Source organism: Cervus elaphus, chromosome 22 (genome assembly GCF_910594005.1).
Source record: "Cervus elaphus chromosome 22, mCerEla1.1, whole genome shotgun sequence".
NCBI classification, from domain to species: Eukaryota; Metazoa; Chordata; class Mammalia; order Artiodactyla; family Cervidae; genus Cervus; species Cervus elaphus.
Window position 1 is genome coordinate 54029511 of NC_057836.1, and position 542439 is coordinate 54571949.

The 542439-nt window shown below is 41.2% G+C and overlaps 2 protein-coding genes and 1 pseudogene across 7 annotated transcripts; all 3 read right to left on the minus strand.

Moving 5' to 3' along the window:
* Positions 1–11418: 11418 nt before the first annotated feature.
* Positions 11419–13687, minus strand: LOC122679993 (annotated as a pseudogene).
* A 4051-nt stretch (positions 13688–17738) lies between these two features.
* Positions 17739–435722, minus strand: ANO4 (anoctamin 4). Its single transcript, XM_043882273.1, has 30 exons — positions 435447–435722; positions 418406–418489; positions 410144–410395; positions 237880–238071; positions 212275–212379; positions 199648–199784; positions 196336–196494; positions 158760–158860; positions 155256–155300; positions 145440–145571; positions 113477–113583; positions 107034–107089; positions 104174–104295; positions 100429–100563; positions 98752–98848; positions 94342–94402; positions 81010–81092; positions 77578–77718; positions 74731–74895; positions 70421–70457; positions 68254–68365; positions 67271–67328; positions 67036–67133; positions 65148–65290; positions 55734–55886; positions 54632–54779; positions 47860–47979; positions 23631–23736; positions 22267–22473; positions 17739–18500 (listed from the first exon to the last, which is right to left on the minus strand). The coding sequence occupies exons 1-29, from the start codon at positions 435565–435567 to the stop codon at positions 22282–22284; spliced, it is 3462 nt and encodes a 1153-aa protein (XP_043738208.1). The 5' UTR covers positions 435568–435722; the 3' UTR covers positions 17739–18500; positions 22267–22281.
* A 65593-nt stretch (positions 435723–501315) lies between these two features.
* On the minus strand, positions 501316–536906 carry GAS2L3 (growth arrest specific 2 like 3). Of its 6 annotated transcripts, none has more exons than XM_043881993.1 (9): positions 536748–536883; positions 523269–523316; positions 516873–517041; positions 515389–515504; positions 510946–511087; positions 510054–510117; positions 509255–509393; positions 506846–506953; positions 501316–505295 (listed from the first exon to the last, which is right to left on the minus strand). In XM_043881993.1, the coding sequence occupies exons 2-9, from the start codon at positions 523290–523292 to the stop codon at positions 503979–503981; spliced, it is 2079 nt and encodes a 692-aa protein (XP_043737928.1). In that variant the 5' UTR covers positions 523293–523316; positions 536748–536883; the 3' UTR covers positions 501316–503978. The 6 variants fall into 6 exon arrangements, with proteins under 6 accessions (XP_043737928.1, XP_043737929.1, XP_043737931.1 ...); XM_043881994.1 differs by having other exon boundaries at positions 523269–523311; positions 536748–536876; XM_043881996.1 differs by lacking the exon at positions 536748–536883 and adding an exon at positions 535632–536692.
* Between the last annotated feature and the right edge of the window lie 5533 nt (positions 536907–542439).

Here is a 542439-nt window from a genome sequence, read left to right on the forward strand (position 1 = left end):
ATTATAGCTGTAGTATCTTGCGATTTTGATTTGTAGTTTCCTGATAGCTAACGATACTGAGAATCTTTTTCTGTTTATTGGCCGTTTGTACATCTTTTGTGGAGACATGTCTATTGAGATCTTTTTCCCATTTTCCAGTGGCTTATATATCTTTTTATTATTGAATTATAAGAGTTCCTTGCTGCGTCTGCTTCCCGCCAGCACCAGCGCCTCTGCAGGGCCGGGACCCACAGCAGCCCCGCGTCCCCGCCACTCAGGAGGTTGCTCACAGCCCCTGCGTCCTGTGCTTCCTTACGTTATTTGGAATTGTTTTAACCAGGGCGCTGCAAATAAAAGGAGGGCAAACAAACAAACAAAAAAAATTTTTAAAAAAGAGTTCCTTGCATATTCAAGGTGCAAGTTTCTTATCAGATAAAATTTACATTTTCTTCCACTCTGTGGGTTGGGGGAGAATTTTCTTGTAATTCAAAGTCTCTTAATTACAGAGTAAAATGACAAGATCTAAACATATCTCAAGTTTTGAAGTGAAGAACATAACTCCTATTCACATACTTAGATAGAGTAGGACACATGATATTTCAGTAAATAAGAAAAAGTACACTGCAACTTAAAATAGGGCCAGCTGTGGAGATAGACAGAGAAACAGTAGGAGACAGGTGAAGGAGATGGACAGACAAGCAATAAGAGAAAGATAAATACATAGATTTATCTTCCTGCTAAAGTCATGCATGGGTGGAAGCCAGGATACCCAGGCAAAGACAAGACTGAAAAAAATGGTGTGAGAGAGTGATGGAGACGTCCTAGGTGGCGCTAGTGCTAAAGAACCTGCCTGCCAATGCAGGAAACGTAAGATACATGGGTTTGATCCCTGGGTTGGGAAGATCCCTGGAGGAGGGCACGGCAGCCACTCCAGTATTCTTGCTTGGAGAATTCCATGACAGAATAGCCTGGTGGGCTACAGCCCCTGGGGTCGCAAAGAGCTGGACATGACTGAAGCAATTTAGCATGCACAGAGAGGTAAGAGGCTGCATCAGGAGGCTATCTGCAGGGGTAGTGGTCAAGTAGAGAAGATATTCAGAAAACTTAGCCAATGAGCCTCTCCACTCCCTGGGGCATTTGATTGCCTCCCTGCCTCTTCTTTCACATTCAAATAATTAAGCGTTGGGTGTTTTTAGCTCAGAAAAAGGATGCTTCCGCAAATACCAGAGAAAAAAAGAGATTTCTTCTTGATTTTGAGAGTCAAAAATCTAACCTCTTGGTTGACAGAGTCAAAATATCTTGGAAGGTAAAAGCTAACTTCTCAAACCCCTGGAAGAGAAATGGATTTCTGATGCTGGGAAGGTTTAGAGGAAGCCACGAGAGTCAACATATTAATGAGTCTCTGAGGAAGGGCCTGTGTCCTACTTTACGTGGTGAGTGCTGAAGTGGTCACAGCAAACCGCCATAGGTCTGTGGGATTTGAGAAAAACAGTAAAACTTGTTCCCCATCTCCTGGTTAGAGCTTAGAGTCATAGGACCCCAATAATTACATAGCTGAGTGGTATATCTGGATAGGCATATGACTTGGGGTGTTAGAGAGACTCTACAGTGGTTTGTAAGCACGAAGCAGAAATGACTGCATAAAATGCCTAGGTGACTAGGACTTTAGCCTAACAATTTCCAACAACCTGCACACCTAGGGTAGTGTAAGAACAGGACGGATGAAAAGAAGGAAACCAATAGGGGAATTAGGCTCAAACACCTGAGACCTACTGAGACTGACAATCAAGTATTTTTTGGTTTCTGAACAGAATAGAAATATTATAAGCTTAGATAAAAAAAAGAAAAACCTGGGCAGATAGGGGAGTGAGGATGGGAAGAAGTAATATCCTCTTTTTTTTAATAGCAAGTGTCAACAATGCATGCGTGCAGTGCTCAGCCGTGTCTGACTCTGTGACTCCTACCAGGGTCCTCTGCCCATGGAATTTTCTAGGCAAGACTACTGGAGCGGTTGCCATTTCCTACTCCAGGGGATCTCCCGACACAGTGATAGAACCCAAGTCTCTTCTGTTTCCTGCATTGGTAGGCAGATTCTTTACCACGACAGCCACCTCGGAAGCTCAATCAATACAATAGCTATAAATTGATTTCAGCCTCTTAAAACTTTTCATGATCTCTCTTCTTAAACTTAGTCATCTTTGTTCACTGCTGTATTCTTAGTGTCTAGAGCAGTTTGGCCCAATAAATACTGTTGAATGAATGAATCTATAAAATCACTGCCCGTTGGAGTTTTCATCCACTTGTTTGTTTTTAAATGAGCGTCACAGGTTTGATTCCCTGGGATGCAGAATCTGAGATGGAGTTTGGTGTGCTTAATGTTTATTAAGAGGTGCCTTTGGGATCCACACCTGGGGCTGTGGCAGGAAGAGACGTGGTCTTGGACCATGTGATCCTCTTCTATAAATCCATCCGGAAGAGCTGAGAGCAAGGCTGTTTGCAGCAGCAGCTTGCATTGGCTGGCACAAGACGTCCTTCAGTGCAGGGGATCTCGGCATGTACTATGGTGTCCACTCACAAGGTAACTGCATTTTAAAGACGTTAAATCATTTGTCCAAGGTCACACAGCTTGGATTTGAAGTTTAGTTATGTCTAACGCCAAAGCCCATGATCTTGATATTTTACTTTATTGTCCACGTTGATGTAAGCTCTCTCTTAAATTGGTGAGTGCTGGGGGTTGTAGTTGGGAGGACTTATTCTCAGGCTTCTGAGATACAAAGTGCAAATCAAGGCGGCAGACCTTTGAATGGTCCTGACTCGGTCTTTTAACAGTGGTCCCCAGCGTTTTTGGAACCAGGGACCAGTTTTGTGGAAGACATGTTTTCGACAGACTGGCGTTGGGGGTCGGGGATGGTTTGGGGATGATTCAAGCACATTACACTTATTGTGTGTTTTATTTCTATCATTAGCTTTCTATCAGCATCACCTCAGATTATCAGGCATTAGATGCCCCGGGTTGGGTACCCCTGCTTTAAGAAACCCCCAGTGCTCTGCTCAGCAAGAAAACTGTAGTGACAGTGTTTTGTATTGAATGATATGATTAACGATTACTACAGTTTGAAGTTGCTACCTGCCTGCCTTTCCCTCAGGGTGATACTCTCGAAAATATTATACGATCATATAAAACTGAAAAGTTTAGTTTGCATTGTATATTCTAATTTGGGCAAAATATTGAGCAGATCAGCGATTTTCGGTATGGGTTCCCAGCCAACAGTATTGACACCAGCTGGTACTTGTGGCAATTGAAATTTGTGGGTGCTTCCTTGCAACTCCTGAATTCAAAACCACGGTGGGTGGGTTCAGGTGCTTCTAATGCAAGCTAGAGTTAGTTTGAGAGTACTGGAACAGATGGTACTGATAATTAGTAGGAAAAACAAGCTGGATTTGTAATTAGCAAATAAACTGTATATAACTGATTCCTTTTTAAATGGTTTGAATGTTTCCTCTGTTCGCTGGATTTGCTTTCATGTTGGATCTCAGCCCTCCTAAATAATCACAACATCCTAATGAGTGAGGTCTGAATTAATGAAAGTTAAAGATGACCTTTAAAGTCTTTTTTTCCGGAGGGGGGGGGTGTCTCTTTATATCTTTTGGGTCCAGAATTTGCCTCACTGCATGCGTGCAGTTATGTTTAGTCCCACACAGTCTCTTTGCATTCTGTTGATCAAGGAGAGGTGTATTCAGGTGTAAGCGTTCCAGCACCGCAGCAAAGGATCCCAGGTCAGAAGCCTGTTTCAAAGCCAGAGTCTGTGTGCGATCTGGGGAAACTAATGTCCCTGCTGGGAAAACAATAGCTGGACTTGAGGGGGCTTAAATTTTTCATGGATTGTGTGAAGTTGAGGTTTTACACTTAGCTCTTTCATGTTGAAATTTACTTACAGGAAAGTGAGTTAACATTGCGTCCTGTAAGCACTGAACACTTGGCTGTAGGCATCATACACTGTTAGGTGCTAGAGAAAGTGAAGGTGGGGTTCTTTCTTTTATCACTTACAAGCTATCTGAGGATATAAGACAGATCTTCATGCACTGATGGAGGAATAAAACATGGGAAAGAGTCCGAATGAGTAAGGCATATTCTCCAGCAGGAGGCTTCTGGGGGGAAGGAATCCCAGTGGACAGGACTAGATGAGAGGAACACTGAAAAGTTGAAGTCTAAGCTAGACCTGAAAACTAGAGATGATACGAAAAGGCAAAGAGGAAAGGAAATGTGTTTCTCCAGGGTGTATGGTGCCTGAAGGGAGGTATAAGTAATGCTTTGGGAAGAGTGAGGAAATCTGCTTTTCTCGGGGAGTTGAGGAGATCTTGGCTAGCAGGGAGGTTGGTACTAAGATAAAGACACATTGTACAGGTAAAGGGGATGGTTTGAAGGAGCAGAATGTAGAATTAGGACTTCTACCAGATCTTCTCTTTGAATCCAGGAGGGTCTGCTGGCCTGGTAGGTGTATTTGCCGTATTCTTAATCTGCCTCTACCATACACTAACGGTTCCATAGTGGCTCAGATGGTAAAGAATCCACCTGCAATGCAGGAGACGGGGTTCGACCCCTGGGTTGGGAAGATCCCTTGGAGAAGGGAATGGCCACACACTCCAGCATTCTTGCCTCGGAGAATTCCATGGACAGAGGAGTGGGACTGCAGAGAGTTGGAGGTGACTGAACAACTAATACTTCCACCATGCACGAGACAATAGAATGTAATAAACAGTAATAGAGGACTAAATAATCAAAAGAAGGATAGATTTCAGTTTCCTTTAGTTAAGAACCCCTGGAAAGTGTATTTATAGAACAGTAATATAGAAATTTATTTCTAGAGAGATTTCCATTTAAAAATATCAGCTAAAATAAAATTTAGTCAGTTCCAAGATTAATGCCCACTGTTAACTATTAATGGATAACTTTATATCCACACAGTCTAGATTTTAATGAAGATTATAGTGTTGAAGTTGTGTATTTCCAATATCCTAGTCTTATGAAGACTCATAAGATTAGATATATTAGAAAATCCTCAAGTTATGGCATACTCATTATACATGATATTTAAAATCATTCTCCATCACACTGGGAAACAGAATTCATCAGAAATATATGCTAATCTTTTGTTGGCTATATTGTTTCTGCATACATTCATCCAATAAACACTCGATTTTTATTTTCCTAGTTTTATTGAGATATAATTAACATACTGTGCTGTGTAAGTTTAAGATGTACGGTGTAATGATTTGACTACATGTATTGTAAAATGATTATAGATATAGGTTAACGTTCATTATTTCATGTAAATATAAAAGAAGAAAAAAATGTTTTTTTCCCTTGTGAGACTTCCTGGGATCTACTTTGAAATATGCCATTCAGCAGTGCTAACTGTAGGATCATGTTGTGCTGTATATCCCTAACATTAATACTTATTTAACTTTTCTTGAGATACAATTGACATAGACATTGGCTTCATGTATGCCAGATAATACTTTGATGTTTCTATATATTACATTAATATATAGTGTATATTAGTAAGTGATGTGTATATTAATAAGTGATGACCACAGTATGCCTAGTTAAGATCCATCATAGTTATCAGTTTATTTTCCGTTTGATGAGAACTTTAAGATCTATTCTCTTAACAAATATAGAGAACAGTATTATTAGGTGTAATCACCATGCTGTACATTATATGTCCATGAATCAGTTATTTATAACTAGATGTTTGTAACTTTTGAGTACATTTTCCCATATCACCTATTCCCTGCCCCCACCCCTGGCTGCCACCAATTTGTTCTCTGTATATATATTCTGTTGTTTAGCCACTACGTCATGTCTGACTCTTGCAACCCTTTGGGCTGTAGCCCACCGAGACCCTCTGTCCATGGAATTTCCCAGGCAAGAATACTGGCGTGGGCTGTCACTTCCTCCTCCGGAGGGTCTTGTCGACCCAGGGATGGAACCCCTGTCTCCTGCATCGGTAGGTGGACTGTTTACCGATGAGCCACCGGGGAAGCCCATATGTATTCTGAGCACCTTGTAATTGGCTGCCTATGTGTTAGTCCCTGGGACGAGTGAGTCTGAGCATGTGAGCCCTCGAAGAGTCATTTGTCAGTTTGCTATGCTCTTTTTAAAAAAGGTTTTTTTAAACTCTCGTTGGCTCCTCGGGTCTTCGTTGCTCGCATACAGGCTTTCTCTAGTTGTGGCGGGCATGGGCCACTCCTCTGTTGCAGAGCACGGGCTCCTAGGGCACTCAGGCTTCAGCAGTCTGGCACATAGGCTCATCTTCCCCGAGGCGTGGGATGCTCCAGGACGAGGGATTGAACCCACGTCCCCTGCACCAGGAGGCAGACTCCGAACCAGTGGACCACCGGGAAGTTCTGCTATGCTTTTAAGGATGTGAGTCCTGCTGGTTTTGAAAGTGAGATGTTTCATCCCTCAGGTGCACGTCTTAAAAGTTGTGGTGCCTGATGTGGGGTTGAGACTCTTTGCTTCTCAGGGAGAAGGTCCTGGTTTTGAATTCTGATTATAGATTGTCACACTGGGGATGGGGTTTATGGTGAGATCGCATCTCAGCCTCTTCTATCCACTTTGTGGGGTTTTTTTTCTTCTTTTTCCCTATGTGTAGGAGTTGCTCCTACACAAAACCTAGTTTTAGGGTTTGTTGTTGTTGTTTCCAGAATAAATTGTTCCATATTTAGCTGTAGATTTGGTGTGTCTATGGGAGGAGATGAGTTCAGGGACTTCCTACATTGCCATCTTGAACCAGCCATATTACTATGATTTTATAATATAGCTTGAAATCAGGAAATATGATGCCCCTCTCTATGTTCTTTTTTGTTAGGACTTCTTTGTCTATTCAGGGTCTTTTGTGGTTCCATATAAATGTTAAGATTGTTTTTTCTACTTCTGTAAAAAAAAATGCCATTAATGTCTTGACAGGGATTGCATTAAGTGCAATGGCTTAATTGATTTTTTAAAATATTCATATTAGTTAGTTTGGCTGCGCTGGGTCTTCATTGCTCTCTGTAGTTGTGGTGAGTGGGGACTACCCTCTAGTTGCCATGTTCAGGCTTCTTGTTGTGGTGGCTTTTCCTTGCGGAACATGGGGTTTAGGTGCAAAGGCCCCAGTAGTTGTGGCATGTGATCTTCGTTGCCTTGAGCTTGTGGGATCTTCCTGGCCCAGGGATAGAACCTGTGTCCCCTGTACTGGGAGGCGGATTCTTAGCCACTGGAGGTCTAACATGGACATTTAAACAAAATGAAATTTTCCAGTCCTTGAACAAGGATTCCATTTATTTGTGTTGCCTTTGATTCCTTTCATCAATATCTTATAATTTTCAGTGTGGAGGTTTTTCACCTCTTTAGTTAAATTTATTTTTTAAGTATCTTATTTTTTCTTGCCACTTTAAGTGGCACTGTTTTATTTCCTTTTCAGATAATTTGTATAGTGTATAGAAAAACTTTGGGTTTTGTATGTTAATTTCTTGTCAGGCAAATTTACTGAATTCAGTGATTAGATATAAGTTTTGTTTTTTTTTTTGGTGGAGTCTTCAAGATTTCTATATATTAAATCATGTCATCTGTGAATAGAGACCGTTTTACTTCTTCCTTTCCAATTTTGATGCCATTTATTTATTTATTTTCTTGCTATTTGCTCTAGCTGGAATTTCCAGTACTATGTGGAATGGGATTGGAAATAACAGGCCCCCTTGTCTTTTCCTAATCTCAGAGGAAAAGCTTTTAACTTTTCATCATTAAGTATGATGTTAGCTGTGGCCTTGTCGTATATGAACTTTATTATATTGATACATAAATCTGTTTATAATTTGTTGAATGGATGTTGAATTTTGTTAAGTGCTTTTTATGTATCTATTAAGATGATCATATAATTATTTCTTTCTATTAATGTGATGTATCCCATTTATTGATTTGTGTAAGTTGAACCATCCTTGTAGTTCAAAGATAAATCCTACTTGATCATGGTGAATGATCCTTTTACTGTGCTGCTGAATTTGGTTTGAAACTATTTTGTTGAAGACTTTTGCATTTATATTCATCAGGGACATTGTCCTATAGTTTTATTTTCTTGTAGTGTCCTCCTCTGGCTTTACATTGGGTCCACGCTGGCTTCCTGAAATGAGTGTTCTCTACTCTTTGACTTTTTGAAAGTGTTTAATAAGGATTGGCATTAATTCTTACTTAACTGTCTAGTAAAATTCACCAGTGAGGCCATCTGGTCCTAGCATTATCTTCATCAGGAGACTTTTGATTACTGATTGAGCCTTTTTACTATTAGTCTGTTCACATTTTCTGTCTCTCCTAATTCAGTCTTGATAGGTTAGATGTTTCTAGGAATTTTTCTGTTTTTTCTAGGTTGTCTAATTTGTTGGCATATAGCTGTTCACAGTAGTCTCTTATGATCTTTGTATTACTGGTTGTAGTGTCTCATTTTCATTTATGATTTTGTTGATTTGTTTCCTATTTTTTCTTTGATTAAAGTGTTCTTAATTTTCTCTTTCAAAGAGTCAACTCTTAGTTTGTTACTCTTTTCTATTGTTTTCCTGTTCTGTATTTTATTTCTACTCTAATCTTATTTCCTTCCTTCTGTCAGCTTTGGGCTGTTAGGTCTTCTCTTTCTAGTTCCTGTAGGCATAGAGTTAGGTTGTTTTGAGGTTTTTCTCCTTTACTAACGTAGGCATTTATTTCTGTAATCTTTCCTGTTAGAAATGCTTTTGTTCAATCACATAAATTTTGGTACACTGTTTCCATTTCAAGATATTTTTATTATTTCCCATTTAATTTCTTCTTTGATCCCTTGGTTATTCAGGAGAGTTTGTTTAATTTCCCTGTATTTGTGAAGTTTTCAGTTTCCTATTACTGATTTCTAGTTTCATCTCATTGTGATCAGAAAAGATACTTGGTATGATTTAAGTCTCTTTGAACTTGCTAAGATTTGTTTTGTGACCTGAAATAATGATATACATAGAAAATGTTCACATGCATCTGAGAAGAATGAGCATTGCTGTTGTCAGAATATTCTGTGTATGTTAAGTTAATTTGGACTAGAGTATTGTTCAAACCTATTGGTTCCTTTTTGACTCTGTCTGGATGATCTGTCTTATTGAGAGTGGGGTATTAAAGTTCCCAACTATTATTATGTTGCTGTTTATTTCTTCTTTCAGCTCTGTTAGTTTTTGGTTTACATTTTTAGGTGCTCTGATATTGTGTACAAATATTTATGATTGTTAAATCTTCTTGATAGGTTGGCCCTTTTTTTAATTATGTAATGATTTTTGCCTCATAACAATTTTAATTTAAAGTATATTTTTTCTCTGATAGAGATACCCTTTTTTAAACTCTTAATTTGCTAAAATCTTTTTCCATATCTTCACTCTCAATTTCTGTGTGTCTGTGTGTCTTTAAAGCTAAATGAGTCTCTTTATCATGGTGTGAATGTGATTACTATAGGCTTTTCCTTTGTGGTTATCATGAGGCTTGAATATAAAATTTAAAAATTTTATCACCCTATTTTGAATTGATAATGATTTAATTTTGATAGCACTCCTAAACTTTATACTTTTACTTTGCCCCTCACATTTTATGTTATTGATGTTACAGTTTATGTGTTTGTTATGTTTTGTATCAAATAACAGATTATTGTGGTCATTTTTTTTTCTTTTTACTACATTTGTTTTCTAATTTTTAAACTAGAGTTGCAAATAAATTATGCTCTGCCATTACTATATTATAGAATCTGTCTTTGACTTTATATTTAACATTATCAGTGAGTTTAATGCTACTTTCTTATGTTTTTATAATGTTGATTAGTGTCCTTTTACCCCCACATAAAGAACTCCCTTTAGCATTTGTTTGTTTTTTGGGTTTTGTTTTAAACTTTATTTTATTTATTTATTTATTTTTAATGAATCCACATAAATTTATTTATTTATTTTTTTCATTTATTTTTATTAGTTGGAGGCTAATTACTTTACAATATTGTAGTGGTTTTTGTCATACATTGACATGAATCAGCCATGGATTTACATGTATTCCCCATCCTGATCCGCCCTCCCACGCCCCTCCCCATCCCATCCCTCTGGGTCATCCCAGTGCACCAGCCCCGAGCACTTGTCTCATGCATCAAACCTGGACTGGCGATCTGTTTCACACTTGATAATATACATGTTTCGATGCTGTTCTCTCAGATCATCCCACAAGAGTTTATTTTGAGTTGACCTACTTATATTTCTCAGAATGGGAATATATACATTATTTACCAATAAATGCTTAATGCTTTAAATTTACAATTATTTACAGAAACTTGGAAATCATTCTAATTAAATGGGAAAAAAGTACAATTTTTCTGTTCTTATAATTCAAAATATATTTAAAATAACATTTCTGCAGCAGCCAAAACCTTTAACCAAAAATTCAGAACTTCAATCTCTTAAGCTTTGCTAAATGGCTACGTTCTAATTTAATTATCTTGATTATTAACACAGGAAAAAACTATGGTGGCTCTAAAGTAAGGCAGACTAGCAACTGCTACAGTGTTCTTTCTGGGTACTTAAAGCTGTCTTTATTTTTTTACTTCATTTGTTCAAGCACAGACAATTGCTCTAACTTTAAAGAATGTTTAAATGAACTTTTGACATTTAATATTGGTGATGTTTGCTAACATTTAAGGATTTCAGTAATGAGACTCAGAAAATGACCACAATTAAAATCATCTTAAAAGATTTACTGACACACCAAGCAATTCAATAGTGTTTTTGAATTACATGGTGTTTTTTCCATAAACATAGCACCTTATTAAATACCTGGTAAACCACTTTGCCATCACAGTGAGGGTTGGGAGACTAAGTTCCAAAGGGAATTTTGTAATTTACTTAATACTACAAGACATCTCGGGCAAAATCAACATTAGGAATGCAAATTGTTGGTTTCCACACTCTGCTGCTGCTAAGTCACTTCAGTTGTGTCCAACTCTGCGACCCCATAGACGGCAGCCCACCAGGCTCCCCCGTCCCTGGGCTTCTCCAGGCAAGAATACTGGAGTGGGTTGCCATTTCCTTCTCCAATGCATGAAAGTGAAAGTGAAGTCTAAGGGGATGCTTATCTACACGGGAACCATCTTTTTAAGATATGTTTCTAAAGTCCACAGAGTAGATAAACATTGAAATAGACTCCTGCTTTACAAATAATCTATTAAATGTGCCTGTAAAACTAAAAAAATTTTCCAAAATATTGGAAGAAATATGGTTATTTTATCTCCTCACCCCAGGTAATTCTGATAAAAAGATACAAAATGAAGTCCAATCTTAATTTGTAAAGTTTTGAGGTAAAAGCTAATGTACTGAAATCCAGTAAGGTTTAACTCTCGTCTGAATTAATGTAACAACTACTCACTTGGCTGAGTTTTCACGGCTGTGCTCTTGACCTGAAAAATCACTTTTTTTGTGCTGAGGAGATAGAGTAATCTTTGTAGGAGATGGGGGTGTAGTACCAGGTGAGTCGGTTCTTCCATCAGACATACTTGGTGATGATGCCAAATGGGGGACTTTCTTTCTTCCAAGGAATCCTCCTCCCTCAAATCCTTTCTTCTATAACTCTATTTTCAGTTTCATCTTCTGATGACCTTTTCTTGGATTCTAGAAAATCTTTGGCTATTTTATACACCTCCACTCCCCTATCTGATCCTCTCAAACTTTTAAATTCCTGTTCCAGGAGACTTTCTCTTAGACATATCATATTACCCCGTTGCTTGCTTTACTTCAGCTTGTATTGAACCCAGATTACTATTTTCAGGGACAATGCTTTCTATATTTCTGTTCAGGTTTACAGTCTGGAAGTCCCTGTGACTGTGAGAGCTCTCAGTCCTCCTTGCTCTTGCTTACAAAGGACTTTCTCTGGTAAGGTCTCATGGAGCCACAAGTAACTGCTTCATGGATGGTTTCATGGTACTGGAGCTGAAGACTAGAATCTGATGTCCAAAGATGGCTATGCTGAACCACAGAAGTTGCCAGACTGATCTTAGGAGTAGCGCAGTGAGATGTGCATAGATCACACTGATCCAGTCTTTTGAGCAAATCTTCAGTTAGACCACCTACATCCTTATCCTCACTTTTGTTAACCGTATCCATGGTAGTGGTCAGATCCCACATCTGAATGCAGCCGTTTGTGTGACCTGTGAATAGGTAGTGCCTTGGCCTTGAGCCCATCCTGCTGGACTCACATTCTCTCACTGTAAATGAGGATATTGTGGAGCTGTCAACAGCTTGGATTTCAGAGATTCTTTTTCCAGTATATGAGTCTTACATCCTGTTTTACAGGTTTACAAGTCTTACAGTTTGTTAGTGAACAACTTTCTGGATAAGCACCTGTTGATCATCTCACTCTCTAAAAGACCCTATATTGTTTCCAGAGGAAGAGCTTCCATGGCTTTCTGTCTCCTCCAGAGACAGTATCTTGAATGATGTCCCTTTAGCATTTCTTATAAGGCATGCCTAGTGCTTATGAACTTCCTCAGCTTTTGTTTGTTTGGGAAAGTCTTTTTCCATTACTTAAGGGTAGCTCTTCCAGGTATAGAATTCTCAGCTGACAGTTTTTTCTTTCAATGTTTTGAATATATCATTCCATTCTCTCCTGGCCTTCAAAGCTTCTGTGGGAAAAGCTGCTGATGTTATGAGTGTTCTTTTGTGTGTAGCTCCACTCTTTTCTTCCACTGCATTCAAACTTCTTTTTAGCTTTCACTTTGACAATTTAACTATAATGTGTCTTGGTATAGCCCTACTTGGGTTCACCTATGTGGGGACTTTTGGGCCTCATGAATTTGGGCATTCGTTTCTTTCCCAAGACTGGGGAAGTTTTTTCATTATTGCTTTAAATATGCTTTCCCCCCCTTTCTCTTCTTCTGAAATGCTTCTGAAATTCCCATAATGTCAAATATTGTTTCTTTCAATTGTGTCCTATAAGTTACATATTCTTTCTTCACTCTTTACGTTCTTTGTTTCCTATTATATTTGCTCCTCTGACTGGATTATTTCAAATGTTCTGTCTTCTAGGTCTTTTGCAAGGTCAAGTCTGTTGACTTTTGAGTCAACAGCTTTTGACAGTTTGACTTTTTAGTCATTGAGTTCAATCATTGTAATTTTTAGCTCTAGGATTTCTGCCTGGCTTTTTGATGGTTTCTATTTGTTGAACTTGTTTGTCGTTGTTTTCCTGATTGTTTACTTGTCTGCTGTGTCTTAGAGTTCACTAAATTTCTTTAGGAGGATCATCCTAAATTCCTTGTCCAACAATTCAGATACCTCCATTCCTTTAGGTTCGGTTGTTGGAACTTTATATCCTTTTATGTCACATTTACAAGTTGACCTGATTTTTTTTGATCCTTGATTCCTTATGTTGACATCTGTGCATTTTAGTAAAAAATCTCTAATTCCAGACTTTTAAAATTTGCTTTGGCACAGAGTTCTTTACCAGTTGGCTCATTTTGGGTTTCTGGACATGTCTGATGGTAATATCTTTGGACAGGTGGGACTTGCCATCAGGGTGTATTTTCAGATTAGTCCACTGTTCAGACTGGGGTCTGGGGTGGTACTTCTGACTGAGAATGATCAGATAGGACTTTTGGCTCTGTTCCCTTCCTAGGTAAGGCTGTAGGATGGGCTCCATGGTTACCTGAGTTCTCTGGTCAGACTTACTAGATAATTGGAACTGGATACTATTCTCCACAGTGGGCAGAACTGTGAATTAGCTTCCTTCCCTCCGTAGGGCAGCAGGACAGGCTCCAGGGCCTGCGTAACTCATTGTTTAGGGATCTGAATCAGGCAGGTATGTGCACTGAATTATACGGCCAGATGAGGTCACTGGTTTTGCCCTGCAGACAGAAAGGTCCCAGCCTGTGTGCCCTGTTCAAGCATCACTGTAAGCCACGTTGTTGGGTGGGCTCTACAGCTTCCAGTATGCTCTGGTTAGGTTTCCTGGATGGGCAAGCTGAATGCTGTGGATAGCAATGGGAGGGCAACAAATCAGTTTCCTGCCCAGGTAGAATAGGAGCATCACCTCCAAGGCTGGCAAGCCTCTTTGTGGTCTTGACTCAAGTCAACCCATCCTCCCAGTTCCCTGGCCAAACAGGGCCACTGGCTTTGGTCTGCAGCCTATCAGCTCTGCCTGCCATGCTCTCTACTCGAGTGTTGCTGAGCCATGCAGCTCCCAGGCGTTTTGGCCAGGGGGGCCAGGAGGTACAGTCACCAGTTGATTAAGGGATGGTTTAACTCCTCTGGCTGGGTGAAATGGAAAGGTCAGCGCCAAGCTGTTCTCCGGTGTTCTGGATCAGGTTTTCTGGTCGGGAGAGGCCAGACGCTACACTCAGTAATGGATGGGTGTATGAATTCGTTTCCCTGCTTTGATGGAGCCCAGAACACCCCCAAGCCCAGCAAGATTCTTTGTGGTTTTGACTTGATCTGACTTGGTCCTTCCAAGTACCCTGGCCCTATACTGACAGACTTTGCTTTGCAACTGTCATAACGGCCTGCCATTCTCTGCTCAAGCAGAGCTATGTAGCTCTGTATTCCTGAGCTGTGTAGCTTCCAGGCTTTCTGGTCAGAGGGTACTGGGAACTACAACCAGCAGTGGGTTGGGCTATGACTCAGCTCCTCCGCTGCAGTGGGGCAGACCAGACTCTAGGGATAGCAAGGCGCTTCATTTGAGGATCTGAAGCAGGCAGACTTGCATCTCACAGGTTTCCCTGGTCATAGCTCAGCATGTGAGCAGAGTCTCTGATTGGGACAACTAGTTGGACCCTGCAAGTAGGAACTTGGGTCTGCCAAGATGCAAGTGCTGGTTCTTGCAGGCCCCTACCCCTTTTCCGTCATAATCATAATTTCAGTGATCAAGCCCCACAGATTTCCCCACAATTCCCGTGGAATGAGACCAAACTGGGGCTACCAAGAAGTGACCCATAACACTGTGGAGGCTAGAGGTTCACTCTAGGCTCTCATTTCCCAGTAGAGAAATGCTAGGCTCAGGGGAAGACTTCTTAATGGGGTGCTGTGCTGCCCTGGGGGAAGGGCAGTGTGGTCAGCATGTGGCCATTCTTCTTACCCTTCTGATTTCACGTCTTGATCTCCATGGTGTGGGGGAGGTGCTTCAACCTCACCTCTATGTTCTAGGGTTTTCTTTCTCTCTAAATTTTTATTTTAGAGTAAAATTGATCAACAGTGTTGTGTTAATTTCAGGCATACAGCAAAGTGATCCAGTTATACATATACATGTGTTCATTTTTTTTCAAATTCTTTTCCCATTTAGGTTATTACAGAATACTGAGAGTTCCTTGCCACTATACTTACTGTAGGTCCTTGTCATCTACTTTAAATACAGCAGTGTCTACATGTCAATCCCCAACTCCCAATCTATCCTTCCCTACCACCCTCCCGTCTTGGGAACTATTAGTTTGTTCTCTAAGCCTATGTATGAGTCTGTTTCTTTTTAAAAAAATTGTATTGGAGTATAGTTGATTTACAACATTGTATTCATATCTGTTTTGTAAATAAGTTCATTTGTATCACTTTTTTTTAAAGATTTTGAATATAAGCAATATCATATGATATTTGTCTTTGTCTGACTTTACTGCACTTGGTGTGATAATCTCCAGGTCCATCCCTGTTGCTGCAAATGGCATTATTTCACTCTTTTTAACAGATGAGTAATATTCCATTATATATATGTACCACCTCTTTATCCATTCATTGGCCAATGGACATTTAGGTTGCTTCCATGCCTTGGCTACTGTAAACAACACTGCAGTGAACACTGGGGGGCATGTATGCTTTCGAACCAAGTTTTCTCCAGATGTATGCCCAGGAGTGGGATTGCTGGATCATATGGTAGTTTTTCGTTTTTTAAGGAACCTACACACTGTCACCAGTCTTGATCCCTGTGGTGTGGAGGAGATGCTTCAGTCCCACCCCCATGTTCTAGGATTTTCTTAGTGGTGTCTTACCCATAAATAATTGTTAGTTTTTTTTTGTGGGAGGGAGAGGGAAGTCAGAAACTACCTGTGTCATTATGTCACTCCTAACACTTGATTTCTTACTAAGTTCCTCAGAAATTCCCCTCTGCAACCTTCTTTGCCTTTCTGCCTCTACAAACTTACAAACATCTTAAGATGTTCACTATGTCTTCCTTGTACCAAAAACAGGGAAGATGAATAAGTGTATTCACTATGCCAGTAGAAAAAAGTGAAGGGAGAGATGGGAGGAGGAAAGAGAAGAGGTTTTATGTTAGAAACATTATCGAGAATTCTGATTGCCAGAGGCACTTGTGATAGCAAAGGCAGAATTCCATGGGGGAAAATATATTTCTGGCCAGAGAGTCTGAAGTTCAGTCTATGCTCAGACCAGATATAAACTGGTACTTAGCAAATGGTTACTTCCTTATCCTGACCCGTGTGTTGCATGGTCCTTTATGTAGTTATGAATATTCATGGCCCATTGCAAACCCAAGAAGTTGTTCAGTTCCCTTCCCTGCCCCCACCACTTTTCCTGTTCCAAGGAACAGGAGAGAAGTTATGGATAGGTCAAAAGCGGGGACCTATTGGGCCATGATGCTCAAGGTAGAGCTTTAGCGTAACAAGCAAGTGCCACAGGACTGGGTCCGTAGAGCAAGCTGTCTGTTTGGAGCATCTCTGTATATTTCATCTTTTGAGACTTTCCATGGAAATTCCTCTGGCCAACGTGTGAAATATTTCAGACTTCTTAATCATGATTGAAAACTCTGCCAGTGGCCACTTGTTTTCAGTTCCCATACATCTCCTTAGTTTAGGCTCTGTTAGAGTTATACAGTTGACCTTTGAACAACGCAGAGGCTGTGGGCGCCAATCTCTGTCCAGTCAGAAATCTGGATATAACTATACTGATGGCCCTTGATGTCCATAGTTCATGGATCCAACCAATAGCAGATACTATAGTACTATATTGTATATTTATTGAAAAAAATATCTGCTTATAAATGAACCCTCACAGTTTAAACCTGCGGTGTTCAAGGGTTAACTGCATTTCACTCCCAGCAACAGCAGGTCAGAAGGAATACTAGAAAGATAAAACTACTAAGTGGCTGAAGTTCTAGCCTGCCCAAAGCCACGCTGACCAACTGTCCCCATCTAAGGGAACATCTAAGGATCTTGGGACCCCATCAGCTCCGGATTCCACAGCCAGAATGAAACAATGTTGATGGATGAGGTGCACTCCCATTTCCCTGACTGGCACAAGCAAGGTGATATAATTCAAGGTCAGGTTCTGCAGCCTCTGGAAGAATAATTATAACAACAAGCATTGCTTAGAAGTGCATTCCTCGACCTGCCCCTTGTGGCCCATCCAGACAGACAGTCCCTTTGCTAGGATTAGCAGAGCATACTAGTGGGCAGGGTGATCAAAAGCATTGCATGTGTCATTGGTTGCATTCTGTATTTCCTCCACAAAGTGTCAGTGGCATTTTCTGTCCTCTTTTGAGTAATTTCTAATTAGTCAGCTTGGTACCCTAAGAAGGAAGCATCAAGAAAGATAGGAAAGGGGCCTTAGGAAGAAAAATGTAATCTCTCTGAAGGATGAAGTCATTTCTCAGGAGTGTTTGGGAGTGACAGACTTTCTTTAAAGATGCCACTCTGATTCGTCTTATTCTAAGAGAAGAAACAACAACAAAATTTCAGAAGACCCAGCTAAAAATATTCCATGTGCATAAATTTATTTTAAATTTTATTGCATCACATTATACAAGCATTAAACATGGCTTCACTTTGATGACTATTTAAATGTGAAAATCCATCATTCATGTCAGTACCTTTTGGCTATTTACAATTAAGGAAGTTCTATGTACTTTATATATCTTTGTATTTGTATGTACATATGTAAGAATATATGACTATACATATGTACACACAGAAATACATCTATGGCCATACACATAGCTATAGATATGTCATATATAATAATCTCCTCAGAAAGATCTGAAATTAAAAAAAGAAAAAGTTGTAAACAGGGTCTTGTTTGTGTTGTTTGATGAGATGGAATTAGGACCATATGATGACATTCTAGGAATGTGTCCAGGTGTCTGAATACCCTTTATAGCCCAGTGTCTGTAAAATTCACATGGGTTAGAATGCAAAAAGATAGCAAACAGGCTGAAAAACAGGCCCAGTATACAAGTTCCCCTTGGTTTTAAAAACTTGAGAATGTACTGCCCATGACGTGCATGCTTGCTTGGTCAGGAATGGTCTGTGGCTAGAAAGCATTTGTGTGCTGGGCTGCAATGTGACTTCACAGCAGCGTGGCTTCCCAGGCAGTCCTTTCAGGGTGCTGACCCCTCTGCCGCTGCCGACCTCGGCGACATGCACTGCGGTTGCATTATAGTCATTCACTTGAATGTGCTTTTGCACAGCCGGGAGAAGTAAACAAGAATTCAGGTCCTAGGCCTGGAAATAAATGATTATCTGGAAAAAAAAAAAGGAGGAAGTATTAAGATTCTAAGTATACATGATGGCTGAAAGGACAGAATGTGAAATGGTGTATACTTGTTAACATGAAATCAAAGATATTCAAGGAATCTATAATCCTGAACCAAGTCAGGGAGGGTATAAGCATTACTGTGCCCACTTTACAGATGAACAGATGGAGGCAGAGTCTGGAGGAAGGTGGCTTCCTGCCAACTGCTGGTAAAATGGAGACAAAGACTATGCTTTCAAGAAAAATTGAGAAATGGCCTCTTTGGGGAGAAAGCAAATCAAATGATGAGGCCAGGAGGAACTTCAGCTCCCAAGCGTGAAGGGCCCTGCAGTGCAGAGTAGCCCTGGGCTGTGAGGTGGGGATAATCCACAGTAGCACCTTGGTCTCCGGGCCCTGGAGCTATTCTCTTCACTAATGTCTGCCTCCTCCTCCAACTCAAGATGTCTGGCTGGTCAGCCTTTCTCCTCTGAGAGCTGACCAGAGCCAGAGAAAAGGTGGTTAAAATGGTGCATGGGCCAGGGGGTTGGAGCAAATTACAGAATCCCAGAAGGTTAAAGCCAGATAGGCCCTTAAAGGATTGTTTAGTCCAACTCCTTTTTTCTTGCAAATGTGGAAACTGAATCCACAGGAATGTTCCAACTCAGGCCAGACAGAATGGAAAAGCCAGACAGAGAATGGAAAAAGCCAGATCTGCAATCCACGGGACTAGAACACGGTGCTCAGCCACAGTGCAAATCCCATATAGTATTCTAGAGCACTCTGTTTTGTACATGTCTCACAGATTTTGCCTTATTTGAGCTGTATATTAGTTCCACCAAATAAGCAGACTCAGAAAAGTGTAATTTTCCTGAACTCACATAGCCAAATGACAGCTGGGGAACAGGGCAAAATTACTAAGTAGCAAAACATTTCTTGCCTTTACTGAAGTCAAGGGCTACTTTTGGAATTGAGGGCAGAACCAGTGTTCAGCATCTATGTTGTTGTTATTTAGTTGCTCAGTTGTGTCTGACTCTTTGTGACCCCTTGGACTGCAGCATGCCAGGCTTGTCCTTTACCATCTCCTAGAGCTTGCTCAAACTCATGTCCATTGAGTCGGTGATGTCATCCAACCATCTCATCCTCTGTTGTTCCCTTCTCCTCCTTCCTTCAATCTTTCCCAGCATCAGGGTCTTTTCTAATGAGTTGGTTCTTCGCTCCAGGTGGCCAAAGTATTGGCACTTCAGCGTCAGTCCTTCCAATGAATATTCAGGACTGATTTCCTTTAGGATTGACTGGTTTGATCTCCTTGCGGTCCAAGGGACTCTCAAGGGTCTTCTCCAACACCACAGTTCAAAAGCATCAATTCTTCAGTACTCAGCTTTATGGTCCAACTCTCACATCTATATATGACTACTGGAAAAACCATAGCTTTGACTAGATGGACCTTTGTTGGCAAAGTAATGTCTCTGCTTTTTAATATGCTGTCTAGGTTGGTCATAGCTTTTCTTCCAAGGAGCAGGCGTCTTTTAATTTCATGGCTGCGGTCACTGTCCACAGTGATTTTGGAGCCCAAGAAAATAAAGTCTGTCACCTTTTCCAGTCCTGTGACCACTGCTGAGTTTTCCAAATTTGCTGGCATATTGAATGCAGCACTTTAATAGAATCATCTTTTAGGATCTGAAATAGCTCAGCTGGAATTCCATCACCTCCACTAGCTTTGTTCATAGTGATACTTCCTAAGGCCCACTTGACTTCGCACTCCAGGACGTCTGGCTCTAGGTAAGTGATCACACCATTGTGATTATCTGGGTCGTGAAGATCTTTTTTGTATAGTTCTTCTGTGTATTCTTGCCACCTCTTCTTAATAGCTTCTGCTTCTGTTAGGTCCATACCATTTCTGTCCTTTATTGTGCCCATCTTTGCATGAAATGTTCCCTTGGTATCTCTAATTTTCTTGACGAGATCTCTAGTCTTTCCCATTCTGTTGTTTTCCTCTATTTCTCTGCATTGTTCACTGAGGAAGGCTTTTTTTTTTTTTTTTTAAATCTCTCCTTGCTATTCTTTGGAACTCTGCATTCTCATGGGTATAGCTTTCCTTTTCTCCTTTGCCTTTTACATCTCTTCTTTTCTCGGCTACTTGTAAGGCCTCCTCAGACAGCCGTTTTGCCTTTCTTTTTCTTAGGGATGGTTCTGATCACCATCAGTATCCATACACCACTACTACCCTGTGGCCTGGGGCTCGGGGCATTCCCCCAAGTCCACACTCACACCTGACTCATCATAAACTCCTGGACTATCCACACAGATCTGGATCGATGGAACTTCACTAATTTAACAACAAACATTTCTGCAGATATATGCTATATTTTTACCTATGTGAAAAGTAAAAAAACCATACTTTTTCCTATATATTTCATCTTTCTTTTGGAGGTCAAATTTTCAAAGTTAGTCTCCAAACAACTGGAGACAGCAGGGAAGGCAAAACAAATGCTGCAACATTAGCTTCACAGAGTATCAGAACTGAGGGCTCATCTTATCACTGAAGAAATTGAGGCCCAGAAAAGCAAAGTGACTTGTCCAAGGACACACAGATAGTAATTGCCTTGCCGGAAAGGTTTCAGAAGAACTTTTGCATAAGATATGTGGGAACATCATGGAACTTTCTTAAGTGTAATGCACCTGACCTTTAAAAAAGCACATTTATAAAGTCTTTATTGAATTTTTCACAGTATTGCTTTTATTTTTTTATATTTTGTTTTTTTGGCCACAAGGCATGTGGCATCTTAGCTCCCTGGCAAGGAATGGAAACTGCATTCCTTGCATTGGCAGGTGAAGGTTTTAACCAGTGGACTTCCAGGGAAGCCCCCAGATGTGCGTTTACTTAATAGGCGCTGTGTGCTTAACACTGCCCTGACGAGTTGGAAGAATCAATTGCAATCCATCGGGATTTTCCTAAAGATGCTTACAATTGTGCTGGGGAAGCCTAATAACTGTTTGAAAATCACAAATTAATAACACATATCAATATCTGTCAATACATGTGGTACTGATGCAGTAACCAGAGATGTTTATCAGGAGTGAGTCTCTGTGGGCTGATGAGTCTGGGGAAATCTTTTTAGAAGGTGTGGCATGACATGGGTCAGCCTGGGAAGAAATGATGCCTGGGTGATGGAGGGGAGGCCATCGTGGGTGAGATGAAAAGGTGATTTAATATCCCCAGGGTAACCTGCCTCTTCTTTCTGATGAAAGGGAACAGCCAGACTGCAGTGGATGTGGTTGTGGGGCAAGGTTATTTTGGGGGACACATAGGCCAACTCGTGAAGATCTTGGCTGCCGGGCTAGAGTGTGACAGGGAGGCAGAGAAGAGCCACAGGAGTTGTGTGCAAAGGGAAGATTAGGTTAAATCTGCAATTAAAGGAAGAAACAAGCTGGTTTTGGAAGCTTCTAAAGGATTATTTACTACTGGGCTTCCCTAGTGGCTCAATCGGTAAAGAATTTGCCTGCAATGCAGGAGACCTGGTTTCGATCCCTGGGTCAGGAAGATCCCCTGGAGAAGGAAACGGCAACCCACTCCAATACTCGTGCCTGGAGAACTCCATGGGCAGAGGAGCCTGGCTGGCATGGTCCATGGGATCACAAAGAGTCAGACGTGACTGTGTGACTAACTTAAAAGGATTTATTTTCACCCCTATCAAGAGAACAAGGGCAAGCTCTGTTCCAAGGAGTTAAAAGCGCCCCTCCCAGCCAAGGAGAGATTTCAGACCGTGAACGTACCTCTCACCGACCTGGTCACGGCCACTCATTGTGGTGTGCTTTTCCATTTTTCTTCCTCTCCTTTCGTTCCTTCTGGAGACGCTCCAGTTCTGCTTCATACATCATCTCCTGAATCAAGTACTTCTCTCTTCTCATTCGATCCCTTAGATCTTTTGGGAGGTCTGGGATCAGATATGAAATGAGGTGCTTTATACAAAACACGAGGTGCTAAAAACACAGGGGAGAATACAGCAGAGTCAGGTCTACTGTGCAGCTGAACTGAAAGAGCCCTGGGAGCTGGTCAAGATCAGGGATGTGGAGCCTCTGGAGTGTCTGGAAAGTGGGATGAAGCCAGGGGAGGTGTGTGCGAGGAGAGAGGGTCACAGGGTCGGCGAGGACTGAACCTGGTGGGATGGCCCCACATGGGAAATGAGGATTCAGGAAAGAAGGTGGAGAAGCAATGGCCAGAGAATGCAAAGGAGAGCCAGAAGAAAGTCAGAAGTCAGAAGGCCAGGTCTGAATCCCAGCTCCACTTTTAGCACTTAAGACGGTTTACCTGAGCATAAGTCACTCTGAACCTCAATTCCTTCACCCACAAAATGGGTGTTATTGTAATAATTGTAAGAAGATATTTTAGAAGGCTCCATGGATGGCAAAATACTTTATTGTGGTGGTCTGGCACCAAACCTGCAATATCTCTGGGGTATGCCTGCATAGGACTTTTAGTCTGAGCCAAGAGGCAGCCTTCACTTGCATTATCTGGCTTTAATATATGTAATGAGAGATGAAATTTCCATTTTGGAATACAGTTATGGGAATGCAAGCTATTTTTAATACAGTTTTCTTAAAGACTAGGAGAAAATAGATGATATAATTTTATTGACACATAATACAGGCATAATCTACTAGGTAGATTATACTTTATAAGTTCATATGTAATGTCATGATGATGCACAACCAGAGGCTGCCACTTGTAACAGTCATTTCAGTGTTTTCTAAACACTGTCCCTGAACATCAGAAGCATCTTGGAGGACTGTGAAAAGCAAATTGCAGGCATGATGTATCAGAATCTCTGGGAGTGGGGATGGAAAAATGGCAATTTTCCTGAATTTTAAGAACCACAGCCCTGAGAATATTAAACTTAGGACCAAAGATTCCTGACTTATCCATTAACAATCAACAGTGAACTTTCAAATATTTCTTAGAAAATTCAAGGACTTTAATTAAAGACAAGAAAATGAGAAAAAGATTGCACAGTATAACTTATCCTGCTTCTAGACAATCCATAAATCACATTGAAGGTTCTTGTAACTTACATTCATCTATTACTTCTATTTACTTCATTAGGTCAAAGGAAATCAAGGCACTGGGTGAGAAAAGTTACCTCGAACACAATGATAAAAGCCAGTCGGGCTGCTAGGACGTGCCAGAACTGGAGCGTGTAGCCGTAGGGTGCCAGGGAATGAGGAGGGTCACGGTAGTCCCGGTACCTATAAACATACGGGAGAATCTTACATTCCAAATTAGGATCTTCCTGCCTCCCAAAGCTCTTCTCCCTACTCTGTAACCCTCATTCATGGGGGACAAGTATACAGAGTTTCTGCATACTAGACATCTGTGGTTTCGCATCTCTTCTTCTAGTGAAAGACTCTCTCTCCTTCTCTGGGGAATCATCCCTGTGGGCTGGGCAGGGTTTGCCTCTTCCCTGATCCCAGCTCAGAAGATGAATCAGACCTGGTCAGTGAAACTCATTACCAGGTCTTCTGCTAAGACTGATCACTTAGTGAATTATTACTAAGTCCACAGAAAGTAAAAGCCTGGAGCTTCTAGTGGGCGTTATACATGTGTGCGAAGCCAGCCTGCTTGGGAACGCAGTCCACATAACAAAACAGAGCCAGCACAAAGGCAGTCTCTTGCGGACACTGCTGGAGGGTTGGAAGCTAGTCGTTAATAATGTGAGCATCGTTAACAACCTCCTGGTCACCTGAACCAATGGATTTCTGTTTAAGTCAGTTTACACTGGATTTCTGTCACTTGCCACTAAAGAGTCCTTCCTAATATATGCTCACAAGTTGGTAACTTGTGAGTCACCAACTTCCATGAATATTATGAACTAAGTGCCAAGTCTTATCCTCGGAACTTAAATCCTTGTGACTACACTTTATCCTTTACTACCCATCAGTACTATTACGTGCGAAAACTAAGAAGTGACTATCATCGCCTTAGTGTTTTCATGTGTTTTGAATCTTCTTTTCATTAGCTTCAGAAATGTGAAAAGATCTAGAAATACTGGTTATTACAATAGGTCTGCTGGGTAGACACACTAGATTTCCTTTGTCTGAATAAAAATTATGATTGCCTAGGTTCTTCTATAAGACAGTACCTAACTTCAAGGCTGGCAACTAATTTGTATATGAGGATATAGGGCACTGCCTATGCAGAGCACCCTTGAAAAGTATCAGACTACAAAAATATGAGCTATGACCATTACAATCATCAATACAATCATCTTAATTATTATTAGTGTCTATGGAATGTAATAGTATTGTACTACGATTGTTTTGCCAATAAAGTGATATTTTTGATGAGTACTTGCTACAGAAATTAAGAATGAATGTTTTTCTCTGTCTGACAGCTTCACTAAGCACTATACCCTCCATGTTGCAGCAAACGGTGGAATTTCATTATTTTTTGTGGCTGAGTAATATTTCATTGTGTGTGTGTATGCACACATGTATCTATCTAGTTGCATATCACATATCCATCTGTTGATGGATGCTTACATTGATTCTATATTTTGGCTATTGTAGATAATGCTACTATGAACACTGAGGTGCGTATATATTTTTTGCCTCTTTATACTTATTTTTTTAATGTTTAATTGGAGGATAATTGCTTTACAATGTTGTATTGGTTTCTACGTTTATCTTTTCTAATTAGTTTTCATTTTCTTTGGATATATATCCATCTGCTTAGTGAAGTAAGTCAAAGAAAAATACCTTTATGTTTTCTTTTACATGTGCAATATAAGAAATAAAACAAGTGTAACAAAAACAGACTCATAGATACAGGTAACAAACTAGTGGTTACCAACAGGAAGAGGGCTGTGGGGAGGCCGAGATATGGGAAGGGGATTGAGAGGTGCAAAGACTAGGTGTAAAATAAATAAGACACAAAGATGTAATACACAAAACAGGAAATATAACCAGTATTTTATAATAATTTTAAATAGAGGATAATCTACAAAAATGCCAAATCACTGTGTTGTACACCTGAAAATAATAAAACACTGTAAATCACTATATTGCAGAAAAAGTAATGAGTCTGTTAGTGCCTTCAAACTTGATTCTATGATGGTGAGGATTCGGTGAGATTAAATAATCTGTTACTGCCATAGGTCCAATAACAATGCCTGGAATTTTAGAAAGAATAATTTTATTTAAGATTAAAAGTTTGCATAGACTATTGTAACCTCCTTTTGCTTTTTGCAGAGCACAGCTAGTCAAGAATCCAGAATTGTGTTTTCTTCAGTTAAGACAACAAATGTAGTTCCTTTGTTTGTCTTTAGCTACACATATTTCAAATACAGTCCAAGTCAACATTCTAGAAGAAAAATATCAGTGTGCTTTTTATTATACACATAGTTAATTATTAAACAAAAGTATATATAAGAGGAGTGAGCCTATATTGCTTCAAGAGTCACCTCCATTGACCCCTTAAACCTTTTCCACAATAGTGTTCACTAGAATAGGACGTTCTTTTCAGGACCCACTGGTCTCTTTCTTTTCAGGACCCACTCGTCTCTTCTCTGCTCTTGTCTTTTGCCCTTTGTTTTGCCTGCTCTATTTTGTAGCTTCTCAGACGCTGTTTGGCTTTTCATTTGAAGAATTTTGACAAATCTCTTCCTCCCCAGATACCTTCTAAACTTGCTGAGTAGAAAATCATGGCTTTTCCTTGATTTTGCGGACCATTTCCCTTGATTATTTCCATAAAATACAATTCAGATGTATAATTTTTTAAGATTGATTTCTTTACTTTACTGTTTGGCTGCTCCAGGTCTTCACTGCTGCCTGTGGGCTTTCTCTAGTTGCGGGGTGGAGGCTACTGTTCCTTGTGGTGCATGGACTCATGCTGGTGGCCTCTCTCGCTGGGAGCACAGGTTCCAGGCAGGCTCAGAGGTCGTGGCTCAGGGGCTCTAGAGCACAACCTTAGTTGTGGCACATGGGCTTAGCCGCTCCGCGGCATGTGGGATCCTCTCATGCTAGGGATCATTCCCCATGTCCCTTGCGTTGCAAGGCAGATTCTTAACCACTGGACCACCAGGGAAGCCCCATATGTATCTTATAAGTCCTGCTATAAATTCAAGGCAAATAAAAGAATTCCTTCATTCAGCATAGCTGAATAAATTAGGGACATGTCAAATATAAACAGCCATTAAATATAAGTATGAAACTTAGAATAATGAAATACTTTTCATGATTCAACGAGAATAGATTATCAAACACAATGACTATTTGTAAATTCACAAAAGATAAAAGGTTTTGGGGCTTCCCTGGTGGCTCAGATGATAAAGAATCTCCCTGTGCTGTAGGAGACCTGGGTTTGATCCCTGGGTCAGGAAGCTCCCCTGAAGAAGGGAATGGCAACCCACTCCAGTATTCTTGCCTAGAGAATCCCACGGGCAGAGGAGCTTGACAGGCTTGCACCTGGGATATTCTAGCACTAGTTAATTCATTCCCATTTTTTTTGAATTGTGAAAAAAAAAACATATATATGTTTAAAAGATTTTAGGTTGGTTAGTTTAGTTGCTAAGTTGTGTCCGACTCTTGTGACCCCATAGACTGTAGCATGCCTGGCTCTTTTGTCCATGGGATTCTCTAGGCAAGAATATTGGGTGGGTTGCCTTCTCCAGGGGATCTTCCTGACTCAGGTATTGAACCCAGGTCTCCTGCATTGCAGGAGATTTTTTGCCAACTGAGCTACAAGGGAAGCAAAAGGTTGTAGGTGGTGGTTTTAAATGTTACTTTATGTTTTTTCAAAATTTAAAAAATTAATGTTCTTTACTATATGCTTTTTCATATTTAGAAAACACAAACTCATGGCTATGGTGAGTTGGAAACATTTTAGAAAATTTCTATGCAGGATTCGTTGTTGAGAATGTGCATCTGTTTATTCAGACTGTGAGTCATATATGCCCATTTGTGATAGATCACAGAGTTCCGCTAACCTGTACCCAGAGAAACACAACATGTCTACATGGCCACTTAGGTTCTGAGAACAGGAATCAGAAATTGTGAAATTCTTAGGAAGTTCGTTTTCAGAAGCAGCAGATTTCTGGCTTCCAACTCTCTTAAGCCATTGTACCATAAAGTCAAGTTTCTCTCTAGAAATTTCTTCTTACTACCCTAAGGGAATTAAAACTCAGTGGTAGCATGAGTTTGTCATCTTTGCTGCCTGCAACTGTCTCCAGAATTACGCACTAGAGAGTACACTAGAACCATGCTCAGGGTTTGCCTGACTAAATGATGCACAAAGCATCTCTGGACATGAACTTTCCCTTTCAACACACTTAGGGTCTGTCTCAGCCTGCTCTAAAATTTTGGACTCACTCTTTTCTTCTATGAGCTTGTGAATGACTATGAGTGGAGCTCTCAGTTCACGCTCCAGCACCTACCCCTGATCTCCTTGCTTTTTCCACTTGACAGATGTTTTGGAGAGGGCTGTGCCCAGATGTGTCCCATGTCTTTGTTTTTGATGCAAAGTCTAATCTTTCTTTTGCAAAATGGTTGGCTACATGTTCTCTGGCACTTGTATCAATACAAAGAGAACAGTTCCTTTTCCTTCTGTAGAAACAGCCAGGAAACCAAGCCTCAAATGAATAAATCAGTGTCACTCTTCTGATCTTTTAGCCTAGCACCTTCCAAGACATTGAACAGTCCAGTAATGTTAACGTGTGGAGGAATTTTCCCAAGTGAGTCAGAATTTTCTTTTTGAAAGTAAAGCTTTAAGTTTCTTGGTTTCAACTTTACACATAGGAAAGGCAGGATGTTCCCTTTTAAGTTAGTATATTCTCTAAAGCTGCTTTTATTTCTCAGGAAATGGATAGCTGGCCTGCAATATTATTTTTCTAGCACCAGGTATATTCTAGAACTAGTTAATTCATTCCCATTTTTCTTTGTGAACTGTGAAAATAAAAACATATGTATGTTTAAAAGAATGCTATGTGAAACTCATCCAAGTTAAAACAGTGTGATCAGTGTCTTACTGTCAATGCCAGACACCTGAGAGGTGACAACTGTTGCCATTTTCTGCTTTTCTATATAATTATGCTACTCATGCAAGTGTTCCTGAAGACAGCAGTGCTTAGTTTTATCTGCTTTGAATTCTATATAAATGGAATCATACTGTATGTTTTATTTTGCAATTAAATCTTTATTACCTAACTTAAATTTTGAGTTCTCAATTCTATTCCATTTTCTATTCAGATGTTAAACAACACACTGATATAATTACTATAATTTTATACTGTGTCTAATATAAGGTAAATCTCCACTTTGTTATTCTTCAAAAATATCTTGAGTGTTCTTCATTCTCTGCATTTCTTTTTTTTTTCCATTTATTTTTATTAGTTGGAGGCTAATTACTTTACAAAATTGTAGTGATTTTGTCATACATTGACATGAATCAGCCATGGATTTACATGTATTCCCCATCCTGATCCTCCCTCCCACCTCCCTCTCCACCCGATTCCTTTGGGTCTTCCCAGTGCACCAGCCCAGAGCACTTGTCTCATGCATCCAGCCTGGGCTGGTGATGTTTCACCATAGATAATATACATGTTTCGATGCTATTCTCTTGAAACATGCCACCCTCGCCTTCTCCCACAGAGTCCAAAAGTCTGTTCTGTACATCTGTGTCTCTTTTTCTGTTTCGCATATAGGGTTATCGTTACTATCTTTCTAAATTCCATATATATGGAATTGGTATTTTTCTGTATTGGTATTTTTCTGTATTTTTCTTTCTGGCTTACTTCAGTCTGTATAATAGGCTCCAGTTTCATCCACCTCATTAGAACTGATTCAAATGAATTCTTTTTAACGGCTGAGTAATATTCCATGGTGTATATGTACCACAGCTTCCTTATCCATTCGTCTCCTGATGGGCATCTAGGTTGCTTCCATGTCCTGGCTATTATAAACAGTGCCGCGATGAACATTGGGGTGCACGTGTCTCTTTCAGATCTGGTTTCTTTGGTGTGTATGTACTGGCAACTTTTATCTACCTCTGGGCTTCTCCTTCATCTCATCTCCTTGCTTCCCTTATCCTGAACTTCACTTTTATCATTAACATGTATTTTTGCAGGTATATGTATATTCATTTGTCTGCATGATATTGTTCAGTTCGGTCTGTTTTGAATTCTCTCGAAAGTATGCTATCCTGTCTGTAGCCTTCTGAGACTTTCTTTTTTCCCCCCATGGTGCTACAAGATTTACCGGTGCTGTTGCATGTGGCCATTGCTGCATAGCAGACTGTAGTATGAACATTGTTGTCTTATGTAGTAGGTGTTTAGATTTATATTCACAAGCTAGTAATTTCTCTATTTTCTTTCAGATTCCCTAAGCATCAAAGTTTTGAAAAATAAAGCTTAAGTCTACCCAGTTCAGCAAATGCCCTTCGGGTAAAAGTTGGTTGCAGTGCTCTGCATAGCGCTCTGGGTTCTGCTTTTATTTATTTATTTTCCGGTGATGAGAATTTTTAAGATCTACTTCCGCTGCAACTTTATTATTAATATTATTAATTTTGGGCTGCACTGGGTCTTCATAGCAGCACACAGGCTTTTTCTAGTTGTAGGGGGGATCAGACCCACATCCCCTGCCCTGGATGGTAGATCCTCAATCACTGGACCACTAGAGAAGTCCCTGCAACTTTTTAAAATCAAAATATAGTTGATTGACCATATCATGTTAGCTTCAGATGTAGAGCACATGTAGAGCATCATGTTAGTTTCAGATGGAGAGCACAGAGATTCAGAAAACACACACACACACACATATAAATATCAGATTTTGTAATAATTCTTACAGGTTTTATGAAATATTGAATATAGTTCCCTGTGCTATACAGTGGTTCCTTATTGATTATCTATTTTATATATAATAGTGTGTCTATGTTAATCTCATCCTCCTAATTTACCCCTTGCTCACGTTTTCTCCTTTGATAACCACAAGTTGTTTTTTTTTGTTTTTTTTTTAGGTCTTAAAAAACTTTTTATTTTGAGGTTTTTTATGCCTATGAGTCTGTTTGTTTGGGACATAAATAAATCTGTATCTTTAAGATTTCACATATAAGCAATATCATGACATTTGTCTTTGTTTGGCAGAGTTTATTTAGTATTATAAGCTCCAGGTCCACCCATGTTGTTGCAAATGGTATTATTTCATTCTCTTCATGGTTGAGTAATATTCGATTGTATGTATTACATCTTTTTGTATCCACTCCTCGGTTGATGGACATTTAGGTTGCTTCCATGTCTTGGTACTATAAATAGTGCTGTAGTGAACACCGGGGTGCAGGTATCTTTTCGAATTATGGTTTCCCCTGGATACATGCCCAGGAGTGGGATTGCAGGATCATAAGGTAACCATTTTTAGTTTTTCAAGGAACTTCTATACTGTTCCCTACAGTGGCCATGCCAATTTACATTCCAGCCAACAGCATGTGTTATTTGTAGACATTTTGATGATGACCATTCTGACCAGTGTGAGGCAATACCTCCTTTTAGTTTTGATTTGCATTTCTCTAATAATTAGTAATGCTGAGCATTTTTTCATGTGCCTTTGGCCATCTGTATCTCTTCTTTGGAGAAATGTCTGTATCCTCCGTCCATTTTTTTGATTGGACTGTTTTTTGTTGTTGTAGCATTGTATAAGCTGTTTGTATATTTTCGATATTAAACCCACGTCAGTAGCATCACTTACAAATATTGTCTCCCGTTCTGTAGGCTGTCTTTTCATTTTGTTGATGGGCTCCTTTGCTGTACAAAAGCTTTTAATTAGGTCCCATTTGTTTGTTTTTATTTCCATTACTGTAGAAGATGGATCCAAAAAGATATTGTGGTGATTTATGTTAAAGAGAGTCCTGGTCTCATACTATATTAGAGTCTCATGTTTCCCTCTACAAGTTTTATAGTAACCAGTCTTAGATTTAGGTCTTTAATCTGTTTTGAGTTTATTTTTGTATATGGTGTTAGAGAATGTTCTAATTTCATTCTTTTACATGTAGCTTTTCAGTTTTCCCAGCACTACTTACAGAAGAGACCATCTTTTCTCCATTGTGTATTTTTGCCACCTTTGTTGTAGATTAATTGAGTACAAATATGTGGGTTTATTTTTGGGATTTCTATTCTGTTCCATTTATCTATATTTCTATTTTTGTGCCAGTACCATATTGTTTTGATTACTCTTGCTTTGTAATATAGTCTAAAGTCAAGAAGCCTGATTCCTGCAGCTCTGTTTTTCTTAAGGTTGCTATTGCTATTTAGAGTCTTTTGTGTTTCCATATAAATTAACATTTTTTTTTTTTTTGTTCTAGCTGTGTGGAAAATGTCATTGGTAACTTGATAGAGATTTCACCGAAATTGTAGATTGCCTTGAGTCATTAAGGAAAAAAATTAAGGAAACAATCCCATTTATTACTGCATCAAAAAGTATAAAATACCTTGGAATAAACCTACCTAAATGAGGCAAAGGACCTATACTTCAAAAACTGTAAGATACTTATGAAAGAAGTAAAAAATGACACCAAGAGATGGGAAGATACACCATGTTCTTGGACTGGAAGAATCAGTGTTGTTAAAATGACTATACCACCTAAGGCAATCTTAGCAATTTTCAAATATACAATACAGTATTATTAACTATAGTCATCATACTGTGCATTACATCCCTAGAATTAGCTTACTTTATAATGCATTTTGCCCATGCCACCCCAAGCCTTTGATAGCTACCAGTCTGATCTCTGAATCTGTGAGTTCAGATTTTATTTAGATTCTATACATAAGTGAGAGTATATGGTATTTGTCTTTTTCTGTCTAACATATTTCACTTTAGCATAAAACCCTCAAAATCCATCCATGCTGTCCCAATAGGATTTCCTCCTATTTTATGTTTGAATAATATTCCATTGTATATACACACCACATTTTCTTTATACATGTATCAGTCAGTAGGCACTTAGATTGTTTCTAAGTCTGTCTTGGCTATTATAAATAATGCTACACTACTGTAGCATTATGGCGGTGCAGACTATTTTTTGAGTTAGGGATTTGTTTCCTTTGGATAAATACCCAGTAGTGGAATTGCTGAATCATACAGCAGTTCAGTTTTTAACTTTTTGAGGAACCGCCACACTAGTGCCATGTGGGTATGTGTGTTAGCCCCCCAGTTGTGTCCGACTCTTTGCGACCCCACGGACTATGTAGTCTGCCAGGCTCCTCTGTCCATGGAATTCTCCAGGGAAGAACACTGGAGTGGGTTGCCATTTCCTTCTCCGGTACTAGCGCCTTAGTGGCTGCCTATATTTACAGTCACAGCAGCAGTGCATGGGGGTTCCCTGTTCTTCACACCCTAGGCAACACTTGTTATTCTTCCGCTTCTTTGACAATAGCCATTCTAACAGGTGTGAAGTGCTACATCATTGTGTTCTGACTCCCATTTCCTTGATGATTAGTGACACTGGGTATCTTTTTATGTACCTCTTGACTTACCTTTATGCTTCTTTGGAAAAATGTCTGTTCAGATCCTTTGCCCATTTTAAAATGACATTTCCCCCTGCCATTGAATATATGAGTTCTCTATATATTTAGGATATTAACCTCTAATCAGAAAAACTATTTGCAAATATTTTCTCCTGTTCAGTAGATGGCCTTTTCATTTTATTGATGATCTCCTTTGCTGTGCAGGTTGATATACTCCCACTTGTATATGTTTGCTTTTGTTGCTTTGTTTTTGGTGTCAGATTTAAGACATGATCACCAAAATTGGTGTCAAGTTGCTTACTGCCTTTGTTTTCTTCTAGAACTTTTATGGTTTCAAGTCTTAAATTAAAGTCTTAAATTAAAATCTTTAATCGATTTTTGAGTTAAATTTTATGTATGGTGTAAGACAGAGGTCCAGTTTCATTTTCTGCATGAGGCTGTCTCGTTTTCCCAGCACCAGAAAGGAAGCAGCTATCCTTTCTCCATTGTATATTCTTCACTCCTTTGTCATAAATTGGCTATATTTGTGTGGGTTTATTTCTGGGTTCTTGATTCTGTTCTGCTAATCTATGTGTCTGTTTTTATGTCAGCTAATAGTACTAATTACTGTTACTGTGACTGTTTTGATGATTATTTCTTTGTAATATAATTTGGAATAAGGAAGAGAGATGTTTCCAGCCTTTTCTTCTTTCTCAAGGTTACTCTGGGTATTCTGGGTCTTTTGTTCAGTTCAGTTCAGTCGCTCAGTCGTGTCCGACTTTTTGCGACCCCATGAACCACAGCACACCAGGCCTCCCTGTCTACACAGATTTTAAGATTATTCTACTTCCATGCAAAATGCACTTGGGGTTTTGATAAGGATTGTACTGAATCTGTATATTGCTTTGGGTAGTATGGACATTTTAACAATATTAATTCCTATAATCCATAAGTATGAAGTATTTTTAAAAATTCCTGTTTTCAGTTTATTCTATCAGTGTCTTACAGTTTTCAGTGTACAGGTCTTTCATTTCCTTGGTTAAATTTATTCCTAGAGTGAGGAATCCGCCTGCAATGTGGGAGACCTGGGTTGGGAAGATCCCCTGGAGGAGGGCATGGCAGCCCACTCCAGCCTTCTTGCCTGGAGAATCCCCGTGGACGGAAGAGCCTGGCATACTACAGTCCAAGGTCACAGGGAGTCAGACACGACTGAGTGACTAAGCACAGCACTTCAATAGAACCACTTTTGTTAAATACTCTTCAATGGCTCCAAATAGCACTTAAAATGCAAACTCCCAATGCCTCTACTTGACTTTGCCAAGCCTATGTCACTTCTTCCTCACTAAACCCAGTCACAGCACCTTCCTTCACCTCTGGAACCTGTAGCTCTCTTCTGCTTCAGGGCCTTTGCCTTCAAAATATCTTAGCCTGGAGTGTTCTTCTCCATACCTTTCAAATGCGTGCCCACCTCTTTCTCTTCACTTTGGTCACAGTATGACAATTCCTGTCAAAATGTAAGATATCTGTCTACCAATCCACCAAAAACAATTTTAGAAATCCATTCTGAAAGAATATTCACATACAACTCAACAATACACAAAAAGGATGTTTACTCCACAATGAGGTACCATTACACGCCAGTCAGGATGGCTGCTATCCAAAAGTCTACAAGCAATAAATGCTGGAGAGGCTGTGGAGAAAAGGGAACCCTCTTACACTGTTGGTGGGAATGCAAACTAGTACAGCCGCTATGGAAAACAGTGTGGAGATTCCTTAAAAAACTGGAAATAGAACTGCCATATGACCCAGCAATCCCACTTCTGGGCATACACACTGAGGAAACCAGATCTGAAAGAGACACGTGCACCCCAATGTTCATCGCAGCACTGTTTATAATAGCCAGGACATGGAAGCAACCTAGATGCCCATCAGCAGATGAATGGATAAGGAAGCTGTGGTACATATACACCATGGAATATTACTCAGCCATTAAAAAGAATTCATTTGAACCAGTCCTAATGAGATGGATGAAGCTGGAGCCCATTATACAGAGTGAAGTAAGCCAGAAAGATAAAGAACATTACAGCATACTAACACATATATATGGAATTTAGAAAGGTGATAACGATAACCCTATATGCAAAACAGAAAAAGAGACACAGAAATACAGAACAGACTTTTGAACTTTGTGGGAGAATGTGAGGGTGGGATATTTCAAAAGAACAGCATGTATACTATCTATGGTGAAACAGATCACCAGCCCAGGTGGGATGCATGAGACAAGTGCTCCGGCCTGGTGCACTGGGAAGACCCAGAGGAATCGGGTGGAGAGGGAGGTGGGAGGGGGGATCGGGATTGGGAATAAAGACCTGCCCTCTGTAGTTGAAAAAAAAAAAAAAAAAAAAAGGATGTTTACTGTAGCACTCATAGGAGTAAAAAGTCAAGAATTTTAACATCCTTCAAGAGTTGATGTTGCTTAGTCATGTACAACTCTTCTACAATTCCATGTGGCCTGCCAGGCTACTCTGTCCATGGGATTTTTCAGGCAAGAATACTGGAGTGCGTTGCCATTTCCTTCTCCAGGGGATCTTCCCAAATTAGGGCTAGGAGGGGTCTCCTGCACTGCAGGCAGATTCTTTACCATTGAGCCACTGGTGGTACATATGCGTGTGTGTAAAGTGGCTTCAGTCGTGTCTGACTCTTTGCAACCCCATGGACCATAGCCCACCAGAGTCCTTAGTCCACGGGATTCTCCAGGCAAGAATACTGGAGTGGGTTGCCATGCTCTCCTCCGGGGGATCTTCCCCACCCAGGGATCGAACCCAAGTCTCTTATGTCTCCTGCACTGGCAGTTGGGTTCTTTACTACCAGTGTCACCTGGGAAGCCCGGTGGTACTTATGCAGAACAAGGTAGGGATGTCTCTGGAATACTCTGTACTTCTACTGCCGGCGGCACGGGTTTGATTACTGGTTGGGGGACTAATCTGCCTGCAATGCAGGAGACCCAGGTTTGATACTTGGGTCAGGAAGATGCCCTGGAGAGGGGAATGGCTACCCCCTCCAGTATTCTTGTTGTCAGCCAAAATCTTGGTTTTTCTTACCTGGAGAATTCCATGGACAGAGGAGCCTGGCGACTACAGTCAAGGGGGTTTCAAAGAGTCAGATGCAACTGAGCAACTAACATACACTGTGGTACTAAGATCCTATATGCTGCATGAAAAGCGAAAATAAAGTCACTCAGTCGTGTCCGAATCTTTGAGACTCCGTGGACTGTGGCCCACCAGGCTTCTCCGTCCATGGGGTTTTCCAGGCAAGAATACTGGAGTGGGTTGTCATTTTCTTCTCCAGGGGATCTTCCACACCCAGGGATTGAACCCAGGTCTCCCTCATTGCAGGCAGATGCTTTACCCTCTGAGCCACAAGGGAACTCCTATATGCTGCATGGTGAGGTTAAAAAAAAAAAAAGAAAAGAATAAGTAGGAAAATTCCCATGTAATCCAGTGTGAAAACTCTGTGCTTTCACTGCCCAGGGCACTGGTTCAATCCCTGGTGGGGGAACTAAGATCCTGCAAGTTGTGTGGGTGGCCAAAAAAAGAAAAAGAAAGATAGATCAGGAAGTTCTGGCATGGATAGTGGTAAAAAAAAAAAAGAAAAAAAATAGAAAAAAAGTAAATTTATTCCTAGACATTATTTTTGATGCAATTGTAAATGGGATTGTTTTCTTAATTTCTATTTCTGACAGCTTGTTGTTAGTGTATATAATTATTTGTATACTGATTTTATATCATGCAACTTTACTGAATTTATTAGTTCAAAACAGTGTTTTGATTTTCTATATAGAATATCATGTCATCTGCAAATAGTGGCCATTTTACCTTTTCCTTCTTGATTTGGATGCCTTTTATTTCTTTTCTTTTTTAGCCTAGGACTTCCAATACTAGGCTGCAAAAGAAGTGGTGATAGCCTCCTTGTTTTGTTGCTGATTTTAGAGGAAAAGCTTTCATTTCAGCTTCTCATCTTTGAGTGTGACATTAGCTATGGGTTTGTCATATATGGCCATGATTATGTTGAAGTGCATGCAGTCACTCTATAACCACTTTGTTGAGAGTTTTTTTTTTTTTTTTATCATAATTGATGTTAAATTTTGTCAATTTTTTTTCCTGCATCTATTGAGATGATTAATTTTTATCCTTTATTTTGTCAGTGTGGCATATCACAGTGATTTGCATATGTTGAGCCATCCTTGCAATCCTAGGATAGATCCCACTTGATTATGGTGTATGAGCCTTTTAATATATTGCTGAATCTGGTTTGCTAATATTTTGTTGAGGATTTCTGCATTTATTCATCGGTGACATTGGCCTGTAATTTCTTGCAGTGTCTTGTTTGTGGCTCGTGGTGCCTTTGTCCAGTAATGCTGGTGACATAAAATGACCTTGGAAGCATTCCCTCCTCTGCTGTTTTTTGAAAGAGTTTGAGAAAAATTGGTATTAATAGAATATTAGTAGAATTTGACTAATAGTAGAATTTATTTTACTATTTAGAAGAATTCATAGTGAAGCCATCTGCTTCTGGACTTTTGTTTGTTGGGAGGTTTTTGATTACTGATTCACTCTCTTTATTAGTACCCAGTTCAGATTTTCTTTCTTCCTGGTTCAGTCTTCGTAGGTTGTATGTTTCTAGGAATTTTTCCATCTTTTCTAGGTTGTCAAATTTGTTGGCATATAACTGTTCCTAATAGTCTCTTAGGATCATTAGTATTTCTGTGGAATCTGTTGTAATATCTCTTCTTGATTTCTGGTTTTATTTGAGTCCTCTGTTTTTTGGTGAGTCTAGTTAAAGGTTTGTTGAGTTTGTTCATTGTTAAAAGAATCAGCTCTTAGTTTCATCTTTTTAGTCTTATTTCCACTCTGAACTTTATTTCCTTCCTTCTATTAACTTTGGACTTTGTTCTAGTTCCTTGAGATGTAAAGTTATGCTGTTTGAGACCTTTCTTGTTTCCTAAGGCAGTCACCTTTCCTCTGAGAACTGCGTTGGCTGCATCCCGTGTTTTGGTATGTTGTATTTTTCATTTTCAAATGTCTCAAGGTAATTTTTGATGTCTCTTTTGATTGCTTTGAACCATTGGTTGTTCTGTAGCATGTTGTTTAGTTTCCACATATATGTAACTTTTCCAGTTTTCTTTCTGTAATTGATTTCTTGCTTCATTTCACACCATTATGGTCAGAAAAGATGCTTGATATGATTTCAGTCTTCTAAATTTATTGAGACTTGTGACATAACATGATATATCCCGGAGAACGTTCCATGTGCACTTGAGAAGATGTAAATTCTGTTGCTTTTGATGGAATGTTCTGTACTTATCTATTAAGTCCTTTTGTCTAAAGTCCTTTAAGACCAATGTTTATTGATTTTTTGTTGTTGTTGTTGGTTTGTTTGGATGATCTACTGTGGTATAAAAGTCCCCTAGTGTTGTACTGCTGTTCATTTCTTCCTTTAGGTATAGGTATGTCAATAGGTATATCAATATTTGTTTTATATAGTTAGGTGCTCCTGTATTGGGAAATATATTTTCTTGTTGGGTTGACCCCTTTATCACTATGTAATGACCTTCTTTTGTTATTATTTTGTTTTAAAGTCTTATTCTGTCTGATGTAAGTATAGATACTCCAACTTTCATCAGATTTCCATTTTCACAAAATACTTTTTTTCGACTCCTTCCTGTTTGAGTTGTTTGTGTTTTTGCATCTGAAATGAGTTTTTTGTAGGCAGCATTGAGATGTCTTACTTTTTTTTCCATTCAGCCACTCTATGTCTTTTAACTGGAGAATTTAATTCACTTACATTGAAAATAGGTATTGATAGGTATGTACTTATTTCCCTCTTGTTTCTTCTTTTCTGGCTATTGTGTAGTTCTCTTTGTTCCTTTCCCTTTCTCTTGCTTTCTTCCTTTTGGGCTTGACTTTCTTCAGACTTATGATTAGAGTCTACTACCTTTTGTGTTGTACTATAGGTTTCTGCTTTGTGGTTAGCATAAGGCACACATATAACAGCTTGGATTTGTAACAGTCTGTTTTAAGTTGATTGCAACTTAAGTTTGAATGTTTTCTGAAGTGCTACATTTTTGGCATCCTAAAGCTCCCCTCACCATGTTTTATGTTTCTAATGTGACAACTCACATTTTTATTATCTTGTGTATCCCTTAGGTAATTATTGTAGTTGCAGTCATTTTTTTGGACTTTTTTCTTGTGACTTTCATACTAACTTTATAACTGATTATTCCACTACATTTTCTATATATTGACCTTTACCAGGGAGTTTTACAGTATCATGTGTTATCTTGTCACTAATTAGTGAGCTTTTGTTAGGGCTTCCAAAGCTATATTGAACAAAAATGGTGAGAGTGGACATCCCTGTCTTATTTCTGGTCTGAGAGGAAAAGCTTTGAGTTTTTAACCATTGAGTATGTTGTTAGCTGTAACTCTGTTATCAGTTCAGTTCAGTCACTCAGTCGTGTCCGACTCTTTGTGACCCCATGGACTGCAGCACACCAGGCTTCCCTGTCCATCACCAACTCCTGGAGTCTACTCAAATTCATGTCCATCATGTCAGTGATGCCATCCAACCATCTCATCCTCTGTCATCCCCTTCTCCTCCCACCTTCAATCTTTCCCAGCATCAGGGTCTTTTCAAAGGAGTCAGTTCTTCGCATCAGGTGGCCAAAGTATTGGAATTTCAGCTTCAGCATCAGTCTTTCCAATGAGCACTCAAGACTGATTTCCTTTAGGATGGACTGGTTGGATCTCCTTGCAGTTCAAGGGACTCTCAAGAGTCTTCTCCAACACCACAGTTCAAAAACATCAGTTCATCTGTGTTCAGCTTGCTTTATAGTCCAACTCGCACATCCATACATGACTACTGGAAAAACCATAGCTTTGACTAGACAGACCTTTGTCAGTAATGTCTCTGCTTTTTAATATGCTGTCTAGGTTGGTCATAGCTTTTCTTGCAAGGAGCAAGTGTCTTTTAATTTCATGGCTGCAGTCACCCTCTGCAGTGATTTTGGACTCCAAGAAAATAAAGTCTGTCACTGTTTCCTTTGTTTCCCCATCTATTTGCCATGAAGTGATGGGACCAGATGCCATGATCTTAGTTTTCTGAATTTTGAGCTTTAAGCCAACTTTTTCATTCTCCTCTTTCACTTTCATCAAGAGGCTCTTTAGTTCTTCTTTGCTTTCTGCCATAAGGGTGGTGTCATCTGCATATCTGAGGTTATTGATATTTCTCCTAGCAATCTTGATTCCAGCTTGTGCTTCATCTAGCCCGGCATTTTGCCTGATGTACTCTGCATATAATTTAAATAAGCAAGGTGACATATACAGCCTTGACATACTCCTTTCCCAATTTGGAGCCAGTCTGTTGTTTCATGTCCAGTTCTAACTGTTGCTTCTTGACCTGCAAACAGATTTCTCAGGAGGCAGGTCAGGTGGTCTGGTATTCCCATCTCTTGAAGAATTTTCCAGTTTGTGGTGATCCACACAGTCAAAGGCTTTGGTGTAGTCAATATAGCAGAAATAGATGCTTTTCTGAAACTCTCTTGCTTTTTCAGTGATCCAATGGATGTTGACACTTTGATATCTGGTTCCTCTGCCTTTTCCAAATCCAGCTTGGACATCTGGAAATTCTTGGTTCATGTAATGTTGAGCCTCGCTTGGAGAATTTTGAGCATTACATTGCTAGCGTGTGAGATGAATGCAACTGTGTGGTAGTTTGAACATTCTTTGGCATTGCCTTTCTTTGGGATGGGAATGAAAACTGACCTTTTCCAGTCCTGTGGCCACTGCTGAGTTTTCTAGATTTGCTGGCATATTGAGTGCAGCACTTTCACAGCATCATCTTTTAGTATTTGAAATAGCTCAACTGGAATTCCATCACCTCCACTAGCTTTGTTCATAGTGATGTTTCCTAAGGGTCACTTGACTTCGCATTCCAGGATATCAGGCTCTAGCTGAGTGATCGCACCATTGTGGTTATCTGGGTCATGAAGATCTTTTTTGTATAGTTCTTCTGTGTCATATGGCCTTTATTATCTTTAGGTATGTCCCCTCTGGGCCTTCCAGGTGGTGCTAGTGGTAAAGAACATGTTGGCCAATGCAGGAGATGTAATAGACATGGGTTTGATCCTTGGGTTCCCTTGGAGGGGGCATGGCAAGGCACTCCAATATTCTTGCTTGGAGAGTCCATGGACAGAGCAGCCTGGCAGGCTACAGTCCATAGGTCACAAAGGGTCAGATACAACTGAAGCGAGTTGCCATGCATGTACGCATGTCTGCTCTATGCCCATTTTCTGGAGAGTTTTTTTTTTTTTTAATCATAAATGGTGTTAAACTTGTCAAAAGCTTTTTCTGAAACTATTGGGATGATCATATGGTTTTTATTCTTCAATATATGATGTTATATACCACACTGATTGATGTGCCAATACTGAAATATCCTTGCATTTCTGGGGTAAATTTCACTTGATCATAGTGTATGATCCTTTTAATGTATTGTTGGATTCAGTTTGCTAGTATTTTGTTTTAGGATTTTTGCATCTATGTTTATCAGTGATATTGGCCTGTAATTTTCTTTTGTGGTATCTTTATTTGGTTTTTATATCAGGGTGATGATGGTTTCATAGAAGGAGTTTGGAAGTGCTCTTTCCTCTGCAATTTTTTGGAACAGTTTCAGAAGGATAGTGTTAACTCTTCTCTAAATATTTGATAGAATTCACCTGTGAAGCAGTGCGGCCCCAGACTTGGGTTTATTCAGTTCAGTCTCTCAGTCATGTCCGACTCTTTGTGACCCCATGGACTGCAGCACACCAGGCTTCCCTGTCCATCACCAACTCCTGGAGCTTGCTCAAACTCATTTGGTTTGTTGGGAGTTTTTAAATCACAGTTTCCATTTCAGTGCTTGTGACTGGTATGTTTGTATTTTCTATTTTCTCCTGTTTAGTCTTGGGAGATTGTAGTTTCTAAGAATTTGTCCATTTCTTCTAGGTTGTCCATTTTATTGGCATGTAGTTGCTTGCAGTAGTCTCTTCTGATCCTTTGTATTTCTGTGGTGTTCATCGTAACTTCTCCTTTTTCATTTCTTATTTTATTTTATTCAAGCCCTCTCCCCTTTTTTCTTGCTGAGTCTGGTTAAAGATTTATCAATTTTGTTTGCCTTTTCAAAGAATCAGCTTTTAGTTTCCTTGATCTTTTCTATTATTTCCTTTGTCTCTATTTCATTTATTTCTGCTCTGATCTTTATGATTTCTTTCCTTCTACTAACTTTGGGAATTTGTTTGTTCTTCTTTCTCTAGTTGCTTTAGGTGTAAGATTAGGTTGTTTGAGATTCTTGTTTCCTGAGGTAAGACTGCATTGCTGTAACTTCCTTCTTAGAACTGCTTTTGCTGCATCCCATAGGTTTTGGATCATCATGCTTTTGTTTTCATTTGTCTCTCTTTTTTCAATTTTCTCTTTGATTTCTTCAGTGATCCATTGGTTGTATAAGAGCATATTGTTTAACCTCCACGTGTTTGTGTTTTTTTAGTTTTTTTTCTTGTAGCTGATAGATAGTCTCATAATCAGAGAAGATGGTTGGTGATATGATTTCAGTTTTCCTAAATTTACCAAGGCTTGCTTTGTGGCCCAGCATGTGGTCAAACTGGAGAATGCTCCATGTGCACTTGAGAATGTGTGTTCTGCTGCTTTTAGATGGAATGCTCTGTAAACATAAATAAGTCTACCTGGTTTAATTTGCCATTTAAGGCCTGTGTTTCCTAATTACTTTTTTGTATGGATGATCTGTTCACTGATGAAAGTGGGGGTGTTAAAGTCCCCCATTATTACTTTGTTACTGTTGATTTCTCCTTTTCTGGCTGTTAGTATTTGCCTTATATATTGAGGTGCTCCTTTGTTGAGTGCGTATGTACTTACAATTGTTATATTTTCTTCTTGGATTGATCTCTTGATCATTATGTAGTTCTCTTCTTTTGTCTCCTGTAACAGTCTTTAAAGTCCATTTTGTCTGATATGAGTAGTGCTACTCCAACTTTCCTTTGACTTCCATTTGCGTGGAATACCTTTTCTATCCTCTCACTTTCAGTTTGTATGTGTCCCTAGATCTGAAGTGGGTCTTGCATGTGTGTGTGCATATGCACTCAGTCGTGTCTGACTCTCTGCAACCCTGTGGACTATAGCCTGTCAGGCTCCTCTGTTCATGGGATTTCCCAGGCAAGGATACTGGAGTGGGTTGCCATTTCCTTCTCCAGGGGATCTTCCCAACCCAAGGACTGAACCTGCATTTCTTGTGTCTCCTGTGTTTCCGGGTGGGTTCTTTATCAGCTGAGCCACCTGGCAGACAGCATATATATGGGCCTTGTTTTTTGTATCCATTCATCCAGTCTGCGACTTTTGATTGCAGTATTTAATCTGTTTCTGTTTCAGGTAATTATCAATATGTATGTTCTTAATGTCATTTTGTTAATTGTTTTGGATTTATTTTTGTAATTCATTTTTCTCCCCTTTCTCTTTTGCTTTGTGATTTGATGACTACTTTTAGAGTTGTGTTTGGATTCCTTTCTCTTTATCTGTGTGTATCTATTGTAGATTTTCAGTTTGTGGTTCCCATGAGGTTTTGATATAGCAATCTGTGTGTACACGCACATACATATAAAAGATGAAGCTGCTGGCTTCTTAATTTCACATGCATTTCCAGTGTCTTGCATTTGTGCTCACCTTTTCTCAAGATTGCTGGTTTTGATGTCATATTTGTGCATGGGATGATTTCCTACCTTCATAATTTTGTTTCTAGTTGTGGCCTTTTGTTTTTCACCTAGAGAAGCTCCTATAGCATTTGTTGCGAAGCTGGTCTGGTGGTGTTGAATTCTCTTAGCTTTGGCTTGTCTGTCAAGCTTTTGATTTCTCTGTTAAATCTGAATGAGAGTCTTGCTGAGTAGAGTATTCTTGGTTGTACGTTCTTCCCTTTCATCACTGTAAATACATTGTGCCACTTTCTTCTGGCCTCAGAGTTTCTGCTGAAAAATCATCTGATAACCTTATGGGAATTCCCTTGTATGTTATTTGCTGTTTTCCTTCATTGCTTTTAGTATCTTTCCTTTGTCTTTAATTTTTGTCAAATTGATTACTATATGTCTTGACATGTTCCTCCCTGGGTTTACCCCATAAGGACTCTCTGCATTTCTGGGTCTTGAGTGACTCCTTTCCAATGTAAGGGAAGTTTTCAGCTATTATCTCTTCAAATATCTTCTCAGGTCCTTTCTCTTCCTTGGACCCCTGTTATACAAATGTTGGCACAATTAATGTTATTCCAGAGGTCTCTTACACTGTCCTCATTTCTCTTCATTCTTTTTTTTTTTTATTCTATTCCATGACAGTGATTCCCACCATCCTGTCTTCCAGCTCACTTATGCATTCTTCTGCCTGTTATTCTGCTATTGATTTCTTCTAGTGGATTTTTCATTTCAGTTATTTTACTGTTCACCTTTGTTTGTTCTTTAGTTCTAGGTCTTTGTTAAACATTTATCTTCTTGATCTATGCCTCCATTCTTTTTCCAAGCTCTTGGATCCTCTTTATTGTCATTATTCTGAATTCTTTTTAGGGCAGATGGCCTGTCTCCACTTCATTTAGTTGTCTTTCTGAGGCTTTATCTTGTTCCTTCATTTGGGACCTATTCCTTGGCTGTCTTTTTTTGTCTAACTTTCTGTGATTGTGGTTTCCATTCTGAAGGCTGCAGGTTGTAATTCTTCTTCTGCTGTCTTCACCTTGGTGGATGAGACTGGTCTAAGAGACTTGTTCATGCTTCTTAGTGGGAGGGACTGGTTCCTGCCCGCTGGTGGGTGGAGTTGGGTCTTGTCACTCAGGGCAGGACTATGCCAAGAGGTGTGTTTATCAGGCAGCTGTGTGCTCAGGAAGACTTTGAGCAGCCTGTCTGCTGATGAATGGGGCTGTGTTCCCACTTGGTTCATTGTTTGGCCTGAAGTGTCTTGGCCTGCCGGCTGTAAGCTGAGGCCAGGTCTGGGTGAGAAAATGATGGCCTCCAGGAAGGCTGATGCTAATGAGTACTCCTCAGAACTCCGTTGACTGTGTTTTTGTCCCTGGAGTGAGCCACAGTTGCCCCCTGCCTCTGTAGGAGACCCTCGGATACTAGCGGGTAGGTCTGGCCCAGGCTCTTATGAGGTCGCTGTTTATTTCCTTGGGTCCTCGTGTACACAAGACCCTGTGTGTGCCCTCTAAGAGTGGGAGTTTCTGTTTTCCCCAGACCTGTGGAATTCCTGTGATCAAACCCTGTTGGCCTTCAAAGCCAGATTTTCTGGGGCTCTGCCTACCATTGCAGGGGACCCTGACATGGGGCTTAGAACCTTCACTCCTGTGGGAGAATTTCTGTGGTATAATTCTTTTCCAGTTTGTGGGTCACCCACTGGGTGGTGGCTGTGATTTAACTTATCATGATTGCACCCTTCCTACTATCCTGTTGTGGCTTCTTTATTTTTGGGTGTAGAATATCTATTTTTGTGTGTAGAATATCTATTTTTGTAGGTTTCAGTAGTTATTAGTTGATGGTTGTTCCGCAGTTATTTGTGATTTTGGTGTTTTTGTAAGGAGAGGTGAGTTCACGTCCTTCTACTCTTATCATTTAGTCTCAGCCTTAAGCAGTGATGTTTGGAAAGGAATCTTTTCTCTAAGGAGTAGGTCTCAACAGTGGGCTTAAAATATTCAGAAAGCCATGTTGTAAACAGATTTTCTGTGATTCAGGCTTTATTGCTCCATTTATAGAACACCTGCAGACTAGACTTGGCATAATTCTTAAGGGCCCTAGGACTTTCAGAATGGTAAATGAGCACTGGCTTCACGTCTCTGGCTTCATTAACTCTTTAATGAGAGAGTCAGCCTGTCCTTTGAAGTTTGAAGTCAGGCATTGACTTCTCCTCTCTAGCTATGAATGTTCTAGATGACATCTTCTTCCAACAGAGGCTGCTTCATCTATCTTTAAAATCTGTTGTTTAGTGTGTTTTATTATTACATTATTTATACATTTGTATTTGTATGTATATATTTGTATATGTATGTATATATATGTATACATTTGTATACATATGTATTTATACATTAGTATACTTAATGTACTTCATTAAGTATTTTAGGTAGATCTTCTGGATAAATAACTGCAGTTTCTACAATAGCACTTGCATGTTATAGGGGTAGCTTCTTTCTTTAAACTCATGAACCAACCTCTGCCAGCTTCAAACTTTTCTGTGGATGAGGAACATCTATCTCAGATCTCACAGAATTGAAAGAGTGAGGGTCTCTCCCTGGATTAAGCTTTGGCTTAAGGAAATGTTGTTACTGGTTTGATCTTTTGTACAGATCACTAAAACTTTCTTCAGATCATCAGTAAGGCTGTTTTACTTCTCATTTGGGTGTTCACTGGAGTAGCACTTTAAATTTCCTCCAAGAACTTTTCCTTTGCACTTATAACCTGGCAAACTGTTTGGTTTAAGATGCCTAACTTTGGGCTTACCTCTGCTTTCAACATGCCTTCCTAACTAAGCTTAGTCGTTTCTTGATTTTAATTTTAATTTCTAGCTTTTAATTTAAAGTCAGAGATGTGAGGCTTTCCTTCCTCTTGAACACTTACAGGCCACTGAAAGGTTATTAATTGGCCTAATTTTAATATTGTTGTGTCAGGGAAGAGGGGAATCCAAGGAGAGGGAGAGCAGGGTAAAAAAGAGTAGTCAGAACACATGTAACATTTATCACTGTCTTTCTTACATGGGCATAGTTTGTAGCACCCCAAAACAATTACAGTAGTAACACCAAAGATCACTGATTATAGGTCATCACAGCAAATATAATAATGAAAAATTTTGAAATATGGTGATAATTACCAAAACATGCCAGAGTCACAAAGTGATCAAATGCTATTGGAAAAACAGCACTGATGGACTTTCTCAACACAGGACTACCACAAACCTTGTGAGGTACAGTGAAAGTCGCTCAGTCATGTCCAGCTCTTTGTGACCCCACGGACTATACAGCCCATGGAATTCTCCAGGTCAGAATACTGGAGTGGGTAGCCTTTCCCTTCTCCAGGGGATCTTCCCAACCCAGGGATCGAACCGGGATCTCCTGTGGATTCTTTACCAACTGAGCTATCAGAGACGTCACAAACCTTAAACTTTTAAAAAATGCAGTATCTGTGAAGTGCACAAAAATGAGATATGCCTGTGTGTATGTAACAAGTTGCTTTTCTCTTGCTGCTTCTAATATTCTCTACTTTTCTTAACTTTTGACACTTTAAATATAATGTCTTAGTGGGGATCTCTTTGGGTTCCTCTTACATGGGCTTCCTGGATCTAGAAGCCTGGGATTCAGCTCAGAGATTGTGTTTTAATCAGTCTGGGTCGCAGCTTGGTGAAGAGATTTTAAAATCCTCCAGAGGACTGTAACGCATAGTTAAGTTTGAGAATCCCTGCTTTAAAGCCGCTCAGTCAAAAAGGGCTGTTATCAGCATCGAAACATGTATATTATCAAGTGTGAAACAGATCGCCAGTCCAGGTTGGATGCATGAGACAAGTGCTCAGGGCTGGTGCACTGGGAAGACCCAGAGGGATGGGATGGGGAGGGAGGTGGGAGGGGGGATCGGGATGGGGAACACATGTAAATCCATGGCTGATTCATGTCAATGTATGGCAAAAACCACTACAATATTGTAAAGTAATTAACCTCCAACTAATAAAAATAAATGGGAAAAAAAAAGGGCTGTTATCTATGCAACACCTCCCCACGACAGAGCCAGCCCAGCCGAGGCTAAGTGTGCTACACTTACCTACAGTACTTGAGAGGAGTCCCCGAGAACTCACTGCCATCAGACTCAGGTTCAGATCTGTTCTCAAAGTCAGAAATTCGGAATACAGACAAGCTGGCATTCACGTAGCCAACCATGCACCTAAAAATGAAAACAGATTCTGTAATTAGACTCTGATCACCCTTGCATCCAATCTACCAAGGGTCTACTTGCTAGAAATTCCTGCAGTTATAGGTGTCTTACCTGACCCTGTCTTGTCATAGCACTCAAGTTGGAATACACTGAAAAAGCCTGGCTGTGTTAAATGAGAAATAAGTCATTTCTTTTCTTCTGGTCCTTTTTGTGCAGAATCATCATATAGAACAGCACTACCCCACTCAATGCTTCAGTGAAACGGTGAAAGCATTGCATAATCAGTACAAATTAGGTCACGGCTTCTTTCATAAATACACACATACATATAAACATAATCACATTCCTTCATTACTGGTTGTCTATACTTTCTTATGTGGGGTTTCCCAGGTGCCTCAGTAGGTAAAGAACCTCCCTGCAATCCAAGAGATGCCAGAGATATGGGATCGATTCCTGGGTCAGGAAGATCCCCTGGAGGAGGGCATGACTACCCACTCCAGTATTCTTGCCTGGAGAATCTCATGGACAGAGGAGCCTGGTGGGCTACAGTCCATAGATCACAAAGAGTTGGACATGACTGAAGTGAATGAGCAAAGCACATATTTTTATAATGACCTGAATATAATTGGTATGGATATGACACCCCCTCCCCAATTCATCCATGCCACAATCATGCTAGATTATGTTTCCTTCATGTATCATATGCGTCCATGCCTCTGCTTACGTTGGGATTCCTCACTCATTTTGTACAAGTGGTAACACTGTCCATCCTCCGATGGCCAGCTGAGATGCCATCTCTTGTGTGAAGATGTCCTAATATGCCTAGTCAGAAGCTTCATTCCCTTCTCTCTGTGGTGCTACTGTATTTACTTCATAATGGCCATATAGCTTATCCTAGAGTTGACTGCATACATGTATATCTTCTCCTTTGGACTGTAGTGTTTTTTATTTTTGGATCAAAAGAGGTATCATCAATACTTTGGTATCCTAGGATAGTCTCACGCAGTGTAGGAATCCAGTAAATATTGAATGTAATGGATTTGATTGGAGAGGACCTAAAGTATCAGGGGTTCTGTCAAGGTCTGGAAGATGGATCAGGAATAAAAGTATTACCTAGGATTATAAGCTTTTTGAGGACATGGCTTTCAGCCTGTGCTGGGGGTTCAGTATATTACAGTACTAGAAACTCGGGCTTTGGAGTCATATATTGTAGCTTTGCTGCTTTCTAGCCATGTCATATTGACAAAGTATGCAACTTCTTTAAAGCAACAAATAGGCCACCTCACAGGGTCATTGTGGGAATAAAATGATATGCATAAACCATAGCTGCCTATGTACTGCTTATATACTCTGTTATACTGCTTAGCATATAGCAAGATCTTAATAAACCTGAGTGGCTATCATTCATTTTGTTGCATTCACCTAGCAAGAGGTCAACAAATAATTATCAATTGAAAGAATAAATAATGGTTTTCAGACTCTTTTCATTAGTGTGTCTGATGTGATTATTCAAAGTGGCTGAACATCAGACCCAAGTGATGACACAGATACAGTTCTGAGAGCACATGGGTTCTGTATGTGTGTTGTCTTGCTCAAGAAAAGGCTGGACTTAGGTGAACCAAGCAGAAGGGCTCATTTGTCAAGTCACTCATGAGTGAAAGTGATGGTCAGAGTGTGTGTAACATGCCCTTCTCCCACTGGCAGCAGGCGTCCCCATCACTCCTTAAAAGGGTAATTTGAAATGATTTCTCTCTCATATATGAACTGCCTAGAACATGACATGAAAACAAATCAGTGTCTTGATGATAATTAGTTTTCAGAGAGGGGGCCGGTTTTGTGAAATACGGAGCAGAGCCTTCTCAGGAGCTGGGCTGTGGGAAGGGAAAGGTGCTCTGGAAACTGGCAAAAAACAGGCCATTGTTGAAATGGAATAATTATTTCCAGGCCCTCCTACACTCTTCTCTCATAACGCAGCCCTGAGCTTTACTGAGATTAAAGCTGCTTGTCTAATGGCTGCTGCTGAAAAAACCTCAATTGAGAACTTACATTCAAATGAGATACCTGTCTCATGGGCTGAATACCTTAAAGCCTCAAAATAAAAGGGGTATGTCACTGAACTATTTATTAAGCATATTCATTTGATGTCACTCATAAATCAAGCTGAAAATGTGCCTTTAGTGGGCGTGTACTCCCTCTGGGTCCAACGTGTTACATGTGAAGCTAGTACATATATACATATTGTCAACTGTATAAGTCCTTCCTCCATGCTATTTTCATAACCAGAGGAGGAGGAGGACTGCGAATGCTGGACTGTCTCGGCATTTCTCTGTCTCCACCGTGGGAGAATCTGGGCTTGCCAACGTCACACAGTTGGGACCGTCATCGATTCAGGGAGGTGAGGTTTCCCACGCCTCACTGTACGGTGTGCTTCAACCCCAGTGGCATCCATGTGTCAGCCCAGCGGCCTCCTGTTATAGCAGGAAGGCCCCAGGCAGCGGCAGATCCCATGTCTGCTATTCCACTCGCTGCCAGGTGGTCTGAGGACCCTCCGTGTGACACAGCCCCAGCTCCCAGTGAGATACAGCGAAGATGAGGCTACACTGATGATCAGGGAGAAGTGAGAGGGACGGAGAAAAAGGTATCAGACAAAGGAGGCGTTTCCTGGGAACATAAAATAATAAATAATTTCCTTAAGGGGCAGGTAGCCTCCGCAGGCATTTCTAAGAAAGGAGATTCAGAAAAACGTCTTATGAAAAGGCAGCATTGTTTGAATTAGAATGCATACCTTGTCCAAGTAATGCCTGAGAAGACATATTTAAATGTGAGAATTCTGGTTTTAACATTATTCATTATTTATTGCTTTCCATCCTTTACTATGGGGGAAAAGGATGAATTAGAGATGATTATTGTACCTGGCTTCCCTGATGGCTCAGACAGTGAAGAATTTACCTGTCATGCAGGAGACCTGGGTTCAATCCTTGGATCGGGAAGATCCCCTGGAGAAGGGAATGGCAACCCACTCCAGTATTCTTGCCTGGAGAATTCCATGGGCAGAGAATCCTGGCAGGCTACAGTCCATGGGGTCGCAAAGAATCGGACACGCCTGAGTGACTAACACACACACTCATAGTTATACTTACTATAACTGTTATTTGGGAGAGAACAGAATGAGAAGCTGACTTTTGAATCTGTTGATTCCAGGTCAGACTCACTGCAGAGCATCTATGAGTTCTGCTAAAGTAAATTTGCTTTTGAGGTTTTAGGCATTGTGACTCACAAAGCATGGGGTGACAGGGCAAAAAATCCAGGGGAAATGAGATCAGGTTTGTGCATTTAAAGTCAGACATGTTTTTTAGATGACTATAATAAATAACTTAAGTAACTAACACTTTCACTTAACCATCAGCTTTATCTTTTGAAATACAACTTTGAAACTGATTATGATGTTGATCTATTTAATTGATTTATAGTTTATAAATATAGTTCATTCAGATATTCATAACCTATTCTGTGAAAATTTGAGCAGTGTCCTTGATCAAGTCTGTAACTCCTTATGAGATCACTATTTCTACAGGAAAATTACCTTGATTTTATTTATCACTACATCATGTACACCAGGTACATACCTCACAGTAATTCTTGGGCCTGCATATATCCTTAGAGAATGTTGCCAAACTGTAAGAGAATGTTCCCAAACTGTAATCTATGTCTATCTGATACCAAAGTAATTAGTTTGATGCATTCATTGAGGGTAAGGGATCAAACTGATAAAACTGGTTATTTGTGCTTTCTGGGAAAAAAATTTAGTTTGTTGACTGAAATTTTAACTCTAATTGGCAGGAACAATTTTATAATTTGCACCTTCAATTTTATTTCACAATTTCTGCCTCCTGATGTCTGCCCAGAGGTGATTTCAGTTATCTAAGCTCTTTTTAAAGGGCCCCTGGGAAGATACCCTCAAAGAGGAAGTGACTTCATTTTATAAACAATAAACAGTCTGATCACAGGCAGCAGGAAAGACAGAGTGTCTTGAGAGGGAAGATGACAATGTCTGAAATACTCTTGTGTACCCCTATGTGGAGACCATGCCTCAAACCACAGTGTTCCAGATCTGGCTGAAAATGAGACTGTCCTCCCCACTGTGTCACTGAAGGCTTGTCTGCAGAGCGTGTGTGCTGGGGGAGAGACTAGTTGGAACACACGGCTAGGAATAACTGAAGCACGCTGTCATAGGGACAAGGGGCCTGCGAACTGAATGACCCTGGATGGAGGCTTGAAATTCTCATCCGTGGAGGAGCCAGGGAAGCCTGAAAGAAACCTGGAGGTTGGGAGAAAGGTGATGGGTCTGGTTGGAGTACTGTTGACTTGGGTCAGTTTAAATTGAAATATGACATTTCTACAATTGGACTAAATTGTGAGTGGGATTTGACTCTGACTGCATGTGCTACCCCAGAAGCCTGTGACATCTAAAATTTGATAATGCTGGTCCTCTATGAGTTCAGTCATCTCTGAAGCATTTTTAAATTGGAAAAAGAAGAAACCTAAGAAGGATAATAGAGTAGCTGGTGGGGCAGAAAATAAGATTCATGGAGAAACATAGACAAATGTAACTACTTGAAAACAAGAAAAATGAACAATGGAGTAGAAGATTAAAAAGTGGATGTATAAATATTGAAGGTGGCAAAGGTTAAGAGAGAGGTTGTTTTAAAAAAAAGGAACTGGAGAGCACAATAAAACTGAAATATAAGGAGGCTATTTAGATAAATTCTAATCACCATGAACACTGTCTTAAATCTAATAGGCTGCCAAAAGTCTAAAGAATTGATTCACTATTAACTGTGCATAATGTTCCTACTTTATTTTTTGGTTCCCTCTAGAATAAGACACGGAGAAGGCAATGGCAACCCACTCCAGTACTCTTGTCTGGAAAATCCCATGGAGGGAGCAGCCTGGTAGGCTGCAGTCCGTGGGGTTGCTAAGAGTCAGACACGACTGAGCGACTTCACTTTCACTTTTCACTTTCATGCATTGGAGAAGGAAATGGCAGCCCACTCCAGTGTTCTTGCCTGGAGAATCCCAGGGACGGGGGAGCCTGGTGGGCTGCCGGCTATGGGGTCGTACAGAGTCGGACACGACTGAAATGACTTAGCAGCAGCAGAAGAAGAACAAGACAGGTTTCACAATATTTGAAATAAGGGAAGAATGAGAATAACCACTGGAATTTAAACCCCACAGAGTTGACTATTGATGAGTTGGATAATGGCTTATTGGCACAGGCCTTGAGAGCTGTGAGGTTTACGATGAGTCCTGCCTTATGATTCTGGATTTAATCTCTCAATCTCTTTCTGCTCTTCAAAATGAGGGTAATAATACATGTCCTTGCTCCCTGAATTGTTTTGAGAATCAAACCATACATGAATGTGATTTGAATATAGGTAAGCTTTTCTAGGCTAAGTCAAGCACAAAATGTTGACAACAGTTACAGTTAGAAAGAAATGCATCCACAGTACAACATAAGTTTTTAAATCTTTCTTTAAATGGGATGGTATGCTCACTTAAAGTTGCTACAGTGTATGTGTTTAACAACCACATGGCTAGTGTAGTAATGAACTTTATAGAAATTTCCTCAAATAACTGGATTGTGAGCTGGACCTAGACTACACAGGTATGAATTCAGCCGACTTTGTTTGGTGGCACTGTCCTCCTTGAGGGCTGGTGGAACTATAAGAGCTACAGACAGTGAATTAATTTGGCTCAAACTAGTAAGCCAAGAGGCAGGGCTGCTTGTGTGAATAAGCAATAGCCCAAGTGAGATGATTTCTGGGGCACTGAAATGATCCGGTGACACCAACACACGTTCTACTCTGACCTACAAGACATTTAAACCCCACGATTAGATTATTTTGACATTAACCAAACAGGGTTGTTGTACTTTTTCCCATTGAAGTATGTTAGGACTTTTTATCTTTTTTCCCAAGGATGTATTAATAGAAGTGAAAGCTAGGGGACATGTTATGACATTGTCAAGGCTTTATCTGACCAGAAATACAGCACTGGACATCACTGAGGTGATGCTATAGAACTGACCTCTCAGGGAGTTAAGTTTACCCACTTTGCCTACGATAATAACGATAATATTGACACTGGTAAAGTCAAGAGCCAGGAAAGAAGCATTCAGTTACTTATTCCACAAGTATTTATTGAGTACTTAATGGGCACCTGGCACGTGGTTGAACATTTCTGCAAATATAAAAGTTGCTGAGTCTACCTAATGACACAAGGGGAATCAAATAATATTTTTACAGACTCATAAAAATGGCATAACTATACATCAAGGACTACTTCTTTTTGCTACACAGCATACCACACATTTTTAAATTCATGGTGGGCAAGAGTGGGAAAAAAATGATTAATTGCTCTTCTCACATTTGATTCCATCTAAAACTTGTATGCTTTATATGACTCCCAGGCCTTCAGTAGAACAGAATGTTTTCTTTGGCCAAAAGTATTGTTATATTATAATCCCACCTCCCCCACAACAGGCCTTCTTGTCCTGGACTTGTGTCCCATGTACTCCAAAGCAGAGGCTTCTGTTTGGGTGTCCAGCCGTACACAATGGCTAGGGAATGGGGATTCCGTGATGGTTTTATGGCCAACTTACTTTTGCCCAGCTTCTCCTTGGCCTGCACAGGGTCCATACTTATAAGCATATACCAAGCGAGGGATGAAGTCAGATGTGATCGCTATGACAAATGCATTTGTAATGACGGAGAGAATTCCAATGCCTTCAAGAATCCCATACCAAATTCCTATTCAAAGAGAAGTTTTAGTTAATTCCAGATACAACAGCAGAGGCAAATAAGTATGAAAACAACTGGGGTAACTAATTTTCAATAGCCCTTTCCATGGGTCCTTCCATCATTCCAAATACTGATACTTGCAATCAGAAGGAAGAATTTCTACTTGCAAACACCTTGGCACTGAAGGAGTTTGCACGCAAGCGCCAATGCTCATGATTTAAAACTCAATCAGCTTCAGACATAAGGAGAGAATTCTGGTTGATGATAAGGTACCAAATGCCATCTGCTAAGACTGGCTGGCATATGCAGTGTCAAGCTGTCACCAGACTAGGAGATCCTCAGGGTAAGTATTGGATCCTTCCAGTTCATCTTTATGGACCAAGTTCCTGATGCATGACCCAAGGTAGGTGCTCATTGAATGTCTGTTTCATCTGGAGGTTAAGAGACCACTGAGGTAACGTCCACACTGAATTCTCTTCCACACACGCTGACTGAGCACCTGCCAGGTCTATATGAAGCACTGAATGCAGAAATGAATAAAAGACGCTGGTTCAACTTAGCACCTCTAGTCAAAAACCAAAAGCCATCTCTGCCTCTAGAAAAATGGGACCATGTTCTTGTGACTCAGGCAGACATTTAGGAAAGAGCAAAACAAACTTAAGCAAATGCAAGATCTACTTTCAAAAGGAAGCGGTAATGAATCAAATTTTAAATTCTAGCATCCTAGGACAGAAACAACCAAACTGAGAATCTATGTAAGCACAAATTCTCTAGCACTGGAAATTATAAATTTTCAAACAGGTAACTGTACTTGCTATCTAATATTATTTAAAGCTAATATAATTATTATTTTGCAAGATTTAGTCGTCTTACATGGAAACTATATATAAATATCTAAAGTCAGTGGCTCTTTTATCTACCAGACAATTAATATCTTTTAGAAACACCCCCAATCCAACTTACCTATATCTTTGGCCCTTGAAGCTAAAGGTCGCCTCCACTGTGTGACAAATTTATAAGCGTCAAGTCGAATTTCAATTATATTATTCAGTAAGGCCAGAAGTGGTGCTAGGGGAAAAGCTGCCACAAAGATAGTTGTAAATCCAAACTGAAGAACTAGGGAAGGAAAAAGAACAGAGCGTATTGGCTTTCCAGTACTATTTTCAGAAGCTTAGTACTCTGAATATGCCACTGTTTTAACCCACGTGCTTGTGCTGGGCTAAGTCACTTCATTTGTGTCCCACTCTCTGTGACCCCGTGGACTGTAGCCCACCAGGCTCCTCTGTCCATGGGATTTCTAAGGCAAGAATACTGAAGTAGGCTGCCATTTCCTCCTCCAGGGGATCTTCCTGACCCAGGGATTGAACCTGCATCTCTTGACTCTCCTGCATTTGTTAGGTGGATTCTTTACCACTAGTGCCATCTGGGAAGCCCTATTTTCCCCCAAAGCACAGGGAACGTATCTTCTAGAAAGATGGCCAGGACACTTGAAAAAGAGGTGCTCCCTGAGCCTGGAAGCAATGGCACCCTAGGAGCAGTAATCATACCTCAAGTCCAGATCTTGTTTTCTAAATACCATTCCCTAGTAAAAGGAACCAGAGCTCCTTGGAGAAATGATTGATTCCAGAGCTATCGCAGGCAAAAGTCAAGATAAGAGTTTGTTGTATGTGGCTAAAGTTATTTGTTCTATACCCAATCTGTCAAGGGTTCTTTTTTAATCATAGAAGAATGTCGAATTTTGCAAATTCTTTTCCTGCATTTATTGAGATATCATATGATTTTTATATGTCATCCTATTAATCTGATATATTACATTAAAATGTATATATGTTAAACCAGTCATGCATCACAGATAAATCCCACTTGGCTGTAGTATACAATTGTTTTATTGTGTTCTTGAATTCGGTTTGCTAATATTTTGAGAATTTTTGCATCTATATTCATCAAGATTATTGGTCTAATGTTATCTTTTCTTGTGCTTTCCCTATCTGGCTTTGGTATCAAGGTAATGCTGGCCTTGCAGAATGAGTTTGGGGGTGTTCCCTCCTCTTCAATTTTCTGTAAGTGTCTGAGAAGGATTTGTATTCTTTTAATGTCTGGTAGAATTCACCAGTGAAACTGTCTGGTCCTGTGGTTTTTCTGTGTTGGGAGACTTTTGATTACTGATTCTCTCTCTTTAATCATTATTGATCTTTTCAGATTTTCTGTTTTTTGCTGATTCAGTGTTGGTAGGTTGTGCATTTCTAGAAACTTATCTATTTCTTCTAGGTAATATCATATGGTATTTTTCTTTCTCTCTGACTTACTTTAGATATCCACGTTGCTGAAAGTGGCATTATTTTATTCTTTTTTATGGCTGAGTAGTATTCCACTGTATATATGTATCACAACTTCTTTATCCATTCATTTGGCAACGAACATTTAGGTTGTTTCATGTCTTGCTATTATAGATAGTGCTTCTATGAACAAAGGAGTATATGTACCTTTTTGAATTCTAGTTTTGTCCCATTATATGCCCAGGAGTGGGATTACTGGATCATATAGCAACTCCATTTTTAATTTCTTGAGGAACTTCCATACTATTTTCCATAGTGGTTGCACTAATTTACATTCCAACCAATAGTGCAGGAGGGATTCCTTTTTCTCCATACACTCTCTAGTATTTATTATCTGTAGACTTTCTGATAATGGTCATTCTAATCCTCATGGTAGTTTTGATTTGCATTTCTCTAATAATTAGAGAAAGGCAGGTGAGGTAGTCCTCTCGAAGAATTTTCCAGTTTGTTGTGATTCACACAGGCAAAGAAAAGCTTTGGTGTAGTCAATAAAGCAGAAGTAGATGTTTTTCTGGAACTCTCTTGCTTTTTATGTGATCCAATGGATGTTGGCAATTTGATCTCAGGTTTCTAAATCAAGATGGCAGAGGAACCAGGTTTGGAAAATTCCCAGTTATTTTTTAAAATGAACTCTCTGCCCCCCACCCCTCACTTGCTTCTGGTATAACAATTATTCTCAGATTTGTCTGATTGAATCTGATAGTTCTCATAGGGTTTCTCTACTTTTTAAAAAGTCTAATTTCTGTCTTCTTTTGACCGAATTATTTCAATATTCCTGTCCTCCAGTCATTTTATTCTTTTTTCCATCTGGTCTGTCCTGTTACCTTCATCTCATTCATTGAATTCTTCAGCTCCAGAATTTGGTTCTCTTTTATAATTTCAATCTCTTTAGTAAAGGACTCTTTCTGTTCATTAATTTTATTCCCAAGTTCATTGAATTACCTTCCCGTGGTTTTTTTTTTTTTTTGTAGCTCAATGATTTTCTTTACACCTGTTTTGAATTCTTTACCACTTAGATTGAAATATTATTTTTCTTTTTGTAATCCCACATTTCCTTGATTTTTCAGTGTTTGATACATGCACTTCTTCTTTCACCTTTGAAGTAGCAGACACCTACCCCAGTCAAGAATTCGTACTTACTTTGCTCCTTTCAACAGTCTTTAAGTCTAGCAATCTCTATTGTGTGCCAGACATATAAAAGTTCTAGATCAAGGGTCAGCAAATTATAGCCTGAAGGCCAAATCTAGATAACTCTCTGCTTTGTTTCTTTTCTTTTTTTAAACCTACCTGTGAGTTAAGAATAGTTTTTACATTTTAAGTAGTTATGTAAATACCTATACAACCATTTAAAATATAATAGCCTCAATCTTGCATCATGACCCCCAAAGTCAAAATTATTTACTGTCTAGCCCTTTAAGAACAAGTTATTGATCTCTGCTCTTAGTGATGTTCTTTTGCAGCAAAGAAGGAGATGATCAGTGTGGTCATGAGTTAAGCCAAGCTGGTCCTGGGGTATGGTTTTTGTAAAGCTCAGTTCACCTGCCTGGCTGTGACTGAGAACATGGTGGACCTTTATCTCTGCCAATGACCACAGAGGCTCAGTTCTGTCCTTGGGGAGGTTTTACAGTTAGTTCCTTAGCTGCTTGCCCATCACATCTTCAAAATATTACATTATTATAGATAAAGAATGACTTTAAATAAGATAAAATTTCAACTCAACGGTAAAATAGAACAATCCTAAACTGTTTGCACATAATAATACAGCTTCAAAGTATATAAAGTAAAAATTGACCAAACTAGAAGGAGCATAAGATAAAGTCCACAATCATACTTGAGAATTTTAACACTCTTTTGTTAGTAACTAGTAGAGGAAATAGACAAAGTTTAATAGGACACGAATGTTAAGATTTGAAAAACATAACAAACTTGCCAACTAACAGACACAGAAGATTATACTCAACAATTGCAGAACATACTTTAAACATTCATCCAAACAGAAAATATGCAGAGGCATAAAACAAATCTGAGCACATATTAAATTATTAAACTACCACAGAGTATCCTTTGACCACAGCAGAATTAAAAATCAATGACAGAAGAAGAAAAAGGTTTGATACCAGTTAGAGACAAAACAGTAGAGGACTTGAACTCACCTCTTCTCATAAAAACACCAAAATCACAACCAACTGTTGAACAACCATCAACAAAAAAGACTACACCCTATGAGAAAATATATTCTATATCCAATGACAAGAAGCTACAACAAGATGGCAGGAGGGGCATTTTTGTGGTATAATCACATCCCATACCTGCTGGAAAGAGAAAATAATTGTATCACAGAGGTTCTCCCATAGGAGTAACAGTTCTGAGCTCCACATCAGACTCCTCAGTCTGGGCATCTGGCACTGGGAGGAGAATCCCTCAGAAGAACATTTGTCTTTGAATGCCAGTGGGGCATGATCACAGGCACGTCACAGGACTGAGGCAAACAACACTCTTAGAAGGTACATACAAGGTCTCGTGTGCACTGGGCAGGGAAAAAGCAGTGACTTCATAGGAACCTGGCCCAGACCTACCTTCTGGCCTTGGAGGGCCTCCTGGGGTGAAAGATCTCCAAGGGATGGCTGTGGCTTGCTGTGGCCCACTGTGGGGGCAGGACAATGGTGGCAGAAGTACTGGGGAGTACTCATTGATGTGAGCTCTGCTGGAGGCTGCCATTTTTCTCATCAAGACCTGGCCCCATTCAACAGCAGGTAGGTTCCAGTGTTGGGATGCCTTAGGGACCCCCTGGTGGCTGGGAGGGTAAAAAGTCTGCCTGCAATGTGGGAGACCTGAGGTCCATCCCTGGGTCGGGCAGACCCCCTGGAGAAGAAAATGGCAACCCACAAGTATTCTTGCCTGGAAAATCCCATGGATGGAGAGGAGCCTGGCAGGCTACAGTCCATAGGGTTGCAAAGAATTGGATAAGACTGAGCAACTTCACGTTCACTTTCAAACAACCAAAAGGGTGAGAATGTAGCTCCAGCCATCAGCAGATAGACTGCCTAAAGCCAACCTGAGCAAATCAGTCTGTGCAATTATTGTGTCAACAAGTTGAAAAATAAAAGCTATGTGATCACCTTAATAGACTGTTTTATAAAATTCAACACCTATTTATGATAAAAACTCTCCAGAAAGTGGACTTAGAGGGAATATACCTCAACATAATAAAGGCCATATATATAAAAAAAAATAAAGGCCATATATAACAAACCCACTACTAACATCATACTCAATGGAGAAAAGCCGAATGCATTTCCTGTAGGATCAGGAGCAAGACAAAAACACCCCCACTCACCACTTTTATTCAACATAGTTCTGGACATCCTAGCCAACAGCAGTCAGAAGAAGAAAAAGGAATCCAACTTGGAAAAGGAGTAAAACTGTCACTATTTGCAGATGAAATGATACTGTACACAAAAAACCCTAAAGATGTTATCAGAAAACTACTAGAGTTTATGGATGAATTTGGTAAGATCGCAGGAAACAAAATAGTATACTCTGTTGCATTTCTGTATACTAACAACAAAAGATCAGAAAGTGAGGGAAATAATCCCATTTACCATCACATCAAAGTGAATAAAATATTCAGGAATAAGCCTACCTAAAGAGGCAAAAGACTCTGAAAACTCTTAAGATGCTGATGAAAGAAATGAAGATGACGCAAACAGATGGAAAGATACACTGTGTTCTTGGATTGGAAGAATGAATATGATCAAAATGACTATACTACCCAAGGCAATCTACAGATTCAATGCAATTTCTATTACCAATGGCATTTTCCACAGAACTAGAATGAAAAAAATCTTAAAAATTAGTATGGAAACACAGAAGACCCCAGATAGCCAAAGCTATCCTGAGAAAGAAAAATGAATCTGGAGGAATCAGGTTCCCCAACTTCAGCTTATACTACAAAGTTACAGTCATGAGAATAGTACGTTACTGGCACAAAAGCAGAATTATAGATCAATGGAACAGGACAGAAAACCCAGAAATAAATCCATGCATCTATAGTAAATTAATCTATGACAAAGTAGGCAAGACTATACAATGGAGAAAAGACTTTAATAAGTGGTGCTTGGAAAACTGGACAGCTACATATAAAAGAACAAAGACCTAAATTAAGACCAGATACTATAAAACTCTTAGAGGAAAACATAGGCAGAACACTTTTTGACATAAATCATAGGAATATATTTTTGAATCTACCTCCTAGAATAATAAAAATGAAAATAAATGGGACCTAATTAAACTTAAAAGCTTTTGCAGAGCACAGGAAACCATCAATAAAATGAAAAGACAACCTACAGGATGGGAGAAAATATTTGTAAATGAAGTGATCGACAAGGGATTAGTTTCCAAAATATACAAACAGTTCATGCAGCTTATTATGGAAAAAACAACCAAATAAAAAATGGGCAGAAGATCTAAATAGACATCTCTCCAAAGGAGACATACAGATGACCAACAGGCACATGAAAAGATGCTCAATGTTGCTATTTATTAGGGAGATGCATATCAAAACTACAATGAAGTATCACCTCACACCAGTCAGAATGGTCATCATCAAAAGGTCTATAATAACAAATGCTGGAGAGGGTGTGGAGAAAAGGGAACCCTCCTACATGCTTTGTGGGAATGTAAAGTGGTACAACTACCATGGAGAACAGTATGGAGGTTCCTTAGAAAACTAAAAATAGAGCTACCATATGATTCATCAATCCAACTCCAGGGAATATAGCCATAGAAAACCATAATTCCGAAAGACACGTGACCCCAATGTTCATCAAAGCACTATATACTATGGCCAAGACGTGGAAGCAACATAAATGTCTGTTGACAGAGAATTGGATAAAAAAGATGTGGTAATATATACAATGGAATATTACTCAGACATTGAAAAGAATGAAATAATGCCATTTACAGCAACATGAATGGGCCTAGAGAATATTATCTCTAGTAAAATTTTAGTAGTAAAATAAGTGAAATAAGTCAGACAAATGCTATATGATATCACTTACAAGTGGAATCTAAAAACATGATACAAACGAACTTATTTCCAAAACAAACTTATGGTTACCAAACAGGAAAGCTGGGGAGAAGAGATAAATTAAGAGTTTGTTATTCACATATTCATAGGACTATATATAAAATAATCAACAAGGACCTACTGTATAGCACAGGGAACTTTACTCAATATTCTGTAATAATCTATAAGGGAAAAGAACTTGAAAAAGAATGGATATGTATCTATATCCATGTATACACATATAACTGAGGGGCTTCCCTGGTGGCTCAGTGGTAAAGAATCTGCCTGCCAATGCAGGAAACACACGTTCGATCTCTGGGTCTGGAAGATCCCCTGGAGAAGGAAATGGCAACCCACCCCAGTATTCTCGCCTGTGAAATCCCATGGACAGAGGAGCCTGGAGGGCACGGGGTGACAGAACAGTTGGATACCACTTATCAACTAAACAACAACAGTGTGTGACTGAACCACTCTGCTGAACATCTGAAACTAACAAACACTGTAAATCAACTATAATGTAGAAATTCAACTTAAGAAGTAACTACAGATAATCTGTAAATAAATGGGTACTGCTGTCTTCCAACAGAATGATTTTCATAGCCAGGCAGTGGACTGGCTTTGGGTCTGACGCCAGCAGTGTGTTAACTCCTCACCTGCATGGGTTGGTTACATCTATGCATAACTTTGTGAATATTCATCGATACATACACTTTTGATTTATATGCCTTTCTCACTTTATATTCTACTTTGATGAAAACATTTTTAAAAATACAACAAAGCAGGAAAGTCATTAAGAAAATAACAAAAAAACAAGAACAGAAGCCAGCAATTAGTATTCACTAGTCTTCTTGTGATACTTCAGAGATTTGTTTCTTGCTGCAAAGTTACTGTAGTGTTTGGATCACTACCAGTTCTAACTTCTTTTCAAGCACTTTATATACCAACATTACTGTTCATTTCCTTCTTTATGGGAGAAGAATCCATTAAAAGACCTTCAAGTGGTTAGTTCTCTTAATGAATTCATTTTATTAAGTTTTATTATTAATGCCCAAATTGATTTCTTCTCCAAGTTATACCATTATGCCATTCTATAATTGAAACTCTGAAAACACCAGTGGATACGTAGGACATAAGCGATCTGAGAAACATTAAGCATCAATTCTACCACTCCTTTAATTTTCAGATTTGCCCAGAAACAACTGCTTCTTTCAGAATTAATGCATCTTGCCCGTCTCTTACTCCCACCTCCACCCCAGTGTCTCGGAGCTTAAACATAATTAGGGAAAAAAACCAAAACAACAAGAAAATCTATCCACACTCATTGTATCTGCTAAGATATTTTGTTAAGTTTTTCTCCCCTGGGAGATATAAATACTGGAAAAATAATAATAACGACACAGCACACATCTGGCACATGCTCTGAGCCCTTCCCATTCGTCAATTTATTTAGTCCACACAAAGATGCACTCAAGTGGTTACTCTTTTTATCCCCAAGATAGAGAAGAGGAAGGTGAGACAAAGACAGTAAGCAATTGCCCAAGGTTTCAGAGTTAATAAGTGAGGGGCTGGCATTTGAACTCAAGTAGAAGACTCTTGAGAGCAAGGAGATCAAACCGGTCAGTCCTAAAGGAAATCAACTGTGAATATTCAGTGGAAGGACTGATGCTAAAGCTCCAATACTTTGGCCATATGGTGCAAAGAGCTGACTCATTGGAAAAGAGCCTGATGCTGCGAAAGATCAAAGGCAAAAGAAGAAGAGGGCAGTAGAGGATGAGATGGTTAGACAGTATCCCTCAATGGACATGAATTTGAACAAACTCTGGGACACAGTGAAGGACAGGGAAGCCTTGCAGGCTGCATTTCATGGCGTTGCAAAGAGTAGGACACAACTCAGGGACTCAACAACAACTGCAACCTGTTTCTGAAGTCCGTGCTCTCAGATACATGCAAAATAAACAGCTTGGATTTGATTATAGAGAAATGAGATTCCTTCAGTGGAAGTGTAGCATTAAGCTTATACATTCCCAGCTTCCTGCCACCCTCTCCAAGAGAAATGACTGACCATTCTACCTGCTAATGACTCATCCTGTAGCATCTCCGCTACTTTACTGCACTTACATTTCACATCTCTGACTTCCTGTCACTGAGCACTCTTTGAGAGCTGCGACTGTGCCTGATTCTTTCTTGTATCTCTAGTGCCAAACATAAGGTCTGGACATAACATGGTTCAAAAGATGTCTGCTGGATACAAACTACTATATATAAAATAAACCATAAGGTCCTACTATATAGCACAGGGAACTATAGTAAATGTCTGGTAGAAAAAGAATATGAAAAAGAATATCTATTCTTTTATATATAGATATATATATATATATGCATAACTGAGTCCCTTTGTTTTACACCTGAAACTAACATAACACTGTAAATCAACTATACTTCAATAAAAAAAAAAAGATGTGTGTTGAATGGATCAATCAATCATACCATGAGTGACCACTGCTTTTTCTTTGGTTCTCCAGGTTTTCAGCTCTTTTTTTTCTAGTGATTTATTGCAAGGGACAGGACACAATGTCATGAAGAATGTGAAGTGACTTGGCACTATTTCTATCGATAAAGTTTCTTAATGCAAGATACCCTTCCTCTACATTTAGCTCAAGAATCCCTCCACACTGTTAGCCTCAACAATAATGGTATATGTCTAGTTAAATGCGGCTAGAGAGCTAGAATTCGCATTTATAATGAATAGGATAAAACAGAAAACAAGGTCCTACTCTAGAACACAGGGAATTATATGCAATATCCTATGCTCAACCATAATGGAAAAGAATGTGAAAAACGATATACATATGTATAACTGAGTTATACATGTGTATAACTACTTTGCTGTAAAACAGAAATTAACACAACATTGTCAATCAACTACAATTCAATAAAATTTAAAAAATAGAATAAAATAGACTATTTTCATACTCATTTCTAAGTATTCATCAAAGAGTCCGTAGGCATTCATCGGCTGAAGATTGTAGTCCTTTTCCCATTGTGGGAAACTTATTTTCCTTTCAGGCCCATGTTCTTGTCGTACTTTTCTTCTAGTCCACCAATTCTGAATTAACCTGCACAACAAAATCAATTTATTAAAAAAATATATATACGCATATATAACTGATCGTATGACTTAAGTAATAAGAAGTAGAGTTAAAATACAGAGCAATAGTTTTAAAAAATTAGGACAGGCTGCCTAGGAGCTAAAGCCTTGGATTAGGAAGGAAGGAACAATGGAGGCTATACTTCAAGCACTTGTACTTGCAAGGGAACAGGATGATTGATGAACTTAATCATTCACAAAACTGTCTCCTATTCAATGTTGCCTTGGAGGGTTGGTTAGAGGACTGAGAATGTTGATAAACTGATCCTCCAGTGTAAACGCAACACTCAGACCTCTGAGGAGAAGAGGGTTTGGCCTTGCTGGCTTATTTAAAGAGCCATGAGCAGTCTTACCATGGGGTGCTGACCTACAAACTCTGATTTGAGGATCCTAGAAAGTCTGAAAACCCACAAAGGCTTCCTCCTCTCCTGGCACACGGAAGCCTGCAGGTCTACAACTGGACTTGTCTGCTTTTGGCTTGAACTCAGTGGGGGCTCTGATTCCTAGTAAGATGCAGCTCACACTGGTGAGGTTAGTACATTTAACCTTAGCAGTGTTCAGAAGTGCATCTTATGATATGGAATGGGGTTGAAGAAATGCGCGGGGAGAGTCAGGTCTGTATGCTGTAGCAGGCAAGCAGAAAGTTGAGGGGTATCTGAGAGTATCAATGCCAAAATGAAAACGTGAAATTAAATAAGAAAATGGGTATCAAAGATAATTCTGCCTAATTCACAATATTGTTCTATGTCCATATTCATAGAAGATAAACATAGTTCCTTTGATGTCTATGACATTTTGATAAGTTATGGATCATACTTTAAAGGAGAATATGCTTCTAATTTTTTTTAACTTTATGCTTTGTCTTTTTAAAAGTTTTATAGAAAACATGAAACTCTTGGAAGAAGTTTTCTAAAGTAAATCTGAGAAGAGAAAATTACTGGCATTGGTTCTTACAGGGAGCTAAGAGATGACTTTCCAAAATGAACTAAGTTCCAGCTAATTGTTCTGGCTGAGTGGTCTTCCCTGAAACCTAGAATTCTCTATGGGGACATTGGGCTGACATGGAAACCCATAAGTGTAGAATTAAAGCAGAAATAGAACTGCTGTTGATTTATGTCCCTTTCAAACTTAACTGACCACAACTGAGTAAACACAGCCAAATTCAAGGTTATCCTTACAAAACTGATGCAAATTTTTGCCCATTGCCATCAACATAAACTGTTATTAGTGATAATAACAGTTTTAACTGGTTAAGATATGCTGACTTAGAAATAATCCAGTTTCTTTTTAAATCCTATTTTTAGGAGGGGGGTCTTCCTTTTCTACATAGTCTGAATTTAAAGTAGTTAAAAAATGACCATTTGTGATTTATCACAGGGGCTGGGGAGTAGGCACAGAGACTCAGTTAACGAGTCATCATTTAAAGCAGCTTGGAAGTGGATCTCCAATATTTAGGGGTCCACAGAGACTTCTGAAAGAATATTCACTTCTGTTCATGCAATTTGTGCTAAATCTTCAGAAAGGGCCATGTTTATTACTTTCATCACTTGTCTCTGAGTATCTAAGCGTGAAGACTAGCTCCAGGTATGATGTGCATGGGCCTAACTACTGAGTCTGCATTGCTTATCTTACTTGCCACGCCTAGAAAAGCCAGTAGACAAGCCAATAGCCAAGAGACACGCTGCCTCTCAAGTAGACATCTGAGGTACTTACGGGTAGCCAAGTTCCATGAAATTATTCCAGGTCTGCTTTAGCACCATTATAATACCCATTTGCATACAGAGATCAATAAGGCATCCACTAGGGTGGCACTGCGAGGTAAGCAAACACAGAAATTCAAGAATCAATGGACGGGAAGAAAGGCTGTCTGCTTTCTAATCTGCACAAAGCTGCCCTCAGGCTGTTTAGTGTAAGTCTAGGAAACCAGGAGTGACGGGAGAATACCGACCTCTTCTAGTCTCCACCTGTTTATCAGCCTCAGGTAGGCACCTGGGTGTCCTGTGAATCTTCAACACACACAGAAAAACAAACCATTAGCATCCTGTAGCCGTCAATGAAGATTATATTCAGATTAGCACACCCTCCAGTGAAAATTATGGTACAGTAAGGAACAGGTCTGAGGGAATTAGGAAAACTCCCCAGAAATGACATAATGGCAACTTCTGGAATTCTTTGGGGGTATTTCTCTTCTGGCCCTTCTGTCTGGCTGCTGACCACAGAGGCCAGTTTTTACTGCATGCTGTGACTTTTAACATTTTCTGCTTAATATCAAGTGCTTGTTGTGTAAGCAGCAGGTTGGGTACAGTTGATCTTTTGGAATATTAATAATGCTTTCTTTTAGAGAAAACTATTTGACTAGAATTCCATGAAGTACCTAGAAACTGCAGAGAGGCTGCCCATCCTGTTCACCAAAACCCTGCACTTGGCTCTCCCCTGGTTCTCGTCTCCTCAGACATAATTTGTGGTGATGGGATTCATGGGACACGGCCACTCCAGATCCTCAGAACCGATGGATTCAGAAGTAGCCCAGTCTCCCTCGGCATCCTGCGTTAGCCCCCCTTCCCGTGTGAATGTCCTTCCCTCCTCTGTGCGGTCAGGGACGTGGGACGTGCTCTGCGCCGTCCTCCATGACGTCACCTGCTCTTACAGGTGTGAGACCCAGGGGCCTGATCCAGATACCGATGGAGCCTGCGAGATTTACACTCATCCTTCACATGTGCAAACTGCTTTTTTCTACTCACCTTAGCAAGAAGGGGTACAAGGGACTCTGGCAGAGAACACCCCAGGAATGGGAAGGGAAGGGAAAGGAGACTGATCTCTTTGTATACTTCATAAAGTCACTCTAAAGGCTGGCTTCTTGGTCACCCCTGGTCAGCAAGCTTTGCGAGCTCTGCTCCTAGCCCCAGGAGGTGCGGAGAGACAGGGTCTTACCTCCCGAGGAAGAACGCGATGTAAAACGTGGAGCTGTTCAGATTGACGAACTGAAAAAGAAACATTTTCAGGGTGAAGCTGTTCTCCCACTCGGACTCTGTGCGAGGCTGTTCTGTGGACACAAGGCGGGCAGAGTTTGAGAGAGGCTGCGTCTGACCCCCTCTCAAATCCCTCTGTCACCCTCCAGACACACAGGGTGGGTGCGCAGGCCAGCTGGCCGCTAGATGGTGTGTGATGGAATGGACCATCCGTGGGATCCTCAAGCTCCCAGCCCAGCCCCAACAAGGGTTTGGTGGGAAGTGGCTACACTTGTCTGACGGAGGGGATATCTGGTTTGTTCCTCTGTTCTAGGATGCCCCGGGAGCCTGGGTCAGACACAGCCAGGCTGAAGGCACCACATGCCCAGCCCTGGCTCCTCGCAGGAGCCTTTCTTTTTGCTCTTAGGACCCACCTCGTAGGTGGAAATGGTGTGGAGTCAGGTCCCCTCCCAGCTCCTAATAACTCCCTGGTCTTGACTTCTATTTCTGCTGTGATGTGAGGTGCTGCTGGACTAGAAGGAGTCAGACCCCCATCTCAGAATGAGCATCTGACCCCTTTACCTGTCCCCCTCATCCAGCATCATTTTCAATCTCAAGTACAAATACCCAGATGACTTCACCTCTAGAGCTTTTACACTAGCATCTTTGTCTTACAATTTCCTGACCTCAGTCAGGCACCAATTCTCATCTCCTCATATTTCAACTTCCATACAGCAAATGCTCTTTGGACACTGTGATACAGCCAAAAATATGGCTCAGTCCTCCAACCTGAAATCTCATGTCAAATGCACTTATCCTTCACTAGGACTTCCATCCTCGCCTCAAACAACATCAAAGAAAATGCATTTAATGCAACAGTACTTTCTGTTTCTACGTAGATGCCCTGAGCTTCTAGCTGCTCATTTACCACCTCACTCCATCAATTCCTTTCCCACAAATGATAACTCAAAATGCCTCCCAGGAGCATATCTGAGAAGGGAGGGGAGAGACAAAGCAAATCTGATTTAAAATGGTTTAAATGTCAAATTCAGAACAAGGCTGTACTCCTGTGGAGGGAAGAGATGACAAAGGCTGCTTGAGGGCTTTGGCTTCATTTCATTTCTGCTCCTTAACTCTTGGTTTCACGGGAAGGTCTCCTGGGTCATCAGCCAACTGGTGGTTGCCCAGATGGACCAGGCTGACCAGGGCTGGATCTCCATCAGCATCTTTTCCAGCTGGCATCAAGTTGCCCCTGGACAAAGACTACATCAACGGGCAGTCATCTCTTCTGTGGACATGAACTGTTATCTTTTGGGGCAAAGAGTGGTGGTGATGGACGATTTCTGTGACTTTACAGGAGACATGCCAGGTGCCTATCTCTGTACCTGGCACACAGAAGGGCTAAATAAATAGCATCTTCTATTATAATGATTATGATAAATAAAAACACTTCTGTGTTTTTCCCCTTTTGGAAAAGCTACATATGGGAATGCACTAAAACAGGTTCTGTGTGGGAGCATATAATTTTCTCAGACTGCATAGAGTAAAATGACTACTATCTCATTAATGAAATTGGGAAAATTCCTCTGTCTTGAAAATGTAGTGGTTGCACAGCTTATAGCTGGTTACCAGACTCCTCTGGTGCTTTAGAGAGTCTTACGGGTAACTGTCCAGATAAATATTTCTGCAAATGTCTGTGATAGTCTGCCTGTATTCCTGGTAAAAGACTCCTAGTCTTCAAAGCAACCAACTTTGCTATGATTTTATATGCCATGAAGACTGGCTGCTTTTAATTAAATAAAAATTGTAGGCCATAGCAAATGACCCCTTTTCTAAATGATTATAGGTACTTCATACACATGCATTTTTGTGATGTTATAGTTTTGGGGCATTAAGAGAAAATCTACTTTAAATTATCTTAGCTCATTAAAGGATAGTATTTGTGGGAGGTTTTAAAACTTTAGGTAGGAAAGATTCTCCCAGCTCTTAGACATAGTTAACATGTCCTGCTGAGGGCAAAGAACAAACTGTTGTACACAGTTCAAAATAAAGGGAGTGCTTCTTTTCAGCAGTATTTCAGATATGACTCTTTGAGAAGGCATTTTTCAGACCACAGTACTATATCATGAAATTAAAAGGGTTCTACTCACCTAAATTTGTCAGAAGAAGAGCAACCTTTTCATAGAGCTGTAAAATAAATTTCCTACATTTAACAAACTGTAGATGGCCTAAAATAGGAAATTATGAAGCAAATGGGTAATTAAGTCATGAATGAAAATAATTATCATCTCCCTGTTCAAACAAGGAAAACACTGTCTACAATTATGTCTTTTCAGGGCAAGAAAAAAATGTCCAAGGTCCCATTTTACTGTTTTCAAAATCTCACTTTTTGATTTGGGATGAATAATTCTGTGACAACAAGCCAGCTGACACTAATTAGTAACTTGCTAAGTGATGCTGGGCAAGTCATAATATTCCTGGGACTCAGCATCCTCAGGGTAAAATCTCTAAGACTGCTTCTGAAAAGAGTCTGTAATCCCATTGTTTTTACCGGCTGTTGTATTTTCTAGATTATAGCATTCATAAATAATAAAAGTGATGAAACATTATTAGGAACTGCCAAACTTATGGTACTCTGCTTTTCCATTCATTAATTAGGTGCATCCCTAACTCACCTAACCATCTGGTAAATGGATGGCCCGATGGAAGGGGAGTGTGCCCATGGGTTTGTGCGTGTGTGTGTATGGAAGTGCAGGGGGTACAGTTACGGTACTCCCCACCCCGATGGAAGGGGACTGTGCCCATGGGTTTGTGTGTGTATGGAAGTGCAGGGGGTACAGTTACAGTACTCCCCACCCCGATGGAAGGGGAGTGTGCCAATGTGTTGTGTATGGAAGTGCAGGGGTTAGAGTTAAGGGCAAACCCTCCAACTGAAGTGACTTAGCAGCAGCAGCAGATCCTCTAAGAGGTTCCCTAGGAGGGCATACATTGAAAAAAAAGAGCAAGTTCTTCCTCTAAAATGAAACGTAATAAATGAAGAGGAAAAAGAAAACTAGTCAAATGGATTTGAAAAATATGGAAATGAAGATCATGCTTAAAGTAGTAAAATCACACTGGGTAAAATTCCCCAGGTTGGAATTATAGCTTTACAACCCAGCAAGCTGTAGGTCTTAGGCATGTTACCTCACTTTTTCTTAATATCATCATTTCCTTACATGTGGTTGAGACTCACTCATTTTGAGGTCCTTACTAACTTTTGAACCCTTACCCCAGATTTCTGGGCTAACTACATAAAGTCAAAATACTCAGATTGTATGACCTTAAACTTTCAGCAATGATTATGGTTTGCTATAGTAAAATACAATTCATATGGCCACAGTAACAAATTTTATGTATAGAAACCTCAGACTCTGTAACAGACCAGCATTAAAAGAGATTGGTGTAATTTCCAATACAAAGTCTTGTGCTATAGATGAGTCATACATCTCAACTGTATCATCAGTATAAAATACTGGTTAACATATTAGGACAGATATATTTGATGTCAATCAAATATATTTTAATATTACACAAGTATTATATCATTAAAGTTAATTATCAAGGAAAATTAAATTTAACTGGTGAGACAACCTTTCTCAAAAATATGATGATACATGTAAGCTTCAGTGTGTAGACTCTGTCATCCATTTCAGTGCCTCAGAAACCTTTTATTAAAAATGCAAAACATCGATCTGTCTAGCTGCTAGCCACAGCAGGTGCCTTGTACTGTCCCTAATTATATACTATTTCACCTCCCCTCCTGCTTCATTTTTACTTCATTTTTCTTTTCTTGGCTGTGTTCCATGAAGTAGAGATTATTGGATACATGATTTTAAGTTAAATGAATTATTACTCTGACAGCATTGGCACCTGGTCAAAATGTATAATCAAGTGTGTGTTTATAGACCCAAGGCATGTATGCAGAAATTTATTTCTTAAGATGAATATATTAAATTTTAGTAAGACATTGGAGAAAAGAGATGATAAAAATACGGTAAATTTTAATTCACCACATCCTACCTGGATGCAGAATCTTTCAGTGCTCTGGCTGTTCATTTCACTATGAATCACTCCCCTTTACAAAGATTATTCCACAATTAACTTTAAGACCAGCTGAACGGTGGATGGGGCAGTGCTAGTGAGCGACAGACACCCACTTTCAGTCTTCACTGGACCAAACAGTTACACGGCCATCATGTCAAAATGATCAGCAAGTGCTCCTTTTTTTCCTACCTTCTGGATTTTTTAACTTTTTTCCTAAAATAATAAAGTTCCTGTGTACATACAATAACAATAATAAATTACCTATACTTCATCATCTCAGTGATCTCAGCACTGTGGCCCAGATTTAAGTTGCAGTATAAATAAGAGAGAGGAGAACTATAATTGAACACATATTCCATGCCAAACACTCTACATGGCGCTCTACAAATATTTATTCTCTCCTACAAACCTCAAGTCTAACAATGTCAGTCATTGCCTTTTGTTCTGTAATTAGTAACAACAGTTTACGGAGTGCCTACTATGAGCTGGAGCCTGTTTTGGACCTGGGAAATAACAAAAGAGGGAAAAAAAATGGCAAAAGTTTCTGCCTTCTTGGGGCTACAATGAAATGGAGAAGATAGATAATAAATACAATAAATGTTTAAAAATAGCCCATTAGATGGTGATTAATGCCATAGAGGGCTTTCCAGGTGGCACTAATGGTAAAAAAAAAAAACAAAAACAAACCCGCCTGCCAATGGAGGAGACCTAAGAGATGCAGTTTCGATCCCTAGGTTGGGAAGATCCCCTGGAAGAGGGCATGGCAACCCTCTCCAGTATTCTTGCTTGGAGAATCCCATGGACAGAGGAGACTGGCAGGCTACAGTCCATAAGGCTGTAAAGACTCGGACACGACTGAGGCGACTTCGCATAGCACAATGCCATAGAGAAAGATGAAGTGGGCGAGGAGCTAGGCAATGGTCAGAAAGCAGGAGTGGGCTGCAGTGACCAGGGAAGGCTTCTGTTAGAAAAGTAACCTTTGAACAAAGACCTGAAGGCGGTGCGGGAGTAGAGTCTACAGACCCCACAGGGAAGTAGGTCCTAGGTGGAGGGGAGAGCAAGCCCAAAGTTCCGGGTGAGAGCATGTCTCACATCCGAGAAGCCAAGGAAGGCCAGGGAGGGGCAGGGGGGTCAGGGTGAGAAGGGGGAGACAGGGTCAGAGACCTCACTGGGGCCAGATGGGGGGACGCCAGCGGCCCTGTGAAGGCCGGAGCTTTGGGTGAGAGGAAAGCCACTGGATACGGTGAGCGAGGCGGGCTCACTCGTGTGAGGCTCACTCAGGCTGCTGTGATGAGCCTGGGTTGAGGGGAGCAGACACGGAAGCTGGGAGACCGGTGGGGAAGGCACCGCAATAGCCCAGGTGAGAGACCCTGAGGACTTGGACCAAGGTGGAGCTTGGGGTATGTGAAAGGTGGTCAGACTCTGGATACATTTTCATGGTGAGGGAAATAGAGGAGTCAAGGAGAACAAGGTTTTCAGCCTGGGCAGCTATGATGGGGAGACCATGGGAGGAGCTGATTCTGCAAAGAAGATGGGAGTAAGGGGGTTGAATGTGTTAGGTGAGGAGGAGTCTGGGGTACAAGGGAGACAGCTGGGCTGGAAAACATATTTGAACAAAGCCTGAAATCCTCACAAGCAACATGTACCACCCTGGAAGATTCCTTGCTGAGTTATCTCTAGGAGTGCTTTGGATACAGATTAACTTCCCATCATTCAGAATCAAAAAAGAAATGGGAACCAACACTGTTGAGCTATGTCAGATTCTGAGCTGGGCCTTAAAATATATTTTTTCTCTTTGCCACCCCATGGACTAAACAGTCGATGGAATTTTTCAGGCCAGAATACTGGAGCAGGTACCCTTTCCCTTCTCCAGGGGATCTTCCCAACCCAGGGATCGAACCCAGGTCTCCTGCATTACAGGTGGATTCTTTACCAGCTGAGCCACAAGGGAAGCCCAAGAACACTGGAGTGGGTGGCCTATCCCTTCTCCAGCTGATCTTCCCAACCCAGGGATGGAACCAGGGTCTCCTGCATTGCAAGTGGATTCTTTACTAACTGAGCTATCAGGGAAGCCCCCCCCCCCTTTTTTTGTCTCTAAATTTCCCCAAGGGATTTATAGTGTTACCTTATTGGATACATCAAGTAACTGAGGTTTAGAGAGGGCAAATGCCTTGCTCAATCTTATACTGTCGGAAATGCTACAGGCCAGATTTGACTCAAACCTTCTATACCCCCAAAAAAGTACACCTCATGCCAGGCCACAAGTGTCACGTAACTGACCAATCTCTGAGGCCAGGTCCCTTTCGAAACAGAAGACATACTCACCTGCAGCACACACAGTTTATCCACGTGACTAGTTACCTTGATGCTCACTTACCACGTTCAGCAGCATAATGATGCAGAAATTGATGCACACGGCAGTTCCTGTGGTTGCAACCTGAGAATTATTCCTGATTAATGCCCACTTAAAGGCTGCGAAAGTGCTGACGGTCACCACCCTGTAAATGACGATCCCGAACACAGCAGCGATCACCACGCAGATCTGGCAAGAAGACAGAGGACGCCCAGTGAGCACAGTGGTGGAATGTTTCAGGGAGGGGCTCCCACCCCCGAGAAAATCCTCCGACAGGAAAAGGAGATGCGGTCATGGTGGTTCTGACTTGAGACACCATAACAAAAGGCACACTTTTCGTGTACTTCCTCTCATCTGTTTGTATGTTCTTTCTTATCCAAATAGAAAAACCATGGTACTTGAGAGTCGATACATGATTAGGCTACAGAATGACACTTTTAAAATCAGAATATTAGATTAAGCAAATGAACAAATATTATGGAAATCTAATCATGTTGCTCTTCTGTTTAAAGCTATTTCTTGGTTTCCTTTTACTCTTAGGATAAAAGCAAAGCCCTTACGGTGGCCTGAGTCTCTCCAGCCCCACTGTTTTTCTACTCCCTCCAAAGACTCTAGACCTTTCCTTATTGTTTCAAATAGGCTAGGCACCCTTAATTTTCCTTTGCCCAAAACAATGACCCGCTCATTCCCCTGCCAAAGACATGACACACCCACATGCACACCCATAGTCTACTTAATACCTATTCATTCTTCACATCTCAGCTCAAGAACTGCTTCATAATTAATGCTTTTCATGACCCGCCCCTCCAACTCCTCAGGCTTTTTGCTGTTGTTATATGGCACCGATGGCTTCCCAGACGGCTCAGTAGTAAAGAACCCGCCTCCAAATAGAGGAGACAGAAGAGACATGGGTCTGATCCCTGGTTTGGGAAGATCCCGTGGAGGAGGGTATGGCAGCCCACTCCAGTTGCCTGGAGAATCCTATGGACAGAGGAGCCTGGTGGGCTACAGTCTGTAGGGTTGCAAAGAGTCAGACGTGACTGCGTGATTGAGCATGCACATGGTACCTATGTCCGTTCAGTATGCAGCTTATTTGTTGTTAGTCAGTTGCTAAACTTATAATTTCTAACAACTGTCTGCTTATCGTCAGTTTCCCCCACTTAGACAGTAAGCTCTGCCAAGGTAGGGATGGTGACTGTTGTTTGTGCAGTTCATGGTTTCTGGAACATCTTAGCATCATGCCAGGCGCTCAGTTATTTGTTGCTGAATAAGCCTATGAAAGGTACATACTCTTATTTATCAGATAGATACACAGACTGAACTGAGGCATCTTCCTCGAAACACCTGATGGTGTTTGAGAAGAATATAGCACATCTCTATCTCTGTGAATAATGGGGATTTGAGATTCCAAAACATTCTTTGGCTTTCATTAGATGACTTGCTTACTGTGTCTTAGAGCAGAGACCTTAGATTACATGGCTGTCAAAAAGTAGATCTTAAAGTGGGCCCTCAGGATGTGCTCTGGCAACTTAAGAGCTTCCTTTCTTCATAGGAGCTGTCCTATGTTTGGCAGAGACTCTGTCTTTGGTATACTGTGAGAGACATGCTCTAGAAGCCCAGGTATAAAACCTAGCTGAACTGGCAAAAAATAGTAAAAGTAATAGTAGTAATAATAGAAAACAAACAAAAAACCGCCCATGTCTGAATCCTGGAGCTGTTGATAGGGACATAGGTGAGACCTACACTGAATTTTAGACAAGGGTGGCAATATGCTGCCATGGACAGTTCACTACACTCAGAGTTGTAAGTCAGGGCTGAGTCCTGGTTCAGCTACAACCTGGCAGTGTGACCTTGAGCAAGTAGCGTGTCCTCTCCATGGCTTCAGCCTCTACAGGTCTTATTGTGAGAAACACAACCCAAAACAATATATGTAAATGTACTTACAGGACGCAAAGCCTGACACCACTGCTTACAAAGCAGAGTCTGTAGAAAGGGCAGGATCTGAGTCTTGATTCAAGCTGAGGGACACTTGGGCAATCTGCCTACCCCTCCATCTCCCCAGTTTCCTCCCAGCTACAGCAGGGAGATTGTCTGAATTTTCTGTTGTTTTGTCCTTCCCATTAGAACCAATTAGGATATATATTTATGTAAATGTGCTCTTTGAAAAGAGGAAAAAGGAGGATCCTAATCATTCCTTCCTGCTCTAAAATGACATTTCTGACAAATTGCATATGTGTGGTTCAGTAACTGACAGGGTCAAAGTGGATCACAAAATGACTTCTTTTTAGGAAAAGCTAACAATCCAGCTTCAGATTAGTGTTTTGAAAATGGATATAACCATCAGCAAAATAAATGTTAGGGAGTTAGAGCTGGCATTAAGAAACAGACTAATAAAAAAATCAGAGCTCCTTGAATATTATAAAGATGGGCATTGTTTCAATTACTATTTTCAGTTTTATACATCTATTTGCATAGCATATACTGGGTTATGGCAAATAATATATTTCTTATTATATGGGCATTGTAAAAAAGAAAGCTTGAACGATATTGCTGTAAGTTCCATCTCACAGTCTTAGTTCCTTTCATTATGGTATAGACAAATGGAAAGAACAGTAGTTAGAGAACCTGAGCTTTTGGCTATCTCCTGGCTAACCTGGGTGAGCCGCTTAACCTTCTGGAGTCTCAGTTACTCCACCTGTAAAATGGGACAGCGGTGTCATCCCTGATCATCATATAGAACTGTTGTGAGGTCTAAATATCAGAACGTGCAAAAAATGTATTTAAATACCTGATATGATTATTGTTGTTCCCACGCTATAGGTTTGTACTTTATGAAACACAGTTGTGTTAAAAAAAAAAAAAGTTTCATACCATAAAAAATATTCCAGATGCAGAAACAATAAGTCGGCTGCATTTATCTGCAAATGCTTGATATGGTTCTGGCTTGCCTGAAATGGGATTCATCCGTTCTTTCTTGGAATACTTGGCTTCAAACTGGGGCCGTATTTCTTCCTAAAGAACAAGCAGACACATTTTCACATACTGAAGAGGTACTTGGACAAGAAGGAAAAAAAATCATTTTACCCCCCAGGAAAACAGTCACCAAAGGCCACAGTCATCACTCACTCAATGATATACACTTGGAAGCCCAGGTTTAAATGTCTGGAAATTGGCCACTTATTAAAGACAATCTAAAGAATGGTGAGCTTCAATCATTATCATCATGGCTCTGTGATTTAGACTAATGGTTAAGTATCTCTATTATCTTATTAGATGATACTTTAAGAGAGAAACTGATAGTGAGAAAGGGACCAATTTGCCCCCATCCCCAGTGGTTTGAAATAACTCACAAGCTTTTATTTATTATTGAGGAATGATATGAACACCAGGACAAAGACAACTTCTCAAGGGCGAAATGTTCAGAATTCATTTTATGAGTTATAATGGCAATATAATTCTTAGTTTTCTACAATTTTTAGTTTTTTGATTTAGGCAGCTAAAAACCTGGTGAATCTATTTTTTAAATAAGCTCCTATAGGAGTCATTCACCCTTAACCATAGATTTTAATGCGTTCTTAATTGGTATTGAAAAAAAGGTAAACACCTTTCAAATCCTGTTAAAATCAAGGCGCCGCTAATTCTAAATCAAGCTGAGATTTTTATTTCAGTTGAGCCCCATCTAATGTGAATGGCTTCTGACTAAAAGCAATTAGAGGATTAGGAAAAGATAAGCAGCAAAATGGTGTGCTGAAGTGGCTCTGATTAATTAGGAACTTGTTTTATGTGAGTGTCTTGGAAGAGGCAGGAAAAGGAGCAGAAACTCTGGTGCAAGGGAAACTTGAGTTAGTTCAGGCAGAAACACTCAAGAGTTGGAAGAAGGAACTGACAGGAAGCACAGAAGGATCTGACTGGAGAGGAATCATGGCGGGTCTGGCAGGGGCCACCGTGTGTCAGAGGAGAGGCAGCCTGACTCTCTCCACAGGATAAGCCCGATGCTGGCTTCATGCAGAAATCAGGAAGGTCATGGGGAGAGACAGTTACAAACAGCCTCTGCCTCCTTTATTTCAGGTAGCTATACCTTAGGGTATATCAGATCTAGAACATTCTGCTTCTTTGGGAAACTCAATCCATCAGGCTATAAGTATCATCAAGGGTGACTAAGTTAATCATCCAGAAACTGAGGTCAGTCACGGAGGCAGACCTGTCGTCCTGGGGTCTGACAGGCTACGTTTGGTCCCCACCCTACCTCCCAATTCGTAAGCTGAAGTCCTAACCCTCAGTATCTCAGAAAGTGTCTGTATTTGGAGACAGGGTCCCTGCAGATGTAATTAAGTTAAAATGAAGTCATTAGGGTGAACCCCAGTCCAACATGACTAGTGTCTTTGTAAGAAGAGCACATTTAGAGACATGCAGAGAGAGAGGACCGTGTGAAGACACACGGAGTGGATGGCCATCGACAAGCCAGACACAGAGACAGGGAACAGATCCTTCCCTCATGGCCCTCAGAAGAAACCAATCCTGCCAAGTGGCCTCAGACTGCTCACCTCCAAACTGTGAGACACGTTCTACTGCGTAAGCCACCCCGTCAGTGGTGCTCTGTTCTGGCAGCCCTGGCCAGGTTACCCCTGAAGGAGGCATGCGGCTCATCTGGGTTCTTCTGCACAGCAAGCTGAGGGCCACGGGCTAGGAGTAACAGGCATTTCTACACTGAATCCCAAATGGAACTGGAACTGCACACGGCTCCTGACCTGACCTCTACACAGGGGTGCTGAGTGAGAGCACGCTTCAGCGCTCCATGCTTTTTAACAGGGCTGGGAATCCAGAAGGATCCAGACGTACCAGAGATACGTTTACCCTAAAGGTACCAGCATAGTGGGCCCACCACAAGTGCCCGTGGTGACTTTAGACTGGTTTAATCAAAGTTCCTTAAATAATGCTACACTTTATAGCTGACAGGGGAGAATTTAGAAACGTTTTTCTTTAGAAATGAAAAAAGATCCAAAGGTGAAGTAATTTGCCTTAGATGACACAGCTTCTTGGTGGTGACTTGGATACCCAGGAAAGAGCATTTTCCATCCCATGTGAAAGCTACTCCTATACACACATGGAACAAAAACCAGAACAGCTCCCCCCAGGAGGAAATTTCGAATGCAGCCTTGCTGCAGCTAGGAGCCTTCAGAAACCTGGGCAGAAAACCGTTCTCTGGAGAGTGAATGCTTATACAAGCCTGAGAGGGGCCTTAGCACAGGAACAAGGATTGCTGAAAATCCCAGTATCATGTCTATATTTAAAAACTACCCAAATATGTTCATGGGCTTGAGGAGAAAAGGCATCCATTCACAAGGTATGATTTGGAGGAAAACACATTCCTCTCAAAATTATCTCCCCTACCAAGCCTATCCCAGGGCTAAAATTCTCAGCTGTGTTTACAGATGATCCCATTTAATTTATAAAAATAAACGTATGTGTCTCTTGGAAGGAAAACACCCATTAAGACCCATGATCATATCATATATGGCTAGTGCATTGGGTTTGTTTGCACCTGTAGGCTCCCAGGAAATGGAACTTAGGAGAGGCAGGGGATGAGAGGAAGGAAAGATGAATTCAGGCCTGGAGTGACTCTCAGGGGAAAGCAGGGTCCGAGAGACACACAATGACCAAACTCAGCATGGGGCCTCAACACTTTTGACGTAAAGACCAGACGCGGGTTAGGAAAGGCCATGGTGTACTGGCCTGGAAGGGAGAGCACCATGCTGAAAAAGTGAGTCTGAGGGCCCGAGTTTACCTCTGCTGGACAGTTTTATCTAGCGGTGGCCTGGCTTTTAGCACATCAACCAAAGAGCTTGCATGAGTAGTGGTTCCCCCTCAGTATTTATCCTGTGAGAATCCTTCTGAGCTGTCCAGGGTCCTGAAGACTTAACCATTTCCTTGGAGAACTTCAGGAGGTCTGCTTTCAAGTGCCTATAACCGTAAACTGATATTCTGCTTCTGATACAGTGAAGAGAATGGATGATATTTAAGGAACTAAACAAATCTTACTACCAATTCTTCTGATGCCTCTACATACAAGTGAAATGCTTTACTTAGCCATGAACTTTTTACTCCACTAAGAAATCAAAATGTATTCTTTCAAATTCTTCTGCTACATTTTTATACTGCTTGAAATTTCCTGCAGAGACAGGTATAAAAATGCTTTATGAGTCAACCTGACTTCCATCACAGAGCAGAAAGTGATGACTCAAGAGGGATTGTGTATTTCTTGATTATCTGTTTTTTTTTTAAATTGAGGTAAATAATACAAACCTCCTCTTCTTCCCAGTCTATCAAATCCCAGTCATAAGCAATTACTGCTCTCCGTCTTTTCCAAAACTCCAGAAAAACTGTCGCTGAAACAAGCAGAGAAAGACAGACATTTTCAAATAAAAAAATGCCTTGAACTGCGTCAGTAGATAATGAAGCCATTGTAAAGAATGACAGCTATTTGTGTAAGCATTCTTGAATATCAGGATTTCTAGCTAAACATCATTTAACAAAGATCATTTTCTGAGAATTACTAAGCCTGTGTCAAACATAATGAAAACGCAAGAGATTTAAATTAAGCTTATTTGCAAGTCATAGCAGAACAGACTTATTAGAATGACAAAGCTTCTGGGATATAAGAATACAGAAAACTAGGTTACCAATATCTTTCTGATATTGTATTTATCTTGTAGATACTGTATCTATCTTGTAGATATTGTATCTATCTTTCTGATAGAGTATTTAACAACTTATTGACCAGAGATGTATTAATACATCTTTTGTTACCTGAACATTATTGACTGGAGACGTATCAATAATTGCTTACATAACAAATTGCTGGAAAAGGAAATGGCAACCCACTCCAGTATTCTCGCCTGGAGAATCCCATGGACTGGGGAGCTGGCAGGCTACAGTCTGTGGGGTTGCAAGAGTCAGACACGACTTAGCAACTAAACTACTACTACTAACAAATTGCCAGCCACAGGCGTTAGTTTCTACAAAAATCCCCTGGTCAGTAATGTGTTAAAAAGCAAGGGACAGAAAAGCAAAAACAAAACTGAGCAGTTCACATGTATTTAATTGGCAGAGATTTCTCTTTCCCCCAATCCTCCTCATGACAAATGTCCTCATATTGAAGGCAAAGTGTGTATATTGTATTAAAAAACCTTTTCCAACCTGTTCCAACCATTTCCAACCTTTACCTCTACTACGCAGGTAAAGCTGATGGTGATCCTCATTTAGCCAAAGTAACTTTCTACTCAATTCAGTTTAAATATATCAACACAAATAAATTGCTGAGCATTATAAAATGACAGGTCAAAAAATGATCAAGACATATCCCTGTTGCCTAGGAAGCCACAAGCTTGAAGAGGGGACACATACACACATTCACTCACTCACTCAGAGGATGGCTGCAACTAAGAATTGCAGAGAGAAACCCTAGGAGAGGGAATTGTCAGATCCATCTCTACAGGGTCTTGCTGTGTAATCAGATTAGAAAAAGGGGGAAATATGTCAATGTCCTATGTTTGGAATCAGTTTCATGGAGAAAAGTAAACATCCAAACGTTCATTCCAAAGAGAGATAATGACTTCCTTCTTTTCTGCTCCCCTTTGCCCTCAGTTCAGTTCAGTCACTCACTCGTGTCTGACCCTTTGCGACCCCATTGACTGTAGCATGCCAGGCCTCCCTGTCCATCACCAATCCCCAGAGCTTGCTCAAACTCATGTCCATCGAGTTGGTGATGCCATCCAACTATCTCATCCTCTGCCATCCCCTTCTCCTCCTGCCTTCAATCTTTCCCAGCATCTTTCCTCATTAGTGGAAAGATTCCTCATTATTCAGACATAGAACACATATTTAAAAATAAGTAAGTGGAAAGATATTATAGGGTAACAGTCAAGAGCTCTCTGGCTTGTGACTTAGACACTCTTGGACTTGAAATCTAGGTCAGATACAAGCTGCGCTACTACTGGCAAATGAATTAACGTTTCTAATTCTCAGTATCCTGCTAAGCAAATGAAAGAGGGCAATATAATCCTATCTGCAACGGCAAAATTCAAAATGCTCTAAACGTTTTAAGTTTTTCTTCCTAAGTCTGGCACAGATTCATCATGTGGCAAGCTGTGACCTTGACTGAGGTGAGGCTACTCAAAGTCTTTGTTAATCCATCTTAGACTAACAAGTGTGACCAAAGCATAAGTGACTTGTAGGACAATATTGAGTGGTCTAACACATAATTGAAATAATAACATGATTCTGGAAAGTTTTCTAAAAACATGCAAGACTTATACACTGGAAATTATATAACAGTGCTTAAATAAATTATGGAACAATTAAATAAAATGAGCTAAATGACGTTCATGGATAGAAATATTTGATATTAAGTCTTCAGTATTCCCAAACTGATTTACTGCTTCAACTCAACTGCAATCAGATATTAGCATTTTGGAGGGGGTAGAAGTTGACAAGGTAACTCTACAACTTATATGGAAATGCAAAGGACCTAAAGTTGAGCAAACAAGTTAAAAAGAATAAGTTTTTGAGGCTTACTATTATACTATAATAATCAAGAGAGGATGTTATTATATAAAAGTACATGTATAGATCAAACAGAAAAAATTCCAGGTTTAGACCCACACATGGTTTGATTTTCAACCAAAAAATGGCAAGAAAATTCAAGTACGAAAAGGATAATCTTCCAGCAAGTAGTACAGGAAAAACTGGATACCCACATACACAAAGAAATGGATCTGACCCTTACCTTACACCATACACAAAAATCATCCTGAGATAACTCATGGGCCTAAACATATGATCTAAAACTATAAGTTCTCTAGAAGAAAATATAGAAGAAAATCTTGGGACTCTTGAATTGGCAAAGATTTCTTAAATAAAAATCACAGAATAAAAGAAAAAACTAATTTGGAGTATATTGGAAGTAAAAATTCTTACTTTTTAAAAGATACCATTAAGAACATAAAAATGAAAATCACAAATTGGAAAAATATTTGCAAACATATGTATGCTAAAGGACTTCTATCCAGATTAAATAAATAACTCTTTTAAATATAAGAAGATAGTAACATATGGGCATTTGAACGAACACTTCAATAAAGATGTGTAGATTGCAAACAAGTTCATGGAAAGATGCTCAACATCAGTAGACATCAGGGAAATGCAAATTAAAACCACAATGGGATAACAGTATATATCCACTATGATGATAAAGACTATTAATTCCACAAGTTTGTAAGGATGTAGAACACCTGCAGCGCTCATATAATGCTGTTGGGAATGCACAATTGCATAGCTACAATTTATTTTTTAATAAAGTTAGACATTCTCTTATTCTATGATTAGCAATGCCACTTTCAGTTATTTTTCCAGGAGAAATAGATACAAAGACTTTTATGCAATATGTGCAAAGAAGTTTATAAGAGCCATTAAGTCTTAGATGAATAAAAGCTGGATTGAATCCAAATACTTATTAACATTTGGATAAACAAATGGATCAAATGAATGAATTTCAGTATACCTCAGGCAAGGGAATATTATTCTGTACTAAAAAGAACAAATTACAGACATATGCAACAACATGTATGAATCTCAACAGCATTAATCTTAGTGGAAGAAACAAAATGCTAAATACTGAAAGATTCTATTTGTATGAAATTCTAGAACAGATGAAACTACAATGACAGAAACCATGTTGGAGGTTGCCAAGGGGCTGACTTCAGAGGCATGAGGAAACTTTCTGGAGGATGAAAATGTTTTATGTCATCATTATGGTAACAGTTACATGACTATATACAATTTGACATGACTTGTCAAAATGTACACCTAAATCACTGGATTTTATGTAAATTATACCTAACCAAAGCTGACAAAAACATTTCATGATTCTGTCACCCAGAGAAAACCACCATTAATATATTATAAAATAGCTTTGTTTAGCTCATAGGAAACATCTTGACCAGGCGCACCAGTGAATTCCTACAGGAAAGAAGAAATTAACACATTCCCCTCCAGAGTCTGGCCAGAACCAGGAAATACCTGCAATGACTTATAGGACTTATAGCCTCTTTTACTTTACCTCCTCACTTCCCCCGCTTTGTTCTAAAAATGAAAGTGGCATCCAAACCCAGGCAGATACTTCTTTAAGACACTAGTCGACTATCTCCTCAGTCTGCTGGCTTTTCAAATAAAGTCGCTGTGCTGTGCTTAGTCGTACGGTCATGTCCGACTTTTTGCAACCCACGGACTGCAGCCCACCAGGTTCCTCTGTCTGTGGGGACTCTCCAGGCAAGAATACTGGAGTGGGTTGCCATCCCCTCCTCCAGAGGAATCTTCCCAACCCAGGCACTAAACTCGGTCTCCCGCGTTGCAGGTGGATTCTTTACTGTCTGAGCCATGAGGGAAGCCCAAGAATCCTGGAGTGGGTAGCCTATTGCTTCTCCAGGGGATCTTCCCAACCCACGAATCGAACTGGGGTCTCCTGCATTGCAGGCAGATTTTTTTAACAGCTGAGCTACCAGGGAAGCCCAAAGTCGCTATTCCTTACCCCAAAAACTCATCACTCAATTTAATGGCCTGCTGAGCAGTAAGCAGTAGGAATTTGATGACGCTGTGAAAGTGCTGCCCTCAATATGCCAGAAAATTTGGAAAACTCAGCAGTGGCCACAGGACTGGAAAAGGTCACTTTTCATTCTAATCCCTAAGAAAGGCAATGCCAAAGAATGCTCAAACTCACACACTAGCAAAGTAATGCTCAAAATTCTCCAAGCTGGGTTTCAACAATATGTGAACCGTGAACTTCCAGATGTTCAAGCTGGTTTTAGAAAAGGCAGAGGAACCAGAGGTCAAATTGCCAACATCCACTGGATCATAGAAAAAGCAACAGAGTTCCAGAAAAACATCTATTTCTGCTTTATTGACTATGCCAAAGCCTTTGACTGTGTGTATCACAATAAACTGTGGAAAATTCTGAAAGAGATGGGAATACCAGACCACCTGACCTGCTTCTTGAGAAATCTGTGTGAGGGTCAGGAAGCAACAGTTAGAACTGGACGTGGAACAACAGACTGGTTCCAAATAGGAAAAGGAGTATGTCAAGGCTGTATATGTCACCCTGCTTGCTTAACTTCTATGCAGAGTACATCATGAGAAACGCTGGGCTGGATGAAGCACAAGCTGGAAGAAAGATTGCTGGGAGAAATATCAATAACCTCAGATATGCAGATGACACCACCCTTATGGCAGAAAGTGAAGAGGAACTAAAGAGCCTATTGATGAAAGTGAAAGAGGAGAGTGAAAATGTTGGCTTAAAGCTCAACATTGAGAAAACTAAGATCATGGCATCCAGTCCCATCACTTCATGGCAAATAGATGGAGAAACAGTAGAAACAGTGGAACCATTTATCTTTTTGGGGCTCCAAAATCACTGCAGATGATGACTGCAGCCATGAAATAAAAAGACGCTTACTCCTTGGAAGAAAAGTTATGACCAACCTAGACAACAGATTAAAAAGCAGAGACATCACTTTGCCAACAAAGGTCCGTCTCGTCAAGGCTGTGGTTTTTCCAGTAGTCATATATGGATGTGAGAGTTGGACTATAAAGAAAGCTGAGTGCTGAAGAATTGATGCTTTTGAACTGTGGTGTTGGAAAGGACTCTTGAGAGTCCCTTGGACTGCAAGGAGATCCAACCAGTCCATCCTAGGGGAGATCAGTCCTGGGTATTCATTGAAAGGACTGATGTTGCAGCTGAAACTCCAATATTTTGGCCACCTGTTGGGAAGAGCTGACTCATTTGAAAAGACCCTGATTCTGGAAATATTGAAGGTGAGAGAAGAAGGGGACGACAGAGGATGAGATGGTTGGATGGCATCACTGACTCAATGGACATGAGTTTGAGTAAACTCCAGGAGTTGGTGATGGACAGGGAGGCCTGGTGTGCTGCAGTCCATGGGGTCGCAAAGAGTTAGACATGACTGAGTGACTGAACTCAACTGAGCAGTAGGAACTTGGACACAGTAACACTCACCTACCCCAAATCACACTTTATTTGTACACTTTGCATCCTAATGAAAACTTAAATACAGCTTTGTGTTATGTTATTATGTGCTTTGAAAGAATTTTTAATGGCTACTTTCAATTTACTTAACCATTCTATTGTTGGATATTTAGGTTATTTTCAGTTTTTGCCTAATATAAACAAAGCAAGGAAAACGTTATTTATGTATAATGTTCTTATTCTGTAATTAAGATCTTCTCTGATACCCAATTCTGGAATAACATTTTGACTGAGCACTGGAACAACCTTCTAAGTGTCTATCTGCTACTTACTGGTCCCCACTTTTACCCCTTCCACTGTTGCCACAGTTGCTTCCCAAACACAGCTGATGATGTCACATCCAAGTTTATAACTTCAGTTGGCTTTCTATTGCCTACAGGGTGAAGCCATGGTTCTCTGTTGTGGTACAGATGTCCTGTGATAAGCAGGATTCAGGCTTCAACATGCACTGTTATAGTTGAATTGTGTCCCCCCTGGCAAAAATATTTTTATGTCTCAAACCCCAACCTCAGAATGTCACTTTCTTTGGAAATAAAGTAACTACAGATTAACTAGTTGAGTTCATCCTGGAGTAAGGTGGGCCCTTAACTGAATACGATTAGTGTCCTTATATGAGAATACTGCCATGTGAAGACACAGGGAGAATGCAGGTGAAGGCGGGGGCAGAGATTGGGGTGATGTGTCAACAAGCCAAGGAGTGCCAAGGATCACTGGCCATCACAAGGATCGAAGAGAAAGGCATGGAACAGGTTCCCCTTCAGAGCCTCCCAAAGGAGCCCATCTTGCTCACACCTTGATTTTGGACATCTTGCCTCCAGAACTGTGAAAGAATAAATTGCTGTTGTTTTAAGCCACCTACTGTGTGGCATGTTATTACAGCACCCTGAGGAAACTAAGATAAATCCTATGTCCCTGGCACATGCAGTGCTCGAGCATTCCTTATCAGAGTCTTGTCCACATGGTTTCCGGCTCAGAGTGTTATTCAAACTTCTCCCTGACTCCACTCCTTTGCATGGCAAATTTAAGACTGGTTCTAACATCTCTCCTTGGGTGAAACTCTTTCTCCTTTTCCTTTTTGCCTCAGGAAGTAGGCTGCATGGACCCTCACTGTCCCTTCATACATCTAACTTAATGCCCACTATTATAATTACCAACTTTTGAAAGCACAGATCACATCTTATTCATTTCCACTGCCAAGAGAGACTGAATATACACTGCTGAGTAATGAAATCTTATAAAAGCCTAGAGAAGGTGCATGCCACCATGGACATACTTTGGTACAGCCCTGAGTTTGGCAGATTTAGCTCAGTTCAGTTGCTCAGTTGTATCCAACTCTTTGTGACCCCATGGACTGCAGCACACCAGGCTTCCCTGTCACCAACTCCCAGAGTTTACCCAAACTCATGTCCATTGAGTCAGTGATGCCATCCAACCATCTAATCCTCTGTTGTCCCCTTTTCCTCCCACCTTCAATCTTTCCCAGCATCAGGGTCTTTCCAAGAAGTCAGTTCTTCACATCAGGTGGCCAAAGTACTGGAGTTTCAGCTTCACCATCAGTCCTTCCATGAATATTCAGGACTGATTTCTTTTAGGATTGACTGGTTGGACCTCCTTGCAATCCAAGGGACTCTCAAGAGTCTTGAACTTCAACACCACAGTTCAAAAGCATCAATTCTTCGGCGCTCAGCTTTCTTTATAGTCCAACTCTCACATCCATATATGACTTACTGGAAAAACCATAGCCTTGACTAGATGGACCTTTGTTGGCAAAGTAATGTCTCTGCTTTTTAATATGTTGTCCAGGTTGGTCATAGCTTTTCTTCCATGGAGCAAGCGTCCTTTAAAATTTCATGACTGCAGTCACCATCTGCAGTGATACTGGAGCCCAAGAAAATAAAGATTAGATCTGGCTTAAATTCCAGACTCTGCCACTTACCAGCTGTTAGGTAATCTTGGGTCAAGTTATGTAAATATAACCTCTCTGAGCCTCAATATCTTTAAGAGAGAAATATTAATTTCTTTCTAGTGGGTTATAAGAAATTGATGACATCATATGTGACTGTACTTATGTACCTAATAGGCATTTAGTAAATGTATACCTTTTTTTAATATACAATTACCAGTTTTTGTTGGATGATATAAAAGTATAAAAAATAAAATTAGTGTAAATACCTAAAAACAAAGTCAAATTATATAATTTATGTAAAAAAATGAGACATACTTCATTCATCAATCACTGATGACAGCATATACAGAATCTTTGAATTTGCATTTAAACCACCACAAACTTTTTATTTTGATTGGAAAGCTCTGAGGATCTTGATTTGTTTGTTTACTGGGGATAATTTAATTTTCAGCGAAGCTAAAAGAGGAAGAAATAAACAACAGAGGAAGGAGAACAAGAAGAGAAGAGAGGGAGATAATATGCTTCCTGGCAAATCTCTGCTAGCATCAAACTCTCCAATGACTCATTTTATTTCCCCCTAGGGAGACAGCTAATTTAAGCCATAAATGTTCTGGTCCCCGAATCTTTCTAAACCACTCTGATTCAAGTTCAGAGCCCTAGGCTCATAGCATACTGGGTGGCCAAAAAGTTCATTCAAGTTTTCTGTAAGCGCTTACTAAAAACACGAGCAAACTTTTTGGCCAACCCAGTCCCTCTCGGGTCCCCAGGACGCCCTGCCATCACGCAACTACAAACAAGAACAAAGGTGGTAGAGAGTTCTGTCAAGATTTCTAAGCCCACACAGAGGCCCTCCCGGGTGCTGCAGATGGTTTCCAAATGGAACCTTACTGTTTCTCTGGTGAACGCAAAGCAAAAGGCAACAGAGCAAACACATCGCCTTCATCCCTTCCGCAGGCTCGTAAACCACTCACATCTGTTCTCGCCAGCTCCATATCCAGCAATTTCCCGAAAATAAAGTGCATGGGTTTTCCCAAATGTTGTCGCTTGTCAATCGTAAAGGCTGGTCCTGAGACCATTAAATCGAGCTTGGTTAGAACTGACACGCTTTCAGAGAACGGGGCCGTCACAAAGCAGCCTTCGTAGCGGGCTCAGGATGAGTGCGAAGCGCTTTGTCTTAGACTTCCTCTCTCTGAAGCAGAAGCAGCCAGGCTCACAGACAGCACCCGGCCGGGGTGGCTGGAGGCGCTAAGCTTGTCAGTCTGAACGCTCGGCCTTAGCACTCTCCACCCATTGCCCAATTTTCTCCTCTGTCACATGGGAAGAGTGACAGTGCCCGTGTCAAAGGCTGCTCTGCAAATTAACTGAAGTGATGCTGTACAATGCTCAGCGCAGGGGCCAGCCCACAGGCTTGTGTTATTGTAACTCTTACTATTATTGGCTAGTCTAGATTTCTGCAAGAGGCAAAGTCCTATTTACAAAGAAACCCCTGAAAAAATCATTCTTTTTCTCAAACTAGCTTACTTCTGGGAACAATACAGGATTTAAACAGTAAGTTGTCAATGAAGACAAAGCGATTCAGAAAATGAATTATTCCAGGCTTGACTTGCCTGGAGTGGCCCCAAAATGTTCCCTTGTGCTCAATGGTTATTACACAACATCTATCAGATTCTTAATGAATACCCTCCAATGCACGAGTGCTGTCAGATCTCCAGCCCACCTACGTGCAACCTCTATGCTTCAGGCTTCACTTCAGTCCACTGAGGTTGGCAGAGATAAAATAATAACGTCTATCCGTCATCCCCAGTATAAAATGTTCCAACTTGCAAGGAAGGAATGCCATCCCTTTTATAATGGTGGTACTGGGTGAGGAGTGGCGATGACAACCTCTACCTTATAGACAATTATCATTCTACCAGAATTTTACTTCTGGGTAACTGTGGGAGAAGAAAATATGATTTCAGTAAAAGGGTATGTTAAATTGATGGAACACTGAAGTGGGCAAGGGAGTTTTAGGTATGAATTCTTCCAGAACACTACTCTCTCTACAGAAGTGTTAACCCATTACACAGTAGACCAGTAGCCCAAAGCAGAGCTTCTCCATATGTGTGCCAGGAATGGATTATAGGTGCAAGAAGTACTAATCCCATCAGTTTGGGAGGCGACTAGGGCTAGGATGCTTAGGGCAGTATTATACCTGGCCACAAGCAGGCTTCTTCATGGACATTAGCATATTGCACAGGTATTATCATTTTCTATGTGTCATGACTTGAAAAAGTTTGGAAACCATTGGTTTAGGAAAAGAGTACATTTTTCAGTCTCCTCATTTGTAGCCATGGCAAAACTGCAGTACTGGATGGCTTATTATATTTCATGATCATGGTTACCAATACATTCTAGAAAAGCCAGATACACATTCTTGACCTAAGAGGTCGTTCCTGTAACCAAAACTCTATTATGGTTAGCTTCCATTGTTTGCAAGAGATACAGTAATGGGTAGCACAAATCACGAGGGCTATTGCAAGGCCCACCAAAGGACGCAGAAATCTCATGGGAATTAAAAGGCTGGCCCTATTCAGACAGGATCTGGAAGCCAACAGCTTGAGAGATTATAGACATAGGAGACCCTGGGGCTTCACCCTGATACTCCGCATGACTTGGCTACATTCTCTCTCCCCTCTGTTCTAATTTTCTTCCACTAGTTCTTTGCTTCTGCTTATTTCTAGGCGCTGATTGGTCATAACTTCAGTCTGCTTAGAATTCCTCCTGGTCCTCACTGCTACCCGCTGTCAGCATCTCATCTTCCCTTCTTCCCTCCCTGCATCTTTCAGTGGCCGTTTCCACTACTAATTCCCAGTGTCCTTCCATATTCTCTGAGTCACGTTCTTAAGAATAAGACTCTGGGTGGCACTACCAGTTCCTGTTTGGCCAGAACCTCAGAACTTCTCCCAGGCCACTTTCACCAACCTGTGGTTTGACTATTCCTGGGACAAACACCCTCTGGCTGAGGAACTGGTATCAGAGGGTTCAAAAATGTCCCTTCAAGAGCTTGAGGTAAAGAAGACATCAAATATATAGGACAAGCCCCCTAAAGAGAAGAAGGGTTTATATTTCTACTTGTCAAAGAGACCATTTAAACATATTCATGGTCTCATAAAGAAATTCTTCTGGTGGGACTTCCCTGGTGGTCCAGTGGTTAAGAATCTGCCTTGCAATGCAGGGGATGTGGGCTTGATCCCTGGTTGGGGAACTTAGATTCCACATGACTCGGGGCAACTACACCCACATACCACAACTACAAAGTCCATGAACCACAAAATCCATATGACGCAATGAAGATCCCATGTGCTGCAACCAAGACCAACACAGCCAAGTAAGTATTTTTTAAAAAATAAATTCTTCTGGTAATTTTCTTCTCTTTTCCTCCAATCCATCCATTTATCCATCCATCCATCCATCCAATAAACAGTAATCTCTCTGTATTTAAAAGAAATGTATAAGGACTACCATGACCGTAATGGTCCTTGTGGACCATGAACCTATGAGAAAAATTGTGAATGCAAATTATTATTAGTGACCAAAGAATGGGCATAAACCAAATGCTATGAAAATTCAAAGGAGGAAGACACTTTCTGGATGGTGAAGATGCCATTTCAGCTGGGCCTTGAAAGTTGGCAGATTCTAATATTCACTCTAGACATAAGGAACAACATGAACCTAAGTCTCAAGTGAGTAGAGTTCAATAACCTCAAAATTCAGATTTCTAGCCTTTTATGTTCTAGAAGAAATGTATAAACGTTGTAAAAAGCATTCAAACCAAATTGAAAATATATAGTGTAAAAGGTGTCTCCTCACTATTCACTTACCCTTTTGTGAAAGAAAACCTCCTCTCCAAAGGTAACTACCATTCATCATTTATTACAAATTTGTCCAGACCTTTATAAATTAAATTAAATTAAATATATATTAAATAAATATAAATAATTATAAATAAATATTTAAATATTTAAATAAATAAATATATTTTAAAAATAAATATAAATATATATTAAATAAATATAAATAATTATAAATAAATATTTAAATAAATAAATAAATATTAAATAAATATAAATTAAAGCTCTATAATTATTTCACTAGGAATATGCATCAAGGCTGTATATTGTCACTCTGCTTATTTAACTTATATGCAGAGTACATCATGCAAAATGCTGGTCTGGATGAAGCACAAGCTGGAATCAAGATTGCCAGGAGAAATATCAATAACCTCAGATATGCAGATGACACCACCCTCATGACAGAAAGTGAAGAAGAACTAAAGAGCCTCTTGATGAAAGTGAAAGAGGAGAGTGAAAAAGTTGGCTTAAAACTCAACATTCAGAAAACTAATATCATGGCATCCAGTCCCATCACTTCATGGCAAACAGATGGGAAAACAATGGAAACAGTGAGAGACTATTTTTGGGGGCTCCAAAATCACAGCAGCTGGTAACTGCCGCCATGAAATTAAAAGATGCTTACTCCTTGGAAGAAAAGTTATGACCAACCTAGACAGCATATTAAAAAGCAGAGATATTACTTTGCCAACAAAGGTCCATCTCATCAAGGCTGTAGTTTTTCCAGTAGTCATGTATGGATGTGAGAGTTGGACCATAAAGAAATCTGTGTGCCAAAGAATTGATGCTTTTGAACTGTGGTGTTGGAGAAGACTCTTCAGATCTCCTTGGACTGCAAGGAGATCCAACCAGTCCATCCTAAAGGAAATCAGACCTGAATATTCATTGGAAGGACTGATGCTGAAGCTGAAACTCAAATACTTTGGCCACCTGATGCAAAAAACTGACTCACTGGAAAAGACCCTGATGCTGGGCAAGACTGCAGGCAGGAGGATAAGGGGACGACAGAGGATGAGATGGTTGGATGGCATCACCAGCTCAATGGATATGAGTGTGAGCAAGCTCTGGGAGTTGGCAATGGACAGGGAAGCCTGGCATGCTGCAGTCCATGGGGATGCAAAGAGTCGGACATGACTGAGCAACTGAAATGAACTATACTGAGGAAGATATTATTAAACACAAAAGTGGGTGTAGTAACTCCTTTGGGCTAAATAATTCTTTCAGTGCATGTTCCATCATACCTTGTTATTATATGGTTATTGGCTTGAAACGATTTAAAAGGTCTCAATTCAGCATTGCAAGGAGCTCTTGCTTATAAGGAGTCATTTTGACTAGAACTGGAAGAATGCTAGAGATGAGTATTCACACACTAGTCAGATGAAAATATTCCACTCACAATAGAAAGTCCCATATACACTAAGATGTGTAACAAGGTCTTAACCATCAGACCTTTTGGTATACTATAAGCTTTACTTTTGTCTCCAACAGAAGGTGAATTTTACTCCAATAATGGAATGCTGATGAAATTGTTGGAAGGCTTAAGAGAAATAAGACATGTTGTCCTGTAAAACATCACCTTAAAAATAAACCAAATGAATTATTTATCAACTTGTGTCTAACAGAACAGCCAAACTGAATTTACTTATGCTTCTTCCTCTCATATCCAAAATCAGATTTTAAAGGAACACATCATAGAGCAAATGACGGGAACCCAAGTCATACAAATGTAGAGCACTTACCCCAGACCGCCATGAAAACAGCAAAGAAAACAGTGGCGCCATTGTCAAAAAGGTGGGTCACCTGGGAACACGAATCACAGTTAAACTAGTGTCTTATATACAATATTCCAATTCACATTTTTCACATTCTGGAAAAATAGCTCTGATGATGTGATGAATTTTAAAGGGTTTCTTTGGGGGATATTCATTTTAGATCATAAGGAAGAAGTTGGTTTTTTTTCCCCCAAACTGTGAAATAGTCTGGATATGGAAAGAGAATTTGCTCCATTTATGTGAGTATCACTTAGTTGAGCATGGATCAGCAGCCCCAGTGGTGCTATTAAGAATTCCCTCATTATCAAGGAGCATTTTGAGAAAGCAATCGAGCTGAACCCTAAAGATGCTACTTCAATTCACCTTATGGGTATTTGGTGTTACACATTTGCTGAAATGCCTTGGTATCAAAGGAGGATTGCCAAAGTGCTGTTTGCAACTCCGCCTAGCTCCACCTATGAGGAGGTAGTGTGAGGTCCCTTGTCGGTTAGTACTGGTCTCTTAACCGCTGGGCTGCTCTGCGGTGTCCGCACATCTGGAGCTCTGAGCAGTGAGGGCCGCCGGCACGTTCCAACGGCCCGTGCAGCCCTTACCACAGAGGCTAGTGCTTATGATCCATGATGGCCCTAGGCTACTTTCACAGGGCAGAGCAAGTGGATCCAAACTTCTACAGCAAAAACTTGCTCCTTCTAGGAAAGACGTATTTGAAGCTACACAACAGAAAGCTCGCTGCTTTCTGGCTAACAAAAGCCAAGGACCACCCAGCGCACACAGAGGAGGATAAACAGGTACAGACGGAAGCTGCTCAGTTACTCACAGGCTTCAGTGACAAGAACTGAGAATTTTTCAATGAAGTAGCTAAGAAGCATTGCCTTTTCATCAGATTTTAAAGATAATAAATACATTAAGTATAAAAAAAAAAAAAAAAGAATTCCCTTTGTGCGTTATAAAAACTAACACACATCTACATATGGATAGGTTTGTATTTAAGACCGGTAGGTATTTGTGTTGCTGCTGTTAAAGGTTTCTGATTTTCCCAGCACTGGTGTTAATGCCTCATTTATTCTCTTTGAAAACATGTCTATTTTGTGTGTATAGTTTTGAACAAGCATTTTCTGGGCTGCCCTCTGGACTTTAGCAATGTAAAGAAGAGCAACCCATTAACACAAACCACTTCTACCTTTATTAAAACCTCAGGTAATCACTACATTTACCTCTTATTCATAACACAGAGACAGCTAGCAAATACTTTATTGCTAGAATAATACATTTTATTGCAATCACCATGGCAGAAAGCAAAAATACCTATTTTTGCTGTAAAACTGCCGAGCTCATTTCCGCCTCCAGGATAAATCACACCACTACCAGGCCAAATTGAAATGATGACGGATACGTTCATAAAGCATAACCTTTTTTTGGTGCTTTATAGCTCTCTATAAAGTATAGTTTACTGTCCCCTGGAGAACATGCCAAGTATAAGCAGGTCTTTTCCTATTATATCAGAGTACAAAATATTTCAAAATTTTCCACAAGTTTATGACTTATTTCTTTAAACATAGGGGAGATGGGCAGCATTTAAATACTTAGTGTGAGACAAGTCTAAAGCCAATTTATTTTGATGCCAGAAGGAGTGTTATGCTGTGTACATCAGGTTGTCAGCATCAAGTTAAGCCTGAAAGTCCTAGTGGTAGGTGGGTGGTTTATGCCCCTTACTAGGGTATTCCGTGGTGGAAACTCCCTGCACCATCAGGGAAGATTCTGGAATGGACTGTGGTTGTCACTGTTCTAGGCTGTGTGGATCAGCTTTCGTCCTCTCTGGGTAACAGGTCTCTCTCATGTAGGTCACTAGGAGTCACGTGGCTCAAATACAGCCCACAGGAGTCCTTCCCTGGGATTGGTATGCAAACACTTGGAAGACACGTTTTCCAGCTGCAGTTACCAATCTGGAAATATGTTTATCAGGGTGAATGAATAAGAACGTCCAGTCCCTCCTAAGATGGTGAGCTAGGATGAGCTGATGGCTTCCTCTGCCAAAATCAAAGTCAGAGAAACAGGATAGTCGATTTCAGGAACTGACAGAACAAAAACACAGAAACAAGAGCCTGAGAAATGCTGGGGGAGTTAGAAGGCTGCTGTAATGTGTGTGTGTGTGTGTGTGTGTGCACGCGGGCACGTGTGTGTGAGATGGTGGGGGTGGAGGTGGTTCCCAAGCAGAGTGAGAACACAGGATAGAGAAATATCTAAGTCCCATTCTAGCCCCTACCTCAGTGGTACTAGAAAATTAGCTTCCCCTCCCTAGGCAATCAACTACAGCAGGGCAAACCATGAGGGCAGGTATCCGTGGGTGATATCAGGGATGCTCAGTCCTGTTTTGTTGGAGGAATGAGGGATGTCTCAGGCTTTCGCTTCTCAGTGCTTTCCCTCTTAAACCCCGGGGATGGTTGGTTACAGCCAAGGGGGAGAGCCTTCTCCCAATTCTGCTTTGTTCTAAGCAGGCTTAAAAATGATAGGGGCCAGAAAATTCCTGCACCCAGTGGTGCCTGGGACACACTGTTCTCTTCTCTTTGTAAATTCACCAGGATTGACCTGGCTTCTGACCCTCACCCTAAGTGACCGATACTTCATGGGACCAGCACTCATGGGCTAAAATAACAGGATATCTGGGGAAGTCAACTGCTTCCAAAAAACTCCAAACTAGGCAATATACACTTTCTGAAACAGACACTGATGAAATCCGAGCACTCTAAACTATTCATGATGCTCCTTTTAAGGAATTATTATAGCTCCCCTAAAAAAAGAATTTTACTCAGGGCAGACCTTTCACATAGCAAACACCCCCAAAGCAAAAAATAACTGGGCGTCTAAGATTCCTCAAAAGCAGGATTTTTACACCTGAGTCATTTGTGCTTGGCTCACAATCTTTAAACAAAATTATATTACTGAACAAAGTCCTCTGATTCTCAGCACCACCTCTCTATTTCCCAAGCTCACTCTACTGAATTTGTCCTCATCCAGACAGGTCTATCTGCGTGTTCACCAAAGGAAGGGAGAGTATTTTGTGCTTTTTTGGATCTTTATAGCACATACTAAGAGCCCAGATCTTTCTAAATTCACTGCTGGCTGCCTATCCTCCCACCAGACTGGCCACCTGCAGGGCTAGAGACAGCATGAATGGGCAGGCAGGCTCCTGGGCTGCTGATCAAATGTTCCTACACTTAAACTCTGCAATGCCAGCCATATACTCAGAAAAATCCAAGTCACAGTGATTGCAGAGGTTACATAAAATCTGCCAACCCCTTTCATACCTGAAATCTGGGTAAGCTGATGGGCAGTGGGTCTTGGAAAAGTTTCCATCAGTCTATACAGCCATTGCTTTGCATTAATGATACTACCCTTCAGTAATAAACCCTAGAACTTCAATGAACATGTCTAAAACTTTAATAAAGTAAGGTATAATATCAGAAAGGGGTATGTAATAACACAGAGACATAATGGTTCTATGCAATTTTTTCAAAACACTTTCACATCTACTGTCTTCTTTGGTCCTCATGACATGCCACGGGGCAGAGAGGGCAGCTATCAATGCCTGCACTTTAAAGATGAGAAAGCTTATGCTCAAAGAGGTTGTACATGTGCAAGGTCAAGGCAGTAAGCAGCTGAGCTAGCCTTCAGTCTACGTCTTTTGGATAATAATGATGGCGAAGAGGAGGAAAATGACAGCAGGTGTCATTTACTGAGATCTTGCCATTTGCCAAGCACTATACCCACCTGGGGCTCAGACAGAAGAATCAGCCTACAGTGTAGGAAACCTGGGTTCAATCCCTGGGTTGGGAAGACCCCCTGGAGAAGGGAATGGATACCCACTCCAGTATTCTTGTCTGGAGAATTCCATGGACAGAGGAGCCTGGTGGGCTACAGTACAGTCCATGGGGTTGCAAAGAGTGGGACACAACTGAGTGACTAACACTTTCACTTTTCTCATGCTCATCAGACACCTTGTCACATTTAAAAAATAAAACAGTCCTCATGTTCTCCATTTCACAGATGGGAAAACTGAGGCACAGAAGAGGTTACATAATGTGTTCCTACACTGACCAGTGGTAAAGAGCACAGTCAAGATCTGAACCTAACTTTCGCTGATTCTATCAACTGTTCTATTTGCTCCCTGTGATAATAATCAGAGCCATAACATTGAAAACACATATGCAGTAAAAAGATATCTGAATTAGAGTACTAAATGATGAAGATAAATCTCTCCTACAAAATAAACTTGAGAATAAAAGATCAAAATGGACAGAAAGAATGTGGTCACCACTGTCTCTCGGGAAGGTATATATTAAATTTAATCCGACTAAAATACTGCATATTTGAAATTACCTTGGCATAAACGCAGCTGTCTGACAGCCTCATGAATGGACAGTATTTATCACACACAGGACACATGATGATATCTGTAGCTTGGCAGACTTCTTTACTGGAAAAGAGAACAGAAAAGGATTGCTTTTTGATTTAATGACATAACAGCATTTTCTTCCCCTTCAATTTCACCAGAATAGTCGACCAGTAAATAAGATTCAGTAGATCAAATTTTTGCCCTTGAAAGCTTCTTAGCCTTTTCTTAGTTATTAATGTAACCAAGTGCCTAAATAGTTTTATAGTTTGATAAGCCTACTTATTTATCAGGCTGTTTCTTGGCTTTTCCATACTAATAAGTTAAGCTCAGGAAAACACATGAGGCAAAACATTGATGGTTATATCTAAGATTATACAGGAGTCATTTACAATATTGCACAGGTCTGAAGACATTTCATACTGAATTATGGGAAAAAGGAGACACCTCAAAGTGCCAGCCGTATGTGTCCCCCATCCTGACAATTTATGCTTTGATTATATTGTGTTAAAATGAACACAGGTTAAGGACTATCAAATTTCCCTGGAGAATAAATTGTTTCTTTTACCATTAGTGATATGCAGATGACACCACCCTTATGGCAGAAAGCGAAGAACTAAAGAGCCTCTTGATGAAAGTGAAAGAGAAGAGTGAAAAAGTTGGCTTAAAACTCAACATTCAGAAAACTAAGATCATAGCATCCAGTCCCATCACTTCGTGGCAAATAGATGGGGAAATGATGGGGGGGAAAAAGTGCCAGCCTTAATCTCTATGTGCATGATAACTAAGAATGAATTATGGAGGAAAAAATACTAGGGATTAGTTCTCGGAGAAAATTACATCTCATTAACAGTTTCCCCAGAAATTAAAATATTTTTGTAGGTCACTTCTATTTTTGCAATCACTTCTAAAAGGCACATTTCTTATTTAAGGTCATTGTCCAGCTTTGTATTAAGATCTCTATGAATACCTTAGACTATATTCTAGTGAAAGAGCCAAGATAATAATTGCTAACATTGACTCATTCACAAGGTCCCAGCAAGTTGGTGAGATGTCTTTCTTACAAGTGTCTAGCTTATAGGTCTGTGTAAGAACACACAATTGATAAAAAGATAATTAACCCACTATTTTGCAGTAGTAGCAGGAAAAAAAGGTAAAAAGGTCAGAAAGAGAACAACTTTGAGCCAGTGAATGAAAGCCATTTGTCCTGTGGATACATGTTTGTGTGCTCAGTCGTGTCCGACTCTTTAAGACCCTATGGACTGTAGTCCACCAGGCTCCTCTGTCCATGGGATTCTCCAGGCAAGCATACCAGAGTAGGGTGCCATTTCCTCCTCCAGGGGAATCTTCCCGATCCAAGGATTGAACCCACCGCTCCTGCATTGGCAGACGGGTTCTTTACCACTGAGCCACCTGGGAGGCCCTCTGTGGATTCACAGTGACTTGTATATCCATAAAAGTGAACTCCTTGGTAGCTAGAGACCACAGCAGCAAGGGCAATGGATGGACAGATTTTGTGAATTGAACCTTTAGAATTTTCCCAGGAGACTGGAAAGATGTTAAAATGAATAGCTAAGTGGACCCACAGTCTGTAAAGACTCCCAAACCACAAACACCCATCTCCAAACATAAGCAAAGGCAGGCTCACCTAGAGCGCTCCATACCTGACTTGGCAGTGATCCAGAGTGATGACGCCATACAAAAAGACAAACAGTCCAATGAAGGCAGCTGGGAAGAGCATGCCGGTGTACCAGCCCAACCAGGCAAAATACAGCCCAATCTTCTCTCCAAAGTACCGCCTGTTTACGATACAAAAGTCTTGCAAATTATATTGAATTGTTTATAGTCAGGCATTCTAACACTTTGGCCAGTCATTTAACTTTGTGGTGGCCTTGCCGATAACCATACAGACAAGCTAAGCCAAGAGAGTGGAATGTTTGACCAAATCTAGGCTCTGGACTTAAACTTCTTTTCCTATTACTCTAGAAAAGAAACAGTATGAACCCTTTCATACAAGAACATGATCATACACAAGCTTGTTCTGAAAACACAGGACAAACCCAGCTCATTCAGAAAATTATGTATAATACTGTTAATGAGGAATCAGGGGAATCTGAAGACTTGGTGCCAACATATAATATTTTTGCCATTTCTCAGTGTGTGTTTGTTAATGTATGCATTATATATATATATTTAAGAATAGTAAACAAAATTACTGCAAAAATCTTTAAACACCCCTTTTAATATACTATAGTTTTATAAGATGTTTACAATGCTAGAATCATAAGATATCACTAAGAAAGAACTCTACCGAGACTTAGTATGAATCAATACTGAGAGCAACTTTCCCTTTTAAGTGAGGACTTCTCACAGGCATCAACATTTACCTCTATATATATTTTTCTGAGACTCTCCAGTCTGCCTAGTGCCCTGTGGTCTGTGAAGTTTGAAAGTGTCCAGGGAATTCCTTGGTTTTTATTTCTTAAATATTATTATTGTGTTTTCTAGCCCACATTTCATAACTTAGAGCTTAATTATTTCTTAGTCCAGTGTAAGAATATTCTAATTATTTTTTATTCTCATTCTAGACAAATGTTGACCATCTGTCTCTGAATACTGTCTGCTGCTCTCCTCCTACACAATGGCTCCTAAAAATCATGGATTATTATTTATCATATCTCCTAGTATGTCTCAACAGAAACCTTCCTCTTCCAGAAGACTTTTACAGCATATATTCATATACACATAAATTCATTTATTCATTCAACAAATTAAAAAACACCTGCTCTATGCCAAATACTGTGCTAAGTGCTGGGAATACAATGGTGAGAAAAATAAGCTTGGTCCCTACTCCTCTGAAGCCTGTGGGCGACAGAGGAGACATATATAAATCAATTAATGAAATAAGTTTCTAGTTAGAAAGCTGGGGAAAGAGAGGAGAGGGACACAGTGCAGTAAGCACGGATAACAAGGCAACCTGACGACTTTAGCCAGGGAAGACTTCTTCCCTGAGGCGGTGACTGTTGTGCTGATGAATGAAAGTTAACTGGGTGGGATTGAGTCTTTCCAGCAGAGGCAACAGAGGCCCTGTGGTAGGAGTGATGTTGGTGAAATAAGGGCAGTGTGGCTGGAACACTGACAACAAGAAAGGGACTTGGACTTCCCTGGTTGTCCAGTGGTTATGACTCCACCTTCCAATGCAGGAGGTACAGGTTTGATCCCAGGTTGGGGAGCTAATGCCTCGCCGCCAAAAACCAAAACATAAAACAGAAACAATATTGTAAAAAAAAATTCAATAAAGACTTTAAAAGTAGTCTGCATCAAAAAAAAATCTTTCATTTTAAAAAAGTGGGCTGTTGAAGTGGGCAAAGGCTAAGCCTTGATGGGCCTTGCAGACCATACATTGACTTTTGTCCTGAGAAAACTGAAAAATGGTGAAAGGATTGTAGCCAATCCAGCCCCTTGGACAGCAAGGAGATCAAACCAGTCAATCCTAAAGGAAATCAACCCTGAATATTCATTGGATGGACTGATACTGAAGCTGAAGCTCCAATACTTTGGCCACCTGATGTGAGGAGCCAACTCATTGGAAAAATACCCTGATGCTGGGAAAGATTGAGGGCAAGAGGAGAAGGGGGCAACAGAGGATGAGATGGTTGGATGGCATCACCGACTCAATGGACATGAGTTTGAGCAAGCTGTGGGAGACGGTGAAGGACAGAGAAGCCTGGTGTGCTACAGTTCATGGGGTTGCAAAGAGTTGGACAGAACTTCGTGACTGAACAACAGCAGCAAGGGGCGTGATCAGATTCACATCTCCAGGGTAGAAAATGACGTGGAAGGGCCAGAGAGGAAACAGGAAGACCAGATAGAGGAAGACAGTCATAGTCCAGGTCACAGGTGAAGGCAGTAGGGGCAGAGGAGACACTCGGTGTGATCTGAGAGAGGTGGAGGAAGCAAAATCTAGATATAGGGCAGGAACTATTTAAGATATGTGATTCCCCAGTTGCTCAACAACATCATTCCATTCAAATCTTGCTTGTGTTTTTCATGCCCCTTCTCCTTGGCCAACACCAATCCTACTGCTCTTCTATGCCTCAGCTCCACGGGGCCTTACACAGGGGCACTGGCCCATATCCATCCTTCCATTTTTCCTAATTGCTGTCCAACTTTTGGCCTCTATCACACATGTTACCAAATTATGCAGAGCCTTGTTTTCCAGTTGTTTCAAGTTTGCAGGGCTGGTTTTCCTGAAGGAAACCATGCATTTCTCAAGCCAGAGACCATGGGTTCTCTGTCTTTGCCAACGGTACTTAGTTTTGTACTAGGAACACAATGGATAGTTAATTAATACTCATCAAAAAATTGCAAAATCTTAATCAAGAAACTATCATGGATGGGAGGTGCTTTGCCAGGACTGACTTTGATTCCCTCCCCCCCCCGCCCCGCCCCGCCTTCTAGTCTATCACGTATTGAGACTGGTCAAAAGTAAATGGTCTCATCTCAGAAAACATTTTTCACTCTCTCAAGTCATGTGGATCATTTGTTACTCACACCCAGAAGGGGTCACAATTCATCAATGTCATTGGGTCAACAGGAGTAAACCCTTGTAACAAGGACTCTGTAAGGAAGAACAACTATCCAGGGAGATGAAATATAAGGTGAGTTGTCTTATTATTTCATTTTCCTCTGGGCTCATTTTTTAAGGGCTCGGGGAAAAGTGATATTAATCTACCTAGTCTAAGACATAAGGTATGATTTTCTTTTTAATAAGGAATCAATGAAGTGTAGATTGTCATTACCTAATCTGAATTATTAATCCCTAAACAAAATAAACACTGCCCATGGCAGAATGTTGGGCATATATAGACCATTAAAGAACATACATTTTCAATGCATGATTATCTCAAATTAAAAGCAGATACTTTTTTGACCTGTGGAATTAAAACAATCTTTAAAGGTTATTAGTTTGAAATGAAAATTAAAGTAAGCCTAAAATTTACTAGAATGACAGCACCCTCTCTCTCCTACTTGCCTAAGAGTTACTAATATTCCATTGTCATTAACACACGTAAGCAGCGTTACCTCTCAACAATTGTTGTTGATACTCTGTCACTAACAGTCACGTGGGTGATGAGCGTCTTATGGAATCCTGTGAGAAGCCTGGTTTAATCTCACACACCCCTTTCTAAGTCCCTTTCAGAGGAAACACCAGCCTCAGCAGAAGGAGGTCAGGTTTACCAAAACAATCCACGTCCTCTGATGAGCTGCCCTCTTGGGAAGAAGTCGGATTTGAGCGTCAGCTGTGCATCTCAGTTCATTTTTTCCCCAGTGTTGGCTTGTCCCAGCTCACAGTCTGCCCTAATTATTCTGCATAAGCTTTATGGTCACAGCTGGTTAAGAACTCACCTTACAAGATCCAAAGGCTGGTATTTATACCACACACCCCAGGACGCCCAGCACTCATAGAGCAGATGTCGGTGGTTTACCGCTCCGTGGGTTCTAATGGAGTTTTTACTTCTGTAACTTCCCTGGATAAAAACACCATGGCCAGTGAGGTAATACCCACAAAAGCCAAGAGCAAAACCCGAAAGTAATGCCAGTTCTTTTTGTTTTTATCTTTTTAAGGTAGTGAAGATACTCTGTATGATACTATAATTGTAGATGCACGCTTATTATACATTTGTTTAAACTTATAGAATGTATGGAGTACATTCCATAAGATAAACTATGAACTTTGGTTGGTTATGATGGTTCAATGTAGATTCATTAATTAAAACAAATGTTCCCGTCTGATGGGGGATACTGGGAGAAGCTATGCATGTAAGGGAGCTGTAATACTAGTTTTTATGGCAAGAGTAGCAACAGGGATGATATAAGGATAGATCCATTCAATTGAAGGGAAAAGAGTAGGATTAGTTATTCCGGACCTAATTTTGATGTTGATGCCATGCAGTAAAAAGCCCATGCTTGCTAGAATCAGGCAGGTCTGAATGAGTTCAAATTCAGTTCTGTTACTTTTTAGCTAGGATATCTTAAACTCTCTGAGCCTTGGATTCCCAGTTCACAGTGGAACTAACAACATCTGCTTCATTAGGTTTCTTCTGTGATTTGAATGAACAGAGCATCTTGCCCAGAGGCTATGCCCAAGACTTAGGGGTTCTCTTTCCTACTTGTCTCAAGACGGAAAGTATCAATAGTTGGTAAATAGCTGGTCACATGGCCTTGTGACCAAGGGCAGAAAATTTTTACAATGTAAGAGTTGTAAGTCACCTCAAATTTATAATAATTCAAATATAATTTGACATCCTCATGGAACAAATGAGGATACCATGGGTCAGAGGAGTAGGCTTTTTTTTAAGTTCAGTTAGTGTTAATGCTAGTTTCACCAACAGGAAAGGCATGCTGTCTGGAGGTAAACTTTGACATTTTAACTTGAGAAGTCCTTTCTTAGGGGGAAGTGAACAGGCCTGAGAGACAAGGAACTCACTCAGATTCTAGTCTCAGCTCACCCATCAACTCACTCCATGACTGGGGCTGAGCTAAGCTTTCTCTAAACCTCTATTTAGGTTTTCACCATAAAACAAGGGAATGGGAGCTGCCCTTCCTGCCTCTGAAGGTTGTTATGCAGTCAAATACTATAATGAGGTTAAACTGAGAGCAAAAGTTAAAAGAGCGATTATGTTATTACTGCAGCTGCAATTACTAACTGGAAAATTCTCTTTTCATACAATGCAGGGATTTAGCAAGATATGAAAACCACAGAGAAGGCCTGGAGTTACTCTGGGGTTTCACAGTTGCATCTCCTCAGATATCAGCAGGCCCACCACCCACTCGTCTGCATAGAGACTCTGTCCACCCACAACTGCCCAACACTGCCCTTACTGTGGGCAAGGGGTAGGCAGAGGGAGAATGCAATTCTCACTGAAACCCTTTACTGGGGGCAATGCCAACTAATAACCACATGGTATCCTTTGGGGACACGTGTCTTTCGAGTTCAGAAACACCTGTATATGGCTCGAGAAAACTTTTGTGTCAAAATGCTTGCTTCTACCACACAAAAAGGATCATTCCAAAAAGGTTTCATGACTGTTAATAGGGTCTCAGATCAAAGCCTCTAGTTTTCTTAATGAAAAAGGTTTTAAAAATTTCACTAAATACTCTGTGGTGACTTCAACACAATAAAAGAGGGAATTTATGTATCCGTATAGATGATTTATTTTGCTGTATAGTAGAAACGAACATAACATTGTAAAGCAACTATATCTAATAAAAAAACAATATTAATAAAAATTCTATACCACCTTCTCCATCTTCCTGGTGTTTAAAATCAAGAGAAGAAACTCCATAAGCCATATAAGAAATATATTTTGGGAAGACCTGCCATTGGCGGGTAGCTGGAACTGTCCTCCAAGCTGAGCTGACAAACCGTTAACATGTTTCTAACAGAAGATTGTTGAGAAAATCTAACAGTAGTTTGACCCTGCCACCCTGTGAGGTCTTAGAGGACACCAGTCATGATACTTATCCTTACGTTCTCGGTGTCATACTATGACTGATATGGAAGAGGTACCATGAAAATGACAGAAATCTCTCACCAATTATGAGAATTATGGCCCTGAGAACCCATATATGTAAAGAGAATTCTAGATTAAATTACCATATATGTAAAGAGAATTCTGGATTAAATTACCTAAAATCTAATGGGAAAAACCGAGGTAAGGGTAATTACATTTATAAAAGTCCTTATAGATGACAAAGATCATGCAGTAAATAAGGAGAATATAAAAATTTATACATCTTAAATAAGCAACAAGTACAACAGTATTAATTTCCACTTATCATCCTTTAGTTAATACAGCTTTCATAAATTGGCTTCCTCCCACTCTTTAAGGATTAGCTATAAATTTTTTTGTTGTTGCAGAGACTATATATTTCAGAGACATTTTCCCCCTGGGTCCAGCACGTCATGCAAATTTTCAATGCCTCTTTAATTTTATGACTTGGAGTCTCTCAGTCATTCTTCTAAATTCATGCTGAGTGACTCTTGATTTGAGTACTCTTGCAGTTACATAAAAAAGACATGGAGAAATAAATCTGTGCTGGGCAAGAGATGTAACAATGCAAGTAGGGCCTCCCCAGCTACTCACTGAACAAATTAGATTCATTCTAAACAAATGTCGTATCAATGAACGCAATTAATGACTATCCCCAGAAGCTGATTTAATAACAAGGAATTGACAGAGAAGGAGAAAAGACAGGACAATACCTCGTGCAGAGGAAATGCAGCTTCATAGGAGCCATTAGTAAGCAAACGATTCAGACCTACAACAATAAAAAAGTCCAAAGTGAATTCATACCGAGTTTAAATCCTCCTAATGTAAGAGTAATGTAACAGTCATACTTTTTGGAGAAAACAACCTATATCTTCAAAAGTAGTTCAAATACTTTTGGGGGACAACAGTTTAGAAAGTTTTGCTATCTGCTAGGAAACTGGAAACGAAGACTAGAAAATCAAGTTTTCAAATAGGAAAAACATGACGAAGCATACCTAGCATAGTACTTGGCATAGAGAAGGGAGCATGCTCGGAGAAGTGGATGAATTAATCACACCAAAAAGATGACTTTCCACCTGAGCTTTCCTATTTTCATCCAGAAGCTTCAATATGGACAAACCCAACTCCTTTGCATTGGGCTAGTGGATGACTTTGGGAAGTCCTCTCGTTCTCAGCCCTCAACTGCCTCATCCACAAAGTGGGGGAAGGATATTGGATATGTGCATTTGCAATGGTTTTATTGGTCAGATATAAACCACAGTTTCCACCCAAACTTAAAGGGAAGGGATTACACATTGAGGAGTCACTCCAGCCTGTGTCTATCACGGGTTTATGAATTTGATTTTTTTTTCCAAAGAATCAGCTTTTGGTTTCATTGATTTTTCTCTATTTTTTCCATTTCATTGATTTATTCTGATTTTTATTATTTCATCTACCAACTTTAGACTACTTTAATTTCCTTCCCTACCCCCTAGTTTCTTAAGGTAGAAGGAGAGGTCATTAATTTGGGGCCATTTCTTTTCCTATATACACATATGGTGCTATAAGTTTCTCCCTCTACTGCACACTTTGTGATACATTGTTTTTTCACTTTCACTGAATACAGCAACTTTCTGACTTCCCTTTTGATTTCTCTCATCTATTTAAAAATACATTATTTAGTTTTAAATATTTGTAAGTTTTTCAAATTCAAGACCATTTCCAGAGATGGTCTTATTGATATCTAATTTAATTCCACTGTGGTCAAAGAATTATCGTCTTGTTTTATGTCCCTCAAGTATGGTCTCTTGGTAATATTCTGTGTTCACTTAAAAAAATTGGGTATTCTGATGCTGGTGGTAGAGTGGTCTAAAAGATCAAGTAAGTTAATTTCATTGATAATGTTTAGGTCTTCTAACCTCCACTGATTTTCTGTCTACTCGTTCCATTAATTATTGAAAAAGTGGTATTGAAACCTCTGACTATAACTGTGGACTTGCCTATTTCTCTTAACAGTTCTATCAGTTTTTGCTTTGCAGTTTGAAGTTCTGTTATTAAGTGCATAAACATTTAGGATTTCTATGTTTTCCAGATGCACTGCCTCCATCATTTTAGAATAGCCTTCTTTATCCCTGGTAGTATTCTTTGCTCTGAAATCTATTTTGTCTGATATCAGTATAGGCCTTTCAGCTTTCTCTTGGTTAGCACAGTATATATCTTTTTTGATTCTTTTACTTTAAGCTATTTGTGTCTTTAAAGAGTATTTTTTGCATGCAGCAAAAAAATAGGTCTTGCTTTATTATTTAACGTCAACTTCTGAATTCTGGATTGGGATTTTCAAACCATTTATATTTAATGCTTAGTGAATTATGAGGTGCTCCACTAGTCTCACTGGAAATCCCTCTGGGTTGCTCTTTCTCTGGCCTTGGGTAGTTTTCTGATGTGTGTACTAATCAGTACTCTAAATACTCGAGGAGGCTCTCTGCAGATCTTCAGGGTTCTCCGTGAAGCTGTGTTCTGGTGTGTTGCCCTGTGAACTCTGGCTGCCTTGGTCTCCCTGGACTCTCAGCAACATCTTTTTGACTTGGGGAGTCTACTCGGTTCTGTGCAGGTTCTTTTTCCCTCTGTTGCTGTCTAGAAATCATCTCAAAATAGTAAGCTGGGGCAACTGTAGGGTTCACCTCACTTGTTTTCCATCTCTCAGGGATCCCTGTTCTTGGCTGCCCAGTGCTCAGTGTCTTGGAAACACTTGTCTCATACTTTTTGTCTTTTCTTTACTGATTGTTTCAGGTGGGAGAGTAATCTCGTGCCTGTTACTCCATCTTGGCAAGAAGTGGAAGTATAATGTTTTGATCTTTAAAGTTTCTCTCAGATCAAGAGTGATACTACTTCCTAAAATGTACTTCAAAGAAGATGACTGGAAAGATGTCTCTCAAGCAGCTTTTAGACGAGTGCTCTCCATGTTTCAGATCCTGATTAGAGGCCAGAGGCTTAGCCTAACTGGAAAATGAAACATGCACTGATTCTGATTCACTTTTGATTGATGGAGGATCAATCAATGTTTAGGTACTTTTAATCACAGTAACATGGTTAAATGTATTTTAAGATGCTTTGACATTAACTCTAAATGCCTAAGAAAGACACCTGACGTATAAATATCCATAGGGCTTTGTCTAGCACAGAGGAGGCCCTCTATAAATACCTTTGCAGTGAATGAACAAATGATTGATTATGTAGAAAACTTTGACTTCCTGGAACTTCTATCAAGAATTCTACATTTATCATCAATCACTTTCAGATATCCCAGATAATAGCAAAAGATTCACAGGGACCTAATAAGAGACTTCTGATGATGACTCTTGTGAATTTGTGACAAATTATCAAAGTCCTGAAAAATGAGAAAACAGTTAATATTTAAAGTCTTCCCTTTTGAGCATCAGTTTTGAAACTACAAATTAATATCAAGATTTTATGTACTTATATTGTTAAATAAGTCTTCTATCTATTAATTGCTCTATTTTAAAAATGAAATTCACTAGGTTTGATTTTCAGAATTGTAATAATCTCAGAGTGAAGTCAAAAAACTTATATTGTGGTAGTTTTCACTCCACTGAAATACCCTCATAAATCATGTCTACAAACCATATTTTTGTATTATCTCTAATCCATATTGACTCATGCAAGATGCCACTTTCAGAAAGAGCTTCAGCCAGAAAATAAGATAAACATTAATTCTATTGATGAATTAAATTTCCTTATAACATGTTTCTTTTAATTACGAAACTGAAGATGTTAATGAAACGTTGGGTCAACAGAGCATTTACACTTGAACTTCAAATTTTTCAGCATAATGTCTGATCCTTGGTTAGTAATTTTACTTTGTAGTTGGTTATTTCTAACTAGACATTTTTTCAGTTCCTCATTATTGATTTTCAAAGCACTGGAGTTCTTGATAGAATTCTTCTTTCATCAAGTAAGAGAAATTTTTACAACAATCATTTCTTACTAGTAACAATACTACATTTCCTGTGTTTTTTCAGAACATTTACACATCGTTGTCTCTGCCCTTTTTCTGTCTCCATCTTGACGAGCTGTAAAAATAGCCCACATTTTTAGCTGCAAAAATTTAAGCACAATAATCGCTGTATGGCCTCACTGTAGAGTCTTTGATTGTGTAAGAATGCTGATGGTTAGACATTGACCATGTTTAAAAGATTTTCAGTTTGGTTCAACAAGCAGTCTGCCTGTATGCCAGATACTGTGCCAGGCTATGATGATACAAAGACAAATAAGACAACTCATTTATAATTGAGAAGCTTATTATCTAGACTAGCAGTTTTTAACTGCAGATTCTCAACACCCTAGTATGTTACAGTAAGTTATGAGGTGTGCTAATATTATACTACCAATATTAGTAACGAGACTAGTTTTAAAAATTCTTTGCATGTTATGAAATAATCCAGAATAGCTACTGCCCTAATCACTTCACTTCTACTCACTTGTTTTCTAGTATGTTCCTGATATGATGTTAACCAAGAAAAGGATGAAAAAAAGTATGTGTAGCGTATCCCAAGTTTGTTAAAAAAATCACATGGACAAGTGAGGTATAAAGATGAAAAGAGTAATTAATGTAATATTTAAGTTATTCAGCATACAAAATGTTAACAGTGGTTCTCTTTAGTTGGTATAATTTTCATTATGTCATTGAAAGTAAATAATTCAAGATAATAAAAGAAGAGTTGTACATGGCTAATTACCATATAGACTGCAAAAATAATTTCCATAGGAATTCAGAAGAACAAAAGACTCCTCTGAGCTGGAAGGGCCATGGAGGACGTTATGAAGAGGATGTATCTCAAGGATGAATGACTGCTGCAGAGAATTTAAGGACGTGCTAACCCATAACCCCATGGAAGCCAAGAAAGTCCTAAATCTGGTTCAATGTCACCATACCCACCTACACTGACTCTCACTGAACATACTATTCCAGGTGTATTCAGATCTGGACCAGGTATCTGATTCTCCCTATTATATTTTAATTTATACAGCTTGCAATCAAAGTAGTTTTTGGCAGCTTCACCACACTAGTGACTCACACTTGCATTCAACTAAACCTCCCAAGTTTGTCCCTCTTCATGATGTGTTGAGTAACATTTCTCCCACACGGTGCCAAGGTAGCTGTTTTGCTGAATTTGAGCATAGCACTGAACATTTAGACTATTGAAAGTCATCTTTCAGCTATGGCTGAGATTTCCAGATCACTGAGCTCTTTCAGGATCCTAACTCCAAGTGACTAACACAGTGCATCCTTCCAGTCTCAACTCCACCCGAAAGCCTGATGAGCAAACTCTGTAGGCTCTGTGCGGGTTATCAACTGACTGCCCTTAGCTTTGCAGTAATGGAGGTGGACCCTGTAAACACTTCTCCTTTGCCAGATGCTGCAATGCTAAGCTTTGTCAGTAGAAGGCCCAGAGGGACAGCAGGGGAGGGAGGGGAGTTCATTTCCCTGGTACTTGTATGCTCCTCCCAGCAGGCTTCTGCAACTCACAGCTTCTATGGAAGTTCCTGGTAGCCAGCAGCCCTGGGACCTCCTCAAGGGCAGGTGGGCCTTTGAACGGCATCACAGGATGATGACGCTGGGCACCATCTCCCAATGAATGGGTACCTTTGGAACCCCTCTAGCCGGCTTCTCCCAGAACTTGAGAGGGCGGATTCACAGAGAATTCCGCTGGCACAGAAACCCCAGCAAACTGCTCTGCCGTCCAAAGATCCACAACTGCACCCCTTCTAACAAGGTCTCCATCTCAGCTTTGCTGTGGAGCATCTTCTCTTCTATAGAATTCTTCTTGCTCTTTACTAGTCAGTCCTCCATTACTCCAAACCTCCATCACATTTAATTATTTATATTAGCTTTTCCTGTTCAAGGAAAAGTTATCAAACTGATGGGTCAGTTTATAAAGAATCCACCTGCAATGCAGAAGACCTGGGTTTGATCCCTGGGTTGGGAAGATCCCCTGGAGAAGGGAAAGGCTACCCATTCCAGTATCCTGGCCTGGACAATTCCATGGACTGTATAGTCCATGAGGTTGCAGAGTCAGACACGACAGAGTGACTTTCATTTTCACTTTCCTGTTCAAATTCTGTGTGATTTTTTTATCTCTTGATTAGACCATGACTGACATAGGTCATCATTCAAAGCATAGATAAAAATCTTGCTGGGACAGAGATATGGACAAAGCTCCCCAAATCTTCCCAGTATATAGTAATCTACTTAATAAGGCAGGAAATTTGGTAATATATCATGGAAAGATTATCACACAAATATCCCCAGTGTAGTATGTGGAGGTTATTTGCTGGGGGTGGTGATTATTTGGAGAATTCACTTATGATGACAGCTCTTTTCTGCCCATACAGCTTCCTGCGACTGCTTCTGCATCTTTCCACACACTGGCTCCCTCTTGTCATTCAGGTTTTAGTTCAAATTCCAGCTTCTCAGAAGAGCATGCCCTGACCACGTCATCTCAGCATGATCTCTAGCCCCTAGTCAATCTCTATAACATCATTCATTTCAACTTCTTCATGTTATGTACTGTATGTACTTATTTATTGTCTGTTCTTAACTTCTTGAACATCCACTGCAGGAGAGAACTGTGCTCATCTCCCTAACACCTTGCTCAGTGCCTGGCGCACAATGCGTGCTAAGTCACTTCAGTTGTGTCTGACTCTGCGATCCTGTGGACTGCAGCCCATGAGGTTCCTCTGTTTATGGGATTCTCCAGGCAAGAATACTGGAGTGGGTTGCCATGCTCTCCCTCCAGGGGATCTTCCTGACCCAGGGATCGAACCGGGGTCTCTTACATCTCCTGCACTGGCAGGCAGGTTCCTTACCACTAGCGCCACCTGGGAAGCCCACCTGGCACATAATGGGCACTCCTTAAATATCTGTTGAATTGAGAGCACTTTTCTGTGATCTAAGATAAATGAGATGATGTGTTATCTTTTAAAAAGCAATCTATTAAGGTTTTACACTTCTGAGTTATCCATCAAGGAACTGTGCAGTTAGAGGCTTTATAAATCACAAGCATTTCTAGAATTGCTATCAATGTAACAAAACCAAAGGAAAAAGTCTGTAATCCTCCAAATTAAATGTAACTTGTTATACTGATATACTACTTACCAATTTTGTTTTTTCCTTCTTCATACTTGATTCTTTGTAAAATATGATGTACAATTCTACTTCTTGTGGCATTGTTGAAGAAAGTGTCTTTGTTGTGTATGATGAAGCTGTACACACATATTGAAAACACAGGTTAAGGACTGATTGGAGCTGAGGGATCTAATCTTTGATATAATTTGCTGTGACTTAGAGAGCTGTGTCTTCTGTCTGTCACAGAGAGGGTAAGTCTGGAATAGCATGAGGAATCCCCCACCCCCCACCCCAAGATCACACCAGAGGCAAGAGGCTCATGAATCTTAGCAGTTTTGGTTCTCAACCTCCCAGTCATTTACATCACTGTGTTAGGAAAGAGCTGGAGCTAAATACAATTAAGAAACTTGCAACTAATAGCAAGTCCATGCCTCACATCCTGTTTTTTTCCTCAGTAAGGTCATCAGATAAATTCAACTAAAAATTCATTTTGCTTTTATCTCCTTTTGTCTTCCACTTCATTCTCTCCCATGTCATAATCACAAGATTTTTCAGGAATTTTAACATCTGAAACTGGCTTGGGTGATGGACACAGGTCTTAGGTAATAGCTCTGGCCTGGCTTAGGGCTGAGTCACTAGAAATGGCCTCTGTCTGTTCCTTTCCCACATTCTCTCCTGGATGGACCACCCCTCTGCTACCGTACTTAAGATTGCTTCTCTCTCAGCCAAAGGCCCACCCCGCCTTGACTGTTTCTGACAGGACTCATATGAACACACACACACACAACACTGAGTTTCCCGGTAGGTATTCCTACCCTGAGCCAACATAGAGCTTCCAGGACCACACAATGCAGCATGAAGTGGCCAGGTCTTCCCCACCCAGTAATGAGTTAAATGGTCAAATATGAGAGAGACTGTAAGTATAATTGCTTCATAAATTATAGTTTATTACCTCAGCAGACTTTTATTCAGTATGTTGCATGAATTGGACACTAGGTAAAGGCTTATCGATGGTGGCAGTCATCACCCTCAAAACTCAACTCAGAAGTCACTCTCCTCAGCAGGTCTCCCAAGCCCTCTAACCACCCTTCTGCTCTCCAGGGAGTTCACTATTCATCTTCTCTAAGCTATTTCTTGTCTTGCAAACACATCAATTTACTGATCATTCTGCATAGTCATGTATTTATTTTCATTAATGAATGCAGTAAACGGTTATGGAGAACACTCTATAAGGTAACGACTATCCAGTAGGAAATAAAGCAGATAAAATCTTTGACCGTGAGAGGCTTACCGTCTAGTGGGAAAGAGAAACCACAAAGGAAAGGAACATGAGGCAGATACGGGCAGAATCAACCTCCTTGTTCATGCCTTTTCCCACATAAGACAAAAGGCTGAATTGTAATAATTTCTGTAGCCAGAGGAGCTAGTGAGTGGCTAGTACACAGTAAAGGTATAGGTTTTTGAATAGCAGTAAGAGAATGTTTGTGTGAATTTATGTTGGAAATTGCTATTAATTTTTTTTTAAATAAGATGAATTCTTGGGAATTACTCAAGTCATCTAGATAAAACTGGCCTACAGAAAGAGTGGTCCAGGCATGGGGTTTGACTGTGGAACAGAATTGAGGATGTGAGGTTGGGATAAAGGAGAAAAAAGCCAGAGAATATGAAGACAAAATGTAAATCGCATGGATGGATTCCTTGGATACAGCTTTCTGTTCACTTCTATTGTACTTCTCTTGTATTCTGCTATGGAATTTACTTCTCAGAAAAAAGTAACTTGACTTGGTACAGGAGAGATAAATGTTATGTGGGTAAATGAGAAAGCAGCAGCATTTATCTTCTCTCTTCTCCAGGGCTGCCTGAAAACATTTTATGGCGTCAAAGAGGAAGAGGGGAAAACCGAGAGTTACAGCCAATGTAGTTCCTTTTATCTTGCTCTCCTCTGCTTTTTCACCTTATTTGAGATAGACTATTATATTTTAACAACCATAAAGATGTCATAAAGAAGTAGACAACAAATAAAAAAGTCCGTTTTGACTCACAATTTTAGATAACTGAAAGCTGATAAGCACAACCATGCTTGACAAGACAATTCCGGGCTAAAAGCCCATGTCTCTTGCTCCTCCATTAAATGATTTTCTGCTTCCTTTTTTTTTTTTTTAAATAGCATCTCTACATTTTGTGAGCTCATGTAATCATCCTCTGTAATAAGCATCACAGGCGAACCTCACAATTCTGTTTTCCTCTCCTTTACATCTGGGTCATACCTGGATCCTGGCGATTCTATAATGGGAACAAATATAGAGAAACTGTACTGCCGGCCACCAGCTCCAGATATGGTAACTCATGCCATGCTTACAATAACCTGGGAGGAAAGTACTTTGTAGCCCCCACATTACAGGAGAAGAATCAGAGAGGTTAAGTGATACACCCAATGTCACTCAGCTAATAAGAGACAAAGCCCAGATATAAACGCAGGCTGTCTGGCTCCAGAGTGCTCATCTTATCCATGCCATTCACCTGCCTCCCTGGGACAAACTTCTGACCCCTGGAGGTCAGCTCTGCTGGAACTATTCTCCTTGCTTCTTACTTATCCTTAGAGCCCCAGCTCAGGTCACATCTTCCTCCAAAAGTATTCCGTGACCCCCCACTCTCACCCTGAAAAGTATTATGGTGCTACAAAAAGAGAAGGAAGCAGAAAACCATTTAATGGAGGAGGGAGATGAGCTTTCAGTTCCAACATCACTTCTGCTTTCCCTTAAGGCTTGGAAGTGAGATAGACCTCAACCTGCACCCCAGCTTTGTCACTTACTATGGGGTGTTGGGACCATCCCTCAACTTCCCTGGGTCTCAGTTTCCTCATCTGTGGGATGGGATAAAACTGGAATCATCCTCCAATAAGATTTTTGCAGAATCAGGTGAGATGATGAGCACTGCTGAGCCCTGTCTGGCACTTAATAGGCTCTCAGAGTCAGCTGTTACCACCCTTGTTGCTCCTATAACTTGTATATAGAACGTCTCTGCTTACATGACTTCTCTGTATGAGCTTCTTTAGAGCAGGGACTGGCCGTGTGCGTCTCTATTTCCAGTACTAGTACAGGCCTGGGCACGTGACAAGCTCTTGCAGTCGGCTCAGTGAGAACAAGTGAGACCTTCCGGAGACCCCGAGTTAACATGGGGGTCTCCTGCTCCTGTGCTGCTGTGTTGAGTCGCTCAGTCGTGTCCAACTGTTTGTGACCCCACGGCCTGTAGCCCACCAGGCTCGTCTGTCCCTCGGGATTCTCCAGGCAAGAATACTGGAGTGGGTTGCCATGCCCTCCTCCAGGGGATCTTCCCAAGCCAGGGATCGAACCCAGGTCTCCTGCATTGCAGGCGGATTCTTTACCGTCTGAGACACCAGGGAAGCCCAAGATGGGGGTCTAGGAGACTAAATCTCATCTCATTAGACCTTGACCTCCATGTCTGCTTCCTATGAATCTTTCTACCTTCCATCTTTCCAGCTACCCCATGAACCATTCTCTCCATGTTACTTGTCTAAGGATATTCTTGTAGTGCATGGAGCCATCTCATTTTCTCTGTCACTCCTTCAAACTGGAGGTTTAAGAGGAAGAACAGTGATGATGTCCTACATCATGATTCTCAAGCTTCTCTTAGCCACTTACAAAACAACCCTCTCCAAATGAAATCAGACACAAGCACATGCATGCATGAACCACACACCATGTAAGCTGAGCTGGTTTGACAAACGTGAGACCTGATGCTTAGTCTGTGAGGTGTCAGCACTCTACCCAGGCTTAGAAACTCAGCTCTGCCTTCACACACTGCTGATGGGGCAGCAAACAAGCACAAATTCTATGAGGGTACCTTGACCAGGTCTATCAAAATTATTCCTATATCCTCATCACATCTCCTCTGACCTAGCGATTCCCCTCTAGAAATTTATTCTACAAGTATGCTCACCCACATGCCAAGTGGCAGATGTACAAGAATGTTCATCCTAGCATGGTTTATCATAGCAGAACTCCAGAAACGATCTAAATAATTCACCAGTGGAGGAGAGGATAAACAAATACTGGTAGAGCTCTACGATGGAACGCTCTGCAGCTATAGAGAGATTAATGATGCTCAGTGCAGATATTAAAAATCTGCAAGGTACTACAGGGCAAAAACAAGGTTCAGACCAGTCACACAGCTATCTTGGTCCAAAAGAAAAGCATATACATGGAAAGAAGTACATAGATATACATACTGACATATACGTTTGCCAGTGCATGAACAGAAGGACTATGGAAGGATGTATAGACATCTGGATACACTGGTTGCCTCTGGGAAGGACTAGGTGACTGGGAAGGTAGGAAGGGAACTTTACTGTAAGCACTTAAGAAATTTTTATAGTAAGTAAAAACGATACTTTTTTTTTTTTTTTACAAAAAACGGACATTTTAGAAAAAAGAAAGTTTAAAGGGAAAACTGCAATTTCTCTTCTAAGTCTGTTCTTACTTGCAGAACAAGTAAGAACCATTTTCGTGGTGAGGAGAGGAATAAACTGCTGAATTGGTAGAGGATCAACTATAGGATTAAGGCTCTAAACATCTATCTCCTTATTCTCCCCACTGGAGTGATTCTGTAATACACAATAATTGAAGTCATACAATCAGCAATTCAAAAACCAAATGCCTTCCTCCAAATCTTCCTGTTCTTTTGTAAAAGGAACCACTGGAAGCCCAGGTCTGCTAATATGCATGTGTGTATGAAGGGGACTTTCTCGATGCTTCCATCTTGCCCTGTGAAGGAGGCCCTGCTGACCTGCTTACTAAGTACTGAGTGGGCCTGAGCCTGAAGCTCCCGCTGACTCCCCTCCAGGGTCTCTCCTCTCTTGCCTTCCCTGGAGGAGAACAGCTCTCGATTTTCACTTGGGGAGGTGCCAATCTCCTTTCCTCTAAAATGGAAGGTTAGGGTTAGGAATATGCTGTGAAACTGAGGTTTAACTCCAGACCTCCTTGGGCTGTGGTCTCTAGAGACCCAATGAATGTTGCAGAAACTGTCCCATTATATCACAGATAAATTTTACTTTTTTCCCTCTAACTTAAAGATTCTGAAAATCAGTTTTATTTTATAATTACGGTTTCTTTTTAATTGTTACTACTTTGGGGAAAATAAAGGCAATGAAGATGCTTTTTAAAATTTGGCTTAATGCCTATTTTATGAAATTTCTGCGACTGGTAAAAATAAACAAGGGTCGTCCAAGGTATGAAAATCTCCATGGTTTAAAACTTCAAGTGGAAAATTTCTCAAAAAGCATTTAACTACCTATAGGTGGTGCTGTTTAATTATGTTAGATTTATAGCTACATCACTGACTTATAAATTAAAAATATAAGGCATATGGTAAAGAAAGAAACAGAACCAGATAATTAATCAGAGTATGCTTCTTGGCCTTAGAGTACAGGGGCTTGAAGCAACTGCCCCACTGGGTTTCAGAACCGCTCTGTTCCTGCTGCCCTCCACTTTGAACGGAAGCCATCTACTGTAATTATCCTGGGCCCATTGCTCCTTCGGTTTCCCAGGTGGTGTAGTAGTTAAGAATCTGCCTGCCAATGCAGGAGATACAAGAGATGCAGGTTTGACCCCTGGGTTGGGAGGATCCCCTGGAGAAGGAAATGGCCACCCCCTCCAGTGTTCTTGCTTGGGAAATCCCATAGATGGAGGAGCCTGGTAGGCCACGGTCCATGGGGATGCAGAGTCAGACATGCCTGAGCGTGCTGCATCTCTCCTCATGGTCTGTTGGAAACATAACGGGCCGCTGACTTGCTTTTTACATGAACAGGCCTCTTGTCCAAGAAGAACTCTCCCTGAAGATCTAACCTGAAGAACTATCCCTGCTTCCAGGGATTCTCATCCTCAACTGAACCTGATGTTGGAACAAAAGATCCTGGACTTTGAGCCTAATGTCATATTGGGTTGAGACCTCTGGGGATCCTGAAATGGGAATGAGTATATTTTCTATGTGGGAAAAACGTAAATAAATTTTATGCCAGAAGGAAGACTCTGGTGGGGTGCAAAAACAAAAAACAAAAAACAGCCACAACTCCTCCCATTCCTGTATACACATCCCTTTTTTTTTTTTTTTTTTTTTAATTTTTTTATTAGTTGGAGGCTAATTACTTCACAACATTTCAGTGGGTTTTGTCATACATTGACATGAATCAGCCATAGATTCACACTTATTCCCCATCCTGATCCCCCCTCCCATCTCCCTCTCCACCCGATTCCTCTGGGTCTTCCCAGTGTACCAGGCCCGAGCACTTGTCTCATGCATCCCACCTGGGCTGGTGATCTGTTTCACCATAGATAGTATACATGCTGTTCTTTTGAAACACCCCACCCTCACCTTCTCCCACAGAGTTCAAAAGTCTGTTCTGTATTTCTGTGTCTCTTTTTCTGTTTTGCATATAGGGTTATCGTTACCATCTTTCTAAATTCCATATATATGTGTTAGTATGCTGTAATGTTCTTTATCTTTCTGGCTTACTTCACTCTGTATAAGGGGCTCCAGTTTCATCCATCTCATTAGGACTGGTTCAAATGAATTCTTTTTGACGGCTGAGTAAAATTCCATGGTGTATATGTACCACAGCTTCCTTATCCATTCATCTGCTGATGGGCATCTAGGTTGCTTCCATGTCCTGGCTATTATAAACAGTGCTGCGATGAACGTTGGGGTGCACGTGTCTCTTTCAGATCTGGTTTCCTCAGTGTGTATGCCCAGAAGTGGGATTGCTGGGTCATATGGCAGTTCTATTTCCAGTTTTTTAAGGAATCTCCACACTGTTTTCCATAGTGGCTGTACTAGTTTGCATTCCCACCAACAGTGTAAGAGGGTTCCCTTTTCTCCACAGCCTCTCCAGCATTTATTGCTTGTAGACTTTTGGATAGCAGCCATCCTGACTGGTGTGTAATGGTACCTCATTGTGGTTTTGATTTGCATTTCTCTAATAATGAGTGATGTTGAGCACCTTTTCAACACATCCCTTTTTGATGTGAATTTTTTGCTTCTTCCATTAAGAGGTAGAGTCTCTCTCTTCACCTCTCTGAGTGAGTTTTGTGACTAGGTTTCATCAACAGAATGTGGAAGAAGTGATTTTTGTGAGCTGAGGCCCAGGCTTTGAGCACCCTAGAACAAAGCCCCAAGGCTACCAACATACAGAAGTCTGACTAGCCTCTCTGAAGATAAATGACCACATGGGAAAGAGAAACCCAGCCACAAGCACGCACCACCCACCAGACACAGGAAGGGAGACAATTTTAGACTGTCCAGCCTGGTGGAGCAAAGAGATGATTTCAACCTCATGTTGACTCCAGCTGAATCCAGTAGAAGAGCTGATCAGCTGAACCCAGCACAAAATGCTCAAAGCATCATAAGCAAATATAACATGCATTGTTTTAAGTCAGTGAGTTTTACTCTTACATGGCAGTAGATGACCAACAGATCAGTCTTTCATGATGGCTGAAATTGTACTATTTCATAATACAAAAAGAAAAGTGAAGGTGAATGCCTTAAGGATAAATATTTCAGGAAACTTTATTAATTAGATTTTTAAATAGACACCTCTTTTTAACAAGCAGAAACAAAGGTGATACAGTTAATTGTCACTTAAAGTGAGTCCTCAAGTTAATAAAAATCTAAGTAGGAACAAAGCAACCAATTAATTTTTTATGTGACGAGGCCTATTTTGATAGTTTTGCAGGCTTTAGGCTACTGCAGGGCGATACCTAACTCATTTTTTTCTTGGCTGCACCATGCAGCCAAGGGATTAAACCCAGGCCCTTGGCAGTGAAAGTGTCAAGTCCTAACCACTGGACAGCCAGGAAATTCCGCTGACTTCTTAAGAATACTGATATGAGTAAAAGGATAAAACGACTCTCAGACTAAATATATGCTATTTATCTGATTGGTAAAAATTTTCAAACCCTTTTTAGATGATAAGCTACTGGACTAAAAAGCAATGTGAGATGTTTTTATTCCAATGGTCATTCCTAATCATACTTCACAATCTTACCTTTGCTATTTGAATAATAAAGGCAAATTAAGAAATACTTGCTCTTGAGACTTTTAGGTAAAGATGGAAAATTAAACACTTGCATTCAATTTTTTTCTCTCTTAAAACCCCATGAAAACAAGAGTAATGTTTGTGTTTAAATAGAGGTGTACCACTCAAGGGACAGGGATAGCGGAAAACAACAGCAAAGAAGCACTGGAGTGTGAAAAGCAGACAGACAAGTGGTAACAGAGTTAGAAGACCAGAAAAAGCTGAACACTAACCCAGCTCTGGGGAAAACCAAGAAAAACTATGTATTTATGCTACAAAATCTCAGAACTGGGACACAGTGACCTCTAGAAGTAGTCTGCAAGGGATGCTAAAATAAGTGCTAGCTGAAAGTTGTTTAGGAAGATGCTAGATCCCCAGGTCCTCACTTGTACTCCAACAGAACGCTGCGCTGCGCTTAGCCACTCAGTCATGTTTGACTCTCCGTGACCCCGTGGACTGTAGCCCCCCAGGCTCCTCTGTCCATGGGGATTCCCCAGGCATGAACACTGGAGTGGGTTGCCATGCTCTCCTCCAGGGGATCTTCCCAACCCAGGGATCGAACCCAAGTCTTCTGCATTGCAGGCAGATTCTTCTCCAGGTGAGCTACCGGGGAAGCCCTCTCTAAGAGAATATTGGAGCTTTTTTCTTTTTCCTTTTTTTTTTTAATAGGATAATACAATATCTGAACTGAGACATTCAGGCATAGTTAGGAGTATGGGTATCATAGTAAAAACTGGAGGATCAAGTGAATATTTGCATTCTAGAAGCTGAGACTCAACTATCTTCAACCATTTAGGCTCTAAAACTCTAGCAGCTAAGCCTTGACTTTCTGGGCAGAAGACTGGCAAATACTTCTCTGGGGAATCTGATGAGCCTAAGATAAAAAATCTAAAGATAGTAACACTGGAGGCTTTAAACTGAAACCACTCAGCCATAAGGCCCACATAAGTTGACAGTTCCCACCTTACACTCTGAACTTCTCTTATTTTGCATTTCCTATTCTTAAATATGAACAGTCAGGCAAAGATTACCAGGTATCTGAAGAAATCCATTAACATAAAAGAGAATAATACAAGGACAAAAACACAAGGAGAAAGAAATATGTTAGAAAAAATTAGGCTCTGTAGAGTGATGAAACATTTAAAAAGTCTATATGAATAAAGGCTGTACATGACAAGCCCACAGCTAACATGCTCAACAGTGAAAAACTGAAGGCTTTTCTTCTAAGATCAGGAACAAGATAAGGAGGTGTACTCTCAAAACTTTTATTCATCATAGTATTGGATGTTTACTATACTTACTGTGATGATCATTTCATGATGTAAGTTAAATCATTATGCTATACCCATTATATAGTGCTATATTTCAATTACATCTTAATAACTGGGGAAAAAAGGAAAAGAAACACCAAACTCCCCCCACCCCTCCATAGTATTGGAAGTCCCAGACAGAGCAATTAGGCAAGAAAAAGAAATAAACGGCATTCAAATTGGAAAGGAAGAAGTAAAACTGTCACTATTTGTAGATGACGTATCATTTACAGAAAACCTTAAAGACTCCATTAAAAAAACTATTAGAACTAACAAATCCAGTAAAGTTTAGAATACAAAATCAATATACAAAAATTTGTTGCATTCCTATACACTAATAATGAACTATCAGAAAGAGAAATTAAGAAAACAATCACATTTACAATTGCATCAAAAATAATAAAATGAGGTGAAAGACCTATACACTGAAAACTGTAAGATATTGATGAAAGAAACTGAAGACAAAAATGGAAAGATATTTCATGCTCATAGATTGAAAAAATTAATATTGTTAAAATATCCATATTGCCCGAAGCAATCTATAGAATTTAACTGCTCTCAAAATTCCAATGGCATTTATCTCACAAATAGAAAAAAATCCTAAAATTTGTATATAATCACAAAAAAAATCCTGAATAGCCAAAGCAAGCAATCTTGAGAAAGAAGAACAAAGCTGGAGGTATCACATGCCTTAATTTCAAAGTACACTACAAAGTTGTACTAGTCAAAACAATATTGTATTGGCATAAAAGTAGACATATAGATCAGTGGGACAGAATCCAGAGCCAAGAAATAAACTCATGCATATGTGGTCAATTAATTATTGACAAAGGATACAAGAGTATACAATGGGGAAAGGACAGCCTCTTCAATAAATGGCACTGGAAAAATTGGAAAGCCATATGTAAAAGTATGAAACTGGACTACTATCTAAGTCCTGAAGCCGTAAAACTCCTAGAAGAAAACATAAGAAGTAAGTTCCCTGCCGCTGGTTTTGGCAACCATTTTTTTTTTTTTTTTTTGACACCAAAAGCAAAGGTAACGAAAGCAAAAATTAACAAGTGGGAGTACCTCAAACTTAAAAACCTCTGCACAGAGAAGGAAACCATCAACAAAAAGACAATCTATGGAATGAAAAAGCATATCTGCAAGTCATATATCTCAAAAGGGGTTAATATCTGAAATATATTTTTAAAAAACTCATACAGCTCAATAGCAAAAAATACACTCTGATTAAGAAACTGGCAGAGGACCTCAGTAGACATTTTTCTAGAGAAGACATACAGATGGCCAACATGAAAGGATGCTCAATATCACTAACCATCAGAGGAAGTCAAATCAAAACCACAGTGAGATACCACTTCAGACCTGTCAGAAGGGCTATTATCAAACAGACAAGAAATAAGAAGTATTGGTGAAGGTGAGGAGAAAAGGGAATCCTTCTGCACTGCTCCCCTGGTGGCTCAGAGGGTAAAGCATCTGCCTGCAGTGCAGGAGACCCGGGTTCGATCTCTGAGTCAGGAAGATCCCCTGGAGAAGGAAATGGCAACCCACTCCAGTACTCTTACCTGGAAAATCCCATGGACGGAGAAGCCTGGTAGACTATAGTCCATGGGGTTGCAAAGAGTCGGACACGACTGAATGACTTCACTTTCACGTTCTTTTTGCACTGCTAGTGGGATTTTAAACTGGTGCAGCCACTATTGAAAAGAGTACAGAGGTGCCTCAAAAAAATTAAAAATATAACTACCATATGATTTAGCAACTCCACTTTTGGGTATTTAATGGAAAGAAATGAAAATACTATCTTGAAAAGATACCTGTGCCCCCCTATTCATTGCAGCATTATTTATAACAGCCAAAGGTATCGAAGCAACCTAAGTGTCCATTTACTGATGAATGATAAAAAATGTGGTATTATGTATATGTGTGTGTATGTATATATATACACACACATACATATATACACATATACACATACACAATGGAATATTCAGTTCAGTCACTCAGTCGTGTCCGACTCTTTGCAACCCCATGAGTCGCAGCATGCCAGGCCCCCCTGTCCTTCACCAACTCCCAGACTTTACTCAAACTCATGTCCATTGAAATGGAATATTACTCAGACATAAAAAAGAAAATCTTGCCATGTGACGACATGGGTGACCCATGAGGGCATTATGATAACTGGTATAAGTCAGAGAAAGAAAGACAACTATTTTATGATCTCACATATATGTGGAATCTTAAAGAAAACAAGCTCATAGATTCAGAGAACAGAGGAACATACTGGTGGCTGCTGCAGGTGAAGATGGCAACAGACAAAATTGGTGAAAGGGATCAAAAGGTATAAACTTGCACCTATAAAATAAATGTCATGGGGGTGGAATGTACAGCATGGTGTATTTAGTTAATAATACTGTAATGCATATTTGAAAGTTACTAAGAGAGCAAATCTTGAAAGTTACCACAAGAAAAAATTTATAAGTATGTATGATGATGGATGTTAACTAGACTTATTGTGGTGATCATTCTGCAACACATACAAATAATCAATTACTATGTTGTACACCTGAAACCACTATATGCCAATTAAACCTCAATTTTAAAAATCATTATTCAGTGTATGACAAAACCCACTGAAATGTTGTGAAGTAATTAGCCTCCAACTAATAATAATAAAAAATAAATAAATAAATAAAAATCATTATGTTAAAAAAATTTTAAAAAAAATTTCTCACAATTCAGAAAGAAGCTGCCGCCTCATGGATAGGATATTTGTTATGATAGCATCTACTTTATTGGTTCAAGGTAAAACAAACCAGGGTTAGAGTCTTGGTTCTGCCAAGTACTAACTATTTGAATTTGAAAAAAGTAACTTCTCTAAGCCTCAGAATCCTGATCTTTCAAATGGGTCAACAATAATACCCAATTCAGAGGGAGGTTTGAGGATTAGGAGGTGGTGCCGGCAGTGTACCCATGTACACCCTGTGCTCATAGATGGTAGGGTTATGATATTAGCTATTTGCCACTTTTTATAAAGATTACTGACCCTCAAAGTTCTCATATGCCCTCATTAAGAAGTACCTTATATTTTGAAATCAAGTATTAAAAAGCCTTTCTTTATCTTAATAAAATATTTTTAGATATACATAAAAAATGGATTGAGATTATCAACAAACACTTTTGTACTTGCTCATGGAAGTTTGCAGACACAGGTGAAGTTCCCCTAAGTACTCCTCCTCAATTGCATTCCTCTCCCCAGAGGTAACCCCTACCAGGAGTTTTTTATAACCCCTTATATATATATATATATATATATTATATATTAATATATATTAATATAATATAATATATATATCCCTAAAAATACAGCATTATATTTTATGTTTAAAACCTTTACAGAAATGGCAGCATGCTACTCATTCTTCTGCAACTTACTTTCCCTATGCAACCATGGAGAGTTCACTCATGTTGGTCAAAGGAACTCTGACCATGTCTCAGTCACTTCATTAGTGTCCAACTCTTGGCAACTCCATGGACTGTAGTCTGCCAGGCTCCTCTGTGCATGAGATTTTCCCAGCAAGAATACTGGAGTGGGTTGCCATTTTCTTCTCCAGGGGATCCTCCCAACCCAGGGATCCAACCCACGTCTCTTGCACTCGCAGGCAGCTTCTTCACCGCTGGGCCACCAGGGAAGCCCAAAAGGCGCTAGTCCAACAGTATTTCCTGCTGCCTAGACGTCTACTGTGTGAGGACAGTACAGTTTGTTGGTTCACTTTACTGCTGGTGGATATTTAGGCTATTTCCAATGCTTTATTATTATAAACAATGCTGCAAATGCACACGCGCAAGTGTTTCTCAAGGAAAAGTAGCATTTCTGATATGTTCACTGCTCTTAAGAAAGAAGCAACAGTGAAACTTCGGAGTTTAATTCATCCATGTGTCACAAAGTCCTCATGTGACATGATCCATGGTGAGGTGTGTCACAATTAATTTGACACTAGCAATGGTTAAATTTGGGAATGATTTTAAAAAGTAATTAGAATGGATCTGAGGTACCCTTAACAATAAAATTAACTTCCTCTCATCTATTCCAGTGTACTGTCTAGAGGAACAGTAAAGCACAAAGGAGTGTGTTGCATAAGTAACCACTCTTGCCTATCAATGGCAGAGAAAGGTGGAAGAAACATTGAGTGAATTAATAAATATTTTCAAAATGTCAGTTACCTAACATGAGGATGTGCGTTTACTCGGCCAGAGACTGAACACCTATTGGTAAGATACAGTGGGCCAAACAATATCTCTGATCTTGGCTAGGTGTACACAGAACCAAGCGAACTCGGGAGATGGGTGGTAATCTGGATAATTCTGGAGGAAGTGAAAGAAGAGAAGGCAGCAAGAGAAGCAAAGGGTGGAGAAAAGAAGAAGGAATGTTGTAGGAAAGAAGAGAAAAGAGGAAGAGAGAAAAAAAGGATATTCTGGAGTTATCAATTCAGGCCAATCCTAAACTATCTCCATCTTTAGCACTGGACAGTGAAAAAGTTCACATATATCAAAATTAACTATTTATCAGGGGTATATATTATTAACAATAATAGAAAATGTATTGAACATTTATCATATATACTTATATTCTGTTGCTACTTTTTACAATAATACACAGGATTATTATTATTCCCAATTTATGAGTTAGGAAATCAAAGCTCAGAATCATGCGGCTTGTTTGCTGTAGAGCTGGGATTCGGGGTCCAGGTCACACAAACTCTAGCATGTGCTCCTAACCAGGGCTTCTGTGAGCTCAGCTGTCAACCCTTAAGGACAAAAATGAAGATTCATTCATCTTTGTTCAGCCCTACACAGTGCCTGTCACAGAAATGGCAACTTGATGCGGACTGAATTGAAATGGATATTTGGAATGAAGATATGAAAGTATTGTGATATTTATCAGAGATCACTTTTATCTGCTATCCAAATCAGCCAGAATGAAGCGGAAACCATTTTTTTAAAAAATCTGCAAAAAAAAAAAATATATATATATAACAAATAAAAATAAAATAAAATAAAATAAAAAAATCTGCAAACACAAGTTAGGAAACATAAGTGACTTCCTAATTGGTCCTCAGACCAGAAAAATCCAATTTGGGGTAACCCTGGCCTTAGTTTTCTGCTAATTAGGGCGCTACCGCCATTCAGTCACTAGAAAGGTTTTGCCCAGATGAACGAAGTGACTGTCAGTGCGTAAATCAAATCATTCCACGACTCATCCATGGCTACTGTGGTTTGCCTGGTCTCGGTCATAGGTCTTGTTTTTTATTTTCCCTTATTGAAGCTGATTAGGTCTGAGTGCTGACCGAAGGGAGAGACAGGCCTGTCTATTTCCATGCTGTTAATTTTTGTTGTTGTAAGCAGCAAAGACCTAGAAACTCTGACAGACACCTACAAAATTTGTAAGTTGGTACAAAATGTATCTTCCTTAATCCCTGTCTTTTTTTTCTCCTGAGACCATTTTCCCCCTCCGCCACCTTAGAGGCATCCTCTGTCTATTACTACCACACTGAAAGCACCCCGTCTATCACTCTTCCTCCCTCCCCTTGTCTTTAACTCTCTGAGTGCTAAGTTGCTTCGGTCGTGTCTGACTCCATGCGACCCCATGGACCACAGCCCACCAGGCTCCTCTGTCCATGAGATTCTCCAGGCAATGATACTGGAGTGGGTTGCCATTTCCTTCTCCAGGGGATTTCTCCTGACCCAGGGATAGAACCCGTGTCTCTTATGGCTCCTGTATTGGCAGGTGGGTTCTTTACCACTAACGCCACCTGAGAAGCCCCATTTAACTCAAGGATCTAATAAACTTATTCAAGGTGGGGTATAAAGGAAAAACAATATTAGCATTTTCACTTTTCCCAGGGACCTTTTTTTTTAAATGCAGATGACTTTAGCTAAAGGATTAATATTCGTACTGTAAAATTCTAGGTATCAGGGAGGGTACTGTTTGTTAAGTCACGTCTCAGCTTCCCTCTTCTAGATTCTCCTCTGGGTGCTGCAGCAGGGAGGGAATCTGCCAACGACAATTCTATGTTGCATCTGGCTCTCTGATGTGTTCTGCCAGTAGGGGACACTGGAAGGGAAAAACACGGAGATCAAGGGACTTGGTCTTTCCTACCTGCCTGCGGTCCTTGTCGATGTCACCCCGGCAGTGGTTCTTCAGTCTCATAGTGGCAACTGGTTCCAGTTTTCATCTTTAAAAACACACCTCAAAGTAAACTCATAGCATTGCCCCATGCCCCAGAGGTACCAGCAGGGCAGTATCTCCTCAGAGGTCCAGGGCTCAGGCCGAGGGCGCCTCTGAGCTTCTGACGGTTCTGAAGATCCCACCTCTTTCTTCTGTTCCTTTAGCCCAGGGGCAGTAGTTGCTTCACTTTCTGAAGCTATTATCAGTGTGGCTTCCATGTTCCCTTTGTGACATGTCAGTCTTCTAATACCTATCTAATCAATTCTCTCTGTTAACCTGTTATTAAAATAATCGCTGAGTTTCGGTTTTCCTAAATGGAGACTGAGAGGTAAGGAAAGAAATAGGTTTGTGCAATAATTTAGATTCCACATAGAAGTGATATCACACGGTGTTTGGGAAAAAGGCTTTCTCTTAGAAATCATACCACACAAGCAGCCATTTATCCATCCTGCTTGTGCATCTGGAAGAAATATCACCATGGTATAAAGATGCTCTGCTATGTATAAAACAGATAAGCGACAGGATATGCTGCATAGCACAGGGAATTATAACCATCATCGTGTAATAACTTTTAATGGTGTATAATCTGCAAATACTGAATCACTATGCCGTACACCTGAAATACAATACTGTGAATCACTTGTACTTCATTTAAAAAAAAAGATGGCCTATGAATTTGAATTTTGAAAAATTCCAGTCCCATGTCTGATTTCTGTCCTATAGACTCTCTTCAGCCTGAGTATTTGCTAACTTTCACAGAAACTTCCTTTTCTAAAATCCTAGAAGGTCTTGTTACTAAAAGACAAAGCAAAATGGTATGACATAATCTAAGTCCTGAAAGAGTCCATAGACTACTGTGTTATATAAATGTGACAGGACAAAAAATATGAACATGGGCTATTCCTGAGTAGATTGATTATTCCTAATTGGCTGCTTTTCTTTGTGAGGATTACATCTCCCTACCCGTTATCATGGACCTGCAGCCCCCCTCCCTGGGGAGAAGTCCCATTCTCCTGCCCGTTTTCCTGTATGGCTGTGACGCTTGTTTGGCCAATGGAATATGAGCAGGAGTGACAGATGCTACATCTGAGCAGAAGTTGTCAGAGCCATTGTGTGGCTCAGTCATTACTTTTTCCCTCTGCTGTGAGAATGCACGCCTTACATACTAAGTGAATTAAATCAGAAAGACAAAGACAAACACTGTGTGGTATCACTTCCATGTGGAATCTAAAATATTCACAAATGAACCTATCCGTGAAACAGAAACAAACTCACATGGAAAAAAAATGACTTGTGGTTGCCAGAGTGGAGCGAGGAGGGGGGTGGGGCTGGGCTGGGAGTTTGGGCTGGTAGATCCAAACTACTAAATACAGAATGGATACACACAACGTCCTACTGTATACCCCAAGGAACTACAGTCAATATCCTGAGATAAACCATACTGGGTAAAAATATAAAAAAGAATGTTTTATATATATATATATATAACTGAGTCACTATGCTGTACAGCAGAAATAAACACAACATTATAAATCAACTATATTTCAATTAAAAAAAGAAAGAATGCATGCCTTAGGCACAAGCTGCTTCATTAGGCTAGATCTCGTAAGAAAGCAGACATGAGAAGCAGAGCCTCAGCCAACCCACAGCTAATGTGTTACATGAGCAAGAAATAAGCCAGCTACTGAGATGTGAGGGTGGCTTGTTCCTGCCGCAGAACCTAGCAAATCCAACTGGCACAATCTCTAACCCAACAAAAACAACCCTGTCATTTATGGCCTGATTTACCCTCTCATGAAAAGGATGGATCTTTTTTTCCTGGCAGAAAAGCTCTGTGAGTCCTCACGAAAGTGATGACAGAGATCAGTGAGGCTGGCAGAGAGGAACAATGAAAGAGAAGGAAAGAGAGGCTGTGCAGGCCGGGGTGAAGGAGGAGTGCACCTGCCGGGGGAGAAGAAACACGACACCTGAGCACAGGAGGGTGTGAAGGGAGGAGGGTGATGAGAACTTGCTGAGGACTATGTACTCAGCTTGTCTTCGTGTCCTCTGAGAAACTCGAGCAAAGATTGGAACTCCCCTCTAACAACTTCTGGCTGCTGCGCTGAGCTTTGTGCAACACACAGACATGGGTGAAAACAAATACATGTGTACAATCAATGCCATGATCAAAGCATTTACAAAGGCTAATTGACCCAGAAGTTGGATGCCATCTGCATGAAACCTAAGAGGCCTTATAAAGACAGGGGCATCAGGACCAGCACCAGGGGAAGAACAGGTTTCCACCAGGGTGAGAGGAATGATAGCCTTGCTCAGCAAGAGGGAGCACTAGTCACGGGGCCTTAAGGTACCCCTGCTGCCCAGCTTGCTCCTTGGAAGGCAAGCTATGACAAATCTAGTATATTAAAAAGCAGAGACATCACTTGGCCAACAAAGGTCCATATAGTCAAAGCTATGGTTTTTCCAGTAGTCATGTATGGATGTGAGAGCTGGACTATAAAGAAGGCTGAGCACTGAAGAACTGATGTTTTCAAATTGTGGTGCTGGAGAAGACTCTTCAGAGTCTCTTAGACTACAAGGAGATCAAACCAGTCAATCCTAAAGGAAATCAACCCTGAATATTCACTGGAAGGACTGATAGCTGAAGCTGAAGCTCCAATACTTTACTTACCTGATGGGAAGGGCCAACTCATTGGAAAAGACCCTGATGCTGGGAAAGACTGAAGGCAAAAGGAGAAGCGGGCAGCAGAGAATGAGATGGCTAGATAGCATCACCGACTCAATGGAAATGAATCTGAGCACACTCCAGGAGACGGTGGAGGACAGAGGAGCCTGCCGGGCTACAGTCTGTGGGGTTGCAAAGGGTCAGACACGACTTAGCGACTGAACAACAAGCAGCTGGCATGGTGTAGGATCATCCAGTCTGCCCGGCCCAGGAGACTGGGGTAAAGGAGGGAGAAGCTGCTCTATGTGCCACGCCAAGAAGTCTGAACTTGATCCCAAAGGACACAGGGAACCTTTGAAAGCTGCTAAGCGAGGAAGAGATGCTGCCACATGGGGCAGAGCATGGAATTCACTGCTGAGTGTGCCCGGCTAAGCAGCTGAGGACAGGAGGAAATCCATCATAAGCTCTGCCAGCCAACCTGTGGGCTGCGGATTCCTGGAGGAAGGGGATTATTCACAAGCGCTGGATGGGCTGGTGATGGGAGCCCAGCGGATGACCTGTGACATGAGTGTGGTGAACAGACTGGGGGGTAGGGAGAGACGGAGTGAGCCAGGAGACTGAGAATTGTTCGTGCAGGAGTTAGAGGCCAATTCAGTGAAGGCAGTGGCAGTGAGGTCAGCAAGGAAGAACTAGGACCAAAAGGCTTTGGCGATGATGGTGGACAGTGAGGAAGATGGCCATCGTGTAGCGGTGGTAGCCTTAGTTAGCCGTGGGAAACACAAAACTGACGGCGTGGGTGCTGTGAGGAAAGCAGGAAATGAGAACTGGGGACAAAGACACTGCTAAGACATGGTCCTGAATGAGTGGTTACTTAAGCACTCTTCACCAAGGCTGCAGGTTTAGCTCTGTCCCCTTCTTAGTACCACTCTCAGAGGTTAGAAGTGCCCTGCCCAGGCTCAGGACCCCTCAGGACCCCACATCAACAGGCCTCCCCCAGCTGACTGCTCCTCATGGTGGGGTGAGCTGTCAGCAAGGCCAAGGGTGTGAGCCCACCAGAACCCACCCAAAAAGTGCCGAGGCCACTTCCAGGTCTTTAGGGGCCTCTACTCAGGCCCATCCACCCGCAGATGCCTCTGTTACTGACAGTGCCAAGCAGGGGTGTGGATGGCGCCTGGGCTAGGCGATGGGGTGTCTACATGTGTGAATCTGAGCTCCCCGCTACCCCCAGTGTGAGCTGGAGCTGTGGGTGGGAAGAGAACAAGTCAGGCTATGGGGAAGTGGAGGGACTTTTCCTCCACAGCCAACAGTGAGGATCCCGTGAACTTGGACTTCAAGGTCTTTATGCAGCTGTGTTTCTCGAGGGAGAAGGAAAGACTGTGTTTTACTTAATTGTTAACATGATGTATTACTTTTAATTATTGAGACACAAGGTCCACAGGCTTCATTTGGACTCTTGCCCCAGGCCTTACAGTTGTTACTGGCAGGGCTTGCCCTTTGCTTAGATTCAAGATGAGTGATTTAAAAGAGATGAATCTATTGTCTTTCGTCCCCAAACTCTAATGAAGATAAATGAGAGCCAGCAGGGCAGGTAAGGCTGAGCTTGAGGAATCCAACTCTTTGGGAAAGATGGTTTCCAGCTCCTGCCCACTGTGTAACTCAGACAACTGGTCACCCTCTCTGGTCCATGCCCTCAGTGGCTGTATAAAGACCTCGAAGTCCAAGTTCACAGGATCCTCACTGTTGGCTGTGAAGTCGCTCCACTTCCCCGCAGCCTGACCTCTTCTCTTCCCAGGCACAGCTCCATCTCACGCTAGTGTGGGGCTCAGACTCAACACATGTGGACACCCCATCCCCAGCCTGGGCGCCATCCACACCCACTGCTTGACACTGTCATACGATACACCAGTCTCATGGGGAGTCTGGTATTTAGTGAGCACTTAAACATTAGCTGGGGTATCATGGAAGGGGCAGGAGTTACCCCGAAACCCACTTGTTCCTATGTGGCCCTGGGTAAGCTATCTAATTCTCTGAGTCTGGGTTCCACATCTCCATAAACGGAGGATAATAAAATTATGTTGCAGTGTTGCTGCAGAAGTCAAAGGACATAATGAATAAAGAACGTGCGGCACAGAGCCCGGCACTGGGTGCCTAAAGGCCCAACGTTCTCCTCCTCCTCTGACCGCTGTGATTCCACGTGACATCATGCACATGTCACTGCATCATACACATTCCACCCCAGGTACGAGGCTGGGCCCTTTACCGCCTACTGAAGTTACTGTTTCCTTATTCTACGCTATTTAAATTTGGCAAATCTTCCCTTTTCCTTTAGGTGTTCTAAGTTGCCTCTTACCACTTTGATGAGTCTAACAGCCTCTTTCCTACCAAATTTAACACGCTCAAGTTAATATTTTAACTAAATAGATACATATATACAAATATACATGGGGCGCCCCTGAAATGGCTCAGTGGTAAAGAATATGCCTGCAGTGCAGGAGATGAGACTTCCATCTCTGGGTTGGGAAGATCCCCAGGGAAGGAAATGGCAACCACTCCAGTGTTCTTGCCTGGGAAATCCCATGGACAGAGGAGCCTGGTGGGCTACAGTCAATGGTGTTGCAAAGAGTTGTACACGACTTAGCTACCAAACAACATAAATATACATATGAACATACAGTAACATAACTATTGTTCTACTATAGCACAGTGCTTGTACAGAATACAAAAGCACTTATTAAATTAATAAGCTAATAAATGTTAAAGAACTGTTTATTCAAAGATGGATAGATGGCAATAAAAGAATTCTAAGAGACTTATTCAAAGTCAGTCACACAAACACTAAGAGAACACGGCTGACGAACCAGCGGATCTCCAAACACACAAAAGGACACTTTCCCCACATGATTCGGTGACCTCTCTGTGCCTTCAACTGAAGTCACTGTTATGTGCTCCCTAAAAGGAGCTACATCATCTTTAAGAAACATACATCTCAGGCTACGCAGCTTGCTGCACTTTCATCTCAGTTTAAAACTTTCTAGGAAAGAGATCTGCTTCCCCTGACTCTGTGGATCAATACCAACAAGCTGCATACTGAGGATTCTAATGCAGAATAAGTGTGTGTGATACAGTGAGTGTTTCGAGATGGCTCAAAGTCATGGGGGCACTAAAAGAACATTAATCCTACAGAAATCAATCTCAGCCTCTCTGTGCCTAAAGGACTCTCAAGATTTCAGATCAATGAAAACAACACAAAAACTCCAAACACTGAAAAGAAAATACAGTTAAAAGTACATGCTAGAAAAATCAGTATCTTTAGACAGCTAAGCTGAGAGGCTTTAGAAAATATGCACATGTTATTGATAAATAAATGCAAAATGGTAATGTTACCTGGCTTAGTTCAGGCTGCTATAACAAATTACCATAGACAGGTGGCTAAGTCGCTTCCATCACGTCCGACTCTGCAACCCTATGGACCATAACCTCCCGGGCTCCTCTGTCCATGGGATTTTCCAGGCAAGATTACTGGAGTGGGTTGCCATTCCCTCCTTCTGGAAATGATCCTGACACAGGGATCAAACCGAGGTCTCCTGCACTGCAGGCAAATGCTTCACTCTCTGAGCTAGGGGGCAGCACTTGGAACCTCGTAGAGCGAAAGTGAAAGTCGCTCAGTCGTGTCCGACTCTTTGTGACCCCATGGACTATACAGTCCATGGACTTCTCTAGGCCAGAATAATGAAGTGGGTAGCCTTTCCCTTCTCCAGGGGATCTTCCCAACCCAGGGACAAACCTAGGTCTCCTGCATTGCAGGTAGATTCTTTACCAGCTGAGCCACAAGAGAAGCTCAAGAACACTGAAGTGGGTAGCCTATCCCTTCTCCAGTGGATCTCCCAACCCAGGAATTGAACCAGGGTCTCCTGCATTGTAGGCAGATTCTTTACCAACTGAGCTATCAGGGAACCTAGTAAGCATCATATACATAGCAGCTGTCATTAATCCTTCAATAAACTCCCTACTGTTGTGCTGAATTACCTTGTCTGAAATTGAGTTTGAGAGGAGTCTTCTGAACTACAATGCTTCAATAAAATGACTGCCCCTAAAGCTAACCCCCTTGGAGAAGGAAATGGCAACCGACTCCAGTATTCCTGCCTGGAAAATACCATGGACAGAGGAGCCTGGCAAGCTACAGTTCATGGGGTCACAAAGAGGCAAACACAACTTACAGACTATACAACAACAATGTTGACAGCCTCGGGACCCTCAGCTGGCTAGTGAAGGAGAGTCCTCTGTGGGACAGACATTCAGGTGTTCACACAATCATGGCTGATAAGCAGCCTGTGGAACCCCTTCTGGCGACGTCACATAAAATGAACAAATGGCATCATGCATTGGCTTTTAAACATGCATACCCAAAGGTTTGCTTTTATTGCTCCTCAAACATGAATATATATTCAAATGGAAGGTGAGGCTATTTGCTTGTTAATCAGTTTCCAACTTTCATTTTTGTAAACCGTCGTTCAAACATCAAAGATGTACAAGGAGGTTAGTTTAGGGTAGACTGCAGTTTTCTGCTGAAGATACACCTAAACTCCTGCAGAAGGTTATGGCCATGAGCGATTAATTCTGCAGGAGGCCACTGAGTGGCCCACCAGAAAGAGCCCCCAGAGAAGCCTTTAGGAGGCGTTTGCTCTAAAGACATCGCTGAGGACATGCCACACCGCCATTGGGATCTGGTGCCTGATGAGCTGAGGTGCAGCTGATGTAATAATAATAACAGAAATTGAGAGCACAATAAATGTACTATGCTTGAATCATCTCAAAACCATCCATCCTCCTTCCAGTCTGTGGAAAAATATCTCCCTTGAAACTGGTTCCTGGCACCAAAAAGGTTGGGGACTGCTGCCTGAGATGTTTACACTGCTGCCTAGCTCCAAGTCTAGAAGGAAAAGAAAGGTATGTAAGCCAACTTCATGTCAAATGATCTTTTTATACTGTCCATTTCGTATATGGACATGGCACATGAGATTAAGATGTCTGAGGCATGAGTTAAATATCTTGGGGTCAGGCATTAGTCCTCATAACAGAATTTAGGGAAGGAAAGATGATCAATCAGTTAGCAGAACTGAGACAAAAAAACGAATCAGTAAGCCAGGGGTATTTTGAAGGTGAGCACGGAGGCCATCATTGACCATTTCACTGTGTTTTTCAGCCCTTCCTCTGGGTGCCCTGGGTCTGGCAGATGAACGAACTTGACTCTAGAGCCTGAGCTCTGTCCTGCTGCAGTGGCAAGAACGCCAGTTCTGCTGATTCTTGTAGGTCCTGTTCTCTTGGGTGCTGTGATCATTCCGGTGCCACCGGCGGCTAGGCACACAGCTCCTTCCCTCAAAGGTTCGGTCTAGCAGGGAGAGAAAGGCATGTGGAGAAATTCCATTCCAAGTACACGTATGACTGAGTCACCATGCTATACACGTGAAACCAACACAACATTGCAAATCGACTACACTCCAAAAACTCTTACATTATCACTACTGGCCTTCCGTTACATCATCACTACTGGCCTTCAGTTACAACATCACTGCTGGCCTTCAGTTACATCATCACTGCTGGCCTTCAGTTACATCATCACTACTGGCCTTCAGTTACATCATCACTACTGGCCTTCAGTTCAGTCAGCTCAGTTCAGTCGCTCAGTCATGTCTGACTCTTTGCGACCCCATGGGCTGCAGCACACCAGGCTTCCTTGTCCATCATCAACTCCCAGAGCCTACTCAAACTCATGTCTATTGAGTTGGTGATGCCATCCAACCATCTCATCCTCTGTCATCCCCTTCTCCTCCTGTCTTCAATCTTTCCCAGTCTCAGGGTCTTTCCAAGGAGTCAGTTCTTCACATAAGGTGGCCAAAGGATTGGAGTTTCAGCTTCAGCATCAGTCCCTATAATGAACATTCAGGCCTGAATTCATTTAGGATGGACTGGTTAGATCTCCTTGCAGTCCAAGGGACTCTCTAGAGTCTTCTCCAACACCACAGTTCAAAAGCATCAATTCTCCAGTGTTCAGCTTTCTTTATGGTCCAACTCTCACATCCATATATGACTACTGGAAAAACCAGAGCTTTGACTAGACATACCTTTGTTGGCAAAGTAATGTCTCTGCCTTTTAATATGCTGTCTATTGTCAGTCATAACTTTTCTTCCAAGGAGCAAGCGTCTTTTAATTTCATGGTTGCAGTCACCATCTGCAGTGATTTTGGAACCCAAAAAATAACACCTGTCACTGTTTCCATTGTTTCCCTCATCTATTTGCCATGAAGTGATGGGACCGGATGCCATGATCTTAGTTTTCTGAGTGTTGAGCTTTAAGCCAACTTTTTCACTCTCCCCTTTCACTTTCATCAAAGGTGCTTTAGTTCTTCTTCGCTTTCTGCCATAAGGGTGGTGTCGTCTGCATATCTGAGGTTATTGATATTTCTCCCAGCAATCTTGAACCCAGCTTGTGCTTCATCCAGCCCAGCATTTCTCAAGATGCACTCTGCATATAAGTTAAACAAGCAGAGTGACAATATACAGCCTTGACGTACTCCTTTCCCGATTTGGAAACAGTCTGTTGTTCCATGCCCAGTTCTAACTGTTGCTTCTTGACCTGCATACAGATTTCTCAGAGGCGCGTCAGGTGGTCTGGTATTCTGATCTCTTGAAGACTTTTCCACAGTTTGTTGTGATCCACACAGTCAATGGCTTTGGCATAGTCAATAAAGCAGAAGTAGATGTTTTACTGGAATTCTCTTGCTTTTTTGATGATCCAACGGATGTTTGCAATTTGATCTCTGGTTCCTCTGCCTTTTCTAAATCCAGCTTGAACATCTGGAAATTCATGGTTCACATATTGCTGAAGCCTGGCTTGGAGAATTTTGAGCATTACTTTGCTAGCATTTGAGATGAGTGTAATCATGTGGTAGTTTGAGCATTCTTTGGCATTGCCTTGTCTCTGGGATTGGAATGAAAAGTGACCTTTTCCAGTCCTGTGGCCACTGGCCTTCAGAGCTAGATAATTCTTTGTTGGGGCTTCTGTGAAGGATGCTGAGCAGTATCCTTGCCCTCCATCCCCTTACGTACCAGTGGCACTCCCCACCCTAAGTTTAGACAACCAAAAATGTTTCCAGACATTGCCAAGTCACTCCCTTGATTGAGAACCAGTGATTTATAATTTAGTGTTGGTGACCTACAGCTAAAATGGAAGCTCCAGGAAGGCAGGAATTTTTGCCTGTTTATTCATTGTTGATTCCCAAGTGTCCAGAACAACAATTGGCATGGAACATGTGAATGAAGGAACATTTGTTTAAACACATGCACACACAACAAACATATGCTTCAGATGCTTCCATTTGGAAGTGATCAATGTTTAATTTTACCTCACTTTTTATGGCTTTTCATCAAAATAAAATCAAGGTAATGATAGAAATTTTAAAATTCAGGGAGGAATATTTTTCTCTGTATCTAACACAAACATTTTTCTGAAAGGCAATTCAGAATTGATCTCTTTCTTGAAAGAGTATACTATATATACATTATAAAAAGTGACATGACTCTTTTCCTAATTTCCTCTTCTCTGTTTCCCAGTAGAAAACCTTTATTATGAGTATTGACCTTAGAAAGTCAATACTCAAGGGTATTACTCAAGGGTATTACTGCTGATGCCATTTTAAGAATGAAGGACAGAGCTACTGAAACAGGCCAATACTCACAGGCAAGAAGAAGAAGAGGAATAAATTAATTCCTGAATGGACTTGTCTGTCACAGTCATCTGATTTGACCAGAGTTTAATTTATCTCAGAGAGTTGGTGGGCCTGCCTGAGGGCTGTCACATGATAAAAAATAGTAGAGAGAGAGTTCTTAAGGAGAGTGTAGGTGCGATTTTGCATCCACCATACCAACCACCACTAGGGGAAATTTGGCAATGTCTGGAGACATTTTGATTTTAGCAACTAAGGAAGGGTAGGGAGGCAGGACACTGCTATTTGCATCTAATGGATAGAAGTCATGGTGCTATTAACCGTCCTACAATGCACAGGGCGGTCCCCCACAACAAGATTTACTCAGTCGAAAATGTCAGCAGTGCCGAGGTTGAGAGACCCTGCAATAGAGCATGATGTTTAAGAGCATGGGGTCTGATACCTCTCTGTGCGAATCTGAATTCCTACTTCACCACGGTCCAGTTGTTTGGCAAACTAATTTTCCTTTTCCTCCTGGGCACAAAAGTAGTTACATTAGCACTCCTCAAGTTAGGGGTAACTACACGACAAATTCTGGTGCATGAAATGTGGGCCAAAGTGCTGTCCACCACTTCTAAAACTGGCTCATTAAAACTTCCTTCAAAATCATTCATCTCTTTTTCCCTTCCATAAACCAGATGCAAAGGATCTAGAGGCAGAGTCACTAGACAGAAAGAGCCTGGGTACCTGAATGACTGTCTGGAGCAGAGACAATGCCCCTCCCTCCCTGTGGTGACCTGCAGTAGACCATGGTATGAAGAACAGACAGACAGACAGACTTCTACAGCATTAAACCACTGATGCTTGGGGCTTGATCAGGTAGGTGGGCTAGGGTCACCTCCTGCAGGTTTCTTAACCTCTCTGTGCCTCGATTTCCTCATCTGCAAAGTGGTGATGATAATACCATCTCTCCCATGAGGATTAAAGTTTTTAAAATAGTATCTGGCATCTAATAAGAGTTTTCCCATCTGAGGGCCCACTGTCAGTGACACCATATAAAATGACTAATGGCATTATATGTTAATTTAGAAAGCTAGACTATTTGGTTTTTAATAAATTCTTTTCAATTCTTTTGTATAATGTAGTTCAAAGTACAAAAATTTAAGATTAGATTTATTCGACTGAACTGAACTGATGTTATCCTTACTACTTTTATCCTCATTTTATTCATTTAAGTACCTGTCATATGCTAGGTGCTGTGTTAAATATTGGAGAGAGAATTATGAGCAGAAACAGACATAGCCTAAGCCTCCATAGAGTTCAAAGCTTGCCTCAAGAGTTAGGAATTAACCATATAATACCCAAATTATAAAATCTCAAATATGAAAAACGTTACATGGGAAGCACACTGCTAAAAGAGTACAAAGCAAAGAGAAATGGTCTTTGGAAGGATGGAAGGAGGGTTTTCCTGGAAGGAGGCTTCAGAGCTGAGTTTGAAGGATGAATAAGAATAAACTTGGGGAAGGGGGAAGGAATGAGAAAGGAATTCAAGGAGAGGAAACAGCATATGCAAATGTCCTGAGGTCAATTATATCCAAAGAACTGAGAGAAGCTATATATGTCTAGATTGTAAGAAGTGAGGGGAGGAAGGCAGTCAAGGCAGATAAGGCTGGAGAGAAGTTGGCTGCATGGCCAGGCCATTCAAGGCCTTGTAGGTCATCCTCAATAATTTTCATATTTTTTTCTAAACAGGGTGAAGTAACATGATTAGATAAGCATTTTAAAAAAACCTCATTTTGTATGCTTTTAAAGAAAATGGAATGGAGGTAGGCAAGGGTGGAGCCAGGGGACCTATTCTTTCTGGGTTACAGAGGTGAGATTGTGGTGGCAGAGATGACTGGATTAAAGAGACACTTAGGATAAAAACTCATTAGCCTTTGGAGTTATCTTAGATGTGGGAAGTGGAGGTGAGGGAGGTGTCTAGAGTAGATTCCATACCTTGGTTTCAGCAATTGGACAAATATTATGCCACTTACTGGACAGGTGACAATGGACAGGGACCACTTTAGAGGAGAAAATGTCATGTTTGGTTGGAGATGAGTATGCAGTGAGCTAACCTCACATCATCTTTATTCTTTGCTCAAAATATGATTCTCCTATTTTCATTTCTATCTATTCATCTATTTTCTCATTTAACAAATCATTATAAAGTACCGACTCTGGGACTCAAAAATGGTGATACAGACACAGTCTTTAGAGGAGCTTATGGTCTAGGAGAAAGCAATGAAAATGGATACTATTAAGAATTATGATAGCAAAAATATTATTACCAAGACACAGAAGAGTGTACTTCACCAAGACTCAGGGTTGGGGGTTGGAAATTATGGAAGATTCTCTGGAGGAAACGTCTCTGATACAATGTGCCAAGAAGGGAGCCTCGGGGAAAGGATATTCCAGGTGAGGGAAGAGAATGGAATCAAGGAGGGCACAGAGAGATACTGAGGTCAAAGCAGTTCAGTGTGGCCAAAGCATACAACAGGGGAATGGAAGCAGGGACTAGTGGGCCAACCTAGGATTCCGGGTTTCATCCTGAGAGCAGAGTATTTTTAAGGCTCTCTTCTACTTTGGTCATTATTTATTAAACATCCCATTGTCTCTTCTCCTACATTCATGTACACTCACATTCACACATACACACATACCCTTATATTTCTATTATCCTTTTTTAAATTCCTGGACTAACATAATATCAAATATTCTGCAAAGAAACCACATGAGATTTTGGACAGCATTTGGAAAACCAGGGATCATGTTGTAACTCCCAGAGCTCATTAGCCAGCACTTCTGATCACTTCAAACCCATTAAAATCACTCTTGAACCATCCTTAGGGAAATCTTTTTCTAATTGCACCAAACCACTATTTCCAACTGGACAGCCTGTGTTCTTCAAATCTTACTTATATACATTCATTAAAGGATGTTGTCCATGTGGCATGTTAATTTTCAGAGAGAAAGAAATCCCCACTGCCCATAACATTCAAGACACTTGTTGAGTTTTTCCTCTCCCAACAGCACAGAGAACTGCCTCAACTATCTTCCCAGTCCCACTGAGGTCTGGTTCTGAGGTTTTCTTTGTTCCAACTGTCCCTCTGCTTTTTCCTCCTTGGTCTCCTACGTTGGAAGCTCATCTTCCACCGATCACTCTTTTTTTCAAACAATGATGCCAGGTTTTCTCATACCCTATGCCCCAAAACAGAAAACCACCTGTGGTTTTTTCAAACACCCTGTTCTGATTCATGCCTTTGTAGTTTTAAACATATGTTACCCCCTCTTTTTAGGATATGCTTTGCCCTTACCTACATGGACAAGTGTTATCCGTCAAGGCTCATCTCAAACATTTTCTTCTCATGACCCACCCTTATCTTTAACCAATCTCCCTCCAAATCTGGAGGATGGAGCAAGCCCTCTTGTAAGTCACCTTCAACATACTTTTATAGTGATTTAAAGTGGCCTGCTCTCAGAGGAATGGATAAAGAAGACGTGGTACATAGTTACAATGGAATATTACTCAGCCAAAAAAAGAACAAAATAATGCCATTTGCAGCAATGCTGATGAACTTTAAAATTACCATACTAAGTGAAGTAAGTCAGTCAGAGAAAGACAAGTACCATATAACATCACTCATATATGGAATCTAATTTTTAAAATGATATAAATAAACTTACTTACAGAACAGAAACAGACACACAAACATTTTGAAAACAAACTTATGGTCACCAAACGGGGAAACATGATGGGGAAGAATAAACTAGGAGTCTGGGGTTAACACACATCACTGCTATATATAAAATAGGTGACCAAAAAGAACCTATTGTATAGCACGGGGAACTCTACTCAATATTCTATAATAACCTATCTGGGAGAAGAATCTGAAAAAGAAGGAATATATGCATATGCATAACTGAACCACTATGTTATACACCTGAAACTGACGCAACATTGTAAATCAACTACACTCCAGTAAAATTTAAAATTAGGTAAAATGGTCTACTCTATTTACTAGGTGGGGTCAAGGTTCTGTATTATTTACTATATTTTGTTGATATATGCCCTGTGACTGGCTAGAAGTAGGCATCCAATTAGCAACTGTTGAATGAAACAATTATTCAGTGAATAAATACCCAAACATGTCAAAAAAAGCTTCTCAAATATATGTGAGAGATGGCTGAATACCACTATCCCACAGGCTATTAGTCCTCATTTATTATATAGTTTAAAATATCCATAAAGGTGTAATTCTCAGTTCTAGTTCCGAGGGATCCTGATGGGCGACCAGGCACTTCTGATTGATAACTCTGTTGAGAAACTTTGTTCTAAAGCCAGAATATTACACAACATAACCAGCGTGAAGACAAGTAGTGGGAAACCTTCTCTTTCATTTACCTGTGTTCCTCTGAAGTAAAACAACCCCCAGGTGCACACCGTACATTTCACGGATTCTTTCATCTACCCATGCATCCATCTAAAACTTTTGAGACCCTCCTACAATCTGCTAGGCATCCTCTCAGGCAGGTGAGAAGCAAAGTGAACCTCTGCATGTAAATCAGACTCTTCTCCAGAAGGATTTAAAAACAAACACCGGCTTGTGTAAGAAACTTCAAGATGAACAGCACACAGCGAGGGTTTAAACGCAGAGTGGGGAGACGTCAGCTTTCATCTGTCCTTTTCTCTTAAGAAAACATCCTAGGTCCTGATCTCGGGGTTAACAAGAAATCCTGCTCAGTTCCTATTTCCCACGGAGGATTTAACTAGGATTTCAAGGCTGGGCTGTGAGCTTCATGTCTTCTTCAATAACCCTTTTAAATGTTCACATAGCGGGGCTTGTTTGGCATCAGTCTAACTTGTGGGGACCTGGGGTTTGGCTGAGTTACAGGCTTATGGCATTTCTTCCCTTGCATTACACATTATACATTTTGATGCAGAGCATCTATTCTTTGATTTTTCTTTTCTCCTTCACCCTCCAGAAATCCAAGACTTTAACTGATTTTCTGTTGCTGAAATGTGCCTTGCACTCTCTGCAACTTGGCAATGCTATTTGGTTTATATTTTTCCCAAAGTCAGCAACCTAGTTTTTAAAAAAACTCTTGTCACCCTTTTTCTTTCCTTCAGGTAAGTCATTTTTATGGAGGCTGTAGCTATAGCTGAAACAGGAAGTGCCAGGAATTCCTGAAGTCCGGCTGAAAGCGAGGCCAGGCTCACCTGATTTATCCTCCTTTTAAGAGGCTGTCTTGGCCTGGTTGTTTATAGCCTCTGGCACGGCTTTCTCTCCTACCACCGACCCTGCCCCCTGGCCATGATTTCCTGTCACATCAAAAGCTTCAGAGTCAATTCTTTGTCACTTTTGCAATTCTTCAAAGGCTCCATTACTTAGCTAACCCCTTCCTCCCCCAACCACACAAGTACAAAGTGACCAATCACTGCTCAGAGACTGATGGATATGAGTCCAGAAGCCGGCTGCTAGGTTATGTCACTTTTTCTGGGGCAACGTGGTGAGTTGCTGAAGAAAGGGGAGTTGAGAGGTGAACTGAGATTTTTTTTTCTTTTTTAACTCAACAACCCCTCGTTTCAACAGGGCAAGGAATAGACCAGCTTCCCTATGGGCTGGCTCGAGGCAGATGAGCCTGCAGAGGGCTCTGAGCACTGGGCTTTGGCGGAGCCACAAGACAAAAGGAGCCTGCGTCTCTGAATCACCATGCAGAAGGTGGCGCACCCAACACACATGAACGAGCATTCTACTGTGTTGAGCTGCTGAGACGTGGAAATTGTTACAGCAGCCTGCTTACCCTAAAAGGGATGTGAACGCACAACACGACTGCTGGGGGAGACGGGCCCTAGGCTGTTCCGTCCAAGGACCAAGGAATCAGAGGCGTGCAGGAGGGGATCTACCATGGCTGCATGAACTTAGTAAGACAAGGGCTTTCGCAGGCAACACTCACTGATGGATCCTTTGCTGGCTGAAAGGGGCAGTGTAGCAGTCATTCTCCTCCAGGTCTGGCAGTGTCTCCTTGTCCAGCCTCATTGGCTTCTTAGGTAACCATCTCCGAAACCTGCTTATTTGTTTATCGATCCTGTGGTACATGAAAGGCAAGACCAAAGGGTACAGCATGTCAGCATTGCCCCAAAACACAGGAGGGAGGTCTCCACAGAGCCGTAATTATGACCCACACACTCGACATGCTCACTGCACTCAGGAAACCCCCACTCGACACACAGAAGGAAGCGAGCCGAGACCCAGTGCTCTGATTGCCCATGACATCACTGCCATGAGTCACATGTCTACCCACACGCCAGTGGATGGCCAAGGAGTCAGAACGCGGTCGGAAGGCTCCGGAAAGGAAGTGGACAGTCCCTGCAGCAAAGCAGCCAAGACCTTAAGTTCTTCCATCCTGCAGATTCTAGAAACTCAGTGTGTGCCTGGACAATCTCCCCATCCAAGGTCAGGGAAGAGCTGAAGCTCTAGTTGGCTTCGGGGGCGGGGCAGAGACAGCACATCCAGCGTGGACTGTGCGCAGAGAGCTCAACGCCACCGTTTGCTTTCTGGCCCTCGTGCCTTCCCCGGACAGCCTCTCAGCAGACGGCATGCTTTTGTTTTTGTTTTTTTAACTTTCATGTCTCTTCTCAAGCTGACCCCATGGTTCTCACGGTGCTGGGGCGTCAGGACACACATGTGTCACTCTGGCCCGAGTACACAATGACGCCAAGCCAAAAAAACCCAACACTGTCCCCAAAGCAGTTTTCAAGCCATGATCTGCCCCCCTGGCGGCCTCCCCATCCCCTCTGACTTCTGATGAAAACATCTGGCCTCCACGTGACCCGATTCTCACCCACTCACAGCCAACTACTAGAAAGGCAAACACCACAACAGACTTTGAAATGATTATGCCACCTCAGGTACCTACACCACTGAACTTTTTTTTCCCCTAAGAGCACACACCAATAGCATCTCTGTGAGGCAGACTGAAGAGGGACCATTCTCATTTACACATCATAAAAGAGACCTATGGTGGGGTAATTATCCAGCCCAAGTTACTCAGACAGTGAATAAAGTCAGAACCAAAATGCAGATTCTAAACTTTTGATTTTAAAGATCATGCCCATCACAGTAGTTGATAACGGGAATCTTCACTTAAGGGCTATGGAAGAGACACATTTCTCTGGGGATGAAAAACCTTTAAATGCCTTCTAAGTCTATTAACTGAAAACATATGAAATCTGGGCATCTTTTATTTTTCTCCCCAATTAAAATGATTCACATGGCAATTTCTCCTTTACAGTGACACTCCCAGATAAATGGATTATTTTTTATATAACAAATCAACTCCAAAATGAAAAGTAACAGTAAACTCCTCTTTTACTACCTTTTATCTTCAGCATTGTTCCAGCCTCACCACAACTCCCTTCTCTGCTTGGTGGTGACTGTCCTTTTTCCAGAGCCTCTGAAAGTTCAAACTGGAAATAATCCTCCAGCTTCTTGAAGACCCTCATCTCCAAGAGGACCTGTCCCCATCACATATACACATACAGAAATAAAGATCCTACCCTGGCTCACATAGCCATAAAATAATAGATTGGAATGGCCCAAAGACCCAAGAAAGCGGGAAAAGTCTACATCTACTTCACCCCTAAGGCTCACCTTCTTTCCTCACCATCTTTTTAGTAACAGTGAAAGTGTTAGTCACTCAGTCGTGTCTGACTCAATGCGACCCCATGGACTGTAGCCCGTCAGACTCCTCTGTCCATGGAATTCTCTAAGCAAGAATACTGGAGTGGGCAGCCATTCCCCTCCCCAGGGGATCTTCCTGACCCAAGGAAGCCCCATTATCTTTTTAAAGACACTTAAATATAGTGACATGTAAGCCTCAGAGAGGCGATATGACACAGCGGTTGAGAACATGAGCTCTGAGCCTGGATAAATATTAAATATTAGCAGTGTGACCCTGGGTAAGTTATTTAACTTTGCCGTGCCTCAATTTCCTTATCTGTAAAATGGGCATGATAATGATGCGCAACTCACAGGATTGTGATGATTAAATGATCAAAATGTACATAAAACCTCCAGAATGGTGTCAGTGCACAGTAAACATGGCTATTATTACTACGTTTTCTTTCTTCTGCAAAGGCAAGAATTTGAGCAACCAGCCTGCCTCTTAACCGTTTTGTCCTTCAACTTTTCAATTCGAAGTTAATTATGCATCATGAGCATCTATCACTTGCCCAAGTTCAATGATTTAGTCGTTAAATGCAACTTCCTAGGTTAAGCTGGTGGGCTTCCCTGCGGCTCTTGGCTTTATTTCATCTGATTGCCTTGAAAGTTGTTCATGAAAGACGACCCTGGTCCAGAGGTTTTCCATAATAGAGCTTTCACCTCCCACACGTCTCCAGTCTGCAGCACTAATCGGATTACACTTTGCGAAATCCGCATTCTCATGGAATCTGGGCTCTGAGTGCAATGACTATGAATTTAACCCAGATGGGTACAGCTCTCAGTGTGGAGAAAAACAAAGCTGTAAAAATTCAGGGAATGAAATGGCAGCTTTCCGCAACACGCTCGGGGCACCACTATTTAAGTGAAATGAGATGGAGGGAGAGACGACCAGGGTATGAAAGTGAAAAATGAGGAGGGGGGAGAAGGAGGTGAGGGTGGACTGCTTGGCGTGGTGGAAAGGAGCTGGGATTTGCCCTTGGGATGCCGAAATCCTGGTTCTGCTGCTAATCAGCTGTGTGACCTTCCACAAAATCACTCACCTTTCTGAGCCTTATTTTTCCAGAGTTTTTAAATGGGATCATCACCATCATCATCATCTCACTGACCTCACAGAGTTGCTAGGAGGCTTATAAAAGAGGATGTGCATGAAATGCTTTGGAGAAACTGCCAAGCAGAGAGCAGGGTTATTAATAACTCTTTGAGGACCACAGAGGTTAATGTAAAGTGATGGAAAGGAGAGGTAGTGGGCTTTTGAAACACTATGGTAGAGGAAAGGCATTCAAAAGATAGCTTAGAAATAACCCCTGGGGGTGTGAAGCAGCCTTCATTAGGCAGCCTGAGCAGAAGCAGGAAGGCAAAGCATGGACTGCTCTGGTCCCATCACACACGCCAGGCCAGGCCGTGTGCTCACAACGAGAGAACAGAATGCTCAAGAGTGATCAGCAGTCTGCAGCCTCCTCTGCTGGGCAGAATGGCCCCCATTGATGCCGGCACCCTAATCCTGGAGCCTGTGAATATGAGTGCAACACAGCAGAGGGACTTTGCAGATGTAAGCTGGGCTTTAAATTATGGACAGCATACGGGATTACTCAGGTGGGCACATCTAACTAAGCCCTTTAAAAGCAGAGAACTCTCTCTGGCTGGCGACAGGAGAGATGAGGCCCAAGGGAGGTCAGAGAGATTCAAAGTGTGAGAAGGACTCAACTGGCCAGAGCTGGCTTTGGAGGTGAAGGGGGCCAGGAGCCAGGGGGGGGGGTGCCAGGAAGCCTCCAGAAGCTGAGCAAGACCTTTGGTTAACAGCCAAGAAATGGAGACCCCGGCTCGACAACAGCATGGAGCTGAGCTGTTCCAGCAGCCTGGATAGGCCTGGAAGCCAATTCTTCCCTGGATCTTCGAAGAAGAGCTGGCTGGCTGACACATTGATCTCAGCCTGTGAGACCCCGAGCAGAGGAACCAGATGAAACCTCCCCCCACCCAGACTTGTGACTCACAGAACTGAGATAATAAATCTGTCTGGCGATGTGTCATAAAAGCAATGGGAGACTACCACACCTCTCCAAACAGCCTCGATCCCATCTTCCCCAGACCGCGGCTGGCAAGGTTCCCATGGGCTGAGACTGAGGCTCCACACTCTGTCCCCACCTCCCAGCTAAGTGGCTCTGGGAACAAGAGTTTGTCCCTCTGTGGCTGCATGACTAACGTCCATTCTTCCACAGACCCACTCCTGTCCCCAAACTGTGCCACTCAGACATCGGTGAGGATCCCCTTCCATCTTGCCAAGGAAAGACACATAGTGCAAAAGCCACCAGGCTGGAAAGCCTGAGAGTCAAGCTAGAGGCCTGGGACAAACCTTTTATCCTCTCAGGGCCTTAGTATGCTCGTCTTTAAAATGATCACTCAGATGTTCTCTAATATATGTGGCTGGTGACTTCAGAGGTCATATCTTGGCTATACCATTTCAAACAAGCCTTGAGTTAATAAAGAGCTTTCCTTTTCACAAAGCATAATGGATAAATTTTTGTACAGAATGATGACTCTGGAGTCAGCAAGAAATGGATTAACATTCTCACTGCTCAGCTTAAAAGTGGTGAGTGCCGTGCTGGGCAAGGGACTAAGCCTCTCTGAGCTAACACAGCCATTACAGAGGGAACTGGTAAGGATAATGCGTAAGCGTTTCCACAATGCCTTGGGTGGACAAAATGCTCAATTAAGTGGTGGTTTCTAGGATGAAGAAAATGATGATGACAATGAACTTTTGTTGACCAAGTTCTCAAAAGACATTCAAGAGCTATGATCTTCCCTTATCTATTGAGGTCTGTGCTCCCATGTCTCACAAACATCCTTGAATAAGCGATCCAGAAATTTACTTAGAGCTGACAAGTCAAGAAACCAACTGACCAGAAAGCGTCTCATTTGTCTCTTCAAAAGAGGAGTAGGGCTTACTTAATAAAGTCTGCTCTGACAGGAGAAAGAGAAAATGCTGGTTTAACGATGGAGCATTGACTTTGGTTGCATACACTGTCACTTTGGTTCATCTCTGCCATTTACTGAGCAAAAGCCCCCTTGCAGACTACACAGGCGAGTCAATAAAGACGGACCATCCGCCTGAGTATTTGTGGCCTTGACTTGTCAAGTTAGCATCTAGACCAAAAGGTGAGTCACTCTCTTAAGCAAGTTGTTCTGATGGTAGATTTGGGGTCCTCCCCCAAGGACCAGGTCATGACAGGTGAGGTTCTGGGTAGCTGGAGAGAGCTGGCAGGGGAGTACAAGCACAAACTATGAGGCACATATGCTCCAGAGCCCACGGGCTGCAACTACTGCGTCCACACACACGACTGCTGAAGCCTGGGCACCGAGAGCCCGTGCTCCACAAGGAGAGAGGCCACCGCCGTGAGCACGCTGCTCACGCCAACTTGAGAAAACCCGTCTGCAGCAATGAAGATCCAGTGCAGCCACACGTTAATTAACTAAAAACAAACTAGTGGGCACACATCTCCCACCTTTGCTGGGCTGTGCCGTGGGAAGGTCCTGGTTAAAATACCTTGACCTCAGCTTCCTCAATGGTGAAGGGGAGACTGTGGTGATTACAGAAAAGGCCACATGCAGAGAACTTCACCCCTAACCGATAAACCTGTCTGCAGGCCTTTATAAATTACTGGATGTACACAGAGTCCCAACCTGGATATGGAGGGTGCACCCTGAAGAATCAGAAAACAAGGGGCTTTTTCTTGAGCCACTAACAACCCAGGAGGGAGTTTGTACTAAAGACAACTCAATTAGGCTGAATTAAATGAAACAGGTGACTTCAGAGACACCTGCTTTTCCCCAGATCAGAATACTATAATAATAGCATCAGGTTTTGAACAGTTTGATTACATTTTCAGAGATAATATGCCCAGAGAGCACAACAGATGAGCTTTTTAAAAATGTAATAGAGGCACCATTCACAGGCCTACGTTGCAGAAAATGAAGCCCTCCTGGATGGATAACAGACAATAGAGGCTTGCCTTTCTTTTTCCTCTTCTTAGAGCCAAGTGTCCCATATTAGCAGTCTCTCCTCAGATAGGAGTTAGGGATCTTGAGAAACTAATGCCATTCTTTTAGGTCACAAGGCTGCTAACTGGGGCAGAGCTTAAGTATCTTCTAGAAGAGTCCAAAGGTTTTGGAACATTTACGAATATTAATTTTTTAAGATGAGGATGGAAATATCCAAGCCATTCTGTCATGTTGCCTGTATACTCATCTGATAAGATTGTGAAGGCAGGGAGTGTATAACACGGCAGGGACACGTGTTCACTCTGCCATGCATCGCAAAGGAGAACGTCAGTCAGGATGTGTATGGGGGCGTGGAGGAAAAAGAATGAGTAACGAGACTTCAGCTACCAGTCTCCCACGGTCATCAGATTTATTACTTCGTAAGCGTATCTTTTACAGGCTATATTCATACTATTTGGTGAAAGTAAAAACAAAATAAGGCAGAAGAACAGTGATAAATTTCCTTTCTTGACTAGATAGGTAATGCACAATATCCCTAAGTCTGCTCAAAGGTAAGTGTCAAAGCATCCTTTAATAGACCAAGTATGTGCATAAAAAGAGCACTTACTCCAAAAATACACATCTGGATTATATGCGTGTGCTTCATGGTGTCAGGTGACTTTTCACAAAGATATTTGTGAAATGATGCTTTATTTTTCTGCCTGCTCAGAAACTTCACAATTTTTAATTCTTGTCCCTTATTCTGAAAGGAGGTAGGTTTGTTTCCAGGGTGCTCTTGTGGATTAATGAAGTAAAATGGAAGAATGAAACTAAAAGCTAAATTAAGTATCCATATTTAGGATGGCATGAGGATCTCAGAATATTGAAGTCAATATCTTACTACTGGTGTATGACTAGGATAACAAGTTACAGACATGCCCTGCAATTTGGAATGTCACCTCTGGCTAGAGACACCTGTTCTCCATCATTTAAATCAGCCAGTTCTGAAGTGAAGAGTTAAAGTAGATACAAAATTTTCTGACAAACTGCATTAAAAAATTTGCACAGACTTCAGTAAGTAATACCACCACGCTGATATCCTAAATTTAATCCTGTGTGGTCAGCAGTAAAGCTTATCTCAAGAGGTCATTCTGAATCAGGGTGTCATACAACCAGAATTGGGACTTTTTTCCCTTTATTTTGACCCAGAGCCTGCGGGTGCCTTTTAAGGACTCGATTCTTCTATGGTTGTCAAGTATGCGTTTAAGTAGCATCAGCTCTTCCAGGCCAAAAATCAGTGTTTAGTAAGCTGTTCTTCCAGTTCAAGAAACAGGATTTCCCAAGCTCTTATTCACTCACAACCTCCCTTCTACATACAGAGAACATGTGATGGGCGACACGGTGACAGTCCCGTCTGCTTTCCTCCTCTTGCTCCTGTTCTGAGCCCCATCCGCTTTCTCCTTTCTCATCGCAAGCCTTAACAAGGTGGCAGTAAGCCCTCACTTCCTGATTCATCAGGACCCCCTCTGTTCTACACCAGCTCCACTTCACTTTCTGTTACTCTCCTCTCTGCAACCATCGTTCGCAAAATGTACTAGTTCCAGACCAGCAACATCAGCATCACTGGGGATGTTAATAGAAGTGCAAATTACTGAACCTCATGCCTGGGGATGGACCAGCAATCTGAGTATGAAAGAGCCCTGCAAGGGATCCTGACACATGTCAAAGTTTGAGAATCACCATTCCGTGAATACTGCTAGCACAGTGGTTACCAAGGTGACCAAAAATCAACTCTCATCTCTCATCGTTCATCGCTGAAGAAAACCCCTTCTTATGGGAAATCGTACGCGGTACCTTTGATACTGTCCTCCCCAGTTCCCCTTCTACTTCTTGAATTGTTCCTTTTCATTCTTCCCCATCTCTTCCTGTCTCCTTAAAGCAGATTTTTTCCAAGCAGTTGCTACTGACCCTCTTTCTTCACTCCATACATCAGTCCCTGGGAAATTCCACCCACTTCCCTGGCTCAGGTCACGATGGCTGGCCTGAGCCAAGGGAGCTTCACCACTACGATTGCATTCTCTGGCTTTACCTTTAGCTTCAGCTGCTTTGCCATCAGTTGCAAAAGCCTCAAAGACCAACTGTGACACCAATTACCTCAAAGACCTACTGTGAGTCATAATACAGAACTGTCAGATAAAAAATCAACACCTGTCTCACCACATCTGTATCTCCCTGAATTTCCACTCTTCTTCTGCCTCCCAATCCCTTAATACAGAAACCTCTTTCTCTCCACCATTTCTTGTTTTCCAAATACCTACTAAGTCCTTTTGCCTATACTTTCCTCCAGTCTTTCTCATATACTTTGCTGTTTTACTTGGTAGATTATTTTTTGGCTCTGCAGGGAGCGGGAGCACAATCTGAGTGTTTAAGAGTGAAAGTCAAGGAGACAGAGATGATGACTTGTTTCAAGGAAGCGCTTTCTAAATCAGGTGTTCACAGATGGGTTCAGGAGCTCCCTGTCTCTAGACATGTTTAAACACAGTCTGGCTGATGATATAACAGAGGTTCAACAGCCAGCGAATGGCTGGACTTGATGACATTTGATATCCCATGCAACACTGAGATTATATGGGTCATTTAATCACCATTTTCTTTCAAGCCCTCATTGCTCACCGCTTCCCCGCAGTGCGAACAATGTTTCAGCCCCCGGTCTATGTCTGATGCTTTAGGAAGTCCTGGTTTTACTGTGCTTCTCTTTGTGGCCTTATTTTCCCTCTGCAAATCCTCACACATGTATATGAAGATTCGCTCATTCATTTGCCCTACCTACTATAAGCGAGGCAGTGGAAATACAGAATTGGATGCCTTCATATACCTTCCAGGTGGAGCGCCTACATCATAGACTACAGCACAGACCCAGCAATCTGAGTTTTAGTAAGCCCTCCAGGTGACTCTGCTGCTGGCTAAAGTCTGAGAACTACTGAAATAGGCTAAAGTGTGCATGAAGTTTTTGTAGAAGGTCATTATGTGACAAGGGACTCGTCTCTGCTTGGTGAATCCAAATGCCATGGCAACTGTCTGATGAAAGAATTGCTAATACGGATGTTTCTCAGGAAAATTTTTGGAAAGCACACCTTAGTTTCTTTAAATGCCCATTTTCATGTCTTATTTTGTCAAGCACACATGTACTTGATAAAACCCACTTAACTATACCAACTATTCTTCTATTTATCCTTCTGTGCTAAACAGAAGCAGAGTGAACTTGAGTGCTAAATCTCACAGAACTGAACTCTAAAGATTTTCAGACAAAGGTAATGGTTTCCAAGTTGTTTAACTATCAGCTCAGCTTAGGAAGCATGGTTACATAAGAACAATTAAAAGTCTGAAATTAGATTGCCAATGATCACCATGGAATCAAATCAAAGGACATACTGAAATCTCCCCTTCATCCCCAACTTCTCAAAAACCAAGGAGAAACAAGCTTAGAAAGGCAACATAGTACAGTAAAGGCAGTCCTCATCCAGTAGGATTTCGGGGGAGGAGGGGTTAAAAAAAGAGGGTAGGAGGGCTTCTGAGTAAGGTAACATATCTGCATACTTTATTAACAAAATATTATTAACATAGGAGGACACTACCCATGGTAGGATCAGAAGCCACCTGAGAGGGTTACTGTCTGCACTTGGGATTTCAAATTATATATAGTGGAGGCAGTAGTTTGCATGGGGGGAAAAAGTAACATTCAGACCAAAGATGCTTTCTAAACAGTGGAGCTTTCTGGGAATTTATATAATAGAATGGGGAACCCTCACCTCTCAAACCCAGCCTCAACAGACCTGCAGATAAATTCTGCCTCCCAAGTGTGGAGAAATGACAGTAAAGACTCTAAGAGGAAAATTTCCATCTTTGCTTACCGCTCCCCAACCCAGGCTAACTTGAAATAGCTATTTTTGATGCAGCAACCAGCTCTCCAGGGACAAAGGCCCTTCCTCCCCAGCTTGTCTTCCTTGTCATTGTTGGAGCACACAGGACAAGAGCTAAAACAAACACCATCCCGACAGAGCATGCTACTAACCTGCTCATGAACTTGTACCGGCGGGGCAGGTAATAGATTTTTCTCCTGGAAGAACAGCAAAAATGAAGCCAGTCGAGAAGAAAACCCATCGTCAGTTACAGTTTGAACTAGCAAGGAAGGAAAGGAGATTGAAGATAGAAGCCTGTAAGAGGTGAAGAAGAAAAAACTAAAAAGAGATTAACAGTGAGAAATGCAGTGGGAACGCAGGGCATGCATTTTTGACTCATGAAATCGTATGAAATAGTTCCTGTTGATATTGCTTCCTCTCCTTGTTACCATCATTTTTTATACTTGCTCTTTGCCTATAGAACCTGTGTAGAGCAATAATTTGGAGCAACTGGTATTTGTATGAATTCGGCTGAGGTCAGCTTTTTTTTTTTTTTTCAGGATACAGACATAGATTGCCAGCCTGCTCACAACATACATAATTTAACAGGCACACTATTATATTAACAAATATTCCTACAGCACTTTAAGTTTAGAGAATGCTTCTGTCATCTGATATAGGCAAAGGTAATATAAATTATATATGTTTTTACAACCAGTATGGGAAGGACACTAACAAATAAGTATCAACAGCCTGCTGCAAATAATCACACTAGCACATATTGTCTAACCCCTGGCCCTCGTATATTGGTAATTAAAGAGGTAAACCAAGGTCCCGGAAAAAATCTTTTTAAAAATCAGACTTATTAAGGGTCTGTTGTACTTCTATGTACCTGCATATAAAAAGTATTACAAATGCAAATTCTGAGTATAGTGTGAACGGAGAACACATGCATTAGATATTTTTAAAAATGCAACCTCTCTTTCCATGGTTTGGACTTCAACCAGTGGGTACAAATGAATGAATAGTTTGCATGGATTCGGAACTAAGATATTAGAGAAAATGGGAAGTTTATACACCAAAACTTATTGTGCATATCTGTGAAAACTTAAACACATATCCCATGTTATAAAGAGGCAGATTATAGAGACAATAGAAAAATCAGTGGCTGCCAGGGGTCTGGGCTGGGGGGAGAAGGGATAGAGTAAGGGGATTTCGAGGGCCGTGAAACTATTCTGCATGATACCATAATAGGGGATACATGGCACTATGAATTGTCAAAACCCACAGAACTGTACAAGACAAGAAGTGAACCCTAAACTTTGGACCACTAAAACAAACGCCATCATGACAGAGCATGCTACTAACCTGCTGATAGTAACAACGTGCCAATACTTGTCCATCAGTTGTAACAAATAAACCACACTAATGCAAGTATCAATAGTAAGGAAGTTGTAAGCCCAGCGAGAGGAGGTCCATGGGCACACTCTGTACTATCTATTCAATTTTCTGTAAGCCAAAAGCTGCTCTAGAAACTGTCTATTTAAAAAACCTATATCCTTGGACATACAGATATTTAGCAAGAGCAGGTTTTAGTGACCATTTCCCACAAGAAATCTATTCCTCAACTTCCTTTTAAATATCATAGAAACAAAAATCCAAGGAGACTAAACCTGGGATTCGGAAGTACAGTCTATAGAAAATAATAAAGGTAAGATTCTTGGAGGCATTTCAATGTCCAAACTGATGTTTGAACACTTTGTTGAACTGGTATGTCAGGACAATTCCTCTTTTGGAAATACGTGCTAGATAAAAAGGTAACATAAATTTTAAATGCACCAAGTTGTATCAAGTGAAGCTATGCTTAGGTAAAATCACATCAATATTAATAAGGCCAACTCATGGCCACTCGTTAACAGTATTTCCTCCTAAAATGTTGTCCTGCAGGAATTCTTATCATGTAAATTGATTATTCACAGTTGTTATGGCCTTCATTTTATTGCCCGGATTGCATTCTTTGAATGCTGCATAAGAGAAGCATTCATGTTGCTTGCAGGGGACACTTTTCTGCTATTATGTAATGAGCGCACAGAGGTGTTATCTATGATGCAGCCAGGCCCTTCAGAGATGAAATGCTTCCAGGTACTCAGGGAACTTGCTATGCATCACATCAAGTTTTCATAATCTTCTTGAGTTTTTTGCTTGAGAAGTGTGTTCTGGCAGAAGGTTTTATGAGATTGCTACCAGGGAAGGGGCTGGAGGGCAGGGGCGTGTCAGTTTCCATAGGTTTTACTACCTTACTATTATCAAAGGTAGACTTTTTAAGCTCTGTCGGCTTTAAGCTGCTGGCCTGATCTATGACTCTATCTAAGCATAGATTTATTTTCCCTTTGGTCCTTATGTATGACATAGCATTAATTCACATTGATAAATTACTGATTGAGCAAACAACTGTTGATGGAAACAAAATTGGTATTCCTTCTCTCTCATTGATTACATATATTACATAATTTACATACATATGCATATATATATATACATAAAATTTTAAAAATCCTTGGGTTCCAAGATTTTCTTTGTAACATTTTAAATACAAAAATAAGTGAAAAATTTAGAATTACTTTACTCTCAATTCCTTTGAAAATTCTTTTTTAAGGAAAATACATGGTAGAAATCTCAGCCTCTATTTTGAATTTGTATTAGGACACAAAGACTAATAAACAAAGAAAATAAGATGCACCAGGGAGATATATTACAGGCTTATGAATGGAAATTGCCCTTCCCTAAATGTGTTCCTAGCATCTCTTCGTTTCTAAGAATGTAGATGGTTCTTTGTCTCAATAACTTTCCACAGCTCATTAAGAGCTATACTTTAGAATTGGCCGTTTGCCTAATATCTGCCCTCTGACTGGGTCGTATTGGCAAATGGTGAACCAAAAGTAGAAAGTATTTAATTCTTTTGTCCCTTAAGAACTGTCCTTGGTACTAAGCCCCTCCACCTCCTTTAAGAGATTCTATTATTTCTACATATCTTGTCGTTCATAATTTAAGATTTAATATTTAATTTCATTTCTATCTACCAAACAATCACTTTTTCTTAATCTATAGGGAATATAAGAATATTCACTCTGAGATGGAGGAAAATTAATCCTTTAAAATAACTAAGAAATTCACACAGAATACTTCATATTCCCCTAGGAATAAATATCAATGGTTGTGGTTTACACAGTATTTATGACTTGACTCTTAAAATGCAAAAATAGTTATTTTTAAAAATAAGGTCACATTTTCCTGAAATTTCTTGAACTTGCTGCAATGGAAGTAGACTTTAATTTTTTTCTGGAAGGGACCAGTCAGTAAGGACTTGTACCACTGATCCTGACATCTGGCCATTCAAAGAAGCAGGGTTTTTAAAAAATGGCACTTTGGAAATGAAAATGCCACTTGGGAAATATTTCTTTCTTAACAATCTATCCTTCTAAGGACTGCATTAGCCAGGCATTTTCACAAAAAGTCATGAAGTCACTATTAGCCATGAAGTTACTTATTGCATTTCCTAAACATTTAAAGGACTTTTTCCTCTAACAGTGTTCCAGTCTGCATTTCGGTTTTATTTGTTTTGATAGAGGAGTGCACTCGCAGCAGAGAAAGTGGGGGAGAAATACTTTTACACCTACCTGAAAGGCATTCTTACATTCATTTGTTCTGCGTATCTTCCAAGCACTTCCCATGGGGCATGCAACTTCACAAAGATAATGTCACTATTTATCAGAGAGGACTGAAACAGAAAAAAGACACTAAATTGAAAAGTATATCCACGTCTCCTATGGTTTCAATTGAACTGGAACTTAGAACACATGAACTTGTACACAGTTTAAGATCGGAGGTCATTTTTCAGCAATAAGCTGGGTCCTATTGTGTGCACATATGCATTCAGTCAATATGTCACTGTGTGTCAGGCTCTGGAGAACCAGCAGGGAAGAAAAGAGATACGGATGGCCTTTACATTCTGCAAATACACACATACAAAAGAAGACAGGCCAAAACAAGTTAACAAGAGACAGAGATTCAGAGTTGAGTGTTCTGAAGACAGCAGAGTCTTGGGAGAAAAAGTTGGAGTGGGATACCCATTTGGACAAAGGGTCAAAAAAAATGTCCTCTCTGAGGAGTGGACTTGTGGGTTGAGATATAAAGAAGGAGCCAGGTGGGTAAAAAGCTGAATGTTTTGGGTGCAAAGCCCCTAGGCTGGGAAACAGCTTAGTATGTCCTATAGTGGAGGGGCAAGGAGGAGGGTGGAGGGGCTAGGGTGGATTAATCACAGAGACTTTCATGAGAAGAGGCTGGAAAGGTGAGCAGGAGCCAGTATGCAATGCTTCACAGGCCACAACAACACAGTTAAACTTTATGCTAGGTACATGGGGGAAGTCACTTTGATTTAGGTGTTCAAAGACCACTGTGGCTGCTGCATGGAAGCTAAAGAATAAGGGAGAGGCACAGGGAAACGGACAGAGCGATGCTCTCAATCATTCAGGCAAAAGCAATAGTTGGTGGTGGTGGGGATAAAGGGAACTCAGAGATGCGTCTTAAATCTGGCCAGCATCAGCAAGGCTTTTCCAAAGGACCGTGCTCTTTGGCCCCAAACCTTTGCCTTCTTTGGGGCTTTTTATCAAAACAGAACTTAGGGCCCTAAAACTAGGACTTCACACTCCGTTAACTACCCAACAGGTTTTGGTCTGTGTCTCTGGCGGCAGGGACACCCCTTATTAGATTTCCTTTGGAAGTCATTTCCCAGGGTGAAGGCTGAGTTGTGGAAGGATGTGGAAGAAAGATGAGAAACAGTTAAGCCAGAGCAGTTTAAATGAGCCAAATGGCCAATTATTTATCCTTATCTGTTTCACACAGGGTCATCCTGAACTGCACACCATTTAAGTGTTTACAGTTTAAGAAAATCAAATTAAAATTTCATAGTTGAAGATGTATTAGGCCTTTGTGGCTGAACTCTCCTTATAACAGAATCTATACACAAGACAATATTTTTATACACCTGACAAGAAAACCTCAACTTCATGCTTTAGCAGGGGTACATTTGCACTGTAGGCAATTGTTTTTACATTGCAGTTGAAAGGCAACTGTAATTCGTTTTTGTATTTTCATTCAGGGTCATCTTGCTGGGCTTATAAATATTGTATTTAAGGCCTAAGAACACCTCAAGATATTATGGAAAAGCAAACTGGTATCAACAACAACATTCTCAGAAACTTTGTTGATGCTGACTTTCCCATGGGGAGGAGGGCCAGGATCCAGGTGCACAATGGTGCAAGGGAACCCCTGATACTGGCTAAGAAAAAAAAATCAAATTTTCTGGCAGTTCAGGCTGAAATAAGGTTTTATCTTTCAACGTAGGACAAGCAGACACCTATCTCTAAGCCCCCTGAGAACAAGGAAAGCTTCTGTTATTCATGGTTGAATCCTTTGGCCCCAGAACAGTTCCTGCAATAGAGGGAGCATTCAACCAACATTTGCTTGGTGGTGGTTTAGCTGCTGTTGTATCCGACTCTCTGCGATCCCATGGACTGTAGCCCACCAGGCTCCTCTGTCCCTGGGATTCTCCAGGCAAGAGTACTGGAGTGGGTTGCCATTTCCTTCTCCAGGGATCTCCCCAACCCAGGGATTGAACCTGGGTCTCCTGCATTGCAGGCAGATTCTTTACCACTGAGCCACCAGCGAAGCCCTGGTGAAATGTGAACAGTTAGTCCCGGCCCAGGTCAAAACCGGGAGCCCTATGAAGCAGGAAGTGATGAAGATGAGGTGCAAACGAGGTACTCACCCAGGGGACACACACACCAGCAACCACTTAAATGCCATGTCTCTTCACAAACTCCTTACTGTTTAGTGACCTACGGCTTCCCTACACCGAGCGCGCACAGCCATGTAGCCAGGTAGAGAGGGAATGAGCTCACGGGTAGCAGTGTCTGTGTAAGGACGTGTAGAAACACAGCTCACACACACTCTCTGAGATAGTCTCAGAGATAATCAGTTGAACCTCCGTGTGCTTTGGAAAAGAATGCCACTTGTTCTTCCACATATAATAGTTTTCCAAGTTAAAAAGCAGAAGACATACTATATTTCCTAAAAATGGGCCTTTTTGTTTATATTAAGTTACACTTCAGTATCTGAAGTGGTCCTAGTGGTCCAATGGCTCTGCACTCTCAGTACAGGGGGCCCAGGTTCAACCCCTGGTCAGGCAAGCAGAGCCCACAGGCTGCAACCAAAGATCATGCTTGCCACAACTAAGACCCGGCACAGCCAAATACAATTTTAAAAAAGAAAAAAGAAAGATATGCTTTAGAGTCTGAGAAGGTTTTGCAGCTTCCTCACTTGGGAGGTTTCATGGTGATACTAGGAATTCTTTAAATTCGCCTTTCTGACAAGGTCCTTACTATCTCTCCCGCTTCTCATGAGAGGAAAAGTAAAATCGTGCTAAATACAGAAGACAAAATGGCCATGGGACTGATTCACAGAATCAACCAAACCTTCATTTAGAGCATGAAATCTTAGAATATACTCTCTTAACAGAATTACTGTGATTGCTAGTTTTACAGAAAATATACAATCTACCTCAAGAATAATCACTTTGTAGACCTCCCATGAATACATGAACACACTGGGGAGGATACAATACTATATCCCACTCAGGGCATGTTCTAAGTGCCATACTTCTGTGTGTGAAAAGGCCAAGTTCATTATCTGAACACATACTGAGTCAACTAAAATTCTAATGTGGGATTTCAACCATTTTCTGCATAAATGAGCAACTGCTTTGAGTCACTCAGTATGATTAAAAAAGAAACTCCATTTTCTTATTATTTCAATTATAACAATGATTATAAAGCCTGTTATATTTATTTTACATCATCACTTTATTATATTTAGTGCTGTATAATTTTAGAAGCACTTTTACACATTACCTCATTTTATTCTCAAACTTGTAAGAGACGTTTTAATTTCTTAAAAAAGGAAAGAGACTAAGTAATTCACCCACAGCTAAACTGAGAGTCAGTCCCCACCCACATCCTTTGACTTTGTCCATTTTAACTGATAAACTCTGAGGTTTAAATAAATCCATGGCTTTGACATGCATCGAAGACACACAATCTCTGAATTCTTTATCAGTTTACACAAACAAAGAGGGGAAATTAAGCTATATTTAAGATTATCTTGATAATCTTGAGAAAAATGTTAACTGAATTCCCTTGAATGATGATGGGTGTCTATTCATGTGTTATGTGTGTGGAGGGTCTGCATGAGTGCATGCCTGCGTCTATGTGTGTATGGGGCTTATTATTTTCTGTTTTTAAGGAGAAACTGAACTTCAGCTCAGAAAAATAAATGTGAAACATGACTGCTAATTATATGGCTCATATATCACTCTTTTTCTCAAGTACTGAATGATTATACTACTGGGTCTAAATAGGTTTTCCTTCTTATTAAGTATTCCTTTCCACATAAATCCAAGTGTGCAAGTACCAAAATGAAGAGAAATGAAAATGATTTTTTGAAACAGAGTTGTTTCATTCATATACTACAATAAAAACCCCTTAGGTTAGAACCTTGGGGAGAAGAAAAATGACCATTTAGAGGAGTTTGGAAAATCTCCTTAGAAAAATGACTGGAGAAATTTAAAAGTACTATGGAAAACATCTGGAATAGAAAAAGGTAAGATCCACAGAAGACTTTCCTTCTTTCTTGTTCATTTAACAAGAACATATTGAACATGATCTATGTATAGATGCCGGGAATGCAAAGGTATATAAATTTTGGTCCTTGTCTTGAAGGTTAGATAAGGTAACCATAAGGAAAAAAATAAATAGCATGCCATTATCTAACCCAAGCAATCCACCTTTAAAAAATGCGTAAATGTATACACATCTCTTCATCTCATGACCCCCAAAACAATGGCTGAAAAGAGGACGCTGATGGAGAAAAGGTTTAGGAGTAGGGACATGGAGGTAAGTCACAAACTTACTTTAGGACATATTAAGTTCTTAACACCCATGAAAAGACATCTTGTGGGTGGATAAATGAGTCCAGACCAAACTGCGTCTGGAGCCTGGGGGAGCAGTCTGAGTCAGAGATACAAAATAAATATGGCCAGGAGAGAGACAATGTTTAAATCCATGGGATTGGATAAGGTCATTTCGGAAGAGAGTATAGGGACGGAGCCACGTGGGTAGCTGCAGCACAGAGGTTAGACAGGAATGCAGACTCTGAGGCTCAACCACACATATTCACATATCTACCTCTTACCAGCTCTGTGACCCTGGCCAAGCTACTGAATCTCTCCGTGCCTCAGTCTATTCAACTGTAAAATGGGAAATGATAGCAACAGCTATCAGTTGAGTTGTATTAAATGGCATAAAATAGGTGAGGTACTCCTAGTACCTCCGAAAACATGTTAGCATTATCTCCAAGAAGGGCCATAGCACACTGGTGGTGGGGGAAGAACACAGCTGCTGGTTACCTAGTGACAAGCTGTGACGGCGACAAATAAGAAACCACTACCTGAAAAGGATTTTCCAGTCTTTGACTACAAGTCTAAACCAGAAGAAATTCTGAAAGTCAAGTTCCCAATGCCCATCTCCTTTCCCTCCACAGTCCCTACATATTCCTCCAAGGACATCATCCATTCATTCATTCACCAGACATTCACTGAGTGACTACTACATACCAGGAATCAAGATTGTCAGGAGAAATATCAATAACCTCAGATATGCAGATGACACCACCCTTACGGCAGAAAGTGAAGAGGAACTAAAGAGCCTCTTGATGAAAGTGAAAGAGGAGAGTGAAAAAGCTAGCTTAAAATTCAGCATTCAGAAAACTGAGATCATGGCATCCAGGCCCATCACTTCATGGCAAATAGATGGGGAAACAATGGAAACAGTGAGAGACTTTATTTTTGGGGGCTCCAAAATCACTGCAGATGGTGACTGCTGCCATGAAATTAAAAGACACTTGCTCCTTGGAAGAAAACCTATGACCAAACTAGACAGCATGTTAAAAAGCAGAGATCTTTACCAACAAAGGTCTGTCTAGTCAAAGCTATGGTTTTTTCCAGTAGTCATGTATGGATGTGAGAGCTGGACTATAAAGAAAGCTGAGTGCTGAAGAATTGATGTTTTTGAATTGTGGTGTTGGAGAAGACTCTTGAGAGTCCCTTGGACTGCAAGGAGATCCAACCAGTCCATTAGAAATCAGTCCTGAATATTCATTTAAAGGACTGATTCTGAAGCTGAAACTCCAATACTTTGGCCACCTGATGCGAAGAGCTCACTCATTGGAAAAGACCCTGATGCTGGGAAAGGTGGAAGGCAGGAGGATAAGGGGACAACAGAGGATGAGATGGTTGGAAGGCATCACCGACTCAATGGACATGAGTTTGAGTAAACTCTGGGAGTTGGTGATGGACAGGGAGGCCTGGTGGGCTTCAGTCCATGGGGTCACAAAGAGTTGGATACGACTGAGCGAGTGAACTGAACTGGCATATCAGGTTCTCTGCCAGGTGGTTAGATATATTACAGTCATCCAAATTTACAGTCTGTAGACAGACATTAAACAACAAATAAACATATGAGTTAAAATTATGAAAAGTTGTAAAAAAAAAAAATGATAAGAATATAGTGCTGTGGGCCAGAAGAAGTGGGGTACTTGCTTTAGTTGCTTTAGATCAGCCGTTTGATCCTTGCAGGTGTAACATCCAACCTCAGATTCGAAAGGTGAGAAGGATGCCAACAAGGAGAGAAGCCAAGTGAGAAGCATTCCAAGCAGAAAGAACGGCAAGTATGAAGACCCAGAGGTCAGAGACAACACTGGGAACCAAAGCCTCCAGTGACCAGACACCGGACAGTATGATCACAGGGCTGAAGAGGAGAGCTGAGAACAGACCCTGCCAGGCGAGGTTCAATGCTGTTAGGAGTCTGGGTTGTATTCTCTAAGGTCAAGGCAAAGTTACCAATGGGTTAAAGGCAGAGAGGTGATGGCATCACTTGTTTCAGAAAATACACCTTGGAGACTTCCTTGGTGGTCCAATGGCTAAGATTCTGGACTCTTATGCAGGGAACCCAGGTTCGATCCCTGGTTTAGGGAATTAGATGCCACAACTAAAGAGTTTGCCAGCTGCAACTAAAGATCCTGCAAGTCACAACTACAGAACCCACATGTTTCAACAGAGACTGAAGATCCTGAGTGCCACAACTAAGACCCAGGGCAGCCAAATAAATAAATATTTTAAAAAAATAAAGTACAATCTGAGTAACCGGTGGGGAATTCCTAGAGGGAGCACGGGACTGAAAAGTTCACTGGGAAAGTTACTCCAGGAGGTCAGGTGAGACAAGACAGTGTCTGGAACCAGAATGTGGGTGGACATGACTACAGGAGAGAAATGGGCAGACTGGAGACTTACCTGGAGGTAAATTTGGGATTGATCCAGTGAGAGTGAGAAAAAATCCAGTGTCCTAGAATCCTGGGCAGGGTGCTTTGCCCAGGAAACGGGGATGGTTAGTACCACGCACTGATGCAGAGGACAGTCAGGGAGAAGGCGGTTGCTGACTTTGGGATATGCGTGCTCGAAGTACCTGGGTGACAGTCACACAGAAGGTTGAAGCAGGCAAATGGATACAGGAGTCTGGCTCTCAGAGGGTGGGACTTACAGAGAATCGCAGACGTGTAGCTGATATTTAAAAGCACAGAACTTGATGAGATCACCGAAGGAAAGAGTGGAGGAAAGTGGGAAGGATCAAGTCTCAGGACACACTAACACGTAAGAGGTTTGGAAGAGGAGAAAGTGACCATCAAAGAGGACTGAGAAGCAGCCATCAGGGGAGGATGTGGGAAACAGAGAGGGACAGAGCAGAAGCCAGGAGAAATGGGTTTCTAGAAGGGTGAAGATGAGTGGCATCGGATAAGCCAGGGGCAGCTGAGGTCACCCTTCCTGCGGATGCTGGGCCGCTGCATGGCGGTGACCTTGTTCAGCAGTGGCCCCGGCCCCAGCCTTGCTGCTGCAGCCGCTTCCCCTTCACCTGCTTACCCTGCCCATGGCCGGGTCCTGATTCTAATGCAGAGCTGAGGGGGATCTCTGCTCTCACGGTGCCCAGCCTGCTCCTTGAAGGGAAGCTGGGAACATCCATGTTCAGCTGGTTCTCCTGAGTCACAGCTGTGTTCGAGGCAGGCACAGCGGTACTGCGCCACGCCCCTCTTCCAGCACACCTCTGTACCACACACACACACCAACCAGTGAACGAAGCCCGTGCACAGCTCCCTGGTCCACGCTGTCGGGAGCCGTCAGCTATCTGAGAACCTCTCATCAAGAGATGAGAAGCGGCTCTGTTCCCAGGGTTCTGAGGCTGTGGTTTTCCTGCACTTTCTCCAAGGATTCCCAGATGCTGAACACCCCTGGAAATATCCCAGGTTTCCCCAGATGGGCATGCAGCAGGGACCTCCCTCCCTCCCTCATGACACACACACATTCCTGATTTCAAAGAAAAATCTCATGCAGTGTGCGTTTTGTTTGACCCTGTGATGTTGTCTGAATGAGATCATGACCATGTACCGAGTCATACATGGAGGATATGTGTGCATGCAGAAGAAATGGACTGGACCTCACGTCTGCCACAGAAACCTTATTCTGGGAAACTTTTATCAATCTATTTTCATTTCAGGTCCATTTTTGCTGAGTGGGTTCTAATGAAACAGGATGGTGGCCCTTTTTAAAAGGTAGCAGGAGAAAGGAAAGCAATTTTAAAGGATTTGGTTAATCATTTCTTCATCAAATATTTATTGCATGTTTATTAACCACTTGCCTGGTGCTGGGGAAGGGTCATTTATGTTATAATAAGGCAACTGGCTTCGGGCTATACAAAAATGAGATCATTCCTGCCCCAGAGATGCTAATATCTAAGCCACAGAGATAAAAACTATATGTGAGATTTGAGTAGAATTACACAAGAGCTATATGATGATATGCAACCTTTCTTTGGACACTGAAGAAAAACAGAATGGAGAAAGCATATAGTGTAACTGTTAAAAGTCCCAGCTTTGGAGTTAGGGGTCAAGTGCCAGTCCTGCTATTAGCAGCTGGTGACCTTGAACAAGGTATTTAATCTCTGTAAGCCTCAATTCTCTCATCTGTGAAACGGGAAAAATAGCAGCACTTATTTCAGAGTTCTTCTGAGAACTACAGGGTTTAAGGGATGCAAAGTACTTAGCTAGTTCCTTATGCACATAAAATACTCTTTAAATGGTAAGAAGGAAGGCTTGTGAATTATTAAAGTGAAAGTGTTAGTTGCTCAGCTGTGTCCCACTCTTTGCAATCCCAGGGACTGTAGCCCATCAGGCTCCTCTGTCCATGGAATTCTCTAGGCAAGAATACTAAAGTAGATAGCCATTTCCTTCTCCAGGGGATCTTCCCAACCCAGGGATTGAACCCAGATCTTCCGCGTTGCAGGTAGATTCATTAGCACATTTGAAAATATGTTTTAAAGTTAAAGCTTTAATTGAGAAACAAGATTTCTTTCTTCCCACCTGGTTTTCAGATTTGTGCCATGAAAGTATAGCTATGGAACATTAGGAACAAAGAGGCGCTTGCCTGAAGGGATAAGGAGGGGCAGCTGCGTGTGAAAACTGAACAGGTTCCTTTCCATGGACATCACAGAGTGAGTGCCTGGCTCGCAGAAAGCCATCTTGCTCTCACTTGTAAGCTCATTTGATTCATCTAAGATACAAGTGTATCCTGGGGTTATATTTGTGCCAAACAGGGACAGGCAACAGGTGAGTAGGGAAGGAAACAGGGGTCTGTTTGGAAATAGCCCCCATGGGTCTAGGTCGGTCCCAGGGTACCCTAAAGTCAACTAGGGGCCCTGCAAGAGGCTGTCGAAATTAAAAAGCCTACCTCAGCTCAAAAGATGATCCCCATAACCTTGAAGACAACTGTTTTAAAAGAGCTGAAACTTCATTAGAGCAGAGAAGACTGAAGGAGACCTAGGCTTAGGTACTTTCTAGAAGTCTCCTTGATGTCACTTGTCAGGTGATCACTGGCCAACAGCCAACCACATGCTGCTCTGTGGTGGAAAGAAGGCCTGGGCCAGGTCCTGTCTTGTGAACTTGGGTGAGTCACCTCACTTCTCTGACTGTGAACTTCTCACTGCCCACACAGAAACAACATGATCCTCGGGGCTGCAAACTTTTGGGGCTATTCTACCATACAGATTAAAACAACCTGTGAAAACATGTCAAAAACTGCCCAGTCCTGGCTCTGACTGCATCTTAGAATTGGAGCCTGGCCTCTTCTCTGCCCTCAGTTTCCTCATTTGCAAAGCATGGACTAGAATCACACAGTCTGTTCCACACTCATTCAGCAGAAGGGTACCTGGAAATCACAGTAGTCTCTGCAGCTGACCATGCATCTCATCACATGAACTGTAACTTAGCATTTTCTTGGGTTCCAAAATCACTGCGGATGGTGACTCCATCCAGGAAATTAAAAGACGCTTGCTCCTTGGAAGGAAAGTTATAACAAACCTAGACAGTGTGTTAAAAAGCTGAGACATCACTTTAATGACAAAAGTCTGTATAGTCAAAGCTATAGTAGTCATGTACAGATGTGAGAGTTGGACCATTAAGAAGGCTGAGCACCGAAGAATTGATGCTTTCAAGCCATGGTGCTGTAGAAGACTCTTGAGAGTCACTTGGACTGCAAGGAGATCAAACCAGTCAATCCTAAAGGAAATCAACTTTGAATATTCATTGGAAGGACTGATGCTAAAGCTGAAGCTCCAATACTTTGGCCACCTGATGCAAAGAGCCGACTCACAGGGAAAAAGCCCTGATGCTGGGAAGGATTGGGAGCAGGAAGAGAAGGGAGTGACAGAGGATGAGATGGCTGGATGGCATCACCGACTCAAGGGACGTGAGTTTTGAGCAAGCCCCAGGAGATGGTGAAGGACAGGGAAGCCTGGCGTGTTGCAGTCCATGGGGTTGCGAAGAGTTGGACACGACTGAACAACAATTCACTACTCATTCAGTCATGTCAGCCACAAAGCTTCACTGAGGGCCGGCTATGAGTAGGGACTGTCCTGGGTGCTGGGCATATAGCTGTGGGTGAAACAAACCAAATCCCCATTCTCACAGAGCTCAAGTTCTACTGGGGACACAACCCTCAATAAATACGACACATGATACTGCCGAGGGTGTGCTCTGAAGAAGAATAAAGAAGGGAGGGAAATAGAAAGTAATGGTGAGAAGGAAGTGCTATTTTAGACAGGCCTTTTGATAAGGTGACATTTGAACAGAAACCTGAAGACGTGGGAAAGGAGGCCATTCCATTACGCAGGGAAAGTGTCTTCCAGGCAGAAATCAAAGGATGAGGGCCCGAGGCATAAAGACACTCCATGATGCAATCTATTCAGCACAAAGGGTCACACTGGGGTAGCCGCCTTCCTCTCTCCACTATCCCCTCAGGCAACTACCAGGATTTCACTCTCTCATAACCACACTGTCAGGAGAACAGAGCAAACCCCCAAAATTCTGGGGCAAAAAGGAGAGATGAATTTCCAATTAGGAACTCAGATAAGGCTCTCAGAGAAAAACTAAACAGCAGCAGTAGGGTGGGAGCAGTTACAGAGCGTAACACACGCTACTAGTGCTTTAGGGCTTTCACACACATTCAATGACGTCATCTTCACACCAACCCTATGAGGCAGGCAGCTTCGTTATCCTGTTCCACTGCAGATGAGGACCTAAAGCACAGAGATCTGGGCTAAGATCACACGGCGAGGAAGGACGGAGCCTGGATTCTCACCAAGACAGCTGGGCTTCAGACCTGCTGCTTCACAAGAGGACAGGGGGGCTCGTGAATGTATGTTCTTGTGGATTCAATTCCATCATCATTTTATTTTTTGAAAAATGCTGGAAAACAGTGTGGAGATTTCTTAAAAAACTGGAAATAGAACTGCCATATGACCCAGCAATACCACTTCTGGGCATACACACTGAGGAAACCAGATCTGAAAGAGACACGTGCACCCCAATGTTCATCGCAGCACTGTTTATAATAGCCAGGATATGGAAGCAACCTAGATGCCCATCAGCAGATGAATGGATAAGGAAGCTGTGGTACATATACACCATGGAATACTACTCAGCCTTTAAAAAGAATTCATTTGAATCAGTCCTAATGAGATGGATGAAGCTGGAGCCCATTATACAGAGTGAAGTAAGCCAGAAAGATAAAGAACATTACAGCATACTAACACATATATATGGAATTTAGAAAGGTGATAACGATAACCCTATATGCAAAACAGAAAAAGAGACACAGAAATACAGAACAGACTTTTGAACTTTGTGGGAGAATGTGAGGGTGGGATATTTCAAAAGAACAGCATGTATACTATCTATGGTGAAACAGATCACCAGCCCAGGTGGGATGCATGAGACAAGTGCTCCGGCCTGGTGCACTGGGAAGACCCAGAGGAATCGGGTGGAGAGGGAGGTGGGAGGGGGGATCGGGATTGGGAATACATGTAAATCCATGGCTGATTCATATCAATGTATGACAAAACCCACTGGAAAAAAATAATAATAATAAAAAAAAAGAAACAAAAAAAAGAAAAATGTTTAGTTATACATTGAACTCCAAGGTACAGTACATACAGTCTCCTTTAAATATCGTAACAACGTTTGTGAATGAATGTCAGGCCAGTGGTTAAAAAAAAACAAAACTTGAAGCCTGGTTCTGCCACTCAAATTCCCCGTGTGTTCCTGGCCTGCTCCTAGTTCATAAGCCTCGGTTTCCTGATTTGTAAAAGGAGGAGAGTATAAAGCACGATTGTTCTGAAGCCACATGGTCATATTGCAAGTAGCTCTATAAGAATTTCCTTCTTCCTCCCATAGCTACTGAATGCATGGAGAACATGCTGCTAATTTACAGCTGATGGTAGAATTTAGTATATCTGGAGCCTAGTCTCTGAAACAGATGGAGAAATGTACAGTTCTGGAGGGCTGAAGGGTTCAGAGTAATTGCTAAGTCATTTCAACCCCCTTCAGTGGGGCTGCCATCAACTCAGCTGTGTGTCACTGGGCAAATGACTTGCACTTTTCTGAGCTTCAAGCTTTCTCTGAAAAATGAGGGCATATGTTTCTAAAAAGGCCTTTTTGTTTCTTTTTACTTTTTCATTCTTGGTTCCCTGAGGGCTCCTCAGAATTCCTGAGTGTAGTTTCAAAGAAGCTCTTCAGCTGATTCTGACGCAATTCTCTCTCCACGACTCATGTACATGGCACACACACATCCTCTCTTCCTCCCTCCCTCCCTCCCTCTTGCTCGCCCATTCTCTCATTATGCCCTGGTAGAGAAAAGCCTCTGAGATACTGTACGTTCCTAAATGGTCACAATGCTCAATCCTTGAAGATAACATTAGCCTCAGCCAGGAAATAGGACTTCTCTGGTGCCTCAGATGGTAAAGAAATCACCTGCTATGAAGGAGACACGGGTTCAACTTCGCAGGGTGGGAAGGTCCTCTGGAGAAAGGAATGGCCCCACTCCAGTAGTCGTGCCTGGGAAACTCCATGGACAGAGGAGCCTGGCAGGCAAAGAGTCAGACACAAGTGAGCAACTAACGCTAACAGGTAGGAAGGAGGTGCATGAGATTGCTCCTCACTCCTCCTTGGCATGTCTTTACATGAGTGTCCCCAAGCACTGCATCCAGACTCTAGTCTCATCCCACCTGTTCTCCCTGGAAGAAGGCATCCCTTCATTCCCAATGGCTTTAGGTGTCACCTACCTCCCAGATCCCTATCTTTGGTCCAGACCCTTCCTCTGAGTTCCAGATCAGCAACAATGGCCAACATATTAACTACCCCTGATAATCTCATGGGTGTATCACACCCAATGTGTCTAAAACAGATCCACTTTCCTGGAAAACACTGCTCTTTTCACTGTCCCCAGATTCAGCAAATGGCAAAATCAGCCTTTTAAGTCCAGGAGTCACCTTTGACTTCTTTTTCCTTAGACCACATTCAGTCAACTGCTGTGTCTTATTGATTCCACCCCTTACATTTCTCTCAAATCCATCCATTTCTTTTCATCTCCACCACCACCATCCTCCTTTAAGTCTCCATCATCTAGCTCCTTGAAGACTCCTAGAAGCTGGGCTCCCTCTAGTTCCATTCTTGCCTTGTGTATTCTTGCTGACATCAGAGACATCTTTAAAAATACATTGTGATCCATGGTATCCCATGACTGTCTGGAAAATCACTAAGGTGGCCAATGCATGATCCAGCTACTCCTTTATCTTGTATTATTTTTCCTTTCTCTGGTTCCAGTCACAGGGCCCTCATTTCTTCTTTCCATCACCAGACTCCCGAGAAAACATCATGTTTTCTCATATGCTATTTTCTCTGCCTGATAAATTCCTGCTCCTTCAGGCTACAAGTTATGTGACAAGTTAAATTATAAGACAGTCCCCAAGATTTCCACCCTACTTGAGTACACATTCTGAACAACAAAATAGGTGGAACCTGTGAATGTGAGGGGATGGCATTCCTGGGATTGGGATACTAAACTGTTAACATTGAGTGAATAAACAGAAAGATTAACCTGGATTGACCTGAATCAATCAGGTCAGTCTTTGAAACAGTTTCAATGTCAGAGAAATCCTTCTGCAGGCTTTAAAGAACCAAGTTACCATGTGAGAAAGCCCGGGAAGACCAGGAGTTGTGAGCAACCCCTCAGAGCTGAGAGCAATCTCTAAGTGAGAGCCAGGCAGGAAGGGGGGACTTTAGCCTGACAGCCACAAGGAGAGAAATTCTGCCAGGAACTACGTAAAGGACCTTGAACTCAGAAGGCGTGAAGGCTCGCTGAAATCCTGATGGCAACCTTGTGGCGTCCTGATTAGAAGACCCCAGTGAGTTGTATCCAGACTTCTGTTCCACAGAGAAACTATGAGATCATAAACATGGACTGTTTTAAGCTTTGTAAGTTTGATGTAATCTCTTATGTAGCAATATAAACCTAATACAGGTTTAATATATTAGTTTGGGATTAATACATACACACGGCTATGTATAAAATAGGTTAAAACGACCTACTGTATAGCACAGGGAATTGTACTCAATATCTTGTAATAACCTGTAATGGAAAAGAATCTTGGAGAGAATATATAAAAAGAATATATATACATTCAATATATACATATATATATTTATATATTCTCTTCCAGATTCTTTTCCATTATAGCTTATTAAGTGATACTAAGTAAGTTATTATAAGATATATATATAAAAAACTAGATAACTTTGCTGTATACTTGAAACTAAACCAATGTTGTAAATTAACTGTATTTCAGTTAATAAAACTAATACAGGTTATAACTCCATTAATTCTGAAATTACATATTTCACTCTTGTCTCTAGGAAACCATGTAGCTTCCTCAGCTGTATTCCCAGAACCCAGATATTACTAAGCACATAGTTATGGAGGATGAACATCTTGGGACCTAGTATATAAGTAACTTTCTCTCATTATTGATTACCTTGTTAAGATACTACCTTTAACATTACCTTGTTAAAAAACTCTTTCTTGTCACTATGAAGGTTTCAATGTGGTTTAAATTTACATATGAGAAACTTAAGTAAATACTTCTCCAGGTCACAACCAGGAAGGATCCAAAGCTGAAGAGCTAAGCACAAATCTTCATGTTTCCTCAGAGGTTCCCTGTGTTGCAATTAAGTGAATACTGATGCAACGTGCTCTTGGTTACTCTGCATCAACCCTGGTGATCCCTACATCAAGCCTAGGAAACTCACTGCATTGGCCTACCTGAAGAAAATCCACGTTTGGCATATCATAAGCTAAATTATGATGTAGCAACAAATAAACCCAAATATCAGTGACTTAAAATGGTAGGTAATGCTCCAAGCCAGGCTTCAACAGTATGTGAACTGTGAACTTCCAGATGTTCAAGCTGGATTGAGAAAAAGCAGAGGAACCAGAGATCACATTGTCAACATCCTTTGGATCACAGAGAAAGCAAGAGAATTCCAGAAAAACATTACTTCTCCTTTACTGATTATGCCAAAGGCTTTGAATGTATAGATCACAACAAACTGTGGAAAATTCTAAAAGAGATGGGAATACCAGACCACCTGACCTGCCCACTGAGAAATCTGTATGCAAGTCAGGAAGCAACAGTTAAAACTGGGCATGGAAGAACAGATTGGTTCTAAATTAGGAAAGGAGTATGTCAAGGCTGTATATTGTCACCCTGCTCATTTAACTTATATGCAGAATACATCATGTGAAATGCTGGGCTGGATGAAGCACAAGCTGGAATCAAGATTGCCAGGAGAAATATCAATAACCTCAGATACACAGATGACACCATCCTTATGGCAGAAAGTGAAGAAGAACTAAAGAGCCTCTTGATGAAAGTAAAAGAGAAGAGTGAAAAAGCTGGCTTAAAATTCAGCATTGAGAAAACTAAGATCATGGCATCCAGTCCCATCACTTCACAGCAAATAGATGGGAAAACAATGGAAACCATGACAAACTTTATTTTCTTGGGCTCCAAAATCACTGCAGATGGTGACTGCAGCCATGAAATTAAAAGAGGCTTGCTCCTTGGAAGAAAAGCTATGACCAACCTAGACAGCATATTAAAAGGCAGAGACATTACTTTGCCAACAAAGGTCCATCTAGTCAAAGCTATGGTTTTCCCAGTAGTCACGTGTGGTTGTGAGAGTAGGATCATAAAGAAAGCTGAGAACAGAAGAACTGATGCTTTTGAACTGTGGTGTTGGAGAAGACTCTTGCGAGTCCCTTGGATGGCAAGGAGATCCAACCAATCAATCCTAAAGGAAATCAGTCCTGAATATTCATTCATCAAGGACTGATGCTGAAGCTGAAACTCCTATACTTTGGCCACCTGATTCAAAGAACTGACTCATTGGAAAAGACCCTGATCCTGGGAAAGATTGAAGGCAGGAGGAGAAGGGGATGACTGAGGATGAGATGGTTGGATGGCATCACGGACTCAATGGACATGAGTTTGAGCAAGCTCTGGGGGTTGGTAAAGGACAGGGAAGCCTGGCGTGCTGCAGTCCATGGGGCGGCAAAGAGTCAGACACGACTGAGGACTGAATGGACTGAAAATGGTGGTACTGTACTGTCCGTGTGGGAGCTACTAAGTGCTTCAAATACAGCCAGTCCAGACTGAGATCTGTGGAGAATATGAACTAGGTTTTAAAGACCAAGAAGTCTGAAAACAAGAATATAAAGTATCTCTTTATCTCTTGATTACACATTTAAATGATAATTTAGATCTAGTATATTAAAGAAAACATCAAAATTAACTTCGCCCGTCTTTTACTTTTTATAGACTGTTACCAAAAATTTAGAATTACATTGCTTCTATTGGCTGGTGCTATGATAAAGTTCTATTTCCTGCTTGTATTACTGGGTTGGCCAGAGACTTTGTTCGGGTTGTGAATGACCTTTCTGGCCAAGCCAGTATGTGTCCACTGCAGGTTAGCTAACTGCAGTGACTCGGTGATCCATGCTGAGAGTGACTGTGCCAGAGGGAAAGCAGAGCTCAGAAGGTTTCATGAGGACACACCCCACTTCTGCGCCCAGCTCACTGAACAGAAGTCGTCCTCTGGACCCATTTGTCTATGAGGACAGCAGGAAGAGGAGTTATATCTGATGATCAGTGCTGATTAACACACCCTGAGACAGAATACCCTCCTCCATCACCTGATTAACACAGTATATCTATTGCATAAAACAAATGTCTTATCTACTTCACAACATAACCATTCATAGTCATTCACCAAATACCTAAAGATAAACTTAACATCCTAGGTACTAAGCTGGGATACAGAAAAGGCTAAAACATGGTCCTGGATCTCAGGGAACTCACAATTCATCCGATCAACTAACTGCAAAATTATGCTGAGTACAGTGTGATGAATATGAATAGATGTTGGTCTCATGCCCAGTGGGAGGGTAGGAGAGAAAATGTTCCCTCTGTGGACCTTCCCTTCATGGAGTACTAAATCTCTTCTCAGAAGTAAGCAATGTCATTTCTGATCTACCCTACTCCAAAAGTTCATATCATAACATTTCTCTTTTTCTTCAAGGTGATGTATTAGATAAGCTGAACCTGGAGACAACTGTATCATCACAGTTACACTTTATATCATCATGAACGACTGACCTGCTGATAACTATTCACAGTTATGACCCAGTCAATAATCAATGTGTCATTATGTCCTGCGGCGATTAACAGCCAAGCATGACCCAGAAAGGACAGGTGAGGATCTTGTCTGCTGCCAGTGAAGCAGCAATTTGCCTTTGGAAATTACTTTCTAACGCACTTGGAAAGGTTATGATATTCTTCCTAGGCCTATTCTAATTATTTTTTGGTGGAATGCTGAAAGAAACTAGAGGATGCAGAAACAGTGCAAGGAGTGATAGTTTACAAACTGCTTTTTTACCTAAAGGTTATGAAAAAGCTGTCAAAAACTGGGGCTTATATGATCACAAATGTAACTGATAGATTATACTTCATCTCCTATCAGTTCCTCATTGGTGTAATGCTAATATAACTCCTTTGCTTACTTTATGGGGCCAAGACAGAGAGATAGACAGTCAGATATAGATAGGTATATATAGATATAAATTACACATAAAATTATATAATGTATTTGAAATCATGTTGTGTAGGGGCCATCCATGTATCCCTGGCATCTGGTTCTCCTCTACTCTGGGCACATAGAAAGCTGGGCTTCCTGACCCAGTGGTTAGGCTGGAGCCATAGAACATGCTAGGCTACTGAGCTATGAGCAGAAGCCTTGAAGACTGGTGTGCAATTTGCCTTTCCCTTCCACAAAGGCAGGTCTCTGGATGAAGTTACTGTGATGCTGAGTCCCTGATGATTACATGTAAATGGTAACTCTTTCCCCCTCCCTGCTATCCTGAGATCAAGAAGTAAATCCTGTTGCTTCAAGCCTTGAGTGCCATATAGAAGTGATATGAAAGCTCTGCATTGAACTTCCTGGGATTATAAGGAGACACAGGAGAGGCGCCCACAACCAGATCTTAGGGTGCTCTAAAAGCTGGAGGTCAAGGGGAAGAGGAGGGTGAGCAAAGGAAACTGAGAAAGGGTCAGAAAAGAAGGGAGAAATCAGGAGAGCACGAGATGCCTTCTGAGTGAAGAGAAGAATGTTTTTCAAGGAAGCAACAATCTACCACATGGACAGATGCTGTTGACAAAGCCAGTAGGATAACAGAAATGGCATGAGTGCTGGGTGTGGTTCAAACTGATCTTAATAAAAAACAGTGTCTACGGAGGCAGAAAGCCCAGATCCAGTAGTTTGAAAAGAGGCTGGGCCCATCAACTGACAACTGGCATAAGATGATGTCTACTGCAGGAACATGATGGACCTAGAAATTATCATTCTAAGTGAACTAAGTCAGACACAGAAAGACAAAAACCATTTGATATCATTTGTATGTAGAATCTTAAAAAAAATGATACAAATGAACTTATTTTCAAAACAGAAATAGACTCACAGACATAGAACACAAATTTCTGGTTACCAAAAAGGAGAGGGAGGGGAGGAGGGACATATTAGGAGTAGGGGATTAACAGATACAAACTACTATACATAAAATAGATAAGCAACAAACATACTATACAGCACAGGGAATTATATTCAATAACCTATAATGGAATACAATCTGAAAAAATGTTCAACAATCACTTTGCTGCACATCTGAAGCTCTCAGTATTTATATCAACTATGAGCTGTGCTTAGTCGTTCAGTCGTGTCCAACTCTTTGCGACCCTAAGGACTATAGCCCGCCAGGCTCCTCTGTCCGTGGGATTCTCCAGGCAAGCATACTGGGATGGGTTGCCATGCCCTCCTCCAGGGGATCGTCCTGACCCAGGAATCAAACCAGGGTCTCCTGCATTGCAGGTGGACTCTTTACCTTCTGAGCCACCAGGGAAATCCATATCAATTATATTTCAATTAAAAAAAAGAGAGAGAGACAGAATCATAGGTGAGAAAATGGAGACAAGGACACCAGACAAATCATTGAACAAGTTTTTCTGTGGAGTGGAGGAGGGAAATGAGGTGGTCATTGGAAGAGAATATGGGGGGTGGTCAAGGGATTTTCCTTATGAGGTACAGGAGCATGTTTATAATGATTGAGTAGGGAGCAAAAACTGATGATGCAGGAGAAAAGAGATGATCACAGAAGCAAAGTCCCTGAGAAGGTGACATGGGCGGGATTCAGCACGTGACTGGAGGGCTCCCGGGACAGCGGCGGCCACGTGGAGCACAGTAGCAGCGGGAAGGCAGACAGTGAGCGTGGGGATGGCCACAGAAAAGCCTGTCTGACTGCTTCTAGTCTTTCTCAAAGTACAGACAGGATTATAAGCAGAGCCTGGGTGGGCGGTGGCGGTACAGATAAAGGAGCTGAGAGGGCGCAGGGCCAAGAAGCTGGTCACCTCCCATTCAGTCTTTGGTCGGATTCACCGTCAGAGAGCCCCCTGCATCACACTCTACGTAGAAAGCATACTCCTTCACCCTCCAGCACTCTCATACTTTGCTCTGCGTTTTCCTTTGCTACATCATCTTCTAACATGCCATATAATTTTATTATGTTTATTGCTCACTGTCTCACTCATTATGTTAGGGGCAACACTGACGGAAACTGACCACCCTGGTGAGGTAGGATCGTAGCCACTGAGAAGGTCCTGGTAAGGAACGTGGAACTAAACACTACCACCAACTGGAAGAATTCGGGAAAGGTCAAAAGGAGATGCCACATGTCTCACCAACCTCCCAGAACCCTCCTCACCAGAATCCATCTTGGCTGAGCAATGCACACACCGCCAGGAAGGAGCCTGAATCAGAATGATTGGCCAGCGACAACCCAGGAACTAACCCCATCACCATAAAACCTGAGACCCTGAACCACAAGGAGAGCAGCTCTCCTGGGCTCCCTGACCCTGTCGCTCTCCGCCTGGATGCCCCCTCCTGATAGAGTCTCTTGCTCTGGCAGCACATGCGCCCCTCGGACAATTCATTTCTGAGTGACAGATGAGGGCCCACTCTCATGCCTTGGAAGGGGTCCCCCCTACTTCAACAATTACTAGGTGAGCACTACAAGGATAGGGGCTCTCTGTTTGGTTCCCTGATGTATTCTGAATGCCTAGAATTATGCCAGGCATTGTCTAGTTACTGAACAATTAAAATTTTAAAAATGAATGAATGAAAGGAACAGGCCAAGAAAGGAAGGGTGGGAAGAAGGAATGAGTATAATTGCTCATGATGGTGAGGAGGGGAGCACACCTACGAGGCCCCCTGACATTCTTTGGTGCTCTGGTCCTTGTCCGAGAGGGGAGTCATAAAGGGAACCAGTCAGCGTGTCTTTCTAGGAACATTCAACCTGTTCAGGTGCAGGCACAAAGAAGGTGGGATTTAATCAAGGTCAAGGCTTTGCCAGGCAAATAAGTCAAAGAAACGAAGGAATGAGAGAACCGAAGTACTTGTAAATGAATGGTCATAATGATGGATCCTGGAATCGAAGTGATAATGAGGGGGATGAAATGATGGTCAAAAGAGAGGCTTTGATAATTAATCAGCAGGCTCATCATGACAGCAATGCCCTCTCCAGTGACAATGTGAAATAGCTAAACCCACTCAAAGCAAGTTTCAGTTCCAAGTATTTAAGGGTTTACTTAGAATTCTCTTTCCCTAAAGAGACTTCATTTCAAAGAGAGATTAAGGTATATCATTGTTAAGTATATCTAGAAAAAGAAGAAAAGAACAATTACAAACAAAATTTCAGTACTTACCAGCTAATTGCTATCTTTGTATTGCAAACTAAATAAACCACTGTGTGACGAAAACAATCAAGACTAGGGCTTTTTCATTCCACTGGAGTTTGTGCAGAGAACTGAAGGGTAAGAGATGCCTTCTGGCAGTCAGAAAAGAAGCAAGAGTGGATGCCCCAAAGCCACTGAATGAAGGATTAGATTTCAGAAGACCCACAGGCACTTATTAAGAGTCTGAAGAGCTGAATCAAGGCAGCCTCAAATGAATGCCAAAGTGATTTACTGCTGTGCAATCCAAAATAATATACTGGTTAAAGCAAAGAACTGTCAGTCCGCAGATGAGGAGAGGCCCCCGGAGGAGACAGAACACATTTCTGAAACACTGATGGACACCGGGTCTCACCGTGAATCATATTCTTTCCTGCCTACTGGACTAAGGTCAAGGAAAACTGTGTGTAGTACACCTTCATTCTTCCGCCTGCTCTACTCCCAGCCTTCTCTAAAGCTCTTTTTAATTTCAACCTGTGTGGAACAAATCAGAATAGAGAATGGAGATGAACAACAAAGAACTCTATTGAGCAATGAACACCATCTTGCTGGAAAACTGTCATGATCTTGGTTGAGTTTTTAGGGGATAGTGGGGCAGTTGGCTGAGTAAAACACCTAGCTTGAAAGAAACCCAGCAACAAGATGACACTACTTAAATAGAAGTATGGTTGGGGTGGATTTGGTTGCAAAGAAGCTAAGTGATATTAGTTTAGATCATTTTTGGAAAGCAAATGACTTAAAAATGCTTATCTGGCCAGAATCATTACCTCATCAAGGCCTACGAGGACAATTATGTCTGATGAAAATTATATTCATGAGAAATGGCTGAATGGGTGTAAACAACTTGAAAGTCAAGGTGAAGTGACGAGCCAGGCACTAGGCTAGGCTCTGTGGGTAAATCCATGCAGTCCTCATGGGATTCCTACTCCAATTGGGGAGCTGCTAGAAGAGCCATGATGCCTCCACTGCAAATTAATCTGCCTCCACTCAAACTGCTTCCATGCCCTGCTGCTTCACTGCTCTGTCAATTCATCCTTCGACGCCCAGGTCACTGCTTCTAACCTTCCTGAAACCTCTGGGCAGAGTCTGAAGGTCTCTTAGTGTTTTCACAGAAAACTTTTCAGGCTGTATTCTAGTCATGTTTCATGCCCGTCTTCACCTCTAGTCAACAAGCTCCTCAAACACATTGAGCATAACGTGGCGTGCTGTGTTTTCCAAAGATGGCCCTGACGATAGCTCTCATCTCACCTGTCTCCCGGAACCTTGCCTCTCCTCATCGAGAGGTAGAACCTATGGACCTTCCCTTTGTTCCTGTCCCTGCCAATGGAGCAGAGCAGAAGAAACATTTCTGGGTCTAGGTCACACAAATGCACACCTGTTGATGGGTTTTAGAAGAAGTGGTGTATATATATATATATATACATATGTATACAGTGAAGTATTTTATTACTCAGCCATAAACAGGAATGAGTTTGAACAAACTCTGGGAAACAATGAAGGACAGGGAAGCCTGGAGTGCTGCAGTCCATGGGGTCCCAAAGAGTTGGACATGACTGAGGGACTGAGCAACAAAACAGGAGTGAAATATTACCATGTGCAGCAAGATGAATGGACCTACAGAATATCATCCTAAGTGCAGTAAGCCAGGCAGACAATGGTATTATATGATATTATTATATCATATATGATATGTATTATATATTATATTGTACTATATTGTATCACTCATATGTGGAATCTAAAAGATAATACAAATGAATCTATACCTATACAAAACAAAAACAGACTCACAGTCATGGAAAATAAATGTATGGCTACCAAAGGAGAAAGGAATGGGTTAGTCGCTCAGTTGTGTCCGACTCTGCAATCCCATAGACTGCAGCTGGCCAGGGTCCTTTGTCCATGGAATTCTCCAGGCAAGAATACTGGAGTTAGTTGCCATTAACAAACTATTGATACTATACATAAAACTGATAAGCAAAAAGGACCTACTGTATAGCACATGGAACTATATCCAATATCTTGCAATAACCTATAATGGCAAAGAATGAAAAATATATAACTGAATAACTTTGCTGTATACTTGAAACTAACACAATATCAACTATATTTTAATTTTTAAAAAATGCACCTCGGCCTCATTTTCTCGGAACCCAGGCACCACGTCATGAGGAGGCCTGTGGCAGGGGAGCCGCAAAGAAGCTTGTGTAGAGAGCCACAAGGAAAGAAATGAAGCCTGAGGCCCGCAGGCCTAGCTGAGCTCTCAGCCGACAGCGGCCTTGAAAGGGGATCCACCAGCTTCCTGGGAGCACGACCCAGGGAGCAGAAAAGAGCCAGTCCTGCAGAGCCCTGCCCAACTGCAGACTTGACAGTAAAACAAACAACTGCTCTTTTAAGCCACAAGTCCTGGAGTTGTTTATTATGTAACAATAGATAAAAGGAACACTTTTTCATTACTGATTCTCCACTGCCTGATACTGTGCCTGGAATATGACATTTCCCCCCATACATGTGATGATTGACGCTCTAACACCACAGGAGCCACAAGTGGTGGTGGGAACCGTCCCCTTTTACTTGTCGTGAGAGGAGTTTTCAGCTTGTCTTTCCTTTGTCCTCTCCCTTCCTCAAGCACCACAGACACACAGATGTCTCCTTATGCAGACTGGGGACTGCTACTGTCTGAACGTCTAATTAAAGATTCGGTCTCAGTGAATTTAGCTCTGCTCTGAACAAAGAACTGCCTGGGGTTAGCATCAGAACAAAGGTGTGGGTGTGAGGGAGGTATTCTGACTGTGGGCAATATAACCAGCTACAGCCTTGTGATGAAAGCTGTTCTATCATCACTCTGAGGGGCAGTGCAGTTAAGTCCCCTCTGTACAAAGGAGTTCCAGCCCAAGAGCACATTCACAAGTCCAATTTGTTGTAAGTCCAACAAAGTTAGACTAGATACCCCACCAACACAACCAGCTATTACTGTCATAGGTTTATAATACTTTTCACACAAACAATACATAAAAAACAAATACAAAAAAATAAAGAAAAAATTTTAATCTTACAGTACAGTGTCTTGAAAAGTACAGTAGTACAGTACATCGGGCAGTGCCTCCTAGCAGTACCAGCCACATCACCACTGCTTTTAGGCTTGCTTCCAGACACCCTGGGCTTGAAATAGAGAGACTTTATTACTATCCTGTGGCTTCCCAGGTGGCTCAGTGGTAGAGAATCCTCCCGCCAATGCAGGAGACGCAGGCTCAGTCCCTGGGTCGGGAAGATCCCCTGGAGGATGGAAAGGCAACCCACTCCAGTATTCTGGCCTGAAAACTCCCATGGACTGAGGAGCCTGGTGGGCTACAGTCCATGAGGTCACAGAGAGTCGGACAAGACTGAGCGCACACACATACTACTAAACTGTAAACACTGCATTCAGCAAAGTATACAAAAGCACGATGTGTGTATTGCACAGTACAGGACACAGAAGCGCAACCACGAGCACCTTCAAGATTTGTATTCGGGGGACTTGCTGCACTAGGATTTCTGACTTACAACCCTAGACCTTTTGAGTATGACAGAGAAGGGGCTGGCGTAGCCTTAAATGAAGGCTAGGTGGTCAGACCTGGAAGGAGGTGGGGTAGCGGCTGCGCTATGCTGTTCTTGTCATCTTGGCATTTCCGCCCCTCTCTTTCGGATGTCTCCTCTGCACTTCCGGGGAGAAACTGGGACTACATTTCCCAGAATGCCCTTCCCTGTGGAGCTGTGGGTTAGAGTCAACAATGAGGGACGCGTCAGGAAAATGAAACCTGGAAAGCAGAAGAGGCTGTTTCTCCCTCCAGGCAGTCACAGTTGTGTAAGCTAGAGACAGCTTCAAGTAAGTCTTTTGAGAGTCATCTTTGTCACAGTCAGACATTCTGGGGACCCCCAGTGGATTCCAGGTCAGTGCCTGGGACCACTTCTATGACGTTTCAGGAAACAATTGAAGGCGGCTTCCCTGCCCTTTTCATCAATGGTGCCAGCCTCTGTATCAAAGACCATGCTGAGAAGACATCCCGTGGCTTGTTTTCTGCATAGCTCTAACTGAAAGAAGGGCCAAACAGTTACGAGCACTAGGGAAGCCTTTCAAAGAAGAAATCTGATCTAAGTGTAGATGAAAGTGTGTCCCATGAAAGATGAAGCACCGAAAGAGGTGGAAGCTAAACTAATGCATGGCAAAGAACAGGTTAGGGAGGGGCTTGGAAACAGGTCAGCAAGGGTCCCAGTATTGCTCAGGCACTTGATTTGGCCCCTGCTTTGGGCCCTGGGCAAGGTCATGTGGATGCAAACACTGTCATCTTCTCTGCCCCCACCCCAGCCAAATCGACCCATTTCCCTCTTCCTATAGGACAAACTCCCAGCACATTCAATGGGTCTACTTATTCTTCCAACCCTCATTCCACTTCACACATGGGAAAATGTGAGCAAAAGAAACCCCAATAATGGGAAAACTCTGAGGGGCTTTTGAGAATTGGGTTTAGAAATGCATATTCCAACTTCTCTCTTAGTTCACTAATTATCTTGGAGATTTACCTTGAACTACTGGACAAAATAGTGACTCTTCCAGGATTCCTGCATATTTTCTCAACAGCTTTCATCACACCTGACTTATTTAATGCTTCTCTTCCCTTAATAATTAGACATGATGCTCATTAGACATTTGATAAATGAAGAATGATTCTATTTGGAAATGGGAATCATCAGACACCATCAACTGCTCTTAAAATATGCCTAAGCCACGACAGGAAGTGAGTTAAAGCTTGGTCCCTGCCTCCAGGGACAGTGCTGCATCATCACTTTTGCAAATGAAGTATACCAGGCTTGGTTAATAAAACTCAGCTTACAATTCACCTTTGTCAGATTTTCTGACTTGTAAGGATTATGAGCAGGAGACCTCGGATTTACGGTTTTCCAGACTGCTTCAAAGCTTTGAAATCACTCCATCTCATTAATGAATAATTAACATCATATCCCTAGTGTATAATTTGTGTAATTTTCAGCAACTTAACATAACACATAGTAAAAACAACAGCAACAAAAATAACATCATTAAGAAAAGACTTTCAGTTCTTTTCCTAGCGGCAACTCTACATTGCCCACATTTGGTATGTAAAAACAATGCGAAATGTGTTTTATATCACACAAGTTCAATTTAGACTAGTGAGAAGATCTTTTAGATTAATTTTCTTCTCGTGGGATGGTACCAATAGTTCATAATGTGATTTCGGTTCTTCAACTGTGTCTTATATAACGGGTAATTTTTTCCTTAATAATCTGTCTTAAGCAAAGGAATACGCATTAGTCATGTAAGTATGTATTGATTTAGAATGATTCTTTGAGTAAATCAGTTCAGGATAACTGTGTACTGGTCATCTTGACCTGGCAACAGAAATGTTTTGCTTAAATTCTGTCTTCCTGAACAAGCAAAAACAGTCGAGGTAAAAATAAATAGGCCCTCCACTCTTTAAAGCAATCTCACAAGTCAGAGTGAAAGGAAGACTGAGACAGAACGAGGAAGAGAGAAATAGAGACACAGAAAGAAAGAATGAGAGAGAGGAGAAAGTCCCCCACCCCCCACTGTTTGGTGACACGATCTTAAGATGGACCCATAACAATGAAGCCCTGATTCTGATGAACTGATTTATGGCAGTGGTAGGTGGAGAAGGCGATGGCACCCCACTCCAGTACTCTTGCCTGGAAAATCCGATGGATGGAGGAGCCTGGTGGGCTGCAGTCCATGGGGCTCCGAGAGTCGGACATGACTGAGCGACTTCACTTTCACTTTTCACTTTCATGCATTGGAGAAGGAAATGGCAACCAACTCCAGTGTTCTTGCCTGGAGAATCCCAGGGATGGGGGATCCTGGTGGGCTGCCGTCCATGGGGTCGCACAGAGTCGGACACGACGGAAGCAACTTAGCAGAAGCAGCAGCAGGTGACAGAAGGACTGAGTCCTGGTGATGAGGTGGGGGTGCCACCCAGCAGACCCCCACAGCTTTCCCTAGACACAGGCCAGGGACTCTCAGTCTAAGAGGTGACAGGGCTGAATGTCTGAGATCAGAACACAAGGTGACCTGGGGCTGAAACCACTCTCGTCTTTATCAACACCCACAACCACCACTCACTGCGCCCTTCATACGTGCTGGACTCTCTTCTGAGCAGGCTATAATATATTAGCTCATTTTATCCACATGAAGAAGCTGTGGCACAGAGTGGTTAAGAGGCTCATCTTGATATTTACTCAGTAAGTGATGAAGTAGAAAGTGGATCTAAATTCCTGTTGTCTGGCTTGAAAGGTCAAACTTAATTTACCTTATTCTCTCTTCAAAGACATAGGATCTTTATGATTCAAAAGTCTGATATTGAGAGTGCTTAAAAAAAGTGCTTAAAAAAAAAAGAGTGCTTAAATTATTTAGCCCAGGTGGATGAAAGAACAGCTGCCTTGAATTCCTTTAGCTATCTCATAGACACTGCAACCAACTGCATCAAGTTGGATCTACTGAGTCTAACTCAGTAGCTCTCAGCCAGGGACAATTGTCTACACCTATTCCTGGGGACACAGGACAAGGCCTGGAGACATTTGGGTTGTCACAGCTTGGTGGGGTGGGGGTAGGAGCTGGGATCTAGTGGGTAGGGGTGCTGTTAAACATCCTATAGTACACAAAGCAGCCTCCTATAACAGAATTATCCAGCCCCAAACATCAATACTGCTGAGGTTGAGAAATCCTGGAGCTAAATTGATGGATGCTACCCAGACACAGCCAGGGACATCAGCTATTTACAATCTCTTGTGACAAACTCAAAATCCCACAAGCTAAGCTCTGGGCTCAGTCCTACTGTTAAAAAACAGCAAGACACCCTCTCTGCCCTCAAAGTGATTACACCGGCCACATGGAATCCTTGCCTTTAAGATGGAGTATCTTAGAGGGAACACTGGGCAAATTAGAGCCAAGTAAGTGTCCTTGTGCACGTCTCTCTCTTCTTCACTCCCATCAACACCATCATGAATTCCCTGACTGCTGTAATCTCAAAGTGGGCCATCTAAAGCCACAGATGACTTCCCTGGTGGCTCAGTGGTAAAGAATCCACTACCTGCTAATGCAGGACATGCGAATTTGATCCCTGCGTCAGGAAGATCAACTCCATGTTGAACCCACTCCAGTGTTCTTGCCTGGGAAATTCCATGGACAGAGGAGCCTGGCAGGCTACAGTCCATGGAGTTACAAAGGGTCAAGACAGGACTCACTAGCTGAACAGCAACATACGGTCAGTAGAGATATAGCATCACTGGTAATGAATTCTGATGGTGTGCAGCCCAGAAGCCAAGCAGCCTTGAGTGCTGAAGAATCACCCTCCACCAAGCAGGAGCTTGGCTTTTCTCCTCGGACCTCTGCTACTTCCCCACACCCCTTTCTCCTGAGCTCATTCTACCCAACGACAACTTTGCAGAAATCCTCATCTCAGGCTCTGCTTATTCAACCTCAGAGACCACTTTTTAAAAAGGCCACTGCCAGTATGGATCAACAATGAACTCCTGAAAAGTACTGCTTTGATCTGAATTGTATCCCCTTAAAGTTCATAGGTTGAAATTCTAACCCCCAGTGTGATGGTATTAGGAGCTAGGGCCTTTGAGAGGTGATTTGGTCCTGGAGTCCTCAAAAATGGGATTAGTTCCTTTAAAAAAGAGACCTCAGAGTGCTGTCTACCTGCTTTTACCATGTGAAGACACAGCAAAAAGGTGCTGTCTATGAACCAGGAAGAAGGTTTTCACCAGGACCTTGAGCTCCCAGCTGGCAGAACCTGAGAAATAACTTTGTGTTATTTACACCCCATCCAGCACATGATGTTTTGTTATTGCGGCCCGGACAGATGAAGACCAATACTCAAGGAATTTCCAGGGCTTTGATTTTCACAAGAAAATCTGCCTTCTTCATTCTGTGCTTAGGACTGCCCTTAATTCTCCCTTCCCTTCAAATCCAACTTGAGACCCTTGGTAGAACATATGCATGACATACCAGAAAATGGTATGGATTATTAAGCAGAGGGGGTTCCAGAAAATACTAGAGGACATGAATTTGTACAGTTCAGTTTGTCCTGACATTTATTTTAGATATTTATCATGGTTTGAACTATAAAGAAGGGAGGAGATTCTGGTCCTTTTTCCTCCATTCTCAGAGTTGTGGATCCAGAGAGAACATCTACAGTGACAGCGGTTGTGGAACATAATCAGGGATGAAAATAGGAAGGGTGGGATAAGCAGGAAGCCTGTGAAGGCAGAGAGTAGTCGCCGTGAGATTAGCGCCTTCAATGGGGAATCTTTGTATAGATTTCCCCTGAACAGGTGTCAAGCAAGACTAGGATGGGCAATTGAGCACAGTGTTTTAGTTCTGGGTTGATATACCATTTTATTCCCTGATGAATCTAAAACCAAATTCTCTGGGCACAGAAATGTCTGAACCTTGACAATGCTAAACACGTTACCTAAGGTATTTTAAGTTCTTCCAAGAGCATTGAAGGTAATCACTAATCTCATTAACACATACACATTATTAGCAATATATAGTCTGTTGATGTTGCTATCCTAGTGATTAGATTTTTAAGGCATTTATAAACTGGATGATAAATTTTCCAAAGAGTTTACCTTGAAAAACTATTTTTGAAGTATTAATGTTAATATATTATGTTTAGCTGTTATGATAACTATAATGATGGTAATAAAGATTTATTACTTGCTTGCAATATGACAGGTACAGAGATAAGCAGTTGATATGAATGAGTTCATTTAATTAGTATAATAACCCATGCAGTATTATAACCCATAATAGCTTATGGAAAAAACTGAACAAACTTTTTGGCCAATCCAATAGCTCTCATTATTAGCCTCATTAAGCTAAAGTTCCCAAGTGCACACAGCTTTTAATGATGAAAACAAATGAGAACTCAGAGTGTGTGACCTCAGACGCTTAACCACTGTATTAAGTTACCTACTGCTGCAGAACAAATCACCACAACAAAACAACACATATTACTGAGTTTACAGTTCCTGTAGGTCAGAAATCCAGAAATAGCACAGCTGGGCCCTCAGCTTCAGGGTCTCACCAGGCTGCAATACAGGTCTTGGCCAGGGCCGCAGTCTTAACAGAAGCTCAACTGCAGACAGATCTCCTTTCAGGATCCCTCAGCTGTTGGCAGAGCTCATCTTGAGGTTGTAGGTCTGCAGTCCCTGTTTTCTGGCCAGTTGCTGGGAGCAATTCTTAGCTCTAAGCGATCAGTCTCCCTTCTTTGCACAGAGCCCCCTTCATAAACAGTTTCACAACCTGAGAGCTTACTTCTTCAAAGCCAGCAAAAGAGAGTCCAAAGTCTGTCAGCTGAGACAGGGTCTTACATACCATAACATAACCATGGAAGTGACACCCCATTTGCCATATTCTGTTGGTTAAGAGCAAGTCACCTATTCTCCAGGAGAGGGAATGATGCAAAGGCATTAAAACCAGGAGGGCTTCAGAGTCTGTCCACCACAACCACTAGCTAAGTAACAGACTAAAATCATGCTTCTGCCAAATCTGTGTATATTATCTACAATATTTTAATTTCCCATATTTCCTTAATTTGAGTCACTTTTAAAAATATTTCACAAAGAAGTTTTACATCACAATCATAAATTGTTTTGGAGAAGGCACTGGCGACCCACTGCAGTACCTTGCCTGGAAAATCCCATGGTAGGCTGCAGTCCAAAGAGTCGGACACGACTGAGCGACTTCAGTTTCACTTTTCACTTTCATGCATTGGAGAAGGAAACGGCAACCCACTCCAGTGTTCTCGCCTGGAGAATCCCAGGGACGGGGGATCCTGTGGGCTGCCGTCTATGGGGTCGAACAGAGTCGGACACAACTGAAGCGACTTAGCAGCAGCAGCAGCATAAATTGTTTGCCATGAATAGAAGGTGGAACAGGTAAAACTCAGGTAAAATAAAAAAGATTTACACTGTACTCTGTATTCACCTGGAAGGGCTCACTTAATCCTCACACTGTTCATGGTAAATAATATCATCCTCATTATTAAAAATGTGAAAGTTGAGATCCGGAAAACTTGGATAAGTTGCTCAAGACTACTCAGCTTATAAGCTGTTGAACCAAGATTCAAATCTATGACTACTGGCCGCCAAAGTGCAAGGAAATAGTCTATATAGCACCCAACTTCACTATGCACTCCAGTTTTCCTGGTTCTCTTTCAAAACTCCACTCGTGTCCTAACCTTGTTTAACCCTGAAATTCCATCTTCAGATAGCCAGGAGTCAACACGATACAAGGGTAAAGAGTAAGCAGGCTCAGGTTTTAATGTGGCCTTTATCTGCTACTGGCCTTGTCACCTGGGGCAAGTTATTGCTTTCCCTCAACTGTCTCACCTATAAAATGGAGATAATACTAAGTGGTTCATAAAGGCAACAGTGAGAATTTTAATAATACTATTTTTGTCATCATCTCAAAGAAAAACATCCTCAACTCCCAACCTTGAGTGCTATGCAGATGTTCACCACACTGAGATTTTTCCAATCCTCCTGAGAAGTGAAAAGAGAAATAGGCTGTTTTGACACATTGCATGACTTTGTGAATTTGTTTTTAAAGTTTACTATATTTTATCTTTGGAGGGGCAATGTCCTTGAGCAGGGCTGAGAAGATGGAGTGTGATACCCAAAGCAAAGCGTGCTCAACTGCTCAGCGTGTCCGACTCTTTGTGACCCCACGGTCTGTGGCCCGCCAGGCTTCTCTGTCCATGGGATTATCCAAGCAAGAATATTGCAGTGGGTTGCCATTTCCTTCTCCAGCCCAAAGCAAAGGTTTGGCCTTAGCTGGGAGCACGATTAGAACACCTTTAGCACCAGGGGCAAGGCTACTTTTATGGACACAGATGTAGGCAGGTAGGTCCCTGCATGGGAGGAACTTGTGGCCGCTCTACTTAGCGCTTTGAAGGCACAGGTCTAAACATTCTTCCTTCACTCTTCCACAATATCAATTTTGTCTCTCAAATTACTTCTATTAGCATGAAGTCATGCAGTTATTTTTCCCCTCTTAGTAAAAACATCTCTTTATTGACTCCACCTCTCACACCAGTCTCTTCCCTTTTACAGTGAACCTCTCTCAAAGAGCCATTTTTATCTGTTCTCTCCACATTTTCTCCTCCCGTTCCTTCCTTGAATATACTTTAGTCATGCTTTCACTTCTACCTCTCTGTGGAAACTTCTCTTGCCCAGCTCACCAAAATCCTCCACGTTGCTAACTTCAATGACTACCTTTCAGTCTTTATCTCACTCACTCCATCAGCAGCGTTGGACACAACTAACTGTCCTTCCCTCCTGACACACTTCCCTCCAAGCACCACACCTCAAGCTTTCCTCCTAGCTCCTCTCTGCTGACTCCTCTCATCCAAAAGTCTATTTCCAGCCCAGATCTCTCCCTGTCTTCCACAGTCTTCCCTCCTACTCAACATCCGCACCACCAGAACACCTCAAACTTAACACGGCTACACGGAGACTCACTTCCCTTTGCTTCCCTGTAAATGCTGATTCCTTTCTTCCAACTCTTTAAACGAACAGCGTACGACAGACAGCTGAATCACCCGTGCCGCCTCCTCGCTCACATCGCTCATTCAATCCATCTGCAATCCCAAAGGCTCTACTCACTACTCGTCTCAGCATCTCCTCTGCTGAGCACTTCGCCAAGCCACCATCACTTCTTTCCTGGATTCTTGCAACAAATCTCCTAACTGGCATCTCTGCTTCTGCCCTCAACCTGAGTGGCCCTAATGATACAGAAACCATATCTTATAAAGCCTTGGCTCAAAACCGTCCTGTGATTTTCCATGTCATGTTGAGAAAAACTAAAGTTGCCCAGTGATCTCAAAGATCTGATGCCATCTGTTCCACTGCCTCTCTGACACAATTTCTCACTATTCTCTACCCTGCTCAGACAATTCCGTCCTACTGGCCTTTGCACTGTTCCATAAACACACCGGGCATCCTCCTGCCTCAGGGCCTTTGTATGTGCTCTCCTTGGTCCCTGGGACAGAGGCCCATCTTTACCAACTTTTATAAAAGCCCCTTCAACACTTCCTGCTTTACTTTTTTCTCAGCATTTACTGTTGCTCTACGTAGATTTACTTATTTACCTCTCTCAAGCTCCACCAGGGCAGGAACTTTTTGTCTGTTTCATTCACTACTGTGTTCTTAGTGCTTAAGGTAGTGCCTAGCAGAGAGTGGATGTGCAATGAATATTTGCTTAATGAATTAATTATCATCAAGATGGTATGACTTATACAATTACAGTTATTTTGTAAATACCTGATGATATGAGTTTTCCCCTATGTTCTGCATGATTCTAAAGAAGAAGGGTGCTCATTTAATCTAATTGGTACTCGTACATCCCAAAGTCATCCACAACCTGACCCCTTATAAAAAAGGAAAAGACAAACCTCATTCATACTGATTTCAAAACAGGTACCAAAGAGTCAATGATGGACACAAAATTAAAAATGAAAAAAAAAAAAACTAAAATAGAAAATGTGGGTTTATAAATATGAGTTTGCCTTTAAAGAAGAGAGTCTCTTTAAATAGACATTTGAGAAGAAAATCACTTGGATTTGATACTTTATTTGGGAACTTGGCCATCAATTGCTTTCTCTGAACTAATATGAGAGATGAGTTACAGAATGTTAAAGACCCAGGGTGCTGAAGCAAGCACTTACCTATTGATTGACCAGGTAGGGGGTTAAGTTCTCAAGAAAGATGAAATTTGACTGGATCCTCACTTTTATCATGAATCAAAGGTTTTCCTGATTGTATTTCATGATTCTCAATGTTATAGGAGATGAGGATTCTCCTATTAAATGTCAACTATAGATCCCGTCGTTGCTGATTTGGACACAAAAGCGTCTAAGCCTGTGAAATATTTTCTGTAATTATTGGACATCATGACATACAACTAATGAAGAAGATACTAATAATTCATAAAATTTATTCAGTGCTCATCATTTCAGGTATACATGGATTCACAGGAAGTCCCCTGGGTTTTCTTTTTCACCTTGAACTAAATTCTTTGCTTTATGTATAAAAGGTGGAAATTACTTCTGGAAGTTGAAATAGCTATTAAAATTGCTGGCTTTCTATTGCAGCTGTTTATGAGAACACTTGATTTAAATAAAAGTGTTTCTGTGTGCAAGCGTACACTCAGTCATGTTCAACTCTTTGTGATCCCCCTGGATTGTAGCCCTCGAGGCTCCTCTATCCATGGGATTCTCCAGGCAAGAATACTTATGCCATGCCCTCCTCCAGGGGATCTTCCTGACCCAGGGATCGAACCCACGTCTCTTGCATCTCCTGCACTGATAGGTAGATTCTTTACCACTGTGCCACCTGAGAAGCTCAAAAATGCTTCTGATGGTTTAATAAAATGCAACTTTTTTTTTAAAAAAAATGGAGATGCAGATTTTCTGTTTATACAAGGGACATTTTATTTTAATTGATTATGACAGGGAAAATTAAATTAGCTATAATTTCCTGCTGCCTCTAAGCAAGGAAGATCCTGCAGAGACCCTTTTTCTGCTGAGCTGGCTGAGACCATGAAAATACAAAGCAGAGCTTGGAGATGGAGCTGAGAGTCAAACTGTGCTGCTTATGCGGAGTGTGGGCCGCAGGGAACGCTGCCTAGGGAGAAGCTTCCAAAGGGAGCAAGACCAAGCTTCTGGTAGTGGATAGAACACGGCAGGGAAGCTGCCTCCAAGAGAAGAACTTTTGGGGGAAAGAGGAGAAACAGATGCTTAGATAAGTGTCTATTTTTTAATTAGAGTATAATTGCTTTTCATATTATATTGGTTTCTGCCACACATCAACATGAATCAGTCAGAGGTACACATATGTCCCCTCCCTCTCGAGCCTGCCTCCCAGCCCTCTAGGCTGTAAGACAGCACCAGGCTGAGCTCTCGGCATCACACGGCTAATTCCCACTGGCTGCCTATTTTATATACGGTAACGCACATGTTTCAGGGCTACTCTCTCAACTCCTCCCACCCTCTCCTTCCTCCTGGGTCCACACGCCTGTTCTCTTCGTCTATTGCTGCTCTGCAAATAGGTTCATCAGTACCATTTTTCTAGATTCCATATACATGCATTAATATACCATATTTGTTTTCCTCTTTTTGATTTACTTCACTCTGTATGGCAGGCTCTAGGATCATCCACCTCACTAGAACTGACTCAGATTCATTCCTTTCTATGGCTGAGTAATATTCCATTGTGTATATGTACCGCAACCTCTTTATGTGTTCATTAGATAAGTGCTGAATGAAGTCTGCCATATGGTGATATCACTCTTTCCAACTGCTATTATTTCCATACATTAAAATAAATACCTAGCCATTAAATTTTTAAAACTTAGAGCCAAACAAAATTATTGTAAACCACTACACTCACATGAGCCATCCATCTAATGTACTCTGGTCAACTCTGGACTGCAGAGCCAAGCTGCATGTTAGAAGGCAGAGGAACCCTCCTCAGCTACCCACTCTAATTCTGGCAGCTGAATACTGCAATACAGAAGACTTTCAGGAAACAGACGGGAGAGCTGTCAACTCTTTAGTAATGTACAGTATTTGGAAAAGTATTAGGCTTTTTGAGTTTTAATGTTTCAAAGTCATGAAATGACACTGAAAAGACCTACACAAAAGAAGCTCCAGAAATGGAGAGAACAGTGACGAAGCTTAAAATATAAATCTTTCATTAACTGAACAAAGCTACTTAGTTTTAACAGGAATCAAAACTTTGACAGAGTCAGAATGGAACACAGGAAGGACTTTCGTTACTTCAGATCAGGCGGCAATTCAGAGCTTTTATTTTTTTATATAAAAATTCTAAAACTTAGAATAAAACATGAAGAAATGACTTTTAGGGATAAAACATTAATGCACTATTAATGTTAAGAAAAGAATACACAACTGTCTACTGGATACCAACATACAAGTTATCTAAAGAACAAGGTTTATCAAATGTATATTCCAGTGGGTATAGGAAAGATTTGCCAGAATCCCACAAAAATGGAAAAAGCAACATATTTAATTCTGTTTGTTGCTCCAGGGAAACTCCAACTGAAGCAGTCTTTTGAGCAATCTGCTTCCACTTTTCTGAGAATGAGAACCTGTTCCCTTAAGGCCATACTCATATCACCGTTTTTCTAATTCTCTTTTTGGAGACATTCCAGAAAAACACTGCTTCTATTTTATAAACGCTCCAGGGTTGAGGCTAGTCCAGCAGAAATGAAAAAACCCTATTTATCAGAAGTGTCCCAGGAACAGCATGCAACCTCTCCTGTACAAAGAAAACAGGGATGCCTGATTCAAAGATCCATCCTTTAGCCTTGAAGAGAAGAATCAGAAGCAAACACTTTTAATTGCAACATGTTCTTCTTGACTATGAAAAACTCCAGAAGCTGTGCACATGTTTAGGGAAAATGTGAGAGGAGGTGTGTAATCCGGCAAACAGGGCCAAGTTCTAGAAAAGTGCACAGCGTTTCTGGGTACACAACAGGCCCGTTGTGGATTATTATCAGAGGCCTGGCTGGGTCTCTTACACCTTCCTCAAAACTTCCCCTGCGGAGGAGGAGGGGAGGGGGAAGAGTAAACACTGGTAACCTAACCCTTGAGTTTGGGAACCTGATAAAACATCCTAAATATCTCTTAAAACCAGAATCACTTTGTAAGTCTCGGCTATTTTTGGTCAAATCATCCAGACAGTCTCTTCTGGTGTGTGAGGATACCCAAACCCATGATGTTTTCTGAAACGTAAAAAGAGCCTCTAGGGTCAGCTGACTGCATTTTACCCAAAGTTTTTTTTCTAATCCATGCAAATATAGGGTTGGCCAGAAAGTTCATTCAGGCTTTCTGTAAAGTAAGATGGTATGGAAAACCTGAGTGAACGCTTTGGTCAACCCAACAGAACCCACCGTTAACATAGAGAGGCAGCAGATGTAGGAAGTCAGGTAAAGTAACACTTTGAAACAATCCATTTAATTGGAATATTTTGATTTTTATGAAATCTTTGGATATCAAAATGCTCTCAAAGGCAAATTGTGCTGCAGAAGTCTAATTGTTAGAAAATTCTCCAAACACTGCAGATTGGCAAAGCCTCAGAAAATGAAACATTCAGTTACTCTACTAACTACTTATTTTTTAAATTGTCTCTTGATATGAACTGACGTATATATATACTTTTCTCATTCAGGCAAACCATTTACCTCTTTCTCCATTTGTAATCCTTCTGCTCTAATGTTTCTTTCAAATACTTCTCTCTTTTCCATCTGGGGGTTGGATTTTCTGTACACGAGAATGTAGTCAATTCGACATTTTCCGTCTCTGAAGTAAAGGCCATTTAATTTGTTTTTTTCTGGTACTGTCTGCACACAAAGAGAAAGGGACCAGTTTAAGACACTCAAAACTGAGCCTTGACTGAGTAATGTTAAAGAATAATTAAAACTAAATGAATTTTCCTTATGTTTTATCAAAATTACACTTTTATTAATGAAAAATGTAAACAACAGAAAACAAAATAAAAATCAGAAAAAGCATTCAGTCTAATGAACAAAACTTAAAGATACCCAACGATACCAAAAGTTTCCAAGGATATGGAGCAACTGACATTCTACCGGTGAGAGTGAAACTGATGTACTAACACTGGAAAACACACTAACATCATCATGAAAAATTGAACATTGGCATATATAACCCTAATAGATTCCTGACAAACCAGGAAATGTGTATATGAATGTTCACAGCAGCATTGTTCATAAGAGAAAAAATTTTAAATGGGAATCAATGCATATCAATGAATAGGCAAACATACATAAATTGTATAGTCATATAGTAGAATATTATATAGCAGGGAAAAAGAACTACTGATGCATCTTATAGTAAGCAAAATCTTAAAAACAATATTGACAGAAGAAATGCGAGTCACAGAAGACTTTATACTGCATGATACCATTTTTTACAAAGCACAAAACAAAATCAATATAAAATAAGTTGCTAAGGATACATATGTATGCATGGTAAAATGATTTTTAGAGCAAGGTAATAAAAAATGCAAAAATTCAGGAAGACAGTCCATCTGGTAGGGGAGAAGGATGAGACTACATGTAGTTTGATGGTTTTAGTAATATTTTTTAGTTCAGTGTCTCTCAAACTTTTTTGCCCACCATAGTAAATATTTTTCTTTGTGATATTTGTGTATACAGTTATAAACAGCACAAGGATTAAATCTGCTTGTAACTTATAGTCAGAGCAGGATCTTCACATCCATCGTTTCTCCACATTGTGGTTACAACCACATACTATATGGTACTATAATATCTATTATTGAAAAACATCCACAGATAGATGGACCCACATAGCTCAAATCCACATTATTCAAGGGTCAACCGTATGTGTAAACACAAAACAATTTGAGATCCCAGTATATATCAGTTTCTAAATATCAGTATGAAGAAAGAAAATATGCCAGACCTCCAAGGCTATTACTAGAGTCCATATTCTTGCAGCGGTGCCATGCATGCAACCTCATTCAAAAGGAACATCTTAGCTGGGAGAGATGGAAATAACATCTCATACCTGGGCAGGTATTTATAACTGATGTTCAGTCTTCACTATTTCTGGCTTCTGTTCAGAAGCCCACCCAAATAAACACCTCCTTAGCAATCATCTTCCAGGCAAGGGAACTATTCAGTAGATTTAGCACATTACCATCTATCTGCAAAATCAGCCAAGGCTTCAAGAGAAGGTTTAGCAAAGCCCTAATCTCCTTGAGACTGTTCAATCACCTCTAAATTAAGGGGACTAGACTAGCTGCTTTGTGAGGTACCTTTCAAGGTCCTTCCTCTGTGCCATATTATGGTATCCAAAGTTTCTGTGTGAAGAAATGCTGACAGAATGAGTTTTTTTCTTAAAACACACACACACATAAGTTGTATACGGTGTTTATAGAAAGAAGTCTGGGAAGTTTGATAGAAGTAAACAATTTTTCCTGCTCAAAGGTATTATCCTTTCACTAAGTAACAGCCTCTGGAATAACAGCAGCATTAAGAATACACAATAAATTAATGACTCTGATCTGTGTTGCCATTACTTAAACCTAATGCATATACAAGTGTCAGTTGCTTAGTCACGTCTAACTCTTTGAGACCCCATGGACTATAGCCCACCAGGCTCCTCTGTCCTTGGAATTCTCCAGGCAAGAATACTGGAGTGGATCCCTTCTCTAGGGGATCTTTCTGACACAGGGATCAAACCTGGGTCTCCTGCATTTCAGGCAGATTCTTTACCTACCATCTGAGTTTCAAAATCACTGCAGATGGTGACTGCAGCCATGAAATTAAAAGACGCCTGCTCCTTGGAAGAAAAGCTATGACTAACCTAGACAGGATGTTAAAAAGCAGGGGCATTACTTTGCCAACAAAGGTCCATCTGGTCAAAGCTATGGTTTTTCCAGTGGTCATGTATGGATGTGAGAATTGGGCTATAAAGAAAGCTGAGTGCCAAAGAACTGATGCTTTTGAACTGTGGTGTTGGAGAAGACTCTTGAGAGTTCCTTGGACTGCAAGGAGATCCAACTAGTCTATCCTAAAGGAGATCAGTCCTGAATATTCATTGGAAGGACTGATGCTGAAGCTGAAACTCCAATGCTTTGGCCTCCTGATGCGAAGAGCTGACTCACCTGAAAAGATCCTGATGCTGGGAAAGATTGAAGGCAGGAGGAGAAGCGAATAACAGAGGATGAGATGGTTGGATGACATCACTGACTCAATGGACATGAGTTTGAGTAAACTCTGGGAGTTGGTGATGGACAGGGAGGCCTGGCGTGCTGCAGTCCATGGGGTTGCAAAGAGTCAGATATGACTGGGCGACTGAACTGAACTGAGCCACTAGGAAAGCCCACATACAAAGTGCATATACAAAGAAGATGTTAAACTCCACTGAGACACAGCTGAGCAACAGCGAATGCTTTTAACAAAATACTTTTTTCCCCCTAAATAACACATGAACAGATGGTCTGTATATAATTGCAATGAGTTTCTGTAATCTTAGTTTCCAGATTACAGAGGCAAATGGGAACTCAAAGAGGCTACAGACAACACAGTCTATGGAGGGCTGGTCCACTTTATATCATTGTTCCACATGACGGGAGATTTCAACAGGGAATCCATTCTTTGGATTCTAGCTAACTTTTGACTAGTTAGCTAACTTTTGACTAGTTAGCCATACCTAAAATTTAAATCATTTTAAAATGATGAGTGTTTTTAAACATCTTCTTTGTGTAAGCTAAATGCCTTTAGCTATAAGAGAAGTGCATGACCCACTGAAAGTCTGTTTTGAGCTAGGTAGATTTCGGATTCCTGAAATGTGCTAGACCCCCAGAGGTTTTCAAAAGCGTGTAAGATTTCACCCCTTCTTTCCCCCCAGTTCAATGAGATGACTTTAAACAATCCACTGGAATATGCTTCTCCAGTTCTGGCACAGATCAAGAATTTTGTTTTTATGAAATGGCACACTCTTACCTCTCCCCCGGCTTCCAACCTGCTAGCATCATCTGAAGTACTGGTAAGATTTCCAGGGTGAAGGAGAGAGTCGTCATCTTTGCAAGGACTGTTGACAGCTTCTAATTCATCAAAAAGAATATTGACATCCTTGGCCACTAGAACCAAAGTAAATACATTACAAGTCAAGTCAAGAATCTGGGATCTTAAAAGCAATACTGAAAGTAAAGACATCTCCCTCTGGCTTCATAGTTTTTCATTGTTTCAATTACACCTTGAATGACATATATTATTTCCAAAGAAAAATGGACGTCAACTGTAAAATGTGTTTAACCAAACAGTGTCTTCATTAGGCCAAGGTGAAAGACAATGTGAAATAAAGTGAAGCATCTCCACAATATACATATAATTTGTCTTCCGTGATAACAACAGTGATAAAAAAAGAAGTGATAAAAAAAAGTGTTGTTTTGTTTAGCTTTCCTTCATATAGTTGTTTAGCATGGGTTCCTTAAGACTTCAAAGAACTCATTTTGCATATTTTTAAAACTTTTTAATTGGAGGATAATGGCTTTACAAGGCTGTGTTGGTCCCTGATGTACAACAATGTTAATCTGCTCTAAGAATACATATGTTCCCTTCCTCGTAAGCCTCCTTCCCACGCACCCCCAGCCCCACCCCGGCCATCACAGAGTGCTAAGCTGAGTTCCCTGTGCTATCCAGCAGCCTTCCCCTAGCTATCTGTTTTACACATGATGGTGTATATATGGGCTTCAGTGCTCCCTTCTCAATTCGTCCCACCCTCACCTTTCCCCACTGAGCCCACAAGTCCATTCTCTACGTCTGCTTCTCTATCGCTGCCCTGCAAACCGGTTCATCAGTATCATTTTTTCTAGATTCCATACATATGTGTTAATACACAATATTCATTTTTCTCTTTCTGACTTACTTCACTCTGTATAATAGGCTCTAGGTTCATCCACCTGACGACAACTGACTCAAATTTGCTCTTTTCTATGGCCAGTAATATTCCATTGTATATATGTACAGCAATTTAAGATCTTATTTTGTATTAGAGAATACGAAAAACAAATTTTTTTTGTTTTCATTTAAATGCTTCCATGTCTTACCTACTATAAATAGGGTTGCTATGAGCACTGGGGTGCGAGTATCTTCCAGGTACAGTTTTCATCTTTTCCGGACATATGCCCAGGAAGGGGGTCACTGGATCATATGACAACTTTTAGTTTTTAAGGAGCTTCCATTCTGTTCTTCATAGTGGCTGTACTTACTCACATTCTGACCAATGGGGGGGGGTCCTTTTACTCCACACCCTCTCTAGCATTTATTGTTTGCAGATTTTTTGATAATGGACATTCGGACCAGTATGAGGTGATACTGTATTGTAGTTCTGATTTGCATTCTCTAGTAATTAGCAGTGCTGAGCATCTTTTCATGTGCCTGTTGGCCATCTGTCTGTCTTCTTTGGAGTAATGTCTATTTAGGTCTTCTACCCATTTTTTGATTGAGTTTTGTTTTGTTTGTTTATTTGTTATACTGACCTGTATAAATCTGTTTATATATTTTGGAAATTAAGCTTTTGCCAGTCACATTATTTGCAAATATTTTCTCTTGAGTTCATAGGTTGTTTTCTCATTTTGTTTATGGTTTTCTTTGCTGTGCAAAAGTTAAGTTTAATTAAGTTCATTTGCTTATTTTTGCTTTTGGGGTCCCTTCTATACTGACTTAAATTTTAGAACAACATTGACGTTCACTTTTTCTTTGATGCTTTAAAAATAAGTAAGGATTTTTGACCTATCAGAAGCTGCTGACTAGTATAATTCATAGAAGACTGAGTTCTATTTACCCAAGCATATAAAAGAGTATCTGTTCTTTCATCCAAAAAAATTTTAGAGGTGTGCACACTGTATCAGGCAGAGATGTGTAGTGACTGAATCTTGGTGAATAAAAGTGATGAGTCTTCCTGCCCTTGTGGTAATAACAAAACAAATAATCAAAGAAATACGAAGTGTGGTGAGTGATATGAAGAACAAGAGTTTAACGGGGTGACCAGGATCCAAGTGTGTGATTTTGGGCAATTCATTTAACTGCAAGTTTTTAATCTGTAAAATAAAATTGACACAGGAATAAAATGAACATTTACTGCTTACTGTAGCAGGCTGAACCATGGCCCCCAAAGGTGACCTAATCCCTGGAATGTATGACTGTATAAAGTTATATGGGAAAAGGGACTTCATAGATGCAATTAAGTCAAGAATCTTAAATTGGGGAGATTATCCAGGATTATATGGATAGGGCCATGTAATTACAAGAGAGACAGGAAGGTCAGAATCAGATAAAGACGGAAGATACAATGCTGCTGAGTTTGACAACAGAGGACGAGGTCACAAGTCAAGGAATGCAGGGGTGGCCCTAGAAGATAGAAAAGGCAAGAAAGCAGATTCTTGCCCAGAACCTCTAGAAGGAACTCAGTCTTGCTGACATCTTGAAGATGTCTGACCTTCAAAACCTTAAGATAAGAAATCTGTGCTGTTTCAAATTGCTAAGTTTGTGGCAATTTGTTACAGTTGCAAAAAAAGGAACTAATACACTTATTAGAGGTTTTTAGGCCGTGAGGCTACAAATGAAAAACATCAAGGTCTTTTCATACAACCAAGGCTTAAGAGCATCTACACTGGACCAGGTGCTCAAGTAGAAGCACTGACATTTTTGAGGAAGCATGTTGTGGGAGGTGTTGTGGGAGGTGTCAAGGTCAAAGACCACTTCCCTGACTACCTGATGTAAAAAAGCTGCTTCACCCAGGTATCCTCCATCTCCTCTCTTGGCTCATTTCCTTCCCAGCATGTATCCACAGTCTGAATTATTTATTCATTTGTTTTCTTAAATGCTGGATGTCTATCCTATTAGAACTTAAGTTCCAAAAGAACAGGGACCCTATCTGTGTTGACTGGTGTACAGAAATCCAGGCATGGAGTAAGCCCTCAACTCATTTTTGTTGAATAACAGCCAATGTAGGAGATGAGACATAAGCGACCCAAGTTTAATCCCTGGGTTGGGAAAATCCCCTGGAGGAGGGCACAACAACCCTCCATGGGATGTCTGGAGAACCCCAGGGACAGGGGAGCCTGGTGAGTTATGGTCCATGGGGTCGCAAAGAATTGAACGTGACTGAAGCGACTTTGCACGCTTCCACACAGAATGACCTCAAAGTGGTCACTGTCTAATGATGTGTGACAGTATTTTTCTTCACTGTTCTATGACTCTGGGACCATGCATATATGTTTCTCCTAATGCAACTCTTACAAGCCAGGAGCTCCATCATTTCAAGTAGATATTGATTAAATTTTCAAGGAGATAATGATGACTTTCTACTGATTATATCTGAATAGGATCAAAATATTCTTTTAACATGGGACGAGGTGATTGCTATTTCAAACTCCACCCCTTAGCTGTGTGAATTCGTGCTCCCATTTCCTCACTGGTGAGACAGGTATAGAAACCTTCTCCAAGGGTGACTAAGAAGATTATGCGAGATAATGCACATGTCAGCAGAGTGACTGACATATGGCAAATCCATAAGAAATGTTGGGCTTGTCGATTTTAGAGTGGGACCTTAAGTCAGCACTTTAGCGTTATCAATACAAAAAGGCAGAGTAAGCATTTACAAGCTAGACTGGTTGTTCAGAGGGATGGACTGGGATGAGATGTGAGATAGAGAGGGAAGCTAAAGAGGACAGACACTGAGATTCTTATCATGGTGACTGGCTCTCGTTGGGGAGAAACTCGAATATTCATTCATTCATCCTTGACATTCATCATGTCATTCATCATTCTATCTTGACATTCATCATGTCAAGATAGAAAATTACCAGATTATCTTCTACCAGTATCACCTTCTGGTGTTGGCACAATCTGTTCAAAAAAAGCTTTTGACATCTATGATTCTCAGCTGGCCCCAAAGTGTCACCCTGAAGGCATCTCGTATGGTCTAGGAGGCATTCATTCTCACAGGGTGGCGCCAGTCATATCTGGTGGGAAGAATCCAGGGATGCTGCTAAACATCCTACAATACACACAATGGCCCTTGTAGTGAGTTCTCCAGCCCAAATGTCACTGGTGCTGAGGTTGAGAGGTTCTGCTTTGCATTAAAAGTCCAGCTATTTTATTCTAGAGGGACCAGTTAACCTGGGAAAAGGGAGAGAAGCCCTTTGCTCTCCTACTGCTGCCCATCAGAACTACTGTCTGGAAGCCATTAATAGTATGGGACTGATGCTACCTGAGTGCTCAAGGGAAATCAGTACGTCTCTGATTTTTGGAGGATGAGCGATACGAAGGCACCATTATCGCCTGCCAGTATTTCAAGAGCTTCAGCCGAGATAAGAAATGCTGAAGCGTCAGAAAACGCTCAGCTAAGCACGTGATCAGTAAGAAGACTGCAGGACATGTAAAGACTCCACAGAAGACAGAAGAAACATGTGTCCTTCATCAGAATTTCACCATGGTCACTGATAGATCCGCTTTAACTGCAACGGAAGTTTTAGGAGCAAATCTCCTTTGGTAGGAACTTTCATTCTTTCAAAGAAAATAACCTCCAGCTGTGAAGTTAACCAGTGTTTAGAAATCTATTCATTCAGTAAGTATTTATCGAAATCGACACTGTCCAGAAACTGGGGTTCAAGTACTGGCAGGTTCAAGTCCTGGTGACAGGCAGGATGCCCGCCCTCCAAGAGCTCACGGTCCAGCCAAGGCAGAAGCAGGACCTCTCCCTCCTCTGGGACAGACGTGACAAAGCGCCTCTTCATCCAAACAAGGTCACTTGTTAATACATCCCATCGCCTCCCTCATGCATTGTTTCTCAAATTAAGAAATGTTTGATAATTATCTGCCCGGTTGAATTCTGTGATTAGGCTCATTAAATAAGAAAGAGAGCCAAATGTTCTGAGAAGTCAATTAAGAATGATGAGAGAGGGAGGAAGGGAGGGAATGAGAGAGACAAGGAGGGAGAGAAGGATGAAGGGAGTGGGAGGGAAAAGGGAGAGGGAGGGAGAAAAGAAAGAGAAGGAATGCAAAAATTCTGTTCTAATCAAATATGGACCTGCACTGTATAGAGACTCAGGAAGGGCCCTGTGAACAGGACTGGGCAGGTAACATGGGTTCTGGCATATGGACACCGCATATTTGGGAAAGCAACAAAGATACCCAAGCGACTCTCTCTTGCAAAAATCAGGTGCTTATCCTACAGAGACCCAGGAACTAAATAGCAGGGACTTACACTGAACAACTAAACAAGGGCCAAGAAACTGAAATTGCCTGGGAGACCAAAAATCATCTACTGACTCTGAGTCAAGGAACAAAGGCAGCAGGGAGAAAGATTTCAGAGGGTTGGCTTGTTCTGTTCTCCCAGAATGGAAGCAGATCAGAGAAGGCAAAGGACCAGGAAGGAAGGAGATCCTGACCTCCCTCATGTGATGGGAGGGCAAATTTGCCACAGTGGTACAGAATCTATCAAATATTTGCAATTATTTCAATTATTCTTTCAGTGAAAATCATTTTGTATATTAACTCAACTCTCTTGGGAAAAGAGACTGCAAACATATGGCAAGGGCTAAAACAAACAAATGAATTGCTTATCTTCTGCCAGTTGCTCATTGAACCAACACTCAGCTTAGATGCTGAAGGTATAAACATGACCAAGACATAAGGAGACAGCCTCATGCTTCCAGACAAGAGGATGAACTTGAGCAATCAATGCTACAAAGGCAATTGGAAAAACACAGCAAATGTTTATTTTAGACTGTGTTAGAAACAATCTAAAAGAGAGTAAGAAATAAATACCCAAAATATCAAATAGTTCAACTCATCGCTCTTTCAAAAAAAAAAAAAAAAAACAACTCACCTTGGCATTATAGTTCAGGAGTACTTTAATCTTGGCACTTTCTGAGGCAGAGAAAATAAAGTGAAATTATAGGTCACTGAAGAAGACATGAAAAGGCTGTGTGCAGTATAATCTGAGTTTCTATATTTGTTCTGCAGAGTGTCAGTTCATTACACTATTGATATTTTTATCCAGAGTTCCAAATGATTACATCTGATACTCAGAATTCTGAAGGTATTATATACTGACCTCAAAGCCTCATTAGAAAATTAAAAAAAGGACACCTCCAGGAATAATTTAGAATAATACAAAAAATTGTTCATGTCTCAGTTTGAACACTGACCTGACTGTTTTATAACCAGCTCATCTATACATCTAGAGTCCCTTTCAGATGAAGGCCCAAGATAGCTCCAAACTTGACACAAGGGCTAGCAAACAGGAGGTGCTCAATGCCCATTTTAAAATAAATAAAAGCTAGCTTAAGATTATATCAGTTGCCTTTTCCCCCCGTATTCTAACTACCTCAGTGCCATTACTTGCAAGAATCTGTTTTTCTCTTGAATTCAGAGGTCAAATAGGAAGGAAGTGGGAAGGGACTACGATTTATTCAGAGCTGACTGTGTATGTGAGGTCTGTTTTCTCCCTTGATCTTCAGAACACCTTGCAGGACAGGTAGGTAGTAAGAGAAAGAAGCCAGGTTCAAAGATGCTAAGTACGCGCACACAGCTCATAAGTGACAGGGATGAATTCCAACCCAGTTCTGACTCCCAAATGGAGGCTGTTTCCTGCCAGCTCCTTGTTTCTGTAGAAGGCATTCTACTCTTCTTAAATTCTGTTTGGTTTTCAAGAACAGGAAGTCATTTCACCAGCAAATCTTGTCACAATTTTAACACTGATCTGAATGAAGCTAGACTTCACAGCTGTAGCCCAAGTCTGACGCTTTTAAAAAATTTAACAAATAGATCAAACTAAGTGCTTTTAAAAATCCAGGAAAACACACAGCAGCACAGCACAGCTTTGAGCCACTGGAATTTTAAAAACCAAACATTGCTTTGCATTTATATGGCACTAGCAAGCCTAGGACCCTCTAGATGTTCATTACTCTTCAAATGAATTTGATAACAGCCCTAAGGCAGAGGCTGCCTGGTGAACCAAGAAGAAGAGGGTCTAATTTAGAAAATTCAAAATAAATAATTGGAAAGGACATAAATCCTTCCTTAGCTGGCTTTATTCCTTTCTAACAGGCCAGTGGTTTTCGAAGTGTGTTCCCTGGAACCCCAGGATTCTTTGGAGGAACTTCAGGGGCCATGAAAGGGGCAAAAAGGAAGCTGAGTGGGAAAGTCCTACACCTTTTACCCCCACCAACTCCAGATAGCTCAGTTACCTGTCCTAAACACTGATAATATACGTAAAAATATATTAGGGACAAAATAACAGATTCTGCAGCTTTAAAAAGTTTGGATACCTCCACAAGTGTATTAGGCAACAATTAAATGGGTATGTTATCACTTCCCAAAACAAAAATTGGGATAAGAAAGCTGGAGTCTTAATAGTTACAGATCTGAGAGCTGGCATTTTTTTTTTTTTTTTTAGCCTGAAAAATTGACTTGAAAGACTTTAAGATTCACAATGTTTTTAATAATCAACAACAACAACACAAGTCATGAAATTTTTTAAATGTGTGGTTATTAAATTTTTTTCCATTGGCATTTCCTGACTTTGTAAAGACACTGTTTTTAAAACAGAGCGTACACGACAGCATGGGGTACCCACGGCACACTCTGTAATGGGGCCAAGATCATTAAGTTGCTCCCAAGACAGCACATTTCTTACGAAGAGCTTTTCACACAGCTACACTTTCTAAAGAACGGACAGACACTTCGGTCATTAGATAACAAGGCGTCTAACGATGGCACCTCTTTTAACTCTGCAAATGCTATTTAGAGAACTGTGTACCTAATCCAAGCTTTGCTCAATAGCCGTGGTTCCCTTTTCACAACTAGAAACAGGGTCAGTGATGTTCTGCATTAAAAACCCTAAAGTCTACTGACCATAACTGCCCCTTCTCTGGAAAGAACATGAGTTTTGGATTTAGACAAACCTGAGTTCAAACACTAGTCCTCCCACTTACTATTTGATTGGATTCTGTAACTTGTTCAAGCTTTAAGTGGGAATAATACAATGTACCAGAGAGAACTGTTGCAAGGAATGAAGACAAGGTGGCCAGCAGTAAGTCCATAGTCCTTACTGTGTGCCAAGCACTAAGGGCTTTGCAGGTTTTCTATAACTACCTCCCTTTCACCGATATGGGAATTAGGGCAAAAAGAGTTTAAGACTAAACAAAATAACACACGTAGTTGCCTTACTTGATGTCTAATGCCTATCAGTTCCTTCCTCTCCCTCATCTTCCCCTTTGCAACAGCATAGCCATATGAATTAAAGATACAATGGTAAAGCTGGGTTCAAGAAAGCGGATGGAGAATGACTCACTGGATGTCACCGAGAAATGACTGTCTCCTCACCCACAGAGCAAGAGCATCACCAACCTGGGAAGAGCTTTATGATTGCACAGGGACACTGCAGGCATAAAGGTCTTCCCTGGGAGCTCAGCTGTAAAGAATTTGCCTGTGATGCAGGAGACCCAGGGTTGGGAAGATCCACTGGAGAAGGGATAGGCTATCCACTGGAGAAGGGATAGGCTACCCACTGCAGTATTCTTGGGCTTCCCTGGTGGCTCAGCTGGTAAAGAATCCTCCTGCAATGTGGGAGACCTGGGTTCAGTCTCTTGATTGGGAAGATCCCCTGGAGAAGGGAAAGGCTACCCACTCCAGTATTGTGGCCTGGAGAATTTCATGGACTGTATAGTCTGTGGGGTTGCAAAGAGTTCGACATGACTGAATGACTTCCACTTCACTTCACAGCATAACAATGACCCAATAATCCTTAAAGCCTCCCAGTTCTCCTTCCAAACACTTTGCTATTTGCTCTCTTTCCCTCCCAAGTCGATTAGAATCTAATGGACTCTATCACAATCAAGTCTGCCAGGGTATGAATGCCACTTAAGAGTGGCCAGAGTCTGTATAGTGTTGGTCTTCTACATGCATGGGTTTCCCATCTGAGAATTCAAAGAACCCGTCTGCAGTGGACAGTTTCATTTCAGTCACTGCTGACATTCCCATGCCTCTCCCTCAGATATCCAGAACCGCACAAAGGTTCCAGAGGTTTTATAAATGGCAGAACATCTGCTAGGATGACTCAGGTCTCCATGCCACACTGGCTACTGCTGAGCTGTCCCCTGTGCGAGTCTACAGTGGAATTCATTCACTAAGGCGTTAATAAAATTTACTGAGCAAGGGGGAGGCAGAAGATGAGATAGTCAGATAACATCATCTGGATCTCAGTGGACATGCATTTGAGCCAACTCCAGGAGAGAGAGGGAAGGACAGAGGAGCCTGGGGTGCTGCAGTCCATGGGGTTGCAGAGAGTCAGACATGACTTAGCAACTGAACAGCAACACCCACATTCCACACTCTGCTCAAGGCACCGGGTATATGACAAAGAAACGGGACAAGAGACTCCTGCTTTTCCAGAGCCTCCAAGTTCCCTGATCACTGAGGGATCTGTTCCTTCCTCAGGCTGGAGACTCTCAGTCATGGCTGGCAGTTCAGATGGCCCACGTGCAGTCGCCCAAGGTACACACACAGCATTCTCTCTCCTCCCACCCACCTGCAAGAAGCCATGCTATCTCTGCAGGATACTCCAAGGGAGCTAGCTGGTCTTAGGAAATTCTCATCTCCTCTCTCTGTCTCCTCCCTCCCTTCCTCTCTCCTTCCCTCTCCTCCTACCTAAGCATCAAGCACTTAGAATCTCAGGCTTTCAGATACCAAAAGGCAGGAAATTTAGGTAACACAGAACTCTGTTGAAACAGAGGCACTCAACGGACTTGGCTGCTATGTTGGGATGGGGAGTGAATGGCGAGAGTAAAAAGGGAGGGAAAAACAACATCAATGAAAATATACACACTCAAACACAAATATCCCTTTACATTAGACCACCAAATATAAATGCTTTCCTACTACAAACTAACTAGGTTGCCTTCATTTTGAATAAGATAAAATTTTTCCTGACTTGAACTATGCACCAAAAAAGGTTCACCACTGCTTTAAAGTATTCTGCCTAGCACAGTGGCTGGCATATGACAGGTGAGATGGATACAAGAAAGGATGGATAAAATAAGTCTTTCCTTCCTTATAAGCCATACATCTGATATGAGGGAAGTTGAAAAACAACTTATGGATGGTTAGCCTCTCTGAGACATCTTGTTTTGAACAGATGAAGCTATACTTAGGGCATAAGCAACAGGAAAAATTGCAAATGTATTTCACAACATAGAAGCATGGTGAAGGAATTCTTGCATCAAGATGTAACACAAGAATAAAACTGTAAAAATCCAAAGTAGTTCATTTTTTCCTAATCATTATTATTTCACTTTTTATTTAGCACAACAAGGGCTGACACCCAAGGAAATACTGACTCTATCATATATTAATCATATAGTCTCAGGATGTATATGCACTTTTAAAATGAAGACAAGAGTATCTACTATTACTTATGACCATTTTAATAAAGACAAGAGACAGTCAAGGGAAAGCACTTACCATGATGGCTGCTAAAACACTGAAGAAATATTTGAACCCTGTGGGTATGCGCACACACACACACACACACACAGTGTTCTAGCCCAATCTTGAAGATCATACAAATAAGTCCACAAAATCCTAAGAAACAGTGAAATCTTTCCATCATCCTGTTAGTCCCAATTAATATGTTTGTAGTAGACAATGAGTTTTACTGATGTTCAAATCCTATATCTTTAAATTTTTTATATGTCAGTCTCTCAAAGATTTCTATAAATAACCATCTAAGGCACAGTCCCTTGAAGAACCACACTATGTGATTTTAAACTCAGAAATTTCAATGACCTGGTTAAACATATGAATCGTATTTGGAGTCTCTAGTTAGAGATTGAAGGTAGATAAATGGCCCAAATCTTTCTCACCAGAGATGCCCCAGACTGTGTGGGAAGCTTCCCAAACCTACTTAGCATAAAACTTTGCTTTTTAAACAAGAAAATAAAGATTAAATTCTCAAACATTGGAAGATTCTTAAACCTATAAAAATTGTGTTAAAATGAAATAATATTCCTTTTTTCTTATTTTTAAATTTAAATATTAAGTACTCACAAGCTTATACTCTTCTGTTCACAGAGGGATCACCATTCTAAACTATAAAATGGTTAACATCATAAACAAGTGAGTTTTTACTAAGATGTGCTAACAAAAAATACTATAAAAATGGCTTTATGAACACCTAGTTCACTTTGACAGACGCTCATTCAGCCCTAAAAAGTTCAAGTTCATCGCCTGCACTTGCACAGAAACCAATGTTCATCATTTATTAGAAAGTAATCCTTTCAGCAACGTGTAATCTGTCATCTTTCAATCAAATGAAGTGATTACATAATTTTATAACTTTCCGTGAAAAGTTAATTTCTCTCCAATGTCTACTAATTTGATTTTTATTCTCCTGGGGAAATTTTTTCTCTTTTATTCAGCAACCGAGTATGAAGGGATTCCCCACCCAGAACAAATACTTGGTCCTTTTAAGTTTTCATTAAAAGTATTTCTCTTGGAAGTAGTCTCATCTTCAATTCCAGGCCCCTTCCCACCTCGGTGTTTACTGAACACATTTCTGAAAGAATTAAAGGAAGGTGGAGACCCTCCTTTCTAAGTTGGTCTCTACTATTTATCTTATTGACATTGGCACTGACCTTCTTCCATCCTAAGCTGTCCTTCTTGTGAAGTGGATATATTAATTATCTCGTAAGATCAAGGATAAACAGAATTAAAGTGCTTAAAACTGTTCATAAGAAAATAGAGAAATAGAAATATAATTTAGAAATCTGTATTTCATTGCAGAGAAATGCAATGTCACAAGACTCAAAGTAGCAAAAATCGCAGATCTGAACCCTTCAAATCCAATATTAAATAACACTATTTGATATTGAAAGAGGAGCATAATTACCAAGAATTAGAGCTCTGATAGTGAAACACAAATGCTAATGAGTTAGTTTGTGATACCACATCCCCCACCCTCAATGCTAAATCTATAACTTGAGCAAATGCATTGATTATGATAAAGTTCTTGGTGGAAACTATGTAACACAAAATAGAGGAAGAAGAGTACACCCTGATTAATCAAAACGCTTAGAAAAGAGGAATTTACTTCTTGGTCACAGCACTGCATCGATGACTTCATAGACCCATTTTGAAGAATAAATTCCTGATTCTGGTTTACTGCATCAACACACTTCCTACTACTGATACTTGAGCGAAGGAATATTATTCTGGTGTCTTAAAGATTTTTCTTTGATTATGATTAATCAAGGAATCTAAAAAATTATAAGGCCCAGTGATTTGCTAAATATTATAGCATACTAAGATTTTATAATCCCTCTACAGTTTTCCCACCATGCTTCATCAAAGACCCCACTACTATGCAGCTCGGTTTCACAAATTACACTGGCATTTCACTAATCATCTCTTCTGGTCTCAAAATTATTTTACACAGTATCTCTTTTAAGACATGATTTTATTTTAAAGCTTGGCATCTAAGGTTTCTAGTTTTATTACCCCTCCCAAGTATTATAATCGTTTCTCCTTTCATGGTGAATTTAAAATTGGAGTGAAACTTACTTTCTTGTATTGCATTAAGAATCTCTGAAAAGTCCACATCACTCCTTGGCCCGTCAGGTAGTATTTGCATATCCAGCTGGTAGCTTTGCAAATCCACACCTCCTTCTAGAGAAATGAAAGATATTCTTGGAGTTTGCACTGGTTATCAGACAGTCCAGCATCAGGGTCCCAAGGAGAAGTAATGTCAAAATCTAAATGAACAGCCAACAGCCAGCTGGTTTGCCAATGGATCCTCCTACTTGGACAAATGACTTTTTAAAAATGAGCAACATTATCAGCCATTTGCCTCTTATGGGACCAAAAAAGTTTAATTGTATTTCCAAGGCAAAAATAAGGCAATTACTTTATTAAAATACCACCTACTTCATACAATTTATGGATGATTTCTAGGTGGGGAATATAGCATGCTGACCTCCACCCAAGGACACTTAAAATTATTCTCAGCTTCTACATGGTTAAAACAGAACATTCCACACTAATACTTTGTGAGACCATTTCCCTTAAAATGATAGTAATTTATCCAAAAGACAGGATTCAATATTCCTGATATCACAGAAAAAAGGTATCAATTTTTTCACAGTTGGACTTACCCTATTATCATTTACTTTTCAATTATACCAGAATATTATAACTTGTTCTATGAAGTAGTTAAGGCTCTTGAACTAGGTTTGCCAGATGTATTTTTGGTGTGTTCTAAAGAAAGCAGTTTTTTTTATGTTGCTCTGCACACCTATAGATCCCTGAAGGAAGTCAAAGAAACCAAGATATCAAAAAGTAGTTTTATTGTTAACAATAATAAACCTCTAAATACTTCTTAAAATAAACGGTAAGAATTGGATTTGTCTGGAAAGGCTAAACATTAGTGCTAAAATAAACAGAGAGCCTGATAAACAGAATGGGGCACACTCTAGCTTCCAAAATTTTTGTAGAAATAATTCTTTCATAAGCCCAGTAGTTAGTCTCAGCTTTGAATTAAAACTTTAATTATATCCCTAAAACTCAAAAAGAATAAGACACAGTTACTATCTTATAACAATATTCATTCTGGGAGGGAAATGGACACAAGTAACTATAAAGGGCTTCCCTCGTGGCTCAGACAGTAAAGAATAGCCCTGGAATGCAGGAGACCCAGGTTCAGTCCCTGGGTTGGGAAGATCCCTGGAGAAGGAAATGGCAACCCACTCCAGTATTTGTGCCTGGAGAATTCCATAGACAGAGGGCCCTGGTGGGCTACAGTCCACGAGGTTGCAAAGAGTCAGACACGACTGAGCAGCTAACTATAATAGAAAGGTGAGTTTTAGGAGAGCAGGAACTTTTTGTCTGCATGCTGTAATCCATCACTTAGAACAGTGTCTATTACAACTAAAGTAGATGGAATGAATTAACAAGGTTATGCGGTACTTATGAAACAAAGGCCACAAACCAGCCATTCACGTTCTTATTCAGGAAACACTGAATCTCTCTAGACCTTAGTTTCTCACTGATGCAACAGGGGTGATAGTCACAGTTGAATGGAACAGCAATGAAGACTAAATGAGGTAAAGCATGAAGAGCTCTTAGTTGTCACACAGCACTCAGTAAATGGAAGCCATTACTCTTTTCTTTTTAGAATTTTATTTATATGTTTATTTTTGGCTGTGCTGGGTCTTCAATGCTATGTGGACTTTCCTGCATTGGCCATTACTCTTACCATCCATTATGTTTATTAAAGCAACTACAGGTTTATTAAACTATAGATTTATTAAAGCAACTACAGGTAGTTCTTATAGGTTTCTACAGGAACTACCTAGCTATTGAGGAATGAGAAGGAATCCATAAGTCAATTATTTGGGACCAGCATGCATTTAAGTGATAGTCCAGCAATGCAGACATAGCGGTGAATTTTTAAGTGCGTGCGAGCCAGTTGCCTCATTACAAAGTCTGAAGTTACCTGTGAGATTAAGCTTCTTGATAGAAAAAACAAAGATGTCTTCCTGCTGGTCTAGAATATGAATGCACTATCTGCTTCCTTCCCTCCCACGGGAAGGTCAGCTACCTTGAATGGGGAGGAAAAAGTTCTGATGCTTTTCAGCCTCTGCTTAGGCTAATCACTGTGCTCAATAACCAGAGACCCATAGACCTCACAATGACATTGACAGAAAGAAAAAAAAAAGAATATTCAATACTACTTTTCAGCCAGGCTCTGTGCCACTTACTTTATTATCTCACTTAGTTTTAACTCTAACCTTGAAAAGGAGATGCAGTAAGAAATAGTAATTTACCCAAAAATGTTACTAAGTTGTAAAAACATAATACCAACCCATGCTCTTAACTAGTCTTTAAAACTACTCATATCCAAGCAGTCACAAATACAGGCTGCTAGAAATGAGAACATTTACCACTTTTTATTGGATTCCAATAGTTCAGGATATACCAATATTCAGGACTCTGGACCAGGACCAAAGTCATTACATAACCTAAGAAGCAAATGACTTCTAAAAGTAGACTGATAAACAGAAGCCCAATTTATTTACTTGGTATCTGTCAGAGGAGTTCATAAACTCATCAAGTAGTAGTTGTGACTATTAAATAAATTAAATAATTATAATTTTTCATAACTAAAATTCCATAATTTTTAATAAATTTTTGTTAGAGGACATGTAGGAGCATAGGAAGTCACAAAAGAAGCAACATAAAAAGGCATTCAGATCAAAGTCTGTCTTTAAAGAATATTAAAAACATGGAAAAGAAAAAAGTGAAAAAAGTATATACAAGCATACAGATAAATACATAGATGTCTCAAGCATACTAAAAACCACACTTTTTTTATCTGATTAGAAAAAGGAAGAAATACTCCATTGGGTATAGAAGCTCTCTGAGCTGTGAAATGATGGGTATTTTTTGTTTTATTCATTATCTTTCCTATGTTTTTCACAATAAGCAGCATATTTTAGTTTTAAAGTTATTTAAAATTCAGATTGTGGCAGCAGAGGATATTCAGCATTTAAAATTCAGAATTCAAGACAAACTATGGATGTTAAACCATTAAGGGACTAATTTAATAAGAGATTTTCTAAATAGTACAATTCTTAACCTGTGTAAGTCAAATAGTTCTAAATTAAAAGATGCAACACTCTCTTCATAGTAAACATTAGGATTGCATTTAGAATCCCTAAAAATACAAGGCCTTTTTATTCCTTTGCTCTCAAAGAAATACCAAATACACTTTCTTAAAATGTAATGCTGTGGAATTTCTGGCAGTAAGTCACTCACTAAAGTCTAAGATGATGCAATAGGGAATGCTGTAAAATAAGAACTTTTGTAACCTTTCCTAAATGGAGAGTGATCACTGTACAAGGATATTTTCAAATGAATCCTTCAAGGTGACAATCTTCATCTTCAGCACGTACTGCCCAAGTGAAACAGACTGAATAACTTCAATATACAGGAAGTTGTGTGTCTACTTTGGACTTCTGATATTTAATTATTTATTGTTAATCCTGTAGCACTGGTGGATTTCTAAAAGTTGAGAACTGGACTCCTTTCTAAGGTCATGGATGTCTCTGACTTTGAGTCTAAACACAAAACTCTGAGAAAACCAGGCAAGAGGGTGAAGGTGTCGCAGTTCCAAACTGAAGGGCTCAGTAACTGACATGTAACTAAGTCAATCCCAAGAAAAGTAACCACTTTACCTTCTAGAGGGAAGCTAAAAAGTTACCCTGAAGTTGTAGAGAACCTACTAAACAAATTCTAAAAATAAAAGTAGCTACAAAATTCATGTGATCTTCAAATTTGCCTTTATCTTTTCTCACACTGAATTGACAGGAGTGATTATATTCAAATCTTAACTGTGATCTGTAGTATGACTGAGTGGAAAGCAATTTCAATAAAAAGCAACCTTGATAACACATTTAATAAAACATCTTCAGCTGAGGAAACATCTTAAAAACTCATTTTACATTTGTACTTAGCTTACAGGGAATTCGGAGAAGGCAATGGTACCCCACTCCAGTACTCTTGCCTGGAAAATCCCATGGACTGAGGAGCCTGGTGGGCTGCAGTCCACGGGGTCGCTAAGAGGCGGACACAACTGAGTGACTTCACTTTCATTTTTCACTTTCATGCATTGGAGAAGGAAATGGCAACCCACTCCAGTGTTCTTGCCTGGAGAATCCCAGGGACGGGGGAGCCTGGTGGGCTGCCGTCTATGGGGTCGCAGAGTCGGACACGACTGAAGTGACTTAGCAGCAGCAGCAGCAGTTCGGGGAATTTAGCTAAATTCTTACATGCTAAAGGAACTCCCCCTCAAAGCTTCAAATATGAGCTTCTCAATTAGCAAGTATGTTGATGCCTCTCCCGTCCCATTCCTGTCTATAGAAATTCCTTCCACTTTTAGGACCCATCCTGAATGTTCTATGTCTTAAGCCATTTCCCGATCCTAACAAGTAAATACCATTTCCCACTCACTAAACCCATGCAGTTATCTATATTTTATCTTTTTTACAGTACATGTTTTCCATAAAAAATTAGGTAAAGTATGTAGCACCGTGTAGACATAGACAAATCTGAGTTCCTAGGCCTCCCCGTCTAGATCTCCTCCTCATTTCTAGCACCTCTGACTGTACTGTGACACGATGGAGGCTTGGCACCAACTGCATCCACCTTCTCATCTCCTACAGGACTCAAGACAAGGCCTTGAACATATTAGTTGCTCAGTTAATGCTCTTTTACTACAATTTCACATGACTAGCAACAGTAGTAGATATAGACTAAGAAAATGTCCCAGTTTCCCTTTCTTGTCCACAACATTAACACCTCTTGAGAGTCATCTATAGATGACTATGAAAGGCATATTCTAAATCATACATTTGCTCTTTTCAGTAAAACCTTTTAAGTTTTTGTCAAATAATAAAGAAAACCTTCAAATACCAAATGGCTTAGAATGAAAATCAACAATAGACAATGCTATCCTTTTTTCAATCCCAATCCTATTCCCCGAGTCCAATCTCTTTTAAGAGTTTCTGTTTTTACTTCCTTTGGACCTCTCCATGGGTGTACTTGTTTCTTGATCAATTTTATACAGTTGACCCTAGAACTGCACAAGTACACTTATATGGCAATATTTTTTAACAGTAAATACTACAATATATAATAGTGGTTAAGTGGGATAGAAGTTTGAATCCATAGATGTGAAGGAATCTCAGATTGGGAGGTACAGTTATAAATTAATTATACACAGATTAACCACCACCACAACCCCATTATTTAAGGCTCAACTGTTGGTTACATAGTTTTCTGCTATGATAAAGACAATATAACTTATATTACTGCTGCTACCCTTGCCCCCACCCACCTGTTTACAAGTTATAATACTTTATCACCTGTGTTTACTGGCTTTAAATAAATTACTTAAAATTCAACTTCTTTGTTCAATCAAATAGAGGTGATCTTATATTTGCAACAAAAACAAAGTGATATAAAAAGCATATTCTTCTGGAGGACTCTAACATTGGAAACTCTAGATTTACATGTGGGGTATTCCACTGGTTCTGGAAAAACTTTCCATCTGTTTTTCTTCATTTATAGTGCTTACCAAATTCTATTTAGTGTACTATAAGCTAAAACACCTTCAAAAGGTGAAGAAGATGCTTCATTCATGCTATTGTAAAAAGACATACAAATCCCACTCTTTCATTATTAGTGTTGCTTAACTATAAATCTAGTGATACTGCAAGATCATTCTTTTACAGAAGAAAGCTAGGTTTTGTGTTATTTGAAATACATATATTGATTCATCCACATTTGTCACTATAAAAGCTAAATATGTTTCCTCTAATGATTAACACGGAGTAGTTTTAAGGACCCAACTCTGGACTAAATCATGAATGAAGAACATTAAGCTAACAGCGGGTGGATGTTTCTCAGGCCTAAAATGGAAATAATAATTCCATTGCTTCAGTTAGTAATGGCTGACCTTCAGCAAAATTACCTCTATGTTTCCCAGGATTGGCAAGACAGTGATCTCCTGAGTTATAAAAAATGCCTGTGCTAAGAGGGCCTAGAAACCAGAGCTGCAAAGCTCCAAATGGCAGGAATGATTTGTGCAGAAGTCTAGGCAGGGCTCCATGGGGGTCTTCCAATCTCCTAGAGGCTGAGGACTGTTGCTATGACAACAGGGACTCTTGCAGAGGAAGGGAAGAGAGAAACTCAGGATTAGGGGGGGTTATAGAATAGAAACCATGCCACTTTCAAAATCACTATAATGTTGCTTACTCTCTTAACTTGCACAATACATCTACAGAAGGGCTCGAGATGAATGTGCGAACAGAATGGCCTTGCAAGACAACAAACCTCAAGAGAGCCAGGGCTCTGTCCACCTTGGATATGGGTCTCTAATCTCTAGCTCTGGGAATTAAGTAAGCACAATAGAAGCTTACTATTAACTGTCTATCTACCACAACTAAGATCTTAGGTTGCGGTAGGGCTGACGTCATTGGTTATAGTTGTATGATCTTGAGTTAGTAGTTATTTAAATCTCTCCTAAATATAAAACTATTTTCTTAAATATAAAACTATTTGAAATAGCCTTGGGCAGAAGATGCAGTTCTAAATTTTATTAAAATACAATACTCTTCCCAGAAATAGTTTTCTTCGTGTAGCTTTTTTTCATTCACTTTGTGTGTTCAAATGGTTGTGAAAAGATCCTTCAGAAAATTCTCTCTAAATGTATTCATGCTCCTACTAAGTGGTATCTGACTCTCTGCGACCCCATGGGCTATAGCCCACGAGGCTCCTCTGTCCATGGAATTTTCCAGGTAAGAACACTGGTGTGGGTTTCTATTTCCTACTCCAGGGGATCTTCCCAACCCAGGGATCAAAGCCATGTCTCTTACGTCTCCTGCATTGGCAGGCAGATCCGTTATACCATTGTGCCACCTGGGAAGCAATAAATGCATTATATAGGTCAAAATATGTGCATATGTACCTCAGCAAAGGGGAAAAAGTGAACACTGCTAAGAGAAGAATTTGGCATATATTTTTAGAAAACAATTTTGTTACTCAGCAAATGATAGCAAGGAGCACAGATCCCAATGCCTACATTTCAAGGCTCAAAATAGCTTGTTTTCCTAAGCACCCCTCTATTTACTAAACTCACATCACACATTTAAAAAATACTTAAAGAGGATGTGATTCAAATGAAGGATGATTAGTGTTATTTCTAAGCCACCATTTAGAAAGACACCACATTTACCTTCAAGGCAGTAAGAAATGAGAGTTCCAGAGTAGCTGGTTTTTCTCCCACACATTCTCAAAACTGCATGGAAGATCTTATCTTTCAGTCACACCAAAAATCCATCTCACAAACAGAAAAATGAATATGTATTTTCACCCCAGCTTGAAATCTATTCAAGAAGAACATTCAGATTCCTCAGGCTCAATAAAGAAGTTTCAGGCATAATTCTCAATAAAATATTTGTTTCCAGATAAAGTGATGAGAAAATACTAAATTTCACATTCAACTATTTTCATCCTCAAGAAAAACCGTTGGCTCAGTGGGGAAAAAAACACTCCTAAGAAACTAAAGACAAAGGTTTTAGCTAAAGTCCATCGACGACTAATTTGTACTTGTGGTCAAGTAACTTCATTTCCTGAGCTACAGTAAAATAGGGCTAATTCTCCTCCCAGACTGCTGTGAGAACTCAGACAACAGAGTATTACCTAACAGAATGCGGTGGGATCATGATTATTATTGTGGTCAATATTAATCATATGATTATTCTTTCCTAATTTTTTTTCCTAAAGAATGAATTGAATTTTGACTTTCATTTTGGCAGAACAAGAAATAAGTCAACGAAGAGACAAATCTTTCTTGGCTGGCTTTTTTCAAATCTCTCCTTAACTTCTCTTCTTTTCTTCTTTTCCCCACAGCCTCTGGTACTGAAGTGAAACAGAATATGAAAAGTATTTGCTGAGTCGATTCTGTTCCCTAACTTGAGACCAGGTCTTGACATGAGAGCCAGAAAGTAATCTTTAAAACTCAGGGAAACAGGAAGGAGTTTCACAATATTGGAACTAGAAAAAGGGAAGATGAAATAAGAAAGGTCTAAGCAACTACACTCCAATAAAAATTGAATTTAAGAAAAAAGAAAGGTCTAATGTGAAAGTGAAGTCGCTCAGTTGTGTCCGACTCTTTGCAACCCCATGGACTGTAGCCTAACAGGCTCCTCTGTCCATGGGATTTTCCAGGCAAGAATACTGGAGTAGCTTGCCATTTCCTTCTCCAGGAGATCTTCCCAACCCAGGGATTGAACCCAGGTCTCCCGCATTGTAGGCAGACACTTTACCATCTGAGCCACCAGGGAAGCAACTACACTCCAACAAAAACTGAACTTAAGAAAAAGGAAAGGTCTAATGTAGAGTAGAACAAAAAAGATGATAGAAAGTGGACCATCACTGATATATTCAATAGAAAGAAACAATAACCTGTTAAGGTGACTATGTGTGTTTTCAATGGAATCCTATGGTCCCTTCCTTGTTACACTAGGGTGTGAATGATTACAGGGCTTTAAATTTAAATATCCCAAAGCTTTGTAATACAAACTTGCTAGAAATACTGCGACCAAGTTGACTGAAGAAGGTAATGAATGAATCAAACCACTGGAGTTGGAATCCTGCTCTGCCCCTTACTGGCTGCATGTTTTGGGGCAAGTTACTTAAACCTTCCCTGTGCCTTAGATACCCCAACCACAAAACAAGGATGACGGCATGAGGATATTAGAGGAATTAAATGGAATAGTGAATGCAAATAGCTGAACAGTTTTTGAGGTTGGGAATATGGTAGCGTGCATAATGATAGCTGTAATTATATTATTGTCAAACATTTAATACCCTTTGCATACAGAAAGTATCATAGTTATTCTAGCTCACTGAAAACAACAAAATCCTAAAGTTTCTCTCCTGTGAAATCAACCTGTACCAGCATTTAAATACCATATCTATATCAGGGGGAAATGATCATGTATAAAGGGGGGCAGAGCTGCCTAGCCTTTTCAGTTCAGTCACTCAGTCGTGTCCGACTCTTTGTGACCCCATGAACCACAGCATGCCAGGCCTCCCCGTCCATCACCAACTCCTAGAGTCTACCCAAACCCACATCCATTGAGTCAGTGATGCTAGACATTATTTTGGGAAGTAACAAAACATATTACCAAAACATCATTTTACCAACTCTAGAAGAGAATAAGGGGCAAATTCTGTGACTAATGGCATTTCTTTAGGATTCTATAATGGGCTTATCAGATAAAGGAAAAGCAATAGAAGAAGCATTTTAGATTTTACAAAGCTTCTAATTAATTCTATTTCACATGGCACAGTCATTATACTGGGATAACTTGATCCCACACTCACTAAGCTTTACAATTTCAAACTCAAAAATTCATAATCAATGCTTCAGTTGAGTCTTCTTGACCCTTACATGATAGTTCCAAGTCTGGTGCCATTTATGACTTTAATGATTTGCCCATAAAGGGGAATAGTATTCACTAATTATGAGTGGCTAAAAGATAAGGTCAAAATGAACTCAATACACAAGAGAAGTCTTTGAAACAATCAGAAGGAAAGACAAACCATATAAAGACAAGGTGGAGGTGAACAGTTGCTGTGTCAGTGCAGCATAAAGAGAAACCATCTAAATGTTGTCCTGGCACAAGTTAACTGGGAAACTGTCCCATGGTTCAAGAACCAAGTAAGAAATGATTCTGGGACATACTTTCAGACTTCTGAACTTTTTCTATGATGATGGTGACAACAAACATCGTCATTTGCTCCTGGCACCTTACTGTGCCAAGGATCATATCAAGAATTCTACGTGAATGGATTTATTTGACATAACAACGCTATATAGGGTTGCCAGATATAACACACAAAAATACAGGGTGGCCAGGTAATGTGAATTACAAATAAATTAGCATTTTTTTTTATCATAGGTGTGACCCATGCAATACTTGGGACATACTTACATCAAAAGGTATTTGTTATTTATCTGAAATTTAACTGTGAGTCCTGTGTTTCATCTGGCAACCCTAACACTGTGAGATATGTATGAATATTCTCTTTGTGCTGATGAGGAGACAGATTCAAAGAAATTAAGTTATTTGCCCAAGTCTGCAAAGCTATTAGGTAACATGTGAGTTTAAAACATCTAACAACAGAGCTTGCACTGATCACCAGTATAATGCACTATTACCACACTCTTCCCTATATCTGGATGGCCATCACCCCATCCTACTATAGAGGTCTTATTGACTTTCAAAGTCCAAAAATACTTCTTAAATCTTTCCCCTTGTTATGAATGTTACCACAATTTTATTTACATCTTTATTCTATCCCTTAATACAATGAATTCTATTATAGCAGATTAAGCACAGGTCCATGTATAATGGACATGCTTCCACATACACTTCCCTTTTGTAATGTCACTTCTATTTCATTTTAGGGAAATGTCATTCCCTTACTGTGTGGAGTCCAAGTGGGAGGAGAAATCAAGGGGTCCTATCTCCTGCTCAAGGGAGATGTGTCCTGTCCTATCCTTTGATCTCTCACCACTCTCTCCCCAACCAAGGGAAAGGCACATGGCCAGCAGGGATCTCTTCCAGGTCTTCTAAAACTGAGCCAAATGATGAAAACTAAGAAAAGTGGTAAGGGTTCATTTATTCCAGAAAGTCAAATAGTTCTTTTATTGGTATCTGTTCCTTTTCCCAAGGCTAGTTCTCCAGGCTTTCCATCCATATCCTTGAAATTTAAATTCCTTCTTTGCTTGAATTAAATAATTGGTTTTAATTGTTTATAACCAAAGAGCCCTGACTGATGGTCTCTTTGGACATGACTATGAGCTACCTAAGGTCCATGAGTAATAGAGTTCTACACCATTCCAGCCCCAAAGAGCTACCCTTCAAATAAATATTTGTTAGGACATGGTAGGCACTCAGAAATGCTTGTAAACTCAAAGAGGGATAAATGAACTGAAATTGTTCAGGGCTGATGGCATGGAAGATCTGTGAGATTTTCTTGTTCTTTTCATGCTTAACAACCAGTCTGAGTGGGCTTTTAGAAAGCACTTTGGGAATCAAGATTATTAACTTTGTAAAAATTAGATGGATGACTTAATAGGTTTCACCATGACTAAAATGCATGTGCTGCTTCTAAGATCTATGACTCACTGCAAATAAGAAATTCAGTTTGAGAGCTCTTCTATAATCTCCCAAAGAGAACTGTGATGCATTAGTAAAAAAGTACACTAAAAATAGAAGGATAGAATTGAAGTCATCATATGTATCTCAATAATATGAATTTTAAATACATATATTTTCAAAATCAGGTTTCTAACTATAATTTATTATGATTTTTCTTAATTATAATTCTGTGCTAAGGAAAGGCTTTATAGTTTCAACCAATAGCCAATGCCAGTAGGATTCAAGAATCTATGATAAAATTATGATAGATAAATGCAGTGACATGTTTTTAAGGTAAAAGTACTGACAAGATATGCTGATATTACACCATTAGGAAATACCTTAACAACATTTCTTCAAATGTTCATTACATTAATATCAGTAGAGGATGTCAAAGACTCTTTTCTGCCTCAATCAAACACAAACAGAATATTCTATACAATTCTGGGCAATGTATTTCCAAAGGTGCAACAATGAAATGAGACTTTTTCTAAGAGCAGAATGGGTAGGATGGCAAGAGAATGTGAAAACCATGTTGTCAAAGGAGCATCGAAAAAACTAGGAAATGCTTCAGTTCGAAAATTGCTCAAGATGAGTTTTCCATCAACTAAAAGGTCATCACTAAAAGAAATATAGATTTACTCTGTATAATTTCAGAATGAAAACCCATATCCAGTGAGTGGATTAGATTCCAAGTTTTGTGCAAGTGGGAGAGAAGTTCTGACCAGAGGGACCCAGAAAGGCTTTTAGGAGGAGGCGGAATTTGGGTTACATTTTGAGCAATGAGAAGGGCTTAAGAGAGATTTCATGGAGGTAGGGGCATTCCAAAAAGAGGGTGGAGCTTGAACAACGGCAGAAAAACGGGAGAGTAAAAGCCTATTGAGGCTTTTACTATTGAGAAATAGTGCAGAGATAAGGATAAAGTAGAACAAGGCAGGTCATGGAGTATATAAAAGATATTCCAAGAAAAACAGGGAGAGGTGAATTTGTAAAGGCTTCAAACAATTGGGCTCACAACACTGGCCTTTGTTCTAGACAAGCATAAAGATTTTTAAGTAGAGGAGGATTAAAAACTGAACTTCAGGGTGGAGAACTCCAGGGTGGTCTGGAAAAATAAGAGAGCCATTGAAGGCCCCAACATTCAAAACCGTTCCACTGGGCCTTCCAGAATTCTATTCCCACCTGTCTTTTCTCAGATTGCTCCCTTTATCTTCTTGCTCTAAGGAAAGGCTGCCTCCTCCCAGAGGTCACTGCTTTCCCTCGGCTCTTTCCTACAGTACTATTTTTCTCCCAGAGCCCTGACACCAAAGAATCTGGAGAAGGGAAGTATCTTCCTTGAGTACTCAACGCCACCTTTAGACCACTGTTCTTCCCTCTTCCCTAAACATCCCCAGCCTTGACTCTGAGGTTGTTTTATTATATCACCTTTTCTCCACCATCACTGCACCCACCTGCTGCCTTCCAGATCATGTTCCCTCATTTCCTGATGAGGCTAACTCCTGGCTTTTTGTCACTCTCCCCAAACTATTCAATTCCAATATCCATGCAGATGAGCTTTCTCAAACCCTTGCCTCTCATTCCCTGAGAATTATTTTCTCCACTGATCTTGCCCTCCATCATATTACACTAACTTCATACCCTAGCCTTGACCTCGCCATTACTAATAACAGCAATGCCCTCCTTAATATCAGTGCTCTGCATTCACTCTCTGATTACCCCTCTTATCTTTTCAGCTCTTCTTCCGCTAACTTAACCTCAACACCCCTTCAACCCCTCTCAGACCCCCAACAAATTGATCCTATCAATTATCCACTGAAACTCATGCCCCTGGGTGTCTTCACTCCCCTCTGTACCAAGCTTACATGATCAGTTGTTATCATTATTCTCTCTAGGGCACCTCTGGTTCCCCCTCTCTTTTCCCAATTCCTTGACAAAATCACAATCCTAAACTAAAGACAACTCGACATATGTTCGGCTCTTCCCTGGTGGCTCAGACGGTAAAAGCCTCTGCCTACAATGCAGGAGACCCGGGTTCGATCCCTGGGTTGGGAAGATCCCCTGGAGAAGGAAATGGCACCCCACTCCAGTACTCTTGCCTGGAAAATCCCATTGACGGAGGAGCCTGATAGGTTACAGTCCATGGGGTCACAAAAAGTCAGACACGACTGAGCAACTTCACTCACTCACTCACTCACATATGTTCTATGTTTTCACTCAAGTAGCTAAACAAGGTTAAAGGAAAACACACAACTATGGTAACTAGTCCTAGTTTAGTTTTGTGACCATGAACCTCAAATAGCCTTTTAGTGTGGGCTGGCAACCATATTCCACTGTCTACACCATCATACCACCCTCTCAATCCATCTCACTCCTTCCTCATTCTCAGCTATGACCTTCCTTCCCAGATTCCAGATAAAACTGAAACAGGGGAAAGTGAAAGTGGAAATGAAGTTGCTCAGTCGTGTCCGACTCTTTGCGACCCCCTGGACTGTAGCCCGCCAGGCTCCTCCGTCCATGGGATTTTCCAGGCAAGAGTACTGGACCGGGCTGCCATTTCCTTCCCCAGGGGATCTTCCCAACCCAGGGATCGAATCCAGGTCTCCTGCATCGCAGACAGGTGCTTTACCATCTAAGCCACCAGGGAAGCCCTGAAACAGGGGGAAAGAACTTCTCAGACCCTCCTCACATTCCAGCATCCACACACTCTCCCGTCCCATTTGTTATCACAGATAAACGCTGCCTGATTCTATTGTGCGAACAGCTCTCATTTCCCTCACTGCTGCTCACATCACAAATTCCCCCATCTCCCCAGTGCCATGAATGATCCACGGGAGATTGCTATTTTGAAAAGAAACTCTTTCGACCTCACTTCTCCCCCAGCTGCTGCCCTATTTCCTCATGATCCTTCACAGCAAAACTACTTTTAAAAAGCTGTATATATTCTCAGTATCCAATTCATATGTTTCCACTCTCTATGAAACCTACTTTAATCAGGGTTTCATCCCCACCACTTCACCAATTGCTCTTCTCAAAATCACCATCCATTTCCACTTTACTGAAATCAGAGGCCAATTCTCATTCCTCATCTTACTTTACTTTCAGCAAGATTTAACCTTGATAATCACTCCTATCTTCGTGTAAGACTTTCTTAATTTCCAAGACACATAATTTCTAGTTTATCTCCAGCCTTGCTGGCCAGCTTTCTTTTTCTTTCTCTGTCTTCTTTGCTGGTGGTTCATGTTGAGAGCTTTTCTATTGGGGTGCAACAGATTTCAGCCCTTAATCCTGTCCCCCTTCTCCATCTGGTCATCTCTTTTCCTACCAAGGCTTTAAACCCCAGTCTCTCAAACTCCAACTATGTTAATCCCACCATCCATGTGGTCTCTTCAGTTTCCCACAGACTTTTGATTTTGACCCCACTTCTGCCCTCAAATCCTAAATTCTGCTTCCCCTTCAGCTTTCTCCATATCAGTTGATACCAATCCCATTTACTCAGGTCAAAAACCATAAAGTTGTACTTCGCTCTCCTTTCTCTCTTATTCCACATTTAACCCATTGAAATTCTGTTGGTCCAACTTTAAAATACATCCAGTATCCAAATTCTCACCACCACTTCTGCTCCCCTTAGTAACAGCCATCACGTCTTGACTGGGTTGTTAATGGCGGCCTCCTATCTGACCTTCCCGCATTTACCCTATACCCCTGTAATCTATTCTCAAATAACAGCCAAAGTGATCCTGTTAAAAATATGTCCATTTACAGGATTCTTCTGTTCACAACCCTTCTAAGAGCTCCCATTTCACAGAGGGGTCCAAGTCCTTACACGCTCTGCAAGGCCCTGCTCCATCTGACCCCACTGAGCTGATGTGTGCGTCTCAGTCCAGGCTCAGGGGTCCAGTGCTTTTCCTCAGACTGCCAGACCCACTCCTGTCCTAGGGCCTGTCCGCTGGCTACCCCTGGGCTGGAATGAACCTGCCTATCGACATGGCTCTTGTGCCTTCTAGCCCTTGATGACACATCTTCTCCACAATGTGCCCTACACCTTGAGGACCACCTGATTACAACTGCAACATGCAACCCCACCACCTGCTACCCCTCCTTTTTCTTTTATCCATAATATTTATCGTCTTCCTAAACACTACTTACCATGTTTAGATATCGTCTATCTCCCCTGTATAGTATGTAAACTCTCTAAGAGCAGGGATCTCTGTTTCATTCACTCTCAGTACCTAAAGAGTGCCTGGCAACCAAACTGACCCTCAATAAGACATTTGCTGAAAGGTTGATAGAGCAATTAGAAAGCGATTGTGTCAATTATACTTTTAAAAAGCCAGGAAAAAATTTAAGGAACTCTATAGTCATAATCTGAAAACCAGCTAATGAAGGGTCAGTTCAGTTCTACCCTAAAAATTATTTATTGGAGATACAAAAATAAATATTGAAGAATCCATGACTTTAAAGATCTTATGGTGGAGAGATAGACCATTTCAAAATATTCAAGATTATGGAACAAAATCAGGGTATCCTAGAGAGACCAGAATGAGCAAGGGTGGAGAGACATGACTCAGCATCATGTGTCTGGAGAGCTGAAAGAAAGTAAGTCTGATCAGACCTCAAGGTCTGGTTGATGTGCCAACTTGGCTAGACCAGAGTTCCCAGTTTTCGGTGAACACCAATCCAAGATGCTGCTGTGAAGGTGATTTAAAGTCCATCAACAGTTACCTTCAAATAAGGGAGATTATCCCACAGTGAGGGAGGGGTGCTCATTCAATCAGGCAAAAGGTCTTAAAAGCAGAGCTGAGGCTTTCCTAGAGAAGAAATTGTACCTGTGGACAGCAGCCTCTGCCGTGCTCATGGCTTCCAGTCTGCCCTGCCTAACAGCCTGTCCTATGGATTTCAGACCTGCTTAGACAGCCCTCATAATCATGTAAGTCGATTTTTAGTAAAACTCTAAAGTTTTCTGGCTCTGCTTTTCTGGTTGAACCTTGGCTGATACATTAGAGTGTAAAGTTTAAGACAGAAAGGTGGGGGGAGGAGCCAAGATGGCAGAGGACTAGGATGGGGAGACTACTTTCTCCCCTACAAATTCATTGAAAGAACAACTGAACGCAGAGCAAACTTCACAAAACAACTTCTGATCACTAGTTGAGGACATCAGGCGCCCAGAAAAGCAGCCCATTGTCTTCTAAAAGAGATAGGACAAAATATAAAAGATAAAAAGACAGACAAAAGAGCTAGGGATGGAGACCTGTCCCAGGAAGGGCGTCTTAATAGAGGAAGTTTCCAAACACCAGGAAACCCTCGCACTGGCGGGTCTGGGGGAAGTTTTCAAATCTTGGAGGGCAACCTAACTGGGAGGAAAAATAAATAAAACCCACAGATTCCGTGCCTAAAAGCAACTCCCAGCAGAAAAGTACCCCAGACGCCCACATCCGCCACCAGCAAGTGGGGGCAGAAGGAAGAGGAGCGGGCAGCATTGCTTAGGGTAAGGACCGGGCCTGAGTGCCCTGAGGGCAATCGAAGGGAGCTTTTGTGAGTTACCAACTTAAACTGTGGGATAGCAAGAGAGAGAGAGAAAATTAACCGGCCTGAACACACTGCCAGCCATTCGCAGAACAAAGGGACCAAGCAAGTCCAGAGGAGCTAGCTGGCTGCAGACCGGCCCAGCCCCGCCGGAGGCAGGAGGCACGGGGGAGGGGAAAGGGGCAAACTCAGCGCAAAGACAGCATCGCCTACCACACTGCAAACAGGCCTCCAGTTTCTAACCAAAGACTTCCTGAGATTCTGGATGGTCGACATCCGCTGGGGGGGTCGACATCCGCTGGGAGGGTCGCGGCTAAACACTAGGCACACGCACCCGACCGGCGCGGGCAGAAATTTGAGGCTGGGGCCGCGGAGGGGAGAAGGTGCACCGCACCCGGGGAGAGTGCGCCCGTCAAGCTCCTGGCTGCCTGAGCTGCTCGGCCGGGGAAGGCACAAAATGCAGGCGCAACCGAGTCCGCACTTTTGTGGAACACCCGAGGGCTGGAACCGCGCGCAGCGCAGGGCACACTCCATGTAGAGCAGCCGGGAGCCTGAGCAGCGTAGACGGGGAAAGCAGCGCCCCTCCCTCCCCGCAGCGCGAGGGAACCAGCGAACCTGAACAAGAGTCCACCTCCGCCCGCCTGTGTCAGGGCAGAAATTAGCCACTGAAGAGACCGGCAAACAGAAGCCAAATAAACTAAGGGAACCGCGTCAGAAGGGACCGGTGCAACAGATTAAAATCCCTATAGATAACACCGACTACATGGGAAGGGGCCTGTAGATATCGAGAAGTGTAAGCTGGAACGAGGAGCTATCTGAAACTGAGCCGAACCCACACTGACCGCAACAGCATCAGAGAAATTCCTAGACATATTTTTACCTTTTTTTTCCCCTTTTTTATCTTTTATTTTCTTTTAAAATCCCTATTACTCCCCAATTACTCCTTAACTTTCATTTTCATATATTTTTATGATTTTTTTAATTAGGAAAAAGATTTTTTTGTTTTATTTTTTCTTTTTCTCTTATTTTCTTTTAAAGTCCTCTATTACTCCTCTACTACTCCTTAACTGTCATTTTCATTTCACTATAACCTTGAAAAAAAAAAAGAGAAGCCCTATTTTTAAACCAAACTTCATATATATCTCTAAAATATTTTGTGTTTTTGTTTTTGTTTCCAATATTGTATTTTTAAGAGTCTAACCTCTACTCTAGATTTTTAATCTTTGTTTTTCAGTATGTGATATAAATTTTGGACATATAAGAATCCAATATTCAGTTCCCATTCTTATTCAGGAGTGTGTTGATTACTCTCTCCCACTTTTGACTCTCTGTTTTCTACCTCAGAACACCTCTATTTCTTCCTTTCCCCTTCTCTTCCCAATCCAATTCTGTGAATCTTTGTGGGTGTCTGGGCTACGGAGAACACTCTGGGAACAGAGAACTGCGTAGATCTGTCTCTCTCCTCTTGAGTCCCCCTTTTTCTCCTCCTGCCCATCTGTGTGTCCTTCCTCCCTCTCCTCTTCTTCATGTAACTCTGTGAACCTCTCTGGGTGTCCCTCACGGTGGAGAATCTTTTCACCATTAATCTAGAAGTTTTATTATCAGTGCTGTATAGTTGGAGAAGTCTTGAGACTACTGGAAGAATAAAACTGAAATCCAGAGGCAGGAGACTTAAGCCCAAAACCTGAGAACACCAGAAAACTCCTGACTACATGGAACTTTAAGTAATAAGAGACCATCCAAAAGCCTCCTTACCTACACTGAAACCAACCACCACCCAAAAGCCAGCAAGTTTCAGAGCAAAACATACCATGCAAATTCTCCAGCAATGCAGGAACATAGCCCTGAGCGTCAACATACAGGCTGCCCAAAGTCACACCTAACACATAGACCCATCTCAAAACTCATCACTGGGCACTCCATTGCAGAGAGAAGAAATCCAGTTCCACGCACCAGAACACCGACACAAGCTTCCCTAACCAGGAAACCTTGACAAGTCAGCCGTCCAACCCCACCCACTGGGTGAAACCTCCACAATAAAAAGGAATCACAGACCTCCAGAATACAGAAAGTCCACTCCAGACACAGCAATCTAAACAAGATGAAAAGGCAGAGAAATACCCAACAGGTAAAGGAACATGAAAAATGCCCACCAAGTCAAACAAAAGAGGAGGAGATAGGGAATCTATCTGAAAAAGAATTTAGAATAATGATAATAAAAATTATCCAAAATCTTGAAAACAAAATGGAGTTACAGATAAATAGCCTGGAGACAAAGATTGAAAAGATACAAGAATTGTTTAATAAAGACCTAGAAGAAATAAAAAAGAGTCAATTAAAAATGAATAATGCAATGAATGAGATCAAAAACACTCTGGAGGGAACCAAGAGTAGAATAACGGAGACAGAAGATAGGATAAGTGAGGTAGAAGATAAAATGGTAGAAATCAATGAAGCAGAGAGGAAAAAAAAAAAAGAATCAAAAGAAATGAGGACAACTTCAGGGACCTCTGGGACAATGTGAAACGCCCCAACATTCGAATCATAGGAGTCCCAGAAGAAGAAGACAAAAAGAAAGGCCATGAGAAAATGCTTGAGGAGATAATAGCTGAAAACTTCCCTAAAATGGGGAAGGAAATAGCCACCCAAGTCCAAGAAACCCAGAGAGTCCCAAACAGGATAAACCCAAGGCGAAACACCCCAAGACACATATTAATCAAATTAACAAAGATCAAACACAAAGAACAAATATTAAAAGCAGCAAGGGAGAAACAACAAATAACACACAAAGGATTCCCATAAGGATAACAGCTGATCTATCAATAGAAACCCTCCAGGCCAGAAGGGAATGGCAGGACATACTCAAAGTAATGAAAGAGAATAACCTACAACCTAGATTATTGTACCCAGCAAGGATCTCATTCAGATATGAAGGAGAATTCAAAAGCTTTACAGACAAGCAAAAGCTGAGAGAATTCAGCACCACCAAACCAACTCTTCAACAAATGCTAAAGGATCTTCTCTAGACAGGAAACGCAGAAAGTTTATATAAACGTGAACCCAAAACAACAACAAAGTAAATGGCAATGGAACCATACCTATCAATAATTACCTTAAATGTAAATGGGTTGAATGCCCCAACCAAAAGACAAAGACTGGCTGAATGGATACAAAAACAAGACCTCTATATATGCTGTCTACAAGAGACCCACCTCAAAACAAGGGACACATACAGGCTAAAAGTGAAGGGCTGGAAAAAAATATTTCATGCAAATGGAGAACAAAAGAAAGCAGGAGTCACAATACTCATATCAGATAAAATAGACTTTCAAATAAAGGCTGTGAAAAGAGACAAAGAAGGACACTACATAATGATCAAAGGATCAATCCAAGAAGAAGATATAACTATTATAAATATATATGTACCCAACATAGGAGCACCGCAATATGTAAGGCAAATGCTAACGAGTATGAAAGAGGAAATTAATAGTAACACAATAATAGTGGGAGACTTTAATACCCCACTCACAACTATGGATAGATCAACTAAACAGAAAATTAACAAGGAAACACAAACTTTATATGACACAATGGACCAGCTAGACCTAACTGATATCTATAGGACATTTCACCCCAAAACAATCAACTTCACCTTTTTCTCAAGTGCACACGGAACCTTCTCCAGAATAGATCACATCCTGGGCCATAAATCTAGTCTTGGTAAATTCAAAAAAATTGAAATCATTCCAGCCATCTTTTCTGACCACAGTGCAGTAAGATTAGATCTCAATTACAGGAAAAAAATTGTTAAAAATTCAAACATATGGAGGCTAAATAACACGCTTCTGAATAACCAACAAATCATAGAAGAAATCAAAAAAGAAATCAAAATATGCATAGAAATGAATGAAAATGAAAACACAACAACCCAAAACCTATGGGACACTGTAAAAGCAGTGCTAAGGGGAAGTTTCATAGCATTACAGGCTTACCTCAAGAAACAAGAAAAAAGTCAAATAAATAACCTAACTCTACACCTAAAGCAACTAGAAAAGGAAGAAATGAAGAACCCCAGGATTAGTAGAAGGAAAGAAATCTTAAAAATTAGGGCAGAAATAAATGCAAAAGAAACTAAAGAGACCATAGCAAAAATCAACAAAGCTAAAAGCTGGTATTTTGAAAAAATAAACAAAATTGACAAACCATTAGCAAGACTCATTAAGAAACAAAGAGAGAAGAACCAAATTAACAAAATTAGAAATGAAAATGGAGAGATCACAACAGACAACACTGAAATACAAAGGATCATAAGAGACTACTACCAGCAGCTCTATGCCAATAAAATGGACAACTTGGAAGAACTGGACAAATTCTTAGAAAAGTATAACTTTCCAAAACTGAACCAGGAAGAAATAGAAAATCTTAACAGACGCATCACAAGCAAGGAAATCGAAACTGTAATCAGAAACCTTCCAGCAAACAAAAGCCCAGGACCAGATGGCTTCACAGCTGAATACTAAGAAAAATTTAGAGAAGAGCTAACACCTATCTTACTCAAACTCTTCCAGAAAATTTCAGAAGAAGGTAAACTTCCAAACTCATTCTATGAGGCCACCATCACCCTAATTCCAAAACCAGACAAAGATGCCACAAAAAACCAAAACTACAGGCCAATATCACTGATGAACATAAATGCAAAAATCCTTAACAAAATTCTAGCAAACAGAATCCAACAACATATTTAAAATATCATACACCATGACCAAATGGGCTTTATCCCAGGAATGCAAGGACTCTTTAATATCCGCAAATCAATCAATGTAATACACCACATTAACAAATTGAAAGATAAAAACCATATGATTATCTCAATAGATGCAGAGAAATCCTTTGACAAAATTCAACATCCTTTTATGATTAAAACTCTCCAGAAAGCAGGAATAGAAGGAACATATCTCAACATAATAAAAGCTATATATGACAAACCCACAGCAAGCATTACCCTCAATGGTGAAAAACTGAAAGCATTTCCCCTAAAATCAAGAACAAGACAAGGGTGCCCACTCTCACCACTACTATTCAACATAGTTTTGGAAGTTTTGGCCACAGCAATCAGAGCAGAAAAAGAAGTAAAAGGAATCCAGATAGGAAAAGAAGAATTGAAACTCTTGCTGTTTGCAGATGACATGATCCTCTACATAGAAAACCCTAAAGACTCTACCAGAAAATTACTAGAGCTAATCAACGAATATAGTAAAGTCACAGGATATAAAATTAACACACAGAAATCCCTTGCATTCCTATACACTAACAATGAGAAAACAGAAAGAGAAATTAAGGAAACAAGATCAGTCACCATTACAACAGAAAGAATAAAATACTTAGGAGTATATCTACCTAAAGAAACAAAAGACCTATACAAAGAAAACTATATAACACTGATGAAAGAAATCAAAGAAGACACAAACAGATGGAGAAACATACCGTGTTCATGGATTGGAAGAATCAATATTGTCAAAATGGCTATACTACCCCAAAGCAATCTATAGATTCAATGCAATCCTTATCAAGCTACCAATGGTATTTTTCACAGAACTAGAACAAATAATTTCACAATTTGTATGGAAATACAAAAAACCTCGAATAGCCAAAGTAATCTTGAGAAAGAAGAATGGAACTGGAGGAATCAACCTGCCTGACTTCAGACTATACTACAAAGCCACAGTCATCAAGACAGTATGGTACTGGCACAAAGACAGAAATATAGATCAATGGAACAGAATAGAAAGTCCAGAGATAAATCCACGAACCTATGGACACCTTATCTTTGACAAAGGAGGCAAGGATATACAATGGAAAAAAGACAACCTCTTTAACAAGTGGTGCTGGGAAAACTGGTCAACCACTTGTAAAAGAATGAAACTAGAACACCTTCTAACACCATACACAAAAATAAACTCAAAATGGATTAAAGATCTAAATGTAAGACCAGAAACTATAAAACTCCTAGAGGAGAACATAGGCAAAACACTCTCTGACATAAATCACAGCAGGATCCTCTATGACCCACCTCCCAGAATAATGGAAATAAAAGCAAAAATAAACAAATGGGACCTAATGAAACTTAAAAGCTTTTGCACAGCAAAGGAAACTATAAGCAAGGTGAAAAGACAGCTCTCAGATTGGGAGAAAATAACAGCAAACGAAGCATAGACAAAGGATTAATCTCAAAAATATAGAAGCAACTCCTGCAGCTCAATTCCAGAAAAATAAATGACCCAATCAAAAAATGGGCTAAAAATCTAAACAGACATTTCTCCAAAGAAGACATACAGATGGCTAACAAACACATGAAAAGATGCTCAACATCCCTCATTATCAGAGAAATGCAAATCAAAACCACAATGAGGTACCATTACACGCCAGTCAGGATGGCTGCTATCCAAAAGTCTACAAGCAATAAATGCTGGAGAGGGTGTGGAGAAAAGGGAACCCTCTTACACTGTTGGTGGGAATGCAAACTAGTACAGCCACTATGGAGAACAGTGTGGAGATTTCTTAAAAAACTGGAAATAGAACTGCCATATGACCCAGCAATCCCACTTCTGGGCATACACACGGAGGAAACCAGATCTGAAAGAGACACGTGCACCCCAATGTTCATCGCAGCACTGTTTATAATAGCCAGGACCTGGAAGCAACCTAGATGCCCATCAGCAGACAAATGGATAAGGAAGCTGTGGTACATATACACCATGGAATATTACTCAGCCATTAAAAAGAATTCATTTGAACCAGTTCTAATGAGATGGATGAAACTGGAGCCCATTATACAGAGTGAAGTAAGCCAGAAAGATAAAGAACATTACAGTATACTAACACATATATATGGAATGTAGAAAGATGGTAATGATAACCCTATATGCAAAACAGAAAAAGAGACACAGATGTACAGAACAGACTTTTGGACTCTGTGGAAGAAGGCGAGGGTGAGATGTTTCGAGAGAACAGCATTGAAACATGTATATTATCTATGGTGAAACAGATCACCAGCCCAGGTTGGATGCATGAGACAAGTGTTTGGGCTTGGTGCACTGGGAAGACCCAGAGGGATCGGGTGGAGAGGGAGGTGGGAGGGGGGATCGGGATGGGGAATACATGTAAATTCATGGCTGATTCATGTCAATGTATGACAAAACCCACTACAATATTATACAGTAATTAGCCTCCAACTAATAAAAATAAATGGAAAAAAAAAGACAGAAAGGAGCAAAAAAGGATGGGAAGCACTAGGGCCTGGATTATGGTGGGCATTTGTTCCTAACATACTAAGAGGGTTGGCCTTTACCCTGGAATGAGTAGGACAAGCAAGATGAATGGCATGGTCACGGGTGAAGATGAGTCATTCTGCATTTGGTGTGAAGCATGTACTGTGACAAGAGGCAAGAAGACAAGAGTGATGCTAGAGGCTGGGAAACCATCAGAGTTACCTGTGAGAGAAGTGATGGGAGAATGGAGAAAGCAGGTCACCATGGAAGTCAGGGAATATGCTTTGGGAAGAAGTGGTGGTCCACTCTGGTTGGGTGCATCAGAAGAGTCTGCCACCCACCAAACTGTGGTGAAAGTGGGTCAATAAGAAGAGCCATGATGGTGTGGATGAGGCAGAAACCAGGCTGCACTGGGTTGACAAGTGCTAGGAAGCCGAGCCAACAAAGGTAGGTCACCCTTTCAGAAATCTGGCTTTGGAGGGACCAGAAGTGGCGAAAGTGAGAAAAGGTTGCAGTGTCAAATGAAGATGATTAAAATGAGAAGCTTCAGCTGTCTTCACAAACTGAGGGGAACGATCAAGGTCCAAGAGAGGAGGGTGGTCAAGGCCACTGGTGAAGGACACAGGTGAAAGCTCAGTCAGGACAGTGGGAAGACCGTCACCTCCTGACAACCAGAGGAGAGAAGTGAAGGATGGGCGTAGACAGAGCTATATTTGGAGATGCAGGGACCTGTAGTCTCAGGCCCAGTGGCCTGTGGGTTTCTTAATGAGGGTAGGAAGCCAGGGTATCAGCTGAGAGAAAGAAGATGACATGGCAAGAGAAGGCAACGACTTCAGCTGAGGCTGGCTGGCCACCTGAAGCACATTACACACAGGAGTCAGGACTGGGGGAGACTTAAAATGCATGACCTTGGAATTTCCTCACAATGTGCTATTTCCATGAGTCAGAAATAGTGTTCACTTGTTTTTCCTCAGTTTTCAAAACAAAGCCTGGCATATAGCAGGCACTGAAGAAATGTGTTGAATGAATGAATGAATACTTAAATGAGCCTTTCACCCAAATACTTGAGGTTGTGAATACCAACTTTGATATAGACTCATTTTATCATTTTTAAGAGATCACAGGTACTTCCCAGGGCCTTGAAAATTCACATGACTCTAGTTGTCTCCCTTCACCTGAGAAAGAAACATGGACGAGTCAAGCCACATAACTGAGGCTTCAAAGTGGGCATTTTCACCATGACATTTCCCCTGGGCTGAATTAGAGCAGAATATCAAGAAACTGGCCAAATCTCTGTCTTGTTTTATTCTACAGTAACCTTTTCTGAACTGAGCAAGTCTATTCAGTGGAATTTTCATTTAGATTCTACCACAGTAAGTGGAATGTTGCCTTAACCTTTTCTGATACCTCAAGCCCTCTTCCCTCCTATTGGTCCTGGGGACATTTACCACTGATGGAAGTGAAAAGAAGGGGGAAAAAAACCCAAGACTCTTTTAAAAAGTAAGCTTAACTGGAAGCGTGGTAGAATTAGATGACAAAAATATAGCACAGGCAGTCAGGTTGCTGCTAACCCAGGTCCCTGTTGACCCTTCCCCATGCATTACCTGGGTGGAAGACTCTGGTTCTCCCATTAGTGACTCCAGAAGAGCTCGTCTCCATTTTTACTGACCTTCTGCCTGGTGGAAGTGAGGAATGCCTGACCACGGGCAGGCGGCGTGACCCTGGGCGGCTTGCCACACTTCGCCGTTGGTGGATTTGCAAACGCTTTTCAGCCCCATGAATAGATAAACTTAAACCTGGAATGAGAAATAGCACCGTGATATCAAAGAAGTCGGTTCAGAATAGCTAAAACACCAAATTATTTTCTGGCATAAAATCCAGAAAGCATTCAGTAACTGTTTCACATTCTTAAGGGATGGTAGTAATACTAAAATTATGGTAGTGACTGATTTTCACATCACATAAATAACTGAATGTTGTTTCAGTCAAAAATGGACATCATCAGTTATTGTGACAAGAGTTTTATACACAGATCCAATAAAGTTAAATATTAGAATTATTCCCGAGTCCTAAAAAACATGCATATAATTGCCATGCTGTTGTCAGGGGCAATGAGGATTAGAAATTGTTGTGATATCCGGAATTTCAATAAAAATCAAAGAATTTTTTCAAAGCATTCATGTATAAGTCAGAATACAGACTGAACTCAGATTTATACCTCTGATAACCTTAGAATGATATACATATTTAGAGCTATTTTATCTGGGAAATTTTCAGACACACTAAAAGTCAAAGGAATAGTATGATGGACCCCATGCACATACCATCCAGTTTCAACAAATAAAGATCTTTCCAAAAGGCTGAGAAAACTTTCCAATCTTCACCTATTTCACTCCCTTTGTTGTTGGTTTGCTTTTTAGGTGCCAGAGTAGTTTGAAACAAATCCCAGACTTCATGTCAATTTCATCAAGAATAATACTGGATTACATTAATTTACATCAATTATATTGATATGGATTATGTCTGCTGATACATATAAACTATATTTTAAAATTCTGAGCAATCTGGGATATAACAGAGGTATGCAGAGTTATTTTTAAATTTCTCCAAGGAGGAGAGGAGGATATAACCTGGGCCAATTTGTAAATTCTAATGAATTTTAAGAAAGGATGACTCAAATCAGAATGAGGTTTAGTCAGCCAAGGGAAAAACAATAACAATGTGGAAAAAAAAAATTGCACAAAACATGTAAGGGAGACAAACCTGGGCAGTGCCCATCCAGGCAACAGCCCCAAAGTTCAAGATTTCCAAGTGCACAGGTAGACAGCACCGACACACACATTTTCTCTCCTTTATCCACTTCACTGCCCTCACTCTGACAATGCTCACAGACAAACTTCAGATTAGGATTTGGCTTCCAGGGCAGGGAGACAGCCATCACACGAGTGTTCCCATCTCCCGGGAAGACAGGGTCCCCAGTGCAGATTAACAGCTGGTATTCTGGATGTCCATTCATCTACCTCCTCACGAACAGGATACTCTGCCCCATGAACTGTAACTCAGCCTGCAATGCTGGGAGGCTGAACCTTGCCGTTGGGAGATTCACCCTGGTAAAGCCTGCCATGCAGGGTGGCCCCTCGGGAGACAGCCTGGCAGCCTTCCCCTCCCACTGCATGCCCTGCTCTGATGCGCAGCTGCCTGGGCAAGTGTGAGCCTTCCTCTGAGCAGGACTATCACCACAGCAGAAGCCTGGCATCCTTCCTCCCTGCCAGGCTCCCTCCCACCGTGATATGCTCCACATTTCCAAAGAGGTGCAAGACAAATGTCTGCAGACCCATAAAGACTCCAGAAGAGAGACTCCCCTGGTGGTCCAGTGGCTAAGACTCTGCGCTCCCAGTGCAGGGGCCCCAGGTTCCACCCCTGGTTGAGGGAGTAGATCAGCATGAAGCAACTGAAAGATTCTACACACCGTAACAAAGACTCAAGATCCCACATGCCACAACTAAGAACCAGAGCAGCCAAATAAATACATTTGTTAAAATAAATATTAAAAAAAGACTCCAGAAGAACGCAGATAGATTTTCAGGTGACAGATGAAGGGGCTGGGAGAGATGCTTTAAGTCAACACCAGACAGTACACAACAGTCTCAGTCTGCAATAGATGGCTCTCCCAAGACCGTATTTTCTTGTCCCTTTTCCAAAGATTATTGGGCTGAAGAAACCAGAATGGTGAGTCAGCATGGCACTTCTAGCTTTTACCTAACAACCCCTCAAGGAAACACAAAATGACAGAAATGCAAAGAAAAATTACACAGTGGAAATAAACAGCACAGGTACTTGAAACTGTTAAATTCCTGATTTAAAAATCTAATAATGCAGATGATGGGGAAAAGGTCAAAAATAAAGAATTCACAAGTACTACCAGGAAAAAGTGGATATGAGGAAGATGGGTATTTCATAGAGTAACTGGGTCAAAACCCTTGATATCTGAGCAAAGCCATCTGGGTCCTCCATGAATTAGGAATTCTCAGAGGTACAGACAAAGAGACTGGCCCAACAGAGCTCTCCTCATGTGGTGGCTAAGTCAATGAAGGAGAGATGTGTAAACCAACAGTCCACAGGACAGCAAATATACTCCAGGCTTACAGAAGGCTAACACTTACAGGAGATTCAGCAGTCACATGGAGAAGGGTACGGCAACCCACTACAGAATTCTTACCTGGAGAATCCCATGGACAGAGGAGCCTGGGGGGCTACAGTCCATGGGGTCGCAAAGAGGCGGACACGACTTAGCGACTCACACACACACTCACACACACACACACACACACACACACAAACACACAGCAATCACATCTTCAGAAAGGAACTATCAGCAAATAAAGTGCATCATCCATCTTGTTCTTAACTTCTTCGGAAGAAAAGGTTGACACTGATTATCTATTAAACAAGCTCAATATTGATCATTATCCCAATAAGGCCTCATCACAACCCTAAAAGACAGTATGCATTTCTACATTTGAAACTTGAGGCCCAAGAGGTGAAGCTACTCCCTAAGGCCACAGAACAAGTGAGCAACGAATTTGAACTCTGATCTTTTCCACTTTAGCATGTAGCCTGATGAATGAGATATCAATCCTAGGGTGAATTGTATGAAGTCAGTAGTGATTCTGAATAATTTAATGAGGCAGGGTTGGGAGTGTGTGCTGACACTCTAGACCCAAACTCTTATGAAACCATCTGCTCCCCCATTTTCCACCCATCTGAACTGCCTCCCTGGTTCCTGACCAGTTACCAAACACCTTCGTCAGTAAGAAACTGCCTCTTCCTCCTGAAGCCCTTCCAACTCCTCTGACCCAAGCCTATACTCCAATCTCTTTAAACTTGCCATTAGTTTTGATCACACCATGGCCTTGTACTCTCAGTCACCTGCTGGCCGGCAGATGACCCATTTCTTCCACCAGCTCCAGAGTCTCTAAGGACAACGATCACACAGTGTACTTCTGACTCTCTCCTCAGTTCCCGAGCACCTTCCATGCAGAGAAGGAGGTGACAATTCCCCTTCTTCAGCTCCTTCTCTGCACATTGGGTCCTGCATGGTGCAAAGACTCCATAGGCACAGACATAGCACAGAGTCAAGAGCTGGTCAAGAAAACAACATGCTCACCCATGTAACCCATTTTTAATGTAGTGCTTCTGCTTTCATCACACCCTCATCCTCTTCCCTAGACAACTTCAGGCCTGAGGCTTGGCTGCTTCCTTCAACGTCAGCATCACTTCCTTCTCACTCAGCTGAAAAGATGGAGCCCAGGGGATATCAAATCTCTCTTCTTCCCTCCCTTCTACCCCAAAATATCATTTAAACACGACTTTTCCTCTTGAGACCTACCATCTATCTTACTTGAAAGATCTTAAGTCAGAACCTTGAGAAACACAAGCCTTTAAGGATGACAAGTATATGGTGTGTAGTTAAAATGTGGGTGCTGGACTATTTACAATAGCTAAAACATGGAATGGGTCATCATGTGAAATGATGGGCTGGATGAAGCACAAGCTGGAATCAAGATTGCTGGGAGAAATATCAATAACCTCAGATACACAGATGACACCACTCTTATCACAAAAAAGTTAAAAACTAAACAACCCCTTGATGAAAGTGAAAGAGGAGAGTGAAAAAGTTGGTTAAAACTCAACATTCAGAAAACTAAGATCATGGCATCTGGTCCCATCACTTCATGGCAAATAGATGGGGAAACAGTGGCAAACTTTATTTTTTGGGTGCTCCAAAATCACTGCAGATGGTGACTGCAGCCATGAAATTAAAAGACGCTTACTCCTTGGAAGGAAAGTTATGACCAACCTAGACAGCATATTAAAAAGCAGTGACATTACTTTTCCATCAAAAGTCCATCTCGTCAAGGCTATAGTTTTTCCAGTAGTCAGTTTGGATGTGAGAGTTGGACTATAAAGAAAGCTGAGTGCCCAAGAATGGATGCTTTTGAACTGTGATGTTAGAGAAGACTCTTTGAGAGTCCCTTGGACTGTAAGGAGATCCAACCAGTCCATCCTAAAGGAGATCAGTCCTGGGTGTTCATTGGAAAGACTGATGTTGAAGCTGAAACTCCAATACTTTAACCACCTGATGTGAACAGCTGATTCATTTGAAAAGACCCTGATGCTGGGAAAGATTGAGGGCAGGAGGAGAAGGGGACGACAGAGGATGAGATGGTTGGATGGCATCACTGACTCAACGGACATGAGTTTGAGTAGGCTCTGGGAGTTGGTGATGAGCAGGGAGGCCTGGCGTGCTGTGATCCATGGGGTCGAAAAGAGTCGGACATGACTGAGTGACGGAACTGAACTGAACTGAACTCCTAACTCTAAGCTCTTTCCCTTCCTGTTCCCAAAGGTGGGGGTACTCACTTCCTGGGGCTACTGTAGCAAATTACAGTAACTGTGGTGGGTTGAAACAACAGAAATTTATCTTACAGTCCTATGGGCTAAAAGCCTGAAATCAAGGTGTTTCTCAGAGCAGTGAGGAGAAATCTGTTCCTTGCCTCTTTCAGCATCTCACAGATGCCAGCTGTCCTTGGTGTTTTCTGCCTTGTGAGCACATCACTGCGATCTGTCTTTACTGTCATATCACCTCCTCCTCTGTGCTTGTGTCTATCTCCCTCCCCCGCTCATCCTTTTAAGAATGCATGTGATGGCACTTTGGGCCCACTTGGAAAATACAGGCTAATCTCTTCATCTCCAGATCCTTACCAGCGAACTCATCAGCAAACAAGATCCCATCTGTAAAGTCTTTCCAACTGCCACATTCACCAGTTCTGGGGATTAGCACATGGCTGTATATTTGGGAGCCATCATCACAGCGAGCATTTCCCAAGCTTCTGATGTGGGTCTTCTCTCTCTCTCCATCTTCTCACACACGCCATGTCTCCAGCTGTCACCTATGTGTGATTATCTTCCAAGTGATTCTTACTTTGCTCTGTCTCCTAAATTTCAAGCCCATCTTTCCCACCGTTCTTGAGTCTGCCCTTGGGAAATTCAACAGGTCTGTCCACAGAACACAGGAAGTGTTTAATGTCTTGATAAAGCAAAGCTTAGATTTCTTCTAAGTTCCTTGTATATTTTGTTTTCAAAAATTCTAACTGAAACGTAAGTATTTTGCTCAATAAAATACAATTCTTCAGGGCTCTTTGCTTCTGGCTTACTCCCAAACTGCACTAGCTCTGGCCGCGTTGTGTGATAGAAGGGTGCCTATGTAGAAGCGATTTGCTTTCATCTAAATGTCATCCCTGTGATTCAGAGGCGCTCTATGCCACGGGAACATCTGGAGCCCTGTCAATGTTTTACAACTTGTAGCAACAGCGCCAACGTGCTGCATCACTCTCCTTGTCATTTCTTAGATCAACTATGTTTCAAGACACTGAAAAACCATGTTTTGAATATCACCATAAGCTAAATATGACTCACCTATTCCTAATTAAAAAATAATCCGTGAAAAGGGATATCTATTTCTAGCTTTCTCTTTTTCTCAGATTTAACTACGAAGGTAGAGAACAAATCCATCTCCAGAGGCCTGAGGACAGGACTTGCTGCTGCCCAGCCTTCCTCCATCACACAATCCACGAACATGTCTACTCCTATTTGATCTTCCTTCACTGGAACAGGCTATTTGATGGGTTGGCATCCGTATGTTACACAAACCTGGCAGTACCAACGCAGCAAAACCAGGAAGGACTTCCTGCCAAGTTGCTGTTATTTGTCATATTGTGACAGTTGTCTGTCTAAAGCCACATTACCTTGGCATTCAAGCACTTTGAAAGGAGAATAAAATGCTAAGGACTAGATATGATACCATCCAGACTTAACTTTTGGTTCAGTGTCTATACAAAGAACTTACAGAATCAGGCAAGATGAGAGCCTGAAACAACATTCAAGTGTCAAATAAAATGCCAGGGATAAATTACCAGGGTTTCTCTCCTGCAAATCCACTTCTAGATTCTTTACAGCATTTTTGGTAATTTTTCTCTTGCCTATGGGACTGATTTAGGACTGATTTAGAGTCTCCTTTTCCCCCCTTGCTACAGAATTCTTCTAGAAGGACTTCATTTTAGGAAACTACAGTGACAGAGTAGATGACTAACCCCAATTCTTCATAATTTTTCTTTGCCATGTGGCCCATCAGTGCTTTCCAGTAAAAAAGGAAGTGCATTGTTCTGTTTATTTTGGACCTGGTCATTACGATCTGCTTCAGCCAAGGCAATGTCAGCAGACATGATGAAAACATAGACAGAAAATGTGCTCAAACGGTGATGGCTGAGTTACTTCTTCCCCGCTCTCTGTCTCAGGACTTCCGAGGGCCCAAGGCGATCTGCATCTGTCAGGTGGTCCCTTTCCCATGGGTCCAACTCTGCTGGGCTCTAATGCTATCCTCGCCTCTTCAGACACTGTAAAGGCTTCCCCGGATGGTTCAGGAGGGAAAGAATACGCTTTATAATACAGGAGACACAGGAGACGTGGGTTCAATGCCTGGGTCAGGACGATCCCCTGGAGGAGGAAATGGCAACCCACTCCAATATTTTTGACTGGGAAATCCCATGGACAGAGGAGCCTGGTGGGCTACAGTCCATGGGGTCATAAAGAATCAGACACGACTGAGCAAGTAAACACAAAGGCTTCCCACTGTTGGTAGACCCTGGGCGCTTTACTGCCTCTTATTACTGTCCTCAACCCAACCACTCTCTGCAACACAGGAAGTCCTTTTGATAAAATCTGCTCCTTAATTCAAATGCTGTTTTTACCTGAATTTTGATGATAGTGTTGTGCAAATCCATCTCCCTCAGTTTTAACAGTCAAAGGTTCTACATTCTCATAACTCAATAACATCACCGAAAACTTCTTTGGAAGGTTCTCAAAAATCTTCAGGATTGTTATCCTTCATTTTTATTCCCCAAGACTGTCTCATTTGGGGTCAGTTTTTCTTCTTCACTACTCTGAAGGCTAACACTCTGAATTTCTCATTTCATCTCATCCTGTGATATTTAACTTATCCTAAATCACCACATTTTCACTCAAAGAAACAATGAGAGAATGACTCTGAATTTCTTGTCATTTTGTGGAAGTTCAAGGGTTTTCCTTGTGTTTCATACACTTAGGCACAAGCTTCTCTCTACCTCCCCCCACCCCCCACACACAGACAGATATAAAACTTATTAGAAAACTGTTACAGGTGATATTTAAGGAGTGAAAAGATGGATATAGGCATTTGGAAATATGCAGTTTGAAATTTATACCTTGGAAAAGAGTTCTTTTGAAATCTTCAATTATCTCTAAGAAGCCAGTAAAGCACCCCTGCTTTCTACAAAAGGACTTCAATTATTTCATATTTTTCATAATTACATGGTTAAATATTATCACACTCCAGGTACACAGAGTTAGAGATAGGTGACAAAAACAGCTAAGTACAAATCAGGTATGTACCTTACATGGTGAAACCCACACTTGGTACAAACATATGCGCTGAAATCCCAAGTTCCAGTGGAACCACTTACTAAATATTACCAATCAAGCAACTTCAATAGTATAAGAGTACTATTTCATAAAATCACTGGACTCAGTTTTATCTTGGCAGTCCAAAAAAAGCTTCTAGAAGTCAAACACAAGATGGTTTACTATCAGTAACATCAAATGGTAAGCATTAACCCCTAGAGGGAACAGTATTTTATGTAAGATTTTAGTCATTTGGCAAGTGAGTAAAATTTAGTTAAAAAGGATTTTTTACATTACAATTTATTTCTATCAACAACTCATGAGCCTTACTTCATGTCAGGCCCAAGGACAAAAATAAGGATGATGAAGGCCGAATCTATGTCTGTAAGAGGAGGATGCTGTCACAAGGGGAAAAGTTATGCAGAAGCAACTCTGATAGCAGCAAGATGTGGAAGGTCCAGAAGGGAGGTAGAGCTCAGAAATGTATGCTTGAAGAGGAAAGAAGCCTCAGCACACTTTTCCTATAGAAACAGATAATAAAATGTTTGGCTTTGCAGGCCATATGGTTCCTGTTGCAACTACTCAATTCTACTATTGTAGCCCCAAAGCAGCCACAGATGATGCGTAAGTGAATGTGCAGCTGAGTTCCAACAAAACTTCACTTAAAAAAACAGGTGATTGGCTGGATTTGGTCCATGGATTGACTTGGAAAGTTAAGAAAAGGGCTATTAGGGAAGGCTTCACAAGGAAGGTGGTATTGTCACCCAGCCTGGATTGCTGGGCAAGTTTCTAAAAGGCAGAGATGGAGGGAAAGAGCATTCCTGGCAGCAAAGGCATGAGGGCATGAAAGGACAGAGTCAATTCCGGCAAGGAAAAGGTGTCCAGTCTCAAGCATGTGTAAGACATATGAGCATTAACACTGGCTGATTAGATTGAATGTAATGACCATAACACCTTTTGTATGGATTAAATTTTAGAGAATTTGAGCCTTGAAAGTTGTACTAAAGAGTATAATCTTCACTCTAAGACAATGAGAAATCACTGATGGTAGGTGTGCAAGGTGGGGGGTACATCCCAGAGCAGGGATTTAAGAAGACTCCTCGATTTCATCCTGTGCAATAGATCCAGGTTATTGATAAGAGTCATAGGGGCCTGGATCAGAGTAGTGACAGGAGGGACACAAGCAGATCAAAGAGACAGACTGAGAGCAGATTCTGTAGAACTGCTGCTGCTGCTAAGTCACTTCAGTCGTGTCCGACTCTGTGCGACTCCATAGATGGCAGCCCACCAGGCTCCCCCGTCCCTGGGATTCTCCAGGCAAGAACACTGGAGTGGGTTGCCATTTCCTTCTCCAATGCGCAAAAGTGAAAAGTGAAAGTGAAGTCGCTCGGTCATGTCCGACTCTTAGCGACCCCATGGACCGCAGCCTACCAAGCTCCTCCATCCATGGGATTTTCCAGGCAAGAGTACTGGAGTGGGGTGCCATTGCCTTCTCCTCCGTAGAACTGGATAACCTTTTTAATGTTTAGAGGTGGGAGGAAAAAAATCAAGATTAACTTTGGATCTGAAGATAGTAAAAGAAATAAAAACATGGATGGAATATTTTGACAGGCAAGATGCAGCCAACAAAATGGGTTCAGTTTTGGATATACTGGGTCTCTGGCTCCCTGAGACATCAAAATGAAATGTTCACTCAGCACTGCCGGAAATAAAGGTGTGAAGTTTGGACACGCTTCCGGCTGGAGTTCTTTGCTAGAGGTGAATGAATAGTGAAGCTCGAAGAGAGCCTGCAAGAGAAGAGAGAGATCACAGATAAAACCTGGAGGAACTTTTAGAGGGAGAATAACCAGCAACAATAGTCAGCATTGGTTGAGGGTTAACCATGTACCAGACATTGTTCTAAGAGTAATAAACATATTACCTCCTTTAAGCACTGTGTCAATCATACATGGTTATAATACACGTACATTCTTTATCCCCATGTGACAGAAGAGAAAATTGAGGTATAGAAGTAGTGAGTAATTGACCAAAGGTTACAAGTAAGTGGCACAGCCAGAATTTGAACCCAGGCAGCCTGGCTAGCCTTCCCAGCAATGCTGCATGCAGCAAGAAAAGGGGAACAAGAGAATGACATGCTCAAGGAAGGCCAAAGAAGGGGGGAACTGAGAAGAGACAGGATTCACATGGACTGAGACAGCAATGGATGCCAAAATGCAAGAAGCTACAATGGGAACACAGGCAGTGCAGACAGTAAATCCAATACTCCGAATGCAAATCCTGTGGCACACAGAATAATGGCTCCCCTAAAATATCCAAGTCCTAATCCCCAAAACCTGTGAATACTTTACTACATGTGGCAAAAGGGACTTCACAGATGCGGATGAGGACTCTGGCAGAAATTATCCCAGGTTATCCAGGAGGGCACAATTTAATCACAGGAGTCCTTACAAGCAGAGAACCTTTTGTGGCTGGAGTCACAGAGATGCGCGCCGCTAGCTCATTGAAGGGGCCATGGAATGTGGCAACTCTAGAAGCTGGGAAAGTCAAGGACACAGATTCTCCCCCAGAGTCACAAGAAGGAGCACAGCTCTGCTAACAATTCAATTCTAGCCACAGGAGACCTGTGTCTGACCTCTAACTTGCAAAACTTTAAGATTATAAATCTGTGTAATTTTAAGCCAAAGTGTATGGTAATTATTACCACAGCAATAGAACACTAATTCAGCTTCCCATCTCTCCCCAATCTGATTAATATTCTTGATAATGATTCTAAGCCCCACCCACGTCAGCCCACCCCCAACCAGGGCCACAGACAATGGGCAATCCCCTAGTCAGCACAAGCTCCCCAACATCCAGGGCAGGCCAGGGAAGGAGGGAGATGGGGAAGCTAGCCCTGTCTGAATCTCCTTAATCAATACTTAATTTAACTGACCAAGAAACAAAGAATTTATCAAAGCTAACTCGAGAATGCCACCCACTAATCATTTACTGAGTACAGCTCTATGTTAATAATGGCGCAGTTAGATTTTCAGCCATGTGATGTGCTTCTAAAGACGCTTTAACAAATGTTAACAAAAAAACAGCAACAAAATGGCATTAAATTACACAAGACTTTGAAATGCAACTTTTAAATGGAATTTATTGATAATTTCAAAGGAATAATGAAGGTTATTTATATGATTGAGTTATAAAGTTGATCTCAACTAATTTTGGTGCTAACAAATACATTTCTGATAGAGTTAATAATTAATGAAAGTTTCTGGCAAAAAAAAAACCAACAACAACTGTATTTTAAGGCCCTTTTGAAATGGTCTAACTTATTGCAAAAAAAAACACAAAACTTTAACCATTTTTCTTAAGTAAATATTAATTTGAAATAATTTACCCCTGTGCCAAAATATTTAGCAAAATGATTTGCTCAAAACAAGGCATATTCACATATTCTCATTCTGTATGGTCTTTCAAAACTTGTTTGGTCATCATTGTTGGTGGTGATGCTTTAGTCACTAAGTTGTGTCCAACTCTTGTGACCCCATGGACTGTAGCCTGCCAGGCTCCTCTTGAGGCAAGAATACTGGAGTGGGTTGCCATTCCCTTCTCCAGGGGATCTTCCTGATCCAGGGATTGAATCCAAGTCTCCTGCATTGAAGGCAGATTCTTTACCAACTGAGCTATAAGGGAAGCCCTTGAAAGCCTGTCCCTAAAGCCAAGCCTCAGTATATTAATGAATCAAGTGACTGGAATCAGATATGTACACTTTCATAGCAATGTGAATATCGTAAGCCTTAGCTAACCATGGTTTACAAGTACCTTATTCAGTAAATGTGGGATGACAGCAAGGTCAGGTCTCACAGAAAATAAGGAAGGGGGAAATAAACACAACAATAACGCTGTTTTTAAGTATATGTCTCCTAGCGGCTGCTGATCTCCAAATTCACTAGCATTAAATACCTGCTGTAGTGGGCAAACTCTCTCTTAGATTGTTTTTCAGTCACCCAGTTGTCTCCAATTCTTTGTGACCCCATGGACTGCAACATGCCAGGCCTCGCTGTCCCTCACCATTTCCTGAAGTTTGCCCAAGTTCAAGTCCATTGCATCAGTGATACCATCCAGCCATCTCATCCTCTGCCATCTCTCTTAGATTAAATATCAGCAAACTATGGCTCATGGGCCGAAACTGGCCAATCACCAGTTTTTGTAAAGAAAGTTTTATTGGAACTCAGCCACAGATTTGTTCACACATCACCTATGACTGTTTTTGTACTACAACAGAGTTGAGCAATCGTGACAAAGATTGTCTGACTCACAAAGGAGAAAATATTTACTATCTGGCTCTTTACAGAAGTTCGCCTACCCCTGTCTTAGATCAACACTACTAAGATATTTGGAAAACACTGCTCAGGTATTGTGACTTACTGACACAAACTCTCTCTTAAATGTTTTACAGACAGTAATCTGCTTGAAATTTCAAACCTTATCAGCTGGAATGTTCATAGACTTCTGCACTTCCTTCCTGTTTTATTTGGTGAGGCATGGCAAAATAACTCCTACAGCTGCTTGGTGTTTTTCCAAACTAATGTGGAAGTTGGGAACGTGTTTTAGGGGGTTATAGGTAACAACAGGAAGAGCATAAACACAGTTCCAATAGACCACAAAAAGCCTTATATGCTCTAGTAGATAGATACCATGTTACATCTATCCACAATATTACATCTAATATATAATAATTTTGTTATTAAATAACATAATTATTAAATAATACTTAATAATAATTTTATTGTGTTATTCATGGAAACTAGCCTGAACTGGGTGCAGTGGTAATAACAGCTCGCACTGAGGCACTGGGGCAAAGAACACAGATTTAGGATGCAGCCTGCTTGGGTTCAGATCCTGCCTATGCCACTACCAACTGTGTTCTTAATCAGCTTCTAGGGGCCTCAGTTTCCTTATATAAAATGGGGATAACAGTACTATCTGCCTCATAGAATAGAGCAGTTCTGGGCACATAGTGAATTCCATGAAAAAGTATTGATTATTTACAGCAATATATTAACAATCTTACTATTGAGAATGTGATTAGTGGTTAAGAGTGTAGACTCTACAGCATGTCTACCTAGGTTGGCCTGTATTCTGGTTCTACTTCTTTCTAGCTGTGAGAATTTGGACATGACCCAATTGGGGGATAATAGTAATATCTACCCTTGGGCTGTTCTGAGGATTATTTGAGTTAATACATATAGCACTGCCTGACAGAGTATACACTCAGTAAATGCTAACTATTTTTATTACTTTCAGTATTAGTATTACATTATTAACATTTTCATCACCATGTAACTTGCCTGATGATAAACGTTCTACATTATGAGGCACTATTATCAATACCATTTTAAAGATACAGGAACTTAGGCATAAGAAAGTTAAGTAACTGGTTTCATTCACTGAATGATGTAACTGGGAACTAACGTTTCTAAGAGGATTAGGAGACCTTTGGGTCTACAAAACAATAGAGGCTGACTTCTTTAGGGGATAACAGGCTGATTAAGAAACAGAAGAATTTTATAGTTTCTGGCCTTACATTTAAATCTTTAACACATTTTGAGTTTATCTTTGTGTATGATGTTAGGAAGTATTCTAATTTCATTCTTTTACATGTAGCTGTCCAGTTTCCCTAGCAGCATTTATTGAAGAGGCTGTCTTTGGCCCATTGTATATTCTTGACTCCTTTGTCAAAAATAAGGTACCCATAGGTCAGTTCAGTTCAGTTGTTCAGTCGTGTCTGACTCTTTGCGACCCCATGAACCACAGCATGCCAGGCCTCCCTGTCCATCACCAACTCCCGGAGTTTACCCAGACTCATGTCCATTGAATTGGTGATACCATCCAACCATCTCATCCTCTGTTGTCCCTTCTCCTCCTGCCCTCAATCTTTCCCAGGATCAGGGTCTTTTCAAATGAGTCAGCTCTTTGCATCAGGTAGCCAAAGTATTGGAGTTTCAGCTTCAGCATCAGTCCTTCCAATGAACACCCAGGACTGATCTCCTTTAGGATGATCTCTTTAGGTTGGATCTCCTTGCAGTCCAAAGGACTCTCAAGAGTCTTCTCCAACACCACAGTTCAAAAGCATCAATTCTTCGGTGCTCAGCTTTCTTTATAGTCCAACTCTCACATCCATACTTAACCACTGGAAAAACCATAGTTTGACTAGATGGACCTTTGTTGGCAAAGTAACATCTCTGCTTGTTAATATGCTGTCTAGGTAGGTCATAACTTTCCTTCCAAGGAGTAAGCGTCTCTTAATTTCATGGCTGCAATCACCATCTGCAGTGACTTTGGAGCCCAGAAAAATAAAGTCAGCCACTGTTTCCACTGTTTCCCCATCTATTTGCCATGAAGTGATGGGACCGGATGCCATGATCTTAGTTTTCTGAATATTGAGCTTTAAGCCAACTTTTTCACTCTCCTCTTTCACTTTCATCAAGAGGTTCTGTAGTTCTTCTTCACTTTCTGCCATAAAGGGTGGTGTGAATTGCATATCTGAGGTTAGTGATATTTCTCCTGGCAATCTTGATTCCAGCTTGTGCTTCTTCCAGCCCAGCATTTCTCATGATGTACTCTGCATATAAGTTAAATAAGCAGGGTGACAATATACAGCCTTGACAGCCTCCTATTTGGAACCAGTCTGTTGTTCTATGTCCAGTTCTAACTGACCTGCATACAGGTTTCTCAAGAGACAGGTCAGATGGTCTGGTATTCCCATCTCTTTCAGAATTTTCCACAGTTTGTTATGATCTACACAGTCAAAGACTTTGGAGCAGTCAATAAAGCAGAAATAGATGTTTTTCTGGAACTCTCTAGCTTTTTTGATGATCCAGTGGATATTGGCAATTTGATCTCTGGTTCCTCCGCCTTTTCTAAAACCAGCTTGAACATCTGGAATTTCACAGTTCACGTATTGCTGAAGCCTGGCTTGGAGAATTTTGAGCATTACTTTACCCATAGGTGAATGGGTTTATTTTGGGGCCTTCTATCTTGTTCCATTGGTCTATATTTCTGTTTTTGTGTCAGTACCACACTGTCTTGATGACTGCAGCTTTGTAGGATAATCTGAAGTCAGGAAGGTTGATTCTTCCAGCTCCATTCTTCTTTCTCAAGACTGCTTTGGCTATTTGGGGCCTTTTGTGTTTCCATATGAATTGTGAAATTTTTTGATCTAGTTATCTGAAAAATGTCATTGGTAATTTGACAGGGATCACACTGAATCTGTCGATTGCATTTGGTAGGATAGTCATTTTCACAATATTGATTCTTCCTACCTAGAAACATGGAATATCTCTCCATCTGTTTATGTCATCTTTGATATCTTTCATTAGTGTCTTATAATTTTCTGTGTACAGTTCTTTTGTCTCCTTAGGTAAGTTTATTCCTAGATATTTAATTATTTTTGTTGCAATGGTGAATGGGATGATTGCTTAATTTCTCTTTCTGATCTTTCATTGTTAGTGTATGGAAATTAAAGTGATTTCTGTGTATTGATTTTGTATTCTGCAAATTTGCTAAGTTCACTGATTAACTCTAGCAATTTTCTGGTACAATCTTTAGGGTTTTCTATATTTAGTATCATGTCATCTGAAAACAGTGAAACCTGTACTACTTCTTTTCCAACCTGGATTCCTTTTATTTCTTTTTCTTCTCTAATTGCTGTAACTAGGACTTCCAGAACTATGTTGAATAACAGAGGTGAAAGTGGACACCTTTGTGTTGTTCCTGATCTTAGGGGGAATGCTTTCAGTTTTTCACCATTGAGAATAATGTTTCCTGTAGGCTTATCATATATGGCCTTTACTATGTTAAGGTAGGTTCCTTCTATGCCCATTTTTTTGAAGAGTTTTAATACTATAAATCTTAGAGGAAAACACAGGCAGAACACTCAATGACATAAAACAAAGCAAGATCCTCCATGACCCATCTCCCTAGAGTAACAGAAATAAAAACAAAAGTAAACAACTGGGACCTGATTAAACCTAAATGCTTTTGCACAGCAAAGGAAACTATAAGCAAGGTGAAAGAACATCCCTCAGCATGGGAGAAAATAATTGCAAATGAAACAACTGACAAAGGATTAATTTTCAAAATATATAAGCAGCTCATACAACTCAATACCAGAAAAACAAACAACCCAATCAAAAAGTGGGGAAAAGACCTAAACAGACATTTCTCCAAAGAAGACATACAGATGGCTAACAAACACACGAAAAGATGCTCAACATCACTCATTATTAGAGAAATGCAAATCAAAACCACAATGTGATATCACCTCACACTGGTCAGAATGGTCCTCATCAAAAAGCCTACAAACAACAACTGCTGGAGGGGGTGTGGAGAAAAGGGAACACTCTTGCACTGTTGGTGGGAATGTAAATTGATATAGCCACTATGGAAGACGATATGGAGATTCCTTAAAAAACTAGGAATAAAACCACCATATGACCCAGCAATCTCACTCCTAGTCATATACCCTGAGGAAACCAGGGTTGAAAAAGACACATGTATCCCATTGTTCATTGCAGCATTGTTTACAATAGCTAGAACATGGAAGCAACCTAGATGTCCATTGACAGATGAATGGATAAAGAAGTTGTGGTACATATACACAGTGGAATATTACTCAGCCATAAAAAGGAACACATTTGAGTCAGTTCTAATGAGGTGGATGAACCTAGAACCTATCATACAGAGTGAAGTAAGTCAGAAAGAGAAAGACAAATATTGTATTCTAATGCATATATACGGAATCTAGAAAAATGGTACTGAAGAATTTATTTACAGAGCAGCAATGGAGAAATAGACATAGAGAACAGACTCATGGACATGGGGAGAGGAGAGCAGAGGGTGAGATGTATGGGAAGAGTAACATGGAAACTTACATTACCATATGTAAAACAGATAGCCAGCGGGAATTTGCTATATGACTCAGGAAACTCAAACAGGGGCTCTGTATCAACCTAGAGGGTCGGATGGGGAGGGGAATGGGAGGGAGGTTCAAAAGGGAGAGGATAAATGTATACTTAAGGCTGATTCATGTTGAGGTTTGACAGAAAACAATAAAATTCTGTAAAGCAATTATCCTTCAATAAAAAATTAATTAATTAAAAAAAGAAAGGAACAGAGAAGAAGGGGGACTAAGGTGGCAACACTGGAGGCTCCTGAATTTCCTTCCTCCAACAGAGTCACTGAATACACAGCTGCACAGGGAGCAAGCCACTGTAAGAAGGATCCAGAAACCAGCTGAGTGTTCCTGTACACTGGGCCAAAGAGAAAACAGCACATCAAAACAGGCAGGAAAGACTGAGACACGTCCACACCGTAAATTCCATACCTGGCAGAGCACCATACAATCAGCAGGGAACCCGCAACACTCAGCTACTCCCTGAGGAGTGAAGGGTTTGGACCACACACCGAGTGCCCCAACTTTTAAGGCTCCCACCCGAGGCAGAGACTCCCCAAACCCCTTTGTCTCGTAACCCTTTTGGGCTTGAAGTCTATTTTGTCCAACAGAGGTATGGCTATGCTGGCTTCTTTCCATTTCTGTTTGCTTGGAATGTTGGCTTCTAACATTTTACTTTTAGCTTATGTGTGTTTCTAAAATGAGTTTCCTATGGGCAGAATACTGTTGGGTCTTTCTTTTAGTAATCTATCCAGCCATCCTGGTGCTTTTTAATTGGTTAGTTCAATCCATTTACACTTAGTGTGATTATATGCAAGGATTTACTACTGCCATCTCATCTTTTGCCTCCTGTTTGTCTCTCCTTGTTTCTTTTTCCTTCTGTTTCTGGGTAAGTTGGTGGTTTTCTGGGTTTCCTTCTGTTTCTGGGTAAGTTGGTGGTTTTCTATGGTGATTCTCTCCCTCCTCACCTTTTTTAACATTTTGTGTCTTTAGACTTCTGCTTTGGGGTTACCATGAGGTTTACTTAAAATGTCTTATAGATAAAGTAGTCCTTTTTCTGCTGATAGCAATTTATCTTCATTTGCCTATAAGGGTTCCATCCTTTTATACTTCTCTTTTTATATTGATTCTGTAATTTCATTACTAAGTAGCAGTAGTCACTTTTTAAGCTTAATATATTATTCTTATAAAAGAGTTAGTGTTCTAGTTCTATTTATCATCTTAATTAGAGCTTTGGGTGATTTCATGTTTTTATTTCAGCTTGAAGAGCTCTGTTCAATGTTTCTTGTAAAGCAGTTCTAATGTTGGAAAATCCCTCAGCTTCTGTTTGTCTGGGGAAAGATTTATCTCTCCTTCATATTTGAAGGATAATTTTGCCGGATAGAGTGTTTTTAGCTGGTAGTTTCTATATTTAAATATTTTGAACATGTTATTCCACTCTCTCCTGGCCTGTAGAGTTTCTGTTGTTTTTGTTGTTTGGTCGCTAAGTCATGTCCGACTCTTGCGACCCCATATACTGTAGTCTGCCAGGCTCCTCTGTCCATGAAATTTCCCAAGCAAGAATGCTGGAGTGGCTTGCCATTTCCTCCTCCAGGTAGAACTTCTGCTGATAGCTTAATGGAGAGTTCCTTTGTGGGTTACTGTCTTTTATTCCTGTCTGCCTTTAAAATCCTTTACCTTGACTTCTGACAGTTTTAATATAATGTATCTTGGAGATACACAATAATGTGTTCTATTAGCTTTATGGACTTCTAGATAGAGTTTCTTTTCTAGGTTTGGGAAGTTCTCGGGTATTATTTCTATAAATAAACTCTGCCCCATGTTCCCTCTTCTTCTGGGATACTCATTATACTTATGTTGGCGTTTCTCCTGGAGTTGGTTCTTACAGGGTTTTCTTCACATTTAAGTCAGTTTTCTCTCTTCCATCTGAATCATTGCTATATTTCCATCATGCTGCTGCTGCTGCTAAGTCGCTTCAGTCATGTCTGACGCTGTGCGACCCCATAGACGGCAGCCCACCAGGCTCCTCCATCCCTGGGATTCTCCAAGCAAGAACACTGGAGTGGGTTGCTATTTCCTTCTCCATGTTTTTCCATCATGGAGTTTCTCTCTCTTCAATTATGATCTGCTCTATTTCCAATGAACTCTAAAGCATTCTCCATCTCATCTGAGCCCTTCAAGTCCAGAATTCGTATGGTTCTTATTTTGAATTTCAGTGTCTTTGGTACAGTACTTCTTCCATTTGCTAATTTTATCCCTGAAACCATTTGTAGCACTTTTCTGAGTTTTCCTATAGCTCACTGAATTTCTTCATAACAGCTATTTTAAATTCCTTATCAGTTGTATCATAATATTCTACATTTTTTGTTTCAGTTGCCAGAAAATTGTCATTTTCTTTTTGTGACATCATATTACCATGCTTTTTCACGGTGTTTGAGGAGGAGTGCCCTGTTGCTGCAATTGATGTAGCAGACACATTCCTTACTTAGATAAGGTTTGGTTTACTTAGGTTCTAACAGTTCAACAGGCTGGTGGTTAGGTGCCTTCATTTTATGTTTTAGAGGGTAGCACTATAGCACAAGTTTTGCTTTCCTTACCACTAAGGTAAGGAAAGGCTAGGAAGTTGCAACCCACTCCAGTATTCTTGCCTGAAAAATTCCATGGACAGAGGAGCCTGGTGGGCTACAGTCCTGGAGTCGCAGAGCTGGACACAACAGAGTGACTGAGCACGCAAGGAAAGAATGCATTAACAAAGCCAGAGGGGCTGGCAGAGCAGGAGCGGGGTGCACTCAGAACTTGGGACTTCGGGGGTGCCCACAACCTGGTGGGGTGCTCCTCAGCTGGGGGAACCCCAGAGGTCCGTGGGCAGTTATCTTATCTCCTAGAGCAAAGAGCAGAAGACGCTTTCCTTCGGCTCTTTCTTGTCTGCCTACTGCCCTGCACTTTCCCTACCCCACGCCCAGTCACCGCAGTCTCCTTTAGAGAGAGCAGCCGGCCCCTCCAGCTGCAGTGCGCATGGCTAGGCAGACACACATTCATCACCTCGCCCTCCACCTCATCTGCTGGAGAGGCTGCATCAGCTCACCGCCAATCACCTTCTCTGCTCTCCCTGCCTCTGGCACCTCCAGCTCCACCAGCACTTCCCTCAACCTGCTGCCTCCTCCGGAGTCCAGTCCACTAACTCTCGGGTACACAGATGGATGGATGTCTCAGAGATTCTGCTATGCTGTGCAGAGGCTTATGTTTTCTTTCTTTTTTGGTTATGGAGTATACAGGAACTCATGCAACAAGAACAATGCAATAGCAAAAAACAAGCAGTAACCCAATTAAAAGGTGAGCAAAGAACCTGAATAGACATTCCTCCTAAGAAAACATACAAATGGCCAAAAAGTCCATAAAAAGATACTCAACCTCACTCATCATCAGGGAAATGCAAATCAAAACCACAATGAGCTATTATCTCATGCCTGTTAGGATATCTAATACCAAATAAACAGATAACAAATGCTGGTGAGGATGTAGAAGAAAAGACTCCTGTATGCTGTTGGTGGGAATGTAAATTGGCATAGCCATTATGGAAAGCAATATAGAGGTTTCTCAGGAAATTAAAAATAGAACTGCTATATATCCAACAACCCCATTTCTGGGTATATTTCCAAAGGAAACAAAATCATTTTCTCAAAGAGAGATCTGGTGCACCCCTATGTTCACTGCAGCATGATTTACAATAGTCAAGACATGGAAACAGCCTAAACAACGTCACTGATGGATGAATGGGTAGAGAAAATGCAGTATATATACACAATGGACTATCATTTAGCTAAAAAAAAGGAAATCCTGCTATATGCACTAGATGTACAAACCTCAAGGGAAGTATGCTCGGTGAAATAAATCAGACGGTAAGGCAAATGATCTCACGTCTATGTATGATCTAAAAATACCCAAATTCATAGAAGCAGAATAGATTTGTGGTTGCCTGGAGGTTGGGGGCTGGGGAAAATACGGTGAGGTGGTAAATTTTCAGTTCTAGTATGAGTAAGGTCTGAGGCTGTAATGTAAAACATGGTGAGTATAATTGATAATACTGTACTATAGAATTAAAATTTACTAGGAAAGTAGAACTTAAGTGTTCTCATCAAGAAAAAAACAAAAAAAAAAAAACAAAGTTCAATCTGTGAGTTAGTGATTAACTTGATGGTAGGAATCCTTTCATAATCTGTATATATACATATATCAAATCATCATGTAGTACACTTTAAATTACTATTTTGTTATTTACACCTCAGTAAGTTGAAAACAAAAGAAACAGGGCTGTGTATTCAATAACAGTTGCCATGACAACTGCTTTTCTCCTTTTTATAAGATTGTATCGGATTGCAAAACTGCGGAAGCACACAATGTTAGAGCTGGGAGAAGTCTGTGGACCTAGTCCAAAATCCTCAAATTCCAGATGAGGAAACCAAGGTCCAGAACAGCTCAACAACTGACCCAAGACCACAGAACAATCTTAGCATCAGAAGAAAAACTAAGATTATATATTCTGGTCTGAAGGCCTTCCATCACAACAGGCTGCCACAGTTTCATGACAAAAACCTAAATGAAAATCATTTTATACTATGATCTACTTGTGTATTAAATAGTGGAGAATTTGATAAGCAGAGCCAAGCAATTCTTGAGGGGTATTCTGCACATGAACTCTGACGGAAAGGCATACTTATCCACGACAGCTGACCCTGTCAAGGGTACACTGAGTGGGTGTGTGCCTGACTACAGGGAGGGAAAAAAGGGAATTTCAGGGCAAATGGTCACAGAACTGTCTTCACAGCTTAGAGAGACTGGATATTCTTGCAGCTGCTGCTGCTGCTAAGTCGCTTCAGTTGTGTCCGACTCTGTGCAATGCCATAGATGGCAGCCCACCATGCTCCTCTGTCCCTGGGATTCTCCAGGCAAGAACACTGGAGTGGGTTGCTATTTCCTTCTCCAATGCGTGAAAGTGAAAAGTGAAAGTGAAGTCACTCAGTCGTGTCCGACTCTTCGTGACCCCATGGACTGCAGCCCACCAGGCTCCTCCGTCCATGGGATTTCCCAGCCAAGAGTACTGGAGTGGGGTGCCATTAGGCCTAATTGGAAGTTGCGCTAAACACACTGATATGTTTCACTGAGATCCTGTATGAGGGCAGTAGGTGAAGATCTATTGGCAGCGACCTGAATCTACTCACCTCATAGAAATATCACATCATTAGGGAGAAACATAGTCAAGGCATTAAAAAAAATTTTGAAGCCTGGAAACAGGGATTCAAAGCTGCTCTTTATATCAATATATGAAATGAGAATTCAATGATATGTGTGATTTTTTTCTTTTAAAAATTAACTTTATACTTACAATAATAGAATTTATTTTCCACAGTATAATATAGTGATTAAGAACAAACTTCCTGATCCAGAACCTCAGGGATAAAGTCTAGACTAGCTCTGTGATCTCTCATGATGCACCTTTAGGCCTCTCTTTTTCTCATCTGTCAAATGGGGATAAAGACTTCTTAAGAGTTATCATGAAGATTATGTGATTCATGTGCCTAAAATGGTGCTTGTCTCTAAGAAAAGCCCAATAATTAGCCAATGCTACTACTATCACTACTACTACTAAGAGAGAATCTGAAGAATTTCAGTCTTCCAGTAAAGCACACACATCATTCGATTTTTCCTATGTTGTAACAATCTTCAGGATCTGATTCCTAACAACCTCCTAGAATCATCTTATTTCTCACTCTCTGTCCTCATCCTTCCCCCCATTACCCACTCCTGCTTCCATACTAAGCTATACCATACTATTCTATACTATTCCATACTAAGCTATACTGTGTATTGTACCACATGATAATTCCATAAATATGTGTGCCGTCCTTTCTACCTTGAGTGCCCCTGGCCCTTCAATCCAGTTCCACTAGAACAAGCCATACTCTTCTTTCTGGAGGTAGCTCAACCAACACCATTCTGGAGGGCCCTCCCCAACAGCTAAGCAGATATACACTCTCCTCCTTTTGTGCTCCAACGAAACTCTATTATAACCTTTATTCTATTTTTGTAATTGCCTATACATTTAACTGTCCCACCTGGACTGTGTTCTTCACTGATGTATCCTGAGTGTGTCTGGCACTTAGAAGGCATCCCATAAATTTCTGTAGAAGAATGAAAGAAAAAGAAGGAGGGAAGGAAGGGATTATGTCCCCACTGTTTTGCATGATGGTAGAAATATCAGAAAATGGTCTCTGCCTGTATTTTCCCTCGAATTTTGTTGAGAAGTAATTGACAAATAATTGTATATATTTAAAGTGTTCAGTTCAGTCATTCAGTCATGTCCAACTCTTTGCAACCCCATGGACTGCAGCACGCCAGGCCTCCCTGTCCACCACCAACTCCTGGAGTTTACTCAAACTCATGTCCATTGGGTCAGTGATGCCATCCAACCAACTCCCCCTCTGTCATCCCCTTCTCCTCCTGCCTTCAATCTTTCCCAGCATCAGGGTCTTTTCCAAGGAGTCAGTTCTTCGCATCAGGTGGCCAAAGTATTGGAGTTTCAGCTTCAACATCAGTCCTTCCAATGAACACCCAGGACTGATCTCTTTTAGGATGGACTGGTTGGATCTCCTTGCAGTCCAAGGGACTCTCAAGAGTCTTCTCCAACACCACAGTTCAAAAGCATCAATTCTTTGGTGCTCAGCTTTCTTTATAGTCCAACTGTCACATCCATACTTGACTACTGGAAAAACCATAGCCTTGACTAGATGGACCTTTGTTGGCAAAGTAACGTCTCTGCTTGTTAATATGCTGTCTAGGTTGGTCATAACTTTCCTCCCAAGTGCACAGTGTAATTATTATTACCTATACATGACATACCTATACATGATGCAATGAGTACCAAGATCAACATAATCAACACACCATCGCTTCACACAGCTAACTGTTTTTTGTGATGAGAATGCTTAAGGTCTACTCTCGGCTTTCAAGTATACAGAAAACGTCTACATATATATCTTTCCCCAAAGAATAAACAGGATACATTTATACTATGCCTGCACCCTGCTAGGTGCTAAAGATCTACCCTGAGGGACTCCTAATCTTACAAGTAGACAACCATTAGATTCACAAGCTCTATTCCAACCCCAGACCCCTCAACAAAGCTGGACCCCAGAGTCATCCAAAGCTACTTGATCTCTTTGTGGAGGCTGAGACTACAGGTCTCCAGGGGTCTCCAGACTTAATCTCTTGCTCCTTTACCTACAATGTGACCTCCACTCAGAGAGGAATTATACACAAATAAAAAGCTAAACTGAGTGTGTAAGAATACATCTAACATTCGCATGGATGTCTTTCAATTGCTTGCTTCACTGTCAGAAACTTTGATGGCACCAGAACTTTTAGAAAGCAAGATTTATGGTATTAAACTCAGAACACTGATATCAAACAGCCCCTTTCCCCAAGGTATATCCCATCCTCCATTTGCTGAACGTTTCCTATAATGGGCACTCCAATGCAGGGATGAAAGACAAAATATCTCTTCTCCAGGAGTACAAAATCCAGCCTCATGTGTGTTAGAAAACAAGCACCTTCCCAGGGGTTGGTTTCTTGAGACACACTAATTCAAGTACCATAGACAGATAGATCTTTTCAAGTTGTGAGGCTCAGAAATAAATATTGACTGGTGAATCAGAGCATGGACCCTTGAGAAGATAAAATTTAAGATCAATCAGTGGTTGATTCGTTTCATTTAAAGAATTCTCACTGCTTTGTACGAGCAAATAAACCAGAAAATGCTGATGCTCCTTTCATTAAAGAAAATAAAATACAATGAAATATAATAACTGCCAGCTAGAGAACCACAGTCCTCGGGGAGACTATTCCAGCACCGCCAATAGCCAATCATGTTAACTTGTGTTCATTCCAATTGTTTTAGGAAGAAGATTTTAGAGGGAGAGTCAGTTCAGTAAGTCTCACCTCGTTGATTCTGACTCAGAGGCCAATTTTTAAACACTAACATCACTGGATATTTACATATAAGTGGGAACATCACTTAGTATCTGATCAGGAAACAGAACAAACTTCCCACTGGGTACTGATGTTTTCTCACCAAGAAGTGTCATCACACACTTGACAACTACATCAAGAATTAACACTCGTCCAGTGCCCACACTCAACGTACAAACATCATACATATATCATCTCCCTGAATTCACTGAACTCTAATTCCTTGGGGACAAGACTAGTCTCATTTGCCACATTATCCTCAGCACCTTCAGCACTGGCTGACCCACTATAGATGCTCAATTAATGTTGAAAGGATTTTTATAGTGTTGCAAGTCACCTGGCCAGTAGGCAGCAGAAGTGGTATCCGACTGCAACACTTCTCTAGCCCACCAGCATATATTTATTGGATGATACTGCTTAGTGATTCCAAAGACTAGGATTTGATAACTAGTTCACAGAGGCTTCCCTGGTGGCTCAGATGGTAAAGAATCTGCCCACAATGCAGGAGACCTGAATTCAATCCCAGGGTTGGGAAGATCCCCTGGAGAAAGGAAAGGCTACTCATTCCAGTATTCTTGCCTGGAGAATCCCATGGACAGGGAAGCTGGCAGGCTACAATCCATGGGGTCCCAAAGAGTTGGAGAAGACTGAGCAACTAACACTTTCACTTTTCCCTTAAGAAACATAACATTTTGGACAACATGGGAAAAAAAAATTGAGATACAAATTACAGTGTACAATTTGTATTTCAAATTTATTACTTATCTGCAGAAAGAAGGAACAGAATATTGCAGAATCTACACTCAGGCTGACCTTGGAAACCACATGTCTACAATGACAAAGCTTAGCTCTGGATCCCTGGAAGTGGGGTAGGTGGTGGTGGTTTAGTCACTAAATTGTGTCTGACTCTTTGCGACCACATGGACTGTAGCCCACCAGGCTCGTGTGTCCATGGGGATTCTCCAGGCTAGACTACTGGAATGGGTTGCCACTTCCTTCTCCAGGGGATCTGGATTCGCCAGGCAAGAATACTGGAGTGGGTTGCCATTTCCTTCTCCAGGAGATCTTCCCAACCCAGGGATCAAACCTGGGTCTCCTGCATTGCAGGCAGATTCTTTACCGTCTGAGCTACCAGGGACGCCCTGGAGGTCGGGACAGAGCTTCACTCTTTCCTACAGGAAGGCTGGACTTCACCTGAGTGAGCAGTTCTATTGTTCTAAACCAAAGGGATTTTGATGTTTATCTGCTACAGTAACCAGAGTCACTGTACACAAACTCATCAGTTCTCTGGCAGCAGGTCTCTGAGGTATATGAGTTTCAAAGGAGAGGGGGTCTCACAAAGGCGTGGCTCAGGAATGGCAGTGAGCAGCATGTCAGAAGGAGCATCTAACTAACAGTAATTGCAACACGTGCCCACACGTGGGAGTCAGGTGAAGAGTGACCTTAGGATTTCTGTCTTTTTGTTCACTGGGACATAGTAGGTCAGCAAATACCTGTTAAATAAATGACAGTGGGGCGGGGGGGAAGCCTTAGAGATGGTTTAGGACAGAATGTTCTTTCCTATGGGAACCTCAGGGAAGCACCTAGATTACAATATGAAAACGACTCAATAACTTACAGAACTTATATAACTAGGTACTTTTTAGACAGCCATGTCCCATTTTTATAAAATTATAGCTGCTCAGATATAAATTAAAGTGCATTTCAGGTCATTTTTGTGGCTTTTTCCTATCAACATACAAATGAACAAGGCTCTTACTGTAACATATTAGTTTATTAAAGCTAAAGAATAGCTAAATTGGACATACATTTATTTTTAATGACTTGCTGCACTAAAAATGCCCCGTTCATTCTGCAGCGAATCCTCACAATCACTTAGCATCACAAAGTGAAATGCAAATAGTTACCGGGACACAGAAGCCCGACTACACCGGTTTGCCAAGGTTGCTGAGAAAATGCAGTGGATCTCAAGGTCACGTGTGTCTCTCTAGGGCTGGCGAGCTGCCCTGCACCCTCAGTTCCTCAGCTCTCACTCTGCTCTGCAACAGCCTCTAAAAATGTTGTGATGCAATTGTTTTGTCTTCCTAACTGAAGGGCAAGGCAGAACAAAGTCTTACTCTTCCTTGATTCTCAAAGCTTAAATAAAAACTTGGAATACAGTAGGACTTCCCAGGGAGCCCACTGGATAAGAATCTGCCTGTCAATGCGGGAGACACAGGTTTGATCCCTGCTCCGGGACGATTCCATACGCTACAGAGCAACTAAGCCCGTGCACCACAAGTACCCCCGAGAGCCCGTGCTCTGCAACCAAGTACTCCTAGCTTGCCACAACCAGAGAAAGCCCACCTGCACAAAGGAAGACCCAGCACAGCCAAAAATAAATAAGTGACCTTTTTTTAAAAAAAATAACTTGGAACGTAGCTGGTGCTCGATACATGTCGAATGAATGAAGAAATATTGAAAAAGTGAGTCCAGTAACCATTTGGTCGCTGGATTATGAAAACAGCATCCAGGATCACTGTTGCCGTTTTTCAGTCACCCAGTCACCTCTAATTCTTTGCGACCCCATGGGATGCAGCACGCCAGGCCTCCCTGTCCCTCAACATCTCCCAAATCTCGCCCAAGTTCATGTCCATCGCATCAGTGATGCCATCCAGCCATCTCATCCTCTGACGCCCTCTTTTACTATTTTACTATTACTGCGTCATAAATTCAGTAATTTGGGGGTTATTAGTGGCAATCACATGCAAATGCCAAGATATGTCAGCTAACCTTGCTGCTCAGAATTCACTCAGTTGGCCACCACGATCTAAGCAGCCTCAAGTACAGAATGGGGAGTAATTAACAGTCTGTGCTCTTGGGGTACTCAGTCTCCAGGAGGAGAAAGACTTGTAAAAAGATCCATTACAAGCTCCAAGGTGTTGAGCTGTAACAGAAGTGCATACAAAGGGCACAGGGGCACAGCTCTGGGAACTGCTGTCTCCAGCAGTTTCAAAAACTACTTCATAGAGAAGTGGACCTTCCAGTTATAAATTGACGTGTATAAAAAGTTTAGTATAGAGAGAAGGGTTTCTCACAAACACCACCTCATTTATTTTGTACAGAGTTTGATTAAAGAAATTGTTGTTCATTTTGAAATACGATTTAGAAAGTTCCATAGGTACAACTGTTTATGTAACAACTCTTTGTCTTGTCCAGTCCTTTTCAATAAAAAAAGACATGATAAATCACCTTTTTTCTTTGAGGAACAGATCATAGATTTAAGATGATCCAAACACTATTACAAAGTGATGGATGAAGACAGATCACCTGGAAAAGCCCTGGGATTTCCAGGAGAAAACAGTATCAAAGACAAGGACAGTGAAGTTAAGAAGTATGTGTGCCTCCTATTAAAGGAGGTTTTTTGTCACCTCCTCCAACTGGGTAGGAATGACGTAATGAAGACAGAGAGTAAGTGTACCCATTTTTCAGATAAATAAAAACACATCCCAGCAATACCTGAAAAATACCACCTTAGAGAAGGAGACTTCTTTAGAACAACAGACCTATACCTTTAATGGATGGGATCCAATACAATTATGTTTGCAAACCTAAAGTAATTGCAGGAACAAATGAGAAAGTAACTCCCGCCTTGAACTAATGCATATAGAAGCCTGGATATTGATTTCCTGGACTATGTATCACCCTGACACCCTACAAAAGTATATTTATTGTCCTGCAGTGTGCCGTATCTACAAGAAGGGCTTGCAAACCCTAATTAAAATTTAAATGAAAGAAATAATCAGATAAAAGTGACCTACAGGCTAAAGGATTAAAATAAATTATGTGGTGATGGTATTTCAAAGTAAGAAAACAGAAGCTCAAGATGGTTTTCTAAAAATAAAAAATAAAAATCTGCAACTACATGGAATGACAAACATCTTTCAGGGACTATGCTGTAAAAAAAAAAAATTAAAACTAAAATAAATCCTTACCATAATCCATTTATTTTCTTCAATAGACAACCAATTCTACTTAACTGAATTCCATCAGCTCTAGAATATGATAAGGTTGTCTAAAGCAAGTAAAAGAATTCTTTTGTGAACTTTCAAGACAGGAGTCCTATGATGCTCTGGAGTTTTAAACAAGGTACATTTAAAATGAAATTTGCTACATAAAATATTACAGGAAAATATCAAGAGTGCAGACCATGCCCCTCAACCTGGAATCCTCTCAGCTCCCTTCTGGTAGTCCTTTGCACATGGTTATGTCTGCCTTGGGTTCTAGTAAATGCTCCATCCCATCACTGCTTCAGGCTTCTATCTCCCTTTATAAAGTTCTCAAATTACCCTAATTTGAGTGTGCTGTTTTCTACTGAGACCTGGAAGTGGGATTCTGTACTGAATTGCTCATGGGTTTGAGAAATGCAAGCAGAACCTCCTCGCCAGGAAGAAATGAAAGACCAGTGATGACCCAGGGCAAGAGGTGACATCGCTCACTCAAGTTGTTCCCAGTGGTGGCCAGGATGAAGGACAGGTGGAAGGGACGGTGCTGGCAGGTCAAGTGACTTAATTGCTAAGGTGATGGTAGTGATTATAAAGATTACCAAGTCTCTTGGCTTCTTGTCAGAGCCCCGGAAGGTACACAAAAGGAAAATGAGAAATAAATATGCAAGTTTATAAATATACAAGTAAGAGCAGACATGGATAAGCCAGAAAATTCCCACAGCAACTTATCTCCTACAATCTCAGCAATTCTTCATCTTCTAGGGTCATAGGACAAATATGGCTGAGGACCAAGCCCAGAGCCTGATAGTAAAGGCTGCAGAACTACATTTGTTGTTGTTCAATCGCTAAGTCGTGTCTAAGTCTGTGTGACCCCATGGACTGCAGCAGGCCAAGCTTCCCTGTCTTCCATTCTCTCCCAGAGTTTGCTCAAACTCATGTCCATTGAGTGGATGATGCCATCCAACCATCTCATCCTCTGTCGCCCCCTTCTCCTCCTGCCCTCAATCTTTCCCAGCATCAGGGTCTTTTTCAATGAGTTGGCAATTTGCATTAGCCAGTCAAAATATTGGAGCTTCAGCTTCAATATTCATTCCTTCCAATGAATATTCAGGGTTGATTTCCTTTAGGATTGCCTTATAGAGATGGGAGTGCTGATGTGGATCTATCAACATTATGTGCAGCTGCCCCTCCCTAACCCTAGATTCTACACTTCACCAAGATCAGCAGGGAGGCATCCTTGAAAAGTTTGTGGCAGCTGTCCTCCACAAGCTGGAGATGGCAGCGGGCTGGTGCGGTGAGGCAGGGGGATGCTGAAACAGAATCAGTTTCTTTAATCTCAATGGAAATAAAGAGATCCAAGAGTGGTAAAAGCCAGCAGCTGGCACATAACTGTCAGTGACAAGACAGATGCAACAGGCCACAAGGATGATCTGTGGGTAATCAGAGCCGATCTGCAAGGATCTATAGTGATGACTAAGGGCTACAGGATTCCAAAAAATAAAACAGGAAAATATGGGCAATCTATGAATATGCTACTTAAAACACACAAGTGGAAAAATTCTAGGTCTGATGGAGTGAAACCTAATAGTGGGGATTCTCAGCCTCTTCCTAAAGTTCCTTTTGAGGAGGACACTGCAGTGTTGCCTTAGGCATCCCTCAAGCCTTTCAGAAGAATTTGTGGCTGTTTCCAGGATGACTACACACTGGAGGAAGGGAACCACTCAGATCTCCCATGACTTAGATCTTAGATCTGAGGTTACACTGCTCTTTGGAGAGTGCTCAAGTATTGCTGTGGTATACCATTCAGATAGGAGGAGGGGGCGCTTGTGGAGATGTGATAAGAGTCTTGGCTTCAGTCCATCCCCAGGTGGGTTCACTGGTATCAGAAACCCAGACTGAGGCTAGCTCCCCTTCCCACAACTCAAAGCAGAAATAGATACAAGTATCAACTGGCAAAATCCCACTCTGTTTCACTGATTCATTGAGTGAGGAGTAAATGGACACTTCTAGAACTACCCTACCAGACAGAATAAACTAAAATCATTGCCACACCTGAAGGAATGGCAGAAATTGGTGCTATTACCCAAGACTCAAAGAGTTAAAGAGTAGTGATTCCTATCTTATCTTCATTTAACTCAGAAAAAAATTGCCAGATGGTTTGTGGAGACTATTAAGAGACAATCACAAACTGAACCAAGTGGGCATTGCCCCTCACAACTGTGGCTCCAGAAGTGGAATTTTTCCTGTAGAAATCAACAGAGACTGGCAGCTGGTACACAGCTACTGACTAGCCAAATGCTATTTCCCCCATCCTAACCATAAAGTAAATGGGAATCAGTTTGCTTCCAGTGTGGGGACAGAACAGTATACCTTTACTGTCAGTATCAGATGTCTCTGAAACATTCTTGTCTGGAGCACTTCTGCCAGCACCACTATTTGTGGACGTGCCCACTTGCTGTGGGATCTCATTTAAAGCTGCCTCTGTCCAGGCAAGGGAAGAACAGCACTGCACGCTCGTCCAGGGATTCTCTGGTCTCACCACGTTTCCCATGTCAACAGTCAACAGCATTTTTTATAATTTACCTCCTCCTCAGCCAGGTCCAAAAATAAGAGGAGAGTGTTCCGATCTGCACTGTAACCTGGATACCTAGTAACCCACTTGCAGAATCTGTGCTTCTCACCCCCATGACCTTGACCACCTGACCGTGGAAGTCCCAAGGCCTATGGGAGAAATGCTTCCATCAGCAAACACAGCGAGAGTTTCATAGATTTAGAAGCTGAGTTCACCCCTGGGTAGCCTGGGTTGGTCAAATGACTGAACCCACAGGCAGAGGAGGACTCACTGATTAACTCCCTTTCCCAGTGCGAAACTGAGCTGCTAAGACAGCATGGAAGACTGGGCTTGGAACCTGGCAACGCTGAAACAACCTAGTGAAGAGGGGCTGCCAGGACTGAGACTCAGAGGAATAAAAGGTTTGTCTCACGGCTTCCAGCCTCCTTGCTGAGGAGCTGCAGAAAGTGAGGGGAGCACGGAGTGGGGATGGAGAAAACAGCCGGCGCCTCGGAGTCCAGAGCTGCAGCCACTATGCTTTCATTGTTCTCTTATCCCTTGAGATGAGGTTGAGAAGGGAGTATCACTGAAGGGACCTTACTCAACAATGAGCCCTAGCTGACGGCACTTCCTCCGTCCCGTGTGACGGGAACAAGAACTTTTTACTTAGACAAAAGATAGGCGTGTTTACTGAGGGGTAACAGGGGTGGAGCTGTGCTGGGGCTCTTCCCCTACCACTGCAGACCTTCCCTTCATCCTTCCACGTGTGCTGGCTGGAGAAGATCACATCCGAGAGCTCCCCTGCCCTGTGGCTTCTGGGGGAGCTGCCCATGGGAGGCATCGGTGGAATGCAGGAGGGTTAAAAGAGAGAGAAGGCAGGGTATCAACACTCCAGCTGCAGCAGCCGGCCGTGTGCTCCTGGCCAAATCTGCCAGCAGCTCCGTCCTCCCCGCACCCTTCCAGGATGACGGGAGGTGAACACAGCTGCCTTCTAGCCCCAGAGAGCCGCAAAGCCCCTGTGGTTTCCTTACACCCTGCCCACACCTTTGCAAATGGTCCCTTTATTACATTCTTCAAATTATTCTAATTTGAGTGTTCCATCTGTTTCCTGCTGAGACCCAGATTTATATAGCATCAACAGGGTAAAACAAAATACAGCTTTTGTGAGGCATTATTTTTTTTTGACCACCTACACAAAAAAAATATAAGTTTAAGTAAAGTCCTCTTAAGGACTTTTGCCTTAGCAAAGTAGAGCTTATTATGAAAGGTATCTGTGTGAGAGGATGTATGTGGGTGAGGGGTTGAAGAGGGGATTCCCACTGAGATGTTGAGCCTACAGTGAGAAGAAGCTGCAGTGACAGTCAATTTATGAGTGAGAACTTCACATCTAAGAACCTCATCTGTCAACTGGAAACCCCTGTAGGGACAGGATTTTGGATAGACATAGGAAATAATTGCTTGTGGCTCATGGGTGTTGCTTGACTAATATGTATTCTTCCTTCTGCTAACAGCATCCTAATTGTTCTTGGAGGCCTGTCTACCCCCTACTCTGCTTCTATAGGAATTAAGTGAAATGGACCCAACCCATCCCCAGATCCACAAGGGGGCAAGAGACCCAGGTCTGTCTGGCTAGTTGGAATATCACATCCCCTGACACAGAAATTGATCCAAGAGTAAGCATATGACAGTATTAGAGTCATATTGTGGGACTTTTACTGCAGTGACCCAAAGCAAGGTAGCCAGAAGGTTGGAGCCACTTTGAAACCATGAGTGGACGTCTGCCTAAGAAGGAAGTCAACCCAGAGGAAAACAGATTGGTATGGTGGAGAATAACTCTGATGACCTTATTTTTTGAGTCCCTAGGATCAAGCCACACCTGAAACTAACATTTTTTGGACTTTCCCTTTGCTCAAGGGAGGTACTTTGAGTTGAGTGCTCTATAATTGAAAGAGTTCTTACTATCGGTGACATACCAAGATGTCCCTAGTCTACCATGGGTGCACTCTTAAAGGGAGATTATAAACAACTTAAAAACAACAGTAGAACCTACTATGAGGCAGTCTTCCTTTTATTATTTCCATTCACTGGCAATTTTAAACCTTATCAAGGTATTCCTCCCTCAAAAACCTTTTTATGAGTCAAAGTTCTAAACTATTGTTACAGTTACTGTTAAGTTTTGACAATATACGTGCGAGCTTTGAAACAGCCTATTTTAATTCAATATCTGTAATGAACTTTGTGTTCTAATTGAAAATTCAGAGAGCTCTCATTTATATAGTTGGCCTCCAAACTTAAGTGGATTTAACTACATAATTACGAGAGTAAGCTTGTTATGGGAGCTCAGAAGAGGTGAATCCAGCTCAGCTGATGCTGTTGAGAGAGGCTATCCAGAGGAACCAACCCTTGAGCTGAGTATTGAAGGTCAAGGCTTCATCTCATGTTGGATTAGTCTAACAGATTTCTAAGCCATCATCTTTTTTTCCTGTTCTAGCCACCCTACTGTCTGTGCTCATTACATCACCTAGATCCTTTTAAGATACATCTTTGCTGGACTTCCCTTGTGGAGCAGTGGATAGGTATCTGCCCGCCAACGCAGGGGACACAGGTTTGATTCCTGGTCTAGGAAGATGCCTTGATGCTTTCAAACTGTGGTGCTGGAGAAGACTCTTGAGAGTCTCACAGACAACAAGGAGATCAAACTAGTCAATTCTAAAGGAAATCAGCCCTGAATATTCACTGGAAGGATTGATGCTGAAGCTCCAATACTTTGGCCACCTGATGCGAAGAGCTGCCTCACTGGAAAAGACCCCGATGCTGGGAAAGATTGAGGACAGGAGAAGGGGGTGACAGGATGAGATGGTTGGACAGCATCACCCACTCAGCGAACATGAACTTGAGCAAATCCGGCATGCTTCAGTCCATGGGGTCACAAAGAGTCAGACACGACTTAGCAACTGAACAACAACTACCACAAAGATTCCACATGCCACAGAGCAACGAAGTCCATGCGCCACAGCTACTGAGCCTGCGCAATGCAACTTCCTGAAGCCAGCACACCTAGAGCCTGTGCTCTGCCACAAGAGAAGCCATGGCAATGAGAAGCCCATACAACGCCGCTAGCGAGGAGCCCCTGCTTGCCGCTAGAGAAAGCCCATGAAAAGCAGCGAAGACCTAGCACAGCCAAAAATAAGTGAATTATTTTTTTTAGTTATTCTTTTAAAAATATGCACCTCTGCTCAAAAACTCACAAAAGCTGCTCATTCCATTCAGAGTAAAGATCCAATTCAGTTCAGTTCAGTTCAGTCGCTCAGTCATGTCCGACTCTTTGCAACCCCATGAATCAGCACGCCAGGCCTCCCTGTCCATCATAAACTCCCAGAGTTTACCCAAACCCATGTCCATTGAGTCGGTGATGCCATCCAACCAACTCATCCTCTGTCGTCCCCTTCTCCTCCTGCCCCCAATCCCTCCCAGCATTAGGGTCTTTTCCAGTGAGTCAGCTCTTCGCATGAGGTGGCCAAAGAAAGTATTGGAGTTTCAGCTTCAGCATCAGTCCTTCCAATGAACACCCAGGACTGATTTCCTTCAGGATGGACTGGTTGGATCTCCTTGCAGTCCAAGGGACTCTCAAGAGTCTTCTCCAGCACCACAGTTCAAAAGCATCCATTTTTCAGCGCTCAGCTTTCTTCACAGTCCAACTCTCACATCCATACATGACCACTGGAAAAACTATAGCCTTGACTAGACGGACCTTTGTTGGAAAAGTAATGTCTCTGCTTTTAAATATGCTATTGAGGTTGGTCATAACTTTCCTTCCAAGGAGTAAGCATCTTTTAATTTCACAGCTGCAATCACCATCTGCAGTGATTTTGGAGGCCAAAAAAATAAAGTCTGACACTGTTTCCACTGTTTCCCCATCTATTTCTCAAGAAGTGATGGAACCAGATGCCATGATTCTAGTTTTCTGAATGTTGAGCTTTAAGCCAACTTCTTCACTCTCCTCTTTCACTTTCATCAAGAGGCTTTGGTTCCTCTTCACTCTCTGCCATAAGGGTGGTGTCATCTGCATATCTGAGGTTACTGATATTTCTCCCGGCAATCTTGATTCCAGCTTGTGCTTCTTTCAGCCCAGCATTCTTCATGAGGTACTCTGCATATAAGTTAAATGAGCAGGGTGACAATATACAGCCTTGACATACTCCTTTTCCTATTTGGAACCAGCCTGTTCCATCTCCAGTTCTAACTGTTGCTTCCTGACCTGCATACAGGTTTTTCAGGAGACAGGTCAGATGGTCTGGTACTCCCATCTCTTTCAGAATTCTCCACAGTTTATTGTGATCCACACAGTCAAAGGCTTTGGCATAGTCAATAAAGCAGAAATAGATGTTTTTCTGGAACTCTCTTGCTTTTTCAATGATCCAGCGGATGTTGGCAATTTGATCTCTGGTTCCTCTGCCTTTTCTAAAACCAGCTTAGACATCTGGAAGTTCACGGTTCACGTATTGCTGAAGCCTGGCTTTGAGAATTTTGAGCATTACTTTACTAGCGTGTGAGATGAGTGCAGTTGTGCAGTAGTTTGAACATTCTTTGGCATTGCCTGTCTTTGGGATTGGAATGAAAACTGACCTTTTCCAGTCCTGTGACCACTGCTGAGTTTTCCAAATTTTCTGGCACATTGAGTGCAGCACTATCACAGCACCATCTTTCAGGATGTGAAATAGCTAAACTGGAATTCCATCACCTCCACTAGCTTTGCTCGTAGTGATGCTTTCTAAAGCCCACTTGACTTCACATTCCAGGGTGTCTGGCTCTAGCTGAGTGATCACACCATTGTGATTATCTGGGTCATGAAGATCCAATTACACCAACAAAAAAGTCCAGCATGATCCAGTTACCTCCCCTCTTCCCCCAACCCCGCCCTCTGATTCCGGCTTCCTTCTTCTTCAAGCCCTCCAAGCATGCTCCTACCCCAGAGCCTTTGTATTCACTGTTCTTCCTACTAGCCTCTCTCCACCCCAGGCACTCATGGCTTTCTTCCTCACTTCCTTAAGGCATCTGCTAAGCACCTTAGAAGCTAGGCTTTCCCTTCCCTGCAACGATTAGCAACACTGTCCCACCCCACTCCCACCGTCATGATGCCCCTTACCCTCCCTCCTTTTCACTGCCTCCTGACATATTACATATTTGCTTGTGTGTTCACATCTGTCTCCTCCAATAGAACTGAAATTTCAGGGGAGCGGTACTCATAAAGATTAGCGTGTCATAGAGGAGGCTCTTAACATATATATGAGAATGAATGAATGAGCCCAGAGGAGAGCCTTCGGGGCTTTGGAGAAACTGTTTAGACAAAGGATAGAGACGTGGGAAAGCATGCTTCCCTTAGGAGAAATTTAAATTTAAATTTAGGAGACAGTACGGACAGACAGGGGAGCAGTGACCTGATCACATCAGCTTTGTGTACATATGTTCTCTCAGATGCCTGAAATGCTTTCCAAGAAGAGACAAAATGGGGCTGGCAGGGGGCTAGGGACGGAGGCAGAGCTATCACTGGCTCATGGCGAGCACACAAAATGGCCAAGTCATGATCCCTTAACACTCCCAGAATAACATGAATTACACACTTTTCAACCAGATAAAACTCCATGCAATCCCTGGTGAAGTACACTGTGAATCAATAACTATGCACTAGCCAAGGTTAAGCATCCACAATTTCTAATGCTAATGCCCAGCAGAAAGATGGTCAAGATGCAAACTCAGCATCCAGCTCCAAATCATCCTATACACAAATACATCATCCCTCCAGCCAAAGATGTGCTAATGGTACTTCTTTAAATAATGCTTTTTAAAGGCCCTGGTGGCAGGAGAAATACAACTTGAGAATTCACATTAAGCTGCTTCTTCGTGCCAGGAAAATTAGCCAAACAGCTGCCACAGCAGACAGAAATGCATGCTGTAGGACAACAAATATTGATATTTAACACCATATAATTATTGAGCATCTAATATGTACCAGGCAATTTTTTAGTCTTTTTCATTAATTTAACATCATCTTTGTTGCTGTTGACTGAACAAAGTGTCCAACTTTTTGCAACCCCATGGACTGCAGCATACCAAGCTTCTCTGTCCTTCACTATATCCTGGAATTTGCTCAAACTCATGTCCATTGAGTCAATGATGCTGTCCAGTCATCTCATCCTCTGTCATCCCCTTCTCCTCCTGCCCTCAATCTTTCCCAGCATCAGTGTTTTTCCCAATGAGTCCACTCTTCCCATCAGGTAGCCAAAGTATTGGAGCTTCAGCTTCAGCATCAGTCCTTCCAATGACTATTCAGGGCTGATTTCCTTTAGGACTGACTGCTTTGATCTCCTTGCTGTCTGTGGGACTCTCAAGAGTCTTCTCCAGCACCACAGTTTGAAAGCATCAATTCTTTGGTGCTCAGCCTTCTTTACAGTCCAACTCTCACATCTATAACATCATCTATTCCTCACTAAATGTCACACATTATGCTAGGCACCCAGGATTAAAATAGAATGAGACATCACTCCTGCCCTCAGAGGGTTTGCAGAACCATGGCAGATCTATCAACACAAAACTATCGTGTGATAGGAAATGCACTACCTTCTCTTAAGAGTGAATGCTTTAAAAATACTTTAAGTTCAACTCATCTTTGATCCACACATAAGAGGTATTATGATATTTGTATCTGTTACATATTACTTTATGAGTTTCAGATGCTAGACATATTTTGATGTATCATTCAGGATGGACTTGGTTATGACGCAGATACAACCCCCTAAAATCTTTGTGACTTAAGACAGCAAATATATCTTGCTCATGTTCCATATTCCATTGTGAGTCAACTGAGGGCCTCTGTTCACACTGCCTCTCAGAGACTTGAGTAGATAAGAGTAGCAAACATCAAAAATTAGAAGATATCAAAGCACACACTGGCTCTTAAAGGTTCTATTCAAAAGTGACCCCTGTCCTTGCCACTTACATTTTACAGGCTACAACAAATCACATGGCCACACCTGAGTTCAGTTAATTAAGAAAGAGCAACTGTGAACTTCCCTGGTGGTCCGAGGGCTAAGACTTCATGCTCCCAAAGCAGGGGCCTAGGTTCAATCCCTGATCCCAGAACTGGATCCCACATGCCACAACTAAAAGACTCCCCATGCTGCAACTAAGTCCCAATGCAGTCAAATAAACAATTAAAAATAAATAAATAAATAGCAATTGCACAATACACCAAAAGAGGGAGGGAATCAAAATATTTGTGAACAGTCCTGAAGACCACCTTTGAGGTATAACAGAAATGAAAGTTTGAAAGTGCTATTCTTTAATATGTTTAGTGTATTACTTTCTGCTTTAAGACTTGACTGTCCTTGAGAAATCCTTCTTCTTCTCTGAAAGAAGAAAATCCAGATGCCCAATATTTCTTTTTAGAAAACTATAGTATGATACACTTTCCTATTCCTACTTGGAATGATGAGAATCTTGCTTCTAACATCCTGGCTTAGCCAAAATGTTCATTTGGTTTTTTTCCGTAAGATGTTATGGAAACACCCAAACAAACTCTTTGGCCAACCCAGTATGTTTGAGACACTGTTACTGGGAGTAATAAGAAAATGAGGGAACTGGGGGATGGAAATAGAAAAGTGAGGAAAGCAGTGCAGACGGCAGAGAAGCAGTGGTTCCTGCAATGAAATTATTGGCAGGAAACAGGAAGTTGAAGGAAAATGGACTCCAAATCCTGAAACTCTGTAAGACAAGAGCCTAAGTCACACAGGCATTGACTATTTGAATAGGGAACCAGGCAAAGAAAATAAAGACAAAAATATTCCAAGGTACATATTATCTGTAAGCAAACAGAAGAAATTAGGAGATATCTTCAAACTGTGAGGGAGCATGAAGTTTCTAAGATGCAAACGATGATAAGCAGCCATCAATTATACAATCTATGCCCATATTAATATAGAAAATGTCAATTTTCTGTTTAGTATAAGTCTATAGCTTTATTTTAGCAAATAGAAAATATTATTTATATGAACTTTCATCAGTTTAGTTAAAAATTGCTCTTCTCAACCCACGAAGATTTTGATCTTCAAATTCTCCTGACACCAATGACAGAATTTATGCTTTCATATATATAGCCTTCCCAAGGAATTATGAGATGGTTGCATTTCTCTTTTGTGTTTTTCTGCTTCTAATGGTTTGGTTTCAATGTTATCTTTGTTTCACACAATGTCTAATCACATTAACCAATTTAGTAAGAAAATTCTTTCATAAGAAAAGAAGTGACATAGGTGACTTTGTAGGTTTGGTTTATGGAGACTGCAGTTTATTTATTTATTTTTTTGGAGACTGCAGATTAATACAAACTCAGAGCTTCACAGACAATCTAATTTCTTTCTTCCACCCCACATCCTACCACCACCCAAACATAGCTGATGGAAGGCACTCAACCTCCTGTTTCACACCAATGGTCCAATGATGACCACATTTTGACAGGTGAACCCCAAAAGTCTCAATGCAGCCCATCTGTCTATGTATCACGGAGAGGCAGGATGGCCTACAGTGTATGAGTGAGGGCCTTTGGGGTCCAAGTTCCAGTTAGTGACTTTAGGCAAATACTTACAATAAATCTTCTGGTGCCCTTATTTCCCCATGTTAAGGGTGTAGTGAGGATTAAATAAGGTCACTAATATGAAGCATTTAGCACCATATGTAGAAAACAGTGAGGACCCCATCAATGTTAGTTACTATTACTATCACCTACTATTGCCATTCTGTAATGCTGAGCTTCACAACCCATAACAACTTCTGGTTCTGCCTCACCTGTTGTACACTCTCAAGGTTATCCATTTAAGGAGGCTTTTGGACCCTTACAAATTCATTTTTACACCCACGGTAAGCAGTAAGTAGGGGCTATTAAAAATGTGACAATGTGCACGGCCCATGGCAGTGACCTCCAGAAGGATCTCGCTGTCCTCTCAGGCATTTTGAGGACACTTAAGCCTCCATTTGTCAGTGAAGGCTTCTCCACCTTCACGTGACACCACACTGCACTGCTTCTATGGAAACAAAAGCACCACCACCTTAAATCTTGATGAACCCAACGAACCACAGAAGAGAGGATAGGTCCACCTGAAAATCATATTTTTCTTACCTCTCCCTTGGCCTTACCCCTATATCCAATCAATCAGAAAGCCCTGCCAATTTTCCCTCTTAGATATTTAAGATCCTCTGCTGTCCTAGAAGGTACAGCCCATACTGCTGTACCTAGAAGGTACAGCCCGTACAGCCCATGGCAAACACGAGCTAGACATCCTGCCCTCAATTTAGATCCTGCCGCTCTCTGCCTTACAGGTGGCTCTCCCAAAGTATGAAACTGCTTTGGTTCCCACGTTCGCTTTGCTGTTTTCTGTCCCATGCCTCTGCTCATGGAGGAACACCCTTCCCTTACCATGGACTTGGCACCTCTAGCCATCCTGCAGAATACAATACAGGCATCTTCCACAAACACTCCCGGAACCATTCGCCAAACGAAAACCGCTGCTCTTCTTCCACGTCCTCAGCATACGTCCCACCCATCGCTATCAGTGTCCCTTACAACTACTGATTCGCCTTTTCCCCTCACCTGGCTGTGAGCGCTGGCCCGATACTTCACTCCGTTTCTCATCTCACAGTGCTTCGTACACAGCCATAAACAGATGCTCAACAAATATTCCCTGAAAGAGGGAGCATGTTTACCCTCATACATACTCCTACTTATCAGTATAAACATGGAAAAGTTCCTTAACTTCTATAGCAATCATTTTCCTCATTTATAAAATAGAGAGTTGGCTGGCTAAATCCCTTGCTAACCACAAGGAACCATGATTCTACTAATGCATGCTTTTCCAAAATCACCATTTGCCATTAAAAGCAGAAATGAAAATTTTGGCTGATTATGTCCAAAACCGTTTAGTAAAGTACTCAAGAACTACAACCTGATGTCTTCCTTCAGCTTCATTTCCCACCTGCTCCTTTCCCTCTCCCATTGTTCCAGCCACAGCATCAATTTCAATGTTCTCCAAATGCACTATGGACTTTTTCATGCTTCTGGCTCTTGCTCTATTAAAATCTCTCAGCATGGAATATTGTCCAGCCTCTCCTTGCCTGGGGAAATCCTACTCCTTCCTCTATCCATTGACTGCAATGAAAGCTCTTCCATGAAATCTCTTCCTTGATTAGATTTTGACTACAATGCTTGTTCCTTTTGCTCTAACATTATAGAAGCTGTCAGCATGTCTATATCCTTGGCTTCACTGTAAGTTCCTTGAAGTAGGTCCTGTTTATCACTATGGCATTCAAAATGCACAGAGCTTCCTATACAGAAGGTGTTAAATAAATGCTTTTTGTTGGTATGTGAATGTATTACTTACATCACTATAAAATGAGAAAGTTCACTCAAAAGACAAAAAAATTGGCAGTGGCTGAATCACAGCTTTTAATTTAACATTCTCTATTCTCAGACTTTAGCTACAGAAAATAATGTAGGCCTTCCCTGGTGGCGCAGTGGATAAGAATCTGCCTGCCAGTGTAGGAGACGAGGGTTTGATCCCTGGTCCAGGAAGATTCCACATGCTGTGGAGCAAGTAAGTCCTCACACTCTCCCCTGCAGCCCACAACTACTGAAGCCTATGTGCCTAGAGCCTGTGCTCCACAACAAAAGAAACCACTGCAATGAAAAGCCCCTGCATCACAACCAAGGGGAGATGCCTGAGTGTATCTCACCACAACTAGAGAAAGCCTGAGTGTAGCACCAAAGACCCAGCACAACTCAAAGTAAATAATTTTTTAAAAAGCTACATATGCAAAAATATTCTGGGAAAAAGTTGTTTGAAACAGTGAAAAACAAGAAACTCAGCAAGACTGAGTACATCAATTGAACAGACTACCATTGCTGTTGTTCTTGAGTCACTAAGTCATGTCCGACTCTTTTGTGACCCCATGGGCTGTAGCCTGCCAGGCTCCTCTGTCCATGGAATTTTTCAGGCAAGAATATTGGAACGGGTTTCCATTTCCTTTTCCAAGGGATCTTCCTGACCCAAGGATCAAACGCTTATCTGCACCGCAAGCGGATTTTTTTACCTCTGAGCCACCGGGGAAGCCCAAGTATATATGTGTAACACTGAGTCATTCTACTGTATGGCAGAGGTTGGCACGACATTGTAAACCAACTATACTTCAGTGAAAAAATAATTTTTAAGGGAGATTACTTAGAAATATGGGGGGAAAGGTAAACCAGGAGAGAATCAGAACACAAAACTAAATATTTGGTATGGTTGGAACTACAGAACCCTATGAATAAAGATTTGAAGGATATCCAGAGACAGACCCTCCTGTTCTAATTATGAGATTATGGGGAGATTTTTCTAGTTCTTTTAAGCCTCCTCCAATGTTAGCAGTTAGTATAACACTGTTTTAGTAAATAATAACAACAAAGATAATAAAAGCTTAAGGACAGAAGCTAATGAAGATAAACAAAAATAAAAAGGATTCTCTGAAGCAAGCTGACATTATTATAAATAATAACAGAAATGACAATACAGATTTAACAAATATAGTGGCCAGGACCAAACTTGAAAATAAGAAATGGAATACCCCAGCTACAGAAACAAAGGAGGAACTTAATCCCTGATCAGGAAGCAGGAACTGATATGCTTGTAGTCCAAACAGGTTTCAGATGAAGACATAAAAATCTAGAAGACTGAAGCATAAAGCATATGAGGAAATAAAAAGAATGGACTTAGGACCACATGAGGTGAAAGCTGGTATTACATCTCCATAAACAAAACCCGGGAACTCAAGAAGGTTACCCAGTCCATGAAATGGGTACCAAATCATCTCTGCTCACTCACCCAAGAAAGGGGAAAGGAATCTTGATGGTAGCAAAATGTCATGAGAAAGGAAAAAGGAAGTTACCTGTGAGAAATCCAAGTCCTAGGCTTAACTATGAGTGCGTACAGAATCTAACTCACATTTGCATGGAGTAAGGATCCCATTACTTTGCCAACAAAGGTCCATCACAAGGCTATGGTTTTTCCAGTAGTCATGCATAGATGTGAGAGTTGGACTACAAAGAAAGCTGAGCATGGAAGAATTGATGTTTTTGAACTGTGGTATTGGAGAAGACTCTTGAGAGTCCCTTGGACTGCAAGGAGATCAAACCAGTCCACCCTAAAGCAGATCAGTCCTGGGTGTTCATTGGAAGGACTGATGCTGAAGCTGAAACTCCAATACTTCGGCCACCTGATGCGAAGAGCTGAACTCATTTGAAATAAGACCCTGATGCTGGGAAAGATTAAAGGCAAGAGGAGAAGGGGACAACACAGGATGAGATGGTTGGATGGCATCACCAACTCAATGGACATGAATTTGAGTAAACTCCGTGAGTTGGGGATGGACAGGGAGGCCTGGTGTGCCGCAGTCCATGGGGTCGCAAAGAGTCAGACACAACTGAGCAACTGAACTGAAAGATCCTGAGCTGGAAAATTAAAATAGAAGTCAGTTGATGATCTAGGTCAGCCAGAGAGCAAACATGAATTGGCTCTGAAAGGATCCATTCAAGAGCCAGTGGACAGAGAACCCCCTCCCCACTAATGCACACATAACAATCACAAAAATCAAAACTCCTGCAGAAGGGAAGCTCACAAAAGCAAGCTACAAATCATATAAGAAAATGGAACATGTGGAAGATAAAAGTAGACAGAAATAAACAAAATGATCTGTACACTCTATGAACTAAAGCAGAAATAAAAAATATGAAAGACCCATAAACACACATGAAAGATGAAATGCTCAACCTCATGCATACTTTGCTGTCGTCATTCAGTCGCTAAGTCTTGTCCGACTCTTTGCAATGCCATGGACTGCAGCATGCCAGGCCTCCTGTCCTTCACCATCTCTCAGAGTTTGCTCAAACTCATGTGGTGTATACTTAAGTTCTATCAATAAAATGAAAAGACAGAACTGGGGAGAGAAAATAACAACCGAAAGACATTCACAACTGAAGGAAGACATGGGTCTCTAATACTTCTAAACCTAACTACAGCTATCATAACTGAATACTGCACTCTTTGAAAGGAAAGAGGAAAATAGCTAAAGCGAATAGAGAACAAGGAAATTACCAACAAGGAAACCATAATTAGATTGACAGATTTCTCATCAGCTACAAAATATGCAGAAAGCAATGAAAAAATATCTTCCAAGAACTTATAGAAAGTGTTTTCTAAGAACTGAGGGAAAATAACTCACTTTAAAATTCTATACTCAGCAACACTATTATCCATGAATAAAGCAAAACAAAGACATTTTCAAGAAAATAAGATTTTACCATGCACAGAGCCATAAAGATGGCCCTTGTTAAGAACCAAACAGAATCCAGAAGGTATAAGTGAAATGCAAAGAGCAATAATATGCAAATAAACTGATTATTGTGTTGGTAAATCTACATAAAACTATTGACTACAACAACAACAAAAAGTAATAGTTAATTTGGGGAATGACTACAAAGCAGGTGTAGTTAAATACTAAAACATAATATTACATAAAGAAGTGAGAGGAATGCAGTTAAACAGTATTTAAGCCCTTATGCTGTTGGAGAAAAGGGTAAAGATACTATCTTTAGCTTTTGGTTAGCATATATTTTAAACATCTGTGGCAACAATTAAGACTAGACTGTAACAAGTCAAGGAAGCATGCTGTAATTCTAAGGTAAAGGCAAGTAAAAGACTATTTATTGCCTTTTACTGACAAAGAGGGAAAAAGAAAAAAAATTATCCAGACCAAAAGAAAGCAAGAAAGGGAGGAAAAAGAACACAGAAAAATGGAAACCATGTAGTAAAAAAGAAGAAAAAGAAAAGTTGAGGTTCCAGATTAAAGAAGATCAAAGAGGTAAATGCTGCAGTCAGTGGGGTCACAAAGGGTTGGACATGACTGAACTGAACTGAAAGAGATAAGATGGCTAAATGCAATTCATGATCTGGGATAGAAAAAACCAATTGCTATCAAGGACATTATTTGGAGAACTGGATTAATTTGACTACGGACTCTACACTATAACTGAGTCATATCATTTTTTTATTTTCTGAATTTGATGATTATACAGTGATTTATAGGACAATGTCCTTGTTCTTAGATATTTAGGATTACAGAGTCGTGATATCTGACTCTCAACAATAGCAATAAAGGTATGAATAGAAAGTGATAAAGTAAATGTGACAAAATGTTAATAATTTGTGACTAACTGAAGAGAATCAAGGTGTACACTGCACTATTCTTGCAACCTTTCTGTAAATTTGAAATTTTTCAAAATAAAACATTTCAAAGTCAACAGAATAAAGGAGAGAAGTCATATGCTCATCCATTAGCATATCAAGGAAAAAGAGAAAAATTCTTAATCTGATGATTAATATGCAACAAACATCATTACTTAATGGTGAATTACTCAAAGTTTTCTTTCCTTCTCAAAGGTACAAGGCACATATATAGGCTATCACCATTTTAACACTTCAACTGATACAGTTAGCCAGGACAGTAAGATAAGAAAATGAAAGAGACAAAGTTTGAAAGAAAAGAAACAAAACCATTATTTGCAGATATGATTATATTCGGGCTTCCCTGGTGGCTCAGCTGGTAAAGAATCCGCCTGCAATGTGGGAGACCAGAGTTCGATCCCTGGGTAGGGAAGGTTCCCCTGGAGAAGGAAACAGTTACCCACTCCAGTATTCTGGCCTGGAGAATTCCATGTACTGTATAGTCCATGGGGTTGCAAAGAGTAGGACATGACTGAGTGACTTTCACTTCATGATTATGTTCATAGGAAATCCAAGATAACTGACAAAAAATTGGCATTTATAGATGGGCTTCCCCAGTGGCTCAGCAGTAAAGAATTCACCTGCAATGCAGGAGCCACAGGAAATGCAGGTTCGATCCCTGGGTCAGGAAGATCCCCTGGAGAAGAAAATGGCAACCCACTCCAGCACCCTTGCCTGGAAAATCCCATGGACAGAGGAGCCTGGCAGGCTACAGTCCATAGGGTCACAAAGAGTTGGACACCAACTGAAGCAACTTCACACATATTCATAACTTTAGCAGCGTTGTTAAATATATAGCCAAAATTTTAAAAGTTAATTATACCTCCAATACCAAAGAAAGTTAAAATATTATTGTACCAGTATCAACATACCAAATATCTAAAGCTAAACTTAAAATTAGCTATGCAATACCTATACCAAAAAAACTGGAAAATATGATAAAGAAAACTAAGCAGCCTTAAACTAAGGACAAGCTAAACAGTGCAAAAGTTTCAAAATATTTAATATATCTATTCTCCCCAAATTGGTCTCCAAATATTAAGCAATCTTAGTCAAAATCCTTACAGGCTTTATATGACAGTCTTATGCTAGAATGTATTTGTAAACCCAATAAGCTAAGAACATAAGACCCTTTTGAAAAAGAAAGACAAAATGCTTGTTTTGGTTGGGATAGAGACTCTAGCTTTAAGAAGCATACATATAAAGCATTTCTGTGTGCCTTAATTATCATTAGACTAATAAGTTAAGGGCTTCCCAGATGGCTCAGATGGTAAAAGAATCTGTCTGCAGGGCAGGAGACCCGGGTTTGACCACTGGGTTGGGAAGATCCCCTGGAGGAGGGCATGGCAACCCACTCCAATATTCTTGCCTGGAGAATCCCATGAACAAAGGAGCCTGGCGGGCAATAGTTCGTGGGGCCACAGAGAGTTGGACACGACTGAGTGACTAACAAACACATGCTGAAATTTCTAAGGTAACGGTAAGTAAAGGAACTTATAGGTTCCAAACTATGAGAGGAAAATAATGTGGAAAAATTTACCAAATCTTGGAATATCAAAAGCTATTTGAAAATTACTACACTAATTAACAGAGAGTAGTATTGGTAGAGTGATTGAGAAATAAACCAGTGGAGCAGGGGCAAGAGCTCAGAGAGAAACCAGTGTGTATACAGGCATTGGACTTACAGGGAAGGGAATGATACCAAGTAATTGAGAGAGGACAGTTTTTTTTTAATGTGTATTTAGAACTAAATACAAATATAAATACAGAAAATTGTTGATCGTTAGCACATACTTTCATGAACTTGGAATAAGGAAAAATTTCTTAAATGGGACATACAATGTACTAACAGGAAAAGACTGAAAATTAGATATTGAAATTAAGAATTTCTGTACATGAAGACATAATTAGGAGAGCTTTGGAAAGGCAAGCTACAGTTTGGGAGAAGATGTTTTCAGCACATATTCCAGACACATGGCCTGGAGCCAGAAAATAAAAACCTTTTTTATATTAAGAAAAGGACAAGAATTAGGAAAATGGGCAAGAGACTTGAACAGGCAACTCACCAAAGAGGAAATTCAAATGAAACCCATGAAAAGGCGCTCCACTCCATTTGTTATCAAGGAAATGCAAAACAAACCTTCAACAAGACACACCACATGTTATTAAATTGCTCCCGGAAAGGTTATACCAAGTTGTACTTCCATCAGCAGAATAAATGAATGCCATTTCACCTTATACTTGCTAACTCTGAGAATTATCATTTTTGTTCAAATTTTTGCTAAAATGATCATTTTTGTTAAAATTTGATGCACAAAAGCAGTAACTATGTATTTCAGCTTGCATTTTGGAAATACAGATTCTGTCATTTTTACATAAGTATTTACACATATGCTGTGCTGTGGTTCATTGCTCAGTCGTGTCCAACTCTCTGCGACCCCATGGACTGTAGCCCGCCAGGCTCCTGTGCCCATGGGGATTCCTCACGCAAGAATGTGGGAGTGGGTTGCCATGCCCTCCTCCAGGGGATCTTCCCAACCCAGGGACTGAACCCAGGTCTCCTGCATTGCAGGTGGGGTTCTTTACCAGCTGAGCCACCAGAGTTACATAATGTACATTTTCCTTTGAGCCTCACCTGTACAGGTTTTACCGATGGCTGTCCATTGGGACAAACACTGTTAGTTCCCTCTTACACAACCAGGAAAGTGTGCACTGTGTGCAAGGCAGCAACGCACCCAGTTCAAACTACTCCATCTCCAGACAACCCTGAAGCTAGAGAGGATCAGTGAGGTGGCTCAATTCTGGCTATGATGTAATCAAAAGCTTACTGTTGGAGGTTCCAGGAAAATGATTTGTTTCTTAAGGAAAAAGAACAGTCTCAGCCACCCTCTGCCTTCCCCTTTTTCCTCCTGTCGGAACACAGAACCAAATGCCTGAAGGAGTGTCTTATGAACAGGATGATGACAGCCACATACACATTCAAGACTGCAGGAGAAGCCTGCATCCGTGGTGCTTTCCTAGACCACTCAATTAGCCCTGAATGGCCTGCCTCCCAACTCCTTTTCATATGAAAAACAAAAGCCCCATTTGATTGAGCCTCTACAGTAGGGCTCCTCACATACATCTGAATACAATCTGATACTAGGTATCAATAAGAAAGGGATGAGTGTTTTTTTTTTTTAACTATCATGTTGTAGAACTTGTCAGTTTTTTATTTTTATTTATTTTGCTTCATTTATTTTTATTAGTTGGAGGCCAATTACTTTACAATATTGTAGTGATTTTTGTCATACATTGACATGAGTTTTAAGTATACTATGCTTTTCATTAATGTTGCAATAGATTTTTAGCAGGAAATGTAAGAGACAGTTTTCTAATAAATAGTAAACTAGCAAAATTAACTTGCATTAAAAACTAGGTAACCAATTTAAAAGGCACGAAGAGAATCTTGCTTCCCCAAAGTTTCTGCTGCCCAGCTCTGACATTTTCTGCATCATCTCCATCTTCTCTCTCTTCATCTACACTAGCCTTATTGCTATTCCTGCCATACGCCAGGCTTTCTCAACTTAGGGGGCACCTGCTACGGTTTTCCTTCTGCCTGGACGTGTTCTTTCAGATGGCTATGCTTTATTAAACAGCTGGAGCAATTTTTTAAAACAAGTCTTGTCTGCTCACTCCTCTATCTCACTCCTTGCAATGGCTCCCATGTCATTAAGTGTGAAAAATCAAGTACTCAAAATGGTTTGAGAGCTGAAATACTTCTTGCCCCCAGCTCATTCTTTCCAACATCATTTTCAGCTCTCTCTTACTCGCTGGGCTCCACCCACACTTACCCTCTTGATATATTTCTCCAGCATGCTCACCATGCTCTCATTAGGACCCTTTGTTCCCACTGATCCCTCTTAGACCACAAACATCTATACATTCACTTGCTCACTCCCTCACCCTTCACTACCCGTTCTCTGCTCAGATGTGTCCTGAATCAGAAAAGTCTTCCCTCACAGCCTCACTTCAAATATCCCTCTTGGCTGATTTCCTTTGCTCCTTTGCAACTACCACTACAGAATGATTCCCTCAAGAAATTTTAATTATTTAGTGAAATTATAAAAATATAGGTAGATATCTACACTATAGATGTGAAAAGTGTTTCTAAATTCAAAGCAAAGAAAGAATTCAAAAAGAAAAAGATCAACAGGGCTTCCCTGTGGTCCAGTGATTAAGAATCCACTTGCCAATGCAGGGGATATAGGTTCGATCCCTGCTCTGGGAAGATCCCACAGGCCATGGAGCAACGAAGCCTTGCATCACAGCTGCTGAGCTCACGCGCCTTAGAGCCCATGCTCCGCAGCAAGACAAGCCGCCGCAGTGAGAAGCCCGTGAACCACACCTGGAGAGCTGCGCCCGCTCACCTCACCCAGAAAAGGTCTGAGTACAGCAATGAAGACCCAGTGCAGCCAGAATTAAATACAAAATAAACATTTTTTAAGAGCAATAGATTTGATCTAGATAAAGTTTCTTCAACTGTTTACTCACTCATAAGGCAAGCAAACTAGAATTGTCTGGAAAAATCTGTGACTGTAAATATATAGTTTATACAGAAAAACCTTTAAAATTTATGAGGAAAAGAAGTTGATCTCTAAATACGAAAAGATAGGTAAGGACAGATATGTAACAAAAGGGGAGAAAATTGATAACAAATTTTCAAAGTATTCTACTTCACTAATAATAAAATTTTACATTTAAAGAGGAAGATATAATTTTACATGGTTTTTAAAAATGACAATTTTGAAAGAATATATTGATATGGGCAATTTCACAAGTTGATGATGGAGATATAAGTTAGGAGACACTTGCTGGAGGCATTTTGGTATTCTGTATCAAAGAGAAACTCTTGTATCAAAACTTGAAAAAATGTTTATACACTGTGACTCAATATTTACACTTTTAGGTATACAGACCAAGGTAAGCATATATTCACACTAAAATTTATAGATAATGTTGGTATTCATTGTAGCATATTTTATGAAAGCCAAAAATGGAAACAAAGATATTCCACAATAACTGAAAGGCTAAATAATGTTGTACACATCACAAAGAATATTAATATCCCATAAAAATGAATTTTACTTTCCAGTGGTCATGTATGGATGTGAGAGTTGGACTGTGAAGAAAGCTGAGCACTGAAGAACTGACGCTTTTGAACTGTGGTGTTGGAGAAGACTCTTTAGAATCCCTTGAACTGCAAGGAGATCCAACCAGTCCATCCTAAAGGAAATCAGTCCTGGGTGTTCATTGGAAGGACTGATGCTGAAGCTGAAACTCCAATACTTTGGCCACCTGATGTGAAGAGCTGACTCATTTGAAAAGACCGTGATGCTGGGAAAGATTGAGGGCAGGAGGAGAAGGGGACGACAGAGGATGCGATGGCTGGATGGCATCACTGACTCGATGGACGTGAGTTTGAGTAAACTCCGGGAGTTGGTGATGGACAGGGAGGCCTGGCGTGTTGTGGTTCATGAGGTTGCAAAGAGTCGGACACGACTCTGAGCGACTGAACTGAACTGAAAATGAACTGAGATATACTCTTATAGTGCAATACTTTGAAGCTGTAAAAGAGATAAGAAGCTCCTTGTGTACCCGTTCCTATCAGATGTTGACCAAGTTACAACCATAAAGTAAGGAGTTGAACCGCTGCAGCCTGTTATCATTTGTCTTAAAAGGCAAAGAACGGAAACCCTGCCTGCCTCTGGGTTGGAGACATTGGTTGCTGGGGGACAGGAGTAAGAAGAAGACTTTTCCCTGTGTGCTTTGTTAACACCTTTAGAATTTGTAAGAGGTATTATCCATATAAAAATAAAACACTTGAAAAAACACATACAGGACAATTCATCTGTGTGTTTCTCTGTTGCTCTAATATTTGTGATAACAATGACTGCTAATGGCCCAAGTTCTTTATTTTAAAATATGTTTCTGTTGTAATAGGCGAATGTTCTCCAACTCAAAACAACAGCAACTACCACCATATCCTTCTACCCAAAGGACAGGATTCTTCTATTAGGTTGGCCAAAAACTTCGCTCAGGTTTTCCCATAAGATGGTACTGGAAAAACCCGAAAAAAGTTGACCAACCTAATATTTTCATTATCAGTTAATCCACACAATCATTCATTTAACGTTCCAAGTGCCAGCTAGTGCACTGGACCTACAAGCTGGAAAAGACACAGGTCTTATTTTAAGGCGCTCACAATACAGTAGGCAAGACAGAGAAGTAAACTGACAACTCCTACAAGTCCACAACTGCTTTGCACCCACCATGTGCAGGGCGAATAACTGAAAACAACTACTTGGGATTTCCAAACAGTGGTTTCCAAATGATGCTGTTTATCAGTGTCACCGACAGAGCTCAATTTTCAGATACCACTCCTGACATACTGGAAGAAGTAGGGCATGGGGCCCCAAAAGTTTTTTAAGGTGTTGTTTTTGTTTTTTTAGTTTTCCCGGTGAGTTTGATGGCAATCCAAGTACAGGAACCCCTGGTTTCCCCACACAAGGATTCAAAATACTCTGCTGGTGACTGAGAAAGAGACAGAGAGCAGGTCTCCCTGTTGCGTAAGCAGAAAGCAGGCTTCCCTGGGCTGCTTCAACCTCCCAGGCAGAGAAAATAAAAAATAGGAACAATGAGGTAAATCAAGGTCAGTCCCTCAAAGGGGAACATTTACAAGTCTCATCCTACAATAAAGTTGAATTAACATAAATACAAAAATTTCTTGCTTTGATTTTTTTTAAATGCCTAACGTGCCAAAGCAGAGAGCACCCTTGAACACTATTTTATTTCAGTCACGTAGTTAAAGAGTTACAGCCTCACACTGGACGTTCAGATGCCTGTAGTACATACAACCCCAGCTGGCCTGAAAAAACAGTGACAAATGATGTTTTTTTCACCATTTGAGGCAAAATGAGAAGCATCAACTCACTCCTGCACCAGGACAACTTCATGCTTTCCTCAGGACTGGCAAGAGCTTCACATTCACAACTCTTTAAATGCATCAAAGTAAATACTCATTTCTATTTTGGGCTCATCTTCCTTTTTAAAACTCAGCTTGGCCATACTTTGAGGTATTTTACAAGACATAATTACACAGCAGATCTGACATAAAAACAAAGGGGAAAAAAATGGGGAAAACTAAACCACCCCATAAAGATATTTTTAAACGTTTCACAGTCTTAAATCTACATGAGTCACATACTAAGTAGAAATACCACCCACAATTCCACCTGACCTGCATAGTGTTTTCTTCCAAAAAGTTAAGCATATGTTTCTTAAATGTATTCATTCACTCATTCCATGGGGATTTATAGCACCCACTCTGTGGCAGGCACTGTGATATGTAAGATAAAGTGGTGATGAAGACAATACTCCTCCTGTCTTAGACCTAAATAGACATTTCTCCAAAGAAGACATACAGATGGACAACAAACATATGAAAAGATGCTTAACATCACTAATTAGTAAAGAAATGCAAATCAAAATGACAATGAGCGATCACCCCTTGTAGTCAGAATGGCCATCATCAAAAAGTCTACAAATAATAAATGCTGGAGATGGCGTGGAGAAAAGGGAACCCTCTTACATTGTCAGTGGGAATGTAAATTGGTACAGCTACTATGGAGAACAATATGGAGGTTCCTTAAAAGACTAAAAACAGAACTGCCATATGGCCCAACAATCCCACTCCTGGGCCATATACCCAGAGAAAAGCATAATTTCAAAAGATACATGTAACCCCAGTGTTCATTACAGCACTATGTATAATAGCCAGGTACAAAAGCAACCTAAATGTCCATCAGAGAAATGGATAAAGAAGATGTGCTACATATATAAAACAGAATATTACTCAGTCATAAAAATGAACAAAAATGTGCCATTTGCAGAGACGTGAACAGACCTAGAGACTGTCATAGTGAAGTAAGTCAAAAAGAAAAACAAATATAATATCAATTATATGTAGAGTCTAGAAAAATTATTCAGATGAACTGATCTGCAAAGCAGAAATAGACACAGATGTAGAGAACAAACAATGTATGGATACCAAGGAGGGAAGAAGGGGTGGGATGAGCTGGGAGAGAGGGACTGACATATATATACTAGTATGTATAAAACAGATAACTAACGAGAACATATCGTATAGCACAGGGAACTCTGCTCAATACTCTGTGGGGACCTAGATGGGATGGAAATCCAGACAAGAGGGGATACACACACACACACGTGCGTGCTAACTCACTTCAGTCGTGCCCGACTATTTACAACCCCATGGACATGCCGCTGATTCACACGGCCATACAGCAGAAACTAACACAATACTACAAAGCAACTACATTCCAACAAAATCTTAAAAAGGGAAGATGATACCCTTCCTGCCTTTACTTTACATATTAGTCATAACAGCCGCAGACATAGTGCAGCAAGGACATGGGGTAAGTGCCATGAGGTGGAGACACTGGATGCTAAAGAAACACAGTGTGGGGACCTAATCCAGCCTGGGAATCCTGAAAAGCTTCCCCTATGGACTTCACTAAAAGTGTGATCTGCAAAAACTTGTAGGAGCTGGAGAAGGAGAGAGGGAAAGACAGAATATAAGTATATGTGTATAGCTTGGAAGGTTGAGTGGGAAAAGCATAGGGCACAATCAAGGTAGAGGGAACAGCATGAGAAAACGTACAAAAATAAGATAGAACATGATATACTCAAAGAACTTAGAAAACTCTAAAGGCCAAGTAAAAGAGAGTATCAGGAAACAAGGCCAGAGATGCAAGCACAGATACACACAGTATCTACCTCATCCAGAACACCCCCATGAATTGGGCAGAAATGGGTCCTTTTGTCCAGTTCAGAATTAGCTCTAGAATATAGAAGTGCTTTGGCGAAGGTCACTGAATCAGAGCCAAGTCAGGAGTCTTCTGGACTAGATCCATTAACCTATAGCTTAAATCAGGATATTGCCTTAGCTCCCGATTATATAAAATCAATAAAAATTTAATAAGAGAATCAAAATGCATGCTTTCCATATTTATTTCTGTTTAAATAATGATACAATTTAGAAGGTTTGTAGTTTTTATTTTCTTTTTTTTTTTTTTTTTTTAATTTTTTTTAATTTTTTTATTAGTTGGAGGCTAATTACTTCACAACATTTCAGTGGGTTTTGTCATACATTGATATGAATCAGCCATAGATTTACACTTATTCCCCATCCCGATCCCCCCTCCCACCTCCCTCTTCACCCGACTCCTCTGGGTCTTCCCAGTGCACCAGGCCCGAGCACTTGTCTCATGCATCCCACCTGGGCTGGTGATCTGTTTCACCATAGATAGTATACATGCTGTTCTTTTGAAACATCCCACCCTCACATTCTCCCACAGAGTTCAAAAGTCTGTTCTGTATTTCTGTGTCTCTTTTTCTGTTTTGCATATAGGGTTATCATTACCATCTTTCTAAATTCCATATATATGTGTTAGTATGCTGTAATGTTCTTTATCTTTCTGGCTTACTTCACTCTGTATAATGGGCTCCAGTTTCATCCATCTCATTAGGACTGATTCAAATGAATTCTTTTTGACAGCTGAGTAATATTCCATGGTGTATATGTACCACAGCTTCCTTATCCATTCATCTGCTGATGGGCATCTAGGTTGCTTCCATGTCCTGGCTATTATAAACAGTGCTGCAATGAACATTGGGGTGCACGTGTCTCTTTCAGATCTGGTTTCCTCAGTGTGTATGCCCAAAAGTGGGATTGCTGGGTCATATGGCAGTTCTATTTCCAGTTTTTTAATGAATCTCCACACTGTTTTCCATAGTGGCTGTACTAGTTTGCATTCCCACCAACAGTGTAAGAGGGTTCCCTTTTCTCCACACCCTCTCCAGCATTTCAATCGCAGGAATGTGGGCTAACTAACTTTTGATATTTTAATGGATATTAGCGTCAATAAATTGTTTTTCTGTTCATAACATCAAATTTTGAGTCCTACTGTAGTTTTTCAAAATGTTACCATGGAGAGAAACTTGGAACTATACCTGGGTTATCTGTGTTGTCTCTTACAACATAATATAAGAATTATCTGAGATATAATTTCAATTATCTGAAAATAATTTCAATTTTAAAATCAAATTATTGATTTACCCAAAAACAAGAAGAAGATGGGGGGGAAATATGACCTTTCTACATTAAGATCTTCATTTTTTCAGTGTTTTGACTATTAATTCACTCAAAGTCTGGGGACTGTGTAGAGATAACACTTATCAAGGGATTCCATGGTGTCAGATCCTTGCTATTTAATCTGCAATATCATCTATGCCTCATAATTACTGCAAGATCAACTTATTATTCAGTTCAGTTCAGTCGCTCAGTCATGTCTGACTCTTTGCGACCCCATGGACTGCAGCACGCCAGGCCTTGCTGTCCATCACCAACTCCCGGAGTTTACCCAAACTCATGTCCATCAAATCGGTGATGCCATCCAACCATCTCATCCTCTGTCGTCCCCTTCTCCTCCTGCCTTCAATCTTTCCCAGCATCAGGGTCTTTTCAAATGAGTCAGCTCTTTGCATCAGGTGGCCAAAGTACTGGAGTTTCAGCTTCAGCATCAGTCCTTCCAATGAATATTCAGGACTGATCTCCTTTAGGATGGACTGGTTGGATCTCCTTGCAGTCCAAGGGACTCTCAAGAGTCTTCTCCAGCACCACAGTTCAAAAGCATCAATTCTTCAGTGCTCAGCTTTCTTTATAGTTCAACTCTCACATCCATACATGACCACAGGAAAAACCATAGCCTTGACGAGACGGGCCTGTGGATAAAGTAATGTCTCTGCTTTTTAATATGCTGTCTAGGTTGGTCATAACTTTCCTTCCAAGGAGTAAGCATCTTTTAATTTCATGGCTGCAATCAGCATCTGGAGTGATTTTGGAGCCCCAAAAAATAAAGTCAGCCACTGTTTCCCCATCTATTTCCCATGAAGTGATGGGACCAGATGCCATGATCTCAGTTTCCTGAATGTTGAGCTTTAACCCAGCTTTTTCACTCTCCTCTTTCACTTTCATCAAGAGGCTCTTTAGTTCTTCTTTTTCTGCCATAAGGGTGGTGTCATCTGCATATCTGAGGTTACTGATATTTCTCCTGGCAATCTTGATTCCAGCTTGTGCTTCATCCAGCCTAGCACTTCTCACAATGTACTCTGCATATAAGTTAAATAAGCAGGGTGACAATATACAGCTTTGATGTCCTCCTTTCCCTATTTGGAACCAGTCTGTTGTTCCATGTCCAGTTCTAACTGTTGCTTCCTGACCTGCATACAGATTTCTCAAGAGACAGGTCAGGTGGTCTGGTATTCCCATCTCTTTCAGAATTTTTCACAGTTTATTGTGATCCACACAGTCTAAGGCTTTGGCATAGTCAATAAAGCAGAAATAGATGCTTTTCTGGAACTCTCCAGCTTTTAAGATGATCCAACGGATGTTGGCAATTTGATCTCTGGTTCCTCTGCCTTTTCTAAAACCAGCTTGAACATCTGGAAGTTCACGGTTCACATACTGCTGAAGCCTGGCTTGGAAAATTCTGAGCATTGCTTTACTAGTATGTTAGATGAGTGCAATTGTGCAGTAGTTTGAGCATTCTTTGGCATTGCCTTTCTTTGGGATTGGAATGAAAACTGACCTCTTCCAGTCCTGTGGCCACTGCTGAGTTTTCCAAATTTGCTGGCATATTGAGTTCAGCACTTTCACAGCATCATCTTTTAGGATTTGAAATAGTCAACTGGAATTCCATCACCTCCACTAGCTTTGTTCGTAGTGATGCTTTCTAAGGCCCACTTGACTTCACATTCCAGGATGTCTGACTCTAGGTGAGTGATCACACCATCGTGATTATCTGGGTCATGAAGATTTTTTTTGTACAGTTCTTCTGTGTATTCTTGCCACCTCTTCTTTATATCTTCTGCTCCTGTTAGGTCCCTACCATTTCTGCCCTTTATTGAGCCCATCTTTGCATGAAAAGTTCCCTTGGTATCTCTAATTTTCTTGAAGAGATCTCTAGTCTTTCCCATTTTACTGTTTTCCTCTATTTCTTTGCACTATCACTGAGGAAGGCTTTCTTATCTCTCCTGGCTATTCTTTGGAACTCTGCATTCAAATATTCAAATACAGACACATAATAGTTAAATAACTGTCATAGTCTTGGGCATCTGAGTGCCAGGATTTGAACTCATGTCTGTGTGACCCCAAAATGTGGTTTCTAAGTCACAATCCAGGTCTTTCCCTCCACCGGTCATTCACTCATGTTAAGCATCTGTGTCCTCCTCTTAAAGAAGAACATGAACCAGGTGATCTATGATTTCATTTCCATTTCTGAGTGCTGTTCTTAGTCGCTCAGTCGTGTCTGACTCTGTGACCCCATGGACTGTAGCCCACCAGGCTCCTCTGTCCATGGGGATTCTCCAGGCAAGAATACTGGAGTGGGTTGTCATGCCCTCCTCAAAAGGGTAAAATAAATGGTTTTTATGTTATCTAAGACCACTATAATAAAATATATTTCATCTTCATTTCCCTCCTTCCTTCAGTCTGAATGGCTATTATAGTGACCTATAAGATATGCTTTAAAAAATTCTTTTAGTTCTTTGAAACCTCATCATATAGAGTCTATAGGCTCATAAAAACATGTATCATATGTAGACATATGCATCATATAGAAAATTAGAAGATTCTATAACAAGTATCTTAAAGCCATTTTTAAAATGGAAGCAAATTAAAAGTTGTGACAAACCTAGACAACATATTAAAAAGCAGAGACATTACTTTGTCAACAAAGGTCCATCTAGTCAAAGCTATGGTTTTTCCAGTAGTCATGTATGGATGTGAGAGTTGGACCATAAAGAAAGCTGAGTGCCGAAGAATTGATGCTTTTGAACTGTGGTGTTGGAGAAGACTCTTGAGAGTCCCTTGGACTGCAAGGAGATCCAACCAGTCCATCCTAAAGGAGATCAGTCCTGGGTATTCATTGGAAGGACTGATGCTAAAGCTGAAACTCCAGTACTTTGGCCACCTGATGCAAAGAGCTGACTCATTTGAAAAGACCCTGATGCTGGGAAAGATTGAAGGCAGGAGAAGGGACTACAGAGGATGAGATGATTGGATGGCATCACCAACTCAATGCACATGCGTTTGAGTAAATTTCGGGAGCTGGTGATGGACAGGGAAGCCTGGCATGCTGCAGTCCATGGGGTTGCAAACAGTCAGACATGACTGAGCGACTGAACTGAACTAAAGCAAATTAACTGACTCATATAATGAAACGTGCAGGGACATTCAGTCTTGGATGGATGCTCTTTCAGGAGACAAAGGAGAGAGAAAGAGAGAGTGGCTTAAACCAAAAGGGGGACAGAGAACTTGACCCCAAGCTATTTATACTCATTAGGCCCCAGAGTAATTATTATCTGCCGGCCAGTCCTCTGCCCAGATCAAGTTTTCATAAAGGTTCCATCTCAGACATTTCTAAGGTTCCCTTAACTCAGATTCGCCTCCTACTCTCTCCGGCCCCTTCACAGCTTCTTATGACAAATCTGTGCAGTCACTGTTTCCATCTGCTTTCCAGCTTCCTGTCTACTTTTCAATCCCTCCCATCTCCTCCCACCTCCCAAATCCCACCAAAACCAACCCTGCTTATGGCACAATGACTTCCACCTTGAACACATGACGTGCTCTTCTGTTCTCAGCTCCTTAATCTTTCAGGATAATCTGACATAATGAACAACTACCTTCCTGAAACCTCTCCTCTTAGATTCAGCAATAAAATATTTTTCTTGATGTTCCCCCTTTCCTCTTCGGCTGTCCCTTTTCAGCTCCTTTTGAACAGCTTCCTCTGAACGTCTCCAAGGTTTGTCCAGAGCCCTCTTCTCTCTTCCTTGCAGATTTCCCCCATTCCCACAGTATTATTATGAATATACTGATATTCCCAAATTTAAATCTGTTTTGACAATTCCTCTGGCTGATTATGTTCACCTCAATGTGAATGCCTCACAGGCTTTTTAAGCATTGGTACAGTTCAGTTCAGTCGCTCAGTCATGTCCAACTCTTTGCGACCCCATGAACTGCAGCACGCCAGGCCTCCCTGTCCATCACCAACTGCCGGAGTCTACCCAAACCCATGTCCATTGAGTCGGTGATGCCATCCAACCATCTCATCCTCTGTCGTCCCCTTCTCCTCCTGCCTTCAATCTTTCCCAGCATCAGGGTCTTTTCCAATGAGTCAGCTCTTCGCATCAGGTGGCCAAAGTATTGGAGTTTCAGCTTCAACATCAGTCCTTCTAATGAACACCCAAGACTGATCTGCTTTAGGATGGACTGGTTGGATCTCCTTTCAGTCCAAGGGACTCTAAAGAGTCTTCTCCAACACCACAGTTCAAAAGCATCAATTCTTAAGAAGCCCCAAATTTAATCTATCCTACCATCCCACACAGCTGGTCTATTGGCAGGTCCTGTCAACTCAGCTCCCCAAATGTTATCTTCAATCTATTCACTTCTTCCCATTACCACCTTCCCCAGTCCCAGGACAAACCACCGACCTCCTTTCTCTGAACAAGACTTTTAATGGGTCTCCTCACATCAAGCATAATCCCTTCCCAACACATTATCCAAAATGGACAGAGGAATCGCTGTGAAAAGAAATGCAGGGCATGTTACTCTTCTGCTTGAAATCCATAAATAGCTTCACAATCCATATAGGATAAAAATACAACTTTACCTCCAAGTACTCGCCTCTAGACCTGCAACTTCTCATCATTCCCGTGTCTTTCCTAGTATCTCCTTCACTCCTTTGACACTACCTCATTCCATCATCCTGTTTTCACAGCCCTCAGAACTAACTGAAGTAACTTTGATTTATTCCTTTAACATCGTTTTCCTCCTTTGAATGTAAGTTCCATGAAGGCAGGCACCCTGCTTGACCCCTTCACTTCTGTAACCCTAATGTCTGAATAATGTTTGACATAAAACAGAAACTCAATAAATAACTGCTGAATGAATGAATTCAGCATAGCTACTGATACATCCTGTCTTGCCTTTGACTTTAAGAAATAGAAATAAAGTGAGCCATACATTTCTAGCTTAACTTCTATTTGCAGAGAAGTGTCTAATACTCTAAAATTCTTTCCTTTCAGCCAGTTTTTCCAATATAAACAAATCATTATGTGTTTCAGATTGAAGTCTGAAGTTCCACAATGACTCTCCAATTATTCCATGACACTCTATTAGCATGGTATAATTATTTACTTTAAATGACTACTTAAACCATTCCTTTCTCCTTACTCAAAACTCTAACCAAGTTAAAGGTGATCGTGTATATACTGGACAGATGACAGTCATTCCCAACAATAACAGAATTTTTTTTTTTTGCCGTGTCCTAATCCAATTGCCTTCTAAATTAAGGGGTACTTTTTATACCAGTAAGGCCATTAATTCTATTGAACACCTTGATGAGGGTTTAGATACCTAAGTTTCTAAACTTAGGCAAGACACTGGGGAGAATTAACCTGCTCTATAAAAAGAAGCTGAAGTTCCTGGGAACAGTAGGTGTGATATATTTACTTCATATATATGAGAAACATTTTTACCGAGTTACAACATCATAATGATAAGAAACACCAATAATCCAGACCTTTCTTCAGCCAACTTGTTAATTCTTGACTTGCCTTGTTGATGAATTCTTGCCTCGGAATCACGACTTTGACAATGATGATGATAGTAGTGGCCACGAACAGTCAATAAGGACTGATGGTATACTGAACATTCTCCTAAGCACTTGAAATGCATTCATTCAGTCTTCCTCACAATCTGATTAGAGTCACCCAGAAAGTAAATGATGGCATTGACTTTGAACCTGGATGTGCCCATGCTCTTAATTACTAGGCTATCACAGCGCCTCTGTCATAATGCTAACAACAAGGAACCACTAGCTGGTGATGCTGGTGAGACAAACTTTGGGGGGAAAGAAATTGTATCTGTCATCTTGAACTTTGACCACTAAAGAAAAATCAGGTTACAACATCAACTTAGAATTTTTAAAAGGTGTTATTAAACTTAGAAGTAAAACATGCATGATGCGATGCTCACAAGTTTTAAATGGAAACCACCCATCTTAAAAGGAACTAGAGACTCTAAAGAATGACATTTCAACACACACACACACAGCTCTAAAGAGGAGGCAAGAGAACAAGCATCTTGAGAAAATAAGTGCGGCTGCCCAGGGAACTTTCTGAGGGACTCAGATTTCAAAACAAACACACAAAAGATTTAAGAGAGGAGACAAAAAAAAAAAAGAGAGGAGACATGTAACAAAGAATGAAATAGATGAGTAACACTGACCTATAAGGAGAATGTCAGAAAAGTTTAACTAAAGCCAGGAATGAGCTGGAGCCTGTGAAAATGCCAAAGATGACAAAAAGTTTAGGCTGCAAAAACAAAAACAAAAAAAGACATTCAGAGCCAGAAAATGAGTAAAGAATATTATGTCCTTGGCTTTGGGCAGGAGATGGACAGCATAGCTTTGGTATCCATCAAAAGCTATACAGGATAGATGCCTGAGAGCTATGCCAGTGCTGGGTCCGCCAATCTGGCTGACTCAGCCACCAGGAAGATTCTGGACACTCACAAGGAGACAATACACCTTTCTTAAAACACACACCAAAAAAAGTCACAGAAGATGCACAGCCATCCAACCTTTAATTACTGTATCCTACAGAGACCAAATAGAAAAGGCAAACTAAATATCACTGAAGCTAATCTAAGAAAATGATAATGAGAAACCCCTAAATTATTTCAACCAAGTTCAACTCTGGGGCTCTAATTATATTCCTATGTTTCTTAAAGACTAGCCCAACTGTCTTAAAGAATCAAACAATGGTTTTAAACCAACATAAAATGTATCAGTTCAAGTTCTTTCTTGCCTCAGGGTCTTTGCACTTGCTGTTCTCTCTGCCTGGACTGTTTTTCCTCCTGGATCAATCTTCCTATAGCTTGCTCTCTCACCTTATTCAGGACTCTCCCCACTGGTACCTTCCCAGCCTTCACTGAACATTCTATGCATATAGCTTGCAACACTCTATCTGTTATTCTCTTCTTCCCAGCTTCATTTTTCTCCCCAAGCATTCAACACTTCTTAAGAAGAGATGCTTTTGCATGCTTGGTTGTTTTCTGGCTCATTAGAACATAAGCTCTGTAGAAATATGTATTTTGTCTCATTTACCATCTTGACCACAGTACCTAGAACATACCAGGCACTCAATAAGTGCCAGTTGAACAGAAATGAACAACTGAATGTGTACGTGAGTAGGGACACCTATCTCAGTAATTGTTTTATGAAAAAGTCGTAACAGTATCAAATGATAAGATTAGCATGAACCAATAAAGTTAGGTGGCAGGATTTTTTAAATGTCATTTTAGGCCTTATTGACAGTAAAATCTCAAGGCTAAATGAGAATCTCTCAAGTTTATTTACCTTCACAACATCCATCTATGGGCTGCTCTCTCCAAGTTTCTGATCCAGGAGGTATGCTTTAAAATTTGGCCATCTTTTTAAAGGAGCATCCACTGCTTGCTTCTTATTAAGAAACAGTGGCTAGGACTTCCCTGGTGGTGCAGCAGATAAAATTCCACCTGCCAATGCAGGGGACACAGATTTGATCCCTGATCTGGGAAGATCCCACGTGCTGCGGAGCAGCCAAGCCCATGTGCCACAACTACTGAGCCCACGCGCTGCAAGTACCACAGCCCAGGCCTAGAGCCCGCGCCCGCAACAAGAGGGGCCACTGCAGTGAGAAGCCCGAGGAACACAACGAAGAGCAGGCCCCAGCCCACTGCACCCAGAGAAAGCCCATGCAAAGCAACGAAGACCCAGTGAAGCCAAAACTCGATAAATAAAGTGATGAAAACAAAAGAAGCAGGGGCTAGACAAATGGAGATGGCCGTATCATCAGACTTTGTCAACCAATGTTCTACGCATACCTAAAAGACTCTTGGCAAGGTCTGGTAACACAACTCAAAAATAACATGAGCCGCCAGTTACCAAGGTTGGTTTCATGTTTTCTTGACAGAGGAGGCTGACCAGAAGCACGCAGGAGATAACAGGCCATAACCCCACATGCGCCCTTGGCCAATTCACAGGTGAGAACAGCTGATCTGCTACTCCTGTCACTGTCCTGGCTTCTACCAACCCAGGGACCTTTGAGGGCGCCCCTAGACTCCACAGTCTGGAGAAGGGATGTGTTCGCCTGGAAAGGAAGTGACAACTGGGGAGACTGACTTCACATATGGGGAGTGAGGTGGGGGAAAGCCGCGCGTCATAAAAAGAGCGAGTTTTATTTTGCTCCTAAATCTAACCTCTGAGATGACTCAACAGGAAAAAGAGAAGCAGAAAGACAGCACTGAACGAGGAGCCACGAGACCCAGGTCCCTCTCGCTCCAACACTGCGAGTGCTAACCAGTATGACCTAGGCACGCCATCCCCCCGGCCCCCACACCCACCGGCCTCAGTTCCCCACGTGGAAATGACGTCACACCTGCCTTCCTGAGCGACCCAGCCAGTCATTTCCAACCAGGAAAGTGCAAAAAGGACTGCCCTGCACAGACCATCCATGTTGCTGAAGCCATTCTTCCTGGAGAAAGGGAAGGAACGGGCAACTGGTGTTCTCTAAGCCAGTGTTTCCTTTTTATTTTAAAGACTTCTCTTGCATATCAACAAATTTCCCTGAGCACACCACTCACTTACCCAGGAGGCGGTAGGAGAGGGAGAGAGACCAGAACGTGGTCAGGAAACATGAAAATAACCACAAGTACTATGTAATGATAGAGTACTAAGTGATCCGCATCCATGCGAAGAAGAGAAGTGCAGTTGTGTGCAAGGCATTACTACTCAGACGTCAGAGAAGGCAAATACACATTTTAGACTAGTGCATACTTTACAAGAATTTGTTTGTTTTCTCTGACAATCCTTGGTTTTTGCCACCATAAATCTAACAGTGGGCAGCGCCCAAGTCCACTCAGCCTACACAAGTGAAACAAAGTTATGCCTAAAAAAGTCTTTAAAACCCTTGTGTATCTCCCCTCTCAAGTGAACAAATTTCAAACAAGCAATGGGCCCTGAATATTTTACCTTATTTCACTGAATAGAAGATCTCACTGATTGTAAAATGTCCATTATATAGACTGAGATTGTAAAATGTCCATTATGTAGACTGAGAATGAAAAAATAAATAAAACAAGCTGCCAACTAAACTATAAAATGATGCTTTCTTATCATTTGAAATTTTTTATTTTATCTTTCCTAAAAGTCTTTTAAAACTTACACTGATTTTTTTTATCATATATATATTTTTTTCATTTATTTTTATTAGTTGGAGGCTAATTACTTTACAATATTGTAGTGGTTTTGTCATACATTGACATGAATCAGCCATGGATTTACATGTGTTCCCCATCCTGAACCCCCCTCCCACCTCCCTCCCCATCCCATCCCTCTGGGTCTTCCCAGTGCACCAGCCCTGAGCACTTGTCTCATGTATTGAACCTGGACTGGTGATCTGTTTCACCCTTGATAATATACATGTTTCAATGCTGTTCTCTCAAATCATCCCACCCTCGCCTTCTCTCACAGAGTTCAAAAGTCTGTTCTGTACATCTGTGTCTCTTTTTCTGTTTTGCATATAGGGTTATCGTTACCATCTTTCTAAATGCCATATATATGCATTAGTATACTGTATTGGTCTTTATCTTTCTGGCTCACTTCACTCTGTATAATGGGCTCCAGTTTCATCCATCTCATTAGAACTGATTCAAATGAATTCTTTTTAATGGCTGAGTAATATTCCACTGTGTCTATGTACCACAGCTTCCTTATCCATTTGTCTGCTGATGGGCATCTAGGTTGCTTCCAGGTCCTGGCTATTATAAACAGTGCTGTGATGAACACTGGGGTGCACGTGTCTCTTTCAGATCTGGTTTCCTCAGTGTGTATGCCCAAGAGCGGGATTGCTGGGTCATATGGCAGTTCTATTTCCAGTTTTTTAAGAAATCTCCACACTGTTTTCCATAGCGGCTGTACTAGTTTGCATTCCCACCAACAGTGTAAGAGGGTTCCCTTTTCTCCACACCCTCTCCAGCATTTATTGCTTGTAGACTGTTGGATAGCAGCCATCCTGACTGGCGTGTAATAGTACCTCGTTGTGGTTTTGATTTACATTTCTCTGATAATGAGTGATGTTGAGCATCTTTTCATGTGTTTGTCAGCCATCTGTATGTCTTCTTTGGAGAAATGTCTGTTCAGATCTTTAGCCCATTTTTTGATTGGGTCATTTATTTTTCTGGAATTGAGCTGCAGGAGTTGCTTCTATATTTTTGAGATTAATCCTTTGTTTCTTCGTTTGCTATTATTTTCTCCCATTCTGAGGGCTGTCTTTTCACCTTGCTTATAGTTTCCTTTGTTGTGCAAAAGCCTTTAAGTTTCATTAGGTCCCATTTGTGTATTTTTGCTTTTATTTCCAATATTCTGGGAGGTGGGTCATAGAGGATCTTTCTGTGATTTATGTCAGAGAGTGTTCTGCCTATGTTCTCCTCTATTTATCATATATAATTCTTATAGATATATTAAAAAGAAATAAATTGGTTAGGCTTACCCCTAAACTTTCTTCATTTGCAGTTTCAATCTCCAAATCAATTTTGACTAGGTGTCCCCAGTCTCTGGGCTTCTGACACAAAATCATCCTCTGTGCTGTTAAGAGGGATCTCATGCTGTGTGGGGTTTTTTTCTGAGTCACTGACACACATTCTGCAAGTTCTACCACAGATCCACATTTAATGGCAACCGCATCACAATATGGGCTCACCAACACCAAGTGTAAGATACATCCTGATCCCAGAGACACCAAGATGTGCATTTTGCTATCAGTAAAACATGCTATATAATTCATAATAAAATCAATTATGACTTATAACCTTCTAATTATTGAAACAGATATATTTTCCCAGCTACCTCATTGGTGCAGTTCTGTTCTCTATTCCTTATGGCTGAATTTGGAACCTACTTTACTCTCTCTTCTCTCTCACCTACTATATCCAACTGTGTCCTTTTCAGTCCTCATTTCTCACTGCCCAAGGCACTCACCCCTTGCTCCTTGGTCCCATGGCCACGTCCATTTCACACACTTACAGCCCCTAAATTACAGTCCCTAAATGCCCCTCCCTCCTCCAGTCTCTCTGCAATCCAACACACTAGAATTGATGAACTGATAACACCGCTTTCATCATGAATTACTTGCTCAAGCACTTATTCAGAGGGTCAAAACATTCGTTTCGGTTTTAACATGAAAAGCACGAACAAGCTTTTTGGCCACCCCATATATTGGCTCCCATTGTCCAAACAGCAGACTTCTCTGAAGACCCCCATAATCTGACCTCACTCAACTTATCAAAACTTTTTTTTTTTGGCTGCACAGCACACCATGCAGGATCTTAGTTCCGTGACCAGGGTTCGAACCCATGCCCACTGCAGTGGGAGGAAGAAGCCTTAACCACAGAACTGCCAGGCAAGCCCCTTAACTTACCGAAATTTTATTTCCCATTTTCTTCACAGATCCGTCCTGATGCTCAGGCTGTCCTTCCATCTTCCGTGCCCACCATAAGCATTCCCAACATCACATCTTTGCTTATGCTGTCTCCCCCTCCACCAATCCAGCTCTAATCCCTCTCTCTTGATGAAGTCTTCCTTGATTTCCCAGGCCCTGTGGACTATGACTTCTGTATTCCTGTTACACTAAAGGCAAGTCTGTTTTGGCTATCAGTTCAGTTCAGTTCAGTTGCTCAGTCGTGTCTGACTCTTTGCGACCCCATGGACTGCAGCACGCCAGGCCTCCCTGTCCATCACCAACTCCCAGAATTTACTCAAACTCCTGTCCATTGAGTCGGTGATGCCATCCAACCATCTATCTTATCCTTTGTCGTCCCCTTCTCCTCCCGTCTTCAATCCTTCCCAGCATCAGGGTCTTTTCAAATGAGTCAGTTCTTCGCCTCCAGTGGCCAAAGTATTGGAGTTTCAGCTCCAACATCAGTCCTTCCAATGAATATTTTGGCTTTAGACTGTAAGTATTTTTATTCTTCTTCCCTATGAGACCACCAGCTTAGACTCAACAAAACTGAACAAATCTCGGGGCTCAATCTCTCACCAAGCTGGCATCCAAGTCGTCTTTAGTCCATGTTCCTCTCAGGCATTTGCTATTGCATCCCTCACCCTCCCCATCACCAACCTCAGCCAGCTGGCATCATATCTTATTCCATATTTCATAATCACAAGAAGCAGCAAATCATCCATGTCCCACACCATGGCCACCAACAGTCTAGATGTGTTCCTGCGGAATACTGATTACCTAAGGATCACTCGGGTTGAGCAGACTAGGCTGTCCTGTTAGGAAGGGGCAGTTACAAGAAGCCTGGGAGCCTTCTGAGAAACAAATGTGCTTTATCTATTTATGTCTATGATGCCTGTGTCAGACCAACTCATGCTGACTTAGAAATCCAGAGAGGGAAAAAACCTGTTGAACCATACTTTCATGTGACTTAACCGCTAAAATATTCGGGCCCCAACTTTTGGGCATGAGAGCAACTTTATTTAGAGTATTTCACTCAAACAATTATCAGACTATTAAGACAGAGAATATAGTAGTGGGTTGAGAATAGAAACACTGGAGCCAGACTGCCTTCCTTGAAGTCCCAGACCCACTACTTATTAACTGTGTGACCGTGGACAAATGACTTTCAAGCCTCAGTGCCCCGGTTTCCTCACCTGTAAAATGGGAATGAAAACAATATTACTTGTCATCTCTCGAAAATTCCTAGAATAGTGTCTAGTACAGACCAAGCACTCAATAAAGATAATGATAGTTGTAGCTGATATTTTTATTATTATTTTTACTTTTAAAGGCAAAGCTGGCAGATCTGTTCTAAACATAAGACAAAGCCTGGCTTCCCTGACATCCTTTCTTCAACCCATAAATAGAACTTTTAAAAAAATAGTATTTTAATCTACTGTCTTGTCATCAACTTTCTTCTCTTCCAATGTAAATTCTCTCCTCTGGAGGTGGTATCAACCTAGCTTCCCTCATGAGTTCCAGACCTATGGTCTAAGGCACATTTAGAGGTCTTCTGACATCTTTCCCTGGATGAGCCTTCCACAGGAACCTCAAAATAACATCTCTCTCCTGGCTCACCACTACCTAGGAAATAAATACAAACCCCTCAGCCCTTCTTGTGTGCATCTCACATTTTTTTAAGTACAGTTGATTTACAGTGTTGTATCAATCTCTGCTGCATAGCAAAGTGACTCAGTTTTACACATATACGCCTTCTTCCTTAATATTCTTTCCCACTGTGGTTCATCCCGGGAGACTGAACATACTCCCCTCTGCTGGACAGCAGGCCCCTGGTGTTCATCCACTCTAAACGTGATAGTTTGCACCGACCAACCTCAAATTCTGAGTCCATCCCTCTTCCTCTCCCTCAGCAACCACAAATCGGATCTCTGTGTCACATGATATTTTTTAACTTATTTTTAATTGGAGGATAATTGCTTTACAATGTTGTGTTGGTTTCTGCCATAGAACAAAGTGAATCAGTCATTACATCTATCCCCTCCCTCCAGAACATCGCTCCCACCCACCCCTGCATCTCAACCCATATATATAGATTTGCCACAGAAACAAGACATTCTTAAACGCCACCCATTTCAACTTTCCAGGCGTTGGCTCATGCTAGTCCCAGACCCTCATTTTAAAGTAAATTCCCCTGGAAGCATTTCCTGTGTTCTGTTAAGATACTTTTGTCTTTCCTCCAGATTCTAAGTATTTTATTTCAAATATTCTAGTATCATAGCCCTTATCACCTTGTGTGATGGTTATTTGCTTCTCTATAAGAGCTTAGTAAAGACTTCATATTATATTAATTTTTGCAGGCCTAATGCCTAGTACAGTGCCTGACAGAAGATGTTTTTCAAATTGATTAATAGGCCTCTGAGCCCAGGCAAATCTTTACTAGATGTTTTAAATATTTAACACAAATTAACATTTCCATCTGTGGGGACTCCAAAAACTTCTTGACAGATGGCATGTGAAGGGAAGTAAGTGAGATATGTATGCAAAGATGAGTGACTCCAATGAATATTAGTTCAGCAGACAGAATTATTGCAAGAAATGCGTCTGCATTTCTCTGGCACTGGCGTATCCTTCCTGAGGACTGGGGCCTCGGGCACTGGTCCTGCTGTCACTGACTGAAATGTATTTTCCTGATATTCAGCTGGAGTTGTTTTGTTGATTCACACAGCGAGCACCTTGCTTAAGTGAATAATACAAGTGCTCGGTTCTATAAGGGCATCAAATTTCCACTTCACAACTCAAGGAGCTACAGTGGAAGGAACCACTCAGCACTGGATAACACTAAATAGCTGAATATACTGGCAGTACTGGTCACAACAGGAAAATTCAAATGATCCGCCTCTTTGATAACTGCCTGCAGCCATACAGGGAAGTGATCCCGTTTTACCTTTAGGAGTCCTTTGGGTATGGTGCAGAGGAAAACAAACAAGTACAAAAAACTTCCATGTGGGGATGAAACACCACAAAAAGCAATAAATTAAATGCCTATATGGCAGTTAAAGTATCAAAGTATTGACATTACAAATCGTGTCTCTAGCACAGACATGATGTTTACCTCTCCAGAATCTTTTCAGCAGTTTTTGCTTCAATACCTCACAACACCGAAGCAACGACGCCAGGGACAGGCAAAGTGCCTAGTAGAAAACAGGCTGCAGGGATGCAGAGCTAAGCTCTTCCATCCCCTATCACTTGCCTATTTTCCTTAGTGTCTCTAAACTCTGTTCATGGGTGGTTAACTTTCTTTCTTCAATGTGCGATTAAGGAACAACCTGCTTATGTATTGTGCCCATACTATCCACTGTTCAGTTACTCAAAGTTAATTCAAGAACATACACAAAAGGTATATGCCCAGCACTGCACAAGCCACTCAAGATGTCAATGATACAAATGAACTTATTTACAAAACTGAAACAGACTCACAGACTTAGAAAACAAACTTATGGTTCCCAAAAGGGAAAGGCGAGGGGAGGGATATTAACATATACATACTATATATAAAACAGATCAACAGCAAGGACCCATTCTACAGCACAGGGGACTATATTCAATATCGTGAAACCTATAAGGCAAAAGAATCTGAAAAAGAAGATATATATGTACAACTGAATCACTGTGCTATACACTTCAAAGCAACACAACATTGTAAATCAACTATACCTCAATTTTTAAAAACTCACCTGTTTAAAATGTATAAATTAAGTAAAGATACATAAACATATAAATTAAGCATGTAAATTAAGCATAATATGTCCTTCGCGCAAAGAATTCAGGGGCAAGCAGAGACCTAGTCAGGCCTATCCCTCAGCTTGAGTGCAGTTCACCCCACCCTTATCCCTGACTTTGGCACTCAATGAAGGTACTTTTGTATGTCCTCAACACTACTGTGCCTCCTACTAGACCACACGGCCCTGGAGGCTGCATCTCATTCATGCATTGTCCCCAGGGTAGCCTAGATCCTTTAACATCTCCGATCGCATTTCCAAATGCAATCCACTCCAGACACACTGACCTTCATGCTATTCCCCAAAATGCCAAGGAAACAGATGCTTCGGGGCCTTTACACTTGCTATTGCCTTTGCCTGGATCACTCTTCTCCCAGATGTTTGCCTAGCTTTCTTCCTCATGTTCCCTTCTGAGTGAGACCTCCCGCGACCACTTTTAAAACCACAACTCCTGTGCCACAGCATTTTTTAATCAGCCTGCCATGCTCTTTCTCCATAACACACATCACCAACACAACCCAAATTTCAATCATCTTGCTCAATTGCCTGTCTCACCCCATCACCCAAATGCAAGCTCCCAGGAGAGGGAAATGCTTTTACTACATAAATGACACCTAAAACGGGTGCCAGTGCACACATAGGGGATTAATAACTATGTGATGGATAAACTATAAGATCTATAGAAAACAGCATGATATAATCTGTGCTCTCAAGGAAATTAAAATTTCTGGAGACTGAAGGCAAAGCTGCGTTTTGGGGGGCCCTGTGCTCTGCTATACTCAGTCGTGTCTGACTCTTTGCGACCCCGTGGACTGCAGCCCCCCAGCTTCTTCTGTCCATGGGGTTCTCCAGGCAAGAATGCTGGAGTGGGTTGCCATTTCCTACTCCAGGGGACCTTTCCAACCCAGGGATCGAATCTGAGTCTCCTGCATTGCAGGTGAGTTATTTACCCTGTGAGCCATCAGGGAAGTCCCTTTTGGAGGCCAATGGACACCTATTTCTTCTGCCTTTGAGGAGGTGATGTGTCTTCCACTATATAAAGTCTTTCAGGATGATAAATCCAGGTGTCTGACCTTCTACTCGGGCATTCAAAAGGGCAGACCCTTCCACTCTCTGCACTGGTAAGGCTGGGCTGAGTCCATCACACCATCTTTCCCTATTTGCTTCACGCAGCAACTAAGGTTCCTTCAACTCAGCCTGGCTTGCCTATCAGACTGCTCCTGTGATGGACCCTTTCACCAGACTTCTCATCCCTCCTCTGTGTCATGCTGCCTTGGTTTCCATTTCCAGACCTGGTTCTCCAGGCTGTGGTGAATCTAATGAGCTACACACAGCCTCTGCCAAAATTCTTTTAGCCACAATCACTTCTAATGCTGTTACCTAAAGAGCCTCAGCTAACACAACACAAACAGAAAGTAACGCAGAGTGTCACTATTAAGTGACAATTAAGTATTCCTATTTGGATCAGAGGAAGATGCAAATCCCATGGGCCTCATGTAGGTGTGTAACCAGTCCTAGTCTTTGAAAATAAAGGATCTGGATGGGTAAAGACGTGAAAGGCTAGGGGAACAGAGGCAAAATGAGTGTTTTTAGAACTCCTACAATGAGCCAGGCAGTCTGTGAAACAACTTACTGAATAACACACAACTAGTAAGGAATTGGTAGGGCTTAGATTGGAGGCAAGATCTCAATGTTGTTTCAAGGGGACATAACATTGAGTGACTAACAGAAGAACCACTTCATTGGAGGGGAGCTGAAAAAGATTTGAGATTAAATATGAGGTAGTGAAAGGTATAGCATTTAAAAGTAAATCTTCAGGCTATGACTATTCATTTCTGAATATGATTCAGGAATAAAAGTGAGGCTAGAGGCATACATTTGGTAAGAGACACAAATCTAAATATGAAATAGTGAATGAGTTCTCTAAAATAATGTATTTATGCATACTAATGGCAACATCTTCCACATGTATATTATTCTTCACACAATTTTTTGGAGTTCCATCAAACCCCAATGACTCATCAGGTGCTGGAATGAGGTATTCAATGTAAAGAATAATTATTCTTTGCTTTTCATTTCTCAATTACTTTAAAAAATTATACATACATACACATACACATATATATACATAAACAGAGAAAGACTGTGTGAGCACCATAAGTTACATTTTCTGTTTGCATTACTCTGTCCAGTTCCTCAATACCTTTCTTTGAAACAATGCATCTTCCCTCCCCAATCCCTTCATATGGGCTTAGTTCTAGCGTTCACAAATAAATGGAGAAAATAAACTCTAAAGTATTTTGAAGACAAGTATTTTACTTTGTTAGAAGTGTCATTCCCAGGCAATCAATCTGCAAGAAAGTCTAAAAGCCAGTTGCCTACACTGAAGTTTAAATATTTATTCGGTTTAAGTGTTTAAAGCATTAGCAGAAAAGGAATACTTTCAACAAATAAGAGGTGATGAAATGGATCTGGGAAAGAAAGCAATGACTGAAATCTTATTTCTTCTACCTTCTCCTAAAGATATGGCATCTTTACCTTAAGACCATGTAGCTGGAAGTGGTCTAATGAATTCATTCCCAATGTGATAGATAAAACAAGTTCAACACATCTTGAGACAAATGGCTTTGATTTGGCAATTGGCTAGCTGAAATCATCAAGGAGCAGGTCTGAACAAATTCATAAGCAAAAAGCACCGCAAGGGAAACAACTAGTGGCTGAATGTCCCTGACTAAAGCAGACGCACCACCATCAGCGGTATGAATGTTTGCCCAAGGGGACGCTTCACACATGTTTCTGAGAAGCCCGAGGGACTCCTGAGGTGATGAGTAGAAGCTGGCAAATGTCCTCTGTTCTACATGAACTGAGGGACTGGGTTAAAGAGACATTTTCCACCCAGTTTCAAAGAAACTATTGGTCTTGCTTCTTTGCCAACTAACCCCAACACCTGCCTCTATGTACCATTTAGCAAAGACAGATTTAATCACATATTTTACAGAAAGTTTTCTTGCATTGAACAAGAAACAATTTACGGCATTCAGTTCAGTTCAGTCACTCAGTTGTGTCCGACTCTTTGCGACCCCATGAACCGCAGTACACCAGGCCTCCCTGTCCATCACCAACTCCCAGAGTCCACCCAAACCCATGTCCATCGAGTCAATGATGCCATCCAACCATCTCATCCTCTGTCGTCCTCTTCTCCTCCTGCCCTCAATCTTTCTCAGCATCAGGGTCTTTTCAAATGAGTCAGCTCTTCGCATCAGGTGGCCAAAGTATTGGAGTTTCAGCTTCAACATCAATCCTTCCAATGAACACTCAGGACTGATCTCCTTTAGGATGGACTGGTTGGATCTCCTTGCACTCCAAGGGACTCTCGAGTCTTCTCCAACACCACAGTTCAAAAGCATCAATTCTTCGACACTCAGCTTTCTTTATAGTCCAACTCTCACATCCATACATGACCAGTGGAAGAAAATAAACAATTTTTCTGAAAAGATCATCTCTGCTCTTCATGGCTGTGGTGGTTTAGCCACTAAGTCATGTCTGACTCTAGAGACCCCATGGGCTGTAGCCTGCCGACTCCTCTGTCCATGGGATTCTCCCCAGGCAAGAATACTGGAGTGGGTGCCATTTCCTTCTTTCCAGTGTTCTTCCATGATAGGTGGCATATTCCAGAACAGATATTGGAGATGTACATGGGAACAGGGGAAGATGGATTTTCCTGTCTTCATCCGTCTTTATTCTAGAAGCTGTGTAGCATAATGGTTAAGCACAGTGGAGTGAGGAGACTGGTATCTCAGTTCAAATCTTGGCTCTGACGCCAGAACAGATTTTAGGACTGTTTAATTTACAAGTTGTAAGTAACTTGTAACTAATTTGTAAGTAATTTTTAACATAAGAATAAAGATGGTGCCTGTTACTTTTTAACTTCCCAATAAATATTAATAACATTTTCATTAAAATTCAGGTGTACATGCTTTAGGAAAAAAAAAAAAGACTCATCAAATTTGAGAAATTTAGTCCCCCCTGCACCACTCCACTAATAAGGAAGTGGTAGCCCAGAGAAGTGAAACGACTTTCCTGAGAGGTCACAGCTAAGTGGCCTCATGGCAAAGACAGTCATGTAAAACCCATGTCTCTACATCTGGCCCAGTATGCATTTACTGTAGCATAACTTGATGAAGCCAGAATCACACTTCATTTAATAAGTATTTATTAAACATCTTCAATGGTCAAAACCATTTTCCTCTCTGCCTTTATCACCAAACTCAGGAGCCAACTGCCCTCAAGTTGTGTTCCTTCTTCTCATCCAACCAGCTAATCATTTTTACAGAGGTGGAGATGACTGACTTCAGTACTCAAACAGGCCCTAACACATACTATGCACACAAAAAATACTCATTCAGTGACTTAACTTATGAAATTTCCTATTCAAAAACAAAAGAAATCAATCCAAAATTTTAGCAAATCTCCATCAGGGAGCTAATGGAGAAAACATTTCTTTGAAAGGAACCATCTCCAGGTACCTCTGAAACATACAATTCACAAGCATCAACACACTCAGAAGGCCTTATGCACATGACTTCAGAGAAAGCCACTAAATGTTGACTAAGGGATGTCTGCAAGAACCTCAAGGAGAACTCACCCACTGCAGCTTGGCAATGTTTTAAACACCACAGTGTTTTCTACCAAAGTAACCACAGGATCTTTGTACAGTTTTAAATATCAGTTCAAAATGACATATTTAGCCAAGTTACAATGCATTATAAAAGGCACTGTCACAGAACAAGTTATAAAAACAATATAGAAATGTACTGTACATGTGTTAAACTCTTAATGGAGGGAAATACATTTTATGCTAGTCACTGAGGTACAGGTCTAGTGTACTTTCCACAAGAGATGGGTTTCTGTATAATATTTCTAAGAGCCTGTTATACTCACAAAAAAGCAACTTTAAAAAAATCCAGACTTCTGTACTCAAAGTGTATGCATAAGCTAAAAGTAACTCATGAACAGCCACTGATGAATGAAAGTCTAATTCATCTTAGGATAAAGATACTGGAATATTGAAACAAAATGTGAGAAATATTATCTCAGAAGCCAGGTCACACTGACGGCAGGAAAACAGCCTGTATGAAGTCTTAGCCTGAGCAGAAAAGATGGTTTAAGAGCTGTGGCAGGGAGGCTGGAGCACCCGCGTGATGTCCACTATTGCCCAACAGCAGCCCCAGGACCTGTTTATGTGCTACAAGGCAGAGGGCTGACGGTCTGGAAAGTCAAACGGTCGATACTCTGGTGTTATTCCCAAGTAAAGGAAAAGGCATTCTGGGATTAGGTGGGGGAATCTCTTTGGATCCTACTCAGTTAACATATTGAAACACTCCAGAAAAATAAGACAAACTACCAAACTATCTAATTTCCAAAGCATACTAAAAACATCGTTCTTCTTCTTAGGCAAATGTAGAATCATCCCCTAGTTAATCCACTGTTTTTCCATCTCATAGATTTCTTAATAACTCTCGTTTAGAAAAGAAAGTAGAGAAAAAAGGTTTCCCCACATCATCTGGTGACCCTTATATATTCCCTACTTTAACAGTAACTTATATTGTTTCAGAAATGTGGCTGACAAGCAAAAGAAGCAGCCACCAGCCTGGCAATGAGAAACCATCAAATACACACACACACACACACACACACACACACGTATGTATATATATGTACACATACGTACATATATTTGATGTGCCATCATGTGTATACCATACATACATGTACATATATGCATACATATACATGCACGTGTATATATGTGTATGTGTACATGCGTGCATATATACACGTATACATGTGTGTGTATACACACACACACACACACTTTCACCCCAATACAAGGATGTATCAGAATTGGCAGAATTACTACTGTCCTTTATGCCCAAGAGCTGTGCTCACACAAATTAATGGACTTCTCCAAGATCATGCAATTACTGAGTGGAAGAGCCAAGATTTAAATATAATGTCATCATTCTCTAACATAGGGCATCTTATGTAGGGTAAGTAGAGCATCTTGTGGACACATGACTCCAAAATCCGTAGAAAATAAGCTGGAGTGATGTAATTTTACACGGATGATGTATGACTGAAATCTATGGCACCCACTTCAGGAGACTAGGTTCTGACATTTATTAAGACAAAGACAGAATTTCATATAAGGTTTCTGGTGAGGTTCACTATAAATTCATTCTTTCCATGCTATTTCAATAAAGCATAATTCTATACACAACTTTCAAATGAAATGATTTTGTTGATGTCCTCTCTGAAGTCCAGGAGTAACAAAATGTATCATCTTCAAAAAGCAAAATACTGATTTTTTACTTGCATTATGAGAACTCTAATAGCAGAATTCTTACTAGTGATTTATACACATACTGTACTACTGTGCAGGAAGGACAAGATCTATTTCAAACATTTCCATCAGGACAGGGATGATCTGACAACCAAATTAAAAACCTTAGTATGAAAGGGACTAAATTCTACAGGGTAGCTACTGCGTGCCACACTTTGTGCTAATGGTCCTATACATCGCCATATACTGTATCTCTCCCCAGACAAACTCACTACAATTTTATGGGGTAGTGATTATTAAACTTGTTGGATGGATAAGGAAATGAAGGATCAAGAGAGATTTTTAAAAAGTAACTCAGCTGCAGTTACTCACCTAGTAAGAACTTAGTTTCAAACCAAGATCTTTAACACCAAAGAGCTTAATTTTAACCACTATATAATGACAACACATTGACTTGGCTTTTCCATTTACTAAGCTGTTTAAAGAAATCAAGACTTTTTTTTTCCCTCATAGATCTCTACAGGCAGAGTACTCCATAACGGTACTTTGTGTTAACTAAAGAGCAAACTTTAAAGATCTACTATTCTATGTTACCTTAGATTATTTATATGTATATATGTGCACACACATGTGTTTGCATACACACACACACACATATACATATTTCTCTTTTCATCTTTCATTCCTTGCTCTCATCTGATTCCTGTTTGTGCGTTAGTCACTCAGTAGTGTTAGTCACTCAGTCGTGTCCGACTCTTTGCGACCCCATGGACTGTAGCCCACCAGCCTCCTCTGTCCATGGGATTTCTTGGGGCAAGAGCACTGGAGTGGGCAGCCATTTCCTTCTCCAGGGGATCTTCCCAACCCAGGGATCGAACCCGGGTCTCCCGCATTGCAGGAGGATTCTTTACTGTCTGAGCCACCTGTTTCACTCTTGGCAGTGAGATACTGGTGCCCCCATTACCTATACAATCAATCATGTGTAAAAATTACAAAGAATAAGATGGGGATATGTGGATTGTTATTTTCCTAAACTGAAATAACATGAAACTAGACACCTGAAAGAACTGAAACTCATACGTAAAAATTCTAGTCATTTTGACCACTGTTTCTCTTAAAATCTCTCTCCTACAGACAAGCCAAATCACATGAAAGACTTTAAGCGTTTTAGGAAAGTGAGGAAATGCTGATGAATGAGAAAGCACTGACAGAGCTCCGGGCCCCTCTGCACAAGTTACTGCTACCGGGCAGATGGGAGTGAGGTTATCAGTGACCAAACACAAGTCTCTAAAGGTGAGAACTCAGGTGGTCCCATAATTGCCCTCTCCAATTGGAGGAAACAGTGGGGAAAAGAGGGATAAGAGAAATATTAATGTTCTATACAAAATGCCAAAAGGAATACAAACAAGGAAATGGTTTGGGGGAAGTGAGACGTCCCAACTTGCCAAAACCAATGAGACGATGGACCCTACTCTGAATATGAATGCCCAGCACCCCCTAGTGGCTGGTGTACATTTATAAAAAATATTCTAATCAAGAGCATTCATCAAATCTTGTTCACTGAAATGACTCCAGATACAACTTACCTCTTTCCACTTGAAATGGCTTGAGGGAACACTTTTCTTTGCCCCACATCATTAGAAACCATCAATTTCTTTAGGACATATATGAGTTAGAAAGTGTTAATTGCTCAGTCATGTCTGACTCTTTGCAACCCCATGGGCTACAGACTGCCAGGCTCCTCTGTCCAAGGGATTCTCCAAGCAAGAATACTGGAATGGGTTGCCATTTCCTTTTCCAGGGGATCTTCCCAACTCAGGGATAGAACCCAGGTCTCCAGCCTTGTAGGCAGATTCTTTATCATCTAGGCCACCAGCGAAGCCCCATGTGTAAGAACTGGGGATAGATAACGAAGGCAAGAAATATAGGATCAAGGGGCTTCATGTGAAATTTTTCTTGGGACCTCAGCAGCTCTGGAGCGTCTGCTGAAGTCCTCTGCCTCTTAAATGGCTGCACGTCATACCCATCTAAACACATTCAAACATAAGAATCCAAACCATAAAGCAACTAATGCTAAAAATGAAAAACCTTTTTTGCTTCCTAAAATAATCTGATAGAATGAGATGCACTTATTTATATCAAATATTGACAAGTTTCCAAAATTATTTATGAATGTAATTCTATTCGCTTAGTAAGTTAAATATTTATTGACCTCTTACTATGTGTCAGGCTTTATTCTAGACATAGCAGTAGACAAAACAGAAAACAAAAGTCCTTACTTTCATTGAGCTGACATCTTAAGAGGGAGAAATAACAACATGTTTAAAATATGCAGTTTACTGGATCATATACATGCTAAGGGAAAAAATTAGGAACAGGCAGATATAAATTACTATGGAAGCTTTAAAAAAAAAAAAACTTAGACTTGGAAGAACATCAATGAAAAGACTTTTGAATAAAGACCTAAAGTGAAGAAGTGAGCTATGTATATGGTGGTGGAAAATTATACAGAGGGGGCATAGCAAATGCAAAGGCCCTAAAGCAAGAACATAATTGAGTGGATTCAAGGAGCATCAGAAGGGCCTGAGTGGCTGAAATGGGCTGCATGAAAGGAAGAGAGTAGAGAAGTTCAATACAAAACCATCAAGAAGGCTGTATCATGCAAGGGCCTTCATGAGGACTCTGGCTTTTACTCTGGTTGAGGCAGGAAGCCATCACAGGATTTTCAGCAAAGGAGAGATATGATCTGACAACATCTTACAAGATCACTATGGCTTCCATATTGAGAACAGACCTCAAAAGTGGGTATAGAAAGGGGCCAGGACATAATTACAGAGACCAGAAAGAGGTCTCCGACAGTGAGAGGTGGTGGCAGCTTATACAAGCATGGTCACAGCGTAGCGCTGAAAACACTGGTTGGATTCTGAATATATATGGAAGGTAGAACTGATAAGATGCGGAACGTAAGAAACAGCGTGGGATTGAGGATGATACCAAGATTTCAGCCTGAATAACACAGACGAGAACTGCCCTTAATTAAATGGGGAAGACTGCAGGAAGAGTAAGTTTAGGGAAGACATCAGGAGTTCCGTTTTAGCCATGTAAAGTTTGGGACCTCTATTGAGATCACACACTTGGAAATGGCAATAGCAAAAAATACTGCTAAAAGATTGATGTGTGGCATTTACAAAACTAAGTATTAGGTAAAGAAACAGGGTACCCCAGCTGGGAGAAGAAAAACATCCCCAGGACTTCTACGGGCAGTACTCGTTCAGAACCATGGACAGAGCCCAACCTGTTGGTAGGGGTCAAATACAGAGAGAGGGAAGGAGATAGCGGGAGACTGGTGGGCCAGAGGCTAGTCACAGCACATCCATACATAAGATTAGTAGAGCTCAATGCATCACTGTTAATGAAACCACGAGCTTTTCTGTAGCCATTCTATGAGTTGCATACATCCATCTATCCATTCATCCAATCCTTATAATATCATGCCAAATGGATAAGGTCTGTGAACCTTTTTCTGTGGTCAACCACCATTTTCCATAAACTTATTTCTTCTTTCAACTGCATCTTCAGATATATTTTTCTGCCTTTAAACATGTATTTCATAAAATCCACTAAAATATTCTTCAACATCGTCCTCTGTCATTTTTCATATTCCAATCCAAATTTTCACTCTCTATTACAATCTTTCACTTGTAAACACTACTTCTTTTGAACTAATCTATGTTCAGAACAAATATCACATCAACCACAGTAGATTTAAACTTTTAACCTAATAAATAGCGAACATTTTATAAGCAACAACATATAAATGTTCCAAGGAAACATCTGAAAATGTCCAGTCAACAGGCTGTGCATAATTAAAATCACTGAATCACATCAGTCCCTTTCAAAAAGCTGAAAACACAAGTAGGCATACTTTGGACCATTTATCAAATGGCATCAGTATGAATTATGTGGAAATATGTTCATGTCCATAATTTCAGATTTTGCACACCGGGCTGGGAGGCTGGTTGTTTAATTCCATGTCTAACAGGTCAGTCCATTAGGGACTTTCACACGTGAGGTCTAGACATACTCCTAGTTCTTACTACAGAATCTCCACCTTACCTCAGCTATGTTTTATTTATCATAAACTGTCTCCTCTGTTCCTTAGAGATTTGTATCTAGCTATCCATATGTGGCAGCATAGCACCATTTTCGAAGTTTAATGGGATTAAATTCTAGCTCAGACTGCTTGCCTTGTGAAGTGAAGGTTGCTCAGTCATGTCCCACTGTTTGCGACCCCATGGACTCTACAGCCATGGAATTCTCCAGGCCAGAACACTGGAGTGGGTAGCCTTTCCCTTCTCCAGGGGATCTTCCCAGCCCAGGGACTGAACCCAGGTGTCCCTCATTGCAGGCGGATTCTTTACCAGCTGAGCCACCAGGTGTGGCTTAGGCACATCATTTAACATCTCTTAGCCTCAGCGTACACATCAAGAAATCAGGACATTTCAGAGTAGTTGGAGGATTAAGTGAAATCACATACACAGAGACTAGTATTGCCAGGCCCATACCAGGCCCTCAATAATATCAGCTCTCCAAAAAGAATCAAGTAATTCAGTATTTGTCTTTTTTCCTAAATGGTTGACTACTCAGTAGACAGAGAAACTATTCATTTTCATTGCTAAGCAGCTGAAAGAAAAATAAGGATATGGAAAATGGTGACTGACCACAGAGAAAGGTTCACAAATTATTCTGATTCCAAGTAAAATATAATTTTTGATGAGAAATAAGATGATAAAGCTTACCACTTTTAATAAAATAAATAGTTCTGATTTCATGGTTTTTCAACAGAAATCTATGGATAATTTACACAAAAATATCTCATTCCTTTCTAGATATGGTCTTTTTATGATTTTTTTTTCATTTTTTTCCCCCATTTATTTTTATTAGTTGGAGGCTAATTACTTTACAATATTGTAGTGGTTTTTGTCATACATTGACATGAATCAGCCATGGATTTACATGTAGATATGATTCTTTTAAAAAGGAGTATTGATTAAGCAAAGTAAAAAGTGAAAACCAAAATAGAGCTCCTCTGTCTCTGAATCCATTTAATCTGTAGTATTAAAACATTCTCTGGCATGAAGGTTTCTATGACAACTCAGTTTTCTAATCTGAAAAGCCATTTCCACTCTGAAGTAAATATTCAGAGCTCTGTGTACTTCATTGACAAGATCTTCCCTACTGGCTGCGAATGTTGCTTTATGCCTCATATACTCAGATGCTGTGGACAACTAATTCATCTCCATTTGTGCCAAATTGGCATTATCCAGGGTTGGTTTCCCTGGTGGCTCAGATGGTAAAAAATCTGCCTGGAAGGCGGGACACCTGGGTTTGATCCCTGGGTCGGGAAGATCCCCTGGAGGAGGATATGGCAACCCACTCCAGTATTCATGCCTAGAGAACCCCTTGGACAGAGGAGCCTGGCAGGGAACAGTCCATGGGGCCACAAAGAGTCAGACACGACTGAGCGACTAAGCACAGAGCAGGATTACATTTCTGTAGCATGAGATTCTCTCCAAACCAGTTAACAAGGCATTGTACTCTGACAGCAAAAGTCATGTTGTGCCTGAGAAAATGTGTTCTTTAGAACATCTGTAAATCTACAAATTTAAAGCATAAAGAATGTTTGACTGGAGGTTTTTTTAAATCTGTGATGCTCTTATTTTTTTTTTTTAATTCCCAGTGGAACTTCCTAATCTTAGCAAGGAATGTTTAAAAGCTTCATTAATTCATTCAACAAGCTTATATTAAGCCTTTACTCTAGTGGGCTGCTTAGTCACTCAGTCATGTCTGATTCTGCAACTACGTGGGCCATAGCCCACCAGGCTCTTCTGTTCACGGGATCTCCCAGGCAAGAATACTAGAGTGAGTCGCCATTTCCTTCTCCAAGGGATCTTCCCAACCATGGACTCAAACTTGCGTCCCCGGCTCGGTAGGCAGATTCTTTACCACTCAGCCAACTGTACTATAGAGGGAAGCCCTCTACAGCACAGGCCTTTTTTAAGTTGAGGGATTTGAGACTTGTAGGAGTGAATGACATGACTAATTTACAGGAAAACCATTCCAACACCAGATCATCCTGCTTATAACCCAGTGCTTTTTCCAGGCCCTACGATCTCCTACAAAGCTGCAAAAGCTCCCAATTGTGAAAAACAAGCTCAGGCAATCCTTGGTTTAATTCTTATGTTGATGTTATTTTTCATTTACTCATCTGCCCACTCATAGCCCAGAAAATTCAAGCAATATTAAAAGGAGCTATCTTTTAATAGCATTTTTCATAAATAAGTTTTATAGCATTTTTATTCCTATTATAAAACTGACCAGTTACCCTATGAAAAATCTCTCTCCTATATGCAGACTAGTTTAATACATGTCTATGTAAACTTTAATTGCCTATCATTTTATCAAATACACAACATGAGTGTATAAAAATAGCATGTTCTCCAAAGAGATCCTGTTGCAGTGCTCACCTGCAGAGTCATTACAAACTATAGGGCATAGCTTTTTCAGATTTATAAAGTATTTGACACTGGACAGTTTGAGGTTCCATTCTAAGTGGCTTATAGGAGAAATATAAGATCTTTATGGAAAAAAGGGAAATTTCTTGATTTACACAAAAATTCATTAAAAACTGCCTAATATAGAATTATTTTAAAATACCTGGCATGTGATTTTAATCATTAAGGAAATTGCACAGGCTTTTTCAATTTTCCAGAGTTCTATCCTACATGTGAGAGTGAAAGGCAGCTGCAATACATATTCCAACTGCCAGTTAGCAAACCCAAGAATAGAGAAAGAAAGGGAGGTGTGGAGAAGGAGAAGAAATTTTAGTGTTTAAATAACAAAGGAGTGGCCCTCTACCTTTAAGGGAGATATTCACAGATATTTTATCAATCCTCTTCTTTTTCATGATATCTACATATAGACAATTCCCTGAATTTGTTGCAAATTCCTAGCTTGTCTTAGAAGTTACCATGTACATAAGTATTCTAAAGTAAATTAATTTTTTAAATTTTAAGACAAGTTGGCTGATAATCTCCTGATAAGAGGCAGAAAAAGTATTTCTATGTCTTTAATAAACTGAATGTTTACATAATATAGGAAGTAGTTGGCAAAAATGACGCTGAATTTAGATATACTTGCAAAGTAAACTATTTCCATATGATTATCCATAAATATGATTTTTTTAAAAACATGTACTTAAAGATTATGGTTTGATTTCTTCAGCAGATGTGTAGTTTTAAAGTAAGGCAGAAACAAAAAAGGAAATGTAAAGCTCCAAAAATGTAAATGCTTAAGATCTGACAAGAAATTAATAGAAATATACTAAATTTTAACCATAAAGGAAGTATGAGTAGGAACCCCAACAACAAGGGGTAAACCCTAATACAGTGTTTGCTGGTCCCTATGGGAAGTCTATCACCAAAAGTGACGGAGACATCACTTTGCCAACAAAGGTCTGTATAGTCAAAGTTATGGTTTTTCCAGAAGTCATGTATGGATATGAGAGCTGAACCATAAAGAAGGCTGTGCCAAAGAACTGATGCTTTTGAATTGTGGTGTTGGATAAGACTCTTTGAGAGACCCTTGGACAGCAAGGAGATCAAACCAGTCAATCCTAAAGGAAATCAACCCTGAATATTCATTGGAAGGACTGATACTGAAGCTGAAGCTCCAATACTTTGGTCACCTGATGTGAAGAGCTGACGCATTGGAAAAGACCCCGATGCTGGAAAAGGCTGAAGGCAACAGGAGAAGGGGGCGGCAGAGGATGATATGGTTAGATGACATCACTAACTCAATGAACATGAGTTTGAGCAAACTCTGGCAGATGGTGAAGGACAGGGAAGCCTGGCACGCTGGAGTCCATGGGGTTGCAGAGTCAGACACGACTGAGTGGCTGAACAACAACTGAAGGAACAACATTGCTCTCCCATCTGCTCCTCCACCCCTCACTCAATCAAGTAATCAGCTATGGCTGATGAGATTTAAGGGCTTTTGTTGTTGTTCCCCATCCCAGTAGCTGGAATAACACCCAGTTAACCACTCTCATCCTTTCTTTTTGCCTATTTTTCCCTTGGAAAAATGTTTTCCTCTATCTCTTTCTGTGCACGAGGAGGGGGTGTTGGGGGGATGGGAGGTAGGTGACCTTTTTCAGACTCTCACAGGCTTACCGCCAGGTCCAGGGGCTGCTGTCTCCCTTGAGATCTGAGAGGAGTGACTGCTATTTCTCAGAGCAAATGCCCTGTGACTTGAACATTAGTGCGTGGGGACTTTCTTCTAACGGAAGTGCTTAGATGAAAGACTCGGGCTGAGAATTTGGATAAAGAAGTGGAGAAACACCTTTGACTTGCTAACTGGTTCAAGATTTCCAGCTCTGCTTGTGTAAGTTCTCCATGTGATCCAGCCTAGCAGCCTGTCATTTAGCGGGAGGGTGAGCAAAAACCTCCGCTGATAACAGTCACTTAATTGCTTTGCTTAGGTATTGGTTAAACTGCTCAAAAGATCCATATCCCCAAGTTGTTTCTTGTTATTTTTGTTGTTTTATTCTCTCCATGGAATGCAGGAGGAATCTATTTGGTGAGTGTGGTCAGGGTTGGAATTATAGGCCAAAATACAAAAAGAACCCTCAAACTGTTTTCTTCCATTAAAAAAAAAAAAAAAAAAAAGCTGGGCACTTAAGTATGGGGGGAAATAAACACTTTGATTCAATGCTGGTGAACATGCCAATTAAGACAGTGTCTTTGCGGAGGAGCAATTTGAGAATGCCTATCAGAATTCAAAATATGTATAACTGTTGATGACAAACTCCATTTCTAAGTATTAATCCCATAGAAATGTCAGCCTATGTATTCCAAGATAAAAAGATGTTCACTAAGCCACTGTTTATAACAGTGAAATGTTGGCAATAACCTTATGTTAATCAATAGCAAGAGACTTACTAAATATGGCATATTGCTCTATGATCTTGAGTACTGCTTTGCCCATTAAAGACAATGAGATGGACTGATATATCCCAACTGACACCTAAAACTCTCCAAGAGAAACTGAAAGTAACAAGTTGGACAATTATCTATAATATGATTCATTTATATTTTTAAAATTTTGTATTTGACTCCATCTTTCTTTTTCTGTCCCTTTAATTATCTGAAACCATATTCCCCAGAGTTTTAGGGTAGCAGGGAAATAAATTGAATCATTTGGTTTTTATCCTTCCTTTCCATTATGTAATTTTTAAATAAACATGTATTACTTTTATAATTTAAAAAAACCTTTAAGGTACTATACTGGACATGTCTGGTCAAAAGTTTTCCATCTACTAAACATCTAAGAGAAAAGCAAAGCCTTTCTCAGTGATCCAGTCACTGATGTCTGCTGTCCCAAATAACACACATTTCATACATCACATTTGTTTGATTAGTTCTTGCAATTTAAGCTTGACTACCCATTTGATGACATACTAACACACCATATGGTAGCTTACTAGACAGGATTACACTTAATAAACCATCTCTATAAATACAATAGTTGACAATTACCTTCAGGGCATCCTGAAATGCCATAAATTTGAGAACCAATCAGACACAGGAATGTCCCTTCAGTTCTGACAACTATGAGCACTTTTATTCAAATGTGTGCTGGCTATGGCATCGAGTGCTTGGTAAACCATTTTCAAAGGCCAATAAAAAAGTGCTGACCAATAAAAAATAAAGTTATGACAAATGGTTCCCAACTAAGTAAAACGCAGATAACTAGACCTTGCATCGTTAATGAGAAAGTTAACTAGGGTCAGGATGACAAAGCAGCAGGAGGTGAGATATCCATTCCTTCATAATTTTCCTCATTCAGTTCAGTTCAGTCGCTCAGTCGTGTCCAACTCTCTGCGACCCCATGAACCACAGCACACCAGGCCTCCCTGTCCATCACCAGCTCCTGGAATCCACCCAACTCATGTCCATTGAGTCGCTGATGCCATTCAACCATCTCATCCTCTGTCGTCCCCTTCTCCTCCTGCCCTCAATCTTTCCCAGCATCAGGGTCTTTTCAAATGAGTCAGCTCTTCACATCAGGTGGCCGAAGTATTAGAGTTTCAGCCTCAGCATCAATCCTTCCAATGAACACCCAGGACTGATCTCCTTTAGGATGGACTGGTTGGATCGCCTTGCAGTCCAAGGGACTCTCAAGAGTCTTCTCCAACACCACAGTTCAAAAGCATCAATTCTTCTGCACTCAGCTTTCTTTATAGTCCAACTCTCAAATCCATACATGACTACTGGAAAAACCATAGCCTTGACTAGAAGGACCTTTGTGGATAAAGTAATGCCTCTGTTTTTTAATATGCTGTCTAGGTTGGTCATAACTTTCCTTCCAAGGAGTAAGTGTCCTTTAATTTCATGGCTGCAATCACCATCTGCAGTGATTTTGGAGCCCAGAAAAATAAAGTCAGCCACTGTTTCCCCATCTATTTGCCATGAAGTGATGGGACCGGATGCCATGACCTTCGTTTTCTGAATGTTGAGCTTTAAGCCAACATTTTCACTCTCCTCTTTCACTTTCATCAAGAGGTTCTTTAGTTCTTCTTCACTCTCTGCCATAAAGGTGCTGTCATCTGCATATCTGAGGTTATTGATATTTCTCACTGCAATCTTGATTCCAGCTTGTGCTTCCTCCAGCCCAGCATTTCTCATGATGTACTCTGCATATAAGTTAAACAAGCAGGGTGACAATGTACAGCCTTGACATACTCCTTTTCTTATTTGGAAACAATCTGTTGTTCCATGTCCAGTTCTAACTACATGAAAAAATAAATGATTGGGACTACAATTCTGTATTGCAAACCAGAGGTGAATAGGCCCTTGGAAAACACCTTGGAGTTGAACCTGATGTTGGAGATAGTCCCAAATCTCAACTGCTGGCTTCAATTCTGCCTACACACCAGTTCTATTTTGAGGGGGAAAAAGTAACAGACACAGCAGTAAACAAAGTCCAAGTATGACTGACAGCTCTAAGATACTTGATTTCTTTCGCCATGGCGAGTTAGAGATAAGCTTACTGCCTTTCATTTTTCTCAATTTTGAGCCAAATGTTTGGTTTTTCTGGAGACAGTAATGCCACAGATATATTTTAACAGAGTAAAAAGAAGAATATTTCAAGACCATACCCTGTATGTGCTCTGTCAACTCCTAAGCTATGGAAAAATCAGGATAGGGGGCACTGGTTCTGAGAAACCAGTCTTCTTGCTGGAGCGGAAAGAAAACCAGAGGACCATCAAATGGCTGTGTGAAAGAACTTTTTGGTAATAAAATGAAATAAGACTTTAATAGATTGAATAATCAATGGGTTCTAGCAATGTGGCAGGCTGAGATCAGGCGGGAGGGTTCTCCTTCTGCTCTAGAGATCTGGAAGTGCTAGGTAAAATGCAGCTAAACCACCACAAAATCTGTATATTCCAAGTAAAGATGGGAGGAATGGAGGTGGAGCAGCAGGACACAGGGGAACAAAAGGAAGGACTTACAGGCAGAGCAATAAGTGAAGCTATGTCAGGACTGCCCATAGGCAAAGAGCCTGAGGCCTGGGGGCAGGAGGTGATTTAGAGCCACTGCATGCCCAACATCAGGGATAAACAGAAATAAGACAGGGCCCCACCACCTAGGGAACTTGGCATGGGCTCCAACTTGGGATCCATACTTGGTGAGTCAAGTGTGCAAGGGGGTAGAATAGCCTGGCAGAGAAGGAGAATAGGGAGAGGAAAGGAAGTAAGAAAACCACTTCCAGCTCCCCTTCCATAGCTACCTCAAGTCTTGCATGCCCTCACCCTGGTCTCTAAAAAGACATTTTGGACAACAAACAAAAACCTTGTTTTATGCTTAGAAAAATGTGGTTTATGTTGTTGCTTTTGAAACCTGTTCCCAGATTCTTTAAGGGAATATTTCATAAAGATATGGAGCAGATAGGACCTAACCATTAGTCACCACTTTTTCAAAATGCACAGTTCCTCCAATGTAATTGAAAATTCAACTAGCACTGATGCTCATTCTTAACTGATCCCAAGTCATATAATTCAGTACACTTAAATATTTTTATACCACTGATAAATCTTACTTTAAATCATAGGGATATGTATCCATCTCTGAAAGTTGCTATTTACTGAAATATGGTTTTCATCTAAATTATAGTATTTAAGCTCTCCTGCATTAGTTTTTCCCTCTTCCCTATAAATACTATTGGTATCTATCTGACAGCTAGCATTGGAAAACTGTCACACTACTGAAAAAATGAAGATGTTTATCTATCAGGGGTTTTCTACAACTGCATTTAACTCACATTTGAGAATGCTAAATCAGAAGAAGTGCAAAGTAGTATGTTTTGACTATTTATTTTTCTCTGCTTATGATATTTAATTCATTGAAAATTACTAGGATACCATTTAAAAACATACTGGACAACTAAATTCACTGAATGTCTTCATCTTTATATTGCCATAGTTTTTCTTCCAAGAAGCAAGAGTCTTTTAATTTCATGGTTGCAGTCACAGTCTACAGTGATTTTGGAGGCCAAAAAAGAAAATCTACCACTATTTCCACTTTTTCCCCATCTATTTGCCATGAAGTGATGGGACTGGATGCCCTGATCTTAGTTTTTTGAGTGTTGAGTTTTAAGCCAGTTTTTTCACTCACCCTTTTCACCCCCATCAAGAAGTTCTTTAGTTCCTCTTCACTTTTGGCCATTAGAGTGACAAGTCTAGATAGTGTATTAAAAAGCAGAGACATCACTTTGCCAACAGAGGCCCATATAGTCAAAGCTATGGTTTTTCAGTAGTCCTGTGTAGATGTGACAGCTGGACCATTAAAGAAGGCTGAGCCTCAAAGAACTGATGCTTTCAAACTGTGCTGCTGGTGAAGACTCTTTGAGAGTCCCTTGGACAGCAAGGAGATCAAACCAGTCAATCCTAAAGGAAATCAAGCCTGAATATTCATTGGAAGGACTGATGCTGAAGCTCCAATACTTAGGCCACCTGATGCGAAGAGCTGATGGATTGGAGAAGACCCTGATGCTAGAAAAGATTGAGGGCAACAGGAGAAGGGGTGGCAGAGGATGAGATGGTTAGACATCACTAACTCAATGGACGTGAGTTTGAGCAAACTCTGGGAGATAGTGAAGTACAGGGAAGCCTGGCGTGCTGCAGTCCATGGGGTTTCAGAGAATCAGACATGACTTGGCAACTGAACCACCACTTTTATATTACTCAGATCATTTACAAAAAAAAAAAAAAAAGATCTGTGTTTGAGAATGAGAGGTATTTAGGTGGGAGAAGCCCCTCACAGATATCCAGCCCAGGATTTCTCAGTCTTGGCCCTACTGAGATTTTCGATGGGTAAGTCTTTGTTGCTGGCAGCTGTTCTGTGTACTGTCGGATGCTGAGCGATAGCTTTGGTGTCTATTCACTAAATGTCAGTAACACCCTCCAAATTGTGATGGTCAAAAATGTCTCCAGACATTGCCAAATGTTCCCTGGGGACCAAAATCAGCCTTGGGGAAGAGCTATCAGCCTGCAGATTTGAAAGCTGAATCAGAGAGTTGCAGGAATATTTAAGGCCCCACAGCTGGAGGAAGGCATCACTAGGAATAGCACCAAATGATCTGAATCTTAGACTCATGCTGTTTCAATAACACCTCTGTTTCTCTCATTAGATACTACCAAATTAGGTAATTAAAGGGTTGTTTTATTCATCCAGCTTATAATCATGATAGTATTATTATGTCATTAACAAACAATTTTTAAAACCTGAAAAAATTAACTCTCTTTTTTTCTACATGGAAACTCTCCCACCCTCATTTTCTTTAGTTATTTGAGGGCAATCCAAGATTTACAGAAAATTAGTCTGAGATAATTTAGGAAGATGCCTGACCCTAGATGAACATATATAAGCTTCTACCTCTTGTATATCTATTAGTGAAACTGACCCCAATTTTTCAAGGCTGACATAATACTAGTATGTAACCAAGATACAAGCCTGTTATTCTTTCAGCAATTTAAAAATGCAATTTTTACATTAACCTTCTGTAGTCCTCTGCCAAGTTTCTGCTCTCTACATCCAATCCTCCTAAGTCCTGTTAGAAAAATTCTATATCTAAATGATGTTTGTGAACCTTGCAAAACGTGAACTTTGGCACCTTGCTCTTCAGGTAAACACTGAGTATCTAGCCTGTTCACCCTGCTGAGTCCTAGGTACAAAGGCAAACAAGATACAGTTTTTACCTATGAAAGAGGTACAATCTAGTACATAATATACAGTTAATTTTAAAATAATTATATAATGAGTGTCACTGAAACAAAAACAGGGGTATGAGCTTGAACTGGGGTGTCTGGAAAAGCTTCCTGAAGAAAGCCACACATAAGCTGAGTGCTAGGATAGTTAATATTAAAGAGTCAATCAGAAGTGGAAAGAGTATGTCAACAACAACAACAAAAAAACGGCAAAAGGAAAGGCAAGGGGCTATGAAATGCTGGGAACTGCAATTTGTTATTTAATCCTTCACACTATGAGAGGAATGATCAAAGATCCAGTTGGAGATCTAAGAGGAGGCCTGGATGCAAGGGTTTTCAAAGAATTAATTATTCATTAATATGTTCCAAAGCATACATTTCTTCACAAAAAGATTAACTTTAATACATATGAATTATGTATATTTATCTTAAGTATAACTTTGGCTTTACAACCATGTGTAGGTTTGTAATGTTTTTATGCAAGTCACATGCTCTGAGTACTGAATTATAACAGTCTTTTGTGAAGAAGCTAGGAAATAATTTGGATGATCAATCACATCCCAGGGGACTAGATTTTCCTATCAGTTTCTCACAAGCCAATCATTATCATCACAATCCACAAGGACATGATTTATAGGTGTTACTAAACTAACCAGCTTAAACATTCTTCAGCCTTTCTATAAAATGTAAAGACTGAGCCTACAGCTCACCAAAATTTACAGCTTAAACTGGATACTCTTTGGCACATTATTTATTTCTGTTGCCACTGTGCTTGGTCCTAAAACTTTTTATGCCATTTATACTTATTGTAATTTTTTTATTTTTTTATTAAATAGCATGTAATCCAATAAAACATGCGTGTAAAGAGCTAGTGTTTTTATGAAAAAATTTTAAAGCTTTGGAAACATTTGATAAAGCTGAGTCATATATCTTAAAAATTAGTGTTAAACAAGGAACTATAGTAATGATGTAGTAATGATAGAATACTTATGAGAATAACCTAAGTGTAGATAGAATCCATTAAAAGTTTGTCTTCATAAATGATTAATTACAAGCATGGTTTATAGAAGAAAAACACAAAAAACAAATTAATAGATTCTCACTAGAAAAAATGACCTTAGCTTAACACCAAAAGATTAGCAAGTCAGCTTAATTTGTTTTCAGTTAAAATGTTCAAGAAATGTACTATTTTCATGATTTTCTCATTAAACATATTTTTCCATTGGCCAACAAAATCAGTTCTAAGCATTAGAGAGTAAGAGGGCTTCTAATTATTCCTGACTGTATTTTAAAAGCCTACTTCATATCATGTCACCAGGGAAATGCAAATTAAAATAATTAGATGTCACTCTACACTGTTAGAATGGCCAAAATCCAGAATATTGGCTAGTGAGGAAGCAACAGAAACTCTTATCCGTTGCTGGTACTACAAAACTGTACAGCTACTTTGGAAGACAGTTTAATGGTTTCTTATGAAACTAAACATACTCTTACTATATGATCCAGCAATTGCCCTGCTAGGTACTTACCTGAAGGAGGTAAAAACGATGTTCACATAAAACATGCACACATAGTAACAGCAGTTTTATTTACAATGACCATCGCTGTAAGCAACCAAGATGTCTTTCAGTAAGTGAATGGATGGACTGTAGTACATCTAGACAATGGAATATTATTCTGTGCTAAAAAAGAAACGAACAGACTTCCCTGGTGGCACAGATTCCAAGAATCTGCCTGCTAATGCAGGGGACACAGATTCGATCCCTGGCCCAGGAAGATTCCATGTGTCACGGAGCAACTAAGCCTATGTTTCACAACTACTGAGCCTGCGCTCTAGAACCCATGAGCTGAGACTGCTGAGCCCACCAGGGACAACTGCTGAAGCCCACGCACCTAAAGCCCATGCCCCTCAAGAAGAGAAGCCCCCACAATGAGAAACCCACACTCTGCAACAAAGAGTAACCACTGCTCACCACAGCTAGAGAAAGCACGCACAAAGCAACAAAGGCCAAGGGCAGCCAAAAGTAAAAACCTTTTCTAAAAAGTGAAATGAGCTATCAGGCCAAAAAAACACATGGGTAAAATTAAGATGCATATTAGTAACTGAAAGCTGCCAATCTGAAAAGGCTATGTACTGTATAATTCTAACCATATGATGTTCTGATAGAGGCAAAACTACGGAGGCAGTAAACAGATCAGCAAGGAGATCCAACCAGTCCATCCTAAAGGAGATCAGTCCTGGGTGTTCATTGGAAGGACTGATGCTGAAGCTGAAACTCCAATACTTTGGCCACCTGATGCAAAGAGCTGACTCATTGGAAAAGACCCTGATGCTGGGAGGGATTGGGGGCAGGAGGAGAAGGGGACGACAGAGGATGAGACGGTTGGATGGCATCACCGACTCGATAGACATGGGTTTGCGTAAACTCCGGGAGTTGGTGATGGACAGGGAGGCCTGGCGTGCTGTGGTTCATGGGGTCACAAAGAGTCGGACACGACTGAGCGAATGAACTGAAACAGATCAGCAGTTACTAGGGTCTGGGTGGGGGAGAAATGAACAGAAAACACATAGGATGTGAGGGACAGTGAAAATACTCTCTATATTATAATGATGGGTACATATTTATACATTTTTCCAAGCCCACAGAATGTACAACACCAAGAGTGACCATAACATAAGCTGGATTATGATGTATCAATATAGGTTTATCAATTGTAACAAACGTACCACTCTGGTTGGGGATAATGATAATGGAGGAGGCTATTCACCTGTGGGGTCTGGAGTATGAGAACTCTCTATTTTCTGCTCAACTTTGCAGTGAGCCTAGAACTGGCTCTCTTTTAAAAAAAATGTATACTGTACAAAAATGAATGGACAGTATAGCAGATACAAGTATAGAATCCAACATTTGAACAAAAACATTTCCTTTTGTCACTCATGGCTATACAGTTTGCATATCCTTTATTAAGGATATGTAGAAACAGTACATAAATAGATATTACAGTAAACCAGTAATAGATCAAACCAGTCAATTTCCTAAAGGAAATCAACCCTAAATACTCATTGGAAGGACTGATGCTGAAGCTCCAATACTTTGGCCACCTGATGTGAAGGACTGACTCATTTGAAAAGACCCTAATGCTGGGAAAGATTGAGAGCAGAACGAGAAGGGGGCAACAGAGGATGAGATGGTTGGATGTCATCACCAACTCAATGGACATGAGTTTGAGCAAACTCTGGGAGTTGGTGATGGACAGGGAAGCCTTGTGTGCTGCAGTCCATGGGGTCACAAAAGTCAGACACAATTTGGCAACTGAACAACAATGGTAAAACCCACATTTCATGTATAATTTGCTACTAAGTTAGCTATTCAATAAACTGATTTTAGCTTCATTATAATATTGCTTTGATTCTTCTCAATTATTTTATTTTCAAAATCTCAGATCCTATCCAAACCGAGACCACCTAACCAGGCTACGCTGAGGCAGGAATTAACCATGATTCCATCTGTTGGAAACCAAGTAATTTAGATACCACAATTACAGTTGGAATGTAAATGAGATTATCTGCCTATTTTAACCTTACCAAGTCAGCAAGTTTTATAAGTATACCCTAGAGTCAGATAATCAGGTATTTTTTAACTTTTTAAAATATTTTGAAAGGTCTCTATAGCATACATACATAAGTATTTAAATATCCAATCACGCCCATTAATTAAACTTTTTTTCCCAGATCCTTATATAGTAGTGACCAAGATAAATAGACAAGTAATCATGTTTAATATCTCTGCCTTTAAAAAACTGTTCCTAAGTCATCCTCCTACCTCCCCATCCCCAATAAATATCTAACTTTTTTCTGTCTCTGCAATTAGATATTCTAATCGCTCGTTTAAAAAAATACAATTGACTTAACAACAACTGGGTTTAGAGGGCTAATAACTCGGGAGTTATACCAAGAAAAGATTAACAAATCCCCAGTTCAAAGAAGCTTACATTAAAAAGTCCAAAAAAAATATACAAGCAACTCCTGCAGCTCAATTCCAGAAAAATAAATGACCCAATCAAAAAATGGGCCAAAGAACTAAACAGACATTTCTCCAAAGAAGACATACAGATGGCTAACAAACACATGAAAAGATGCTCAACATCACTCATTATTAGAGAAATGCAAATCAAAACCACAATGAGGTACCATTACACGCCAGTCAGGATGGCTGCTATCCAACAGTCTACAAGCAATAAATGCTGGAGAGGGTGTGGAGAAAAGGGAACCCTCTTACACTGTTGGTGGGAATGCAAACTAGTACAGCCACTATGGAGAACAGTGTGGAGATTTCTTAAAAAACTGGAAATAGAACTGCCATATGACCCAGCAATCCCACTCCTGGGCATACACACTGAGGAAACCAGATCTGAAAGAGACACGTGCACCCCAATGTTCATCGCAGCACTGTTTATAATAGCCAGGACATGGAAGCAACCTAGATGCCCATCAGCAGACGAATGGATAAGGAAGCTGTGGTACATAGACACCATGGAATATTACTCAGCCGTTAAAAAGAATTCATTTGAATCAGTTCTAATGAGATGGATGAAACTGGAGCCCATTATACAGAGTGAAGTAAGCCAGAAAGATAAAGATCATTACAGCATACTAACACATATATATGGAATGTAGAAAGATGGTAATGATAACCCTATACACAAAACAGAAAAAGAGACACAGATGTACAGAACAGACTTTTAGACTCTGTGGGAGAAGGCGAGGGTGGGATGTTTCGAGAGAATAGCATGCATATTATCTATAGGGAAACAGATCACCAGCCCAGGTGGGATGCATGAGACAAGTGCTCGGGCCTGGTGCACTGGGAAGACCCAGAGGAATCGGGTGGAGAGGGAGGTGGGAGGGGGGATCAGGATGGGGAATACATGTAACTCCATGGCTGATTCATGTCAATGTGTGACAGAACCCACTGCAATGTTGTGGAGTATTTAGCCTCCAACTAATAAAAATAAATGGAAAAAATAAATAAATAAAAAATCCAAAAAAGAAAAATGAGCAGTATCTTAAGAATATATGCCACCCGAAACTTGAAAATAAGCACATACACAACCTTGCAATGTTCATAGAAGATTAAGGGTTGTGTGACAATAACAGTTTCATTTGCTAGATCTCAATTCATCCACTTTTGCCAATAGCCTTATCTTACTGACACCACCCTCTTCCTCTCCTTTTATGCCCAATCCATCCCCAAGTCATAGTTGATTCTATCTCTACTTGTTTCTTAAAATCCATTCACTTCTAACTTTACTGCCACTCACCTAGTCTGATCTAGTCATTCGACTACTTCATTTCCAGGCAGAATTATTCCCACAGCCCCCTAACCCATATCCAATCCTTGCCTTCTCTAATAGTCAAACTCCCTTCCATCACAGAGCTTTTATATATGTTACTCCCTCCATCTAAAAAACTCTTACCTGCTCTGAACTGAAAAATCCTACTCATCTTTCAGATCTTCACATAAATTCCATTCTGTCAGAGAGGTCTTTCCTGATTCCACAAATTAAATTATACTTCCTCGGTTATTCTCTCATGTCACTTGCTTCTTATTCACAGCAATGATCACAATTTATGTTTATTCATGTGTTTACATCATATTTCAATCTAATGAACTCCAGGTTCTTTAAGGACAGAAGTTAGACTATCTTTATTCATTCTTATATGCTCACTGGTTACAGTCTGCCTGGCACACAGTAGGTGCTACATATTTTTAAATAAATTAATGAATGAAAAAAATACTATACCACTGGTTAGTGCTGCTGCCAAATCACTTCAGTGGAATCCAACTCTTTGCAACCCCATGGACTGTGTAGCCCACCAGGCTCCTCTGGCCATGGGATTCTCCAGACAAGAATACTGGAGTGGGTTGCCATGCCCTTCTCCAGGGGATCTTCCTAACTCAGGGATCGAACCTGCGTCTCCTGCATCGTAGGTAGATTCTTTATTGCTGAACCACCAGGGAAGCCTCTGGATAGTGCTAAGACAGTTATATATTTTAAATGCTTTGCGAAGACAAAGAACATTGAATGAAGTTGATTTTTAAAATTAAACTGTCTTCTCTTCAAAATCTCATCAAACTTTTTTCTTAATACCCAGGATCCAATCTGCAAAATCTGTCTCTACATACAAGCTGCACATGTAGTTCAAAGCATTACTGTTTACTGTAGTATTAACACCAAAACTTTTTTAGTTGTTTATACTTCTGTGGTTGTAAATAATTCAATTTTGTCCCCAAAAGACTTTTGTTGGCTGGCATAAATACGTAACACACTCATAAGGTTATCTGCTAAAAAATCTTGGAACAATGCCTAAGATATTCTTATTTTAAAGTTAATAAATCTGAATTGTATTCTAGATAAAATCAGAATTACATTTATATCATTTTATTTTTATTCTCAAAATATATGCAAACAGGCTTATAAAAATTGACAAATTTGATCCAAATAAGTAAATGCTGTATAGTAAGTGAAGGCCCATGGATTTTGTAAAATATTGAAAATTGTATGTTAAATGCTTGTGGTGCCTGCTAATGACCATTTTAGATACCTAGCTGCGTGATGGATACTAATTGTCAATACAGAATTGGCTTTCATCTACCAATGCCAAGTATCAAAATGTCAATATTTAAAATGCAAGATCCAGGACTTGTCAAAGCCAATGATTGTATTATTACAACAAATACTGATCATAACTCTGAAAGTTCAGAAAATCTAAATAACTTGCTGAGGATCATGGAGAGATTTAAATCCAGGTTTGTTACATTCCAAAGCTCTATACAATAATGCTTCCCAGATGGCCAGACTGCAAATGGGTCATTTTTGTATGATCTGTTTAGACTACATTCCTACATACCTAGAATATTTAGGGAACTGATCACCACTTATATTCATTCATACTCTCTCTCTCTCTCTCACTCTCTCTCTGCCGTCACCTCCCACAAAGCCTCTCGGGCAGTTCTCTTTTGAGGGGACTCACTTTTTAAAGTTATCCCAGAGCATCCTCTGGATACACGGAAAAAATCCCCCAATCCCTGGTCCACCAACATGCAGTTATCTCCTTACAGTTCCCCCTTGCTCTTTGCTCTCACTGAAAGCAGGCTTCCACCTATTCAGGTCTTAGACGTCTATGAGATTCCACAACCTCGTGCCCCCCATATTCCAGCCAAGGGACACGTGTCAAGATCACTTAGGGCTCCTCTCACTTGGTTTGGAGGGACAGATGAGTACCATCCCCCACCCCTTCTCCCACCCCACCAACATGTTCACCACGGCCCCAGCTTGAATCTCATACAAGAATGAAGCAGACAATTCTGGAATGAGTCTCTGCATGCTCTGAATGGTTAACTGCCATGGGAGAACCTCTTATACTATTCTTAGCCTTTGGGATCGCATGCGAAACTAAGATAGAGCCCCACTTTAATAACTTATTGTATTTCTGTTGATAAAAATATAGGACAAGGGAAAAAAATTTAGTTTTTTTTTAAAATAAAAACAGATGCTAGCATTCACATTTTGATAAAAGATAAAATTCTGGTCCTGTCCCTCCTGATTTCCTTTCCTTCATCCTTAACTTACTGTTCTTAGGCATTTTCTCATACGAACTTACAGTCCCTTTAAAACTAGGAGAAAAATGAAGCAGGAATAGTAATGTAAATGGACATGATAAATCTAAATGGGTGATAAAAATGTTCTAAAACTGGTTATGGTAATGATCAAACAAGCTGGTAAATATATTAAGATTTTTTTTACTGAATTCTATGTTTGAAATGTCTGAGTTACATACATCTCAATAAATATGTGTGTGAAGCATGCTTAAAAAGGCAATGTAGCATTAAGAGGCTAACACTGCAAACAGACTTAAGGAGGAAACAAAAGCTTTGCCTTCACTTTTAAGGATCTGGGGTGGTAGATGGACTTAGAGTCTCTAATATAGAATGAAGTCAGAAAGAAAAACAAATACTGTGTATTAATGCATATATGTGGCATATAGAAAAATGGTACTGATGAATGTATTTGCAGGGCAGAAACAGAGATGCAGGGAAGACATGTATGGACAGGGGCTGGGGGGTAGGGGGACGGGCTGAACTGGGAGATTGAGGTTGACATACAGGTAAGACAGCTAGCTGGTGGGAACCTGGTGTATGGCACGGGGAGCTCAGCGCAGTGAGCTGTGATGACCTAGACGGGTGGGGGGAGGTCCAGGAGGGAGGGGATGTATGTGGATGTAGAGCTGATTCACGTCACTGTACAGAAGAAACGCAACATTGTAAAATAACTATACCAATAAATAACTGTAAAGCAATAATTTTTTTTTTTAAAGATACTAGGCTGAAAGTGTTTTCGCCTAACAGAGAATCCACGTGAGTAAAAACACATGTGCATGAGCAAGCATCGGAGACATAAACAACTCAACCTGTTCAAGGCTGGGAGTCCACAGGAACACAAAATAGAAATACGGTCTTCACGTTCTGACTCAAAGAAGTTCCTGCAAATCTTCAGGTGTCTTAAAAGACATCAACACAGTAATTTCCTTAATACGAACCATGACTACTCCAGAACTATCCCAAAACAATCACATAGAAATGAAAACTGTACTGAGTTCATGCAGCACAATAGGTATCATGGATTGGCGGAAAGAACTCTGCATACCAGCAGCAACTCCTCCTCCTCCATCACAGCCACACAAACAACTCCAACGCCATCAACATCACCACCATCAACCCACCGCCACCAGCAACACACACACACGCCCCTCTGCTACAAATCCCTAATTTACTTAGCCAAGAATAGAGAATTTAACAGAAAAGCATAGTTACACAAAATATAGAGGGCATGCAGCATCTCTGCACAGATTTCCCTTCTTTCTTGGTTCCCTAAGGAGCTTGGTGGTCCTGCCAGTGACCGTCCTCCTCCATGTGGCCGAGGTACTGCCAGAACAGAGAGAGGGACCTAGCTCTCCCCATGACTCTCCCCTCTCCTTCGCAGGCTTACGTCATTGCTTTCAAACTGATGCTAACAGCCCCGCTTTGCTTTTGAAGTGGCACTGAAAACATTTGATTCTGGAATTCAGCGGGGCATGAGCAAGATGGTATTTCCCAGGTATGGAGACGGTGGAGAGTTGGGGAAGCAGAATCAACATCCAACATCCCTAAGCAGTAGCTCCTCCCCTGGCCTTGCGGTCCCCCGAAGAGCCCCATCGTGCCTGGTCACATGGAACTCAACTCATTTGAAAATAGATCAGAGGCACTTTAAGAAATACAGGTATTCAAATTAGCTTTTAAAATACACATCTTTTAAGTTAACAATTCAAACAAGATAAAGACATGAAAAAATGAAACAAGATTAGTTTCAAGGAAAAAGGAAAATTTAAACTCAAATTCAGCAAAACATTAAATAATTGCATCTTTTCAAGGGTCTATAACTAAATCTGTATACCTAAAACTAATATATTGTTAATTATACTTCACCTAAAAATTAAAAATAGATCCTATACTAACATTCATTATTTATTCTTTACTAAATACCTTGCTAGTTGAGAAAACATAGATAAAATACTGAACTTAACCTATGAAGACTATATAAAATTCAGGCTGACTCACTGAATAAATATTTACTATATGCCTAGGATATGTCTATTGTGAGCTAGTTACTATGCATTCTTCTAGGCATTGGGAACCCCAGTGAGGAATATACACAGAATCCTCACTTTCTAGTCAATGGAAACAGGTAATATGAAGACAAATGAGTAAACCAGAGAGTACGTTAGAAGATGGAAGTACTTTGGAGAAAAATTAAGCTGCAAGGGAGACAGAGAACATCAAGAAGTGGGAAGTACAAACAGAGTGGTTGAGGAAGACCTCTCTGAGAGCCTGGGCAGGGACTTGGAGGTAAGAAGACAGATAAAGCCCAGAAGAGAGATAAAGAAGAGTGTCACAGGTATGGGGAGGAAAGTGTGCAAAAATCCAGGGCTTGACAGCGTGTCATGACGTGCTGAAGGAGCTGCAAGGAGGCCACTGCAGCTGGGGCAGGGTGAACCAGCCGAGGGCAGGGCGAGAGGACGAGGCGGGGCCAGGGAATTATTTAGGTCCATGAAGTCAATAAAATGTGAAGTTAGAACTGACATGACACGACTTCTGTTTTAACTGGATGACTCCAGACTTCCGTGCTGAGAACACAGTGAAGAAGTCAAGGTCAAGTATAATCATCCGCAGCTATGATCCAGTCAAGAGACAACAGTGGCTTTGACCAGGGTGCTGGTGAAGTACACAATGACAAGTGTCACACTCCAATATGTTCTGAATCTACGTTCTTTGCCCAAAGAAGAGACTACCCTTTTATCGTTGAGGTTTTTGCTTGGGGTTAAACAAGTATCAGGCTAAAATTATCTCGGTCATACTACATGGAGTAGATTTTGGATTTTCAAACGCTTTTACTCATGTATGTCCTAAGATTAAAAACAAAAACCTCTGCATCCCTTCCTGAAGTCTTGAGTCCTCTCATGAAGTTTCAAGGTGACATCATCACAAATTCACATAGGATTACAAAGAACATAATTTCTGGTAATGTAAACAGCAAACTTTTAAAACACAACTTCTATTATCTCCTAAATGGTTAGCTTTACCACAAGGGGCCCAGGCTTCTGGTCAAACAGTATGGGTATGTCTGTGAGGATGTTTTTGGGTGAAATTAATGTCTGAATGAGTAAAGAAAGCAGTTCGTCTTCCTTCTCTCACCCGACCCCATCATGTGAGGATATCATCCAATCCATTGAAGATCTGAATGCACAAAAAAGCTAAGTAAGAGTAAACGCCTTCTTAATAGCCTTGGATTGGGATGTTGGTCTTCTCAGACCATTGGATTTGTGTTTGTTTTTTTTTTCATTTATTTTTATTAGTTGGAGGCTAATTACTTTACAATATTGTAGTGGTTTTTGCCATACATTGACAAGAATCAGCCATGGATTTACATGTGTTCCCCATCCTGACCCCCCCTCCCACCTCCCTCCCCATCCCATCCCTCTGGGTCTTCCCAGTGCACCAGCCCTGAGCACTTGTCTCATACATCCAACCTGGGCAGGTGATCTATTTCACACTTGATAATATACATGTTTCAATGCTATTCTCTCAGATCATCCCATTGGATTTGAACTGAAACACTGGCTCCTGAGTCTTGAGCTTGCCAGCTTTGGGACCAGAACTTAGCCCATTGGTTCTCCTGCGTCTCTGGCATGCCAACAGTAGATCCTGGGGCTTCTCAGCCTCCAAATCCCAAGACCTAATTCCTTATAATCTCAATATTTCCTTCCCAGCCCCCACAGCCCCCTCTCCCCTATGTGGATGTATATATATATATGTATGCGTGTATGTTATTAGTCTGTTTCTCTAGAGACTCTTCACTAACATAAACAACATCATCCATTTAAAATATAACCAAGTTCAAGCTCCTATCAACTGGAAACTTTATATGGTTTTTTTCCCATTAACTCTTTTATTCAGTCTACTTCCCCACAGAACTTTATCCCAATGTAGGAGCATTTCTTATATATTGGGAAGTCTTTTTATAGTCCATGCTACCATACTTCTTGGCAAGAAAATGTTTCAGACTGCTGCTCTGTCCGGCGCCCAGATGGATTCTGCACTATACACTTCGATTTGGGATGTATAAGGAGATGACTTCTTGGCTAAACTGGGCAAAGAGTAAAGTGAAAGCAGAAGTGAGAAATAAGAGCTCAGACATTGGGAACCGATACCCTCAAAACATTCCATGCTTTAAGTGTCCAAATACACCCCAGGAATACCCGTTTTAAACCTCTGGAGTAGACTACTCATTTGTCTGATCACTGCAGAATTTTCTGTGTATAATCCTAGCCTAGCTCTTGGGTGTCCCCTAAACTGCCATTAGAAATCGGTAGGAGGATACGGGGGGAGCCTTGGGCACATATGTCTGTTAGCAACTCAGCTCACTCTGAAGGATGCCAACCCCACCTTTAATTTGACTTGCTAGGGCACCAAGTCTCTCCTTAATTGGCCACACAGAATGGCTGCACTCTAGGCCTTATGTGTCAGGAAGGACTGCCTCATGTTCCAAGGCAAAGAATAGTCTCAAAACTTCAGTTGAGGAAAACAATCACAGGGAAGCCTGCTGGAAGGACAAGGAGTTCATCTAGCTCTCCTATCAGTGAGCCAAATCAGATCCGTAGAGAACAGGGTACCACAACAGAACCTTGCCATCGCTCTTATAAAATTTTGCTTTGAAGTGATGCTATTAACCCAAAAATGTTTTAGGAGAATCAGCCTGACAAAACTTGATTTTCAAAACAAAACACAGTGTACTCTTTATGGAGACTCCTGGGAGAAATTCTCGTCTGATGTTGGTGCCAAGAGTAGTTATAATCATCCTGAGAAACTGGTTTCTCTGTACTCCTCCAAGTGTTTCCTCTTCCCGCTGGCTCACAGAAAACTTAGAGGCAAAGTTTTGGCCCCCGGAGCTTATGCTTAGGTCATTCTGACACACTATTTAATTCTATTCCTGGTCCCATTTTGTATTCTTAGCAGCCAAAATTCCTTCTGGCATGAGGGAATATACATACAAATACCTATATACATTTGATTGAAGACCGGAGGAGAAGGGAGCAACAGAGGATGAGACGGTTGGATGGCATTATCAATTCAATGGACATGAGTTTGAGCGAACTCCTGGAGACAGTGAAGGAAGGGAAGCCGGGTGTGCTGCAGTCCATGGGGTCGCAAAGGGTCAGACCTGACTTAGCGCCTGGACAGCAACGACCTCAATGTGTGTACACAGGCTGGAGTTCTTGTCCTGTAATCTCATGCTCCTTCAACCTCCTTTTAGATCTACAGAGCTACTTCCCTTTAAAATACTGCCTACTTTTTTTAATGCTTAGAATCATGAATATGCTATAGACTGTCACAGCAAACCAAGGTACCAAGAACGTAAGGTACAATCATTTGGGCCTCCAAAAATAATACAAAACTAAACAGGATACAGGAGTATTTAAACAACAAAACAGTAACAAAAACCAAAATCTAATTTTAGGTTTTGATTAACAATTGTTTGAGCTCCTACCTTGTGCCAGACACTAAGCTAGATGTAAGGAATTAAAAAGAAAATAAAAATGGTTCATAATTCAAAAGGACTACTGTGGTTTCTGCAGGAGAACTGCAAATGTATCTGCATGTATATACATACATATACCCGCACATGTTATATCAATAACACTGACGTAAGTCTATATAAGGTTATAAAAACAGGGGAATGTTAATGCCATCCCATGCTCAGTTATGGATAAAGGATTCATACTGACTGTCTCTGCTGAAGGGACTCCTTATCCATTACTTTGACTACTATAATGACTGAAAAGTTCTTTTAATTTCATGACTTATGATGACAAGAGCAGGTTAATTCAAGAAAGAATGAACCCACCCAACTCAATGAGGACTGTGCATGGTTTACTGTACAGTTAACTGGAGAATATCAGTCAATTTAATGCCTTGTTCAGTATAGACCAAGTCTCTACTCCTGCCCAATTTTAATCTCTACTCCTATTACGTAAATATACCCACAGTCCATGATAGCTGGAGCAGTCTGGGACATGGTTTTCATTCTCAGTTTTGCAGAGGAAATTAACATTCTTATAAGCAGCCTAAAATCCTCCAAAAGACAGGGTCTGGTGAGTGGTTGGGATCCATAAAATTTTTTTCATGATTGTATTTTCAGTTTTATGACATAACACCATATGATTTACAGAAATATACTATTTAGAGTGAATAGCTCTGCAAAGATAACTCTCAAAGATAAGGGAACTAGCCTTAACTCTGAAACATATTATAACCTTTAGCTAATGGAGAAGAATACCAAGGTTTTAGGAACAACTCTCTTTGGCTAAAAGAACCTGAATTAAATGTTGGGCAATTTATTATGTTCAGGCATGTTTCATTCATTTCTCCCCACACTCCCAGGGTTCACGATCTGTGGGTCCTTTTCTGTGCCCTCAATTTGTCCCTCTCCCATGTCAATCCAGTCTGGCAATTTCTTATTATCAGGGCCTTGATTATTCTTTGCTGAAAATTCTCAGGCTGTGAAATTGCTTAAAGTTAAATTTTAGTGTAGACTCTTTATCAATTTTATTGCTCAGGAAAGTAGACACCATTCATATACTTTCAATTAACCCTATTTAACATAGCCTCAGACAGAGTAAGGCAATTCTGGGAATTCACTATTGAATCGTTTCGCACATTCCAGTGTGGTTTGCAAGTATACAGATGTGCAATAGTTCACCCTGCGAGAGGTCACGGTGGCCCACTCGGCAATCAGTTGCCCTGACTGCTCGTGCTGAAGTAGCCATCACCAGCTCGTCCTTCCTTATCTACCTTTATTATTCTGTGCTTGCATCTTGCAGCTCCAGTGTGGAGACAGACCCGCCTCTCACCACCTCAAAGGCCACTCAGCCCATTGGACTCTCTCCCTCTCTTCTGGACTTCTTCATCAGTCACCTCACTGATCTATTTCCACCCTGACTCCCGACTGTGTTCTCCATGCATCAGCAAGTGAGACCCTTTCAAGGTTGCCACTCCCCTACTCAAAACACCACCCAGCTTTCCATCTCACTCTGATAAAGTCTAACATCTACCATGACCTCTGGCTCCCAGCCTCATTCTCCTGTCCCACTGCTCCAGGCCTCGTGTTCTCCCCCCTATTCTTTGTTCACGCCACACACAGTCCCTACTCAGGGCCGGTCCATTGGCTGTGTCCTCTGCTTGGACACCCTTTTCTCATATATCCCCTGGCTCACTCCTTGCACTCTGTTCAACCATCACGTTGCTGGCAGGACCGCCCTGACCAGCATACTCCACACCACTCTCCCTTCTTCATTCAGCTTCATTGCACTTACCACCGCCTGCCACATTTTATTGATCAGCTTCTTTGCAGGTCCCCTGTGTAAGCTCTTTGGAAGCAGGGAGCATATCTACATTAAATACTGCTATATCCCTGAAGCCAAGGACAGAGCCTGGCCCACATGCAATCATAATGAGTAACTGGTGAATGAATCTCTCATAAGGTTCCTCTGTCATTCCTCACGCCACTGACCCAGTTTAACTATCTTCCTGGGCCCACTTTACAATCTCCCTACTAGTAGTCCTCCTTGTCTGCACACACCCTTCCTCCCCACTTGACTCCTACTCGAGTGACGGGAATCTGCAATCTGACCTTGACTCTTTCCTGCTCAAAGTTTTCTCCAAGGCCTATAGAATATAGCAAAATCTCCTTAGCATATCATATTAAGCCTTTTGAGATCTGGCACCCACCTATTTGCCAAGCCTCATCTCCTACTCTGGCCCCATCGGCTCAATTACTTGCAGATCAAGTTATGCCACATTGTCTTCATACTGGCTCACTTCTCGGCCTGGAGCAGCCCCCTCTGCTTTGCCCACCTGGAAGCAGCTCATCTAAGTGGTCTCAGTTCAGATGATGATCCTCAGGGAAGCCTTCTCTGATTGGCCCAGGACAGCCCTAAACCCTCGCCTCCATGCTCCAACTCTACCATGCATAGGTTTTCAAGCAAACACACTGCCATAGTATCATTATAATTATTTGTTTTCAGGTCATTCTCCCAGTGAATGCTAAAACCCCCCTAATGAAAGGAACCAAGTCTTGTTAATATTCATATTCCTAAATGCTTGGCCTATGGTAAGTGCTCATTGAATGTCTCCTGAGTTAGTTAACAGATAAATGAGGTAAGAATGTAAAAACGTAAAAATGTAAGAATGTAAAAAGGATTTAGTAAATTCTTTTATTTAGTAAATTTAGTAAGAATGTAAAAAGGAGTTAGTTAATAGATAAATGAGGTAAAAATGTAAAAATGTAAAAAACGAAAGAATGTAAAAAGGATCAGAGTAACTGGTCCTCTGAATTTGGGAGTGTGAAAAACAAATTCAATTGCAAATTTAAAACAAATACATTTTCATGGTTAAATCAACAATTCAAAATATGAGATTTTAAAAAAGGAACAAAAAAAATCAATCACATCTATACGGAATTTTAAATATTTTTCCCCAGGTAATTTATTCAGTCTACTGTGCTCAATGAACACTCCCATTCCTTTCTCATCTCTCAATACTTCTGGAAATACGTGAAGACTAGTAAGGACTTATCATAATACCATATCAAATAAGTTATTCAAAGAAAAGATACTGTTGATATATGTGAAGAATGTTAAAACACTACTGAGCTTCACAAAAGAAAATTTGAATAAATGGGAACCTATACCCTATTTGGGGGCAGAATTAATTCAATTTCATAAAATACTTTCCTTAATCTATAAACTTAATTCAACCCTCCCCCTAAAACATGATTTTTAAAGAACCAAACTATTTACAAAGTTCATATAGAAAAAAGAATGTAAGAAGACACAAGAAAATCCTGGAGCAAAAAAATATTAATAAAAGAAGACTAGCCATCCCAGATATTAAACCACAGAAAACTAAAAGAAATTAACACAGTGCAGTTATCCAACAAACTTACAGTCAACAAAACAGAGTAAACTCTCCAAAAATAGCTCTAACTACAGAGGGGATTAAATACAGGATGCTACCCTTTCCTTCCACTTTCACCCTAGTTGAAGTAAAAATCATCTCTCTCAAGAATTATCACAGTAAAAGCAAGGGAAAGACACATCATTCAAGAAATGTTTGGAGAGAATTGGGCAGTTATTGAAGAAAAATAAATTCAGATTTCTATTTCATTACTACAGCAAAATAAGTTTGAACCAAAGAAATGCATGAAAATAAAATCTTCATAGAAGCCCAACAAGACATTATTGAAGAATCAATTTTATGATCCCAGAGTGGGTTAGGCTTTTTTGATTATCATACAAAATCCAGAAAGAAAGAAACATATGACAACTTTAACTATATAAAAACAAAGCTTTTATGCCCAAAATGTCATAGACAGTATCAAAAGATAAATGGCAGAAGAGCAGAAACCATTTAGGGGAAGATCATATCAGAAACTGTTAATTTCTTTTATAAAGAACTCCTAAAAATTAAGGTCAAAACTCAAATCTTAAAAGTAAGCTTGCAAAGGGCACAGAAGAGAAAGATACGAAGAAGTCACATGAAAAGATACTCAAATTAAACTATGAGATGCTACTTTTCCCCGGCAGATTAAAGTCAACAGCAATTTGATAAGAGCTATTAAAATTTTCAACTCACAAGTTCTGTGACCCAGCACTCCACTATTAGAAATCTTTCTTATATACTTACTGGCATATAACTACTCCTCTCTAACCACCCTGCCCCCATCTCCACCAATCCCCTTTCCTTGGACGTTCTCTCCAGGAAACTGCAAGTCACAGCGCAGCAGTAGCTTGTCTAGACCACACCCCATCTGAAGAGCGATCATTCCTAAACCCTCTGGACTATCAAGAGTCACAGGAATGTAATCATATTTGCTTCCGTCCTGTGCTTTTCTCTTCAATCTCATCTTTTTCTTTATGTGACAGAAAGTTGCTTCCTGTGTCTAGCAGATCTTCCTCCCATTGACCCCTTTGGCCAAGTGGTCCTTCAGCTCTCCTGTTCATATGTCTCTTTGATTCATTTATGATCCAAGTGAATTTTAAATCACAATAAGCCTCTCAGAGACTGAGAACAAAACCTGTGAGATCCATCCAAAAAACTCCAATGTGAAATCATTAATCACAAACATGAAGAAGAAAGCACAATCTGAATTATTAAAGAAGAGTTCTGCTAGGCCGGTAAATATATATGCGAGAATTTCTCCAAATTCCTAACAGCAGAGACGCTATGATAATAATGAGCTAACAACTGTTAGGCTGTGTGACTAGCTTGTAGCCTCTGTACTAAGTACTTTCCAATACTATCTCATTTAACTCAGCCACTCTATAAAACAGAGAATATTAGTTAACCCCCTTTTTATAACTGAAGACAATAATGTACAAAGAGAGTAAGTAACTGGGACTTCCCTTGTGGTCCACTAGTTAAGACTCTGTGCTTCTACTGCAGGGGGGTGCAGGTTCAATCCCTGGTCAGGGAACTAAGATTCTGCATGCAGAGCAGCCAAAAACAAAGAAAATTTCCTGAACTGAATAAAAATGAAAATACAACATATCAACTTAGCAAGAGACTGAGTAACTTGCTCAAGATCCAAAGGCAAGTAACTAGCAGGGCCAGAATGGGAACCAGACTGCCCCAGAGCAACTCTGTGCCACCAGAAGATATTTTGCTTTAAATCCTAAATTTTTTAGAAGTAAAGTAGAAAGTATTGACTGGAAGCTTGCTTGGAATAGAATGGAACATTGATACTGAATTCAAGATCACACAATATAGAGTGGGAATTTTTAGAAATCCATAAATACTGCTTTTTGTTTCAAGTTATTATTTCCATTAACCAATTCACACAGATGTTCTCCATTAGGCAGCACCTGTTTCTGGAAGCGTTGCTCATTGATACACATATGTCTCGCAGGCTTTATCCTCCTTCCCGAACTGAAATTCCTTGCTAAATTTCCTGTGTGTTCATTTCAGTTCACTCCCATCTCCCTCTCCTAATGAGTTATGCTCATTGGTGATGGGCATCATTTCTCTCTCTCCCACAGTCCCCTAAGCTCACACTCTGTCTCCAAGAGCAGCCTAATTCACTCCCCTCAGATTCTGGTGAGACAGCGATCTCTTCCTATCCCATACTGCTCCTTTAAATTCTGACAATTTTACCCTTCAGAAACACACTCACATGAGCTTTGATGTCTACAGTACTTTTCCTTTAAGTCAGATCAAAAACTGAATTCCTGCTTCTAACTTTTGCTCACAACACTCCAATGGTTTCAACAGTTGCACTTACGTAGCAGGAAAAAAAAACTCGTTTTGATTTATTTATGATAGACTCGTCAGAAAGCAAATATAAAAACAACAGGCTGAAAACAATAAATGAAGAAAATGATTCAAAGATAACAAATAAGTTAAATAAATCAAAAGAAAGCCAAATGTGAACAAAATATTCATTTTTTTCCCCATAGTGCTTATCACCATCTGACATGCTTTGTATGGGCCAAAATAATGCTTCCTCCTCGCCTCCTACCACAACATCTGCTCCATGAAGACAAGACATTGACCATTTTGCCTGTTTCTTCAGTGCCCAGAACTGAGCCAGGAACATAGTATTATAAGCGTTCAGCGTGCACGTTAGTCACTCATTCATGTCCGACTCTTTGTGACACCATGCCAGGCTCCTCTGTCCATGGGATATCCCTGGCAAGAATACTGGAGCTGGCTGCCATTCCTTTCTCCAGGGGATCTTCCTGACCCAGGGATCGAACTCAGTTCTCCTGCATTGATGGCAGATTCTTTACCTTCTGAGCCACTAGGGAAGCCCATAAATGTTCAGTAGTCCTCCTTAAATGAGTAAGTAAGTGAATGAAGCTGTTCTATCTCATCATCTCTCACTCCGTAAACAAGATTTGCTTTCATACTCTGGCCAAGATATTTAGAGATCCTCCTCAATCTTTTTTAGGTTACTTTCAAGATGGAGAGTCATCTGATCAGATCCAACTCTGAGATGTACAAAACTTAACTACTCACCACTTCCTAAACATATGTTTCCTGACTCTTAAAAGGAAAAAAAAAAAAAAGGAGGGAAGACACAACAGAAATCATACTTCAGGGATGAACTAATACAAAATTTTCTAAGCCACTTTTTCACCTACATGAAACTAGTTCATGCATGCCTATATCCACTGGTTCATAAGATGATGATTATCAGTTCAGTTCAGTTGCTCAGTCATGTCTGACTCTTTGTGACCACATGGACTGCAGCACACCAGGCCTCCCTGTCCATCACCAACTCCCGGAGCTTGCTCAAACTCATGTCCATCAAGTCAGTGATGCCATCCAACCATCTCATCCTCTGTCATCCCCCCTTCTCCTCCCACCTTCAATCTTTCCTAGCACCAGGGTAAGATGATTATATTCTTTGTAAATAGCACAAGGCTAATCGCCAAAGAAAAAAGCCATAAATTATTAGCAATAAAGCACCAAAGGGCTTAGGGGGTTCTTTACAGTCTGGACAGTGTGTTAACAGGCACTTCAGTGACCTCGGTCCTCAACTCTCTCTAGGTCTAAAACTGATTGATTTAGGTTAGATTTCCCAGCTTCACTTCCTTGTGATGACTTTGAATGTCAAACTATACCCTCAAGGGCAAAAGGGGTGGGTGAGAAACACAAGTCTTATGCTAAGCAACTGCATTTCTCCCCTGCTGAAAATAGACTTTTGACTCAATTAAACCCAAGGAGAGATTCCAAACAAATTTCTAACTGGCTTTTTCTAGACTCTGTTATCTCCCAGCTTTCAGAAATCATCAACTGCCACTCAGATCTTCTGATACCACTGCCATCTCTCCCACCCAAAATTTCCTCATCCTCCTCTGCATTTTCCACCCCCCTCCTTACAGGCCCATCCACTCCCTTTATCTTCCAACCAAAGCCACCTCATTGTTGACCCACCATCACATCTCTAAGTTCTTACTCAAGCCAGCCCCTCTGCCTAAAATGACCTTTCTACTTCAGTCGCGCCTGAAGTCTACAGCCTACTAGACTCTGCCTTGTCACCAGGTCACAGAATAAGTTCTCACTAGTCTGTGGCTTTTCGGAGGACAGGAATTACACTGTTCTTTTTTTTTCTTTAAATCTTTCATTCCTGGGGACCGGACACAAGGCTCTGCTTAGAGAAGACACTTAATAAATTCTTAACTGTTTATTGAAACTCACTGGGAGGCAGAGACATTTGCTGGGATTTCACGTAGAATTTCTAATGGATTACACAGGATGGCTGCCAATCTCTTTATCCTCTGTACAATTCATACAGTCACATTATTTTGAAAAATTAAGTTTTCCACACAGAGCAGCCATTGCCAATACCAGGACCCTAGGTTTTCTATGGTGAGTCTCGATCTGTTCGTTCAAGAATTATTGTTATTGCTCAGTCCCTGACTCAAGAATTATTGGATATCTGCTATTCAGCAGTCACTCTGCTGGGCCTTGGGATATAGAGATGAAAAAATATGATCCCTGCCCTCAAGGAACAAACTGTCTACTTGGGAGAGAGGCAAGTAGACAAGTAATTATAATAATAATTTATAAAGTCCTATGAGGTCTATATCAAGTCCAAAGAGGTAGGTAAGAGGACAGACAGTGTCGACCTAGCTCAGCTTTGGGCACAAGGATCAGTAAAGGTGGTAAGTGTCAAAAAGTTTCCATGGGAGATACTGTCTGAGCTTGTCTAGAAAGTTAGTCTCAGGAGAAACAGTATGTACAAAGGCACAGATGCAAGTGAGAGCGCCTTACTCCCGAGCACTGCAAAAGTTTCGGTATTTCTGGAATGTTCTAGGGGAGTTGCAGAACTAGAAGCAGAGCATAGGAGTAATAGCTGTACATTATAACAGGCCTGGTATAGAAGGCTAAGGAATTTGGTCTTTAACCTACCATTAGTTCCATGGACGCTGTGCTATCCAGACTCTGAATATACAATTCCAGGAATCAGGCTAGTTTTGCCAAAAAATGGTAACAGTCATCTTGGTGAATCCCAACAACAGCACAAAAAAGTTCAGCTAATTAATCTCTTTTGTCCAATCAGGTAACAAAAATCACAAGCTAAAAATACTATTTTGGAAAATGGCAAAGATATACCTTGCAGTGATAGCAAAGGTGCTTTTTTATGAAAAGAACTTCTCAGCGGAATAATCACAGCAAAGAACTGCCCAGGCGAACTGTGTCTCAACTTGGGCTCTTTGAGAAACCATTATGAAACGGCAAGCAGACCACTGGCTGAAAAAGTCAAGAGATGATGAACTCCATAAAGCGTCCCTAGACTAAACGCCCTCAGAGCAACGGCGGCGTCCAGCTGTGTCACCAGGAGGTCCCCACTGCCCGGCACTGGGGGGCACGTCAGGTGCTCAATGAATCCTGGAGCAAATAGACAAAGGAACTGATCCATAAACATCACCCCCTCAACAGAACGGAAACAGCTGAAGCCCAGGGGGTGGGAAATCAAGCATAATGTTTTTTGAATTCTTGAAATGTTCGTAAGAAAAGCAGTTTCAATATAAAAAATGCATTTCCGCACAAGCATAAACACATGACCATAAACAGTTGCTTGATGTGACTCACTCTGACTGGCACAGCCACGTAATCTGCATGAAATAACCCCAGAAATAATGGACAGCAGTGAGTTGGAGGCCACAAAGCAGTTTTGTGAGCAAAGAATGACACAGTAAGTGTCAGCTGTGTATCGTGGAAGGGGACCCACCCCAGGAGTGGAGCTGCTGTCTCAGTGAATCCATGCACATTGACTCAACTGTCTTGCCCAGGTGCGGACCAGATCTCTCTCCTGTGGTAGTGACTTAACTTCCCGGGACTTTAGCTTTCTCATCTGTGAAACCAGAGGGTAGGTAAGAGACTCCTCCAGGTCCCTTTTGATGACAAGGAGAGGTATTTCAAGGTGTCCCCAGGGCAGCAGGTAGTCGCCATGCCCACACAAGCTCTGACCATGAAGGATCACCATCAGCCAATGATTCTGAGTAACTCTGATGGTCATGTCACTGTCATGGCATGCTGGGTCTTGTAGGGTTAAGGGAAGGCACAGCCCACTCCCCATCCCCCAGGAATGTCTCATCTGGGTCAACTGCCTTAGAATCACCCATCTAGTAAAAAATATAGAGCTGGAACAACAGTTCATGATTTTTAAGTGATTGGGAGAGCCCTCAGATTATCTGGGGCTTCCCTCGTGGCTCAGACAGTAAAGAATCTGCCTACAATGTGGCAGACCTGAGTTCGATCCCTGGGTCAGGAAGATCTCCTAGAGAAGGGGATGGCTTCCACTCCAGTATTCTTGCCTGGGAACTCCCATGAACAGAGGAGCCTAGCAGACTACAGCCCATGGGGCCACAGAGAGCTGGACACGACTGAGCACCTAACATTTTCACTTTCACTTTGCAGATTACCTGGTTCTCCAAGCCCAATTATGAGTCTGAGTCTGACAGCCAGTTGGTGGCTGAGACCAGAGAGGCACTTGGGGTCCTGAAGACATCCTGCTGGGACTGCCCGTGGTCTCTAATGGTGTCCAGACACTGTTCCCTCTCTGACACTCACAGGAGGTCCCCAGTGGGAGGCCAATGGGAAAAATGTAAGTAAATTCCTGCAGTATGACAATATGTCTGCTTCCTATAAGAATGGCTGCAAGCCAAAATGTCACTCAGCAGATGCCTACTTAGGGGTCAGAGATTTCTATTAGAGAACAGGCCCACCAAACCTGTCATTATGTATTTTTAACAGTTTCTTGACTCTTCAGACTTAAAGGCCAACAGCCAGAGTGGAGAATGCATGCTAAGTATGGGGAGGAATTTTTCCCCTTTCATCTTACATTATTTTCGGGCTGTGATTTGACTCTCCTCCAAAATTCTGCCAACTCCCTTTACCACCCAAGAGATATAACTTGCAACATAAACATTTATGACAGTGTGGGTAGATTATTAAGCTCCTAAGAACATGATTTTTTTTCTGCAAAGCTGACCTAGTGACTACAGTCCTAGATGAATTCAGAAGGGAGACAGATCAAAAATGCAGTCTTCAACGCAGCTCATGAAGAATTTCTCCTCTTTTATACAATCTGTCTGAGTTGCCAATTGACCAGCAAGTTCCTTTCAAAGTAGATCACCATAGCTGGTGTTGAAAGTGGTTTTGAATCTCTGTTAAAAAATGATTCTCCCTCTAAGCAGCTTTATGTGGGATTTATATGTTCTTTTTACTCTTTAAAAAAAGGGGGGGGGCTCATGGAGAGATGGTAAAGGAATATGTCACCTTAATTATATTTTAAAAAGCCACAGGAAAATTTAGCCAACATCCTTAATGATATAGTTCATTCAATTTCCAAAGAAAGGCTGTACCCACAATCAAGTGATTTTATTTTGTATCATCCATAAACTCCCCCTCTTTACCAAAAGACCTTTTAAATAGTAAACATGCCAAGATTTGAGGGCATTCCAACCTAGACAAATCTAGAATGTCATTAATTAAAATGCAAAAGTGATTCTATTTCTGGTCCTAGTAATCAACTATGGAAAGTAGTTTCAATGACAAGAAGGCCTACAGACACATGTGGTTATAGTTATACTAACAGGGACAATTTCTTCTCTCAGTTACATGATAACAGGTTGAGCACAAGAGCTTGGTTACTGGAAGAGAAGCTGTTAACCAACTCTTGATTAATCAAACAATCTTCATTGAGTTTACAGGTGGGCACATATGCATGTTCATGCATAGAAACATAAAGCAGAAGTAGGAAAGAAGCAGACAGAAGATAAAAAATGGAAAATACTGACTCAGAATATAAGTTATAGGTTTCAAATTAGATCATCATCAAAAGAAACAGTAAAAGCACTGTTTTAATGACAGTTGTATGAATAACTGTATCTACATCTATCTAGGTGTTTCTAGACCCATTTCAAATAAATATAATTTGCTAGGGTTGCAAGCAAAATTGGTTGCATGACATAGCACCTAAACAAACACACACACACACACACACAAAATGTTTCAGTGACTACACCACACCAAGAGGCTAAGAGTTACTGGCTCCATTCAGCACAGCTTTTACCAGTATTTCCTGCAGTGGTTGTATACGCTGCCTTCAGAGACCCTGCAAAAGAATTAGGCTGGCATCATGCTGTGAAACAAGCAAACACAAAGAATGCACTCTCCCAATTCAGGGAAATTCCCAAAGGCGTTATCTGGAGGAGGGGTGTGGAATCTTTGGGGAAATCCCTACCAAAAAAAAAAAAAAAAAAACTAGCTGGAGAATGCAAAACAGTCTCAGAAATGTTTCTCCTCCTCTCTAAATAAGCATGCTACAAATAATGAAAATATGTACACAACAGTCACAAGTAAACAATACACTTGTGAATATGCTGCATATATACAATTCTGATGGCACAGATGAATATTCTGCTCAGTAAAATGAAGGACGCCCACAGTATTTTCTCTCAAAGCTAATGTTGCTACTAATTAAAACAAAAGATTTCTAAATGCATCTGAAATGGCCTGTCTTGTGAAATGCAGGGTCTATTTCCAAGACACCCAAGCTGACTCTATAACTCTTTCCATCTTGATGAATACGTCAAGTTGAGTTGCCAAGCACCTGATAAAAATCCTTGCAATTGGAGGGGAAATAATTAAGCAAAGCAAGAAAACACCAGTAGAGTTGAAAGTCAACAACTAAACATTAGAATCAAAGGAAGCACAGAAGCCAGCCAGTTAAATGACAACATTGCTCCCAGCCATAACTAAGTGTAGGGAAGTATGGATATTAGAATAGCTAATGCAAACAATGATGAAAGTATTTAAAACATTATTTAATGATTCAGAGATTACAGTATGCAAGGATCCTAATTTGTTGCTGTTATCCTATTTGCTGGTTTCACTGTGAAGCTGGGATATAATGTAAACATCTACAAATTCTTGTTCTTTGTTTTAATATATGCTTTCATGTATTTAAAGAACGCTCTACCAAAACCAACCAAATGTACCTAGGGAACAAGATAAAAGCATATGTCTGATGTCATCACCACTATTTTAAGACAAATCCACACTGAGGGTAGAAATAAGAGCGGTGAGAAAGAGCAAGCCAGTCAAGCAACTTTACGTTCCAAACTCCCAATCAACAGGGAGAAAGACCATAAATTTCACCCCACATTTCCCCCTCCCTAGAGTTAAATGGACCACAATCAGAAAACCCACACAAAATCAAGATAACCCATCTACAGTTCGACTGGAAAATAACGAGCAGAATGAGAACTGCAAAGATTATTCTTTGGAATGCTGCGGTGACCAAAATAATCCAAGACACCTGCTACCCAAAAAAAAAAAGAAAAGACAGACAACTCCCTGTGAGAAGAGACTCCCCTTTAACCCCAGGTCCCACAAGATAGAACTGCACTTTGTGTCCACGATGTGTTTCCTTTGGAATTCCAGGGGCTGCCAATAATTGACCTGAAGCTGTGGTGCCGGAGCCAGCAGCCTCAGAGACAAGGTGAAAAATCAGAACACGAATCTAAGAGTAAATGCCCTGCAACAAAACAGCCGGCCTGATGTCACCGCAACACGCACCGTTCTTCCTTCCAACCCTGCTTCTGTTCTGTTAGCAAAGTCTAACCATTCTAACAGCCTCCAAGCCTTTTATCTACCAGGAGGAGGATTGAAACTATGTTGTCAACTCAAAAAAAAACGTGCCTCTTGTCACTGCCTCAGCACCCTGGGAAGAGGATGGGAAGAGACCCGTCTGCAGAACAGGCACCCTGAAATTCCAGAGAAAAAGCAATGAGGTCATGCCGTCTACTCCGTCCGCGGGCACAGGGGTCCTCCCGCCGCCGCCAATGTTACCGCCCGAGTTGCAAAGCCCACGAGAAAGACGCAGGGCCGGTGTGGACCCACAGGCAGGTGCTCAAGGCGCCGCTGCCCCCAGCCGACTCCGACATAACTCACACGTGTGCCGTCGTCTCCGGGAAAGATGGAACAGTGCGCTGGGTGGGCCGAGCAGCCCGGCCCTTCCGGATTCGGAGAGAGTGCACCTGAGCACGCCGAGGGCTCATCTCGCCCCCAGATCTGTCAGTCGCCCTCCCCGGGTCCCCTGCACACTGCTGCAGTTTACCATCATGCTCACATCTCCCAGGCTGCCGCTTCAAGGACAAAGAGAGAGTGCTTATGTTTCCATCACAGCCGAAGAGCTCCGTTTATGGAAACAATTAAACAAAACAAAAAGACAAGCCAGACAGATGACCCTCCGGCATTTTCAATAGCTGGGTCCCCACTCCCCACCCCAGACGTGGACCCAGGAACACTAGAGAAACGCAGAGAGAAGGTCGCCAAGCTTAGCTGGGAAGAGAGAGAGCTAGCTAAGCGTTCACTTCACTGCACCAGGGCTGCTCCTTGAATGCAAGCACTTACCATAAAAATAGAAAGAGTCACAGAAGGAGAAGGGATCCTTCCTCAGAGCCTTAGACAGAAAGAAATCCACCGCGGAGGTCTAGGCAACGGATGAGGCCAACAAAGTGATGAAAGACGAGAAAACCAACATACCCAAGTCCTTCTCGGCCTCCCCCACCCCGGCCCGCATGCAGTTGTTTGTGCTGTAAAAGCACCGAGAAGTCGGCAACAGGACTCTCCCGAGGGCGAGCTGGAGCGCGAACAGCCTGGTGGATTTCAGAGCATCACGCCCAGGGCTCTCCTCCCCCCGGGGGGCAGAGGCGGCGAGGTGGGGGCAGGCTGAGCACAAGGCCGGGGTCGGAAGGTGAAGAGAGAGATGGGAAGGCACCTCTTTGGAGTGTGAGGAACTACCGGCTAGAATATCAGAATTCCCCATCAGTTATGGCCAGCGACCAATCAGCCCAGCCAGGGGGCCGTGTCAGCGTGACAAGAGAGCAGTGGATAACAGCCCGTTCTCAGCGAGGCAGGACAGCCCCCTGCCTCCACCGGAGTCGGGCAGGATTGGCATCTTCTCCTCCTCTGCCCAGCTGCTGATAATATTTGCTTTGTTTTTATTTTTTCCATTTATTTTTATTAGTTGGAGGCTAATTACTTTTTGTTTTTACAAATAAGACCCAAAGCCCCATAGTTATACCAACCAATCCGGAAGTTTGCTTAAGCATCCCACAGCATCTCTGCAAGAAGCCAGCCTTGAAACCCATCCTAAATGATATCTAACGGCATCTCACAGACCAGATAGCCCTGATGATGTGAGCAGAGAAGTTACCATGAGTACAATAATGACACTTTGGACCATGAGCTGCTTCATGCCCAAGACACAGGATGAAATACCAGGGACCTGGATCCCAGTTTCACAAGTGAGACTTTTAGACAGAAATGGGTTAAAGGTCTAAAATCTTTTCAATTTTGATAAATGTTCTTATATAATATACAGACGGAAGTACTTATTAGAGACAGTTTATAAAGATAGTGACATTTCTTTTTGAGGTTTCTTATATCACCTATAAGATAGAATGCGTGGATTTGGGTAAAAATACCTGTATAATGATGAGATGGTTGGATGGCATCATGACTCGATGGACATGAGTTTAAGTAAGCTCCAGGAGTTGGTGATGGACAGGGAAGCCTGGCATGCTACAGCCCATGGGGTTGCAGAGTCAGACATGACTGAGCGACTGAACTGAACTGACCTGTATAATAGGTCACAGGCACACAGAAGTTTGAAAAACTCTGAGCTAGACTAATAAAACAGGGAAATGAGTGAATTCTGTAGTATTTACTAACAAGTAAAGAATATTATACTTTCTCTGCCTACCTTTCTGCCCATTCTACTTTAACACTGAACTGTAAACTCAGGTCATATGTATTCATTCAGTTTTGGCTGTGCACGCATGCCTGCTAAGTCACTTGCATCATGTATGACTCTCAGTGACTCTGTTTGTGGTGATTAAATTAAACTGGGGTGTTGGTTCTAGAGTTAAATACCAGTTGAATTGGATCCCACAGTAAAACTTCAGAACTGTTTAACTTGGGGAAATTGTCTTGGGTCATCTTTTTATCTTTGCAAGAAATATTAGCTCTTTGTACTAGCCAAGAGTTAACAGAAGACACACATGTGGCTGGGTTGGTTTGTTTTCAGGTGGTGTACATGATAGAGCCTTTAATTTTATTTCAGCTTTTTCCTACAACTTGAAGGATCATTTGGACATTGTGTTGCAATCTGAACCCAGACTCAAGCTAACTTTGGGAAGCCTGAATACTGCCAAGTAAAAGGAAGCACTATGGATGGGAGAGGGGTTTGGAGAAGAATGGATACATGTATGTGGAAGGCTGAATCCCTTTGCTATTCACCTGGAACTAGTTAATTGGCTAGTTTCACAACATAGTTAATTGGCTATACCCCATAAAAAGTTTACAGTTTCACAACATAGTTAATTGGCTATACCCCATAAAAAGTTTACAGTTCGGAAAAAAATAAACATCTATCTCAAAAAAAAAAATTTTTTTTTAAAGCAGAATTGCAGAGGAAAAAAGAAAAGGGCTAAATTCCAAGGAAACAGTTAACTCACTACCCAAATGAGTTACAGCAGGAAACCATACAAATATTCCACAAAGATGAACAGAATAAAATGAAATTTTTGAAATGAAAAAAAAGGTTGGTTTAATCAGGTTCATCCTATGTATATTACACAAGGAAAACCTGCCTGGGAGATTCAGTCTCAAATTCTGTTGTGTTATTCACTTCAGGTCCACTCTAATCAGCAAATTTTAACCACAGGATCAGGCAGCACAGAAATAAAAGCGGTGGGTCCTGCCTTCAAGTTTATAGTCCCATGGACGAAACGAAATCTTTTCAAAATTTCAACACTGCAATTCTTGCCACAATGGAAAATGTTCTACTGTTTTAATGTCCCATAGATGAAACCAAGCCATGAAGTTGGATTTTGGATTCAAAGTTCTAAATTAGCCTAATAATGTGTTTTCCATAACCAACTATAAATGCACCATGTATTTTTTCTCAATTAATTAAAATATGAAAAGGTTTTTTAACTGAATGTTTGCTTTTATCAGCATCAACAGTTTCTGATGCTGCAAAAACAGACAGCATGACAAAGAACATATTTAATAAGGGAATATTATTTAAAGCTACCAAAGTAATTGAGATTAATACTGTTTATGGAATAGGTTCAATACTTTGAGTACATAGGGTTATAATGAAGCATGAAAATGATAAGACTACAAAAGTACAAATTACTTAGCTGATTAAATAATTGCACATCTCTATAACAATTGGGTCAATGAAAACAAGTATTCCACAGTCACTTACTCAAATGCAATTAATTTTTAAAATTTGGCCTTCACTCCTACCTGCACAAAAAACAGAAATACCTCCCATTTCAGGTAGCAACAATTAATTGTTTAAACCACAAAATACTTATCCAAGTCAATTAAACTACAACAATTTCAGGGACTGTATCTTGCTCACTGGAGTAACAGTACTTAAATGTTAGTAGGCCATTTCAATGGACAAGAGAATTTGGCTAAAATTCTGCACTAGTATGATTTAATGCCTTTTTAAAAAACAGACTACAAGATAATTTGAATTATGTACCTATACCTGCCATTTATTTGAAAAAAAACAAAGCTGTTTCAGGAAATTTACTTCCAAGTAGCTCGCTGACTTGGAGAAGGGGACAACAGAGGATGAAATGGTTGGATGGCATCACCGACTCAATGGACATGAGCTTGAGTAATCTCCGGGAGATGGTGATGGACAGGGAGGCCTGGCGTGCTGCAGTCCATGGGGTCACAAAGAGTCGGACATGACTGAGAGACTGAACTGGACTGAGCTCACTGACAGAGCTGTATTAATCCTAGTCAAGGATTCTTCAAGCTCAGTCTTTAACACTGATGCTGGATTCCACTCTCTGTAACTAATCTGAATAGAAAAAGTAAAAACATACCTATTTCCTAGATCACCAAGGAGGTAAATGGCTGTGTAATTCCATTTTTGACATCAGACACTTAACAGGAGACATGAGAATCAAGGATTTTCTTTTTTATTGAGGTACAGTTGATTTACAATATTCTATTAGTTTCAGTTGTACAACAGTGAGTCAAAAGTTGTGTAGCTTATACTCCATTTAAAGTTATAAAATACTGACTGTATTTCCTGTGCTGTACAATATATCCTTGAAGATTATATTTTATACATAGGAGTTTGTATCTCTTAATCCCCTACCCCTATTGTGCTCCTCTCCACTACCCTCTCCTCACTGGTAACTACTAGTTTATTCTCCATATCTGTGAATCTGTTTCCATTATATTCATTCTATAAGTGATAACATATTGTATTTGTATACAGATTCAATGCAATCCCTATCCAAATACCAATGACCTTTTTCACAGAACTAGAACAAAGGATCCTAAAAATTGTATGGAAATACAAAATATGCAAAGCAATCTTGAGAAAGAACGGAGCTGGCGGTATCATGCCCCATCACTTTAGATTATATTACAAAGCCATAGCAATAAAACACCACTGTACTGGCATCAAAACAGATGCACAGATCAATGGAAAAGGAGGAATTTTAAACAATATCCTGCCAATCACTGGTTTTGAAAACTAAATTATAATCTCCCTAAAGTAAAGCCTGCACCTCTCTTACCTGACTTCTATAAACTGGTGTTTAAAGGAGCTAATATTTACTGAAACTTCACTTGTGCCAGACTTTGTTGCAGTGGTTTCACACCTCTTTTGGTCTTGACAGCACTCACAGGACATGAATTTCATCTTTATTGAAATAACTGAGGTAGAGGGAGTTGAAAGCTTTCGCAAGTGGCAATGTCAGTATATGAACCACCAGAATAGCCTCAAGATGCTGCCTGTCCTTCGTGGAAACACTGACATGAACAGGGAAGGCTCCCTGCAGATGGTTCTGACTGCATGTAGAGATTATCTGGGGACCCTTCCCACGGTGTTACATGGTTACGGGTGAAAGGAGACTGAAGCAAATTCAAGCTAAAGCAGAAAAACTCATTTTACTTCAGAGATTAAGTGTAGCCCTTCTCTGCAACTGAAATAAATTATTGATGCTTATAATTTAAAAATTAAAGAGCAAGCAAACTGTGTTTGTTGATTTTTTAAATAATTATGACCCTACATTGCATTTTAAAGCCAGGATGAGTGGTCCACAGTTAGTTAAATTAAAAAAAAAAAGTGAAAAGAAAGCATATTTTAGAAATGTGTGGGATCTGAAAGAAACATTAGAGTCCTTTATCTAATATCTAAATTCTCCTTCAGCATTCAGCAGGAGGCCTGAAACAGAGAGAGAACAAGTTGCTCTGCTAATGTTTCCCTACCAGAGGTCACTGGCTGGGAATAATCTCCCCAAAGTGCTTAGTAGGCGGGCTTTCAAATTTGCAACAACAGTTCCAAATAAATAATCTGCAGGACATAAATATCATCATAGCATCCAACTCTTCAAAAATTTGATTGCACTCACCATTTCTCAGCCAGAAGATTCCTATGGGCTCAAAGATCAGATCATATAGAAAGAATCTGTAAGATTACAGTTTTATAACATTTTCTCCTTTTTTGAGGATGGAAAAAAACAATCAATAGACGCCTTGAAGGGTCAGGGAGAACTGGGCTAAGTGTAGGGAGGCCAAAATAAGAAGCATGTGTATGTGTACCAATGTGGCCCTTGGTGTGTATGTTCAAAACACGATCAGTGTGACTTCACAGCCAATCAGTCCCTCAGCCCAGTGTTACTGCCATACGTCTTCAGCACATAATCAGGGATTACAACTGATGCAGGGCTTTCTTCTTTCTCCTTCACTGCTACAATAGTTTCTAGCCTTTGCTCTGTTCCAGTCCCACTGCCCTTTGCCAATGGCACTTGTTTTGTAAAACCCAGAAAATACAACCACATCATCCCCTTACTAGTAAACCTGGGATGGTCAAGCCAAATACAGCACCACCCGAGCCTGGCATTCAAGGCTCTCTGCAAACAGCCTCAGTCTACAGCCTCCTTACCCATAATTATTTCCTATATATTCCATGCTCCAGATACAGTCAATGAGTTCCTATTCCTCAGAATCTCCATACTCTTTTATCACGGTATTCTTATCTGTTTTTCCTAGAATAATCTTCCTGCTCCCCTCCTGGAGAAAGCCAAATATTCATCCTTCAAGGCCTAGTTCACTGTCATCATCTTGGTGAGGTCTTCCCCAAATTCCCCAAAGTGACTTAATTACTTCTTCCTTTGTATTTCCAGAGCATTTTTTCTAGTCCTGTATCACAGGGTAAGAAACACTATGCTAAATTAGTAATTTCAACCTATTTCACTATAATCCTTTGACAGTCCTAGTGCTTGACACACAATAGAAGCTCAATAAACCCACGAGAGGGAGTCTATATTTTATGCTTCTTATTCACGATCAAAAGCACTTTGAAAAAAAAGTACATATTTGTTTTCTGGAAGTCTGAAGGATGACAAGCTTATGAGCCATATTTATGTCCTCCTTCAATCAGGAGTTTTTCTGGCTAAGGAAAGAGCCCTTGATTAGAATCAGAAGAGCCAAATCCCAACTTTGTCTTGTGTCACTTCAGGTTAATTTCTTAACCTACAGAAAAACAGACCTTGTCCTGCTTACCTTTGAGGGCTCTTCTGAGCCACAAAGGACGAACTGTGTGGCAAAGTGCTTATAAAGTATGTAGTAGGAGGTATTGTTATCATCCCTGTTGTCGTTGTTTGATAGCTGTTAATACCCCAAAGCCATCACATAATTTAAGGGACGCCAGCCTCGGAGTCCAGTGACTCAGCATCTACTCATTCCAAGTGCCTTGCTCCGGCTCTGCTGTCCTCAGTTAGGGCGCAGTGGGAGAGTGGAACGGCCCTGACTCGGGCCCGAGCTCTGCAGATCTGCTCCCTGATACCCAGTCCCCTCTTCTAGGAAATGGAGGTAACAACACTTAGCTCACTACACTGTTAAATGAGATGGGATATATGTCTGTCTGTAGTATATACACATCTGTTTCATTTCAAAGTCTCTAATAAGCCTTCCATGATTGGTCAGAGGAAAAAAGCCATGTCTCCCTCGCTCTCCAGTATCTGCATACACCCCCATCGTGGCCCTCTTTCAGTCTCTTGAACTTGCAGAGCTCATTCCCACCCCAGGGTCTGAGTATGGGTTCCCTCTGCCTCACCCTTATCTTTAGATCCTGGCATGGCTCCTCGGAAAGACTTCCTTGACCCTGCCTGTCATTTTCTCAGCACATCACTTTCTTCACTCTTATCATTTACCTCTGACAACACTGACCTCCATCTGTTATCATTTATTTGATTGCCTATTTGTCCTCTGCAATATAACATATGTTCCTCTCCAGCAAAGACTGTTCCTGTGCTTTTCACTGTGTCCCCAGAGCCTAACATAATGTCCAGAACATAATATACACTCAGTATCCACTTCTTGAATATTTACAGCATGACCAATACTTGTACAACTATTCCCATGTTTCTCTCCATCTCGACAAATTTACAGTTATCTTGACTCTTATAGGGGAATGAAACCTTACAATTAATATGGTATTCAGGGTAATACCACAGTGTTCCAGTTTATTATAGGTATTTAATTAGTGTGTAGTGCTCATTAACAGACATTAAAATGCTATCCAGGGACAAGGGGTACCTAGAATCAATATGTAACTCCTACTTCCCTTAGACATAGGAATTACCAAGATTGGCGTGATGATCTTCACTCACATAACTGGAAATGAAACACTGAGCAAAAAAGTTAAATTATGTTTATTTGATGTCAGGAGGTTTACTGGATCCTTATTTTTCATCCTCCTTTCCTTACTTCATGTTAAAATTACTCTGATCCAAGCTGATCCCAAGAAGAAATTGACAAGGTCCTTGGTTTCCGAAGCATTAACTAGAACAAATGGGTTTTTTTTTATCAGGAGCATGGGAACCTAGACAATTTATCTTTCCTCCCAAGGAGCTGTCTGGAAAGGCAAAGTACAGAAATCCTCCCAAACCTGACCATATCATCACTGTTTCTGACTAGCCTGGCCCCAGAGGTGGCCTAATAAATAAATAATCAAGGCAATCGTGTATAATATACGAAGCATACTTTCCACCGGTCATCTGGAAAGACAGTTTTCAATTAGAGTATTTTTTAATTAACAATACTACACCAATCTACCAAATGACCATATGAATTTGTCACTGGCAGAAAACATGTCGTTTTTTGTTTTGTTTTGTAAAGGAACAAATGTCTGAGACCCAATACCAAGTACATCCTTTTCTCCCAAATCTTCCTCTAGCTTTCTTTTTCTCCACTTAAGAGCATCACTATCTACTCTGTTGCCCAAAGAAATGAACATTTATTGAACTCTTACGTGGAAGACTATTCAGGTCACCTTCAGTTCAGTTGCTCAGTCGTATCCAACTCTTTGCGACCCCATGAACCGCAGTACGACAGGCCTCCCTGTCCATCACCAACTCCCGGAGTTTACTCAAACTAATGTCCATTGAGTCAGTGATGCCATCCAACAATCTCATCTTCTGTCGTCCCCTTCTCCTCCTGCCCTCAATATTTCCCAGTATCAGGGTCTTTTCCAATGAGTCAGTTCTTCGCATCAGGTGGCCAAAGTATTGGAGTTTCAGCTTCAACATCAGTCCTTCCAATGAACACCCAGGACTGATCTCCTTTAGGATGGACTGGTTTGATCTCCTTGCAGTCCAAGGACTCTCAAGAGTCTTCTCCAACACCACAGTTCAAAAGCATCAATTCTTCAGCGCTCAGCTTTCTTTATAGTCCAACTCTCACATCCATACAGGACTACTGGAAAAACCAAAGCTTTGACTAGATGGACCTTTGTTGGCAAAGTAATGTCTCTGCTTCTTAATATGCTGTCTAGGCTGGTCATAACTTTTCTTCCAAGGAGCAAGCATCTTAATTTCATGGCTGCAGTCACCATCTGCAGTGATTTTGGAGCCCAAAAAAATAAAGTCTCTCACTGTCTCACCCAGCTCACTTTACAGGGTACCTAGAAATCTCAGCATCATCCTTGCCTTAATTCATCTTGTCCGTTTCGCCTCCTTTCCTCCAACATCTCCTCACTCTCACTACCCTAGCCTAGCTACAAATTCTTCCCTCAGCTTAATAGTCCCAGAAGCAATCTCCCTGCCTTGCATCTCCCTCTGTCCAAGGCATCCTTTGCAGCTACTAAGGATTTTTAAGTGAAAATGCCAGCCTTCCCTGTCCCACTCAAAACTTCTTCTCTGCTTCATCACCATGTCCAGGATGAAGTGCACTCCTTCCCTTATCACACGAGAGCCCCCCAAGGGTCTTCCACTTCTCCTTCCCTACCACTCCCATTTACCTTCCTCTTGTACCCTGACATTTTAAACAGCCCTAACACTCAGCTCCAGAATTCACCAATCTGTTTAAAATGTCAGGGTCCTGGCACAACCTTTTCCCAATGTTTAGAACTTCTTGTCCCAGCCCCGTTCCTCCTGAACTCTTACTTATTCTCTAAGACCCAACCCAAGCCTCTCCCTCCTCTTCCAGGCTCTTCCTGACACTCCCTCCTCGAACCCAGGTCTCCTGCATTGCAGGGGGATTCTTTACCAGCTGAGCCACAAGGGAAGCCCAAGAATACTGGAGTGGGTAGCCTATCCCTTCTCCAGCAGATCTTCCTGACCCAGGAATCAAACCATGGTCTCCTGCATTGCAGGTGGATTCTTTACCAGCTGAGCTTCCAGGGAAGCCCTATCCTCTCATAGAGTTCATCATCCTCAAGTGATAGCACTGATTACACAGAATTATAACTGTGTTATTACCTGATTCTTTCAGGAGAGTCCTAGTCTTGAGTTTTATTCATCTTTGCATCCCCAGAGACAAACCTTCTCTGGAAACTCTCACTTCAATGGTTCTAGAAAGACTGGGCTTTTGTGTACATCTTACTAGACTGTTCCCTGAGGAATGAAAGAATATTCCACCTATCTTTCTAACCTGTTTATTGCAATGCCTGGCATCGATGAATGCTCAGTGCATGTTTGGGGAATTCTTCGAATATCATTGGCCAAAAAAAAAAACCTTCAGTTCAGAGAATTAAAAAATCCCTCTGAGCTAATTTCTAATTAGCTCATTTTTTTTAAGTTTAAATATAAAAATTCTCCTTTTTGAAATTATAAAACAGCATAGGCATTAACTTACTCCATGAAGATTCAACTTCTGAAACTCCCGATTTTTAACAGTAATTCAACTAACTGGGGCATCTTGCAGATGCATTCCAAACACCCCTTCCACTTTGAATTGTCAGGCAGAGGAAAGGTTGTTGCTTCTCTCAGGCAGAAGGGGCTTCTTGGAGAGATTTCATTAGCATTTAAGTTTGGAGGGGAAATAGCCCTGTCTGTCCAAGTAGAGAATTTCACTGTTGAGACTGGGGTTGCTAATGTTCCTTAGAAGTTCAGGTCCACACTCAACATACAGGCATTCTTACAAGAAGCGCTGTGGTTTGATGGCATAGGGCAAAACCTGGGGCTTGCAATGGACTCTCCACACCAGCCAGGGGACTCTACAGTTTCATCACCTACTCCCCTTATAGAAAATTAGCTATGATGCAGTCAAAGATCTGGAATAACAACCCCTCTGCCAATAGCTGCACTAGCCATCAGCTCCTAAAGAACTAACCTCCCTCTGGGATGGCTGAATGGGGGACATCCGTATCAGTAAGGGAGGCCCACTCAAGACATCACAGTCACCTGGCCAAGTCAGCTGGGTGGGGGCCAGAGCACCTGCATCCTCCCAGTATTACTGATACACAAGAGTCAAACCAAGAATGAGCCAAAATATCAGTGCTACAGGTGTGATCATCTAGTCTGCTTTTCATACCATCTCCCCTCATTTCTCTGAAACCAATTTTGAGTTCTATTATTTGAGCTGAGAGGAGAAAGAAGAATGATCATTTTAAAGGACTATGACATGCTCATATTTTGGTAAAATGGAACTAGGCCATATGCTGACCATTCTACAACTTTGTAGAAATTGATTTTTCCATTTATGAATTTTTAAGCAGTCCCTTGGAGACCCTGGTTCGATTCCTGGGTCGGGAAGGTCTGCTGGAGAAGAGATAGGCTACCCACTCCAGTATTCTTCAGCTTCTCTTGTGTCTCAGCTGGTAAAGAATTGTGCCTGCAATGCCGGAGACCTGAGTTTGGTCCCTGGGTTGGGAAGATCCCTTGGAGAAAGGCTACGCACTCCAGTATTCTGGAGAATTCCATGGACTGTATAGTCCATGGGGTCACAAAGAGTCGGACACGACTGAGCAACTTTCACTTTCACTTTGAACCTCCAACAAGAATAAGTCTGTATCTCAGATGGGAACGCAGAATGGTACAGCCACTTTGGAAGATAGTTTATTAGTTTTTTATAAAACTAAATACATTCTTATACTCTTACCATAGAATCCAGCTATTATAGTATACTCCTTGGTATATACCCAAATGAGTTAGAAGCCTATGTCCACACCAAAGCCTGCACGTGGATATTTATAGCTGTTTTATTCATAAATGCCAAAAATTGGAAGCAACCAAGATGTCCCTCAATGGGTGAATGGATAAATAAACTGGTACAGACAATGGAATATTGTTCATCACTAAAAAGGAATGAGTTATCAAGCCATGGAAAGACATGAAGGAACCATAAATGGACACAGGGATACCTAATTTTATTGCAACTCACTGTAGTTTGCAGATAGTTCATTGTTTGCTTGTTTTTACAAACTGGAGGTTTGTGGCAACCTTACTTGTCAAATGATATTAGCTTTTCTTGCAAGAAATTTAATTAAGGTATACACGTTTTAAATGTGATGCTACTGCACACTTAATGGACTATCGTGTAAACATAACCTTTATATGGACTAGGAAACAAAATATTGTGTATTTCCCTTTATTGTGACATTTGCTTTCTGAAAAGGCTACATACTATATGATTTCAACTAAATGACATTCTGGAAAAAGCAAAATTGTGGAGACAATAAAAATATCAGAGGCTACCATGGGTTAAGTGGGAAGTGGGTAAGAAGATATAAAATACTGAGGACTTTCAGGGCAGTGAAACTATTCTGTATGATCCAGTCAGATACATGCTAAGATCCTGTAAGATGCATGGTATCACACCATTGTCCAAAACCATAGACTATACCACCAAGAGTGATCCCTAAGGTAAACTCCAGACTTTGGGTGATAATGTGTCAATGCAGGCTCATCAGTTTTAACAAATATACCAGTGGGCGAAGCTGTGGGGACAAGGTGGGGGAGAAAGCAGACAGGAATTCTATACTTTCTGCTCAATTTTGCTGGAAACATAAAAACTTAAATAGACTTTTTCTTTCCTTTTAATACAAAAAAAAAAAGAATTTTCTTGAAGACTAAGCAACTAGGTAGCCTTTATGAATTTCAGTTGCCTTATTAAGTAAGTATGTCTGGAAAACAAACCATTGAAAAAGAGGAAGAAAGAGGACTCCCATAAACTGCACAAAGCAAAAAGAAGTTCTAAGAAATTCACTGTGACAAATGCTCATACAAATCACATGGCCATGTTCTGACAACTCAGAATTCCAACTAGAATATTATATTGATTGGAATATTCCGTTGATACAGTTTCCATCGTCAAGGACTAGCAAACCAGAACACTGAACAGACTGCTAATTTCACTGACATGCTGAGAGGAAACAAAAAATCTTGTTCCTTTTTTTCTTCCCTTTTACGTTTACATTTTATTACTACCCAGGTCTAAAACAGAAAAAACAATCTGTTAAGAAAAGAGCAGGCAGGTCCCTATGTAGAAGAGTAGTAACAGAGATTTGGCTATACGTATAAACCATAAAGTTCACCTGTAATTGCAGGAAAATAAGGAGCCAAACAAATGTCTTCAGAAGAAGAGTTAGAGGTGCTATGTCTGGAGAAAAGGAGGAATAAAGGAGAAAGTGATGAGAACAGCTGAGCATGTGGGGGGTGACACAGCAGTGAACGCAATGGTCACTGTTACGCTGAAGCTCAAGTAATGGCAGGTAAAAAAAAAAACAGTGTAGCTGACCCTTGAACAACTCAGGGGTTGTGGGGCCAACCCTCGACACAAATGAAAATCCATATATGATTCATAATCAGCCTTCTCTATAGGGTTCCTCAGCACCTATAATTCCCCATCAGAGGATTCAAGCCACCTCAGATCACATGGCCCTGTAGTGTTACATGGATTTTTATTTTTTAAAAAGTATAAAAAAAAATAAAGTATAAGTAGACCTATGCAGTTCTAGACCATTAGACCATTCAGGTATGACCTAACTCAAATCCCTCACGTATATACAGTGGAAGTGACAAATAGATTCAAGGGATTAGATCTGATGGACAGAGTGCCTTAAGAACTATGGACAGAGGTTCATGACATTGTGCAGGAGGTGGGGATCAAGATCATCCCCAAGAAAAAGAAATGCAAAAAGGCAAAATGGCTGTCTGAGGAGGCCTTACAAATAGCTGTGAAAAGAACAGAAGCAAAAAGCAAAGGAGTAAAGGAAAGATATCCATTTGAATGCAAAGTTCCAAAGAATAGCGAGGAGAGGTAAGAAAGCCTTCCTCAGTGATCAATGAGAAGAAATAAAGGAAAACAATAGAATGGGAAAGACTAGAGATCCCTTCAAGAAAATTAGAGAAACCAAGGGAATTTTTCATGCAGAGATGGGCTCAATAAAGGACAGAAATAGTAGGGGCCTAACATAAGCAGATGATATTAAGAAGAGGTGGCAAGAATACACAAAAGAACTATACAAAAAAGATCTTCACGACCCAGATAATCACGATGGTGTGATCACTCACCTAGAGCCAGACATCCTGGAATGTGAAGTCAAGTGGGTCTTAGGAAGCACCACTACCAACAAAGCTAGTGTAGGTGATGGAACTCCAGCTTAGCTATTTCAAATCCTTAAAGATGATGCTGTGAAAGTGCTACACTCAATATGCCATCAAGATTGGAAAACTCAACAGTGGCCACAGGACTGGAAAAGGTCAGTTTTCATTCTAATCCCTAAGAAAGGCAATGCCAAAGAATGCTCAAACTACTGCACAATTGCACTCATCTCACACACTAGCAAAGTAATGCTCAAAATTCTCCAAGCCAGGCTTCAGCAATACGTGAACCATGGACTTCCAGATGTTCAAGCTCGTTTTAGAAAAGGCAGAGGAACCAGAGATCAAATTGCCAATATCCGCTGGATCATCAAAAAAGCAAGAGAGTTCCAGAAAAACATCTATTTCTGCTTTATTGACTATGCCAAAGTCTTTGACCATGTGGATCACAACAAACTGTGAAAATTCAAGAGATGGTAATACCAGACCACCTGACCTACCTCCTGAGAAATCTGTATGCAGGTCAGGAAGCAACAGTTAGAACTGGACATGGAACAACAGACTGGTTCCAAATAGGAAAAGGAGTACGTCAAGGCTGTATATTGTCACCCTGCTTATTTAGCTTATATGCAGAGTACATCCTGAGAAACGCTGGGCTGGATGAAGCACAAGGTGGAATCAAAACTGCTGGGAGAAATATTAATAACCTCAGATATGCAGATGACACCACACTTATGGCAGAAAGCGAAGAAGAACTAGAGAGTCACTTGATGAAAGTGAAACAGGAGAGGGAAAAAGTTGGCTTAAAACTCGACATTCATAAAACTAAGATCATGGCATCTGGTCCCATCACTTCATGGCAAATAGATGGGGAAACAATGTAAACAGTGGCAGACTTAATTTTGGGGGGCTCCAAAATCACTGCAGATGGTGACTGCAGCCATGAAATTAAAAGACGCTTGCTCCTTGAAAGAAAAGTGATGACCAACCAAGACAGCATATTAAAAAGCAGAGACATTACTTTGCCAACAAGGTTCATCTAGTCAAAGCTATGGTTTTTCTAGTAGTCATGTATGGATGTGAGAGTTGCACTATAAAGTTGAGTACCAAAGAATTGATGCTCTTGAACTGTGGTGTTGAAGACGACTCTTGAGGGTCTCTTGGACAGCAAGGAGATCCAACCAGTCCATCCTAAAGGAAATCAGTCCTGCATATTCACTGGAAGGACGGATGCTGAAGCTGAAACTCCAATTCTCTGGCCACCTGATGCGAAGAACTGACTCATTGGAAAAGACCCTGATGCTGGGAAAGATCGAAAGCGGGAGAAGAAGGGGACGACAGAGGATGAGATGGCATCACTGACTCAGTGGACATGAGTTTGGGTAGACACCGGGAGTTGGTGATGGACAGGGAGGCCTGACGTGCTGCAGTCCATGGGGTCACAAAGAGTCGGACACGACTGAGCAACTGAACTGAACTGATGCAGTTCAAACCCACATTATTCAGGGATCAACTATACATAGCTACAACTGATGTTGGCAGATGAATAAGCTCTAAGACAGAGGTGAAAGGACCATCAACAGAACAGGAGGGTCCCAGAGGGTTTTAGGATACCCTCTGAAGATGGAAGACTTGTCTGGGCTTCAGGAAAAAGGGGTAGGATTTCAGCAGGAAGTTAGAAACAGCCAGGAGGGTTTTTCTGCTACAGTTATGGCCAGAAGATAAGAGAATTGGATCAGGAGTGGATACATTTGTTCATTCATACATTCAACAAATACCTGTTCAGCATCTGCCAGTGACAGATATTGTAGATGATGGAAGACATGAAAAGCAGTGATGAAACTGCACACAATTTGAACATTAGGTTGCACTGGTTATGCGCAATGCAGGGCCCAGGGAGCTGGAGGCCCTGCATGCTCTGCTCACCCTGATTCTTCTGTTCCTTCCAGTCTCCTTTCCCACACAGAGGCTGGTAAGGCAAAATCCACCTTCCGGACCCCCTGAAGCTAGGACTCTGAAGGAGAATTCAGATCCACTAATCCAATGCACTTGTATGAAACTCAGAAGGTGGAAAGCAGATGAAGACTGCCTTCCTGACACCTTTTGACTGAGATCCACTGTGACAAGTAAAATCGGATGTGTGAGGTTTCCTGCAGCACGATTCTACAGTCCATTATTTTTCTGGCAAGGAAAGGCCGTCGAGAGACAGTAGCACCGCTGGCTTCCTGATCCACAAACAGCTATAGCCAGACATCTAGGAGAGCCTGAGAGACAGACATTGGGTGCATTCTTCCCCTGTCTGTTCTTCTAACCCTCCTCTGGTTTTATAACCCCTAACCTCCATAGGAAATCCTTTTCCTGATTAAAATACCCAGAGTAGCCTCTTTTCCATACTGAATCTTGATAGGTACAGATTTTTTTGAGCATGAAAATAAAATAGTTTTTACCCACCAATAAGAGAAAGTCAGGGTCACAGTTTTAGTTCCTGATACAAAGTGAACTAGGAGGCAAGTTTACATCCATCAGATGTAACTAATGGACTGACTTTTTAAATCCAGGCTATCTTGAAAGCTTGCAACATACAAGATACTGCTGTGCATTCTCTAGTGACAGAATGCTGGCACTGGCTGACAATGAGTAGAACTTGTGAAGTGTTTCTAATAACAGCTCTTTTCTGTATGTTGCTAGAAATCAGGCTTATTACATGTCCACATCCAGAAATGAGTTAAGATACTTAAAGTCGAAACACGCTATGTATGGGTGTGTTTAGGAGTGTACCAATACAGATATTTAAGAAAGGGAGAGAGATGATCAGATCTGTGCTTCTAGAAGTGACCTAAGCAGCTGCTTAGAAGGTAAATTGGCAAGATAGATGGGTTAGAAAGAGATTTTGGAAACTCCTAGGAGTTTTTCGCCAGAACTAATATGCCTGGAAATACTTGGACAGAACAAACAATAAAGTGGGAATAGAAAAGGGGATGGAAATAAGATATTTAACAAACTTTAAAGGATCTATTGGAAATGGGGTGGGGTGGGAGAAGTTAAACTTGGGCCACTGCTTCATCCCAGCTCCATGGGGAACTAGGGAGCACCTTCGGAGCATTCCGCTCTTCACCATCCCAGCACCCACCACATTCCCTTCAATCTGACCTTCTCCTCGCGCTGCAGACTGTCCTGCTTTGCTCTCTGTTGCATACTCAGTACAGAACGCAGCAAATGGTTCTTAATAAGCTGCTCAATACACACAGGTTGGCAGGATGGCAGGAAGGAAGGACAGAGAACCTCCACCTCTGAGCTACTGTGAAGACTGGGATTCTATTAGCCAAGGAAGAAACCACAAGCTGAGAACGCGAGTCATGCTGAATCTGGGGTTACATGGCACATCCCAGTGAAGAGGACTAGAGACTGGCAGAAGGGTAAATGCAGAAGACGGGATAAGTCTGACACAGATTTGGGAGTTGCGGCATAGAATGAGAGCTAATTACTTCACAGGAGAAGAGGATGCCTCAGTAAACCTTGGGTGATGTCCACATTATAACTGCAAAGTAAAGAGGGTCTAAAATACCAGTCACCACAGCAGACACTGCATACATATTGTCCTCTTAATCCTTACAACAATTTATAAGTGAGGTATATTATCCCCAATTTACAGATGCAGACACTGACGCTCAGCAAAGATAAGCACCGTTTAAAGTCAAATAGCAGGTGTTGACAGGGCTGAAATTCAAACCCAGATCTGCCCGACTTCAAAACCTGTGCTCATCCTGCACCCCAACCTCCATGACAAAAAGGAGTGATTCAAGAAAGTGACTATGGGTTGGGCAAAGAGGAAAGAGAAGCAAAGAAATACTATGACACGGGACCCAAATAAGGAGGTTTTTTTTTTTAAAGGAAGGCTAGACTAGAAAATGCCGGAATGAATCCATGGTGTTAGGGGAGAGCTACAGAAGCTGTATTTTCTGGTAGTGCAAGAGGAAAGAATAAGTACTTTATATCAGCCACACTGAAAGACTTTGATGGTAACTGGACAGATGGAGGGAAGAGCATTGTAATAGGGAGAAACAAAGTCAGTAATGAGTTTCACATAAACAAGATGTTTATGGGTCAAAGAGAACAGTGAAAGGTAGAAATCAGAGATGGAGGAAGTAAAGGCAATATTGTAGGAAGAAAGACCCCAAAGATGGAAAGAAAGGATGAGCTAGCTGTCAAGAAAGGAGAAAAGACAGGTGAACAATAAGATTGAGTTGTGGTTCCCAACATGATACCTACGAAAGATTCAATGGGAATCTGAGGACCGACGTCTACTATGCCAATAAGTCTAACAGACATTACACATTTGCACTGATGAGCCTGCACAGGAATGATGTTTTTCCTTTTGATTGGAATTCTATCAATCCATTATGTAACACTGATTATCTCACACAGGTCGGAAGCTTTGAGAAGTTAGATTTGCCTTGGGTTAGCCACAAGAACATGCTTAGTCGCTCAGTCACGTCCAATTCTTTGCAACCCTATGGACTGTAGCCTGCCAGGCTCCTCTGTCCATGGGATTCTCCAGGCAAGAATACTGGAGCGGGTTTCCATTTCCTTCTCCAGGGGATCGTCCCGACCCAGGGATTGAACCCACATCTCTGTATCTCCTGTACTGCAGGCAGATTTGTCACCTGCTGAGCCAGCGCAGGAATCAGTCAAAAGAAAAAGACCACTAATTATATCATTTACTGAATGTTGCCTTTAATAACAATCTTCCAAAGCATACACCAGCGATAGGGGATAAGAAAAGGGTCTTTCAAAGCAAAACAACTGCTGTCATTAAAGACTAACACGAGAATTCTAGAAATTCACATAATGAAGTCAGACATTAACTATTTACACATGTTGTGATCAAGAAACTAAACTAACAGTAATTAGTAAATCCAGTCTAATAAAAAAATTAAAAAAAAAAAAAAAGTAAATCCAGTCTAGTAGTGAAGCAACCTGGGTGAGTAAGCATAGACTTAAATTAGACTAGAGAAGGTAGAATCAAAACCCAAAGGGCAGGGACTGTGAAAATCACTCCATGGAAACATGTGGACTTGGGAGACCTTACTGGCACAGCAACAATGGAGGGGAGATCCATGTGTCCCCCAGTGTTTGAAGAAAAAAACCAAAATCAACCTGGACACCTGTACCTCCTAACCGCAAGAGCTAGCAGAATGACTGAGGGTAGAATTACTTCCTTGGTGAGTAAACACCTTTTAAGCCTAAGCTTAGAAAGACATGGAAATAAGTCATGAATCAAATATGTCCAATATTTTTCTGTTTGATATTTAAAGTGTTTACTTTGTTAAGGATTGTGACACATTAGCTAGCAAACAGATAAGCATCATGATTCCAACATAAATTATGTGATTGAGCAATGGAGACCTGTGATTTCAAGTTAAAAAGGTATGGCAGAACTTTGCTATGTTTGTTACAGTATTGGAATGTTTAGAAGAACTTAGTCTCACCATGTTTATACACTTAATTCATTAGACTTAAAAAAATTAAGAAAATTTTATTAGGCACACAAATGAGGTCTTAAAGAAAACAGGATATTAAAATGATTGATGCATTAAAATGTTTAGGACAATTTCATTAACTAAATGAGGCCAAACAGTAACAAATAGACTCTTTACAAGTGACTATTAACATTTATAAATTTAGAATTGAATAACAAGGTTTGTGAGTTAAAAGTTAAAGGAAAAACTAGGTTTCAACACTTATAATTTTAATGTTTAAATGGATGAAGAAGTGAAAGTGTTAACTGCTTGGTCATGTCCAACTCTTTGGGACTCCATGGACTGTTTCTCACCAGTCTCCTCTGCCCATGGAATTCTCCAGGCAAGAATACTGGACTGGGTAGCCGTCCCCTTCTCCAGGAGATCTTCCCGACCCAGGTATTGAACCTGGGTCTTCTGCATGGCAGCCAGATTCTTTAACATCTGAGTCACCAGGAAAGCCCATTTAAATGGATAGCAAAAGACAAATAGTCTTGGGAAGTCCCATCGAGGATATCAAAAAGCTCACATGAATGTGGATCACAGATACAAAAGGACAGACATCTAGAACCTACATGTCGAGCACCCACCCCATGCCACCAACTGCGGAAATAGATACAAAGGACCACGCGGTGGGGAAGACAGAAGCACATACGGCCAACTGCAACATGAGTGAGAAAAGTACCCGAAAGAGGAAGGGCCAGGCTGTGGGCAGCACGGCACGCGGAGCCCAGGTTTAAGGGCCACGTAAGGCTTCCCTGGAGAGAGCTCCTGAATGAGTCAATGTCGTGTGATGCAGAGCCGCCGAGAGCGGTGGCTGGTCAGGGTCTCCATCACAGCAAACCAGGCTGCTGTCGGCCAAGAAAGCAGCGAAGGAGGCGGTTTTAGGTGCTTCAGAACAAAGGTCTACAACTGCTGCCACAGCAGAATCAAGAATGACAGAGAAGCTGCCGAGAGGCCAGGCTGCACCGAGTGAGCGCCAGGTTTTCGACACCTACACGGGGACGTTCCTTCTGTGGGCTGGGAGCTCGTCACCGTGTCTCAGCAGCGCTCACGCCTATGGGAACCAGTAAGAGGCTGGAACCAACCTGGAAGGAACTGGAACTAGTCTGCGAGAGGGAAATTTCCAGGTTGACAATAAAGGAGATTTTACACACTTAGATTAATAAGTCTCAGTGCACCCCAGAGACTATCGTCCTGTGTTCTTAAGCCTGGATACACTGAAAAAAAAAAATAAAAAATCATACTCTCTAGGGGTTGGAGTCCCAGAATATGTAATATGCATTTATTTTTTTATATTGGGTTTTAGTAATAGTATCAGCAGCCACGTGTTCACTGTAAAACAAAATCTCAAACACCCAAAGTATATCAAGTAAAGAGAAATCTCCCTTCTTCACTATCTCTAACCCAGAAGTATTTATCCTACAACAGGTAGTACTGTGTGTATTTTCAAGGCTCCCCAACTAATGGACAAATAGATGTGTTAATGGTAGAATCTGGGTGGTGGTCCTACATTTCTGTGTTTCAAGACTTTTATAATGAAGTGGCCAGAAAACAAAAGCTCTCCAACTGCTCAGAATGCACAGCCAGGGTTGACAACCACAGTCTGAGCCAACAGTCCAAGTCTACAAATGGGAGAATTTTCCAGGCTGTAAAGTTACCAGCCCCAAACCTAACAGGGTGGAGGGTGGTGTCAGCCCGTGAACCTGGATCTTCTGACTTTCTGTCCGGTATTCTTTCCAACACACCCTGAAGTCTCCGACAGAACAGGCAGCCCCAAAACAGGGTGGGAAAGGAAGCTTATGGAAGTTGCCTTTTTAGGACTTCAAATGAATGAGATTCTTGTGTTGTGATTCCTCCTCGTGGCAGAAGAGGACGCTAAGTATTCTAGAGCCAAGCTGCTATAATCATTTTTAATTAAATGGATTAAATTACACTCGTCTTACTGATTCACATTGCCTGTAAGTACTTACTCCAGGACTTAGAGAAAGCTCAAGCGCCCATTCACCCTCATGATTCAAATCTGTAAAAACTCCTTGCAAAAGGAGAGGAAAAGGACACTCACAGACATTTTAAGCATTGTCTTCTAAAGCCGGTGAGGGCACCTCACAATGTGATAACAATGCAAGAACATTCCTGATCATTAGCGAATATCAAGACAGTGAATTGCAACTGCCGAATGGCGGGTATTAGTGTTATCTTTATAGATGCTAACATGTTTTGTAGGAGGGAATGGAGAGATAAGGTTTAAATCTATAAATCTGAATTCCAAGCAAAAACCTAACAAAATAATGGCACTGTTTATTGCCAAATTTTATAAGCAATGGAGGCAGCCTCTTCCTTTTCGCACATAAACTTTTAGAAAAAGTCTAAATTACAGAATCCCTTTTTAGAAAAACCCAAACGTTAGGGAAACTGAAGGTGAGGGCACATCTGCCAGCCTAGGAGGATTCTGGAAGCTGCCTCTTTCCTGTGGCTTTTTGTTCCTCCCAGCAGTCACCTCAAAATACAAATAGGGACATGAAAGTCAGGAGACTTAGTTTCTAGTCCTAGCTTTGTCACTAAGTTGTTATTTTACCTACAAAAATGGTGACTCAATGGTCTTCCAGGTGCCTTATAGCTCTGAAACTGGACTGAACATCTGTGTGTTCCACCTAAGTCATGTAAGAAGCAGTGTCCCCAGAAGATTAGCTTAAATACCACTACCTGATGTATTTCTCTCATACGTTATCATTCTTGCTCATCTTCCTTTCATCCCCAGCCAGTCCTTAAATGTAGTCTAAAAAAAGAAATGCCACTTCCAAAGGAAAAGAAAGGCCAGGAATTACTTGAAAAGACATTTGCTTTTCCTTTTTTGATTGTGTGTGTACACGCTAAGTAGCTTCAGTCACATCCTTCTCTTTGTGATCCCATGGACGGTAGCCTACGAGGCTCCTCTGTCCATGGGATTTCCCAGGCGAGAATACTGGAGTGGGTAGCCATGCCCTCTTCCCAACCCAGGGATTGAACCTATGTCTCTTAAGTCTCCTGCAATAGCAGGTGGGTTCTTTACCACTAGTGCCAGCTGGGAAGCCCTAGTATTTGTAAAAGAAATAAAGGCAAAAAGTTCAGTGAACAGTCCCTGGGCCCTGAACATGAAGGGGGTTTTTAAAAAAATCTTAATACTTAGAACCAGCTGTTAAAGGCTACTGGTATTTTTACGTCAAATTCAAAAGGCCCTTTCACATTCAAAGTTCTTCTTGCCCAAACACAGTCCATAAAAAGGTATCAACACATTCCACAAATTATCCTAGAGCCTGTTCCCCTCAACCCTTGCAGTGAAAAGTCTAGAAAGAAAAGTAAACTAAAGTGACAAGACCCCATCTTCCCGGACAGGCAGGGCCCTGGTTCATTTCCGGTGCCAGGAGTCCCCGGGGTGGTTTTCCACCACACCGCTCACTTCCAGGAGCTCTGGTGTGGATCCGGGTCTCTGCACAGGGCTCTCAGGAGTGGTTCTTAGCACTTCAGTGCCGGACATCGCTCCACTCACTGCCAGGAGTGAGCCAGGAAATCTGAGCACCCATGACTCAAGGACACGCCCAGGACCACCTCCGGGGTCCTGGGTCCACCCATTCCTGCCTAAACAGCTTACTTAACTCTCTGTGCCTCCACTTACCCCTCCTGTACAACGGGAACAATCCTGTTATCTCATAAGGTCTTATGAAGATTAAAGGAACAAATTCATGAATGAATAGAATCTGGAATATAGTAAACACTCAGTAAAGTTTAACTATTATTGTCATTTAACCTTCTGGCTCATTTTCTCAATGCTGCCTATATTCATCGGTTGGTAAGCAAAGTCTGTGGTTACAGTACAGATTAGAAGGTTTTAAAAATCATAGATGTTTAAAAAAAAGCACAGCTAGGAGAAAGCCACTAAACTTTCTCCTAACAAGCAAAAAGCCCAAATGTCAGAATGGCACTCAGAAAAAGGCCTGTACTAGTTCTTAGTAACCTTGTCCCTTAACCAGCCACTAACAAGCACATTCTTGTTTTTCACTCCTTTACTATTTTCCAGGAACTGTGTGGACACCTCTTCATGTATCATTTTGTTTAATACTCAAATCAACACTATGCTGGGGATCAGTGTTATTTTCATCTTTCAGGTCAGGTATCTGAGATTCTGAGAGAACAATTCCCCCAGTCAGGTAATTATGAATTGCTGGCTCTAGGGATGCAGCCCAGGTCAGCTGACAATCACCACACTCCCAACCACTATCTCAGTGCCAAGGATCACTTACACTCTACTTTGATAAAGGATATACAGAAACTAATAATAAAAGACACAGGCATTCACATGCACATGGACCAGTTCCGTGTTAGACGAGCGGGTTTCAGCTTGGGTCTCCTGTTTCCTTCCAATTTCAGACTCGCCTACACATGCTACACCTCATTTTTATGGAGTACATCCCCAAAGAGCTGCACTTGGAGCAATCACGCCTTTGGGGAAGGAAAAATACTCTCTGTGTGTGAAAGACTGCTATTTTCACGTGTTCAGTTTTTCTCTCAGATAGCCCTAAACAAAATATTCTCTACATGCAAATTTGAAAAGCAAGGTGTTTTATGTATCATTTTTTAAATTAGAGAGGGAAGGAGGAAGAAGGTTTTGAATTGGGTATCTCTTTCTCAGATTAGAACTCACTTTCTCTCTGAGAAGCACAATAAAAACGTAATTCCTGCCCCGCTCCTGGAGACCCTTAGACTGAAACACAGCTTGAGGAGAAATTACACTGGATTTTCAAAATGAACTCTATACAATCATGTGTCTTCAACTGCATTTCCCCTGTAGGCAGTTAAGTTATTCCCTACTTTTTATTTTCATTTATGAGACTGTCCAAAGAAGACTAAATTGGTTTTGCTAGAGGGAAGTTGACAGTTGTAGAGAATTAAAGCCAAGACATATTCCATGTTCAAGCAGAAAACACAGGGATGACGACCGTCTCATCTCAGTTGGTCTTTGACTCAGCATGGGGTGAGTGTGTGTAGTGGGGGACGGGGGTGCAGCGTGTATATGCACTTTCTCAATGTCAATTACTGAAGGACATGGGCTCCATTTCCTACTAAATTTTTTCATATGTTTGGATGTTTAACCTCTACTCACTAAGGAATAAGTTAATCAAAAAACTCACGTGTTACCTTCTCTAGGGACATAATCAAGAAGTTAGTCTCCTTTCCTATTCAATTAGTCATACCCTGTGACCCAAAAAATTATTAGGTTGCTCCAGCGTCTTCGTTATAAAATTTTGTTGATGCAATTCAGCACATCCTTAAGGAGGTCAAGACTTACAGATAATTTGCTTTAGGTTTTAGTTTCTGGCTATTCTCAAGATTTCACTAAAAATGGATCTGAGAGTTTAATTTTTTTGTATCTTTTTTATATTATTTTAATTGGAGGATAATTACTTTACAATATTGTGGGGGTTTTGTCATACATCAACATGAATCAGCCACTGCTGTACATATGTCCCCCCATGCTGAACCCCCCTCCCACCTCCCTCCGCACCCCGTCCCTCTGGGCTGTCCCAGAGCACCAGCTTTGTGTGACCTGCTTCATGCATCAAACTTGCACTAGCCATTTATTTCACATATGCTAATATATATGTTTCAATGCTATTCTCTCAAATCATCCCACCCTCGCCTTCTCCCACAGAGTTCAAAAGTCTGTTCTTTACATCTGTGTCTCTTTTGCTGCCTTGCATATTGGATCACTGTTATCATCTTTCTAAATATATATGTGTTAATATACAGTATTTGTGTTTCTCTTTCTGACTTAGTTCACTCTGTATAACAGGCTCCAGTTTCATCCACCTCATTAGCACCGACTCAAATGCATTCCTTTTTATTGAAAGTGAAGTTTCTCAGTTGTGTCCGACTCTTTGCAACCCCATGGACTGTAGCCTATCAGGCTCCTCTGACCTTGGGATTTTCCAGGCAAGAGTACTGGAGTGGGTTGCCATTTCCTTCTCCAGGGGATCTTCCTGACCCAGGGATCAAACCCGGGTCTCCCGCATTGTAGGCAGACGCTTTACTGTCTGAGCCGCCAGGGAAGTCCAATATTCTATTGAGCACATGTACTGCAACTTCCTTATCCATTCGTCTGCCGATAGACATCTAGGTTGCTTTCTTAACTAAGAAGTTAAGTAATTATAACTTAACTTCTCAAACAAAGATTCACTAGTCTAGTTCTGTGGAGAGGATTAAACCATGCAGGACATAGAGGCAGATAACAATTTTCCAAGACAGACTCTAGAACAAGTTTGGCAAATTTTCTCTACGAAGGACCAGAGAGTAACTATTTTCAGCTTTGCAGGTTGTGTAGTTTCTGTTGCGACCACTCAACTCTGCTGCGGTAGGATGAAGGCAGCCACAGTCACCATGGAAACAGAGGAGCATGCCTGTTCCTTTAAGACTAGACAGAACCAGGCAGTGGGCTGTATGCGATCCACAGGCCAGGCTGCCAAGCCTCCCAAGATCACACTGAGGGGCTGAGTTTCTCAGGGTGGCTGATCTATGTGGCATTATAATAGAGGATATTTCAGAACAGTGACTTGGGTGCTATATAATTTATAATGGACTTTTATGTTTTATGTGCTTGTCTGCATATCTGTTACATTTCATGAGAAAGGGTTTTTAAGTGACTGAGGGATCCTGGGAAGCTGGTTGGTCACGGCACACAGTCAGGAAATTTCCTGGATAAGTCAAAGATTCAGAGATTGAGAAATTTTACAGTTGGAAGAAGCAATATAGTTCAACCTTCTCCCGATGGGGGGACACCTTTTGCAGTATTCCTGGTGGGTGTTCAATTAACCTCTGAGGGAATGTGTCCCGGGATGGATTAAAGGGCAAGATTATCATTTTATAAAGCAAAACTGGCCCTCTATGTCACTCAATAAATATTCCTGTGGACACTGGAAACAAAGGCAATGAAAGCAGAAACAAGTAGGACTATACCAAACTAAGACGCTTGTGCGCAGCAAAGCAAACCAACAACGAAATGAAAAGGCCACTGATTGAATGTGAGAAGAGATTTGCAAATCATGTATTTGACAAGAGGTTAACACCCAAAAATATATATACAACTTATACAACTCAATAGTAAAAAAATAAAATCCCAACTTAAAAATATGCAAAAGGAACCAAACAGACATTTATCCTAATGAATACAAATGGCTAACAGATACTTGAAAAGGTATCAGCATCACTAATCAGGGAAATGCAAATCAAAACCCCAATGAGGTATCTCCTCATACCTGTTAGAATAACTATCATCAAAAAGACAAAGGTAGTAAGCATTGGCCAGGATGTGGAGAAAGGGAAACCTTGTATACTATTAGTGGGATTGTAACAGTTTCCTTAGTTGGTACAGCCACTATGGAAAACCTTACAAAGATTCTCTAGAGAATTAAAAATAGAACTACCATATGATCCAGCGATCTGGGTCTACATCCAAAGGAAATGAAAATAAGACACCAAAGAGACATGTACACGCTCACGTCCCCTGCAGCATTTTTCACAGGAGTCAAGTGAAAAGGTTTCTGGACCCAATTACCATGTTCATGTGCGGAGGCTTCCCCACACCAATGAATCTGAAACCAACACAACACTGTTAATCAACTATGCTCCAGTATAAAATATTTTTAATTAAAAAAATTTTAATTCTCACATGCAAGCAGGGTGCCTGAAAATTCAACTCAATTCAACTCTGATTCTATCTACCAGGGGATAAGGACTTCCCAGGTGGCACCAATGGTAAAGGTCCCACCTGCCAACGCTGGGGGTGCAGGTTCCATCCCTGGGTGGGGAAGATCCCCCTGGAGGAGGGCATGGCCACCCAGTCCAGTATTCTTGCTGGGAGATTCCATGGACAGAGGAGCCTGGCGGGCTACAGTCCACAGGATTGCAAAGAATAGGACATGACTGAAGTGACTTAGCATGCACGCACTGGGGGATAAAATCAGACTCCCAGGGCTAAAGGGCTCAGCCCCTCAAGGCTGCCTTCCACTTCAGAGGCCAACTGCAAGCCCAAGTGGTCAGCTGTGCTTCTGACCAACCGCCGACTGACTGGAGCTTCTCATGACCCCTCTCCTTGACTTTAATTCACTAGGGCAGCTCACAGAGCCCCAGCACCTCACTAGATGGCTGGCTGACAAGAACAGGACTCCGGAGCAGCTAGGGGCACAGGGCGAGGTGTGAGGAAGGGGCAGGGACCCCCATGGGCTCTCCAGTTGCCCCACTCTCCTAGCACTGCCACCTGTTCACCAACCTGGACGCTCTCCGAACCCTGTCCTCGAGGGGTTTTGTGGAGATTCCACAACTGGTGAAGTCACTGGCCACTGGTAATCGAGTCACCCTTCAGCTCCTCTCTCCCTCTTGGAGGTGGCAGGGGAGAGGGGAGGGTGAAAGCTCTATCCCTCTAATCATGCGGCTGGCTCCACTGGCAACCAACCCACAGGCTTGTGTGATTTCTGCAAGACGCCCTGATCACTCTTATCACTCGGGAAACAACCAGAAATTTTAGGAGTTTGCACCAGAAATGGGGATGAGGACCAAATATGTATTACTGTAAATTGCAATATCACATCAAGATATGGAAACATCCCAAATGTCCATGAATGGATAAAAATGTGACATATACATATATACACAATGGAGTGTTATGCATCTAAGAGAAAGAAGAAAATCCTGCCATTTGCAACATGGATGGACCCTGAGAGCATTACTTAAGTGAAATAAGCCAGACAGAGAAAGACAAATACCACATGGCATCACTTTTCTAACAGCAGAATGCTTGCTGGGGGACATGGGGGAAGGTTGGTGAAAGGGTACAAATTTTCAAAAATAAATAGGTAAACTAGATAGTCTTGTGCCATGACCAGGTTCAATTAATATGGGGAAAAAAACATAAGTATGTGTAACTCAACCACTTTCCAGTACACCACAAACTGTTCTAATAAAAAATTAAAATAATGCTTAGCTCTGTAAGAATAAACACACAAGTCACTGTCAGTTCCTTAAGGAGCTTACAATCTAATGAAAGAAATAAGACAGGACCCAAATTATAACAAAAATTAGAAAAAAAAATCAGAAATTTCTTATGCCATAAAGATAACTCAATTCAAATAGGGGGTAAGGACTTGAACAGGCACTTCAGACATATGAAGAGATGTTCAACCTCATTGGTAATAGAAACACATAGTAAAACCATCATAGGGTACCATGTCACATCTACCAGTCTGGCAACCAGAAAAGTTAGCTAACTTTAGATGCTTGCAGGGATGGAGGAACAGGTAGAATGCTCAGGACTGCGGTGGGGATGGAGTTCATACCCGTCAAGTCTACTGCCAGACACACAGCCGATACAACGTGAATTAGCTATCAGTCATCATCATCACGAGTATCACGGAAATTATTATGTACTCATCATGAAAGTGTAAACTGACACAACCAACGTGGAAAACATGTGGCCTTTATTTAATACAGCTGAGCAGGTTCATACCTTAGAGCCCAGAGATTCCACTTCTCTAGGTATAACCCTAAAGAAACTCTTGTATCCGAACACAGGCAAGATAATTCATAGCAAAGCTGTTTTCTGCAGACCCAAACTGGAATTACGAAAGTGTCCATAAATGCTGGAATGCACTAATGTGTTGGGTTTATTAATACAATGAAATACTACATGCATGCATGCTTAGTCACTTCAGTCATGTCCAACCCTTTGCGACCCCATGGACTGTATCCTGCCAGACTCTTCTGTCCATAGGATTGTCCAGGCAAAAATACTGGAATGGGTTGCCATCTCCTTCTCCAGAGATCAAGCCCAGGTCTCTTAAGTCTCCTGCATTGGTACGCGAGTCATCGCAAAAACAAATTACACTTGTCTACAACATAGATGAACATCATCCAATTTATCCTGAAGTGAAAAAGTCTTAATATACTCTATGATGCTGCTTACATCAAATTCAAAAATATAAACTATATGGTTTAAGGATACAAATGCAGAGCAAAACTATAAAATAAAACAAGATGATGAAAAATCCCAAAGTTAGAAGAGTGGTTGCCTCTAATATGGGGCAACCATATTAGATCCTTTTTTAATATCCAGAGGACCAGGGAGAGGCTACAGGAGCATTCAGAGGTGACGATCATGTTCTGTTGTTTAAGCTGGATAGTGTATAAACAGGTACTTGAGGTCATGTGATCCTTTATATCTTATGGACACTTTATGAATATTTTATATCTATTCCATAATTAATAAAAACCTATTTTAAAAGAAAGAATTAAAGGAGGAGGAGAGGTTATATCTGATGTAAACTGGAAAGGCAGCTCACCACGGTAAATAGGATTCCTCTTTTGTATCAACTATCTGGTGGCAGCTAACTGAAGCACTGCCATGGGATTCAACAGCTGCATCAGGCTCCAAGGGAAAAAGGAATTTATTACACAATCAGTTAGCAGTGTCTGCTTGTTCACAGATCTTGGAAGGATTTGGCATCCCTGGGTCGAGGTCCTCCTGACTCAAAACTCATTCCTTTATGCCAGACGGTCTCCCTGTGACTCAAACGTCATCTGCGTTAGGTGTTGAAAGCAATGCAGAGATTTAAGGGTGACAGAGTGCCACGTGCCAGAAAAGGGGGCAAGAGCAATATAAGCCTTCAAAAAGAAAAACAAGAGCATTTTGGTTCTCAGCCAAAATCTGCTACTTCTAAACTCATTCCTTTGCAATTGTCAGTGGTATGGGGAGAATTAGAGGGTAAAATTTAAAATCATGTAGATTGGGCTCTAAAACGTGTATTTTAAAGATAGGCATATCCAATGATATAAGAATTCTCAGCAACCTAAACCAAGAGGTTCAGTTTAGATTCCGGATGCCCATCAAGAGCACTGATCTCTCTCTCTCCCGCTGTGTCCTAAGAGCTGGGCTCTGAGCTCTGCCTGGGATGTGAAACAAATGCATGGCTGCCTACCCACACATCGAGGGACGGCCTCTCCCACTCTAAACTATGACATTGTGCATCTCTAGTGCGTTTGGGGGCTTCCCTGATAGCTCAGTTGGTAAAGAATCCACCTGCAATGCAGGAGACCCCAGTTCGATTCTTGGGTCAGGAAGATCCCCAGGAGAAAGGATAGGCCACCCACTGCAGTATTCTTGGGCTTCCCTTGTGGCTCAGCTGGTAAAGAATCTGCCTGCAGTGCAGGAGACCTGAGTTCGATCCCTGGGTTGGGAAGATCCCCTGGAGAAGGGAAAGGCTACCCACTCCAGTATTCTGGCCTAGAAAATACCACGGACTGTATAGTCCATGGGGTCGCAAAGTGCCGGACACTACTGAACAACTTTCATTCTCACTAGTGGGTTTTGAGATGTCTACACCATCACTCCAGCCGCAGAGAAGTGGTCAAACATGAGCCCGCAGGTCCCGGCTGCAAGTCCTTCTTCTTACCTCCTTCAGTGCAAGAGCTGATCTGAAGCTCTTCCACTGCAACTGGCAGAAAGTTTCTTTACTCTGACTATCTTGGTTTTTATAATCATTTCCAAATGAACATTTATGTTTAGCCTGTCCTGCCTAATTCCAAGAAGGTTATGGGCACTTACAGATCTAATATGGCTCTTAAGATAGAAACATAAAGTCAAAACTCCTGTCATGGAAGGAAGAAGAATCTGAAATTCTAAAGCCAGTAATTTTCAAAGTTTAGTGTGCCTAAGAATAACCAGTATTCTACCTAAAATGCCAGTTTCTAAGACCAGGATCCAAGAAATCTCCATCACTAGATCTACAGTGAGGCTGAGTCCATCTGAACTGCATTCAAGGTGATTCAGATGCTAATCGTCTAAGGAGAACTTTTTAAAAGCAATCTGCATGGTTCATTATATTTCACATAATTCTTAAAATGACCCATGGGGGTACTATTATTACTTGTTTTTTAATACAGTTTTTGAAGGCTACACTCTATTCCGTTATTACAGACATTGACTATATTCCCTGTGTGGTATAATACATCCTTGTAGCGTATATTACAACCAATTGTTTATACCTCCCACTCCCCTCACCCCTATATTACCCCCAGTGGTAACCACTAGCTTGTTTTTCTGTATCTGAGTCTGCTGCTTTTCTGTTATATTCACTAGTCTGTTATATGTAGAATCTAAAAAATACAAGTGATATCACACAGTATTTGTCTTTCTTTGACTTACTTCACTTGGCATAATGCCTTCCAAATCTACCCATGTCACTGCAAATGGCAAAATTTCATTCATTCTTATGACTGAGTAGTATTCCATTATATACATACAGACACACACACACCCACAATAACTTCTGGTCAATTAACCTACAACAATGGAGGTAAGAATATACATGGAGACAGTCTCTTCAGTAAATGGTGCTGGGAAACTGGACAGCTACATGCAAAAGAATGATATTAGAACATTCTGCTCACACCACCTACAAAAGTAAACTCAAAATGAATTAAAGATGGACATGGAAGATTGGATACTGTAATACTCCAAGAGGAAAACATAGGCAAAATATTGACATAAATTGCAGCAATGCTGTTTTTTGGATTTGTCTCCTGAAGTAAAGGGGGAAAAGCAAAAATAAACAAATGGGACCTAATTAAACTTAAGGAGAGCCCTCTTAACACTGACACTGACTAAAATAGTTACTATGAAGTTGAGCTCTGAGTTTCTTGGCACCTAAAGCAAAATGGGGTAACAGTGTACCACATAACCATCACTATATTCATTCAGAGTGGTAAACATTTTATAAATTCTAAAAGTTACATGTATTTATTACTATCTATATAACAATCCTTAAGCTGAATTATTGAAAGTCTGTAAATGTTGTCTCCTGAAAGTTTAGACAATTTGGTTGAGAAAAAAACTTTGTGGAAATGCAAATAATGCTTAACTAAGTTCATTAACTCCTGGAATGAGTTAAACCAATAGACTACAACTAACAATTTTAAGTTATAACAATATGACACTTCTGTCTAAGCCTCCCCAAGAGATGGCTTTGGTGTTAAGTATTTGTGGATGAAGAATATCACCTGCCATATTATTAGACAAAGAATGTGACAGCCATCAAGCCACCAGCCACTGCAGCCACCCCAACTGTGTACCTTGAGGGGATCCAGGATGGGAAAAAGACAGGATACTGGCTAGAGATAGATACAGTGGATATCAAAGGAATGATTTCAATGAGTCAGGCTCTTGCATCTTCCCATACATAGAAAAGAGCTAAATTCATTAACTTGAGATGTCTGGTTTTCTTTAATTTACAGTAATCTTTTGATGCTCTGACTACCTGGTTTTTGTTGCAAAACTCATACATCCTGGCTCACGTATCCTGGCTCCTCTCTTACCAGCAGTCCCTCAGAGCCATCTGAGAGGCTGCCTTCTGGGCTTAAATCCTCAGAAATTTGGCTGAATAAAACATAATTCTCAACTTGTGAGAATTCTCAAAATGCTTGTGCATTTTATTTCCCCTGGCAACATATTTAAGTTCAAGCAACTTAATGGCGCCTATCACTATAGGGTGGTGTCAACTAAAAAGAATGCACGTGACAGTTGCAAATTTTACTTGGGGCAACATGAGGACTGCAGCCTGGCAGACAGCACCTCAGCTCTGAGAAACTGCTCCAAAGGCGTACGGGGAAAGGACAGCATATTGAATTGGCAATCAGGCACATACTCTTTTAGAAAGTATCTGCTGGTCTCGTGAAGCTTCTGCTAGTCACAAGAAACAGTTGTCACCATGAAGGGTTTTAGTGTTTTTCTAGAGATGAGGAGATATAAGAGTTAGACTCATAAAATCAGCTCTTGAGAACATCTGACTATCTGAAATCTGTCCCGCCAGTTTTCCCACAGCACAGAGTGCCTCGTTTCTGCTCTCCATCCTGCAGTCCTTCATTGGGGTGCTGGACGTTACCAGCTGTGGCTGCACATGATTCAACCCTTTCAGAGGTAGATGGGACACACCTGTGGCAAGTGCCAATTTGCGGTTGACAGAAGGATGCTAAGAGGTCATATTAGACATAGGAGTCAAAGTATCATTCTAGGATGTGTCTGTACTTGTGTCCAAAAAAACAAAAATTTCAGGAGTAATCTATCAGATGACCTTCCAGTCTACAATAAAGATTCTCTATATTTGTATTAATACACCCCTTTACAGTTCATATCAAGGTTTCCCATATTCATTTAAGCACCTCCACAACTCTCTATGCAAATTTCTAACAACCTCACATCACAAATCGGGAACCTAGGTTCCAAGATGCTAAGGGAATTGCCCATGGCCAACAGCTGGTAAGGGATGAGGTAACAATAGAAGCCCTGGGTATCCTTTTTCACCAGGGGGCTGGTGTGGGCTGCCCACACTATACAGTCTAGTTGTTAGATTAAAACACCAAAGTAACAGTTACATGTTTATTATCTTCATGAATATCCTATTAATTTCTCTGCATTATTTATAAAGAGGTCAGATCAATTGCAGGAGCCAGCTAGATCACTTGCTTCTTTCCTTTGTATTAAAATCACAAATGCTTACCTCTCAAGATATCTTTGCATTCTTGATGAGAAAAGTGAGATTGATAAGGCTGCCTAATTTTGTAATTAAGTGAATGCCATCCAAGAAAATTGATTTCAAAAGTCTTTCTGTGAGAAAGCAGGGATGTTTTGTAACAGGTTTAAAAATGACTGTGTGGATAGATTTCTTGTCTTTGAATTTTAGTTGTTTCCTGATTTCAACAGAGAAGCTATTTGTCACTTCGTAAATAGCTACCTAAACAGATGGCTTTTCACACATAAGATGCTATCACAGGCATAGAGATTCATGACATGACAATTTTAATAGCTGTTAATTACACAGATTTAAGGGAAGCAAAGTCTCTTAGAAATTTTATAAAAACAGAATTATTCTACCAAATTTAATGCTACTCCCCATCTCCCTGAAATGTCCAAGTATGATGTGAACTCACTATGAAAGTGGAAGTCTCTCAGTCATGTCCAGCTCTTTGTGACCCCATGGACCATCATCTGCCAGGCTCCTCTGTCCATGGGATTCTCCAGGCAAGAATATCAGAGTAGGCCGCCATGCCCTTCTCCAGCAGATCTTTCTGACTCAGGGATCAAACTACGGGGAAATCTGAAAATCTGGGGAAATTGTAGCACTTTAAGTTACAGAAAAACACTAGTAAAAACATCAATACATCCACGTATGGCATTTACAACTCAAAGCTGTAACAAACCAAACAAAGTGGTTCAATGCAACAAATACATTGAGGACCTACGACATCCATGGTTCAGAACTTCCTCTCTGTACCCAGATGAAGCTGGGTCCAATCCCTGCTCATCCACTTACTATGGCAGGGGTCTCCAACCTCCCACTCAAGGGCTGGTACCTTTTACCAGATCAGCAGCAGCAGCATTAGATTAGAAATAAAGTGCACAATAAATATAATGCATTGAATCATCTTAAACTCATCCCCTCAACCCTAGTCTGTGGAAGAGTTGTCTTCCATAAAATTGGTCTCTGATGGCAAAAAGATTGGGCATGGCTATACTATGGTATATGTCTTAACAAGTTATTTCATCTCACTAACACTGTGTTTGTCTTAAAGATGAGAAATATAATAGATTTCTACTCTACAAAAGGCTGTTTCTGGAGATTAAACGGAACAACAGATTCATTTGACAATGGATTCATTGGACATTTACCATGTTCTAGGCTTTCATGCCGGGGGAGGCAATGGCACCCACTCCAGGACTCTTGCCTAGAAAATCCCATGGACGGAGGAGCCTGGTGGGCTGCAGTCCCTGGGGTCGGGAAGAGTCAGACACGATGGAGCGACTTAGCAGCAGCAGCAGGCTTTCCTTCTGAGGCTCAGCAGTAAAGAGTAGGAACTCTGCCCTCATGGAAACGGCAACAGCCGGGGCACAGAGTGGGTGTTCAGGACGTTAACACACCAAAGATCTCAACCAGAGAGAGATAAGGAGCAAGTTCTAGAAGTACCTGGGAACTCTGCAGAGAGCTGAATTTTCCCAGCCACATTCTCACCTGGTACAGAAGATGAACACATCCTCCCAATCTTCATGTCTCTAGGTTTCCATGTAGAGGACTTTCTAAAATAACTGACATTTCTGATATATTGTTCCTTTCCAAAGGAGCCACGATTTTGAGTGGGGAAAAGGTAAACTGGCCGAAGGTCAACAGCACTAGAGATCCTGGCCTCCTCTTTTCCCTCAGCACCTGGGCCAGCATGAGGCAAGGGTAGCCTGGATTTTGCCTGAGTCAGGCTGTCCCAAGGCCTGGGTAGAAAGTACAAAGGGGAGCAATATCCAACTTAGGCCACATTCTGCAAATCACTCTGGTCAGAAAACGAGAGACTCAGCAGTAAAGAGTTAAGAACACTCTGCCCTCATGGAAACTGCATCAACCATGAAGTTTAACCTCTACACAGCACCTACCTACCAACCGATCCTGAAATCTGGTGGGTTACATACGGGGCCCTGAACATTCCAGCACCTAGAATCACCTGCACAGCCTCCGGCACCTTATAAAACGACTTCTGGGAAGTAAGAAATGGGAACTGCTCACGATTAAGGGGGCTGTATAAGGTTTCTACTGCTTTCGTTATACCCTTTTCCCCCTAATGATTAACAATGATGCCTCTATGTGCTCAGTGAAGGCACAACAAGGAGGAATAGGGAAGAATCTTTCTTCTTCCACTGTGAGCCCTGGAAAGCAAGCCCGGGATGCTAAGAAAGAGGGTCCACGTTAGAGACAGGAGGGAGAAACTGCCAGCAGTTGAAAATTTCAAACCTGGAGAAGACGACTTGGATTTTGCAGAAAAGAATTAATGTTGCAGGCCTGAGACTGTTTCTTTAGAAATGCTTGTTGGCCCTTGGCTGGCATCTGAGAACCTGGACTTCAGGACAGTTCTCTCCATTCTCCAATAGAACGGCTCACAGTGCCTGGATTTGTACAAGCAATGCCGGTTATGATGAACACCTGCTTTCCTTCTGGGAGTCGGGGATTTTGAGAAATGCGAGGCAGAGGGTACTCATGTGACCAAAAACCCCCTAGGGACCAAGTCTTTAAGGAGCTCCCCTGGTAGACAACACTTGATGCAAGTTGTCACAATTTGGTGTTGGAGGAATTAACTACATCCTGCGCAACTCCACTGGGAAAAAACCTTGGAAACTTGAGCTTGGTCTCCTCTGGACTTTGTCTCATAGATCAGTTGGTAAAGAATCCACGGGCAATGCAGGAGACCCCAGTTCAATTCCTGGGTCGGGAAGACCCCCTGGAGAAGGGATAGGCCACCCACTCCAGTATTCTTGGGCTTCCCTTCTGGCTCAGCTGGTAAAGAAACCACCTGCAGTGCAGGAGACCTGGGTTCAGCCCCTGGGTTGGGAAGATCCCCTGGAGAGGGAAAGGCTACCCACTCCAGTATTCTGGCCTGGAGAATTCCACGTATACTCCATGGGGTCGCAAAGAATCGGATATGACTCAGCAACTTTCACTTTCACTTTGTCCCACCTAACTTTTCCATTTGCTGGTATTGTTTTGTCTTAGCTGTGATTATGACTATGTGCTGACTCCTTCAAACTCTCCCAGGGAATCAGGGTACCTGGAGGTGGTCCTTGGGACCCTGATGCTAAGGACCGGCAGGAATCGGCCCAAGGACAGACGTGGGCCTGGGACTGAAAGCAAACCCTCTGGACAGATGGCTTTCTTCCCACACCACTGAAGACCCCTGTGCTGGAGAAACTGAAGTTTTGGGTAGAGTGAGGGGAAAATACAGATAGGAGACCGAAAGGAAAAGAAGAGGAGGATGCAGCATATGGCAAAGGTGGGCTTGGCTTTAAGAGGCCAGAAGGCCTTAATAAAGGCCCTAAGGATCTTTCTGGCAAAGAACTTTTAGAGTAAGTTTAAGTAGGCATGTTCCTGCTTCTCTTCCAATGCTTCTCTCCTTTCTTCCTCCCTTTTTGTCTCTAAAAGCTTCAGGTGTGGAGTACAGGTGCCTCTTGTCCAGGGAAGGAAAGAAACAGCATGTTGGAGGGGTCGCCTGGCCAAGTCAGCTCAGCCACACTGGCCACACAGCTGCAGCAGCGATGCTTTTGCCCAGCCCCTCCTGAAGATGTAGGGAAGAAACGGAAAAAGCAGGGAGAAATGACCGAGCCAAGAGTCCACCAACTCATTCTCCCCTAATTCCAGTCTCAGCCATAGTAAGAAAGCTCCAGTTTGGTCTGCTTGATTTAACTAGGATACACGCATTTCCCAAGACTGTGGTGCTTAACACACGGAAGGAAAGCGATGCTCCCACCACACAAAGACCCACATACTGAGAGAGTGGGGGCTAAATGACCCAGTAAGAAGATATGGTATTTGATGTCCAAAGACTTGAGTTTGAGTCCATGCTCCAATGTATCTGTGCAAAACATGCTCTTCTACAGCCTCAAATGAGTTTACTAACACTTATCCATAGTGGGTTGAACAGTACTCTCTAAAATATATACCCACCTAAGACCTCAGCATCTGAACTTATTTGAAATCAGGGTCTTTACCAGTGTAACTAAGGGAAGGATCCTGAGATGAGATCATCCTCGAGTAAAACGGGCCCTGAATCCAGTGACTGTCCTTACGAAAAGGACACACACACCTGGAAGAGCAAGGGAAAGATCGCTCCCCAGAGCTTTCAGAGGGAAGCGAGTCCTGCTGCCACCTTGATTTCAAACTTCCGGCCTCCAGAATTGAGGGAGAATAAATGTCTGTCGTTTTATGCCACTTAAGTTTGTGGCTACTTGTTGCAGCAATCCTGGGAAACCAATACACTGCTTTACAGGGTCAGCATGAACATCAAGTGAGACAACGAAAGTTAAAACATTGTGAACTGTTTAGAAGCATGCAAGTGGTAGCTATCATTACTAAATCAAACTTGGGGAGAGTCACACATCTCCTGTGGGAAGCCAAGTTCCAGACCTGGCCCTAGGACACTGAGCCAGCCGCTCTCGCCAGAGAGGACAGAATGCCGTCCCCTGACTCCTCGCCTCGCCTGCTCCAGACCGCCTCACTCCACTTATACTGTGTGCCTCTGAGGAGGATTCACATGTGAGCTGGTGCAGAAAGAAGGCGTCCGTCTGCTCTCCAACACCAGTCACGTGGCAAGCATCACACACTGAGGCCACCATCTGTGCTAACAACTCACATCCAAGCACAGTTCAAGGTCAGCCCTGCTCTCTTCCTGAATGAGCCAGGACCAAGCGCAGGCGACTGTGGGGCCAGAGTCTCTCCATGAAGAGCATGCTGGGTCAGAGCACTTCCAGGCAGATGAAGTCCAGGCTAAAGGAGGAAGAGCTCACTGCAAGGCCCTCCACGGCCAACCTCTGGTCCAAAGGGTCTCACTCAGGACGTTTTCAGGCATGATGTAATGTTCCCAATACTTTCTGGCCTTCTCTTTTTAAGGGGAGCTTTGAGTGTTGATATGATTTTCCTTTGTATTGAAGGTGGCACTAGTGGTAAAGAATCCACCTGCCATGCAGGAGACACAAGAGATGCAGATTCGATCTCTGGGTCGGGAAGACCCCTGCAGTAGGAAATGGCGACCCACTCCAGTATTCTTGCCTGGATAATCCCATGAACAGAGGAGCCTCAGGGCGATGGTCCACAGGGGTCGCAAAGCGTTGGACACCAATGAAGCAACTGAGCTCCACTTACATTCAAAGCTTAGTCCTTGAGAGAGTGCAGAATGGATATACTGATCAAAGTAGTTGGATAAGAGGTAGAAAAGGGCAAAAAGAATATCATCATTGATAGGATCAAGAAAAGAGTTTGGAGATGCTCGAGGGAAGTATCCAGGCAAAAGTGACAAGGTGTGAATCAAGACAGGGAGAGTGAACAGGAACAGATTCAACATGGCTTACTGCAGGGACATGAGGAGCAGAAGAGAAAAGTCTAGGATTATTCTAGGGTTTCGGCTTGTACAACTGGGTACATTCACCAAGACAGGAAATACAGAAGGAAAAGGTGAATTTGGAATAAAATGGGGGGGATTTTGGCTAAGCCAAGTTGGGGTACCTATGAGACATCTATATGAATATTTCTAAAAAAGTCAGAAAAGGTCAGGTGGGAGATTTGAGCCTACAATACAGAATACAGATCAACAAACCAGGCTCAAACCAGGAAGGGCAGATGGAGTAAAAGGGCAGACTCTGTGGTTACACTGATATTTAAGGGATATTGAGAAGGTCCAGTGAAGGAGAACAGACATGGAATAGAACCCAAGGCTTGAAGGGCTCCATGGAGATCTCCCAAGAGCTGAACAATCCCCACTGAGAGGGAGAAGGATTAGGATGGGAAAATATTTACTAGGTTTGGCAATTAGGAGGTCACTGATGATTGATGCATCCCATGCAGGGGTGGGTGGAGATGACAGATGAAGAGTAAAAGGAAGAAAGGGGTGAAAAGAGAATGAACTCAGGCTTGTCTCTGGAGTTTGGAGGAGAAGCGGTAGTAGCTAGAGGGCACTCTAGAGTTAGGAGTTGGGTTTTGCTTGTTTTGTTGGTATTTTTGGTTTGTTCACTTTTGTTATAGAGAATTGGGGTTTGTCTTAGTTTATAGGATTTAGGACTTGAGTGAATGTAGACACTAGTTGGAAAGAAGCTGATAAAGTCCCTGAAGAGGCCAATGGGACAGGATCCACTATTATAAAGGGCAGACAGAGACCCAGTGAGGGGTGTGAAGGAAGAAAGTGATGAGATGAGTGAATTCTAGTGAATTCTAACCACGTGTGAAATTATTTTCTCTGCTGGAAGCTCCAAAGAGGCAAGAACCCTACTTTTCATTTCTACATCCACACCATTTTGCACAATGGCAAGCACAGGCAGTGTTCAGTACATTTTGGATGAATTAAGGACGTGCATAACTTGGATTTATAATCATGAAAATAGTAATTATGTGCAGCCCTATTCTAGGGACTTTAAGTTGATTCACTCTGAATTCTTACAAAAACATATGATGTAGGCAATCTTATCCCTGCTCTATTTTAAAAGATGCATAGCAAATAAGTGATTAGAGCATACTGAAAACTTAAGATTTTTCTGGCTATTCTTGTATTTCAGCCAAACAATAAAAGTACTTCTTAGTACAACTGATCTATATAGCAATTTTTTCCTCTAGATATGAGGTAGATGTTTTCTTAAAGCTCAACTATTGAAGGTGGGGGAAGGGAGAAGAGTCATCATACAATTTCTTGTTCTCCTGCCTCTTCTTAAGTCTTGGGCTTTCTGGTCAATGCTCATTCCATCATCAAATCACATCATAAAATAATAATATGTATTGTACACAAATTAAAGTGACACCTATAGTTTCATCCTGAATCTTCACTATACTTTTTATATAGGAAGGCAGCAAAATGTTAGTTTAGGACACAAAATATTGAAATCTTGGCCCTAAAATTAAGTGAGGAAAAAAACACAAAAGCATTTTCTGTAGGAGCCTATATTATGCTCAAATTGAAGAATAATAATACAAACCATAAACTTCTTGAACAGAGAAGGGTTCCCTGACGATGACTTTTTTGGATCTGACATCAGAAGCCAAAAAAAAAACCAAAAAAGATTATAATGAACTATAACGTTACTGCACAACAAAGGAAACCATCAATTACATAAAAAGGTAAGGTCCTGAATGGGAGAAAATATTTGCAAATGATATACCCAGGAAGGGAGTAATATTCAAAATGTTAAAAGAGCTCATACAACTCAAAAGAAAAAAATATGATTAAAAAGGTAGGCAGAGGAACTGAATAGACATTTTCCCAAGGACAACATACAAATGGTCAACAGGTTCATGAGAAGGTGGTCAATATTACTAGTCAGGGAAATGCAAGTCAAAACCACAATGAGATAGACATTCTAACATGTGTGAGGCAACACCAAAAAGACAAGCAGTAACAAGTATTGGCGAGGGTGTGGAAAAAAGCAAACCCTCATACACTGCTGATCAGAATGTAAGTTGGTGCAGCCACTACAGAGAACAGTATGGAGATTCCTCAAAAGTTAAAAAATTAAATTACCAAACAATCCAGCTATTCTACTTCCAGGTATTTACCCAAGGAAAATAGAAAGACTCCTTCCAAAAGATACCTGTACTCCCAAGTTCACTGCAGCATTATTCACAATAGCCAAGATATGAAAACAACGAAGAGTCCATCAATAGATGGATGGATAAAGATGTAGCATGCATGTAAAACAGAATATTATTCAGTCATTAGAAAGAAGGATCCTATCATTTGCAACATGGATGGACCTTGAGGGAATTATTAAGTGAGATAAAATATACTATATGAACTCACTTACCTGCAGAATTTTTTTAATGAATTAAAATGAATTTATAGAAACAGAATAGATTGGTGGTTGCCAGAGGCAGAGGGTGGGGCAAATGGATAAAGATGGTCAAAAGATACCAACTTCCAGTTATAAAAAATAAATCCTGGGGAGGTACAAGGTGACCACAGTTAACACTACAGCAGTCCCCCTTTCTCATGGTTTCAGCCACCAGTAGTGAACCCCGGTCCAAAAATCCTTGTACAACAGACCTCACACGCACCAGCAAAAAAAAATTACTCCTGTCACCTTACTACGGTTTCAGAGGATCTGAGGTACTACTATCTTATATAGATCAATGCCATTCAAATTATAAGTTGCAATCATTGGTAGGCAATGGCATCAATTTAAGGGACCACTACCCACTTTTGGGGAAAAAAGAATGCAGATTAGAGTACATAACACATGAGAATAAGTGTTATGTCCTAAAACATTTGTTCAGATGTGAGAGAGAAGGAAGAAGAAAAAATAGTCGAGGTAGTAGATCACAATATGAAAATGTTACTCTGGGTAATGGTAAAACACACACACACTGCAAAAACAAGTTGAAAGCCACAAGCTAAGACAAGGCAGTGGAATATAGCATTTTACAACTCACTAAACACAGTATCCAAGCCCAACCCAGAAATCGGGGGAGCCAGGTAAGGAAGGAGAGAAGGAATCAGTGGGCCAGAGTAGCTAATAGGAAGAGCCACTTTCCTAAAATCCTCACATTTTAGGATTAACAAACTTTTCGTCTATTTGATCTCATTTGAGTATCATTTTCCAGATGACGCAATCAAAGCTCAAATAAGATAAGTCCTTCGGGTGAGGGTACCGTGCTGCGTGCCTGAGCTGGGAGGGGAAGCCAGGTCTTCAGTCTCCTGGCTGCCCACATTCTCACTATAACTTCACCAGCTCCAATACGTCCTTGAGATCTCTCAATCTGCTGTCACTCTGAGTCTTTACCTGTTTCCAAAACTTAATAAACCCCACTTCTTATACCCTCTGACTGTGTTTCGGTTTTGTTTGCTCCGGCGAATTGGTGCCGAGCCCGCGGCTGGAGCCTGGATCCCACCGCGCGGCCCTTGCAGCGCGCGGCCCTGGGGCCCCAGCTCCGCCTCCGCGTTACCTGCGCGCGCCTGCGCCTTTCGGGCTCCGGGGCTCCGCGGGGTCCTCGGGCTCCGGGCGCCTCGGCGCTAGCTCCTCCCGGCAGCCGCAGACACCGCCTCCGTGGAGCCCGCAGCTCGTCCCGCCCTGCCCCCGCGGGGCCCAGCCCACGCACCCCAGTCAGTGACTGCGCATCTCCCGCCAGCAGCGCCCACGCGGAATCCCTAATTGTGTCTTCCCCCTTCACTGAGCTAATCAGATTTTCTTATTTGTGATTATTTAATATCTGTTTAATCAACTAGCTTGCTCCCCCGTCATTCCAAAAAGAAAGGAGCCCTGTGTCCTAATGCAGTGCTTGGCCCACTCAGTACTAGCCACGCAGGAAACAGCTGTTGAATAAATGGACACCACCTCGGATGATAAAAGCGAAGGAACTCGCCCATTCTCCAGTTACGACCATAGACCAGCTGTGTTCTTATTTTGCTGAAAAGAAGCCGCCGTAGAAAACTTCCAAACCCCTACCTTCCTAACCAGGCACACAGTCGTCAGAAGGTGCCCCTTTGCTGGAGGGAAATATTACAAGGTGAGCCTGAATCTGGGCGCTCAGAAAATCTGCCCCATGCATCACCACCTCCCCGACCACAGAATTCAAAGCGTAGATCCTCTATGCGTTCCCGACTTTCAAAACAATTTGCAAGTCAGTTGCTGTCCAAAAACCCACTGGATGAACTCTGATGAACCACATCTCAAAAACCCCAACCTACTTCAACTCCGGACTCAGTGAAACAAACAAGCGGCACAGTCATCCCCTCCCCCCACCCCCGCCAGCCGACTGGCCGTACCCGTGGCTCCAGAAATCCACCGTGTGGCCAGCTTGCCTTTCCCCCTTGATAACTTCTTAGTCCCTTCATTTCAATCAGCTGATATAGGAGAGGCTGTAGTGAGCACTGACACTCCCCCAGCTGCTGTAAATATTGGTGCGGATGGCGTTCAGCTGACTTTCTGTCTTTGTGGCCTTACCCTCCAAGAGAATTTCTCAAGGTCACACCCCTTTCCTGTAGCAGGTTGCCTCCAGGCAGTGATGAGAGGTGCAAAAGCCCCACTGTGAGACAATTTTGAAGGCCCTCCCGCTCCAGATCACCCTATATGATGCGTTGAAACCTGTGTATATCATCACAGTCCAAACTCCCTCTCTACCCAACCCTGCTCTGTTCCCACTTCATCCTCACCGCCCACATCCACAAATACACTCATACACATTGATCCCAAGGGTTCTTCCCAATAAACTTCTTACATGCCCATCTCTGGCTCAGAACCTATTTCCCAGGGAACCCAAATCAAGCTAACTAATTCCCCCCCTCAAGCAGTACTGTGGTTGTTGGGTTTTTTGGTATCTAAACCATGTATACAAAAAAGTTAGAACACATACCACACTGGTCAATCCTTTTCCCTAAACGTGGTATAAGCAGACCTCCCACTTAAAACCGGTGGTAAAGCAAATGTCTTTATGGAGTGCTGTTCTGGGAACTCACAGGCATGTTTGATAAAAACAAGATTTCCAAGGATCTTTAAAAAGACCCCTTTCCTTCACAGCACCTGCCTGCTCATCACTATACTACACTACACATTTTTGGGTGTGATATTGTTATCTGCATCTCACACTAAATTACAAGCTCCGCAACAGTCATACAGGAGCCTGTCAGAAAAGCAGAATGTCACCCTCAACCCCCACCTACTGAATGAGAATCTTCAGTTTAAAATCTCCAAGTGATCTGTATTCACATTAAAGTTTGACAGAACTCACCTAAACAATAAAGTTTCAGTAATATATTTCAACTTATCTGGAAGCACATACAATATCCACTCACTCACGTACCACATCTATTAATCACCAAGATATGCTGAAGCTACCACCAAACTATCCCTCAGACGTGCCCCTTTTGGATTATATTGTTTAATCCCAGTTCAAGCTGCCTTATCTCTAGAGGACCACACGTCAGGTAGCAAGAATCTAGATGACTGGATGAATGGATGAGTTTATTGGAGCATTTTAATGCCTTTTGATTCTAAAATATATCATCCTTTGCAAATCAGATTTAATACAGTTTTAAATCAGGTTTTTCAGTTTCATATATCAGAAATCCTCCAGAATCTTCATAGCTGCATAATTTAATTGACTTTGTCCTCATGTGCCATTAATCATTCCCTGATTCACTGACGCTTTCAATCTTCTAAAACTAAATAACCACTACACCTGGAGAAGGGATTAGCGGGATTGTGCTAGAGTCAGAAGTTAAATGGCAGCACATGGTCTTGAATTCTAAAAAGAACGATACAGCCAAACTTAAGAGAACAAGAGGAAATTAGGAAACTTGAAGAAAGCTCGGTGATTAATTTCTCTCAGCCAGTTCTCGTGTCAAATAAACATTCCCAACCATCCTCTTAGTTCTAAAATGCAGGCAGTCCCCAACTAACCTCAGGTTTTCTCAGAGATGTGGCATATACATGGTGGTTAAGATTCTCGGTCTGCTCCCAAATGTCAATTAACGCATGGAATGCCAAAAAAAGTTGAACCACCAAAGTAATAGCCCCAGAGAACCCAATGACCCCCTATAACAACATCTCTATATATAACGCATTCAGTGCTCAAGCTTGACTGTGAGGACACACAACCCCTAATTGCTCTGAGATCAGTCTCCATGCACTGCCCACTGTTTGGAATACCGGTTCCTCATCTGAACAACCTCTACTCAAATGCCTGCCCTTCTACTGTGACATCTTCTACCCAGCCAATATTCTAGAAAACCACAGATCACCTTCCAGAAAGCCAGGACAAGTGGTTTCACTTATTACAACTTCCCAACATTAGCAGGTTAACCATACCTACTACATTCCATATAAACTTTACTAGGAAACATTCCATCACATACAATTAAAGTTGAATTACCCCTTCAGGGACGTTTTGACAAAAGGAAAATGTTTTAAAGGCAGAGAAATAAGGGGGTAGGTACCCATTCCATTTTTTTATTGTTTTGTTTTATTTATTTATTTTAATTGGAGGCTAATTACTTTACAGTATTGTAGTGGTTTTTGCCATACATTGACATGAATCAGCCACGGGTGTACATGTGTTCCCATCCTGAACCCCCCTCCCACCTCCCTCCCCATCCCATCCCTCAGGGTCATCCCAGTGCACCGGCCCTGAGTGTCCTGTCTCATGCATCGAACCTAGACTTGCGATCTGTTTCACATATGGTAATATACATGTTTCAATGCTATTCTCTCAAATCATCCCACCCTCGCCTTCTCCCACAGAGTCCATAAGTCTGTTCTTTACATCTGTGTCTCTTTTGCTGTCTCGCATATAGGGTCCATTCCATTTTAAATATCATATAAAATGTTCAATTAAAACAAGAGAGGAAAGAAGAAACAGTAAACAAATGCAATGAATAGAAACCAGTTACAAACGTGGTAGATATTTACCCAGCTCTATCAATAATCACTTTAAATGTGAATGGTTAAACTATATCAGTTAAAAGACAGATCCAAAGAATGGATAAAAGCACAAGCTCCAACTATGTGTTGTCTGTAAGAAGCCCACTATAGGTATCATGATTTAGAAACTATGTCTAATTTATGTTGCCCTGGCTTTTTGGAGAGGATGGCTGTCCTTCCCATTATGCTGTACCATGAATTCAGCTGAGCTAAAACTGAAGCAGGAATTTGGGCTTTAAGACTAGCTGGGCCCATAGTATGCAAACAGGGGCAGGTCCATGAGCATCTCTGGGCATCTCTAAAAGGCAGCACACCAGTATCCCAGTTGGATCAGATTATTTTCATCTCCTGGTCACATCAGTGACTCAAGTTGCAGGGTCACTTTTTGTGGCACCCTAGCTCTGAAATGTAATTCTCCCCTATTTCTTTTGGCATCAACTCTGAGTATATCTCATCACAATTTGTTGAAGTAAACTGAATTTGTGCTGTTAAGTGGGTACCTCTCCTCAGGTACTCTATACCTCAAGCAAATTCATAGCACAGTTTTCAGTGTTTGCACAAATAGAAGCACTAGTACACCCTATATGAGATTGCTAGGAAAGATTAAGTGAACATCTTCCATCCCAATGACAAGACAGACTCTTGGGAAATGAGTATTGATCAGGAGCAGAGGACAGTCACTTCACATCTTCCTTCCCTTTCATTTTGCACAACAAAGGAAACTATAAGCAAGGTGAAAAGACAGTCTTCAGAATGGGAGAAAATAATAGCAAAGGAAGCAATAGACAAAGGATTAATCTCAAAACTATACAAGCAACTCCTGCAGCTCAATTTCAGAAAAATAAATGACCCAATCAAAAAATGGGCCAAAGAACTAAACAGACATTTCTCCAGAGAAGACATACAGATGGCTAACAAACACATGACAAGATGCTCAACATCACTCATTATCAGAGAAATGCAAATCAAAACTACAATGAGGTACCATTACACGCCAGTCAGGATGGCTGCTATCCAAAAGTCTACAAGCAATAAATGCTGGAGAGGGTGTGGAGAAAAGGGAACCCTCTTACACTGTTGGTGGGAATGCAAACTAGTACAGCCACTATGGAGAACAGTGTGGAGATTTCTTAAAAAACTGGAAATAGAACTGCCATATGACCCAGCAATCCCACTTCTGGGCATACACACTGAGGAAACCAGATCTGAAAGAGACACGTGCACCCCAATGTTCATTGCAGCACTGTTTATAAAAGCCAGGACCTGGAAGCAACCTAGATGCCCATCAGCAGACGAATGGATAAGGAAGCTGTGGTACATATACACCATGAAATATTACTCAGCCATTAAAAAGAATACATTTGAATCAGTTCTAATGAGATGGATGAAACTGGAGCCCCTTATACAGAGTGAAGTAAGCCAGAAAGATAAAGACCAATACAGTATACTAATGCGTATATATGGAATTTAAAAAGATGGTAATGATAACCCTATATGCAAAACAGAAAAAGAGACATAGATGTATAGAACAGACTTTTGGACTCTGTAGGAGAAGGTGAGGGTGGGATGATCTGAGAGAAGAGCATTGAAACAAGTATATTATCAAGGGTGAAACAGATCGCCAGTCCAGGTTGGATGCATGAGACAAGTGCTCGGGCCTGGTGCACTGGGAAGACCCAGAGGGATGGGATGGGGAGGGAGGTGGGAGGGGGGATCAGGATGGGGAACACATGTAAATCCATGGCTGATTCATGTCAATGTATGGCAAAAACCACTACAATACTGTAAAGTAATTAGCCTCCAACTAATAAAAATAAATGAAAAAAAATCCATGAGAAATGTTTGGATTTAGGATCACTTTCTAAAACCCAGCTCTACCAAGAGACGGCATATGAAGGCTGTGAGACACAGCCCCAGGAGACTGGGGTGGAAGGTATAATACAAAAGGGATGAGTTCTTGCTCATCCTGTGTATGTAGATGCAGGGGAATTACCACTGGTCTTGAACACAAATGGAGGAGCTCTGACTTAGACACAATTTCAGATGACTGTATCCTGGGGGCTGAGGGTCAAATATCAAATGTGTTAACCTGTATTCTCAAGGGGAAAACCTCCCTCTTTGGAAAGAGATTCTCTCCATGTTTTTGATTAGGGCACAGGTTGCAAAAGGCTCATGTTAAATATACGGTGAAGTGAAAGTCGCTCAGTCATATCGGACTCTTTGTGACCCCATGGACTGTACAGTCCATGGAATTCTCCAGGCAGAATACTGGAGTGGATAGCCTTTCCCTTCTCCAGGGAATCTTCCCAACCCAGGCATCAAACCTAGGTCTCCCACATTGCAGGATGATTCTTTACCAGCTGAGCCACAAGGGAAGCCCTAAATATAGGGCAAAACTCATTACAAGTCATGAACCCCACCCTCAATGATTAGATTATATTATTCCCATTAAGCAGAAGTCCAGAGAACTGCACTGGACTTAATTAGTATAGATCAGTGTTTCTCAACTAGGGGCTTCCCTCATAGCTCAGTTGATAAAGAATCTGCCTGCAATGCAGGAGACCTGGGTTCAATCCCTGGGTTGGGAAGATCCCATGGAGAAGGGAAAGGCTACCCACTCTAGTATTTTGGAGAATTCCATGGACTGTATAGCCCATGCAATCGCAAAGAGTTGGACACAACCAAGCGACTTTCACTTTCACTTTCTCCACTAGGGGCAATTTTAGAATCAAGAAGACATTTGGCATTGTCTGGAGATATTTCTGGTTGTCACAATTGGCATCCATCAGGTAGAAACCAGAGATGCTGCTAAATGTCTACAATGCACAAGACAGCCCCCATAACAAAGAATTACTCAACCCAAAATGTCAATAGTGCCAAGGTTGAGAAATTGGTATAAGTGAACAAGAAAAGACCTATATGCAGAATGAGATACAATTTAGGAAGAGTCAAAGGACACAAAGAAACAAAGAAAAAGGAAAACCAAAGTGTGAAGGCCATAGTTTATCACAGTCCTGGAAATGCCATAAAGGTGCGGGCCTACTGCAAGGTTAAGGTACAACATATAAGAAGAGAAACGCAAAGGAAAGAGGCAGTGTTAAGAATTAATGATGAACACGGGACCATGTCACATACACTGCAGATGGTTAGCCGCATTCCTGACCTCTACCCATTCAGTTCAGTACAGTCACTCAGTCGTGTCCAACTCTTTGCAGCCCCGTGGACTGCAGCACGCCAGACTTCCCTGTCCATCACCAACTCCCGGAGCTTGCTCAAACTCATGTCCATTGAGTCAGTGACACCATCCAACCATCTCATCCTCTGTCATCCCCTTCTCCTCCCACCTTCAATCTTTCCCAGCATCAGGGTCTTTTCAAATGAGTCAGTTCTTCACATCAGATGGCCAAAGTATTGGAGTTTCAGCTTCAGCATCAGTAGATGTTCATAATACCTTCTGCCCCACTGTGTCAACCAAAAATACCTCTAGACATTGCCAAATGTACCCAAGAAATAAAATTATCCCTGGTTGAAAACCATTCTTCTAGAGGGATCTTTCTAAATTAAACATGTATTTCTTCCTCTCTTTATTTCTTTCATCTTAGCTTTTCTTCTAGGCTCAAATTCCTTCTTTTCTAAAATGGGCTCTTCAGGGGACTTCCCTGGTGGTCCAAGGGCTAAGATTCTGCACTCCCAGTGCAGGGGGCCCCAGTTCAATCCCTGTTAAGGGAACTAGATTCCACATGCTGCAACTAAAAGTTAAAATCCCACACTAAAGACCTGGCACAGTCAAATAAATAAATATTTTTTAAAATAAAAATATTAAAAAAAAATTAAATAGGCTTTACAGTCATTCTTCCAGTAGCTGTGCTTTGGGTAAACTTTCCCAGTCTTTTTCCAAAAATGTTCTAATGCTGACCCCCCGCTTCAGTGATCACTTAGCTGGATTCAGAATTCTGAACTGACCATTACCTCTTTCAGCATTTTGAAGTTATTGATTCACTGTCTTCTGGCCGCTATCATTATCATTGGAAAGGCTTCCTCCTTAATTGTTTCTCAATTGTGGTAAATCTGCTTCTCCCCTCAGATTACCAAGATTTTTCTCTTTGTCTTTTGCTGACTCACCACAATATGTTTATATGTGGATTTATTTTTACTTATTCTGCTCGGCATTACTGTGTTTCTTGAATCAAAATATTTCTGTCTCTCAACAATTCTGGGAAACTCTCAGTGATTATCTTTTTAAAAATATTCTCTCTCTCCATTCTTTCTCTCAACAGAGATTTTCAAGTGGGAGAGGAATGGAGAGAGGGAGAAAGAGTGGAAAACAGAGGAAGAGATGAATTTGAAAAGCTAACCCCAAGGACATAGAAGAATTAAGAATGGGGAGGCTCCTCTAGTAGAGATCATGAGAGCTGGAGTGAGATAATGCAATGGGGATGGAGAGGATGCTCTGGATCAGAGACATCTCTAGAGTAGACAGTGAACATGCTGGTCAGCTGGGTGTGGAGGCTGACGGCAGCAGAGGGTTAAAGCATGAAAAAAAACAGTTTTTGCTGGGGTGCTGGGGTCTGGATGGACTGTGGCGCCATTAAACAGAGTAGGAGACTCCGTCTGGAAACTGTAGGACACTCTCCTAGAGCTAAAGTGACTTATCTTAGCTCAGAGTTTCCTTCAAACTAGCAACAGAATCAAATATATATGTGTGTGTCTGTCTGTATATATGTCTATATAAATTTACTTTATTATTAAAAACAGGAAGGAGAGACTTCCTTGGTGGTCCAGTGGTTAAGACTCTGTACTTCCAATGCAGAGGGTATGGATTCAATCCCTGGTCGGGGAACTAAGATCCAACACGCTGCAAGATGCAGCAAAAAGAAAAAAGAAACCAAGAAGGAAAAATGAAACTGGAAGCTTTCACACCAAAAAAAATGCAATTAAAATCAATAAACTGTTGTAAGAAATCAACAAATGCAATAATTAACCAAAAGATAAACATAATTTAGACTCACAGAAGTTACACCAGGAGCTATAATACTCTATTATAAAATACTACCTGCTTGTTTAATGTATCATTAAGTGTCAGGCTTACTTTATAAATACGCAAATTATTATTACTAAAAACCAGTTGCTTGTAAAAATTCAACATTTTATTGCTAACAGGAAGTTCCTAGGATTGAAGAGAAATACGGGCTTTTCATTTGTTTCTGAAAACCTACAAGTTAAAAATAGAAACCTCCTCCAAAAATCAGACTGTGAGGCTCTATGGAAAAAGAAAATGAAAAGTCAACTCAAAGGGAAACGTGATAAAATGTTAATCTGGCAGCTGCCATTTCACATTCCTCTTTGCCACGAAATGCCATAACCTCGCAGCTACCCAGGCCAAAAGCAGCACTTTTCTTAACTTCTGATTTTACTCAACTTTTTAAAGCAGGCAGAGTCAGTTTTCAATCTGATAAATCAAAGCGCAGGAGATTTCAAACATAAATATGGAGAATGTTCACACTTCAGATCACGATTTCTCTGCTCTCCAACTGACCTTCCATCAGGACAACCAGAGAGATGCTCAGGTTTGCGGAGCTAGCGGTATGCGAATATCCCCCAGCACTCTGCAACATCACCCAGCCACTTAACCGAAGACTCTTGTGTGTCCCGCTTGTGACAGCCAAAGGGGTGTGTGGGAAACTCAGGAATAAAACTCCCAGGAGGGAGCAGCCTGCAGGAAGCAGACACTGAAGCTTGCTCGGTGCCATGCCCACAGCATCCCCTGGATAGAGCCCAGGCATCTTCATTTCTAAGCAGTTGGGGACTCTGAACATTTAGTGAAGTCTGCAATCCACTGTTTAGAGACTGCTCTTGATCATCTGGAAATTCTGCACCATCAGTGTCTCACCTCTAGGTGGCAGCATCTGTGAATTTGTTGAGTGTCATTGTGAAATGTTGAGTGTCAACCTTCAAAAATTTATCTCCAGAACAGAAATTATGCATTGAGTTTCTCTGCCTAAACCATTATCTCTAAGTGTTGTATCTGTACGGGGAAAAAATAGTGGCAGGATAGATTTTGCATATTTTAAACCTCCAACTCAAGACTCTAGAAATGTTTAATTAACTGGCCATTCTTGCCTAAGTAAAGCTTTCTACAACTCAAAGTATAATGGAAGCAATAAATTTCAAAGCAAGATGCTGTGAATATTCTTCTTGCCCTGACTGTGTAAGTCATAAGCCCCAAAGATCATACAGATCAGTGGTCAACATTTTTTGCAAAGAGCCAAACAGCAAATATTTTAGGCTTTGCAGGCCATTCCATCTCTGTCACAGTTACTCAACTTTGCCATTCGTCACCTGAAAGCAACCACAGACAAATACATAAGTGGTTGTGTCCCAATAAAACTTTATATATGAACACTGAAATCTGAATTTCACATGTCTCAAAGATTATCACCCTTTTAATTTTTTCCAACAGTATGGTATGAATGTTTGTGTCCCTCCAAAATGTACACATTTGAAATCCTAATGCCTAATATGATGTTATTAGGAGGTAGGGACCTTGGGAGGTGCTTAGGTCATGAAGGCAGAGCCATCATGACTGGGATTAGCATTCTTACAAAAAAGACCCCACAGAGATCCCTCACCCTTTCTGTCATGTAAGGACACTACGAGAGGTCTGTGACCCAAAAAAGGGTCCTCACCCAACTATGCTGGCATCCTGATCTCAAACCTCCAGCCCCCAGACTGTGAAAAATAAATTTGCTTTTTTATGAACTACCTGATCTGTGGTCTTATGTTATAGCAGCCTGAACAGACTAAGCTACCAACCATTTAAAATAGAAACTATTTTTAGTTCTTGGGCTGAAAAAGAACAAGTGGCAGCCAAGATTTGGCCCACTGGCAGTGATGGGCAGACCCCTGACATAGATCAAACTGGTGGAGCATCACGTGTTGATAGTAACTGACTACCAGCTTGACTGTATTCAAAACTTTTTGATGTCTTATCACTACCTAGAGAGTAGAAATTAACAAACAACAAGTCCTACAGAAAAACCTGGAATTCTGATTCAGAGTTGATTTCTAGATGACATCACACCAAACAGAACTAATGCTTAGGTCAAATATTCCTGAACACATCTGACCTTATTTCTGATACACCCAAGCTATTTAAAGGCCAGCAAATACGGGAGAACTGTTGGGGTCCATAGCATCACACAAGCAGAAATACGGACGCAATCCATTCAGTAGGCAGACGCATGAGGAGTCTTTAGACACACTGTGTCCTGAGTCTCTAACAGGAAGCCAGCGCTGTTACCTGCAGTGTCCTGGCTCAGGGTCTCCTGGCTGCTGCTGCTATACGAAGGCACTGGAGTGATGGACAGTGAGGCTGGGCAAGACAGAGGCGTGGCCAGCTCAGTCCTGCGAGCGAGGGAGCGGTGATACACTGGGACGCCTGCATCTTTGGAGATGAAGAGAGGCAGCTCTGACGGGAGGGTGGGTCTGCCTTGTGCGTAGGGGTTTTTCCAGTGGGTGAGCCCGATCGCAACAGGCCCTGCAACATCGTAACCTGGCAAGACAGACACATAAGGTCAGGATCGGCAATCAAAACATCACATCATCTTGCCCTTTTATTTCGCAAAAGTCTTAGCTGAGAGTCAGTAAAACACCACTTGAGATAAGGCTTCATGTTACTAATAAGCAGACAGGAATTGTCACACTTGATGAATCCTGTTAACTAACCAATGTATGTTTATCAAGCACATACTGGGTGCTGGGTGCCCAGTCTTTGTCCTTCAGGAGCTCAGAGTCTAATAAAGGAGATAAGACTTGTGATTACAATGAAAAAAATACATGAAGGTCTATTACATTCTGGTTTCCCTAGTGGCTCAGATGGTAAAGAATCTACCTGCAATGCAAGAGACTTGGGTTCAATTTCTGGGTCAGAAAGATCCCCTGGAGAAGAGAATGGCAACCCACTCCAGTATTCCTGCCTGGAAAATCCCATGGACAGAGGAGCCTGGAGGGCTACAGTCCATGAGGTGGCAAAGAGTTGGACACAACTGAGCAACTAACACTTTCACTTTGATTACATTCTAGGTACTTTGCAAAAAGTGATTGTAACCTTCACAGCAATTATATGGGGCAAAGTTGTTCAGTCACTAAGTCGTGCATGAGTCTTTGAGACCCCATGGACTGCAGCACACCAGGCCTCCCTGTCCTTCACTATCTCCCAGAGCTTGCTCAAACTCATGTCCTTTGAGTCGATGATGCCATCCAACTATCTCATCCTCTGTTGCCCTCTTCTCCACTATTTCAGTTTTATAGATGAGGAAACTGGATCTTCCCTAGGCCAAGCAGCCAGTAAGTGCCAGAGGCAGAATTTAAACCCAGATCTGTCTGGCTCCAAAACCTACGTTCTTTCTCCTAAATTACAACTAACAAGAATACAAAGTGAGATGAAAGAACTAAAGTAGGACAGGAACATTCCTCAGGATTTTGGGAGACAAAGCCCTTCTCGGTAGAGGAACTAGGTCATGGAAAAGATGGCATGAACTTGGCCTTCTAGGTAAGGGTTGTAGTCTAGAACAACCAGAAGAACAGATTTATTCTGTAGCTATGTTTTGTTAGCCTACATTTTTCTAAATTTGAAGCAAAATTAAAATTGACAACAATAAAAATCTAGAGCAGTCTCAACAAAATCCAGCTTTGTTATCTCTTTAAAAATCTCTTGATTTTCAGGGCTTCCCTGGTGGTCCCGTGGTAAAGAATTTGCCTGCCAATGCAGAAGACACAGGTTCAATTCCTGGTCTGAGAAGATCCCACATGCCATGGGGCAACTAAACCCATGCATCACAACTACTGAGCCTGTTCTCTGGAGCCCATGCTCTGCCACAAGAAAGGCTACTATGATGAGAAGCCCGCACACAGCAAGGAAGAGTAGCCTCTGCTCACCGCCGCTAGAGAAAGCCTGCGTGCAGCAACGAAGACCCAACAGAGACAAAAATAAATAAATAAATATTAAAAAAAAAAAACACCTCTTGATCTTCCCCTAAATATCTAGCAATACTGGACTGCATTCCCGTGTGGCAAATGTCAGCTGAAGCAACCACAGAGCCACTCTACTGAAGTGGAACAAAGGAATTCCTGTCGGCCACAGTCCCCCCCACTCCCTAACGCCTTACTCCCAGCCTCACTTAATTTATCTTACATGCCTGACCTCTGCAGGCCTTTGCATCTGCAGCCAAGATAGAGAATTTAGAAATACAATGTAAGTACAGTCAGGAAAAAAATAAAAATGCAAAGGTAGGTTGGTGCAAGATAGCTGAGGGTCTTAAACGCCAAGGTAAGAAAATTGGAGTTTACTTATTAGGCAAAGCAATAACTCTAACTAAGTTTTTCAAGTGGGGACTGGCAAAATCAAACAGACAGCAGCAAAAGCCAGAATCTGTCCCTGCCTCCTCTGGTGCTGATTCCTTCTGGGAAGCTTCCTCTGACTTCCCAAAGCTGACTTAACTGAGTAAAGACAGCCCCTGGAACAGGTGCTGGGTGTAGGGACCGGAGGGGTGAGGGGAGACAGTCCAAACGGGGGAGAGGGTACCGAGGGGCCAAGAAAGCCCTAAAGGGGCAGCACGGTGGGAGGCCTGCCTGGATCCCGACGACTCGAGAGTGGCATCTGGGCAGCCCCCCCACACTAGTGTGAAGCCACCTGAATACAGACACGTGTCAGACGGGGCTTCCCTGGTGGTTCAGTTGGTACAGAACTTGGCTGCAATACAGGAGATCTGGGTTTGATCCCTGGGCTGGGAAGAGCCCCTGGAGAAGAGAATGGCTACCCACTCTAGTACTCTCACCTAGAGACCCCATGGCCAGAGGAGCCTGGCGGGCTACAGTCCATGGGGTCACAAAGAGTCAGACAGGACTGAGCGACTGACCCTTTGACTTGCACATGTCGGACAGTCTCTGCCCATACTTCACAGCCAGGTGTTCCTTTTTCCTATGTGTCTCCCTCAGGAGCTGAGCACCCCTCAAGGTCAGAGGGTATCTTAATCATCTTTGAAACTCCCTCCCAGTGTTTCTTTATTTGGCTCTTTATCCTGGCATTCAGTAGATACCCACTGTTCACAGAATTCTTCCTAGACCAGTGACAAGGAGGTGACACAGAGGCTACGATGTAGAAGCTAAGAAAGCATTACTAAGGGACCAAATCTAAGTGTTGGCAGCAAGAAAGGAAAAGAAGTGCAGTGAGATATACAACAATAAGAGGGAAAGAAAGGAGTCTGGGGCCACCAGGGGGCTTTGTCCAGCAAGATGTCAGAGAAGACTTATGGCAAACAGAAAAGTGAATCCTCACTATGGCCATCAGACGGACTGGCCTGGCAAGGGCTGAGGAAGGTTGAGTGTGTTTTTAGACAAGAGGAGATAGAGTTTTACTGTAAATATCTATCTGGAAATGTTTGGTACGAGGCTGAAAAACAAAAGCAATGAGGATCAGGAGACATGGGATCAGAGCTGTAAATGTGGGAATCAACCACATTGAAGTCATGGCTGATGCCAAGAAATGAACACTCTACTTCACTGTCATAAAATGATAAATCCAAAAACAAAATTATAAATCTACTAGAAGTTATGATCCTGTCTAACACTTCCTGGCAATGCACTAGGGATCTATCAGCACCACCTCACTTAAACCTCACAATAACCCTGTCAGGAACATACTAATATTCCCATTTGACAGATTAGGAAACAAAGGCTAAGGGAAATTATTACTTTCCCAAGGTCAATAACGACACAAATAACAGATTCAAGCTCAGGCTCATCGAAGACAAGTGCTCTGGTCCTCAAAGCTACCCTGCCTCACTAAGAGCACAGGCAACAAGAAGGATTCTAGAAAATGGAACCGGAGTCTGTTTCCCCCACAAATGGCCCTGAGGTCACTTATTCCTTTCCAAACCATTTTTCATAGAGAGATCTCAATGGACCAGAATTCACAAGGAGAGGGAGACACTGACACACTCGAGAACACGCGAACTGGACTATTTGAGCTCTTCTTGGTTGGTCACCTTCCTGAAAGGTGAGTAAATGGAAGGCAGTGAGATGAGGGACTCCTCTGGTGAGGGCTATGGAGCCCCTGAGGATAATCACAGAGAATGCTAATTCTCAATGTTCGGAACTTCAATGGGGCCAGAGCTGCAGCGGAGGCTGAAGCAAATGCTACTGACCCCAGGGCTGCCTCCGACACTGTGTGTTGGACTAAACCTCTGATGCAAGTGTGTTTATCTTGTGATCAATACTCATGGATCTCCCATAGCTCCTACAAGTGTACTGGGCCATAGAAAGGAAATTCGAGGAGGCTCCATTTAAACTGATGTTCCATCACGTTTTTATTAAAATTGTGAGAACGTATTACCTCCTACTTACACCAAAGAATCCTTTTACAAGAAGAACAATTATGGGGCCATGTTTTCCCTTGCCTCATTGTTTCATTCGGAAACTCGATTAAGCCCCTCTTCTTCTTTCCATATTCCAAGCTCCTTGGAAGTCATTATACAGAACAGGGTGTACAATATTTGTCACACACTGTGAAAGCATTAGACTTAAAAGTCTGAAGGAACTCTGAACCATCCACAATTTCAGGCTTTACCATTTCTTTCATAAAATGATAGCTTATTTATAACATGCTTAATTTTGAAAAAATATTGTTCACAGTCCTTTATAAAAGTTTAGGAAATTTCCACATCATTTAATGCAGAAATGGAGTTCATTAGCAAATATATTAATTCATGTTATTGATACAAATGAGCTATAATAAGAGCTGCATAATTATGATGGAATAAAACCAGACCAGCCAAAATTTAATAGCAGTAATAAGGTCAAAGTATATTGGGTGGTTGGTTGTCCAACAGCTGGTGGACAGCTGGAGTCCCAGTGTCTAAGAGGCAAGTAATAAAAATGTCACATTGGTAGCCTACTCACTCTCTCTTACCCATCACCCTGTCTCTAGGTGGGCCAGAAGAAGGGGTCCCAGCTCCCTTTGAGTTACATGTCAACATTCGCACTCACTGGCCCCCAAATCCTAAAAAGAGACATGTAAGGAACACTCAAAATTAGAGATGGTCTTGAGAAAAAAACATGATGTTAATTAACTTTAAAATTCTTAAATCTGTCATACATGGTAAATGGGCATTTACTAAAAATATAAGGAATTTTACAAGGGTCTCACAGATAAGTAGAAAATTTTCAGAAGGAGTCACTTTTTGTATGGATTGGATTTTTTGGCAATTCTTTTGTCAGGACATAGGTTCCTACAAAGAACTACATTAATAGGAAGTCCAGAGGTATGCTGTTTTCTTAAATGGAATTCCCTCACAGATGAGACACTAGCAGTCCAGGAGATGAAAGAAACAAAAAGAGCTCTAAAAAAAAAAAAACAAAATGCTAGGTGACTCAGAGATGTCCTCCCCCAGTACTGGGTATAAAGCTGTTAATTATTTGCTGTTTTTACTATAAATATTTCTAAAGGGTTTGTACTGGACAGACTGTGGGCAGTGGACACAGCCTGATCCCTGTGCAGAACCCATCCCCCATCCCCCATCCCATCCTCCCAGAGTCAAATTTTGTTTGGGAATTCATCCCACCCACACACAGCCCAGTGAGTGAGGGCAGGCAGGTCTAGTCCTCTCCCATCTCCACCTGGCAAGGATGGGTCTAAAGATGATCTTATCTCCTTTGTCAGGGATTGGCTGAAGGGTGGTCATGAGACTTAACCCCACCCAATGGGAGAGGAGAAGCCTCTGAGACCCTGCGAGGGAAAGTTTCAGCTCCTCAAGTAATGCCTGAGGAAGGCACCGAAGCACCTTTCCCTCTGATCACTGTTGTGTCTCAATGCAATTCCCGGACCATCTGGCTGCCACCACAGAGATAGATTCCCCTAGGAAGGCAAATGGAAGAAGGTCTTTCACAGTATCATTGAGCAGCTTAATCAACCGGTCCTCCCAACAGACTTTCCTGTTATGTGAAATAATATTGGGTTGGCCCAAAGGTTCATTCCGGTTTTTTGTAAGACTGCTAATTTTCCTTATGGGTTCAGCTGGTCTGAGTTTGTTGAAACAGAAGCAACATTCAAGGGCCCATCACCTTCTGAGAAAATTGTCTGTCATACCCACCTCTTCTTCAGAGGTGAGTACATAGGTAAGAACCTGGCACATGGACTTACTTGGCAGAACCATGGATAAGAATCCACCTGCTAATGCAGGGGACACAGGTTTGATCCCTGGTCCAGGAAGACCCCACATGCTGCAGAGCAACCAAGCCTGGGCACCACTAGAGCCTGGAAGCCACAGCTACTGAAGCCCCTGCAGTGAGGGGCCTGCGCTCGGCCACAAGCAGCAGCCTCTGCTCTCTGCAACTCGAGAAAAGCCCACACAGCAGCAAAGACCCGTCACGGCCAAGAGATACTAATAAAGTAGTTTTTTTAAAGACCCTGATACATGAGCTTCCGAGGGCTACCGTAACAAAAGGCCACAAACTAGGTGGCTTTAAAAAACAAAAAACAGAAATGTATCCTCTTGCAGTTTTAGAGGCTAGAAATCTGAAATCAAGATTTTGGCAGGGCTGTGCTCTCTCTGAAGTCTCTAGGAGAAAATCTGTTATTTGCATTTTTCTTAGCCCCGATGTTGCTGGCGATCCTTGGAGTTCCTTGACTTGCAGACACAAGCCTCTAATCTTTGCCTCTGTCATCACACAATGCTCTCCCTATATATATATATATATATACACACACACATATACATATATATATATGTCTCGTGTGTCTCTTCTCCTCTGCTTACAAAGACACCAGTCACATTGAATTAGAAGCCCCATCCTAAGTGCATATGGCCTCATCCTAACTTGGTTACACCTGTACACACCCTATTTTCAAATAAGGTCAATTCACGGGTACCAGAGGTTAAAGCTTCAATCTATCTTTGGAGAAACAAATTCAGTTCATAATACCCTGACATGGTGGCCACAGTTGACTAGACCCATGGCAATTTCACAAGAGTGACGTCCAACAGGAGTTGGATTACCTGGGCTCAAATCCCAGCTCTTACCACCCAGGTGTTCTTTCTTTCTTACTTTTTAACTTTTTCTTTTTTTTTAGAGACTCCAAAAGTTAAAGCCCATTTTATTTTTTTTTTCATTTATTTTCATTAGTTGGAGGCTAATTACTGTACAATACTGTAGTGGTTTTGCCATACATTGACATGAATCAGCCATGGATTTACATGTGTTCCCCATCCTGAACCCCCCTCCCGCCTCCCTCCTCATCTCATCCCTTGTTTCCTCATCTGTAAAATGGAGGAAATAACAGCATCCATCTCATGGGACTGTTGTGAGGATTACCCACCCCTCCATGTTCATTGACAAGTGTCTTAAGAGACATCTCTACTCACAGTTCATTACTCATTCAAGGCCCTCATTCAAGGGCCTCATTCAAGGCCCTGTAACCTGGCTTCCCACCCATCATCCACTGACATGGCTCCACGGATGTTACCAGGGTAGATCTCTAACTTTAACCTTCCTCAGTCTCCCCTTCTAGAAATTCTCTTGGCTTTTTCTTTTCAAGAAATGTGCTTCTTAGGTCTTCCTATTACTGATAATGTTTCTATCCTAGTTGTACTTCCCCCAAAGAGTAGTGCTAGGTGAGCATGTTGTGTTCTGCTAGGACCCTACTGTATCTGCAGGGAGTCCCTCCTCCGGGAGGGAGGGATAGAGAGCCACACGCCCCAAGCTGCAGACTCCAAGTTTCTGAGGAGGCCATGTGCTAAGACAGGTGATGTTATTTCTGAGATGTCAGGGGATAGGGCAGGTGGTACAGAATCCCCCAAAGCATACCTAGCATTCAGTAACACTAATTCGTTGTTATTTTACACATGGATGCATTAGATTGGTAGGCAGATTCTTTACCACTGAGCCACCTGGGAATAGGGCTTCCCTGGTGTCTCAGACGGTAAAGAATCTGCCCTCAATGAGGAAGACCCAGGTTCAATCCCTGGGTCAGAAAGATCCTCTGGAGAAGGGAACAGAAACCCACTCCGGTATTCTTGCCTGGAGAATCCCCATGGTCAGAAGAGCCTGGCGGGCTACAGTCCATGGGGTTGCAAAGAGTCAGACACAACTGAGCGACTTTCACTACTATGCATTAAATTATAGGAAACATACTATTTGCTATTGTGATATAAATTTTCTTTTTAAAATAAATGAAAATAAATCTTAAAAAACTAAGTCAGCTTTTATATTAAGTACATAATAATACAGGTGATAGACAAATGAAAGAGAAAGCAAATGATGGAGAGTTAGGGAAACCCATGCTTTTTAAATCTCTCTGGACCACATTAGCTCCAACCATCTCTAGGCAAAAGTAATAATGATCCACAAGAGGGCACCCCAGCAAGTTGAGTTCACAAGCAAGTGCCCTGATCCTGAAAATAAATTTGAGGGTCTTTACATTTTCTGCTCACTCCTTTCTCAGCCCCACACCCCAACCCTTTACAGGTAATAATAATTTTCATTAAAACATGGCTCAGTGGCTTACCTATGGTGACCTGGCTGACACAACTGTAGTAGCTGCCAGTCGTTGCAGAGGAAAGGTTATAACTCCCACTGCTTATATCTTTGTCTGTTAAGAAAATAAAAGAGGAGGTTAATTACATTCTGATAAATACCATGATCACAAAGTAGATTTATGACCGCTGGAAAATAAACCAAATGTCGTGTCCAAGAAACTCATACTCATTCATTGGCTCATTCATTGCAGGAAATGCCAGGGGCCAGGCATTTCGAACATTCTGACAAACAACCCAGATTGTCATATGGACAATTTCAGTTTGGTGTCACTGTTATTAAAACAGGAGGAGGGCACTGGGAGAGGACTGTCTGACCAGGTGAAAAAGCACCTAATCCAAACTAGAATGTATCAGGTAAGGCTTCGCAGAGGAAGTGACATCTGAACTAAAACCTAAGAGATGAATACTATCCAACTAGGCAAAAGGGGGGTGCGTTGAGGGGAAAGACCCAGGCAGAGTGCCATCATCATGTCTAGAAACTCAGAAGTCTCAGCTTTGTCACTTAGCAGCTAAACACAGTAAAAGAGAGGTGAGCAGAGGCTGGACCACAAAGGGTCTTTATAAACCACATTAACCAGTCTGGATGCTGCCAAGAGAATAGGATTCCATTTTCATTTCGGAAGGATCACTTTGAGGCAGCAAGGGGAACAGACAAGAGGAGTGTGAAAGGAGAGGCCGACAGACTGCTTTATGAGGCCACTCGATCGTCCTGAGACGAGGAGGTGGTGGCCAAACCATGGCAGGCAAGGCAGTGGAGGCAGAGAGTGGGCTCAATTCCCTTCCAGGCTCAGTCCGGCCGGCTGCCATGCAGACCTCAGTACCGTGAGCAGATCGCGTTCCAGGCAGAGCAGCAGAGACACCAAACCTCCCATTTACATGGCATCTTAGCATCTCCGGCCACCTTGTCTCATGCATGGAACATGGCAGGTGTCACCCCATGTCTCTGATGGAAAAGCTGAGGTTCCAAGTGGCTCAGCACCTTGCCTGAGGTCACACAACAGCATGTGGCAGGGCAGAGCTCCAGCCAAGATCAGAACTGCCTTAAAATGTCTATGAAAACGGCAGGCCATAAGCGACTTTAAAATATCAAAACAGGGATTTCCCTGGTAGTCCAGTAGCCAGGACTCCATGATCCCAATGCAGGGGGTCTGGGTTCTATCCCTGGTCAGAGAACTAGATTCCACATGCCACAGCTAAAAATCCCACATGCTGCCAGTAAGACCCGGCGCAGTCAAATAAAATGAAATATTTTTAAAATACCAAAATAAATATTATCTAATATAACACGTTACAGGTTAGAGACAAAAAGTTATAAGAATGGCTGCAAACTGACCTGAAGGAAATATACAAATATTATTTGTCATGTGATACCAGGAAAACTTATTATTAAAGTCTGATCTATAATGTTAAAAATTACAGGTCTGAAGGAGAGAAATAATTAAGAATTAGTCAAATGTACTCAAAGAGAAAGGGTTTTTAGAAACATGCGGAGTCATATTTTAAGAACAGTAATGCGGGCCGTTAGAGAAGATGGCTTTGCAGATGAACACTCTCGGAGGAAAGACCCACAGGTGCCTAGGCAAAGAGAGCAGGAAATGGGAGTCATCCGCAGGGGCGTCTGGATGTGCTTGTGGTTTGAAAGCAGTTGGAGAGTATTGACAAAAGCAGGTAATGAGCCAGCGGGCGGAGAAGCACTGCGAGCCCCGAGAGGCCACATCAAGGTCACTGTAGCTCCACGAACAAGGAAATAAACAGTTTTTAACGTGGAGAAAATAATTCAAGCAAGTTCATGCAACCAATTCCTTCTCTAAGCATCTCCTCTCTCTAGTGGGCTTCAGGCGCAGTAGACGCGCCAACAGTACCGCGCATGCGAGATTGTACTCTGTTACGGGTACCCCTAGGGCTTCCCTAGTGGCTGAGATGGTAAAGGATCCGCCTGCAATGAGGGAAACCTGGATTCGATCCCTGGGTTGGGAAGATCCCCTGGAGGAGGGCATGGTAACCCACTCCAGTATTCTTGCCTGGAGAATCCCATGGACAGAGGAGCCTGGCGGGCCATAGTCTATGGGGTCGCAGAGAGTCAGACAGGACTCAACAGCTAAGAACAGCACAGAGGTACCCCAAACCATGTGCTTGTCAAGGGCAGGTCCACACATTATTCAACTTGTTATTTCCAGACCTTAGTGCTATGCCTGCAAAAGGCGAATCCTCAATATATGTTCATTGTTTGAAAGAAAGAATAAAGGAATGCATGAAATTAAAGAAAAAATTTCCATAAAAAAAAAATGACCATTTCCCCTTATGAACTGTAACTTCAATAGAGGTTCAAGGAGAAAGAGCACTTGGCTGAGAGTCAGCAGACCTGAGGCCTGAAGCCCCAGCTTTGCTGCACATGAACTCTGTGAACTTGGTCAAGCTCTCGACTTCTTTAGTCGTGATCTTAACATCTGAAAATGGTGACAATACTGCTTATCTCACTTTTCCTGGGCTAGGGGAGGAGGTAGAAGAGGATGAGGCATGGTTGACAAAAATAAATCAGCCACTCAAAATGCATAGTTAGCAAGTAATTCTATATATATTTGTGGAATCAGCTGAATCAACAACACCCAGACCTAAAACATATCAAACTACAACTACTCTTAAGTTGTCATTCCTAGTTTTTAAAAACCCTTCACGAATGATCTGCCCTTAAAATATTTTGGAAGTGAAAAGGGACAAGGTCAATGGCATCAAAGTGTGGGGAGAGGTGACAGGGAGATTCAGTAGCCACAGAAATGATTATGAATGGAGAGAAGAGAAAAGGAATGAAAAAGAAAAGAACACTGAGAATTAGTAATCAACAAAGAAGCAGAATGTTTGAATTAGCAATGAATGCCTGGGAAGAGACTGCGCATACATTTGAACAGGAAAAACTACTGAAATTTGAGTTGAATCTGAATGGTAAAACTAGGGCATAGTTTCGCAATATTTTGAAAAGACTCAAAGAGCAAAAGTAAGTACAAAGAACTATGGTAGTTTTGGTACAAAGTGACTCTGCAGAGAAGATGTTTTCCTATATAAGAATTAAAACCAAAAAACTGTGAGAGGGCTTGACTATCCATTTAATCCTTTAGGAACGAACTGTAGTTAAATAAAATCAAGTAACTAGTGGAAAAACTTGAGCCTGTGAATGAGGTTAATGAACTTTGTGGGTCTTGGAGTCAGTAATCCACGTTAGACCCCTCCATCCCTTGAGCACAGTCTCTCCATGGCTCTGTTTCTGTCTATGTACAATGGGAATAGTAATAGCATTTACTTTATAAAATAATACATAGAAAGTGTACAATCAGTGTTAGCTTCAGGGCTTCCTTAGAGGCTCAGACAATAAGGAATCTGCCTATCGATGCAGAAGACCCAGGTTCGATCCCGGGGTCAGGAAGATCCCTTAGAAAAGTGTATGGCAACCTACTCAAGTATTCTTGCCTTGAGAATCCCTTGGACAGAGGAGCCTGTCAGGCTACAGTCCATGGGGTCATAAGAGTTGGACATGATTGAGCAACTAACACTAACTATATTTAAAAAGAACAAAGGTACTCATAAAATGGAATACCATCTAGCAAAGGAAATGAACGAAGCAAAGCAACACAAAATACTATCAACAGACCTCGCAAACATAAAGTTTAATGAAAGAAGCACATATATCGTACCCAAATGAAAATTTCAACAAAACTAAACTGAATTATTTATAGATGCATATATAGATGGTAAAACTGTAAGGAAAAGTATCAAAATAATTAGCACAAAAATAATTAGTCAGCATGGTGATTCCACTTGGTAAGAAAGAAAACAGTGTGAATTGTGAGAAAGTAGGGGGAATGCAGGTGTGCTCCACAGTGCTGGGAATGGCCTATTCTTGACCTAGGTGGTGGTCACAAGGTATTCATTTTATAAATATTTGTTAAATTATCAATCTGTCTTGACCACCAGTCTGTATATACAAAAGCTTTTTTACAAAAATAAACAGGAACAGAAATCACAGTAGGGCAAGATGTAGAAATGCAAATTCTGCATTTGCATTTAGACAAAACGTCTAAGAAAATGAAATGGTGGTGGGTTCATAAAACAGTAGTCATTGACTACATACTCCTTGTCAGGCACTGAGCTAAAGATTCATTACTTCATTTCCATCATTATTTCATTTGTGCTCCAAAAAGACTCTTTTAAGATAGGTATGATTATCCCATTATCTAGAGGCTTACAAAATTAGAGAACTTGCCCAGAATCACACTTCAGGGAAGTCACAAAGCTGGAATTAAAACCTAGGTTTGTTGGGCACATACCCTGAGAAAACCATAATTTGAAACGATGAGTCAGTTCAGTTCCATCAGTCATGTCTGACTCTTTGCAATCCCATGGACTGCAGCATGCCAGCCTTCCCTGTCCATCACCAACTCCCGGAGTTCACTCAAACTCATGTCCATTGAGTCAGTGATGCCATCCAATCATCTCATCCTCTGTCATCCCCTTCTCCTCCCACCTTCAATCTTTCCCAGCATCAGGATCTTTTCAAATGAGTCAGTTCTTTGCATCAGGTGGCCAAAGTATTAGAGTTTCAGCTTCAACATCAGTTCTTCCAATGAATATTCAGGACTGATTTCCTTTAGGATGGACTGGTTGGATCTCCTTGCAGTCCAAGGGATTCTCAACAGTCTTCTCCAACACCACAGTTCAAAAACATCAATTATTCAGCACTCAGCTTTCTTTATAGTCCAACTCTCACATCCATATCTGTCTACTGGAAAAAACCATAGCTTTGACTAGATGGACATTTGTTGGCAAAGTAATATCTCTGCTTTTTAATATGCTATCTAGGTTGGTCATAACTTTCCTTCCAAGGAGTAAGCGTCTCTTAATTTCATGGCTGCAGTCACCATCTGCAATGATTTTGGAGCCCAAAAAAATAAAATCTGTCACTGTTTCCATTGTTTCCCCATCTATTTTCCATGAAGTGATGGGACCAGATGCCATGATCTTAGTTTTCTGTATGTTGAGTTTTAAGCCAACTTTTTCACTCTCCTCTTTCACTTTCATCAAGAGGCTCTTCAGTTCTTCTCTTTCTGCCATAAGGGTGATGTCATCTGCATATCTGAGGTTATTGATATTTCTCCCAGCAATCTTGATTCCAGCTTGTGCTTCATCTAGCCTAGCGTTTCTCATGATGTACTCTGCATACAAGTTAAATAAGCCGGGTGACAATATACAGCCTTGACGAACTCCTTTCCTGATTTGGAACCAGTCTGTTGTTCCATGTCCAGTTCTAACTGTTGCTTCTTGACCTGCATATAGATTTCTCAGGAGGCAGGTCAGATGGTCTGGTATTCCCATCTCTTGAAGAATTTTCCACAGTTTGTTGTGATCCACACAGTCAAAGGCTTTGGCATAGTCAATAAAGCAAAAGTAGATGTTTTTCTGGAATTCTATTGCTTTTTCTATGATCCAATGGATGTTGGCAATTTGATCTCTAGTTCCTCTGCCTTTTCTAAATCCACCTTAAGCAGAAGTAGATGTTTTTCTGGAATTCTGTTGCTTTTTCGATGATCCAATGGATGTTGGCAATATGATCTCTGCCTTTTCTAAATCCACCTTGAATATCTGGAAGTTCATGGTTCACGTACTGTTGAAGCCTGGCTTGGAGAATTTTGAGCATTACTTTGCTAGCATGTGAGATGTGTGCAATTGTGCAGTAGTTTGAGCATTCTTTGGCATTGCCTTTCTTTGGGATTGGAATGAAAACTGACCTTTTCCAGTCCTGTGGCCACTGCTGAGTTTTCCAAATTTGCTGGCGTATTGAGTGCAGCACTTTCACAGCATCATCTTTTAGGATTTGAAATAGTCAACTAGAATTCCATCACCTCCACTAGCTTTGTTCGTTGTGATGCTTCCTAAGGCCCACTTGACTTCACATTCCAGGATGTCTGGCTCTAGGTGAGTGATCACACCAATGTGATTATCTGGGTCATGAAGATCTTTTTTCGTATAGTTCTTCTGTGTATTCTTGCCACCGCTTCTTAATATCTTCTGCTTCTGTTAGGTCTATACCATTTCTGTCCTTTATTGAGCCCATCTTTGCATGAAATGGTCCCTTGGTATCTCTAATTTTCTTGGAAAGATCTCTAGTCTTTCCCCTTCTATTGTTTTCCTCTATTTCTTTGCATTGATCACTAAGAAAGGCTTTCTTATCTCTCCTTGCTATTCTTTGTAATTCTGCATTCAAATGGGTATATCTTTCTTTTTCTCCTTTGCCCTTTGCTTCTCTTCTTTTCACAGCTATTTGTAAGGCCTCCTCAGACAACCATTTTGCCTTTTTGCCTTTCTTGGGGATGGTCTTGATCCCTGCCTCCTGTACAATGTCATGAACCTCCATCCATAGTACTTCAGGCACTCTATCAGATCTAATCCCTTGAATCTATTTGTCACTTCCACTGTATAATTGTAATGGATTTGATTTAGGTCATATACTTGAATGGTCTAGTGGTTTTCCTACTTTCTTCAATTGACGTTTGAATTTGGCAATAAGGAGTTCATGATCTCAGCCATAGTCAGCTCCCGGTCTTCTTTTTGGTGACTGTATAGAGCTTCTCCATCTTTCATCCCAATGTTCACTGAAGCCCTATTTACAACAGCTAGGACACTGAAGCTACCTAAATGTCCCTCAACATAGGAATGGATAAAGAAGATGTGTACATATATACAATGAAATATAACTCAGTCCTTAAAAGGAATGGAATAGTGTCATATGCAGAGATATGGATAGACCTAGAGACTGTCATCCTGGGTGAAGTCAGAAAGAAAAAAGTAAATATATAATATCATGTATGCATGGAATCTAGAAAAATGGTAGAGATGAACTTATTGGCAAAGCAGAAATAGAGACACAGATGTAAAGAACAAGCTTATGGATACCGAGGAGGGGAGGGGAGGTGGGGTGAGTGGGGCAGTTGGAACGGACATACACACAGTGCGGTGTATAAAATAGATAATTACTGAGAACCAGCACAGGGAACCTGCTCACTGCTCTGTGGTGGCCTAAATAGGAAGAAAATACAACAAGGATAGATAGACACATATAACTCATACACTTCGCTATACAGCGGAATTTAACACAACACTGTAAGGCAGCCTGATTTTGTTACAAGAACATGCTGATTATAAGTATCCCCAAAATAATTTGAGACAAATAAAGATGGGTTCAGTTTTGGCATACATTCCTGTTAAGTTGGCCTCTGAAAACAGGGTCCATGATTTGATGTCTGTCTCATTCTCTGTAGAATTTCATCAGATAAATGACTGTCAAACATGTAGCCCCAGATACAGGAGGAACCCACTTAACCCAGCCTACATTAATAATCTGTCCTCCTTCTGTCTTTGCCTCTGTCCTCAAATATTGGCTTAGTGTAAGACAAACCTAGTGCTTTTTAAATTAATTTTTTATTGGAGACAGATGGTGAGTAAGAATGGGAAAGGGAAATTAACAAAAAAATTCAACTTAGAGGGAATAAATGAGAATTAAAGGATAGGAAAAAATAAGACAAAGAGAAAATCTGAAGTAAAATGATAGAATTAAGTTCAAATACACTAGTAATAACAATACATGTAAATGGTCTAAATTTGCTATTTAAGATATTGTGAAATGGATTTTGAAAACAAAAAAAAATCAACTAAGTGCTATTTATAAGAGAAACACCTACAACAGAAGGACACAGAATGTTGAACATAAAAGATATAAAAAGATACAACAAGCATTAATCAAATAAAGCTAGAGGTACTATGTTAATTTTAGATGAAAAGGGTTTTAAGACAAAAACATTATTAAGCATAAAGAGGGGCAATAAAGAATGATAAAAGTTTCAGGAAGGTTCGATAAAAGGTTCGATTCTTCAGGAAGATATAAAAAATATTACATCTGAGCTATTTAAGATAACATAACCTCAAAATATATGAAGCAAAAATTAATACAGCTACAAGGAGAAACTGACAAATCCATCATCAGAGGAGAAGATTTTAATATACTTAATAACTGGTTGATCAAGGAAAATTTTAGTGAAAATACAGAAAATTTGAGACTGCAAATCACTTGGGCATTTGTTAGACTGCCGAGCTTGATTTACTAACTCTGGGGTGGGCCTGGAATTCTACATATTTTTCAGCACTCCTGAGATACAATTGACAGTTGCATTTCTAATAGAATCCCAGGTGATCCCAGTGCTACGGGTCTAGGGTCTCCAAGCCCCAGTAAAATCCTCCCCTGGAATCACAGTCCACAAAGTCTGGGAGAACATCTCACCCACAAGAAAGGGAAGACATACTAAAAAAAAAAAAAGAAAATATTTTCATTAAACCCTTAAAACATATTAGAAATCTACTGATACATATGGACAGATGAAACTCAAGTATTACCAAACTGATAATGACACTGATGATAAGTATCAAAAAATTCAGAATTTGTTTAATTGCCACTCTACAGTAGTATACTAGAAATAACATTTAATTTTTAAAAATATGTATTTATTATGTGAAGAGTGAGCTACAATTTCTTACCATAACTTTATCATGGTTTTTTTTTGTAAATCACTTAAAATTGTGTATAAAAGGCTCTAGAAAATCCACTAGTAAGAAAACAAAGTATCAATCGTGTGGGTGGGATGTGCGTCTGTATGTGCATATGCATGTTCCTTAGAAATACTGCTGTGATTTACTCCATGTCTGCTGTGCATTTTATAGGCTTACAGAAAAGTTTAATATTCAAGGCCAACCCTTTCCTCCTTGCTGCTATAGCCTGTATCTCATCCCCTAACCTCCCTGAGCCTCAAATTCTTCCTTTTCATTGCGACTGAAATTCCTTCATTTAAAAAGCACCGAGTGCCTATTGCCCAGAGCAGCCGCAGGCTGGCCCCAGGCAGGAGCTGGTGCCCTGGGAAGACTCCCTAAGATGCTGATGAATTCATCAAAGTGTGGAGGGCGCTTCACTCCACAGAGCTTGCCCCACGACAACAATAAACACGCCAGAGTGCTGCGTACTACGATGCTCCAGGGTTTCTAGGTTTTCACAACATCGTCGCCTTTGCTCCTTCACGTGACGCTGAGCAGCACCAGCGGACAGGCAGCGCAGGGACCAGATGTACCAGTAGTAAGTCCCCAACGTACAAACGAGTTCTGTTCTAAGAGCGAGTTCCAAAGTCCCATTTGTTTTTAAGTCCAACAAAGTTAGCCTAGGTACCCAACTAACACAATCCTATATAGTACCTTACTGTAATAGGTTTATAATACTTTTCACACAAATAATGCATAAAAAACAAACACAACAAATGAAACATGTTTAGTCTTAAAATAGAGTACCTTGAAAAGTGCAATACAGTACAATCCCTTGGACAGCAAGGAGATCCAACCAGTCCATCCTAAAGGAAATCAGTCCTGAATATTCATTGGAAAGACTGATGCTGAAGCTGAAACTCCAATACTTTGGTCACCTGATGCAAAGAACTGACTCATTTGAAAAGACCCGATGCTGGTAAAGATTGAAGAGGAGAAGGGGATGACAGAGGATGAGATGGCTGGAGGGCATCACCGACTCAATGGACCTGAGTTTGAGTAAGCTCCGGGAGTTGGTGATGGACAGGGAGGCCTGGCGTGCTGCAGTCCATGGGGTCGCAGAGAGTCGGACACGACTGAGGACTGAGCTGGACTGAACTGAACAACAGCAGGTATACAGAGATCGGCACCAAGTGAACAGGCAAGAAGAGCTACAGCCTGGAGGAGGTGGAGGAGGTGGGAGATGATGGAGCTGAAAGATCGTCAGCGAGAGGAGATGGAGGACAAGCTGCAGTTTCACTCACGCCTGACCTTGATGGAAAGCATGTTCGCATCTTTGAAAGTTTGCAGCTTGAAGATTCGTGTGTAGGGGACTTACTGCACAAGGAATGGTTCTCTCCTCTGCATCTCCCACTGGACCTGAGCTAGACCCAAACCTCTGGAGGGCAAAGTCAATGCTTATTCACCTCGTGTCCACAGTGCCTGGCTCTGCCTAATACATAAAAAGCACAATAAATGTTTGCAAAGACTCTAGCAAGCTTTCAAATACTTCAGTCACCATTCCTGCATTTAAACATGGGGCCTGATATGCATTATCTCAGCTTCCCTTTGATTCCACTCTCACAGACACAGTGGCCAAAAGACCTTCCAGGAATCCTAATAGAGAAAAGCCTTTCCTTTCCTTTTGTTTCCTCCTTGTACCTTTTTGATTCAGTGTTGAAAAGCCTACATTCTTCGTCATTTTTTCCAGAAGGTAAATATCCATACCTCATTATTCATGGAGAAGGCAATGGCAACCCACTCCAGTACTCTTGCCTGGAAAATCCCATGGAAAGAGGAGCCTGGTAGGCTGCAGTCCATAGGGTTGCGAAGAGTCGGACATGACTGAGCAACTTCACTTTCACTTTTCACTTTCATGCATTGGAGAAGGAAATGGTAACCCACTCCAGTGTTCCTGCCTGGAGAATCCCAGGGACGGGGGAGCCTGGTGGGCTGCCGTCTATGGGGTCACACAGAGTCGGACACGACTGAAGTGACTTAGCAGCAGCAGCATTATTACAATGTAATAAGATCCATGAAAACGGTTTTTAATTTTGTTCTTACTTCCAGAACCCACAGCAGTGCCTGACACATAATGAGCAACTCACAAAATATAAGCTGAATTGTTTGTTCTAGAAACTTTGTTGGTAGCCATGAACAGTTTGTTTAGGACTAAGTTCTAATAGAAAAATCCACATGCCTATTACAAAGAACATCATGTTTTAAAGGAAGAGATTAAAGGGCTTCTTCACAGGATCATAATAAAATTTCAATTTTACCCCAGAAAGAAATTTTTTAAGTGTGAAGGGCTGAAGGTCAGAAACTAATCTGTGCAGGCTTTGCAGCAGTTTCTTAATCAAAAAGGATCCTAATCAATGTTGACCATGAATGTCTGGATTGCATAATAACAAGCAGGCCAGTTGGTGGAGGACAAGAACAAGAGACGCCTTCAAATAGCTCCTTAGATTTTCTTCGCAGCTAAAGCATGACTTCTAGCCTGTCAGCATACTTCAGATTTCACCCCGCAGTGTGGACGCTTCTGCTTGTTGTTCATGTCTATTTTCTGAAGGATAAAAGTTCTATTGCATATGTGTGTGCTCAGTTGTGTCCCACTCTTTGTGATCCCATGGACTGTGGCCCACCAGGCAACTCTCTCCATGGGATTCTCCAGGCAAGAATACTGCAGAGAGTTGCCATTTCCTACTCTAGGGGATCTTTCTGACCCAGGGATCAAATCTGTGTTTCCTGCATTGGCAGGTAGATTCCTTACTACTGTGCCACCTGGGAAGCCCAAAAGTTTTGTTACTTATTTGCAATAGGAAAATGAAGTCTTAAAAAGGTATGTGTGGTGTACTACCCTCTCCTATTGTCCATTCAGTCTTTCAGTTGATCAGACTGGCAAGGATTGTTCACCCAGTATGTGCCAGCTGCTGGGCTAGGCACCAGGAACTTACCTGGTGGTCCAGTGGCTAAAACTCTGCACTCCCAATGCAGGAAACAAGGGTTTGATCACTGATCAGGGAATCAGGTCTCACATGGTACAACTAAGTGTTCCAATACTGCAACTAAAGATCTTGCATGCTGCAATGAAGCACCAAAACTAAGACCTGGTGCAGTCAAAGAAGTAAATAAATAGTTTTTTAAAAAGGTACTACAGGCACTAAAAAAAAAAAAAAAAGATCTAATCCTTGGCATTTGGGACTTTACAACCTGCAGAGAGAAGTCTTTGTTGCACCACAAAAAAAAGTTGTCCGGCAGAGGAGTAATCTGAAAGGTCCCAAGAGAGGAACACAGTATGATGGGGAGGTCAAAGGTGAGGGGCAGTGAACCTCATAAAGGAGGAGGGGGCTGTTTCAGAGCATGGGCCAAGTCCATGGCCCAAGACACCTGAGAAAACCAGGCGCAATCAGCCACTTCCCTCCCTGAAAAGTTGGATGCTGGGACCAAGAGCAGCAGGAAAGAAGGGTGGTCAGCTCCTGAACGGCCTTGTTTGTCAACCTAGGGAAGTCAGACTTTGACCTGTAAGCAGAGGGGATCCCTGGGAGAGTTTTAAGCATAGGAATAACAGGATTAGATTTGCAAACTGGGATCAAAGAGGCTTGGACTGAGGCAGAGATAGTTGGGAGGCTGCTACTACAGTCAAAACTGGCAGTGACCTTGACTAGGATAGGAGCAATGGGAAAAGAGAGGAGAAAACAGAGCATAAACACTTGAAGGAAGAAGAATCAATGGGATTTAGTGGTTGAGCATACATGGGCTGAGAGAGGCAGCTGACAGTAATAGCCATGCTTACTGAATACTTACTATGCGTCACTCATAAGCTCTTACAAGTACTGCTGCATTTAAACCTCAGAGGGATCCCAGTTTGCAGATAAGAAAATTGAGGCCCCAGAGGTGAATTTGTTTGCCTAAGGGCACTGTTAGCGTGTTCTGATAAGAGAGGATTCAAAGATGACTCCCCAGATTCCAGCCTAGGAACCAGATAGAGCATGCTGGCCCCTGCCAACCTCTCCTGTCGTGAACGTCATGCTCCACCGACACTGTGTTGCTCCCCTCACCTTTGGTCATGCCCTTGCCCCTCCCTGGAATACCCTTCTTTTCCCAGTTGGTCTTTTAACATCATCTCCTCTGGGTAACTCTTTCCAACCTCTCCCTCACTCCCTGCAGCCCCTCTCCTGCAACATCGCATCATAATTCTCTTTAGGAGTCTAGCTCCTCCAGCTGACGCTGCCATCCTGAGAGAAAGAGTGAGATCTCATTTATTCTGGTATTCCAGGGGCCAGGCTAGAGCCTGGAACATAGTCTGAGCTCAGTAGCTGGACTAATTCTACAGAATACAGGTACAGGAGAGGAATTCTGCTTTGGACACAATGAGTTTGCAATGCCAGAGGAGCATAAACATAAAGAAGTCAAGCAGACAGCTGGTTAGACAAGCATAGTACAAACAAGAAAAGAAGCTCTAAGTTGGTGATTCCTATCTGGGAGTCACTGGATAAAGACAAGGGCTTCCCAGGTGGGGAAGTGGTAAAGAATCCACCTGCCAATGCAGGAGACGCAAGAGATGCAAGTTGGATCCCTGGATCTGGAAGATCCCCTCGAATAGGAAATGGCAACCCAAGCCAGTATTCTTGCCTGGAAAGTTCGCTGGATAGAAGAGCCTGGTGGGCTTCAGTCCACGGGGCTGCAAAGTCAGAGGTGACTGACCATGCACACACCAATAAAGACAATGTGCTAGGAAGGGATGTACGTCCTAGGCTCTCATCTTTTTGGCTTCCCTCCATTTCCATGTTACATAGTTAGGCTTGGTTCTCAGTATGCCCCCTCCTACCCTCTTCCAATCAGAGGTTCTGAGCTTCTGGTCATCCGCTGCCTTTGGCCTTTGCTCAAGCCATGCTCTCTCCTTGAGATAATCCACAGAGCCGCCCATACACGGTGAACATGTGCGTGAACAAGCACATTTTCTCTTCTTCCTAACTTCCCCCGCCTCAGGCTCCCCAGCCAAACTCTCTAGCCTGTATTTGGGCTCCCCATTTATTAGGTGAGATTAAGTAAATTCTTCAACCTATCTGGGACTGAATATTTTCAAGTGGATACAGGGCTAATATTGGACTCGTTTCTTAAAGGTAGTGGTGAGATTTAAACGAGCTAATTTGCACAAAGTACTATGCCTCAGCACACCCCACACTTCTACCTACAACTCTGTCACCCAGCTGTTTACAGGCTTCCTGCTAAGAGACCGACTCTGCACTCAGGGCCACTGTCTCCCATTTGGTAGAGGTCTAATGAACGCCATCCAAATGGCTGACAGTGAGATTAGAAAGCCAAGGACAGACAGAACCCAGGCAAACAGCAACAAGAAATAGAAGCAGGGAAGAAAGAAGCCCTTCAAGAAACAGCAGGGAAATGACAGAATAGTTATAATAACAAAATTATCCACAGAGAAGCCCTTTAAGAAGTAGCAGGGAAATGAAGGGAGAATAGCTAGAACAAGGAAACTGACTCTGACTGCGTTTCCTTCTCATCTTCTACTTGCTCTCCGCTCTCGCCACACTGACCTCCCAGCTAGCCCTGGACATGACAAAGTCATTCCTTTGCACCTAATTGTTCCCTTTGCTAGGAATGCACTTTCCCCACCTATCAAAATGGCTTGTTCCTTTCCTTCATTCACCCCTCTGCTCAAGTATCTCCTCAGAGAGGCTTTCCTTATCTGAAATCTTTCGCACTGTGCTCTATAAACTCCTTGGGCCCCTTATTAAGCCTCCTAAGATTAGAAGCTGACAGCTCAAAGCCAGGCCGGCAGGTCCCACCACAAGTCCCTTCCTGATGCAACTTGGACACAGCCCCTGGGCCTTCCTTTGGATGGCCAAGAATGAATCAAGTCCCAGTCACTTCTCTCTTGTCACTATCCTTGGCCTCATGCACATGATTACATAATGAGCTAAATGTGGTCAAGAACCTATACCATTGAGAGGATAGGGAAAGAAAGATCAGCAGTGAGTACAAAAGGTAGAGGCATTAAAAATCCAGAATTTTTTAAACTGCATCATCCACTGAACATGTATTTTTTCAAGGACATATTACCATTATTAATTACCCTAATTTCATGCCATGTTTCTAGAAGATACATATCTAGATGACTGTCTGAATGTAAAAATTCACACCAAACTACAGAAAAAGCAATTCCAACATAGGATCAAAAATGCAAATTTGGATGGGAAGTTAATGAGGTTTAACTGGAGCCTGCTGCTAATGAAATGCATACATAAGCCAAATTTCTCTCTCTTCTTAGGAACCTAAAACACATGGTCTACACTGTAACTGTTCATTCTCTTAACAGTCCCTGTGCTAAAGATAGGATTAAAGGCATTTATTAAATCAGTCAATTGAATATAAAAATTGAACCCTCTAAATTCTAGACAAGAAACTAAACCCAAATCCAACAGAATTGAAAGGGGATATTTTTTAAAAGCAGTTCGATGTTCAGAGAGATGAAGGTTTCAGAACTGGACCAAACTCTCATCAGAAAATAAACTCAACAGCACCCAGCAGATGAAGAATGTATTGAATGTCCTCTGTCTGTTTTTCCTGAACTCATTCACTAGGTTGAAAACCCAGATGGACTAATTTATCTTGTTGTGTCTTGGGTCACCTCAGTATAGACAAAGAAACTAATGTGCACTTAGAGGCCAAGAGTATCCACTTTAGGGATGGTTCAGGGGAGGGAAAAGAGTGTATAAAGAATATATTTAAAATAGCACAAATTTTAACTGATATATTTACTTAAATATGTCTCAGTTCCCTGTAAGGTTCTAATGAGAAACTATATAACTCTTAGTTGTCAAAAAAAAAAAAAGATTTGCCACTTTTACCATTAACTACTGAAATATACTTGCTTTTCAAACACAGTTTCACCTCTGACATTTTCTCCACCTGGCTGCCCAATTAAGCTTTAAAGCTTCTAGAAAATCATGGAACAGATTATTACATAAAACCTATTATTGACATCCACTAGACAAGCATGTGAAATCTAACATCATGTAAAATCCAGAAGTTAGCTCTCTCTGATAGGAAAAGGTGTAAAAATAGATTTCTACCAATGAATACGACTAAAAACTGATCATAATGTTGAATTATCCCCAAATGGTAACCCAAGAATAATAATGTTTCATGCTAAATGTGCAGCAGGAACAAAAACAACCCAAATCTCTGCAGAAAATGCTCTGAGTTTAGGGAAAGAAAAAAAAAAAAATAGGCTACTGGTATGCAATTTGTAATCTGCTCACAATTTGTTAGGTTCCCAAGCATCGATTGCAAACCCTCAGAGCCACCTGAGTGATCATTTGCTGCTGCTGTTAAGTCGCCTCAGTCGTGTCAGTTTAAATTCCAAGAAAAGGAGACTGACCCCTTTAACCTTGGGGAAATGAGCAGGGGACATCACTGGCCTGGACAATGAAGCCTCCATGCCAAGAGGCAAAAATTTCCCTCCCAAGGAGTCCTGGCTCTGAGATGTCCTCTCAGAGCATCCCCCAATCACTGCTCAGTACTTCCGTGTTTAAAATGCCCAAACTAAATGTCATCACAGCAACTGATCGCAAGCCAGGTTAAGGGAAGAGGTCTACTTGAGTTTCTGCCTCATATAATCCATTCTCAGCAGCATCTCTGATAAAGGACCAAAGAGAATTGCTTTTTCCAGGCAAGCAGAAATGTTGATAAAGAGGTTTGTTGGTTTCCCCAGCGGCCAGGATTTCTAGCTGAGTCTGAAACCTTCACACTAATTTCATGTTCCTTCAGAACTGTACAATGCCTTAAAAATAATAATTAAAAAATATGTCTTTAACAATAAAATGGGAAGGGGAAAATATCTTCCATTTCCATGTAACTATTATTTCCAAGCTGAGTTTTTCTGTATTAAAAGCATATTTTGGTGCATGTAATTTAACCCCATAGCATCTGTCAAGAGAGATGTTCTCATTTCTAATTTACAGATGGAGAAATGCAAGCACAGAAAAGTTTAAATAACTTGTTCAAGGTCAGTCAGGGACAAGATGAGCAAGGACTGAAGGCAGATCGAACTCCTAGCTTCACACCGTTAGAAAAAGACCCGTATCCCTTCCTGTCGGTGGTAAGAAGAGGAAGGAATTTTTCTGGAGTCCCAAAGCCCGCAAACACCTAAAATTCAGGCGTTTTTACTTCCCCGACTCTACAAACGCCCCCTTCCCAGGTTCCAGGCAGCCTCCAACTACTACCCCCCGCCCCCAGCCCCAGGTCAGCGCGCGCTGCAGCCCGCTCCCTCCCTCCCAGACCCTCTCGGGAGCAGAACCCCGAAGTTTCCCGGGTGATCGGACGGCTCCCGGGTCCCGGCCGCCCAAGGCGCCCCAAGAGCCCGCGATCGGCCGCCGTTACCGTATGCCGTGAGAGAGGCCATCCTGGCCCGCGTCCTGCGCAGGCTGGCCCGGGCGTCGGCGACAGCGGCCGCCTGCGTGCCGCGCCCCTGGACGGCGGGCGCTCGGCCCCGCGAAGGCATGCGCTCGGCTCCCGCGGCACCCTGCCGCCCCGCAGCTGAGCATGCCCAGTCCGCCGGCCGCGGCCGCTCGGAGAGGAGCCGGCGGCGCGCAGGTGCCCGGGGCCGGGTCTCGGCTGCTAGGGCGTGGGGAGCGAGGACGCACACGGGCCGCGGTGCTCCGGGTTCCCGCGGGGATTGAACCTAACGGAGGGCGCGCAACCCCGAGAGAGGAGGGGCGAAGCCGGCGGTGGGAGGTGCCGGGCGGAGGCGCCGGGCGACCGCGGCCACACCCGGCGGGCGGCGGGCAGGACCTGGCTGGGTCCATGCCAAAGAGGGGTGCCCCTCGGGGTGGGGGCGGCAGGGGTGACGCGGGCAAAGGCGGGATCGGGAAGTTCCGAGCGCGCCACGGCTTCGGGGACCTGGAACCTCCAGCTCCCTTTCTAGGGAAGTTCCACTGGAGGGCGAGCCTGGGGCACAGGGGTGGGCATGGCTCTCGGGTGCGAGTCCCAGCCCAGGCGACACTCTCAGAAAGGGTTTCCCTTGAGGCCAAAACCCTGGGGAGAGTCACAGCTCTGTCTTGAAGGCTTTTATTAATGAAGTTCTTGACGGCTAAGTACCGAGTTCTGACCCCAGCGGATCATATCTGTCCTGGCAACACCATCCTATCACCTTGATTCGTGCGCCTGTCTCCCCACGAAGCTGTGACCAGTGTCCTGTTCCACTATGACTGCCCTGCCCCTCGATCGGGGCACGAACTCCAACATTCTTTGTTGAATGATTGAATGTCCGAGCCCCTTGCTCGTCCTCTGTGGAAGCCCAGCCATCTGTTGTGAGCTCTTCATTTAGAATCAGGGTTTGGAAGAATGGGGAACAGGGAGAAAGAGATCCGAGAGGCCAGCAGCACCTTGCGGATGGGGACGAGAGAAACGGTGAGGCCGCCTAAGGCCCCCTCGGGTCAGGCGCACCCCAGCCTTTCCGAGTACCGGGTGCAGTCACGACGACACAGCGGGTGCTCTCCGGCTTCCTAGCGCGGGACTGACAGTCCTGATCACCAGGGTATCTCGGCCTGGAAAAAACGCTAGCTCCCAACGAACTGCGGGGCGATGCTGTCAAGGTTTATTTAACAGCGTTTGGGGTTTTGCCAACTCCCGTGGAGGAAAAAAGAGGGGGCAGAGCAATCTGGAGAAAGCAAAAGGGGCGTTTCTTTAGGAAGCTTTCGGCTGGCTCCTGCTCTGGCCACCGCCGCTGCCCGGGGCGCCCGCCGGCCTGATCCAGGTGTCAGGGTTTTGCACCTGCCACCTTCGCATCTCTTTTCTCTCTTCTCTTCTCGCGCTCCCGTGCTTCTGGGGCGCGGGGAGGCGGCGGCAGGTGGCGGCGGGCAAGGCTGTAGGATGTAATGGCACTTTGCAGCCGGTGCGGCCAGAAAGCGCTGGGTAAGGGAGCGGTGGGCAGTGAGAGATTGGAATTGGCGTTTCATTCCCGCTGCGTCAGCCAGCTACCGGCAGGTGACCCTTAGTCAAGACGCTCTCTGTGGCCCTTGGATTGCCCCGTCTGTAGAGCGGCGGGTAACCACTGTTAGCGCCCTGCCCACTTTAAGCGGGGGTCCCAGCACTCCGGAGGCTCTGTGGGGCTCCGTCTTGGACGCTGCACCCTCTCCCCGACCGGCCTTCTCCACCAGCCTCTCCCCGGGCCAGGTCCCTTTAATCTCACACTTCCCCGACCCCACGCGCGCAACCTGCTGACCCCAAGCCTAAGGCGATTTGGGAGCCTGCCCTCTGCTCCAGGTTGTGAGAGCTCATCTGGTTGGGGCGGGCTCGGGGACAGGCCTGCCTTCCCCAGTGCACCCCCCCGGAGCCCTGCTTGTCCTGGCAGCCTCCCTGCGCCCACCCCTAGCCCACCCTCAGCCCACCCTCAGCGGCCCCAGCTCCTCCGCACTCCCGGCTGGGCGCTCTTGTCAGCCTGTCCCACGCCTGGTGCCTGCCCTGGGGTCTGAGCCTGGAGCTGCCCCCTTGATTCCGCTCTGCACCTCTGCTGGGACCCAAGGCCATTGGCGAGTTGTCTTCTGCCATCCAGGCGCAGGTATTTCTCGTCTCTTTATCTCCACATTTTGTCCCAGGGGCGGTCATGAGGAAGGACAGTCAAAATGTGTTACAAATTGCACTTAATTCTTCTTGGCAGCTCTTTTCTAATTAGCAGGAACTAAAAAATAGCATGTAATTAAGTCACCTCTCTTAAGGCCACTTGAACCTCTGTCCACATAATACCACTCCAAAGCCTTGAAATATTTGGTCTTCTCCATCGAATTAAAGTTGAGAACCCTGGGCCTCTTGGTTGGGGAATCAATGGACAAATATACCTCTTTCCTTCATCATCAGGTTTGCTAAGAGCCTTCGCCTAAGCCCAGGCCATGTGCTGGCAGGTGAGGCTGTGGTCTTTAAACATCCTCCCTGTCTCCTGGTCTGAAGGAGGGGGTGGTCACCCTGCCCACATTCTTGAGAAGAAGGAAGACCAGCAAAGAAGTAGGACCCTGATGAAGCACTGGGTGGTAGACACCTTCCAAGGAGCATGAGGGGCCTGTCTTGGCAGTGTTCACAGATGACCTCACCAAGGAAATGACGTGTGAGAGATGAGGTCCAGGATTTGTGTTATTGCGGGTAAAATTTCTTAAAGACAAGCCTGTCGTTCAGATTTCCTTATGTTTTATTCATTCAACATGTCTTCAGGAGTAAAATATGAACTGTCACAACCTTGATGAAAGCTGTGTTCTAAACCTTTCCAGGAAAACGCTTTTTTCAGATGATAGATTGAGGAAAACTGCTTCTCCTTCACTTCTCAGCACGCTCTGAACTTGAACAATTTGACATGTTATTAACTGCTCTGAACGTGATTGTATTGCATTTGACCCTGGAAGAGGCCACCTCTCAGTGATTAACATTTCTGGGTGATTAACATTTCTGGGTGATTAACATTTTTAATAACTTATTTTAAGTTTGTAGTTTAGTAACTACTCTGTAAATACTCGTTCTTTAAGACTATTGCATCTGAAAAGTAATTCAGCTTTCATGTGACTGCCATCAACTTGACTTAGAATGTGATCCATTATTAAAGATTTAACAAGTTGAATGTTTTAAAATAACTGATTTCAAAGATGGAGCATTATAGCTACATAACAATTCCATTTCCATTACGATAAAGGCTCCCTTGGATCTCTGCTGTAATTTGCTACACCTGAAAAAAAAAAGTGGCTAAAATGAAATGACAACTTTTGTTTTTCAAAATTCCAAAATTAAATACATTCAAATTATACAAAGCTGCCCCTGACAGTTAAATTTTGGAGGTTTAAATGGAAAGGTTGCAAAGGCCTCAAACTAGTTTTAAAACCCAATAACTTAAAATGGCAAAGAAGTAGATACATCAAGTTCATGTTTTAGAGCTTTAAATGAATGTTTATAACACATTCTTACAAAACTTGACAGATTTGTTACAGTGAATAAAGTTTCTTGTGTACCATGAATTGTTCATTCTTTATATGTATATATATATATAAAAGCATTTCTATATAAAGTGCTATGATATATACAGTCTTAATATTAAGACTAGTGAAATAGATACTATTGTGATCATCATTTGACAGGAAAACTGAGCCACCAAGTGGCTAATTAACTGTTAGTATGGTATGGATCCAAGCTTTGAAACCAGATTCCAGAGCTCATAATATACCACTTCCAAATGTTGTTGAATGTATATAAACTATCTGATTGTTTTGCCTTCTAAGTCTTCTATTTAAAATATTGTTTTATTTATACTTTTTTCTTCCTTAAGGAAAAATAGGTTAGTTGTACTGAAAAGCAGTAAGGTATAATAAGAAGAGGCTACATGAGGTTTTCCTAAGCATGTCAGGGCCAACCGGTAGAAACAAACTGTAAAATTAAACATGCACAGCGAATTCTTACCTTAAGGAAGAGAGTAGATTATTTTAATTCTGAGATCCTGGTCTCCATTTCTCAAGTGTCATGAACTCTCTTCAATTCATAACAGAAAAGCTTTCACCTGTAATATGTATTTGGAGAACGCTTCATGCATTCTTTTCTGTACAAATGCCTTTTATTACATATTTCACTAACTACTCTGCAGGCAATTTAACTAAATTTAGCATAAAATAGAATTGGCTTTGGCAGGACATTATTTGTCATTAAATCCTATGCATTGACACAATGGAAAATTTATTAAAGGATTCAATAATATTTACCTTAAGTGTGTTTTATTTTGTTATATAAATGCCATATGACTCATTTATGAAAACAGAGACATGTACCTCAGCCTGAAATTCTGAGTGTTGCAATGGCTGTACAGGTGAACTGTTTTATCTTCAGATCCGTATGGATTAGAGTGATTCTGAATTCACACTGATGAAAAAATGACCATAACTTCCATCTCAATGTGAAAAGCAAAAATTTCTATATTATAAAAAATATTTCCCTTCTCCTAGAAAGCAGTGCATGAAAATATCACCTTTCTAAATCTGCAATAAACACTGTTAAACAAGAGTCTTATGTAACAAATATTTCCTCTGGAGTTTGTTCATTAAATAGTTTCTCTGACATAGAATTTGTGTGGGACTTGTGCTGTCCAGAACAGGAGAAGAGGATCTTGACCAAATTCACTAGATGATAAACTATGCAAAAGACTTGATTATGTCTTATTTTTCTTTATTTTGCCCACAGTGTATTATTACACAGTGCTCTACATGGTAAAAGCCTAATATTTGTGTATTACTTGGAGAATCACGGAACGTCAGACCCAAGAGGAAACTTAAGAACACTGGTTCTGGGGTGAGTCTGAATTCAAACAACAAACTCTACCACATATTCATTGTGTGACCCAGGCCTCAGTTACTCATCTGCCAAATGGGGCAATAATAGGAGCCACAACATAGGGTTGTTGAGGGTCTTGAACAAGTTAATGTGAATAAAGCCTGTAGAACAGTTCTCAACAGATGTTAACCCCTATTATTCATTACATGCAATTTTCCAGGATTCTTTTAGGAATATCAACCAAGTAATAATCCCTTTCACAAGGGTTAATGATGTTCATAAGATTGGACAGCAGATACTGCACATGTCCTGCTAAACAGGAACCCCACATGTGACAGGCTTAACCCTTTCGCCACCGGGTTGTGGGAAAGTCCAGGGGAGACAAGGTACCAGGCAATGGGGATCATGGGGTGCAATCTGTTTATTATAGCCGGAGTGGAGGTATTAATATTTCAGTACTTTAAAACTGGTACCCGTGTGCCCTGGTTGAACATCAGCTCTGCTTCACACGTTCCCGCCGTAGACATCCAAACCACTGGACTTTCTAATCACTCCACACAGCAAAACAGACCTCTTCCTCCCATGCATATTTTAGTTTCTAATTCCCTACTGAGAGAGGTGAAAACGAACATAGTAGAATAATCAGAATATATATAACAACTGATATTTATGAGAGACATGTATATCCCCTACTTCTGAGCACTTCTTAATAATAGATATTTTAAATATCTGTGTAACAGAACACATATGGGGTGGCAAGTGCCAAGGGATTCTTAAAATAACATCAACAAAATCATCCAAAATAAATAAACTAATAATAACAAAGAACTACTGAATGGATTTTGTTAGCTGCCTACTGAGAATAAATTTCATGTGAGATGAATACAATCATTAGGGAGGAAAATATTTGCCTCCACTGCAGAAAAGCAGACTGAGAAATAAAAAGAAAACAAAACCCAAGGAACATTTAAAAACCAGTGGCAGCAGAGTCCTGGAGGGAAAAGATCATGTTAAATAAAAACTTCCCAATCCTCCATTTACTAAGTTTACCTGAGGTTTCTCTGGTCAAACAACCCAAAGCTGAAGAGTGAATACCAGATCACAGCAAATTTAGTCTTTAATGTTAAGATAGTACTTTCTCTTTCTCATGAGACATTTTTGTCTCTCCAAATGAATTAGAATTAGTTTGTCAATTTCCACAAAATAACTTACTGGGATTGGGATTGCATTGAGTCTATAGATCAAATTGGGAAAAACTGACATGTTGAGAGTATTGAGTCTTGCTATCCATGAACATGAAATCTTCTTTGGTTTTTTTCATCAGAGTCTTATAGTTTTCCTCATGTGGTTCTTATACATATTTTCTTAGATTTATGCCTAAGTATTTTACTTTTAAAGATGCTAATATAAATGTTATTATGTTCCTAATGTAAAATTCTGCTTGTTTACTGATGGTATACAGGAAAGAAACTGATTTTTGTATATTAACCTTATATCTTGCAACCTTGTTATAATTAGTTATTAATTCCAGGAGGGACTTTTTGTTGTTGTTGTTGTTGATTCTTTTGAATTTTCTACATAGATGATCATGTCATCTGTGAACAAAGAGAGTTTTATTTCTTCCTTCACAATCTCTATACATTTTGTTTCCTTTCCTTATTGCATTAGCTAAAACTTTTATTTCTTTCTTCACAATCTCTATACATTTTGTTTCCTTTTCTTATTGCATTAGCTAAAACTTTCAGTACAATGTTGGAAAGGAATGGTGAGAGGGAACATCCTTGCCTTGAACCTGATTTTAATGGAAAAGCTTTGAGCTTCTCACCACTAGTATGATATCAGCTCTAAGCTTTTTTGTATATATTCTTTATTAAGTTTATTAAGAAGTGAAACCAGTAAACTAGAAAGCCAAAATTCTAGTTCTGGTTTTCTCTGTGTTACGTCACTTAACTTCTCTGGTTGTAACATGTATTTGCATATACTTGCAAATTAATGAGGTACCAAGCTTACTCTTAGGCTTCCCTGATGGTTCAGGTGGCAAAGAATCTGCCTGCAATGTGGGAGACCTGGGTTCAATCCCTGGGTTGGGAAGATCCCCTGGAGAAGGGCATGGCAACCCATTCCAGTATTCTTGCCTGGAGAATCCCCATGGAGAGAGGAGCCTGACAGACTATAGTCCGTGGAGTCTCAAAGAGTCAAACACACTCAACGACTAAGCACAGCCCAGCACAGTACTCATGATGTGATAAATGACCAAATTCTTCTAGCTGCCTATCCTTGTATGCCTTCTTTAACCTCATTCCCATGATCAAACTGGTCTGAAAATTGACTGCTCTCACCATATGCATCAGTTGAAGTCAGAATATGATTTTATTCATCCAGATTTAGGGAAGTTCTAGTTTTTTCTAGGCACACACCACCTATGCATATCTGTGTGTGTGTGTGTGTATACATATGTATACATTATGAGATATATGTGTGTGTATATCCCATCTTGGACATCACACAAGAGGTCATCAAGGGTGAAACAAACAAATGCGTATAAATGTGTCATGAATAATGTGAGGTTTTCTTTTCTATTTTTCTATGGTTTTTAAGTTCTCCATAAAAACATAATTTGAAAATATCACTAAATTTTTTAAAGGGAAAATATGAGGGCTACATGATTTAAAGATATTACAGCAAGATATCAGGGAAGAGGAGAATTATATAAGTAACAGAAACATGCTACAAGTCAAATAGCTATATTTATTTACCCATGACAAACATATAATTAATTTTAAAGTAGATTTAAAATAAAAATGAAGTGAAAACTACATACCTAGATTGTCATTTCTGACAAAGACAGTTACATACCATACAAATGAGAAAAGACTCAGGCAGATACTTGTCCACTTTCACAATTTTACCTAGTTCTGAAGATGGATAATTTTTGTAGAATCACGCAGGGTCCAAAAGTTCATGTTGCAGGCATCTTCATGAGAAACTCCTGAGGCATGGCCTATTTTATATTGCACACCTCAGGATTCTAATGTCTATTTATAGTCTGCTTAAGCTCCTGATGTCATTTGTATCTTTCTTAAAACTTAAAACTAAATTGTGAATTTGGGGACATAATTTGGGGACTAATTTGAGCAAATTACAACTGAACTCTCAAACAGGTTCCAGGACATACTTTACCCTAAATATAGCATGTTGTTTCAGAGAAATAAAGGCAATTTCATAAGAATCTCTGCTACATTCTGTAATTTCAAGTAAATCATATTACCATGACCTTGTTACAGAAAAAAAAAATTTCTTCATGACTAAGAAGATGACTTCCAAGTTTTACTGAGTATACTTCTCAGTATAGTGTAAGCTTACAGGGAGAGAACATTGTGGACACCTCTTTGAAGTATGTTGTGATGTATTTTGATCTCCAGTAGATGTACTTCAATGTTTAATACTCCTCTCATTCTTTCTACAGAGAAAAAAGTAAGTGAACCCAAGACATGAACATCAGTAATATTCCTAGGCTTGCCTCTGAGATCAGATTGTGTTGGTATCCTTCCCAATGTACTTCCTCTGCTTTCCCTGACCATGTAATAGAATCCTGATTGTATCCAGGATGGCAAGGGGCCCAGCTAAATTCTCACTTCCTAGCTTCCTTTGCAGCTAACTGAGGACGGCAGGCACTGTTCTAGCCGATGAGACATACTTGCAGGGTTTGCTCACGCCGATGGCGGGCTGGGGATCCATGGGAGCTTCTTACTTACTCCTTCCACTTGCCCTGACTGTGAGCGTGATGGCTGGAATTCCTGTAGCCATTTTGGGACAACGAGGGAAAGGCCAAAAGGATCTCAGGGAGATCATCCTAGGTGTGGCTGAGCTGAGAAACCACCACCACCAACCATCTGTTTCCTGACTTCATTCTGTGTAAGAAAAACAGTTTGCATAACACTGAAGTCATGTATTTCATTATCTTCAGCTAAAAACATTCCTCTCGGTTACCCCTCCTCAATCCAATCTCTTTTGTGCAAACAGGTAGATAGCAAAGCTTTGCTCTCATCCTTAACAGAAATCAAGAATGAGGATCCCTGATACATTAATCAGAGCAGCTGTTCTTGCACCTGTCCCACTAATGAGTCACCCCGGAAGACTTTTTGCTGTCAACTACAAAATCAGCGCTCAAATAAGCAATTATTTATATTATTCAAAAAACTGCCCTATTTCCAAATCTCGCACCCCTATGTCTGCCTGAGACCGTCGTCTATTTGAAATGGGGTTGTGTCAATGGTAGTGGATGGTCTCAGTTCTGCATGTTACCGAGATCGCTCTAGTCTGAGCATTAAGGACAAACTGGCTGTGAAAGGAAGATTCACAGGAGGGAAACAAAGGGCACGATTATTCCAGACGATTAAATGAAAGCTCGGTTGGTTACAAAGCTCTCAGCTCAAAGGAATAGAGGTGTATTAAACATGAGATGTGATTTCTTTGAAAGGGTGTACCAAATAATTTAGGAAGATTTTTCTTGTTGTTGTTTAGTTGCTCAGTCATGTCTGATTCCTTTGCAACCCCGTGGACTGTCGCCCGCCAGGCTCCTCTGTCCATGACATTTCCCAGGCAAGAATACTGGAGTGGGTTGCCATTGCCTACTCCAGGGGATCTTTCCGACCCAGGGACTGAACCCGTGTCTCCCGCCAGTCTCCTGCATTGCAGGCGTATTCTTCACCACAGAGCCACCAGGGAAGCCGATTTAGGAATATAAGAAATTACTGTCTCCCATTCTCACAAAGTAAGAGTTAAAAACTATGAAATACACTATAAAATATCTTCTAGGTTATATTGGGCAGAATTGAAGATGAATACACAAAATGAAACTAAGGGCAAGTAATGATAATAATTGCAATGCGCTTTTAAGAAGCAAAGTACTTTACTAGTCATGTTTCTTATGTAACCCTCACAACCATACCATCCGGACGTCACTATTAGTATCTCCATTTAAGATAAGCAAACAAGGCCTTGGAGAGATTGTGCATCTTGCCTGAGATTATGTAACTAGTGAGAAGGAAAGTAAGGACTCAAATCAGGGTCATCTGATGACAAAGGCCACGCTCTCAGCACTGCTCCTTAACCACCATGCGGTCCTGCCCCATGGATCAGAGGATGTCAGACCTGACAGACTCTGTGGGGTCACCCAGCCCAAGGGCTCACAATATTTTAGGCATAAAGACCCTTTCTATCAATCATGTTTTCAAATTTTACTGGTTGAAAACATACACATGAACAGAAGTATCTGTAAATTCAATAACACTCTTAAATGATTCCACACTATATTCACCATCTACATTCATTTGGCAAGTAGTAGTTCATATAAATGTGAAACCTAGGATTTATAGTCTAAAGACATCTCTTATTGAACTTGGAATTTCCAGACCCTTTGAAATATTTTCCTGACCCTCCCACTCAAGTTAGAAGTTGTCAGTTCTGGTCCTCTGAGTAGCAGATGACAAAGAGAGGATTACATGTGCAAAAGATGTATTGAGAGTATTTTCCTTGAAGGTTAAGTGGAATATGGGCAGGAGTAGGCAGGGAGTGCCTTCACATCACAGTGCAAGTCCTGGGAAGGAGATCGAGAAAGAAGGATTGGACAGAAAGAGTCTCAGACTGAAGTGTAGGCCTGATCAGCTGAGGGGAGGCCCTGAGCCAAACCTGCCCATTAGAGGAAGCCCCTCACTGGGCCAGCACCAGGACCCCTCCCATGCCCAGTCACTGGCTGGGTGCAGCCTAGTATAAATGTGGTCTCAGATTCACAGGGGCAGTAGATGGAGGCTGTCAGTCACTCACATTCTCTATAGCAGCTTGTTTTGAAGGCAGCCACAGGTTAGGAATCATGCATATGGTCCAATATCCTCATTATACAGTTGAGGAAAATGAAGCCCAATTACATGAAGTCAATCAGGATGAGAAATTACTTGATCCAACTTCCAGGTCGGCAGAGTACTTGAACACTTTTGACTCTAGAGTTAAATTCACCTGCAAAATGGGGGACCTGAGTGAGTGATTTAATGTTTCTTAGCTTCATTGCCTTCCCAAAGAGATATTGTTTAAAGGTACATACTTGCAACTAGTAAATAAATATATCCTGCAGAGCTAAAATACAGTACAGTGATTACAGACACCCAAACTGTATTATAAACATTTAACTTACTAAGAGACTAGAACTTCAATTGCTCTCACCACAAGAAGAAATGATAATTATGTGATGTGATAGAGGTGTTAAGCTAATGCTACAATGGCAATCACAGTGCAATATAAATGTACCAATATTTTGTACACCTTAAACTTAAAGTGTTGTATGTCTTAATTAAAATATGAAAATAGTAGTAGCTAACTCATAATACTGTTGTGGGTTTTAAAAATGAAAACACATATAAAAATGCTTAGCACAGTACCAGAGACATACTAACCACCCAACAAATGGTAGCAATTATTTCCGATCCAATATTTTTTCTACTAGATATAGATAAACTAAAAATGCATAGAGCATCTTATTATGTCCTTATCCTGTCTCTCTAATTTATCCTTGCAAAGATACTCATAGAAAAGTAGTATCATCACTTTCATAATACCTAAATTACCCTTGATGTTTGCAAAAAATCTCCACTATTCAAGATTATTATCAGCATTGCAAATCTCTTAAAGCAAGTGGCCATTGTGCCCAGAGGAGACAATTAAAATAGTTTTAGGAAGACTTCCTCAACAAGTTTTTAGAGTTGAATCATTTAGTGCTTTCAATATTAATTCAGTTAAGTTTTATTCAGGATAAAAATAAGTCTCTGATGTTTAAAATCCAATTCAATGTCTTAAAATATTTACTAAAGTGGAGGAGAACAAATCAATGCTACAAGGTCAGGGAGGCGCATGCTCATTCTTGGAGAATCACTACTGCTCCCAAGAGCTCATCTCAGGCCTTTCGTGGAGCCTGGCAAAGGGAAGAGAGCCTCGGTGGGGCTGCAAGATCGTGAGAAGAGTCTTAATCAAGGTCTTGAGCTTTCGGTTCCAGAGAGGGCGTCAGGTAGACTTGAAGACTACTCTTCAACCTCTCTTTTTAAAGAAAACCAGTGTACTGGCATAATAATGGGAATATAACTGACTATTGAATCGTACATTTAAAAAATTATTGAGATGGTGAAAAAGGAGCAATAGGGAGCTCTATGTAAGGGGTGGGGAAAGAAGACATGTGAAACTTTTGCTCAGTATTTCTGTACACTAAAATTGCTTTAATATATAAAATTCATTAATTAAAAAAGAAAGAAAAAATACATATTATTTATTCTAGGTGAAAGAAGCCAGATACAAAAGGCCACATGTTTGACTCAATTTATATGAAAACCCCAGAACAGGCAAATCTGTAGATACAGAGAGTAGTTGGGGGAGGGGGTGACAGAGATTATAGGAGGAGAAGATAAACAGGCAGAACACAGAGGGTTTTTAGGGCAGTGAAAATACTCTGTGTGATGTCATAATGGTAGATATACGTCATTATGTATGTGCGTGCTAAGTTGCTTCAGTCCCGTCTGACACTTTGCGACCCTATGGACTGTAGCCCACCAGGCTCCTCTGCCCACGGGATTCTCCAGGCAAGAGTACTGGAGTGGGTTGCCATGCCTTCCTCCAGGGGATCTTCCTGACCCAGGGATCGAACCCACATCTCTTACATCTGCTGCACTGGCAGGCAGGTTCTTTACCACTAGCGCCACCTGGGAAGCCCATATGTTTATTATACGCTTGTCCAAATCCACAGACTATACAATACCAAGAGTAAACCAAAAAGTAAGCTATGGACTCTGGATGATTATCATATATCAGTATAGGTTCTTCCTTTGTTTAACAACAACCATAACAACAAAAGGATCATTCTGGTAAGGAATACTGATTGTAGCTGAGGCTACGCACATATGGGGTCAGGAAGCATGTGGAAAATCTCTGTACATTTCTCTCAATTTTGATATAATCCTAAAACTATTCAATTATAAAATCTTTAAAACAAAAGAGTTGATAGCGGTCACTGAGGGCTTGGGGAAGGAAGGAATGGGGAGTGACTGGTAACAGATATGGGGTTTCTTTTTGGGGTGCTAAAAATGTGCTGGAATTAGGTAGTGGTGATGTTTACACAGGTCTCTGTCTATACGAAAAATCTCTGCGTTGTGTGCATTTAAAAAAACCCACTGAAATGTTGTGAAGTAATTAGCCTCCAACTAATAAAAAAAATTTAAAAAATTTAAAAAAAAAAGAAACATAATTAAAACTAAAGGGCCTGTTTTATATTATACGAATTATACCTCAATAAATAAGAAATGTGTACTGGGTATAGTGAAGATTCCATTCCATTTGCCCAGGAGACCGCTGGATACAATGAGGAGAGTGGAGTCCAGAGGGGAGAGGACCAGCAATGGTACTTGTCTCTCTTGCCTTGGGACCTTGCCCGTCACCCTGTCATCAGAGACTGTACAGCAAGGCCAGATGCTAAACTGGCTCTCAATAACTTCACCCTTTCATTGTCCCTGTGGTCATATATATTGGCAGGGGCGTGTGGTCCCCTGCTGTAAGTAGCTTCTTCTATGTGCTTCTATTTCTCCTTTTCTTATCTGCTACATCAATGATTATCTCTTGACTTTTACTCCTTCCCATTCAATGCATACTCTTTCTACATCTCCTTCATCTAGTTATCTTATGGATGGATAGATAAAAGCCTCTCTGGCTGGCTGGTTATCCTTTCATTCAGTTATTAACCATCTATACATTGATCCATTATCTACCTCAGGAATCCTCATCATTTTGGAAAGAAAGGGCTTACTTCCTGGCAACACCAACAGAAAAACAGCTCCTCCAAGGGAAGAGTCACTGTTATCTCCCAGCTTCTGTGACCAGGAACTAGTGAGTCTCTTCACTCCATATTCCTAGCTGCTACTACAATAAAGGGAACAAAGCGACTGTTCATCAAGGCCATGGCCTGTCCAGCTGACCCACAGATGTATTATTTTAGCACTTGGCAATAGCCATTTACAGAGTGTTATTAGGTCACTGTTTACACAGTGATGAAGGAAGTTGAAACAAATTGTTCAAGAGGTGTCTTGGAATACTGTGTGAATTTTAGTTTATTGACAGACATTTATTGACAAATATTTATAGCCAAAAGTAGAAGTTACCTACCTCCAAATTCCTTCTCTACAATTTCACCAGTTGCAGATTTATGGGGAAAGAAAGAAAATAGAAAGTAATTTAGCATACAGATGGCCAAGCAAACACATGAAAAGATACTCAACATCACTCATTGTTAGGAATAGAACTACCATATGACCCCACAGTACCACTACTGGGCATATACCCTGAGAAAACCATAACTGAAGGAGACACACGTACTCCAATGTTCATTCTAGCACTTTTTACAATGGCCAGGATGTGAAACAATCTAGATGTCCACTGACAGATGAATGGATACACGAATTGTGGTACATATATCCATTGGAATATTTACTAAGCTATAAAACAGAAGGTCAGTCCTAATGAGGTGGATAAACCCAGAGTCTATTATACAGAGTGATGTTAAGTCAGAAAGAGAAAGATAAATTTTGCATATTAACACATGCATATGGAATCTAGAAAGATGCCACTGATGAACCTACTCCCTGGGCAGACATGGAGAGACAAACATAGAGAATAGATTTATGGACACAGCATGGGAAGGAGAGAGTGGGACACCCAAAGGATAAAAGAAGAACTGCTGGTATAAGCAGCAGCATGAATGAATCCCAAACTATTACGCTGAGTGAAGGAAGCATGAGCAAATGAGCAAATTCTGCATGAGTCCACTTACATGAATCTCACAGGAAAGTTCAGTTTCGTCTCAAGCAACAGAATGCATCTTAGTGATTACCTGGGCCCCAAAATGGGAAGGGGCAAAAAGGGACCCTTTGCAGATGATAGAAATGTCTTATATCTTGGTAGTCGTGGTGGCAGGCTGTCAAAACTCTTCAAAGTGTACATTTAAAATGTGTATATTTTCTTGTTTATAAATTATACCTTAATCAAGTTGATTTAAAAATATATGAATTCTCCTGCATCCAACTCTTAATCTCCTATAGCACTCCATGTCTTCTCTCTCCTGTTTGTTATAAGCCCTGGCAGCTACCCTTGTCACCTTCAAATGTTCTGTAGCAATTCTGAGGCATCAAGCGCTTCACCCCCTGTGGTCAGTGCTTACCTTCACGTGGTAACTATGGTTTGTCTTTTCTGACTTCAGCTTTAGTCAAGAGAATGCCCTGGAGGGTAAGTGTCTTGCATCCTTCAAGAAATTCTGAGTCATTCATTCTCCTCCAATTCAGCCATGTGTGCATTTCAGGCAGGATCTCAGAGGACTGTTCTAACGGAGACAAGATATTCTTTCTTTCTTCCTGCCCATGAGTGTGAGCAGCTTATGGACTAGAGATGAGTGTTCCCTCTCTCACTTTACTTCCTTGAGGGGATTTTCAGTTCAATAGGCAAGCTGGTGAGGCTCTTTCCACTTCCCACCCTTCCCCAGTTTGCTTGGCCAACTCCATCTGTGGACAGAGCACATGCCTCTTTCTCTTGAGTTATGAAGATCACACTGACAGAAGGCAAATTTGATTCCTTGCAGAGTGGTTTTATTGCAACTGAAGAAAATGATCCTTATTTTCCAAAAATCTTTCTCTGGGTCAGAGTGTGGCAGAGTTGACTCTTCGGCCTTTGCCAAGCAGTAATTTCAATAAATCAACCCCTCTTGCCTTTAGCGGTATGGTTTGCTAAATGAAAGATTCCTGGCAGGGAATCTCTTAAGAAAAATGTCTGGACTTAGCAAACATTAGAGATACTGGGGAGAGTTCAAGTCACTTTCTGAATAAGAAGAGAAATAAAAGCAAAAATTCAAAAGCAAACCATGAAAGTAGCCAAGAGAACAAACCCATTGAACTGTGATCTTTCGCAGGTGGGGTTGCTATTCTGCCAGGCCCTATTTCCACCTCAGGGCTCCTTGTAGGTGCAACTGTAAGCAGGAAGCAAGTTAGGCTTTACTTGACAACATTGGACTTCTGAGAGCATTTATTAAATGATTATGAACATCTGACAAGTTGCTCTCGGCTGGTGTTAATAACCTTCTACATGAAATAGTCTGCTCAAGGTTTCTAACAGCATCAGACAAGACAGTTCATGCATATAGTTGCAGGTACTCCGTGTTTTCCAGATTAATGAGACTACCTTGAAACAGTTCTAGTTCAACAGTTCTGTCCTTATTCCATCTGAGGTTTTCAAAATCCTTCAGGATCAAAAGGATGACTTGTGAAAGTCTTTTGTAAACTCTGATATTATAACTAGAATTTGATGGTTTTTAGAGTATACATTAAAAACCTACTAGATAGTAAAAGATATGAGCAGGTAATTCCTGGAAAAAGATACACACATGGCCTTTTATATATATTAATAATGCTCAATTTCACTTATATAAGAGAAATACAAATTAAAATTATACTGAGATATCACTTCTTAACTATCTGACAAAAATGTTAAGACCTTAATGATATCCTTAATGGCCAGACAATGGGAGAAAAAGGACTTTCATATATTGCTGGTGGGAAGGCAAAATGGTACAGCCCGTTTGAAGGGAACTTTGCCATTTTCTAGAAAAATTACATGTGCATTAACCCTTTAAGCCATCAATCTCACTGCTGAAAATTTACTCTGAAAATATACCTTCACACACAAAAAAGTTGTTCATTACATTATTTGTAGTAAAGTGTTAGGAATAAACCATATGCTCATTCATGTGTGTGTGGGTGTGTTAGTTGCTCAGTCGTGTGTGACCGTTTGGACCCCATGGACTGAAGCTTGCCAGGTTCCTCTGTCCGTGGGATTCTCCAGGCAAGAATGCTGGAGTGGGTTGCCATTCCCTTCTCTAATGCCCATCCATAGGGCATTACAAACAAATTACAGTATATCTGAACGGTAGAATACTATGCAGCTATCAAAAAGGATGAGAAAGATCTCTACAAACTAACATGAAGTAATCTGAAGAATATACTGTCAAGTGACAAAAAGCAAGGTACAAAAGAAGGCTCATTTTATGCTCTTTTGTAGAGAGAGAAAATATATACCCTTATTTATGCAAAAAAGAAAATCAAGAACAATAAATCTAAAGCTAATGAATATAACTGCCTATAGGGGGTGGGTGTAGGGGTACAAGCACGACTTCTCTGATTAGAACTTTTCTAATAGTCTTAACTTTTAAATGATGTAACTATTTTACATATTCAAACATAAAATTAAGTAAAAAGAAAGAAAATAAAACCTTGAAAGTGAAAGTGAAGTCACTCAGTCCTGTCCGACTCTTTGCAACCCCATGGACTGTAGCCCACCAGGCTCCTCCGTCCATGGGATTTTCCAGTCAAGAAGACTCGAGTGGGTTGCCATTTCCTTTTCCAGGAGATCTTCCCAACCCAGGGATTGAACCTGGGTCTCCCAAAAGGCAGATGCTTTACCATCTGAGCCACCAGGGAATAAAACCTTAACATTAAATAAAGAAGTGAATATTAATATATCCTAGATGGATAACACAGTCACACAGAAAAATTATTCAAATAACTTTTAAACATAACACTAAGATTGTACATCCTTAATAGAATATATCTTAAAATCAAGAGAATTACAAAGATATCTTGAACTTTATTTAATAGATTCAGAATTGGTAGTGTTCTTGTTAGTTGTATTTCTGAAATTACATTGTGTTTATTGTATAATAGTATAAACAAGCTGGGATCAAGATTGCCAGGAGAAATATCAATAACCTCAGATATGCAGATGACACCACCCTTGTGGCAGAAAGTGAAGAGGAACTAAAAAGCCTCTTGATGAAAGTGAAAGAGGAGAGTGAAAAAGTTGGCTTAAAGCTTAACATTCCAAAAACTAAGATCATGGCATCTGGTCCCATCACTTCATGGCAAATAGATGGGGAGACAGTGGAAACAGTGTCAGACTTTATTTTTTTGGGTTCCAAAATCACTGCAGATGATGACTGCAGCCATGAAATTATAAGACGCTTACTCCTTGGAAGGAAAGTTATGACCAACCTAGACAGCATATTAAAAAGCAGAGACATTACTTTGCCAACAAAGGTCCGTCTGGTCAAGGCTATGATTTTTCCATTGGTCATGTATGGATGTGAGAGTTGGACTGTGAAGAAAGCTGAGTGCCGAAAAATTGATGCTTTTGAACTATGGTATTGGAGAAGACTCTTGAGAGTCCCTTGGACTGCAAGGAGATCCAACCAATCCATCCTAAAGGAGATCAGTCCTAGGTGTTCATTGGACGGACTGATGCTGAAGCTGAAACTCCAGTACTTTGGCCACCTCATATGAAGAGTTGACTTGTTGGAAAAGACCCTGATTCTGGGAAGGATTGGGGGCAGGATAAGAAGGGGACGACAGAGGATGAGATGGTTGGATGGCATCACCGACTCGATGGACATGGGTTTGGGTAAACTCCAGGAGTTGGTGATGGACAGGGAGGCCTGGCGTGCTGCAGTTCATGGGGTCGCAAAGAGTCGGACACAACTGAGCGACTGAACTGAACTGAACTGATAAACAAGTAAAAATGTATATATGGAATGGGGAAATTAAGGCTTGGGGCTATGTTTTATTTGAATTGAAGAAGCATTCATCATTGAATTTTTCTTCTAGCTCTGTCTATAAAAAGGGGCCAGAGGCAATGATATTCCAGTAGTAATGAGCATACCTCACACCCGGTTCTTTGTTTCCAAGTGACATTTCCCACTTAAAGAAACTAGGGCTTCTTGCGAACATGGCTGGCTTCAGGTCTGGGGCAGGAAAAGTAAAAGGTAACATGGAAACATCTTGTGGCAGACAGCAAGAAAGTGCTCTAAGGTGAATTCAGCTATATCAAAGGGACAGAGAAGCATCGAACTTTAAAACAAAACACCTGAGTCCATACTTGTTGGGCTGCACACCACAGGTCTGCAAGGCCTGTACCTGCCTAGCTTCAGATCAAAGAAAGAGCCCAGAGTCATCAAAAGAGACGTCAGTGGTTTAATGGGGGACGGGGATCTTACATGTCTGAAGCAAGGTCCTGGAGCAACATCCCATCATGTGCGGTAGATGGCAGACAGGATATAGTGGCATTCTCTCCTGGGGGCAGGGAGAGCTCACCAGTTATAGAGGGAATTGACTTGAGGTTGGTTCTTCGGTTAGCAGGGAAATCAGCACAGGGGCACACTCCTCACCATCAAGCTATCATAGTGGATATGCTCTGACCTTGAGTTAGAACAATGACCAGCTGGGGCCAAGAGCAAGCACGTAGGAAGGTCCATCGGGTGATTAGGGTTAGGTGAGGCAGGTGCTGGTGGAGCAGGGGATGTACAGAGAACAAGGGTATAGCCATCTTGGGTGGCCTGACCATACAACAGTGATACTCAAGGAGCGGGCAAGACCCTCACTTGCCAAGACCTCCATGTGAAATGTCTACAATTCTGTCCCTGGAGAAACACAATGCTACCACCAGAAAAAGAATCCACACAGAGGAATGTGCGTTTTGTGATTTAACCTTGGGAGTAATAAAACAAATTCAAAACAAGCGAGCTGGATTGAAAACATTAGGACCTTAGAACAGATTTTTCTCAGGGAGCAGAGAGACATGAAAGGGAGCAGAGCTAGGTCAACATGTCCCCCTTACGTGATGACAGGGCTAGGTCTTGGGCAAGCGAGAATTCTAGGAGGGGGCCTTTGGCCTGGTTTGGCCCATGTGCAGGACCTTGACACTCATTCTCAAACGGGGCCCTCCAGGACGGACATCCTTATTCCACAAAGCCAAAGGCCTTCTTTAGCTCGGGAATTCACGCAGTTAACAAAATGATTTATTGAGCGTCACTGAACCCACTCTGTCAGGAGAACTATTAATAGATGTGGCATAAACTCACCATCCTCACGCTACCAAGGATGTACAGTGGGTTCCAATAAGAGTTTCCAGCCTTCCTCTTAAGGGGGTGGTAACAGAACTTTCTCGGGGCGGGTTTGTCCAAACCCTCAGCTGTGTGTCCTGCATTGCCCTTGTGGCCACAGACACCCTATTCAAGCCTCTCAGCCTTCCTCCAGCACTTGCTCAAATTACAGGCTCTGGGCCCACTGACTACAAGAGGAAGCATCAGAGTCCCTCCAGCTTGCCTTGCCAGATGCTGCTTGTGGTTTTGTGACCACAGAGCTTTCTCTCTCTCTTGAACCCAAGTGCTCCAGTCCTGCCTCTCTCTGCAGAGCTATCCTCCCCCGGCTGCGGCGATGGTATTGTAGGCATTTTGTCAGCTAGAGGAGCCCTTGAGACTCCTGTTGGCCAGATCTCTCTGAAAATGGACCAGAAAGAACAGGGCAGCCACATCACATCCCATGAAGCTCCCCTGACGTCCCTCAGGGGCCACAGGTCATACACTTCCCCTTTAATCACCTCATGCCCAGCATCGTTGTGGGGCTCCCCAGGTGTCCTGCTTGCTCTGGAGGGCTGTGATCCCAGTTAGCCCCAAAGCCGCACGGCCTGAATGGACGGAAGGACAGGTGGAGACAGCCTGCATTTTGCCTGGAGCGCCTTCTCTGAGGCTCAGCTAAGGATACGCCAGACGTGCTGGAGCCGGCTCACCTGGGCTCAGGGGGACAGATAAGAGTTTCAGGAATTTTGCAGGTCCGTTGCTGAACTACTGGTAGCTTGAAATGGGCCTGGTGGGAAGATTTGCACCAAGGAGGTTGGCAAACACTACAATCCAGTGTCTTTCCTCTCACCCCCAGCTGGCTGGTGTCTTTCCCAGCTCACTGCTGTGAGCGATAGTGAGCTGTGCAGTCTAGAGAGTGGAGAAGCTCAGCAGTTTGAGAATCAGGGTGATTTGAACCAACGTCCTAGCATTACACTTATATCACTTAACTTTAGTTTCCCAAAGTAAAGCTGAGATTAACAAAAAATATTCTATGTTACATGTAATGCCGATCTCCCATTCCTCCTGTTTCCGTTCGGAGAACTTCCATTAGAGCCTGTGATCCCCGAGTCGGGGAGGAGTGGCTTCCGTAACTGGTGAATTGAGCAGAAGCAGCTCGGCGCGCGTGACTGCCCTCCTAGCACCCAGCGCCAAACGTCATGGCAGGAGAGCTGCCCAAGTGTCCAAAGGTCCTGCACCAGATTCCAGCGGGCCAGAGGTCCCGACAACACAAAGCGGTTCTCGGACACTAGCTGGTGGCCACTGTTGAAGTCAACACTGATGCCGTCCACCAGGAGAGAGAATCCGACGTCATCGGTTCAGGGCTGCACCCCACAGGACTGCCCTTCACCTCAGATGCCAGCAGCCACATCCAGATCAGGTCCACACCAGTGCTTCTGACTGACTGGCGGTTAATCAGAAGTTCCCACAACCCTTTCCTAGACTCAATTATTTGCTCACAGAACTCAGAGAAACATTTGACTGACTAGATGACCAGTTGATTGTAAAAGGCTGTAACTTATGTAAGATATGCGCAGGGCAGGGAATGGGGAAGGGGTTGTGATCACAGGCTCTCTCCCAGCACCTCCACCTGTTCACCATCCTGGAAGCTCTCCAAACCCTGTCCTTCTGGGTTTTTATGGAGGCTTCATTCCATAGGCATGGCTGATTAAATCACTGGACACTGATTCCAACCTCCAGCCCCACCCTTCTCCCCTGAGGTCAGGGAAGTGGGACTAAAAGTTCCAACCCTGGCTCCTGTGCGTAGGTGCCTCTAAATATCACCTCATTAACATAATAGAAGACTTTCTAGTGCTCTCATCACGTACAAGGGTTTTAGGAGTTCTGTGCCAGAAACTAAAACAAAGACCAAATACATATTTATTATAAATCACAATATCATGCACACAGTACAGGCAGCAAGAGGGAGGCATGCCTGCCTCCCTCCTCTCGGGACACTTCCTAAACATAGCTCATGACACATGACACATGCTTACGTCCCGTTGGCCAGAACTTAACCGTGTGGCCATCCTAATGGCAAAGGAAACTGGAATTTATTTTATTCCAGCCAGTCACACACACAGCTAAAAACCACAATTTCTTTTAATATGGACGAAATGAATAACAGATATTGAGGAGAAATCAATCCTCTCCACCACGACATACAAACATTAGACACAGAGCTTTGCTCAGAGTAAGCAGTCACTATAGAGGCTCGACCCTGAAAGGGGAGGTGCTCATTACAAACTTCGCACTCCTTATTTTGGAAAAAGCTAGCACTGCATCTTTAAGTGAAACAGAACCTGGACCTCTGCACTGTTCTTGCTATAAAATGAAGCCTTCTCTTTTATTCCTCTCCTAAGACATTTCCTAGGTGCCGTTCTCTACTCACCCCTTACCAGCCTCTACTGGACCCCTCACTGCAGGGAGTGCTGGTCAGGTGCCATCTGTGAGATCTGGGGTTGTAAACCTCTTTACACCTCTGTTTTCCAAGATGTAAATGGAGGGATAATTGTATCTATCTTATAAACTTGTTGTGAGGATCAAGTGAGTTAAAACTTGCAATGCACCTGAAACAGAGCCTGGTACATAGCAAGTACCATATACATTTTATTACTCTACTTAACTCTGGCCCATATCATACAGTACAGTAATTTTATAAAGTGGGATTTTTGTCCTTTATCAAAAGAATGGTATCAGAATGATAGTGTGGCCAGCTGAATCCTTTCTCCCAGGAGGTTTCGAGGGTTATTCTTGTATAAGTCATCACCAATATGACATAAATGCGCTAAGCGTGACTCAGAAAATCCTTGGGATTATCTATGTCCATTTAAAATTCTGCAGCATTCTATGTCATTATTAAAGAAAATTCATTCCTTTGTTCATTCAATGAGCACTATGCTAGTATTAAAGATACACTGAAGGACAAGACAAGTTCCTTCCTTAAGATGCTCACAGTTTACATGATCTGTCTACTCATCTATCTGTTGCTATCTCTCTATCATCTATCTATCTATCATATAACAATGAGAAAGGTCCATTTCATAGAATCCTTCCTATTACAGATAACTGAAACCCAGCTTAGATGAGTTTAAAGCACAGGGAGAATTTATTGACTCATTCATTTACCCAACAATAAATGGCTGAGCTATCTAGAGGTAAATTTTTCAGACATTTCAAAGCTGGGTCTGCGTGTTTAGAACTCTCTCTCCCTCCCTCTCTTGCTTTCCTCTGACAGGCTCCTTTCACATGGGCCAAAGACGGCCCCCAGCTTTGTCTGATAATTTAACAACCTCAGCTGAAACAAGGAGCCTGTTTCTCGGCAGCTCTGGCAGAAGTGCTGAGGCTGGTGTTCTGCGGTCCAGGTGAGTCACAGGCCCACCCCTGAGCCCCTCCTCGGCCTCTGAACTGGGACTTAAGCTCAACCATCCACCCCCAGGTGGAGGTGGGATCAGTCCCACCCAAGCCTTACGGACGAACAGTGGGGTGCTGTTAGCAAAAGAAGGGAGACTGGACGCTGGGAAGGTAAACACAAAAGACACTCACAACCATTGGCCAGCTTTTGATCCTAGAGATGAGGTGGGCGAGGGGCTTTCAAAGACATCCTCATGGAAGAGTTGATGTGTGAAATGGGTTTTGAAGGGCATTTGGAGTTCAGCTGACAGATGAGAGAATTTAAAGCAAAGGTAAGAACATGTACAAAGACCTAAGCATGTGATATCTTGTGGCTTATTTGGAGAAATGAGTAGGGTTAGGATATAATTTGAGGAGAAAACAGTCAATGTAGCGAGGAAGATGGGTAGGTGTGAATCCAGTGGGAAGGTCTTTGTGTGCCCCAATGAAGATAATTGGGGCACATACATCTTCACACTTACAGAGATTTTTCCATGGTATTTCATTGACATAAAAGAAATTAATCTAACACAAAAGAAAACTGAAGACAGAAATTATAATTTCTCTTTGTATATCCATTGCCTGGCACATGGGCCAAATAAATGTTTATAGATCTGAAACTAGAATGTCTCTTGAGCTAAATGAGGTCATTTCTCTCCACCATATCTACATAGCATAGTGCCTGGTATATTTTAAATGTTCCATATGTGTTGGCTATTATGTTTTTGTGGTCATTAGATCAATTTTTGAGGATATATATACTTGTCTTTCATAATTCCTCAGACTTCAGCTAATTCACTGTTAATTAATCCTCAGAAAACTTGGCATCAGAGTTGGAGATGTATTTAACTCAAACATTATTTAGCAGATTTATACCTAAACCAGCAACAACATCAAAAAAATTTAATACTGCTGTCCGGTAATTTGAAAATAAGAAATGTAAGTCAACTTGCCTGGTGGCTTAGAAGGCAAAGAGTCTGCCTGCAATGCAGGAGACCCAGGTTCAATCCTTGGGTCAGGAAGACCCCCTGGAGAAGGGAATGGCTACCCACTCCAGTATTCTTGCCTGGAGAATTCCATGGACAGAAGAGCCCGGGGGCTACAGTCCATGGAGTCCCAACGAGTCAGACATGACTGAGGGACTAACACTTTCAAGATAAAAGGGACCCACAGAAACTGCACAGAGAGTGGATCTTCCAGATTGGTAAGGATTACTTTTTATTTGAGTAGACAAGGTCAGTTACACTTTGATGCATTTCTCAGTTAATTAATTTCACTTCTTTGCTGGCTAGTCTTCCCATTTTCCCAGAGCCCCTAGGAATCTATAAAATAAGAGATGATCATGCCAACCACTCCTCTTGGGATTATCACTGTATACATACAATGATCACAAGGTTATGAAACTAGACTTTAACAGTAATCAATTAAAACACTGAAAGAGTAATGGCCCATAGAAATGGGAATTCCCTCTGAAGCCAGAATTCCCATGTCCCCGTCATGTGTAGTGGTTGGAGGGGCAGAGGATCCTCTGGGCATATTTCCCACAGACGCCTCTGTGGGACATCTTTGGTCTCCCTCTCACCTGCCCTAGGACCTCACTTCAGGCTTGCCTCTGTCAATCATTTTGAAACCTTGTGTTTATACTTGATAGCCTTACCGGAGGGAGAGAGGAGAAACCATTCATTGTTCACTCAACAAATATCTATCAAGCACCTATCAGGAACATTCTAGAAACTGGTGTTACCAAACCTCTGCCCTCATGGAATTTTTATTCTCATGAAGGAACACATAAATCATGCAAATAAAAACATAATGTGAGACGGTAATAATATCCAATATACACAGATAAATAAGGCAGAGAAGGTGGGGAGGAGAGGAGGGAATGGGTGATCAGGGAAGGCAGCCCTTTGAAGATGAGATTTGAACAGACCTGAAGGAGATAAGGGAATAGCCACGCTGAAGTTGAGGAAGACTGTTCCAGAAACTGAACAGCAAGTAGAGATGTCTTGAGGAGAAATGTATCTCATGTGATAGAGGAGCACCAGAAACCCAATGTGTCTAGGGTGGAAGGAATAAAGAGGAGAATAGTAGATTACCTCAAAAGGGAATAGGCATTGCAAGGACCCTGTCGGCAGCTGGGAATATCCACAATTGCTTCTCTTTGCAGACACCTCATGTATTAATATTTCCTCTGTGTGCCGTCATTTCCCCCTTCTCCTACCTTTCCTCAGCAGACATTTTCTCTTCTCTTTCACAAGGCTATTTGTCATCTTTATGACACAGAATCCCACTTCTCCTTTTCTAAAGCAGCCAGGTAGCTTTTTTGCAGGGAAAGAGCATCTCCCCCATTGCTTGTATCAATCAAAGTGCGCCCCACCCACTGTCTCTGCTCAGCCAATCACACCATCTGGCCCTGGAATTAGTCTTCACTAAGATGAATTGAAGCTTAATCAACTTGACTGTGGTTCCCAGAAAAGACTGTTCAATGGCTTCAGGTCCCTGGTTCCCAAAAGCTGTCCTGGTGTCTCTCCTGTCTGGAACTTGACCGCCCAGCTCTTCCTTCAAGTCCATAATCTAACCAAGTGCGTGCAAGCTCAGTCGTGTGACTCTTTGCAACTCCATGGACTGTAGCCTGCCAAGCTCCTCTGTCCATGGGATTCTCCAGGCAAGAATACTAGGGTGGGTTGTCATTTCCTACTTCAGGAGATCTTTCCAACCCAAGGACTGAAACTACATCTCTTGTGTCTCCTGCACTAGCAGGCGAATTCTTTAACGCTGCATCACCTGGGAAAACCCAATCTAACCAAGACCTTCCAGTAAATTCATTTTTAACTTAACAAAGTACTCCTAACTTATCATCAATCCACTCTGGCTCTTCTTGTCATGACTCATATCATGTGGTCCCCATTAATGCTAGGTTGTGGACTTGGGGGAACTTGTCCTTTTATAGCTTATAATTTGTCATTATAAAACTAAATTTTCAATCTAAAGAAAATGTTAACATTTTGCAATTGATTTATAAAGATAGTTTTTTAAAGAGAAACTGTTGTTTGCTATAATTTGACACATTAGGAAAAAAAGTTATCACCACTACAAGGGATAGAAATTTAAAAAGTTCTTAAAGAGAAGGAAGGGATTAGAACATCATGATGAAACACACAAGCTCTGGAATCACACAGATTTGAGTCTGCAGTTCAGCTCTGCCATCTGGTAACCCAATCTCAGGCAAAGATCTATCTTTGGTTCCCCTAAAAGCAGACCCTGAGATAAAGATTCCCGTGCAAATACATATCTAGGAAGTGATCCCAGGAAACTCCAGTAGGGGAAGAGAGAGAGAAGTAGATGTTGCCAGCAGAAGGTTCTTTAACCAGACAGGTAACTATGGGCCATCGGAGCACAATCCTGCTGGGAGTCTCTGAAGCCAGCCTAGAAAATGCCCCTCAGTTCTCCCCCACCCAAGGAGCAGGGGAGCTGTGATGTTTAAACACCAACTCCATCAGTCATTGGTTAAAGACCGCCATGGAGGGGGTGTGTTGGAATGGGGAATGGGCATATTCCCCAGCACTTCTGGCCTCTTCTGGGGCCAAAGAAACATATACAGACCTTGGCAGTGGGAAGCCAACCAGTGCCCATTGCATTGGTGACATGGGAGGGTACCGACAGCTCTCACCACACTACTTAGCTCTGAGGCATCAGCTTCCTCGTGTGTAAAATAGAATAATAATAATAGCACCTCACAGGGTGCTTATGAAGATTAAATGAGACGATGCGTGTGTAACTGTGGCAAATGAGTACACAGAAAGTTTGACCATGTGACCATCTGAAAGAGACAAAGAAGGAAGCACATGGAAAATCCAAGGGGACTGCTAGGGAGAAGTGGGAGGGGGTGAACAGGGAAAAAAAAACCTCCTATGAATTAAATATACAAACCAGACCTTGTGAAAGAAGCAATAATCTCCACACGTTCTAGCAGCAAACAGGCTTCTGGCAAAGAATTTCCAAGAGATTTGCTTCCTGAGAGACAGGAAGAAAGTTTGAGCAGCAAAACCCTCTACTTCCTGAAAGTTGGTAAATACAGTGAGAGAAAAGAGAGAAAAAGGGAAAGGATCTATTTTTCTGAAATTCTGCTTCTACTTTATTGTCTTTACCAGGAAGGAGGGTAATTAGTTCTCTCAACATGACAAGAACACACACTTCTGCCTTTTCCAAGAGGGAAAGAAAATTAGTTCATAAAGGCATTTAAAAAATGAAATGAAAGCTCTTTTACTTACTTTAATTTTTTGTTGTTGTTAGGTTTTTTGTCATGGGCCTGGGTTCTGGGTTTTTCCCTTCCCAACAAGTCTTGCCGCTCCGTGTTCTCAGGCAGAGGGGGTGCTGAACAGGGGGAGGAGAGAGAAACAATAGACAGTTCACCATCTGACTGCGAGGTACCAAGTCCTGGACAGAAAACAAAGGGTCTTCAGCTGTGTGGAGGTGGGTTTGCGATTTCCTTTCACTGTGGGAGAGAAGGGTAAGGAGACTTTTGAGCTGAGACCTGAAGGAAATGGGTCAGCCATGGGAATGCCTGGAGAAGAGCATTAAATGGCAAGTAGGAAGACTCTGCAGACAAGGCAATGGTACCCCACTCCAGTACTCTTGCCTGGAAAATCCCACGGAAGGAGGAGCCTGGTGGGCTGCAGTCCATGGGGTCGCAAAGAGTCCGACACGACTGAGTGACTTCACTTTCATTTTTCACTTTCATGCTTTAGAGAAGGAAATGGCAACCCACTCCAGTGTTCTTGCCTGGAGAATCCCAGGGATGGGGGAGCCTGGTGGGCTGCCGTCTATGGGGTCGCACAGAGTCGGACACAACTGAAGTGACTTAGCAGCAGCAGCAGGAAGACCCTGGGGCAGGAAAGGGCCCAGTGTGCCTGAGGCACACAAAGGGAGCCTGTGTGGCTGGAAGGGACAGAACCTGGACACATCAGAAGATGCCTTCCCAGAAGCAGAGGTGGGCCTGAGAGGAGGCATTCACAGGGAGGGAAGAGGAGGACGCGAAGGAGAGGAGATGAGGGGGGCGAGGGGAAAGGGGGAACTGAGCAGACGATGGAGCAACTTGATCAGACTCACATTTCAGCAGGGTCCCCTGGCTGCTGATGTGAGAACAGCGAACAGGCTGTTCAGAAGCAAGGATGGATACAGGAAGCCTGGGGAGGGAGGCTCTCGCAACAATCCAGGTGAGCGATGACGTGGCCTGGACCTGGGTGGCCGTGATGGAGGTGCTAAGAACTCACATTCTGGATTTACCGTGAACAGACAGTCACCAGAATTTGCAGATGAACTGGATGCGGGGCCTGGGAGAGTAGAGAGGAATTAAGGAAGACTCAATTTACTCAAAGATCCTGTCCTACATGCCAGACACCATCCTAGACAATGAATAAAACAAAACTTCCGCCTTCATGAAAGATTCTGATAGTGGGGAAAACTGACCATAAAAAATGTAACTATTCAATAGGTTGGGCACATTGGGTGGTGGTGGAGTGCTATGAACAAAACCAAAACAAGGATAGGAAATGTCAAGCTTAGGGATTGCAATTAATAAAAGAGGATTTGGGGGAGGCCTTGCTGAGAAGGTAAGATCAGAATAAATACCAGAAGGAGGCGAAGGAGTGAGCCGTGTGGTTATCCTGGGGAACAGCAAGTGCAAACTCTCTGAGGTTTTGAGCACATTGATTTAATGATGCCATTTAGACATCAGAGTGGAGCTGTCGAGTGGGTAATGGGATGCATATTTCCTGAGCAGACCCTCTCAGTGTTTCTCCTGGCTTTGGGCCCACTCTCTTCCAGGTCAGGGGACTCACTGTCCTGGTTTCCCTGGGGCTGAGGGGTTTTCCAGGACAGAGAAACTTCGGTACTAAAACCAGGACAGTTCTAGGTAACAGCTGCTCACTGTGCCTCCAGGTCATCCTGCGTCTTGCTATCAGATGGATGCTTCTAAAATCTAATGCTGAAAAACGGATCCTAAAAGTCCTTCAGTTGTTCCTTCTAGGTTGAAAGATAAGAGTTAAAGTGCTGTAGAACCCAGGATGGAAGTCCCTCCCTCACCAGCACCCCACTGTCTATCAGCTGCCCCCACAGCCAACACACCTTTCCCACAACCCTCCAGCAGGGTGGCATCATCCTGGAAAAGCTGAGCTGTTTTGACTCCCCGCACCGCTTTCCTAGGTCCTGTCCTCTAGGCCCATCCCGTCCCCCGCCCTCCACTTCTCCGTGTACTTCTTGTGCTTAAGTCTCATTTCAAGGGCGACCTCCTAGAAGCCTTCAGGGAGGATATAGGTATTGTACATGCGTGTCTATCGGGTTCGCTGTATCGTGCTAAGGGCTGAATCCTGAAAAAGAATACAAATTACAAAGACAGACTTAGGTGTAAGAGTGAATATTTATTTAGAAGGGACACATACAAACGAGGCGTCCTGAAGCATCACAGTAAATTGCCCTCTGGTCCCACCGTCTCCATCCCACATGGAAACTGGAAGCCCCCTTGTCTGCCTCCCTCTTCAGACCGCGAGACCCTTGGGGGCAGAGTTACCTGCTGTGCCTTTGCATCCCAAGTGCCTGGCACGTGGAAGCGGCTCAACGGATGTCTGTTGACTGATGAAATGAATGGTCAGGCTGGTGGTGACAAACACTGATCTGAGAGTCAAATTCTGGTTGTATTATTTATTTATCACGCTGGGGCATCGTTGCTTTACAACGCTGCGCTGGTTCCTGCTGTACGTCATGAGTCAGCCATAGGCATATGTGTGTATGTAGGCATGTGTGTGTATGTAGGCATGTGTGTGTATGTAGGCAGATGTGTGTATGTAGGCATATGTATGTATGTAGGCATATGTATGTATGTAGGCATATGTATGTATGTAGGCATATGTATGTAGGTAGGTATACGTATGTATGTAGGCATGTGTATGTATGTAGGCATAGGTATGTATGTAGGCATAGGTATGTATGTAGGCATGTGTATGTATGTAGGCATAGGTATGTATGTAGGCATATGTATGTATGTAGGCATATGTATGTATGTAGGTATATGGCATATGTATGTATGTAGGCATATGTATGTATGTAGGTATATGGCATATGTATGTATGTAGGCATATGTATGTATGTAGACATATGTATGTATATAGGCATAGGTATGCATGTAGGCATGTGTATGTATGTAGGCATATGTATATATAGGCATAGGTATGTATGTAGGCATATGTATGTAGGCATAGGTATGTATGCAGGCATATGTATGTATGTAGGCATATGTATGTATGTAGACATATGTATGTATGTAGGCATATGTATGTGTGTAGGCATAGGTATGTATGTAGGCATATGTATGTATGTAGGCATATGTATGGGGGAGCATATCCCCCCACCTGCTCCCACCCCCCCTCCAGGTCACCGCCGAGCCCCAAGCTGAGCCCCGTGCCCTACAGTGACTCCCCAGGGGCCACCTTTCTTACAGACGGTGGGGCACTTATGTCAGTGACACTCCCCAGCTCATCGCACCCTCTCCTTCCCCCACCCTGGGTCCAGGAGACCATTCTCTGCGTAAATCCTGCTTTTGGTGACACCTGCCTCTGACTAGCTGTATCACCTGGAGACAAGGAACTTAAGCCCCCAGATATTAAAAGATGTTCGGTGACCTACCTGGGTGCAGTGGCTAGGTAGGTTGCCTGCAAGAATAAATCTCAATGCATATCCATTTCTCTTTTCCTATCCTTAGGTTCTGTCTGCCCTCCATCAGCCACAGGCCCCCGGGGCTGGGATACAAGCCAGGAAACCCCTGCCTGTGAAGACATGAATCTCTTTAGCTCCACTGTAGTACATTTCGGGACAACAATCAATGTTTCAGCTGAAATATTTTCCCTGCTGCTCACGAGTTAAGATTATTTAATTGATCTTTTAACCCTCCTATTTGTCTGCAGGTCAGCAGGTACATCCATAATATGCCATTGCGCTCTTGGAACTTGGTCCAGGGTCTGTAAATAAAGATGGGAGAGTGCTGTTTCTGCTGTTTAAGCCGATCAATGTTATTGTTTTAAAGGAACCAATTTCCTTCCTTGTAAGCCCAGGTATATAATAAATAAATAATTCAGCATCTCTGAAATATTTATTATAGGCAGGTAGCATTCGGCTCTCTGAGGAAAGCAAGTCGTCTAAGGATCGGATGCCGTTGGGTGTCAGCACCTCCACTAATCATAGAGGCCGTGTGCTTGTTGTTTTCCATCATTTGTCTGCTGCTCACAGCAACCTTGGGAGTCAGGCAGGGTGTCTCCTTTTTGAAGATGAAGAAACTCAAGAGGCATTAAGTAGCTTTACAGAGTCAGTAAGTCCGGGAGACAGTATTCTAACAGTTCTCTTTCTAATTCTCTGTGCAGCGCAAGAATTACAGTCCACTTTGTAAGCGTCAGCTCTTATAAAGGACGACAGTTACTGGGGTTTCTTTCCAGAGGAGGTGTTCTGTTTCTCTGTACTGCCTGGACGGAACCAAGTACTTATTACACTGTGCATCATGTCTGACCCCCATCCCCGAGTCAGTAGGCAGGATCCCAAACCAGCCTGTGGTTTTCAAGGCTGAGTCATGTTTGGACACACGAAGATCATCAGATGACTGCCCTATGCATTTCTTTTCCAAATCTCTGCTTTTGAGATGACCTGGCTCACGCTGGTGTTTGCTAAATGTTACTCAGGTGGCCGTTACAGTCACACGCTGCTTTTTCTTGGATGGAAATCACCTGTTGTTGATGCGGATGATGGTTAATGCCATGATTAACCCAGCATTTACTTTGTCCCAAGGACTGTGCTAGCAACTTTACAAAATGTCATTTAGTTCTAAGAAACAACCTTTGAGGTAGATGTTAATGTCCTCATTTTTTAACTGAGATGCTTGAAACCCAAGAAGTTGCAAGAAATAACTAGTTCTGAACCACATAGGGAATCAGTAACCAGCACAACCAGGATTCAGACTGGGATCTCACCAATCATACAGTGGATGCCTTGAACCACAAGGATACCTCCAGTGGGAGAAGAGTCAGTATAGCCATTAACTAGCATAAACTCTAGTCATATTTAGGACATATCTATATTTCTAAGCTTAGGGTATCCATCTATCTATCCACCCATCTATTTATCCATCCATCCAGCCATTCCCTCACTCGCATAGATTGTCCCCTTTGCCTGGAATGTTTCTCTGCTCTCCCTGTAATTATGGAGCAAACCTCCTTTTCATCACTTAAGTCTCCCTTTTAAGTTTCACCTCCTCCTGGAAGCCTTCCCAGCCTGACTGTCCCAACTCCGCGCTCTCATGGTGCTCTGTGTCCCCTACTCAGGGGTGGATTCACACTCTGAGGGGTCTGAGCCACAAGGTACAGTCAAGGAGAAAGACGTGTGGTGTGATCAAGGGTAGAAACTTGAATTAAAGAAGGCAGCTGGAGCTTAACTTCATTTCCTCTTCAGGCTTTTGTTTTTCTGAATCCTCATTGTAGCACAATCAGTCCTTTAGAGCTTAATCCAAGTGTTAAGCTCTAAGTGTCCTTGAATCCAAGTGCTGGAATTTTATTTCTCTAAGGTACTGAACCATCTCAGCTCTAAGTAGACCAAAGTTCAGAAGATTTAAAATTATAATTGTGATTCAGATTTGAGCTCCCGAGTCTTAGATTCAGCACCCCACAGCCGGGGCCGGTAGAACTGTGAGAGCAGCCGAGCTGACCTGGCCTGAGGCCCTGAACGCCAACGCCTGTCACGATCACGCCAGCGCTCAGTCTGATTTGCCCAGCCTGTGTTGATCAGAGCTACTTCTGCTTATACGGACTTTGTCACTGAGAAAAATCAGATCACAATAAATATTACATTGGGATATTATGCTGTGTTAATAACCCATGCTGAAACTTAGAGATATTTGTTTCCTACATACAATAACAGGAACTCTGTGAACGTTATTATCTACATTTTGCCAGTATGGGAACTGAATCTGAGAGGTGTGAAGTGATCTCCTTGAGGTCACACAAACTAGTAAAAAGCACAGGAAACCAAGTTATGATTGCAGTGTAAACGTCCTTTGTCCATACTGAATCTCCCAAATACCAAATCATAAAACTAGACTTCACAGCTTCAGCAATCCTACTATAGATTTACACTTCTGCATGCAGACTAGTTTCACTAGAGAATGACAGGTTGACATGGGTGATCCAAAACAGTCGATATTTCTGCAAGTGGTATTTCCAAAGAACCTGTATTGGACCTATCTAAGCACTACTCTCTTTAATTTACATTGCTTTATCATAATCATGGAATTACCCCTCTGTTGAGACTGGTGAGTAGACGATGCCCTGAAACCTTATGTTGATTTTGATGTGATCATCTCTTTGTTAACACTTCACCTCAAACCGTCTCCCGAGAATCTTTGCTTATAAATCCCTAGACATTTCTAGAGCTAACCCAAGACTCCTGGGCTCAGAGGAATTCAAAGGGAAGCAATGAGCTGATAATCAAAGTCCCTCTGTGAGTCCTTGATGCTGTCTGGGACACCAGGCTTCCTCCACACTCTGCTTCTCTGCCAATCAAGCAAAACGACCCCAAGTCACTCTTGTGTCTATTCTTGTGTGGCACAAGCTGTTCATAATCAGAATAAAGGGGCTTGAAATGACAGGTGGAGCCCATGTTCCCCTCTCTACCTCCCAGACCACACGTCCTGGAGTAAAAAGGTAACAATGGGGTAACATTTACAGTAGAAAATCGTATTTCTCTACATCTTTTCCATGCCCCTGACTAACTTTGCTTCCCCCAGTTAGTTCTGAAAAGTCTGGGGTGATGGTTGATAGGCTCACCGGTACAGGATCCTGGGCATCTTCCTACCAGCCACCATTTCAGCCCCATTGTTGAACTCTCTGCCCTGGTCTTTTCCAGTAAGTCAGCTCTGCACATCAGGTGGCCAAAGTATAAGAGCTTCAGCTTCAGCATCAGTCCTTCCAATGAATATTCAGGGTTGATTCCCTTTAGAAGACTGGTTTGATCTTGCAGTCCAAGAGGCTCTCAAGAGTCTTCTCCAACACCACAGTTCAAAAGCATCAATTCTTCAGCACTCAGTCTTCTTTATGGTCCAACTCTCACATCCATACATGACCACTGGAAAAACCATAGCTTTGAATAGATGGATCTTTGTCCAAAAAGTGCTATCTCTGCTTTTTAATATGCTGTCTAGGTTTGTCATAGCTTTTCTTTCAAGGACCAAGTGTCTTTTAATTTCATGGCTTCAGTCACTGTCCACAGTGATTTTGAAACACAGGAAAATAAAATCTTTCACTACTTCTACTTTTCCCCCTTCTATTTGCCATGAAGTCATGGGACTGGATGTCATGGGACTGGATCTTTGCTTTTTGAATGTTGAGTTTTAAGCCAGCTTTTTCGCTCTCCTCTTTCACCTTCATCAAGAGGCTCTTTAGTTCCTCTTCACTTTTTGCCATTAGAGTGGTATCATGTGCATGTCTGAGGTTATTGATATTTCCCCCAGCCATCTTGATTCCAGCTTGTGATTCATCCAGCCCAGTATTCTGAATAGAAGTTAAATAAGCATGGTAACAATATATAATATGTCCTAATCCTTTCCCAATTTTGAACCAGTCAGTTGCTACATGTACAGTTTTAACTGTTGTTTCTTGACCTGCATATAGGTTTCTCAGGAGACAGGTAACTGGTATTCCCATATCTTCACGAATTCGCCAGTTTGTTGTGATCCACACAGTCAAAGGCTTTAGCATAGTCAATGACGTAGAAGTAGATGTTTTCCTGGAACTCTGTTGCCTTCTCCATGATCCTACAAATGTTGGCAATTTGATTTCTAGTTCCTCTGCCTTTTCTCAACCCAGTTTATGCATCTGGAAGTTCTTAGTTCATGTGCCACTGAAGCCTAACTTAAAGGATTTTGAGTATAACCTTGCTAGCATGTGAAATGAGCACAGTTTTATGGTAGTTTGAACATTCTTTGTTATTCCCTTCTTTGAAATTGTAATGAAACTGATCTTTTCCAGTCCTGTGACCACTGCTGAGTTTTCCAAATTTGCTTACATATTGAGTGCAGCGCTTTCACAGCATCATCTCTTAGGATTTGAAATAGCTCAGATGGAATTCAATCACCTCCACCAGCTTTATTCATAGTAATGCTTCCTAAGGCCCACTTGACTTCACACTTCAGGATGTCTGAGTCTAGGTGAATGATCACACCATCGTGGTTATCTAGGTCATTAAGATCTTTTTTTGTCTAGTTCTTCTGTGAATTCTTGCCACCTCTTCTTAATATCTTCTGCTTCTGTTAGGTTCTTATAATTTCTGTCCTTTACTGTGCCCATCTTTGCATGAAATGTTCTTTTGATAGTTCCAATTTTCTTGAAGAGACCTCTAGTCTTTCCCATTCTATTATTTTCCTCTATTTCTGTGCACTGATCACTGTCTCCCATCACACCGCTGTCCGCCTTCGCCCCTGAGGCACTGGGGACCACAAGAGCTGCACCCAGGCCCCTCCCTGCGGCGGCCCAGCTGCCACTCCTTCATGCTCTCTTCCTGACCCTCGGGTCTCACTGTGATGCCACAGCTGCTCTGCTAGAAGGAGGAAGTGCTCTTTCTGTGCCTTTTCTACTGTCACTGAAGCATGGCCTGGAGCAGGGCTGTTGTTCCAGACGCCCAGAGTCCTCGAGAGCAGCTCTCAGGGTTTTAGAGTGACTTCTCCGCCAGGGCTCTGATGGGAGCACTGGGAGGAGGCCTCCCTATTCTCAAACCACTTCTGTCTCGGCCACTAGGATGTTGTTCTCTGGCTGAATTTATATGCCAGCACCTCTGTCCTTAGCACCAGTTCTTCCTCAGGAGGATCTAGTGGCTCCCCACACAAAGAGGACCCTGCCAGGCCCACCCACCAGGCTTTTCCAAGCAGTGAAAAGTGTGCTCAGATCACCTGCTTCCAGCCCTGGGGTTACCAGCACTCAACTCCAAAACATACAAGAACTTGGGAAACTGGGCTGGCTGACTTCCACAAAGCCCAGCATATTCTTTCCACTTGAGGCATGAGAAGTCACCACTGTGCCCTTATCCCTGCTCCAAACACACCGGGGACTGGGTGGAAAGTCCACGCTGGCCACAAACTCCTACCAGAGACAGACAAACTGTCAACTCCAACAGTCTTCCAGACCTGAAGTCAACCAGGACATTGGTTAGCACCTGCCTGAGGTAGCCCTTCTTAGTAGATGCTAAGGTACTTAGAGGAGGAGTCCAGAAAAATGTAGCAATTGTGAGAGTCTTTGCAATTCCATAACCCCTGAGATATGCCTGCGCTGTATAGGTACTTACATAAACCTCACGAGTCCTTCCCTGGGAATTCTGCTTTTCTGAAAGACTCTTTGCAACTGGCCCCTTTGACAGCAACAAAACAGTGGCCTCTGAAAGGACAAACTTCCTCCTGGAAAAGGTTGCAGAAAAAGGATAAGTAAGGCCCAAACAAATACACATGGTAGCCCCAAAACTTACCAATTCCAGTGTCCCTAATTTCCTGACCCCCGAGCCTCAGCTCCAGCTCATGCAGAGAGTGCCTGCTGCCCAAACTGTCAGCGCAGTTCCGTTCTGTTAGCCTCACCCTTGGCTTCTTTCTCGCCTGGAAAAATAAGAACCTGACAAACACAGAATACCCTCAAGACATATTCAACACTCTGTTCATGTTGCTGAGCTTATAGGACAAATGGAGAGAATATAACCAAGACATTGACAGTGAGCAATGAGCATTACCCAAGCAAGCACTGTTCTCAGCCGAGTCTGGCCTTAGTCTGGGCAGTGAAGTGAAAGTGTTAGTAGCTCAGCTGTGTCCGACTCTGCGACCTCATGGACTGTAGCCCACCAGGCTTCTCTGACCACGGGACTCTCCAGGCAAGAATACTGGAGTGGGTTGCCATTCCCTTCTCCAGGGGATCTTCCCAACCCAGGTATCAAACCCAGGTCTCCTGCATTGCAGGCAGATTCTTTAACATCTGAGCCACTAGGGAAGCCCAGTGAGGGATAAATTCAAGGGCACAGAGCAAACAGCAGAAGCCTAGAGAGATGCCCAAGACTTCTGTGCGTGGCACACGGATTTCCTAATATGAGCCAGACACTGTCAAGGACTTACCCAGTTCCCCTCCTAACCTGCACAACAGGTACCCTGAAGTGTGTATTATTAATATCATTCCTATTATAGCCCAGGTACCTGGGGCCCTTTGGTGATTGCCAAAGCTTTGCCAATGCAAAAAAAAAAGATTCTTGTGATTCTGACCAAGATCATGATCGCATTACTCAAAACTCAGCTGCAAGAAGCAGAAACTCAACTCAAACTAGCTTAAGGGGGTAAAACAGAAATTTATAGCTGGCTCGACATCAGGCATGGCTAGATCCAGGGACTAACATGTGTCCAATGGACTGACTCTGTCTCTTTCTATTGATTTTTCTGTCTCCACTTGCCACTGCTTCATTTTGTGTGTGTGGACTTTCTTCTGCAGAATATTCCTCCATAAAATAAGGAAGAGGACCATAAATGCTTCCAGGAAACATAAGCATTTACCTTACAATCCCAGAGGAAGAGAGAGACTTTTCTTTTTTCTTTTTTTTTTTTTTTAATTTTTTTATTAGTTGGAGGCTAATTACTTCACAACATTTCAGTGGGTTTTGTCATACATTGATATGAATCAGCAATGTGTAATCTCTTAGAGAAGAGGTGGGCTCTGTTCAGGTCACATCCTGCTTACCCTTGAACCATTACCACGGGTCTAGAGGTTGAGCCCCATGATTGACAGCCAAGGCCACACAGAGAGGGAAGTTTGGCGACTCTTTGAAAGAAAGGTTGCCGTACAAACAACCCACGTGTCAACAGCACTACTAGGGCCTTTACTTGGATATAATCCCTTATGAACTTGAATCTGCTGGTTTTCATTGTGTAATTTCCCTTTGTCCATTATCTGTGGTATAATCATGAAAATGGGATCAGAACGACAAAGGCGGAAGGTCTAAGAAGGTTTGCGTGTGTGTGTGTGTGTGTTAAAATTAATTTGAGTCAGTAATTAGTGATTTTCTTTCTAGAACAAAAAGTATGTTGTGAAAATAGAATCACTGGAATCTTTTAAAAACTGTTTTAAGAAAATGCAGCGTCACCTTGTGGTGTTCATGCCAAAAATGTTTAACCCAAATTTAATCATGAAAGAAGAATCAGACAAATGCAAAAAACTGGCTTGGACTCTCCAAAAATACCAGTTTCATAAAAGACCGGCCACACACAGACACACATGTGTGTTTGTGTGCGCATGCTCAAAAAGGTAAGGAACCATATCGGGTTAAGGTGACTCAAGGTTATGACAAATATGGTGTGAGATTTTTTTATTAGATCCTGAATTTTTAAAAAATTATAAATGGCATAATTTGGACAATTTGGAAAACTCAATACTAAGATCTATATATTAGATAATGATATCATTATCAATACTGCATTTTCTGAAAGTAATTGTGATTGTGTAGAAGAATGTCCTTGTTCTTAGGAGAATATGGTGACGTATTTAGGGATGAAGAGTCAGGTTGATGCAGCTAATTTTCAAATGATTCAGGAAGAAAAATGTACAGCTAGACAGGGAGAGATTAGAGAGACATGAGAGAGTGTGCAAGCTTGCGCATGTGGCCAAATGGTAAGAACTGGTGAATCTAGGTGAAAGGAATATGGGTGTCATTATATATATATTGTATTATTCTTACAATTTCTTTCCAAGTTTCAAATTTTTCAAAATCAAATATTGTTGGGAAGGGAGAAAAATTGAGGTACAACCTCATAGCGATCTAAAATCTAACCCCCACACTCGTAATGCAGAAAGTGGAGTCAAAAAACTGGCGATGTAAGTACCAGGCCTTTACTGCCAGATCAGTGAAACCGCTGAGTTTTACCAGCCAGAGCTGCAAGGCCCAAACCGGTTCACGTCCTCGCTGCAGAGGTTGGCGCCACCTGGTGGCAGTTGTCTGCTTCGGCTTAAATGAGAACGATGACTGTTCGGAGTCTGATCAGTGATTCCAGGAACTTCCATTCCTTTCAGTTCAGTCGCTCAGTCGTATCTGACTCTTTGCGACCCCATGAACTGCAACACGCCAGGCCTCCCTGTCCATCACCAAATCCCGGAGCTTGCTCAAACTCATGTCCATCGAGTCAGTGATGCCATCCAACCATCTCATCCTCTGTCATCCTCTTCTCCTCCTGCCCTCAATCTTTCCCAGCATCAGGGTCTTTTCCAAGGATTCAGCTCTTTGCATCAGGTGGCCAAAGTGTTGGAGTTTCAGCTTCAGCATCAGTCCTTCCTATAAATATTCAGGACTGATTTCCTTTAGAATTGACTGGTTTGATCTCCTTGCAGTCCAAGGGACTCTCAAGAGTCTTCAACAACACAATTTGAAAGTTATCAGTTTCCAGGTGGCATCCATTTCCTTGACTTGATTCAGGAGTGGCCAGGAGAATTCTGGAAAGGAGGAGACTACATTGTGGGCAGGGGTTGAGGGAAAGGCTATCTGTGTTCAGTCCTTGTGGGAAGTGCTGGCATCCAGAGGCTGCCTGGCTGTGACAGCGAACAGGCTTAGTTGCTCTCTGCCTGGAAGGAAGTTCCTGATTCCAGGAACCTAATGCCCATCTATGCAGTAGGGAAGTGGCTGGAAGAGTTTCACACAGCTCCTGGCTCAGAGCAGGCATCATTTAGCCAGTGACAGCAAGGTCATACCAGCGATTTCTAAAAACCAACAAACAATTTAGAAATTATTTGATGCCTCATTTCACTATGATTTACATCTTTTAAAGCAGTTTTATTAGAGAATAAAAGGGCATGTAGTTTTACATTTTTATTTACATGTGAATTTAGGTGACCATTCTTTTAAACTATTTTTAATATCATCTATGTGCACATGTATGTTTTGAAAAACCTATGCATGTACATTTTGGGACTTCCTTGGTGTCTCAGATGGTAAAGAATCTGCTTGCAATATGGGAGACCCAGGTTTGATTCCTGGATCGGGAAGACCCTCTGGAGAAGGGAATGGCAACCCACTCCAGTATTCTTACCTGTGAAATTCCATGGACACAGGAGCCATACACACACATATATACATATATAGACACCCAGGAGGTATTATAGCTTGTTACACTTATATGTACTCTTTCTCCACTGCTTCATTCTGCTTTTTTAATGCTGTTAATCTGAAAAGCATACATGGTATGGTTTATTTAATCAAACTCTTAACCATAAAACACATTTTGCTAAGATTTATATCTTGTCTATTTTTAGAGAAGACTTGATGTGGTGTGTTTAGCTAAATCACATATAAAACAAGTCAGTGAAAAAAATATTTAGAAGCTTGAAAAGCCATCAAAAGAAGAAAGGAGCGTGGGGTAAGTTGAATTGTCCAAGTTTCACTCTGGATTTCTTGGGGACAAAAAGGACATAAGATGCGCTGTTGCTTCTGGCCTCACACCAGGGTCTAGTCTGGCAGGAAGGGCTTCCAGGTGACCAGGACAAACGGAGACAGAGTCATTCGGCAGTAGCAGCTGCTGACGCCAAAACTAGAGGAGCAGCATCGTGAGGGCGTGGTGAGGTCCCTGCTCGCAGGCCACCGAGCACTCTGAATGGGCTGCCCAAGCCAGAGGCCCAGAGCAGGAGCGGAACACCAACGGGACAAGGAAAGAGCAGCATTCCTGGGAAGGAGGGTAAGCAGTAATTTGAAGACCAGGGATACAGAGGAGATGGATATATCTCTTCACCCCATAAAAGAAAGCTATGTTCATCTTTTGTATAAAAGACATTTGAATCACACGGTGACTCTGTATTTTGTGTAAGTGGCACAGAAATGTTCTTCTCATGAATACTTGTCCTAATACTCCTTTGCAGAAGACAGGACCCATGGTTTTAAAAAAGCTGAACAAGAGCTAAATGAATTTGTGGAAATCAATAACATGCCTGCAAACAACTGAGAAGTTAAGAAATATAATGAGAAAGATTCCAGTTCCAATTACAAGTTTAAAATATATATATATACTTGGTAGTAATTTCTATGAGAAATGTGTATGACCTCTCTAAAGAAAATCCAAAACTTAAAGAGCTCAAATACTTGGTTAATAGAAAGGATTACCATATTGGAAAATGAAATAGAATGTTGGTTCCTTGTAGATTTCATTTTTAGGTGAAAAACACCCAAACAAAATTCCAACAGAATCATTTTCATGGGAAGAAAAAGAATATATTTTAAGGACTTCCCTGGTAGCTCAAACAGTAAAGAATCTGCCTGCAATGCGGGAGACCCAGGTTCTATCCCTGGTTTGGGAAGATCCCCTGGAGAAGGGAATGGCAACCCACTCCAGTATTCTTGCCTGGAGAATTCCACTGGGCAGAGGAGCCAGGCAGGCTACAAACCACGGGGTCACAAAGAGTTGGGGTAAATATAGAATAATTTTCAAAAAGCAGCAGTAATATTAGAAAAGAGTCTTACATGATAATTTGAAATAGTGTGGTAATCTTTGAATAACAGACAGATCATTGGACTAGAATAAGCACAAAAGATGTAGATACTATTCCACAGAAGAATTTAAATGATTTTTCACAAAACCATCACCAAATAGCAGAGGAGAGAATATAATGGTACTAGATAATTGCCTGTCAATTTGGCAGAAATTAATTATTTAGATCTTTATCTCACACATGTATCCCAATAAATTTCAAATGGATTAAATCTCTATATACAAAACTCAGGCCATTTTTTTAAAAAAGTAAAGTAAAATAAATATCTATCAAACTTCTGGGGGCAGTGCAACCTTCCAAACTTGGGAGTGGTTAAAGACATCACAAGACTGAAATTTCCCTGCACACAATTTTGAAACTTCTTCACACAAAAATATAAGCAAGCAAAAGATAGGTTGACTGAAAAAACTATACACAACAAGGATATATGCTTAGTCGCTCAGTCGTGTCTGACTCTTTGTGACCCCATGGACTGTAGCCCACCAGGCTCCTCTGTCCCTGGGACTCTCTAGGCAAGAACACTGAAGTGGGTTGCCATTTCCTCCTCCAGGCAACAAGGACATAGACCGAGGTTAATGGTGTTTTTTTTTTTTTTTTTTAACCATTTTGTAATAGCATTTATGCACATTAGCAAGAAGACCACTATGACCACTGGGGATAAAAAAATGAGCCAAGGACATTAATGGGAGAAATTGTTCGGAATCAGTGGTAACCAAAGAAATACGAACAACAGCTGAATGAAGTAAGCCAGAAAGATAAAGAACATTACAGCATACTAACACATATATATGGAATTTAGAAAGATGGTAATGATAACCCTATATGCAAAACAGAAAAAGAGACACAGAAGTACAGGACAGACTTTTGAACTCTGTGGGAGAAGGTAAGGGTGGGATGTTTCGAAAGAACAACATGTATATTATCTATAGTGAAACAGATCACCAGCCCAGGTGGGATGCATGAGACAAGTGCTCGGGCCTGGTGCACTGGGAAGACCCAGAGGAATCGGGTGGAGAGGGAGGTGGGAGGGGGGATCGGGATGGGGAATACATGTAACTCCATGGCTGACTCATATCAATGTATGACAAAACCCACTGAAACGTTGTGAAGTAATTAGCCTCCAACTAATAAAAAAAAAAAAAAAAAGAACCAGCATTTGGTGGTGCCAGTGGTAAAGAGCCCGCTGCCAAGGCAGGGGATGTTAAGAGATGTGGATTTGATCCCTGGGTTGGGACAATCCCTTGGAGAAGGAAATGGCAACTCACTCCAGCATTCTTGCCTGGAGAATTCCATGGAAAGAGGAGCCTGGAGGGCTACAGTCTATAGGGCCACAAAGAGTCAGACACAACTGAGCATGCACATCGTTTTTCATTAAGTGAGTAAAATTTTAGGGGAAAAAAACACAAACAAAACGATTACTACCCAGAGTTGGGGGAGGGAGACTAGCAGTGTGGAAGGTATGCTCTGATCCCTCTAGTGGTGTTGGAAACCAAAAAACAACTTGCTGGAAAAGCAGTTGGTGATATTTATCAAGAACTATAAAAACAAGTGTAAACATTGACCAGTAATCCTAATAAAATTAACTTTATTTTGGACAGATCAAAATACTTTTAGATTACTTGCACCAAAGAGCTCTCTTGTTTGAAGCCACTAGCACATAATTAAAGTTGATGTACAAATATTTTACATTTCAAGAAAAAAATTCCCACTGCTGGAACTATGCTTCTCTATAGCTTGACATCTCTGCTCTCCATTATGAATACATTTGCAGAGTATCCGGAGCCTGATGCTAAGTTAGAGTAACTAATGAGTCTCAGGGTAGCTTAGAGTTATTTCTTCCCTTGGCATTGTGACCAGTCTTTCATCTAGCAAGTATTTTTTTAGCACAATCTGTATCCACACACTGGGGGGACATAGATTCAGTTCAGTTCAGTCACGCAGTTGTGTGTGACTATTCGAGACCCCATGGACTGCAGCTCGTCAGGCTTCCCTGCCCATCACCAACTTCCAAAGTTTACTCAAACTCAAGCCCATCACATCGCTGATGCCATCCAACCGTCTCATCTGCTGTCATCCCCTTCTCCTCCCACCTTCAATCTTTCCCAGCATCAGCGTCTTTTCCAAGGAGTCAGCTCTTTGCATCAGGTGGCCAAAGTATTGGAGCTTCAGCTTCAACATCAGTCCTTCCAATGAATATTCAGGACTGATTTCCTTTAGGATGGACTGGTTGGATCTCCTTGTAGTCCAAGGGACTCTTAAGAGTCTTCTCCAACACCACAGTTCAAAAGCATCCATTCTTCTGCGCTCAGCTTTCCCTATAGTCCAACTATCACATCCATACATGACTACTGGAAAAACCACAGCTTTGACTAGATGGACCTTTTTTGGTAAAGTAATGTCTCTACTTTTTAACATGCTGCTAAGTTGGTCATAGCTTTTCTTCCAAGGAGCAAGTGTCTTTTAATTTCATGACTGCAGTCACCATCTGCAGTGATTTTGGAGCCCCCCAAAATAAAGTCCCTCACTGTTTCCATTGTTTCCCCATCTATTTATCATGAAGTGATGGGACTGGATGCCATGATCTTAGCTTTCTGAATGTTGAGTTTTAAGCCAACTTTTTTTTTTTTTTTTTTTTTTAAGCCAACTTTTTCACTCTCCTCTTTCACTTTCATCAAGAGGCTCTTTAGTTCTTCTTTGCTTTCTGCCATAAGGGTGGTGTCATCTGCATATCTGCGGTTATTGATATTTCTCCCAGCAATCTTGATTCCAGCCTGTGCTCCATCCAGCCCAGCATTTCGCATGATGTATTCTGCATATAAGTTAAATAAGCAGGGTGACAATATACAGCCTTGACATACTCCTTTCCCGATTTGGAACCAGTCTGTTGTTCTATGTTCAGTTCAAACTGTTGCTTCTTGACCTGCATACAGATTTCTCAGGAGGCAGGTCAGGTGGTCTGGTATTCCCATCTCTCTCAGAAATTTCCAGAGTTTGTTGTGATCCACACAGTCAACGGCTTTGGCATAGTCAATAAAGCAGACACAGATGTTTTTCTGGAACTCTCTTGCATTTTTGATGATCCAGCAGATGCTGGCAATTTGATCTCTGGTTCCTCTGCCTTTTCTAAATCAAGCTTGAATGTCTGGAAGTTCACGGGTCACGTACTGTTGAAGCCTGCCTTGGAGAATTTTGAGCATTACTTTGCTAGCATGTGAGATGAGTGCAATTGTGCGGTAGTTTGAGCATTCTTTGGCACTGCCTTTCTTTGGGATTGGAATGAAAATGGACCTTTTCCAGTCCTGTGGCCACTGCTGAGTTTTCCAAATTTGCTGGCATATTGAGTGCAGCACTTTCATAGCATCATCATTTAGGATTTCAAAGAGCTCAACTGGAGTTCCATCACCTCCACTAGCTTTGTTCATAGTGATGCTTCCTAAGGCCCGCTTGACTTTGCATTCCAGGACGTCTGGCTCTAGGTGAGTGATCACACCATCATGGTTATCAGGGTCATGAATATCTTTTTTGTATGGTTCATCTGTGTTTTCTTGCCACCTCTTCTTAATGTCTTCTGCTTCTGTTAGGTCCATACCATTTCTGTCCTTTATTGTGCTCATCTTTGCATGAAATATTCCCTTGGTATCTCTAATTTTCTTGAAGAGCTCTTTGGTCTTTCCCATTCTATTCACGAGACTCAATTTGGGCCCACTCAGGAAGTTTGGAGGCTGGCAGACGAGTGTATGTCATTTTAGAAGCATCCAGGAAAAAATTCCAAAATAGGAAAGAAAAAAAATCACTATGAGAAGCCACCAAATGCTTTACAACACTTCTATTTTGAGATATGCACTGCACACACATCACACCATCTTCAGCATCGATTTCTAAAATGATATACAGTACTGGTCTCATGTTACTTCATTGGTAAATGAAAAAGCAACAAACTCAGTAGCAATAAGCATCCTGAGGTGACTCTCTTGTTAGATGCTCAGAAGTGGTGAACAGAAGGCCGCCACACACACATGGACAACACACCCTGACAGCTCCAGGAGATGCCAGGGATGATGCAGAACTGCCCCTTTCCCTCTGGGATTCGCTGGGTGGTATCTATTCTGACCTGAGCAGGGATGCGTTTGGTGTTCTGACACATGAATCCACAAGCCACGAGAACCAGGATCTACAGATACACATTCCCAGCCTTGCCAGGTCTGGCCCAGAGTGGAAGGGCGTCTTGTGGTAAATTTTTCTTCATTCCCGACTTGGAAGTTTGCTAAGCTTCTTTCTTTGGTAAGGAGCTTTTACCCATGTATTTGTGTACATTTTACGTATAAAAAGGTGTCAAGTATACACTGTGTGCTCACGTTTAGTCACTCAGCTGTGTCTGATTCCATACAGACTCGATGGACTGTAGCCCACCAGGCTTCTATGTCCATGGAATTTTCCAGGCAAGAATACTGGAGTGAGTTGCCATTTCTTTCTCCACTATATAGTAAGCACTTAGAAACAAAGCTGGCTGCATGTTAATCCGGGCAGGCTGCATTGAAAGAGGTGACTATCAAGATGTTCTTTAAGGAAAGAAGCTCATGTGTAAGGCTATTTTATAAAGTAGATTTTTGCCATAAGCTTAATTCTTCACCTTAGTGTGCATTTCTGATGCTGTTTCTTTGAACCACTGCATACTTGGTATATATTGATTTTATTTTTGCTCCTAGAGATTTAAGCAGTGAATAGAGGTTAATTTGTTATCTGGTCCATTGATTTTTCTCCTAAGAGAATGAGTTTCATTTTCATCATTTCTGACTATCAATTGCTACTAATACTTAAATGGATCCTCCCAGCTAACTTCTTTTCATGTCTAATATACTTTCTTTATTTAATATAATTTTTTGGCCACACCACACAACAGATGAGGGGGAATCTTAGTTCCCCAGCCGGGATCAAACCCGTGCCCTCTGCAGCAGAAGTAAGGAGTCTTAACCACTGGATCTCCAGGGAAGTCCCTAATACATTTTCTGAGTCATGCAATATTCCTGTGGTTATTGCAGGATTTTGTCATGATTGTTTGCTCCCATACCTCATTCTTATTTCTAAACCCCCTAGAGTGTTGCAGATTAAATGGGAGATTTCCAGGGAAATGCCCAAGAAGTAGTAACCTCTATTCTTTGATCAGGCTCTGAGCAAGTTGAGAAATAAAAGAACGAGTAAAGATAGAAGCCAGATTTCTTTTGATCCTTTTTTCTTTTTTCCTCTCTGCTTCATTTATTTCCACCATTTTATCTTCTACCTCACTTATCCTATCTTCTGCCTCTGTTATTCTACTCTTGGTTCCCTCCAAAAGAAATACAGAACAGACTTTTGAACTCTGTGGGAGAATGTGAGGGTGGGATATTTCAAAAGAACAGCATGTATACTATCTATGGTGAAACAGATCACCAGCCCAGGTGGGATGCATGAGACAAGTGCTCCGGCCTGGTGCACTGGGAAGACCCAGAGGAATCGGGTGGAGAGGGAGGTGGGAGGGGGGATCGGGATGGGGAATACGTGTAAATCTATGGCTGACTCATATCAATGTATGACAAAACCCACTGAAATGTTGTGAAGTAATTAGCCTCCAACTAATAAAAAAACAAAAAAACAAAAACAAATGAGAGGCATGAGAAATAGCACATTCATACATTCATGTCAGGAGGGTAAATTGGCACGACCTTCCTGGAAGGCAATTTGGAAATGTAGGTCAAATGTCTTTAGCCTGGCCATAATACTTCTAGAACTTTCCTCAAATAAACAGAATGCACAAAAAAAAAAAAAAAAAAAAAGATAGAAGCCAGAATATCAGTGTGATTCATAATAGGAACTAGATTGGAGGGCCCAGTTCAGAGTATTAACCAAATGGACTTGTTGACTGGATTAGGCAAATTTAAGTACTAAATTTCAGACAGAAATCAACCAGAAAACCTTCCTAACTTCCACCTGCCCACCCACCTCCCACATACCTCCTAGAATTGCAGAGCAGAGTAGATCTTTTCTCTGGGAAAGCAAGCTCCTTCACAAAGAGAATTAGGGAAGAATTTTTCCTCAATCTACTAATCAAGTAAATTACTACCTCCCAGGGATGAAGAGAGGGAAGGGAAATAAGTCAGGAGTTAAACTGATGGAGTGTCCTTCATGGGAAGGAAACATCAGGAGATGAGAAAAAGTGTTCCCCACTAATGAGATGTATATTGAGAGGCAATAATAAGAAATGGGAAGAGCAAGGAAGTGGGAATAAAAATATTTGGCATTCATCTTGATTTTGCCATATTTTCTAGCCATAAAAACTTAAATAATAGCATCTCCCTGAGTCTCATCTTTCTCATCTGTAGAATGGAGATAATATCTGTTCTTCTTACCCTCCAAAGTTTTTACAAGATGACACAAATTAATACAACATAAAAAACTCTTAAGCACAAGGGTATGACATTGGCAGATAACAACTTACACAAAGTCCTAATAGAAAATGATAGGATCAAGAGCTTGATCTCTTAGTGGGTGGTTTTTGGTTTTTTCTTTCAGTTCTTAAGCTGAAGGTGGCTAATGTTATACTTGTTTATTAAAAGTCTTCCAAACAAATAGGAAAATTTATAGTCAAAGAAATAGAAATATAACAATCCCCAAAGGACTTTTATTTACATTTAAAATCTTAAAGGAGATAAAGGATGGAAGTTATAATCAAAAACAAAGAATTTTGAAAAACTACCAATTAAAAATTATGGAAAATAAGAAAGTAATCATTGACATGAGAAAGATATTAACTGTTGACTAGATTTAGTTAAAGAATCAGTGATTGAAAGGGAGGACTTGATCCAAAATAAAGCACAGAGACGAAATGAGAAAAAAATGTGAAAATGAAACTGAGATACAAAAGACAGATTATAATGCTCTGATGTAATTTTTCAGAATAAAAAAGTATTTCAACGGTACATTAAAAGGTATATCAAGCAGGACAACTTTTTAAAAAATCCACTCTTTAACTTGTAGAAGCAAAACTGTAGAACAGCAAGAGAAACTTCTCGAAAGCTAGCAGAGAGAAACTAAAAAGAATGACAATCAGACAGACGCAAAATTTCTAATTTGCAAAATGACACCAGAATAAATGAAGTTATATCTCCACAGTGCCAAGGAAAAGCAACACTGAATCTGGAATTCTATACCCAACTAAAATAACATATAACTTAATTGAATTTTGTATCATGTGAAAGTGTTCCTTATTCCCCCAACTGAGTATAATTTTAAAAGAAAGCAAGAGAGAGAATGAAATAGATATTTTCAGGCAAAGACTAAAATAATGTGTTATCCAGAAATCTTCCCTGAAAAAACAGGAAGAAGAAAAAGAAATCTATGAGGAAGGTGAAGGGTGCAATTATTGACTATAAAATAGAAATAATGATGGTCTACAAAAATAGAAATAATTAATTTTTCTTATTTAGAGACAACATAGACCTAAAATTCTAGATCATAACATAAAAGATGGTGATGAGTGAGATTAAGAGGGAAGATAAACATGCTAAGTTCCTTGTTTTCTTTGAGAGATGTATTTTACATGTGTGTTAAATATTTTATTTAATGTAATCCTTAGAAGAATAGAAGTAGAATATTTGAAAATTGGCGAAAAGAAGGTAGCATTGGGGAACAGAACAGAAGTCAGGAAAGAAGGGAAAAAAAGAGAAAGTATGAAGGTAGAAACTCAATGTAAAGTAGCAGAGATAGTCCAAATTATATCAGTAATCACAATAAATGTAGCCAGATTAAATTCACATCATAAAGGGACTTCTAGATTGAATGAAACAAGCAAAATAAGGTATTTTCATGTGACACGCCAAAGTGGAATCATCCCATTTCTTCTGAGCCAAGTGTGTATATGTGCGCATCTGTATTGTATAGGTGGTGGTGAAGGGGGAAATTCAGTTTATATGCTCTTTGCAAAAGATTCTGGTGGCACACACAAGTTTTTGTTGGGCTCAGTAGCACAATTTTTACTTTTGCATACATTCTTTTACAAGGTGTAATTCAATTAATTAAAAATTTGGGGGGGGGGATTCTGTGGTGATCCGATGGCTAGGACTCTGCAATCCCAGTGCATGGGGCCCAGGTTCACTCCCTGATTGGGGAACTAGGTCCCACATGTCACAACTAAGACCCAACACAGCCATATAAATAAATAAATACTAAATTTTTTTCATTAAAATTCTTCATCTGAAATGTGCAAAATCCTAATAAAAAGCAGGTGATAGTAGATATTGAAAAACCATTCAATGAGAATGGTTAAGAGACAACCCAAAATATCAGCTGGTTTATTCACTGTATGAGAAATAGGTCAACGTCACCATTTTATTCTAAATGCAGCCATTAAAATCTCAGAGAGAGAAAATTTCACACATCACTGATTATTCTTTTGACAATTTTAGCCAGAAGCTCTTCATTCTTTCCTGGGGCCTGTATAAATCAATTGTAACAAACTGTGCAATTATCATTCTTGCAACTGACTGCTTGTGGCAGATTTAAATTCCATTTTGCAAGCGAGCCAAAAACTCTCCTTTGCCTCCTAAGCTCAAAAGCCAGAAAGCAGCTGAAAGATGGTCATTGCTTTGTTCTTGAAGGGAGCTAATTACAGAGTTGTCTGCCTGCCTGGGATGGGCTCTCACAGCCAGTGTGTAAATAGGGACAATTAGAGCTCATTTCAAGCAGACATTATTTCTAAAAAAAGAAGCAGAAACTTCAGATTTTAATTACTCTCATAGGAATTATAACATTAAACAGAACCTGACCATTTTTTTTCTCCTCACAATTCAGTTCAACAAACATGACAACTCTCTGTCACAAGAATGTTCTAATTTTATCATTTCTACAGATGGTTTGGTAGGAACGTGAAGTTTAGTCCTCCTTTCTTTCCTCACTAGATTTATTTTAATCCTACATCACAGTCAAGTTTTTAGAAATTTGCATAGTATTGAAATATTAATGTTATTTTCCTACATCTTCTTAGAATCATCATTTTTACATTTAAAAATATTCAACTAATCAATCATTTATTAAACCCTACACAGATTTTTCAAGCATTTCACTTCATGCTTTGGAAACATTTTCTTGCTTAGACCTCCTATCTACGTTAGGAGTGTTATTCTCAATTTATAGTTGAGGACACTGAGGTGTGGTTACTTGACCAAGGTCACACAGCCAGTGAGCCGTGGACCTGGGATTTAAATCTAGACAATTTCAAGAGCGCTTTGCTGCAGTGGAATTTAGAAAGCAGTGCTAAAGAGTCAGCACCCATCAAGGAACTCGGCGAGAGAGACAGGAGACATTATCAGGGGCTTCCCTGGTGGCTCAGCTGGTAAAGAATCTGCCTGCAATGCAGGAGACCTGGGTTCGATCCCTGGGTTGGGAAGATCCCCTGGAGAAGGAAATGGCAACCCACTCCAGTATTCTTGCCTAGAGATCCCATGGCCAGAGGAGCCTGATGGGCTGCAGTCCATGGGGTCGCAAAGAGTGGGACATAACTGAGCAACTAGCACTTGGGAACCACAGTAGGAATGTTGGCGGGGTGTGTGTGTGTCTTTCTGGGGAAGGAGCCCTACATTATCCTGGTGCAAGCTCAAGGGTGCAAGGTTATGGGGATCAGGACAGAGAGGGGATCATACTGAGTGGTCTTGGCAGTTTTTAGGTTATGGTCCAAGGTCAAATGACTGACCTTTCTCCAAGATCTGTTAGGCTTGTGGAGAGATGACTGCTTTGAGATGCTCCTTCTTCCTCTCATTTAATTTTATTCTGTGTCTGTGTTCTGAGCCTGATCCCATTGCTGTATCCACTGACTCTCCCTTTCTCTCTGTTCCACAAGTGTTTACTATCTGCATCACACAAGTCAGTGGTTTGTTAGGTACTGTTTTCGACTCTGTTTCTGTTTTTCCAGAGTCACACAACTTGGCTCAGATAGAATCACCTGACTCCTCTGAATGACGCTTTTGGCGGGAAAAACAAAATCAGGAGCGAGAATATTCTCTGACCCACAAAACCCCTCTGTGGGAGAAAAAAAATGTATAATTTTGTTATTGTTCATTAAAATATAATGAGTGTTTCTTTTTCACATCCAGACCTAGAATTGTGTGTAGTATATAGACTTGAGATTTAAAAATCAACTGGGATACAAGGAATGGTGGACAGGGCCTAAAGAAAAATATAGAGGCAGGGGAACTATTTTTATAATTTGTGATCTCAGTCTCTCTGCCTCTCTCTCTTTTTCTTGGAAGGACAGGATCACATGTCAAGTTCCCCTGGAGAAAGACTGACATGGAGATGTGCTTGCATCCGTCTACCAGGGAGTGTCCTCAGGTCAACACCTGGAAGGGAAGGGAAGGAGGGAAGGAAGACTGGGCGCAAGAAGGTGGCCTGTGATGCTATCACAACAGACACCTCAGCTGACCCTGTGGGGAGCTCTGGAGCCTGGATGGCCCTTTATAAGGGTCCTGAACTGAGGAACGAGGAAATGAGCCTTTACATCCATGTATCAAGCAGTCACTGACTGCAGGCTGCCCCCAGAAATGGAGTGGATCCATTCAAACAAAGGCAATTAGGGATCGAGGAAGTTCAAGACTCAGGTGAGAGGAAGATGATGAACCTGCCAACACTCCAGGTCGCTGAAGGAGCGAGTGCTTCAGTCCTGAAAGCTGGAGACGCACTGGCTGACATGCCACAGCATTCATTATAGGAGCTTTCTTGTTTTGCTTCTTAATTATGAAATATTTCCGATATACGGATGGAGAATAAAGCAACAAATAACCACATACCCATACACCAGTTTACAAAACAGAACATTACAAATTGAGCTAAACTATACCCAGTGCGCCTTACCCAATTTCATTTCCTTACCTTCCTGAAGTCACCCCCAATGTCTTTTTAAATATTTATTTATTTGGCTGTGCCAGGCCTTAGTTGGGTTTCTCATTGTGGCATGAGAGATCTAGCTCCCGGACTAGGCAGAACCTGGGACCCCTGCGTTGGGAGCGCAGTCTTAGCCTCTGGACTGCCAGGAACGTGCCTGTAACCCTCACTCTGAGCCTGGTGTTTCTCCTCTTCAGGTAAGACAACCATTTTGCTGTGCCTGGAAATGGAGGGCTTCCAGGGTATAGAACTTTCGGTGGTAAAACGGTTCTAGGCAAACAGAGATGGCTAGTCCCCCTGTCAGGTATATTTTATACTTTTACTACATTTATATCAATTCACAAATTGTATTAGAGTCTATGTTTAAACTTCATGCAAAGAGGATCCTTATGCACTATTATTCTACACCTTGCTTTTTTTCACTCAATATAACATTGTAGAGATTGAGTCATATAAGTAATTATATTAATAGTTCAAGTTCACTCATGTCACACCTCCAGAAGATTCCACCACTGGGATACAACCATAATTAATTTACTTATTCTGCTGCTGATGAGACATTTTGGTTGTTTTCAGCTGTTCATTTCAAACTGTACTGCCATTAGCTGTTGTTCCTGTCCCCAGGCATATGTCTGAGAATTTTCTGTGTAGGAATAGATTTACTGGACTATCTTGCACACCCATCTTCACTTTTACTAGATAACGGGAAAAGTGCCCTCCAACACGACTGAACTAATTTCCCCCTCAATTAAGCTGTGTTTGAGAATGGCTTTTGCTCCTTTGAAAAAAATGAAATAGTCATTCACCTTTACCAAAGCTTGGTATTATCAGACATCGAAAATGCTGAAATCTAAGGGATATGAAATTCTGGTTTCTTTTTTTAATAGAAGTCTGTTTTTACTGTTAAAATGTAAATATTCATCAGATTTTGATTCTGATAATGATTTTGTCCTCACTGTGGACTCCAACTGTAATGACTTTTTGAATACACAGAAACCATCATGATACTTGTCACAGAGGAATCACTCAGTATATGCTTCTTGACTTAATGAATGATCAAATCCATCAAGTGTTCTATTTCTTGAAAATGTTTTCTTTCTTAAATACTTATGGAGGACCGAATAGTCATTCATTCATTCATTCATTATTATTCATTCATTATCAGGTACCTGTCATGTTTCAGGCACTCTTCCAAGGGTGCAAATATAGCAGTGAAATAGACAAAATCCCTGCCCTAGTGAGGCTCACGTTCTTGTCTATGTACTCGCTCCAGACTACAGGAGACGAAGACACAGCAGATGAGTGAGGCATGAAGTGCTCAGAGAAGGCCGCATGAGGGAGCTTGGACCAGGCTAGCCTTGAGGATGGTGCACCTCAGGTATTCAGACAGAAGATGCAAAGGGCACTTAGATGGAAGAGAAAGGGATGTTGGGTAGCAGTGAAAAAGGAGTGTTCAGGTGAGGATTTAGCGTTGGAACCAGAGAGTAGGCCCAACAAAGGACCTTGGAAGGAAGCTCAGAAACTCACATTTTCAGAGTAAAACACACTAAAAGTTTTGTGACAAGGAAGTAACATGACAAAAGATCTGTTCAAGGAAGAGAGACCTGGTTGTCATCTGCAAAACTTTTTTAGTGTGAAAAGTCTGGAGCCTGAGGGTTGCACAGAGGCTGCTGCAAAAACCCAGAAGCCTGGGAGTCTCCTAGACCCCCCTTCCTGCTTCCATCACACACACCCACAGGCCCACATCCAGGGTTCCAGTGAGTGGCCGCGTTGCATCAATCTTTTCTCTGTAGTGACTCCAGGACTCACAGTGTTGGTGGATGGTTTTCCTAAAAGACACACCTGATCATGTCACTTCTCTGTCTCACATCCATCAGCTGCCTCCACGTGCCTCACAGTGAAACCCGAATTCCGAAACATGGTTCACACCTTCATGTGGCTTGGCTTTGCGCGCCTGTTTCCACACCTTCAGAGCCCTAAATTTCAAACTGTGAATGATGTTTCACATTTCCATACCTCAGCATCCTACCACTTCTTCTACTCATAATGTGTTTCCCTGAAAGTCTGGGAACTCCTGTGCTTCCCTCAAGGTCCAGCCACTGCGTTAGCTCTTAGACAAGCCTTCTCTGGACACTTGGAGAGCTCACCACTCATTCCCAATGAGAACCTTCATAGTCGTATCACATCCTGTCTGCAGGTCTGCTCACCAATTTGTCTTCCTGCTAAAGAGAGAGCTTTTTGACAGCACAGTCTGTATTAAACCATGGGCGTAAACAGTACTTCCCTTAGGATCAAATCATATCTATTTTATTCACCATTACTCAAAGTTGAGCACATATGGGCAATAAATAAATCTTGCTGAAATCATGGAAGCTAGAAAGTACTTAATAAATGCTGAATGAGTGAACGAATGGGTTTCAAGTATAAGGTTGTGGCAGGGGGGTTGAAGTTGAACTGAATTTTCTACCACTTAGGGATTCATATTTTTCTGACTCACTGCCTGTTGATTAAAATGTGTAAAACTAACCACCTGTAGGAACCCAGTTTATATAATATTTAGTGTCCCCTGTGTGATGTGCCTAATGTATGGTTCACAGCCAGACCTTTAGTTGGGGCATCTGTGTTGTTGAAGATGATATACTTATTATTAAATAACAAGCATCTTCAGTTTGCGATTAAAGAAATTAAAGTATCAAGGGGCTTAATCACTAACTCAGTCTCTCCCCACAAAAGATGCAAAATCTCCTAGTTTACTGCCCTCACCCAGAGCCATTTTCCTTCTTAGTGAACATCTCTCTTTTGTGTACATCCCATCAATATCATTTGCAAGCGAGGTCAAGCCATTTAACTTCAAATAAAGCCAGCTCGAGCATATAACCTTGAGATGTAAAACCACAAAATGAGTACAAAGTGAACACTCATTTAGTGTACTTTCTGGAAACCACAGACCTCCTTTCAGATCACAGGTCATTACGTGGGGTGTTCTCCTGCAACTTCAAAAGGGAATGGAAATGTTAGAAGAGCCCAACAAACGATTCATGTTGGCCTGATCTAAAGCCCTGACTCAGAGCCCAGCTCATGGTAGGTCCTCACCTGAATGAATGAGTGAATGAATGTTCATTCCTATTTTTTGTTGTTATGCTCTCATACATGGCTGCTTTTGACAATCATTGTATCTGTAAGATTCATTATGCTGTTGTGTGTAGCAGTAGTTATTCCTGTTGTACTGTGTGATTTTAAGAAAACACCACAGTTTATTAATCCACTTGTTAAAAAGTTATCCGTCTCCCCTCCATTGAATTTCTTTAGCACTTTTGTCACAAATTTATGGAGTGTATTTGTGTGGATCTATTTCTAAATTCTCTGTTCCATTTCATTGATCTACCATTACCACACTTTTAAAAATTTATATTTTCCACAAATATTTATTGAGCATGTGTTAGGTACTAAATACTTTGTTAGGTAACTGCAAAGAGTAAAGACATTTTTTTTTCTTTTTTTAGATTCCATATGTGAGATCAGATGGCACTTGCCTGCCTTCTTTCACTTATCATGATGTCCTCAAGGTCCATCCATGTTGTTGCAAATGGCAAGATTTCCAAGCATTTTATGGCTGAATAATTCCAGTTAAACATATATATATATGGCACACACACATATGGCACTTTCTTTATACATTCACCCACTGATGGGCACTTAGGTTGCTTCCATATATTGGCTGTTACAGATAATGCTGCCATGAGAACTGTTTTGCATATATAGTTTCAAATCAGTGCTTTCATTTTCTTCAGTTATATACCCAGAAACAGAATTGGTTTGGATCCTATGATAACTCTATTTTCAATTTTTTGAGCAACTCCCAAACTGTTTTCCATAGTGGCTACACCAGTTTACATTACCACCAACCATGTACAAGGGTCCCCTTTTCTCCACTTCCTGGCCAACGCTTATTTCTTGTCTTTTTGATAAAAGCCATTCTAACAGGTATGAGGTGATATCTTGTGATCTTGATTTGCATTTTGCTGATATTAGTGATGTTGAGCATCTTCTCGTGTGTCTGCTGGCTATCTGCATGTTGGATTGTTTGGTTTTCACTGCTGAGTTGTATGAGTTCTTCATATATTTTGACTGTTAACCCTTTATCAAATACATGATTTGCAAATATTTCCTCCTATTCAATAGACCGCCTTTTCGTTTTAATGGCTTCCTTTGCTATGCAGCTTTCAGTTTGATGTTGTCCCACTTGTTTATTTTTGCTTTTGATTTCCTAATTTCTGTTATCAGTACCAAAGATGGCAACTATACAAAAATTAGTAGAAAAAAAAAGCAACTCTCTATTATGTTTGTAACTTTTATTCTTGAGAATTATTTCACTTTGTATTTTGATTTTGTTTGAAGAGAGTCCAAGCATTTCCTTCCTCTCTCTGACATCTTTATAGCTATAAATTAATTACCTTCTCTCTTACTTTTCCTTTGGTAATTTTCCTTGTGCTTCCCGAACAAAGACCAAATTCCTGAGCCAGGCCTTCAGACTCTGTGTAGTGTGGACCCTTTTCTGCTGTTCCTCTGCAAGCACCTCACACTGCAGCCAAGGGGACCCTCTGCTATTCCCACACATGTTCCAGAATGTGCTACTTTCGCTCGCAGAGACGCCTCCAGCTGGAACACTTTTTCGCTGGTGCAGCACGGATTCAGAGCTTCGGCTATGGCGTGAGACGGGCTCCACCACTGCCCGCTGTGTGACTCCCAGTGAGCTGCTTGTGCCGGCCGTCCACCTGTGTGCTCAGACCCGCCTCTTCCCTTTCTCCCCCTGCCTGCGTTCCGGACTCTGGGCTGAGCCCGCGGGAGGCAGCGGCGGTGGGCCAGCAGAGGACGGGGGAGGGGGAGTCAGAACATTCCTCCTCCTCTCGGGCAGCATCTCTGGTGGCAGCTGCGTCTCCTCCTTGGCTTTAGCTCCCGCCAGACAGGCCTGCTGTGGTTTTAGCTTCCTGAGGTGGAAAGAGAGGCAAGGAGTCCCGAGGATCTTTGCTGAGCCCCTCATCCTGTTATTCCTAAAGCAGTAAGACATGCTCTCTGCAGTTCTCATTTATGCGAGACAATACACTCTCTTTTAAAACTTAAGCCATTTTGGCTTGAGGTTTTCCACCATTTTAGCAAGAAATAGTCTTCATTAATTTAATCTCTCAATTAATTTACTTTCTCATGCATAGAGCAGGTAAAGGAAACACTGTTCTTAAATCACTATAATGCCATTTGATGTAGAAGACAGAAGAGAGAGGATGACCCCCATGAGGACCTGTGGGGGGCACAGCCAGGATAGTTGGCCTTCACTCAGATTGGAACGGAAGCCCAGGAAGGATTTTGAGCAACCGGGTGTCAGGATTCAAGTGGAGCTATGGGCAGATGACTATAGGCTCAGTGCAGGCTTGCAGGGCCTCTGCACAACTCCAGGAGGTGCCATTGACCTAGAACACATCATGAATGGTGCTCCCGAGCTGTACCATGTGCAGCCTTGAGCCAGGCAGAGAGGCGGAAAGTGTGATGGGAGGCTCTTGTCCGCCAGGAGAGGTGAGAAGGCTGTGAGCTCGGGCAGCAGCACAGGCAAGGGGATGGATTTGAGGCGCACTCTGAAATTGTTTGGAAGTTTCAACATGAGAAGAGGAAGGGGTGTCAGCAGGAACATGGGAGCTGGAGGAAGAGTTGATTTGGCAGAGGTGGAAATTTTCTTTTGAGGTAAGAGATTCTGAGGTAGTAATGGGAGAAGGCTGATGACTACTGACAGTGGAAGTGGGACTCGGGGAAACTGGGCTGAAAAATAAAGATCTGAAGTCATTCACACAGAAATGGAAGGAAGGAAAGGTTTTTTTTGCTAGAAAAGGGCCAAGGAATGGTCCTCAGGGGGCAGCTACGTGGGAAGGGCAGCACGGGAGCACAAGTCAGAACACAAGAGTGAAGGGTCAGAGAACGTGAGGAAAGCCAGTCACATCAGCAAGATCCAAACAGGAGTTTCAAAAAGCAGGGGCCGGCCACTCCCACACCCCTTCCCCCTTTCAGGGTAAGTGCTGACGTAAGGATGGAGCTTCCACCAGCCTGGGTCCCCAAGCCTCTAAGATGAGCAGAGCCCTCGAAGGCCCTGATGGACATCCGGCATGACTGAGAAGTAACTTTCTGTTGCTACAAGCCATGAAGAGTGCTTTCCCACAGCAAAGCCTAGCCCATCCTGACCAACACATGGTGGCCACTTGGGGATGAGGGAGAAAAAGAAGAAAGCGTGGTCAGACTTGAGCCTGTCTGTAGGATTAGCGGGGAAGTGCTGGGGATGCGAGAGAAACTGGCTGTGAGAGAGGCCACACTTGGCCAGCCGTGGCTCTGAGGGAGGCCGACGGCTGTGACTCCTACACACACCCGCACACCATGGGTCTGACACCTGAGCACGTGGCCAGGCCCCTAAAGAGGAGACTCCCGTGACAGTGTGTGACCGGCCCGTGCTTCTCTGCCCAGCGAACCACTTCTGGGGAAAGCTGAAGAGTTGAAAACCGAGTATTTGTCTCAGATGACGAAGTGTCAGGCCTCAACACAGAGGAATGGAAGAAATATCTCAGTACCTCAGTTTTCTCGTCTATAAAGTAGGGGTAGTCATAGAATCTATCTTACAGAGTTGTAAACATTAAATAAGTTACTACATGGAAAGTATTTATTTATATATATATTTAAATTTATACATATTTAAATATATTTAAATTTGTTTAAATATATATTCAAATATATTTGATTTATTTTATTTAAATTCATTTATTTTATTAAATTTATTTTATTTAAATATATATATATTTAGAACAGTATCTGGCACAAAGTGAATTCTATATAAGTGTGATTTCAAAACCTCTTCAGGTTTTAGGATAAAGCTCTAAATATGGTGGTGAAATCTACTAATAGCTTCTTTTTGTTCCTCCTATAATCACTTGAACAAGGAAGAATTGTAAGGAACAGCAAAGTTCTGCTCTCCAAGGAGGCAAATAGACAGCAGTGAATATCTGCTAGCTTCAAAACCAGTGTTATTAAATAAAAATCAATCTTAATTTATCTTATACAGAAGTGCCATTTCATCTAACAGGAACTTCTTAGGAAAAACAATCAAAGACTCGGTGCAGGTAAAAGCCCTTGAACACTTTCAAGGAGTCACTGAAAGTCACTTGGGGACAGAAATGATTCTGGCTGATAAAATACATTCTGGGCATCTCAAACGGTGTCTTTAAAACACCAAACCACCAAAAGAAAAAGTCAACCAATCTTGGTTGTTTTTACACGATTTCCAAGCACTGGTATGCCTGTTTTTTTCTTTTTAAACAAACTGATTAAATCAATTGCTTGTTTTGATGCTGTATTGTAAGAGTTGGAGTGTTTTCTCTAGAAGTTGGGAAGCAAGGGTCTAGAACATTCTCTCTCCCTGTCAGAAAAGGGTTTTGGAAGACCCCACAGTGGGCTGCACACACACCAGGTTTCCTGAATTGGCCCACTGTTCAAATCAGGGGTAAAATAAAACTTGCTGATTTGAACATTACTTATACCCATCCTCAGTAACATATCTATATCTGTATATTTCTAGCCATCAAGTATGGATTTAGATTTGGGGGGACTACATCTACCATCATATTGGATTCAATGATCTTGAAAGAAAGGGTCAATGCTAGAAATTGAAGGCTCCCTGATGCAAAAAGACCTCCCTTGGGACCTTAGACCAAATCCAACCTAACTCTGGGCTTGTTTACCAAGAGGACTGGACAAATCAGTCATGCCCAGTCTTTTAAGGAAAACTGGCTCTAAGACAAGTGGACCAAGCTGTCCGTACATCAAGGTAACCAGGCTCTAGACCACATGATCTATCTGTGCACCAGGCTGGTTGATCAAGGGGGATGGGTATATGGAGGACAGTAAGTTCATTGGTTGACCTGTGCAGAGGCCTGGAGCAAAAAATCTGCACAAAAACAATGGTAATTAACTAAGCCAACCAGATTCTCACGGAGACTCTGAACTGGTAAGTGGTACATCAGGCAGTTGTTTGGTTGGCTGTATAATTTTGGAGAAGATGCAAGAAAACACCCAAAGATGTGCAGAAACCTGGAGGCTGGCTAGAGTATATTCCTGGCAGAGCACCAGAGTGAAGAGGGGAAACTTGGGCTGCAGAAGGGAGATGAGGTTACCTGACTCTAGAGCTCCTTGTGCTTCTGGGAGACTCCAGTTCCAATTTCTGTGAGGCTCACTGCACAGATACTTCTGGGTTGCTGCCAGATTCCTATTGTCCTGTTAAAGCCCAGTGTATCCATAAAGCCCAGTACTAAAGAAAACCAAAGTGAATCTGTTTCTTGCAGACAAAAGTGCTGACCTAACACAGCAAGTCTCCTTGGGACACCTATGGGTCCCTTTGGGCTGCAGGACAGCGAGAAGATGCTGCAGAGGCCGAAGGTGCTGTTCTGAGTCATAGCCATCCACTTTACAGCACAACTTTCCTGTCATCTGCTGGGGCAGTGGGAGGTGGCACTGAGATGTCAAATCACTGAGAGTGTCTGCTCGAAGCTGTGTTCCTCCGACATAACTGAAGTGGCTGGACAGAGACCAGCCTTCCTATAGGCAGCTAGTTTGAGATCTTGCCTCTGTCCGCGGCAGGGTGACTTGTTAAGGTCAAGGTGGAGTCTCTGGAGGGGGAAGGGTGGGAATCAATCCCCACTGTCACAGGAAACATCCTATGGAGTTAGAAGAGCATCTTTGTATTAGATATGTGTGCTTCTTAATTTCTACGTAATGGCTTATGCAGAGAAAGCTCAGATTTCTGTTTCCAATCCTTAAAGATCTGATCCTCTCTGCTCCATTTTTTTGAGTAACAATTGGTGATGAATGACTCTTGTTCTTGAGGCTCAGATACAAATAACAGGGTTTTTTTTGTTGTTGTTGTTGTTTGTTTCTATGGGCTTCCGATCTGAAGCAATATGAGAAAAGACAGGCTATTCTCACCAAAGTATCTCACCCCAGAAAGAACTGAGGGGGCTACAGTCAAAAAGATCATCCTTTGTAGTTGTTAGTCACCTGAACAAAGACTGTCACATCCTGGAGAGCAGGGACTGGTCTTACCACGGTATCCCCAGCACAAAACTTGGTGACTGTCATGAAGGAGGCACTCAGAACTGTTTGCTAAATGAACAAATTAATGAAGTTTCACTGCCTTGCGGTCCAGTAGATTGCTCTGGAACCAATCATCCATACAGGTAATACAAGGAGTCTGCTGGGCTGGACTCAGGGCATTTAAGATACATTGAAGGGACCAGCAATCAGGGTGACTCACATAGCCCCCTGGGACCACTGCCGCATTCACTCTTGCTCCCAGGTGGTGTGAATTTGGTAACTAATGGGCTATACTGACAAACTCCCTGGGGCCCGAGTTTCCTCATCTGTTCAGTGTGAGAACAGAATTAGGTAGTAGTAGGACTCTTGCTAACCTCTGTCTATATATGATGCTCTGAGTAAATTCTCACAACCCCGAAAATAAATGTTTCTTTTTTTTTTTTTTTTTTTTTGAAAATAAATGTTTTAAAACAAAAACCTGTATAGACAGTTGAGAAGTTTCTAACATTTTTCTTCTATAAAAATGCAGCATTCTCTGGAGCTAATGTAACTTATATGCAGAGTACATCATGAGAAATGCTGGGCTGGATGAAGCACAAGCCAGAATCAAGATTGCCAGGAAAAATAGCAATAACCTCAGATATGCAGATGACACCACCCTTATGGCAGAAAGTGAAGAGGAATTAAAGAGCCTCTTGATGAAAGTGAAAGAGGAGAGTGATAAAGTTGGCTTAAAGCTCAGCATTCAGAAAACTAAGATCATGGCATCCGGTCCCATCACTTCATGGCAAATAGATGGGGAAACAGTGGCTGACTTTCTTTTTCTGGGCTCCAAAATCACTGCAGATGGTTATTGCAGCCATGAAATTAAAAGAAGCTTGCTCCTTGGAAGAAAAGTGATGACCAACCTAGACAGCATATTAAAAAGCAGAGACATTACTTTGTCAACAAAAGTCCATCTAGTCAAGGCAATGGTTTTTCCAGTGGTCATGTATGGATGTGAGAGTTGGACTATACAGAAAGCTGAGCGCCGAAGAATTGATGCTTTTGAACTGTGGTGTTGGAGAAGACTCTTGAGAGTCCCTTGGACTGCAAGGAGATCCAACCAGTCCATCCTAAAGGAGATCAGTCCTGGGTGTTCATTGGAAGGACTGATGCTGAAGCTGAAATTCCAATACTTTGGCCACCTGATGCAAAGAGCTGACTCATTTGAAAAGATCCTGATGCTGGGAAAGAGTGAAGGCAGGAGGAGAAGGGGATGACAGAGGATGAGATGGTTGGATGGCATCACCAACTCAATGGAGATGAGTTTGAGTAGACTCCGGGAGTTGGTGATGGACAGGGAGGCCTGGCATGCTGCGGTCCATGGGGTCGCAAAGAGTCGGACTGAGCGACTGAAGTGAACTGAACGTAACAGAAGAAATACATTACTTCGAGGCCTCTCTGATTACTGCCCTCCCCCTTCTCCTCTCCATTCCCCTCCAGAAATAAGTAGGTCTTCTATGGAGCTTTTTCCAAACTCTGCCATGACATTTCCCCAGGAAAAAAAAAAACATTTTAACAGTAGGTGGGCCAACAATATTCAATTAGAGGGTCACTTTATACATACAGATGCTTATTTCCATCAGTAAAAGACTACTTCCTTCCCTCCACACACACTTAGGCATTAAACGCAGACATTAAACCCAGGAGCTGCAACTGTCGGCAAGTGAGGAACTGAGTAAGTAGTGGGAAAGTAACTGTTAGGGGGCAATGCAGTGACAGGACAAGTGTAAGGAGTGAAGAAGGTACACAGAGGCATCCAGCCAAGGCTCGGAGGGCCTGGAAGCTTCTGAGTAAGTGATGTTTAAGCAGTGACGTGGAGGGTAATGGTGAGGCAGGTGAAGGGCTGGGGGAGAAGCAGTGGGTAAAGTCAGAACCCTCAGTTCCTGCTATAGTAGCCTCTGAAGACCATCCTGGCCTCTTCGCTTCCCCTTCGGGCTTCACTGATTTCAAGGGCTGTCATTCTCAGTAGTGATGATTTTTTTTTTCCCCAATCTTTAAGGACACCTGGGACTTCCTGAACTTCAAAAATTATTTTCACTGATGCTTAACATAGATGGAAACTACCACAAATCGTTGTTTAAAGGCACTTGCATCATGTTACCTCGGGGCTTTGGAATGAAATAAGAAACGTCACGTTCCACTCCTCTTCCAGTACGCATACACCACAGTCTGGCATCTCCTTCCACAGCTGACTATTGGGTCCCTGAGCACCTAGCATGGTGCAGTGAATTACTGAAGTAATTACTGAAATTACATGACACAACTTTGTATTACCTTGTCCGGGCTGTGTGAGAGAAATTTAAATTTATTTATTCCTCCTGGAAGAAGAAGAAAATTTATTTTTATTTTTCCTGTTCACTCAAAGAGCAATCTTTTTTTTTTTTTTTAATGTTTTTAAACCTGGAGATTCTTGGGCCACCTGCAAGTAGTACCTTTCACCAAAATCTATTTCCACTGCACTAGCACGGAATTTATTTTAATTGCCAATATAAGTATTTTGTGCTAGCTTTAACTTATTTTTTTCATTCATTTATCCAGCAAATATTTACAGAGCACCTCGACTTCATGACATTGTCCTGAGGATTGAGTGCAAACATTCATCATTCCTAGAACTTACTTTGAATACAGGTTAAGTGCTTTATAAATATTAAGTTAAAAATGTAAGAATACACCAATCTCTATAAATGTATTCAAGTTTAGAATATTTAAAATAAAGGGTAATTCCTTAAGAGACAGTCACAGTGAGTAGAGTCAGACAGAGAAAGAAATATCCTGTGACATCCCTTATATGCAGAATCTAAAAAGAAATGATACAAATAAAAAAGAGTAAATCAAAACCAATTAAATAAAGGAAGAAATAAAGAAAACAGAGAATGTGATATTCCAACAGATTTTTTTTAAAATACGCCATTTAAAAAAAAAAGATGCCACTAAACTCCTATTTTATCAAATTAACACAAAGAACAAATCAAATTTGTGTAAAGTTCTAAACAGGTAAAAGTAAAATTATCCTTTAAATAAAATTCAATTAAGCAATCCTACTAGGGTATTTTTTATATTTACTACTGTCAATTATCTTGACCCTTAGTTTCCTCATTTACAAAAAAAGAGTTCATTCATTTTTTATTAACAAATATTTACTTAATGTCTATATGTGCCAAGCATTGGTTTAGGCTCTGGAAAACATTGGTAAACAAAACAGATGCAATTCCTGTCTTTATGGTGTTTATATTCTAAAGAAGATAATACTATCTCATGGAACTGTTCAGAAGACTGGATATTTTTGAAACTGTGTAATTGAAAGTGCTTCATGAGTTTCATAGTGCTCTATAAACCCAAGGTTCTTGAATGTGATGACTATCCTATTCCTCTATCTCCCATAACTCGAGAGAGGTTGTAGAAAACAGTGATTTAAGTTGACAAAAGTGTTTCAACAATGCCACAATTTGACCACTAGAGGTCCTCAACAATCACACCCAACATTAATCCATTCTACTAAATTCATTCATTATAATTTGTGAAATAATTTATCAAAAGTAATTTAAGAAAGTTGGTCAAAATAGATAAAATGTGTTATATGAAACCATAAAAGACTAGCCACAAGAGGTTAATTATAACAGATAACACACTACATGCCAACACCATGCAATAAATATTGTGCCTGGCAGAATGCAGACAATTAAGTATTATATATTAATGTTTTATCATTGCAATCTCTTAAATCACTTCATCACCATACACACTTCTTTTAAGATAAATCAACACCAATATTATTTTTTTTTAATATTTATTTATTCATTTGGCTGCATCGGGTCTTAGTTGCATCATATATGCAATTTCTCACATGAACCAAGTGATCAGAATATACTCAGAACACATAAAAAAGTAAATTGAGGACTTGGTATATACATTAAATTTTAATACTTGAGAAATTATATTTAAGTTAAAATCTGATACAAACATTGCGAGTCCAAGAAAATATACATAAATTTGGATTCAAATGGAGTCTGTATGCAAACCTGGATAACAAGACTGTATCTTGACAATCGTTACTGATGGCTTTTAAAAAAGTAGATTTTTATATCAGCTATACATCACAGAGGTTATGGCAATCTTTTTCTCAAAAAATTTCCCTTATCCTTTAAGCATTGTAAATTTAGTGTGAAGAAGAAAGTTACAGCTCATCTAATTTATCAAAACATTTTGAAGATTTAAGTTTTAAACACCTACTGTAAGACTCAAACAATGCAAAAATAGCCAGCATTTCATCTTCCCCTGAAGGTTAATTTGATATGTTATTCACAACAACAAATTATAGCAATGGAAAAACATTCCATTCTTTCTTGGAAGTACACTTTATTTCTTCTTCCAGGTACTTTAGTACTTTAAGCTTAATATTCACTTTATTAAATATTAAACAAAAAGGAACTTGAAAAATCATGCACTATTATTAAGAAATGAAAATTTCTTCCCAACTTCAACAATGTACTTTTAAAACTGTGAAAACAATTAGAAACACCAGGTCTTTTAAGAGCATATCAAAATACATTTGAAAGAATTATCTTTCAGCCATTGCTTACTTTAAAAAAAAATAGCTTTATTTTGGAAGAGTAAGCTGTCTATAAATAAAAATTCATCCAATGTGGATATAATTGGAGAAATTTTCTAGCCATGAATATTGGATTAAATGAGTATTTCAAGAATATTCTCACTGCATCAAAGTATGAAATTAAAACAGAATTATAGGAATTAGAAATTCCTACTATCAGTGGCCTGATGAAAATAGGGCTATTTATGAATTAACTTCCAACTGAAAAAAATAAAAACTAGTTCTTGGAATTTGTGCCACATGACAATTTTATTCCTGATGTTACTGATACAGAAGCACTGTTTGGTCTTACAAAGGAATAAACAAACACCTTCCTGAAGGTAAAATTCTTCCTTTTTGAAAGATACAGTAAATGTTTCTTATCACTAGAAATGTAAAGCTTCCAGTACTTCTTGAATCCTGACTTTACTTTCCAAAGATGTAAATATTATCTCCCTCAATGCCCAGACCGACAGGGAAACTAAACTATTCTGGTGACCATCTCTTTTACGAGAAGCATCAATTATTTCAAAAACTAGCTTGCATGTAACTTTTGTCTTTATTCCTCAGACAAAAGATCACTTAGTTTTATACAAAAGTGTCATGCTTTATAATCTATAAACATTAGTAGTCAGCTTAAGATGGCTATTCTATGTTTGCATATTTGTGTGAACCATTATTTTTCTTTAGAAAACACATTTTAGTTTAAAATAGGGAAACACAAACCTCAATATGGAATAACTGATAATACTGTAAAGTTATTAAACACATCCCTAAAACTTCTGAAAGTACATTAATAAATTTTTAAATAGGCACAATCTTTTAAAAACATATTATTTACAAATATGTTAGATTGATGGAGTCTATGTAGTCATTATATTATCTGGGTAAGTTCTTTCGAGAATCTGCCTACAGAACAGAAAATGGTACATACTGACTGTTTGACATTGGAAAACTGAAGGCAGCATGACATGATTGAAGAAAACGTAACTGGAAAACTAATTAAAATGGGTATTACTATAAAGAAAATTAACAATCACATGATAGAATTTTTATGCAGCACCACTTTTTCTTCACTATCACCTTAATTTTGAGATTGTAAAAATATAATTTCGATGTTAACATTATTTTAATGTAAAAACTGCCATCTGCACTCATAGAAAATTGCATTATTAAAAAATATTCTACTGTGCTAAAACTACTAAGGTGTTTCCCCTTTCACATTGCACAATGTCCATTAAAAATATAAGTTCTTATAAATAATACATGAACTTTTTTTCCAAATTTCAATTTATATTTCTATATCTTAATTTGTTTTTTTACCAAAAACACTGGTAACAAAATATTATCGATGTTAATATAAGTCAGTTAAAAAATCAGTTCTTTCTGATTTGGAAAGCTTAAAAAGTGTTTAAGTAGTAACCATTCTCCCACACCCAGTGTAACAGCAAGCAGTCAGTACAGCCATCAGTACGCGGTATTGTTCCTCTCAACAATCCTGATCAGGAGCCTAAACTAGGTGCCAAGACAAGTGCCAAACCGTTGCTTTTAAACTATACTGCAATAACGTAACAAGAGCACCTCTATGGCTATCGGCAGGTAATAACCGCCATATTTTAATGCATACTCAAAATATAGCAACTATGGTTACAGTCCTAGTAGTGTTATTTGACTTTATGATTCCCTTAGTGGGTAGACATTAACAAAAATGTCACGGATGGAAAATGATATGTCTATAACTAATGAGAACCTCCTGGTGATTTGACCGCTGTCTGCCTCAAACAGTTACCTTCTGGTGAATTCAGGTATGTGAATTCTGAGACTTCCCCTGGGCCCAGCCTATATCCCTTCTTATTATTATACCTAATGTCTGAACCTATTTGGATAAACACAAACAGGAGAAACCTTTTAGGATGAGAAGTTAACACATTCACCCTCTTTCTCTCTTGTTTTCTTAGAGTGACACATCATATTTATTTTCTAGGTTTCTTACTTCCCGTCATAACGAAATAATGGTCATCGTCTTCCTTTTTTTTAGCAGAAGGTTTTTTATCGGCACTGACCGTCTCCTTGACAGATGAGGGTGGCTTCCTGGTTGAAGCTGGGGCTTTGCCACTTTTGGGAGGCCCAGTAGCTGAGCACTGGCTCTCGGTGGCAGTCTGTACTGACCTTGGTTCAGGTTGTGTTTTGGCAGAAGACTGGGGAAGACTCACGATGGACAGTGGGGTACGGCCCGGGGACCTGGAGGAGCTGGGTCCTGTCTTCTGGGGCGTGCTTTTATTCTGAGGTTGCTTTTTGGCAACTGAAACCATATTCTTATCTTTCAATTTCTGTGCAGCTTTTGCAGGAGCAACTGAGGATACAGAAAGTGGCTGGTTTAAATTCAGGGCCGACTTAGGTTTCTGGGCTTGCGGAGCTCTACCATGGGGCTGAGTCCGTGTTTCCAGACTCCTGGTGACAGTTTTGGAACTGGCTGTTGTCACTTCTGCAGGGGACTGGAAGGAGGAAGGGTCAGGCCTCACGTGTAGATGTGCCTTAGGTGGCTTTGGACACTTTGATGATGAATTTAAATGTGAAGCTGAGGGAGAGACTGCGTGATCCCTGGAAGGTACATGATTGTGTTTCAAATGCTTTGGTTCAGTTTTTCCAGAACACTTATTTGGCAGAAGCGTAGACTCAGGCATATCTCTTGACTTCTGGGCCGGAACACGCTTGGTCTTAGGAGTACTCTGTGATGAGATACATTTTCTCAGCGACTCAGATACACAAGGTGCTGCTCTTGATAAAGCTGGTGAAAAAGTGCTTTTACCCACTGGATTTAAAGAAGCATGTGAAGATGACGCATTGTTAGAAGGAGCCTGTGGTTTCTTTGTTATGCCCTTTGAAGATGTGAGTTTGAGATGAGAAGACGCTGCTGGAGAAGTTGCCAATTTAGAACGGACTGACCCTGGGGCCAGATTCCCTCCTTTCAGGGAAGACGATGATGGCAACGCAGATGGCAGATGGACTTGCTTCTCTTTGGCCTTTGGGACACCAACTGGTGTGCCAGGTTTTGAGTTTTGTTTCTGAAACATGCTAACTGCTGACAAAGGATTCATTTCAGGAGGCTGAGGTGTTCTGGCGGGCGAATCAGGCACACTTTCATTGGAAACTCCTTTTTGAAATGCTAGAATTTTCTGTTCTAGCGTAGCAAACTGTAATATTCGACACGGGTCATATTTAAGCAAAAATCCTTGAAGAGTATCCCAGCCTCCACCGACACGGACCATGACATGTTTTCCGTGAAGCATCTTTCCCCCAAAAGAAAGCAAAAAATAAAACTGTAAAACTGTAAGGTGTAGCCATAATTTATTAGCAGTCACAGTCTGTGGTGTCTGTGACTATGAAACACAGTGTATTTGCCAACAGCTTCACTATAAATTGACAGTCTCTTTCTTGTATTATTAAAATTTAATTCATACTGAATCATGCCACTAACAATAGAGTCTTCCAGTTTGTAAGGAAGATATTTACACACAGCTTACATCCTAAAAATCCAAATTACTGAGTGCAAAACTACAAGGAGAACACTGCTCAGTAGAACAATAAAAATGACCAAATTTTATACCTTAGAATTTAATAAATTACATTCACATTAATAATATCAATTTAATCTTTCCAAAACTTTGATATAATCTATTTCTAGTTCTTCTCTGCAGATGAGGAACTAATGGCTCTGAGAGACTAAGGAAACTGTCCCAAATCACCAACTTGGCCTGAACTCACATTTACCAGGTCCCAAATGGTGCCTTCATGCAGAAACGGTACATCCTGGGTCTGCCAGGGCAGCCTAAACTGGACCTCAGGCCCCTACCCTGTTCATTCAACAGGCAAATCGGCACAGTTGTATGAGACTGCTCTACAAATTTTAACTCCAAATCCCACGCTCTGTACACTGTCACTGTATCATACTGCTTAAGAAAAGAAAGTTAATTAAAAGACAGAAAGTGCATGTACCAGTTTCTGGGTGAGTTGAGTAGGGTATGGGGATCTAATGATAATATATGAAATCAAAGAAAATGTGGATAGTGAAATTGGATTTTTTTACATACTTTTATATTACATTCCTAACTTGGGAATAAAACAGCTCTTGTATCAGAAGTGGACAGAATGCTGAGCAGGTAAAACTTGAATCTACTTATAAGCAACAGGGACAATTAATCAATAACAGATTACAGAAAGGATAAAGGAAGAAAACGAGCATGTGTATTAGAATATTAGTCTAGACGCTGTGTCAGCAAAAAAAAAAGGCTTCACACTTAAAACTCAAAGTCTTATGTTATTATCAACTACAATATTTCTATTTATTTTTCTTCTTACTGACATTTAATCTTATTAGATGTTCTGATTTTGCTTCTTTCTTCTTATGATAGAAAACTATTCCTTCTTAGGAAGTCTGGAAATGAAATAAGTTACCTGAGGTGTTCAAAGATATTTTTTCCCCCAATTATATCCAAAGTCTAAATAGTCTTAGCTATCCCTATGGTTAGTTGCTCAAAACAAGATCTGAACCTGGGGAGGGATGGGGGTATAAACTGGGATATTGGTGACTATATATATATAGGTGACTATATATAAAAATAGATTAATAAGAACCTGCCACATAGCACAGGGAACTCTACTCCATGCTCTATAATGTCCTATATGGGAAGAGAATCTAAAAAAAGAGTGGATATGTGTGTGCATATAACTGATTCACTTGGCTGTGAAACTAACACAACATTGTAAATCAACTATACTTGAATGAAATTTAATTTAAAAAAAAGATCTGAATGTAATAGGATGTAAATGGTGGACTTACTCTTATAAAAAGTATTTTATCTCCTAGTCGATATCGTCCTTCAGATAAGTACTCAATAGAAAACCGATGAGAACAACTACACGGAGGGTCTTCAGCAATGTGTTTAACCTAAGATTAAAAATAAATAAAAAGATTTAGGACTTATGCCAAAACTACTTTAACATTAAAATGCAAGGTTATTTGATAGCTGGGAAAAATCAAACTCAAAGATAAAAATTTAAAGACAGTTCAACTATTATTTCTAATCTTCTGAGTGTGTTAGTAGCTCAGTCATGTCTGACTCTTTGCTACCCCATGGACTGTGGCCTTCCAGACTCTTCTGTCCATGGAATTCTCCAGGCATGAATACTGGAGTGGGTTGCCATTTCCTTCTCCAGGGGATCTTCCCAACCCAGGGATCGAACCTGGGTCTCCCGCATTGCAGGCAGATTCTTTACCACCTGAGACTTAGACATTCACTAATCTAATAAAAGTTAGCAGTGATGAAGTATTGAGTCTCTCTCTCACTCTCTGCCCAAGTGCAGTCAGACTCATCGTGTACTCACCGATCACCAGAAAAGGTCTGAATGTGCACACCGTGAAGTCAATTCAAAACACATTCATTAAATCATAAGAAACGTATGAGTTCATTACTAAGCTTGAATTGTTTTAAGACCTGAATTAATATATGTCAGGTCAGGGAGAAGCAAATGGCAACCCACTTCAGTATTCCTGCCTGGGAAATCCCATGGACAGAGGAGACTGTGGGCTGCAGTCCATGGGGTCGCAAAGAGCCAGACTCAGTGAGTGACTAAACAACAACAAAATTTAAAGCCAAGAAAGCCAACAGAATAAAGAATTAAAAATTATGTCAGATGAAGTTTTACCTAGAATTTTCACTTGTCCCCTAATGCTATGCTACAGTAATACTATGGGGGAATATTCAGATATGTTCCAAAGTTACTGTTAAAATAGGCATAGACATATTTATACCTATTCACCTAAGATAGGGTAAATTCTAAAAATTTCAACTCAAGAGACATTTTTCTAAAAATACTTGCTTTGTTTCAAATAGTCTGCTATGGAGATGAGGGTTAAACTACCTCTACTCCGTAAGGGGTTTACAGAATTTTTAACTACAGTAAATATCTTAAAAATGGTAAAAACTGAAATAAAAATAAAAATTTAGGAATTCTATATTCAAAACATGGAAATTAAAATGAATTGACCCAATGAAAATATTTCCTGAGATATGTATGACTTGAAAAAAAGTCACATATCAGCCACTGTGGAAAATATTTTGTTCTCCTAAAATGACACTTTTGAAAAATCAAGACCATGTTTATTTTTCTCAACTACTTGTCATACAGAGTATATCTATACAAATTCAGTTAACTGAATACAGACATGATATTAAAGAAAGTCTCTTCAGATATACTCAGTGTAGCTGAGCAGCAACAGAAATTTATGACTGTCTTAATTATCTACTCAAGACGACACTTATGGATTCATCTGGGGCCCAATCAGAAGTGTTTGGATTTATCTCACAACATCATTCATTTAACAAAATAGCATGATTATAAACAGAACTGATTTTCATATGCGATTCAATCAAGTTTATCTTGTTCATAGCCTGGGTATATGTGCATATATATGTACACACATTCATACACACACATACATACCACATTCAAAGGATGGCTATAAATAATCTGAATTTGGGGAAAGAATTTATAATTATTTAAACCATTTATAAATCAGGTAAAAAAGTAATTTGAAAGGAGGTAATTATTTCAGTCATTATTTTCTATCCATTAAAGTTTGAGGTACACAGAGCTACAGTTCTATACTTCTTCACAGCACTCAGAAAAATGAATCAGATAATAATTGCTCCCTATTTTAGACATGACCCTAAGATCTGGCAGATCACATATGTACAGGTGGACATTGAATATATTCATATAGCACATGCAGGTTTCAAGAAATGTGTTTTCTTTCTTTTAGTTTTCATAACAAAACTAAAAGTCACTTATTTTCTTTGTTCAAAATACCAAACACCACTTATATTCAGCAGTACAAATTAGAACTAACCCACAATATAAATAAGGTGGTGAATCTAAATGAAGTTCTGATACATACTTTATACAAAATAAACATTTTTCTTATTGCTCTACGGTCTTCATAATGATCACATAAAATGATTATTCTGTAAAGATAATGAATCCTAGTTTACATAACCAATGTCCAATTTGAGAGTATTTATATTGCTTCCAATTTTTCACCCTTACAAATAACAGTGCAATAAACACTTACATTCGTGCTACATTCTTTTCCCCTTTTCAATGACAATAAAAATGAAAGAGGAACACTTGTGGCAAACTATGAGACTCTGGCGCGTCACGGCTGGAAGACAGCGTGACAGTTACTTACAGCTTCATGCAGCTCTTCATGCTGACAACACGATTTTGGAATGCTGATGGAATCTTCAGGCCCAGAAGTATTAAGTAAAGTCTCTTCTAGTTCAATTTCTTTCTCAAGTTTCACTAATACTGGTGGCTCAACCCCATATCTGAAAATGAATCATGAGATCTCATCAATCAAGTGAAGTCTGAGGCAAGTACTTCCATGTATATCACAATAGGTTATCTTTTAATTTTAAATAAAGTCTGTATGACTCTCTTCTACCAGTTGTTTCATCAGAACATCTGAAAATGCTTTTTAATGTCCCTTAGACTGCCCAAAATTCAGATTATCACCTTTACACCATAGCATATATATTTGGGTTACTGAATGCCCCCAGTATTCCATCTGGGATCCTAAAGGTACCTTTAAAAATCAGCTCATGAGTGAAGACAGAATTGAACGAGGTATGGAGAGTACCACACCTCGGCTGTCTTATCAAACCCTCTTTGTGTTCAAAGGACTTGCCTCAATGTGAACTGCTTAAACCTTGCATGCTCTTATTCTACTCTTAACCTAAAAATCTAAGTGCCCACTTTTATAGTTTAATATTAAACAAAGGCAAGCTATATGAACAAGCAAATGTTGACACAGCTCACGTGAACAAAGTTACTAAAGGAAGAAAAAGAAAGAAAAAATAGTAAATTAAGTTACTTTATTCCAATTAAAAATTATTTTCATTTATAGAAAATAGTATTCTAGACAAAATAAAGTAGCCTGAAACATCTTTATGACTTTGCGCAAGCCTGAAATATTGTGGAATACATACCTTGAGACAATTCGACCGATTTCAAGAAGACAAAGATATACCTGTCTTGGATCTTTGTGCAAAACTGTGAAAAAATAAGACCACAAATTTTAAGGGGCAAATTAAACAGGCAATTATACATACATAAATACTTTGAGGGAATATACAGACAGTCAAGTAAAAACTTAGATAGCTTTCAGTTTGGTCACTGCACAGATGCTTCTGCTGAATTAAATGAAATGAGAAAATACATCAATAATTCTCCAGTAGAGCATGATTTTTTTTAATGATCTGTCAAAAACATTAACCCATTTAGATAACCAAGTTGGCAGCTTCTGTTTATGAGGTAAATCTAAACACCATGAGTATACATTATTTGACCTACTGTTATTTCTGTAATTATATGGTCAAAGAGAGATTACCAGTAATTTAGACTTTGTTGAATAATTCTTGATTTTTTAAAAATTGTTTTATTTTATTTATTGGACACACAGCATGTGGGATCTTAGTTCCCCAATCAGGGATCGAACCCATGCTCCCTCCATTGGGAGCTCAGAGTCTTAACCACTGGACCACTAGGGAATCCCCTAATTCTTTTTTTTTCCCCCTAATTCTTAATTAAAACATTAATTAGTTAATAAGCATTAGTCCAAAACTTTCCCATAGCCAATTCATTTAGGAAGTAAAGTCTGTCTAAGCCATTCTAGATATATAGAATTTATAACTACAAATGAAATGTTTAATCATGTATTTGATTTGGAATCTGATTCTCCAATTGTTTCACATCTATTTAGAACATAAATTTTTCTAGGAAAATGAGACGTGGCATTTGAGTTCTTATTTGGAAAGAAAAACTAGAAGTGAGGCGTACAAAAATATCCTAATAAACATTAAATACGACTACAACACTTACCTAAACCTTCAGATTCAAAGAGGTAAGTCTCATCAACCCCAATGTGCCTGCACCAGTGAAGGAAGTTCGCAGTATTGTCTCTAGCAAAGAATGAACCAGATGCAGCATCTTTCTTACAGGGCACTTTTCTCATTGGAAAATTCTGGAAAAGACAAAAGAATAATTTCAAACAGGTATCAAGAATATTTTCATTAGATATCCATTTTAATATGGCATTAAAGTGGGCATTAATAAATGTTTAGTCCCTTGAAGGTAGCTAAAGATTACACAGCACTAGGGAGAAATGCATCTTCAAAAATTATTTTGCTTTTTTGAATAAGTATTGGGTTGGCCAAAAGGTTTGTTTGGGTTTTTCCATAAGATGGTACAGAAAAACTCAAATGAACTTTTTGGCCAACCCAATATATTCCAGAAAGTCATTTCTAGGAAAACAGTCTGGTCAAAATTAGCAGTTCAAGTCAGTTCAATCACTCAGTCATGTCTGACTCGTTGCAGCCCCATGAACTGTAGCATGCCAGGCACCCTGTCCATCACCAAATCCCGGAGTTTACTCAAACTCATCTCCACTGAGTTGGTGATGCCAACCAACCATCTCATCCTCTGTCTCCCCCTTCTCCTCCCACCTTCAATCTTTCCCAGCATCAGGGTCTTTTCCAACGAGTCAGTTCTTCACATCAGGTGGCCAAAGTACTGGAGTTTCAGCTTCAGCATCAGTCCTTCCAATGAACACTCAGGACTGATTTCCTTTAGGATGGACTGGCTGGATCTCCTTGCAGTCCAAGGGACTCTCAAGAGTCTTCTCCAACACCACAGTTCAAAAGCATCAATGCTTCAGTGCTCAGCTTTCTGTATAGTCCAACTCTCACATCCATACATGACTACTGGAAAAACCATAGCTTTGACTAAATGGACCTTTGTTGATAAAGTAATGTCTCTGCTTTTTAATTTTATGACTGCAGTCACCATCTGCAGTGATTTTGGAGCCCCCAAAAATAAAATCTGATACTGTTTCCACTGTTTCCCCATCTATTTGCCATGAAGTGATGGGACCAGAAGCCATGATCTTAGTTTTCTGAATGTTGAGCTTTAAGCCAACTTTTTCACTCTCCTCTTTCACTTGCATCAAGAGGCTCTTTAGTTCCTCTTCACTATCTGCCATGAGGGTGGTATCATCTGCGTATCTGAGGTTATTGATATTTCTCCCAGTAATCTTAATTCCAGCCTGTGCTTCATCCAGTCCAGCGTTTCTCATGACGTACTCTGCATATAAGTTAAATAAGCAGGGTGACAATAAACAGCCTAGATGTACTCCCTTCTCTATTTGGAACCAGTCCGTTGTTCCATGTCCAGTTCTAACTGTTGCTTCCTGGCCTCCATACAGATTTCTCAGGAGGCAGGTCAGGTTGTCTGGTATTCCCATCTCTTTCAGAATTTTCCACAGTTTGTTGTGATCCACACAGTCAACAGCGTTGGCATAGTCAATAAACCAAAAGTAGATGTTTTTCTGGAATCCTCTTGCTTTTTCGATGATCCAATGGATGTTGGCAATTTGATCTCTGGTTACTATGCCTTTTCTAAAACCAGCTTGAACAACTGGAAGTTCATGGTTCATGTACTGTTGGAGTCTGGCTTGGAGAATTTTGAGCATTACTTTGCTAGTTTGTGAGATGAGTGCAACTGTGCGATAGTTTGAACATTCTTTGGCATTGCCTTTCTTTGGGATTGGAATGAAAAGCTGACCTTTTCTGTCCTGTGGCCACTGCTGAAATTTCCAAATTTGTTTGCATATTGAATGCAGCACTTTCACAGCATCATCATTTAGGATTTGAAATAGCTCAACTGGAATCCCATCACCTCCACTAGCTTTGTTTGTTGTGATGCTTCCTAAGGCCTACTTGACTTCACATTCCAGGATGTCTGGCTCTAGGTGAGTGATCACCCATGGTGATTATCTAGGTCATGAAGATCTCTTTTGTATAGTTCTTCTGTATATTCTTGCCACCTCTTTTTAATATCTTCTGCTTCTGTTAGGTCCGTCCCATTTCTGTCCTTTATCGAACCATCTTTGCATGAAAAGTTCCCTTGGGATCTCTAATTTTCTTGGAGAGATCTCTAGTCTTTCCCATTCTGTTGTTTTCCTCTATTTCTTTGCACTGATCATTGAGGAAGGCTTTCTTATCTCTCTTTGCTATTTTTTGGAACTGTGCATTCAAATGGATATATCTTTCCTTTGCTCCTTTGCTTTTCACTTCTCTTCTTCTCATAGCTGTTTGTAAGGCCTCCTCAGACAACCATTTTGCCTTTCTGCATTTCTTTTTCTTGGGGATGGTCTTGATCACTGCCTCTTGAACAATGTCATGAACCTCTATCCGTAGTTCTTCAGGCACTCTATCTATCAGATCTAATCCCCTGAATCTATTTCTCACTTCCACTGTATAATCGTAAGGGATTTAATTCAGGTCATACTTTAATGATCTAGTGGTTTTCCCTACTTTCTTCAATTTAAGTTTGAATTTGGCAATAAGGAGTTCATGATCTGAGCCACAGTCAGTTCCCGGTCTTGCTTTTGCTGACTGTATAGAGCTTCTCCATCTCTGGCTGCAAAGAATATAATCAATCTGATCGGTGTTGACCATCTGGGGATGTCCATGTGTAGAGTCTTCCCTTGTGTTTTTGGAAGAGGGTGTTTGCTATGACCAGTGAGTGCGTTCTCTTGGCAAACTTTATGAGCCTTTGCCCTGCTTCATTTTGTGTTCCAAGGCCAAATTTGCCTGTTACTCCAGGTGTTTCTTGACTTCCTACTTTTGCATTCCAGTCTCCTATAATGAAAAGGATAGCTTTTGGGGTATTAGTTCTAAAAGGTTTTAAGAATGACATGAGAATTCCAAAGCACATCTTTATAGTACATCTCTCCAAACATAAATACAAATACAAAATTATTGCTGTTAAAGGTTTACAGACAGACAACTTTTTGCTTACTTCCTTATTTGCAGATTTACAAATATGGTTCTGAGTTTCTTGAGGAGAACCTCACTAACGAAATAGTAGCCCATTCTTAATTCAAGATCTTTGAAAATCGATGATCTAAGTTTTACAGAATCCTATGTTTTTATTTTTACTATCTGGACCAAATAATCCTGCCTAGGCTGAGCAGTTTTCAGTTTTGTCTTGAATTTTTACTTGAATTAAGAAATTCGTGTATGTGATTTTTAAGATGCAACAGGCAGAGCAGGGTATGTCTTTCTGCCACCTCTACCCCTCAGCTCCTTCCACTCCCGGGAGATAACCACTATTACCAGTTCCTTATATTTCCTTCCTGTTGCTATTATCTTCCAGAGTTAAAATAGCTTTCTGAGTTTTTCTAATTGTATGTAGGAAAAAAAAAAAATCAACCAACACTGCCAAATGCAAAGCTGGTTGGTAGTAAGTGAAATCTCATCCACATTTCAGTAAGACATCTCTGTACACAAGCATATGTGTCCCTACATAGTGCTACACAAACACACTCTTCTGTAGGCTGATTGTGTAAGTGCACATGCACACTTAATGACAGGTTGCAGGCATCCTTTAGGGTAAATAAATAGTCATTTCTAATGAACAGATAATATTCCACTATTTAGGTACCATAATGAATTTTAAACAACTTCTTTACTGATGAGCATTTAGGTTGTTCTTAAATTTTTTTTGCACAATAATTCTTGTGAATTTGTGGTTATTTTTTTAGAATAAATTTCTGGAATTAGAATTATCTTACATATCAAACAATATGCTTTATTTTCAATGTGATATATATTACCTGTTTTCTCCCGGAAAAATGGTACTACTTTATATTTCTACCAGGCTATGCTTATGCTTAGAACCCACACTCACAAACCTCAGATCCCATGAATGAAAACATCCATATTTGATAAAAAGAGAGGAAACCTTATTTACTTCAAATCACAACCTCATGATCAATGGAGGAAAACTGTCTAAGAAAAGTATTATTCATTCAAACAATGCTTACAGAATTTACCACCAAGATAATATATAAGGAATACAAAGATGATGATGACGATAGCTCTTAACTGTGTGCCAGGAACCATCATCACCTCTTTTTTCATTTAAACTCTTACAGTAACCCTATAAGGAAGGGACTATTATTCTCAAGCAGAGCTAGCTGTTACATATTTACTATTCACCAGGCACGAAGCTAACCACTGTCTCTATATTATCTCATTTAATTTTGCTGACTCCTCGAATCTATACTCTATAAGGTAAATGTTAATATCTCCATTTTACAAGTGAGAATTTTTTCTCAGATGCTCAAAAAGATTAAGTAAATTATCCAAGATTTACATACAGTTGAGGTGGAAGTTTATAACCTTGTAGAAATAAAAAATGTCCATAAACAAATCAATATGTACCAAAGTACAAAATCACTACTGTCAAACATCTTCTTACCACAGGTTCTTCAGAGTTGCATGTTTTCACCATGTTTTGAAGAACATCAATCAGCTGGCATAACAGCACTCCATTATCAAGTTCTTCCAATAGCCTTTCAGCCTTAACTTCAATACCTAAGAACATATTTCAAAGCTAAGATTCTTCCAGAAATGGTAAATTCAAACAATATGGCCAAAATTTAATTAAAAGCAATCAGATTATAGCTGAAACACTAGACAAACACTAGATCAGACCCCAAGTATTCACTCCTAGATATTACAGTTAAAACAGCAGATAATGTAAAATTAAGTGAAAGTCAAATGAAGCAAAAATATCTGTGGTATAGAAGCATAGAAAAAATAAAATGACATCTACTTTATTTCATTTTAAAACACCAAAGTGTTTTATATTTCAATATTCACTATTCAGTTTTGATTCACTGCACATTACAGCTGCATGCACAAGAAAGATTCTCTATAAGATGGACTTTGTTGCAATTTTAAAATGAAAGAGCAACGTAACAAGTATTCAGGAAATACCAGCTTTTCACCTCTAAAATCTTCTTTTTGGAAGCATTATTACATAATAAACTTCAAAAAAATTATCCAAATCTTCAAACTGATATGAGATCTTTAGAGTGAGTGTTTACGGTGTTTTTAATTATCTTGAAAGACCATAGATGAGATGTATGTATATCTTTTCATGAAAACTTTGGAAGGCTACACAAAATTCTGTTATTTAAAAGAGATTTCCCCCACCCGCTGATCCCGGGGCGAAAGTTCACAGCACTCACACCCCCTGAGTAAAGAAATAAGATGCCATGTATTCCCCATCCTAACACTTCCTCCTAGGTTTCATATGCCTGTGCCCCTCAGAGCTTCAGAAACAGAAGTGAAGTGAAGGTTGCTCAGTTGTGTCCAACTCTTTGCAACCCCATGGATGGTACAGTCCATGGAATTCTCCAGGCCAGAATACTGCAGTGGGTAGCCGTTCCCTTCTTCAGGAGATCTTCCCAACCCAGGGATCAAACTCAGGTCTCCCACATTGCAGCTGGATTCTTTACCAGCTGAGCCACCAGGGAAACAGAAATCATTTTAATTACAGCATATATTCCACCCAGAATCTCACGCTTTACACAAGTTTAAGGGGGGGGGGGGAATCAATCAAATATAGACTCCCAAATTAGACCGACATACTTAAATTTTTTTTTTAATATTAACAATGAAAACATTGATTATTCACAGCTTTTACTATTTGACCACTATTTGACCTCTACCATTAAGCCTCAAACTTGTTTACTATTCAAGCCCTGGGGGTCAAAGTGAACCAGAATATCTTCTGCAAGATAGAATGTAAGTTTGGTGAAAATAAGGACATCAAATATTTCCTTCACTAGAGGATCCCCAATTTCTGGAACAATGACTCCTTGACAAAGAGTAAGATTCTCAATAAACATTTTCTGGGTAAGAGAGTACAATTCTGAGTGTCTTTGCCAGCCTTACCTAATAAACCAGACAACCAGATGGACAGGTCTTCTTGCATGGGCAACAGGGTGGCCTCATGCCTCACGGCTATCCACTCATCATACTGACAAACATCAGCCAAACCTGGCCCATGTCTGGGGGTCAGAGGACTCCGAGGACTCAGAGGCAGGTCTTCTCCAAACCACACCTAGAGAAAACGTCAACCAACGGGCGCAACTTGTTAAAAGTCAGGATTCCAGTGTTTATTTAAACAGTGCATCGTAGACCATATTTAACACACACACGTTCAGAGCTGCAGTGGCTCCCAGAGAGCTAACACACCAGAAGCAAACGACTGGTCTAGATTCTTGCCTTACTTCCCATATTCAATCCTGTGACAAGTACAAGTGAACCTCTAACTAAAGGATTCTACTGTCAAATCAAGGGGATAAAAGTCAACACATAATTATCTTTCTTTCACTTGTTAGCTCAGTAAGTTTAACAAGTTACTTGACCAGAGTCTCAGCATCTTGGTTGTAAAATGAGTTAATAATACATCTTTGTAGAATGTAGAAGACCTAAGTTTGATCCCTGGGTTGGGAAGATCCCCTGGAGAAGGGAAGGGCTACCCACTCCAGTAGTCTTGCCTGGAGAATTCTTTGGACAAAGGAAGCTGGCAGGCTACAGTTCATGGGGTCGTAAAGAACTGGACATGACTGAGTGACTAACACACTTGTAGAATGTAGCACTGGGCCTAACAATATTTGTTGAATAATGGACAAATAAATGAATGAATGCACAGATGGCATTTTATAAACTTTAAATCCTAACAACAGTGTTATCTAAAAAACCTATATAATCTGGTCCATCACCTACTATTGCAAGGCCCACAAGCAAAAAAATGATTTTCACATTTTAAAATGGTAGTTATATAAGCACCTACATAATAGCTTCAGTTTTGCCTACCAACTCACAAAGTCAAAAATATTTACTAACTGGTCAACCCCTGGTTTAAAATAAAAACTGACATAAACATGCTATCAAACCAACACTTGCAAATTTTGAAATACAATTAGATGCACTTTTAATATAGAATTATTGAGAGAAAAAAGACTGTGCTAAATTTCAACTGAGGAAAGGGTATCAGAGCCCAAGTGGTGAAGGGGTTCTCACAGGAGGAGAGAAACAGAGGAGCAGAGTTTGAGTGAGGTGACAGGCATCTACCACACAGGGGTACAGCCCCAGGCACAGTGTCAGACCCGAGGCAAGGTAAGGAGGGTGTCCACTGGGGACAACGGGGGAACGTCCAGTGAGGGCGGCAGAACCCAACTGAGCTGAGAAGGACATCAACTTAGGGAGAGCTGCCAGTAACAGTGGGAGACATGAGGATTTAACAAGTTGGAGCCAGGTTTCTTCCTGCCAAAGAAGAGAGGTGTAACTATGGACTGAGAGAAAGTTAGAATGAACTCTATGGTATAGGAATGGAGTATTTTTACCAGAAAGCAAAGAAGTACTTAAAGAATGATAGAGACATGCAAAAGGACCCAGAAGTCAACTTAAAGGGATTTCTGCTGGCTAAATTAACAATTTGAGCATCAAAATAATGATGTAAGGGAATTATAACCCACTGAATAAAATGGACAACTCTGAGTTCATGCAGATACAAATAAATGAATAAATGGGAATTCTGATGAGGGATGAGATTTTCATACAGTTTCAAAGTACTTCCACAGAAATACTTATTACAAAGAAAGAAAGAGTAATTTCACAGTTGAGAAACTTATCAGACAGCAACTTAACTGAGTGGCACAAGTGAATATGATCAATAATGGGACAAATCAAAATCATATGCCACTTAATGGGATGTAGTGAGATGAAACAGCATCCCTCTGATATTCCTGCCAAGATGCATAACCTCAATCTAATCATGAGAATATCAGGTAAATCTAAATTGAGGGACATTCCACAAAACAATTGGTTTATAATATTCAAAAGTGTCAAGGTCATTAAAGAAAGCAAAGACTGAGATACTGCTCTGGACTGATAGAGAATAAGGGACACGACAACTAAACGCAACATGTGGTTCTGAACTGGACACTGTTGGGGCAACTGGCAATATTTGACAGTGGTCTGAGTATCAGGCGGCAGTACTGCACCGACATCAATATCCTGACTGATGGCTTATGGTGGTTTCAGAGCAGCAAGTCCTTGCACGTGAGCAGTACACGACTGAAGTCTGGAAGTAAGGGGGCACCAGATCTGCAACCTGTTTTCAAATGGTTCAGCAAACAAATACTTCTGTTCTACACTTAACAATTAGTTGTAGGTTTGTGATTGCTTTTAAGTGAAAAATTTTTTAAGTTTTCTTAAAAAGAGGCATAAATATAGTTAATATCAAGTGAATCTAATTCTTTCTTGATTTTTAAAAGCAGATAATTTCCTCCCTAAAATATATTAAACTCACTGAAGTTTATTTGAGGCAAGTCTTAACTATCAAATTAAAAGCCATATCAACACCATTGTTAGTCCAGACAAACTTGGAGGAAAATAAAGAGCCCCATCGGGATGGGGGACACATGTAAATCCATGGCTGATTCATGTCAATGTATGGCAAAAACCACTACAATATTGTAAAGTAATTAGCTTCCAACTAATAAAAATAAATGGAAAAAATAAAAAATAAAAAAAACATTAAAAAATTTAAAAAAATTAAAAAAATAAAAATAAAAAGACATGCATACAATGCAAAAAAAAAAAAAAAGAAAATAAAGAGCACATTCCAATCTCCTGTGGTAAGAAATAAACACATTTTTTAAAAATCCCAAAGCAAAGAAAGACAAGGAATATATACCACCAGAGGCAAGCAGGAGTAGCAAAACTTAAAAGTACCCAAAGACAAAGAGAAACAAAATTATTTGAGTGGCAGTGGTTCAGGAACTGAGGATAGAGACTGGAGAATGAAGTCTTAAATACATGAGGATCCTATAAAGTTTTAGGAAAAAGATTTTGTTTATTTCCCCAAATTCTCTTAGAATTATTTCAAAGGGAGTATAGCAGCAATTTAATATCTAAATCTTCCCTTCATAAGCACATCTTGTTTCTGTTTATAATCTCAGGACTCAGTATAAGACCTAGCACATGATATGCAACCAAAAATATTAGCTGAAAAATTGAGGAATAGATACTAGCAAACGACTTTTTGCACCATCAAAATCAAGATGCATCTTACAATCAATGGTATTTTATAGTCAATACAATGTTATTTGTCGTTTAACTGAGCTGACAAAAGTCAGAGAAGATGTGAATGTTTGTCAAGGAAAAATGTGTATTAGCTAGGAAGGTGGTCTCAAAACAATTGTGTGCGAAAATGGAGAAGTTAAAACTAACAATTCTAAATTTCTTGCCATATTAGGGAGAAAAGTACTTGGATATTCCTATTATTGCAAACAGAAAACTATAAAAACCTGGGATGATAAAAGGGAATGAATTTGAGTTAGTTGAGTCAGTCAGTGAGGTGGGTAAACCTAGAGCCTCTTACACAGACGAAGTAAGTCAGAGAAAAACAAGTATCATATATCAATGCATATACATGGAATCTAGGAAAAACAGACAGTACTGATGAACCTAGTAGAGAACGGACTTGCGGACACAGCCAGGGGAGGTGAGGGTGGGACGAGCTGAGAAAGTAGCATGGACATATATGTAGGCCGTCATGTGTGAAACAGATGGTGGGAAGTTGCTACATAACACAGGGAGGCCAGCCTCTGCTCTGTGATGACCTAGGGGGTTGGACTGGTGGGGAGGGGAGGGAGACTGCAGAGGGCATATATATAATTATGAGTGATTCACACTGTTGTATAGCAAAAACCAACACAACATTGTAAAGCAATTAGCACATTAATGTTGTTAAAAGTTAGATGTTAATAACAAAGTCTGTATGTATAAAGATTGTTCTCAATCATGCTGAAAACTGTCATATTGCAAACATTCCTAACAATAGGCAGTCTACAGAAGAACTTGAATCAGTACACAACTTACTGATTTAACCTAACTGACATTTAGGCAAAAATTTAGGCCTATGTACAAACAGTCCTTTCCTCAGAGAGAGAGAGTTCATAGTTTTTGTCAGGTTTTCAAAAGGGACTAGGACCCAAAAGTGATTAGGAGCTATAGTTCACTGATTTTTAGACTGTAAGTTTATTTACTAATCAGAACCATGGACATAATAAGGGGCAAGGAAGACCTTCATGAATTAAGTGAATAAGAAACAAATTGAAAATAGCTGTCTACTGGGTGCCTCCTCTCTGCAAGGCATTTAGGAATAACAAAGTCTAATTAGCAAAGAGGTGAAAATCCTAGGAAGTTCTCACATTTACCAGGGAAAGAAGCAAAAACTTCCATGAGGGACGTCAAAAGTACTCTTGAAAAAGAATCACTAGAGGTGGATCTGTGTAATCTAGATGAGAGAAAGGTTCATGAAACTATAAGAAAACTCTGTGAAAAAAAAAAATTTCATCAAGAAAGTATTAATGGCCAGTAGGATGGAAATGAGAAAAATATGCTCAAGGTGCAATGATAAAAAGCACTCAATAAAGAAGAAAACATAATCAACATGAAATTGACGACACACAAAGACCTGGATAAAAAGAGATAGATGTACATACTCAGATAAAAATGGTTTTTAGAAATAACAAGTTCTGAGCATACTCAACGTGGATTAGAGAGGACCCAAATAGGTAAAATAAGACCTTCTGGGAGACTGCCATGAACTGCCAAGTCCAAGAGTGAAGTGTAAGTTGCTCATTCGTGTCTGACTCTGTGACCCCATGGACTGTACATTCCATGGAATTGTCCAGGCCAGAATACTGGAGTGGGTAGCCCTTCCCTTCTCCAGGGGATCTTCCCAACCCAAGAATCTCCCGCATTGCAGACAGATTCTTTACCAGCTGAGCAACAAGGGAAGCCCAGAAGGAAAACACGATGAGAGTGTTTCCTAGCAAAGCTGCACAGCTCAGAAGCAGAGAAAGAGCGTCGCAGCCAGAGCTGCTCTTAACCATGTGATAAATTATCTTCTCTAGGCTGTCACCCACTGTTATCTTGATGTCTTCTTTCTTAATAAAAAAGAAAAAGACTCTCATGACACAGGTATAATCTCCAGTTTTACACCTGGGTAATTTTGTTGTACCAGTGATACAACCAAACTTCCTAAGTGCCCACTATGTAACACATTCCAGGGCACATCTTGCTCATGTTATCTCACTGACTCCTCACAACTACCTAAAAAATAAGTGCTATTATCCTCACCCTAGAGGCAAGGAAGCGGGAACTCAGAGAGGTAAAATAACTTGCCAGGACCTCACAGAGTGGCAGAACTAATATCAGACATGAAATCTGATTGACTCTCCAATTCTCACTTTCCAAGGCAAACTTTATTATCAGTTGCTTGCATCTTTCTAAGTAGACCTTCCAGGCAGTTTTTAAGTTAAAATTCAGTCATGTTCTATGTATATCAAAAGAAAGAAAACTTTAAAGGATATAAGAATAAGTACTAACTCTGGTGTTGGAGAAGACTCTTGCGAGTCCCTTGGACTGCAAGGAGATCCAACCAGTCCATCCTAAAGGAGATCAGTCCTGGGTGTTCATTAGAAGGACTGATGCTGAAGCTGAAACTCCAATACTTTGGCCACCTCATGTGAAGAGTTGACTCATTGGAAAAGACCCTGATGCTGGGAGGGATTGGGGGCAGGAGGAGAAGAGGACGACAGAGGATGAGATGGCTGGATGGCATCACCAACTCGATGGACATGAGTTTGAGTAAACTCCGGGAGTTGGTGATGGACAGGGAGGCCTGGCGTGCTGCGATTCATGATGTCGCAAAGAGTCGGACACGACTGAGCGACTGAACTGAACTGAACTAACTCTGGAAAGCATTCAAATTCAAATGTAAGATTATTCTGGTTTGTCTCATTATTTCCATCTTGCTTCTCCTCACCAAAAAACTAACCAAAAAAGTCCACACTTTAAATTTTAAGTTTTAATACCATGTTATTTACAGGCATTAAAGGACACATGTACAATTATCTAAAATTAAAATTTTTCACTTGTTTTCATTGAAAGCTCTTTTAACTACAAATACATCCCAAATTCTAATGAGAAGAAAATCACAAAATATTCTAATTCTTTTCCTGGGGCAAAATAATTAAGATGAACTCACCAATCCTAAGGTATTTTTGATTCTTACAGATATGCAGTATAAATGAATGCTTAAAGTCTTTTTAGAACTAGAAAGTAAAAATAGAGTATTTCTGTTATTAAATTTGATGCTTAAAAAATTAGTACAATAATAAAAATTTGTGATAACTCTCCTAACTATTGTAATCTTGTTACATTGATCTCATTAATTTAAATACATATTTCCCCAAGAAAACCACTTACTTGAATTGCAGGCAGCATGGTCATCTATCCTGAAATGACACTGCTGTTCTGAAAATAAAACAAAACATTAATATTCACACAATGGTAGCTTTTCCATTCCCCCAAACCCTCAACTTATAAGGAATCTGCTTTATTCTATTTGATGGAAAACCTAATACTTGTTCTTCTATTTGGAGTTATTTGACGATAGGAGAATTCAATCATACTCCTAGCTTCTTCATAAAAGTACTCCTCATTTGAAAGAGGAAAATCTGAAACACTTTAATATGTTGTTTCTGGTACTAATATCAAAGAAACTCTTGAAGCATTTGACTAGCAAAATAAAATTAACAATAAAACTTAGTTTTATATGAAAAATGCCCCAGAATTTCTCCCTGTGAAGACATTGTAAGTATAATGTAATACAAACATCACAACAGCTGATACTGAAAGTATCTTTCATCTGATCTTTACAGAAAGATCATATAAGTTCATCTAAACTTCGCATAAATTCACAAGCTAAACCATAAGCCTCTTCTACCAGATAATAAGGTAAAAAGGAAAAAATATCAATTTTAACTATGAAACAATACTCAATTCCTTTCTATGATAATTTTTCATAAGTTATTTTCTCCACAAGGTGTTAAAGTCAAAAACCCAAAAGGAACAGGAATTCAAACTCTAAAGTACTATTCTTGAAACCTACAAGAAAAAAAATACAACTTTAATTAAGTTAGATTGATACAATTCTTTAATATATTTTCAGAGGAAAAAAAAAGAGTTTGAAAACATTCAGAATAATATAGACTATATAAAACCTAGAATTTTTAGATTGCTGAGAGCAGCGTAATACACTGGTCTATTTTTTAATTGTAAACCGCCATTAAAACATTCTAAGAAAAAACAGAAAATGGCTTATAAGGCTATAATGCTATCCATTTCCCAGGAAAAGTGACTTTCTTCCCTAAGTCATACCAAACATACCTCAGGCACGGTAACCACTACACATTCCACTTTCCTCTCAGGAATACTTCTGGTACCAAAGCTGAAATGGAGCTAAACCTAACTGAAAAGTCTGCTGTTACATATCACATTGGCTTTGTAAGAAGGCAAAGAACACCAGAATGTTCTTGATATCATTTTTCCTTCTCTCTACCCTAGCAAAAGGCCAAAGTACAATTGAGCATTACTAATGAGCTTGTTATGCTTCCCACGAGCTAATTCAGTGGGGGATACATTCTCCTTTAGCATAAATAATCCTTTGTCCCTAACAAAGATCCACAGTAAGAGGCTTCCGAGACCATTTTTTAAAAATGCAGCAGAGAAGCTGCTCCCATTAAAATAAGGAGTCCCACATAATCAGACAAGAGCTTGAACAGTTGGAACTGCCAACCCCAAACAAAAGAAGGCTTAAATTATAAGGCGTGTGCAAATCAAGAACAGTGACACAGTCACAAAGAAGCTATCACAAGAATGTTTAGCAGTTGCACTTTTTATGGAAAATTCAGCAAAATTAGTTTTATGAAAGAAATGAAGAATTTGTGCACAATCTTCAGTCACTGAACTTTAGCAGAGTCTATTTAAATATAATATATATACACATACATACATATATTTTCCACATCATTCTTATCTCATAGAACTACTTTAAGGATGACAAAAGGATAACCATCTTGATTACCTTTTAAAAGTAGTTACTTAATAAATGTTACTCAGATAAGTTATAACATATCTTCATATGTGGAAAACTATCATGTACACAAATATATGCTCTTACTGGAAAACTTTTATTAGTTGATGAGACTCTATCAGTAATTCATCAATTAACTCCAGAGTATTCCCTGTGTTTCAGATGCTAAGAGCCAGTGATCGATATTTTCGAGCCATTCAATATTCTCTTCATAAGCCATTTTTGTCTCAAGCATATAATCCCAAAAGCAGCTTCTTGTCTACTGTTAGCCCAGTACCTAACCTGCATTGCAACTGCAATTCTTGCTTCTTACTCAGCTTATTACCTACTTTCCTCTTATCTATCTTTCCCTAAAAGTCTCAGTGTCTGCAATTTTTTTTCCACATAAACTAATTACACTGAATCAGCAACTCTTATTTTGGAGCTGCATCTTAATTAGCAACTTACTGGCCTTTTTGGTTTCTGGGTTTTTTTGTCTGTCTTTTTGGAGAAGACTACTTTAATTCTGTGCCATCTTGAGGAAGTCTTTTCCCTTATATCTGGAGGAGGGGGGGCGGGGGGTGGTGGCGGTCGGAAGCTCTCATGTGACCAAGGCCAGACTATTTGCTAATGGGAACCTTCAACAAGACAAACCACAAGTGACGAATACCAGGCTCAATTTTTTAAATCTGGAGAAAATGTTGGAAGCACATAATCAGCTCATCTACCTGAAACTTGAACAGAACTTGGGCCTAGTCCACTTCGCCCAAGGCGTTGCTAAAGAGTTGGACATGACTTACTGACTGAAGAACAACACTCAGAAATAGTTTCAGCCGTGAGATCCTTAGGATTATTTATGGTAAGGCTCTTTATATCAATTTGACTTCAGATCATGATGGGAATAAAAAAAAAAAAGCCAGCCTGTGGAGCAGCTCCTTTTTTCCACAGCTGTAGGCTCTGAAACTGAGTACATATATTCCTCACTCACATTATATTAATAAAATACGGTGGGGAGAGCACAAGTGGCATGGCTCTGTCCTGGAACAAATCAGGGGCCGATTTGTAAAATAATGGCCAAAAAGCAAAGAAATAAAGTAAGATTCCTCAGAAAAATAACATTAACTGCCACTGCGACACAGCGGTAGCACCCCGCTGACAGATGAGTGCCAAGACACATAAGCTGCCGGGACACGATAAGTGCCCAGGCTGGCACAGCGGTCACTGCTGAGGAGGGAAGGAAGGGGAGCTCAGGATGCACAGAGGCACCTGTGCCAACAGGATTCTCATTCAGGAGAAGCGGTGAGAACACAAGTGTTCTCACATTACTCTGTGCTCCCTTCTGGGTGTCAAACACATCATTTTTAATGCTTCATTTAGAGAAATAGTTGAAAAAGATATCCTGATCTGTTCAGGGGAATAAAAAAAAAAACTTATTTTCTCAGTTTTAAAATTCTGAGTTAAATATTTCTTAGCTGCCTAGAAGAGAAAATAGTAATGCTGTATTCATACCATCCCCTTCATGGATCACAGCCTTGCCATGGTGAAGGGGCTTGCGTAACTCAACGAAACTATGAGCCATGCTGTGCAAGACGGGTCATAGTGCAGAGTTCTGACAAATCGTGGTACTCTGAAGGAGGAAATGGAAACCACTTCAGTATTCTTGCCGTGAGAACCTCACAAACAGTATAAAAAGACAAAAAGATACGACACCAGAAGATGAGGCCTCCAGGTTGGAAGGTGTCCAATATACTACTGGGGAAGACCAGGGGGCAATTACTAATAGCTCTAGAAAGAATGAAGTGGTTGGGCCAAAGTGGAAACAATGTGGAAACAGTTTATATGCATTATATGCTCAGTGGCTATGCCTGGTGGTGAAAGTAAAGTCTGACATTGTAAAGAAAAATACGGCGCAGGAACGTGGACAGTCAGGTCCATGAACCAAGGTAAACTGGATGTGGTCAAATATGAGATGGCAAGACTAAACATTTACATCTCAGAAATCGGTGAACTAACATAGACAGGAATGGGCAAATTTAACTCAGATGACCATTATATCTACTATTGTGGGCAAGAATCCCTTAGAAGAAATGGAGTAGCCTTCATAGTCAATGAAAGAGTCCAAAATGCAGTACTTGGGTGCAACCTCAAAAATAACAGAATGATCTCAGTTCATTTTCAAGGCAAACCATTCAACATCATAGTAATCCAAGTCTACACTTCAACCACTGATGCTGAAGAAGCTAAAGTTGATTGGTTCTATGAAGACTATAAAACCTTCTAGAAATAACACCAAAAAAAAGATGCCCTTTTCATCATAGAGGATTGGAATGCAAAAGTAGGAAATCAAGAGGTACACAGAATAACAGGCAAATTTTGGTTTTCTAGAGTACAGAATGAAGCAAGACAAAGGCTAACAGTTTTGCCAAGAGAACACACTGGTCATAGCAAACAGCCTCTTCCAACAACACAAGAGAAGACTCTACACATGGACATCACCAGATGGTCAACACTACCAAAATCAGATTGATTTTATTTTTTGCAGCTGAGGATGGAGAAGTTCTATACAGTCAGCCAAAAAAAAAAAAAAAAGACCTGGAGTGGACTGTGGCTCAGAACATGAGCTTCTTATTGCAAAATTCAGGCTTAAACTGAACAAAGTAGGGAAAACCACTAGATCATTCAGGTATGACTTAAATTAAATCCCTAATGATTACACAGGGAAAGTGATAAATAGATTCAAGGGATTAGATCTGGTAGACAGAGTGCCTGAAGACCTATGGATAGGGGTTCATTACATTGTACAGAAAGCGGTGACCAAAACCATCCCCAAGAAAAAGAAATGCAAGGAGGCAAAGTGGTTGTCTGAGGAGGCTTTATAAATAGCTGAGGAAAGAAGAGAAACTAAAGGCAAGGGGAAAAGGGAAAGATAAAATCCAGCTGAAGGCAAATTTCTAGAGAACAGCAAGGAAACATTTAAAAAAAAAAAAAAAAAGCCTACATAAATCAACAATGAAAAGAAATAGAGGAAAGGGCAGAAACAGTAAGGATCTAACAGAAGCAGAAGAGATTAAGAAGAGGTGGCAAGAATACACAGAAGAACTATACAAAAAAGATCTTAATGCCCAAATAACCACGATGGTGTGGTCACTCACCTAGAGCCAGACATCCTGGAATGTGAAGTCAAGTGGGCCTTAGGAAGCATTACTATGAACAAAGTTAGTGGAGGTGACAATCCAGCTGAGCTATTTCAAATCCTACAAGATAATGCTGTTAAAGAGCTATATTCAATATGCCAGCAAAATTTTGAAAACAGCAGTGGCCATAGGATTGGAAAAGGTCAGTTTTCATTCCAATCCCAAAGAAGGACAATGCCAAAGAATGTTCCAACTATAATTGTGCTCATTTCACATGCTAGCAAGGTTACGCTCAAAATCCCTCAAGCTAGAGGCTTCAGCACTATATGAACTGAGAACTTGGGTTCCAAAGGCAGAGGAACCAGAGATCAAATTGCCAACACTTTTCTGAATCATGGGAAAAGCAAAAGAATTCCAGAAAAACATCTATTTCTGCTTCATTAACTACACTAAAGCCTTTGACTGTGCACGACAAGAGATGGGAGTACCAGACTACCTTACCTGTCTCCTGAGAAACCTGTGTGTGGGTCAAGAAGCAACAGTTAGAATTGGACATGGAACAACTGACTAGCTCAAAATTGGGATAGGAGTACAACAAGGCTGTATATTGTCACCCTGCTTATTTAATCTATATGCAGAGTACATCATGTGAAATGCCAGCCTGGATAAACCACAAGCTGGAATCAAGATTGCTGGGTGGAATATCAACAACCTCAGATACACAGATGATACTTCTCTAACAGCAGAAAGTGAGGAGGAACTAAAGAACCTCTTGATGAGCGTAAAGGAGGAGAGTGAAAAAGCTGACCTCAAACAACACTAAAAAAAATAAGGTCATGGCATCTGGTTGCATTGCTTCATGGCAAATAGGGGGAAAAATGGAAACAGTGACAGATTTTATTTTCTTGGGCTCCAAAATCACTGTAGATGGAGACTGCAGCCATGAAATTAAAAGACACTTGCTCCTTGGAAGGAAAACTATGACAAACCTAGACAGCATATTAAAAAACAGAGACATCACTTTGCCGATAAAGGTCCATATAGTCAAAGTTACACAGTTTTTCCAGTAGTCATGTATGGATGTGAGAGCTGGACCAAGAAGAAGACTGAACGCCGAAGAATTGATGATTTCTAATTGTGGCAATGGAGAAGATTTTGAGCGTCCCTTGGACTGCAAAATCAAACCTGTCAATCCTAAAGGAAATTAACCCTGAATATTCATTGGAAGGACTAATGCTGAAGCTGAAGCTCCAATACTTTGACCACCTGATGCGAAGAGTGAACACATTGGAAAAGACCCTGATCCTGTGGAAGACTGAAGGCAAAAGGAGAAGGGATCCTTTTGGAGAAGGCAGAGGATGAGATGGTTAGATAGCACCACTAACTCAATGAACATGAATCTAAGCAAACTCCAAGACAGCAGAGGACAGCGGAGCCTTGCGTTCTGCAGTCCACGGGGTCGCACTGAGTTAGACGGGACTTGGCGACTGAACAACAAATCCATATAAAACAGATTTCATGTTTTTTAATGTATAAAACAAGTCACCATAAAGGCACCACTGGGATAGTAGAAAGTAGCAGACCTATCTGGTTTGCATTTCAGATGATCTTGGTATAGTTAGTTAGCTTCCCTGGGGCTCAGACAGTAAAGCATCTGCCTGCAATGCGGGAGACCTGGGTTCAATCCCTGGGTTGGGAAGATCCCCTGGAGAAGGAAACGGTAACCCACTCCAGTACTCCTGCCTGGAAAGTCCCATGGACAGAGGAGCCTAGTAGGCTACCATCCGTGGGGTCACAAAGAGTCGGACACGACTGAGTGACTTCACTTTCTTTTTCACTTTGGGATAGTTAACTTCTCTGAATCCATGTTCTCATTTGTAAATGGGATACCACCACCTCCTTTGTCATGTAAAGGATACCACCACCTCCCTGCCTCATGTAAAGATTAAATGAGGTGATACAAATAAAGTAGCTGACACATACCTAGCACTTAACAAGTGAGTTGTTGTGATGATACCATGATGAAACATAATTATAGTGCACTTAATATAATTCATCAAATTAAAAAGAGATAACAAAACTAATACTGAGAAATCATTAAATGTAATTTGGAAAGCTTCTTTTTTCTAACATAAAAAATTTGCAACATACTGTAATATGGTTATAAATGAATGACTCTTTGTGACCCCATGGACTATATAGTCTATGGAATTCTCCAGGCCAGAATACTGGAGTGGGTAGCCTTTCCCTTCTCCGGGGGATTGTCCCAACCCAGGGATCGAACCCAGGTCTCCCTCATTACAAGCAGATTCTTTACCAGCTAAGCCACAAGGGAAGCCCATAAATGAACATTAAAAACTGTAAAATACCAACCACCTAATTGGAGTATACTCCAAAGCGGGTTTGTGACATACAAGTCCATTGCTAGAAGTCTTCCAGCACGTCACACAGAGGCTCTTTGCTGCACTCAAGCTGTCTCCTCAGCATCCTCTCTGCCAGTCCTGCTCAGTTCTGTGGCTCTATCACTGTTCATCCAAGCAGTGTCCATTCCTTCATTCATCCGACAAGTATTTCCTCACAGCCTTTATTAAACTAGGCACCCCAGGCAAGAGACGCATGATGAGCATGGCAGACGTGATGCTCTCAAGGAGCCACTACATTCGTTTGTGTACATTAGTGAATCCACAGAGAATATACACTGTTAAATCATGGTAACTGCTTTGGAGGAAAGACCAGAGAGAGAACAAGAGGGGCCTACTTTAAAGACTTAGACTGAGTGATATACGAATGGTTTTGCCATAGGAAAAACATGAACTTGAAGAATGGTGGGAATCAGCCAGGAAGAGAGAAGAGGAAGGGTTCTATGCATAGAGAATACTTTTTACAAAGACTCTGAACAGAGAGCATTTGGTGCATTCTGAGGACCGGAAGAAGCCAGTATGACTGCCGCGTGGAGCGTGTGTGCCTTAGGATAGGGCTGCAAAGTTAGGCAGTAGCCCCACCGCACAAAGCCAAGTTGAGGAAATTAGATTTTATTCTAAGTACAGTAGGAAGCCATGGAAGAGTTTCAACCAAAGGAAAGACAATGCAATTCACGGTTTTAACAGATCTCCTGCGGCAGGGCGGGAGACATGGGAGCAAAATAGTGAGGGGTTTAACAGAGAAAAGGGGGAAGGAAACAGAGGGACAGGTGGGTAGAGAGGTGGGAAAGAATCAGAGGCTACAGTGAGAGGCGGAGCAGCAGAGAGGAGTGGAAACAGGGAGAGCAAAGGAAAGTGAGCACGTGGGAGACGAGACGGGGAGCAGCCTGGAAGGGGAAGAGGAGCGGCCACGGCAGCAGTTCAGCAACAAGTGACGGTGACCGAGCAGGGATGCTGACACTGTCTCAACCAGAGACAAGTGGGTGCGTCTGACGCCTATTTTGGAGTAAAGAATCAAGACTTGATAATGGTTAGAGATGGCGGGTGAAGGCGAAGGATGTCAGGGCAGACTGAACTGTCAGGAACTACTCCAGGTTTTCTGGTTTAAGCCGCTAAGCAAATAGATGATGGCAGTGTTTAGCGAAATGAGGATGATGGGCATCTGAACAGACTGAAGCAGGGAAGCCAGCAGAGATGGCAAAGGCGCTGTGTTTTGGTCACGTTTAATTTGAGAAGCCTTTAAAGACATTCAAGCCAAAATGTCATTTTGGCAATTGGAAATCTAGACCTAAGAAGAAAGTTTGGGAGGAGACAGAAATTGTCAGCAATCCTTGGGAGATAAAGCCGCTAGAAAGAATGAGACCTTCCTGGAAAAAGAAATGGAGAAAGCAGTGATTAGGGTCTAGAACAAGTCCTGAGAAAATCCAATATTTAGACAGGAGAGAAAGAGTTAACAAGAAGGACAGCGTCCTCATCTAGATTATTCCAGGTTTACAACTCTTCTGATTTACCTTCTCCCAGGAGCCCTTCCTGATTGGCCTAAATTAATTCTGCTTATATCTGTAGCTCTTGAATTCACCTAGCATTTCTCCCAATTCCTTATTTATACAGTGCTTTATACTATTTCTTCATTATTTCTGTACGTTGCTTGACCAAGTTGTGACCCTATGGACTGAATTCTGTCCATGGAATTCTGCAGGCAAGAACTGGAGTTGGTAGCCACTTCCTTCTCCAGGGGATCTCCCAGAGCCCTGGGGATTGAACCTGGGTCTCCTGCACTGTAGGCAGATTTTCTGCCATGTGAGCCACCAGGGAAGCAAGTCTGTTACAAGATTGCTATTGGGAGTAGTGTGAGAGAGGTGTTTAAGCTGAAAGTCCAGGGAAACACTTGCAGTAGAAGATGGATGTGTGAACATCTCTAGGAAAAATCAGATAGGTAAAATGTGGTACAGTCTTGGAAGCTGACACATAGCAAACAAATATCTAACAGGAAACTTTGGGGGGTATTATTTATTATTTTTCATTTTTATTATGGGACCTGAATTGATAAATAATCTTGCCTCTCATCACACATGTCCAAGGTGAAATATGTGAAGTAGTTACTAGTCAACGTACCAGCAGGTAAAGTGAGCTACCTGATATAAAATCACTGGGGGGGAAAAAAAAAAAAAAGACTAAACCTGGTGTACATTTAGCAGAGGATCCAAATGAACAAGGCAGAAGAGCTGTGCCAACAGGCAAGGACTCCAGGGTCAATACACTTCTCAGGAATTCATACAGCTGTCCTACTGGGTAAGTACATTTTTATTACATCTTTTAAATAAACTCCATTTGCAGTAGACAGGATAATGAACCCCAAAGATGTCTATGTAATAACCCCCAAACCTGTGAATATACTGTTTTCATGACAGTATATTTCATGACAGCAAAATGGACCCTGCTGATTGAGTAAATCAAGGGCCTAAGAAAATGGGAGGTTATCCGGTGAGCCCATTGTAATAACAAAAATTCTTATCAGTGGGAGGCAGAAAGGTCAGAGCCAGAGAAGGGGATGTGAGAAGAGAGGTGGAGAGAGATGGTCGCACTGCTGGCTTCAACAGGAAGGAGCCAAGAAATGTTTAAAGAAAAACAACAACTTAAAATCAGTTTGCCTTTATATATGATATGATAGATATATGTATAGATATATATTATATATAGATATGTAAGTATATATTATGTATAGATATATATATGATAGATATATATTATATATGACAGACTAAAAGAATCGATATAAAACATGAAAGTGAAAAATGAAGTCGCTCAGTCGTGTCTGACCCTTTGCAATCCCATGGACTGTAACCTGCCAGACCCCTCCATCCATGGGATTCTCCAGGCAAGAATACTGGAGTGGGTTGCCATCTCCTTCTCCGGGAGATCTTCCCGACCCAGGGATCAAACCCAGGTTTCCCACACTGCAGGCAGACTCTTTACCATCTGAGTCACCAGGGAATCCCTAATGGAAAACATACACATTCAATGGAAAACATACATATATACACTAACATAAAGAAATGTAAAAACAACATTAAATGTCTATGAACAGGAAACCTCTAAAATAACATACAGGACATTCACAGAGTGGACTCATTCGGCACCTGAAAGAATAAACACTGTGTGTATTGCTGTGAAAAGATGCCCATCGTACATCACACATCCGAAGGCGACCCGCAGGACAGCATTTAATTACGTGACTCTGGCCACAGTGTTTTCTAAACTGTGTGAGGGTGAGAGAAAAAAATTCCTGAACAAAGTCAAATAGTTTTTTCAACAGCCAATTTTATTTTGGCAATCAAAAACATTAACAAGTCATCCATCAAAGGAAAACAAAAGTCACAATGTTTAGTAAATTCTATGTAAAGTGAGCCCTTCACCATAGCTTATACTTTCTTACAGAAAAGTTTGTTTTTGTGACAGGAGGCAGAAATCTTTACCAGTCAGCACCTCGGCAATATCTAACATATGACTGATGGTCATAATATTGTAAAAGACCCTTTCAGCAGTAAACATGAAATTGCATTTGTGTATCTGCTATATTTCATTACATTCTAGCTCTTTGAAAATTGGAAATTCATTGATGAGATACATAGCAACTTTCTGTTAAAACCCCTATTTTGTAACAATGTAATAATATGAGAAAACTTTCTGCCTCTTTAGGAGAAACACTGAAGAGATAACAATTATAATTATTGCCTGCATCTTGTAAACATTACTTCTGAGGCATTTCTCTATGGTAGTTACATTTCAATTAAAATAGGGAAATTCAAAGTGAGACAATTGACTAGACAGACTCAAGTTTCCTATTCTCTCAAATACTATGTACACTGCAAGTTTCATTAAGGATTTAAAAATAACAAAGTAGAGGGAGAAACCAATAATAGGAAGAAAGGAAAACACACACACACACAGAAACATATACAGCCAGTGTAGTGTAAGAAAGTAAAATATAACAGTATGCATTAACCTTAACCCCTTACCTTTCCTCACAACAGTCAGCTTGAAAAACAATTACTGAAATAACTGAACTTTCACTATTTCAATTAAATTGAAATTGACAGGAAAAAAAAAAAAGACTGCTGCTTAGTAAAAAGTACAGTAAATACACAAAAACTGAATGGGAAAATTTAAATTAGGAAACATTACCTTTGAACTAACCAATTCTCTAAACGTCATTGGACTCATTTAGTTTTTTAGTAATAGCAGTATACTGTTGACATTATTCCTTTATCACACACTTTGATTCACCATCACAAATTACTTACCACTATTTTTTAATGAAATAGTCAAAATGAACCGAAACCCATGGGAAAATGAACCTGGGCCATACAAACAACTGTGCAAAGAAGCTTAATTCTGGATATATAAATGCAAGAGTAGTGTGATTAAAAAAAGAGGCTGGACATTGGAGTGAGACAGTCTAGCCTGAATTCTGGGTGAACCTCAGTAGCTTAATTTCTTTGTCTGAGCTTAAGTTTCCTCATCTATGACGCTGCAGGATTACTAACAGGCTTAACAATATATAAGTAAAGCATCTAGAACAGGACCTGGTACATGCTAGGTAATAATGCGTTTGAGAAACAGTTCTTGCCGTTGTTGTTCAGTCCCTCAGTCATGTCCATCTCTTTGCGACCCCATGGACTGCAGCCAGCCAGGCTTCCCCATCCTTCACTGCCTCCCTAAGTTTGCGCAAACTCATGTCCATTGAGTCAGTGATGCCATCCAACCATCTCATACTGATAAACAGTAATAAGTACTTTACATGTACAAACTTAATCAATGAATGATAAATACTAATACCACTACCTCTGGTACTGTCTTCACCTTTTGCTCCTCTCTGCCCAGCAGCACAGAAATAATGCTAGTTATGTGTCAGGCAATGTACTAAACTAGTTACATGGATTATTTCATTTGACCTTCACAACCATCAAAGCAATAAGGTAGCAACTATTTATTATTAATCTTTGTTTACACAGTAGGAAATATAGACTTAGAAAGATTAAATAACTTGCCTAAGGTCACACACATAGTAAAGTGTGACTTCAGTGCCCCCACACTTAGAAACACATAAAAAGAAACATTACTTATAATTCATTAATGTGGAAATAGCGGACACACCTACCACGCAAAGTCCGTTGGTTTTTAATGAGGTTTTGAAAGAGATGAGTCAGACAGACACGTATAAGGATCTACACCAGACGACTACTACCAGTTTTCACTTCTTCATTCAAACCCATTCCAATCTCCTCCTAAAGGGAATCTGAGGTGGCGAGAAGGCCAGTTCCTAATTATTTAAGTGCCAACTGAGGAGATCAAACAGCAGTTCACAACATGCTTATCTTCTGAGAGAGTAAGGTATTAACACTCTTCACACAAACGAAGCTAAACTGACCGAGACTGGGCCGGGAAAGAAACATCTTTTCACTTAATAAGGAGTGACCAGCTTCTCTAACAGACGTTCCACGAAGCACTCTAAATCAGTAAGACTCAATCCTGCGGTTCGAAGAGATTAGTTAGGAACCAGGAGCGACTGAATGGCAAGCACAGGCTCCAAAATTTTCTTTCGACTTCCAAGGCAATCTACAAACCTCCCCGCAACGCAGCCCTTCAAAGCGAAACGTGCGGGTAGGAAAAGCAGCGCTCACAGCCTTGAGGTACGTCCCCTCTTTCCGTTCATCTCGGCGACATGAGCCTTGCGTGGACTGGAGGGAACAGAGAACAAACTTTTCCCTCTGCCAGATGGCAAAATAACTATCTGCAATTTCTCTTCCAAGGTCAGTGACTACATCAGTTCTTCCCAGGGGTGACACCGAGGAATCAGGTGACCCTATGTGAGCTAGGCGCTTGGAAACAAAGGTGCCTCTGAAGAGGCTAAATTTCAGACTCTGACCTCTTCCTGGATTCTAAAGCGGAGCGGCAGCGAGTGATTACCTCATCCCCCGCCTAGCACACCTGCCGCCCCAGCACACCTGTGGCCCCTGCACCAAACCTGGGTGGGCAGGAGAAGGCAGGGACTTGCTTCATCTTGACGGCCCCAGGGACCAATCAGCGCCCGCGACCCCCGCAGCGGACCAATCGCACATCAACTTGAATCCCGCAGCTCTGAGCCCATACTGAACCAACCCTTCGGGTGGGCTGAGCGCGGGGCCTCTTCCAGTGCCAGCTGAGGCGCCGCATCCCCAAGAAGGCGAGTAAGAGTTCGCGAGGAAAAGAGAACGGCAAACAAAGAAGTACTCACCCGCACAGGCGCAGGAGGGTCACTTCTCCCTGCTGGGCAACATCGCGCTCAATCTGTGCCGGGCCGGCACGCCCCTGCCCAACCGCCGCCGCGGCTGCCTCGGGCTCAGGGTTCGCCGCGGCCCGTTTCGAAGGAACCAATCGGCGCGGCCTGTTTCGGAGGAGGCGGGGAGGGGGCGTGGCTTGAGGCCCCGCCCCGCCTCCTGGCCTCTAGGAGCACGAGACCTGCGTGCGTCTGGATCAAGGGACTGGTCTTCCTCCGCCTGGGGTCACACAAGCCTGGCGGCCAAGTCGCTCTTCTCACAGAAAGTGGCTTGGTCACAGGGCACGTCCTTTCGTCTGGCCCCTCAGCGACAACAATAAACCCTATTTGTCCAGATTAGCAGGAGGTGAATCAGTCTCTTCTCGAAGCGTCCTGGAGTGTTGCTCAGAGTTGCCCTGAGTTTTATCCTGATCTGTTAAGAGCGCCTCCCAATCCTAAATCCAACCGAGATTTCACTGTATTGAGGGAGCTGCCGTTTCCGGATACAAACTGTCGGCCTTGTGAGGGGCGTGGGGAGAGGGAGAGAAACCCTGCAGTTCCAGGCCACAGCTGAAAGCAGAAAGAGGATGTTGGCTGTTCCTTCGGGAAACTCCAGAGGAGGGCGTGGGGGAGGGGAGGGAGAAGGGTTTGACCGCAACACAATGAGGGTTGAGGTAAAGTGGAGACTGGTCTTGAATGAAATCAAAGATAGATGTCTGATCACTAGACGGGGCTTGTTAATATGGGGATAAAGTCAGAGCCGAAAGCCTGGAAGCCCAGGCCCTTTCTCTCAGCTTTATTTTGTCAAATTATGTCGCCTGTCTGGGTCCAGTTTCCCATCTGTAAAGAGTGGAATTGACCAGGAATGATGCTCTTTAGCTGGAGAAGGAAATGGCAAACCCACTCCAGTATTCTTGCCTGGAGAATCCTGTGGACAGAGGAGCCTGGTGGGCTGCCATCTGTGGGGTCGCACAGAGTCGGACACGACTGAAGCGACTTAGCAGCAGCAGATGCTCTTTAGTATTTATTCCTTCATTCACTTAACAAAAAAACAATGAAGAGGTACTGTTGCTTGCTGAAAGACTAAAAAGAGAAAAGTCTTTACCTTGAAAGTGCTCAGCAAGGTGGTAAAGATTCAGTAGAAATCAGAGAATCTGTGAAAGAGGAAACTCCTACAGTGTCCAAGGGTGATGGTCCGAGGCTTGAAAGGACTTGAATTTTGAAGGACAAATAGGGATCTGCCAAAGGAGAGGATGATTAGGAGCGAGGAGTGCTTTCTAGGCAGAGAGAATAAGCTTCCAAGGATGTGAGAGCATCTGGAATGCTCTGGGAATTGTAGTTCTGAATGACCAGTTTAGGGATTTGGAGGTATTGATAAATCAGGCTAGAGGAGTAAGCACAGAGGAAACCTTTGTAGATACTATGGAATTTAGATTCTTTCTTGCAAGCAATTGTGATTGATTTGTGTTTTAGGGGAAAAAATATTTTTGAGGGTTTTGGAGACAGGAGTAAGATTGGCAGCAATTCTAAAAATAAAAAAGATTATAATTACTTAAACTAGCTCAGAAGGGATAGTGAGAAAGAGATGTCTGGAGATATTTAAGAGGCTGATTTATCTGGACTTGGTATCATATGACAGTGATGCCAATCTAAGGAACACAAAGAAAACAACACTTGGGGAAGAATAATGCATTTTGGTGTGAGGTCGTGTTCACTTTGAAATGTGAGAGGAATGTGCACTTGAGGTGTTCAGAAGATATGGTTGGAAAATTAGGTTTGAAGCTGGTTAAACTGGTTTGTGCAAGAGACAGAGATTTGAGAAGTCAATTTAACAAACACATTTACGCGCTTGTTCTGTACCAGACTCCACCCTAAGCAGTGGAGTCCTGCTCTTGCAGAGCTTGCCTTCTGGGTTAGCCTGGTAAAGATGGTCATCAAAAAGTTGACATTTAAGTGATCATTGAATCTGATACCCAAGAGTGGTTGCTCCTTTTTTACTGGTGTCTTTACCAGAACCCTTTGTTGTCCATGACCGCGATAGATCCATTTTCACAGGACCTGGTGTTCAGATCAACCTGTGTTTTATAGCAAGGGTCCCCAAATTCTGGAACCTAATGCCTGATTAACTGAGGTAGAACTGATGTAATAATAATTGAAATAAGGTGCACAATAAATGTAATGCACTTGAATCATCCCGAAACCAGCCCCGCCCCGCCCCACCCCCGCCCACAGACACACACACTCTGGTCCATGGAAAAACTGTCTTCCATGTAACTGGTCCCTGGTGTCAAAAGGTTGGGAACCAGTTTTATAGTGTTTCTATTTAAAACTAAAGGGGCAATTTGTCATACCATTTCATTCAGCCAAATTTCGAGTGGAGTTCTGATTTTACGTTGGATTTGTTGAGCCCAAATATCAAAATATGTACACTGCTCTCCAGAACCTTATGAATAAGTAAATTGTGTCACACAGATTTTGTTTGAGGAGTCAATAGTTAACAGTTCTATTTTTTCTTACATGCATGCTATGTACCTAAACATTTGAATACTATTTATTAAAAATTGAAACTATGTTATGTGAAGTATGTATACATTCTGTCTCAAATACACTCACACACACACACTCACACACACCACTTAATATTTCTCTAAGCCATTTGCTGAAATTTTGGCAGCAGGGTATTTTTATGGCTGGTTTCTTTTTATTTTCATTGTCTATTTGGTTTGTCTTGGTAACTCCTCTATCTTATAAAGGACAATGTGGTGAAAAGTGAATCCAGAGTCAGGAAATCTAAGCCCATCTTCCTCATTGGTTAAAGGTGGGGAATGGGTGAGGAGTTCCCTTCTAGATTCTTTGATTCTTATTGCTTTTCCCTTATGAATGAAAAAAGTCCCGCATGTTGCTCTCTCAACCTCACTTTTACAAGAATTCTCAGTTAGTACCCCACCCCCTAAGCACAGTCACCATCTTACCTACCTTGATTTTAACACTGCAATTAGTAATTGAGGGTTTCAACAAGTGAGCTGCAATTTACTTTCATGTGTAGATTTTCTAATTGGTGGTTAGGTTAATAGTAATGTTTTAGGTGTTCTCACTTGAAATTGGCATGGTCGGAACATGCAAAGCAAGCCTCACCAGTTTGCTCCCATCAGATGGCAAAGTATTTTATTTAATGGGTCTGACTTTCTCCAGATTGTGATGAAAGCATCATGCTTGGAGATCTAAATTTTTCAAGTTATTACATTAGGAATATCCATTCACCTGACTACACATCTCTACAGAAGAGTCACCCATAATCTCATCATCCTTGAATACAGAAATGTGATTTTGGTGTTTTCCACAACCCTGAAAGGATGCTCCTTTATTGCTTAAAGTTTATTGTCATTGTCGGAGATTTTTTTCCTTTGATTTGTTAGTTGTTTTGTTCTGCATTTTGTTTTTAATGCTTTGACATTAGCTATCAATCCAGAATCAATGGATTCTGCCTTGTGTGAACTACTGGATGGAATTTGGGGGCTACAGAGATCTTGATTCACTCAGTTAATTAAACTACTCATTCAGCAGATGATCTATTGAGAGCCAACATTAAAAACAAGACTAAGTTCAATCTTAAAGGAATGTTATTGATTTACATTAACAAATATTATCTGTATGTAATTCAATAATATAAAATTTCATAACAGTTATGATCAATACTAAAATGTTACATTTATATAGTGAGTTGAATAGCCTCCCCTCCAAAATTCATATCCACCTGGAACCTTAGTTGTTGTTGAGACACTCAGTCGTGTCTGACTCTTTGTGACCCCATGGACTTCAGCACGCCAGGCTTCCCTGTCCTTCACTATCTCCCAGAACTTGCTCAAACTCATGTCCATTGAGTCAGTGATGCCATCCAACCATCTCATCCTCTGTCATCCCCTTCTCCTGCTTTCAATCTTTCCCAACATCAGGGTCTTTTCCAATGAGTCAGCTCTTCGCATCAGGTGGCCAAAGTATTGGAGCTTCAGCTTCAGCATCAGTCCTTCCAATAAATATTCAGGGCTGATTTCCTTTAGAATTGACTGGTTTAATCTCTTTATTGTTCAAGGGACTCTCAAGAGTCTTCTCCAGAGCCACAATTTGAAAACATCAAATCTTTGGTGGCAAAGATTTGCTTTTTAATATGCTGTCTAGGAACCTCAAAATGTGCCCTTATGTGGAAATAAGATATGTATAGATATTCCCTCTTTAGGTTTGTTAATTTGCTGGTTTGGCTCACAGAACTCAGGAAAGCAGTTCACTTACTATTACCAGTGTATTATAAAGGCTACATCTCAGGAACAGTCAAACGAGAGAGACAAAGGGTAAACGGAGGAGGGTGTGGAGCTTCCACACTCTCTGGCACATCACCCTCCTGGCACCTCGATATGTTCATCAGCCCAGAAGCTCTCCAAATACTATCATTTAGTGTTTTTTTTTTAATTGGAATTTCCATTATATAGGCATGAATGATTAAATCATTGGCCATTGACAACTGACATCAACCTCAATATTCCTCTCCCCTCCCCAGAGTTCGAGGAATGGGACTGAATTCTAACCCTCTAATCACGTAGTTGGCTCTTCTGGCAACAATCCTCCACCCTGAAGCATCTAGAGGCCCACCAGAGTCACCTTATTAGCATTAATTCAGGTATGGATGAAAGGATCTTGTTACGAATAATAAAGATCCTCCTATCACTCAGGAAATGCCAAGAGTTTTAGAATTTCTATGTCAAGAACTAGGGACAAAGAGCAAATAAGTATTTTTCATTATATTACAATTCATTTTCCACTTGAGAAGTATTATTACTTGCTATCATAAGGTCTTAACAACTTGAATAAATCCAGACCTAAGAGATTAAATTCTATCTCCATCTACAGGACACCCTAAGCTCCAGCTCATTTCCCACCACTTGCTTTCCCCCAGATGCCTTAGGATCTGGAATCACCAAACCGCTTAGTTCCCCAAACTGACCCTTCTCCTTCAGGCATTCAGAAATTTACTTCTCTGTCTTAAATGTTCTTTCCTCACCAACCACTTCCCTGGTGAATCTGCAACTTCCCATTTACTCTTCATTCATCAGCTCAATCCCTTTTGATGGTGGGTACTGAGATCTGTACCAACAAAGGTCCATCTGGTCAAGGCTATGGTTTTTCCAGTGGTCATGTATGGATGTGAGAGTTGGACTGTGAAGAAAGCTGAGCACCGAAAAATTGATGCTTTTGAACTGTGGTGTTGGAGAAGACTCTTGAGAGTCCCTTGGACTGCAAGGAGATCCAACCAGTCCATCCTAAAGGAAATCAGTCCTGGGTGTTCATTGGTCGGACTGATGCTGAAGCTGAAACTCCAGTACTTTGGCCACCTCATGTGAAGAGTTGACTCATTGGAAAAGACCCTGATGCTGGTAGGGATTGGGGGCAGGAGGAGAAGGGGACGACAGAGGATGAGATGGCTGGATGGCATCACCGACTCGATGGACATGAGTTTGAGTAAACTCCGGGAGTTGGTGATGGACAGGGAGGCCTGGCGTGCTGCGATTCATGGGGTCGCAAAGAGTCGGACACGACTGAGCGACTGAACTGAACTGAACTGAACTGAGATCTTTATTTTGCAGAGGTGAAACGGAGGCTTACAAAGGTGCTGCGCACC

Excerpts from the sequence above, each read along its gene's own strand:
- ANO4 (XM_043882273.1), bottom strand. The coding sequence starts at position 435,567 with ATGCCTTCGCGGGGCCGAGCGCCCGCCGTCCAGGGGCGCGGCACGCAG. Across the intron at positions 410,396-418,405 it reads TGTCAGCCAGGTCACCATAG|GTTACGATGTTGCAGGGCCT; the intron begins GTAAGCCACTGA and ends CTGTCTTGCCAG. Across the intron at positions 104,296-107,033 it reads CTGCATTTCCTCTGCACGAG|GGAAGTTACAGAAGTAAAAA; the intron begins GTATTGTCCTGT and ends GTTTTTATCCAG.
- GAS2L3 (XM_043881993.1), bottom strand. The coding sequence starts at position 523,292 with ATGACCATGCTGCCTGCAATTCAA. Across the intron at positions 517,042-523,268 it reads CCATGCTGCCTGCAATTCAA|GTGTGGTTTGGAGAAGACCT; the intron begins GTAAGTGGTTTT and ends CGTTTTCTCTAG. Across the intron at positions 511,088-515,388 it reads GCAACTCTGAAGAACCTGTG|AATTTTCCAATGAGAAAAGT; the intron begins GTAAGAAGATGT and ends TGTCTTTTCCAG.